The 545,736-nt window shown below is 40.8% G+C and overlaps 27 protein-coding genes and 2 long non-coding RNA genes across 56 annotated transcripts; 13 read left to right on the forward strand and 16 right to left on the reverse strand.

Moving 5' to 3' along the window:
- Window positions 1–271: 271 nt before the first annotated feature.
- pcp4b (Purkinje cell protein 4b) lies at window positions 272–41,493 on the reverse strand. The gene is made up of 3 exons (XM_085429702.1): window positions 41,211–41,493; window positions 15,020–15,071; window positions 272–1,004 (listed from the first exon to the last, which is right to left on the reverse strand). The coding sequence occupies exons 1-3, from the start codon at window positions 41,217–41,219 to the stop codon at window positions 871–873; spliced, it is 195 nt and encodes a 64-aa protein (XP_085285828.1). The 5' UTR covers window positions 41,220–41,493; the 3' UTR covers window positions 272–870.
- A 37,325-nt stretch (window positions 41,494–78,818) lies between these two features.
- On the reverse strand, window positions 78,819–102,203 carry LOC146693796 (immunoglobulin superfamily member 5-like). Of its 3 annotated transcripts, none has more exons than XM_085429704.1 (10): window positions 102,066–102,199; window positions 100,998–101,093; window positions 97,392–97,700; window positions 92,911–93,038; window positions 88,853–89,018; window positions 86,122–86,253; window positions 83,157–83,181; window positions 82,289–82,377; window positions 81,214–81,278; window positions 78,819–80,670 (listed from the first exon to the last, which is right to left on the reverse strand). In XM_085429704.1, exons 2-10 carry the CDS (start codon window positions 101,044–101,046, stop codon window positions 80,560–80,562), a joined length of 1,074 nt encoding a protein of 357 aa, XP_085285830.1. In that variant the 5' UTR covers window positions 101,047–101,093; window positions 102,066–102,199; the 3' UTR covers window positions 78,819–80,559. The 3 variants fall into 3 exon arrangements, with proteins under 3 accessions (XP_085285830.1, XP_085285831.1, XP_085285832.1); XM_085429705.1 differs by lacking the exon at window positions 102,066–102,199 and adding an exon at window positions 101,952–102,035; XM_085429706.1 differs by lacking the exon at window positions 81,214–81,278 and having other exon boundaries at window positions 80,603–80,670; window positions 102,066–102,203.
- An 836-nt stretch (window positions 102,204–103,039) lies between these two features.
- On the reverse strand, window positions 103,040–118,475 carry LOC146693797 (adapter SH3BGRL-like). Of its 10 annotated transcripts, none has more exons than XM_085429708.1 (12): window positions 118,300–118,475; window positions 116,096–116,281; window positions 115,835–115,915; window positions 113,648–113,722; window positions 111,838–112,041; window positions 111,323–111,352; window positions 107,977–108,000; window positions 107,526–107,552; window positions 106,289–106,315; window positions 105,190–105,231; window positions 104,628–104,689; window positions 103,040–103,783 (listed from the first exon to the last, which is right to left on the reverse strand). In XM_085429708.1, the coding sequence occupies exons 1-11, from the start codon at window positions 118,342–118,344 to the stop codon at window positions 104,672–104,674; spliced, it is 759 nt and encodes a 252-aa protein (XP_085285834.1). In that variant the 5' UTR covers window positions 118,345–118,475; the 3' UTR covers window positions 103,040–103,783; window positions 104,628–104,671. The 10 variants fall into 10 exon arrangements, with proteins under 10 accessions (XP_085285834.1, XP_085285842.1, XP_085285835.1 ...); XM_085429716.1 differs by lacking the exon at window positions 106,289–106,315 and adding an exon at window positions 106,960–106,990; XM_085429709.1 differs by lacking the exon at window positions 107,977–108,000.
- A 1,437-nt stretch (window positions 118,476–119,912) lies between these two features.
- Window positions 119,913–122,857, forward strand: LOC146693798 (uncharacterized). 2 transcript variants are annotated; one of them, XM_085429717.1, is made up of 9 exons: window positions 119,913–120,056; window positions 120,155–120,390; window positions 120,487–120,743; window positions 120,929–121,171; window positions 121,278–121,415; window positions 121,678–121,747; window positions 121,832–121,959; window positions 122,070–122,181; window positions 122,358–122,857. In XM_085429717.1, exons 2-9 carry the CDS (start codon window positions 120,192–120,194, stop codon window positions 122,828–122,830), a joined length of 1,620 nt encoding a protein of 539 aa, XP_085285843.1. In that variant the 5' UTR covers window positions 119,913–120,056; window positions 120,155–120,191; the 3' UTR covers window positions 122,831–122,857. The 2 variants fall into 2 exon arrangements, with proteins under 2 accessions (XP_085285843.1, XP_085285844.1); XM_085429718.1 differs by having other exon boundaries at window positions 120,155–120,231.
- A 204-nt stretch (window positions 122,858–123,061) lies between these two features.
- Window positions 123,062–126,900, reverse strand: get1 (guided entry of tail-anchored proteins factor 1). The gene is made up of 6 exons (XM_085429720.1): window positions 126,789–126,900; window positions 126,428–126,609; window positions 125,795–125,960; window positions 124,447–124,514; window positions 124,155–124,269; window positions 123,062–123,437 (listed from the first exon to the last, which is right to left on the reverse strand). Exons 2-6 carry the CDS (start codon window positions 126,515–126,517, stop codon window positions 123,364–123,366), a joined length of 513 nt encoding a protein of 170 aa, XP_085285846.1. The 5' UTR covers window positions 126,518–126,609; window positions 126,789–126,900; the 3' UTR covers window positions 123,062–123,363.
- A 135-nt stretch (window positions 126,901–127,035) lies between these two features.
- Window positions 127,036–130,508, forward strand: LOC146693800 (uncharacterized). The gene is made up of 6 exons (XR_014914812.1): window positions 127,036–127,256; window positions 128,283–128,312; window positions 129,355–129,384; window positions 129,481–129,519; window positions 129,613–129,729; window positions 129,823–130,508. It is a non-coding gene; the product is annotated as an uncharacterized LOC146693800 (long non-coding RNA).
- A 5,479-nt stretch (window positions 130,509–135,987) lies between these two features.
- On the forward strand, window positions 135,988–164,458 carry brwd1 (bromodomain and WD repeat domain containing 1). The gene is made up of 44 exons (XM_085429719.1): window positions 135,988–136,415; window positions 136,533–136,591; window positions 136,715–136,744; window positions 136,952–137,011; window positions 137,610–137,760; window positions 137,949–138,047; window positions 140,336–140,496; window positions 140,716–140,937; window positions 143,557–143,657; window positions 146,010–146,080; window positions 146,391–146,491; window positions 146,637–146,677; window positions 146,809–146,910; window positions 148,982–149,135; window positions 149,246–149,380; window positions 149,941–150,069; window positions 150,180–150,328; window positions 150,501–150,577; window positions 150,751–150,963; window positions 151,078–151,261; window positions 152,039–152,129; window positions 152,408–152,530; window positions 152,631–152,701; window positions 152,885–153,110; window positions 153,252–153,368; window positions 154,721–154,828; window positions 155,009–155,133; window positions 155,448–155,530; window positions 155,840–155,951; window positions 156,215–156,276; window positions 156,387–156,542; window positions 156,696–156,816; window positions 156,947–157,072; window positions 157,185–157,251; window positions 158,655–158,705; window positions 158,899–159,024; window positions 159,115–159,267; window positions 159,356–159,516; window positions 159,616–159,788; window positions 160,569–160,673; window positions 160,837–161,010; window positions 161,108–161,419; window positions 161,503–161,643; window positions 161,739–164,458. Exons 1-44 carry the CDS (start codon window positions 136,379–136,381, stop codon window positions 163,175–163,177), a joined length of 6,699 nt encoding a protein of 2,232 aa, XP_085285845.1. The 5' UTR covers window positions 135,988–136,378; the 3' UTR covers window positions 163,178–164,458.
- A 1,183-nt stretch (window positions 164,459–165,641) lies between these two features.
- On the forward strand, window positions 165,642–191,595 carry LOC146693802 (mitochondrial intermediate peptidase-like). Its single transcript, XM_085429722.1, has 20 exons — window positions 165,642–165,906; window positions 166,007–166,245; window positions 166,372–166,545; window positions 167,637–167,725; window positions 167,863–167,949; window positions 168,061–168,124; window positions 168,221–168,403; window positions 168,915–169,071; window positions 169,206–169,254; window positions 169,823–169,883; window positions 170,075–170,127; window positions 172,332–172,485; window positions 172,640–172,717; window positions 173,425–173,632; window positions 174,298–174,407; window positions 174,586–174,660; window positions 175,217–175,333; window positions 179,027–179,148; window positions 179,956–180,029; window positions 189,304–191,595. Exons 2-20 carry the CDS (start codon window positions 166,099–166,101, stop codon window positions 189,402–189,404), a joined length of 2,103 nt encoding a protein of 700 aa, XP_085285848.1. The 5' UTR covers window positions 165,642–165,906; window positions 166,007–166,098; the 3' UTR covers window positions 189,405–191,595.
- On the reverse strand, window positions 191,419–209,176 carry LOC146693803 (tumor necrosis factor receptor superfamily member 19-like). 2 transcript variants are annotated; one of them, XM_085429724.1, is made up of 10 exons: window positions 208,654–209,176; window positions 207,767–207,858; window positions 207,144–207,257; window positions 202,499–202,677; window positions 202,317–202,402; window positions 195,689–195,853; window positions 193,675–193,800; window positions 193,459–193,561; window positions 192,613–192,812; window positions 191,419–192,192 (listed from the first exon to the last, which is right to left on the reverse strand). In XM_085429724.1, exons 2-10 carry the CDS (start codon window positions 207,830–207,832, stop codon window positions 192,188–192,190), a joined length of 1,044 nt encoding a protein of 347 aa, XP_085285850.1. In that variant the 5' UTR covers window positions 207,833–207,858; window positions 208,654–209,176; the 3' UTR covers window positions 191,419–192,187. The 2 variants fall into 2 exon arrangements, with proteins under 2 accessions (XP_085285850.1, XP_085285849.1); XM_085429723.1 differs by having other exon boundaries at window positions 193,675–193,803; window positions 208,654–209,175.
- Window positions 209,177–213,302: 4,126 nt separating this feature from the next.
- sacs (sacsin molecular chaperone) lies at window positions 213,303–238,592 on the forward strand. Of its 2 annotated transcripts, XM_085429725.1 has the most exons (12): window positions 213,303–213,470; window positions 215,580–215,650; window positions 215,873–215,981; window positions 217,000–217,150; window positions 219,500–219,590; window positions 219,667–219,752; window positions 220,230–220,341; window positions 220,606–220,752; window positions 221,564–223,049; window positions 223,611–223,702; window positions 224,940–224,966; window positions 225,763–238,592. In XM_085429725.1, exons 3-12 carry the CDS (start codon window positions 215,959–215,961, stop codon window positions 237,312–237,314), a joined length of 13,767 nt encoding a protein of 4,588 aa, XP_085285851.1. In that variant the 5' UTR covers window positions 213,303–213,470; window positions 215,580–215,650; window positions 215,873–215,958; the 3' UTR covers window positions 237,315–238,592. The 2 variants fall into 2 exon arrangements, with proteins under 2 accessions (XP_085285851.1, XP_085285852.1); XM_085429726.1 differs by lacking the exons at window positions 213,303–213,470; window positions 224,940–224,966 and having other exon boundaries at window positions 215,492–215,650.
- Window positions 238,593–240,181: 1,589 nt separating this feature from the next.
- sgcg (sarcoglycan, gamma) lies at window positions 240,182–257,844 on the reverse strand. Its single transcript, XM_085429727.1, has 8 exons — window positions 257,586–257,844; window positions 250,329–250,530; window positions 249,769–249,873; window positions 246,072–246,159; window positions 245,149–245,268; window positions 242,796–242,868; window positions 242,501–242,624; window positions 240,182–241,610 (listed from the first exon to the last, which is right to left on the reverse strand). The coding sequence occupies exons 2-8, from the start codon at window positions 250,521–250,523 to the stop codon at window positions 241,443–241,445; spliced, it is 873 nt and encodes a 290-aa protein (XP_085285853.1). The 5' UTR covers window positions 250,524–250,530; window positions 257,586–257,844; the 3' UTR covers window positions 240,182–241,442.
- Window positions 257,845–265,374: 7,530 nt separating this feature from the next.
- rps25 (ribosomal protein S25) lies at window positions 265,375–267,863 on the reverse strand. Its single transcript, XM_085429732.1, has 5 exons — window positions 267,780–267,863; window positions 267,131–267,220; window positions 266,830–267,013; window positions 265,527–265,625; window positions 265,375–265,442 (listed from the first exon to the last, which is right to left on the reverse strand). Exons 1-4 carry the CDS (start codon window positions 267,780–267,782, stop codon window positions 265,531–265,533), a joined length of 372 nt encoding a protein of 123 aa, XP_085285858.1. The 5' UTR covers window positions 267,783–267,863; the 3' UTR covers window positions 265,375–265,442; window positions 265,527–265,530.
- A 54-nt stretch (window positions 267,864–267,917) lies between these two features.
- trappc4 (trafficking protein particle complex subunit 4) lies at window positions 267,918–269,979 on the forward strand. Its single transcript, XM_085429731.1, has 5 exons — window positions 267,918–268,252; window positions 268,503–268,677; window positions 269,206–269,309; window positions 269,535–269,661; window positions 269,752–269,979. Exons 1-5 carry the CDS (start codon window positions 268,078–268,080, stop codon window positions 269,828–269,830), a joined length of 660 nt encoding a protein of 219 aa, XP_085285857.1. The 5' UTR covers window positions 267,918–268,077; the 3' UTR covers window positions 269,831–269,979.
- Window positions 269,980–270,484: 505 nt separating this feature from the next.
- Window positions 270,485–274,389, reverse strand: slc37a4a (solute carrier family 37 member 4a). Its single transcript, XM_085429730.1, has 9 exons — window positions 274,037–274,389; window positions 273,244–273,869; window positions 272,900–273,132; window positions 272,178–272,421; window positions 271,664–271,822; window positions 271,498–271,583; window positions 271,084–271,197; window positions 270,831–270,969; window positions 270,485–270,734 (listed from the first exon to the last, which is right to left on the reverse strand). Exons 2-9 carry the CDS (start codon window positions 273,389–273,391, stop codon window positions 270,568–270,570), a joined length of 1,290 nt encoding a protein of 429 aa, XP_085285856.1. The 5' UTR covers window positions 273,392–273,869; window positions 274,037–274,389; the 3' UTR covers window positions 270,485–270,567.
- A 389-nt stretch (window positions 274,390–274,778) lies between these two features.
- cfap45 (cilia and flagella associated protein 45) lies at window positions 274,779–278,473 on the forward strand. Of its 2 annotated transcripts, XM_085429729.1 has the most exons (13): window positions 275,035–275,071; window positions 275,193–275,207; window positions 275,318–275,428; window positions 275,605–275,711; window positions 275,894–276,038; window positions 276,121–276,291; window positions 276,388–276,566; window positions 276,740–276,869; window positions 276,956–277,102; window positions 277,205–277,318; window positions 277,421–277,614; window positions 277,688–277,912; window positions 278,264–278,473. In XM_085429729.1, exons 2-13 carry the CDS (start codon window positions 275,205–275,207, stop codon window positions 278,328–278,330), a joined length of 1,593 nt encoding a protein of 530 aa, XP_085285855.1. In that variant the 5' UTR covers window positions 275,035–275,071; window positions 275,193–275,204; the 3' UTR covers window positions 278,331–278,473. The 2 variants fall into 2 exon arrangements, with proteins under 2 accessions (XP_085285854.1, XP_085285855.1); XM_085429728.1 differs by having other exon boundaries at window positions 274,779–275,207.
- A 286-nt stretch (window positions 278,474–278,759) lies between these two features.
- Window positions 278,760–304,993, reverse strand: LOC146693810 (clathrin heavy chain 1-like). Of its 3 annotated transcripts, none has more exons than XM_085429733.1 (33): window positions 304,622–304,992; window positions 302,151–302,358; window positions 296,619–296,887; window positions 296,251–296,412; window positions 295,978–296,091; window positions 295,682–295,855; window positions 293,093–293,290; window positions 292,672–292,872; window positions 292,238–292,390; window positions 291,977–292,099; window positions 291,648–291,785; window positions 291,090–291,254; window positions 290,820–291,000; window positions 290,573–290,736; window positions 290,369–290,494; window positions 290,101–290,243; window positions 289,718–289,952; window positions 289,489–289,611; window positions 289,192–289,337; window positions 288,828–289,011; window positions 288,493–288,685; window positions 288,190–288,347; window positions 287,865–288,029; window positions 287,626–287,733; window positions 287,152–287,319; window positions 286,707–286,856; window positions 286,453–286,584; window positions 286,247–286,357; window positions 285,926–286,096; window positions 285,563–285,784; window positions 283,292–283,312; window positions 280,516–280,591; window positions 278,760–280,400 (listed from the first exon to the last, which is right to left on the reverse strand). In XM_085429733.1, exons 1-33 carry the CDS (start codon window positions 304,661–304,663, stop codon window positions 280,270–280,272), a joined length of 5,055 nt encoding a protein of 1,684 aa, XP_085285859.1. In that variant the 5' UTR covers window positions 304,664–304,992; the 3' UTR covers window positions 278,760–280,269. The 3 variants fall into 3 exon arrangements, 2 of the variants coding, with proteins under 2 accessions (XP_085285859.1, XP_085285860.1); XR_014914813.1 differs by lacking the exon at window positions 278,760–280,400 and adding an exon at window positions 280,685–283,122 and having other exon boundaries at window positions 280,528–280,591; window positions 304,622–304,993; XM_085429734.1 differs by lacking the exon at window positions 283,292–283,312.
- Window positions 304,994–305,803: 810 nt separating this feature from the next.
- On the reverse strand, window positions 305,804–342,941 carry vaspb (vasodilator stimulated phosphoprotein b). 3 transcript variants are annotated; one of them, XM_085429738.1, is made up of 14 exons: window positions 342,421–342,941; window positions 318,973–319,144; window positions 315,948–316,128; window positions 314,646–314,712; window positions 313,263–313,375; window positions 312,122–312,390; window positions 311,771–311,910; window positions 311,551–311,602; window positions 309,385–309,412; window positions 309,239–309,278; window positions 308,976–309,032; window positions 308,300–308,369; window positions 307,340–307,397; window positions 305,804–307,251 (listed from the first exon to the last, which is right to left on the reverse strand). In XM_085429738.1, exons 1-14 carry the CDS (start codon window positions 342,423–342,425, stop codon window positions 307,217–307,219), a joined length of 1,287 nt encoding a protein of 428 aa, XP_085285864.1. In that variant the 5' UTR covers window positions 342,426–342,941; the 3' UTR covers window positions 305,804–307,216. The 3 variants fall into 3 exon arrangements, with proteins under 3 accessions (XP_085285864.1, XP_085285863.1, XP_085285865.1); XM_085429737.1 differs by having other exon boundaries at window positions 311,771–311,913; window positions 342,421–342,940; XM_085429739.1 differs by lacking the exon at window positions 308,976–309,032 and having other exon boundaries at window positions 311,771–311,913.
- Window positions 342,942–344,626: 1,685 nt separating this feature from the next.
- Window positions 344,627–346,194, forward strand: LOC146693812 (uncharacterized). The gene is made up of 3 exons (XR_014923864.1): window positions 344,627–344,690; window positions 345,072–345,505; window positions 345,662–346,194. It is a non-coding gene; the product is annotated as an uncharacterized LOC146693812 (long non-coding RNA).
- Window positions 346,195–353,223: 7,029 nt separating this feature from the next.
- snrpd2 (small nuclear ribonucleoprotein D2 polypeptide) lies at window positions 353,224–355,545 on the reverse strand. The gene is made up of 3 exons (XM_085429740.1): window positions 355,422–355,545; window positions 354,394–354,573; window positions 353,224–353,670 (listed from the first exon to the last, which is right to left on the reverse strand). Coding segments are annotated over exons 1-3 (357 nt in total). The 5' UTR covers window positions 355,424–355,545; the 3' UTR covers window positions 353,224–353,495.
- Window positions 355,546–359,935: 4,390 nt separating this feature from the next.
- On the reverse strand, window positions 359,936–361,457 carry foxg1c (forkhead box G1c). The gene has a single exon (XM_085478814.1). It carries the CDS (start codon window positions 361,381–361,383, stop codon window positions 360,187–360,189), a length of 1,197 nt encoding a protein of 398 aa, XP_085334940.1. The 5' UTR covers window positions 361,384–361,457; the 3' UTR covers window positions 359,936–360,186.
- Window positions 361,458–363,429: 1,972 nt separating this feature from the next.
- Window positions 363,430–367,958, reverse strand: pglyrp5 (peptidoglycan recognition protein 5). The gene is made up of 4 exons (XM_085429741.1): window positions 366,665–367,958; window positions 366,364–366,559; window positions 366,160–366,278; window positions 363,430–365,914 (listed from the first exon to the last, which is right to left on the reverse strand). The coding sequence occupies exons 1-4, from the start codon at window positions 366,675–366,677 to the stop codon at window positions 365,739–365,741; spliced, it is 504 nt and encodes a 167-aa protein (XP_085285867.1). The 5' UTR covers window positions 366,678–367,958; the 3' UTR covers window positions 363,430–365,738.
- A 188-nt stretch (window positions 367,959–368,146) lies between these two features.
- Window positions 368,147–375,531, reverse strand: polr2i (RNA polymerase II subunit I). The gene is made up of 6 exons (XM_085429742.1): window positions 375,356–375,531; window positions 375,147–375,201; window positions 371,656–371,729; window positions 369,918–369,992; window positions 368,705–368,756; window positions 368,147–368,474 (listed from the first exon to the last, which is right to left on the reverse strand). Exons 1-6 carry the CDS (start codon window positions 375,415–375,417, stop codon window positions 368,412–368,414), a joined length of 381 nt encoding a protein of 126 aa, XP_085285868.1. The 5' UTR covers window positions 375,418–375,531; the 3' UTR covers window positions 368,147–368,411.
- A 2,298-nt stretch (window positions 375,532–377,829) lies between these two features.
- On the forward strand, window positions 377,830–385,481 carry lbhl (LBH regulator of WNT signaling pathway, like). Its single transcript, XM_085429743.1, has 4 exons — window positions 377,830–378,213; window positions 381,540–381,615; window positions 383,136–383,430; window positions 385,411–385,481. The coding sequence occupies exons 2-4, from the start codon at window positions 381,544–381,546 to the stop codon at window positions 385,479–385,481; spliced, it is 438 nt and encodes a 145-aa protein (XP_085285869.1). The 5' UTR covers window positions 377,830–378,213; window positions 381,540–381,543.
- Window positions 385,482–387,420: 1,939 nt separating this feature from the next.
- On the forward strand, window positions 387,421–389,170 carry LOC146693818 (C5a anaphylatoxin chemotactic receptor 1-like). Its single transcript, XM_085478815.1, has 2 exons — window positions 387,421–387,477; window positions 387,671–389,170. Exon 2 carries the CDS (start codon window positions 387,683–387,685, stop codon window positions 388,715–388,717), a length of 1,035 nt encoding a protein of 344 aa, XP_085334941.1. The 5' UTR covers window positions 387,421–387,477; window positions 387,671–387,682; the 3' UTR covers window positions 388,718–389,170.
- A 9,142-nt stretch (window positions 389,171–398,312) lies between these two features.
- LOC146693819 (C5a anaphylatoxin chemotactic receptor 1-like) lies at window positions 398,313–399,354 on the forward strand. Its single transcript, XM_085478816.1, has one exon. It carries the CDS (start codon window positions 398,320–398,322, stop codon window positions 399,352–399,354), a length of 1,035 nt encoding a protein of 344 aa, XP_085334942.1. The 5' UTR covers window positions 398,313–398,319.
- Window positions 399,355–408,924: 9,570 nt separating this feature from the next.
- Window positions 408,925–411,784, forward strand: LOC146693820 (C5a anaphylatoxin chemotactic receptor 1-like). The gene is made up of 2 exons (XM_085429744.1): window positions 408,925–409,018; window positions 409,149–411,784. The coding sequence occupies exon 2, from the start codon at window positions 409,161–409,163 to the stop codon at window positions 410,193–410,195; it is 1,035 nt and encodes a 344-aa protein (XP_085285870.1). The 5' UTR covers window positions 408,925–409,018; window positions 409,149–409,160; the 3' UTR covers window positions 410,196–411,784.
- Window positions 411,785–411,813: 29 nt separating this feature from the next.
- On the reverse strand, window positions 411,814–422,097 carry dact3b (dishevelled-binding antagonist of beta-catenin 3b). Its single transcript, XM_085429745.1, has 4 exons — window positions 421,626–422,097; window positions 415,850–415,982; window positions 414,936–415,046; window positions 411,814–414,433 (listed from the first exon to the last, which is right to left on the reverse strand). The coding sequence occupies exons 1-4, from the start codon at window positions 421,854–421,856 to the stop codon at window positions 412,923–412,925; spliced, it is 1,986 nt and encodes a 661-aa protein (XP_085285871.1). The 5' UTR covers window positions 421,857–422,097; the 3' UTR covers window positions 411,814–412,922.
- A 4,044-nt stretch (window positions 422,098–426,141) lies between these two features.
- Window positions 426,142–538,704, reverse strand: gramd1bb (GRAM domain containing 1Bb). 9 transcript variants are annotated; one of them, XM_085429747.1, is made up of 23 exons: window positions 538,354–538,704; window positions 494,276–495,432; window positions 485,627–485,716; window positions 482,149–482,175; window positions 448,254–448,464; window positions 446,459–446,479; window positions 443,172–443,192; window positions 442,483–442,506; window positions 437,177–437,261; window positions 436,586–436,689; window positions 436,404–436,499; window positions 435,559–435,639; window positions 435,301–435,416; window positions 434,155–434,314; window positions 433,642–433,831; window positions 433,383–433,526; window positions 433,151–433,269; window positions 432,919–433,061; window positions 432,657–432,760; window positions 431,656–431,950; window positions 430,784–430,891; window positions 430,374–430,494; window positions 426,142–430,019 (listed from the first exon to the last, which is right to left on the reverse strand). In XM_085429747.1, the coding sequence occupies exons 2-23, from the start codon at window positions 494,680–494,682 to the stop codon at window positions 429,930–429,932; spliced, it is 2,757 nt and encodes a 918-aa protein (XP_085285873.1). In that variant the 5' UTR covers window positions 494,683–495,432; window positions 538,354–538,704; the 3' UTR covers window positions 426,142–429,929. The 9 variants fall into 9 exon arrangements, with proteins under 9 accessions (XP_085285873.1, XP_085285874.1, XP_085285875.1 ...); XM_085429748.1 differs by lacking the exon at window positions 446,459–446,479 and having other exon boundaries at window positions 538,354–538,703; XM_085429749.1 differs by lacking the exon at window positions 442,483–442,506 and having other exon boundaries at window positions 538,354–538,703.
- LOC146693823 (uncharacterized) lies at window positions 518,940–519,809 on the forward strand. The gene has a single exon (XM_085478677.1). The coding sequence runs from the start codon at window positions 518,982–518,984 to the stop codon at window positions 519,807–519,809; it is 828 nt and encodes a 275-aa protein (XP_085334803.1). The 5' UTR covers window positions 518,940–518,981.
- Window positions 538,705–545,736: the final 7,032 nt, after the last annotated feature.

Here is a 545,736-nt window from a genome sequence, read left to right on the forward strand (position 1 = left end):
ACTTCACAACAAAATATCACTGTTGGAGTTTGACCTAAAATATATGACATTTAATGAGGTGTATGCTGTTGGGTGGTTGTAGGTTAGCAAATGCCTAAAGCTGAGAGCAGCTCAGTGGGAATCAGTCACTCAGTTAGCCTGGCTTTACACAGAGAAGGTCATCAAGCTGAGAAGGGAATACATTAGGCCAAGCTTATTCAGAACAGTTTCTATTCGCAGACAGAGTAAAAGTCCCTACGCATACTGCAACAATTCAGCAGCCACATTTCAGCACAGTTTCCACACAGAGTTTTTATTTATTCAATTTACATTGATACACATTTTGATAGTACCATGCAGGTAAGAAATAAAAATGCCTCTGGATGAAATATTATGCTCGGAATGAAAAAGCTCCAGGCAGGGTTTCCTTAAAACAGCCTTCACTCTAACATTAGCTTTTAGTCCACCCACACTAAGAATACAGGTGCTTTTAGGGAAACACGGTCTAAAGCAGTACAGAAAGGGATGGTGAGGGGAAATATAAGTACAAAAACATATTCTAACACAAACACCAGCTAGACTTTATGATATACGGGACATATATGGCAGGACAGAAACCATATCGTTATTACTCTATTACTTAGTTATTGATACAGTAGTCGAATATTAAATAATAGCATTTATAATTATAGGGTAAGGAAACTTCACAGACATGTTATATGATTAACAGGCTATTGCATTCCACCCCCCACCCCACCCTCAGCCCCATCGCAACCCTTTGAGTTCCAACTGGTATGAATTTGTTTTACATGCAAATGTCACACCGTCGTCGCTGTGCCGTCACTTCCGCCCGCCGTCCCTGCACACAGTGACAGAGCAACATGGTGCTCACTAGGACTTTTCATCGCACTTCTTCTTCTTCTGGAACTTTCTGAACTGGGACTGGATGGTGACGGCTGCCTTTTCAGTCTCTGGGTCGTCCAAGTCGATGTCAAAGTCCTCTGGCACATCCGTTTTGGATGCATCTGGAAAGGAAAATGAAAAGGTGTTTGAACCTTTCATCAGTGTGGACAAAGTTGGAGTTTATCCCACGGTCAGGTAAGGCCTCTGCTCTGAAAAGCGATTTTAGATTAGCAACCTTAAGGACAGAGGTCAAGTTGTATTTTTCCACTTATTGACATCTCCGCGGGACCGTTTTTGGATCAACATTTAGAATTTAAAAAGTTGTTTTTTGAAGCCTCATCAGCATGTCCCGATAACAAGGCAGTGCTTACTGTAGAGAGATCACTGCTTCTGTTAGTTTGCATGACTTAATGGTCATATAAGGTCTTTCAAGACATCTGCTATATATGATCAGCACTGTGTGGACATGAGTAAAGTTTAGGCTTTTGTTAGCAGTTCGGCCTTCATTTGGGCTCATAGGTACAGATCAACAGAGCATTACCAAGGTGAAAAGGCATGCACACAGGTGCTGATTTCCAAAGCTGTGGTCTTTTCCGTAACCTGAAGTAGTAATGTGTAGACAACTAGTCTAGTGTGAACGTTGGCAGGACATAGCTGGCTTGATCTCATAATCTCTCAACATCAGCTTATGTAATACTGCTGTAACTAACTACTACATTATTACCTGAGTACTCAGTAGTTACAGATCAGACCACATCTTTTGGCACAGCCGAAAAGTTTGACTGAAAACATTTGACAGTGTAGCTGTTACAGATACTTAAAGATGCTTTTTTTGGTATTTCCTGCTACTGTTAAAAGACTTTTGCAATGATGACACTCACATGCACAGATGATATGTAGCATACACAGAAACACACAGAGTTCTGTCACAACATCATATGATATGGGTAAATAATAGTGGAGCAGGGCTTCTGTGAGGGAATCGGGCAGAGTGCAAGAAATAAATTGACGACCAGTTCTTAATCCTATCTGGAGCTCAACCAACACTGGCAAAAAGGCCACGACTGTAATCCCAGTGAAAGCAGATCATATATATGCACACTACCAGTCAAAAGTTTGGGCACACCTTCTCATTTAATGTTTTTTCTTTATTTTTGCTACATTGTAGGTACATACTGAAGACATCAAATATATGAAGCTAGATATATGGAATTATGTAGCAAAGAAAACAATAATTCTAAATATGTCTTATATTATATAAATCTCAGAAGAGATGAGCCAAGAAACACAAGGAATGGACATTAGACCAGTAGAAATCTGTGCGTTGGTCTGATTAGTCCAAATTTGAGATCTTTGGTTCCACCCACCGTTTGTTTGTGCGACGCAGAAAAGGTGAACAGATGATCTCTACATGCATGGAAGCTCAATGAGAGAAAGGCAAGAGTGTGCAAAACAGTAATCAAAGAAAAAGGGTGGCTGCTTCGAAGAATCTAAAATATAAACATGTTGTGAGTTATTCCACGCTTTTTTTGCTTACTACAGAATTCATGTGTTCATTCATCTACAATGTAAATAGTCATGAAAATAAAGAAAAACTATTAAAGAAAATGTGTGACAAACCTTTGACTGGTAGAGTATATATATACCAAAATCAAATCAGTGTTAGGTTATCATTTTAAATTTCTACACAGTGGAAAATACAAAGCATTTGAATGTCATTCCAAAAAACGTTTAGTTATATCTAACTGCATAATTTTAGGGTAATATGTAGTATGTATTTTAACTAGGTTTTAAAAACCTGGTTGTTATTGTTATTATTGTCCTTAATATGGTCAACAAGCATTTGTGCATTTTTATTACCTGACAAACGGTTAGAAACATGAATAAATAGCCGATCGAGGAGTAAATGAGCAGATGAAAATAGCTGTGGTGTTACAGAGAAGAGTTTTGGTGATTAAAATGATTTCCTCCCTGTAGGTTATATGAAGGGAGGCTATCAGAAGATTTTTCTCAAGCAGCATTCACTGTGGCTCCAACATATATCAACAACAACAACTTTTGCCACCAAGAATAACAGTCTAGAAGAAAGTAAAAGTCTCTCAGGCCTCCTGAAAATAATAATCATAGCATTGTTTTTGCCATGTAAAGAATAACTGTATACAATTTTTACCATTTTGCATCTGTGATGATTAACGATCCTCAAACACAACCACAAGTTAGGTGGTTTTAGCCATTTTATTTTTCTGAGCAACTAATGAGTCACCAGCAGAGCTCCACATGAAGTCTAATGCATTTTGCTGCCTTACAAAACTTCTGCAAAACATTGATTGTCTCCAGTTTGATCAGCAGAGAAACACACGACAGAAGAGCAGAGGAGCGACTCGTGTATTGACCGTGCAGCTAATCCTTGGGTTCCCTTGAGGTTGAACTTGAGTACCTCTCTCTTGCTGCTCAAGGAGAAAACACTAACCTCTATATCAAGTCGCACTTTGAATCCAGCATTAATTGATATTGAATTTTCCAACGCTCTGATGCCTGCTGTTTTCATCCCAGCGGCATTACCTATTGAGCTGTGCCCTCTGCCGTGTCAACATGTTCGTAATCTTTGCAGTACGACTGGATGAGATCTGTACTGTCTGTCTAAAGAGGAAGGTGAAAGGATGGATCTGATCTGATGCTGCCTTCAAGTGCTTGAAGGGATCATGTCAAGCTCAGCTAAGTCATAAAAAAATCAAGTCCAGCTTGTTTGAGTCAGAAATGCATCCATCAAAGAGCTGACCTTTTTATAATACATTAAAATCTCTTTGTCCTGGTTGAATGCGGTCAGTTTATGTTGCAAAAACTGCTAAAAGATTTGATTAAGAATCCAAGTGGCATCGAAGGTTCTACTCCTTTAAAGCTACAGACAAACATAGAATCGTATTCATACATATCACATTAAGACCGCTGTAAACTGAACCCAGAAAAACAATTTCACTAGTGACAGGTGATTTGCAAGGGGCTCACTGAGTGATCTGTAGGCCTGCATGACCGTGGCTTTAGCAATCATTTTTTTTCAGCGACTGGCATCAACCACATTTCAGGGAATATTCATTTTAACCTCACAGCAGTTGTCGTTGGATGGCCGTGTATTAGGCTACGTTCACACACAACACGTTCTGTTTACGGAAGTAAAAATGGCGGCTACAGAGCTAGTGGGTGTTGTTGCAATTTCTGCACAATCGTAACCGACAGAATTTTGACAAATTAATTAGAGAAAGAAGGACACTGAGAAAAAAGAGAGCCCGTGCTTTAACAATGGCCACCATGCTTTCTCGTTTGTCTTCTCCGGCGCTGATAATTGGCTTCTGTCTTGCGTCAGTGAAGTAAAAGAGGGATTTAAACAGCAGTCGCTTTCTACAACATCAGATATGTATCGGATTTAGTACCAGAAGTGACCAAGGTCGGATTGGAAAATATCTGATTTGTGCTGTTCAAACTGTCATACCATGATCGGATATGGGTCACATAGGGTCACAAAAGTCAGATTTGATGCGCTTTCGCCTGTGGTGTGAACGTAGGAAAACGTGTATTTTGGACAAAAATGGGCAAAATTAACGCTGTAACCAAAACTGGCTTTTCTCACTATACAGTGAATTATACTGTATATCGTACATGGACCAAGGAGGCTGCACCAGTGAGAGTAATTGGGACAGTTTCAATACTAGTGCATAAGCACAGTAGACATAAAGTCAAACCTGTTTAGAAATGGATAAGTTACTATTCTAGTTTTCAATATCATGTCTCAAAAGATGCTATTTTGGTCAATTTAATCAACATTTGTCCAAGTATGTAGAAACTATACCACTCCTATCATTGTGAGTTGAGAACTGCAGAGCAAGGAAACGTGAATGAAACAGTTGATGCCCATTGGCTAATGCAAGCACGATTTACAGTACTTTACTAACACTGTGCTACTTCGATCCTGCATGGATGTAGCTTCAATTTTAAAGGTCTGAAAAAAGAAGCGTGTTTGAAGGCCACCAGATGGTGACAGATGTGGTTGCATAAAAATGGCTTTCTGCCCCGACCTCTGTAAACACTGTTGAGTTTATGGTCTCAGTCATTCATTTTGGGCCATGTTGAATAAAAACTTCAGCCTATTTTTTAAAGTCTTGGTCATAACATGTTTCAAAATGGAGGATTTTCTGTGGTATGCTCATCGGCTAACGACTTATGCTTACTTTCATAGTGGGAAGTCAAAACAGGACTTCGGAAACTAATGGGTGACATAATGGTAGCGACATTTATCCTTTGTGCTCTGTGGGCCTGAGGGGAAACTGCTATAGTGAATTAAGAGCAGTAATGAAAAAGTATTTAAAATAAGATTTATGAACATTATTAACAAGGGAGGAAAAAAAACACGTCTTCCAAATTACTGAAAGCAAATGGGCTCACCTCTGTGTTCGCCACTAGTCATGTCAGTCAGAGCCACATGTCAGCTATGTTACCTAAGCACCTTCATTAGCAATGCCCTGACTCGCTGTTTGTGTTTTGTCGATCAGCCGTCACGCACGCTGCATGACTGACCCACTCATTCGCCCACTTTGTTTGGATGATTATAAAAAAAAATTCATTTAAAAAAAGAAAGAAAAGGTTAATTAATCTAAAAAGAAACTAATAAATACATACAGTAAATAAGAGAATTAATACAAGGATAAATCAATACAGTACAGATAAAAATATAAACATGTCTTGTAATATCTACATTTAATACTTTGTGTGCTTTTATTGGGAACATTTCCTTCCTTTGTCCTCATATTGAGCTTCAGCCTGTTAGAATTTGTGATTTTCTCAGACACATTCCCACGTTTCTAGTTTCCTCTGTCAACACGAGCAGCTGAATTCTTTGGTTTGTTCACCCTCAGACTTTCTTATCTTTTTCAAATCACTCGACTCTCATCCACCCATCCCACCCATTCATGAGCTCTGCCTGTCTGCCATGCATATGTCCCCCAGTTTGTCCACTGTCATTGTGTTTCATTTGCTTCTTGTACACCACTGCTTCAATCTCTGTTATTCTCACTTCTAAAACTAAATAGAGAATAAAACCCACTAAAAATGGCATTACCATGGCAACATTTAGTTTCTCTCTGCAATCAACAACTGCAAACTGGAGTTTTGCACAGACCCAACACGTCGTCGTCATCCCGATGAATGCTTGGAGTCTTTAGGATGGATTTTCTTCTGTTTTATGAGACAGGAAGCCACGGCTGAATGTGACAGTGACAGATCATTCTCCTCACTTTGTGGATTCATCTCCTGCTCACGACACAAATTACAGATCATCAAACCCATTACCCCTGTAATATCTGCTGTCGGGGTGCCGCACCCGCTCGTCTGGTTTTGTACTTTCAGCAAGTAAAAGAATAAATAAACAAGTCCATGGTGCTGTTGTGTGGTATCTGCTGAAATTTAGGCCTAATTGCTATGAGGTCTGAAGCTAAGGTGATTTAGTTTAAATGGAATAGATTCATAAGAGTCATGATAAGACCCTCCTTGGTTGGCTTTCTTTCAGAATGCCTTTTAAAAGCCGCTTTGAAGCCCACTGAAAGTTGGGACATCTTATTGATTTCACTGCTTAAAACCAGTTGAGCCATGAGAGGGATTTGTGTGAGCCGGGGACGAGAGACATGAAAGAAGGCTTACAGACCTTGAGACAAAAGAAAGTGATTGTTGAAAGTAAAGTAGAACTTATTAAGTTTTCGCACAGCATGTAGACGGCTATTTTAGCCCACGTTACTGCAGCAAGTTATTACATCTGTGAGTAAAATGGTCTGTGCTGCATATTTTTGCTGTTGTTGCTAGCAGCATGCCACAAAGACACATAATTTGCTCCTATTTCTTTAATTGAACCTACAACCTGCAGTGTGTTCTTACAAAGTCTGAGTAACTAGACAAAAAGGATAAAAGAGGAACTGGCTTAAAATAGACTACAGCGGAAGACCAGTATCTGCAAGTAATGTCCTTAAGAAATAGGAAAAATAATAATAATCCAATACAGGACCCGAGAGACGCATCTTTCCCTTCAGTTGATTTAACTCCTTCTCACTAAACCCCCATCTGAAATCTTCTCAGTGAACAGGTGGCTGCAAAGAAGCCATTCTTAAGGAGGTGAAACAAGGAGAAAAAAAGATGAGCTATGCTAAATTACACAAGAGCTGGACTGAAAGACACTGTCAGGTCTGATGGAGTGATGGTTCCAAAATCGAATGTTCTGGATAAAATCATCTTCAGTATGTATGGAGGAGGTCAGGAGACAGGTGAGTATCTACAGCCATCTGCACAACACTGTGGCTGTTCTGTCATGGGGATCAATTTCAACCAGTGGTGTTGGAGATCCCTTTAAATCTGATGGAAATATGAACACAGAAAAGTACCTCAACATTACTGGAGCAGTGTGGGATCGTCTTGACAGCGAACAGAATAAAAGGCAGCCAGCATCCAATAAAGAGCTTTGAATGTCCTTCAAGAAGCCAGAGAACCATTCCTGAAGACGACTTAGAGGAATGACAAGAAAGCTTGACTCGGGCTTGATTCAGGCTATGTTGCTGAAAGTGAAGGTTTTTGTGTCAAACATTGACTTTCAATCTCATTAGAATTGTAGAAATTTTATTTCCATGTGTTACAAAATCACTGCATCTATTTCTCAAATGCCACAAAATAGAAAAATGCAACACATTTTTCCACCAACTTAGTGAAGATAAACAATCTAGATCTTTTGCTTCTAAATTCTTCACTTTGGGTCTTATTCTCAGAAAGCAGTGTGCAACACACCAGGAATTATAACTGGCAGGAATATGCAGTGAATACCAGGGGTGACAATGAAACACCCGACAGCCCCTTCACAGGTGTTACACAGCTGTAAAAAAAAAGGGTTACAAAATAGTAAAATGCTGCTTCTGGTGCTGAAAGGATGAGATTTGTATTTACTTTTTGTTTGCGTTCTTGTTAACTATTGTGGGTCTGTAGCTTACAATATAAAGCATTGTTGGGATTCTGCTATGTTGGCATCATCAACAGTAGATGTCACAGTGAATGGAGGTTTATTTGTCAAGTATGTAACTTGAATCATTGACACTTACAGCATATAAGATCATAAATTGAGCTTAAGAGTCTAAAGTGTGGCCTGGACTGTATCATTATACAATGCTATCAGTAATATTGATCAGGTGACACAAGGGGAGGCATACTCTGGCGTCTGATTTGCATAGCAAGAGATAAGACGCAGTAAAGAGACACCTTATCCAAATGGACCCAGTAGTGCAATTGCCACATATACACCTGTGAAGCTTAAAGTAGACTGGGAATCCTTGAGATAGACAAGAAGCAAGAAATGTCCTCCAGCTATCAGAACAAGCCAGTCAGAATTTTTAAACGTTTTTGGCATTTTTTACCATGGCACCTCTAAATTTTACACAAAACGAATAACAGAGTTGCTGAAAGATCTGGACTTGAAAGAATTTTGTTTAACTATGACATATGGTGCACACAAACAGAACCTCCCAAGAGGTTTTAGCCTCCCAAAGAACAAAGCGCAATAGAAATAATATAACCATTTTTTTAAGTCAATTTTCATTTGTGTGAACATACAAAATATTTTTCACATTTTTTGTCTATTAAATTTCAAAAGATAACTAAAAAAAGACTCCTTAAGAAAGGAAAATGCATCTTAAGTAAGGTAACACACGCTGTTCCCAGATCAGTTGTGCTCAATTGCAGTCACCCTACAAAGACTCATTTGGAGCCATGAAAAATCCTCATATGTACTGTGTGCATATATATTTATGTGGGTAGAAATGTGTGTGTACAGTTTAAAGCCAGCGTGAAAGTCAAGGAAACATCGTCAACCCCTGAGGCCATGAGACACTAGAGAGGCGCAGAAAACCGCGAGAGAGACGATCGATATGCGCATAAACGTGGAGGACCATGTCAGCATCGATTGGTACGGTTTTCCTCTTTATGTCTACTTTTTATTTTAATGTTTTTTCTCTTTCTTTGGCAAGGAAGCATCTGTGTAATCTACTTGCACATGGCATCAGATTTGAAAGAGGAAGCCAGAAAACATGGTGCATTCAAAGGCCTGAAGAAGAAATACTGTTTGTGTTTTCAGCTCCTGAAACAGAAATACAGTGTGCATTCAATAACATTATCCAACAGAATAGGAAGAATTCGTTATGGTTATAATTTAGTACAGTAAAGCTAATTAAAAAGTATGTAGAAAATGGGTCATCTTCACTTTGAGGGCTTGTCACAAGCTAATTATACAAGGATGACTTTGATCTCTAAGGTGAGCCCGCTTGAAATTACGCCTGTGCCTGTTTGAAACGAGGGGGAGGGGCCGTTGGTGGAGCAGTTCCACATTGTTCTTTAACATTACTTTGCAAGCTTAACATTTACATGAGGTAACTGAGCTGTTTTCATGTGTCATGTCCCACATGAATAAGCAGATAACAGGGGGCACTTCCCATATGACAGCATCACTGTGCCCCATCCTTAACTGCTACTGTCAGTGTGGTTTGTTCATGAAGTATCATGTAAAGCTGTGGTACTAACAGCTGTTTCAGTGGCAGGGACAGTCTGTGTCGTACTTGGGCTCATAAGGTCACTGAAGAAATGAAACATATGGTACAAACACATGACATCTGGACTCCAACCACGTCTGCCAATGTCACAGAAGCCCACTAAAAGGTTCTCAATAGTACACTGACTTCAATATACACCGTCACCTGTTCAACTACTCATTAATACAGATATTGAATCAGCCAATCACATGGCAGCAGCTCAATAAATTTAGATATGTAGACATCGTCAAAACGACCATCTGTAGGGTTTATAGAGATCGGACCAAAAAAACTGTTAATTTCCTTGAAGAATAATTTTCAACAAGAATTTTTTTTCTGATTACAACAAGACTGTAACTAAATAAAAAGGACAAAAAATATGATAAAAATGTATTGATACATTTGTCAACCAGTAGAAGTGAGATGAAATTCAAGGGAGACGAGATCCAATCAGAACTAACTAAGTTGCGTAGATGCGAGTTGAGTTGGGAAGTGATTTTTTTCTCCCTGTTTGCCATGAAAACATAAAAAAATGTCAACGCTAGGATAGATTTCTGAAATCTGAAAGACTTAAATAACTATTTAAAATGCAAGTCACTACAGTCAACCTGTTGTGGACGAAGCATAAATGAGTTGGATGAAAGAATGAAAACAGAGGCCTTTCACCTAGGACAATGAGGTTTGTGCGTAGTGAAAAAAACAATAGTAATATTAATTTTTACTGTTAATAGTTTAATGTTTTCAGTTTAACTGCCTGGTTGTGTTCAGGTATTGTATAGCTGAATAAAGGCTGGGGTTAAAATACGCCCTTTCAAAAACATTAACCGTGTATTCAAGCCCTGAAAGCACAACTCTCCTACATGTGACATTATAAAAATGTGCCTGGCTGTGCTCTTCACCTAGCTGCTATTACAATTTGAGCATAATGCACACCAATCTCATGTTTCTTTTGTAAGGTTTTCATTGTCTGAATCATTCAATCGCACACATTCACAGTTGCTTTGACTCTACTCTCTTTCAAGCACTGTTAATGTCAATATAATACATGAATTTCTCAAATTAAATGGCTACAGGGAAGCTAACTGAAAAACTTTAAAGTGAAAAGTTTTGTATTTTACACGTTTAAGTTTAGTCATTTTAGCTAAACAGGCTGAATTATTCGGTAATTGAGGTGAACCTTGAAAAGAAATATAATTACAGATTAGTTTACACATCAAACTCTAAAAGCCTCAAATGAAGGTCCAGGTTCCTCTGCGGTTAGATAAACAAACCTTACGATGGTTTTGCACTAAAGTAGTAAAATTAGCAAAATTTCATCATGTTGCATCATGAAAATAAATAATATTCCAGCTATATATTTAACAAATAGCAGATAGGACACCCTGCAAATGACCTCTTCTGATCAACATCATTTGCAGTTACTTCTGTTTTATCTATGTCAGGTTTTGCACATTATTATCACTCTGCAGACTTTTTTTGTACGTTTAAAACAATAAGAGCCTGTTGTGTCACTTTCTGAATCACTTTCTTTTAATAAGAGTGAAATATATGAGCACCAGCAGCCAGCACTCTCTAACTCTTTATGCAGAAAAGCAGAAAAAAGATTCATTTGTATCCACTTGATAAACATTCAATCTGGCGTCCTTATCTTTGCAGTAAACACTTGCATCCTCCACCCGCTGGTATCAGGGAAACAGCCCCTTCTGCATCTCTGAGGTGCATCACAGCTGCATGTACTTAAATGTACCCAGTTCAAAATGAGTTCCAGTGCATATGAATACATCTGCTTGTGGCTGTCCTTGAGCCCGTGAGAGGTTGCCTCTAAAGACTGTGCTGTGGGCGAGTCAATAGCAGCGTTACTCCCCCTCCCCACCCCCTTCGCCCACTCTCTCTCTCTCCCCCCACATCTCTGTGTATTAAGAAACACACTTCAGACACGCTGGGAAAGCAGTTTTTACAGGCTTCAAATTAATTTTCTAGGTCAGACAACAAAGGCGCATTCTGTGTTTGTGTATGTGTACTGCGGGCCGTGTAGTTTCCTTCACTTTCTCTTTTCATTAAGTGAGTGAAATGCTAGAGCTGAATTTTAAAGGCAGTGAAAAATTAGTCTCCTGTATCACAGTGTTTACCCTGCTCGAGATAATCCCGTTAATTGCTGTTGGTGAATAATGTAGCTGAAACAGCAGCTCGGTTTAATTGGAGCGACTTTTTGTTTTATTTTAGACGGGGTCAGCTGCTGCGTGAACTTGGTTCCAAGCTTCTCTCAATCGCAAATGAGGATGCACTTTTCAAACGCACTTTCCAGGCAGATTACTCCCTTAAGTATTTCTAACTCTTTCAGGTGGATAATATAAGAAATTGAAACATTGGAACAAAAGATTTGCTTTGATCCTATTGAAGTTGTATTACCTTACAATATAAAGTGCCTTGAGGCGACTGCTGTTGTGATTTGATCCAATAGAAATAAAACTGAATTGAAGTTGCTTTATGTAACTTTATCTATACAATACATCATTATCTTTGCAAAAAAAAAAACCTCACCATCACACTCATCAACTAATTGCACATAAACTGTAATATTTTCTGACAATACTGCCTGTGTGTAATGCAACAAACGTCGGTGTGTGTTTGCATCTTAGGTTTTTGGGCCATTCCTTTGAGTTTTAGAGGTTTGGGAATTATTTTTGGTCTAATGAAATGTTTTCGGTTTTAGTCCTATGGTATTCTGTGTTTCGAGTTTAAGGTTATTTCCATTGTATTATATTCTTATTTCTGGAACTGTATCTGTCCCCTCTTTTGTCACCTGCCCCTTGTCTTGTCTCTTTGAGTAGTCAGCCTTTGTCACTGTATTTGGTTAACTTTGGTCCGTCTAGTTCATAGGTTCTTGTCTAGGTCATAGTGTGCATGTGTTTATCTTCTTATTCTATTCTGTGATCCCTGTTATGTCTCGCTCTCTGGTCTCTCTGTTAGTTGTCTCAGGTGAGTCATCTTTCAGTCACGTTTGTGTTCTGTTCCTGTTTCTAGTGTCTGTTTCTGAGTTTGTTATGTTTCCTGTTTTATTTTGATAGTCCTTTGTCTCATGTGCATTGAGTTCCTGTCTTCCGTGATTCCCTCCTGTGTATTTATTGTCCGAGTCTCCCTCTGGTCTTTGTCGTTGTCATACTTTCCCCCATGTGTGCGTGTTCAGTTTTGTAACTTGCAAGTGCTTGATTCCTGGTTAGTCTGAGTTTCTGCATAGAGTATTTCGCTCCCCAAGCTCTGGCAATAAATGCTGTTCAAAGTTCGGTCGTGTCTCCAGATCTTCAATTGGGTCTGCACTCTGCCAGCCACATATTGGCCACTTTTTTGGCACCTTTGGGTTTTGTGTTTCTGAATTTTGTTGTTTGAATTTCTGTGATTTTGGAGTTTGATTCCTGTATGATTGTGAGTCTTAGTTTGAGTCTACAATTCATTTTTATCCATTCAGTTCAGTTCAGTTTGTAATCCCAACAAACATTTCATGGTTGTATAATGGTCAACTGGCCGTCTGTTTGGTTTGTTTTTTTACATGTATGAACAATGGCTCCAAATTTAACCACTGCAGTGACGTCGGTTTCAGGTACTTCTTCAGGTTGCTTGGACATCCTTATTAGACTTTCTACCAACAGAAAGCTTAAGAATTGTTTCCTACTTACTATAGATTAGAATGAAAAAACAAAACATTTTCTAGTTTGCGTCAGTGGTGACGCAAACTCATTATCGCACGCTTCCAGCCCTGTTTTCTTTCCTATTGAGGTGTTTATACACACAAGGAGCTGCACCCCTGGGTTTATGATGCTGACATCAGGGACAGAGCGGTGATGCTTCTAACAGTCGAATGTGTTACCATCTTCATTCAACAAATGAGGCCCAATTTACATGTGCACAAATGTAAATGACTTAAAAGTAGAGAAGGTGTGTGGCCATCTATTAGCAACTAACCAGATTGGTTCTCTAGGAAAGACAAAGAAAGTGTAGAAATACATGGAACCATCAACAGTCATCTCTCTTTTGTTCGAGTTTTCAGACATACCACGACTGCTTTGTCTGCTTTGCTTTGTTTGGCATCAGGTTTTTAACTATGTTTCCTGTGATGTTTTGATTTTTATGAGTTGCAGTTTTAGCTCCACAAGTGTTTTCTCTCTGTCATCATCTTTCTCTCTCTCTCATAATCTTTCTGATGATGCCTGTTCTCCTCTCTCTGTCATGGCTACTGTTTAGCATTCGTCTATTTCCTGTTTTACTTTGAACTTTCTTTAATGCCTTGTGTTTGTTGTACTTCGTGCTTTGTGATTACATACAAAACTGCTCCACTGTGTACTAGTTACACATTCGCCTAACAAGCAAAAGATCCCCGGGTGGAGACACAAATCCCCTGGGGGTTGCACCAGGAAATGCATCTAGTGTTAAAAATCTGGGAGCAACCGACAGTATCCTTTTACAGAGCAGCTGTTGCTGCACAGAACACGTCACGTCTTCACGAATTTCTATGGTTTGAAAATATAGCTCCAAGTGATTTATTTTTTGTGAGTTCAGGACTTCTGAGTGTGGCATGCCTAATTAAAGCAGTCTCTACTTCATTTAAAAAAAAAAAAAGAAGTTTTTACATGACTAACATATCTGATTTGTGACATACAGGTGTCAGTGTAACAGCGGTGCTGTTGAGTTTTAATGCAGTTTCCCACAAATAAAGTGAATAAGATCCGAAATTCACTGTTTTATCTCATAAAAATAGCGCAGCCTACTTGGTCCCATCTCAATCCGTGATGCGCTGCTGAGTCAGGGCATCAAATCAGCGCCATGATTTAGAGAAGGTGAAAGCTGGGAGGATATTAGTTCTCTCGTTGAAGCCTTTATTTGCTCTGCTGTGATGGGTTTAATGACAGAAAGCTCAACAATAAACATGATTTGTAACGTGCTCGGTGCACAGAGCTGTGCTTTATTTCCCCCAGGACTGAACTCATACAGGCCGTCTGTCTCTGCTCAGGGAGGCAATCATCAGAGAAGTGTGTTTACAGACACTGGTGGTCATCTCACTTTTGTCTCCTGGTTTTTAGGGTGTTTTTTTCCAGCTGAATCAGGATATCAAAGTTGCAAACAAACCTCTTTGTCAAATAATGTAAAGCCATAAAGTATAAGCAATATAAACAAGGTGATCTTCTGTCAAGCAGGGGAAGAGATTATTATATTGTTCTGAATAATAAGGAATAATTTGATAAAAATCACATAATCTCTGACATTTATCAAATGTTCTCCATGTTATATATGATGACATCATTCCCTGAACTCTTGTAAGAACAGATCTGATGGAAAGCCTGAGGTGAATTTGTGTCTTTGTGCATGTCCTTCTCTCCTTGTTGCTGTCCATCTACTGTCATCTGTCTTCTAAAACCATCCTATACTGTAAACTCCAATCTCCTCTCCCCTAAACCAACAGTTTGTTTCCCCTAAAATAAATGTCCAAGTATATTCCAAAGGAAATAACAAACAAACATATCGTTTTGTGACTTTTTTACCTTGTCCTCCAGAAGTCTTATTGTTGCCAGCAGCAGCTCCAGATGTTTGTCTCTGCAATACAAAAAACAAAATGTAAGAGTCAGTGGAGCGCAGATTTCTTCTCATTTTAATCCACCAGACTTTACTCTGACAGCATCCTGTCTTTGTATCCAAAGGGCCTGAGTACGTGCCACTGGTCTGTGCTCTTATTGGTTATTAAGACCCAGTCTCATGATTGCTTCTGACATACTGGAGGCTGCGCTGGCACGCCTTCCCCATGACAGCCAGAGGGGGTCTTAAATGTGGCCACGTGGGCTGGGCAGTGCAGGCCCTGTGGACCAAGGAGCCCGTGACAGTAGAGACAGTTTACAGTAAGACAGGGACTGACACAGTACCCGAGGGGTTGCTCTTTACTATGACTTGTCACCGTGACACTACAGAGGTCACAATAGTAGCAACATGTTTTCTTTTCTCACTATTTATGAGATAATATAAGTATATCTTATACAGCCTCATGCAGCTGGATAAGTACTTAAACCTTAGTTTTAAATAAGGGCTTAAACGACAACTAAATGAGGATGTGTACATTGTAGGTATAGTTTTATTGTATAATAAAGTCCAATTACATTATGTACCTTCATTCTAATACCACATTTCACATCAGTTTATAGTATTAACAAGTCAATAGTATTTTGCACAGGTCCAAAACAACCTGTTTGCTAAATACACTTTAAATAAATAAAATCTAGATGTTACATAATACAGATAGCCACGCTTAGCTGATATAGCATTATCATTATGCCCTTAAACACTAAAGCAGCGACATTTATCTAAATGCCATGTCTCATTATCCAACAGCCATTTATTTGCCACATCATATTAACTCTGTATTCCAAACACACTCGCTTTCCCCCATCAAACTGCAAATAAGCACTAATCTCTAGAGAAATAACACACACACACTCGCACACGCTCAGTTAATGTATGTAATACCCATTTCTGCCAACACAACATGTGATTTTCTCAGCGTGTACATAAAGTGAGCCCAAACACCGGGGAGTTTGAAAAGTTTTGCCTCGTAATGAGATATCAGTCTGCTGGGAAAATAAATGTTCATCTTTTTTTTTAAATATCGGTCATAAAAACAAGTTTATGTAAGAAAAAAACAACTATATAGCTCTTGGTAGTAAAATGCCTTCATTTGTATGTTAAAGTGTTTGGGATCCAGACAGGTACTCTCAGCATTAGAGGCATGAAAAGGGTAAAACATTATAGAAGAGTATAAGAGTGACACTTCATCACAGTGAGCAGATTAGGCAAAGCTATTCTTAGAACCATATTATAGCTTTTAATATGCAGCACAGCAAGGAAGAGAAGGCACATCATCATCATCATAAAGGAACCAAATAAAAGAAGTAAAGACGGATTAAGGAAAGGAAGGGAGGAGGATGGGCTGCAGCGAGGAGCAACATCTCAAGCCTTTTGCTTTTTCCTCTTTTTTTTTGGTGAGTAGCTGAGTGTCAAAAGCCAGCACACATTTTGATCAGTCGTTGTCCAATGAAAAAAACTGTGACATCCTTGTAAAGCTGTGTGCGTTCATATTATTAAAAAAAAACACATCACAAATCTTTTTGTGTCTTTATTTTGAAAAAAAAAAAAAGCATTTAGTTGATACTTTAATGTTGGTGATTAGTCAAGCAAGCAAGATAATTCACTTCCACAGCCTATCAGCAGATGTCTATTTTTAAAAAATATATTTGTATAATTTCTTAAGCTTCAGCTGGTCCAGAATTCAGTTGCTTGTATTGTCACTACAGTCCACTCACCACATCACTCCTGTTCTGCAACAGCTTCAATGGCTCCCACTTAAATTCCACATTAATTTCAAAATGTTTCTTTGGCCATTCAAGCCATCCACAGCCTCGCCCCTCCATGTCTGTCTGACCTTCTCCAGGTTGCCACTTCCCCTCGCACTCTTAGATCTTCTTCCTCCCTCCACTCGTCTCACAAGAATAGGGTTCAGAGCTTTCAGCTGGTCTCCTCCCTGGCTTTTGAACTCATAATCTTTAAATATTAAATATTATAAGATATAAAATATCATTTTGTATTTTTTTTAAATAGCAGGTTAGCTTAACTTCGCTTAAACCCTGGGCACTAAGCCTGTCAGAGAAATAAAGTTTTTCTCTGGAAGCATGAATATGATGTCACTGCACTTTTATTTACTTGTTTAAAAATATATTTTTGTCATTCAATTATTGACACGAAGAGCATTCCCTACAGTGTTCAAAATTAATGGAGCTAAAAGCAGATAGCATCAAATGATCCTCTTGTTTGCTGCTCCACCATATCAGCCCATGCTAATTAATTCAGTATTAGCTATCCCTATCCCCAGGCCTGTGTTTGGGCCCGTCTTGGTGGCCCATTTATCTTCAGAGCCACAACCGAAGGGTTCTGTGGAGAGAGAGCGTGCAAACACTCCTAACTCACTGTCACTTTAATAAAAATCATTATGCACAGAAAGTAGACACCCTGGAGGAAATGCTCACTAGCAAACTTTTAGTTTAAATTTCTGCTGCTAATAACTTTTTTTTGCAGTGCGATTTCCATCTGAAGCCACACACATGGTGCAAGGCTCGAAAGTCCCCCGTGCAATCACTGTGAGTCGATTTGAGCTCAGACATGTGCAGTCGAGTAAGTTTCTTGCAGGAAATCACTGCAGAAATTACAATGTCACTTTAACATCAACAATATGCATTTTCATATTCATAACCAGGGTGTGAGCTGTGATCGTTTCTCCCTTATGTATTGAGGAGGAGGGGATAAAGAGAGGAGAGCAGGATCAATACCTCCCTTTGCAGTTAAGATGTAGTCTACAAACATTGGCACTGGGAAGATAAATGACCTCAATCCACTCTCTGACTGCCTCCTGTGGTCCGGGGGGGGGGACGGACGACGACTGAGACTTTCAGCCTGAAGTGGGAGTGACCAGAAACCAGATCATCCAACATGCATTATAACTGGTAATAGTTCAGAGGAAGATTCTGTCCTGTGATTGGTTAGCCGGTTGTTAGCTAAAGGAAGACTTTTTTTAAAAACCTCAAAAACCATCAACATGCAGACAGTTTGGGCTCTTTCACTCAGTGCAACTCTTATTACTAATACAAGTCAATAAATGCCTCAGAGATCAATGCAGTGATTATATCTTCAGAATGTGTTACAGATTAAATTTTACTTTTACATTACTTCATAGTTCCAGCTTTTTAAATATGCCAGTTTGCTACAATTCCTTTTACCAATTCTGATCATTTAAAAGCTTTGGCTGTATTCCCCAACTGGTTGGGTGAGGTTGCTGGCAGTCGCTGTGACATTGCTAGCAACCCCAATGCGAGCAGGTATGGTGATTGGTTGATGATCAACTGGTAACCTCTGGTTGCTAGGGAAAAGTGTGAATTCCATGACCGGTTGGCAAGTGGTTGCTGGAGGTTGCTGACAGTCCCTAGCTTTGAAAATGTTGTAAACAATGCTGCACAGTAAACCTCCTTGTGACTACTTTTATCACTAGCAGGTTTCCATGGTCACCAGTAGTTTCTGTGTTGTGTGCAACTGTGCAAACATGCAACGTAAAGTGAGGAACATATATTTTTACATTAAAACTTGGTTCTTTGGAAATGTGTTAGTTACAATAAGATACAAAATTTACCCTGAAGATAAAAAAATCTGTTTCCTACTTGCAACATGCTTTTTACAGTCTCACTTTGCAGCCAAGTCGGTATCTTCTATCTGCTAGCCAAAGCAGGTTTTGATGATCTCTTGTGTCACCCAAGAATGCCCCTCTAACAGTGTTTGCGCAAATTAATTGTATTTCTATTTAAATATTAAAGGTAGCCATTTAATATAAACCATCACCAACTACTGGCTGCAGCCACAGAAAACAAAATAAAACATTTATAAATTGACTCCAAACGTTCTGCTTGTACAATGAACCAAAGAGCAAGTCATGTTATATATCAGATAAATGTGTCAAATTAGTGAAGATGAGTAGAAAGCTACTGTCTGTAACAAAGTGGTCGTGCCACTAAAGTAATGTTTCTTTATCCCAATGCAGTTTAAACAGGCAAGTTATGAAAAGAAACTGCTTCACATATAGACATTCAATGAGAGGAAACTACTACAGCTACGAGGCGTTAGCTAGTTTTGGGCAGTTTTCATGGTGGATTTGGACCATTTTAACACATCTTTCTATGGTACTCACCTGCTTTGGAGCAAATTTAATGTACTCGTTCAAAGGACCTCAGCTTTTGCCTCTTTTAGTACTGTGATAACTTTTTATCACTGGAGCTAGCATCTTGGCTGTCTCCAGAGTTTAAGCTAAATACAGCTTGGTAGCAAGTTAGTCGCAAGACTAGCATAAAAGAGGACTGAAGATAAAGTAAAGTACAGAAAATGAAACGGGGCCTTCACTTGCATAGTGCTTATCATCAGGGCTTGACATTATTTACCCATGCTTAGCAGAGTTATTGATATGATATTGAATCGCACTGATTCAATATCATATCGCATCACATCCGCATCCACATTCAATCGCATCCACTCACACACTGAGCACCGGCTCCCCACAGGGCTGTGTGCTGAGCCCCCTCCTGTATTCTCTCTACACCCACGACTGCAGTTCGACCCACAACAACACTCTCATCATAAAGTTTGCTGATGACACCACGGTAGTCGGACTCATCTCAAAGGGAGACGAGGCAGACTACAGCGAAGACGTTCTGAAGCTGGCAGCCTGGTGTTCAGAAAACAACCTGGCACTGAACACTAAGAAAACCAAAGAGCTCATTGTTGACTTCAGGAGACACAGCGCTGACTTGGCCCCCCTTTACATCAACGGGGAGTGTGTGGAGAGGGTCCACACCTTCCGGTTCCTTGGTGTCCTCATCTCTGCTGACATCTCCTGGACAGACAACATCTCAGCGGTCGTCAAGAAGGCCCAACAGCGGCTGCACTTCCTGAGAGTCCTCAGGAAGTACAAGCTGAACTCCAACCTGCTGCTGACCTTCTACTGCTCGTCCATTGAGAGCCTGCTAACCTACTGCATCACGGTATGGTACGCAGCTGCACCAAGGCGGATAGAGTGAGGCTTCAGAGTGTAGTCAAGGCAGCACAAAAGATCATCGGCTGCCCTCTCCCCTCCCTGATGGACATTTATTCCTCCCGCTGCCTCAGCAGAGCAGCAAACATTATCAAGGACAGCTCCCACCCTGGTTTCAATATGTTCAGCCTGCTTCCCTCAGGGAAGCGCTACAGGTGCATCAGCACAAAAACCCACAGACTCAAAAACTGTTTCTTCCCCAAAGCCATAACCACCCTGAACTCACACATGCACCAATAACACAGCACCCCCCCCCCCCCCCCCCCCCCAATTTTTTTTCTTCCTACTTCCTCTATGGACCACCACTGTGCAATACCAATTCTATGTGCAATAACTCAACTGTATATACACAACACTATTTATTAAATATTACTTTTTTTTTTAAACGGCTTGTATATTTGTACATTTTACATATATATATATATATATATATATATATTTTTTTTTTTTTTTTTTCCCTATGTTAATACTGTCCATATGTATATAGCGCTGCAGAACTGTACCCCCCAGCATGTTTACACTGAGCAGGAGATGCTCTGTATCTCATTGTACAACTGTATAGTGACAATAAAAGCATTCTATTCTATTCTAATTTTACTCATCTCTTTTCTATACATATTTTATTATTTTTATTTTAACCTCCTGTAAATTCAGTGGGAAACAATGAGGTGAAGCCACGGTAGCAAAACAGAGAAAGAAAATGGTTTCATTTAGGGAGCATGTATCTGACTGCCTCCTGGGGGATTTAGCTCCTGCTATTTTCACTGCAAGCTTTTAAAAGCTATCCACCTGCTCGGTCAAAGGTTTCCCATTCGGTCATGTCAGATGGGTTTCCATGGTTTAATAGCTGAGGAGTCAAGAAAACATCACGTTACGTATCCTCTTTTCTCAGCTTCTCTCCCTGCATTATTAATCCAATGCTTTCAATGAATTTCAAACGGCGTGCGCTGTGCTTTGATGATGAGGAGAAGCATGAGCGGTGCGAGGGTATGAAATATCCACGCTAACTCAAAACACAACACAGCTGTGCCTTTTGGGAAGAAAAGTCTAATTTAGGGCTGGTCTTTGATGCAGTTCAAACCACAACAAAACACGGATTACTTCAAGTGTGTAAAAAAAAGTGCATACAACACTGCAGGTGATGCTTACCTGTCAACATGTGTTCCTGATTTGTTCTCACTTTTGCATTTGTCTGTCAGGAGAAAGCTGAAGGGAAGTGACTTTTAAAATTCACATTAGAATAAAACAGCTGAGCTCTCTTCCAGTCACCCCTGCAGCGCCAAACAAATATCAGGACCAGATAAGAGCACTGTTTTGTTCTTCCTCGTTACTAATCCCAGTTCAAAGAGAGTAACTGAGTCTCTGCTGCAGCCTTTAGTAATAGCCATGAAATTAGCTGCTTCCTGCATTGGAGCTATTGGAGCTGATATTTCACAATACACTCATGTGGCTCCCAGAAGCTATTGTGGCACCAGTTGACTAGGAGAAAAGAGGACAGTCAGACTGCGTTGCACTCCATCAGTACTCACTGCACACAAAACTAGCCTCAAGCTCATGGGCCTGAGTCTTTCGTGTTTGCTTTTGGAGCTATAATGTTGATGTAAAGTCACAGCTTTATTACAACACGACCATTCGCAGATTTTTTTTTTAATTTATTTGTATCACTAAAGCTGTCCAGCAGGCCTATTAGTAGATAGTAGCATATGAGTCCATTCCATTTATTATAAACTAAGCAAGTCAGTCATTTTTACCTCATTTAGGGTTGTTAAATGGTTACAAATTACATATAACCATTCATATCCTTTACAAAGGGTTTGTTGTTCATGGTCCTTTAAAGCCAGCCGATAGTGCCAACATTTCAAATGACAGCATTTACCATTCATGGCCGTGCTCCAGCAAGAATTTATATAGCAGTTAATCTGTGTTTTCCAACAATTATACAGACAGTTAAATTCAATACAATGTAAGGAAGCAGTGTTAATAAATGTACTAGTCCAGCAACCACCGTGGTGGTGTTTGCAATCTGTCTCTAAGCACACTGGAGATTAAAGCTGAGATGGTAAATTCAAGTTTCAGTGAGAGGTTGTTGCGTCATTTAGTCATCAGCATTAATATTTCACTTTTTCCACAGTTACTGCTGAAATATACGCTGTGTGTTAAAAAATTACTTGTTTATCTTCTAAATTGCTGCAGAGTATGTCTGAGGGTGGTTTTCATAAATCTGGTAGCCACAGTTACAGCACGAAATAACAACTGTGAGGTTTTAAAGGCATCAGTAGAAATCACTGACTCTCTTCTCTTAGATAACACCAGTGCATATGTAAGCGTTGCTTGACTTGAGGAGTTGGAAGCAAAAACTGTGAAGAAGACCTTCTGGCTAATAGTTGCTGATTTATTCTCCCTGTGGAATCATGGACCAACTATTTACCGTTTAGGAAGTGCAGAAATAGTCTGATCTGTGTTTTTTGGGGGTTCTTGGAAGTTTATACTTAAACTGTCCGGTCTATTAGGAGAGTCCCAACAGAGGGCTGTTGTTACATGCCATCCAGTCTTTGTTTAACCTAAACCTGAACTCTGTCAGTGCCCTATTTGCTAACACAAACCTGCCTAACCTATACAGACATGCTTGCGTGCACAGTGGTTGTATGTGACAGTGCACCCTGGTAACAGCAAACAGCTACTACATTGGGGCGCGCAATAAATCGAATTTTAATCTCGATCATCATTTTAACTTCTCACAATTAAATGAATGCGATCAAGCGATATTGAAAATGTGCGTCTGCCAACAGAACTTAATGTAAAGGCAAATTAAGTGCAACCACGTGTCAAGAAAAACTCAGTTGTCCGCAAGAGCAACGGTGAGCTATCCATCCAGTATTTCATTGGACCAAATGTTTTATCCAAATTTCTCCAGTACACATGCTGAGTGCAAAGACTTCACAAAAATGTTGCACATACGTGACAAAAGCCGTTTTCATCTGACACAATTATTTGTCTTTTCTAAAGTGGCCACTGTACGTAAAAGCACATAGGAGAAATAGAGAGTAATCTCACAACCGTGGAGTGTTTTTTTTATGAGTTTTATTTGCAAATGTCATGCAGATACAATGAATGAAGGGAAAGACTTTAATTTGCTTTTCAGAGATGCACTTCGGTCAAGTGACTGAATATCACATTTGTCTGCAATAATGCTTTAATTTTGATTTCTGATTTAATTTTTATTGATGCTGTCTAGCACCAATAGAAACATTTGAATCTCTCCTCTGACACAACCAAATAATTGCAATGAATGTAAACGTCGCCATAATAATGGTGTAATACTAAAGTTACAACAGGTTCTGCGGGGTTTAACAGGTTACAGTTTGGCTACAGTTCAAGAAGCGTCTTGAGGTCATTGTGTTTATAGCAAGAGTTCTTAGCTCAGCACTGAGGTGATGATGAGAAGCTATAACACTCGAGTGCAACGGAGAGAGGAGGAGCCATTAAGGCCGAGCTGCTCTGGAGCTGAGCCAAGTGTAAATTGCAATAACAGCAGCGCTCGATGAGTGAGATTACTGAGGGGGAAAAGGGGGCTATCCTCACGTTGCAGATTACCCTGCACTCGAAAAAAAATCAGTGCACCTGTAGAAAGGATGGAGGAGAACAACAAGAAACTGAATTTCCTGCACTGAGAAACAAACAAGTAGATGAGAAACCAATCAAGCAGAAGAAAACAGTAATTATATGATGATGAGGGAGCTAGAGAGTAAAGAGATACATATTGTGTGTCTCATTAATCATTTACAGACTCAAAGGGACACAAGGTCAGCAAACAATGCTTTGATGTGTGTGTGTATGTGTGCCTTTAGGTGAAGTTGACAAACAAACTATGATTGCAGCGCACCGCATGCAAAGCTGCTGTTTCTGCATTGCAATTTTGTGCCTCCGGGCTTTCAATTACAGTACTGCAAGGAGAAAACATATACGCGTACAGTGCAAACAAGAGTCCCTGCATGCACACGTGCCCCTAAACAGAATAGCAGAAAATCCAGTGCGCGCATACCATAAGCGCATTGCACATCAGAGAAATGTAAATATGTTTTATCTCTGATTGGGCATTCATCTGGGGATGGAGCGGGAAGAGAGCGAGGAGGTTTTTCAGAGAGAATCCTTTAAATCATCCCCCTCCTTTCATTCTGCCGAGAGCGAGCCTTTATTTTCCTCACTCCAAGTCAAAGTCGGTTATCTGCCCTGCAGAATAGGATGCTGGAGGCAAACCGACACTTTGAACCTGACTTTTGTGTGATTTATCATCAAGTCGTCAAACTCCAAGTTTTCAAAGCATTTCTTGTTCAGTGAATGTCAGGATTGCGTCTAAGCAAAAAATACCAAGTCAGTGCTTATGTAGTTAGGTCTACATAAAACAGGTCCACATGAATGGAGTCTTAAAGGAGTGCTTCTACTGCCATCCTGCAGTTAGACACGATCTGAGGAACTAGTGGTTATCTGATGATTAACCTCTATGGGCCAATGTTTCAGCACCTCCAGGGTTGCCAGCAGCGAAGACCTCTAATGTCAAAGTCAGCGGATGGTAGCCAGTGGTTTCGAGACTACATGTTGGCCAATGAGTTCCAATATTATATTAAATATGATGTTATTATTCTGTTATTTTATTGTATTTCTTTTGAAAATTAAACGTGATATAGATAGGAAAGTATAGAGGTGCTTCTCTAATGTCTGAATAAGAAACAGTCAACAAACAGAATAAAACATGGCAGGTCTGAGGGACTGTCCAAGATTAGCAACTTTATTTTACATGAGTGGGCGGTGATTTCATACCTGTTGATCCCTAAACTGGGCAACATCACAACCATCCTGGTTATTGTATTGAATTTTTTCCTCATTTATGGCGTTTTTTGCCCACAGATTCAGCATAAATCTCTGGATGACCAGTTTCAATTGCAAGGTGACTACATGGGTCACCTGCAGGAAGCAACGATCGCAGTTCAGCTCAGAGCGACTGCAGTCACATTCAGACAGATTGGAAGTTTGTTAATAATTGCCGTCTAATTTATAAGCACGGACATTTTTTCAGCTTGTTGCAGAATCCGTCTGCACTGATGAGCACAAGTTGTCTGCAACACGGGTCTTTGCAATAGCAGACTCGACTCACCTGGTTGCTACCTGGTTTTCTATATAAAAGCAAAGTTGCAGAGCACCAATGTCATTCTGCAGTTAGACTGTCATTCTTCGTCATTAATTGTGGAAGAGTTTCTGTCTCAGATCTTTGATGTTCCGTCTGTAATGTAAGTAGTGGAGGTGACTTCTGTTCAATGGGAATTTCTATGTATGTAGATGGCAACACATTTGTAATTATCAACAATTTATCACAGATAGCTGAGGTATTATGACAAACAGATTGCAGGTAATTGCAAATTTGATCACCTAACTGAAAGCCGACTGAAGAGGTTTACACACCAAATGCACTGCAGAAAAAATTCAGAAAAATTCCGCATTTATCAGATTCATACTTGTAACATGTAATGCATATCCGCAATGAAACCATTGTGTTTGCAAACAATTCAGTGAAAAAGATGAAGTTGAAATGAAGAGATGGTCCTGATCTTTCTAAACAAGAAAAAGAAGAAACTGAGGTTCTGGGTTCATCCGATTCTCAGGGAAAGGCAGCAACAGGAGGAATTTCATGGTTTCCTACAAATGTCAGTGTGGCAGTTTGGCGGAGGTGGGAGCACATCTGAGGAGGGGGAGAAGAAGCTGATTGACCCGGAGCAGATTCTAGCTGTGTCTGAGGTGAGACAGTGATAAATTACTACTCCCATATCATTGTACTGATCAGAGCTGTTCATTCACGTTTGAAAAACTGAGATCGACCCAGAAAAATAATTCCTAAATTAAGTGGTCAGTGTAAACAGCTAAAATATTTTTAAAACAAGAATTTGAAGGCAGTGAGCTAAACCCTCAACTCTCTTACTGCTGTTTTACTGCTGCAAAAGTCATGTTGAAGACAACAACTATGAATGGTCACAAACCTGGTCCCTTTTTTTGAAGCAACTGTTTTAAAGCCTACAGTCACAATCATTTTGATCCTGCCGCGATCTCCAACTACTGTTTTCCTACTGTAGCTTTAGAAATAAAAAGCAGATTTAAGCCCTGTCCCCACAAATGAGGGCCAGATACTTCATTGCCCCTCATTTCCTCCACAGTGTGCGAGCACAAGTCTTTATCACTTCCATCTGTTAGCCTGCACAACCGAGCCTTTAAGGAAACAAAAGCGGCAACAAGGATGTGAGGCATCAGCAGGAAGAACGGAAGTGTTAGCGCTGCACTAAAAATAACAAACTCACCATGTCGGTTACATATCTTTTCCACAGGCTTCCCACAGTAACATACAGAGATACGTGCGGGGCTGTAGACGCCTTGTTTCCATGACAGGGACATGTTAATAAAGGCGTAGCGATCTGCATCTGCAGCCTTTACGGCCATGTTCTGTGCTTTTCAGGATGCTGCTGTGCTGTTTCCCTCTCAGTGCTCTAACTTTACTCTCCACCTGCCTCTTCAGCTCTTCAGAAATCAGCGTGTTCATCCTCACTGTGCAGGCAGTGGGAGTGGGTGTCTGCTTGTGCTCTTTACTACAAGTGTTCTGTGTGTGTCTGCGTTTGCGTGCGCTGGATTGTGTGTTACAGACCACTCATCTGTATGAGCTCCATTGGCAGTTACATAAACCATACTGTCATAAGGGCCACAGGGCGTCCTGAAGCATCGCCAAATCAGTGCTGGGTCAATAACTCCTCACTGCAGATTTTTTGGATTTTCTTTCCTTTGTTGGGCGGCCAGTGCACGTCTGGTTGAGAGTGTGGAGGAAGTGGGTGGGTTCTTACTCCTGCAGTGCAGCACCATGAAACATGATTACTGAGTTTCCCTGGATGTTTTTTTCACTTTCTCTAGAAAGACGGGCAGTAGTTTGACCACAGTAATTAGAACATAAAGAGAGGCTTTTATGAGTCAAAGAGAGACATTAAGTGAGCATTAAGGTTGAAATGTGTCTGAGCTGCTACTCTGCATGTGAATGTGGCATTCATGCCAAAGGAAAATGGTATTAATCACTAGTGACAACACAATTACTAGTATAGTTTTCTCTTTTAACTCCGTAAGCTTTCACCGAAATAATGTTTTAAATGGAAGTTTGGCTCAAAACGGGTACATTTTCATTCTTTTGTGCCAGGAAAACAACTCTTATTTTATAAAATTATAAAAATTGCTTTTTTAAAACCTTTCACCGCTGCCAACACATCACTGTTGTGATACAGCTGCCACCAATAAACACTGGCAGATATTAACCAACGCTGTTGCTCAGCTCATATTTGGGTGCATTCGCAATACTGTTAAGCTAAAATGCTCTCAGGGAATACACCTACCTTCAGCCAAAAAAAGGGCTCCTGTTAAATTGCTGAGTGTCGGTGCGGGAACGGCACTGCGATGAAGGAAGGTGCTACTTTTACAAATAACGAGTGGAGTTGGCTTTCCTCCTCAGTGGAGAATTAGTGATACTGTAGGGGGAATCAGCAGGGGAGGAGTACGTGTCACAAACATCAGCTGTTTGAAGGTGACTTGAGATGCCTGGACGTTTGCACAGTCAGCCCGGGGAATCTCAACACGTAGAAACTCAGTCGCACACATATCGTTTCATTAGGCGAGGAGATGATGTCAAACTCCTCGTTCCCCTCTTTTCTCTTCCTCACTACTCCTGACACCGTCTAGCCACCTTTACTTGTGCCTGTCAGTGTGAGAGACACACTTTTAGTTGTTTTGCTTCCTTTGCATTCCTCCGAATTTCGGGCTGAGGAGGGCTTTCGGTAAAATTACGAGCCTAAGCAAAAAAGCAGGCCGGCTGTCACGCAACCAAGGAGCCCTCCCTGGAAAAGCTCAAATCAAACCTCTCACACTGACTCACAAAAGTCTTTTTCTTTTGTTTTGCTTTGCAGCAGTGAAAGTCTGAGCTCTCATAATGCGGTCAACACTAAACAAAGAAGTGCTAATGCCTTTGGGGCGCAGAAAAAAAAAAAAACTACAAATATCCCTGGAATAAAAATCATTTGTTTTCATGGTGTGCTAGTAAAGGGGGAAAAGCTGTTTCCACTGAGAGAAGCAATGAGGGAAGGAACAAGAGGAAAGGAGGGGGAAACGCATTAGAACCCCCTTCAAATTATTTTTTCAAGCTTCCGTCTGTTACACAAATTAATGAGCCTTGAAATTGGCGAGATTACATCTTTCTGTGTTTCTGTCATTAATGTGGGTGTCGCAAGTGTCTGGGGATTGGTTTTCCTCGCATTGGCATTGTACATTGTGCTGCCACAGACTGCACTGACCAAAAGAGCCACAGACTAACCAGCAAGCCAGGAAATAAACGTGAGCGGCTTGAGGGTTCATTCAGTGAGCCTGCTGATTTGACAAAGCTTTGCAGCAAGAGCGAAAACTTGTTTCTATTTTAATGTTTTTAACACAAAACCATCTTTTCACAGAAAGGTCAAGTTGTTCACAGAGCTTAATGAAGCCAGTGGCTGAATATTTCAGTTAATTTACAGGTGTTGCTTCACACTGACTTACACTTTCATGTCTAAATAGTGGCTGTTTTGCTGACCTCCTCTGGTTAGCTAAGCTTAAAGACAGGAAATCTTAACCTCCAATGATCACTCGGAAAACCCGCCCACAAAAACGTTCATTCGTACACCGACCGGTGTTGGCCAAGTTACCTGAAAAAAGTAATTAATAACTAATTATTGATTACTTCTCCAAAAAAAAGTAATTCCATTACTTTACTGATTACTTATTTTCAAAAGTAATTAGTTACTTAGTTACTTTTTAAAAACATGATACACAACCTAAATACGTAATAAAGCAATAGACCTTTCAGCCCAATTCTATTTTTTCTGCATGATCCATCATATAAGATAGAATTTTAAGTTAATTTGTGTTTACACTCATTCTTTCAAATTGATGCAAGTAAAACACAGCAATAAATAAATAAGATCAAAGACTCAGCGGTACTACGTCCTGTCGCACTTAGATCTATTTTCACCTGTTTAATAGGAGTGGGGCGGGTGGAGGTTTGCCCGGTGCTACAGCGGTCATGTCAGCGAGGAGATCCGGGAGTTTCTCTGTGAATTTCACATTCCCGTGGCGGCTTGCTAGGTACATGCTCAGATTTGAAGTTTAATTTTTCGCTGTAGAAAGAAGTTTTCTTCCCACGCAGAGTGTACAGCGGATGCTAATGTTTCTTTCACTTTTTGCGGGCTAAAACTCAAAGTAATGTAAATACGTCCACGCTTTAAACGCTGCATGGTCGTATCTCTCCCACACTCCAGATTATCTTTTGTTGTTCTACACACGTCTGTTGCTGCAAGGGGCGTCACACGCTCGTACGTCATTGTCACGAGACACTCTCACAACCAAAATCACAGTTTAGCAACACAAAAAGATGATAGCTCTGTTTATTTTTATTTATTTTTATTATTATTTCATGAAATCTGAAATCACACTGTAAGATCTTTGTAAACATACTTGCAAACAGACTTTCTTGCCTCATCTATTGTTTTATTAACCAAAATTATATTTACACCTGGAAAGCTTCTGTAGCTTCTTGCATTAACTCAGTTGTGTGGCTCACAGGAATGGTTATTTGTATTTTGAAGCAGATGAGATGAGAATGAGGGAAAAATGAATATTTTGCATCCCGGAAGCTTCTTAGTTAGTTGACCTGTATAGCTGATTCATTAGCATAGCTGGCATAATGTGATAATTGAGGTTTTGGCTTCAGCTTCTTTGTCTGGCTCAGGATCACTGACCATTTTGATCTGATGAGCTAACATCGAAGTAGACCGGCTTGTTTAGAAGCGGGCCAACCAGCTGGCAGGAGCTCTGTTTTTCAGATACAAGGCAAGCGGCCATCATTTGACGGGGGGAGTAACATAAAGAAAGCATGCTACCTAACCAGGCGACCCAGATAGCACCCCAGTCTGCCTTTGTGGGCCAGGCAGCAGGAGAGTATCTTTGCAAATGAAGTGAAAAGAGCAAGGTGTTCAAATTAAGGCTCTAATTATGTGGAATGACGATCTGTCCTCTGCTTGTGCCGTCCCGTCGGACATCGTCAGATAGAGACGGCCCACAGAACAACTTCCTGAAGAAGAACTGGTATTTGATGTGTTAATAATCAGGAATCAACTCATAACCTGGAAACGATTCCACAAACTTCCTTTCTCCTTGTTCAGTGGGTTCCCTAATGTGTATTTCTTAGCAGTAATAACCAAATCAGAACTGTGGATAAAAACAACAAGTGAGGAATTGGAAATAAATTAAATCACTCTTAAATTAATTTTATTTAAAATAATGAAATCATTTTTCTACAGTTATTTTAAGGCTTGTGTCCCACAGTTTTCTGCCACACATGATGCCCATTGAGAATTTGAAAAAAAGAAAAAGTAGGTCAAGGACAGTTGAGGGTGAAACAACGTAAACGGCAAAAGTTTCTTTTCATTCTTTTAGTTCTTGAAGTTTACGTCAGAGAAAGATTAGTCTACTGTCCTACCACGAGAGGCGAAAGTATAGAAACCACCAGCCTACCTACTACCAACCTAAGATCTTGATCAGATAGTAGAGAGTTCAGTCTAAGAAATCTAAAGGTGAGAGGGGTGGATGTGGATTTGATTTTTGAAAGTAGCGGTGTTAAGGGGAGTGTGTCTGTACTCAAAAGGAGCATGGACTGTGTATAAAAGACAGACGTAGCTGCTTTGACATTCGTCATTGGTTACTGAGGTCTTGTTTTAAAGCATGTGGTCATCATCAGCCTGATGCTTTGGAAGCAAATGATGAACAAAGGATGGATCTACTAAGATTGCCCACAGAAGTCTAATTCAGGCTTTAGTCTCTCCTCCTCCAGCTGATCCTTGTTCTGCTCTGCAGCCTTGGTGAGTTCAGTAAAGAAGCACATGAAGCAGAAAATGCAGAAGGTTCTTGTTCAGGTGATCCTACAACTTGCAGCGAAACTCCAGAGCAGAATTAAGATTACTGTCATGAGGTACAATCCAACACAGATGGAGGAGAAGCTCAAGCAGCTGATAAATCTCAAACACTGGCAGTAAGAAAACACAATATAGGAAGGGCCAGAGTTAGCTGGTTAGCAGCAACTGAACTTTCAAAGTAACGCCAAGGGGATTGTCTACTAGTTTATTGATTGTAAACAGCATTGTTGTCTCCGTTTTTATTATTCCCGGTGGGAAAGTGCAGAGGCCAGGAGTTGAACTGTGTCTGCTCAGATGAAAAGTGTTTCAGGCAGATTCGCTCTGAGCAAAGACGGTGACCTGAGGGCCATGAGGAAAAAACAACTTTACTTCTTGCATCCGAGTGATTGTGTGCTATTTGTTTTACCATTTCTGGCTAATGCGAAGAAGGAATGCAGAACCTGCTTTTATATTTTGGCATTGCTATCCAATCACATGAATTTATGCCACCTGATCTGTGTTTCCCCTCAGCTCTGATCACCGCAGACATCCAGTTACTTGTAACGCCAAAGACCCACAATGTAGAAATGAGAACACAAGTCAGGCTCCATATTTGTCCATAATTGAAAGAAAAGAGAATACTGCGATTAGACTTACAGCTTTGTTAAATTAACCACTCCAACTGGAAAGTGTCACCGCCACTGTGTTCATTATAAAACATAGCCCAATGCTTCTGCAGGAAAACATTCAGATCAATTCTGTGGTTTATTAAAGAAACAAATAAGATGTCACACTGATTATTGTTACAAATACATGTGCTCAAAAACATCCCTAGAAAATGAAACCAATAATAATCAGTGTGACATTTAAGCATGGCAAACACACTATTATTATACCAGTGAAGACAGGACACGATCTACAAAGAGGGATTAAAAGAAAAGCCAGCAGAGTATGAACACAGTTCTGTTGCAGCAACTTGTAATTTTATGCACTGCGGCTCGTAATAATTACCGAGAACACAGACACAGGACATTAAGTAGCAAATGCTGATATGAGGACAGTTCAGAGTTTGCTGGATTCATGCATCAAGACTTAGTGTAGCCTTTATTCTTCCTGACAGAGACATTTAATAACAAAACACAAATAACATGACCTCCGTTTAAGAACTAAATGACCCGAATGAAAGAGCTCAACTTGGAACTGCTGAACAAAACAGCAGTTGTTGTAGCAAACTGTAAGTTGTAAGTGCAAACTGAAGAACGTTGAGGGCTACAGTTGTTGCAAAAACATCTAACAGCGTGCACAATCTTATTAAAGAAGTCTTATATGGCTTTACCACCCTGTGGTCCCTGAGGTTTTCCTGCTCTCAAATCTGCAGAGTGTGACGCTTTAATGATTTTGTGGGAGGGAAATTTGCAGCTCTGCTAATTCAGCCCTTCCCAATCCTCACCACTCGTAAGGTGAATGACTAAAATATAGGTGCCCGCACCGTTGCTGATGTTGCTGAAATGTGTGATTTATACGACTGCGGTTAGCACAGAGAGCAGCCATGACTCTGGCCCCTTTTACCCAGCAACGGTGTCTATTAAACCTGCACTTACGTATTTTACGGTTGGCAACCTGTGCTTTCATCTTTCAGTCTGTAGTGTTACCGTATTGAGAGTTAGTTTATTGTTCAGTCATAACGTACAGTGCTTGAACGTTTTTCTGTTTTTCCTCATTTTTATGTGTCATATTTTTCCATCAGTGTCAAAAAGTGGCAATGATGAGTGTTTTTTGTGCGTTTTATGTTTGATCTGACGGCATCTCATGCATCAACCAGGACAGGACAAAACAACTTCTGTAAACCACAGATTTAATAAAGATGTCATTTTAGGTTATTGGTTCCCTTCACATTGTAGCTATTGGCTGTGCAAGATGCAGGGGCCCATCAGTGGTGCATGCACGCAGCTGGTGAATTTATGGCTGCATACTAATCAGACAACAGTCGCACATGCATTACAAAAACTGTTTTCATCCCAGTCGCTTAAGCACCCAGTGTGTAATAGTTTCGCTGCGCATTCGACACCAACCCAAGTGATTAATGACGCTGCAGCTGAGTAAATTGCCATTCATGTCTTCTGTGCTGTTGATAAAGATTGTGCTGGTGATGAAGTGTCTGTTAATAAGACACATGAAGGAAACTAAACCTGATATGAATCAACAAACAGATAATAAATGGGCTGATAGCATTATCTGGCTGATGTGACATGATTTCTAAGTCATTTTAAAAAGAAAGAAGCACTCTTTTATAGTGAACAGAACCCATACTTAGGATACCTTTTGATACCAAATTCTGGAAACGTGATGGTACTTCATGTTGTTTGTTTGTTTTCTTTTCTTTTCTTTTCTGTTCTTTTCTTTTCTTTTTATTATCGTAGGCAGTGCATTGCTGAGGCTGCAGTACTTCCTGAACTGACAAGCTCAGCATACACATACAAATGTTTTTGTCTTATCCTTACATGTTGAAGAAGAAGAAGAGGAAAATGCCCAAAAGCACAGAAAAAAACTACACATGGACAAATGCAACTAGTGCAACTGCCACAATAGTCGTCTCCCAAACATTTATAGAAAAGGTGTGGAAGCAATTTGTTTTGTTATCCTACACTTTAACTTTTTTTTCCCTTTGAGACAGTTGCTATAGCCGTTGTGAGATCAGCTATGTCACATAACTTTAGCCTATTATATAAATACACTTATATCAATCCATCCATTCTCTTCCACTTATTCTTATCAGGGGCTGGATGAGCTGGATGATGAGCTGGATGATGAGCTGGATGAGCATTAGGGCTGCAACCCTCAACAGGTTGCAGCCCTAATGCCGAGAAACAGACAACCATTCGCACTCACATTCATTACCAATGGGAAATTTGCTAATTAACCTAACCCCACAAACTGCATGTCTCTGGGCTGTGGGAGGAAGACGGAGTACCCATGCAGACACAGGGAGAACATGCAAACTTCACACCCCAGCCTTGTTGCTGTGAGGCAACAGTGCTAACCATCGTGCCACTGTGCTACCCAAAATATGCATATAAATATTTACATAAATGCTTAAGCTAATATAATAATTACCTACTTTATACCCCATATTAAAGTCAGCAAACTGTTATATTTAAGTGAAATGATGTGATAATTGCCTTACCATTATATTTTATTAGTAGCCATAGCTGCTAGCTACTAGCTTAGTTAGCTAGCTTAGATAAACTAGTATCTAAGGGGGTGTCCAAATTCATGGGCTGCATCCTCCTGAGGACCCGGCCCACGTAGACCGCGAAGGCTGGGTCCTCAGGAGGATGCAGCCTATGAATTTGGACACCCCTAAAAGCTACCTAGCTTAGCTTTACAGACTGTTAATACGGCTATTGGGTAAATGCTGATAGTTAAATTAATAACATCAACATGTGGTCTGGCCAGGTTAACATTTATGATAACTATTTACTATTTCACTGCTGTTGAAATGGGAGCTTTACTGAACTCTTAAAATTCAGAGCAACTGGTCATGTGATCAGCTGCAAGTGAGGGGAGGGGCTGTGTTTCTGTCTGCAGCACTGCTGGCATTGATACTGTTGCAAGTGAGTATCTAATCCAGTATTAATTTCTAGTATCAGAGCTTTGATTTTCTGGCAACCTTAATCCCTAATGACTGATACACTGGTGGCCTAAAATGGTTACATTACATTTTTTTGTTTAAATCGGGATTTATATTTGAATACTAACAAATAGAAATTTTGACCAGTGAATGAGGAACTGTTACAGGTTATATATTTAGCCAGGTCAATTCAGAAATTTCACTCAAAACCAGAAACAACAATCTAATGAAGATAAACAGATACTTGTTTCAATTGCATTAAAGTGGTGAATCAGCTGACCAGCACCCTAATTCTCTTTAAAGGTGCCATCAGAGTGCTTTGATTGTTGGTACAGATCATCTGTTAAAACTATGACAGGCTAACAGCAATAAATGGCAAATAGGAGACGATTTATTTAATGTCAACACATTTTAGTCCATTTACAACACCAAGCCAATTTATCTGTCTGTTTCACTGGGGTGAAAAACACTTTTTTACACGGGTCCATCTGTCCATTGGACAGTGTATAAAAATATTGCCAACAGCCTTGCAAATCAGACTGAAGCAGATCTATGCAATCCCCAAAAGTCCTCTAATCCAGCAGTACATGCTTCAAAGCTGCTTAATCTCTGATTGTAGGGGCAGACCAGTCCATGTTATAGGTTTACAATCTGGAGAGACTAGGACAGATGTATTTGAATTCTGCTAAGCATCAATGCAGATTTGTACCCGTAGATGCAGCCTGCATTTCAAACACAAAGTACATCATGCTACTTATGGACAAATCAAACAAATGGGCTGGAGAACAAATGCTTGAACTTTGAGTTGGCAAAGTGTTGAGAGCAACAAAAGCGAGACGGAAAAACCATCATCTGAAGCAATTCCTCACATCCACCCCAGATAATGACCAAAAATGAAAATGGATACCATTACTGTCACCGCATTAATAAAAATGACACATAAAGCCACAGCAGCAAATACATTTAAGCGTCTGGAGTCATTAACACGCTGAATTTATTACAACTCCTGTTACAGTTCCTACCCAAAGCTCATGGATAACACCAAACAATCCAATCGGAGGCGTGCGACGATGATGATGTGTGAAGATGTCAGTCCAGCATTACTGGAGACTAATGGAAGTCGGAGAGCTGCTGCCACAAAACACACAGCAGAAAATTATCTGGGTGTCAGACTCAATTACAGTCGCCTTCCCTCGTGAAAAATAGACTAAGTTAGGAGAAAATAATTTGATCAAGAGCAGCAAAGCTAAAGATGGGTGGTTAAGTAAGCACATCTGAAGTCTCGCAAAAACTGCAAAGCTATGGAGAGACGCCTGATTTATGCTGGCTATTAATATGATGGCATCATTGTTACACTGGCCTGGGTTATTTCAGTCTAAGCACTTAGAGGAATCCAATCTCTGCTTAAAGTGGATTAAACAGCTTTTTCTGTCATGTTTATGCTTCCTGCCTGCACCAAAAGTAAGGCGAGGCTAATTCGGAGCAGCCTGAAAACTCTGATTTCTTACTGAGATCACATGAAACTGTTCTTATCATTGAAAACTCAAGTAATTTAAAGTAAAAACATTGTTGGCAAGGTCATTTAGATATTCTAATATAACCTTTTTTATTTTGAAATCAGTGAAAGGTCTGAATGTCCAAGGAAGCTGGAAGTTGTATTTCTAATCAAGCTAATTAGCATTTCCATTCTCAGATGGGCCAACTTGTTCAAAAAATTGCTGCACATCGCAAAAAACTACGGGTTAGGATGAGAAAAACACACACACATGAATGCAACTTTTCTCAAATGACCCTGTGCACACACCCACCACATCTGTGCTGCTACTTTATAATCCAGCCAGTTTGTGAGAGCACTCCTTTGACGTTAATTAGTGCAGCAGAGTATGGATGGGAGGTGACAGTAACAACCAAGAAGACCCTTGACTCAAATTATGATGGAGCTTATTTGGCGGTGATGGAAACAAGCCATTCCTGAAGCTGCGGACACCGGAGACTGCTGTTTGGGCTTGACGAGAGCTTAGTTATGAGTCAGTGTCTGCAGGAATGTAACAGCATAACAGTGCCATTGTGTAGTTTGCAAATGCCTGCAAGTCAACGGGAGTTCAAGTACCCTTCAAACAACTATTTCGTGAACTGTGCATTAACCCTTCGTCGTCCCTTTCTTAGTTTAGAGTCACGCTGTTGCCACTTCACACACATTTGTGAAGTGTCCAGTGATGATGTGTGGATTTTCTGTGTGCTAGAATTTCTAATCCTGGTTACTGTATGTTTATTTTATTAGTTTAACTAAATAGAGTCCCAAGGTTCTTTTGTTCTTGCTTGTTTGAATTGTTTTTTTAGTGCAGGGAGTCTTCATAATAGCAGTTCTGCGGGGCACACACAGTCACCATGGAAACTGATGTGATCCTGTTAAAAGGGTGTCTGTAACCATGATAGGAAAAGGAAAAAAAATGTGTTTTTGCTTTTTGCAGCTCCCTCCAGTGGCCAGTAATTTTTTTCATCTTTTTTTTTTGGGGGGGGGGGGCGAAAGTAACAACCCAGGGCAGGGTGTTACATCAATACATGAAGTTTGAGCTTGTTAAATCAAACTGCTGCTGAGATAAAAGCTCACTTCCTCTTCAATGGATGTCACAGACTGTTTTGAGAAATAACTTTCATGAGGTTTTATCTAAAGGTCATTTGTTTTCTGCAAAAGATTTTTTTTTAAAGGAAAAACCAACTTCTCATTCTGTGGAAACATTTTTAACCCTTGAAAGCCAGAACCATGAACTAATTCCCCCCAAATTATATATATATGTTTTGTTAAGAAAGTAAAAGTGTTTATTGAACCATTTGACAAATATTTTACAAGTTATAATGAGCATTTATGAGTTTTAAACATATTTAGGAATGCATTTCTGCCGATTTCTGGTAACTACGCAAACACTTCAAGGTCACGGTAATGAGACACAGCTGCAGCAATCATGCGAAAAACTGCTTCTGCTTCATATTTCTTATTAGAATATCCGGATGTTGTCAAACAGGTGAAGACAAAACCACTTTGATAGAGACCACAGAAGTAATAAAGTCTCTAAATCAGCCACCTCCCTCCATGTTGACTGCCTCACAGTTTTCAGGCTCTCTAGTCAGCTTGTTCTCTCCTCCATGTCATGAACACACTGACAGATGTAAGCAGCTTTAGGGACTTTCAGTAGATTATACCACTAGATTTCTTTTAAGTTTCCTTTAAGTCATAGATTTGGTTTATTTGCCAAGTGGTAAAGAAGAAGAAGAAGAAGAAGAAGAAGAAGAAGAAGAAGAAGAAGAAGAAGAAGAAGAAGAAGAAGAAGAAGAAGAAGAAGAAGAAGAAGAAGAAGGGGAAAATTCAGAGTAGGTGTGTGCAGATGAGGGAGAGAAAGAGGAAGGTGGAGAGAGCAAGGGCAGAGTGTGAGGCGGGGGTGAGGGAGGATGCACTGCAGTGCTGACCGCTGCGAGACTCATCCATCCAGAACATGCTGAGCTGCTCTGCTTTGCTCACTGGCTTCAAGTCAACTTCAGAGTCTGAATACGTTCATGACTTTGATTGAGGACTTCTTCGCTCTGCGCAGCACTCGCCCAAACGCTCCAAAGTTATTTAGCATCCCCCACCACTGCCCATTCTCCTTCCTCTTCCTCACATTTGCAGCAGAGCCACATAGTCAATAAATTTATACCTCTTTTAACCAACAGGCTGGCTTCTCTTCACTTTTCACAGCATTACCAGACCAAAGGCTCAGGTTATTCAGGGGATTCAATTATTTAGAAGCTGTTAATGCTTTCATTGTGTGTGTGTGCCTGGAATGAATCAATTACTGAGGCAGCCAGCGAGTGGCTTGCTGTAAACAGCTTGAAGAGACGCAAAGGTGACGTCTGCCACCGATCCATTTAAACGAGTGACAAACTGCATACCCACTACCCTGCAGGACCGAGCTCTGACAGAATTGCTGCCATTGTTACCTGAAGGCTGTTGCTGCTGTGAACACGTGGAAGCGGCTCGCTCTGAAGCCAAACAGACTCAGAACTTATCCTTTGTGCAAACATTTGTGCCTACTCCATGTTTTTTAACCTTAACGTATGCACGATGAAACGCAAACAAAAAAAATTCTATATAAGCTTCTGAAAAGCAAACACACCTGCCTGTACAAACAAGAAAACTCCCACAACTCCAAGCACACTTGTCCCTGGTAAGCACTTCAGTTCAACTTATTTTCTCCGTCTCATAAGATGCAGCAGAAAACCGTAGCGCACTATGAATTCATTCATGCTCGCTGTCCGAATTTAAGCCATCACAACAACAGCAGTTTGGTAACAAGATTAAAAATGTCAATTTATTAATTTAAAAAAATGGTTGTTGTTTGTCAGGTTTGCCGGCTTCTGTTTTAGTTAGCAGGATTATGCAAACACCACCATGCTGAATATCATTAAACTTGGTGCAAAGGTGGAGCCTGGGAAAAGGAGAAACCAGTAAAGATACAGATCCCTCCATCTATAGCATTGTGGACACTGGGAGTAACTTTATTTCTAATTCACATTTATGCATGATTTTTTTTTCTTTTATTCTCTGTATATCGATGGGAGTTGATACTTCTATTTTGAAAGGAGAAGAGCGGGGAGGAGGAGAGAAGGAGAAAGACGACAAATGGGGAAAGTGGGAAGCATCAACTGGTATGTTTTTGAGAGGCTGTGTGGGTAATTCATCCAGTATAATCCATCCAGTATCCATGGCCTTAGACACAGGCGGGCTAGTGCAGTTTGTACTAGCCAGTAGTGTCTGCTTAATAAGCAAGAATTATTAACAGACTCTTCAGACTGAGGGCCTCACACTAACCAGATTGAGCACATCACCAATTATATTGCATCTCCATGGGAGCATGTTTGTTGCTTCTATGAGACAGTTCAGGGCGACTCCTCTTGAACGTGGCTGGTGCGCAGGAGCAGCCACAACCAAAAAACAGTCCAGTCCTTTAACAATGGGACTTGTTGATTCAGGGTTGGTTCTGAGGTCTGTGTGAGTGTGTTCATGGGGCCAATACAATATTCATTTGAATAAGAATGACCTTGCATCTCGCAAGAGACCATTTATTTTTCATAATTCCTGTTAGTAAAGAGTTCTGTTCAATTTGCCAACCTTCCTATACATTAATGCTTTGCATGTATATATATGCAAAGCATTGCATATAGATAGATAGATAGATAGATAGATAGATAGATAGATAGATAGATAGATAGATAGATAGATAGATAGATAGATAGATAGATAGATAGATAGATAGATAGATAGATAGATAGATAGATAGATAGATAGATAGATAGATAGATAGATTAAAAAAAATTCTGTGAAAGGTATTGTTTTTGCGAGCACAACTTTGACTGACTGAACTGATTGCAAGGCGTCTGCACCTCTGCTTGCAGCTGTGTGCTGATGTCCCATCAGCAGATGAGTCCAGACATCTCAAGTACTGACCAGGATGGAGGTGTCACTTGGATCCACCTCCGTCTTCTGACAGTGTCAATCAAACGAACAAAGAAAAAAGAGCTTTGAAGATATTATTGTCAGAACAGCAGCTCTTTTTAAATGATTTTGTAAACCAGGTGTGATAGTTGCTGAAAATATCAGCTATCCATACCTAAAGAAAAGAAAAACTGTGGTGACTCTGGGTGTAATACGAAAAAATTTATTCATTAAATTGAGCTATTTATAACCTCCTCCCTCCAATTTCATGGAGCTGAAACATCTGTGACTGTGTGGCGTTTTGGCGGAGTTAGGAAACAGCAGTTTTCCACTGAAAGCTGAACCCCTGTGATGTTACACGTTTTTAGCCAGAACTGCTGGGAGTTTGTGAAGCACAATAAACCTACAGTAGAGTTGGCACAATCGCCATGTACTACCAGTCACACAAGCTATATGATAAAAAGCAAAACACTTCAGCAGCCTCTTCGTATCCCTGCAATAAAAAGTGTTTTAAAATGACAGCGAAGAGCACAAAGGGAAAAAAAGAAAAAACAAACACACACTGCGCTCAAATTCACCACCTTTTGTTCCCTGTAACTGCTGTCAAACCACGCTGTGTAGTTCAAAAATATAAATCACAGCAACTGTACTGAAAAATACAGTTATTTATCGTAAATCCACTGTCACTTCACGGGGAGTAGCCCACGGTGCAATAATGCGCCCCGGTGTTTCCTACATCGCTCATTGTTCGGCACACTTTGATAGTGTCTGACGCTCAGTACTGAATCATATCCGAGCTGCAACAGAAGATGTGAAGAAATCCCATCAATTAACAGAAATCCGGCGTACACGGCAGCTCGCGTGGGGCGTTAAACGTCTCATTAATACAGTTTCCCTTTGCGCAAGGACCGTGCGTAAAAGGGTTCATCCCGACGCTTCTTTGGTTTAAATCATAAAATAGTCCTACCTCGCTCATGATGGACAGTAATGCCGACGTTTCCCTCCCTGCTTCCACTGCGTGTCTTGTTGGAAAGTGAAGTTTCGGGCACGGTGATCTTTAGAAGAGTGGCTCGCCGCGGACAGAGCAGCTTTATAAAGCGTTAAGCCCAACTCCTCCGTGTCATCACATCACTAATAAACCAATAGGAACGCCGTGGGCAAATGTGTGTCCCAAGTCACCACCCAACTTCTTCAAGCTTTCATACGCTGTGTAAGCCCTTTTCACGGTGATCAGCCAAACGGAGCCGCTGTCTCCTGTTGATGAACACCCACTCACAAAATGTGAGCACCGGGAGGCATTTCATGCGCCAGTCATCATGTCATCAATAAACAGCAACATGTACCACTGTCATTTTCACCTCAGCGTGTGCGCCAGTGCGAGCTTCGTGGCAAAAACTCAGTAGTAAAATTAGCAGCTTCTTTAATTTCCCTTAAAAAGGGCAATATTCACTGCTGGAAATCGGCTTTATAATGTTTGTGGGAGTTCTCTGTTGTACAATTCCTCTTATATTGCTTTGCATTACATTACACTCGGATACAGGATTAGTTATGCCTGAATAAATGTTTACGCTGGCTTTTTCTTTCATGGAATCTCAAACAATGCTGAATTTATTGCATCAGAGAGTTTAAGATTTGGGGTTTAAGTTTATTAAATTTCTTGAAAATGAAGGTGCTTGTCTCCATTAAGAATATAAAGTATTTCTAGTAATCCTTTTACTGCAATCTACAGTAACTGTATCCAGCCCTGTCCATTTCCCTTTTCATCCCATTCAGCATCTATTTCAAATTGTAGTAGGTAATCATCATTTGTCCTCAATCCCTTGATCCATTTTAAAAATTGCATGCAATGTTTCTCAAACTGAACATTTTAAATAGCAAGCAGCTTCAATCCGGTATCCAGAAGGTAACTTCCATCTGCATCATGTACATGTACATGGAAATTGCCTCAGATAAAGAGGAACAGGTCCAGTATTCACAAAGCTTTGATGTGGATGCTATTTGAAGGTTGTTCGGCTTTCTTGTGGACTATCACTGGAGTGCCTTGAAGTCCCAGTGGAGTTCAGATAGATGGAAGAAGAGGAAAGCACTTACAAATGAAGCCTAACGGCGCTGCTGCGCTGACCTGTGTGAGTCTCAGAGTTAATGTCAAACGCTGACGAGCTGAGGCGGATTTGTAGTGAAAATGGCTTTGGGTGTCTTTGTTCTGCAGAAACAGACCTCGTCAGCTTGAGGTAGTTGGAGGAAAAAGAAGTTGCTATGCCAAATGTAGCAGCTAGTAATGCAGCTGGTAGAGGGTTACAAAGTTAGTGCAAAGCAATGTACTGCTGCATTACAGCTACTTGTATTAAAAACAGTTTACTCCTTGTACAAAATGACTGTTTGTATCACTCAGTATGTCTTCCTTCCTTACCCTGAAAGGAGAACATACTCGATGTGTTACATCACTGTGTTATAGACAAACTCAGTGTCATTAATGAGTTACTGTGTCCTACAGTGCCCAGTTGCTCTGCAAACCTAAAAAAGAACAATAGGGTTACAAAAAATGAATGTTACAGAATATAAATTCTTAATCTAAGAGCGTTATTGAGCACTTTAAAATGCAACTTGAAAGTTATCTTGCTCTACAGTATTCAATTCAAGCATTTGCTCATGCAAGGTCTTTTTAAAACTCCACTCAGTCTTTAGCTCACAGAACTCCAGCTGCTAAATCTCTCTTTTATAGTTGTTCATACATATAGATTATTAGCATTTGTATCCACATTTCAGAGCTATAAAAAGTTTTCTATGGACATAGTTGCATGTTTTTTTCCAGCATGAAGTTGTGGCCTAGTGCAGCCAAGCTGGATGTTCCGTAAACCTGCATTATTTCTAATGGCCAGCAGAGGGAGACTGCTGTGGCCTCATATCTCACTGGATTTCCTGTTTATGGTGACAATGGCTAGTTTTAAGTAGAGCGGAACCGATATATTGGCTATTGGCTGTTAGCTAGTAGCCAATAAACTATGTTATGATGTTGATGTTGAATAGTTTGTCCACTAGAGGGCACTTTGCAATTTACCTGTTAGCAACACAAATGTTTGGAATACCACAAACCCGACAACCAGAATCAGGTGGAAACGAGTAATCCACAACTTGCTTTGTCAATAAAGCAATATTTTTTTAAACTGCTTTGTTACAATATCTTAGAAAGAACTCACAAATAACTGGTTATTTTTTATGTTTTTTAAATCACCAAATATCGGTATTGGTATTAATCTTAAAAGTTCCCATATCAGTTTGACTCTAGTTTTAAGTCACTGATACTTGTTCACATATGATGTTCATTTCCTCAGTGGAAAATCAACAGTTTAGCAGAGTGTGGTTATCAGATCCAGTCTTTGCATGTGCTTTGTGGCTCCAAAATCCTGGAATCCTATTCATTAAAATTTTATTTATAGTGCCAAACAGTTCCCCCAAGGCACTTTATATTGTAAGGTAAATACGCTACAAAAAATACAAAAAGAAATAGAGAAAACCCCAATAATCAGATGACCCCCAATGAGCAAGCACTTTGGTGACAGTGGGAAGGGAAAACTCTCTTTTAACAGGAAGATACATCTAGCAGAACCAGGCTCAGGGAGGGGCGGTCATCTACTGTGACCAGTTGAGGGTGAAGGGGGGAAGACAGGACAATGGCATGCTGTGGAAGAGAGCCAGAGATTATTAATTACTAATGATTAACTGCAGAGTGGCATGTCAACACACAGTGTTTAAAGAAAAGATCATGACAAACCAACAGCAGTCTAAAAAACAAAGACATTTACCCACAAAAGGGGGGCTGCCCGAGACTTTTGCTCTAATTATCGAGATAACAAAGGTGAAGGAAGTCATATATACATGTAAGTCTGATGACTTACATGGTGTTCAGTCTAGCAGGACACAACAACTCTTTGAACTGCTGTGAAACACAAGTACCCAAAAACTCTCCTCTGTATAGGATTGCATAAATGTTCAAACTGTGTGATTTCAGCAAGAGTTCTGGCATGCAGAGACTATAATACAATCATTACACGTTACTGAACCCTTCTTTTTTTAACCTTTGAAATGTGAAAATTTCTACAATTTTCCGAGAAGAAATAACCATAATGAAGACATACTGGGGTAAAAAGTGGAGTAAGAACCTTTTTACTGTGCACTTCCTCACCTTCATCTTCACATACAGTATATCAATCAATCAATCTTTATTTATAAAGCACTTTTCATACAGAGAAAATGTAGCACAAAGTGCTTTACATAGTTAAAAGCAGCCCACCCCACCCTCCAACTCACTCCCCACACTCTCAATACACATATATCCCCCCACCCACACACACATACACACACGCGCACACTTAAAGAGTAAAAATTGGGCTGGGCTCGCATGAGCCAAGTGAGGAAACACTATAACAGGGAGCCGTCTGCACCGGGAGCCGGTCACAGACCGCAGCCTCCAGGCTGGGCACACAGCAGGAGGGAGGCAAAGGAGCCCCCCAGCCAGGCTGAGAGGACCCCAGAGACCCAGCAGTCACGGTCAATAACAGCCCCGGTGCAGAGAGCGCCCTCCGAGGAAACACTGGAGATATGACGCAATACAATATATATAGGGTAAAATTATAAAATAAATAAGAACAGGATACAATATAAATATAAATAGAATAAGAAGATTAAAAAATGAATAAGAATAAAATCAAACAAATATTAGGTAAATCCTAAATTAATAATAGAATAACAGGATAGAATAAATAAGCATAAAATAAATAAACGCTAAGTAAAAGCTAAATTAAAAAGGTGGGTCTTGAGCCTGTTCTTAAAAACATGTACGTTCTCTGCGGCCCTGAGCTCCTCCGGCAGGCTGTTCCACAGACGAGGACCATACCACTGAAACGCTGCCTCTCCGTGAGTATGTGTCCTGACTTTAGGGACAATCAAAAGGCCAGTACCAGAGGACCTCAGGGTCCGCAAGGGTTCGTATGGTAAAAGCAGATCTGAGAGATAAGAAGGCCCAAGACCATTAAGACATTTAAAAACCAATAAAAGAACTTTAAAATCGATCCTGAAACACACAGGGAGCCAGTGCAGCGATTCTAAAACCGGTGTAATGTGGGCCCGCCCTCTGGTCTTCGTCAGCACACGAGCTGCCGAGTTTTGCAAGAGTTGTAAAGTTGAAATATTCTTCTTAGGAAGACCAGAGAGCAGGGCATTACAGTAATCAATGCGACTGGTAATAAAAGCATGCATCAGCATCTCCGTGTTGGCCCGAGAGAGAATAGGGCGGACTCTGGCTATATTTTTTAGATGATAAAATCCAATTTTAGTTACATGTTTAATATGTGGGATAAAACCAAGCTCAGAGTCAAAAATAACACCCAGGTTTTTCACTTGTAGCGAAGGACATAGTGAAAATGCCTCTAATTTAGACAAGAGTTTCTCTCTCTGAGCCTCAGGACCGACAATTAAAACTTCAGTTTTGTCCTGGTTAAGTTGTAAAAAGTTTTCTGCCATCCAAGATCTTATATCCAAGATACAGTTAAAGAGGGCATCCATTTGTCTGGTGTCATCAGGAGACACGGAGATGTACAGCTGCGTGTCATCAGCGTAACTGTGGAAGTTCACTCCATGCCTCCTGATGACACCGCCGAGAGGGAGCATATACAAATTAAAAAGTACAGGGCCTAGAACCGACCCTTGAGGCACGCCACATGTCATTTTATGGATCTTAGAGGAGCATGTATCCATACTCACCATAAAAGTTCTGTCAGAGAGATAGGAAGTGAACCAGCTGTGTACAGCACCAGAGAGGCCCACCATGTGTTTCAGTCTGTTTAAAAGAATAGCGTGGTCTACTGTATCAAAGGCTGCGCTTAGATCCAGTAGCACCAGGACTGAGAGCTTTTGGGAGTCCCAGTTACATCTAAGATCATTTAAAACCTTTAGGAGAGCCGTCTCTGTGCTGTGGTTCACCCTAAATCCAGACTGGAATATCTCCAGGATCTGTCTATCATTGAGAAAATCAGTAATCTGAGTAAAAACAAGTTTTTCTAAGACTTTACTTAAAAATGGTAAGTTGGATACAGGTCTGTAGTTATTAAAATTATTACAATCCAAATTGCTCTTCTTCAGAAGGGGCCTCACCACCGCCGTTTTAAAGGCAGCAGGGAAGACACCCAACTGAAGAGAGCAATTCATCATGCATAAAAGCTCAGCCTCAAAAAATCCATAAAGTGTTTTAAAGAGTGAAGAAGGAATTGGATCTAAAAGACATGTGGTGGGTCTCACTGTGGAGAAAACCTTCTGAAAGTTCTCAGCATTAACCAGGACAAAGCTGTCCAGTGTCTCCTCAGGTACAATCGAGCCCTCAGATGTGTTTACAATCATATCACGATTAGATAAAATATCAGATCTGATGGCGCTGATTTTTCCCCTGAAGTGGTCTGCAAACTGCTCACAGAGCGAGTCTGTGGGGGTTCTTTTGGAGCTGTTAAAATCAGGGTTAAATAAATGATCTATGGTGGAAAAGAGGACCTTGGGATTATTTTTGTTAATACTGATTATTTTGGCAAAGTATGAATTTCTTGACTTCCTTAATGTATTATTGTACACTTTAAGTTGCTCGCAAAATATTTGATGGTTGATAGTATTTTTATTTTTCCTCCATCTCCTTTCTGCTGCCCTGCAATTTCTTTTGAGTTTTTTGACTTCTTCGTTTCTCCAGGGTGATGCATGTTTTACGTTAATCTTTTTGGTGGTGAGTGGAGCAACGGAGTCAAGGCTTTTCTTCAGTTTGCTGTTAAAATAACTAAAAATCAAATCGCAGGGTGCAGGTAAAATCACAGGGGGGCATTCGTCTAAAACCCTGGTAAAATTTGCAGCCACTTCAGAGGTTAGATAGCGCCTCCTCACAGTTCGCACCGAGGTCTCCCGCTGAATAAAACCGGTGATGTTAAAAAACACACAGTAGTGGTCAGAGACAGCCAAGTCAACAACAGAGGATATCCTCAGGATAAAAGACAAAGCCTGTCTTGAAAACAGTGCACCTAACAGAATAACCTAATGTTTAAATGTTTAACTGCTGCAATTAAAAGGCAAAAGAAGAAAACAGCTGATTTTGTCCACAGGGAAGACAGCAGTGAAACATTTACAATCAGGAACAGATTGCCAGTCAGCTAGTGGCGCGGAGACGTCAGAGCAACATTTTGAGAAACATATGGCTGTCCTTGAGGAGAAACTGAGCATCACCTTAAAGTGAGGGAAGGTGTTTTCATCTAAGGATGCATAACATGCAAAATGAGCATGAAGTTACGAACTGACCGTCATGTTTTGTACTGTTTCACATTTGCTCTGCGTGTGTGTGTGTGTGTGCATGTGTTTGTGTGTGTGTTTGTGTGTGTGTGTGTGTTCATTAATTAAGGGGAAAAAGTTTTCCAGACCTCATTGGCCCTGTGTGAAAAACTCACTGCCCAGACATCCTGTAATAACAAAACTGAAAGTTTGTGTTAATTCACAGTTCCTTTAGTGTAATATAAATGGCCATGTGGGTCGGTCTGTGTTAAATGAAAAAGCTGTAAAAAGTCCAAAATTTACGCTCTCTGTCACAGTTACCACAGCTCTCCAGTCGGCCAATTCTGGGCCCCAGGACTTATGTTTGTCACCTCTGCATTAGACTAAAAATAGGATGCCACCAGTAAAAATCAGTGGTTACTCTTGCAGCACCAACGACGTCTGATCCTGAGGCAACAGCAGTGGTTGCCTGGTTGGAGGAAACCTACAAGGTTCTGAGTGAACTCCCTAGTTATTGTGAATTCCTGTGCATGCAGACAGCACCAGATTTGGGAACTTTACTTGCAAACTGATAGCAGACTGACATCTTATTGCTGTAATTGTCCGCGACTGGTCATAAACTTGTTGCCATCTCCCAAGCAGCCATTTCAAAGTTCATTGCATGCAGTCACAGTACGTTTGGTCTCCAATCACAGTTTTCTTTGTGTGACAGTAGAATAATGAAATGTCCATTAAACTACAACCAAGCTGGATTTGAATTACACTGTATTCCGATGTGGGATTGGTTATTGTTTGCTATTATTAAACACTGCACCTTAAAACTTCCCATTAACAGTGTTAATGCTGTTATATCTTCTGTAAGGTTTGGATTCATGAATTAAAAACCTCTGTTTTGTTTTCCTGCAGATACTCTTCCCTCAGAGAGTTTCACTGAACCTATTTTTATTCTCTACGTTGTGTGTCTGGATGATGCAGTGTGCACATTTATGTAAATATATGTTAACTAGGCCTTTTGTAGACATTTGAGTTCTCCAAAACTAAAATTATTTTTGCTGTTTTGTTAGGAAGCTCTATATACACACAGCAAGTCCACGCTGTCTTTGACCTGAAAATAAATAAAATGTGGTTAAAATATTTTTCATAATCTAAAACGTAATCACTGTCATTTATTTAAATTCAAAAAGCATCATTTGCAGTTTTCCAGAGTACGGCAAAGAAGTGACACAAACACATGAAATTCTGTGTTTGATCACGTTGTTCTTCCATGGCTCCTCCATAAAGCATGCACTAGCTCTCACACAATCAATCCCATCTTTATTAAAGAGACACAGAGAAGCATTTCGACCACGGGCAGTTTTTCCTTTCATCTGCTTCTATCTGAGGAAGCCAATCTCAGCCCAGCAGGTTGGTACACAGGAACAAAGAGAGTGGCCGCAGTGCCCTTTTTGCTACAGGGTGATGCTGTGGATAAAAATAAACACCTTCACATATCCATTTGAAACAATATGAGCATGAGTGTTGCGATATAAATCACTTTTGTCATGACCCATAACAACACGAGTTATTGATTACAGCAGTAAGACCTCAGTCAAGTGGAGTGCTAAGGGAAAGTGTCGTAATCCATCATTTGCTTATCAAACGTGACAAGTCGAAGGATTCACTACTGTCACAGTAACTGTAACATAATCACACTTCCTCACATGGACAGTTTCATTATATTTACAATGTAATAATATGAAAATTGTGTTTAACATCTGAAGAGAAATGCATAAATCGTGTAATTTGCAGCTGAAGTAGTCACCAAATAATAGTTTATGGAGGATTTTTCGTGACTTTGACATTTGTGACCTGCTTGTTTAAAGTTACAGCGCCAAGCATCACACATGCTGAATACTGTTTCTGTTGTTTAAATAGGGTTTGCTGAAAATATGCCCACACCTGTCCACCACCAGGCCCTACTGACTCTACCATCTGAACGTGGCAGCAGAAGTTGAGACCCTTCAGACCAGGCAACTCAACCCTTACATTCTTTTGGTGAATATATGTGAGCTCTAGTCACAATTTCCTGTTCTTAGTTTTCAGGAGTGGCACCCAGTGTGATCTTTTGCTGCTGTAGCTCATGTTATGGGATGCTTTTCTGCATGCTTAATTTGTAAAGTCATTGGTTAGTGTAGAAAACAAGTTTCAGCACTATTAGAGAGCAGACTGTTCATTACTGTATGGCTCTGCTTTTTATATATCAATTGCACAAAAGCAGAGAGTGCAGAGAGCTGCAGGTCTATGTTTTTAACAGTAAAATAATTTTCATGTGCATGATCACTACTAATGTGAGTCCTTTGCTAAACTACAGTGAGGTTCAGTTCCTCTCGACATAAGCACTTTAAAGCACAGTCGCTTAAGGCGTTACTACATGCTTAAACTCTGAGTTGGGAACTTGTGATTGAACTTACTGACAGAAACATCGACACTTTCCACTACAGAGACACACTGTGAAGATCTAGTGAGCAATAATTGCTTACTGTAGATCAGAACAGTCTCTTATGCTATTCTGCCTCATTACTTGCAAAATAATAAGGTGCAATTTAGAAATGATTTTTTTTTTAATTGATTCCCTCCTGTTCAGAGCCCATTTGTATAATAAACTGCTGCATTCAAAGTGCCCTGAATCACGAGTACAATAGATGCACACAGATTGGTCTTGGTGTCACTGTTGTGGACTCGGTGACAGCTCACAGAGTTTCACAGTACACATAGTCTGAACAACAGGAGCTAAGTGTAAAGAATAATTCACAGTCACTCTGCACTGCGGGCGACGTTACCAGATATATGATACACAGCTGAGTGCACAGTACAAATCTGTCCTCACAAGCAGCCACCCTGCAGGATTACAGTATACTATAGTCCTATGAATCCTCTATGCCACAGACTATATCTGCACAGGAAGTCCTTATCGTTATGTGATCAGACTCTACAGAAGGAAGCTGGACTTCATCTGTAGCTTGCTGCCTGCAGTTACCCAGACTATAGATGTGTATCGGTGGCACCACAATGAAGAACATGCCTGTGACTTTCAATTATAAGAGGAAAACGGATGTCAAATACAACACATCTTCTTTCCCCAGTATCATAAATGTTTCTGCTGGCTTTAGATATTAAGAGAGTTTGTGCTGCTACCTGCTATCTGCTATCTGCAAATCATTTGTAAGACAGGAGACTCTCAGCTCAGTCTTGAGAAAATAAGACTGATATTAATTGCGGATGAAACAGTAAGGAGTACGAAAGCAAAGAGTAACGGCATAATATGCAAACAAGATGACACTGAATGTATTAGAAGACAGAAAATCTTAAATAAAGGAAAGAAAATCAGCTCCCTTGAGGAGAGCTCAGAAGGAGGAGAACAACCAGATCAGAGATGCCTAGAAGGAGAAAAGTGAACAGATCAAAGGTTGCTTTTTTAAAAAGAGAAAAGAAACAAGAAACAAGCAAAAGTAGATTGGGACAGCTTGTGAAGGAAATAAGAATATGCTTAGCGGCAGATTAAACAAAAATGAACATGAGTATATGAAGAAATGGCAGCCTTAATATGAGAGGAATGACTGGCCTGATTTAGAGCGAGCAGTGGAAACAGAAAAGTGATGCTCTTGAGAAGAAGAGCTTCGGGAAAGAGCTGACTGATGATGGGCATAAATCGAAAAGAAACATGGAAACAGTGGAGAAAAACAAGTGCAAACTGCAGTTGTGTATCTTCTGAAGGAAGATGAAATGAGCACAGCTGAGCTAAATGAAGGAACTCAAACACCCAAGGTTTCAGGAGATCCAGCTTCAGATACGTTGTCTCAGCTCGTACTTCTCGCAAATGAAACATCAGATCAGTTCAGAACTAACACTTAAAGGTGAAATAAGACTGCATATGGATTCTCTCTGGCTTTTAAAATAGACCATACTTATCCGTGTGAATATTTGAATACTTATAATCCTATCCTTCCTACTGCTAACTGTGGTGGCGAGGTGTGGTTTGTGGATCAACTGCAGCAGTGGGGCCGTGCCAGTGTAGGCTGTCAGCCATCAGCTAATCAAGATTCTCCTATTTGTCACAGCAGGACACCAGACCCAGAAGTGTATGGCAGAGAGAAATCAAGCTGTGGCCGGCAGTGACAGAGCAGCAGCGAGACCTACTCAAGGAGAGCTGCAAACACAGTGCATTTGTGAAGAACAGAGTGTATAAAAAAGTCTATGTGAAAGGCTGATCAGAGTGTCTGGGGTCATGTGTGGGGTCTCCCCATAAAAGTCTGTGTTACACCAGGGTTTACTGGCAAGCCAGGAAATACTGGGGATTATAGCGACTGTGCATCGATCTGGAAGTTGTTTGGCTTTGCATCTGGTTTTATTCTGTTGCTTCCATAAGAATTAAGAAGTTAGCAGCCATGTGTTGCCAATCAAATGCACTCAATTAACCGATCATCAGCATGTGCAAGCACCTCTGTGAAAGCCGAAGATTAGGTAGTTCGTTAGACTGGAGTGTTCAGGTGTGTGTTAACATGATGCCACAGTCTTTTAAGCAGTGTTGCCAACTTAGCGACTTTGTCGCTATATTTAGCGAGTTTTCAGACCCCCTCAGCGACTTTTTTTTCTAAAAAGCGACTAGCGACAAATCTGGCGACTTTTTCTGGTGTTATTGGAGACTTATTTATGACGACTTTTTGACGTGAAAGCGGGTATCGCTTTTACTCTCAACAAGCAGCGGGTGCTGCCGTGGGTACCTCGCCCGTTCCAAAGCGCTCACGGGCGGAGAATAGTCCTCCCCCGGCTGCTATCAGGGAAGGAGACGTTCACACCTGTGCGTCCGAATTGCAAATGAATCGCGCATGAGCGAAGCCTCTGCTCCCGCACTGACTATAACGCAGTCAGTTCTTCTTTTACTGTTATGCTGTTTTGTGGATCACGAGGTTTAAAACTACTTATACACGCGCGCGCACACACACACACACACACACACAGTAACTCCACCAGAGCGCCTATTTCGGGTCACTTTTGCCGGTCCAAGCCCGGGTAAAGGAGCAGGGTTGGAATTGTGACATTAAAAAAAAACAATAATTGCTAAAATAAATTTAATTTGTAGTTATAAATAAATTCTAAATGCATTTAGGACGTTCTTTACTCACTTTATGTCTCTTCCATGATGTTATTTCTCTCTCCAACAACATAGGTTACAATTATATTAGCTTGACCAATTATGCAAATTAGGCGATGACGTCATTTAGCGACTTCTAGCGACTTTTAGGACAACCAATAGCGATTTTCCTTACTGAGGAGTTGGCAACACTGCTTTTAAGGAGTGGATGTCTGAAAGCGTGCAGTGCTCTGACAACTCAGACTCTACAGGCCTCAGTTAGCATGTTAAATGTTAGAGTTCATGACAGTACAATTACAAAAATACTGAATAAGCATGGCTTGTTTGGAAAGGTTCCCAGGACAAAGCCTCTTCTCTCTAAAAAGAACATGGCAGCATGGCTTAGGTTTACAAAGCTGCATCTGAATGAATCACAAGACTTGAAATGTTTGGCCTAATGCACAGCGCCATGTTTGGAGAAACCCAAGCACAGTATATCAGCGCAAACACCTCCTACCAACTGCCAAGACAGAGGGAAGATTTAGGCTTGTTTTGCAGACCTGGACACAAAATATTGAGGACATAAATATGAGGCCATCTCCCCACATAGCAGACAGGTCTGGCCCGTATCTGGTGTCAAGCCGGCACTGCTGGCTGACTTCTGGCATGGTAAGTGGTATGTCAACCAGATATGGGCCAGGCCTGGTGTAGATGGCACTGTCTCTGTGATGGCATGCCATATCTGGCCCGATTATGGTTTGGTTTATGTGGCCCAGGCCCATAGAAAACATGTCTTCCCCGGATCCGGCATCAAGTTGGCACTTCTGACTGACTGGTGTCATGCCAGGGTGTAAGTCAACCAGATGTGGGCCAGGTCTGGCAATGATGGCACCATTTATGTTCCTATTTTAGTTAGAAGACCCAAATGCCAAGTTGCAATACTGCTATGGTAGCCAACGTTTCAAATGCAGGTTTGACAGGTTTGTGAGTGTACACTTTATCCAAAACCTAGTGAGGATTTACTCATGTTCGATCCCTGTCTCATCCAGTCAAGAGTGTGAATGTGCATGAATGTAGTTAGAAAGCACTCAGTTTAGAGAAATTGTGTGATTTGGTGAATGTGGCATGTTGTATAGAGCACTTTGATTAATCTGGGAGAAAAGCTCTATATAAGAATCAGTCCATTCACTGTCTGAACAGAGTTTCGTTATGTTCCGGCACATGTTGTTATTACATGGCTTGATTAAGGTACACATTAGGCTGACATCTGGGGCCAGAGCTGAAACTGTTCTGGGCCAGCACAGGGCGCACAGTGCGTCTGCAACTGGCCTTGTGATGGCCCATGTGTGGGCCACCAAAGGGCCGTCATTCTTTGCGGTGTGTGGGCCATGTGTAAGCACATTGTGTGGGCCAAATCGGGGCCATACCAGTTTTGCTATGTGGGTCTGTGACAGCTAAAGCTTGGCTAAAATTGGTACATGCAACAAGACAATGATCCTGAAGCAGAGCAACACAATGGCTCAAAAAGAAAAGAGTCAAGATGCTGCAAAGGTCCCATCAAAGTCCAGACCCCAAACTGATTGAAACTATGTGTAGAACCTTAAGAGAGTTGTGGATAAAATGAGTGCTTACAAAACTCAATGAACTGAAGCTAGGATGTAAGGAGCGGTACAAAATTCCTCCACATCAATGTGAGAGACTGATGAAGTCATACAGAAAAGAACTGCTTTAACTTATTGCTGCTAAAAGTGGTACTTAGTGTTTCACAGGACTGCAGAGAGTGCTCCGAAAGTGTTCTTTTTCACGTAATTGTGCAGTAACATTAAAGTCAATGTCCGATTTCGGAACCGATGCACTCGGGGCTGGATTGATATGAAAAGAGTTTTTTAATGTTAGTTTGCCTTTGGGGAAATACATATTTATAGAGAGCATGTCTCTTTCTTCTTGTGTAAGGTTGTACTATTTGCACAGGCTTAGGCCATTATATCAGCAGTCATGTCTCTTGTCTCGATATGTTTGAATAAGATACAACCGCACGGTGCTCAGCGCTGACACGTTACAAGTGCAGCTCTTATAATTTTAGTCACGGTGCAGGGCGGTGTGGGGAGCAATAGGGCGGTGTGGAATAGCATAGACAGCTTTTTGGCACATGCATATAGTCATTGTCTATGTTAGCATGAATATATTTTATTTAAAGTACACTGCAGTCAAAGCAGAATGTCTTTGCTATCATTAAGGAACCTGTCGCGCGTTCCTCCCCCTGCTTTTATCATTTAAATTAAAGTTCAGCGACTATATGAAACAGTGGCATTTCAGTACAGTAATTGAGTGAGGAAGCCAGTGTTCTGTGGCACAGTGATTTTGTGACAGAAGCTGGTATTTTATAACAGTAAAACCAGCATAAAGAAAAGGCATATGACCTTTTGCCCTTTAGACATTACTGCGTCTCATCAAAATACAATCTTTCCCATATTCTGCAGCTCTTATATGTTGCCCACCATCCCAGTTTTGCGTGCGTGCGTATGTGCTCCCCATCCCACACACACACACTCTAAACAAACATTGTGTCAAAAGAGCCTGGAGACATTCTCTTTGTTTTTATGACTGTAGTTGGCAATTTAATCCAATCCTGTGAGAACAGCCCGTAGCTACCAGAGACAGCTGCATAATGAAATCTCACACAGAGGAAACCTGACAGCTCTGTCTGCCTGGAATCCTCCTCCTCCTCCTCATGATGTACAGCGATTGTCCCTCTCCTCTTTCACACTTTTCATTTGTCTTCTTCTTTATGTCCACTCCTTATTGTTGTCTCTCCTACGCCTTGTTGCGTGATGTCCCGTGTCTCTTTGACTGTCATCTGCTGTGGTCAGATCCTGGGTGGTGAAATGCTCTCCCTCATCTGTGGATGCTGAACCATTTTTTTAATAAGCGCTCCTGCTGGGCATTAAAAGCCGCACAGCCAATCAGCTTTCATTAGCACGCAGATCACTGAAGACAAAGTAGGGTGTAGCTAATGACATGTATACTTTGGGTTTGTGAGAGGGGAAAGTAGAATACAGCTCTGGTTTCTCAGTGCCCGAAGAAGAGAGTAACCAAAGGATGTCCAGACATAGGATATCACAGTTTCAGCATTTTTTTTTATTTTGTAAATTGAAAAAGTAAAATAAAATTCCAACCAGCTTATTGAGTCTTGTTGAGCTCATTGAACTCATTAAACTCTCCCAAGATTTACAAATACAGTGTAAAAATCTTAAATTACATCCCATTTCTTCATATTTTCTCAGGATAATTGCAAATATTGCCAAAAGTATTCACTCGTCTGCCTTCACACAAACTTAAGTGACATTCCATTTTTAATCCACAGGGTTTATTTATGGTGTCGGCCCACCATTTGTAGTTATAACAGCTTTAACTCTTCTGGGAAGGTTTTCCAAAAGATTTAGGAGTGTGTTTGTGGGAGTTTTTGACCACTCTTCCAGAAGCACATTTGTGAGGTCAGACTGATGTTTGGCAAGAAACCCTGGCTCAGAGTCTCCGCTCTACTTCCTCTCAAAGATGTTCTGTTGGGTTGAGGTCAGGACTCTGTGCAGGCCAGTCAAGTTCTTCTACACCAAACTCACTCATCCATCTCTTTAAGGACCTTGCTTTGTGTACTAGTGTGCAGTTAGGCTGGAACAGGAAAGAGCCATCCCCAAACTGTTCCCACAATGTTGGAAGAATAAAATTGTCCAAAATTTATAAAATTTCACTAACACTAAGGGCCGACTCCTGACACACAACCCCACACCCTTCCACCAAACTTTACATTTGCCATAATGCAGTCAGAGAAGTTCAGTTCTCCTGACAAGCGCCAAACCCAGTCCATCGGATTGCCACACGGAGAAGCGTGAATCATCACTTCAGAGAACATGTCTCCACTGCTCTAGAGTCCAGTGGCGGTATGCTTTACACTGTTGCATCCCACACTTTGCATTGCACTAAGTGATGTAAGCCTCAAATGCAGCTGCTCGGCCATGAAAACCCATTCCATGAAGCCCTCTACCCACTGTTCCTGAGTTAATCCGTAGGCCATATGGAGTCTATAGCAATTAACTCTGCAGAAAGTGCAGAAAGTGACCTCTGCACACTTTGTACCTCAGCATCTGCTGACTGCGCTCTGGGAACCACTTTGTTTCTGAGTTGCTGTCATTCCCAACAACACCTAATTGTGGAATATTTAGTAGAGTGGAAATGTCACAACTGGACTTGTTGCACAGGTGGCATCCTATCATTGTACCACACATGAACTCACTGAGCTCCTGAGAGGGAGTCATTCTTCCTCGTATGTTAGTAGATGCAGTCTGCATGTTTAGATGCTTCATTTTGCCAGTCGGTTGCTGATCACCTGTGGCCATGTAAGTGATTGGAACACCTGAATTCAATGATTTAAATAAAGTGAATACTTTTGTCAATGTAGGATATGAACACTCATACATAAATCATATGTAACAATATAAATCATAAATAAATCAATATACATGCTGTTTTTCTGCCCATCTCCTTTTCTCTCTTTCACAGACACACAGGGGAACTGTGTGTCTGTGAAAGACAGTGCATCTCTACAGCTGTCATGCCTAGTGAGGTTCTCCAGCAGAGCACGGACACTTCATTTCATGTCTCAGCTCTACACACTACAGTTATTAGTGGCTAATTACTGTGAATATTGCCAGTCAGAGGAAAGTTATGACAGACTTTCTACATGCTGAGAGTCAGCCTGACAAGAGAGAGATGTAGCAACAGATGAAGTGGAACCCACAGACGCTCTGGAGAAGTCTGAACTCAATTTGTCTTGCCTTGTCTCGATTGCTGATCAATACCAATTGTATTACAAGTGGAGCAGAGTCACGTCAATGAGCACAGTCAGCACCTGCACATAGATGGATTGGTGTGGGAATATTGGCAATGCTGCTGTTTTTTCATATCAGGGAGAAACACATAGTAACTGAATCCATCCCTCGCGTCATGTATTTAAATAGTAAATTAACGATGATCATATTGTCAGTTATTTGATCACAAAGTCAATTTGAGGTCTGAAGCATGAGCAGCTGCATGTCAAGAAAATAGAAGGAAGAAAGCACTGAAGCCAAAATATTGCAAAAGAGACTTTAGGAGTTTTTTGTTGTTTGTTTTGTTGTTGTCTTTCAAAAGGACAGTACAGCACATGGAATCACAGTATAGAAGCCAAATCAGAGTTTGAACGATTCTAACCAGCTTGAAAGTCAGTATTTGTAATGACCACATTTATCCTTCAACACAGCCTGCGCTCTCTTAGTCAAGCTTTTCTGTCATTTCTTTAAATAGAAGAAGGATTAGGCTAGTAGGCTTCTTGGAGGACACTCAGAGCTCTGCTTTGGATGGTAGCTGCCTTTTTGTTCAGCTCTCAGGTACATCACAAATTCACTTTAGAATGGGTTCTTTGGGAAGTTGCTATGAGTGCACAAAACACTGGTTTATCCCTTGAGTAAGGTGCCTTTAATAAATACTGATCAGTGTGGCTTCTTGGATGCATATATTTTCTATTTTCCTGCCAAGAGATTTGCACTTCATTCTTACTCTCACTGATCTGGCTCTTTACTTTCATTTTGTATTATGTCATAGTTTATTTGCCTCCTGGGTGAGGTGTTCTGGGCATGTCCCAACGGGAGGAGGCCCTGGGGCAGACCCAAGACACGGTGGAGAGATTATGTCTCTCTCGGCTGTCCTGGGAACGCCTTGGTGTTCCCCCTAACAAGAAACAGAAGGTGGCTGGGGAGGTATGGTCTCTGCTTAGGCTTGTCCCTGCATCCTGGTCCTGGATAAATTCAATGTCTTAACCAATGTCTTGAACAAAATGCTACTATAACAAGTGTTAGGTCTTAAAAGTGTACAGAAATAATAAAAAACACACACACACAAATTTTTCATAGAATATTACAAACAGTTTTAGCTTTAGTGGTTGTTGTTTTGGGAGGTTGTCTCAAACAAAGATGAGAGGAGAGCTCTGTGGCTTTTAGCAGAGACAGGAGAAATGAGGGACATTTTTACATAATTGTACCATCATCTTGTCCAATAACTGCATGAAAAAAAAATCTGATAGATTTGAACTGTTTTAAGTACAGAAATGTCAAATATTACTAAATTCAAAAGTTAATTCCATATATACAAAGAATATTAAGAGCTTTTACATTACTGGGACCACATTTACAGAAGTGTTAAAAGCAGCTCTTTCATTATGTGTGTTATTATTACATCGTAATGCTGAAAGGCAGAACAGTACCAGCATGAACAGAAGTAACAGAGAGCAGACAATCGTTCCGCTGAAACAGTTACATAAGTCTGAAAATGTCAGGTAAAAGCAGGCAGTGCAGTGAAACATCAGAGAGTTTGATTTGAAGGTAAACAAACATTGCATTTAAGTGCAGCTTTTATGCAGCTTGAGGACAGAAAGAAAAAAACCCAAGGAAGACTCTGGGCTCAGTTTCTTGGAAAAAGAGTGATTCTTTGTTGACTTTCAATTTCTCACAAGAAAGGGGCGAAAATCAAGTCCATGCACAAAGAAATCCACATCCGCAGGAGGTGTGCAATTATATTACTTCATACGGTCTTTGGCTCAGGTGGGAAAGAGAGGCGCTGTAGATCCTGTCATTAGCTGAATAAAAATGCATTTCAGCCTGCAAGAAAGTCCTGAAAGAGAGAACCAGTCAAGTCAGCAGCAAACGAGGGTGCAGCCGTGGTGAGTCAGTGCTTAATTATTACACAACCTTGGTCCTCAATGACATTATTGGAAACTGATTCTGATGATTACTTCATGGTGTATTTTATGAGACATGAAATTGCTGAACGAAGCACAAGTCGTCTTGAACCGGGGCACAAAAGGCTCTGGCAGAGCTTGTGGGTACATTGCTGATAGCCTATCGATACCCTTTAGCTTGGCAAGTTATTAATTGCTTCCATTTCACCCAAAAGCCCAGGACAAAAGCCTGTGACAGAGACTGGCTAATGGGTTAGTTCATTTGGGGTGCAGGAACATCAATTAGATATCAACTGGTGGTAAAACAAAGTATAAAAACAGACATTCGAGCGTCTGGAGAACCAACTTCCATAAAGTGCCAGTACTGGACACTGTATTATTAGTAGAATAACTCTTACTTTGACATAAATTCTTTTTCTGTGAGGTTCTGCAGCTCACTGCATTAAGTCAGTCAATCTATGAAACTGCAGCAGAAGGTTAAAGCCACCTCTATCTCAGTACCCATCACACTTCTATTATTTGTCCAATATTATTCCAGATTGCCATCTCTCCTTAGAAACATTTTATTTAATCAAAAGCTGCTCGCTCTGCAAGGCTGCCAGCAATCACAGTTTTAACAGACTCAGAATCAGGACTCATCTAAAAATTAATAATTAAAAATTAATAACTATTTAAACCCAAATTGCTGACTTTAAGTAATTTGACTACATGTAAAAAAAAAAAATTACAATTGCATAAGTAATATGTAATGTAAAATGTTAAACTTATGGAATCTGGTTAAATTAAATTTACTTGATTGGTTTACAGTTAATACTAAGTATATTTTCCATAATGACTATTAATTTCAAAGAAACCTTTGAATTTATATATTTCAGCTGCATTTTACTCAAAATTTTTGCATCATGTTTATGAAGGCAAATAAAAAGATTTTTAGTGTTGTTGATCTGAGAAGTCAGAGGAAAAAGACCAGACTGCTTTCAGCTCATAGGAAGGCAACAGTGACTCATTACAACACATTAACCCTCGAACCAAGTGGACTACAGAAGCAGAGGGCCACACTGAATGTCACATAAGAACAGGATAATAAGGATGCATCTCACAAAACTATACAGAAATCACTATAGAAATATTGCCTGGTCTGATATTTGGATGGTATGGTCAGAATTTGGCATAAACAACATAAAAGCGTCTATCCGTCCTGCCTTGTATGAATGATTCAGGCTGCTCGTGGTGTGGATATTTTTCTGGCATATTTTGGGCCACTTAGTACCCACAGGGCATCATTTAATTTTCCCCTTTCACAGCCTACCTGAGTATTGTTGCTGTCCATGTCCACCCCTTTATGACCACAGGGTATCCATCTTCTGGTGGCTGCTCCCAGGAGGATAAAGTGCCATGTCAAAAAGATCAGATCATTTCAAACTGGTTTCTTGAACAAGACAATTAGATCATCGTACTCAAATGGCCTCCAACATCACCAGATCTCAATCCAGGAAATCACCTTTGGGTTGTGGTGGAACAGGATATGGGATGCTGTCATGTTAGCACAAATGTTTCCGCACCTTTTTAAATCTATGCCACGGAGGCAGTTGTGAAAGCAAAAGTACTTTCATCCCAGCACTAGCAAGGTGTACCTAATCAAGTGCCCATTGAATGTATGTATGTCTGTACACACACAAGCTTTAAATTATCAGGTTAAATATTTTGAGGTTGATTTCAATTGTAGCTTTAATGCATTCTGATTTAAATGATTTTGGAGTTATTTGGCAGAGTTGATCACATCGATGTTAGCCCAACTCTGCAGAGATCTAATTAAACTCCATCCAGGCATTTAATTACTTTGAATGGAGATGAGGTGCCAAGTTGGCACCATTTTTATCCTCACATGGTACATGGTAAGTGCAATTAAATCAACCTTACTTGCAGAATGTTCAAGGTGCACTGATGCACCTACAGAGAATGTTTTACACAACGTTGTTTGTTGCCAGGACTGAATAAGAAGGTGACTGATTAACTAACTATATGTAGTAATTTAAAGTAAATAGCTAACTGAGCATCTTCAGTTCTACCAGTGACTGTCTATGACAGTTTGCATCCAAGTTCAACTCAAAAGCAAAGACAAAGGTTTGCTGATATAAAAATCTGATTTGAGGCTGAGTTTAAATTTGTGGCTTCTCTAAATTTTGAATGAAAACCATGTTCGTAGAACCCGGCATACCTCTTTTATTAGTTTAGGGCACTGGTGTTATGTCAGAAAGACAGAGCGGTCATAAAGGTCCTCGCCTGTTTGCATCCATCCTTCACATTACTGCCCTGTTGTGGCCACAGTCTGCTATTGTCGGTGAACTCTGCGCTTATTTTGTGTTCAGAGGAAACTGTAGCTGTCTCCATTTTATGGGAGTGTCTGTCGCCTTTTAGCAGTGACTGGAGCTAGGCAAGCTGAGAGTTGGTAGTGGTGGCGGATGCACATTGTGGATAAACCTCTAGTCTTTCACAGTAAACTGATGGGAGACCACCGTGCACGGCAAGCTGCCGCTGGCTCAGCTTTTGCTGCTCTGAGCTCTTTTGTGATTTGCACTTTGTGTGGAAACAAGCTTCTGAGATATGTTGTCCTCACAGGACAACCAATAAAAACATATGATTTATAGAATTTGATGCTAGACATAATATAAAGAATTTAAAATGAGCTCAGCCTTATGTAGGAGAAATCCATCCATTTGACGCTGATGGGGAACATTTTTCTGTACAGGGAGGTGATTTCATAGTGTTTTATTGCTTTTTTTTTCCCCCTAAAGGAAAGTTTAAAACATTCCTCTGCTGCTTGTCATTGTCAGCTAACAGTAGATTAATTTCAGTAATTTATTAGGTATTTATTTAGCTATAGAAGTAACATTTTACAATTCCTCAGCCAGGAAGGAGTGCAGAGAGGTGAAGACACGTGGTATGTTTTAACCTGATCCATTTGATTTTAAATAGTGGAGGAGGAAGATGGTTTTGTTTGTTTGCTTGTGTGTTGGGACAACATAGTTTTCTCTGACTGCCTTTCTGTAAAAGTCATCGCACACCACTGACTTAGGGCTGCACCTGGCGTTTTGTCTATTCATTTTTTTTTTAATGTTGGTTCAAATGGGGAATTTACATTGTGTGTTGCAAGTGTGAGAAACTGCAGTCAGCAGCTGATTGTATTTTTTTGTTTTAATGTACTATTATTTAAAATAGTTTATCTACTTGCTGGGTTAAAGCCAGTGCATTGTATAAAGTTGGACTTATTTCTTGCAGTGCAGTGGATAAAAACATTCCAGCATTTTTGTCTGATAGGTGATCGTTTTTCAGTTGACAATCAGATAAAATACAATTTTAATGAGCATCTTCTTGCAGTGAATTCCATGAAGCAAAGAATGCTGGACAATAAAGTCTGAGCTAAATAAACTCTTCATGTTTATTAAATGAGATTTCAGCTATCAGCTCTCCCTCAGTTATATTTGTTACTGCTGGAGGAAGATGTTAAAAATAGATGTTATTTTGCAATGTATTTTCTTTCTTGCCATTATTTCTCCTAACTTTAACATTTTCTATAATAAATTCCTTGACACTTTAGGGAGTAAAACTAAATATAAACTAAATATAAATTGCAACTCAAAGCCATGTTATTGTCACGGCGGGGCGAGCTACGCACAGTAGCTCGGCGTGCCGGTGTAGCGTGCTGACTAGACCCAAGCGCGGCTACGGCTAGCGGTGGGTTTGGAGCAGACACGCAGTTATTCTAGTAACGATCAGTGCACGAAGCGTGGCTTCGGAACTGTCGTTACAGACAGAGAGCGAGCGGAGCCGGGAAGAGAAAAAGGATTGAAGGGAAAGACACTCACGGTTGCTGAATCAGGCGGAGACTGACGTCGGCAGAGTTTCGGAGCTCCTGACACGAAGAGAATGATGTCTGAGCGGGGAACAGGTGGGTGGCGTCTCTCTTTTAACCCCGGCCCCGTGATCAGCTGGTCACAGCTGATCACCGGCTGACAGGACACCCCCCCCCCCCCCCCCCCCCCCCCGAGGACCGGCACCCGACGGGCCAGGACGGCGGCGACGGAAATCCGAGATGAGGGAAGGATCCAAGATGAAGCGGGACGGCACCCAGGAGCGCTCATCAGGGCCGTAGCCAGCCCAGTCCACCAAATACTGGACCCCCCGGCCCCGGGGACGGGAGTCCAAGATCCGTCGGACAGTGTAGACAGGACCCCCATCGATGATCCTGGGCGGGGGCGGGGCCCGGGAGGGGGGCGCCAGCGAGGAAGTGACGCGCCGCTTAAGCTGCGAGACGTGGGAAACCGGATGGACCTTCATGGCGGGCGGAAGCCGGAGACGGTAAGCCACGGGGTTGAGCCGGGCAGTGACTTCGTACGGGCCGACGAACCGGGGAGTGAGCTTCTTGGACTCACCGCGCAGCTGCAGGTGCTTTGTGGAGAGCCAGATGCGGTCCCCTGGCTGGAAGGGGTGACCCGGGCGGTGGCGGCGACGATGCTGCCGGGTGTACAGAGCGTTGGCCCGGGTAACGGCAGCCCGCGCCTTGATCCAGGCCTGACGACAGCGGCGGACCATCCGTTCAGCAGCAGGCACGTCGACCCCCGCTTCCTGATGGCTGAAGATAGGAGGATGAAAACCATGACAGACCTCAAAGGGCGAGAGACCGGTGGCGGAAGAGACGTGAAGGTTATGAGACAACTCAGTCCACACCAGGTAACGAGGCCAAAGCGACGGTTGGGCGGAGACGAAGCACCGTAAGAAGCGCCCCAACTGTTGATTGGTCCGTTCAACCTGCCCATTGGTCTGAGGGTGATAGTCGGACGAGAGGCTGGGAGACGCTCCAATCGGGCGGCAAAAGGCTTTCCAGATCCTGGCGGTGAACTGGGGCCCCCGATCGGAGACTATGTCCTTGGGGAATCCGTGAAGCCGGACGACATGGTCCAGGAGGAGCTCGGCCGTCCGTTTGGCGGAGGGGAGGCCGGCCAGGGCGACCAGGTGCACCGCCTTAGAAAACCGGTCCACAAAGGTGAGGATGGTGTCAAGACCGTCCACAGATGGGAGGCCGATAACAAAGTCAAGACCGACATGGGACCAGGGACGTCTCGGCACAGGGAGAGGGCGAAGGTCGCCAGCGGGCGGCTGGGTGGAGGACTTGGCCCGAGCACAGCTGTCACAGGCGGAAATGAAGTCATGGACGTCCCGAGTCATGGAGGGCCACCAGAAGGCACGACGGAGGAGCTGGAGGGTCCTGTCGGGCCCTGGGTGACCAGAGAGCGGGGAGGAGTGAGCCCAGAGCAAGGCCTCCTGACGGCACCGGGATGGTACATAGAGCCTCCCAGCCGGGGTGTCAGGCGGAGGCGTTTCAGCGGTCAGGGCATCCCGGATAGAGTCCTCCAAGGGCCACCGAAGGGGGGCAGCGAAACAATGAGACGGTAGGATAGGTCCAGGGTCTAACGTGAGGCCGTCCTGGGCGAACTGCCTGGAGAGAGCGTCTGCCTTGGTGTTCTTGGAGCCAGAGCGGTAGGCGAGGTGGAAGTTGTAAGGTTCGAAGAATAAGGCCCAACGGGCCTGCCTTGGGTTGAGCTGCTTGGCAGAACGAATATGGATCAGGTTCTGGTGATCAGTCCAGATCAGAAACGGTTCTTTCGCTCCCAGGAGCCAAAGCCGCCACTCTTCCAAGGCCCACTTGATGGCCAGGAGTTCCCGGTCACCGACACCGTACCGTCGCTGCGTGTCAGAGAATTTCCTCGAGAAATAGCAGCACGGGTGAAGTTTCCCATCCGGGCCGTGTTGAGAGAGGACGGCACCAGCGCCAACATCGGAGGCATCCACCTCCACCACAAAATCTCCGGCAGGATCAGGGTGGAGCAGGACGGGAGCCGTAGCAAACCGGCGGATAAGGTCTCGGAATGCCTGTTTCGCACCAGGGGGGAGGCAGAAGGGCTTGGGCGGGTTAGCTGGTTTGGTGAGGGATGTCAGTGGGGCGACAATGGTGCTGAAATTGCGGATAAAGCGCCGATAGAAATTGGCAAAGCCCAGGAAGCTCTGTAGCTGCTTAAGGCTGGCGGGCTGAGGCCACTGGGTCACGGCTTGGACCTTTTGCGGGTCCATGGTCAGGCCATTGGAGGAGATGGTGAAGCCCAGGAAGGTGGTGGACCGCTGATGGAAGGCACACTTCTCCAGTTTGCAGAACAGCTGGTACTCGAGCAGCCTGCTCAGCACGGCCCGCACATGGCGAATATGGTCCACTTCGGTGCGGGAGTAGATCAAGATGTCATCCAGATAGGCAAACACCCACCGGCCCAGCATGTCCCGCAAGACATCGTTGATCAGATGTTGAAAGACAGCAGGGCTGTTGCAGAGGCCGAAGGGCATCACCAGATACTCCCAGTGTCCGTTAGGGGTGATGAAGGCCGTCTTCCATTCGTCCCCTTCCCTAATCCGCACCAAATTGTAGGCGCTGCGTAGGTCTAGGAAGATGCAGGCCTGGGAGAGGGAATCGAGTGCGGTGGATAGCAGAGGAAGAGGATGGCGGTTCTTAACAGTGATTTTATTCAAGCCCCGGTAGTCTATACAGGGGCGAAGCCCGCCGTCTTTCTTCTTGACAAAGAAGAATCCCGCAGCTGCAGGGGAGGTAGAAGGGCGAATGAAGCCCTGTTGGAGAGCCTCAGCGACGTACTCCTCCATGGCTTTGTTCTCTGCGGGTGACAGCGAGAACAGGCGACCACGAGGAGGGACCGCTCCCGGGAGGAGCTCGATGGCCATGTCGTTGGAGCGATGAGGAGGGAGAGCAGAGGCTCGCCTCTTACTGAAGACCTCAGATAGGTCATGGTAAGCCGGAGGGATCTTATCCAGATCAATGGGCTCCGGGGGTGACGCCTCTTCTGACTTTGAGTCCTTTCCAGTCCGGAAGAGAAGGCAGCGGCGTGAACACTGGGGACCCCAGTCCAGGATCTGGCAGGAAGACCAGGAGACGTGGGGGTCATGTTGACGGAACCAGGGGTATCCGAGGATGAGAGGAGAGGAAGTGGCCGAGACTACTAAAAACTGGATCTCCTCCTGATGATCCCCGACAGACATGCGGACTGGCTGGGTCTGGAACTGGATCGGGTAGGGTTGGAGTGGTCGCCCGTCTACTGAGGTCACCGGGAGGAATCGGTCGACGGAAGTCAACGGAATGCGAAGCCGAGAGGCCAGTTTTTGATCGATGAAGTTCTCAGCGGCTCCGGTGTCCAGGAGGGCTTCAGATGAGAGCCGTTGGTGTTTCAGGTGAAAAGTTACCGGTAACAAAAAACGAGAGGAGTCAGAGGAGTGGGAAGGGCCAGGTTGGACACCACCGCAGTCTACCTGGCGTCGTCGTTTCCCAGCCGTAGCGGGCACTGGGGACGACGTGTCGAGCTGATCCACAGTAGGCGCAGAGGCCCTCACGCCAGCGTCTCTCTTTCTCCTCTTTGGGGAGTCCACCCAGCTGCATGGGCTCCTCGCTGGATGTGCTGCTTGGGCTAGCCGTGGCTCCATCAGAGGGGGGAGGAGGTCGCGAAGACGTGGTCCTCTGAGGCTGGAAGGGTTTGAAGGCCCGAGGGGTATGGCGAGGCCGCGACATCACACGTTGGTCAATCTTCAGCGCAAGGTCCACGGCCTCATCCAGGGTTTTAGGGGCCTCACGGCCGGTCATCTCGTCTCGGATGTAGTCAGCCAGTCCCTCCAGAAAAATAGAGCGCAGAGAAGCGTCTCCCCACTGTAGCTTAACGGCCAGGGTGCGGAATTGAGAGGCAAAGTGACAGACGGGTCGGCTGCCCTGGCGTAGATGAAGCAGCTGTGACTCCACTTCCACTTCGCTGCTCGGGGGAACAAACGTCTTCTTTAATTCCTCCACAAACAGGGCATAGTCATTGCAAGCTGCCGATTTATTGTAGTAGAGAGCCGCGGCCCATTCCTGAGCCTGGCCAGACAAGAGAGAGGTTAGCAGTGCAACCTTTGCACGGGCGGTGGTGTATTTAGTGGGCTGACACTCGAACAGCATGTCTAAAGTGGCAAGCAACCCATCAGGCCGGCCATCAACTCCGTTCCACTTGTCTGGTAGTCCGATCCGGGGTTCCGCGCTCACCGGCGCTGGCTGACGTTGCAGCGAGGTGACGGAAGTGGAAAGTTGGAGGACAGTTTCGGTGAGGGACTCCACTTTTGTGCACATCCGATCTACCACACCACGAAGATATAGAACTTCGGCTTTCAGCCGTTCGAATTCCGCTGGGTCTATAGCGGGCTCAGACATCCTGTCACGGCGGGGCGAGCTACGCACAGTAGCTCGGCGTGCTGGTGTAGCGTGCTGACTAGACCCAAGCGCGGCTACGGCTAGCGGTGGGTTTGGAGCAGACACGCAGTTATTCTAGTAGCAATCAGTGCACGAAGCGTGGCTTCAGAACTGTCGTTACAGACAGAGAGTGAGCGGAGCCGGGAAGAGAAAAAGGATTGAAGGGAAAAACACTCACGGTTGCTGAATCAGGCGGAGACTGACGTCGGCAGAGTTTCGGAGCTCCTGACACGAAGAGAATGATGTCTGAGCGGCGAACAGGTGGGTGGCGTCTCTCTTTTAACCCCGGCCCCGTGATCAGCTGGTCACAGCTGATCACCGGCTGACAGTTATTTGTTTCTTTAATCACTCAGGCTGTTCAACATTTAATCTCAAAGTGTTCATTAACTCTGAAAATTGGTGGGTTGTAAAATCCTGACTTTTTGCTGTGCACATTCATGACTTTATTCATTCATTCACGAACTGATCAGCCACAGTGTCTCTGGTTTTAGGGTAATAAACAGTTTAATAGCCTTAAAGCGACTTTGGGCTAACACATGTCCACATTATCTAATTGGAAAACATATCACATTCAAATAAAGGAAACAAAATTATGACATTTTACAAATGATTGATTAGATTAGATTAGATTAGATTAGATTAGATTAGATTAGATTAGATTAGATTAGATAGAACTTTATTAATCCCTCGGGTGGGTTCCTCTGGGAAATTCGATTTCCAAAAAAGCACAGCACCGACAGAAGTTACAGAGTTACAGAATATTATATATATATATATATACACACACACACACACATATATATAAATACAGAGACAATATAAATAAAATATACAAAGGGGATAAATAGAATAAATAGGAATAAAAAAATAAAAATAAAAATACAAGTGAATTGCACATTTCAAGTATGGAGGTCTATTGCACTGTTGACTATTTACAAAAGTATTGCACAAAAGTGTTGCACAGTGAGGTGAAGAGGCACTACAGCTTAGTTGTTCCCCCCTCCTTTGTCCTCCTGTTTCCCCTCCCTCTCCCCTCCAGAGAGGAGTTAAACAGTCTGATGGCGTGTGGGACAAAGGAGTTTTTAAGTCTGTTAGTTCTTGTCTTTGGGAGAAGCAACCTGTCACTGAACAGACTCTCCTGGTTGTTAATGGCCGTGTGCAGAGGATGCCTGGCATTGTCCATAATGTCCATCAGTTTCTTTAATGTCCTTTTCTCTGCCACTGTCACCAGAGTGTCCAGCTTCATGCCGACCACAGAGCCAGCCCTCCTGATCAGTTTCTCCAGCCTGGATGAGTCCTTCTTTGCTGTGCTGCTCCCCCAGCACACCACAGCATAGAAAAGTACTCCAGCAACCACCGACTGGTAAAACATCCTCAGGAGCTTCCTGCAGATGTTAAAAGACCTCAGCCTCCTGAAGTACAGTCGGCTTTGGGCTTTTTTATACAGGTGCTCTGTGTTGCATGACCAGTCCAGTTTATTGTCCATCCACAGCCCGAGGTACTTGTACTTGTTGACCACCTCCACCTCCTCCCCCTCTATCTGAACCGGCAGTGGACCTGCTCTAGACCTCCCGAAGTCCACAACCAGTTCCTTAGTCTTTGAGGTGTTGAGTTGCAGGTGGTTTGTGTGACTCCATGCGACAAAGTTCCTCACCAGACTTCTGTACTCCTCTTCCTGATCATCCCAGATACACCCCATGATGGCTGTGTCGTCTGTAGGAATTGTAGGATTGTAGGAATTATACAAATAAAAGGACACAAATAATGATCAAATCATGTCCGAAACATATTTATCGTCCATGTCTTTAATGTATTTTCAGTCGCCACTGAGAGTGAAAAATGTCGTGTTTTCATGAATGATGTTATGGATTCATTTATTCTCTGCCTGTCATTCCATAACAAAACCATTCCCACCTACCAGGCTCCCCCTCAGATCACATGATTGTCAAAATACATCTTCTCGCTGTTCCTACATATCTCATTAGTGTTGTACTAGGGCTGCAAAGCCTTTCTTTAAGCAAAAACTGTGGTGCACTGAACACCGTTATTTTACCCAAATATTATTATACCTCCAAGCCAGCTGCACCTAATTCATACATGTAAGCATCACTGGATCACTCCAGATGTGACTAGCAACACCAGATTGTCCTTGTGTGGTGACCTCAGTGTTCTTACATTATTTTTTGCCTTTTGTCTTTTCTATCTTATATTCTATATTTTTTTTTTCTTCTATAATGATAGTGCTGAATTAAGCTATACAGTGCAGTCTTCTAATAGGTTTGAGCTGTGATTAGAGCTGCAAAAACCTGAACTGATGTAAATTTCTTCTGCACAAGGTCATTTGTTTGGGCATGTCCAGATGGCTTCCAGCGGGGCTGCTTATTTTAGATCACTCTCATTCTGACAACTTTGACTGTGCGCTCTGCAATTTCACCACTGACCTAAAACTCACTCAGACAGCAGGCATCAACGTCTGTTTTAAACTGACTCGAATTTAATGTGGAGCATCATGATGAACGCCGAGTCTCCATCAAAAAACTGAGCTGTTTTCAGGTGAAGACACTTTCCAAGCCCGAAAGTGGAAGGAGAGATGAGAACCGAGACAAAGAGCATCATTTTTCCAACATTTATGAGGTTCAATTCAATTAATTTCCGCTCAGGTTTTTATTTTGTTTTTATAAACAACATAACAGTTACCTGAAGGTGCTTAATATTGTAAGGTAAAGAGCCTAGGCATCTGAAGGTGAATGTTCAATATGAGCAACCCGAGTAGTGGTATATGTTGCCATCTCATGCCAACTCTTAATACACTGGAAAAACAGAGGCTTTATGGCCACACTACCATCAGCAATACCACATGGACCGCTAACCAAATTTGACCACCCATGACGTCATTCACTTCTGCATCCCAGTTCAGTTCTTATCCCAGTTCAGTTCATAAGCAGAAAAGCCCAGACTTCCACCGCCATAGTCACCTCTTCCAGCTCATCTAGGGAGGCATCAAGTTGTTCCCAAGCCAGATAAGAGATATAATCTCTCAGTGAGTCCTGGGTCTCCTTCCTGTAAGCCATGCACTCCACCGTATCTGTACCTCCAAGTCTGAGGTCGATTCTTATTCCCACCACTTCACACTCAGCCACAATGCCATCTACAAATAGCACTCACACTGAAAACAGTGCACATAAAGGTTTTTTCATTGACCTAATCAATAAGCATTAATCTTTCTATCTTATATGGCTTCACCATATGCCAGAAAACGTCCAAGTAAACAAAAACTAATCATTGTCAGCAACGTAGAATTCATACACCTCTTTCTAAAAAATGACATCTTGAAAGTAGTTCATCTTACTTCTTGCCTGCATCACACCTTGGAGCCACTTTTCTTAAAGACTGAAATGAAAAGCCTCTTAAATCAAAGCTGCTTCCAGAGCGCCATCGGATAAATCTGTCTTCTCATATCGAGGCATCTGACATACCTTCCCCTCACCATTTACCCTTTTTGCTTAGCTTTCATTTTATCTTTACATAGGGGGCTCATTCTTTGATCATTGGTAAGGATCTTGGGGGAATGAAGAGTTCAAGCTCAGAGCGTAAAGACACCCACATATCATCTGCCTAACACCTCCGAATACTAGGAAAGAAATCAATAGCGTGCTTTTTACACTCGAGAATTTGAGGAAGTTACTTTTTCTGCCAGCATGGTTTGAAGGGCAACATTACGATAGATGTCACTGATCAGAGGTCACTGAATCTGTTCTGGCTAAGGACTAGTGAAAGGAATGCGCACCATTTGTGTCTGTGTGTGTGCAGTGATTTTTAGAACAAATGCTCATTTTTAAGCAACAAAAATCGCTGTTTGACTGTCAGTGAGCTGCTGGAGGAGGACATTTGTGGTAAGAATTGGTTGCATGTTGCACTCCTGAACTGCAGTGTCAGGTGAAAGAGTGCATGTCAAGAATCTAGCTGCTCCTGTAAGAGGCTTTAACGTCAACTCAACAGCCTGCACAGCTTAGTCCCCTGCAGCATATTATCACACTGTGCAGCAGCCAGAAACTGCAACACAGAAAACCAAACATTCTGAGATGCCAGAAATCAAACGAGTCATCCAAAAGTCAGGTCAACTATTCGTGCAACCATCAAGGTGTTTGTTCCAGTGTCATCGCTGGTTGGTAACGCCACAAAAAAAGGGTTTGGCAGTTTAAAAAAGTAGTTTATTATGTAGACTTAATAAATAACTTAAATGCAAAGCTAATGAGGTGTGCAAATCTGATCTGTGGAATAGGGTGTTCATGAGTGTGAAGATGTGAGTGGGTGTTGCAAATGTGAAATATAAGATGAAGTAAAGAAAGGCTATTTGATGCGTGGCATGGTGACAAGCAGGAAGGTGAGTGAGAGACAGAATGAAGTGCCAGCCAGTTTTATAGTCTGGGAACACATGGCCAAAGTATTCCTAGTTGGCACTAATGAGTCCTGCTTGGTCCACAATGGAACTGGAACGCGTGAGGAAAAAAAGGTTGAGAGCATAGGGCAGAGGTCGTCACACTAGAATTAAAAATGTAACCATCTGTCAAGGTCTGGACACAGGTTGGACTCAGTTTAAATAGAGCTGGAGAGTCGAGTGACAGTCCCAGGCTCCACTCTAGTTCTCTACAGTTTCCAGTTTCTGTGTCAATCTAAACAAACACTGCTCACCAATCTCCAGGCAAACCTGAGCACAAGGAAGATGGAGATAAGTATCTTTCCCACAGGTAAGTAGAAACAAACTCAAGGCTTTGAGTTGGGTTGCACTGTTGCGAGACAACGATCCTGTGAGTACTGAAGACTTGCCACTCCCTTAAGGAGTGGCACAAGTGGGCACAACAAGATCATCAGGAATATGTGTGATTAGACCAGGTGTGTGGAGGTTGGAGCAGGTTGGTCATTAATATACTGTTGTGTGGTTTGGATTAATCACTATGAGAAATTCCTGATTCTTAACTTTATGTACCCATTGAAATCTTTGTCAGCCTCAGAGTGATTATTTTCTGACCCATTCAAATATTTTGTTACATCGTAAGGTTTTAAAAACTGAGCTTTAAAACATGCTGCAGATGAATAGTACAGGGTGGGCCATTTATATGGATACACCGTAATAAAATGGGAATGGTTGGTGATATTAAAGTCCTGTTTGTGGCACATTAGTATATGTGAGGGGGCAAACTCCTCAAGATGGGTGGTGACCATGGTGGCCATTTAGAAGTCGGCCATCTTGGATACAACTTTTGTTTTTTCAATAGGAAGAGGGCCATGTGACACATCAAACTTATTGGTAATGTCACAAGAAAAACAATGGTGTGCTTGGTTTCAACGTAACTTTATTCTTTCATGAGTTATTTACAAGTTTCTCTTTGTTCACAACCATTGACATGTCGAAGAGGTTAACACGTGAGGAGCGGATCGAAATTGTGTTGATATCTGGTGAATGCAGTAACTGGGTTATTGCAGCAGATTTCAATGCAAGACACCCTACGAGACCACCCATCTCCCATGCTACAGTTAGCAAACTGCTTGCTAAGTTTCGTGAAACTGGTTCAGGGTTGCATTTGCCAAAATGTGGACGCAAGAAAACTGTCACTAATGAAGAAACATCAGTGGCTGTCCTAGCTTCATTCAGCAAGAGCCCACAGCGTAGCACTCGCCGCATGTCACTGGAGAGTGGCATTAGTCGAACATCCCTTCGGCGGATATTAGCTACTCACAAATGGCACCCTTACAAACTCCAGCTACTGCAGCATCTCAACAAGGATGAGACAGAAACAAGACCCTCAGTTCACGCAGAAGATTTTGTTCAGTGATGAGGCAAACTTTTATGTGAATGGTGAAGTTAACAAACAAAACCACCGCCATTGGTCTGACACTAACCCACATTGGATGGATCCCTCCAAGGCTGTTGGAACAACAAAAGTGATGGTTTGGTGTGGTATATAGGGTACAACGATAGTGGGTCCATTCTTCATCAATGGAAACCTCAAGGCCACTGTATATTTGAAATTGCTACATGATGATGTGTTTCCCTCTTTATGCACTGAAGCTGGTACGTTCCCTGAGTTTTCCCAGCAAGATGGTGCACCACCACATTATGGGTGCCAGGTCCGAGCATTCCTAGATGAACAGTTTCCTGGAAAGTGGATTGGTCGTCGTGGACCAGTTGAATGGGCCCCAAGGTCTCCCGATCTGACCCCCTTAGACTTTTATCTTTGGGGTCATCTGAAGGCAATTGTCTATGGTGTGAAGATACGAGATGTGCAGCACCTGAAACTACGGATACTGGATGCCTGTGCTGGAATTTCTCCTGCGGTGTTGCTATCAGTGTGTGAAGAGTGGGAGAAGAGGGTTGCATTGACAATCCAACACAATGGGTAGCACATTGAACACATTTTATAAGTAGTCAGAAACTTGTAAATAACTCATGAAAGAATAAAGTTACGTTGAAACCAAGCACACCATTGTTTTTCTTGTGACATTACCAATAAGTTTGATGTGTCACATGGCCCTCTTCCTATTGAAAAAACAAAAGTTGTATCCAAGATGGCCGACTTCTAAATGGCCACCATGGTCACCACCCATCTTGAGGAGTTTGCCCCCTCACATATACTAATGTGCCACAAACAGGACTTTAATATCACCAACCATTCCCAAGGTATTACGATGTATCCATATAAATGGCCCACCCTGTAGTAATTAAAACCCAGAGAGGCCGAGAGTTATCACTGACTATTTTTAGGTACTTGCTTAGATTTAATAGAACAAGACACAAAGCATTAAAACATGTTAAAAAGACAACAGCCTTAATGAACCCAGTGTAGTTTGGGCCCGGAAGAGAGGGTTCAGACGTCATCACTTAACAACTGGATAGGAACTGCTTTACCCAGCGACTGTGCAGGTTGTCAGATTGAGCAAAGAGTTAGCGCTGGATTTTACGACAAGTGCTTTCTACTGCAACAGAGTTGGTGTGTAAGTCTTTCTGGGTCCCCATTCAATGACAGTTGAATATCATTTATCAGGACAGCACCATCAAGAGACACGGTCTGCAGAAGCGCTGATGTGCTTAAATGCTACCACTTCACTGCCAGAGCTGTTGCCATCTGAGCCTGGGCGTGATAGATAGATGGCCTGGACACATAAAGAACTGGACCAAGAGTTTGGACAGCGTTTCAGCTATCCCTGCTCCTTTGGGAAACACACAAGGACTCTGTGTCTGGTAGGAGAGCAAGCTTGAGATCTGCTTACTTTCAGTAAAGTTTGGGCAAAAAGAAATAAATAATAATTTAATTAGTACAGCTCAGAGGAATGAATTTAATCACAGCCTTAAATTACTGTACAATGTAAATGAAACAGTGTTTCTGTAACTGCAACACCAGTAAGAGATCATTCTTCTAAGATGAAGGGTTTTCTTACTTTAGTTTTGAACTAAACTAACCAAATTCACATAAAGACAAATTCATTCAGTGTGTCAGAGCATCATAGAACTTAAACTTTCCCACAAAAAGTAACATGGTTGCTGCAGGCTGGGAATTCAACTGTAAATTAGCCAGGGCTCTTATCATCCTTGTATTTTTATAGGAATACAACCAGAATGCAACCAGTTGACAACCACATTAAACAAGTCATCTGCTGCAAAGAGACGTCTCAGAAAAGTTACCCTCATAATGCAGACTGACTCCGTTTGATTGCAGTGGGTTGCAATCTGCGTTTATGAATTAGACAGCAATCATTTGCTAACTTCAGAGTGATTATAGTCGGTCCAAGTCACACTGCAGTTATTGCCTCCTAACAGACAACCTTTTTGCAGTTGCTTTGTGAGTTTGAGGGTTTTGCATGCTTAAGCTCTGCTTGACCAGTTGGTCGCTGCAACTATTTGCACTCAGTCTCCAAACAGCAAAAATATTTAGTGTAGTAGTTGCAAAGAGGTTGCTGTCCTTTTTTTTAACTTTAGTGTGACTAAGCTATTAAAAATTGTACCCTGTATAAAAATAGTCTTTTTCCTCTCTGTTTTTAGTCATCTGTTTAGTCAGAAATTATGTGCTCTGAATTTGTTTGTTTGTTTTTATATTTGGGTGCATTTGTGACCTATGCAAACGTGAGTTAGCTTTATGCTAACATTTCCTTCTGCCAGGGCAGAGAACAGAGCAGAACAGAGCTGGGCTGCCAAATATAAACTACTATGGATAAAAATACACACTGCATCTGCCGTGTTTTACAGATGATGTGGTGTGCCTTCTACATGCTTATTTTTTGCAATCATTCTTGTAGAGGGTGATCTTGGTGTCAGCAAAGTATTGTCAAACTTAATCTTTCTATTCTTGAGGCTTATGAGTGACTTGTGCCTTGCAGTGAACCCTCTGTATTTACTTTCATTCAGTCTTCTCTTTATGGTAGACTTGGATATCAATAAGCCTACCTCCTGGAGAGTGTTTTTCACTTGGCTGGCTGTTGTGAAAGGGTTTTTCTTCACCATAGAAGACAAAAGTGTGATCATTCAACACTTTTGTCTTCTGTGGACATCCAGATCTTTTTGCCTTGCTGAGTTCACCAGTGCTTTATTTCTGTATCAGGATGTTCAAAACTGTAGATTTTGTCACTCCTAATACTACTACAAGGAGCTAAAACTCCTAAACCCTTCATCCAGTTTGAATGTGGACACCCTCAAATGAAACCTGAGAGTCTAAACATTATGTCCTTTTCCGTTATATAAGTATAATTGGAAAATGTTTCAGTAAACAGGTAAAAGAAAAATGTGTCAGTGTCCAAATATATATGGACATAACTGTAGATAATGTTTAGAAATCTTTAACTTTGTTTGGTGCAATAATAAATCATGGTAATTAAATATATTAATTGTTTATAGTTTTCATTATTGGCCAGCCAGGAAAATCAACCTGCAGGTCACAAACAAACCTTTTCATATCCTCTATTAATATGATATATAACAGTCAGTTAAGAGAAGAAATTAAAGTGTATAAGTGTCATATTTATTCATTTTTTCATGATTTTTCTCTTTTTTAAAAATACCATCTGCTCTGCATGATCACTGAGATCATCCCTCTGCACAATGATTTGCTGGATTGTATTGAACAGTTAATAAAGTCTATCCTCCCTGTGCTAACAAGGTTGCGGGAGGATTTTATCCTCACTTGCTTTTTGTCTCTGGACACATTATTCGGTGGCACTAAGTAACTTTTAAAAGCCTTTAATTTAGTAGAAGCCTCATGCCATGATGCTTTTAAAAGCATTGGATTTCAATAATGAGTGGACGTGTTAAGTTATTCATCAATGGCGCTCTATCCATGCTGGCCCTGAAGAACCCAAACAAAACATCAGTCGCTTAATTTGCCCTTACAGTGTGTCCATTTAATTCACGTCAGTGAGCACAGTAGCACTTAGGGTGGCAGTGTTTTTATGTGTCACTGCAGACTGCTGTGCATGAATAAATATTTATCAAGCTCACGATAAAGTGCTCTCTGGGTTCGTGTTTTATTATCACAGTCATATTGAAGGAACGCGTTAGCGTGGTTAGCTCATTAACGCGTTAGCGCCGTGCAGCCCCATCCACAGGGTGATCCGCGCTAACTCGCTAACAGAGATTTGACACGTTAATGCAGTTATGGCGTTAACGTCATTTTAACAAGATTAACGCTGACAGCACTAATAAATACTAAACACATAGAGCACAGCTGTTTATGAAATTGCCTTTTCATACATAACACAAAATGCATTGTTGGTCTGTTTTTGTGAGCCACACACAGGTGGGCAGTCCTTGGTCTTGTCGTTCTTAGAACTTATAATGGCAACAAACAGACTGTCTTTTCTTGAGTTTAGCCTTTAGAAAACTCTTAACAGTGCATTTGTATATAGTGGTTTCCATGCACTCCCTTCAGTGAATTCTCTTCCAGCAGCAGATCAGTGACTGGACTGCTAATGGACCCTGACGAACAGGAAGTGGAAAGTAGTATATAACAAGCCACTGGAGACAAGACGTTGTACTCTGGAGGGCCATTAACCAAAGTTTCCATTTATTTATCTACACACCAAAAATAGGAGGGTGTAGTGGCTTCTTGCTAATTGCCAAACAGAAAACCATTGAGGTAGCTGGGGAGCAGCACCATAGCAGCAGACTCCTCTCTGGTAGTTCCCGATGGTTGTGTTCCACTCAGTAATTTTCTCTGATGCACGCTGGCAGGACGGAGATACCTGCTGCACTGACTGACGTAACAACCTGGTTTCCAAAGTGGCACCAGGAACCGAGCATGTGCAGTGGAACTGTAGTGTCACGCAGAAGGAGAAGCAGGACAGATGTCAAATGAGTTGACAAGCACTGCAGAAAAAGGCTCCGGATATGAGTGCAGGTACCTTGTCAGAGCTTTTCTCCAGGAAAGGCAAGCAGCGGCTGGCTCTGTGAGCTTTCGATACCCACAAATGATACCCGCCAGACCATTTTACAAACCGTAACTGACACCCATGAAGTGCTCTAAGTAAGCCCCAGGGAAGGGTAAGGTTAAGCTTGAAAACAAAACACTAAAGCGGGTCATGTAATAGGCCTCTCATTTTGCCGCTGCCTTTGTCAAGCCTGCTGAAGGAAACCTAATTTATTTAATAGCCTGTCGTTTCAATTCCGGGCGATCGGTGCGAGAAAACAGAAGGCAGAAATGATGAAAGCATAGCAGGAGAGAGGGAGGACAAACACTTTCTTCACATTCACTAGCGAGATGTGATTTCGAAAGTGAGGATCTGTGTCAGCCATCTGGTGATAACGAATAGCAGAGAACTATGTCAGCATGCTTCTTTCAATAATGCAAGCATGCATGCTGTCACTACATAACTGACATTTCAAGGCGAGACTTCCGCGAAATGCCAACTTCTGTGCGTCTGTTACAGATATACTGTACATGCATAGCCCCCATTTTCTTCTGACAGAATGAATCTGTTGAAAAAATAAAACACATTCTCCTTTGTGCCACTGTACGTTCTTTATTATTACAGGAAGCGATTCAAGCGTGTTGCAAATGACTGTATTTGTTTTCAGCGGTATTTGCATTTGCAGGGATTTAGCCGGCATCCCATTCTCTCTCTCCGTTTCTTTGCACTAGCACTCATATTCAGCTAATCAAGGTTGCCAGCAGAGATAAATCAAATCTAAAGCTTAGAGGTCTTGACAGAACGTATTGGCCTTCGGTGTAATGAAAAAGCATTTCTCATTCGACAAAACATAAGCTGCTGATTTCATGCTTCCGTGTTCCTTTCAAGGCCTTTGCAATTGTGAGAGGTGACAAATGGTGCATAAATACTTTAGAAAAGCCTTACTTTTGATTGGGGCAGATTTTATGTCATATATAATAACATTATTTTATATGATCACGGCTTCATATGGTGAATGATTGAATCAAGACCATTTTATTTACTGTATATATGGTTTCTGAAATGTGGAAAACAACACATGAGTTTCAGCAGGACAATTAAACTGCCAGACACTCTGCAAAGTGTTTGGCAGATTCATACACCTCTGCATCCAGCATTCTCCTCCCCTCTGTCTTTTATTGTTATAGAATGCAAATGTTATATCACCCATGTAGTACTAAAGAATCTCACCATTGGTATTTTTCTCTTTACAGCCCCAGTCAGCACTTGCACTGCACTTTACTGCCGTTTCCTTTTCATGACTGTGTTCACAGCATCACTTTAAACCTTGTATAAAATCAAGCATCCACCAGCTTTTGCAGACTGATATCCTGGTTAAACTTTGACTCTAATGCCTTTTAAGTTGCTTAAAATCTGTCTGAGCATCCGAGCAGCTGTCTCAAAGGGTCCATTTGATTTCTCCATAGCAACGCTGCCAGATGAAGTTTCTTTTTAATGCTCATTACTCTGTATAAAAATGTTTACTGTGGGTTATCCGGCATGCTGGTTCAAATTACTATGACTGTAAATTCAAGGATTCAGTGATCGGCCAAAAATCTTTTCATATGCAATAATACAGTTTATTGAAAAAAAATTTTAAATATACAATGTGTTGTTGAGATATCATGGTTTCATTAAAATTAAATGAGAAAAGTCATCACAGCGTACATTCGCTGGCCACTTCATTAGGTTTACGTGTCTAACTGCTTATTAATGCAAATATATAATTAGCCAATCACATGGCAGCACTTTATTTAGGCATGTTGACATGGTTGACAGCCCCCTGAACTTCAAACCGAGCATCAGATTGGGTATGAAAGGTGATTTAAGTGACTCTGAACCGGACGGGTTGCTCTGAGTATTTCAGAAACGGCTGCTACTGGGATTTACTCACACAACCACCTTTAGGGCTTAGTTTGAATGGTCTGAAAAAGAAAATATTCAGTGAGCAACAATAAGTCAAATAACCACTGGTTACAAATAAGGTATGCAGAAGAGAATCTCAGAATACACAATATGTCAAACCTTGAAGCAGACGGGCTACAGCAGCAGAAACCCACACCAGGTGCCACTTGTGGGGAATATTTTCTTGGCTCATTCTGGGCCCCTTGGTAAACACCACAGCCTACGTGAGTATTGTTACGGACCATGTCAAACCCTTTATGACCACAGTGTACCCATCTTTTTCTTCCAGCAGGATGACACATCGTTCTCACTCTAGGAGTAACTAATGAAGTGTCCAGAGAGTGATTTTTCTTTTTTGCTAAATGATTGTGTTAGATACTTGTAGTTCAAAAACATATATCCTTAGCTTGTGGCTTTATAAAAAATGTGAATACTTATACAAAAGTCATGCAAACAAAACATAACATTAATATTCAAACAGTGGTGATTCTCCGGACATTCTTGCAGTCATCCTCTGGGGGACACATGTTGGCCTGGCTCTCACTTTGTGTAGAAAAGCTGCTGGAGGACACGACATCAGGGACCTGATGAAACCGTCAAAGTTTAGGTTTTACTGAACAAAACGACAACATTTTTGAGCAGAGTAGAAGAACAACAGGTACCTGTGATGTGAAAACACCAAGAAGAAAACTACTGCCTTAAACTAATAGGAACCAGTCATTCATTAATGACCAACAGGAGAGATATAAACAGCAAGACAACTTGCAAGTCTTCTGAGGTGCAATTACAGTATTGACAAGACCAAGCTGGAGGATACATTTGAAGGGTCTGGTCTATACATCTGTAGATCATCATTTATGATACATTATGACAATGAGGGTGATGACAGATGTCCTGTTAACTAAAAATAGTGTCATTATTACTGGTTAATGCAGTAATCTGTTGAGATTAATCTGCATGATGGGAGGCCAGCAGAGGTGCAAGAGTGCATTTCCCTTATGCTCTTTGTAACAGGGAAGGATGTGACATGACGTCCAGCTGCAGAATGACTGGCCGAATTATTCAGCTCCAGTTCATCTCTGTTTCTCTGACTCCTATCCCTTCCACCTTCTCTGTTTCTATCTTACCTTGCGAAAGCTGACAAAGTCCATCTGTCTACGAGTTTCCCAGAATAGCTCACTGTTAACTGCATCTGCAGAGTGAAAAACAGCTTTTTAGCTTCATCTAACCTAACAGCTCCTTCAAGCGGCAACAGCATACTTCGGACCTGAAGGAGACCTCAGTAGGAGAGAGCAGGATTTAGGAGGTTTAATGGCTCAGAGGTTTGGAATGGGTAGCACACAATCGTGGTGTTTTACACCCAGATATGACAAATTATGGTTGCCTGAAGATGCACTGGAGCCACCTACTGTAGTTATGAATTATTAAGGGGTTAAAACCTAATTGCAAATAATGGGGTCTACTTAGTATTTCATGCACTGCTATTGTTTTATTGTTAAATAAATAATGACATCATGTAAATGTCATGTTTTATAGGTCATCTGAGGTTGCTTTGACCTAATTTTAAGACCAGAGCCAGATCCTTTTTTTCCCCGGGGAGCAAAACCTTTGATTTTTTTGTTTGTTTGTTTTAACGGTCTATTGTAAAAAGCCAGTGTGATTGATTTATCTTGTTTTTCTTCCTCTTCCACCACAAATCATGTGTAACTTACATTACACATGATCATTTTGCAAACCATGCAGCTGTGCTTTTGAATTCTGCATGAATATCTTTTTCTACTGGCTTACTCCCCACATGGCTCACAAATTCTAATGTTACCTACATTTTGTAATTCTGTACAGCAAACATGAAAAGCTACATTGTTATTGTGGAAAAAGCCAAAGCAGCCAAATCACTCTGCAATAAAACTGCACTGCTAAGTGATCATAATCTGACTTTGACAGAAGAAATTAAAAACTTTATCATATTATAGATTTATTTTGAATTAGTCACGCACGTTTCAAAACGTCTATTATGTGAAAATGAAACCTGCTCAGGCGCCAGTGCTGTAATTTACCGGGAAAGGTCAATGCAGAAATTGATCACTGAACACAGCACATTACGCTGAAACATCTCCGGAAGGCAACACAAACACTGAAGTCGTTTAGATCAGTGCGACTGTAAACATATCCAAATGGTAACGACCTGCTGGTCACTCTCACCTGTGGGGCTCTCACTAGAGTATCCCAGGTTAACTTTCCCTTCCGGCGCATCAGCATCGACGCTTCTACTAAACACCGATTGGTCAAACCTGCAATAGAAATGATAACGATTAGCGGAGGTATGGCAGAGTCACATCATCAGAGGCTGTTGTGAAAAGACAATTTTCTTCTCCCAGCTAAGCTGCAGTATATTACAGGCCTCTGTGCTGTTTTCATTATAAAGTACTTGGACATCATTCTTCACTTTATTTTACTATCAGACTGAAGTACTCAACTCTGAATGTGTATTTCAGCTATATGGAAAACAAATGTTGAATAAGTTAGCTTCCTAAAAGAGCTAATGACAGTCCGAATCATGTTAAATTACTACCAAAATAATTACTTTTTAAAGGTGGAATTTCAAATTTGTGCCTTCAATTTTCTTTTATAATGATAATCAATGAAAACCTCTTCATTCCCAGAAATAAGCTGCATGAATTCTTAACAGCTAATGTAAAATAGCATTCGTATTCTATTTTTATCTTATTGTATATTTTTATTCTATTTTATTCTACTGTATATAGTATATTATTTTATTCTATTCTGTACAGCTGTGTACTGTATTTATTCTTATTGTATTCTAATTTTTGCGTCATAACTTTTGCCCTGTCCACTTCCTGCTGTGACAAAACAAATTTCCCACGTGTGGGACTAATAAAGGTTATCTTATCTTATCTTATCTTATCTTAAAATATAAATGGAGCTCAGTGCACCCAGGACTGTGCTGTAGGTCTCTGATTACAGAAGCTGCTTCCTCCACAAAAAAGTCCCACAGTAGATCTAAGGGTTAGAAATCTCTGTATATAACAAAAGAGCTCTTAAATCTCACCTTAGTACCTCCTGCGGGCTTGTTTCTGAAAAGCAAAAAAGAGAGAGAGAGAGAGAGAGGCATCGAGTTTACTGTAATGAGCTATCAGCTGCTAACTTTATTATTCTCACTGCATTGACCACAGAAACATTATGCTTGCTCATTGCATCTACATCAATATGAAAGCTGTAAATGTCCTGCTGTTTATTAGTTTGGGTTCTGCACTAATATCACAGCCTCCAGCCAGTCTACAATTTAGCACTGAAAGCTGGAGCTAATGAGTTTTGTAACATGGCTTCATGGTTTCCTTTGCCAAAGGTCCTCCTGGCCATGGCGAGAACAACACCAGCGTAACAATGGTACAGATGGCACTTGCCTCGGGAGAGATATAAATGCTTCACTTTCCCTTTATAGGCAGAGAACCAGTCTTTGTCATTATATTTTAAATCCCTGCTGTCACGCTGGCCAACGTCTTTGAGAGCTAGATCCCTTACATTTCTCCCCCATAATTCCAAAGCATACATTAGTCCCTACTGAGGTGGATTACTCAGAGAAGAGCTCAGCAACTCGAAAGCATGCCACATCCCGTAACATTAGAAGCACCCTTATGAATTAACTCAAGGATGTTTCAAAGAATGGAGCAAGGACAATGACGGAGGAGGTATCAGACGTTTCAGGTACTGAATCAACTGCCAAAAGAGAAAGGTCACACCTGCTTTATAATAATCCCCTGGCTCCAAACCATGGCCACGATTTGCAGTGGTCCAGAATCAGTCACAGGGATTACACTGACTTAAAATGTGTGACTCAGGGCCACTTTTTTCTTATCGCACACAAACAGACCTCTTCTGCCTCCTAGAGTGAGCTTCCCCTCGGAGATGGCCTTTGTTATCTGTAGTCTTTAATTACTGTATGCTTGGTGAGTTTTTTCCTTAAGAGTTGTGTGATTAGATTGATAAACCTTTCTTGTTTGTACAGTAAATATGAAACAAAGAGCACAGTCAGTCAGAATAGCTTAACACATAAAAAGGTGTCTCTATTCAAAAGTAGAAAATCCACCTAAAAAGCACATTTTATCCAGTTTGCCTACAATAACCTGAGAATCAAACATAGAAGATGTAACATTTAATGAATTCTTTGAATTGTTCTTTTTCCAAGATAGAGTGATTGTACAAAATAAATATTTAATGACATTAAATAACACGATTTTCTATAATCCACACAGAGCCAAAGTATACATACAGGCTCAAATATATAAATACATTCCCTTTTAATAAGTGGTGCTGAAGGTTTTGCAATGTCTTTAAGCTTGACAAGACCTCTTGTCAGTAATCAATTTGAGCACATCTGGTAGTTTCTTTTAATAGCATGCAGCAGACTGACCAATGCTCGATGCTTTTGGGAAGATCTCTGAGATCCATTGTTGAACACTGAAGACTCCAAGATCATCAGTTTAAACAACTCGAGGTAAAGATTTTTAAGCTGTGTCACCATGTTGGTGAAGTCTGGAAGTAGACCCAAGCTGTCACCCTCAGATGAGAGGAAATGTGTTAGGATGTTCAGGAACAACCACAAGGCTTAAGCCTGTCATGAACTGGAAACTGCTGGAAAACCAGTAACACTGTCCACAGCGAAGCAAGTTTAACATCACCATGGACTGAGAGGGTGCTGGCCAAGAAAGAAGCCCAAAATCAGCACCTTCAAACCTGCCTGAAATTTGCACCTTTCCACATGAATAAGACAAGTTTTATGATCAGACAAGGCAAAGACTGAGTTATTTGGCTACAATAACAAGAGGTAAGTTTGGAGCAGTAAAGGTGAGGCTTTCAAACCTAAGAATACTGTACCAAGTGTCAAGCATGGTGGTAGCATCATGTTCGAGGGCTGTTTTGCTGCCAGTGGTACTGGTACATTGCACAGTGAATGGAATAATGAAAGAGCAGGACTTACTTAGCTTCACTTTGAATTAACAGCTAAACAGGTGAAACTTTAACACAGTTTTGTGTTATGCAGGAAAATGATGCCAAACGCATCAGAACTGGTTTTGGAATAGATGAAGCAGACTAACATTAAGCTTCTGGAATTAGCTTCCCAAAGTCCTGACATCAACCCCCTTGAAAATTTGTGTACAGTGCTTAAAAGCTAGTTTGTTTGTTTTTTTGTTTTTTTTTTTTTGGGGGGGGGGGGGGGGGGGGTTTGCCAAATTTAAATAAACTCCACCAATCCACCAGTTTTGCCAAGAGAAGAGTCAAATATTCAGCCTGAATTATGCCAAAAGCATGTTGATAGCTAAGGGATGTTAAATAAATATTAGTGGGGGTTTATGTACACTTGTAAAAATCGTGTTTTTAAAAGTCTTTATAGATGTATGCAGCACAGTCATTGTACTCTGGAAAAACAACAGTTCAAAGAAGTCATTAAAGGCCCCAAAGTACCATGACATTCATGCCCATAATGAGTGTACTGTATGTTAATTTCTGACCACAGCTGCAGACTTAGCCTTTAGGTTGGCTGTTTTCTGTGTTTCCAGGAATTCTCTAAGCAAATAAATATCCCAATGACATTTCGTGGCTGTGTGTTACTGTGCGAGTCCCTTTGTTTATGTGTGCAGACATGTACCTGAATAGTTGGCGATTCTGCTGATATAAATGTAAGAACGCTTCACTGTGTAAGGGATGTTCTTATAAGAAATAATACCTACCTACTACCTACACTAATCCAACTAAAATCACACTTAGTCTTCCCACTCTGCAGCCATGCACACACACTTCTATAACCTTTCCTGCTGCTGTTTCCTTTCTGCTGAGAACAAATGTTCTGCTTTTGTCAGAAAGAATACTGTGTACCCTTGTTGAAGGCCACCATGGGGCAGTGCCGAGTCACAGCATGCATCCACCCGTCTTCTTCATTATACTTTACTCACAGTTTCTGTGCTGGAAAAGTGTGATGTATGTTCACGGACAGCAGTTTAAGGTAAAGTGCCTACTTGCTTGTCTCCTTTGTCTGTAGCAGAGGACAGTGCAGATGCAGAGCAGGAGGAGCACCAGAAAACCAGAGAGGGAGGCAGTTATCGCCAGCGGGACTGTGCAGTAGCCTCCTTCCTCCAACACCTCGGCGACTGAGGAGAGAAGGTCACATTGTTTAGTAAAGAAAACGAAAGCAGTGTTTCTGTTTTGTCTGCTTTTTCACATTGCAGCTCATCTGCAGATTTGCAGACTTGGTGGATAGAAAACGGTTTAATTTCCTGGTTTAATTTGTAGTACAGTCATGAGGGTGTGTGCAGAGGGAAGCTGCTCTGAGTGAAGAAATTGTTGCAACAGCGAGAACAAATTGAAAATGCTAAGATTCTAAATGCGTTTGTATTTTTAAGATTTGGGCCTCGGAGAGAGGTTTGTAACATCAGCACCCTGTGATGCAGACTCATCCAGCACTGACTTGGCAGCCCTTTTTCTGTACCGCTCTCCACATCTAAAATATCGCTCAGTGATGATTCACATGCTTCCCAATAGAGAGAAGGGGACAGATATAAAAAAAAACATGGAGAACAAAGTGAGGAACACAATGAGTGAAAGATTAAAAAAAGAAACAAAAAGACATGTAAAGAGAACGAAAGCAAGACAGAACAAAAAGAGGCTTGACAGACAACTCTCTGTGCATGTGTGCATGTGTGCATGTGTGCGTGTGTGTGTTTGTATCAGCGAATGAGTGACATGCAGAGAAAGAGCCGAACTGGCATCAAGTGAACAGGTAAAATTGTTTTGAATCTTTAAGTAATTTGTGAGTTTTTATTCAATTATTTAATGTGTTTTAGTGGCAAGATAAACTATACAGACTAAACACAGAGGCATTAATACATTCAAGCACACAAGCAATTAAACACTATGAATTGGCTCTAAAATGTTTGTGGTCACTTTATAATAGCTAAGTTGTAAAAGTGCAGTCACTGAACATTTTGACAATAAACTGTATTTGAATAAAACTGTTTCCTGTAGCCTAAATTATGGCTTTGTACCCGAATAGAACTAAAGATTTTTTGATAGGGTTAATAACATGTCTACTAACTATTTCATGTACAAATTATTGCTGAGAGTTACTCCAAGAACGTCCTTAGTGGCTCTTCATCAGAATGTTTATTTATTTGATTAAATGAAAAGCAGTCACTTTGTATTTTTAACACCTAAAATTCAATGTTATGCCATGATCCTGCCTAACAACATAAAAGTCTCCAAAAAGCTATGGAACATAATATAAATGCAAACTCTTATATTGCACTCTAAACACAGTAGATGTGAAATGGCAGGAAGAATCAGTGCTCTGTTGCAGTATGCAGAGTACAGATGGAAAATTATCATAGTACAAAAAAAACACACTGCCTTTGCAGACTGATGATCAAACACAGAGATAGAGGTCACTGAAAAATGACAAATACTGAACGTTGCTGCTCATAGACATTCAGTGTCACCTAAAGGTAGTAACTGAGAAGTAAGATACCACAGCACTTACATGATTACATCCTACTACAAGTAAATGAAACTTTTAACTTACAAATACATTAATGCAGTTGACACAAATTATGCAGGTTAAGGCGTAAAAAGGTAAGTGAGGTTACCAGGCTGAAAATCTGTATTTTCTGTTTGTGCACACAGTCCAGTAAAGACTCTCTTAGATGTGTTTTTTCAGGCTTGCTACTTCTTCTTTTGTCCTTCACCTCCAGAGATGCTCGTGTGGGAAATTCCCACCCAGTAGATCAGCAGTTTCTGAAATACTCAGATCAAACCATTTTGCACCCGCAGCCATGCCACGTTCAAAGTCACTTCAATCACCTTTTCTTTTCTGATGCTAAGTTTGACCCTTCTAGAATTATACATTCTTAAATCAGCATCAGACTATCCGGTCTTTAAGCAATGACGTGATGAATCCTGCTTTCGGGCCCAAACTACTCTGCGTTTTTCTTATGAAAAGTTTTTCCAGCAATAAAAGCTGCCGCTTTAAGTTTCGTTCCGCGTACGAGTCATGTGTGTTTGGGTCCTACAACCTGCCTGCCACAGCACACCATGACAGAAGTCAAATTTTAAAACCTCATTAATATTTTTGCATAAGTCTCCATCTATGATTAAAGATTTGTTTCTTTCAAATGTTTGTAAGGGCCCCTCACGGTTCTCCAAATACTTCCACAAGTCCAGTAAGTGTTCTTAACATAACATATTGATGTTATTATTTTTAAGAGAATTTGAACTTATTCTAACTGTTAACATATCAACAACAGTGACTGAAACCGGTATATAAAACTAGAGAATGCGTTTCCTGTAGAAAATGCAGTGTGAATGGTTTGAGTTGAATTTTTATAATTGCTGAAAACAAAAAAAAACTTGTTTAATGGGCTGAAATACGCCAAATCATTCACCTGACAGCCAAAGTGCAGAACTGAAATTCACACAGAAGAATCTGGAAACTAGCTGAAAGGCTTGAAAATGTACATAAGAGAAACATGTCTAATAGCAAAAGAAAATTTAGAGCTAGAACACATGAATGGATATTGAAAGCTCATATTCTTTACATCACTGGAAGAGTGGAATTAATATTTTAAATGTCTAAACTCAACAATCTCAGATGAAAAAAAAACAGAATATTTTCAGAATATGTGGTGGGTGGGTGGGTGGGTGGGTGGGTGTGTGTGTGTGTGTGTGTGTGTGTGTGTGTTATTTAATGTAACTCACCCACTTTTAGACTGATTGTGCTCTTCAGTGGTTGGGGGAGGGCAGAAACAGAGGCCAGACAGTCCACGTGAGAACTTTTTGCTGCCAGCACACTGAGCTTGCTGGTCAAGGTGAAGAGGCTCTCCTTCGACTCTCCACTGCTGATGTTGTATTCACTTGGACTCACCTCCGCACCGTTCCCCCAAGACAGAGAGGACCATTATTATTTATAGTTTAACATGCTTATTAATTTTAATGTTTACAGTCTTGTTTGTTCAGTAAGCACCCTGAATATAACCTGTTTTAAGGGACATTTCACCAGTGAATGTGTGCTGTACAGACAGATTTGTGCCCACTTCAGAAGAAATTGGAGAAACTGAGCAGTTGGAAGGTGACCAGTGTGTCTGAGATTTGTCATCAGAGGAGGCAACTGCACTGTCTCATTCCCTCCCTCAATGGAGGGAGTGTGTAATTAGTTTAGTTTGTCTGTCTTTTTGGATTTATGTTTTTTCAGATGTTGGGTTTCAGATTCAGATCGGGACATGGAAACCTATATTGGCTAAGCATTTGACCTTGGCCTTGCTGAGTGCTCATGTATAGAAAATAAAGATATAGATTTCGAGGCCACATTTTACTACACCAAGTGTGTAAAATGCTATTGCATGCTCACATTTTACATTTCCCACATTGTTATTCATTTATTATCCCACAACACTTCATTCCAGGCCATTTTTTATCTTATCAAGTTGTTAAAGATAAGACCGAAGTAGCAAACGAATTCAATTCTTTTTTTGTAAATGTTGGACCTACTTTAGCAAATCTAATCAGGAAAAATGATGATCCAGGAGATGAGGAAGCCTGGATAGGTGATAATAGAATGGTTAATTCCATATTCTTAGCCGATACTACCATAAAAGAAATAGTAGCAATCGTAAAAAATTGTAAAAATAAAAAATCTACTGATTGTGATGGTATAGACATGGTCATAATTAAAAAGACAATAGATTGTATAAGTACTCCTCTTTGTTATATTTTTAATCTTTCGCTACAGTCAGGAGTATTCCCTGACAGAATGAAAGTGGCAAAAGTAATACCATTATATAAACCAGGAGATAAGCATAGTTTTAACAATTATAGGCCAGTGTCTCTTTTATCACAGTTTTCAAAATTGCTAGAAAAACTCTTTGCACAAAGACTTGATAGTTTTATTGAAAAATATCAACTAATACATGAAAACCAATTTGGATTTCGTAAAAATAGGTCAACGGCATTAGCGTTGTTGACTTTTATTGAAGATATTTCATCTGCAACACATAATAATAAATACACAGTGGGAGTATTTGTTGATTTAAAAAAAGCTTTTGATACGATACAACATTCTATTTTGATTTCTAAATTGTACAACTATGGAGTGAGAGGAGTAGCATTGAATTGGTTAATGAGTTATTTAGAGAATAGGTTGCAATATGTTTATTATTTTGGCAATACTTCTGAAAGACTGAAGATTGTATGTGGTGTTCCTCAAGGTTCTATTTTGGGACCTAAACTCTTTAATTTATATATTAATGATATTTGTGACGTATCTAAAAGGTTAAATTCGATTTTATTTGCAGATGACACAAATTTTTATTGCTCTGGAGAGAATTTGAAAGACTTGGTTGAAATTATGACTTCTGAGATGTTAAGAATAAAAAAATGGTTTGATGTAAATAAATTATCTTTGAATCTGACAAAAACGAAATATATGATATTTAGCAATCGTGTAAAGGAGGATAAAGTCATTATGTTTATAGAGGAAGAATTGATTGAAAGAGTTACTGAATTTCGTTTTTTGGGTGTAATAGTGGATGAGAATTTGACATGGAAATCTCATATTGAACATATTAGAAAGAAAATGGTCAAAAGTATTTATATTTTGGGTAGTATAAGAGATTTATTAAATTATAAAACAATGCGTATTTTATATTTTTCTTTGTTTTTTTCATATATCAACTATTGTGTTGAAGTTTGGGGGAATACATATGAGAATACCATAAAACCTTTAAACCTATTACAGAAGAAAGTTATACGAATAATTCATAATGTTAAATATAGAGAACATACAAATAAATTATTTATAGAATCAAAATTATTAAAATTAGGAGATTTAGTGAAATTACGGACATTATTAATTATGTTTAAGGCTAAAAATAATATTTTGCCTTTTAAGTTACAAAGAGTATTTTTGATGTGTTCAAGGGGAGAAGAGAATAGAAGGAAATTTTATTTTAAACATCAGTTAGCCAGGACTACACAAAGATTAATGAGCACAACGGTTAGGGGTATAAGACTGTGGAATTCACTTCATTATAATTTAAAGAATTGTATAAATTTACAATGTTTTAAAAAGTGTTATATGTTTAAAACGATAACTCAGTATGAAGAATGCGAATGAATGTGATGTTGGTTTGGGATTCGACCGGAGAGAAATGTCAATATTAGTTTGTTCCTGATTTTTGGTGCCCACCGGTGATATAAGTTCGATGGTAGATAGGGGGCAGGGTTTAATAAGAATATTTTCTTCTTCCTGCTCCTTTTCACACATGGTTGTTGTGTTTTGTTGACAGAAGATGTGGTTGTTTTGTTTGATTTGTAGTACCAAGTGTGAAATAAATAAAAATGAAATGAAATGAAATGAAATTTTCTTTTCCAGATATACTGCTGTTATACTCATTGCCAAAGCCTCTGGCCTCTTACAGTGACATGTTGTGTAGAAAAGGACCTAAATGTGAACTTCAAAAGCAGAACTTGACAAAAAATAAAAACAACCTTTATTCAGCTGGAGTATAAGTCCATAAAACTCTAAAACAGAAAAGAAACCGCTAAATCCAAAGAAGCACAACAAGGCTAGGAGTAAAGGTGGTCAGAAAAAGGGAGACAGAGACTATAAATACACAGAGGGGTGAATGGGGCAGAGTGAGACACAGCTGAAACTAAATCAGACAACAAGACATGGGGACGTCAGACAAAAACACAGCACCAGAGACAAACAACTATCAAAATGACAGAATATAAACAACTTGACAACAGCATACAGGAAACACAGGGGTAAATAAATTGAAAATTCAAGAAGTCCTCCTCATTGTTCCCACATTTCTGTTCATTCAGAGCATGCGCGTCTTTCCACTGGAAAGTCAGAGGATCCGTAAGCTGGAATTCAGATCTCAGTCAGTAAGTTTGGTTTGCAAGAATCATCAGTTGAAGAACTAGAAAATGACAAATAACCTGGTAGGCCAAGGAGCGTGATTCCTTTTATAGACTAGAAAATGTAATCACATAGTGTCTGATCAGTCGAACACAGGGATGGCTGTGTTGTGGCTTGGCATTTATTGATTTATTCACTGCAGACAAAAGCAACAGGATGAGGGCAGATGTATCTCGCAGCATTTGTGTTGTCGGGTTCAGCCAAATGCATCAGAACTCACTGCACAACATTTCATCAGTCAGCACTTCCTAAAGACACGCTGTAGAGCTCTTTAAGGTGAAAGAGGGGAATATCCCTGATTGAGTCCATTATCTGGTCTCATGCACAAGGTATGCAGATATTTATGGGTCAAACATTTCAGGAAGTCACTGAGTGCAAAGGATTTTACAGAAGAAATCTAATCTGATGAGTTTCTTTGATTTAATTTGCCCCTTTTGAAATTCTACATTTGAGGCACTATGTGTTTGTGATGTTAACTACATAAACCTACCTGAATTTAAGTCTTTATATTTTAGAGACAGCCAAAACAGACTTTTTGGGGGAAAATGGCAATATTTTTTATTTCCTTTGTTCCTTCTGATTGCCTGGAGTTCTGGTTACGGTCATCACCAATGATAACGTAGACCTCAGAGGGTTAATGTAGTAGCTACGATTTTATTACTCAAGAAATAGAATAAAGTACTTAACAGTCCCTTTATAGTACCAGATATACTGGCTGCACTGCCTGAGGGCATAGCAGGATATACTACAGGCTGAATAGTAAGAAAAACAAGTTTTAGTTCCGGTGTTTGTTAAAGATAGTGATGATCTTGTCTGATTGATTTTATGTATTTACCTTGTTATCATTCACCTCCCATTTCAGAACAGGCTCAGGGTACCATCCTGCTGCTTCACATTCAAACAGGACTGAATCTCGCTGAAAAGCCAACCTGTTATTCCCAAGGATTTTCACACTGCCCTTTTCTGAAATAAGAAAACAGTCAGTCATAAACCTGAATGATGTACTCTTTGCCTTATTTCTGTTTCACATACGTTTAGTAGATGTCCTTATGTATAAATGTAAGTGAGTGGGTAGGAATCTTTCAGCGCCATCATCAGTCTCCTCTGAAATCCTTCTGTTTGGATGCACGCGTCTCTGCTATCACCTCTTCAGCTGGGCTGTTCACTTACAAAAGATGGATTTCATTCGTCCCAGGTGATTGATCACATGTCTCCAATTCTCAATTGCCTGACGAATGCTTCTCCTTTTCTTTCCCCTTCATCTCCTTCCCTGCCAGCCAAATAAGCCACTTAAAGCCCCGGGAGATACAGTATCTCATATGTGAAGTCTGTTGTCAGGCAGAATGAAAGGTGGTGGAGGCAACACACAATTGCTACAGACAGAAAGATAATTGCAGGAACTTGGGTGCTTTGTCTGAGCGAATGGCATGTCTGTGTTGATTCAGGTTCAAATCCTCACATATTTTATACACATTATTGGCTGTCCCCTTCCTCTAGGAGCATTTATTTGATGCCTGATTTGGTGGCATGAGCACCATACGCACTCCTGTTCTTTGAACCACCCGTTCTGATGGTGGAGTTCCGGTTTTACACAATCTCAGCACCGCCAACTAAAGGTTAGCAGGCAACCAGCAGCCTCATTTGTACTGATTGATGAGCAGCTTCTGGCGATCGTGGCTGATTGATACAACCGAACAGAAAAAGAAAGGCATCGGCACACAAAGCCCCGCCCTACGTGATCCCTGAAATAAGGTTTCATATGGTTTGTTAATCACTGTAGGGAGACTGGTAGTGTGAAGCAGGGGGCTCTCGGCTAAATGTAATTTTAGTGATTTTTCAGCAGGGATCCTCGGGAGACTAAATTGCTGTTCTAAAGGAAGCTTTTTATCATTTGTATGTGTCTACGCGCAGATTTGAAGTGTGCCTGTGCAATTTGTCTTAAATGAACAGTACACACTCTATGCGTGTTTATAAGCTTACTCCAATGAGAATATCTGCTACGCCTCTACAGACCAATTACCACAAGCATTTTCTATCTTCTCTGATTTATCATGTCTCCTTTTCTACAGCCTCGCCTTCACTTCAGTCCCCGTTCGTAGTCAACAGCGCATGCAACCACACTAAGTTGCTTGAGTGAAGGGTTTGCGTAGATGCGCTGCATTTGTGATTTACCAAGCATAAGAACTAAGCACAGAAAGAGCAGGGAGAGGGTGTAGTTATATTTGCATCATCTTCATTTGGGACAATTTGAGAGTGGAAGGAAGATAAGGGGGGAACAGAGTCAAGCAGCTTCGCTGTAAGTCTGCGTCTCTCTTCCAGCCGTACTTTTGAGACCACAGCACACAAATCACATGCAGAGTTGCTGACTGTTAACTGGGCGTGCCAGGGTGCACAATTAATTCAAAGGTTATGTCAGGCCCTAGTGATCCTCTGCATCCAGACTGGAGGGCCTGATTCACCACACACTGCTGTTAATGGCTGCATATGTCAGTGGGGATTTGTGGCACTGGCAGCAATGGGGGCTCTCTCCATGATATATTGGAGGCATTGGGTCATTGGTTTCGTTTCCTGTCGCATTGTGCAGAGATGTTGGGGGGGGGTTAGTTCTTTTTTTTAGCTGTGCTCTCAGTTCAAGTGCACGCACTTTAGACGCAAATAAACTGAAGCACGTATTGAAGAATTCCCTGAGTTGCCATTTTGTTTGATGCAAGCTACTTCCATGTGAGCTAAAATTGTGACATCAGCAGCTCAGAGGGACCACTGAAACCTCAAATCAAACATGACCATCACAACAGTCGCCAATTTGAACTCTGGTTGTAGACTTAGCAACATCCAAATTTCTGGTAACACATCAAGCTAACAAATACTTCAAAACGCTTGAATTTTGGATAAAAAGATCCATCCTATCACTGGGCAAAAGGCAGGGTACAAACTGGACATGTCAGACACACTCATTATCCTATCACACTCCAACAACCAGAAGACATCTGTCCAACTGTTAGCTGCCTGGGGAACTGGGTCGCCGTGCATATATGGCCATTCCATCAAAGTGAATGCAAAGATTTCAAATAAAATGTGAAGCTACAATTTGTTGCCTTTTAAATAATACATAACTTTATTCATAAAGTACCAAATGACATTATCAGTATCCTCGATGTGCTTTCTATTGTAGGGTAAAGACCCTACAATAATACAGAGGACCCACCAACAATCAGAAGACCCCCCCATGAGCCATGACTTGGTGACAGTGGGAATGAAAAACGGCTTTTAAACAGGAAAAAAAACCTCAAGCGAAACCAGAGATTAACAATAACTTTAAAATACCAGCATTATTACAGAAGAACCTTCTGTTTTAAACACCAGGATGCGACTCTAGCAACTGTTAAAGTTAATACTCACTGGGTAGTATTTGTAGCTCTCGTGTGCTCTGGTTCTCGAAAACTGACATTTGGGTTGTGTCACTGAAATAGTTTGCACTATTTGTGGCCTTACAATACATATTTGTTTAAATCTGGGGTGAGAACAAATATAGTATCCTCTGCAATCTTCCATTCATCTAAAAGGGGGGAAAAAAGCCCCTTCTGCAACCAGCCTTATAGCCCATTTGTGTAGATGTTAAAATGTTTGTGATTGGTCTGGCTAAAAATTACAGTAACTTGCTAGATGTATTTTTCCCAAGGTAAATGGTAAAAGGAAAATCCCACTTGAAAACATTTTGGATGATACTGCAGTACTTTTTTCGAATAAAATGACAACTCCATCAGGACTACCTTGATGCATGCTTAACCATCCAGGTAAGGAAATACCACGCAGTTGATTCTGTTCTGGACGTTGCGTTTTCAGCGGGAGAAATGTTTCATCACTCATCCAGTCTCAGTATCACTGAGTGATGAACTGTTTCTCCCAATGAAAACGCAACATCCAGAAGAACAGAATCGGCTTTCTGGGGTATCAGAACTACTGTTAAAATCACAAGCTTTACACCGTCTCTGTCATCACCACACCCAGGCCTCCTAAGCCTTTTGCCTCCTTACCATGGGAACAAAAAGAAGCCTACAAGTTAAAAAGTCTCAGCTTTTCTTAATTAACTGACTCCCATTCAGTGTAAAGAGACATTTAATCACTCGGATGTATATTTATTGTGCTTCACTAGATCCCTGCATTGCAACAGTTAAAGACAATGCAGGGAATGGAAATGAAAAGATAGTAAGTGCATTAGTGATGTAAGTTAATGTCACCCTAATTGATTTGATCCTTTCAGCAGCTTGATAGTACTGTGATTGATTTTGATCTTTAATTTATAGTTATTTCGCTAGAAAATAATCATCCATCCATCCATTAAATTTATCTAATCATCATTCCCAGAAATAAAACTGCTTTCTGTGCACACCACATAAGATGTTTTGTGATCCATTCGATCTATCTTTGCTGTAGTTTTTTGATCTACAAAAATGACCGATGCTTGTCTTGTCCTAAATCTAAAGTTCTCAGCAAACATGCCTCGCTCTGGCATGGTATACATCCATGCTGTGGATGTATGCTATGCCATACAGTATACAGTAAATGAGGGATGAAGAGGAAATGAGATTGGTTGTAGCTGCAGCCTGTAAATCCTGCGCTGCTGCTGCCTGTTCTGACTGGCATGGAGTGTCCAAGCGTTTCCATCTTGTATTTATGTCTGGGGGCCAATCAGTTCATATCCCCGACACCGCCCACGCTGCCATTAACACAGAGTAATGCAGAGACCATCGAACATGCCTGAGCAACTTCACTCCACCACGTTGGCCCTAATGATTCCCCACCCTTGCTATTGATCTCTTGGGCGCTTGTTCAGCTGCTTTTACGGTAAAGTGAAAACGTGCAATCTTCAGTCTCCCATTTCAAAGCAAACTAAACCAAAAAAAGAGTCTTAATTAAGGCGCGATAGTTGGAAGGCAAAATTCTTTTGCTGTTGTGTTTGAGGCAAAGGTTTTTAAAAGCCTTCACCATCTGCTTTGTGTGTGTGTGTGTGTGTGTGTGTGTGTGTGTGTGTGTGTGTGTGTGTGTGTGTGTGTGTGTGTGTGTGTGTGTGTGTGTGTGTGTGTGTGAGTACTTGCAGACTCTAGTTCACAAGAAACTGAGTATCCTTGAGGGAAAATGGCTTCACAAAAGCCTTTGAAATTCTCTGCAATGGAAAAAAAAACCTACCTTGCTACTATCTTGCTTCAGTGAATCTAGGTAACACATACACTAAGATGCATGCATGCACCCATAAATGCACCTACATAGACTCTCCCACAGACAAACGTACGCACGCACACACACGAATGTACAGACCTTGTACAAACAGCCTCGCTGTTTTCCTATCAACGCCCTGGAGATCACAGGTCACTTCTCCCTGGTCGTGTCTCTCTGTGTTATTCAGGACAAGCATCCATCCGTCGTTCTTTTTTTCAGCCATCAGACTCATATTCGTGTTGGGGGATTGCAGGACACCATGTTTATTAGAGATAGTGAGTGCTACCTCACCATTCAGCAGCCAAATCATAGCAGTCCACTGGCTGTTAGAAGGAGTGCAGGTAAATCTGGCCTTTTCCCCTCTCAGGACCGTCAGGTTTTCTGGGAATAGTTTTATTTGAGCTTCAACTGCAAAAAACCAGCATAAACAAAACATTGTCTGTAATTTATTTGTTTATTTTACATCAAGTTTGATCTAGAAATCTGTCTGAAATTATCTTTGAGATAAGTCAAACAAAACAATTCTCCAGAGCATCACTTCTTACCACTGCTGAAGTACTTTTAAAGAAATATTTGAACATTTTGGGAAACAAACTTACTGGCTGTCTTGCTGAGAGTTACATGAGAAAATCTATCGTACTCAAACAGCAAGCAGCCGTGTAGCATAGCTTAACATAAGGGCTAAATTCATGGGGGAGCAAGTAGCTTCACTCAGTCCAAGAGCAAGAAAAATTGTCTGCCAAAATATCTAAAGCATCACACACTGTGTATCATGTAATCCAAGAAATCGCTTTACTTTTTTTGCCTGATGCATATTGGCTGCTTCAAAACCAGAGTTCACATACAGCATGATCACCCACTGGTAGTTCATTATTTAAAATGGAGTCATGAATTAGTCAACTAAAAAATATATTTTTCTTTTTTCATTTCATATTCAGGGGATAAACACAAGTTCAAGATGAAGACATTAAAACATTAAAGAATAAACAAAATAACCAGAAATGTGTCCATTCAGGTTGTCTGAAGAACAAAATCAAGTGTGACTCAAAATTACACAATGATTTCAAAGAAATTGTTGTGGTTTTTTTTACACTCATGCTTTTCGATTTATTAACTGTAATGTCTTACCAGCAGCATCTCAAAGCATTTAGACATTCAGACATGGTCAAGATGACCTGTTGAAGTTCAAACTGAGCATCAAAATATGGAGGAAAGTTGCTTTAAGGGACCTTGAATGTGGGATTGTTGTTGGTGTTAGAAAAGCTGGTCTGGGTATTTCAGAAGCTAATTATCAGCTGGGACTTTCCCACACAAGTATCTCTAGGTTTACAAAGATTGGTCTGGAGAAGACAAAATGTTAGCTAAGAACAGAAAACTGAGGCTACAATTCATATCGGCATACAAAAACTGGACAATAAAAGATTGGCAAAAACTTTGCCTGCTCTGATTTATCCGCGATCTTGTTCTTTTGGTCGTTACCCAAAGCTCATGACCATACAGTAGGTAAGGGTAGGGACGTAGATCGACGGGTAAATCGAGAACTTGGCTTTTACGCTCAGCTCTCTCTTCAGCACAACGGACCGGTACTGTGTCTGCATCACTGCAGCCGCAGCACCAATCCGTCTGCCGATCGCCCGCTCCCTTCTCCCCTCACTCATGAACAAGATCCAGAGATACTAAAACTCTTCCACTTGGGGCAGGAACTCGTCTCGGACCTAGAGTTGAGGACGATGGCCCCAGACTTGGAGTTGCTGATTCTCATTCCCTCCCCTTCACACTCAGCTGTGAACTGCTGAAGTTCCACCACCTGATGAAGCCAACAGAACCACATCATCTGCAAAAAGCAGAGGAGATTCTGAGACTGCCCAAGTGGAAGCCTGCCGCTACTTGGCTACGCATAGAAATTCTGTCCATAAAAATCATGAACATTTCAGTGACACAGGGCAGCCAAGACGATTGGCCTACTTCTTCAGCCTGATGGCTCCCTTCACCCCACCATCTGATTGACAGGCAACAAACACCTTGCGATCACAGCTCAGCGCAGCATCTTCAGCAATTGAGGTGCTGAACATGGTGCATTTGGACTCAATGCTCTCACCTCCAGTGTCCCTCAGCTGGAGGTGAGAGCAAGCCAGGGGAATACTACAATACCCACCCCAGCCTCTCACCACGGGCAACTCCAGGAGACTAGTTGCAGAGCCCAAGCTGTGCATTAAGGTGAGCCCGACGATATCTACCTGGTACTTCTCAACCACACGCACTAACTCAGGCTCCTTCTCCACCAGAGAGCTGACGTTCGATGTCCCAATCATTAGTCTCAGTAGGCCTCAGTAGTCCTATCCCAGGCATGGTGAACTGTTCCCTAGATTTTTCACTCATAGGGGTCTTTTGAATCACTCTTTGTCTGGTCCCTCACCCATGAACCAATTTGCCATTGGAGACACTACCAGGGTGAAAAAGACCCCTGATAAAATAGCCCCTGGGATCCCTGGGACACACAAACCCCTCCACCATGATAAAGTACCGATTCAAGAAGATAAAATTGCTAAAAAATGCAACATGTAAAGAGAATGAGTGCGAGACAGTAAGAGACAACACAACTCCCTGATTTTGTTTGTCACTTTGGCAAATTCTTCTTATTAATAAGTTTAACAGTTCACATGTCGACATGTAAACAGTGGACAAAATAGAGATACACTGAGTTAGGAAGAAAGAGGGACACTGAAAAGATATGGTTAAAGGAAGAGGGGTTTTGGATGGTTTCTTTGTCAGTGTGATAGTTACAAAAGTCAGACATTACCCTCCAAAAATAATTGAGCTTTCACCTCAATTTAACACATCATTGGACCAGTGAGAAACGTTTGGGGCATTCACCAAAGAAGAGGGTCTCATGCTAATAGAGATGTAGCCAAAATCTTTCATTGTTTGTCAGGGAATGAGGTCCGGTCCATTGGGACTCACAATAAGAAAACACTGGAGTAACACATTTTAACAATAACTACATATAAAAACCAACAATGATGAGATAAGTGGGACAAAAATAGATGAACACATTCAAGATGAACAAATGTTAGGGCGCGTTTTTCATCTTTCTACAAAAAAAATCACCCAGACACAGAAACAAGGATGCAAATAAAAACACAGTTGAATTCCAGAATGTTTTGTGGCTTTCCGAAGCCGAGAGGTAAAAGAAAATAGGAATTAATATTAATGGCGAACCTCGAAACGTGACGTTTATGGCACAGTGCCCGGGGTGATGTATAACTTGTTTGTGGTGAGATAACTGCACCTTCTACAGCCCGTGTGCCGAGTTGTGAATTATGCATCCATTTAGGAAATTAGGTCTGAGAAATATCTAGGCCAGCCTATAGAGCAGTTTCTTTTCATTGTTATGAGAGAATGTCAAACTAATGAGCATAATTTCTGCTTCCTCCTGTTGGGACCATGAACTAGTGACTCTGAAGTCCCCTGACCACTGGGTACATCTAATTGTTAACTAGACAGGCAGCCATTCTTAAGAAAATTAATTACAAAGTGAAGATAGATCATTAGGCCCTCTAATTATTGTCTGTGGTTTTAATCTGACGGATGCTGCTAACAAGCACAGCACACCAATGAATGAAGTTGTTAATTCGAGCACATTACTGGTCTCTGTGTCACATCCCCAGACAAACAAACTGTGCTTGTTTTCAGCTGAACTCTCACCTTCAGTCCTCCATGACAGTAGGAGCACTAACAGTGGGAAGGTGTCCATGACTGATCAGTCAGTCCAGTCAGTCCATTATTCAAAGCAGAACGATCCTGAAACAACAGTGATTCTGTTATTCCCTTAATGGATGCAATGGTCAATCATAATTGCATGTTTTTAACCATGACGGCTGTCACGATAGTTCATTTTTGACCACAGAGGAATATCAAAACATTTATCATTTATTCATGGTTCCCAGCATATTAACCCTCATTATTATGATGATCATGCAACTTCTAAAGCTTTCTGTTGCCATCTGTTGTGAATATTTTAATGCCTCCTTGATAGATACGTACAAAATTTTGCAAATATATTCATTGTTTTAAGAGGTTGAACAACTTTGAGGCTCATTTGGCTTTTCCTCTCATGCCAGCAGCAGGACAAACACTTTCTTCACGCTTTAAAAATATCTCAGATTCTCTACTAGATAGCTTGGCAGAACAACTCCACGGTTCTTAGAGAAGGAAACCATGACAGCATTATTGGTAACATTAATACGAATTCTATTAACTCCTTTCAGCACCTTAGAAATGCCTGAACCTTCCACAGTTAAATATGGAGGTCAGAAATTAAATACATTCAATTTTCTGCCAGATTCCTCCTTATTGTTAAAGCTCTGATCTGCCTCCACTGTCTGTACTTTCTGTGTTAATTTTAGAACTCCAACACAAAAAATGATGAAAAGAAAATTGTGACAAAATGTCTGTTTGTTAGATTCAAACCCTGTGAATTTACACTTTTTTAAAAAAATGAACTCGGAATTTATTTAAATTGAAGGCATCAATGCAAACAGAGCCAACCCGAGTTACACAAACTGTAAATTAAGTCTGAATAAACCTGTGATAAAGCTCTGTGCTCTCTCTAACACAGGTGCAGCGATTGCTACACGCTCAGAATAAACACCATCTTACCCCTCAGGTACAGTGTGAGCTACTCGATCAACTGCACTTGCCTCCTAACCATTCCTTTCTCAAACGATCCAAAGCAGCATTCTCAAAAATCCAGCTGTGTAATATTTCACTCACCTTGATCTGGAGTTTCTGTGTATGAGAAGCAAACAATGTCATCGATGTTTTCTAATTCCACTTCATGCGTGGTGCTCAGCCATGTCACACCAAACTGTCCCGTTAAATATTACCAAATTCAGTGGGAACTTTGGCCCATGCTGCACACACACATGCGTAAATACACAGTGTGGGAGAGACTGCAAATATTGCCCATTGTAATTCCTCAGATCCCAGGGGCCTTACAGAGTCCCTCCCTTTTCAAATTATTGAATTTAAAGGATGATGTATTTTTATTGGAACACAGTAGATGTTTGATGGATCACAGAATACATCACTTTTTTTTACAAAAGCGGGAATCTTTTGTTTTTGGTCAGATCAAGAGAGCTAACACATCTGTAATTAATATTTTCTTCTTTTTTCTTCTACATAATTATCACATTTCATGACAGTTGTCAGGCAAATACTGTAATTTTTACTGTATTAAATTTTTTAACAGTTTTAGTTATTACACTGCCCCCCACTCTAACATGCAGATCAATTTATTTATTGAACTTTTATGTACTATGTGCTTCCTTTCTGAACTTTTGGTTGATATTCTGTCTCTCCATTAAAATTAAACATAATAATAAAACACTTTTCCTTTCTTTGTAAGTGAGCAATCTTACAAATGCAGCAGGAGATCATGTAACCATTTCCCCCACTGTAGTTATTCATTGAAAGAATTTATCTGTGGCATTCCTGCACACATTAGACGTTGGTGAATACTGGGCATAGTAATAATGCCTATCCTGTAAAGCCTGTACTGCACATGCCTGACCCTTTTTTGATCATCTATCTAAAAATAACACTGCATGTTCTCATCCACCTCTACAAGAAAATCTCATGGGACAAGGCATTTGTTTTCCTGTTGACCCCTACACTCCCCAACATGCACAATAGCCCATTCTTCTTTAAATATGCCAACAAAAGAGTTTAAATAAAGATCCACTGAGAATGTTTTTACGAGTCCACTTTATTTTCTTTTCCAACATCTCAGCCACATCTCACTCTTCGTTCAACAAAGTGCATTGATTAGTCAGCATTTCTGGCAGAAGTAGCTGTGGCGGTGGTGGAGGGGTTTGCAGTCTTGCAGCATGTGTCTATTTCCTTTCTCGCTGCCATTAGAAGTCGCAGTTTGAATTTACACACTCGCCGTTAGATAAGGCATGAAGTTAGGAGCACAAGAACAGAACTGTTATGAAAGAGAGTGACTTATGACACTTTGAATCTACAAGCCAGGAGTCACAAGCTAGGATATGCCAGGATTTCCTTCTTCTTCTTTTTTTTTTTTCCTTCATAGGTCGTCGGCCTTTTGTGTTAGAAAACTAGAACTTCTACAAGTACAACATGGGAAAAGGGTCTGAGTTTAACAAAACCACTGTGCATTTTACAAAAAGCTGCTCATGGCAAACAACCAAACCAACACCGCTAGGCTACTCTGCTCGTTTTTCATTACAGTATGTCTGTACACGCAAAATATAAAAATTAAGTCAACATTGCAGTCAACAGGGAAGGGTGTAAGGCAAATGTGGGTTAGGCGTTTTCAGCTGGGATGGAGCCTTCAAGCACATGACCAGTGGTTTCCAGTAGGGTCATGTGCTGCTTTGCGGAGACGTAGAGGGGCTTTCTGATGGGGCTGAGGGGGGCGGGCCAAGTGTCAAGGGTCAGGAAGAGATGGAACGGGAGGCTCCTTCGGGCTGCGACACAAGAAAAACAGATGACTAGAAATAGGTCACACATTACTGAGTTGTCCGTGGTGGCTGAGGAAGACACCACCATCGCCACGCCTGTGCCACCCAGCGTGCCGGCACCTCCTGAGGCACTTCTGAAGCTCACTTAACAGCTTTCACAAACGAGGCGTGACAGGGGCTCGCAGGGGCTGGTGCACAGCTTAGAGAGGAGGGAGGGGAGGAAGGAGAGTGGGCACTGCCACTCTTTCAGGGCCAGCTCTAAAGCTATTCCTTCAGTGGGACATAGAGGCCTTAAACACACAAAAGAGCTAAAAGAAGATTAGAATTTTTAATCACCACAAATATCTTCATTAGTCCCACTGACTCCGAGGGAAAAACAGGGGATAGTGAGATGCTTTGGTGGTGGATCTAGGTGATCCCCAGGCATGCTGTGTACCCACTGAAGCTGTTTGCAGATGAGTCAACAGTGGCAGTCCTCTGCAAACACGCTGCAGCAAGTGCAGGTTAAAAAGATAACTCCTTCCAAACACCAAGGTGAAGTAAGCAGGATCTTAGTGCTTTAATGAAAAACTTGCCTGTTTTAGATATTAATGCATGCCACTGCATCATGCATACAATACAGGTTGCGTAATTGTATTTTGCACAGAGCTTTGTTAACAGGGTCAAAGAAGCACAAAAAAAGAAGGAAAAAAAATCTGTACTGAATGCAAGTTTATCTTTTTAATTAATCTGGTTACATAAATGCCAAAGAGAAAAGCAACACACAGAAGTTTCTAGCCATTCTTCTACCGAGCCACATAACATCGCACTGCCCTCCAGTGGTAAAGCAGAAAAAAGCAGAGGGTTTTACCTGGGGAGCAGTAAATCGACATCATCAGCATCGCTTAGCTTCAACTACTCCGCCTCTTCCTCCTGTTAGAAGACAAAATCATGTATTGATAACCAACACACACACACAGAAAGCAGAGACACGTGGCAGTGGTAGAAGGTCGGATTAAAATCTGTTTAAAGTGCCTTTGTGTATTCTATTCTAATGTTTCTAACGGTGCAAGCTTTAATTTGTGGGGAGAAAAAAAAAAAAAAAAAAGGAAGCGATCCCAATGATAGCTGAGACTCTCTCGTTGTTAAACCTTTTACCTGGATGCGTCTCATCAACCGGAGAAGGATTTGTGGGATTCAAAGTGGAAAGACTGCAGTTGTTTCTTAGTTTGTTGCATAAATAAAACAAAACTATTTGAATTGCAATTTAAAAAAAAAAAAAAAAAAAACCCACAGTCTTTACTATGAGTGAGCTACCAAGATGTGTGATGTGTGTTTGTGTCGCACACAAAGATCTTCCCTCTTTACAACACTGGACCAGGCATGGCAAGCACAGGCAGAAGACCACATGTGACAAACTGCTGTAATACTACCTGTGTTTCTTCCAACTCTTCTTCTTCTTCCTCTTCCTCCTCCTTTGAAAAAATTAAAAAATAAAAAAAGAAGAGGGAGGGGCTATGTGAAGTCATGGCTTAAATAGGGAGAAGGTGAGACGACTTCCCATGTTAGTGGCTGTGTTAAGGATGGGTTAAAAATGGAGAAGATGTCAAGCGTGGGCAGTGGTGATGACAGCAGGGTCGGAAAAAAAACTGAGGAAACTAGTTATGGAGTTCTGTTTTTAATGAGATGACCTAAGTGAGACAAGAGTGGTGCTTAAGCAGGCGCACCGTGTAACATGAGGTTAAACTGCGTGTCACGTGTTTTAAGTGTTACCACTCAAGCCGCGAATGCTGTTCCTGGTTAGTCTTGAAGTAAACAACACGCTCACTGAGGTTATCTATTATTCGATCCTACAACCACTTTATTCCAACAGGTGACCCAAACTAAGAGAGCAGTAAGCCTGGAAACAACGCAGTGTGTCGTCTAACGTGAAATGTTTTTTCTTTTTCTGAGTATTGCATGAGAACAAGATGTGCTCCGTCTCCTCCATCTTCTTTGAAACTTGTCACATCCACTTCACGTCCACTTTCTTCAGATTGCTCTTGGCAAAAAAGGAACAAAAGCCATGGCTTCTTTAAAAAGAAAAAAAAATGTCATCCTGTCAAGTCAGTGCGCCCCATCTCCCAGTACAACAAAACCAAACATGTCCGAGTTATCCTCACGTGCGTGCAGGCCAAGTTTTAAAAGAAGACAACGGAACGTTCAAGCGTTTTTTTTTTAGGTATCAAAACTAAAAAAGGGAAAACGTCTTGGCAGACTTGCAGAATGTTTCTCTGTGAAAGTTTCATAAAAGTTTGCTCCAACTCTGAACAACCTCATCTTTGTCCTGGCTTGTTTGAGGCCATATGAGTTCTACTGCAAACAATATTCACTGAACCAATGACAAGTACGATCTTGAGGAGAGAGAGTTCGCCTGAACATGTGCACACAGTCTTTCTCTGCAATCGGATCATGCATGAAAAGAAAAATCTCAGTCTCTGTGTGATTCACACCGTGCAAAACTTATACAAAGATTCTATAATCCAGATATACCTCTTGCACTTCAGCCTCTTCTTCCTCCTGTGGAACACAAAATCAGGCAGTTTTGAAAAAGAAACCAACATTATGGTCCATATGTGACTCGCATATCTGTTACTACATGAAATCCACCTTTAAGGTTTAGGTCAAATATGATCAGGTTTATCATGCTGCAAACCAGCAGGCATGTCCATGGAAAGTGGACCTAAAAGTCCATGCAGCACACCAAAAGAAAGAAGGAGAAAGGGAGAGAAGGGCAAGTCTGTCAAGCTTTAAAAAAATTAATTAATTAATTTAAAAAAAAAAAAAAAAAAAAAAGTAGAACCACCAGAAACTACAGCACTGCCTTGTTCGTCTTGCTCCTGCAAGAGAGGTTGGACAAGGACAAAACAGATGGGAAGGAAGAGTGGAAAAACGGCAGGGCGAAGCACTGAAGCATAAGCAGCGTAAACTCAAGCAGAGGCTGGAATGTCTCTGAGAAGCAGAGCCCTTTTCACACAGCACTTAGAACCAGACTTTTTTTTTTTTTTTTTTAAAACAACTTTTTGAACCAACTGATTATTCATTGTGTTGGTGTGTTGCAGGGGGCAGAGTCTGATTTAGGGAATGGTTAAAGTGTGGACTCTTTAGAGGAGCTACCCTTGAGATGAGCAACGCTGGGTGAAAAACCGGCTGGGCTGACTCACCAGACTTCAAACCCTGTCCACAGGGTGCAGACTGAAAAACAGTGCAAGAGCAAGTGTGTGAGTTTGCTTTTTGAAAGTTGGGTCACATGAAGTTGAAAAGTTTTGGGGATGTGTCCTGACAGGCAAAATCCAGGGCAAAAAAAGGCCCACAAAACACTCTTTCAACATAATGACATAACTGAGGAAAATGGATTATTACATTGTTACCATGATTGTCTTTTTTAATGAGCCCTATATTGGTCATTTCTTTATGAGAATTACTTGAGGTGCTGTATTAATCATCACTCTGGATGATACGTCTTTGACTTGTGTTGTTTTTTTGGTCTTTTAGCATTTTACTCTGACCCTTTGTTATCACAGACACGAGGCGACCAATTCATTGTTTCTGGCAAAAGACAAAATATGCTAACAAATAGTGAAATACTAATCATTGAAGGAATGCTTGAGGTGTGAAAGAGATTAATAATCTGACAAAGTAATGAGTCACTAAACAAAAACAACAAAAAGAAAAAAACAAGACAAACTCAGGAAGGCTAGAAGCAGTTTAAAATAAAACATGAATCTACCTCAAGCTGTCGTAGCTCTTCTTCCTCCTAAAAAAAAAAAAAAAAAGAAAAAGAAAAAGTAACAGGCAGCAGGTCAGCCGGCTGTGTGGGGAGCAAAAGAGCACAACAGGCATGTGGTATGGAAATGTCTTATGATTTCAAATGAAACTATGGGAACAGTCGAAGTTGTCAGGAAGCAGCTAGAAAACTGGGAAGAAATGAGGAACGGGATGTTAGCAGAAAGACAGGAAAGGTCAAAAAAAAAAAAAAACTTGAGGAGATCGTAATAAAGAGAGAGTAGAGAGAGGGGTAGACAGGTGAAGTCTTCAAAGTTGGCAATTTAAAAGGCAGACCAAGACCCTCCCAAACCCATCTGGACGACCTTCCCTGATATCTGCACCATCAAACCCACACTGCTGATGACTGTATGGAGGAACCGCACAGAAAGAGACGAACAGAGAAGCACAGTTACCTCTGACTGCAAATCCTCTTCCTCCTGGAGGGAGCAAACCAAGAGGGCAAAGGAGTCAAATGTCATACAGCGTGTGTGTGTTTGTGTACACGAGGAACCAGCAGACACAGCTCTGATATTGATGCATCTAGACCAGGGGTGTCAAACACAAGGCCCGGGGACCAGAATCAGCCCCGCAAAGACCTCAATCAAGCTCATTGGGGGAAATGTGAATTAAGGCATAAATATTGGATTTTAAACTGTATTTTACTAAGTTTTGCTGCTTTTCCTACAGATAAAGACCTTTTAGCATTCTTGCATTTACTACAGCAGCATTTCTTTATTGTGCATAAAAACTGAGAAATACTGAAATTAATTTATATTAAAGGGGATTAAATGCGTCATTAAACTGTATGTGGGCTGTATGTTGGCCACAATGTAAATTGAGTTTGACCCCCCTGACCTAGCCTGTGTGAAATGAGTCAGGTGAGGGATGGGCTGGAACATGAACTCAAAAAAAACAAAAAAAAACAACAACATATCAACTCTGAAATGCTAAATGAGATCAGTCATTTGGTGTTTAACGCGTGAGTCAATTAGGCAGCTTTTTTTAATGTGTATGTGTTAGTCCCCATAGGGAAATAGTTCCTCTGCATTTAACCCATTCACCCAGTGAAGCAGTGGGCAGCCACCAATGCAGCGCCCGGGGAGCAGTGTGAAGGGACGGTACCTTGCTCAGGGGTAGGGATGGGTATCGTTTAGGTTTTATCCGATACCAGTACCAAACCGGTACTTTTGAAACTGTGCCAGTGCTTAAACCGGTGCTTAAAGAATAGAGAACACATAATTGGTCCAAAACACTCATGTTCAGCTGTTTTTTTTTTGTAAAAAGATAACAATGTGTGCCTTTTCTGCAGCTATAGGGGATTTATGGCATCACTCTTGGCTGGAAGCAGTGCTTAAACAATGGAAAAAATACAAACTTTGTCCAAAAACCTCTCATGTTTGGCTGTTTTCCACTTTTTCTTTTAGCCTCATTTTAGCCTTTTTGGCCAGGGTGAAGGGAGTATCTGCCATTAAACAAGAAGACAGCCTCATGTAACTACGACGGTGTTTGCTAGTTCACCTTACATGCCTTCATGTAATAATGTGGTTAGCCTACTCAACGTAAATTACACACGAACAACATTAAGCTACTCACGCAGAGAAGAACGGCTGCTGCTGCCATCATCATCCGTCATCATCCTGCTACACTGGCAGGGCTAGGGGCCAGGACTCTACTCTTCGGGTTTTTTGCAGATGTTGCTAACTCCGGGTCCGATAACAGGCATCACACCCGCAGTAGATGTGCTCAATGTGAGGTCTCACAGCAAGCTATCAAATACGGCGCATTTCTCGGCTTTTAAAAAACCCTATACGTCGCCAGGTGTTTCATCAGTTTTGAGATGTTACCTCCTTTGCACAGTATCACCTTAAAGCACTTGTTGCAGGCTGCTGAGTTTGCATATTTTGCTGTGAAGTACAGCCAGACTTTGACCGCTTCGCTTTGGGCATTTTTAATCTGTAGCTCTGCTCTAAAAGAACGTACGTACCTGGGCCCGCCTACTACGCTCACAAAGGTAAAATGATTGGCTGGAATCCAAAGTGTATGACATCTCAGGAAAAAAAGCACCGAAATAAAGCACCGAAATGTGCGCTTCCTTTCGGTCTGGTTACTACCGTTTATGTCAGAACCGGTGCCGTAATGGCACCAGATACCGGTACCCATCCCTACTCAGGGGTACCTCAGGGTAGCCGTTCAGTGGAGTCGAACCCCCGACCTTCCGATCATGGGGCCACCACTCTACCTACTGAGCTATACTTGCATTCAGCCTATCTCAGTTAGAACTGCTTTAAAACCCCGTATTATAAGTGTTTACACTGCACAAGATTAAAAGACATATTTTAAATAGCAGAGGTTTCTTAAGCACTCAGATTTTTGTAAACAGTGAAAGTGATGGGAGACAAAGAGAGAGAAAAATTCTCACTGGCCTTGACAAGCACAGAGTGAGGGAGGTGGTACAGCATGTTTTCACTGCTATTCAAAAGTGTGGGGTCACACAGAAAAATTCACATTTTTCAAAGACTCGCCTTAAACTTTAAATGAATAGAAAATACAGTGAAGAAATCAAGGTTAGCCACAATGAGAAGTTCATCCTTCCAACTCTGGTGTCATTAAACACACCTTTGCAGAGCAGTTTGTTAAAGTAATATGGAAACCTTCCCCCCACGCTTCCTACAGTAAACTAAGTCACTTCCCACAGCAACTCAGGGACTGGTCACTCTGTTATCACAGAATAGCAGCTTACTGCATCTTCTCCAAAGAGATATACCGAAATCTTCCCAGAACAGAGTAAACTCTCTGCTATGAAGTCTTAAGGATCTTAAATTTGGGGGGGGGGGGGGGGGGGTCCATTTCCTTGGATGGAATAGTCCTGGTTTTTTAGAACAAGAAGACTTAAGTTTTAGAAAAGGGCTCTTTTGGGGCCGTTATGAGACTGCAACTGACTCACGCAGACTAATGCTTCACACACTCGACTAGCCAAATTTAAATTGTTCCTTTGGAGGTATAATAATTCATTTTTGGAAGTTATTTGATGCTCAAAAAACCTAGAATGTTGTAACTATGCATTAATAAGTGTGTAATTCAATTTTCCAACAATTTTATGTATTCTCATAAACTTAGTGTCCAAGCCCAATAATGTTAGGTCAATTTCAAAGAAAGTTTCACTAACACTGGCTAACAGGGGCTAACAGCAGCTAACAGTAGCAGAAACAGCAGTGCTTACCGATAGAAAAGTTCAATCTATCCTCAACAACTCACCTGGCTATGGCTGCCATTGGACAGAAGTGAGATTCACTGCCTTCTAGCAGACTCCTTTCACAAAATTTTACATCCAAAATAATGTAAAAAAAAAAAAAATTAAAAAAATTAAAAAAAATTTAAGTGACCCAAAACTTTTTAGAAATCTTTTATAAGTTTAGCTCATGTCAGTGTCCGAAAGTCTGAATGACTGGCAAGTACACGTGTTTGGGTAAAGGTGAAGACTGGTCTAAACCAGCAATGACTGCTAAGAAAAGAAAGAATTAATAAGCACCCGCTTAAATTATTCTGCATGCGTTGCACAGTATGTTAATAAATTATTTTCCCTCTCAAATAAAAAAGATGAAGAACACATGTCATTTATTGAATGCACATAGTTATTAAAAATGCTGGGATAGTAACTGCTGCTGTTTCTGTGTATTGTGTCTATAAAACATCAATAAAGCACTGTTCCCTATTAAATAGTGAAATAAGTGTTACGTGAATTTTTTTAGATAATCTCACCTGCTCTTCTTCCTCTTCTGCTTGGCCCTCCTGACAGTGGAGATAAGATAGCATTAGAGACATCAGAGACCACACACACACACACACACACACACACACACGACAGAGTGAGGAGTTTCTGGGGACCCTATACTAACACACCTTGACCAGGATAGTTAACAGTAAGTGAATTGTGTCATCAACTCAAAAACCAAACATAAGACACCTAATGGAATTGACAGAAAGGCAATAATAAATAAATTAAACATCCACTGGCAATGATGAGACGTGTAAGAATGATGATTAGGGATCTCGGCGAGGTGAATTAGTAAATTACTGAGTCCAGGGAAGGAGACTTGAGGAGAAGATGCAGATACAAGGTTGACAGGAACTTGAAAATGAGGGAAACCTTAAATGTGGAGTAAAGGAGGAGATTAAAGGGAAAACAAGGATTCTGAGTGGAAGAAATTGGCATTCCAAGGATGGAGGCAGAGGAAAAACGAAGGGAGATTAGGGTCTAGTTAAGGCGCAATTACAGTGTCTTCTGTGACCTCGTCTGTTTCTTCCACTGCTGCTTCCTCCTCCTCCTTCACTGTGGGGGCTTCGTCTCCTACCGATTCTGCAGTCTCTTCCTTTGCTGCCCCCTCCTGTTCCTCCTCATCACCCTCACCTTCTTCATTCTCATCAGTGGCCTGCTTCACCTCTTTATTTGAATCCCCATTACGATCCTCCACTGGAACCTTGTTATTGTAAGGTGTAAACAATAGTGTGTGAAAGAAGAAATACACAAAGAAATAAAAAAAAATCTGATATACTACTTCAGGCACTGCTTTAGCAGCATTACGATGGTTGGCTCATCAGATGGAAAGGTTTATGAACTCAAAACAATGATGTTATCCTGGTAGGTTGTCATCCAGTTAAAAAAATAAATAAATAAATAAAAATAGGAAGGGAAAGCTAAAAAGTCAAGGTGTAGGTTGTTAGAAAACAAATCCAAAGTTGGATATGCTAAAAATTAATACTGACATTTTAAAATGAGAATATAGATATTTTTCTCTTTTCTGTAAAAAAAATATTAAGTTACAGCTAACGGCAAATTAGCTTAACTTAGCCTAACACGAAACCTGTAAAAGGAAGAAACAAACAAAGAAAAACAGGTAACAGTATTTGTCCAACATTCATTAGTTTAAAAAGTTTACTGCGCCAGATTAAACACACCAAATGTAACGTGTTAATTGTGAAGCACTCATTTGCTAGATTACCTGTTTTTACCATGTCTGCTAAGCTAATACTAGCATAATTTCACATTAAATTTTCAGTTATAAGAGAGGTACAATATGGGTTGTTTTTTTTTTAACATATTGTGTTATATCTCTTTCAAATAGCCAATAAGTATCTTTATCCAAATGTCAAACTATTCTTCTACAAGGCTAAATCTAAAAAAATCTTATTCACATTGTTAGTTCAATTAACCAGAAATACAGGTTTGGTCTAAAGTAGTTTGGCGCTGTCTTTCTGAAGCAGGCCGATGTGAAAAGTGTTCCTGGACTGTCACAGTTAAACGCAGTCATCATTTACAATACAGGTTTTTGGCTTTGTCTCTTATGTGAAGAGACTGATGAAAATTTATTGATCTCATATTGAGAATATATACTGTAACTGGAAATCCTAAATATATTATTAGCAAATTGTTGACTACTAAGTCACGTTTTCTCTGCCATATGACTCTTCTGAAGCATTGCCTACTTCAGAGACTAAAATTATAAAATTGTGATAAAAATGATAAAGAACATGAAATGTAACAGTAAAATGCAATATTGTTGCAAATAGGACAAGAGATCAGTGCTGCAGAAAATCGTTACTCTTGGGGCTAAAATTTGGGAAATTAGAAAGGGAAATCTGGGCTACGGTAGGTAAGCTCTAGTGAACTGAGAACTAGCAGGAATTTTCTCGTGGTAATAATCTTGTCAGAAATAAAGATGTTATTAAATATATCTATTAGAAAAAAATGCTTTTGATAAAAATAAAACATCAAATTTTACGATTTACACACAATAATACCACAGTTTGGTTGCTTCACAGCCCTTTGGCAGTCTGAACACAGCAATGCAGTGTCACAGTGTTATGATGACAAATCAGAATAGTGTGTTATTATGAGCTCACATTTCTCACTCATGCAACACCAGAATAAGTCGATGTGGTAGATGAGACGGGGCAGCCATGAAGAAATTAGGAATCTCTTTAAGTCACCAGTTATGGACAGAAGGAAAGTTGTTAAGTGACGCTGAAAATTTAAGATGAGACACGGAGAAAAGAAACTAAACACAGACTAAATGAAGGCATTACTATTGTGTCGTCAAGGTTTTCCTCAGCATGGGTGCCATTCTCCACAATGTTATCCTTGTCAGCTTGCTCTGCTTCCTGTACCAAGGAAATTACCAGGTTTAACACAATCGCGTTGACATTTAGTGTCCGGATAACTTGCCAAAATGTCCACGGCATGTTTTTGTTTCTTTTAGTCACTCAGATCTGGTTACCTACAAAACAAGTTCCACTGCATCTAATTTCAACACATTTAATTGTTAAAGAAAAAACAAATTTCAGTTTTAAATTTTAAATTAATTGAATTTTGAAAAATGTGTTCGAATCTCACATCAGTCAAAAGCAGATATATGAAGACTGGAACTTTGGATAAATACAGTTAGGGCCATAATTACCTCCACAGCGGATTTTAAACCAAACAATTAAGATAGGATTGAAGTGCTAAACTTCCGTTTCAGTGGTTTAACTAAAGCAATTTAGCAATTACAGCCATTTTTATACACACTTCCCCATTTTCAGAGTCTCAAAGGTAATTAACTGATTCATTTTCACAAATCACCTGCTTGCTTAACACCAAAATGCCAGGGACATCACAGACAGTTAAAATGGATGAATACAACTTTACAACATCGAGAACACTCGTCACAAGGTAGGCATCTCATTGTCAAGACCTACAGTCAAGACCCTTATTAAATGTAAATACAGAAAGTTTACAACAAGTTGCAAACCTCCGGTTACACTCAAGAGCAAGAAAGTCAGGTTAGAGACAGAAAACATCTAAAGGAGCCTGAACAGCTCTGAAAAAATTCTTTGGACAGAAACAGAAACTAAGATGCAAAAGAATAATTGGAAGAAAAAAGTAAGTAGAAGGAGAGAAATACTGTAGATGTTATAACATGGGCATGTATGGCTGCCAGTACATCTGGGTCACTAGTGTTTATGATTATGTGACTGACAAAAGCAGCAGGATGAACTGTGAAGTGTACAGATCTGCACCCTCTGCTCAGATTTAGCCAAATGCTGCAAAACTGATCAAACAGCTTCACAATGCAAATGTATATCAACCCAAAGCGTGCTGCAAAAGAAACCCATGAGTTCCTCAAGGCAAAGAAACATGATACTCACAATGGCCAAGTCAGGCATCTGAGCTCAACCCAACAGAGCAGCTTCGTAGTTATTAAATACAAAATCAAATGCAGAAGAAGCAACAAGTGAAGGTGGCTGCAGTAAAAAGCTGGCAGAGCATCTTAAACAAGGAAACACCACATTTGGTGATAACCATAGGTTCTACAATCAGGAGGTCATTAAAAAAAACAAAAAAAAAAACAATAAACAATCCTTATATTTAAAACTATACTAGTTGTCCGATTACTTTTGAAGATCAGAAAAGTGATTACTTTGTACAAAAAGGGCTGTTTTTCATAAACAGTTAACACTTAACTGATGTTAAACTTCCTGAATTAAAGCCAATAGTCTGCACTTCAATCACATTTTGGCTGATCTAAATCCCACTGCATTGGTGCAAAGAGTTAAAACTACAAAACGTGTAATAGTTCAAATACTTATGGACTAAAGTGCAGCCTAAACTAGGTACACACAACCTAAGTTCTGAAAGAATTTTCCTGTGATGAGCATAAACGTGGACTAAATTATTTAATATATGAATAAAGGAAGAGAGACTATTTGTTGCATCTTTGTTTTTACTTGTACGTTATGACAGCACAGATGTTCTTATTTAATTGGGAATTTTGTTGTACACATGAAGTTTTGAAAATTCATCATGGTATTTTCAGACTTTTTATTGTTTTATGAGCCATAAATGATAGGAACCCCCTCATTATAAGAAGGGAGTTAAACCTGTTTGTGTCCAAAATGATAGCTGGATACATTGATTTCATCTGATTACAAACCTTTCAATAACAATAAAGAAGAGCATTTATTCTTCTGACATTCTTTTGATTCAAATTAATCACCTTAAACTCTCAAGTCTTACCTGGAAAACTAAAACATAATGTATCATAATGTTGCAATTCATATACAATCGATAAAAGAATATTGTGTATTGAAGAAAGTCAAAGCAGAATTAGTCCAAGCTGAATTGTTGGACTAACTCTGTTGTATCAGTACTGAAGTAAAAGATTAGAGATATTAGAGAAGAAATGTGGCTTTTGCATACGTTTTCCACAACATACAGTAGAAAATAATACTGACCTTTGACCCAGGAGGAGGGGGCAACCCCAGGAAGGTGTACACTAAATTGTCCTCTTTGGCATCAAAGAATGTGTCGTAGTCCTGCACAAGATTTAGAGATCTAAATCAATACAATAATTTACTTTCCCTCCAATTTTAACTTTGTTGCTACAGTTGTTCCATTACAGACATTAAAGTGCATTTCCTATGCTTTTCTCTCAATATTCTGAAGGTAGACACAAGTTAAAAACATTGGCGTATCTGAATGCGATGTATACTCACCCCACAATAACTCTCTTCGTTGAAGATTTGTGGGGGGAGGGGGATGCCGTTGGCTGGCTTCTTGTCCTCAGGGACGTTCTGCCTCATCCACATGCGGTTGTCCTCATTGCACGCGATGTCCAGTGGAGTGTAGTCAACTTTAAGAGCCTCCAAGAAGCCAACCACATCTTGCTGCTTCTTCTTGATCTGCGAGGCAGAGAAATCCTCCCTGATTGCACTGTATATGAGGAGAAGCCTGGAATATTTAACCTCAGGATGGCAGCTGCAGCATTCTGGGGTTTGGAATATCAACTAACATTATTTAAATGACAGCATGGATTCACATCTGATGCTCTACATAGTGCTCCCTTCCCATCCTCTCCTACTAAGTAAACACAGAAACCATTGACAACAATTTAAAAGAAGTACGAGTTTTACTTTATTTTTGCATTATTTTTTTACTTGGTTTATTATTATTGTCTATGTAACAGGTGTCCTATCTTCTGTGTATTTTTTACTTATCTTGTTTTCATTTTGTATTTTTTTTATTAATATTTATTGAGCTTTTCTACTTCATCTATCATAGTATATAAGTTGTTACAGGTTGTGTTTTACGCTGTGGCTTAATTTCATTTCCCACGCAACTATCTCAGGCTTTGCAGTCAATGGTCTCAAAATGAGAAAGCAGGTGAGCAGCAGTTGTCTGGGCAGAAATCCATCGTTGATACCAGAGGTCTACCAGAGGCTTCAAGCTGATAGCAAGGCAATGCTAACTAAAAGAAAAAAGAAAAAAAAAACTCTTGTATGCAGAAGAGCATCTTTGAATGCACAGTACATCAAACCTTGAAGCAAATGGACTACAGCAGCAGAAGACCACACCAGGTGCCACTCCTGTCATTTAAAGACAAGAAATTGAGACTACGATTCACACAGGCTCATCAACTGGACAACAGAAGACTAAAAACATCGCCTCGTCCTGTGAGTCTTGAGTTTTTCTGCAATGTTCGAATAGGGTCAGAATTTAGTGTACACAAAATGCTTCCATCCTGCCTTTTATCAACAGTTCAGGTTGCTGGTGGTTGTGTAACGGATGTGGATCTCAGTACAATTAGCCCCCTTAGTACCAACTGAGCACCATTTAAACACCACAGCCTACTGGAGTATTGATTGCTGCTGACCCTGTCCATCCCTTTATGACCTAACAAGGTGTGCCTCATAAAGCGACTCTTGAGTGTATATTATCTGATCTTATTTTATTTTAAGCCCTTAAATAAGCAGAAACACAACATGATTGCTTTTTCAAGCTTCTCAGATGCCAACATATGCTATTATCCTTGTGTTATATGGTGTTGAATGACTAATAGTTTTCTGTTTTGGTCTGTTAATAATCCATAATCCATGTTTCTGGGCTCTGGTGAAGGTTGAATGTCTTCATGTTTGATCTTTTTACTTGTATCTACATCTGCTGACAGATCATATTTAAACTGATAAAAAAAAAACTGATTAAAAAGTGTAAAAATGAAAAAATAAATCAATAAAAAAAATACAAACAGCAGGGTCGAAAAAGGGACAAATAAGAGGATAAACAACGATACATTTTCTAAGAGTTAATGAGGACTGTTGTGGTCAGTCATTGAGTGTCATCTGCTAATACGGGTAGATGACCATACCCGCATGAAACAAGTCCACTCAAAGGATAAACCCCAAGTAGTGTGTGTTGTGATACAACACTGCTAAGTGGGCCCCAACCACTTTAGCATGGCCAAAAGTGGATGTAAGAAATAAATTCACCCTCCCCTCTGCTGTTATCATCCCACCTAACATATACACCGTTACCTCAATGCGAGTCTGACTTAAAGTTTCATGTTAAATCTCTTTTTGGGGGAGACACCGACGTCAAGCGTCTGCATGTGGAGGTCCTTAACATGCAAAAAAAAAAAAAAAAAAAAAAAACTTTGGGAGCCCCTGTTCTAGAAAGCTCTGCATATAAATCACATCGACCTGCGAGACAATTAAACAAAGAACCAGAGCCTCTCAGGCGTAAACTCAGGCACAAATCAAACCGTGCACTTGCCTGCAGTGTTTAGATATGCCTAATAAAAGTCAAGTCACATTCATTTCGAGGTTTAACGCTCTCGTGTCACTGTATGAGTGACAGTCCTGGCCGGTTACAACCACAAAAGTTCACTTTAAGAGAAATAAATCCTTTGGAGTAAAAAGCTTACCGCTGTGGATCCCGACGAAGACGCGAGGAAAACTTTAATGACCATTTTGCTACAATTTATTTTGTCGACTATGCAACAAGCGGTCTCTTAAAGGAGCAGGCAGCCTTCTCTATTATTAGAGCACACCCTGGACGGAGACATAGCACAGCGATCACTCACTCACACACACACACGGTTATTTTTGTCTCCAGGCTCCATTAGTGAGGGTCGGCCCGTAGGGGCGCAGCACTACTCACAAACACTGATTGGCAACTTCAGCTGTCTGTCGGTGAGGGAGGGGGCGCAGTGGAGCTGGTTCCCAGCGTCCTGCTGAGTGCATATATGGACAGAAATAGCACTGACCAGCACTATAGGCTGACAGGTTTTCAAACCCGGTGTTGTGCCAAAAAGTGATCGGCTGCCAAAAACTGTATTCCGATGTTTCTGTATGTTTTCTTTGCGTGACACCTTTGCTTATATTGGTAAAGATATTGTGGTGAAAAGGTTTTTACAAAGGGATCATACATAAAATAAAGAAATTGTGTTTTTGCAAGTAATCTTTATGACTCTGTGTTACTTTACCTACATGTTAATCCTAAAAATTATTAAAATATCTTATTGGAGCTGTGATGTTATATCTGTTGCGATTTTTGCTTCCCTCTATCAGATCTCTCTTGACAAAGACATTTTTAATGTCAGTGAGAATTTTGCCTGCATTAAAGGCTATATAACCAATATAACCAAAAACTGATTCGTAAGAGATGTTTGAGATGTTTGAAAGATTACAGGCGGTACTGCAAATTTTGGTATCGATCCAATACCAAGTAAATAAAGGGCTAGTATTGTCGATACCAAGATCAGTATATGCTGATTTATGAGAATAATCATCATCAGATTGCAAATTCTTAAACACATTTTAATGACACTGTGATCACTATCATTGTTATTTTACACAAATATTAGTAAACACAATAAACCAACAATTCCGTGTTTCATGGGGTTTTTGGAGATGTGTGGGGTTTTTGCAGATGGGCTATAGGCTATAAATAAAATAGACTTGACAGTCAGTCAGACATTTTTTTTATAATGTTTGAGGTATAGTTTTTCATAAAAAACTGCAGTAATTTAAGACAGTTCAGTGCAATACTGAACTCAGAGGATAGAAAGAAAGTATCGATCCTATCATGCTAGTGAACCACTACCAGCGTCGGTATTGATGTCATCGATATTTGGCTCGATCCGCCAACCTGTACCTTTCAGTGTGAAATCCTTTCTAAATTACATTCTGTTCAGTTTTTCCACATGAAGTTTTCATTTTCTAAACTTTAGTTTCATTGTAAGAATGGAGCCAGCTCGAGTAGGCAAATAACAAAGTCTCATACTCAATAACCCTGTTAGAGTCCTTGAACAGTTTTTTTTCTTCTTCGTGAGTGGTCTACATTCCCTTTCATAAGAAATTAAGGACATTGAACATTTATTTTAAAAGAATCTCCTCTACATGCAGGACTACAATGGTCTTTTTTGTTTATTTTGTTTTTTGCTCAGTTTTTTTTCTAGTTACCGTCACTTTATTGTTTTCTTTTTATTTTGTTTCTTTACCGGCTGGGTACCATGGCAACCGTGGACGTACATCTACAAAAAATAATAAATAAATAAAAAGCCCCAGCAACGAATAGTGAACGAGTTCGTATATAAACAAACTATAGTTTACCCTGCTAAACATTACAGCCTGAAACAGAGAGAGTTTGAGAAGATAGCCACGCATAGAAGCAACTTAGGTTGGTTTATTACCGTTATGGCTGGTGCATTATTTATTTTACCTCGTGTAAATTCTTATTCATGCCAGTCTGGCTTTGAACTGTGCTTTTTCTCTCAGGTAAAGAGGATTCGTGAGTGGGAGGTAGCAGGGCCTGATGATGCAGAAGGCTGTTGCCCACGAGAAGCAGGATGAAGGTATGACCAGCAGCTCTGACACCTCTATATGGTCCAGTCCCTCCGGATCATACAGTAGCTCTGATGATCCACAATACACCTCTGTGTGTGAAGACAAAGCAGATGCCATCCCATCATTTCAGTGGCAAGGATCAAAGCGGTCTAGAAGACTTGTATTTGGTAGTTTTCATATCTCAAACATCTCAATATCTAAATATTTTATATACAATTCCCTCTACCATGAGTAAAGTGTTTGGGGGTGTCCTTCCTCTTCAGGTAATAAAGCTCATGGGGGCAGCATGCAAAAGACAAACCCTACTACAAACTGCTATATGGTTAGCTTGCCTCCAATCAGGTCCCTGGAGACTCCAAAGCCAAGCCTGAAGCGCATCAGGGAGCTTGAGAACAAGGTGTGGAGTCTGCAGCAGCAGCTGTGTGAGTCCAGGGCGGAGAACAAACTCCTGAAGAACGTGCAACATCGCCACATGGTGGCACTGCAGCACTTCCAAGACTCAGAGAACAGTATTGCACAGGTGGGTTTGTGGTTTCTGCCACTAGTCTCTCTTGCTTTTCAGATTCATGTTATCAATTAACTGTATGTGTACAAAATACTGCTATTTTTCCTCATCTTTCTCTTTATAGTGCCTGTATACGTCCCTCTCACAAATAACATCAGTGTTTCTGTTATTGTCATAATATTGACCATATCTGTTCACAGATTGAAACCAAGCACAAAAACGAGGCCAGAGCTCTTCAGCATTTGCTCCGTGAGACCCGCACCTGCCGTGACAACCTAGCAAGGCAGCTGAGGAGCACAGAAGACAAAATGTTGCACACAAGGGAAGCTCTCCAGCACCTGCAGCTGCTCAGCCAGGATCACAACCTGCTGGAGCGGGAGGAGCTCACCCTGAGGCTGGCCAAAGCCTCTGCTGAGCTGGAGGAGAAGGACAAGAAGATACTGGTACGAAGGAGCAGAGAGTAGAATGATGGTGGACGATATAGCATCCTAAAAATATATGTTTTACATTAAACATTTGCTTCTTTATTGTCTCTTCACTCTATTCTAGGACATGGAGAAGAATTTTGAGTTGTGCCAAGCTTCATTCAAGCGGCAAATAGTCACAGAGCAAAGAAAGATGAAAGAGGCGAGAAAAATACCCATCCACCTGCAACAGCAAGTATATCAGCTCACCAGAGAACTAGCGGTAAGCTGAAAGAGATGTGTGTGGTCATTCTGAGGCACCTCCCCCTGTCGCCATATAAGTCTGGGAGAAGAAAAAGTGAAAAAGTCTTGATTAGAAAAATAGCCAATGATCAACTGTAGAAACACAAGGTCTTATGCTTGGGTGTTACTAGTTAAACTCACTTGTCATTTTTCAATAAATAAATATATATATAAAAAAATATGTAAACAATTTAAAGGCGCTGACTGATGATCGGTGTGCGGTATGTTTTTTACTCATACAGTACAGAGAGCGGGAAATGGGAAAACGTAACATTTACTCCCACCGATTCCAGAACGGGTCGAGCAATAGAGGTAAAAAAAACAAAAAAAAAAACAATCTGCCTTATCGCAGCTTGCTCATGCTTGATTGGCTGTCTGAGTGGTTTTGATTTTTAGGCAGGGAAAACAAGATGGTTCAAACAGATGGATTAGGCCTGCTCCCCATTGGCCCTGCAAGTCTTTTGGAGAATGAATATTCAGAGCATGTTCAGAGACTGGAGCAGCAGGAGAGCTCTGTGAACTGGGTATATGGTTCAGTTACTCAAAAACAGAACAACCTTCTCACATACCTGTCTTTTATCATTTTTTAATTATTTTATCAGCAAACCAATTTAAAATCTTTCTCTTGTTTCAGGGTCGTTACGGTCCAGCGCAGAAGTTTTCAGTTATAAAACGTCTAGAGAGAAAGGGTCCTGCTCATTTGTCTTTAAAAGAGAATCACCAAGACGATGCAAAGATATCTGCAAGTAAGTTACTCAATCCTAACAAAGTGACAATTCTCTAACAATATACAATCAAGAAACCAAACACTGTAAAAGGGGGGGGGAAAAGAACGGTTGAAATCGTAGTAACAGAGGCATAAGTTGTTTTGGCATTTTGTCAGGTTATTCAGTATTTTTCAAATTGAAATATTTGCTTTCAGATTGCAGTGACATCAGGAGTTCAGACAACAGTCCAGAGCCTCTAAATGAAGAAGATTGTATCAAAGAAAAGGAGGAACCAGAACCCACACGGGCGCTCAATGGACCTGAATCCATAGTAAAACATCAGTTTTCAGACATCTGTTCAGATGAGAGCCCAGAAAATGAAAATAACGGAGAAGCCCCTCAGGTGCAGGAAGAGACGCGACAAACACAGCACGAAAGCACAATGGCCTTTACTTTAGAGAGGTGTCTGAATCGAGCAGCACCGAAGAGAAAAGAAAGCAGAATCCCCAGAATCAGAAGCAGCTACACCTTCAAACAGACCACAGAGAACCTGCACTGTGGAAGACCAGCATACAGCACTGAGGACTTGAGCCCACAGGAAAGCTCTGAGGTGGAGATCCTCAGTAGAATTCCTGAGCTTCATCTACCAGATGAGAAAACTGATGGAGGTGGAGCACACAGCTCTTAGACTGAATAAAGTGCAATTGAAAGGAAAGTGCAGGCTAGCTCATCATATGATTATTATGCAGCTACCATAGAGAAACTCCTTTCTGCATCATAACACACACAGTATGACTTTCTGAAACGTATTAACAGCCTGTAAACTAATGTTTTTCTACTCCAGACTCTTTATTTCAGTCGTTATTTCATTACAGTAATGTTTTACTGCCCAATTTGCTTTGGTTGGCTCATTCCCAGGTAAAGGTAAAATAACAAAACACATCTTTCTTTTTTTTCTTCTTTTTAATAAAAATTAATTTCCACATTTCCATACCACTGTTTCAAAGCAATATACACACAATCAAATAACCACATAATTATAAAACAATGATAACAATGATAACACTTTTTATAGTAAACTTCTGCTGCAATTCGAGATCACCAAAATGCACTGCATTATTTTAACGTTCTTTGCTAGGAACAGCTGACTGAAAACGACAAAACAAAAACTGCAGCGTTCGTCATCAAAGGAAACTGTTGAACACAGGATTAGGAAACACTCTAGCTGACAGCATTCAGAGCCAGAGTAACTACTTTGTTGCAAACCACCAACCAGCATGTGATTCCTACTCCACCTGAAAAAGAAAAACAACAAAACAAACAGCTCATTGATGGAGCTTGACTCCAGGCGGAAAAGAACAGCACATATTGATACACTACATGCATCATATTGTATAAAATCTACATATTGCAGAATACCTGCACTGAAGTGAAATGAATTAGGTTTTATTATCAGTGGATAATAAAATCATCATGATTTCTATTAAACTATAAGCTATGTGTAATTTTGTTTGTTTGTTTTATTAATAATGAAGCTGTTATGGATTTACCATCCACTTGATTAGGTATACCTATTCAACTGCTCCTCAACACAATTATCTATTCAGCTAATCACATGGCAACAACTCCATGAATTTAGGCATGAAGCTACGTGAAACATGACATGCTAAAGTTCAAAATGGGAACCAGAATTGGAATGAAAGCTGATTTAAGTGTCTCTGAATGCGGCATGGTTAGTGTCAGATGTGTTGGTCTGAGTATTTCAGGGATCAAGCACACTATACCCATCTTTTAATGGCTGTTTCCAACAGAATAAAATGCCATGTCACAAATCATCTCAAACTTTTTTTAAACATGACAGTGAGTTCGCTGTACTCAAATGGCCTCCACGGTCACCAAATCTCAGCTCAATAGTGCAGCTTTGGAATGTGGTAGAACAGGAGAGTCACATCAAGGACGTGCAGCTTGTGTGCATTCAGTGTATACTACAGGCTATGCTATCTAACACAAACCTGCCACTCCTGTTGGGAAAGCCACGAGGCGCTCCACGGGAGCAATCCATCTACTTGGTACCACAGTCACTGGATCAGAGTAATACTTCCATATCAATGAAATCATCAGCGCAGCCTGACAAGAAAAAACAAAACAAAACAACAAAAACACAAAAACAGACATATACTGTCAATAACGGCAAATAAGCTGATTCAGCTACCAAAAAACGATTATCTGGAGGTTTTGGCCAGTGCTATAGACTCACAACTAAATTAAAATACATTCATGCTTCTACTCGAAACCTCCACCTACCTGCAGTATGTAAAAAACAATGCTCACAACCCACTTCATTTTGGCTTGTTGAGCGGTTCTTGATTTGACTACAATAGACAAGAAATATGCAACTGTTAGTCTCAACATATTAATTTTTCTTTATTTTGTAGTGATACTGCCAGTTCCTTTAAATCAGACGGAACTGTCATTTTGTTTCACTTTATTATTTGACCATCCCATGTCCAGGGAACTGAAACCAGGATAAATTCCTTTTTTTAACCAGTCACAGGGTAACAGGGAAAGTATTAGTCCATTCTTTATATGGTCTTTGTTAATACCAACATTACACAAAGTAAATCTTTGCTTAAATGTAAACAGACAGCACTATTACTTTTTATTCAAGAATCAGGTGAAGACTAGAGTCAACACTTTGAGAATCACAAGACAGTGCAGTCAGAATAAAATCAAAATAGAGAAGAGCCTGGGTGTAATGCTGATTGTACAATAATTTAAAATTGACAATGTGCAGGTTTTGGAATAGGTCAGCAAAGAAACAGTCTTTAGCAGCCTTTGTATTGCTAAGTAAGTTATCACACAGAATAGACAGTGTTTCTTTACCAGATTGTCTGGGGTCAACCAACCAAAACAAGAGAGAATGAACAAGAGAGGTGAAGAGAAGAGGGCAGGCAGGTTGGAGTGGATGGAGACAAGTGTCAGGGGTGATATGTGACAGAAGGATAGCAACAAGAGTGAAAGGGAAGGTTCATAAGATGGGAGTAAGATCTGCTATGATGTATTGTTTGGAGACGGTGGTGCTGACAAAAAGACGGGAGCTCAAGCTGGTGGTGGCAGAACTGAAGATGGGAGTGACCAAGATTGACAGGTCTGCAGTCTGGAGATATGGTTAGAGGCAAGCTAACATGGTTTAGACAAGGTTTTAGACATGTGCAGAGGAAGCTGAGTGGATATGCTGGATGAAATGATGTTTAATATGGAGTTGCCAGGCAGGATGAAAAGTGGAAGACCACAGAGAAGACTGATGGATTCAGTGAAGGAACACATGCAGAGGGTTGGTGTGACAGAAGTGGATGCTAATCCTGAGGCTATGGGGCCAAAAACAGTTACTTACCTCTAAAATCCCCCAAATATGTCTTCTGACTGATAATTTATAACATGTAAATCTACATTAATAGACATTCACATCTGTGGAAGACATAATATATGCCCTTTCAGAGTACCTACTACATATTTTCTGCTGTGTTCCATAAAGAAAAAGCAATTCGTTTTAACTTTTTAGAGCTCATCACTCTGTTGCAGTAAACTTCATTTTGAGGCTCCTGTCACACCATCTATCCTCTGAATGTCAGTAGGCACTTTTAAATCTCACCATGTGTTTTCAGCTTGTCTGTTGTCTTGTTGATTTTGCGCTCCAGTCTGGCATATCTAGCAAACTCATCCATCATGCTAATGGAGGACTGCTCCTTCTTCATCTCTTGGATTTCAGCCCTCATCTCACTCTCCTGCTCAGCATCTTTCTGCACCATCTTTGAGAGCTTGAAGAAGGGGGAAAAATACTATCACTGAGCAGCCTGGGCCTGATTGAAATTTTTTATAATTACAGTAGTAGTCCCTATTAGGCAGTCTAATCAGCACCTACGAATGTCAGTTTAACACTTTCCATGAGGATTTCCATGAGGCAACCTTTCGAGCTACAAACAATCTTTAGCCGTAAAGCTAAGCTGTAAACAGTTTCTTAACATTAAAGCAGGACATTTGGCGATAAAGGAGGAAAAGGAATCCCAGTTAAATGCAGCAACTACTGGATTCTCGGTGAAACCCCACCCTCTGGTTGTAGCTCTGCTATAACTGAGGAGGTACAGCAGCTATAAGTTAGCTTGACAGACGGCTAAGCTAGTCAACAACAATCCACCGTGTGTCCGACGAGGACACAGATAATAATATACCGGCATTCAAACAACTTTAACAACAACCATATATGCAAACAATAACTCCTACTCACGAAGGAAGATATGGTCGGCAGAAGGATTTTCATAAGATTGCAGAGAAAAACCGAGCCAAGCACCAGGAGCCATGCATAACCGGCCGCCATGTTTGTTTCCTTTCTCCTCCACTCAGCCTCCTCCTTGTTGCAGCTGTTGAGCGACTGGACTGCTCGGTGCACTGACTTTAATAATTATCCCACTAAAGACGGGACATGCTGTTAGTAATTACGACTCTCTTTAAACACTAAAATAATGTAACGTGCATATATATGGCGTCCTCTATAATAAATGACTGGATAGGAAAATGGGGGAAATGCAGGATCTATTTATTTATTTTTATATTCTTCTTTGTTTATGTAAACTATATCTCAAACTCACCATTTGCCATGCATTATTCAAACCCTACACGTACACACACAACTAATACACCCTGCGAGCAGGTTATAAGCGGTTATAAAGTTAGATAAGGCCTGGATTGACTGATTGGCACACTGTCCTGCCCACACAGGTGAAGATGTTGTGTTTCAAAAATATGCTGCCTCATCCTCAAAGCCAATCACAGGAAGCAGTGGGCGGGGGCTCTGTCTTCCTGGTAGGTTGGTAGGATAAGGGATAAAATATACCGAGAGGGGGATCCAATCCGGTTTGAGCTAGTTCTGGTACTGCTCGGACGTTTATGTTAAGTTACAGACTGCAGCTGGTGGGAGGTGTAGGCAGAGGTAGCTGGGCTGACAAAACAACAACAAGTCCTCCTTTTGTTTGTGTAACTGTTAAAAGAAAGGCAGTGTTCCCTTTTTTTTTTTAAATTCCTGCCGTGCAACCTAAGCAACAATGGGAAGGAAGAAAGTAAGTGGAAAGAAAATGTGTGCTTTACGTTTGGGTCGGCATGATGCAGAAATAGTGTTTTAAGAAACTGTAGCAGTTGTTTTGTGGTGTTAATACACGTATGCAGGAGCAATGCAACACGCTACGGCGTGTCCATGTGCGTGCCGTGGAGTCCACCTTTTCCTGCGCTCAGGTCTGTCTTGTCTCACTCGGCTGATACAGGGAAGTGGCGCCTTTTTACTTAGCACTGCTTTTTTCGCTCTCTTCCCCCAGTCCAGTTTAAAGCTTCTGTTTTGTAAAATGTGTGCCCGGCTGAGTTTTAATAATCACCAACTGTTCGCTGAAACAAAGGGGTGTAACCACCGTCGAGGCGCACAGGTTGGCATTTCGAGGAAATTTCTTTCGTAATTGCCTCCTTATTAATTAATTTATTTACTTGTGCTCTGGGTTGCACGCGTGCCGTTTCAGGTACCAGCTGCACCTTCGGTCACGTGTCGCGTTTTTTAGCCGCATTTGTGGCCAAATTTGGCGGAGATTTTGACCTCAGGCGAGTGTGCGCGCACTGGAAGGCTGGTGCGCGTCACTCCTGAGGTGTGCAGTCCCTTCTCCCCCTCTCTCTGGTTAGGCTCGTTAATGGCAGTTGATGGATCCTCGACAGCACAGCGACACATCTGGCCGTTTTGATGTCAAGCGGAGCTCTGTTAGTAATGGAGGATGGTCTTATTTTTTCAGTTTAGTCACGCTGGTGATATAAACAGTGACAGCAGGCGGAGCGAGTCCACTCCTTATTTGTTGTGTCCACGGAGCTGCTGTTGCTCTGTGGGAAATAAACTGGCACCCGCCAGATCCTTTGAGTCAGCTCAAAAACGTGATCCTCCCCACGTACAGATTGCATAATTTCTTTGTGACTTGAAGGGAAGGAGAAGTGCCCATCCCCCCCACCATCCCCACCTCTTTGCGTTACACACCCACTTTAGCTCACTCATGAATGGTTGTTGGTTTTGGCTCATTATGTTTCTTCCCCCCTCACTCTCTTGTCTTTTTCAGGCTACCACTGATGCAGATGCAAGTGCAGAGGTTAGTATTTCCACTAATAAATTCAAAACTAATGCTGATACCCAGAATAAGATTGATGCTTCATAGCCAGCTCAGTGCATCCCAGTCTTAATCGGAGTTTTGAGACCGATCGTAAATTGGATGGGTTTTAAAGTGCAAGTTACATTGAGTTTGTGCAGCCCAAATTGTTCTTGTTTACCTGGTTTGTCTTAAATGAGTGCACAGGTAAAGAGTTTAGTGTTTCTAATACCCTAAAACAGTAAACTATTCGTTCAATTTATTTCATTTAGGGAAAAAAGGAAGGACAAAAAAATACTATACAGAATAAAGCAAATTACACTCTGATAATGCTCCACCTATGCTGATTCAGTATACATATTGAATAGGAGCAGGAAGAAGTGCACACTTGTTTAATTCCACCCCTTCTCCTTAAGTTGGCAATTAATATTTATCCAGCTTCCTTACTGATTATAAACCTAAATAATAGCAATATAGATATTGCTAATGCTAAATTTGCAGCATGAATCAAAACAAACTCCCATAATGCAAAGTTTCATCTTTGCTCCCTTAAAGGACAAATAATGAAGAGCATACAGAGTGCAATTATATCCACAGTGTGTCTTTGTCCCCTGTCCTGTAACTTCGAACCAGTCACGGCAGATGGCCCCACCCCTCCTTTAGCCTTTCTGTCGAGGTTTCTTCCTGTTAAAAGGGAGTTTTTCATTCCCACTGTCATCAAGTGCTTGGAAATTGGGGATTGTCTGATTGTTGGGGTTTTCTCTATTATTGCAACATCTTTACATTACAGTATAAAGAATCCTTAGGTGTCCTGTTGTGATTTGGTGGTATGTAAATAAAATGGCATGTCTGAAACACATGCTGGAAGTTCCTACTTCCCTTTGTGGGCTCATTGTGTCATTGTAGCACCTCTCATTGAGTAACATGTTTTTTTTTTTTTTTTTTCCATCATAAATGCGTGGGGGGGGCTTCTCTTCCGGAGTGCTTAACTGAATTAATGTGGCCTTCTGTGTTTTGTTTTGTTTTTCTTTGTTTTTTTCTTCAGCCAAGGAGAAAGTCTCAGAGGTTATCAGAGGTAAGTCTACAAAGCTCAGCAACGGCCTTGACAGATTAATCTGTGGATTTTCTCATTGCTGTGTTTGTAATTTTGGAACATCATTGTGTGTTACAGAAAGAGACGCAACCAAAACCCCAGCCAGAAAAGACAAAGGTAAAAGCCAAATCTTACCATTGCACACGTCCGCTATAACCACATAAAATGCACAGCAGGTTCATGATGCTTGGTTTGTTAATGACACCACAGGCACCCCCCAAGACCAAAAAGGTGAAAGAGGCAACCAAGACAGAGGAGAAAAAAGAAGAACCTCAGGCAGAAAAGGAAGAGGTGCCAGCAGAAAATGGAGAGGCCAAAGCTGATGAGGTATTCTAAGTTTCCCTCTTTTGTGAGCGCCACGTGACATTTACACTGTCGCAAAACAGAACAAAATAAAAGTGTGTTTTCTCCGTTCTCCAGCAGGCCGCAGCCGCAGACGAAAAGGACGCCAAGGCTGAAGAGGAGGAGAAAGCAGCAGAGTAGTCGTGTTGCCACTGAACTAACTCGTCAATGCTCCCTGTACCTCCTTTGTTGTAAAATGCAGAGAATATTTTTATCTACTATTTTCTTAAGACAGCAGTGTTTTTAGGGATATGATTGCTTTTTTTAAGAATAGTATGGTTTCCATTCAGTATCACGGCTTCTGTGAAGGGAAAGTTTATTGTGTCCTTGTGATCTTTTTGTCTTGTGTTTAATTTCTTTGTCTTTTTTAAAGCCTGTTTACCCGAGACATTTCAGAGGTACCATTTTGGAACTTTGTAACCGGTTTTGGAAAATGCATCAAAATTCTGTGCTGGATGGGTAATCGTTTGAAAGTTGTGTTCTATGTTAAGTAATGCCTTGCTCATGTTCATTATCATCACAGGAAGTCGTTGGGTTAATTTTTATGTTATTGTGTATTTGAGACCAATACGATTGATCCATGTTTTCTGCTTTGCTTTAAACTAAATGCATTAGAGTTGTACTTCTGACTTTTTTCCTATTGTGAAATCTGTTTGGTTTGGGGATTTCTCTACTAATGTAGTTTCCTCCTTTAAACAAAACAAGTTTCCTTTTGTTATAAATGGTATAAAATACCAATTAAAGTGAGGACTGATTTAACCATGCATTTCTCAGCCATTGTGTACTGTATTTGGCCAGAGGGATTTATTTTAAATGACCTATTTCAGATGTTTCTATTGTAAACCACTTAAATTATAGATATTAGAAATTCCTCAAACTAAAATGCCTAAGTTACTAATTGTTGCTTTTTCATTTTTTTTTTAGATTTCTCAGTTAATTTGATAAGAGAATCACTGAAGATCACTTTATAAAGATGGTGACATTTACACTGATCAGGAATAACATTATGACCACAGGTGAAGTAAATAACAGTGATTAAATCTCCATCATAGCACCTGATGGTGGGTGGGTTATATTAGGGAGCAAATTAACATCTTGTCCTCAAACTCGATGTGTTGGGGGCAGGAAAAATGGACGAGCGTAAGGATTTGAGCGAGTCTGTCAAAGGGCCATATTGTGATGGCTAGATGACTGGGTCAGTCGATCTCCAAAACTTCAGCTCTTGTGGGGCATTACTGGTCTGCAGTGGTCCATGGTGAACCAGCAACAGGGTCATGGGTGGTCATGGTTAATTGATCTGCGTGGTAAATGAAGGCTGCCCTGTGTGGTCAGATCCAATAGATGAGTTGCTGTTGCTCACATTGCCAAAAAATGTTAATGCTAATTTTGATGGAAAGGTTTCAGAATACACAGTCGGTTGCTGTTTGTTGCATATGGTGTTTAATAACCTCAGACTTTAAAGGCTGCCCATGCTGACCCCCAAAAGTACCAACAATGGGCGCTTGACCATCAGAACTGGAGCACAGAGCAATGGAATGGAGGTGGCTTGGAAACAGTATTCCCAGATAGCTATGGGCTCTTTCAACAGGATAATGAGCCATGCCACACAGCAGAATGATTTGAGGAGCATGAGTTTGAGGTGTTGACTTGACCTCCAAATTCCCCAAATCTCAATTCAATCAAGCATCTGTTTGATGTGCTGGACAACTGTCTGGTCTATGAAGGCCCCACCTAGCATCTTGCAGAACAAAAATGACCTATTGCTAACATTTTGGTGCCAAATACCATAGCACACCTTCAGGGGTCTAGTTGAGTCCATGCCTCAATGGGTCAGAGTTATTTTGGCATCGAAAGGGGGACCAACACAACATTAGGCACATCGTGTTACGACTGATCAGTGTAAATATCTGACCATTGTGCTTGGGGTGTTTGGTACTGAGCTCCTGAGCCCCTACTGTACACACAGTTTGGCCCAAGATTTTCTATGTAATTATTGATTATGTACGTTCAAAGTTGCATTTGCTCATCAGCTAAAAATAATTAAGATCTTGAACCTTGACAGTGGCACAGAACCACTTTAAAAAAAACCTTTTGCAATTCTCCACATAGAATAGAATGCCCTTATTGTCACTATACAGTTGTACAATGAGATACAGAGCATCTCCTACACTATATACAGTGGGGCAAAAAAGTATTTAGTCAGCCACCGATTGTGCAAGTTCCCCCACCTAAAATGATGACAGAGGTCAGTAATTTGCACCAGAGGTACACTTCAACTGTGAGATACAGAATGTGAAAAAAAAATCCATGAATTCACATGGTAGGATTTGTAAAGAATTTATTCGTAAATTAGGGTGGAAAATAAGTATTTGGTCACCTCAAACAAGGAAAATCTCTGGCTCTCACAGACCTGTAACGTCTTCTGTAAGAAGCTTTTCTGTCCCCCACTCGTTACCTGTATGAATGGCACCTGTTTGAACTCATCATCTGTATAAAAGACACCTGTCCACAGCCTCAAACAGTCAGACTCCAAACTCCGCCATGGCCAAGACCAAAGAGCTTTCGAAGGACACCAGGAAAAGTATTGTAGACCTGCACCAGACTGGGAAGAGTGAATCTACAATAGGCAAGCAGCTTGGTGTGAAAAAATCAACTGTGGGAGCGATCATCAGAAAATGGAAGACCACTGATAATCTCCCTCGATCTGGGGCTCCACGCAAGATCTCATCCCGTGGGGTCAAAATGATCATGAGAACGGTGAGCAAAGATCCCAGAACCACACGGGGGGACCTGGTGAATGACCTGCAGAGAGCTGGGACCAAAGTAACAAAGGTCACCATCAGTAACACACTACAACGGCAGGGAATCAAATCCCGCAGTGCCAGACGTGTTCCGCTGCTGAAGCCAGTGCATGTCCAGGCCCGTCTGAAGTTTGCCAGAGAGCACATGGATGATACAGCAGAGGATTGGGAGAATGTCGTGTGGTCAGATGAAACCAAAGTAGAACTTTTTGGTATAAACTCAACTCGTCGTGTTTGGAGGAAGAAGAATACTGAGTTGCATCCCAAGAACACCATACCTACTGTGAAGCATGGGGGTGGAAACATCATGCTATGGGGCTGTTTTTCTGCCAAGGGGACAGGACGACTGATCCGTGTTAAGGACAGAATGAATGGGGCCATGTATCGTGAGATTTTGAGCCAAAACCTCCTTCCATCAGTGAGAACTTTGAGGATGAAACGAGGCTGGGTCTTCCAACATGACAATGATCCAAAACACACCGCCCGGGCAACAAAGGAGTGGCTCCGTAAGAAGCATTTGAAAGTCCTGGAGTGGCCTAGCCAGTCTCCAGACCTCAACCCCATAGAAAATCTGTGGCGGGAGTTGAAAGTCCGTGTTGCTCGGCGACAGCCCCAAAACATCACTGCTCTCGAGAAGATCTGCATGGAGGAATGGGCCAAAATACCAGCTACTGTGTGTGCAAACCTGGTAAAGACCTATAGTAAACGTTTGACCTCTGTTATTGCCAACAAAGGTTATGTTACAAAGTATTGAGTTGTATTTTTGTTATTGACCAAATACTTATTTTCCACCCTGATTTACGAATAAATTCTTTACAAATCCTACCATGTGGATTCATGGATTTTTTTTTTTTTTTTCACATTCTGTATCTCACAGTTGAAGTGTACCTCTGGTGCAAATTACTGACCTCTGTCATCATTTTAGGTGGGGGAACTTGCACAATCGGTGGCTGACTAAATACTTTTTTGCCCCACTGTACATATGGACAGTATTAACATAGGGAAAAAGATATATATATATATATATATATATATATAAAATGTACAAATAAACAAGCCGGTTTTTATAAAAAAAAGTAATATGTAATAAATAGTGTTGTGTATATACAGTTCAGTTATTGCACATAGAATTGGCATTGCACAGCGGTGGTCCATAGAGGAAGTGGAAAGAAAAAAAATTGGGGGGGGATGTGTAATCGGTGCATGTGTGAGTTCAGGGTGGTTATGGCTTTGGGGAAGAAACTGTTTTTGAGTCTGTGGGTTTTTGTGTTGATGCACCTGTAGCGCTTCCCTGAGGGAAGCAGGCTGAACATATTGAAACCAGGGTGGGAGCTGTCCTTGATAATGTTTGCTGCTCTGCTGAGGCAGCGGGAGGAATAAATGTCCATCAGGGAGGGGAGAGGGCAGCCGATGATCTTTTGTGCTGTCTTGACTACACTCTGAAGCCTCACTCTATCCGCCTTGGTGCAGCTGCGTACCATACCGTGATGCAGTAGGTTAGCAGGCTCTCAATGGACGAGCAGTAGAAGGTCAGCAGCAGGTTGGAGTTCAGCTTGTACTTCCTGAGGACTCTCAGGAAGTGCAGTCGCTGTTGGGCCTTCTTGACGACCGCTGAGATTATGTCTGTCCAGGAGATGTCAGCAGAGATGAGGACACCAAGGAACCGGAAGGTGTGGACCCTCTGCACACACTCCCCGTTGATGTAAAGGGGGGCCAAGTCGGTGCTGTGTCTCCTGAAGTCAACAATGAGCTCTTTGGTTTTCTTAGTGTTCAGTACATGATATACTTGGCATGCTGGGAAATAGACCAGTCCTTTTAAAGTGCTTTATTACTCTAACCTTTTGGATAGGTTAAAGAACCAGTTGTTATGTACCACTACTAGTAAAAGTTATAATTTTATTTTTAAGAAGAAAATCATGGTGAACAACATCTGTGGCCTGCATCTCTCGGTCAGCAATGATTTTCTTCCTGTGACCTCTCCCTCAGCCACATAAGTCAGTCCTCAAACTATATATATATGACGATCAAAGAAAAGAGACCACAGAGAAGATACGTTGGCTCATAACTTGTACTAAGTGTACATGTCAAAATATACAAACACACAGTCAAATAAACGGTCCTATTTTTATTCCTGCATACATACTTCCATACATACTTTAGAAAAACAAGAGCCAAAAATAATGGGCGCAAGTTTAGGAAAAGATTACCCACATGATCAGAGAGGGCAAATGCAGTAGTTCTGCTATATATGAAAAAGACTGGGCAGGTAGAGTTTTAAATGTAATAAACATTCTTTTTAAAGGAACCTCACCTGAAGCACTTAAGTGGATGCAGTGAAGGAGGGTTGGTGTAACAAAAGAAGATGCTAGTGATAGGGTGAGATGAAGATAAATGTGCTGCTATGGCGGCCCCTAAAGGAAGTGAATGAAGAAAAACTGACTGGTTTTTTGTTTGTTTGTTTGTTTTTTACATAAAACCCCAAAGAACACGTTCAACTTTAACACCAAAGGCAGATCTTTTATGTGAAACTATAACACATCTGACAATAATGTTGTCTATAATAGCCTTACCAAATCGTTCCAACAATATAGTGTATATGACAGATCTTTTGTTTACAGTCTAGGCTTTCAACCTTGTCATCACCCACTGCAGGTCATGCCCATCCAGAGTGGAACAGAAAGCACTGATGAGTAAGTGTAATTTTCAGCTCTCAGAATGACTCATGTAGAGAAATTTTAAAAGGTATAAGACACAATTAACCAGTACTGAAAATAAAATAAAAATGCGAAAAATGCCATGCATATTTTTTTTCTTTTCTTTTAACTTTTTTTTTAAAAAAATTTTTCTTTATGTATCTTTGGATATTTTTATTTGCTTTTTCAGCAATTGAAATGACCTTCCGGTATCTGTTGCTCAAGTCAAGAATGAGTTTTGATTCTCAGATTTGTAATACATCATTTTTCGTGTTTATTTAATCCTGACCGCATGCCCAATATATCCTGTCTATAGGCCCAAGAGGGGAAAAACAAAACAAAACATGTATTTTGCATAAGGAACAATCAATAGAATATTATTATTGCTTCAAAGATTACATAACAATGCAATTTAACAGTTAATTTTAGTGTCGTAAATGTGCAATCAAATGGCAAATTCTTTGGTAAAAGCTGTCAATTTTATACAATTCACAAAGAATATAAGTGCAAGTATATTTCATAATAACCCACCAATAAAAAATAGCCTGCACTTTAGATAAAAAGCATGAAATACAGATTTCTATATATATTTATACAGCGTACTAGAGCCGAGGATGGCAATATTATTAGGGCTCATCACTGATAATTTCGGAAAACCGGTAAAACGCATTTATCAGGAGGTCGATAAGGCAATTTTGCGACCATTATCTATGACGTCATGTGCAGAACTCACGACCTTGGTCGCTAAAAAAAGGGGGCGCGCGATGGATTGATCGTGTGTATTTTTTTCTTAAATGACTTGTTATCGACACGTGGTCGGGGAGTCGTATCAATACCTGACGTTGCACTCCGAACCTGCCGTGTACCTAACCAACACGCGAACGTATACTTTTGTCTTTTGTTGAGCGAGTGCTCCTCCCCACCCCCTTTTTCCTGTGTTACTCCGCTTTGGCGGAAGTAAGCCGTATCGCTGAGGCCTCATCCTTCCAATGGCGACTGCAAACAGGCTGAATAGAAAGCGGGAGCAACCGTGGAGGGGGCCAGAGCTGTGTAACTGAAATTAAATAAATATATCATATTCTCTGTAGCCATAAAGTTAGCGGAAAATTTGTTTCAACTCTCCAAATCACGGCCGTTTCAATGGCCAAAAATCGGAACATTTCGCTCCTTGAGTCGGGTAAGCCGTTGAAGTAAAGCCAGTTGAAAAGCTTAATATTACAACGGTGTCGCTCGTGTTATAATTGATATCCCATTTGCTTTTCCGGCTGTTAAATGTTCTCCCCGTTCATTTCAGAGCTCTATTACTTGATATCGCGTTTTCTCACAACGGGTCCATGTCGGAGAGCGGCTGAGGTGAGCTGGCGTGCTTTGACTCTCACACTGTTGTATTTCAAAATAGTTGGCTAGCCACTTGATAATGAGTTGAGTTGATGGAGACATTCTCATCTGAATCGTGTGTTTTTTAATCCTCTGCAGGTCCTTGCGAACGAGCTGGAGGAATATCAGGTATGTATCCCAGCTGTCTTTGCCTTTAACAGCTAACTAGCTGCTACCCGTTGGTGTTGACTGAGTCCGGGCATAAACTTGTTTCACTCAGTCGACTTTTAATACCCCGTTACTCCTTTGACATCACCCGGTTTTTTTACTAGCTTGATGTGGAGCTGCTGGCGTTTTCTGTTCTGACTTCGCTTTACCAAACTCTCTTTTCGACAGCTCTTACCCGGGAGATTGGACTGGCTTGGAAATGAGCACCCGAGAACATATGAAGATGTGGTAAGCTTTAACTTCGTGTATGTTGTTATGCACTATCGGCGGTTGTTATTGTCTTGTGACGGGGGACCGTGCGGCCACGCTCCGTTCTTGTTTACGGTCTTTGTTCTTTTTTCCTGCTGGGTTACTGTTGGAAATCGTCGACTTGTGGCTTTGCACAAGGTCAAAACTCGCTCTCAGTGGCTACATTTCTTACTGTGAAGTGTTGTGTGGTGCAGAAAAAACGGCATTTAAACACTGAGTTTGATATTATTTAGCCCGACTGTTGTACCGCAGATAGGGTGGGTAGTTTGGCTTCTCTCTTGGTCGAGACGGCTTCACTGGCCAATCAGAAACCGAGATGCGCTGTCTCTGCGTTAGTTCGCTTTCGAGATGCGCTGTGATTGGTCGATAAAAATAAGCCACGCCTGTGAGAATAGGAGTTCAGAAACCTATCTTTCTCCCTGTTTGTCCATCTGTTTAACATACATTTACTTTATTTACTGGTTATCAGAATTACTGGCTATTCATTTTTAAATGGTTTTATAAGTGGTCTGTTTTCACTGTCATGTCCATACAATGATTTATTTTATGTTATTTGTTTGTTTGCTTGCACTGATAGGTTGCAGCCAACAGACATATTGCACCAAACCACTTGCTACAGATATGTAAGCAGATTGGACCACTTCTTGATAAAGAGGTGCCATCATGTGTCCCAGGTGTTCATTCTCTCCTGGGATCTGGAAAGCAGTCCATGCTTAGGACTGCAAAAGGTGAGCAGTCTTCAAGAACTTTGTGTGTGGTGGACGTTACTCAGAAACATATTTAGATCCCATTATTATAAAGGTTTGGATGGTATACTGGTCTGTATGTACACCATAACTGACAGTGTCTGTGTCAAATAGTACTACTACTCGCAATCAGCAGAATCGTTCTGTGAACTTTTGGTGTTGATTTTCAGACTGTGACAGCGAGAGGTTTAAAGCTTCATCATATGCAGCCCTTCACCGGGGCAGACCACCAGAGAGGCCTTTGAACTGCAAGAAACCTCCACAGCTAGGTAGGCCTGACCTTCCTCTGTATACTTCTCATTGGTGTGAAGTGAAATGGATCAATGATATGCACACATTAATAACTGGCTCAGTGTAAGTTTAATACAGCTCGGGCTGCAACAATTCTTCGAGTAATTTGATAATAAAAAGTTCTTGACACAAATTGTTTGTTTCAATGCTTTGTTTAATACATTGGCTCTGTAGTGCACCATTGTCACCATGGAAATGCAAGAGTTCCACCGGCATTTGTGATGACAAATAGACATGAAATAGAAATATGTTTAGGAGCAGTGAATGAATACAGAGTCTGAAAACATTAAGCCCACACAGTCCCCAGTTTTAAACAAAAAACTGGTAAGAAAACAGCAGCAGTAATGATGATGCTGACATAGTTTAATGTGGAGTCGTTACCGAGACGCTGAGCTCAGGTAGAGTGAAAGAAAACGTGTTTCTAGCATCCAAAACAGCAGCGCTGTTCCTGTGATCAACATTAATTCCGTTACTTGGAAAAAGTGAGCAGGACACTTTCCTAAAAGCATCTAAACAACAAACCCCGACTCGAAGAAAAGCAAACTGTAGCTGCTCCATTCGCCACTGTTTTACACAGCGAAAAATCTGTAATAATCCTCCAGAAATTGTATTAAAACATGCAGATGAGCTGATAACTTAGTCTGATAGTGTGTTTAGATTTAAATTATACAGCTTGTTGAAGGCTGACGCTAGCTGCCCTATTTTATATTGAAGCGATACCTGCAGCAAACAGGGGTGAGTCTAAAGTGGGGCATGAGGTTTACTAGATCACATTAATTTCAAGGCTTTTGTAACATTTTTCAGATTGAAGGTGAAATAATATAAAATATTGTGTTCATAAATTGCTTTACAATTTAAAAATTAAAAAAATGCAAGCTTTTTCACAAGCCAATAAAAATGTACGTGGGCCACTAAAACTCTGGACACTGAATAATAATATTTTTTATTTTTATTATTATTATTATTATAATTATAATTATAGAGTAACACCATATGCATCTACACCATCATAACATCTGTTTTGAGCAGCTCAGAAACTTTCCATCAAAGCACAGTGCAAACTTCAGAATGCTGACATGCTCGCTTGTCTTCGTTGCAGCCACCACATTCTTCTTTAAAGGCTTACAGGCACAAACCCACTCTTCGCTTGACTTCACACGCAGAAACACACACATGCACAAAAACTCATAAACATGAAAACACAACAAATCTACCTCATCCAGGAGATAAAACTCTGAAAGAGAGTACTTGAGAGTATTTATATTTTTCAATTAAAGAATGTTTTCTTTAAAAAATTACATTTTAATATGGGACGTAAAAACAATCACAGGGTGTAGATTTTTGTTTTATGACGGATGTTGTGTGTAGTTAAACTTTAAATAATTGGTTTCATTTTTAGAAATTACAATGAGCAGTTTATTTTGAAAGACCTTATTATTGCCCATTAATAAGACTAAAGTATTTCTTATCTGATTACTCGATTAATTGATGATTACTTAATTACTAAAAATAATTGATTGCTGCAGCCCTAAATACAGCATTTAATTTTCTTTTGCTTGACAGGCTTACACCCCACCACATTGTTTGCCATGATGTAACGAGCTGTTAATCACAAGTCGCCATTTTTAAACGTTTAAGTGGAATTATCATTTTACTCATGCAATTCGGTGCATTTCTGATTATTCCTGTTTGATCCTGGAGCTGGGCCATCTATTTCTTTTATGCTGTCATAAACAACCTTGTAAATCCCATTCCTTCCTCAGGACAAACAACACACACATCAAAAATACTAGTGAAGTAACTCTTTACCAAGTTACATTTGTATAAATTGTCATCTAAAATCTGTCCTTAAATTTTTAAAGCTCTAAGACCTTAAAGCGAAAAAGAAGGAAAAAAAAAAAACCCTTATGGAGAACTTCTTGTTTCTCATAGTTTGTTTCCCCTAGCAACATATAAAAACCAGATGGAGCAGATTTAAGAAAGGAAGTGATTTTGTTCTTGTTTACGAATCAGTTTTGAATTGGGAAATGGAGTTTAATTTCAAGCTGTGTTTGTGTAAATAAAGCCTATGAAACTGAAATAAAAAATGTAAAAAAGGAAAGGTGAAAGCTGGTGAGACAAACTGAAACCTGACTTTTATTTGGTGATGTATCTAAAGGCTTATATTTTCCTTTGTGTTCATCACCCTCTGCTTCTGCCTTACTGTATTTGTAGTTTATTTACAACTCTGTTTACTACTATTTTTCTGATTGCATGCTGCCAACAGTGAAGGTGCATCGAGGGAGAGAGCTGACCGGAGCGCAACGCTTCAGCTCCATCTGTCCTGTCAGCAACTATGAGCACATGCGTCTACATAGGCGGATCCTGGGGCATCTGTCTGCAGTGTACTGTATTGCATTTGATCGCACTGGTCTCAGGATCTTTACAGTAAGTTGGAGCTTGTCACTCTTCTCAGAATTAAACACCTACTTTGTAAGAATAATAATCAGCGTTTTTCTGCATGAAAGAGCACTCAGATTGCACCCACTGTACATGCATTGTTAATATTAGAGTGTTAAGTTGCTTGTGCCCACCTTAACTGTGTACCCCAGATTCTTCTTCTCATACAGGTATACTAAAGCATATGCTCTTGTTTTTGTTTTTAAGGGCTCAGATGACTGCTTGGTGAAGATTTGGTCTTCGTTTGATGGAAGGCTTCATTCAACGCTGCGAGGACACTCTGCAGAGATCACAGACTTGGCAGTTAACTATGAGAATACGCTAATTGCTGCAGGAAGCTGTGACAAAACCATCCGTGTGTGGTGCCTTCGTACCTGTGCCCCCGTAGCTGTGCTGCAGGGACACAGTGGATCCATTACCTCCCTTCAGGTAAAGGAGCTTCAGTCTTTATATTATGCTGTTTGTTTTAAACGTGGGTTCATCCAGTGCTTTAATTGAAGACAAAATCCTCAGGGAATCACGGTGTGTAGGGCTGAACGATATATCGCATTTGCGATAATATCGCGACATGATCAAGTGCAATTTTCTAACCGCAAAGGCTGCGATTATACTGCGATTATAAGGCTGTCCAAATTACTACCATATCCCAGAATTCATAGCGCGGCCCAGCCAAACTCCAGTTTCCAGCAATGGCGGCCGCTACTAAGTTTTAAAATTACTCATACTAATCTTTCTGGGTCACAAAATAAACTTTTAACATATTTTCAGGCGAGAAAGTAGTTGTGTAAACATCAAATATCTGCTCGGTTTATCAAGATATCCCATATTTGCAAAAGTGCTTCGACGTTTTCAGAGGCGTCTGCTACCCACCAGCTCGACAGCTAGCCGGGAGCTCGAGGATTACTGATGCGGCCGAGAACGGCACAACTCCCGGCACATCATTTTCAGATCACCGCGGAGTTTCGCTGCTCGCGTTAAACGTAATATATAAGTCACTTAGACAACCTAAAAATGTTATTGTTGGGCTTTTTTCAGTGTTTTGTTTGTTCGTGAGTAAATCGGTTTGGCTGAGATTAAAGTTATTAGATTAGATAAAATAAAACTTTATTAATCCCCCGGGTGGGTTCCTCCTTGGTTTTCACACAGCTGACTAAACGTCAAACAGAAAACTTATTAAACAGAAGTATGAGACAGTCAAGAATTTACACCAGTGTCTGGTTATATTTTAGATAGCAAGAAGCAGACGGCCGAGTTTATTAAACTCCACCGAGACAGCGGTGACGCTAATCAGAACTAGACCGTCCAATTTCACGCCTTTAAACTTTAAAGGCGTGTTTGTGTGTGTGTTTATACAATTGCTATTATGTTTGCACTTTATGTGTAATGTTACTGACTGCAGAGATCAGTAAGATGTGTGTATTTTTTATTTATTAGTTTTATTTATTTAATATTATTTTTTAATTGAATGACTGTCTAGTAGTTCACAGATGTCGAAAAACTGAGTGTGGTAAAGCCACTGATTTTGTTTATGTATATTTCTGCAATCTGCACATTGTACTGACTTTCATTTTAATGTTTACACCAGGGTTCCTTGTCAGCACTTTATGCTCAGATGTTTGTAAGCTAAAAATAAACTATTGTGTATGTTCAAATATACTGTTGTGATTGAAGAAGTTAAATAAAAATGTCAGTCATCAATTCATGCATCACCTCATGTCATCATAACAGAGGTCTGTCTTCCAGGAAAGAACAGTTTAAAATTAATGTAATATAGTATTGGCCATACTATATGATGTATTGCTTGTCTTTGTTTAATAATACAGAAGACAAAGACCTTAAAAAATAATCGCATATCGCATCGCAATCGCAATATTGGGGCAAAAAATCGCAATTAGATTATTTTCCATAATCGTTCAGCCCTAACGGTGTGACTGTATCTTTTGGTTTGGTGTGAGATTCTCTTGTTACACTCTGTGACCTAAACGATTGTTGTCAGAAATAGACCGATTTATGGCTGTGTAGTCACGTCCTGGAACAGAAACTGCAGAGCGTAAGTTGCACCTGGATCACTCTGGCAGTGCACCAGATTTTGTGCATCAACATTCGTTGCTAGTAGGTTTAGCCCATTCTTTTATCCTTTGTTTTTCTCTCACAGTACTTAATAATTTAAACAGTCCTTTCTCCATGGCCAGAATTTAACATAAGCACAAAATCCATTTTAGTTTCGTCCATCAACAGTTCAGTAAAGTTTATTCAAACAAGATGGCTGTATCTTCAGTGTTGCAAAATGCACTGCTGGCTTTAAATGTTCATTGAAGTTAAATATGAGCATGTGCATGCTTTTCCAAAGTAAATGATAAACTGATTTCATTAATTTCTTTAGATTTTTCTCATGTGTGAATGTTGTGTAGTGGCACTCTAAAATCACACAGTTGTACATATTAGTGCTGGCCGATTCATGAAGAAAATGTTCTGAGTAAAACACCGGTCATGATCTTTACTTTGCTACAGTTCTCTTGCCACCTTCTTTCTCTATAAAAGCATTTTTTATTTCAGTGAGTTAAGTTTACCTGCCATGCAACTGTTTTTAATGGCACAGAAACTCCCTGATTGACTGAAATGAAACTGTACAAGTTCTGGTTTTATGTGAAAGATAATGGTTCATTTGGTCTTCTCTTTACTTCAGCTCCTCTTCACCCCATAGCTATGTGTAGAAACAGTACTGCGTGATACTGGGAACGTATTTACTGTTTAGAGTCATTTTCCGTGCTCTGTCGCCTGTTTTTCCTTTCACTTAAAGATGTCCTGAAGCCAGTAAGAGCATTTCTGGTCCAGTCAGTCTGAAAATCATTGTTGGTGCACACCAGAAAATAAAATTTAACCTCGTCCTTCTTAACCGTTGGCTCAAGATCAAGATTTTGTCTTGGCCAGTACAGGGGGAGAAAAGGTTAATATTCACCTTTCTCTGTGAAATGCAGGTTTCGGTCTACATAGACTGACTCACTGGCTGGAGTGGGGTCTGATGGGTGGTTTTTCTTGTGGTTTCAGTTTTCACCGTTTGCCAAGGGCTCCAAACGTTACATGCTGTCCACTGGAACTGATGCTACTGTCTGCTTCTGGCAGTGGGATGCCAACAGCATAAACTTTAGGTGAGTGCTGTATGTTAACTCGGTACCCCTTGAAAGCCTCCCAGGAGTAACCCTCATAGCTCCGCTCTGAACCGAGAGGTTTCTGTAATATTTCAGGCCTGTTTCTAGAACAAAATGACTGGGTGTGCGTCAGACAGTAGTGAGGGTGGTCTCTGCCTCTGCGGCTGCTCTTTGCAAAAACACGGAAACTATATTAATGGTTGTCAAACCACATGCTTATTGAACACTTGATAGAGCATATCACAACTGCCACAAGACGAGAGGCAGGGCACACCCTGGATGGTCGCCAGCCTGTCTCAGGACTAAGAGACGGGTGTTAATCTGAGTGCGAATGGGTAATTTAGAATCACCAATTAACCTCAAAATGTTGGTGGCAAATATTCTGTCAAAGCATTCATCCCAAATCAGATGCGTAATCCATTGATGAAATGCTGTTGAACACAGTTCAGCTGGAGCAGTAAACTAAGACTGCTAAAGAAGAAAAAAATAAAACTATTATAAATGTATTAAAGTACAAAACAGTTTAGTTTCTGTGTGTGTGTCGCTTCCACCGAGGCACAAACAATGCTAAGCTGTGCAACGCCTTGTACATAGGAGTGGGAATAGTCATCCATTAGAAATTATTATTCTAATGGAAATTAGCAGTAGGGCCTAAGGCGTAACTGGAAAACAAGTCACATTGGGCTTAAAAGGTTTTTAACTCCCAGTGTTGGCTGCTGGTGTATTGCCATTACATCATCCTTTATACTGGCGTCTGCCTTGTCTTAAAGAAGCTCAGATAGAAAGCATATAAATAAGAAAATTTGTTTCTTTGATTATTTCTTTTTAACAATGGTTCTTGGCAATAAATCTTATACCACTGGGAACGTTGATTATTTCCTTTTAAGTGGTGCCACATTTTTGGGTTGAACAGCAGAGTTGAGTAGGTGGGTTGCGCTCATGAATAACTTGTCAGATGTTTTCTGCCAATGCTAAACAGCTTATTCTTGTTTTGAACTTCTGGTAACACAGGTGCTGCCAATCAGACACCTGATTGGCAGCACCTGTGAGCAGGGACCCTGCTACAGCAGTCGGTTGGTGTCTGCTCCAGACATGCTACATTTCACTAATCTGGAAACTTCAAGCTGGTGTTCCACAAACCAAGATGCAGCATTATTTGGAGTACCTAGTACCATCTCCAAGTTGAAGGGCAATTTACATATAATGGGTGATGTCAGAGAACATGTGGAGGAATGGTGTGTTCAGCGATGAATTGAGATTCTGCCTGCGGCAGGTGGATCGTTTGTGGGGTCAAAGTGTGGAGAGGATGTGGAGAATGCAATTGCTGATTGCAGCAACGATAGGTTAACAGCTTTTGGTGAAGGCAGTGTGATGATGTGGGGCGGCATCTCCCTCACCGGGGCTTGTCATCATTGGAGGCAATCTCGGTGCAGATAAGATAAGTTTCTGCATGCAGCGGCAATCCCACATCTGCGCTTTTTAGGACCAAACTATCCTCCAAGGTGGTGCTCGCCCCACACATTGGGATTTATTGCAGACTAACAGAATTTTTGAGTAGAGAGGATGGAAATGCCTGCCCTTAGTCCTGACCTCAATCCCACTGAAGATTTTTGGTATCATTTTGGGTGTGCTGTTCATACCAGAGTGACCAACACAACCACACTGGTTGATGTGCAACAATTGCTGGTTGAAGAATGAGATCCCACAGCAGTGTGTGACCAAGTTGGTGATTAGTACGAGAAAGTGGTGCCAGGTTGTTGTACCTGTCACCTTCCACATGCTACAGGGGTCCCTGTTTGTTAAATAAATAAATAGTTAAATTTCCAATATATCTTGTTTCTTCAGACTTCAATCATGTAATACAGTAAACAACACCAAACAATAGTCAACAGCAGAATAAGCTGTTTGGCCTTGATGCTCAACCCACAAATGCAACATTAAAGGGGGAATAAGCAGGCTTTCCAGTGGTGTAAGATTTATGAGAGGAGGCATTGTTACAACAAAGATATTACCCACCACACACAGATCTCCTTCTGTTTTTGTGCTAAGTTTAGTTGTATTCTAAACCTTGAACGCCTGTTTAACTGATATGCAAGTATGTTGTTGTCTCTTATCTGACCAAAACAATGGCAGCGTGACATCCGACCCGGCTGTAATCTCGTCTGTCATCCAAAATGTTGAGATGCTGGTTGGTTTAGATGTAAGTTTGACTGTCAGTTTATGTTGAAGGACAGGGCAAAAGGTAGACATGAAATATAAAAACGAAAACATCATTTCTTTAGCGTCTGCTCCGAATTCAGTCACGTGTTCTATTTTGGATGAAATCAGTGATGTTTTCTTCTCTACTTCCAGCGATCGACCGCACAAATTTACAGAGCGGCCAAGGCCAGGTGTTCAGACCGTGTGCTCCTCATTCAGTCCAGGTAACCAGACATTTATATGTTGAGTCCCTTTTCCTGCCATTTCTCCACTGTCTCCTCCACCATCCTGTAAACAAAGTCTAGAGCCAAAGCAATCAATAAAGAGCTGCTAGTTTTTAATGACCTCTGTGCTACTTCATGTGTCTAACTAAAGAATTATTTAGTTATTTTATTGTTGTAATTTTAATGGTTGTCTGGAACAGGTCTCTTGTGAATGAGACATCGAGTCTCCATGGGACTACCTGTATAAATAAAGGTTAAATAAAATAAATTAAGTGCAACACGCCATTTCACGTTACCAACTTTTTTCCAGGTGGGATGTTTTTAGCAACAGGAAGTACTGATGATGTCATCCGAATATATTACTTGGGAAGTGGGAGCCCAGAAAAGATATCAGAGCTCCATGAGCACACGGTAAGCATCATCTGAAGAGCAAAACTTTATCCTTACAAAGGTTTTATTGGCAGAACTTTGAGCTGCAAATGCAAATTTGATGTAAGAATTTGTTGTTCTTCTCCTTTTGATCCTGATGATCCTTTTACATGTCTCTGGTTTCTAGGACAAAGTTGATAGCATCCAATTTTGCCACTCAGGTGAAAGGTATGATAAAAGCTCATTCTATTATTATTTAAAAATTATATCAAGTATTGCAGTATTCAGAGTACACGTTTAACTGAGTGGGATGGTGTGTAAAGTGATGGTGCCTGGTGTTTGTCGCTGTCCCGTGCCAGGTTTGTGAGTGGAAGTCGAGATGGAACAGCACGGATCTGGAAGCTCCACCAGCGGCAGCAGTGGAGGTGCATCCTGCTGAACATGTCTGCCACTATTCCAGGGTGAGTCTTTGCTCTTGTGAACCAGCGTGGACGAAAGTGGGTCTTATCTTGGTGAAGATGCCTTCTTGATTTTGGTTCTGTAATAGCACAGAATGAGCTAGATTCTCATTTGGAATAAAAAGTGCCCGATTTGCTGAACGAAAAGGAAGCGTTTGCTGCCTAAGCTGCTCGGAGGAGCTGTCGGAGCATGTCCAAGTAAACCAGGTGCTGACGGCAGCTGAGGAAACCGTTTGCTCAAATACTTATTTGTTCAGTTGTCGGCTTGTATTGGCTCGGTCATCTGTTTGGAAAGCAAGTCGCCAACAAAGGTTTTCTTTATGTATATAATTATACATACCACTGAAAGAACTTGTTTGCTGAGGGGTAATACTGATTGATGTATTTTTTTGTAATTACAGGGTTGTTTTATGAATAAGTTTGTCTGGTTCAGTTGTATTGTGTCCCCAGGATTAGGCTTTGTGTTGTCTTAGGTTGTGTATAGCTTCACTTCCTTACTATAGGCTAGTTATTCCTGGAGAGTAACCAGTGGAAATGGAGGACAGATCTTATGTTTGTTTTTATCTGCCAGTTAACGCATGTTCAGTATCAAACTGGGGAGGCTTTCAAACATTCAGGCTGTGTTTCGCTGTACATACCGGTATGTATATAATTTAAAGCACAGTTCTTGCACTGGCAAAAAATTAGCTGCGTAAAATCAAATTCTGCCTAAAAGAAGCCACTTTTCAACACTTTCAGGCGCCTATTTATGGATTTATTTTAAAGCGTTAAAATGAACTTTTAATTTCAGCAGTCACTAGAAGAAAGAAAGCCGCATGCATTGAATTACCAGTAAATGCAGAATGTGGGTTGGCATTGTTTTATTAAAATAAGCAAGGACTTACCTGAATGAGACTCATACCTCTAGGTATACATGGTGTTCTCGGTTTGCCAGCAGAGCATTCCTCTGGACAGATTGTTCCGTGCTAAACTAGGTCTGCTTCCAAAATTCAGTCTCTATTCTGTAGCTCATGCAGAATTTATATGTATATGAAAACATGAGCATATATTTAAAATGTACAGCTCCTGTTTACCAAGGTGTTCCGATGCCGTGTAAAATGTAAATAAAGACAGAATTCAGGCAAGTTTCCTGTGCCGTGTACTCTCCTTTAGTGTCATGAGCACTGGGGTCAGAGCTCTGCTTTGCGTGTTTGGTTCTTGCACTTGCAAATGCAGCAACAAACCTGTGTGCACTGATGACATTTCTCAGAAGTGTTCCCTCGTTCCTTCTGTACACAGGATCTCCGGATTCTCTGAATCTTCTAACGATAGCTGAATAAATCCTCTAGTGTTTCTCATCATAAAACTGCAGTGTGTTAATTTTAAATCAAACCGTTTGCCCACATAATGGTGAGGCATAATACTACTTAATTCTGCAAAATTAACTCATCACACTTTTTTTCCCAGGCTTTTGTTGCCTCTGTCAATAACGGTTGTTTTCAGTTTAAAAACTCAATGTGATGTTTGTGCTATTTTCAGTTATATTTGGGGGTTGGGGGGCGGTCAAATGATTTCCAGGTAATTGCATTCATCTCAAACACATTTGCTTAACAAGTGAACGCTCCCCAGCTTTAATTCCGGGAGGAGACACAAATCCCTTTGGTGTTGTGCCGGGAAGGGCATCCGGAGTAAAGTCTGCCAAATCAAACATGCGGAGCTACCCGCTGTGGCAACCCCGTGTGAATAAGGGAGCAGCTGAAAGTAGCATATTTATATTAATCTTTTTTTTTCTTTTTTTTAAAAAAAATATCTCTGCATGTGTTTTTCAAATATCTTTTAAAAAACATTCTGTTTATCATCCAGCCTTTTTGTCTTGGAAATGACTACAAACCTCTCATGTGCCAAAGCCTGCCTTTCACAAGAATTTAGTGATAATAATCTGGTACTTTGTGTTAGAATTAAAATCTGGATTTCTGTGATTACAGTGTCATCACGAGATGTGTCAAAGGGACTTTATAGATTCGTTTCCATATTACTTTTTTAGTATTATGAATAATTTGTTATTTGATGTTCGTTTGTTATTTTTCTCTCTCAGTGTTGAGCCAATGAGTGAAGAGGAAAGCTACTTCAAACCCAAAGTCACCATGGTAGCGTGGGATCGCCATGACAATACAGTCATCACGGCTGTTAACAACCATCTCCTCAAAGTGTGGAACTCCTACACAGGACAGCTGCTACATATCCTTAAAGTAATTGTGCTGCGTTCTGCTGCAGAGCTCATATTAATACTGACTATGATGTAACTGCCACAGATTCTCATTTTAAACCAGAGATCAACTCGAGTGTGCTTGTTTTTCAGGGCCACGAGGCAGAGGTGTTTGTCCTCGAACCTCACCCTTTTGACCCCAGGATCATCCTGTCTGCTGGCCACGATGGGAACGTGTTCATATGGGACCTGCTGCGAGGCACAAACACACAGCATTACTTCAACATGGTACGCTGACACAGCACTGCCTGAAGTTGGCTTTTATAGGATGGTGCACAGCGGAAAGTTGTTAACCCCGGCGGGATGGAGCGATAACATGATGCGCTCAGAGTGTGATTCATTCGCTATAACACTTAATTGTGAGGGACTGAAGGAACAGTGTAGTTGTTTTGGCCAAGGTGCATCTCTGCACACAGTAAGAGGCAAGTGAGCTAGATTCTTTCCTCCTTTACATCCTATAACAGCGGGAGAGCACTGACTCACACATGTGACAACGAATGATCTATGACTGCTGGGCAGATGTGGTTATAATGTTTTTATTCTGATGGACACTAAATTAGGGCAGTAGCATGATTATGATTAAAAGCAGTGTGCATAAAGTTAACCCTGAAAGCAGGATTTCTTCTATTTGGATACATTTTTTTTTTTGTGGTATTTTTTGTGCAAAGTGAGAGAAGGAAATACAACATCATTAGTCTTTCCCAGTTACTGTGAGGGAAGGATTTGTGCTGTTGTTAAAAATTCTCATTTTCTGACAAGTTTCTTCTATTTTGTGGTTTTTCATCCAGATTGAAGGCCAGGGTCACGGAGCTGTTTTTGACTGCAAATTCACTCCCGATGGTCAGCGTTTCGCCTGCACGGACTCCCATGGCCATCTGCTCATCTTTGGCTTCGGCAGTTCCAAGCCCTATGAAAAGGCAAGAAGAACTGTTGCATTTTGGAGATCGAGAAAATGGTTGAAATTTTACGTTTTGTGAGCAAAGTGAAGACATTTACTTATTTCCTGCTTCTCCTGGTCTCCACGCAGCTTCCAGATCAGGTGTTCTTCCACACAGACTACAGACCGCTGATCCGGGATGCCAACGGCTTTGTGCTGGACGAACAGACACAGCAGGCTCCCCATCTTATGCCACCACCGTTTTTAGTGGATGTGGATGGAAACCCTCACCCCCCACGGTAGACGTCACCTTGTTTTCATTATGCAGCATTACAGTCTTCGTTTATTGCCCAAAAGTTCAGATGTTTGAATGTTAAATCAGAGGTTCTGATTGCCTGAGAGCAGCATGACAAAGTTAAAATGGTTTTCCCTGGCCTGTCTTTGAATTCGACATTTTTCCTTGATTTTTAGGTACCAGCGACTTGTCCCAGGGCGGGAGAACATTGCTGCAGAGCACCTGGTACCTCAGCTGGGATATGTAGCCACCAGTAAGACCATAATTCTGCTGCAATTAGTCCATTACCTTAATGGAAGATTATATACTTTTAAATGTCACAGACCCATTTTCACTGTTTTATTGTCTCGATTTAAGACCATCTGAACTGTATTTACAGCTAAACATATCAAACTTGATGGTGTTTGACATGTATCACATCTTCAGGTGATGGTGAGGTGGTAGAGCAGGTCATCAGCCAGCAGACGGCAGAACCCGAGGAGGTTGCAGTCAGACGCAGCAGCCTTCTGGACGAGGCCATCCGACAGCTTCAAGAGCAACAAGACAGACAGAACCAGCCTGAGACGGGAGCAGTACCCGAAGGGCCAGCCGAGGCCCAAGGCTCTGTGTTGGCTCCAGCACCAAGCACACCGCGAAGAGGTATCAGTACACCATCACTGCTGCACTGGATTGGTTTTAGTAGACCTTAGAATTTCTCAGAATATCCAGAAAAGACTTAAAGTATTTGCTGACAGCGAGTATTTTTCACTTCAGTGTCCGTGAACGACCGAGCAGATGTGCAGTCACCCCCTAATGTGGGTCTTCGCCGCAGTGGACAAGTGGAGGGCGTACGACAGATGCACCAGAACGCTCCTCGCAGCCAGATGGCCACTGAGAGAGACCTGCAGGCCTGGAGACGCAGGGTGGTGGTACCCGAACTTCCACACAGCAGCTACAGGTACAATATGTGCCAAGATGTGTCATTGTTTATGGGAAAGATTTTTATAGTTTATAAATAAATGGAAACCAATTTTAAAAGATTGGAATCTATTGCAGATGTAGTGAATGTTGTTGATTGTCCAATAACAACGACGTGTGGGATGTTTTGATGTAGAGTGAAGAGTCACTTCTTGTAATAGGTATGTTGGCTGTAAGTCAGATGGGCAGGTTAAAGATTAGTATAGTTTGACAACAGGTAAACCAGGGAAAGGTAAGGGCAGATAACGAGCATCTCAGAAATGGCAATTCCTTTAGGTTTTTCAATCCCAGCAGTATTTTTTGCTAATCAACTGTATAAACGGGGACAGCATGATGGGGCTTGCAGCTTACTGGGCTTAAAAAGATTTGGTGCCACGGCCTCCTTACAAGACTCCACAGGGCACCTTCAGAGATCCTGAGTGGATCGTATCTGTTTTGCTTCATGCTGGATAAAGATGTTCATAATGTTCTGGCTATGCAGATTTATTCAGTAGATTCCAATGTGTAATTAATTTGGGTCAATAATGAAAAAAATACATTTTTGTGTTAATCAGGTCTGTCGATTCAGAAAACCTAACAGGTTTACTCAGTCCTTTGGTCTGAAATATATAGATTGTTTGTCTGCTAACGAAGGGCCAGTTCCTCGTGGGAAGCACTGGGAATGACATGAACAGAAAGTCATGTCTAAACTTGGTCATCAGTGAGGTTTTCTAGCATTTTTCTGGGTGCTTATTTTGACGTGAATTATATTTTTCAGGGGCCAGGAGGACGTTCGAGTAGCCAGAGGAGACGAGGAGGTGGTTCAGTACAATGTAAAGAAGAGGCGCATTATGTACAGCAGCTGTCGAGTAGGTTTCCTGTTTTTCCACCCAGTGAAGATGGTTTTAAATTTTCACAGCATTTAGTAAAATTTTACCAATTTGCAAGGGAATGCTGCAGTGTTAAAAAAAAAAAAAAAAAAAAAAAAAAAGTGCTAAAGGATCGAAGAACAAAAGGCACGCTATATATTGAGTGTCCTTTTGAAACGGTTAACTAAGTGATGAAAGTTGTTGTTTGGTTTTTTCATATCTATTTTAGTACAGCTTTATTTTCACCGATGCTGAATCATTCCCATCTGTCCCCCCAGGATGATTCAGACGATGAGCCTTCCACCGCGAAGCGAGCGCACAGCCGTGGAGATGCATTGGAATACATCGACGAATCGTGTGAAGAGGGAGAGGAGACGGCAAGTTCGGAGATGCACTCAGAGGTGATGCACTCTCCTCTTGATGAAAGCGCTCTTTACAAGTCGTCGTCCCCCCCCCCTCTTAATTGTGTGTAATTGTTTTTTGTTTTTTTCATCTCTCCAGGACAATGAGCTGGATGGTAGTGACCTGGATTCCTCCAATGATGAGGAAGAGTGGAAAACTGACAGCTCAAGGTGAATATACTTTATAGATCAGGGTCAACGGGCATTATTTTCCCCATCAGTCACTTTTCAGAGAAACAGGCTTTCCCTGGTAACCAAACATTTCCTGTATCAAAAAAATATCTACAGTAGCAATATTTGTGTAATTAAGTGTGTAGCTTTTTGTGGTAATCACACCTGCTTTTGATTGGACAGCCATACATCCAGCGAATACTCTGACTGGACGGCAGACGCTGGTATAAATCTGCAGCCCTCAACTCCACTGTCATCACGGAAACGAGTAAGGCGCAGACTCAGCAGCTCTGAAGAGGAGGAGGAAGAGAACGAGGAAGAGGAGGAAAAGCAGCAAAGTGATGAGGAGGAAAGACCTAAAAAGAAAGGCAAAGAGAAGGCAAAGAAGGCAAAGAACAAGTTTCCTCGGGTAAGGTTCCTTAATCCTCATTTATCTTTTTCTCTTTGTGAATCTGATTAATAACTGCTTAGACAGAATGACGAGTGTGAAATATTTGAAAATATCTCATATTAACTTGTTTAATGTTTTACATGTTGGTGCTTCAATCAGCGTCCAAAGCCCAGACCATCCATTAACAGGGAAGTGTCCAATGAGTTCAGACCATCGCCGTGGATCACTGATGTCATTCCCAGGAAGTCTCCTTTTGTTCCCCAAATGGGTGATGAGGTAAGAGGGTCATCAGCCTAATGCCTAATTGGAAAAGAAAAATCATACTCTCTCATTTATGAGATTGCAGTAGCCGACATTTCTGCTTAGTGCTGTTTATTTGAACAATTCTGCAATAAATTTGTTTAAGCTTTAACCCTGGATAAGGTCAAATGCCTTCATCACCACAAAACAACCAGTCAAGTTTATTTTTAAACTTTTTTTTATCAACAAACCAATACTTGTACTTAGTAAGTATACTTCATTTTATTGCAGCAATATTTAATAGTAAGCACACGGTGTGGAAGGAAATGAAGACTGTTTGGGGCATGAAATGTATAGTGGCTAAATTAAATGTAGTCTTGGGTTTTGGCTGAACACCATAAATAGGTCTTCTAGCCTAAAAGTACAAGATCGCGATTTGGTCTGGCAGAGCTAAATCCTTCAAGGTTTTTTGTCTTTTGGGGGTTTTTTTTTCCTTAAATTAAAAGGACAAGTACATTTACTTCTTGTGGTTTTAGTTGGCAGCCTTATACTTGTAGTCATAGTTGTAAAATCAAGAAATGATGCTCATGTCAACCCAGAGGGGTAGACTGAGGGAGGTTCAACCCAGCCAGGCTTTGTGTAAGCTGGCTCCACAAAACCTTAAACCCTACCCTGATACGGCCGTCATCATTCTCTTCTTTTTTTTCTTTTTTTTTGTGTACACTCTCATATAAAGGATGTTGCACATGTCACATGACTCTCTGCTCCGATCGGGAACGTCATCAGATGATGATAATACAATGGTGCTTAAAATCTAGAATCTAGTCTAAAATATAACAATAAAATGCAACACTGTTGCAAATAAGACAAGATTAATGCTACAGAAAATTGTTATTTTGGTCATTTATGGCCCGAGAACGGTTAAATAAGCATTTTGATTTAGTTAATTATTTCATTGCAGATTGTGCTCTCAGTACTGCTGCTTATTTCTAATGTAAAAAGCAGTGTAAAAGAGACTTTCCAGCTTTATTCCATACTTGGAATTAAGTATAAAGCAAGTATACATTTTCTGCATCACCAAACGCATACAGGCACTTTCCAGAGACAGTGTCATGCACTGCTTTAACTTTAACGTTGGTAAGGTTCACCTTAACAAGTGGCAAAGTTGCACCCCCTGAAAACATGATTGCATGAGACACATGTAACACTTGCACAAAATGCTGGATGTAGCAAAAATGCTACAAATGAAGTCATCTATCCAAATCGATTTAATTTAAGTTTTCTTTCTAATTTCTTTATTTAGCAGTTATTTCATATTCAGGCTGTACAGGGTTTATACACCTATGTACAAACATTCCCTCTAACCATCTGCACGATTTGTCTTTCAGGTGATCTACTTTCGGCAGGGACACGAGGCCTACGTTGAAGCTGTAAGTCGGAGTGAGCTGTACGACATCAATTTAGAAAAGCAGCCCTGGAAGAGAATGGAGCTCCGGGTAAGACGAGGAACAAACAAAATAAAGATCATAAAAATTTCCCAGTTGATGATGAGTTCGGAGGAATACATAAAATGCTAATTCCTGCTTAAGTTCTCCAGTCTGCATGTGTCAGTTACTATTTTCAGTGGTAATATGTAACTGCAGATTAAGTAGGAATCCTGCTGTGTGTTTTTGTAGGACCAAGAGTTTGTGAAGATCACTGGAATCAAATATGAAGTTTGCCCGCCAACACTTTGCTGCCTGAAGCTGACGCTCATTGACCACGGCACCGGCAAAATCACAGACAAGTCATTTTCTATCAAGTAAGCAGCTCTGTCCATTGGTGACATTCCTCTCTACGATAAAGCACATCAAGTGTCCGTGCTCTTCTTAATCACATTACCACCCGCTCGTTGGGTCAGTATTTGAATTTGACACATCATGAAGGAAAAGAAAATGTGTGAAATGTAAAAATACTGTCCACATAATTTTGATGATCCTGGTCTTTTTTGGAAAGGCTTTTCTTACTGTAGTATTTGTTAGTGTTTCCAGCATCAGCTTCACCACCAAGTCTTGAAGGGATTTTTGTACCTTCTTGTCAAAGTGACAGTTTTTCCTCTTTCTTGTGTCCCTGCAGATATCACGACATGCCAGATGTGATTGATTTCTTGGTGCTGAGGCAGTGTTATGATGAGGCGCTTCGAAGAAACTGGCAACCAAGTAAGCAAAGCCAAAACTACCTGTTAGAAATGTCCTCTGCTGATCTGTTTAATGCGTTCTGCAGGGATATATAGACAGACTAAGAAGTTTGAGAAGATTTATTCCAGTTTGATATTGCTGGTTGATGTTTTTCTTTCTTTCCCTGCATTGCTATTTTGGTGATGTGAGAGGGGGAAAGGTGTTGTTGTTCACATACATGCTGTTTCCAATGATTCATCCGTGCGGTCACCCTCACAGATGGGTGCCAGGCTTCTTTCTTTTTTTCTCTCGCTCAAACACCTGAGTTTGATCGTATTCTCCTTGTCACAGACGACAGGTTTCGCTCGGTGATAGATGATGCCTGGTGGTTTGGGACCATCATCTGCCAGGAGCCCTACCAGCCGCAGTACCCAGACAGTCTCTTCCAGTGCTTCAAAGTCAAGTAAGAAACACACACTTTGTGGGGACAAAGTAAAATTCTTCAGATATTTTAACTATCAAAAGCTGGATATTGTAGATGCTGCCAGACAGCAGTGAGTGATGTGAAATTTCTAAGGGACTATACTGGGGTTGATTGAGACAGCATTAGAGGTGATGAGGCATAAATAAATCTATATAAATCTTCCTATAGTATTCAGTGGTTCAGCCGGGCTTTGTCCAGCATTGTTTGGTTGGTTGCTAACAGCCTTCTTGTGTTTCTACCAGGTGGGATAATGGTGAAACTGAGAAACTCAGTCCTTGGGATGTGGAACCTATTCAGGATGATGGTACTAAAGGCTGTTTACTAGCTTACTGTGGTTTAGTAATGGAGTACATTTCGCAGAGTTTGGTTAATAGGTGTCAGGGTGTATTGAAAGGGTTTGTCTTTGTTGTGCAGCCCCACAGCCGGACACAGAGGGAGGTGGTATACCTGTGACCGCAGAGGAGATGAGGGAGCTGATGTACAAGCCTCTGCCAGGCGAGTGGGGTGAGAGGAGTAGGGATGAGGAGTGTGAACGACTCATCGCTAGCATCGATCAGCTCATCACTGTCGGTGTGTATGCATAAATGGATGTTCTTTGTCTTCCAGTTTGTTTGATTTCACCCACGTATTCTCTCCTTCATGTTTACTGACATGTTGTCGTCGTTGTCATTTGCTCACATCTGCCTGATCCTTACACTCGTTCTTTCCGTGTTTGTGCCACAGAGATTGCAGCTCCGTTCTCTGGTCCCGTGGACTTGGTCCAGTATCCCAGCTACTGCACCGTGATCGCCTATCCCACAGATCTGGGCACCATCAGACTGCGGCTCATTAACAGATTCTACAGGTGAGTTTCTACCAATCTTCTCCTCAACTTTTGGCCCAGATTTGTCCTTAAAACGTGTTCATGAAATGCAAAGAAGTGAGAAGTGGTGTGTAATGTTGCGTTTCATTTGCTCCGCTTTGGTAATCCACAGACGCCTCTCAGCATTAATTTGGGATGCCAGGTATATTGCACATAACGCCCGCACTTTCAATGAGCCAAGGAGCAAGATTGCCCACTCTGCAAAAATCATCACCAACGTCCTCCAGAAATTTGTCAAGTATGTGTTTCTGGACTTGTTTGTTTGTTCGTAGACCTTGTGATGATGCACGAACTGTAAGCGCAGAATTTCTAATTGTATTTCTTGCTGACACATTTTGTCACTTTCTCAGTAATCCAAGCTGCACAGATATCATGGAGATCTACAATGAAGTGGAAGAAATGGATGATGACGATGAGGTAAGTCTGAACCATTTAACAACTAGTCTTTGTAGTTGGTGGGTTTGTTTTTGTTTTTTTCATGTACTGCTGCAAAAAAGTTTGTTAAAAGTAAATAATTTTTAAAAGAAATTCAAAAGAATCTTTTAAAAATTCAACCAAAAGTTGGTATGACTGTCCTTTGCAATTAAAACGCCAGAACTCGCACCCTGAGTTTAATTTCAAGTAAAACTGTACTTAGTGTTTTTATAATATGAGCACTCGAAGCACTTCTTGCTACAAGTCTCATTTATCCAATAATGCTTTTTTTTCTGTACCTATGAACCTATTTTAACATTTGCACACTCCAAAAAACTAGGATTTGGTATTTTTGCTAAAGATATTTTGACATGCAGACCAGAGTATTTAGGGAACCCGCTCTACCTCCTGAGCCACAGCCAGCCCACTCTGTTTTAGTGCGGTTTATTCATACAGATACACTGTATGAATAAACACTGTTGTGCACACCAAAACATACCGAGACCCTCTGTAGGAGGTGATCTTGATGCAGTTCCAGACCTCCAGATCAGGTCATTTATTGTGAGGTTGTGATGGAGTCTCAGTTTGACCCTACTAGCTGGTGTATACTGGAAATAAATGGCTTCCCATAAGCTTTGCATCCTAAGATAAAGCAGAGTAGCAGATGTGCAGGGGACAGTTTTGCCTGACACATAGGAGTGCAGCACCTTCTCTCTGTATTTCCATTTATTACTCCCACCCTAGATGTATCTGGCCAATAAGCAGACTCAGTCATCTCTTGTGGTTTGTAGTGATGCAGTTTGATTCACTTGGAGTTTTAACTGTATGAAAAGAAATTAAATCACAGGAGGAAGTGTGATTCATGAACTCATCAGCTGATTCAGACCAGCGTAAACAAACTGTAGATGTGAAAAACGCCTTGAGGTACAAGGTGTCTGGCAGCTATCAGAGTATGTGATCCCTGTGTAACGTGTCTAATCCTAAACAGTGTTCCTCGTGACTCTGGCTGGAAGTTTGAGGTTGTCATTAAAGGGAATTTCGAAGGCTTCCCCAATGAAAAGGAATCTAAAACAACAAACATGCTGGAAGCAACTCGCTTGTAGCACATCTGCCAGCTGTTCGCTTGTGGAAATTTCAGGATCTGGTTGCCTAGGGGATCCTGTAATGCATTTACCTAACAGGTCATGTCAATCAGCAGTATCCTTCACTCTCATTGGTAGTCTCTTCAGTCGCGCAACTGAAAGTTTATCACTAGTGGTTATTTGAGCTGTAGTCGCTTCCATTCCTGTGATCGTGGTGAACGTCGCTGTGAATCTGTGATCCCGTTGTGTGAAAATGTAATTGTCATTGCAGTTGTCTGATTAAAGGTCACAGTCAAATAATTCAAATGTGATTGCTGACTACAGGAAGAAGACACCGAAGCGCCAGGAACATCTGCTGGACACAGACTGCGTCAGGTAGATGCATTGGATGGGTGATCGGCATACCTGTAAAAACTGTTTGACATTTCAAGATTACAAAAAACAAAAAAAAAACTGACAAGGGGATGATGAAACACTCTTTACATTCATTTTAATAAAAACTAACAAAAAGGGGGATTTGTTAGGTTGTGCCTCATGTCATTGAGTTGTTTCTCCCTGATATTTGCAGCGCTCTGTAGAAGTGCTGCCAGACAGAGATGCCTGGAAGGAACAGTGCAAGAGTCTGCTCAACTACATATTGGAGTGTGAGGACTCGGAGCCGTTCAGGCAACCTGTGGATCCTCAGAACTATCCAGTATGTTATCACGGCACACTACAGGCCACGCTATGAGCAGATGCTGTTTTCAGTTGTGCGTTGAAGTCCCTTTGTTTTGTGCTTGCCCAGGACTACCACGACATCATTGACACACCCATGGACTTTGGCACGGTGAAAAGGACCCTGGAGGAAGATCGCTATGAAAACCCCACAGAGCTGTGCAAAGACACACGCTTAATATTTGCCAATGCTAAAGCTTACACACCCAACAAACGCTCCAAGGTAGGGAGGGGATGTTCACATTCTCTGAGCTTATTAGCGATTTTACATTTTGGCTCGCCCGCTCAATCTTCTTTTGCTCTGTTTTCAGATTTACAGCATGACCTTACGGCTCTCTGCCTTCTTTGAGGAGCGAATCAGAACAATCATATCAGAGTACAAAACCGCTGTCAAAAGCAGCAATAGGCTCCGCCGCAGTCAGAGGTTTCGCAAGAAGATACTGCAGCAACAGCAGGACCACCCCGACACCAGGTCTGAGTGCTGCAGCTCGCCTGAGACGTTTCACTTTTCATTTGCACGTTATCGGTCTGAGTTGAAGAGTTTCTTTCCCCCCTTTTTTTTTCCCCCCAGTCAAAAGAAGGCTGCAGTCAAAACTCAGGAAAAAGTGGAGTCCGTGTCAGTGACCAAAACTACCTCAGCCAAAGTGTCTGTTCCTGAGAGAGCCAGGAGGAGTCGAAGCAGCAGCTCAGGTCACAGCTCCTCAGAGGACGACTCTGGCTCTAAAGGTGCTTCATCAACATCAGGTACAGACATCAGAGCACCCCAGAGGTCATTTGTTACCATCACAATGGATTTTGAGCCATGATGATGATATTTGGATTTAACATTTTTGGATTTTTTTCTATTTTTCCCCAAAGAGTTTCTTCTGGTTTTAAGACCTCAAAGAGGATCATTTTGATCCCTTGGCATTTTAAAAATAAAATAAAACCCCATCTCTTATTTTAGGGCTTTGATAAAATGTGTTTATTCATCATATTCTTGGTGTTTGCTTAATTAAAGGAGTAATTTTGATGATTGTGGGATAAAAGGGGGGGGCGGGGAATTTTATGACCACTAGATGTTACAGTCGCTGATACGGGACTGTAACATCTAGTCCTTTTTACTGAAACTGCCGGGGACGTTAATTAGACCCCATAGAAACATTTGATTTACGTTAATGAAAAACTATTGTTTTCCACACATTTTGATATGAGGGCTGTTGTAGCATAAGAGATGGCATCGTTGCCTTTGCTGCTGTTGCTGCAGGATGGGTCGGGCTTTGATAGTGTTTAGTTTTTGTGATCTGTACACCATCCACTGCAGGATAAAACTATACTTTGTGATGGTCCTCAACACGCCATGCTAGCATGACTCACTTCCACCCCTAAGTGTTGGTCATCGATGCACCTTGAGACCAGTATTGTGCAATGATGCAATATAAAACTGGGCCTAGTCTAGTGCCCGTTTCTTTAATTTTAAATGCACTGTTACTACTACTACTATAATAAACTAATTAAATTCTTATTTATTTGTTTAAATCTCAGAGTCTGACAGTGAGAGCGAGGTGAGTGACTCGGAGGAGGAGAATCATCAACGTAGACATAAAGCAAGAGTAACAAGAAGGAACCGTGCGAAGCAGAGGAAAAAAGGTTAGGACTGAAGTATTTATCCATAAATGTTTCACTCTTATATTTTATTTGTTTATTGAAAATTACATTACAATTGTGCCCCTTGGGGCGACTGTTGTTGTGATTAGATGCTACATAAACAAAATGTAATTGAATAAAATATCCTTGGATATATTGTTGCTAGTTGCTGAGAGCGACAGTGAAGAAGAGGAAGAAGATGATGAAGAGGAGGAGGAATTTGACAGTGAGGGTGAAGAGGGAGAGGATGGAGAGGCGTCGTCCACTTCAGATCGTCGCTATCCCAGCAGGAGTACACGGCGGACCAGAAACAGCGCTGCTGGGGACAGAAAACGTGCAGGTAACACAAGTTCACTGCCTTCAGTCTCCGACCCCGTGAGATACAAAAACCCAGCGCCAAGTGTGCTCACAGACCTTTGTGAACGGCTTGTTTTCAGAGTGCAGAGCGGAGATGAACGGTCACAGCAGCAGGTCGTCTCGCAGGGAGAGGCGTCCCCGCTGCGACTCTGACAGGGCCACGTCTCAAGGCTCCGACAGGGAGGAAGTGACAGTTCGCGGGTCGCTAAAAAGAAAGACTGCTCGGGCAGCTGTGAATAAGATGAAGCTCCTTGAAGCGTCTGATGAAGACTACCAGGAGGAGGAGGAGAAGCCGAGGAGGAGCAGTAGCCGCCTTCGCCACACTGTCCGGGTCAGCAAACGCACGGCGGTGCTCAAGAGCAGCTCAGAATCAGACGAAGAGTCAGCAGCAGGTATTAATTACTCTTTAAAAGTCTGTGAATATTATTCAGACAAAGATTTTTACTCAGTTATGTTCTCTTCCTTCATCTTTTAGCTTCCCAAAATACAAAGGAATCAGGAAGTGAGTTTAAGGATGAGGAGGATGGCAATGACAGCGATACCTCATCGTTCTCCCAGAGTAAGCAGAATGGAAACACAAAGAACTCCAAACAAGCTGCCAAGATTAAGAAAAATGGTGAGAAATGTCCTCATCAGTCGCATTTTTAGACTGTGCTAATGCTGCCGTGGAAGTTGCCCTAAACAGCTCGATGTTTTATTCCTTCCTGACAGGTACTTTGTCCCGTGTGAATGGACACAGTGCAAAACATCACACGCCCAAGAGCAACTCTGAGCAGGAGGAAACTTCCGGAGAGAGCTCTGGAGAAGCGGAGGAGGAGGAACAGCAGCCACCTCGGTCTCAGAAACCGTCAAGGAGCACGGCAGCTGCCCCAGTGAGAAAAAGTAAGAGTACAAGCGAGGAGGAAGAGGAGACGAAAGACATCCGCCCCCTCAGCACACGACACAAACCTCCCGTAAGCTCAGACGAAGAGGACAAACGGCCACACCAAAATGGAAGAAATGTGGAGGAAGCAGTTCACAAAGACCCGAAGAAAAAAAGCAAAGTTTCTCCGTCAAAAAGCCAAGACAAACAAAAATCTGCCTCAGCTCATAAACTGGATGGTGCGGAATCAGATGAACTCTGTGATTCTCCAAAGAGATCCAGCCCACGCAAGAAAAGGCTGAAAAAAGGTGACGAGCAGGATGCGGAAAGCAAACGCTCCAGCGATGAGTCCGACTTTGAAACGAGGACGAAAAGGCTGACGAGGAACAGGAGCATATGCAAACGGCCTCGCGGCGACTCCTCGGCTTCGCAGAGCTCGGAGCAAGAGTACAAACCCAAGAGGAAGTCAAGGAGGAAACGCTCTACTGGCTCCTCGGACCAGGAGTCGGATAATTCGGAAAATGCGCCGAAAAGGCGGCTGAGCCTCCGAGCCCTGCCGAAAAAGAAATACATCAGTGACAACTCATTCTCTGAGGAAGACTCTGCTTCTGCGAAGCCGGGCAGGCAGAGAACTGGCAACAGAACAGCGAGAGAATCTAGAGAAGACGGTTATAACACAAGAGTGTCTAACAGGACTTCCCCGAGTGAAACCAGGAATTGTGTGTCTTCCAAGAGAAAATGTATTTACACCTCAGACTCTGATGACTCGGATGAGGACAGAGAGAAAGAGCCAGTATCCAAGAGCAACAAAAACAGCAAGTCAGGCCCCTCAAAGTGCGCCCAAAAGGACGCCAAGCGTGGTAACGGCAATGAGCAGGACACCTCTTCCCACTCTGATTCTAGTGAGGAGGAAGAGGAGAAGGAAGAGGAGGACGAGGAACATCTTGGCCGTTCGACAAGGGGAAAGGAAAGCGCGAGGCAGCCCAAACGCAAACGAAAAGAAAGCTACAGCAGCAGCAAACACAGCTCGGACTCAGAAAGCGAGCAGTTGTCTTCAGCCTCTGAAAACTCTTTTGCCAGCTCAGGGTCCCACAGCAGTCCAAAGAGATGCCGCACACGGTCGGGGATCGGCGAAAGGACTGCCAGTCGCCAGCTTAGGCAGCGCCGCCAAAGGTCCGCCTCGGAAGAGAAGGACAGCGACGAGTCGTACAGCAAACCGCGGAGGAAGACGCGGGTGAACACCCGAAACCGTGGGAAACGGACGGTTAAGTACAACGACAGCGAATGAAGGACATAGCTGCTGGAGGTTACAGGCTTTAGAGGGAAGACGAAGCCGGACGTTAACTGGAGAGCTTAAGACACTTGATTGGCCACCTTACGGTAGTAGCACTGGAGTCCTCGAGAGAAAAATGCTGTGAATCTTTCATTCAGGGATATTTATATTTTCTATGAAAAAAGATTAAAGGAAAATTTAAAAAAACAACAAAAAACATGTTTATAGATGTAATACAAACTCAAGCATTTGAACTGCTGGTTTTCACAAGGATGAAGAGCAAAACATCACTTCCCATACTGCGTGTGGTGATTTTTGCCAGCAAAAGGTTTGGCAGAGGCTATTCTGGGGAATCTTGTCAGCTTGGGTGCTAATCTAATATACCTCTGTTTAATCAAGCATACTGCTGGCTTGCACTAAGATACACTGTAATGAGGTATTTCATACACTAGTTTTGCATTAGAAACTCAGGGGTCAACTAAGTTTACTGTAGTCTCAGACATGCAGTTTTTTGTTTTTGTTTTTTTGGTTTATTTTGTTTCTTTTGAGCTAAGGTAAGGACAAGAAGCAATTCCAGGTTGGCAGATGTCCAAGCACATTTACTGGGACAAAAACTAATCCAAGTTTAGACTTTTTGACTACAGCACTCCTTTGTAAATCCATATACTTAATGCTTGACTGTATTGTGAGTTGATATGAGCCAAATGAACTTCTTTTCCCCTTACATTTCTTCTTTTTTTGTTTCTATTAGGTTTGTGTTGTATTCTAGTGAATAGGTGTAAATATGTGATTAAGAAATTGCCTGAACTTCTTGGTGATCGTTCAGTGGCAAAGAGTTTATTTAAATTTGAGCTATTTCCTTTTTTTCTTTTTTCTTTTTATACACATTAACTGCATTGTCTTGCCATATGTCACAATTTGGTACTTTTTTCTTTTTTTCTTTTTTTTGCCAAGTACAAGTAACCAAAAGTACTTAATGCAAATTAATGTGATTTCTCATATTGGGAAGACTTTTTATTGTTGTTCTGTGTTACCTTCTTTCAGTATTAAAGTCTTTTTTTTTTTTCGGAGTTGACTTAAAACATTTTTTTTGCCAGTCATGATTTTGTTTTTGTTTATGGGGAGGTTTCTGAATACAGTCGCTTTATGACATTTTGCTTAATGTTTTTTCGTACTACACCTTTAATAAACAGATTTCACAGGAAGACTATTAATGCAATTTGTTCATGGAGTACAATGAATGACTTATTCTTCCTCTTAATAAAGGCATCATTTCAAGGTGTAATCTGTCTTGGACTGGGTCTTACCCGTTGATTTCATTAAGACGCTCCATCTCTTTGCACTTCCTGTGCAAACAGATGAACTTCTAGGAGTAGTTCAGGCTGTTTAAAGAACATTTAAAGCTGCTCTTTGGATGTTGGCTGCCTTTCGTTTTGATGATCCCACACTGCTTCAGTAAATTTGGTATCTGGACTCTGGGAGGCCAATGGTAGGTTTGCTTTCACATCGTTGGCTGCGTGTTCGGGAGCATGATCATGCATGTCAACGTTCATAAGCCCGAAGATTTCCAGCACCACTGGCTGAAATGCAACCCCAAACCTTGACAGACTTCCTCCCCAAATTTAAATTTTAGATTTATTACTCCACAAAATCCTGCTGCCACTAATTTTCAGTCCAGTTCTTGGTAATTTGGCTTCCCTCAGCCTTTTCTCTCTGCTTATCCTCTACTTCAGTCTTTACACAATACACACCATGCTGAGATACGCCAAGTTCTCAGCTAACTGCTCTTGGGGAATCACAATATTGGTGTAGAAATACTATTTTTATGGCTGTCAAACTGTGTTATCTTTGACATTTTTCATAAGACAATTATGTTTTTGTGTCATGCTGCTAGTGAAAAGTGCGTATATCAGGGATGTCAAACTCATTTTACACTGATGGCCACTGTGACCTCACATAGACCGGACCAATGAAACTTCACTTTCTGTCAGCGTGGAGAAGTTTAACCACACATTTAATCCCTGAGATATCGTAATAAAAGAAAGTCCAGTTTCAACAGTATAACAGTACATAAATGCTGCTTCAGTAAATGAAAGAAATCTCTCAGCACGACTCTTTGGACTTAAATAGTAAGAAATAAATGTGTAAAAATAACAGAAAAAATTCTAGCAGCCCAATGAATGGACTGTCCTGTAAATATATAAAAAAAGATTTTGTTAATTCACAGAAAAACTTTAAAAAAATGAGTAAGATTTAAACTCTAGACCTGTGAGCCAAGACATACCCTCCTAACCGCCACGCAACCGTGCTGCCTTATTTGTATTGTTTATAAGAATATGGGAGAGTGGGTGAAAAAAGATGGAATAATAAATAAAAAAAAACAAATCTTTTGTTTTTATTTTATTTTGAAGAGACTCAAAACCCCCTGTGACACCCCTCAATTCTCAATCGTACTGCGCAGTCGCGTGAGTATGACGACATCGCGAACTAATTTTCGGTAGCTCATCGCACTTTCGCCAAAAATGAAATGAAATTTCAGATAACGAAATTTTAGATAACGACATTTTGTTTAAATGCAGTTAATTTGAACTTATAAAAACAAAGAGTGTGTCGTTTTTATTTTTTTAATAATGGTACCGGAAGCCCGATGTTTTGGTTTTTTAGCGAAAATACAAGTAGCAACAGTTATGGAGATTCGCTTTCATTTTCCAGTGAGCTAACATGTGAGCACTTCAATGGAACAGGTAAGCTTTATACGTCAAAGAAAGTCCGTTTTAATTATCCTGAAAAAGAAAGGTCTAAAATAAACTGACCTAGCTTTGTTTACATTTCCGGCTTTTGCAGCTAGGCTGACGTACAAACTAAAATCGAGCATGTCCTCTGCCAATCACTGTCAGCACTCTTAGCCTCAGAATCAACAGACAGGTTTGTACAACATGTCAGCGTGCAGGAGGATGTTTTACTTGGTAAAGCACAGGAGCCTGTTGACGTATGTACGGAGAAATCTCACTACATGGTCTCCCGTTGGAGCTGCTTTCAATGCCAGACCTCACAGGAAACTGGACCTGTTACAGAAAAATGTGGTGTGTACTTTAAAAATGATCATAATAAAAAAAAAACTTACAAAACTGGCAGAATAACATTTACACTATGTAGGTAAGTCTTGCTTTAGTTGGTGGTGATAACTGTGCGTTTGTGTGTGGTTGCAGGGTTTGTTTGGAGTGCCAGAGCTGAGCTGTCCTGCAGGCTTTCAGGTGGCCACAGAGACAGCTCTGAAGAACACGGAGCGTCTGGTGGAGAAAGCCTGTTCTTCTTCTCCTGGAGTTCAGACAGTCCAGTGCTTTGACCAGCTCTCAGATGAACTGTGTAAAGTGGCCGATCTGGTGAGTTCAACACACAAAAGTGTGCTAAACCTTTGTAGCAAAAGTGTAAATAAGGTCATATTATTCCCCACATAGCCAAGACCAGCCCTACTGACTAACAATGGGCTGTGAGGTCGCTTTCATGTTTGTGATTACATGAGCATGATGAGTACCATTCATAGAGAGTTTGCGGAATGGCTGCAATCACAGCATTGTAGGATGGTGAAAAGATGTACCCGTGGTCTTTTTCTTTTCACGTAAATGTGTACATCCTCATCATTGAAAGAGTGGCCACTGGCCTGTATGTGTAAATAGACTGCGGAGTCCTAGCCTGACGCTTAGCCAGAGGTTGTTTGGTTTCCCCAAAGTCACGGCAAGCGTACACTGTGTTGCTCTGTTTGTGCCAGGGGACCTGATCCTTGGGGTGGACCAATCTTAGGCGTAGCTTTTTGTGTGTTTTGAAGCCAAAGAGTCGTGATATTTTGAGACGGCGCGTCTCAGCTGCTCCAGTACTCTTGACACAAGGGATCAGAAGTGGTTTTTGCTTAAGCAGCAGTTGTGTCCCTGGCTGCTGTGTCTGTGGGGATGGTGTTCGCTCTGTTTGTCCTCCAGTCAAACCTTAAATATTGATCCATATGTGTTGTTTTACGATCAACACATCAACTTTTAAATGTTCCTCATTACTGATGGAAATCTTTTTCATATCCTTCTTGTTGAATTTGATGTGTTGGTCCACCGCGTTAATGTGATCAGTGAATTGTGTTATGTCCTGAGATTTGATTTTCACCGAGGTGTCATCCACATACCTGTACCTGACTCTGTGGCATTCCAGGGTAGGATAAGAGAGCCCTGTTTTCCATTTCCTCTATATACAGATTAGCCACGGTGGGTGAAAGTGGGGAACCCAGTGTATCTATGCTTCTGGCTGTGGACCTTTTATGTGAAGACTAAAGAAGTCACTTGAATGAGTGACAAAACATTTCTCCCACTGAAAATGCAAAGTCCAACAAAAGACCATTGTTTTAATCTCAACCTCCTAAAATTCAGTATGAGCAGAGATTGCTTGTTTTCTTGACAATCTTGTCAACAATAATCATTCTCCCTGTGAACAGGCAGACTTTATAAAAGTAGCTCACCCCGATCCAGCTTTCCGCGAGGCTGCTGAGAAGACCTGTATCGAGATCGGCACAGTCGTGGAGAAGTAAGAAGCGACCTATGTCGTTCATAGCTGCACAACACCAAGAACATGTTTTTATACGCTGTCTCCAACGGTGCGATACGGGTCATTTATGCTTCAGTTTGTGCCTGTGACAGATGTTGATGGTTTTTATGTTTCAGACTGAACACTAATGTTGAGTTATGCAAGAGCCTGAAGAATTTGCTGGACAACCCGGACATCGAGGCTCAGCTGGATCCTGATACAAGGTAATCTTACCTGGTCTTGTATCTGACCTGATTTATCCTTCATCTCATTATGAGATTATCTGATTGTTTATTTTGGCCTGTTGTGGCTTTTGTACACGTTTGCCTCTGCAGGCGAGTGGCAGACCTGTTCATGTTCGACTTTGAAATCAGTGGAATTCATCTAGATGACACACTGGTGCGTTTTTATTAATGGAGTTAAACACACGATGTAGGAAACAATACCTGAAGGCAACATAACGGTGATTGTGCTTGGTGCTTTTTCACCCTGCAGAGGAAAGAGGCGGTTGCTCTTCATGTGAAGTTGCTGGATCTAAACAACGAGTTCCTGGTCGGCTCCCACATGCCGAACAGGATCGCCAGGTCTGCGCTTCCCGAGCACCTACATCTGAACTTTGCAACAGAAGGAAGCTTCATTCAAATCGGGGGACTGCATGCAGATTCCCCCAATGACTTGGTAGGCATTTACTGTGGCTCAGCAAACGTTTCTCTCTTCTGCCCAGAAGGTGGCGCCTCTGCCACGTCTCAGCGCACAACATAGGCTTTGGGTGCTGGTTATGAGAAACACTAAACCTGTGAGAGCTCAAAGCTTTAGTCAAGCAGCTGTTGTTGTTTTTTTGTTTGTTTGTTTTTATCATATTTAATCTAATTTTATAGTGGATAGCAGTATGAAATAGTTTTAAAAAATTAGATCTGCAAACTTTGAGTAATCTTAAAATGACTTTCTGACAGTTGTGTTGTACCATTGTAGAATTTAAGCATGCTAAACTATTTTCTTTAAGCTTGAGATGAAAGAGAAAAAGAAAAGAAAAAAAAAGAATAAATTTTAACATCTTCTGCTTGAAAGTTAGTGTTTTATCTAGCCATCTACCTCTGACCCTGCAAAGATCAGCAGCCTAGTTGTTATGCTATTTTAACAATTCTAGATTTTGTCATGAATTTTCCTTCTTCCTCTTCCACTTGTGTAGGTGCGAGAAATCGCCTACAGGATTTATCTCTATCCCAACGCAGAGCTGATGGGGTGTTTGGAAGAGCTGCTGAAATGCAGATACAAACTGGCCACACTGGTGGGCTACAAGTCCTTCGGACACAGAGCCCTAAAGGGGACAATGGCCAAAACCCCAGGTTACTACACCTCTCTGGGGTTTTTCTCACAGTTGGGACATTTTCATTATTCAGCACTGTCAATATTTTGTGCCTTTGAGAACTATTCTCGGGAGGTTTACACGCTGCATTTTTGTTCTTATCCCTCTTTGCAGAGACGGTGATGAGCTTTCTTCAGCTGTTAACAGACAAGCTGTCAGACAGGTACAGCTTTCCATGTTTTTCATAATAAAAATCCACTGATCAGCTATTTCAGTTTGGCAGGTTGAATCATCAGCACGAGCTGATTTATGTTTTTGTTGCCTTTGGTGTAAAGGCTTCATTAAATCGGTGCTTCCCCTCGAGGTTAACCATGAGTTATTAGGCTATTTAAGATGTTTCCCAAAGATCCACAATTACTGAAACGAGTGACCCTTTAATTAGTTTTGTCATACATGCGAATATGAGTTTGATCATTTGCACAATGATGCATTTTTAGAAAACCTTTGTGTTCCTCTTTTTGTGTGGGATGGATTCTCTGTGTGCTTAGATTTCTTCAAACAGTCCAAAAATATGCAATTCAGGTGGACTGGGAGACTCTAAATTACCCACAGGTATGAATGTGAGCCTGTTAGCCTGGCAGCCTGTCCAGGGTGTTTCCCTGCCTTCAGCCAAATGCATGCTGGGATTGGCTCTGGCCCCCGTTGACCCTGAGTAGAGATAGGTGGGTAAAAAGCAGGAATGAACGCCTCGAGTCATCACGCTAATAACTTGTTTGGTGCTTCTCTTTCAGAACAGCAAAAGACTTTAAGATGATGAGAGACATGAAGAAGAAACTCAGCCCTGGACATTCTGTGCGTGATTTTTATTTTTTTAATGTGCAAGAATATTTTTGCCAACTACACAACATTACACTCACTGTTACACATTTCTCTCTATGCTGTTATGCCTTAAAGCAATTAATACTGATTACACAATATTATATTTTAACTCCTGTAAGTTGATTCTGATTTAGAGTTACGATGAGTTCTGTGTTTTCTGACAGGAGCTCATGCCCTGGGATCATCCATACCTCAGCGGTGTCTTGCGTGCTGAAAGGTGAGATTTAGCTTTTATGAAACATATTTTTCAGCTTGCTGTCACTTGATAGTCATTCACATGTTTGTAATTCCATATTGCTTCACAGCGGCAGCTCTTATCACGTCCCACTTCTTCATCAAGTGTCGCTTTTTACAAAAGGTGTTAGGAGAGACGCATGGGAGTAAACTTCAGGTCTGATTTTCAGTCTAATCGACCTCCTTTTTTTTTTCTTTTTTTTGTAACCCAATGGCTTCTTATGACTTGATGATCTAATCAGCCAATCACATGGCAGCTACTCACTGCAATCAGGCATGTAGACACGGTCATGATGAGCATCAGAGTGGGAAAGAAGGAGGATTTAACAACATTGTTGGTGTCAGATGGTCTGCTCTCAAAAACGCTAAAGTTGAACATGGCGATAACTTTACTGTACTCAAGGGACCCCCACAGTCATCAGATCTCAATGCAGTACCCAGTATCAGCAAGGCAGATGTAACTAAATGAAAACAAATGAAGTTGGACTAAAAATAAAGACTTGGAATTGTATTAAAAATTGTATTAAAAAAACAGGCGTCGATGCGTGATAGAAAGCATGTGCTGGCAAACCGTCCTGGATGTCACCCATGACGTGGAACTTAAATAAACTGTGGTCGTCTTTGGCATTCAGCAAATTCAAGGAGCCATAAGTTTCACTATTATTAGTTTTTCTTTTCACTTTCCTTAACATTTAGTGTTTTAAACACTAAATAAATACATTTTTATACAATTTTAAAAAAAAAAAAGCCAGATATACAAATTAAAAGTCGTCTATGGAAACACATTTTTAAGATGGTTCAATGAAATCATAAATGTGAAATAAAAATAATTTCACATTTCAGGCTTTAAAGGGTTAATGAGCTGCACTTTACAGAGCAAAGGCTAATTATATGTTGAGTCTGGGGAGGCATTAGGTAACTCTTTATTGCAGACATTAGTGATCTGTCAGGTGTTCTTTGAACTTAAGCAGCTACTAAGTTTTCTTGAAACTTGGACTTGATGTGTCTTTACAGATTTTCTGAGGAGGAGTGGGGTCTGTGCTCTCCTTCCTCATGCTGCCAGTCCTCTGGGACTGGTCCATCAATCCTCTTCCGTTTATCCTTGTCAGGGTCATGGGGTGGGGTTAGAGGCTATCCCAGTTACCATAGGGCGAGAGGCAGGGCACACCATGGATAGGTTGCCCGCCTGACCCAAGGCTAACACAGAGAGACAGACAACCATTCGCACTCACGTTCACACCTATGGACAACTTAGAATGACAGGTTAACCTAACGGCACTAAGCGCATGTCTTTGGACTGAGGGAGGAAGCTGGAGTACCCGGAGAGAAACCACGCAATGACAGGGAGCCACCATGCTGCCTAAAAATTGATGTGGCATTTAAAAAAAGAAAAGCCCTTTTCGGTGTATGACGGCGAGGAAAGGAACAGCCAAGATCCCAAATTTAAGTTGGTCCTCACAAAGACGGTCATACAAGTACACTCTTACATGCTCACATTATGTTAATTCCTCCCACTGAGGCTCTTTCGTCACAATCACAGGCTTTTTTGTTTCTCTCAGTCACTCATTTTCTTTTTATCGGTGCTTTTCCAGCAGTACCAGCTCGAACCGGTGTGTGTTCAGACCCTGCTGAAACAGGGACTAGAGCTTGTGTGTGGTAAACACAGCTAGTAGCTGTGTTCAGCAGTGGCCTGTTATTCATCACTGATAATATATGGATGTGGTGTTCTAGCTAAACAACCGTTTTGGCTCGGTGGTCTTTATCTTTGATGCCTTATAAGCAGCATGAATGAAAGGAGCCATTTTAAGCATGGGTGGCCAAACCTGAGCCCTGGCACTGTGGTGGCTTTGCCCTGCCAGCTGAGCTCACATATGAGTGATAGTCAGGATCCGTTTTCTTTTTTTTCTTAGCTAGTCAAGTGAGCAACCTGCAGCTAAACGTATACAGAAATATGTCCTGGTTCAAAGCGGGCAAGCGTTACCATTCTTTTTTCATCTGGGCTTCAACTTCTGGTTCAGTAATAAAAAAAGGGCCTTTTGGGCTATTTGACCACTCTAGATCTGCTGATCTTCCTGTTTTAGAAGATGCACATGATTCCTATTTGTTGTTTTTATGTACTTTGTTGGATCACGGTGCTGAAGGTCACATCTCCTTCTTTCATTGATATGTTCTGATTTGTCACGGCAGGTACAACATAGAGCCCAGTCTGTACAGTCCCTACTTGTCTCTTGGTTCCTGTATGGAGGGTTTGAACAATCTCTTCTCTCAGCTGTACGGCGTCTCCCTCATGTCTGAACAACCCAGAGCTGGAGAGGTCTGGAGCGAGGATGTCCGCAAACTGGTAACTCATTATTAGTGAGGAAAAAAGGTTCGCTTGTGTGGAATAGTCTGTGCCAAGCGCTAATCCACGGACCATTTTTAAAGATCAAAGTTTCAGATGCTGTGTCTGTGTGCAGTTATTGGGTGATTACATCACTGTGCGTGCATTTCTCCAGGCTGTGGTCCATGAGACGGAGGGATTACTGGGATACATCTACTGTGACTTTTTCCACCGGCAAGATAAACCTCATCAGGTATGAGCACACACTCATCGACGTACTCGAGATTTTAAAGTATCTCTTCCTTCTTTGAAATGTGGTTAACCATTCCCAAACGAGTTTTGTAAAATGTGGATTAAAAACAGAAAAGCCACATTTTATTCACACTCGAACATCGAAACCATATTTTAACATAGATGTTTAAACTTAGACTAATTCATGAAAAAAAGCAACATTTCAAGTAAAGTTGGGACTGGGGCAGCGAAAGGATGGAAAACTAAATGCTACTAAAGGGAAACAGCTGGGGGAACATTTTGCAACCAGTTAGGTTAATTGACAACAGGTCAGAGTTTCACAGAAGTAAAGATGAGCAGAGGTTCACCAATCTGCAAAAAACTGTCTACAAATTATGGGAGAACTTCAGAATAATGTTCAACATCAATGTCTCTTAATCGACATAATATCAAAACATTCAGAGAATTCTTTGTGCAGAAGGCTGAAATTCAATACTGGATGCTCTTAAAATTAAACATTTTCTCTGTGTAAAAATTTTATTTCTATTGTGAGTAAAATTTGTTCATGAGATTTGCAAATCTCTACATTCTGTTTGTTTTTTCACATTTTTAAAAGTGTCCCAACATTTTCTGAGTTTGTATTTAATTATGTTTTGGTAACGTCATTAGTATATATCAGTATTATTTTCTATAGTAGCACTTTAGCCTCACTCCTCATTTTCCTCCCAGGACTGTCACTTCACCATCCGCGGTGGGCGCCAGTGCCAGGAAACTGGTCAGTACCAGTTGCCAGTCGTGGTGCTGATGCTGAGTCTGCCTCACCCTACCAAGGGCGCCCCCACCTTGCTCACTCCCGGCATGATGGAGAACCTTTTCCACGAGATGGGCCACGCTATGCACTCAATGCTGGGACGCACTCGCTACCAGCACGTGACAGGTGCGGAGTGACCCTTACAATGAGTAGGGCTCTTCAGTGGACCCTGGTTTGCTTGAGGATTTAGAGAAGTAATAATATTGGAACATTATGGCTTTGCATTTCCAAATGTCACAAGGTAGAATTACATAGATTGATACAGAGCTGTAGGAGGGGGTTATACATTACACTGTGGTGAATTGAACAAGGAAAGTAAGCCCCGAGGAGAGGGCAGATGATAGCTGGCTGCTAACGCTGTCATTTGATATGGTTTGGTTTGCAGATACCTTCAGTAGTAATTTAAGATCCCAAAGCCTTTATTTGAGCCTGACAACAGTATCTATTAACTGCACTGGAGGTTGTTTCTTCACTGGGCACAATGTTTAGACATGTTGGTTAAGTTTGTGTTGTGTAAATCTCATGACAGTTGCTCTTTTTCACCTCTGTTCTACACATCTATTCCTGCCCTATGTGCTTTTGCTTACTTATTGATATTGCTGAGTGTCACAAGATCACAAGGACTTGTATTGATTCTGACTTTTGGTTGGGGCTGTAAAGACTTTGGTTTCTCATTCTGGCTCACTTTTTCGTTTTTAACACTCTAAGCATAAAAGCCAAAGCACTTAAGCAGCCAAGAATAAAGTCACCTATATCCTGCTTTGTTTTAAAGTCTCTCATCCCTTCTCTAGGAACCAGATGTGCAACTGATTTTGCTGAAGTCCCCTCCATCCTCATGGAATACTTTGCCACCGACTACCGAGTCATCAGCCAGTTTGCACGGCACTATGAAACTGGAAAGGTAAACCTTAAACACTCAAAACGATTTAAACTGAGGACAGATTTGAATCGATAAAGTACAGAAATATGTTCTGATGAAATATTACGGTCATGGGATTGCCATTAAAATTTGCAGGATGAAGGCTTCAGATGAAAATTCTGTTCATTTGTAGCTTTAATCAGTTTTATCGTCTCTTTAGCCGCTACCCGAGAGTATGGTGGCTCGCTTGTGTGAGTCCAAAAAGGTGTGTGGAGCTGCAGACACCCAGTTGCAGGTAAGATTAATGTCTTTGCATGTACGTTGTCACAGAGCACGCAACAGCAGGAACCATCCATAACACGTGTCAGCTAATTTATGATGCTTGTGTGGCACTACTTTAGTGTTACGCCCACCCCTAAGGAAAAAAAACAACAACTGAAAATCTCATACTAACACCTGTGGTGCAAAAGTCATAAAAAAACATAAAAAAACCCCTGAGGAGCTGATGTGATAAAGAACAGTCCTTCTCTGCTCATAAACAGCATCTGGTGGCTATGAAAGGTTTGGTTTTGTTTTTATCTTTTTGATTGGTTCCCATTCTGTTTTAGCCTTTATCCCTTTTTTTTTTTTTTTTTATTAGGAAAGCTCTTGTTTTTGTGCTCCTTGCTTATCTGTTTTTCTTTACAAAGCTAAAACTGATTCAAACAAGACAACCACAAAACATGTTAAAAGTTTAATGGGCATTCATGTCCAATGGTGTGACATTAGTCACCATTTAACTCTATTTCTGCAGTTTAAGAGTTTTCACGTTGGTGATTGTTTTTGCTTTTTTTTTTTTTCTTGCTGTGTAGATTTTCTATGCAGTCTTGGATCAGATCTACCACAGCGAACCACAGAACCGCTCTACCACAGAAATCCTGAAGGACATGCAGCAGAAATTCTACGGCTTGCCTTATGCGCCCAACACGGTACAGCCTGACCACCTTTTTTTTCCCTTTCTCCCCCCGTGACTTATGGTCTCTGACGTCATGACTACAGGATAAAATACAAGCTTGGAAGTTGTTGATAATTTAGGGTTCTGTGCTCTTCTTTTGATACCCATTTAATGAGATCACAGAAACCTTTTAGTCTTTAACTTTCTACTCACTTCTCCTTTCTTATTCGCTGTCCTTCCTCTTTCTCTCACTGGTTTTTTATCTCTCACCCAGGCACAGCAGTGTTTAAAGGATTAAAGCTGTTTTTTGAAGGGCTGCTAAAATAACAAAGCAGGGGGATACTTTAAATGAACCCTCCCAGGGGGAAATATTTGAGCCTCTTCCTCCCTCCTCTTTAATGAAAAAAGTGCTTTATTCCCCCACTTTAGCAGCTGTGGGCTGAGGAGGATGAGGCCAGGAGACAGAAGGGAATCAAAAACAGTCATAATTTAGCCAGAAATGGCCTTCATACAGCATTTACTCAGGGCTGTAATTATGTGGGGTTGCCATCAGGAATAAAGATTACAGGACTGCTATATATTCTGCCCGGACGACCGTGTCCCAGCCAGCGTTTCTCCTCACAGGAGTCCTCCCACTCCTCTGTACGTGCCTCGCTTTGTAGCTCCCTCTCCGGAGATTGCGGTTTATGTTATATAGTTTCCCACTGTCGCAGTCATTTCTCTTCAAGCTTTCAAGCCATACGGGAAGCTCTAACAGGCACTTTGCCTCCGTGTGCACAGCCACAACCACAAGCGAGATCGCTTTCCTCATTTGAACTGAGGGTGATTGCAGTACTTAAACGTCGAGTATTAGATCACGATTGGATCGGAGCAAGTGAAAACAGATTTGTTTAGATCCTTAAAATGTTCTTTTTTGTGTGGTTTACCCTCTGAATCCATCCCTGTCTGACTGCCTTCATGGAAACGCAGCTCAGGAAAAAGTTTCCGCAGTAAAGAGAAGTTTGGAGTGGCTAATGGGTTACAGAGAGCCACAGATTATAAACATTAGGGTGATGCTGACATGTGTATAGTTTATAGAGGAGGGCTATCAGTTCCCGCTGTGTACAGAGTGAGAGGATCAGCTGCGAGTAACACAGACCACATGCTCACTCTTGAGCTGAAGATAATATTTGGGAATAAGAGGCAGAAAGCGAGGTGTCCTGCTCGCTTTTGTTGACATTTCTCTAACTGCTAATCCGTGCCTTTAACACTTGCAATGCTGTCCCTTTTATTTCCCCAGAGGATGAGTCGATGTGTATGCGACGGCTCACGTTCTTCTCACAAGTCGAGTTTGGAAAGACCTAAAAATGTCTTTTAACTGACACTGAAGAGGAGCAGAGTAAAAAGCAAGGGCTTACTCAGTTTCCTTTTGTATGTGAGGATGAAAAGGATATCTTGCTGACATGTGACCCGCTCGCACTCTCTCAGAAAAGCTGACGATAATCATTTGATGTGAGACGAAGGGATTGAAAACAAAGAGAAGCTTGGAAGCCTGATAATCAAGGCACTTTGTGATGAGTACTTAAAGCATCCTGTCAGAGACTGCGACATATTACCAAACAGTTTTTCAGTAGCAGAACATCAGCAGTCAGGAAGCACAGAGGAATCAAAGAGCCTCCGAATTAAAACAAATTAAAGCAGGCTTTTTGTAATTTTCTGGATGTGTTATCGCATTTGTTAGCGCGGCCTACATTTTCTATTTCATAGCACTTGAAAGAGCTGATCCGAGCTCCTGTATTTGTGTTCCTGCTTCTCTAACCCACACTTTCCTGAGCCGTGACTCCTCTCAGGAGTGCTATCGACTCTTATTAAAGTCACTACAGCCCTGAGGAGTCTTGTCAAGTCAACACGGGAGTGTTTTTCATGCTGTTGAGCGACCGCGCTTAGTTTAGCAGACACAGCTCCTCTCAAAAAGCAGTTGTTTTAGAGCTTACAACCTACAGTGCTCTTTGTCTTATTTTTTTACATTCATATCCCTTTATTATTCAAATTTCTGAAAAAAAGATGAACCTTTTTATGTTAAGGGTGATGTATAGAATCAGTAGGTTTTTAAATATCTTCTCACAAACGTGAGTTTAATAGATGTTTCCCAGCATAAAGAATTTAAGATTTTTTTTTATCCACACTAATGCGTTATTTGGCTTTTTGCTGGAGAACATGTACCTTGATTTCAGACGATCCTTTGGAAGCTTCTTGGGCACCAGTCTGCAAGCACATCCCTCAGTTTCATGATTATTTCACTTTAATTTGAGTTCAAATCTTTAACGTGTATGAAGTCTGCTTCCCCCCCATGTGGATGTGCAAGGAGGCGTCTGCAGTCTGTTATGTTTTGTTAACAACAGCAGCTGCTGCCTTTTCTAGCAGGCTGAATGTTTGAATGTTTGCCAGCTGAATTTCCCAGTGTCGCCGTTTTCAGAGATCATAAAGGAGCTCGTCTTTATAGATATGGAGAAGCTCCCCTTCAGGCAACAACATGGGAGAAAAGGAGCGAACGGGGCTTTCTAGCTGTTAGGAATTTCCATGTTTTGTCCGTTTTATAAAAGGACCTGACAGGATGTGATTTAATGTTTGTCAAAGATGTTTGTTCAAGGAAACTTGTATTCATTTCACCAGTTTAATATCATCAGTGAAGACGACGTAGGCAGCTCAAAAGATTGAGAATGTTTGGCGTATTTATGAGTCTGCTTTCTGTTAATATCTACTGACGTGTTGTTTTCACCTCGTCGGTCTGTAGTCAGGGTGTAGTCATTGCAAAATCTGGTCCTGAGTCACTGACTGAAGCAGGCGTTACCACAAACGCCTCTGAAGTACTTTGGCAGGTGTTTATGTGTCTGACTGTCTGGATGTTTCAGAGCAGGTTGTGTCAACATGAAGGGCTGGATATTAAAGGGTGAAGTAATGAGATTAGAAATATGAGCTGAACTGAGTGCAGACACGAAAAGATGTAAAGTTAGATTATAGCTAGGTTGTCCAAGATTGCTCGATTACACCTTGGTTATTTCAAATATGACTGTTTTAAAGACATCAAACTGTTTGGTGTTTGGCCTTTTATCACCTCAGTGTTTATACAGGAACCCTTTAAAATGTCTCCCTAAACGAGACAAACAGATGATTTTTCTGTCGGCGATAGACAGCAGTACTTTGTAGATGCTTTGTTCTACCATGACATACCGAATATCTGCGTAAAGCTCGTCTTCTCTTCTTACCAAAACAGTTGACATTTTGTCTCTTATTTTGGCACTAATGGCGACGGAGGAGTTATGGTCATTTAAAGAGCACTTGTGAGATGTGCACGCTGCCAGGCCGTAGGGTAACCTCACTCTATCCTTTTTATTTTACCCATTTTTATTTGTTTTGGTGTAAGGTGCCCAGTCTTCATGATTTAGTTTTTGATTACGAATGATTTTTTTCATTTTTAAAATTGATGGAGTGTGAATAGCTACAAAAAAATCTGCTGTTTTTACTCATTAGCAGATTTTAAAGTTGCATTTTTAAAGTAATCTGTCCGGCGCAACAGTCGCGTGTCACCTTGGATACGGTGACACGCGACAGATGCTGTTAGGAAAGTTGCAGCCGTGTGGGTTTAGCCTAGCGTTAGCTTTGTCAGGATTGGCAGGATTGGCTTCGCTGTCTTTAAAGTGATACAGTTGTTTATTTTTTTTTGTTCAATGTTCATTTTCTTCTTAAGGCATGGCAGCTGAGATTCAGCCACCTGATTGGGTACGGGGCCAAGTACTACTCCTACCTCATGTCACGTGCGGTGGCCTCGATGGTGTGGAAACAATGCTTCATAGAGGATCCTTTAAACAGGTGAGACCGAAGCTTAACATACTGTTAAATTTTACATACATACATACATACATACATACATACATACATACATACATACATACATACATACATACATACATACATATGTGTGTGTGTGTATATGTATATATGTCTTATAAAACCATCAGAGCTTTCGCTGAGTTAAAGATGTTTTTATTTGAGAGAACCGAATAGAGGAATTATTTTTGTAGGGAGGCAGATATTTAACTGGACACATGGTTCATTATTTATAAGGGCAATAAATACTAAATTGGCTGGAATGAGGAGTCCTCCTAACAATGACTACATTACCCTGAAACTGAAGTACAGGTGGTGAAGAGTTGCAGAAACATAGTTCATATCATCTGTATCAAAGCCCTGGCTTTAATGTCAATGTGGCATCTGCTGTGATTCACAGACACACAGCAGCATCCACATTACCAGATCCTCCTCTATCTAAAGCATTTGCCCCGGACAAGCAAAGCAATAAGGTTCTGTTGTGGAAAATCAACCGTTAATCGTATCAGCATCGCATTGAGCCCTGCAGCAGTTTCACTTCTTTTTGTTTCCCTTTCTGTCTGTCTGTCTGTCCCCCTGGCCTCCTTTACCTCGTCTCGGTAACACCTGCAGTTGTCAGAGCTCTGTTGTTTTTATCACCTGTCTGTTGTTTACAGACAACTTAGCAGACTTGGCCCTGGGCTCCCAGTGGCAGCAGCAGTGATGGAGGGGTTGACAGGTGAATACAGGTGTCTGTAACCGTATCTCTTTCTCTTCCCTGCCTGTCTTCCATCTTGGTTTCTTTCTTAGGGAAATGGGTGAGCGGTACCGACGGGAGATGTTGGCCCACGGAGGAGCTAAGGAGCCCATGCTGATGGTGGAGGGTAGGTTCAATCTTTTTGTCACAAATACTAATAGAATATCATGTTTGCCCACAAACATCTGTAAAGCGCCATTCTGCGCCAACAGTTTGAGGTTTCCTCCCAGATTATGGAGTTGTCAGTCCATTGGCGTCTTGCCCCATGAATTTTTTTTAATTTTTTTTTTAAAACGGGTGTGTCTAATTACTGCAGGTTGTGCCACAAAATTTGTTTTGACTTGCTGGACAGCCGAGAGTGTGACTCCTGCTTGGATTTGTTGTTTTTCTTTTCTCATATGAAGCAGAAAAGGCGTCCTCACTTAAAAGAAAGATGGAAGCTGCTGATCCAGCTGCTGTTGTTTCAGGTGGTCACAGCTACCACTGTTATGGTTTGTCCCACTCTGCGCTTTAGATTCCACCGTGGTACATGTTTACTAGTTTAACACACCTCCCAAGGTCTCTTATCTTTGTTTACAGGAGCTTTGTCAGCCCAAAGCCTGTCCTGCTCTCGGCGAGCTCACTCTGCGGCAGTTACACAGTGCCCCTTGCTAGTCCAGCCCTTATTTGATCTGCTTTTAAAGGTTAACTAAAGAAGATAATTAAAAAGATAACGATATGGCTCCTAGTGCTTTTTGTGTACACAGGCGATCATGAAGGAGGGAAAGACCGAAATGTTTGATTATAGGTTTGAGTGCTTAACGCTGCTGACTCTGCAGGGCTGAAAACACAGACCGGACCACTTTTGTGTTTCAGATCAAACAAACTCAAATATTCCAGTAACTATTCAATAGATTCGTCGTTCTCAGTAAATCTTCAGGATTTCTGTGACTCAATTTTCTTGTTGTAACACCATAACATTCACATTCCTTTTGTTTGATTATTGGCACCAAATGGATCAATTTATGACGAATGTGTCACAGTAAACGTAATCATTTTGATGATCTGGTTACTTTTATCCAATCCCCATATAAGGTCAAATGTCAGCGGCCTCTCACAGTGGTACATGGGACTCCTGTTACGTTGCGAGTGCACCAACTAAACTGGCAGTGTCTTTGCTTACGTTTTTTAGTGCTGATGTATCCGTATGGATGTGGTTGTGTGATGAAATTGCAGCAGCGTATTATGTGACCAACGCAGCATTAACAGGAATGGCTACTCAACCGTTGGGTCTCCCGCTATCTGTCTCTAGGTGCCACGAGGCACCTAGAGGAACTGCAGTTTTCGCCATTGTTGCATTGACTTCATTTTTAATCTCAGGAGGTTACTCCTTGGAACATAAGTGTCTTTAAGAGTATAGCCGGACACAAGGCAAGCTAAGTATATGCTTTATTAATTTATTAATTAACAATTAGTAAGGAATAAAAATGCATGAAAGGGTTTACAGTTTCACCATCCTACAATTTACTGTCTTTTTAGTGCTGATTAGCCGTTGTTAGCATGCTAATCCCAATTCGAGATGGCTAATGATTAGCATGTTAGCGCTCGTTTTTATTTTAAATATGCTGATATTTGAGATATTTGAGGTATAAAAATTAGTGACAAGCTGGGCTGCAAACTCATCAAACTGCATTTGTAGTAGAAACGATCCTTGCTTAGGAGTGGAACTGGGCCTATGTGATGATGTCCAGGAGCAGTTTCCTTTTATTACTTGAAGTAATCACACAGAAGTCACATTTTTGAGTGTATGAAATTTCCCCCATATCAGAAAAAAAATCTGTGTAATGTGCTTTCAAGGAGTTTGGGTAGTTGAGCTTCATCAATGCTGCATCAAGGAAGAAGCCTTTCACATTAAAGCACAAACAGGGTGTTGGAAGAGGGTGGACTTGAACTGCAAATCGAACGCATGCTTCTTTCTTTCCTTCTACACCCCTCCTCCAGCAGTTGCTGTGGCCTGTCTGGACAGGACAAAAGTGGAGAAGGTGAGAAGAGAGAGACACAGAAAGATAGTGATATCGGGTAACGTTTAGGAGCGTACTGTAAATCTCTCCCTCAGGGTCACCCCCTCCCTCCTCCACTGGATTGTTCCTGTGACAGCTCCAAACAGGGCTGCACCCACACTCTGAAATGAAAACCACCATTGGATCAGATCCTCGCTGTAAGATCTGTTGTCCAATTAACTGTTGCTTAACTTACGATATTTGCTTTTATGGTTTTCTTTGTAGCGAATGCTACTCTAGTTATAGTCCAAAGCCCTGCGTGAGGCAGAGTTTTAATGGTGGTTTTTATCGCTCTGGCTGCAAGTCACAGGGGAAGGAAGGCTCTAAAAAACGTCTGCTCTGGGAATAATGATTAACCCAGCGATTGCATTGTCTGACAGAAGATGCAGATCAAATGAAAGAGCCTTGGGAGGGCTAGATGGTAGATCCACTCTCACATTTTTTGGCAGCCTGTCCATTGTGTGCACCTGCATTTATAATAATTTTATAATAATACATTTTTTTCCTTGTCTGGAGAAATGCTTCAGCTAAAGCAGAAACTCTCTGCAGTTTAAAGAACCCTCATTGAGCCACCTCACCATTTTGATGAAAAACTACAAAACATCGGCACATGTGCTGAAATATTTAAGTTTCCACAGTCTTTGCTGAAGGGTTGATGGGTTCATAGCAGACATCCTGAAATCTTATTGAGGAATGGAAAATTGATTTGAAGTGAATTAGAATGGCTCTTTTTATGTCCTTAGCGGGGATTAGGCCAGCAGAAACCAGAACACTAGAGGAAGGAGACAGAATCCAGATCCAACCCATTACACATAATCCTTTCAAACAAAGAGCCTTGTAAATGGAGGTGTGTATCATTTCCCTGCTTATCCCCCTTAGGTGAGGTGGTAGAAGGGGCATAAGGGCACACGGGGAACCGGAGCAGACCTGGAAAGGCCAATCAGAGGCCAGTCTTTATCTGGATGCCTCCCTGCCTGCTCCTGGATGTTTCCCAGGAAAAGATGGTGTTGAAATGTAAACCCAGGTATTAAATTCATTGCGGCAGCATCACTGCAGTGAGAGAGAGAGAGTGAAAGCCGATCGACTGGCTAAACTGAACCTTGGGTCCTCCTACAGAGAGGGCTTTCATGGCCCAGGCTGTTCCCATAGTCTCAAACACTGAGCACAGAAAATGGATCTACTCGGGCTCTGTAGCAGGGACTCGGGACCTCGTTCGTTCTTTGTCTGGGGAAGCGTGACTGAATAGTTCTTATGACTGCTTGTACAATCAGTAATAAACCCCGAGGCGGGGTGCTTTGTACAATCCCACAGCACTTGTGAGACAGTGATGCATAGTTCTGTCTGAAGTCGAGGAGAGGATTGGATAAACCTCATAGTCCAGATGTTAAGCTGCAAAAGGCATAATTTACAGCCCGTACTTGAGTCAGACTCAATGTTTGATCAGGTAAATGTTTAACTCGTGGGGGCTTTCCAAAATTGTCCTGAATTCTTACTTTAAGTCTGTGTCAGATGGGATGTGATGGCTAACTGAAGTGCGAGTTCAAGAAAATTAAATTCTGTTTTTGAGCAGCAAGGGTGGACAATAGATTTTGTTTGGAGCACATTTCATGACAAACCATAAAGTGCAGGAAGAGCCTGTGCTTTTCATCACATCTGTCTGCTTTTTGGCTTTTTATTTTCTCTGCCCGACCCTCCTTGGGGGGCCCTGACCCGCAGATATACGAGTTACCGAAGTTATTACGATTCACCCTGAGCGGGGACATAAATATGTTCAATAAATTTTATAGTAATCCATCCAAAAGCTGCAAAGTAAATTGCATGGGAGCCATGAGCATCTGTATTATCCATCAAACATTTATTTAAATACTACACAGTAGAAGTGACCTGCAGCAGGTCACAGGATTCATGCTCAGAGGACCAGAAATGGCAGCGTGTCATGGCCATCCAAACAATGGCGGCTGAGGTATTTCAGTTTGGACTAAAGTGGTGAGCAGACCCGTCTGTCTGCATAAACACACTTAAAAATTTTTTAGAATGACTCGATGCATTAAGCCGAATAAATCTGTTTGATGCAATTTTTTACGTAAGTGTTGCTTTGGAAAAATTATGAAGAGGTTGTGTTGTGTTGATGGTCCTTTTTAATTCTCGTGTGTGTGTGTGTGTGTGTGTGTGTGTGTGTGTGTGTGTGTGTGTGCTTACTCAACAAAGAGCCTCCCAGTGCAGTGTTTGTCATCACCCTTGTCTTGCTTGCTTTCTGGGCCTGTCTTAAGTGCGGTTTGTAGAAAAAGCTTCCTGAACTTCAAAGCTGTAATTACAGAGGCGGTGAGCCCCCGGGCCTGCCTGCAGGTCTGACAGACGTAGCTACTTTTCACACCGTGACAAGTTTGGAATAGTTATGAGAATCGGCTAATGAAGCAGCAAGTACCTTAAGATTTGTGAAAACGGTGTCAAACACTTCCGGGGGAATACGAGGCGGCAGAGGAGACGGGGCTAGTTATCGCACGCTCCAGTTTGTGCACATTTCCTACGTAGCACAGTGCTGCCTCGGAGTTGCAACTGGGTGTAACTGGCCTTCAAAAGAAGCCTATTAAATTGTGAAGTACCAAAAATACAAGCTATAACAAGGAGTTAAGGTCAATATGTTTTTATGAAAAAGTTTCAGTTTTTTCAGTAATGTTAAAGTGTCTGTTGTGTGTTCTGTGAGGGAAACACGAATGCCATTCATGGCCTGTTTGAAGGGGACAAATTAAATGTGTTATTTTGCAAGAATAAATAAATAAGATGAGACACCCTTTTTTTTTAAATTTATTTATTTATTTTGCTTTCTCAAATCATGGAGGTCATCAGACAGACTTTATCCATGCCATCCAAACTTCTGTTATTCATTTATTTATTTGTTTTTAGTCAGCATCTCAGATCTTTGATAAATTCATCCAGCAGTAGCTGCAGGCTGGACTGCAATTTTAGAGCACTTGTACTAAATTCATGTCCCCTGAGCTGTCATTACCCAGACTCAGAGCTGCTAGCCAGCCACAGTGGCCTTCGTTGGACTGATACCCATCGCCCACCACCCTTTGAGTAAATAAACAAGCTTTTCTTTGCAGGCTATCTATTTACTGATGTGAAATGTAAAATCCCAGTGTAATTTAAAGATTTTACCATGAGGCTGGACCCACGTCAGGACGTCTTTATATCTGAGGATGTCGTTTCAGGGAGCTGAAAAGATTTTGCCCTTGAAAGGTTTTTTGGGTTTGTTTTTTTTGTTTTGTTTTTTTTGGCATTTTGTGCTGATAGCTGGTGACATAAGCGGAAAAACCAGGGGCTATTGTACGCCAGCAATTCGCAGTGTTTTCCATCTCCCTGAGAACCACTGTCCTGTTTAAAGAAAACAGGAGGCAGTGGAAGTTGCGCTAAAGAAGAGGGTCTTCGAATGTTTGTACATCAGTTGGATAAATTGGGTGGGGTGGAGGAGGGGGACTTTTGATGTACCCTTGAGCAGGTAGTCAGTGGCCAGTTGGTCGATTGAGGCTCCAGTTTGTCTTTTAACATCCCAAAACTCCATTGGCCAAGTTGGCTAACGATGCAAGCCCTGAGATGACTGTAATGATTAGAAGCCCCGCTCTTCAATAGCTGTGTCAGTGCCATTATGAATGGAAATGGAAACTCTTAAATACGAGATGACTCACACTGCAAAGGCTCTGTCCTCGGGCTGTACCAACAATGGGCACAAAGCACAGCCTATGTTTAGTTTGGCTCTGGTTTTTCCTCGGTGCTAAGCCAAGAGTAAGTGTACAGTTCTCCCCACCGTTTGTGACGCAGAGCCACTCGCTCTGTTCCTCTGCGCTGCTGTCGTCGTGAGCCATGGGTACCTGGATGCCCTGTTTGAATGGATCTGTAGATCTCAGCTGTCTAGATTTGTTAAAGTGGTTTCGAACAAATCACAAAAAATCAACTAGAGTTGCAGCGATTGAGTATTTTTTTTTTAATGTCAAAAATAATATTAAGAAACACGACATTAATAGTAATAATGTCAGTAATAGTTCAGGCAAACCTTGGTGGTTTCAGCTTTTCTTTTTTATATATCGCACTAAAATGAATATTACTGGCTTTTGAGCTGTCTGTTGAACAAAAGAGCATGCTGCCGCCATCACCAGAGGCTCTGAGAAACTGTAAATGTTCAGTCATACTCAGTTTTCTTATCCCTATTAATTCAAGTGCAATCCTCGTTCATCTGCAGTGAGTGCAGGCTGTCAGTCTGCTGTTTACCTCAGCTGTAAATATGACTGCAGTCTCAATATGCCGGGTGTCAATTTATGTTCGTTTACTTTTTACAAACCTATTGTTTTATATTTGTTGCAATTTCTGCTGCTCTCTCAACCAGATCACTCTGAAAAATGTGGTATGGTCAAGAGTCTCATCCTTTTTAGTGTTGATGAGACTTTTTAGCTGGATGAATAAAGGATATATAAAACTTGGCCAAAAAACAGCAGCTTCTGCCTTGTGGCAGGAATGGTTTCTGTGGTTCAAAATTACTTGATCTCATTCGCGAGAGATGGGTTTGATACGTTTTTTCACAGATTCTAAGCCAACAAGTTATTTACAGCAGTTTAAATACGGCCAATGTTTTTTTTGGGGGGGGGCAACACTAGCGTTAGTGAAACCGTCTCTTACATTAAAACATTGTTGGACTTGGACACTTGGTGAATAAACTCCCATACGATTTGAGAATGTAATCAAACTATTAATCAGATTGAAAGTGTGATTTTTTTTTTTTTTTTTTAGGACATTTGAGCCCATCATTATCTTCTATAGCGTTAGCTTTCAGCCAGCTGCTGCTGTCTTCCATCAACCAGCACCTGCTGTAATGTATTTTTAATGGATTAGTTTTATGTTTATGAGAACCCATCTGTTTGTTGGAAGACATAATTGCACACAGAGTACAATATTCAGTTTTTCTATTACATAACCTCCAAAATTACCGACTGTACCTTTTTAATTACCCAGTGCTTCCATTCAGTGAAAACCATGAGCTGAGTAAAAAAAACGTATTCAGTTGACATTTTGATACTTGTCTGTGAGCTTCATCTCTTTTACAGTGTGGTGATTCCTCCCTGGGGGGGGGGGGGTCTTGTGTGGCTCGGCCCCTCCTCCCTGTGTGTATGTATAAGGGCAGCTTCTGAGATCAGATACTCCTCCACAGTGTTGTTATGACTCTGAGGTTATCTGTGCATTCCTCTCCAACTCTCCCAGGGGTCGTGGCTGAGAAAATCTCAGTCCTCACTGTGTATTGTTTTGCTTGTTGTCATGTACCGTAAGAACTGTGTGCCAACACCACGAGCTGCTGCTGCTGAGCAGCTAGCATGGGAACTGTTGTTTACCTGACTAAGTTCCTTCACAGATTGCACTTCCTTTTCCACCTTTAGCCCCCCCAACAGACACACACACACACACACCACCAGCACCTGTGCATCTCTCATCAGTCTTGTAGAGTAAACTTTGCTTGTTTAACACCACAGAAACTTGTAGCTGGTCAGGCCCCTTTAAACACAGCAAGGAAATGAAATCTATGATAAAGTGACGGTGATGCTGCAGTATGTATGTATGTATGTATGCATGCATGTATGTATGTATGTATGTATGTATGTATGTATGTATGTATGTATGGAGAGTTCAGCTCAGTAGCCCTTAGCTCTGTTTGCACACATGCTGTAAAAAATCAACCAAAGTAAACAAGTGCCATGTCAGGACATGTGCGTACCTCTGTGTCTGTTTCTCTGTTGATTTTTGTGCTGCATATTTGAGAAGTAAAGGGGGGATTTGATTAGGTTAAGGCAGGAAAACTCTTCTGGGTCAAACTTGAGATTTTCAAAAGCATTTACGCAGCTATGAGAAGCCTGCGTGACGGACCACAGAGAGCTGCTAACAGGACTGTGGGCTTCGACTCATATTTCTCATCATTAATTGGAAAACTAAAGTCTCCATGAAAGAAAGTTGGGGCTTAAATTACAACGCTCACTTTGATCTGAGGTATAAATTCAGCATACTCTTTGTGAGCATCTAATAATGCATTTTGGTCTCTGCCTCAAACACGCCACAGACGTCAGCAGCGGTCAAAGGAGAAAACACCCTTCGGCTCTATAAACATGACTATCAGTTTATGGTTGGAGTCGTCTCTGTGATGTGGCTGCCGTGTTCACAGGGATCCCGGGGCCCTGCGGTTACAGTGTGTTAGGGACCCCTGTGTGATGGTATCTCGCGTTGTAGCCAAGGGGCAGGGTGCGACTGGTGGGTAAGGAGAGATGGCAATCCTGCTGAGTCAGAATCATGGTGGAAACAGCACAGACTCCCGTGTGTGTGTGTGTGTGTGTGTGTCCACATCTTGATATCTGTCTACATTCAGGATCGCTGTGTGAAACTCTTTGCGACGCCATTCATGCGTGTCTGCAGACGTTCCTGTGTGTGTGCATGTGTGTGTGTTCGTGCACTCAATGGAGGTGACCTATGCAGGAAAGACGGGGAGGGGGAGAGTGCTTATTTACATTGGCAGCTGCACAAGGGGAAATGAACTGACTTCAAAGCGGGCGTGCTGCTGAATTGTAAAGCGAGCTAGGGAGTCCTCAATGCATGAGCTGGCAGACAAGCTCTGAAAACACACAGACATTCCCAGAGCTCACTCTCAGCTCCACGACACTGGACACATTCTTGTGTAATCTATGTGAGTGAGACAGAGAATATAAAACATTGTAAATATACAGGAAATCTGCACATTTTGGTTACTTTAGTGCATATACTGTGATGGACGTTATTACCAGCTGAGGCCTGTTAAGGTGTGAGTGTTTGAGCCCATTTTCTCAGTGTAAGTACTGTGTGAGGAGTAAAAAGTGCTGCACTACATCTGCAGTAGTTTAGGATGTGTTGAGGCGCTTTTGTGGTAAAATGTGGTGATGTCCTTAAATCTTCACTTCAAAATGCAGATGATGGTGAGCAACATTGCACTGGGAAAAATCCATTGTAGTGTTGAGGAAGAGAAGCTGGAATTAAAAAAAGTGCTGCAGCTGAAATCCATTAACCTAAAATGATTTTAGCTTAATTTGGGAAGAAAAAATGTAGCACTTGCTTCAAAGGATCTCAAAAAACAAAAGGTTTTTCTTTTCCTTTTTTATGATCACTCCTCTGACATCAGATTAAAAATATTTCAGCACTAAGGAAAGCATGAATGAAGTGAGATGGAGTGATTGAAAACAGCAAACTAATTCTGGTGCCACTCCTTGCAGCCTGCAAACACCCCCTAATGCCTCTGTGTGTGTGTGTGTGTGTGTGTGTGTGTGTGTGTGTGTGTGTGTGTGTGTGTGTGTGTGACAGGAATGCTGCAGAGACGGCCCACCATCGGGGACTTTGTGGACGCGCTCGTGTCTGAGCTCAACCCAAACTTTGAGACCTTCATCATGGACTCTGAGGGTTGAAGGCCAGTTTTGGCTGCAAGGAAACGAACTTTATGAGGCAAAGATTGAGAGAACGCTGGAGAAATCAAAGACATGCCGTCATATTTCATAGTCACGGTTTCTAAAGATCTTCATGCTTTCTGCAAATGAACATAATGTATATTTAATATATTTGACATGTTCTCTTGCTGCACACAGTTAAAAAGTTAAAGAACCCTGAAACTGTTTGTAAAACTTTTTTTTTTTTTTTTTTTTTTAACCATTTAAAGTTTAAAAAGTTTTAACACTTTAAACTTTTGAAAGAATGAATAACAAAATGCAATCATTTTCACAGCTTATACCCCAAAAGATTGTTCTGAGCTTGTGTAACAGCAGAACATTGTTTTGGTTTGGTTTTTTCCTGATCAAATCAGCATGAGGAAGAATACTTAATCCGTTCTTCCTGTCATGAGGACATTGTTTAGGCTTTAAATTAATACCGCTCCATCTGTTTTGTCTGTCAGGAGTTTGGGGAGGGGTGAAAAAGAAGAGCTTCAGCTTGTGAGTTTTTTACAGCACAATAGGAAAGATTTGGTCAGTTCTTATCATATTCTTCATAAAAGCTGTTGCAACAGTATAAATCACAAAGCCACACAGTCTCTGGAAGTTTAAGAAGTTGTGCATATTTACAAAAATGCTCCACAGAGGCTGTTTGCATCTGTTCCAACAGTTTCACACTGTAGTCGTCAGCTGGGCTCTGACTGCAGCTGCCTTTGCTTGCCTTGTGCCAGCTCCGAGATGCAGATTCACGTCGCTGTTGAAAGTGTAAACACGCCATCAGACAGGCGGAGCCTGAGCGAGCTGGGTGGCTCGAACCTCACAGAGGCTGCAAAACTGTGATTTGACAGTTATGTGGGTGTGATGTCTCTCCAACATTGCTTTGCTTTCAGATCTATTTCCAATTAAACCTGAAGCAAATTATATCAGCAGAGATTAAATGTAACTGAAGTGCAGCCCCAGTATTGATGTTAGTGTAATTTTAGGCATCAAAACAAGTTGACTTGTCACACTGAGTGCTACGCCGCCTGCACAGATGGCTTTGGAAGAAACATAAGATGTTTAGATTAAATCATTCTTTAGTGATTTTTTTTTCTGTGGTGATCAGCCGTCATATTTATAAAATGTTTTTTTTAAATTAGAAGATAGATGGCAATATACACTTACCTGTTAATCTGCTGGTTAACACAAAAAATCTGATCAGCCAGTTTCATGGCAGCACTCCATTCAGACTGGATCCTGCTGAAGTTCAAACTGAGCATCAGGATGGGGAATAAAGGTGAGTTATGTGACTTTGAACTGGTTTACAGAGACTCGTCTGACAAGAAAGATATCCAGTGAGTGGCAGCTCTCTGGATGAAAATGCCTTGATGATGTCATAGGAGACCGAGTTGATAGGAAGGCAACAAGTAACTGCTCATCTGCATACTTTGGTTGTAACAACACGGGAACTTTGAAGCATATGGACTACAGGAGACCACACCAGGTGACACTCATCAGCTAAGAACAGGACACTGAGGCTACAGTTCGCATTGGGATCACCAAAATTATATAATAAACTGGAAAATGTTGCCTGGTCTTATTAGTACTGATTCTTTAGCAACATTCAGTTCAGTTCAATTTTATTCATACTGCCCCAAATTACAACAACAGTCACCTTGAGGCCCTACAATAATACAACAGAGAAAAACCCAACAATCATATGACTCCCTATGAGCAAACGCTGGTGCAAGTGGAAAGGAAAAACTCCCTTTTAACAGGAAGAAGCCTTTAGCAGAAGCAGGCTCAGGGAGGGGCGGCCACCTGGTGCAACTGGTTGGGGTGAGCGGAGGAAGACAGAACACAAGATGTGCTATGAAAGGGAACCAGAGATTAACAAGTAATGATTCAATGCAGAGAAGTCTATTATCACACGAGTGAGTGACTGATTCAAAGCAGCGCAGTACATACTATGAGTTCGTAGTTATTGATTTAAAAAAAAGAAGACCTCAGAACTTCATCCATATGACTGACTTTTTAATTTCATTAAAGAATTTTTACATTTAACAAAAAATAAAGATGATGACAGAATGTATGTAAACATGTTCAAGTGGTTTATTTACAAAAATGGCACATGGAAGTGACCAAACGCAACCATCGTCATAACTGGGTGCATGGGAGGGGGACATACATGATGCCTATGTTACAAAAATATTGACCTATTTACTATCTTACAGTATCTACAACACATTTATCACTTAGACATTCCTCATCTTAACTTGTTCCATATTATCAAGATTGTCTTCAATGTGCAACATAATCACTTTTGACACTTTTCGTCACACTTCAAACTTTACACACAAAAGCTTCATAACACCAGCTGCTAAATGAGCGGTACAGTTTGTTTGTTTGTTTGTTTGCTTGTTCTCTTACACATGAAGATGCAAGACATTCTCGATGCAGAGCAGAGGCTCATTTTGATTCACTGCGCTCCGCAGTAATAGGTCGACATTTGAACTTCATATGATTTTTACCTTCTGGGTCAACGAATTCACAGTCTCTATGCTTTTGTTTGCATGTAAGCACATGTTCTGGTAGATGGAGGGCTCTGAAGTGGGCAGAGTGGCCACACTGGTTGTCTGGGTGTATGTAGTGGTGGTTGCGGTGTTTTTTGTTTTTTTTGTGTTTGATGGGGGTGAACTAGTGAGAAATCCGAGACAGGATCCGGCCACGGCTGTTGTCGAGTCCAGGGTGGTTCAAGGGTGGAACACAAGCCAAAGAAATCTATGTCATCCTGGAAAGAGAGCAGGAAGAGGAATGCAGACACGCAGTGGTTAGTAACGTATCTACCCTCGCCCAGCCAAGAACCTGACTTAAAACAGGACAGTCTTGTCTACATCAAAGAACTTTATTTACCAGCTGCTCCTCATGGACACAGAGTCGCGTCCAAGGCTATAAAAAGGCAAGCCGTGAGTTTGAGAGCAGTTGATGAACAGCTTCTAACTCTCAGCAGGGATTATGGGATTTATTTCATACCGAGCCTGTGTTTTAAATCATGGGAGAGGCCATGTGATTTTTTTTCCTTGCACAAGCAAGTGAGTTAATACACCAATAAAACATGAAGAATTTAATTTTTTTTAACCAATTAAAAAAAAATCTATCAGTGTTTCTGGTTTTCTTCTCTGAAAGAGGAATTGAGCTAATATTGCCTCACCTTCCTGAGTCGATACATCTGTCACAGCTTCACTGCAGCTCCGTGAGCTCCTCTCAGGGGATTTGTCCCTCAACCCGCACCTTTCCCCCTCATCCTCCTCTTCTCCCACCGCCCCAGGTCCTTCTGCAGGTTCATCAAAATACTCAGCCCTACAGACGGCCTCGGGATGTCCTTCCAGCTCCTCGTCCATGTTTGCATTTCTGGGAAGCATAATTAAGAAAATTGTAGTTAATATCATCCCAAATCTGTCTGCAGCCACACCCTGTGGCTTCTGCGTGCTGTCAGCACTTCAAAGGTGTCATTTAAATTGTATCTGCAACACCTCGTTGAAACACCTGAAAATAGAACGTTGGGCCTGAGGCGGTAAAGCAGAAGGGTACCAATGTTGCAGCTGACTAGCCTACTCTGAAGCTCCACCCACCTGATTATCAGACATTCTGTTTGCAAGGGGCAACCAATCAGTAGAAAGGTTAAAGAGAGAGTAGCTAAAAATCTTGTTTTGAACTGTGAATCATGCACATTTAGTCTGGTAGAGAATAAAGAATAAAAATGCAGAGCTGGACATGAGCTTTAATGTTGAATTTAGCTACTAGCCACTCAGCAGAGCCAAGTAGTGCAAACACTGCTGGTTTCTTAGTCATTTCTGTCTGTGCTGACAAATGTTTGGATAAAGGTGTTAACCAAACCAAGCATGTTATCATAAGCTTTAATGTAATGCAAGTAATATGGAGTTACTCAGCAGCAGCATCTTAACCTCAGCTAGTTACTCTTTGTGCTGTAAAAAAAAAAAAAACAACAACCCCAAAAAACTCTCTTAAAATATCAGTTGTATTTTTTTATCCTCACCCTTCACTGAGACTCATCTGGGACTGGAAAGGACTGTTACCCTGGCTGCGGCCCAGACTGCAGCTCTCATCGCAGCACAGAGACGGGATTAGATGGACGGGACCTGAACAGCACACACAGGGACACAACTTTACACAAACAGAAATTCACCCAGCGTTTGTAGTCATTGTCTGTCGATTTCAGTGCAAAATCCCTTTGATGTGAACCGCAGCCTACCACAGGTGTGTCCGGGGCTCAGGTGACACTGGCAGCAAGGTCTCTGTGGAAAGTCATGGAGCCAGCGGGCGTCCAGGCAGGAGAGCTCTGCTCCGCGGTAGGGACAGTCCTGAGACCTCAGAGAAGCTGCTGAGGAAACACACAGAGATGACAGATTAAGTAATGACTGTGAAACTTTTATAACAGCATTATTACCTCGATTGAGAACTACCAAATAAAAGGTGGGACTTTTAAGACTAATTATAGAAACCAGTGTGGTACAACTTTGCTCGTATTATGACTTCTGTCAGGTGAAATCCTTCCAGCTCCAACCGTAGTGTTTATCTACTAAATTTACATGCTCTCTTATGCGTTGGGAAATGCCTTACAACCCTCGGGTCCATAAGACCAATTAAAATTCCTTTGTATAATTTAAAAAAACAACTGTTAGCATTTCGCTGGAGTGAAGGGCGGGGTTCGTGTTTCTACTGGCTGAAACTACTGATGAAATAATTAACTCACTTTACATCACACAAGTATGAAAAACCAAAAAAACAATACACAACTGGTACCTCCTTGGTAACTTCTACCGCACTCTTTGTTTGGAGCAAGCACAGCAAGGGAAACGTGATGTCATTAATTCTTTGCCTGGGGACGTTTCACATATTGAGGCATTTTTGGACTCAAGAATTCCGCAAATATGCAACATCAGGGTTTGATAAAGCTCAACACTGCACCCTGTTCTTAGAGCTAAAAGGAGCAATGGCATGTTCATACAGCTGCCTTATTTACAGCTATGGAGTCCCTTCATATGCAGAATATTTCTTTGTTCTTTTTCCAGGTTGGATTGCATACATCTTTAACGACTTTCAAGACCAGGAATTGGGTGCACAAGTTTGAATTTAAATCCATTCAAATGAGTTGCTGGTACGGACCTGGCTTTTACCATAGTTCACAGCTTAATGTTCGCCTGCTTTATCCCAAAACCAGTTCTGATGTGCGTTTGGAATCATTGTCCTGTTCAAACACCCAACTGTGCCCAAGTTTTAAATGTTTAGCTGTTTATTTGAGGTAAAGCTGAAGCTACCACTATTATGCTTGACAGTTTATACAGTGTTCTTAAGTTTGAAACCCTCACCTTTACTCTTCTAAACATATCTCTCGTCATTGTGGCCAAACAGCTCAATCTTTGTCTCATCTGACAATAAAACCTTTCCCTAGAAGACTTGTCCATGTGGGCAGCTGCAAACTTCAGAAGAGCACGAGGATCTACTCGTACAGTTATTTGAACTGATGATCTTAAAACCTGCAGTTGTTTAGAAATACCTCAAAGAGACCTTCCCTACTTGTCTAAATCTTAGATCTTCACCGAGTTCCTTGGACTTTCCCATTGTTCTGAATATTGGTCAATCCACTGAGTGCTATCAAGCAAATCCTTTTTATGCTGGCAAAAAGAAACTACCAAAAATCCAAAATAATTTCAAACTTGTGCATCCAAGTCTTGTTTTTTTAAATCACATGGCTGCATGCTGTGCAACTGGGAAAAGAACAGTGCAAAATAACCATAAATAGCCAAAAATAACCACGACATTCATGCCCAAAAGGGGTGTGTAAACCTCTGATTACGTTGTGTAAGGACTACAGACTCCAGCTTCCACATAGCTGCCCTCTCGGCACGTCTTAAAGCACACGTTTGAGATAACTTATCGCCATCTTATCTACACTGTTTGATGTTGTATAACTAAATACGTTTTGGAACACTGATGAGCTTTCCTTTGTTTTTGGAACGCCTGACTAGAGTACATATCGAACTAGAAATTTTACTGTGCCCTGAAAGTTCAGCACCTGATGCGGGCGTTCAAAGTCCAATGCTTGCTATGTTGTCAAGGTGCATGAAAACGTTCTTGCACTAAAACTTTAATCTTACTTTACACATCTGCCACAACCACGCTCATTAAGTTCCAGCTCTTATTCTGATGGTTATTTTGGACACAAGAAAATGTGACACATGCGGCTTCAGAGCATCGGGACTCACCGCTGGGCTTCTTCTCCAGCAGCTGCCTCTTGCAGTAGATGACACACAGAACGAGCAGGGCCAGCAGCACTGTAGCAAGAGCGCTGCAGATGACCGCAGCCAGAGCCATGTCCCGTGGACTGGTCACTACCGAGGGCAGCGGCACCAGATTCACACGCCCGCTGCCTGCCGAGGAAATAGAAAGGAGACAAATGTGAAGTACAGTTTACCAGCAAGGTATCAGACACAAAAAAGGGTTAAAACAACGACGACAAATATGAGGATAATACCTTTTTCTTAAAAGAATTCTCAGCCTATCAACTTTTATTTGCCTCAAGTCAGTAATCTCCATGCTAATGAAAAAAGTAGAGTTCAAAGAGAAAAGACTCCATGTTAAATTCTTTCATCTGCCTCTGCTTCATACTCTGCAGAAGATGATTTACAGTCGTTTCCCCCCCTCTACCCTCAGGCTGCCCTAACAGCTTTTAAATCAAGAGGTGGATATACTGGGCACATAGGAGTGTGTATGTGGCAGAGGGAAAGCTTAATGTTGTGTCACTGAGTGTGTGAGCGTGGCATTACAGTCCTCCTTCCTGAGGGGAAATGTGATGTCAGTGTGTGTACCCACCTTCGTGACCTTTAACACAAAGACAAAAACTCATACGGATAGGGCAGGCTTACAAAGAATGCAGCTCAAGTTCCCACACATGCAGAACATCAGCGTATAATGTGGATTAATGCTGTTTGAAAAAAAAAAAGGCTCCTGCTATGTATAATTATCCTTCTCAACACCCCACAGATATAGATAAAATATAGGCTCCAAATGTAAACTACGGTAAGAGCAGCTAGACTGAAAACTTCTATGTGTTTTCTAACGCTGTTTAAAGCTGCTTTATGTGGTATTTTTGGCCACTTTGTGCAAACATGGAAGCAAACAATAGACAGAGCTGTAGCATTAGCATACACTTAACAGTAACTGTCAGTTTTGAAGCTTTTTATTTTGCCCTTTTGCCGACTCCCAAGCAAAAATGTCTGTCTGCTTACCTGCTGAGTGTCCCTGTATTTTCTCAACTAGTTGCTACACACAGTCGACCACCAAAGCAGGAAAGTAAAGTCATTGCTAACTTTCTGGCTAATGCTAAGTGAATGACCAGACAATGTTGATCCTTGACCAACATTATTCTGATGATGTAGGAACAACACCAACACAGGGATATTAGATCTTACATGTGAAACAAGCCATTTGAGCTCCATTTTTTCTCTCTGTGAGCCACGTTCCTCCTGATTGGCTGCCGCAAATAAACAATAATTTGAACAGGGAGGTGGGTGGGGCTGCTGTGCCAGAAATGACCAAATTAGGCATATCAACACTCTGACATCATACAGAGCAAAGAGTAGAAAAAACTGTCAAAAACCAAGCGTGAAGAGGAGTCTGAAGCTTTTTTTTGCAACTTTCTGAAATTATTTGAATCTTTAGCCTTATTAGCAGATAAAAATATGTTGGCTTTAGGATTTATACTTTGATAGAGAAACAAACAAACAACCAAAAATTGCAAAACAAACTTAAAATTTGGTTTTAAATGTTGAACTCTTATGTGTGTTATTTATCCCAAATGTTAATCACACAAGGTTGCCGAGGATATTTGATTTGGCAGATTTTTAAAGGCAGTAGTTTTTAAACCTGATTTGCAACACATAATAAAAACAAGTTTGCTGCACCTTTTCTTTCTAAACGCTGTTTTGTTTTGTTTTTTTAAGGTTAGGCAACATTTTTTCTTAACCCATGTAAATTTAGTAGGGTTATAAAACTAAGCACGTCTGCAGCAGCACGTTCTCAATCCTCTCCAGATTTTAATCACAGCAATACACAGAAACAGTGTGGCACAGACATCCTGGGTGATGAGATATCAGGAGACTGGGTAACATGTGTAGCATGTAAGCTGCACGTCTCCACATTAGTCTGCAGCTTTAAGAAGAGGTGAACAAAAAAACAAAAGCAGTGTGATTGGAATAAACTTATCTCTGAGAACACGTGCAACTAGCTTAGCATTACTGTCCACAAAGCATACTGAAAAGTATGGCAAATATAATGAATGACATTTGTTTGAGAAAACTTTGCTGTTTGCTTTCAGTATATTAATCATACAGACAGCTGGTTTGAGCCTTTTCACTTCCAAGAGCTCTTTGTTATGCAATGTAAACATTTAACTTTGTGGAGGTTTTTTTTTTTCTTTAATGCAGACAGATAGGGGATAGGGGTATTTTAACATTCCTTTAAAAAAAGGGGGGGAGAAAAAGAGACCAACTAAAATAATAAGTATTGTAACGCCAAGCGGAGTTACAATACTCAGTTTGACCGAGGGGGCAGAGTAAAGGATACGTTTGAGATAAGCACAGAGAAGAGCATAATGTCAGAAAGATGACTTATTGCTTGTTATTAAAAAATCTAAAATGCACTTTATTTAGGGGATTTTGTGCCTAAAGACTTTGTGTGAAGTGAAGCATTCAATCCTGCTCCGGCATCAATAAACACTAAATGACAGCGGAGACAAATGGGATAACACATCCCAGTAAAAATTTACACACTTGACTATTTACATTATATTCTATGTTTAGTGATTTTTGTTTGTTTAAATATGCAACTGAGGCACTATTAATGTAATTTCTCATTTGCAGACTTTTACAAAATAGACATTTGAACAGTGGTTACAGCTGGATTCAAAGTTCATGTTACCTGATGGATTCAAAGGTTTTCATTGAAAGGGTATTTGGTAGGAAATAGTTTTTTACCTGGAAAAAAAGTGTAAATAGATGTACAGCTTCAAAGTGCCTATTAGTATTTTTTTTTTCATAATCTAATCATTATTGCCATTAAAGCACCCAGCTGATTACTTACAGTAAGACCATTTGTTTATATCTGGCCAGTTTTCTAAAATAGTGGTTTTAATATGCAAATAAGGAGCCAGACTTTGATGTGATGTCAAACAATAGTCCTTCAGGCTTTCTGAAGTTTTTCTTTGGACATTGGCTGCTTTTTCAGTTACGTTTACTCATGTTCAGTCCACTCCTTCTACCTGACCATTTTCAGAGGATTGTTTTGTTTCTGTTTGTTAAGCCACCTAATGCTGACCTGTCAATCATTCAAGCACCTAATTCAAGGCATGAACCAGCCTTGTGCCCATACATAACAAACAACTTGGCAAAGAACATTACTTGTTACTGCTGACCTGTGGCAAAAACACAATTTGTTCCAGTATCTTTAGCTGAATCTGTGAAAAATGCGAATGACAGCACAGATTGAGGGACAAACGGAAATCTACAGCAGATCAAAAAGCCGTAACCTTAAGAAATACAAAAAAAAAAAAAAAAGGCCTCACGCAGGACCTGAGTGATACATCTGTCACTTCAGTTGATCATCTACTGTTCACTGAAGCTTTATCAGAAATGGCCGCATTGGCCGTCAAGAAATGGTTTGGGACTACATTTCAGCCCTCAGATTTTAATCTACCATGCAGTACCAATTAGAAAAAAACTGATTGACAACAGCTTCACTTTTTCAATATGGCAATGATCCTAAACACACTGCAAACACCTTCTTCCCCAAATTTCCTATGAAAATATAAAGAAATAAGGGGTAGCTCAAGACTTTTGCACAGTACTGTATGCCATTGGTAAAATATATATTCCTCACCCCACACTGACACTGACAAGCTGAAATATCAGCATGTTTGTGTTTTGTGAGAGTTATGCCAATAATCTCTCTGTACTGTATCTGACGTCTGACCGTTATGTTTAAACTCTGCCTTCATTGTCATGGTCAAATTCAGCTCATCCGAAGCGAGCATCACAAGCCAGCCTGTTATCGGAGACGCAGCAGCTGCAGCAAACACAGACCAACACTGGTCCATTGAAGAGAGCTCACCTGCTGATATTATCTGCATACAAACCAGACCAATAAACCACAGCCTTTCATAGCCTGCTGACTTTATGGAATGCCACAAAGTCCAAATAAAAGAAGCACTTCTTTACACCTCTGAAGGCTCTTTGACCGTCTATGAACACTATTTTAAGAGCTTCTTTAGTAGAGCTGAACAAAAGTTTTGGAGTATTTAATTGGGAGCTGTCAAAACGCCTGAATGCTTTTACAATGGAGCTCTATCAGAGTCTAAACATGTTATGTGGTATAAAATTTAAGGTAGAGAAATATGCTAATGACATATATCTATAAGCTCTGTTTTTTTTCTCTAGCATTATGAATTTCTAAATAGGACTGCCATCACAATGGATGTCACTCCTGTCAGCTTAGAACAGAAAACTGAGGCTACATGCAATGAGACTCATCAGACAGGGTGGCATTTTCCCAATTTCTGCTGCAACATTCAGATGGTAGGGTCAGAATCTGGAGTAAACAACATGAAAGCATCCATCCACTCTCCCTTGAATCGACAGATCAGGCTGCTGGTGGTGTAATTGTTCAGGGATATTTCCTTGACATACTTAAGCACTAGCTGAGCATTGCTTAAACACCACAGCCTACTAAAGTATTCTTGCTGACCATGTTCACGTCACTGTACTCAGATGTCCTCCACAGTCACCAGATCTCAATCTAATACAGCACCTTTGTGATGTTTCCAGTGGGAGATTGGACCAAAATCTGTTTCCTGCACCTTGTTGAATCTGTGCCACAAAGGCTTACGGCTGTTCTGAAGGCAAAAGAGGGACCAGCCTGTTATTAGCAAGCTGTACCTATTGAAGTGGCAAGTGAGTGTGTGTAGTAGCACTATCAGGAAGTAGTAATATTAGCACAGTTTTTCCAACCTGCCTCAAATATACCTAATAATATAACTGTGGTTTATAGCTGACGGCACTGTTTCTCTGTTCTCTGAACAAAAATAAGGATCAAATTCCCGTCTGACTCGCTCTAAATCCTTTCTGACACTGTAATAAATGTGATACCGGGACAAGGCACAAAGAGCAGGTAGCATTCCTTCAACAAGTGTGTGTATGTGTGCGCGCGTGCACACGTATCTGTCTGCACGCCCGTGTGTTAGTCTCTGAGATCTACCGTGACAGTGAAGAACTTCAGCAGATGAAACGCATTAAAGAGGCTGAAGGGAATCCATAAAACACAACCTCATTTTTAACTCAGCTCCAAGAAGCCACTGGGGGAGGTGGGGGTGGGGGGGCATAAAAGAAAAAGGGAGGAGAAGAAAGGAGCGGTTTGAGATTTACAGTCCACCACAGACGGCAGCATACCTCCCCTGCACAGCTGCACCTTTACCCCCACCACCACCACCACCACCAGCCCCCGGGCCCAGTGTGGCCTATTAGAATGATCTGCCCTTTAAGTTTTCACCACCCTGCTCAAGATAACACTGGAGGCAGAGGTGGAGGGAGGGAAGGGGGGCGAGATTTTCAAACATTTGGAAATGTTCCACTGAGAGTCTCTGTAGGAGCTAACTACCAGCTATGTTCTCAGACACAATGGCCATTTTGTTTCACGGGGGCTGCACTATTATCAAAACGGGGAGCTGCGCAGATGGACGAACGTGCAGACGGGGAGGGGGGCTGCCCCAAGGCCAGCGCTCATTACACGCGCTACACCGACAGAGATACAAAGATGAAAAACCCAACCGGGAGCAGACGATCCGATGAAGCGACTCTTCTTTACACCTGGGGCTCGTGCGCAAAGTTTAAAAAAGTTTTTCTGTTTTTTTTTCCCTTTTTAAGAGTTTTCCCAGAGCTGTCCTCGTTTATTTGACACAGGGGTGTTAACTCTGGCTTGAACAGCCCCGATGTTCTTGTTGCCAAAAAAAAAAAGCCTTGTTGGAAACAGCTGCCGTATCCTCCGCCATCAGGAAGTCACACTCAATTACCAAAAGGTATAAGTTCACTCGCCTGTTGGGTTTATGTGGAAACGTGAAATCATAAGGTTGCACTTAACTACTTACAAAGGCCAGAAGAAAGAAGTTAATTGGATCTGCAGCCTACATGAATGCAAGCCCACAATGCTTTGTGAATGCATCGGAGCACACCTCCTTGTTTTTTGGGTTTTTTTTGCATAATGGAAATAAATGATGCTGCTCGAAGCGGCACACTCCTGCAGACATGTTTACTTTGGTGCTGGGACAAAGACAAAGAAAATTAGGGTCGTTATTAGGAACGCCGTTGGGTTTTTGTTTAAGGAAGTTTGCGGATTTAATCCAAACAGATTTTTTTTAAATGAGTGACATGTTCTGAACTAATATAATCCACTGTTGGCAAATCCACTATTATGCTACTCAGCTTTTCAACTGCTCAGCTTGTAAATCCAAGCATTTATTTGCACATATAGCGTAGCTGGCTGGCTCAGCGAGGGCTGGTGAATGAAATATGGCTGCGGTGCTGGTTACTCCACTACCGTGTGCTGGCATGTGCGTGCCCGGCACCTTTTTTTTTGGTTCCAGCAGCAGTTTGGCAAGGAGTTCAAAAGTTTGTCATGGAGGATGATGTTTGCTTTTGGACTATTGTATCCCTGTTGTTTCATGTTAAAACATCGTCTATTGTGAGTTAGGAATGAATGGGGTGTGTTCATGAGAACAGTGGACAAAATCTCCCACTCGTGTTAGTCCAACTGTTAGAGGAGGTCAGAGAAAGCAAAGGTGCTTACAGTTGGGCTCATAAGGAGGTGGAGGGTCTCCACAAGGTATGCACTCCATGTCCTGGAAACCGCTTAGTTTTGTCTTCCTGTAATATCTGTGCAAGACACAAAATCAAATGTTTGTTAACCGAAACAGATGCCATTAACGTGTAGGTTTTCGTAAAACTGACCAGCAAGATGCGTCCTCTCACCCTGGCAGGCAGTCGCCACACACGGCGTTGCTCGTGGTGGAGCAGTTGCCCTTCTGGAAGCGGTTGATGAGTCCACAGTCCAGGCAGGGTTTGCACTTCTGCAGGCTCCGGTCCTCTTTGAAGCGACTGCTCCGACAGGGCACACACCGGGCATCCTCTCCATAACCAAAGCCACATTCCTGGAAGGATTAATGGGAGAAATACACCGGCTAAGAGGTGGGGTTGTTGGTTTGGGGTGATGTGCAGCTGGTGAAAAGAGGGCTTGAATGCGGACTACCGGGGGTCTGGAATTAAAGAACGATCTTGGCTCGCGGGATCAGACGAGAACAGTGGCCTGCCTCTTTTGAGAGTCCATCTTACACTGGCAATAAGCTCCCTGACTCTGTCAGTATGAATGAGTAGCCTTCTGCTGCAAGACCCAGAAAGGCCATGCATTTGAATAATAAAGGCTGGAGGGGACACCCACTGTTGTATTATTGCAGGTTTATTGCTGCGTTTGTGTGGGACTCCCACTCCAAGCAGACTCAGTGAGTGTCCCGTTGATTGAGAGGCCAGCAAAGCAAAGGAAACGCTTCAGGAAGGGGGCAAGGATTATGGAGAGGTATATGGAGAAAACAAGATGAATACTCTTTTTGTGTTCAGCAATTCAAAGTGCACATAAAAAGCACAGCTTCCTTCAACTGTGTGAATGATCTAATGCCTAAAAAAGCCCTTGATTATCACCTGAACGAAGCAAAAATAAGGATAATGTAAATTAAAAGATATGATTTTATTATTTTATTGGTTGTGTGGAATTGAATGTGTATATATTTTTTTGCTTGTGTGAGTTTTTTAAGACTTTCCCAGTCTTTATATCAGCTGGCAAAGTAGAAACACAAAAGTCTTCAACATTTTAAAGCAACATTATAAAGTTTTCCTAAGGAGAAGCCAAAACTGTTTCAGTTCTTTCCTCTGTCCGTCTTTCTCCCTCTCTTTGTGTCACATCTCTAAAAATGACTCTGCGAGACCTCAGTGACAAACTGACATTTCCATGACAGCTGACGTTACCCCAAGGGAATGACATCATACATCGATCATTCATTATCAGCTCCACAGCAGCTGCCCTCCTGTTATCCAGCATTACCACACTGAAATCTAAATCCAGGAAGACACACAGGGAGCGGTGGGGTGGGGTGCTCGTATATCATTAAAGTGAAGGTCAGCTTCAAACAGGGCTTCTCCCTTCTCTTCTCTCTTCACCCGTGTCCCGTTTCACCGGCCGGGCGTGCGTTCCTGTTGGAATGTGGGATGAAGGTTTAGATATGATTGGCGGGAGGGAGGATTGGCGAAGCGTGCTGGCAAGAAATAAAAATGGAGGCTGGAGTCTAAGATGTGATCTTGTGACGGCACCACAGAGTCAGGACAGAAGATGATGAGGAATTTAGTGCTTCCAGCCAAACACATGTGAGCCTGACACTGAACCCCTGGGCAAGGCCTGGCCCGAGGTGGACCCATAAGGCTGGACTTCTGCAGCTGTTGCTGTGAACTCGCCATATAAGGCCTTACCCCTCTAGTCGTGCAGACCAGAAGAACCCAGGGAGGGGAGTGGATGTGGGTGACCGATGAGTGATAAAGAGGGGGGAAAGTCAGGATAAAGATTTGGCTGCCCACAATTGCACACCACGAGAGAGAGAGACTCTTGAATCTGATCTTTAAGAATGCACGGCCAAGCCCGCTCGCGCAGTGGTTCTGTGACCCACTTCTTCATGAAGGAGGGGGCCCCGGGATGATTCGTCCTCGCTCAGCCCGGCACTGGCACGAGCTCTGTCCATGGGGCACCACATGGCAGGAAAGGCTGATGCTACGAAAGACACAAGCAGGTCAGAGCACTGAAACAAAAGGAAAATGGAGCCAGTTCCTGCCCCTCTGATCAAGGAGCCGTCCCTTTCTTCTTTTATCCTCGCTAACAAAGCTCAACAAAGACCCAACTGAGACGTGTTCAGCAGCTAAAGGAAAGCCTGCACTCTGCTGCGGAAATCTGTGATGACGGGAGTCATTATATACCCAAAAAGGGCAATGTAACAAACAGTCTGTTAAAACATTTTTGAGGGCATCAAGGCGATCATCTGTGGAGAAAACTATTTGAACTGTAGTGTGCAAAAAGACGGGAAAAAACCCCAACTAAAGCAAATAAACCTCAAAGCGTGGCTGCTCCCATAGTTTTGCATGAAGTTCTCTCGTGCGCTTTTCACCTGAAAACACGTAGAAAAACTGATGCTTAACATCCAGCTTCCCTGCCCTATCTCCTGATCTACTTTGGGCGAGACTGCCAAGCACAACACAGCACTGTAGTGTGGGGAGAGAAGGCGGTGGTGCTGGGGGTGTGCTGGCTGGGACCTGAAGCAAGTTCAGACGCACAGATATTTCTGAGATTAAGAGGGAATCACAAGGGGGGCGGGGAGGCTCTGCCAGTCATCTGATCCGGGAACACAACGAAAAACAACGGCGTGCTACTTGAAAGAGGTGTTTTGTGTGGGACATAACGCACTCTCTTTATTTCTGTTTAAACTCTACTACAGCCTGGCTTGTTTAAACACAACGATCACTGTGACTGTTGCTCCCTCTCTTTAGCCAGTGCCACCCAGAAGTCCTTTGTCCCAGAAGTGTGGCCAGAGGAAATGCTACACTCTCCCTTACATTCTACAAGATGCTGACATGCCAAAGTTGTGTTCCTGCCTCGCTTTTTTAATGCCCCCGGCAATCTTCCAGCATGCATTGGAAGGCGATTTACGCCTTCACCTTCATGCTTGATGCAACACAGCTTAACTAAGTAACCTCCTATAATGAAACCTGAAGTGAAGTACGTCAGGGAGAACTGGTTTTAATTGATGCTCCCTCTGTATGGGTGGTTCTTTTAGCAACAGTTAGCGTGGAGGAGCTAATTGATGTTTGTCAGCCAGCCTCAGAGCGGCTTCCAGAGGCAAACTTCCAGAGCAAACTGGGCCACATTCCTCTGAGATCTCTATGGCAGCTGCACAGAGGGACTCCAAAAGTTTTTTGCTTCCCTCTCGACAGTCAGGCTAGCCTTTGAGAATACAGACAGATTGTCTGAGCTCAGATCACAAAGTTGTTTTTCTGGGAAACTTTCTCCTAGAGCAAGGCCCAGGTTTCCATTTTGAGCCAGCATCCCGCTACCTTCAGAGAAAGAATGAGGCAGCCAATTATTAACCAGGACCCCAGGGTGGCTAGCGGCATTCATGCCCGTCGACGCTGCAGGGGAACACGAGGACTACTGAAGCGTATCAGCAACCACAGAGTGCATGTCTGTGTGCACTGAGATTAAAGGCGATCCAGACTTAAATGCATGTGTGCAACAGATGTGTGTGGGGGGGGGGGTGATACAGAGTTTTTTGTCCGTGCTAAAAGATGTTTTGAAGTGTAAAGTCAGTTTAGCAGATGTTTTATGTGCAGTATATTCTTCACTTTAAGAGCTTTTAATGTTTTTTTTACTGCAGCAAATCCTGCAGTCTGGAAGTTTTAATTTTTGCTTTTGACAGTTCGCTGTCAAATATACATGCTTTTATAATAATTGTGCTGCTTTTTAATCAATCAATCAATCAGTCAATTAATCAATCAATCAATCAAACAATCAATCAAACAGCACAAAGACAAAAGTGTTAGAGAAATTACCCTTCAAACAGGACCAATTTTTTTGGAGTCTACTAGAGTAGCTTTGAATGATTCATAATTCAAAATAACTCAAAACAATCAGTCATGTGGCCCTTCAGTATTCCCGTTGTATGAAATAAGCCGTTTTAGCTTGCCTTTCCCTCACCTTCCTTCTGATTGGCCGCTGCATGCAAACAGTGGGTTTTAACAGCAGGTAGGTGGGGACTTGGTGTTCAAAGAAATGAGAAACTTTGGTTTAATTATCTCAGTTTTTTTACTGTGTCGTACCAGCGTGCAGGGAAGGGGATATGCAAGGTTTAATGTGTTCCACTATCATTATTAAATCAAACTCATTAATTCAGTTACTCACTTTTACATCACTGCCTACACTTGCAGAAGTAGGTAGGCACATAGCTGCTGCCAGAGAGGAAAGCCTCTGCTTACCAGCCTTAACTGACACTAAATAGGCCTGTTTGTACAAAGCGAGCGCACACACACAAACACACACACAAAAAAAACCTGTGGCTAAGGTGGTGGAAAAAACTGTATTCCCAGTCGAAAGAGCAGCAAGCTTAGGCATGGCTGCCTTCAAACAGTAAAGACAATAAGTTTGGACGAGACGCAATGGGGGGAAAAACAATGGAAGCCATTCAGCTGCAGAAGGTCAAAAGTATGGGTGTGACTGATTAATGAAGGGTCGGTGTTCTACAAAAGCTAATAACAGCTTGGCTGTTTTTGTGCATGAAAGACAGGAAGTAATAAATAATGTCTGTTCCCTGGGAAAGATACACTTTTCTAAACAGTGATGTCCATTCTTTTCATAAACCAACAGTTTTCCCCCACAAATCCCGCCAACTTTGTTCAGCTCTGGGAAACTGACTCGGCTGACCTGTTATGGATTACAACACTCTCCATTTCTTAAATAAACCGAGGCACACACTGCTTTTTGGGAAAACGCTCTTGTGGACAAATCAAAAAAGTTTAGAAGAAATCCAACCTTTGAAAGCTCCTGCCCTGCATCACACTGCTTGCAGGGTTTGCAGTTTCCAAAGCGGTCCTTGTACTCCTGCTCTCGGCACTCTCTGGTCTGCTCTTCGGCTCTCGCCTGAATCTGAATGAGAGACAATCATTTGGAGAAAGTTAGAAGATTCCTGCATTTCATCCAGAACAGATAAAGCAGTCTGATTCCATAATCATTTATGGAGGCCGCCCTCCCTTCCCTTCAAACCCTGGGACTCCTGTTTGAAAATAAGTCTCGATCCTACAGGGAAGAGATAAGATCGAACCTGAATGAGCCCTGTGGGAAAACTGTAAAGCTTCAGCAGCAGAATCTAAGTCAAAAGCAACAATGCAGTGAATGCTAAGCCCAGAGACAGCGGTTGACAATCTCTTCAGCAAAGATTTTACTGATCCCACAGGTTGAGCAGTCGCCTATTTAACGCATATGCAGTGTATCTGCCGTTTTTCACTTTTGCAGAATATATACAAACTGTTTAAATAGCTGAAAGCATTTGGCTCACGTGTCATCCAGCTTCCCTTGCACACATTGCAACAGACAAGACATGCAAAGCAAAATTATCCATTTTAAGTTTGTGCAAACATTTTTAAAAAAAAACTTACCAGAGATGAATACAGGACATGCAACGTTAGCACAAGTGAGAAGGTGTTCTGAAGCATCCTAACCATTTTGATGGGCCACTCAGAGCTTGAAGCTGAAAGAACAAAAACAGCAATCAGACAAGTGAGTGTGCACAAGTATGTTATTATAGAGTTATAGACCCTAACAAAAAGAAAAGAAAAAAGTGCAGAGTCTATCAGGAAGAAAGGCTGGTTGGGTAAAATCATCTGAGACTAAACAACACAATGATGTGATTTGATTCTTCTCCACCCAATACAAGCAAGCTCAGGGTTAAACTTTTAAACAGCACTGATTTGCTGAAGGTTTGTTAAATGCAAATTTGCTGGGCGGACAAACCTTACCCACCAAAAACACAAAACACTTTTATTGGGTATTTAAGTGAAAATTAGTTCACAAAGAAACCAGATATGCCAGCACGAAGGGAGGGAGGGAGGAAACCCGTTTAATATCACATAAAAAGATGGAAGTTGTGCGTTTGAATATTCAGACTATAAACACCAATATAGCTCAAGCTCATTGTAAATAAGTAGCCTATAAAACTATACAGACAGTGTGTGAGTAAAGATTAAAATTCCTTTATGTGGAAAACTGTTAAGACAGCATCCACAGCTTTGCAAAAGGGACGTGTCATTCTTCTTCTTCCTTTTCAAAGTGTGTAAATAAATAAATAAATAAATAATGAAAACTACATTTTGCAACCATAGACTGGATACTGGAGAATAAGTTCTCCAAATACGCGTGCACAGACTGAGAGTTTCAGTCGTCTCGTGCCTTTAAAGCGAGGTTTGTCCCGTCCTGTGGATACAATCAACGCTCGGTCTGTCGTTTATCTACGAGCGTCTAAAAGCGACATCAAAGCTCTTCTTACCTGCTACAAACGGGGCCTGCTGATTACAGAGTGTCGCTTAGAAGTCCAAAGCTGACCGGTGAGAGGTGTGGTGGGCTGTTTCCCGCACCGGTCCGCTCACCATGCCAGTGCTGCTGCTGCTGCTCCTCCAGCCCGGCACGGCTCGACTCCGAGCCGCTGCGGATCGAGGGCAGACCGAGATCAAAGGCAGAGAGAGGAAGGGAGGGAGGGAGAGGGGTTGGCTTTCTGGATACGAAGCGCGTGTATCTGATCTGTGATCAGCCTGTCTACATCAAAGACCCGGTCTCTCTCTCTCACGCACACACACGCACACACCTACACTGCTCCACAGGCTGATCAGTAGTACCGTTTCCATTCAGCTGGTTTCTATCGAGATGTTTTACAAACCCTCTGTCTGTGCGTGCTTTATTTGATGCCTTTGCTTTGCCCTTATGTGCTGGCCCGTGTGGTCCCACGGCCCCCTCTGACCTCACACGTTAAACTAGTTTAAAGGAAAAGTTAACACAGCAGAGTTGTTTAGCCTGCCTGCTTTTCTCCTTCTAACTTGGCCACATTTATTTATTTGCTAAGCCCTCATCTCTGCTGCAGATTTTATGATGTCAGCGTGCTGCTTCACCATTGGCTGAGCCTGTGCTTAATCCATCTAATAGGAAGAGCAGAGTTCAGGGGATATACAGCGACTACTGCAGTAATTCAGTGTAAATATCGACTCTTGAATCCTCTCTCTGATGTAAGATGAAAGTGTTAACGGTGAGTTCAGAGCTTTTGACGTAGCCTGTTATTTTCTTCATTGTCCTTGTTTTTTTCTCTCTCTCTTTTTAATACTGTTGGTTAACTTGTAAAAAGAGTGGCAACCAGAAGAAAACTGATTTTCCAAAGCCCACTCTGAAACAAAAAGTTCGTATATCCACCTGAGGTAGAAAAAAGTGAGCGGTGTGCACACTGGTGTGTGTGTCTGAACCAAGGCAAAGACACAGAGGACAAAAGTTCAGCACTGCAGTAAAAGTGGCCAATTACTGTACATGTCTGGACACGCTGTGTATCGATTCCAGGAAACTCACTGTGTGCTTTGCAAATGTTACTTTGAATGTTAGATGTAATCCAATTACTTCACGCAGTCTATGTGGCAAGTAAATACTTTCTCTTGCAGTACTTTCCAAAAGTAAAAGTCTTTGACCTTGCAAAGGCTGAACTACGAAATAATTGCCAGAAAATTCTTCTTCTTTTTTAATCTGGAGTGTTTATTGAACAGTCTAACAGTTTTTCTTTTCAAATATCAGTTTGCATAGGTGGGTTTTAATTTGTATCAGGGAGGTTTTGTTTCGTTTTGTTTTTAAAAAAAAGCATTTTTGTGCAATGTATTGCTTAAAAATGTATTGTGTAATTTTTTAAGGGTTGTCAAGAAATCAAACTGATGATGCAGAGGTCTGAAAAACTCACAAAAACTCATGTATTAAATATGATGGACTTGGTGTTATTGGGTTAAGTATTTCTCATGATGTCACACGTAGCAGTTTAAGTAGTAGTTTAATGTTAGCAGTCCCATGAAAATATTCTCATTTCTGTGATTCATGTTTTTATGGCCTGTATTCATTCGTTTCCATCAAATCTATAAATCACTGCGTGTCTGTAGCCTGAGTCCTCTAGCTGTGGGAAGACGTCACTGCAAGCCAAACCTTTCTTCCTGGAGCTTTGCTGCTGTCGCCATCTACTGGTGCAGGTGATTTAAAAATGCATGGACTTTGTGCACACTGTGTACAGTGAATATAATCAGTATTCAACAATAACACTTATAGTATTATCCCAGAAAACAATTAGCCAACTCTGTTATCCTCTAATACCGTTCCCTGTGTCTGAAGGCCTCCACCATAACTTCCATCCCCAAAAGACTCATATAGAGAGCCTCAATGACTACAGATAGCCCTCACATCAGTACTTATGAAGTGTTTTGAGTGAATAGCAAATTGATCTACAGAGGATGCCATCACCATCAGCCTTCACAGAGAGCTGAGCCATCTGGAGAACAGGGAGATCTACTTGAGGATGTTCTTTGCGGACTACATCTCAGCATTCAACACCATAATACCAGACGTCCTCACCACTAAACTGGCCCACCTTCAGATCCCCCTGCCACCTGCTCCTGGATCAAAGAAAGACTTCCTAACCAACTGGCCTTAATCTACCACTCCTAGATTGGGGAGCGTGCTCTCCTACTGCCTCGCTGTTTGGTATGCAGAAGCCACAACTGAGAAGAGGAAGCCTACGCAGAGGGTAAAAATCATTAGCATCTCTCTGACACCCCTGGAGGCCATCACCACATCCTCCTGTCTCAGGAAAACCAGGGCCATCATAGGTGACCCCTTGCAACCTGCCCACCACCTATTTGACTCCCTGGCCTCTGGTTGGCACCTCAGGTCAATGAGATCCCACACATCCAGACTCACAAGCAGCTTCTTCCCCTGGGCCATTCAGACTGTTAACAAACACAAACATTCTGCTTGTTATTTATTCCTGCTGTCTTACCATTTATATTTTACACCCATAACTTTGTGGTGCATGTACAATGACAATAAAGGGCTATTCTATTCTAGAGACAGCTGAAGAAACTAGATGAGAACTATTGTCAGTCACATTTATGACAGGAGAGCATATGGGTGTAATGACTGTTAACCTCACATCATTTGATGGAGGTGCTGGAGAGACTAGTTTTGCCCCTCTGCAGTCTGCACACAGACAAAATCTGGGAGTGGAAGATGTTATCATGCTGCAGAGGAACACCTTTAAAAGTGCATTTAGCACTATCCAGCTGCTGCTATCGAGGGAGACTCTAAAGGAAATGTCTTTAAACATGTACCTGATTTTGTGGATTACTGTTCACATAACAGACAGGTTGCAGCATATGAGACTGGGCAGTGCTCTGTCTGATATGACAATCTGCAGCACGGTAACTCCACCGGGGCTGTGTTGCCTCATTCCTGTTTACCTTGTACACCTCAGACTTTTAACACAGTCTACAGAAGGACTCTGATGGTTCTGCAGAGGCTGGATGTATAAGTAATAAATAAGACCGCAGAAATGGTGATTAACTTCAAGGTGAAAAGGAGAGCTACACATCTCTCTATCCTGGGACAGGATGTTGATGTTGTTGGAGGACCACAAGTATCCAGGCTCTCATCCTCTTCTTGTTTAAGCTGGGATCCTTCAACGTGTGCACCAAATATTAGCAATTTTTTCCACCAGTCAGCTCTGGTGACCACTGTGTACGCTGCTGTGTTCTTATACTATAGCATTATTGCATTACACATTTATACCAAAGTCCTTCAGAAGACCCATGTAAAAACTCATAATTTTCCTTTTTATCCTGTTATTTTCTACAGAATATTCAATTTGATGCAGTATTGATTTAGTTCAATTCAATATTTATTTATAGAGTGCCAACTCACAACAAAATTTGCCACAGGGTGCTTTATATTGTAAGGTAAAGACCTTATAATAAAAGAAATAAAACCCCAACAATCAGACGTCTCCTATGAACAATAAGATACTTGGCGACAGTGGGAAGAAAGAACTCATTTTCAACAGGAAGAAACCTCCAGCAGAACCAGGTTCAGGGAGGGGCAGCCATCTGCAGCAACCAGTTGGTTGGTGGGGAACAGGACAAAGACACACTATGAAGAGCCAGACTTTAATAATTACCAGTGATTAAATGCAGTAATGATGTATTAACATATAAAAAAGTGGAAAAAAAGGTGAGTGAAGAAGAAACATTCAGTGTATTATGGGAAGCCTCCAGCAGCCTAAGCCCAGTGCAGTGTAACTAAGGGAGGATTCAGGGTCATCGAATTCATTCCTAACTATAAGCTTTATCGAAACAGGAACGTTTTAAGCCTCAATAGTAGAGAGGGTGGCTGTCTTCCGAAACCAAACTGGGAGCTGGTTTCACAGAAGTGGGGACCGAAAGCTGAAGGCTCTGGGTCTACTTTTAAATACCCAAGAAACCACAAGTAAGCCTGCAGTCTCAGAGCAAAGTGCTCTATTAGAATAACAAGGCACAAGAGGACTTTAAGCTATGACAGGGACTCATATATTTAACATTATTTAAGATTTTGTATGTCAGGAGCATGATTTTAGATCCAATTCTGGATTTAACAGGGAGCCAATGAAGAGAAGCCAATATGGGAGAAATATGCTCTCTCTTTCTAGTCCCTGTAAGTACTGTTTCTGCAGCATTTTGGATTTCGGTTTTTAGAGTGACCTGATGATAATATATCACAGCCTAGAAGTAATAAATGCATGAACTAGCAAATGCAAGAAAGCAGTCCTACATTGTTATTTTATATTCTCACTGAAGCATCAAAAATGTAATGTGAGTAAGTGATGGCCCATCTAAAGTGGACACATTCTCTTCTTCTCAATTACATTTACCACACTCGTGTCCTTTTTCTCACTCTTCTGCCACTGAGCCCCTACATTATTACTTTTAAAAATATTATTAACTGGATTATTTGTTCTAGTCTACAACAGTTTGCACTCTGTATAATGCACAGTGTCTATTCGCCCATCCCATAATATGCTAGTGTGGTCCCATCGGACGTTTCCACAGATGCTGTCTCTTTAAGAGACCTGCGCGTTAAAACCTGCAGTATGAAACAAGTACAGAGGTGTTCACGCCTGTTAGAGATCACATCTGAGGGCTGATTCCGTTTAAACTAACATCCCTGGAGTGTTGGTGCGGTCATTTAAAGGAACCTGCGTCCTCCTCTGCGGAGCAGCAGGCAGTGCAGAGATGCTGCGCTGATGCTGCTGCGTTTCCTCATGTGAGTATCCTCCTCTCTCCAATGCGGCAATAATAAGATGTGGTCTGCTCGGGCGATAGAGCACTATAGGACGTGTATTTCGGCTCAGAGAATATTTTCAAATGATGTAGAAATTGCACGTCTATTGTTACAACATAGAAGTGGGCCTGCGTGGAATTGTTATCTTTATTATAGCATTGAATACCCGAAATCGCAGCACCAGGCTAAGTTTGAAGTGTTTTTTCTTGTTTGTTTTTTTTAAACGTATTTAGTAGACAGACTGCGTGTCCTCAGACAACCCAGCACGATCTAGCTTAGAGTAGGTTTATGTCTGAAGGTGCTGGGAGTCCTTGACTTTCAAGTGATGATGTCACTTTTCTACGTAAATCTGCCCTATGGTATTGCACCACACTCTCAAATATAGAGTGGATAGGCTTTATGATTCCTGCCAAAGACACCAGTATGACAACAGCCTCTATATATTGAGAGCATACCCAGAGAGCAGGAGAGATAAAGGTGGTATATTTCACTGAGAAATATACTGAGAAATTAATTCTGTAGGATTTTAATGTGATGGCGACAGGCCTCATGTCTCTGCCAGTGTTTCTCCTCTACAAAGTTGATTTGCGCATCTTTGACTGCAGTGTGCTGGCGTCTGAGCTCTTTGGTTGAGACTCCAACTCCCAGAAGTCAGCAGGTTAAGTCGCTTAGACTGGTGAAAAGTAACGCAAAGTATATTGGAAGGAGTTCACATTTGGAAGCACACATGCCAATTCTAGCACACTTCACTTTCCCCCACCATATTAGAAAACAGTATGTTGGGTTAGCAGCATTTTTGTTGTTTTTGCTGCTGATGTCATTATATATAGAGATGGTGCCACTTGGTTTAATTATAGAGAAAATCAATAAATGTCTCCTAACCAATAAAACAATGACATTGTAAAATAAATAAGTCCATCAAAAATAATTAGAAGCAGGAAGTTACATTTCTAGTGACCTAAAGGAGGATTAAGTGTTCCCTTTCTTTAAAATAATTGCACAACTAACTTTAAAGAGGCTTTTAAATATTAATTTTCATACATGTAGTTTTCATATGTAGGTGATCGGTTTGTTATCCCTCATGTCACATTTCATTTTGCATTAAATTACATTTTCCATTTTGTGCCCAACTGCTTTGACTTCAAATGTATGAAATGGTACCCCCTAAATAATTAATTAGCCAACTGACAAGGCAACAACACAGGTTCTGATTGGCCAGCCGGAAATATTTATAGATGCAGATTATTTAAAGACCAACAACAGTCAATAATATACTTACATTCACTTGTAAGAGCATGGAAAGCTCTATATTTTTTTCATTTATTGTAAGAAGGCGGCTGTTTGATGCTAAATTTTGGCACAGTTTATATTCCACGGGAATCCTTTCCATGTATAGATGTATCTTTCTATTAAATATTAAGTGAACGTGATTTTTTTTTAGTATTAAATGATGGATTTTATACACACTAAAACCTTGGTAGTGCTGCAGCGGCAAGTCGCTCAACAGGTTACTTCCGGATCACGGAAAAGAATACAGAGCGAGCTTTTGATTTTTTATAGTCTTTGCTGACCGCGTGACCTTAATTGATTTAAAGATTAACTGGAACCTAGTGCATATTGTTGTGCAGATTAATAATGTTGAAAGATAGTTATTAGTACAGTCAGTTAAAGAATAGAAAAATTATTACTGAGAAAAATCCTAAAGGGAGATTTTTTCGTTAATGTGCTTCTACGCATGCGCCTACAAAATTGGTCATCACACCACTGCATCACCTTACAGGAGAAACTTATAATAATGAATTCACGCTTGCAGAAGAAAATATTCGAATATATTTGAAATATCTCAGTGAATTCACACCCAGAAGAAAGACAACAGTTAATTAAAGGTTAGTTGAGACTGCTTAGTCTTCCTGACGGGCTTTAAGACGAAGCGGAAGTAACCGCCCGGGAATCCTCTCGCTTCGTATTCCCCCGTTTTGCTCTCACGCTCAGTGTAATTCATTATTATTAGAACATCGCCTTTGAAGGAGTCGGTGTGTAGTTGGGGGATCTAACAGTGTCATTTGCTATTGTTGTTGCGATTGTTTCCAGGAATACCGAGTGCCGTGAAATGTCTCTGCTTTTCGAGAGGACCATTATCGGCGCGCGCTGGACACACACAAGTGAGTGGGGTTTGTTGGGATAACGCTCCTAAAGAGGCTCAGTGGAAAAATAACAACCGGCACCGGCGGTGTACGGCCACAACGAAAACTCTCAGACAAATCACATCAACACATAAATGCTATATATATGTGTGTAATACATCACCGAGAGGACTGGTATAAATTTACCGGACTGTCAAGGGGCAGGTGATGGAAAATAACGGTTTTCTTGTTTCACGACAGCCTTTTCTCGGATGGTGTATTCCTGCGCGCAGTGGGGAAGATAGTCCAATGAACGTGTATGTGCTGGGACACAAAGCAGCAGCGACATGGCAAACTGTCCAGACCCCTGGTAAGTTTCCTGTTTGCTGTCATATACTCCTGGCAACATGTAACATACTGAATATTTGCAGCTGATAGCCCTCCTATAATTCCTCGGTAGTTGAGGTGTTCAGACTTCAAAGTGAATATCTCAACTAACAGTCAAGGCAGGAATAACAACATTTTTTACAGCTTCATTTTATGGACCAGGCATAAACGTTTCGGCAAAATGGTTCTATTGCCCGTGTAAAAGTAAATAATCACTGTAATGCTTTTTAACCATCCTCTGCTGGATCTGGTTGCCACACCCACCCAGCTACAGTGGTCCAGAGGGACTTAACCACAAAGCTCCAATGGCCTCCTGCTGAATGAGCAGAAATATATTGTTTTATTTCTGTTAACAGGTTAGCCTAAGGTTGTCTTATTCAACCGCAACAACCATTGAGAGATCAATGATCTTGGGTGGGACTGCAGTAAGGTTTCAGTTTTAAGGATGTGATAGGATGGTCAGTTAGTTCAATTAAATTATATTTATATAGTCCCATTTCACAACAACAGTTGCCTCAATACGCTTTAAATTGTAAGGTAAAGACCCTAGAGTCTTAAAGAAAAGCCCAACAATCACACAACCCCCTATGAGCAAGCACTTGGTGGTAGTAGGTAGGAAAAAGTCCCTATTTTACAGGAAGAAGCCTCTATCAGAAGCAGGCTCAGCCATCTGCCTTAACCGTTTGGGGGTGAAGAGAAAGAGAAGAGAGCAATGTTCTCAATATGATATTGTAGAACTTTACACAGACATAAAATGGCATTAATGGACGGTTGGTATATGGATCTGGTGAAGAGTCCACGTTCTCATGTTTCTTCCAAACTTACACCTTGATCAATAGTGACCGTAAGCAAGACTCTTATTTCTTGTGATGAAATTTAACACCTTTCCTTCTTTGCTGCTGAATTGTAGTGTTGTCTCTGTTGGAAGATTATTATACATAAGAAAAAATTGTTGCCATTGTTTGTTGTTAAAACTTGAAATGTGTGTTTGTATTTTCAAGGTTGCCATGGGTGACAGTTCGTCATGAGTGCATTGGCCTGAGGTCCTACCGGGTCTCTCCATTTACATCTGTTCAAGATGTCAAGCAGTTGCTGTACGAGGAGACAAACCTCCCAGTCAAAGAGCAACGACTGACTCACAATGGGAGAATGGTGAGCATTTATTTTTCTGTAATAGAAGAGTACAAATAAAACTGATAAGGACAACAATAAAATTGTCATTTTAAACTTCCTTGAACGTGCCACAGTATGATCACAGCAAAACAAAATGCACATGATGTGCAACGGCAAATCTTTTCTGGTCACTTGTATGTTACATTAGAGCAAGACTCACAAGTCTGTTACTTTGTTTATTAGTGAGCCACTTCTTGTATTTTGGGTTTATGTAAGTACTTGAGTACAAAGTAAATTAATGGTTTTTGTTTTTTGACATTCTAGTAATGTCATTGCAGAAAGACACGAGGAAGAAATTTGGCTTCTCTCTCTTAAATTAGATAATTACAAACAGCAGAAAGCTGCTCTATTTTAATGACCCTGTTCCATAACTGCAGAACAAATGGTGTGACACTCATTTAAACTGTTAACAGGGCCCTCATTGTTAGAAGTGCTGTGAGTTTCCCTCGTGGTGTAATTAGTTATTTGTGTTAGTAATTATTTGAGGCCTTGGAGTGTTATCGATCTCATGACTATCTATCTATCTATCTATCTATCTATCTATCTATCTATCTATCTATCTATCTATCTATCTATCTATCTATCTATCTATCTATCTATCTATCTATCTATCTATCTATCTATCTATCTATCTATCTATCTATCTATCTATCTATCTATCTATCTATCTATCTATCTATGATTCTTACAGTGAAAGTTATGCAGTAATTGTAAACACAGGATCTGCTCCACTGGCTGCTGCCCAGTGATCTCACTCATACTGCAGACAGCATGACTCGGCACCTCTTCATCACAGTGTATTGAATAATACTAAAGTTACTGCATTCAGAGGATTGAAATAAAAACGCTGCGTTAAACGAAAGCTTGATTAATTTTTCCAGATTTAGAAATATCACATTGTGTATCCCAAAATATTGCAGTTTTAAGATCATGGTTATTAAGTTGTGTGCATATATAATTGTACAGTTATATGAATTACAAACTGTGATTGTATGGTAATTATTTATTTGAAACAAACCGATGTGTTACTGTTAAAAATTTGATCCGTTAATCTAATTCGTAACACATACATAAATCTAAACTCATTAATAACACTGCAGATTTGTGACAGGTAAATCTATAGCGTGACTGTGGTGTGCTAGTTTGTAATCGTTCACTCGGTGACTTACACGACTAGCAGGACTGCAGTTGGCCCCGTGTCTTGTGGCTCAGCTGATGGAAAGCACCAGATGGTGCGCAGTGCTTGGCAGCCCCCCTCCACCCCATCCCATCTCATATGCAGAAATTAGCTACAAGCCAGTCCTACAAGCTAACACCACATACACTGCAGGGCCAGTTTTAAGTAAAAGTAATACAGTCATGAATTCTGCTGCGCCTGAAGCTGTGTTACATGATGTGTTTCCTAGGAAACAATAACAGAAAGTAATTTCCTTTGTGTCCTTCGGATGTAAGTCTATATTTAATGTTACACTGATGCAATTAAATCTGCAGCAGTGTGATGGAAGAGGTGCTGTGCACTTTAAGGCAAGCTTAGCTTGTTCTCATTGAGTCTCTAAACATTCTTCATTGTAAATGCCTGGCAGTGGGTGCTCTCAGATAAAATTAAACCTTCAATCCTAGCAGCCAAATATTTGATAGAGGACCCTAAAGCTATTATAAAAAACTCTTTTAAGGCATTAGTAATGAAGACTGCCTGCGTGCAACTACATAAAAGGTGTTATTTACATTTATTGAAGGTTTTATACAGATTTATATACTCACTTTTTCCCTAATAATATTACTACATATAACCACGAGGCCTCACCTTCCTCTGTGTGTCGAGCTCTGTCACTGTATATTTGTTCTAAGAAACATATTGCTTACAATATACATCACAAAATGTCTTTATACTGTGAAATAATAATTGTACAGTGGCGTGACAATGATGAAGATGATGAGTGGGATGGCTCAGTTTGCCAGAGAGCATGTTGATGTGCAAAGACTGCTGAGTGCAGGAGGGCACAGTGTCACCTTGAAGAGCCCCACGCAGCTGAGTCAGGCGTTGCTGCATTGATTCAGAAATGCTCACCAGGAAAAGGCAGACTGTCAACTAATGTGCAATAACCCCAACTCCGAATGATTTAACAGTAGCTGTGGTGAAAGATTGAAGACTATAAGTCTGTTGTTAAGTCTCATTCTATTCATGCAGTTACATGTTAATTTTGTAAGGACTTTTTAAAAATACATATTTTCTTCATGTCACCTGATCACACACAGTTTTATTTCAGTGTGGTGCATTCTTGCTGTACATTAAAACCAGCTCTCTCTCCTCACATCAATCCTGCATAGCTGGATAACAGTGTGCAAATTGGTACTTTGGTGCCCGTGGGAAGCCCAGAAGTATCTGTCATTCTGGAGGGACGAGGCCTAAAAGGAGGAGGTAACATGAAAACCTGCACATGTATGCAATCAATGAGTCAGTATTAAAGAGAATCTTACACAGTGTGTCTTTACAGGAAGGTTTGGACAGACAACACCTCCGTTAGTTGAATTTTTGAAAGATATCCTGAGGAGATATCCTGAAGGTGGACAGATTCTAAAGGTAAGGATGCTTTTTAAAAAAAAATGTGTCTGTATAGACTACATATTAAACATAATTAGCATACAGAGGTTGTACAGAATTTATACATTTCTGATCTGTTTAAAGTTGGCTATTTAGTTATTATTTTTAGTACACGTGCGTCGGATTGGCGGTATTTTATGAGTTTATATCATCAGTCTGCTATGGTAGGGATTCATCCAAGAGAAGGCTGTTTGTAGGCAAAAAAAAAGATTTTAAATGAGAAAATATGCCAAGTTTGCACAGAATCAAACGTCATAGTTTTATTTTGGCTTTAACTTGCCGATCTCAGGTCCTTTACCATATATGGTTGTACTTTTTCCAAAGCTGAAGGTCTTAATTTTTCTGGCAAGGCCTTTTAGATAAAATTATCCACCTATAAAGCTGATATTTCAGTGTGGCTTTGTTACAAGGCCCTGTCTTCATATTTGATGATCTTTCCTCTGTTTTATTTTGAAGGAGCTGATCCAAAATGCTGAGGATGCTGGAGCCACAGAGGTCAAGTTCATGTACGATGAGACAGAGTATGGAGCGGAGTCACTGTGGTCACCTGACATGGCTCAGCATCAAGGTTAGCAGTCAGTAACAAGTTAAGTCCAGCATAGCCCAGTGATCAGCTCTTAAATCAGAGGGCAAACCTTCAAGCTCTCATGCTGGCAAGAATCTGTCCTGGTTAAATATCTGTTAGCAGCTATTCTGTTACTCTGACTTCTTTGGGAAGAGAGGCAACAATTTAGTCAAAGAAAATACATTATCTTTACTCACTCATTTTAGAATAATCACATTTGTTTTTCGGAGTTTTTCCCAGCATGGTCACGTTGATTCTGATTTCCAGGAACAGCACTGTACGTGTACAATGATGCGGTGTTCACTGTGGAAGACTGGAATGGGATTCAGGAGATCGCAAGGAGCAGGAAGAGAGAAGATCCTTTAAAAGTTGGACGATTTGGCATCGGCTTCAATTCCGTGTACCATATTACAGGTACAGTGTTATTTATCTAGCGAAATGTTGAATGATGTTTTGTTTTCTCATGTGGAGTCAGTGTGTTGAACCAAGGAATATTTACCTGTATTTTCCAGAGTCTGACCGCAACCAAATTTAGACGGAGAGGCAGTAAGTTTGGAACATAAATCACAGTGGTAACAAATCGCAGATAATTACCTCCAGAGATCCTTCCACTGATTTTAAAGGCTACAAAAACAATTTCACTAATGCATTTACTGAAATGTCCAAGCAAAGCAGAAGCCCAAATAAATATCTACGTCTTCCAGTCAACACTGGGCATGAAACGTGGTGCACCCTGCCTGGTCGTAGAGCAGAGTTGTTATTGTTTTGTATTTTCTGATTATTTTGTATTTTTATTTCATTTTGTCTTTTTTTTAATCATTTAAGTTTCATTTAGTTTCCAGAGTGTGTTTCCTTGTTTTACTTTAGTTTTAGTCCTCCCACATGTGGAGGGTATGTCCTGGTCTAGTCTGGTTTTTATTTTTATTTCAGTTAACTACAATGGTTTTTCACATCTAGTTTTAGTTTTTAATTTAGTTTTAGTTAACTGTAATAAGCTTACTACCATTCATGGTGACATCAACAACTACAACATGTCTTTGGACTGTGGGAGAAACCCAGAACACCTGCAAAAATCCTTCACATAGAAACATCCCACCCGACCATCAGGTTCAAACTCAGAAACATTTGCCGTGAGGCGACTGTGCCACTTGCCTAATATGCTGATCTGAATGTAACCACTTATCATTGTTAGCTATTATTGTTGTTCTTTGTATGTATGTTTCAGATGTTCCCAGTATATTTAGTGGAGACCAAATCGCCATGCTGGACCCCCATCAGACCCTGTTTGGCGTGAATGAGTCGGGCCAATGCTGGAACTTGAAGTCGGACATTAAGGAGATCACGGAACTAGCTGACCAGTTTGCTCCATACTTTGGGATGTTTGGGAGTTCCAATCAAACCATTCAGGACGGCCACTTTCCTGGAACTCTGTTTCGCTTCCCGCTTCGCATGAAACCATCTCAGCTCAGCGGCAACATTTACAACAAGGAAAAGGTTTTGGAGCTCTTTGAATCTTTCAAAGCTGACGCAGACACGGTGCTCCTCTTCCTTAAAAGTGTGCAAAAAATATCCTTGCATGTGCGCGAGTCTGATGGCACAGAGCGCATGTTGTTTCAGGTTACAGCAATGGAGAATACTGATGATAAGCTAGAAAGACCGAATGCACTGAAGATACTGGGACAGGCTATAGACAGCTATAGCAACGGGGTTCCCAGCTCTGCCATCACGTGCGTCACTTACCAGCTCAACATCGAGACTCAGGATGAAACGGCTAAAGAGACCCAGAGGATGACATGGCTGGTGTGTAATGGAGTTGGGGGAAGAGGGATGTGTGCTGAGTTGGACTCTTTGGCAGATGATTTGAAGTTTATGCCTAGCATAGGCATTGCTCTGCCTCTTACTCTGTTTAACAGAGAGGACCAAGGTGCAACATCCGGTTTCTCAGGACGAGCTTTTTGTTTCCTTCCTCTTCCTCCTGGAGAAGAGAGCGAAACGGGCCTTCCTGTTCATGTCAGCGGCTTCTTTGGCCTCACGGACAACCGCAGGAGTATCAAGTGGCGGGAAGTGGACCAGTGGAGGGATCCAGCTGCCTTGTGGAATGAGCTTCTTATAATTAGTGTCATCCCGAGGGCTTACTTCACTCTCATAATTGAGGCTATCAAAAGGGTACAGATAAAAAAGGACCAAGACTTTCCATTGTCTCCTACAGGAAGCTATAGGGCCTGGCCAGACCCTAAGCGGGTCAAGTCCCGCTGGAAACCCATTCTCCAGCCACTATTTGATGAATTGTTGCAGCACCAAGTAATCTATTCCCTCAGCGAGAGCTGGGTCAGGGTGGACCAGACTGTGTTCTCAGAGCTGGACACAGACGATGGCATTTCAGAGACTGTGATCAACTACCTCCAAAGCTCAGGAATGCAGGTGGCAAAGGTGCCTTCTGCTGTGGACTTTGTCTTGGCTGCCTACATGACTCAGTCCGGTGAAGTGAGGAAGGTGACGCCATCGTTGGTGCGGCAAGTGATCAGGAAGAGCAGACACACAGGTCCCTCACAGGAGAAGCTGCTGCTGCTGGAGTTTGCACTTGGAGATGCTAATTACAGTGACCTTATAGGACTTGAGCTCCTGCCACTCCAAGATGAGACCTTTATAACGTTTTCATCCTCTGTGACCGAAAAAGATGCCATTTACATTGCTTCTGAGGAGTACCCCAGGTACAGAGTGAGATGGTTTATTTTTGCATATAAGCTTCTGCCAGTTTCGTCATGTTTTTGTAATTCTCTTCTTAATTTGATTTATTTTATTATTCCTGAATGCATTTTAACAGGAGAAGACAATATTTATTTTATATATTTTACCATAAACTATTCACACGTTGTTTTTTCATGGATAAGGAATCCATTTCTCATTTTCCTTTTTTCAAGTATTAGTTCCAAATACATTTATATAAACAGTATGGTTCATTCTTCATGGCTTTAAGTAAGATTACTGCTCTTTGCAAGGTTTAGTGGCAAGGTAAGAAATTTCCATATTAGGAAGGCTGATGCTGATTTATTCAGAAATATTGACAGACTAATTGCATGATTATCTAGTGAGTATTGCTGATGCCTTTGAAAAATGAGACAATAATACAACTTAAAAAAAGTGAATTACATACACAGTGCGAAATCTGCTGTTCCTCTGTGAACATGACCTTTGATAGCTTCTTGTTTGAAAACTGTGCCTACCGTTATACAAACTGTATACAAACCTTTTTTTTTTAACTTCATCCTAAGGTCTTTGTATCCAGGACTGGAGCATCGATTCATATTAGAGAGTATCAAGCCTTCAGTGATGGACAGTTTGAAGAAAGCTGCCAAATGCAGAGGTAATGTCACCTATTTTTTTAATAAATGTATATATAATCAGCTTTATTCCAGCAGTGACCAGCAGAGAGTTTGACAATGATAAACATTTTTAACAGATTTTTATTTGTAATCTTGACAATAGGAATTGAATCTAATCTGTTAGATTAAGTGTCTTTTATATTTGATTTTGATTTAAAGTATTGTGTTAACTTTTTAGTTGGCCTGTATCTCCAAAAGAAAATCTTTGCAGTCCTGTGATGAACAAGTAGGTTATGTGGGTTCAGCCATGTTGTAACACTGGACTGTTGTACTCTCAGCATGCCAGCGGGCAGTAAATCTGGTACCCAGCTGATAGGCTGATAGAGAATTTAAGGGAGAGAGAGAAAATGGAAGAGAGAGTGAGCACGCTGATTCATCGATGAGTTGTTTTTGTGCCACACATTCCACTCGGTCTGCAAGAGCAGATCCTGAGTGCACGCTCTGCCATACTCATGCCATAGTCATGACTGTGGGTCACGACCCAGGCAGAGGAAAAGTGCTGAAAAAACAATTTTCTCCCCAAAGCCCAAAGTAGAAGACACAGAGAATACTCCATTTATACATAGCTGCAACAATTTGGAACTAACCGCTTATTATTTTTCTGCTAGCTAACATTTTGCTATTATTCATTTTTATTACATAAAGAATTGTCTGTGAAGGTTCTCAGTCATCCAGGTCATCGTAGTCAAAGGAGCTTGCAAAGAAAAGCATCTGGACTTCTTTAAGTTGCTTGAAGACGTTTCACCTCTCATCCGAGAAGCTTCTTCAGTTCTAAGGTCAAATGGTGGGGAGTCCCAGATTTAAACCTAGTGGGAGTATCCCCCCACAGAGGGACAAAAGGACCCCCTGATGATCCTCTAATCGCCTGAGCCAAGGTGTGAAACTGGGTGTGGGTCCCAATCAGCCAGGGTTTCGGGTGAGCTCAATGTGAAACCTGGCCCCACCTTATCATGCGAATTCCTGAGGTCAGATGGCCCAGGATGTGAGTGGGCGTTAAGGTGTCTGGGGAGGGAACTACATAAAGAATTCAATTTTAAACAGACATCTTAACTGTACTTCCAAACCTTGGCCTTAGGGTGGGTAAGGCCTTAATGTTACTCAGATATACAGAAGTCCTGAACTGAAAAAGTATCATTTGTTTACTTTTTAAGTTCTTTATTTTACCACATTTTTTTTAAGAAACAGTAAAAATCATCCCACATCTCTTAAATTTTACAGTGCAACAGTTTCTATGGGGGTGTTCAGGTAAGGCATTTCAAAGTGTGTGACCTTTTTATTATTAACCTAAACTTATATGTTGGATTGATAAGACTGGATTCAGATTGGCATGACTTTAGTATCTTACTGATCGTATCATATGTATGTATGTGTGTTCCCCAACTCCTTGGCACTTTTGAAGCCTTATCATCATTATCTATAAATGAGTCTTCATCAAACAGTGACATCAAACACAATGTTTATATAGCTTGCAAAGAAGAATTAGAAGAAATATATTTATTTAATATTTTTTGGCTTAGTGTTTATAAACAACTGTTTTTGCTATCTGACTATATAAAGTGATACAAGGTAAAAATGAATAACATGATAAATTACCATGCATGCCTGTGTTTTAATACATGAGCGAAGTGAACAAGTGCCACAGGCCTGGAAAAAGCATTTTTCCTTGTTAAATTAACAAGGAACAGTGTGTGTGCGTGTGTGTGTGTGTGTGTGGATACACAGTAAAGTTTGTGCAAGCGTGTTTGCATGACTTACATGTCTTAAATATATTTAGATTCTGAGTATTTGAGGTGATGTGTCTGAGGACAGAAATGTACTCATCATTTAATGAGTAAAATTTGACAAGAGACTAAGAAGAAAACAAAACACTTCAAAAATTAAATGACATTGTGTGGCTGAGCTATGAATGAAAAGGTGCATTTAAAGGTGTAGCAGCTGTATCAATAACAAGAACAAACCTAACCCATTGATCAGATTTTATTTTGCATCTGTGTCTGTAATAATAACTTGTGCTAATTTCTAAATTTCACTGTTATAACAGGTAGACCCTGCACTCAGCTACAAGTGCTGAACCCTGAACGTTCAGCTCGACTCATCAAGGAGATCCTGTCAACAGCCTGGCCAACCAGAGACTTTAAAGTTCATTGGGATCCTGGAAACAGGGAGTTGAAGCATCCTACATTTTCCTGGCTAAAGTTGATTTGGAAGCATCTCTATATATATTTTGCTGATGACCTAAATACATTTGAAGACATGCCTTTGATCCCACTTGTGCCACTCGAGGAAAGCACACACACAGTTGAGCTTCTTCGTTTCAAAACTCCATCACCCATAGTACTTGTGGATGAGGAAGAGGCGCCACTTTCTGAAAACGTGCTTGACATCATAGAAAAGCTTGGAGGAGTAGTGATAAAAAAGCTGGATCCCTGTTTGCAGCATCCTCTGCTAAAAAATTACATTCACCCATGCTCTCCTGGTATGCTTCTGCAAATTCTGAGTAGAACATCAGCCCAACGATTATCAAGCCAAGTCTCTTCTTTCTCAGTGGAAGAGAAAATTGCACTCAGAAATTTTCTTGCAGGGCTGTCTGACATTACAGAGAAGGAGAAGTATATCCTACTTGACCTTTCCATCTTTAAAAAACTGGGTACATGCTCTAAAGGTACCTCAGCATTCACATCACTGAGAGGGGCCAGAGCTTTACACCACAGAGCCAAGCACCCGCCAGATGTGAAATTATCTGAAAATCTTGTTTCTTGCTCTGATGAGGAATCAATTCGCCTCATCAAAATGCTAAATGTTGAACAAGTGAAAACAACAGAATGTTTCAAAATGATTATTCAGGATATTGAGAGAGGTTACTACACAACAGATGAGACAACTGAAATCATGCTCTGGGCTCTTAAACATTTGGCTTTTCTAAAGAATGAAAACTCAGCCGTGATTGGATGGCTTTCTGCTCTTAAATTCATTCAGCTGCCTTGTGGAAAGTCAGTCAAAGCGACAGATCTTTTTGATCCTGAGCTAGAGATCCTGCAACATCTATTCTTCATGGAGGAAAAAAACAGGTTTCCCACAAGTACATTCACATCATCTCCAGATATTCTTCATTCACTCAGACAACTGGGACTAAGAAATGAAGTACAGCTCAGTGAAAAAGATGTACTTCGAGTGGCAAAGAAGATAGAGGAGTTGCAAAGCAGTGAGGAACCTAAATGGGACTTGATAATTAAAAAAGCAAAAACACTGCTGCAAATACTTAACAAACAGACCAAGCTTGTAAAATCAGCTGATGCTCAGACAGCTTTGCTTAAACTAAAATGGGCACCGGTCTGTAAAGACAGACCCTTAACTTACCCTAAATCTCTTGCTTGGGTTGGAGATACTATCCATATCTGCTCTTTGTCTGAAATGTGTGAAATATCCCATGCAGTGCTTGTGGGATCTTCAGTACCACTGGTTGAACACACATCTGCAGGTATGAAGAAGGCACTGAAACTGACTATGGAGCCACAAGTGGATCAAGTATTACAACACTTGAAAGCAGTGAATGACTGGCATAAATCTCAGGCATTCACCACAGAGGATTGGTATCAGTTCCAGCAGATCTTGTTTGAGATTTATGGCTTCATGCAGGCTCATCTTGAGGATGCAAGAGAAGCAATGAAATCACTGCCTTTTGATTGGGTGTGGACAGGGAAGACGTTCTCATCACCTGGCCAGACAGTTTTAAAAGCCCTCCCTGATCTAGACTTGCAGCCTTACCTCTACTCTCTGCCCAAGACAATTAGGAAGTTTCACAAGCTTTTTAAGTTCTGTGGTTCAGTTGAAGAGGTTGTCCCAGACCATGTGTTCAAAGTCATTGCTCTCATTCGACAGAGATGTGAAGGAGAGATGACCAAGGAAGAAAGCAAACATGATATTCTACTTTTAATCAACATCCTGAGATGGCTGTACAACAATCAGATACCTGTAGACACTAACATGCATGTGCCCATTCTTTGTTACAAGGACCCAAGCAGGTTAGCGATGAAGCCCATCCATGAATGTACCTACTGTGATATCAAAGTTGATGATTTGAACGACTTACTCGAAGACGCTTCAGAACCGATTATATTGGTCCATGATGACATTCCTATGAAAACAGCAGAGTGGCTGAAGGTCCCATGTTTGAGCACACGCTTGATAAACCCAGAGAATCTTGGCTTTGAACAGTCTGGCCAACAAGAACCTCTAACAGTGAGAATAAAAAATATCTTGGAGGAATATCCATCTGTAGCAGACATTTTCAAAGAGCTTCTTCAAAATGCTGATGATGCAAGTGCAACAGAGTGCAGTTTTCTCATTGACATGAGAAAAAACACTGACATTCGGGAGAATCTCCTTGACCCTGGCATGATTGTTTGCCACGGGCCTGCCTTGTGGTCTTTCAATAATGCCGTATTTTCAGACACAGACTTTCTGAACATCACAAGATTAGGTGGATCAGTGAAAAGGTGTGAAGCAGACAAAGTTGGCAAGTTTGGCTTGGGTTTTAACTCTGTTTATCACGTTACAGATATCCCCATCATAATGAGCAGAGAGTTCATGATTATGTTTGATCCAAACATTAATCACATCAGCAAGCACATCAGAGACAGGTCTAATCCAGGGATCAAAATCAACTGGAACAAACAACAGAGGAGGCTGAGAAAGTTTCCCAATCAGTTCAAACCTTTCATTAATGTCTTCAACTGCCAGCTTCCTTTAGCTCAGGACTCGCCATACAAATACAATGGTACACTGTTCAGACTTCCATTCAGAACAGAGCAGGAAGCGTCAGTAAGTGAAATCAGCAGTCTGTACTACAATACCACAGATATCTACTCTCTCGTTGATGAGTTCAGCATATGTGGCCACAGATTCATTCTGTTCACTCAACATGTTGGAAGCATGGTCTTGAAATACCTGAAATATGAGGAACCAAATCCAGCAGGAGCGCAAGATGTCGTGGTAATAAACAAAAGTGTGTGGTCATCCAAAGCCTCATATGGACCTCTAAGTATCCTAAAATCTGCAGCAAAGGTTATGAAGAAAGTAGCAAGCACCAGCAAGGTACCTTCTGATGTTCCCAAGTCTGGATGCATCATACGTGTTATGGTGGAGGAGTTTCACAACGTGTTCAAGCGCATTGTTGATCTCCACTCCCCACTGTTCCGAGGTTCAGAGGAAGATCCTAACCAGTACTTTGAGATGGCTGCTAAAGGTGTTCAGACAAGAAGACTCACAGATGAAATGCCCCAGAAGGCAGTTGAGGTCACGAACTGGCTCATTTGCTCATGCATGGATGCAAATGAGGCACTCAAATTTTCCCTTAGTGATAGTGGAAAAAGATTAGGACTAGTGCCTTGTGGAGGGGTGGCCGTTCTTCTCTCAGAGGAAGAGAATAGAAAATGGACAGTGAAGACAAATGCAACACCAATCGGAGAGGTGTTTTGTTACTTACCTTTAAAAATCAAAACAGGCCTACCAGTCCAAATTAATGGCTGCTTTGCTGTGACATCAAACCGTAAAGAGATTTGGAAGACAGACACCAAAGGACAGTGGAATTCTATATTCATGAGACATGTCATTGTCCAGGCCTATTTAGCAGCTCTCACCATGCTACGGTTAATGGCCGAAAGTGGAGAACTACTGAAGTATAACTACTATGCAGCTTGGCCAGATCCAGGTCAGGTACATGATGACTTCAGACTGATCAGCCAGGGTGTCTACCAAGAAATAGCCAAAGGAGGTGACAGTGAGCATGCAAGAGTTTTCTCAGATGGCAAAACATGGGTGTCAATCAAATGTGTCAGATTCCTTGATGATGCCTTACTCTGCAGGTCAGACATAGGACCCGCTGCTTTCAAAATCTTCTTGAAATACCTCAAAAAGAGTGGCTCACAAAACCTCTGTGCTGTTGAGCTGCCTGACTGGGTGAAGGAAGGATTTGATGATGCTGGGTGCAAAGGAAAGCTGATGGAAAACACCCTGACAGAGAAGCAGTTCTTTTCAGATGTCTTTTTCCCACACATCCAGGAAATTGACAAAGAGCTTAGGGACCCTCTAATGCATTATGTTTTGAATGAGAAACTAGAGGATTTTGCATCAATCCTCAGGGTTACACCTTGTATCCCATGCTCTGGCCCCAACACGGAACTGGTTTTACCTTCTAAACTTATTCACCCAGAGGGAAGAGTTGCTAAACTCTACAACGCTGATGATGGAAGATTTCCTGAAGGAACTTCTAAAGACTATGTAAACCCTGTATGTTTAGTAAAGCTAGTGCAGTTAGGTATGGTAAAAGACGATCTGTCATGGGAGGACCTGATTGAGCGTGCTCATTCTGTCATGGGTCTTAATGAAAGTGATCATACAGCTGCATGCTTCCGTAGTAGTATACTACTCAATCTCATTGACGAAAAGCTGAAGATGAGAGATGAAGGAACAGCTGAGCATTTGGAGAAACTGCAGGACATCAGGTTTCTTCCATTCCTCACAAGGCCTGCAGGATTCTCTCTCCCATGGCATGGGAACAACTTTTCCCCAACAACAATGTTCTCTGCCAGAGAGCTCTTCACAACTGAACATCAGGACACAGTGTGTCTGATGAAGCCAATCCTGAACGAGAATTCCCCATCCTTTAAAGGTTGTGGTGCAATCTCGCTAGCTGTGAAAGACTGTCTTGGTCTAATAAGGAAACCCTCAGTTGGACTGGTCATCAGTCAGCTAAAGAAGCTCTCTCAGGCTTTTGATGGTGTAACTCTGTATCAGGAAAACATAACAAATGCCTGTTACAAATATCTTCATGAGGAGATGCTACAGGACGAAAGTGCAAAAGATCAGATAACTGAGGAACTGAAATCCTTCAGCTCCATCCTGGTAGAGAACACATATGTCAGTCCTTCCAAAGTTGCTTTCCACCTAAATTTTGATGCAGCTCCACATCTTTACCAGCTCCCCAACAAGTACAGAAACAGCTGCCGTGAGCTTTTTGAAAGTGTTGGGGTACAACCTAGCTTCACAGTGGAAGATTTCTCAGCTGTTCTGGAAACTATGAAGCAAGAATGTGGACGAAAAGTACTCAGTGAGGAAAACTTCCAGTTATGTCGCAGAATTATTAGTGAAGGAATATGGAGCCTAATACGAGACAAGAACCAAGAATACTGTCAAGTGAATTATGGTGAGATTCTGTTACCCGACTCCAATCTAATGCTGCAGCCATCAAAATCCCTGTGCTACAATGACTGCCCCTGGATCAAAGTCAGAGACTCAACGGTGAAATACTGTCACGGGGATATTCCAAGAGAGGTTGCTGTAAAATTAGGAGCAGTCCCAAAACGTCATAAAGCATTGGAGAGATATGCCTCAAATGTCTGCTTTACCACACTTGGGAGCGAGTTTGGACAAAAAGAAAAGCTCACAAGCAGAATTAAAAGCATTCTCAATGCTTACCCATCGGAAAAAGAAATGTTGAAAGAGCTGCTTCAAAATGCAGATGATGCCAAAGCAACAGAGATTTACTTTGTTTTTGATCCAAGAACGCACCCCACAGATAGAATATTTGACGATAAATGGATCCCGATGCAAGGCCCAGCGCTCTGTGTATTTAACAATCAACCATTCACAGAAGATGATATCAGAGGTATACAGAATCTTGGGAGAGGAACAAAAGAGGCCAATCCAGGAAAAACTGGTCAATATGGCATAGGATTCAATTCAGTCTACCACATAACTGACTGTCCATCCTTCATCTCTAACAATGACATTCTTTGTATCTTTGATCCACATGCACGGTATGCACCTGGGGCCACATCTGTGAGTCCTGGAAGAATGTTTCGAGACTTGGACTCTGACTTCAGGTCTCAGTTTTCAGATGTTCTTAATCTTTACTTAGGAGCTCATTTTAAGTTGGAACGCAGCACAATGTTCAGATTTCCCATCCGCTCTACAGACATGGCAAAGACATCAGAGATCAGTTCTGTCGCTGCGTCTGACAGGATGGTACAGAACCTTCTGGATAAGCTTAAAACTGATGGTGCAGAACTTTTGATGTTTCTTAACCACATGGAGAAAATATCAATCTGTACTATTGATCATTCATCTGGTGAACTAAAAGTGCTCTACTCTGTGACAGCCAAAATAACAGATGGTGACCGATTGAAACGCAAACAATTTCATGCCTCTGTCATCGACAGTGTGACCAAAAAGAAGCCGCTTACTGCTATCCCAGTCCAGCAGATAACCTACACAATGGACATAGAGGATACTGAGGGAAATCTGACTACATGGATGATCTGCAACAGATCTGGCTTCCCTAACATTGAAAATGTCTCTAAAAGTGTGATCTCAGCTCACAAAAATGAAGACATCACCCTGTTTCCACGTGGAGGGGTAGCTGCATGTGTAAGTCACAACTACAAAAAACCCCACAGAGCTTTCTGCTTTCTTCCTCTTTCACTCGAGACAGGGTTACCCTTTCATGTCAATGGACATTTTGCCCTAGATTCTGCCAGAAGAAACCTGTGGAGAGATGACAATGGAGTTGGGGTGAGGAGTGACTGGAATAACAATCTGATGACATCACTGATAGCACCCGCCTGTGTTGAACTGCTGATTCAGCTCAAGCGTCGATACTTCCCAGGTCCAGATCCCACCATGACTATAGTCCAAGGAACACCACTTCATGTTGTTAAAGATACACTGCGGAAATATCTGTTCTTCTTCCCAGCCAACAGACTTGATATACAGCCAGACTGGTACTGCCTGGTTAAAGCAGTATACAGCTGTATCCATGCTGACCTGAAACGTCTCCTTCCTGTTGTCAGAGCAGCACAGATGGACAACTCTGAGATACACTCTGTCATTTATATTTCATGGGTGAATACATCTACAACAAACAAGGGAAGAGCCTTTTTTGATAACCTACTACAAGATGAACTTCAGCATTTGAAAAACACAGAGTACAACCTAACTTCAAGGAAGTCTGTGGCTGAAAATGTCTACAGGCTGAAAACCTTGCTTCTTGATATTGGTTTCAACCTGATTCACAGCTGCGATGAGACTGCAAATCTCTACTTCTGTTTGGAAGATGCAGGGATTCCAGTACGTTATGTTACACCAAGTGATGTCCGTAACTTTCTTTACACTTTCTCATCACCGGATACATCATGCCATGTTGGAAAACTCCCCTGTCGTCTCCAGCAGTCAAACTATAAGCTAGTTCATAACTTGAAGCTTCTAGTGGACTACTGTTTTAAAGATATAGAGGAAAATGAAGTCAAAGTCGAGGGCTTGCCTCTGTTGGTAACAATGGACAACATGCTTCAGGTGTTTGATTCAAAGAGACCAAAGTTCCTGACAGCACACCATGAACTGATATCATCTAGGAAAGACATGTTCATGAACACATTGTACATTAGGTACAGCAACATCCTGTTGAATGCAGGAGTTGCAAAAAGCTTTGACATCAGCAGCTTTGGGGACCTACTTGGGTCTGTTCTTCCAAGAGAGTATCGATCAAAGATTCCTGTGAAATGGAGAGATACCTTTGCAAGTGAATCCTGGCTAAAGAATGTGTGGAACTTCATCAGTGAGAATATCGCTGTTAAGGATAATCAGGTGGAAGTGAAACCTAGCTTCGACACAGTGCTTGAAATTCTGAAAGATTGGGCTTTGCTGCCTGGAATCAAATTCATGGCCAGAGAAAAGCTTGTTGTTCCAGAGTATGATGTGCTTCTACCTCTGAGCTTGATGAGCATTGCCATATTTCCACAGGGCCAAAATGACAAAGTCTTTCATACCCTAATGAAAGCAGGGTGTATTCAACTTGCAGTTAACAAAATCTGTGTCAAAGAGAGTCAGCTCGTGCCTTTTCTGACACAGTACACTGCAAACATTGAAAATCCATCAAGTGTTCTGAAAGCTGTAGAGTACATGATTCAGACATCTGCATTCAAATCGGGAAACCTGAATGACAAGGACTTTGAGGCTTTTTTGTTATATTTCAACTGCAACTTGGCTAGCCTCACACAAGAAGATGCACAGAGCCTAAAACTCCTCCCATGCTTTAAATCAGTTAGCGGAAAATATATCAGCATTGCTAACTACGGGGCAAACTATGTTCTTGCCAAAAGTCTCCCTTCTGCGGACATAGACAAATGGGCGAACACGAACTCCTTTGCATTTCTTGCAGATTGTCCGCAGCTCAAAGAGTTGTATACGTTCCTTGGCTGCATGCCAATAGATGACTTAGAAATCTACCTCCATCATCTTCTGCCAAAGTTTGAGAGTCTTTCCTATGATGCCAAAGTTGAACACATTGTCTATCTGAAGGAGAGGCTTTTGGCAATGGAAGAACCATGTGAGATGAAAGATCAGCTCTATGAGAAACTGAAGGAACTGTCGTTCATCTATGACTACTCAAACAGAATCAGGCCAACTAAGTTCTTCTATGATAAAACAGTTAAAGTGTTTGAAGTTATGCTACCTACAAAGTCATTCATACCTACTGAGTTTTTTAAAAAAGTAGAGCAAGTGTCAAAACCCAAGAATGGGACATTGTTGCTCACCTCATGGATAAATTTTCTGAGAAATATTGGTCTCAAGCATGAAGTATCACAACAGCAAATTCTTCAGTTTGCAAAAGAGATCAGCATCAAAGCGCAAACGGAGTGCTGGACCAAGGAAAAAGTGCAAACCATTGTCGATGTTCTTTTGAACCATATTTTCAGTGAGAGGATGGACCTTTTTCAGGGCACTTTTCTCAAAGAGCTCTCAATGATACCTTTTCTGTGCCCTGAGAGAGCACCCAAAGAACTCATCAAACTTCATTCTCAGTACCAAGAGATGAGTGGCACACTTCCTCTCATACGTTTCAGTGGGTCCCAAGTGAATCCAAAGTTCAAGCAAACAGATATTATTCATTTGCTTTGGACATCATGTCCAATACTACCAGAGAAAGCTACACCTTTAAGCATAAGGGACCAAGAGGGTAGCACTTTCACTGGGCAGGAACAACTTGACCAAGTGTTAAACATGCTAGGTGTCAACTTGGACCCACCTCTGGAGAAAGTCATAAGCAACTGTAAGAATATCTGCAGTATATCCAATCCTGATGATGAAATGGTGAAAACCAGGAACAAAGTTCTAAGATCCACATATGAGTTCCTCAATGCAGATAAAAGAGATTTCCGTTACCAGCTCCGTGGAGTAGCCTTTGTCATGGTAGAAGATGGCTGGAAATTGCTAAAACCTGAAGAGGTGGTCATTAATTTGGACAATGAATCTGACTTCAAACCCTACTTGTACAAACTACCTCTAGAACTCGGTACCTTTCATCAACTGTTCAAAGAACTTGGTACAGAGGATGTTGTGTCAACCAGACAATATGTTGAAGTGCTGTGGCGAATTTACAGAAATTCAGAGGGAAAGCAGCTTGACCCAAATGAAATGAGAACTGTGAAAAGGGTTGTTTCGGGATTGTTCAAGTCTCTTCATAATGAGCCAAAGGACATTCGCAAAGACCTTGAAGATCTAAGAGATTTGATATTTTACCTGCCAAGCCATGATGGTAGATTAGCCAAATCGAATGTGTTGGTGTTTGATGATGCACCACACTACAAGAGCAGAATTCAGGGTAATGTTGGAGTTCAGATGCTTGTGGATCTGAGCCAGTGTTATCTAGGCAAAGATCATGCCTACCACACAAAACTAATCATGCTACTTCCACAGAAGCTAAGGCCTAGACTGCTGAGTAGCATTCTTGAAGAGCAACTTGATGAGGACTCTCCAAAAATGTGCCAGTTCGGTGCCCTTTGCTCGCTACAAGGTCGCCTTCAGCTGTTGCTCTCATCAGAACAGTTCATCACAGGACTGATCAGAATAATGAAACATGAGAACGATAATGCATACCTTGTGAATGAAGACAAAGCCATACGTCTCTGCAAAGCGCTTTGTGAAGGGCTCAAAGTGTCCTGTTTTGAGAAACTCCAGACAACTTTAAGAGTGAAAGGATGTAGCCCTATCCCGCACAGTCGCAGCGAAACGCTAGCATTCCTCAAGAGATATGGGACAGCTGTGATTCACCTCTACATCCAACATTCAGACAGCAAAGACATTAACTTTCTTTTGGCTCTTGCTATGACACTGAAGTCTGCTACAGACAATTTGATTTCAGACACGTCGTACCTGATTGCTATGTTGGGCTGTAATGACATCTATAGAATCACAGAGAAGCTGGACAACCTTGGTGTTAAATATGATTCAACAGAGCCTTCACAGCTTGAGCTACCCCTCCCTGGAACCCCAATTCCAGCAGAGATACATCACACACTGCTCATGGATCCAATGAATGTATTCTATCCAGGGGAATATGTGGGTTATCTTGTAGACTCTGAGGGGGGAGACATATATGGCTCATATCAGCCCACCTATACATACGCCATCATTGTACAAGAAGTCGAAAGAGAAGAGGAAGAAAACACAAGTTTCCTTGGGAAATGCTTCCAGATCGACATTGGTTATAGTGAGTACAAAATAGTTAGTTCCCTCGACTTATACAAGTTCTCCAGACAAGATGAAAGCACTCAAGTTCGAGACACATCAACACCATTAACACCTACGAGCCCAGACAGTCGTTCCTCTGGTCTACGAATGGTCCCCCCTCCATTTCCTGGCAAAGAAAACTTGCGACCCCCTCCACATAAACAGTCTCCAAAAAAGATCAAACTTAAGGCATTGCCTGAGATTCTTAAAGAAGTGACCTTAGTAGTTGAACAAGCCTGGAAGCTTCCTGAGATGGAGAGAAAAAAGATTATCCGAAGACTGTATCTCAAATGGCATCCAGACAAAAATGCAGAAAATCTGGACATTGCCACAGAAGTCTTCAAGCACCTACAGAATGAGATAAACAGGATGGAGAAGCAGTCTTTGGCTGATCAGCAAAATACAGACAGGGCTTCCAGGAGAGCCTACTCTGCATCATCAACCCGCTTCCAGTCAGAGAAATTCTCATTTCAAAGGTTTTATTCATCGTGGAACCAGGAAGCAACGAGTCACAAATCAGAAAGGCAACAGTTCAGGGAACATTATACAAGTTATGCAAGTTCATCACACTCGCATCGTTTCTTTGTTCCCCCAACCTTTAAGACAGTTGGAAACCCTGTGGAGGCCCGCAGGTGGCTGAGACAAGCCAGAGCAAACTACTCTGCTGCTCGCAATGACCTTCATAAGAATGCTAACGAGTGGGTTTGTTTCAAGTGCTACTTGGCCACAAAGCTTGCATTGATAGCTGCTGATTATGCTGTCAGAGGAAAGTCAGACAAAGATGTAAAGCCGACTGCGCTGGCTCAAAAAGTAGAGGAGTACAACTCCCAGCTCAAAGGCCTCGCCAGTGACGTTCAGATCCTGGAAGGATACGGTGTGGACAGCCTCAGAACTCGCTACCCTGATCTCCTGCCATTCCCGCAGATTCCCAATGACAGATACACATCTGAGGTTGCAATGAGAGTGATGGAATGTACTGCACGGATAATCATAAAGCTTGAAACCTTTGTGCAGCAAAAAATATGATACTGCTGTTGATGAAGACGAGTATGCATAGATCCTCTGTGGAATCGAGGAAATGTGTGATTGTGTGCAATACAGACCATGTATCAAGAATCCCCCCTGGCAGCTTATGGTACATATGCAGTTCACACCTGTGATGGCGGTGCTGTGGCTCATGCACAGTAAATACATGTATGGCTTCCATAACCTGTTAGGCTGCATTCATAGAAATTTGATGTAATATGTAAAAAAAACATAAACCATAATGTAATATGTAAAAAAGCCATTTGTGCATATGCTGTACATACAGATGCCTCAGCAATACATTTTGTTTACCAAAGTCCCCACATTGACTATCTTTGCTCTAAGTTAGAAAAAATGCTGCTTTTTTTTTACTTTATCTTTTGTAAAAAATAAATGAATATATTTTCTTGCTACGGAAAACCCGTTGGGTGTACTTAAAGGCTGTGCATATTATGAAAAAGGTCAAATCTGTCAAGTAATGCAGTTACTGTCATGCAACATCTCCTATTTGCAAAAGCTCAGCAAGTCAAGGAAGTACAATCATGTTTGTACATTTTGTTTGTACTTTTATGCTTGATTTCGTATCATTTTGTTATAAGTTGTACATTCTCTGTAACATAGCCAGGCACTTGTTTATGGACAGAGCACTTTTTGAAACTCATGTACTTGCACTTGTGTAGCATTAGTCAACCCAGAAACTTGGGACAATCCAGCTGTGAACAGAAACATGTTCTGTTAATTTTAACTCACTTGTATGTTTTGTGTCAGTCAATATGAAGTACCTGTACTCAAAGCTGGAGTGCAAGTGTCTTGCTTTTATCTGTGAAGTTTTAGAAAAGGCGATTAGTCAAGTATCCTTGTAGGGTTTTTTTGGTTTTGTTTTTTACCTGTTTGTTAATACTCAGCAGGATTTGTGATAAAGAGCCATATTCTGTAATCTGGGCACAACCCAACATGTTAACCTTTGCCAGCATTAACCCATGTTCATACTTTTTATTTTTGTCAGTTGAATCTTTTGGTTTAAGGAACATAGATAAGCACCAGACTGTGGTGCTCTTGTGTTTTTTTGCTGATTTAGCAGCTTGGTTTTACCTCTGATTTGAAGGACGATACACACACTGATCACACATTGTAAACAGAAACAATAACTTATACCTCAAGCTTGAGGTCACTCAGTCAAGACTGTCCCCTGAATAAACTTTGGAGTTCTTTCTGTAGATCATGATGATGTACACTAGCCATAGAAAGCCCTAATAAATTCACCCCCCAAATACTCTGTGCCAGTTATTGCTTGGACATTATTTTAAAATAAGGTGTATTTTGAATAGAGGAGTGTGACTTTAATTTTGCATTGACAGAAACTGATATTTTAAAATGAAATATTGATATTGTATCAGTAATGTATACTGTTTTACAGTGAGGTGTGAGTTTTAATTACTTTCTTAAAAAGAAAAGATGCAAAGTTATAGATGAATTGGACTGGCTGAATCACTGCAATCCTGTGAAAAAGAACTCTGTGCTATCCTGAGATAAACTATGCAAACCCCACTGCATATATCATATACACCGTGGGGTTATCAGTCTCTCACATCGTTGGGCAAATGTTGGTTTTGGAAAGATGTAGTGCAGTGTATTATAACTAGAGCTAAATAGCTTCTCTTTGGTCATTTTTCCAGATGTCTTGCGATTTGTTCAGATGCAATTTAACAAACCAAAGCATGGTACGTCTTGGAGATACGATTCTTTCTTCCGGCAACCCTTCTAAAAAAAGCCATACTTGTCCAGCTTGAGGTCTGTAGTCTGAGATGTAGCACTTGGTTTTTTGCAGTTTCTCTGAGCATTGCATGGGCTGACCTCTGGGTGGACTTCTTGAGACATCACCTGTTAACTGTCTTGAATGTTTTCCACTTTTAAAGAATCTCTCACTGTAGAATGACGGACTTCATAATGTTTGGAAATGACCGTATACCCATTGGCACACTGATGGGCAGCAAAATTTGCTTTTCTAAAATCTTTCCTCACAATCATGTTAACACACACCCGAATGCTCCAGACTAGCAAACAGCCAAAATGTCTGCTATTACAAAGATGCTTACACTTGTTCGTGATCAATTAATGAAGTGCATTCATAGCAACACTTGGCCACTACTTAACTTTTCCATTCCTATGGAAGCTAAAAGGGATAATTACTTTTTCACAGGATTGTATATTTATATATGTATTTAAAGTTGAGATACCAAAATTATGATATGTCTATAAGATAATCATGATGTGTAAAATGTGATATAGTGACAGTCATGTTTTAAGCACAAATGCTCCTAGTGTCCTACAGTATTGCATCTGCATTTGCATTAAAACCTCAAAGTTATAAGATTTATTACAATGTAGTATGTTTATTAGCTAGCCATAGCTGGTACTAGTAGAACTATTTTTTTTTAATGAAGCTGATTTCTGGAGTTATTTGAAGGGTTAAATTTACACTTGCCAAAACAAATAGATTTTCTACGCTGACATCACATTACTGCAGTTTGAACCATCCTAAAAATAAAGAGCATACAGCTTCATGACCCCGCTGCAGCACACACTGTGATCCACTGAATAAGCACAAAGTTGCTTCTCTTGGGCTGCTGGTGTCAGTCACTGTGGTGTTACTGCAGAGTTTTACCACTAGAGTGCATCACAGAGCCATTAATTAGGCCAGTTACATTAAACTGAGTCCACCAGCATGCAGCTTACGTGCACATCAGTCTGTCAATGCTTTCATTTTCTGTTTTTTTCCTTTCTTTCTTAGATAGACTGAATTATAAAACATGAGAACATTTTTTAGAAAAGCAAGCATGTGAAGATTACAGCTGCTGACAGGCAGGTAGAAGAATAGCACAAAGTTTATTCAAAAATAAAACATACACATTGCACACTATTAAAATATCTCAGGACTAATAATGAACTACTTAAAAAAGACTGATGACAAAAACACAATGGTGTGAAATGTTCTAAAACAGTGATGTACAGACGAACTGGTGCCAAACTCGGTGCGACTATCACTACAACATACGGATATTTTCGACCCATTTAACCAAAGGCAAATTTAATCATAAAGGCAATGGTTATACTGAAAGTATGAGATCCAAGTTCTTATTTTCCACATATTTTGTTTTTGCGTTCTTTTTTCTGAGGTCAGCAGTGATGATATATTAGTCCTTTGGCCGTAAGTGAGATTACTGAACAAACAGACCAGCTCAGCTTACCAGCAGGAAATTGCTGCGTAATTACATGCTTACAACATGCCAAACATGTGGCATGTGATCGCTGCTCTCTGTGTGTCTGACATCAGGACTACACATAAAACAGATTTCATCAATTTTGGTGGAGAGCTGGAGCACTGGCAAAGGAAGAGCCCATGACCTTTTTGTGCGGATCCAAGCCACTTACTTTAAAATTGCAAAATAGTGCACTGGCGTTGGTCTTATCAGAGAGTATGCTCTCCAAGTGCCCTTTGTAGATACACATGTGAAACCTCATTAATATCAAAACCTCATTATCTGAATTTGAGTTTAAAAAAAGAAAAAAGACAAAAAATAAAACAAAATATACAGCATTTGTGTTTGTCTCCATTTAAATAAATACATGCACCAACACCAAAACACAGCATACCAAGGGCTTGGATCAAGAGGAGATTGTATAAAGCAAAACAAATATTTTCAATAACACTCTGGCGTTGTTTCAGGGATTTATTTTTCAAATTTTCAAGCCCTTGATATGCTTCACTTTCATTTATTGCACCACAAGATAATATTGCATAGGATGTAAGCTGTTACCAGCTCCTCGTTGCCCAGCCATGACACTGTGTGTGTAAAAAAAATGATCCATAAAGCTCTGATGCAGGCAAATTTAGTTGTGAGAGCCAATTTGTTTCGGTTGAATGGTCAGAAGTTCATAAATGCAACTTAAAGAACTCATTTCATTTATGCCAGCAGGCATTTGTATTTTCACAGGCCTCGATGTGCCACTGGGATCCTGGTAGACCCACTGTGGTATAAAGATAAAAAAAAAAACTGTTGTGCTTGTTGCCTCCCAGAAGGTGCCTCTTCTGAGAGATGAAAAATCGATGACCTTGTCAGACTCTATCTAGCAGTCCTGATTATCGCTGCAAGTGGAAGTTCTTCCAGCCTTGGACAGGAAGAGCTTTCCGCTGGGACAGACGCAGACCTCGTAGAGAATCTGAGCATTTCCAGAAACCCCATCCTCGCTCTTGGGCAGGCGCGGCATGCGCACCGTCTCAGCATCCAGCACCAGCTGTACAGCAGACAGCACGGAGAGCAAGGACGATTAAAGGAGAACAACAAAGATCCAGCGAAAGAGCAAGGAAATATCACTCTGTTTCAGTCCTTTTACGTCATGCACGCACAATAAGACACAGTGTGCAGCGAGCTAAAGAATGATCTATTTAATACCTAACCAGTGCATGACGACATGATGATAATTTTTTAAAAAAAAGAAAAAAGGTCTGGCAGTAAATCAGCTTAAAATGAGAGAACGTGAGCGTTAAAGTTAAGTGCAGATTAACATGCAGTTATCATCCTCACAGCAAGAAAAGAAAGATGAAGAAGTGATGCAGCACACAACTACTCTGTCATATAAATGTGCTGATCTACTGAGAATTAATTCAAAAAAGGTCAAATAAGTGCTCGTGATACAAATGGCTCTAACGTGCTTCAGTCAGCTCGCTGAACCACAGCTATTAGTCAGATCCGATTCAGCCACCAATTACCAAAACTCACTCTAAACAGCAAACCACTACCCACAACAAACCTACAGAGCACAAACAGATGTTTTCAAAGTTCAAAAGAAAGGGTTAGGGTTAGACGAGATTCTCACTGCTTTAGAAAAAGATTTTCTTTAATATGTTACACTATATCCTTTTGATAAGAAAGATAAAGAGGCTTTTTAAGTGCCGGCTGTCTGTAAGGTGTTTCTACACAAAAATGTTCAGTAAATGGGAACAGCAGAGCGCCTTTTAAACTGAACTCGAGCTCCCAGGTGTGACCCGAGAGAGCGTAAAAGCGTAGCGCAGCATGTTTGCTGGAAAAACATGCTCTCTATATTCCCTCTGTGAGCTAAAGGAAAAAGCATGCCTGAAGACGGCTTTGTAGCAATCAGCAGGAAGTGAAAAGTGGATTTCGTACCAGCCCTTCTTTTGACTGTAGAATGACATCCATGTTGGAAGCAGCTTCAATGTTGCCAGCCAGAGCTTTCATAAAAACTCCTTTCGGTGCATCCATACTGAGCGAGCGAGTCGGGGACTCCAACCTAAAGAAACATCTCGACTTTAAAAACACCACCATTTTATCCGTTTGCTTGTTTATTTCACCTGAGCAACACCTGTGAGACTGAACCTAAACTTTGATTTCTTATAGTTTTGTATTTCTTTAGCAGATTGTTTTGAAAAATCCAATAATACACAAAGTCTGAAACGCTCACCTCAGCTCTTTCAACATTTCTGATCTCAGCTGAGGCACCTCCACTGAATGCTGGAACAGCGCTCCTTCAGGACCTGCAAACAAAGATACACAAACATCAAGATCTGTTACAGCATTTAACAGAGTCCAGGAGCCTGATATGGTCACAACACACACCAAACATTTTTAATAAAACAACATGAGTAGCTTTGCTGACAGTGGCATTCATGGTATGTTGGCCAGTTCACCCCTTTGTCCCAGACTGAAGTATTTTAACACTGCACTCACCCTGTTCAACTGCTTGTTAATGCAAACATCTAATCAGCCAATCACATGGCAGCAACTCAGCATATTTAGACATGTAGGAATGCTCGAGATGACCTGCTGAAGTTCAAACTGAGCACCAGAATGGGGAAGAAAGGTGATTTGAATTATTTTGAATGTAGACTGACTGTAGCTGTCAGACGGGTTGCTCTGGGAATTTCACAAACTGCTGATCTACTGGGATTTTCCCACACAAGCATCACTAGTGTTTACAGACAAAGGTCTGATAAATATCCGGTGAGCAGCAGATTTCTAGCTGAAAATGCCTTTTTGATGCCAGAGGTCAGAGGAGAATGGTCTGACTGCTCCGAGGTGATAGGAAGGCAACAGTAACTCATTACTCATTACAACCAAGGTATGTAGGAAACTACCTTTCCTGACTCCTGTCAGCTAAGAACAGGAAAATGGGGTCTAAATTCACACCAAAATGGGACAACAAAAGGTCTGATGAGTCTCAAATTCTGCTCCAATATTCAGATTATGGGGTGAGAATTTCAATTAAATTGAATTTACTTCAATTCAATTTTATTTTTATAGTCCCGAATCACCAGAACAGTTGCCTCAAGGTGCGTTCTATTTTTAGGTAAAGACCTTACAATAATACAGAGAAAACAGACAAAAAAACCCAAAATCATATGACCCCTCATGAGTGAGTGCTTTGGTAACAGTGGGAAGAAAAAACTCCCTTTTAACAGGAAGGAACCTCCAGCAGAGCCAGGCTCAGGGAGGGGCAGCCATCTCTTGCGACTAGTTGGAGGTGAGAGAAGGAAGATGGGACAAAAGACATGCTGTGAAAGCATAGTTCCAGCCTGCCTTGGTTCAGCCTGCTGGTGGTGAGCAATATTTTCTTGGCACACTTTGGACTCCTTAGAGCAACTGAGCATTATTTAAACACCACAGCCTACCTGAATATTGCAGCTGATCACGTCCATCCCTTTATAACCGCAGTGTACCCATCCTTGGCTGCTTCCAGTAGGAAAGCGCACCATGTCACAAAACTCAAACTGGTTTCTTGAAAATGACAGTGAGTTCAAAGAACTCACATGACCTCCACGGTCATCAGATCTCAGTCCAATAGAGGACCTTTGGGTCTGCGGTTGAACGGGAGATTCCGATGACGGATGTGCAGCTGACAAATCTGCAGCAACAGTGTGATGCCGTCATGTCACTGTCGACCAAAATCTCTGAGGTGTCCTTTGAAGAATTAAGCTAGCTCTGAAGGTGTACCTAATAAAGTGCCAGGTGAGTGTAACTAAAGTTTTGTAGACGCCACCTGTGCTCAGAGGATGAGGGGCTGCTGACTGTAATCCTCTAATATTTATCTCAAAGCACTGCAGTGCAGTATATATTGTGGATTGCGTCGTTGTGTAAACATTGTTTGTTTTTTTTAAATAGAGGCGGGCTGTCTGCCTACTTCGACTTCAGAAAAATTCAGGCAATGCTGGAGCAGAGAAGTAAAACTGGATCCAAATGCTGCAACACTTGGAGCCAACTGTGAAGGATGTAAACACTCCACAAACACAGAGAGTACAGAAGCTTTGTTTAGAGGATTCCTGGAAAAACAGCTCCCGCTGCCTGCTGCTCTCTGCGGATCAAACTGACCCCGGGCGATACGAAGTTATCGGCTGACACTCTGTTCAACATTAATCAGTCAGCACAGCGTGTGGCCAGCGGCACACGTAACCATTAACGCAACCCACCGGAGACTAAGATTCAGAATAAAAGCGCAGAAATATCCCATCAACCCTTTGTTCAGTAATATGATAAACTGTACAGTATTGTGCTCTGGCATCTCATTTTTCTGTTCTCTCTGTGCACTTCAAAGATAACCACGCACTCTATGACACGAATGACTGTGAAAATGACTGGGCTGTCTCTGCCCTTGGGTGCTGGATTGTTGAGCTGATATTTGCCATCAAACCAAATTGGTCCTGTTGAGTCTACATCTGTTGTCAGTGTTATTATTTTTTCATTTTTTTCCCCAAAACCCTTCCACCAACAGGTGTGTGCTACGTCCAAGGAAACACAGCACGTCGCGGCCATTGGTGTACCTGTGACTCGTAGTTTGTCTGGCCCAATCTCAGCCTTGTCGCCATCTGCAGTGAACAGCATGTTGTCATTGTGCGAGTTAATGAGCAGATTTCGAGTGTGTCCCTGAGCCTCTTTTGGACCTGGAACAACAACAACAACAACACCTGAAGGGGTTTGGCAATAAGACATGAGTAACGTGCAACCATGAAAATCTATCATCATTCTCTTCCTGTGATTCAGTTCGATGTGCTCAGAGACACATTCCCAATTTAGATCAGCGTAGAGGTGGAAAGGGGAAAGTCAGCGGCCACCTGCTGATGAGAAACGCAGTGATTAAAAATGCGTAACCATATTACTGCTTTGGTCTGACACGAAACTCATCTGAGGTTACTTCCTTTTGCCCTTCACTCCATCAGCCCTGAGAGAAGCTGCTCTAAAACATGCAGATCACTCAGTGAGATATTTAACCTCTGTCAGGGCTCACAACTATGAACAGACACGCAGTATTCCCTAACAAGCATTTTAGTTTTATTCACAGAGGCCCAAGAGTATGCAGGCTATGCATTTTATGGCTTAATGATCAAGGACACATAACGGCACTGTGGAACACAACAATTTGCTGGCCTTTTAATTATGACAAAATCCCCCAACGTGGCAGTCGGTGAGCCATAAAGAGACGCACAAATATGATCCTCCACCGGCCTCAGGCCCTCGCGTGTAATACAGAATGATCCAGAAGCAATGGATGGAGAAAAGGAATGCTGAATTTAATGGATTTTAAATGGAAATCTAAGAGATTATGAATTGAAATATGGCCTCTTGTCTCTGCTAATGCTGGATGAGAAATCCCTGCAGTGCACCAGTGTCTTTACTGTCACTCTCAGTGTCACTCATTAGCAGGATGTGATGTGTATGTGCCGCATGTTTCTGTGTGTCCTCTCACCCACAGATATCCTCTCTATAACGTCACCATTTTCATTGCGGGCGTTGAGGGAAACATTTTCCGATGAGTGTAATAGAAGTGAAGAGTCCTGTGGAGATGAAGAAATATTGTCTTATTAACAGCCTGTGGAAATAACATCAATCTGCAACAGTAAAATGATAAAAATTAGAATATTTGCATGTATGAACTTGGACAAAGAGGTTTTATGTGAGGTTTTTAGGCACGCTGGCTCTACAGGTAGCACTCGTTCACTGGTCAGACCCTTTAGTCCACACTAACTAATGGATTGTAAAAGCATTCATGATTCCCTGAGGATAACTCCTACTGACTTTCATTGCCTGACTCTAACGCTACCATGAAGTTGATAATGTGAGGTTTATTAGGCTATCAAGACAGCTCTGCAAAACTGGCATCCATAAAAAAAACAGGACGTTTATTTGAATAGTGCCCATTAAAATCAGCATTACAAAACTGCTTTACAAAAACATAATACACACAAAAAAATACAAAAAAGTCAAAGTTATCAGATGATTTAAAACCAAAGTATTACACTCTAGAGATAAGCTAGTGCATTGTCGAGAGTGAAATACAATACAAATTAAAAAAAGTAAACATTATAAGAACATTTTATTTTAAAAAATAAATAAAATGAGTAAAGCTTAACACTTGCGAAATAAAAGTCAGACTTGCTCAGGCAGGTTTTTCCACAGCAGAGGAGCCCAAACAGCAAATGCTCAGTCGCCTTCAGTTTTTAAGCATGAGGTGGGAACAGTTGGCAGGTTCCTGCCTCAGGATATCAGGCTGCTCACTGATCTATTTCAGCATCTCTTCTGGAGCCAGGTCATGAAGGGCACTCACTCCTGACACCCTCTGTCCTAACGTGGGGACATTACGTTTTGGCTTTTCTGCACTTTGTATTTCACTTCAGTCGATAAAGCATTTTTACTTTGTGGTGGTGACTTTATTTCACTATGCTGTAAAATAAACAGTATGAGGATCATGAGGGCATGCTATGAGGTTTATCTGTCAGAGGTCCAAAGTAACGTGATATTTAGAATCCTCATATATCATTCCTTATATGCCTATATGTTCTCAATACAAAGGATGACAAACTCAGTTTTAAATAGCCCTAAACAGCATTATTATTGCTTTGACCTTCAGATCAATCTATTAACAATCAAGGAGAGGTCGGAGGTCAAATCTGACATTTGAAATCTGTATATTGCAATCATATTATATTAGATTATTTTCTATGTGTTGGCAATACACACAACACTTGTGAGAATCAGTTTCTAAGATATGGCTAGGCTTTTTGTCAATTTTCTACCAATAAATCATAAAGTTCACCTTCATGACCTCAGGGGATGTAAGCAAAATTTGAATGGATTGTTGGCATGACCCCACGCTACACCCCTACACAGTTTTTATCAGAATTCATTCAAAACTTTGAGCTATAGTGTTTACAGACAGAAAGAATGACATGCAGGCACAGAAACACTGTCAAAAACATAACCTCCGTGGCAAAGTTAATAACAGTAAGAATAATAGAGAGTATGTGGCTAAAACTCAATATCAGTTGTATTCTAGCACTCCTCAAATGCAGACAGGAGGGCTGGATTAGCTTGCTGATATATTTCTCAAAAATTAGGTTTGCATCAATAGCAAACACAGATTTCTGACAGCCTATTTAATTTTGGAAGGACAAAGAACTGGATAACAGGATTTTTTAAATGTTTAAATGTATTAGACTTTTATATGATTTAAATTGTTCATTTTAGAAGATTTTCAGATATTCATTTTGGTTAGATGGTCTTAACTGCCTTAGAGAAAGGGTGAGAAGTGCGGCCATCCGGGAGGGGCTCAGAGTAGAGCCGCTGCTCCTCCACATTGAAAGGAGCCAGCTGAGGTGGTTCGGGCATCTGACAAGGATGCCTCCTGGGCGCCTCCTGGGGTTGGTGTTCCGGGCATGTCCCAACGGGAGGAGACCCCGGGGCAGACCCAGGACACGCTGGAGAGATTATATCTCTCGGCTGGCCTGGGAACGCCTTGGTGTTCCCCCGGATAAGCTGGAGGAGGTGGCTGGGGAGAGGGAGGTCTGGGCCTCTCTGCTTAGGCTGCTGCCCCCGCGACCCGGCCCCGGATAAAGCGGATGAAGATGGATGGATGGATGGTCTTAACTGGGAGATAACACTGAATGTTGCTGAAAGAGCAGTATGATAACATGTTTCTGTACAATGTGGCCAAAAGGCAGGACATACTGAAAAAGGATAGGTCCTAGTATAGAACCCTGTGGGACTCCACATGTGGTCAGAGGAGGTGGTCACCAACAGAAACTGTGTTACATGGCTGCCCCACCAGCGTTGGAGCTTTTCATAACACATTCCCATAAGCTTCTGCACATGATTCTATTCCTGTGAGCAAGCTAGCATGCTAACAACAGCATTTAGCCCAAAGCACCATAAAGTAGCTAGCATGGCGGTAAACTCAAGAAACTTGGTGTCATTTTCTGATTAACAGCTTTTTATTGTATCTTAGCTACGTATTGAGATCATAACAAATATTAATACTGCCATTTATTTTGTTTTTTAGTTGATCGAGATGTTTCCTTGCAATCATTTATCTGCTAACACATTAGCATTTACGGCTGTCGACTTGGATTATTCTACAAACTACAAACACTTTACTGATATATTATTGACAATTATTATTATGATCAGGCAGCCATTAGGAGGCACTGAGCATCCTGATGGGGGAGGATATTCACCAGCCAGGCTGAAGCATTACTGACCAGAAAAAAGTGCCATGGACTACTGTTTATTAAGGCTGACAAAGAATGCATTATTATCAGGCTATTTATTATTTTACCTAAATATTTGTACAGGATGTGACAGCAAGTAATTAGGTCTGTATAAGAGAACTGGCAAACACACACACATACTGTCATAAAATGTTTAAATGAAGAAGCTTAGCAATAAATCTCTTCTGCTCCTTTGTAGCTGAGGGGAAGACATGCTTCTAAAAATGGTCTAGGAAAGCAAGTTTTCATGTAGAGGGCAGCAGGATGTCTCTCTAAGCACTGAATCATTTTAGAAACCCATAGAACACATTAGAAAATGTGTCCATCCATAAATGAGGAATTCATTGCCTTTTTAATGAGGCCCATGAAGCAAGAAAAAAAAATATTGCTGCTATGAGCAAGAAAAGCCATAACATGTAAACAACTGCAGCAAAGTGTTCCCATCTGCTGCTAGCAGGCGGGCCATAAACTACTTTCCACCACAAATATCCCCGAGGTTAATGGAGAGCTCAGCACACCACCACGTGCACTGTGTGCTACTGCCAAATCCAGTTTGTTCTGACACATCTCCTAAAAAAAGTACTGTCAGAAATATGCAGCTCTCTCACTACAGCTGGATAAAAACTGCCTGAGTGTCTGCGAGGAATTAGATTTAGATGATAAGATGACGTGCAGTCTCCAAAGATCGAACACACACTCAAATTTAAGTTTAGTAAACAGTGAGAAATAATGGCCAGGCTGTCAGGCTACTTAACTGAGCAAACAGAGGTTTGAAAATGAATGGGGTAGAAGACGAGAAAGGGAGAGAAGGAGAGGGTAGAGGGGGAGAGAGGAGGCTTATCTCAGAAGAATGTGGCAAAGAAGAGCAGGAAAAAAAGTTTGCATTTCTGATTGGCTTACTTCTCTGCTGTGGATCTCCTGAGCATAGAGAGGAAAGAGGAACTCAGACTCGCCATCCTCCAGCTTAACCCCATCTCCATGTACTTGTAGTAGTCCCATCCCTTCCTGTGATCAAAATAAAATCAAGAGGTTACATATTTAGACAAAGGCATGCCAAGAAGGTGAGGAATGTGCTTTGGCTTTCCAGCTAACAGCGTTCCCTCTATCACTTAGGTATTTGTCTAAGGTATCCACCATAGTGTGTACATGTGCATGCAAGAGTGTGTGTTGGCTTGCAGCTTTGTTCATAAATCCACAGTTGCCATCTGGAGTTGAGACAGAAAGCTGACAAGTCTCCATGAAATAACAAACACATTTACTCTCCTGTTTAGACAGCCAAGTAGGACTTAATGATGGATAACGCTATTGCTGCCTGACATTGCAATAATAAGCAGGTAATAGTCAAATGATGGGCTGATCAACAAAAGCTACATACTAAATATTTAAACATACCATTTGAAAGGAGAAAGGAAAAACAATCCCAACTGAAAACATGGTGTCCAAATGTGAGCTGTGCATACCGTGTTGAACCACATCACCCTGAGGATCCAGATGGTGAGGGCAAAGTTGACCACCAGGATGACAATGAGCAGCAGCACAAAGAGGTAGAGACAGCGCTTCCTCCAGCCATAGATGCCAATCTTGTAGAGTTCGTCGGGCACCGACCTGGGCGTGCTGCTGCCCTCGGTGGTGGTGACATACTGTTCCCGCACCATCTGTCGCCTGGCCGCCACAGATGAAGACAGGGACACAGGCAATGGAGTAAAATCAAAGATATTAGTAAAGATATCGAAGATCAATTTGAAATAAATTTGGCAGAGCAGAGAGAATTATTAAAACAACCTGTGAACATAATGTTGATAATATCTAGTGAACCTCTTAAGAAAGCAAACAGTGTCCTGTAAAGTTCTGTATTTGGTCTTCACCAGCACCCAAAGCACTTATCACAGTCATTACCTGCTAAATATGTTGTTATCACTCTGTGTCTATCTTGCCTTTGGAGCTGGGTAGTTGGTAAAGAGTAAGTTTGAGGGCTTTCTTGGAATAAAAATCCTCCTTTGTGGATCACAAACGATGCTATAGGTATGATATAGGTAATATTTGCTTAAAGTAGTAAAGTTTGCTCAAATCCCAAAACTTGCTTTAAATCTTTGACTAAGGGGAAGTGTGAAAATTCATTAAAATTCTCTGTGTCTCTGTTTTGCTCTTAATTAAAATAAAGTTAATATAAAAATATTGATTGCAGAAGTGAGCAAACATTGCTCAAAGCATTCTGACAACAGGAGCACCAAGAAAAGCAGCACAAAACAGCTCCCCTCCCCCCAAAAAGAAGAAGAAAAAATAAAAACACTATATTAAGTTTCGTACACTCAGAGCCTTTTGCTTTCTTCATCACTTCATGCATTTACAAGTGAAATGGTGCTGTCAGGAGCCTTCATCAGAATCACTTTACAAAAGTCTCTAAGCAAATCAAGTGACTAAGAAGCGTCTCGGTGTGCAACTACCAGTAATTGGTTTTTGCTGTTAATTTAAAGCAGTTTCAAGTCTGCAGCTATAGTAATTAATAACATCCATCCATCCATTTTGTCAACCAGTAATCCAACTGGAGGTCCAGGGGGACAGGTCGGGAGCCGAAGCCTATCCCAGCTCACACAGAGTGAGAGGCGGGGTTCAGACTCTACTCGTCGTTAGGCTGATGTATAACACATCTATATGTATTTGCTGCACACACTTTCTATTATTTCAAGGAAATGACCAAACATTTATTTTCTTTTGCACTCTTAAAATATAAGATGTTTGTCTTTAATATGTATTTTTCCTTTTTTGCTTTCCTATTAGAGAAGGACCTTTTTCTCACCATCTAGATCAGGGGTCCCCAACTCCAGGCCTCGAGGGCCGGTGTCCTGCAGGTTTTAGATCTCACCCTGGGACTACACACCTGAATCAAATGATTAGTTCATTACCAGGCCTCTGGAGAACTTCAAGACATGTTGAGGCGGTAATTTAGCCATTTAAATCAGCTGTGTTGGATGAAGGACACATCTAAAAACTGCAGGACGCCGGCCCTCGAGGCCTGGAGTTGGGGACCCCTGATCTACACTAATACGAAAAAGAAAGTTAGAGTTCTTGTGTGTTAGGTTCTTAAGAGTAATATTAGTTTTGAATTCTAGTTTTTGTTTATTTGTTATGATTTATGGTTGAAGTCCTCTTTTTTTATCATAGTGGTTTTAATTCTTTCACCTGTGCCTTGTTTTCCCCAGCTGTGTTACATCTTCCTAATTACCTCGTGTGTGTATTAAAGCCCATGTTGTGTCCTCACCTTATGTTTTTTGTTAAGCTTGCTGGTGCTAGCTAATAAAGCTGCACTCCACCTACCACAAAGTACACCTTGACAACATTTTCTGGTACTGCAGTGTGCAGAGGACTTGGAGTTGTATTGGTAACTAACTAAGTAATTACAAATGCAATTTTTCTATCAGCTCAACAAAAATCAGCAAACACACAAATTGCTTGCGTGCATTTTGTAGCAGAGTGTGTTGCTAGCTAAAGGTCCAACTGCAGTATTTCACAGGTAGAGAAAAGAAGGAGCTAACTCCACTCAGAGATGGAGAAAGATAAGAAAGACAGAACAGGAAAGGAAGAAGAGAGGTTAGATTTAAAGGTAAGGACTGCTCACTGGTATGTGATAAACTGTAAATGTAAAGCTTACATGCAAGTCTTCATGTTTTTAAATCAGGTTTTCAGTCCGGTTTTCTGTTGCTGTTGTTTTCCATATTGTGAAATGAACTGCAAAACAAACTGAGGTTGACTAACTGTGTTATTTAAAGGCTGCATGAAAATACTCTGCAGGTTACTGCAGGATAAACTGGTTAGTTTGCTGTACTGGGAAGGATTTAAAGTGTGTGTGGCTGGTGCACAGTGGCTGTGGTGCTCATGGTCAGAGTTCAGTTATATATAATTAAAAGCTAAGGTGATGGTGCTTAGATTCATTCACAGAATTAAACCTTCATATCAACTTTATCCTGTTTGGAAAAAAGACAGCATAAACAGTAGACTATCAGTGTAGAGGATTGACACAAAGGACAACTCATGACCACCTGCTGACATCTTGTTGAATTCATTTGTGAACATACACAAAGAGCAGCAGGTCAGCTGATCACAGCCTATACATTAAGAAAAATCAACAGGAGCACTCAATAGAAATTACACCCTCTACAATGTGGGCAACAGAAAATAGAGCTTTATTTGGTTTTCTCTTTGAATTGGGATCTCTTATTCTTAGTTTAAAAGAGGAACTGCTGCTGCACATCAATCTGGAAAGGGTTATAAAGGCCATGTCTGAACAATATATAGTCCATCATTCTACAGTGAGAGAAAATCTTCATAACTGGAAAACATTCAAGGCAGCTGCCAATCTTCCCAGGAATGGATGTTCCAGCAAATTCAACTCAAGATCAAAAACTGCAATTTCTCAGAGAAACTTCAAGAAATCTAAAAACTATAGTTCAGACTCTACACACCTCAGCATGATAAATGTTCAAGTTCATAAAGATACAATTAAAAAGATACTGATCAAGTATGGGTTGTTTTGGGAGGGCTGCCAAGGAAATCCTCTTTTCTCCAAAAGGAATATAACAGGATGGCTTAAGATTACAAAGTTTCATCTGACAAAACCACAAGACTTCTGCAATAATCCTTTGGACAGAGGAGATCGAAGTGAAGATTTTTGGCCATAATGCACAGCACCAGACTTGGAGAAAACCGAACACAGCAATCTGCACAAAAACCTCATCACAGCTTTCAATCATGGTGCTGGAAGGCTGGTGATGTGGGCTTGTTTTGCATCCACGGGACCTGAGCACCTTGCAGTCATTGAGGCACCCATTTACCAGAGCATGCATACATCCCTCCATCCATCTTCTTCCACTTTTCCAATATGCGGAGGGGCTGGAGCCTATCATAGCTGTCATTAAGGTGAGCGGCAGGGTACACCCTGGGAAGGTCTCTAGTCCATCTCAACTGCCCAAACCAAAGTATTTTCAAATGTGAGTCTGTCTGACAGACTCACATCTAAAGCTTTGCCCAAATTGGGTCATGCAACAGGACAATGATCCCAAGCACAGCAAAAAATTCACAGAATGACAGAAAAAAGAATCAAGGTGCTGCAATGATCCAATCAAAGGCCAAATTTCAACCTGACTGAAATGCTGTGGTGGGGCTTTAAGAGAGCTGTGCATAAAGAAACCTCAATGAACTGAAGCAATGTTGCAAAGGACTGTCAATCTGCAGGGCCCACAACTCCTATACAGGAAACCTGAAGTCCTAATCCCTGATCTTACCCAGTAGGTATGAAGAGTTCAGCTTGTGGATGAGGTGACTCGTCCAGGTGTCTTTGCTGCTAACTCTGATAAGAAGAAATCTGGACACAATGATGTGAGGGACTAATAAAGTCATACAGAAAACAATTACTTCAAGTTATTGGTGCTAAAGGTGATTCTACAAGCTAATGAATCAATAGGAGTGCTCAGTTTTTCACAGGGCTTCATAGACTCCTGTGAAAACTCTTTTTAACAAGGCTGCATATTATTCCCATGAATGCTACCACACAAAAGAGTTAGAAAATGAAGTCAGACACCCAAGAGAAACCCTCAAATCATTATGCTATTGTTATATACCAAAGCATTTTAAAAACATGTTTTATATGGCAATTGGTCTCTTTCTGAATACTGAATTGAAACTTTAGCTTTGCTTCTGTGTGACAAATTCTGCAGCATCCAAGTTCTCAAGGTCTATTTCAATACTTTTCCAGTTTTTATGCTTCACTACATGCATACAATGTACATACAGCACTATGTAACGCCTTGTCTAACAGTCTACAGTATGATTCATGAGCCCAAAGCTCACACACACACAGAGCTACAGGATGGCTGGCTCTTTGCACCGGTGGAAAACTTGACAGAATTTCCAGCAGTTTTTTAAAAAGGCAAAGGAAAAATGGTATTTATTACAGAGCTGAGGCTGTGTTTTCTGGCTACACAGCAGCAGACTAACAGTGACAAAAACCAAGTCGATGAAAGTCAGCATATTTCAAACCACAGCCGGTACTATAAGTTATGACACAACGGTCGTTTTCTGTATTCAGTTCACGTGATAGCCTTCCGAACTGCAGGACTGCAGAACCTGCGAGCGAGCCCCCCAGTCAGCACATTTGGACCATCTGACACAGTGACAAGAGAGAACCTCAGGGGGAGATTTCACAGCGGTTCGAGTACAGCGGAGCCAAAGAGCGCATAGCCTGAGAAGGCTGCAGAGAGAGGAGTGGTGTTACTTTCTATTGATTAATCTGCATTAATAACCAGGGGCAGGCTGTGGAGAACGCTGCTTTCATTGAGGAGTGAGCCTGAAGAAAATGCTGTCAGTTAAGGATTATTATGAGTCAATGAAACATGCGAAAGAAGCAGTAACACAAAGAATGAAGATTTCTCTGTGCTACAAACTGCTCTTAGTCTTCATCAGATCTTCAGAGCCACCACATTTCAGCTTAATGGGAAAAAAAGTTATCTGAACACAGATGTATCTGGGTTGTCTCAGCTGTGCTTTCTGAACTCGACAGGGCCCAGATGAAAGAAGCCCGGCTGATTTACATACAAGACAGATGTTACATCTTACTGTCACAGCAAAAACATTTTCCATCAAGTTAAAAGAGCCACTTTTCAAGCCCGAAAGCAATTCTTCCTGACGTTACCAGATGTTCAGCCGAGCACATTATCCTCCTGTAACTCCCCCAGGCCCGAAGATGATGATGATGATGATGCAGGCAGGGGAAGATGAGCTGAGCATACAGTGACAAACTGTACAAGCAGAGGAGTTGTGCTGCTGTAAATAATGAAGGTAAACATTGTTCCACCCTCACACCAAGGAGTGATGAATGGAAGCAAACACGCTCTCTGCAAGCGGTCTGAGCTCTCTGAGGTCCAGGAGGACGTGGATCACAGACACTGATAATAAAGCAAAATGGGTTGTTCCTTGCTGTGTGCAGTAAACACAGGGAGAAAGCACACAAGGCTGATGGTATTTCTATGACCACAGGTCCTGTCACATGGCCTGCAAGCCTAGCTGTGATGAATAGCCTTTATTTCACAATGAAACAAAAAAAACACTGCCAGCAAAAAGAAGGAAAATAAGACTTTATAAGGAAAACTTCTGTCAAAAACTCGTTTTTTTTCTCCTATATCACTTCATTTTTATGTATTAATCACAACTGTGAGAATAAATCATCATAATAAATTGAATGTCAGCAATGCAGCAGAGGCACAGCAACTTTTAGCGGTAGTTGGGAGTCCCTCTCTTTGAAGGGAGATCTCCAGCAAGGCTTGAAAAAATAAAAAAGGGAGCCAGAACAGCCAGACACTGTTTAATTGACTGATTCCAATATCCCCACACTGTATCTATTAACAGCCTCAGATCCTCGGATCTATTGTGTGTTAACATGTAGATCGGCTCAACTCTTTTATACTTTTTGGGCAAATGAGCAGTGAGAGTGAAAGAGCTCTGGCTCTGTTCATTATCACATTAATGAATTTGATCTAGTTCGGTCTAATTACTTTAAATGAAAGCATTAAGAGACTGTCAGCAGCACGAGGAGAAAGCAGCTTTGAGGCCAGATCTTTAAAGGGCGTCTTCCAGCTTCCAGTTTCTGTGCTTACCACCACCACAGACTTCCATAGCAACCCAAATAAACAGTCCCCGAAGAGCTTCGCTGGAAGGGCCAGGAATGCTCAATTTATGGTCGGAAATTCAATCTGACTTGAGAGAAAATGCTTTTGTCAGGTCTTTATTTCCTAAGTGTCCTTTTAAGTGCTTCTAAATATAAATGGTCACAAATACTCTACAGTGGAAACGACTACAAAAAATTATAAAGTAGCACAGAGCTCTAATACAATCTTCTGCTCCAGGGAGGTCCATTTATCCTAGGGCATCCTCTCAATTAACCTTAAGCATATGATGCTCACTCCCTGGCTCTGTCTCTGACCTCTGAATCAGAGTTAGAGGGCCGGGTCGGACAGGCTAACTTCTACCTTTCAGTCTGCGGGGTCCGGCTGTAATTGAAAATCCAGGCTCTTCTCTGAGCCGAGGCTTGACCTGACAAAACGTCACAAGTTGCACTAACTTAGAAAAGCTCAAAAAGCTTTAAGGTGGAGGAAGGACTGCGGAGTAACACCGTTTGTGTGGAGCGAAGGGCGATTAGAAACTGACAACAGTGCTGAGGGTTTCTGCCTGGCTGGCGTCATGTCTCCACTTCGCTGTGATGCCTTAACTTCTATAAATAGGACACAGCATTGTGAACTAAATATAAAAAAAGCACCAGAGGAAATGCACAGAGACACAAACCACCCAGGTACATCTAATGAATATTACAAAGAGACCGGAGGATTTCTCAGAACACAGAAAATATTACTGAGTCGCTCTTTTGCACAGTTAGTTTAGCATTTCAGCATTGTTAGCCATGTATGGTTAAAACACAGGGGAACTGGCTGACTGAAAGCTGACTAAAAACACTGTTTTCAAATCCAAAACTGCCTCTGTGAGGACTGAAAAGTAAACTGAGCAAAATGTGAGAAGTACAGAAGGACAAAAACTGAAAAACATGTCCAGTAGGTGAAAGGTTACCTTCATAAAACACTTTAACTTTATACAAAGAGAAGGCTGTAAAAGACACAAAAAATTGATAATAATAACCAAATGGGTAAATGTTGAATCGGGGGCAGAGTACTCACCGATCTGTGTGGAGGCACAGCAGTCCTCTTTCCTATGCAACAGTAAGCAGAGCTCGGGCTGGTACAAGCAGCTTGAGAAGCAGCAGCGCTTGAGCTCCTCACGCGTCTGTCAGCCACTCAACAGCTGCGTGCCATAAATCCAGCTCTGGAAGTGCCCTGAATAATCACCACGAGACGGCGCTTCCACTCGCCTGCATTCCCACTCCGACTCTGAGCTCTGACTCCCTCTGCCTTTTTAGCCGTACAGATATTTGAATATCATCAGAGTATGCGTGAGAGAGAGAGAGTGTGAGAGAGGAGTATTAACGATGAGTGGAAAGGCTCTCTCTCTCTCTCTCTCTTTCTCTTTCTCTCACACACACACAGAACCATCACATAATGAACAGAGCATTTGTTTGTCATTCAATCCACTGAGTCACTTTCACTGCCCAACCCAGGGCTTGAAGCAGCGGTGTCTAATTTGAGACTTCAGTCATGCCTCTCAGTATAAACTGAAGCTGGTCTTTCAGATACTGTAGCTCTGCTGGGTGACAGCAGGAAGGGTGGACCTTGAAGAGGGCAGTCAGTAAGTGAGAGAGGCGGACGTTCAGCAAACGCAGCAAAGCTGTGGTTCCTGATGTGGAAATTGTTTTATGGTCCTTGAATATATCAGTGAGGTTTTTTGTTGTTTTTTTTAACTTTAGCTATGTATGTAAATACAATTCAATAACTCAAGGTCATCCATTAATATGACAGCGATATAGCGAGTATCAAAAGTGCAAAATGTTTTTAAATTGAGGATAACACATTTCATTATGAAATATTTACATATAGTCTGTTTGTGTAAGTGCCAACATTTGATGATAGGAAGTGGCACGCTGAGTGAGAACACTGTTAAGACAACCTCAATTAAACAGGGACTGCCACTTGATGTTGCTGTTAAACTGAAACTTATCTACAGTGATAGGTTTAAAGAACCAGCCTTGGAGCTAAATGCTGATATTGTAGTCTAAAGAGGGCGGGAGAGATGTCTGTGCCCGAACAAAAACAAGAAAAATAGATTTAAAGGCTTCTAACAGATGTAGAAACATATGAAACTAACAGCATTAGTGTGGCTCTATAGAATAGCAATTTATACATTCAGGTTCAGGTTCATTTATTTTTACCTGTAGGTAGGTTTGTTCTGCAGGCAAGTCATCCAAGCTCACATGCACACTTCAATACAGACACAACACACACATAGTACAAACTACTGAAAAAAAACAACTAATACTTGATTTGGGGAATCATTTAGCTCACCTACGTAAAAAAGCTACAATTTGTTACTGAGTGATGGGTGCCAGAACAAAGGGGTTTTTAAACCTTGCTGTTCTGCACTTTGGAATCATACATTTTCATCCTGACGAAAGAAACTGAAACTCACTAAAGGCTGCAAGTCATCAAGAAAAACTGAACCAGCCAACCTCTGTAACTGTCTGTCGTACAGGGATGTCTATTTTATTTATAACCTATAACACATTTAAACAATACAAGCTGACGTCTCTGACAGGTACATTTACATCCCTCCAGAAAATACACTTTCCAAATACATGAAATGCTGAAATAATTTAAAAACCGATGATGATTCATCGTATAAATAATGAAACACTGCCCTCCCCAATATAAGCTGCTGTTAAAGGTTAAAAGTATCTGCAATAGTGCAATAGTGGCCCTGTATATACTCTGTATCATATCGATATGAGAATTTGCAGTATCACACAGCAATACTGTTCACCAATAAGCATGTTAGACCACTCAACAGAGTTTCTCTTCTTTACAGATAAGTGTCCATGCCACAAAACCAAGGAAAAGGAAGGTGCTTTTTAAAAGGTTACACCTGTGTTCTTCTCATATGACGTCTCAAACTTTGTTCCATAAACTGACCTACCTGCCAGTAAGCTTCCTACTTACCATGGATGAAGGTGTGAGTTGTTCCACATTAGCACGTGCTAAAAAAGCTTCCAGATGCATTGATGTGATCTGTGAACATCTTTCCTGAAGCTTCAGTCAGACCAGAATTCACCTGACAAAATGTTTCCACAGGCTGAGGCTGCAAACAGGTGTACAGGATGTAGGATGGGTAAGGTAAATATAATATGTTTGAAATTCAGGCATATTTAAGGAAGCCCCTGCATGAGTTTATCATGCCTACCAAAGCTTAAAAGCACATTATTTCTGGCTAGGTCAGGGATTAGCAACTTTTACTATCAAACGAGCCACTTTTAAACAATTTCTGACCAGTTATTTAAACCTAGGTAATGCAGGAGGCACAACCTGTTTAGTATAGCATGAAGAAGCTTGTTTCCGCCGCCATTTAAATAAAAATTTTCCCAAAAATCTCACTTGTGTCAAGCCAGCCTCCAATTCGAGACTTGCAGTCAAGCCAGCCTCCAGTTTGTTTTACGTTCCCTGTGTATTCAAAGTATTACGGGAATGGATGTGGAAACCGGATTTCAAAATAAAAGCCAACTTCGAGTGAATTAACAGATATGTTAAGAACATAATAACATATAATTTAGGCTTTTTTTTTTTTTTTACAAACTCTAATGTTAGATCTATATGACACAGCCTTGTACCCTAATTGTGCCCTGTCACTATCAAGGCCATCTTATTTTGGATTTCAAAGTAAAAGCCCTGTGAATCTTCATTTTTGAACTACTCTTTCAATGACTTAATAATGCTCTTAAAAGCAAAAGTCGTATTTCCAAATACTATTTGAACTTTATATCAACACTTTCCAACCACAGTCTTTTTACAGTGATACCATATCAATATCAAGTCAGTCTGATTTTGCCTTTCATAGTAATGGCCCTTTGAAATTGTCCATAATTGACTTAATCTTCTAACGATTCAAAATGCTCTAAAATGAAAAATTCTTGTTTCCACAGGGTAATTCCACCTTAGATCAACAGTATACAGCCCCACAGTGATACCATATCAATATCAAGTCATTCTGATTATGCCTTCCAAAATAAAAGACTTTTTAAATTGTCCATAATTGACCTAACTTTCAGTGATTTCAAAATGTTTTAAAATGGAAATTTCCTGTTTCCACAGGGTAATTCCACTCCAGATCAACAGTATACAACCTCACGATGTTACCATATCAATATCAAGACATTCTGATATTGCTTTAAAAAATAAAAGCATTTTCAAACTGCCCATATCTGAGTTGCTCCTGGAACAATTTCAAAATGCTCTAAAATGGCACATTCCTGTTTCCACAGGGTAATTCCACTCCAGATCAACAGTATACAGCCCCACAGTGATACCATATCAATATCAAGTCATTCTGATTTTGCTCTCAAAAATAAAAGCCTTTTCAAATTGTCCATAATTGACCTAACTTTCAGTGATTTCAAAATGCTCTAAAAAGGAAAATTCCTGTTTCCACAGGGTAATTCCACCTTAGATCAACAGTATACAGCCCCACAGTGATACCATATCAATATCAAGTCATTCTGATTATGCCTTCCAAAGTAAAAGCCTTTTCAAATTGTCCACAATTGACCTAACTTTCAGTGATTTCAAAATGCTCTAAAATGGAAATTTCCTGTTTCCACAGGGTAATTCCACTTTAGATCAACAGTATACAGCCCCACAGTGATACCATATTAATATCAAGTCATTCTGATTATGCCTTCCAAAATAAATGCCCTTTCAAATTGAGCATATACGGCCTACTTTTTTGACGATTTCAAAATGTTCTTAAAAAGAATTTTGCTGTTTCCACAGGATAATTTCACTTTAGTTCAACAGTATACAACCTCACGATGTTACCATATCAATATCAAGTCATTCTGATTTTGCTTTCAAAAATAAAAGCATTTTCAAACTGCCCATATCTGACTTGATCCTGGAACAATTTCAAAATGCTCTAAAATGGAAAATTCCTGTTTCCACAGGGTAATTCCACCTTAGATCAACAGTATACAGCCCCACAGTGATACCATATCAATATCAAGTCATTCTGATTATGCCTTCCAAAATAAATGCCCTTTCAAATTGAGCATATATACGACCTACTTTTTTAACGATTTCAAAATGTTCTTAAAAAGAATTTTGCTGTTTCCACAGGATAATTTCACTTTAGGTCAACAGTATACAACCTCACGATGTTACCATATCAATATCAAGTCATTCTGATTATGCCTTCCAAAATAAAAGACTTTTCAAATTGCCAAGATACGACCTACTCTTTTAAAGATTTCAAAATGCTCTAAAAGTGAAAATTGCTGTTTCCACAGGATAATTTCACTTTAGGTCAACAGTATACAACCTCACGATGTTACCACATCAATATCAAGTCATTCTGATTTTGCTTTCAAAAATAAAAGCATTTTCAAAATGCCCATATCTGACTTGATCCTGGAACAATTTCAAAATGCTCTAAAATGGAAAATTCCTGTTTCCACAGGGTAATTCCACCTTAGATCAACAGTATACAGCCCCACAGTGATACCATATCAATATCAAGTCATTCTGATTATGCCTTCCAAAATAAAAGACTTTTTAAATTGTCCATAATTGACCTAACTTTCAGTGATTTCAAAATGCTCTAAAATGGAAATTTCCTGTTTCCACAGGGTAATTCCACTTTAGATCAACAGTATACAGCCCCACAGTGATACCATATTAATATCAAGTCATTCTGATTTTGCCTTCCAAAGTAAAAGCCTTTTCAAATTGTCCACAATTGACCTAACTTTCAGTGATTTCAAAATGCTCTAAAATGGAAATTTCCTGTTTCCACAGGATAATTCCACTTCAGATCAACAGTATACAGCCCCACAGTGATACCATATTAATATCAAGTCATTCTGATTATGCCTTCCAAAATAAAAGACTTTTCAAATTGCCAAGATACGACCTACTCTTTTAAAGATTTCAAAATGCTCTAAAAGTGAAAATTGCTGTTTCCACAGGATAATTTCACTTTAGGTCAACAGTATACAACCTCACGATGTTACCATATCAATTTCAAGTCATTCTGATTATGCCTTCCAAAATAATGGCCTGTTGAAAATGCCCATAATTTACCTAACTTTCAGTGATTTCAGAATGCTCTAAAAAGGAAGATTTCAGTTTCCACAGGGTAATTCCACTTTAGATCAACAGTATACAACCTCACGATGTTACCATGTCAATTTCAAGTCAGTCTGATTTTGCTTTTCAAAATAAAAGCTTTTTCAATTTGCCCATATATGACTTACTCTTGGAGCGAATTCAAAATGCTCTAAGATGGAAAATTGCTGTTTCCACAGCATAATTCCACTTTAGATCAATAGTATCCAACCCCACAGTGATACCATATCAATATCAAATCAGTCTGATGTTGCCTTCCAAAATAAAAGACTTTTCAAATTGCCGATATACGACCTACTCTTTTAAAGAATTCAGAACGCTCTAAAAATGAAACTTGCTCTTTCCACAGGATGAATCCATGTTAGATCAAAAGTGTACATCCACACCATGGTACTACTTCAATTTCAAGTCATTCTGATTTTGCCTTCCAAAATAATGGCCTGTTGAAAATGCCAATAACTTACCTAACTTTCAGTGATTTCAAAATGCTCTAAAAAGGAAATTTTCTGTTTCCACAGAATAATTTCACTTTAAATCAACAGTATACAACCCCACAGAGATACGATGTTAAGATCAAGTCACTCTGATTTTGCCTTCCAAAATAAAAGTATTTTCAAATTGCCCGTAGACGACCTACTCGTTTAACGATTTCAAAATGCTCTTAAATTGAAAGATGCTGTTTCCACAGGATAATTCCACTTTAGATCAACAGTATCCAACCCGACAGTAAAACCATGTAAATTTCATGTTGGTCTGATTTCGCCTTTCAAATTAATGGCCCGTCGAATTTGTCCATATGTGATATACTCTTTCAATTATTTCAGAATGTTTTAAAAATGAAAATTGCTGTTTCAACACATATTGGGTTTTCATTTTGAAAAGCAAAATCAGACTCAATTGATTATGACAGAATTGAATCATAAAGATGATGTAAAAGGAAGCTGAAATTGCCACTAGGTTGTAATTGATAGTACGTTTATATTTTAAGTCTGTGGAAAGATGTCATTCTAAATAAAGAAATTACAAAACAGCTTGCAAACCAACCATGACATCTTTCCACAGACTTAAAATGAAACAATTAATAATTATTCCTTGACTTAACACCTTCCTTAAAAAAATGTAACATCACATATATTTTAAACTTCGGGGCACTTGAATTTAATTTAATGTGACTTTGAATGTGAAAGAATGGGGGCCCTTATGTAAACGCCATTTACAGCCCCTTTAACCTGTCCAGAACATTCAATCAAGCCCAGTGCAGGCATATTTTTAAGCAAACAAAAATAGGAATTCACTGAGCTTGCACAGTAATTGTACGCAGCACAGTGGGGGGGACGATTAAATCACTGATTACTGTCACTTTGATAAATTTAGAAAAAGTCAACACTGATTGCATGTCCTGAAATTATACTGGAATCAAAGGCTGTTTCACTACATAACCGAGAACACTATCAAAGTGTTGAGCAGCACACTTGATTATGAAAATGTTTCAGCCTTGCAAAACAAGTAAATGCTTTATTCTAGTTAATCAAGCTGCAAACCTCATAAATAGAAATGATGAGATTTCAGTTCGTTGGTGGAAAACTCCAGCTCCAACTCCAGGTGTTAAACAGACACTGTTTCATCATGTGTACTGAGAGGTGGCTGTTTGTGTTCTGAGCTCATGTTGGAGGACTGCATCTGTCAGTGGCGTTAAACCTGCAGCATGTTTTTGTGGCTGGTGCTGGAGGTGGTGCTGCGCAGTGACAAAGGAGCACCTGACAGCATCCATCACAGGACTCCTGCGCTATCTTATGCCCCGAGCAAACGGTGACAGTGAAGATAGCTTCTTCATTTCACTCCTATCAATATCTCATAACCTTTCGCTGCCGGTGGCTGGTAACAGACAAGCTGAAGACAAAGTGCAAATCTACCCGGCCAAATTAGAAATGATCCATCTAACACTGAAAACATGGGACAACTGAGTCAGAATGCCTCTTTAAATTTACTGGGTGACAAACTGAACGCACCACAGTAAATGGGGTGTGAAAGCACCTCAGCAGCAGCAGCAGCTCTTGAATCTGTAAAATTCTCCCCTTGTGTGCAGTTTTGAACAGATATCTGGAAAGCTCTTAATCTCTCTACACTCCTAGATTAGAACAGCTTCATGCCGCTGCGTTATGTGAAACCAATTAGAAAAAATAACCTTATCAGAGTTTAAGAAGAAGACTGAGAATAATGTTGCCATAATAACCTGCTGCAGTGTTTATTCATTTATGATGCACCTCATGTTTGTTAACAGAACAGAATGAAACTAATTTATTGCCCCTAACTGATTTTAATCCACTTAACTCAACTTCAGGGAGGAGGTGGCAGATGTAAAAAAACAAAACCACACTTTGATGCAGAGGGACGAGTATTTGCACCTTATTATCAGGCACCAGGAAACAACTGCACAGACACAAAAGGTCTTAACGTTATTATAAGTATCACATAGATGAATAGTTACCAGTCACTATCCTCATCTTTTTACTCTTTGATTTAACCAATCTTAACATTTTTGCTTAAATTACATTTTTAAATCCAACATAATGCTTATCTGATATCCAGTGACCACTCGACCATAACATGAACACACTAGGAATTTTTATCCACTTCTTAGCTGGTTAAAGACAGACGAACAGTTAAAGCAAAACAAGTGCAAAGGTTTTGTCTTTACATATTTATTCCACCTTTCATTACAAACAGCCCATCACAGGAAACAAACAGGGGAACCTGCAAGAAACAAAGACTGCAGGTTAGTAAAATTGAAAACAAACAGTAATAAAATAGAGACGTGTAGAGATGCTGCTGTAGTACCTGATTATGCCTTCTCTGCTGCTGCCTCCTCATCTCCACCCTTGGTGTTACGTGTGTAAATCAGCTGTGCTCTGTGTTTGGACACCAGTTTGATCATGCCTGCAAGACAAAAACGGACCCAAGTTCTCTGTCAGCATTTTTTTTGTGTTTTTAATTTGCACCGTTATGTCAATTGTTGTGATACATTTGCCCTAGTCGGCCTGCACAGGGACGAACGTGATATACAGCAGGTAAAGCAGATATGTGCAACAGATCACTTCTCCCAGGTGTCCAAACACTGACAAGTAAATGTATTACAAGGCAGGGAAGGCAATCTAGCTACGATGCCAATGTAGCCATTATATCTCAAATCAGTTTGACAGCTAATTTTCAAATTAAATTAGGCATAAGGAACTAATACAGAATTTCTTCATGTGTCCCTCCTGCTGCATATGAAGCTTCACTGTATGGGACAAGAACAAATCTGCGTTCTTTAATCAGAAGCACAGTGCACAGCCTGCTGAAGGAAGGCTTTAATTCATAAAAAGAATGCTATACTGAGTCTAGATGACAATATCTCTGAAACACAATGAGTAACACCACACACACTTCAGTTAAACTACTGTAGGGAGGAAAAATAAATAAATCAAATGAATAAAGCATAATGCACCCGTTTGAAATATGTTCAGCATTTCACATCACATGAAACAGCAGACAGGCTGCAATATATCATTTGTTTCCATGTAGCATTTCGAACAGAAGTTGAAGGATGTCAAAAGAGGAGATAAGTAGTCACGCTGCATGCACATCACTGTCATTTAAAAACAAATGATGAACTCGCTGACAAACCACTCTGGCCTGGGTTCATACTGTGTAAGCATTTATAAACATTAGACACAGCCAGCGAGCAGTGCTGATGACTACGGGCATATTCATCGGCTGAGTTTAATGCTGCATCACAAAATAGCAGATGACAAGAGATGTTACAGTTTCCATTTTTTAAAGCTGGCGCAAGAACCATCTCCTGATCAGCCCTTAATGCAAAAGATGTACCATCGTGTAACTGAGTTTTCTCTGAAGTTGGAAATCACCCTGCCAAACTCTCAATCGACTTATTCAGGGCAGTAAATAAAATCCTTTGCTGGTAACATAAGCAAACACTGCTTTTTTGGCAGGGACTAAAATCTAATGCTTGGGAATGGTGCTGACCAACTGAGCAAAGCTCGCTACCATGACAGACGTGTGATTAACTTTGATGCCCTTCCTAGCGTCAAAGATCCAACACGGACCTTCAAGAGCTCTGAGCAGAGAAAGTGAAGTTCACCTTTGGCGAGCAGCTCCTGGAGGGCGTTCCTTGCCAGAGAGCCACGGATCTTCAGCCTCTCAGACACAACAGCGGGGGTGATGAGCTTGTAGTTGGGAACTTCTTTGTACAGCTTGTCGTAGGTCGCCTTGTCGAAGAGGACCAGGTTGTTGAGCTTATCCCTCACTTTTCCCTTGGACCACTTCTGCTCAGAAACAGACATGTTGTTTTAAAGACCGGGAAACCTCTAGCCTTAACATTTATTCAGCAGCCACATAATATAAAATACATCCAATATGGGCAAATATGAACAAAAACATACCTTCTTCTTGGCTTTGCCTCCAGACTTGTTGACTGGGTCCTTGTCCTTCTTGGACTTCCCAGCATCCTTCTTCTTATCCTGTTTAGGAGGCTGGAAAAAGACGACACCCGTTAAACTTTCACTCTGAAGCTACATGTTTAACATGTGCTGTAATGTACACAAGAGCAAGTTCGCATCGGTACTCCATTAATTTTTTAAAGGGAAAAAAAAAAGGGAAATGAGCTAGGGGCTAATGCCGGAATCGGATGGTCGGCATGACGAGGCCCTGTCCTCAAAACGTTTCTAATCTCGCAGTCTTCATTAATTTTTAACATTTGCACCCCTACAATACTTTAGTATTTGGTGTTTGTGTCATCTGTACACATGCTAGTATATTTAGCGGTCACATGAGGGACAACTTTATTAAAGTCCTTTCTGTGAGCACAGTGTAGTTGGAAGCATGGTGCGTTTAGCAAACTGCTACTATGCTAGCCATAAGCTAAATGCGTGAAATCTTAAGTATGGCTGCTTCATCCACACACTCTCGTCCCGGTGCGGGGAGGCGCAGTGCTATCAAAAAATGTCCCGAGGTACTACGACTCCTGAATGACTAACGATAAGCCGAAAAAAGTCTAATTTCTTTCAACAAACGTGTAATAACTGTCCTCACCATGTTTCCTCGTCAAGATGTCGGAGCGAAAGGAAGTTCGCCCGTGCAAGAGCCCCTTAGACAACCTGTTTTTGCGGAAGTGAGATTGGGGCATTATGGGAACTTGAGTTTTCTCATGTTTCGTCGCTTTTATTGACTTTATTTGACTTATGAGATTGGCAAACATTCTGACAGTCATTACAGCGGCAGGTTTGAGACCAAAAACTCATACAAGTAAAATCTAATTTATTCATTTGATTTTTAGCCACCCGTCGAGGTCATGTGACAGTCGCTGTCAGCTGGGCAGGACGTTGCAAAGATGGTGATATACAGTGTGTATGTGGTGAACAAGGCTGGAGGGTTAATTTATCAATATGATAACTATGTCCCGCGAGCAGAGGTGGAGAAAACATTCAGCTACCCTTTGGACTTGGTGCTGAAGCACCACGACGAGAAGGTGGTCGTATCGTTTGGACAGCGGGACGGAATCAGAGGTAATCTCACGGGCACATCGTTAGCTTATTTATTAGCTAGCTATATGGGCAATCTCTAACGAAACCTGTCTTATGCCCAAGCTAAAATACTGGCATGCAGTCTTTGTCGGTTTATTATCTATAGTATGCGCATTTGTATCGTTTTTTACAGTCCAAGTTAACTGAAATGTTCACTGTTCTTCATTTAAAAATACTGCGGTGTCACTAGCTTGACTGTATGACTGGACTGAAACCTCTTGTCATTCGTCAGTGGGCCATGCAGTGCTGTCCATCAATGGAGTTGATGTGATCGGGAAGAACACATCAGATGGGAAGGACATCCTTGAATACCTGAAAGATCCTTCAAACTATCCCGTGTCTATTCGCTTTGGACGAGCGCGCCTGAGCTCCAATGAGAAGCTGATGCTGGCGTCCATGTTCCACTCGTAAGTAATTTCGTGTGTGTGGATTAAACCCGAGCTGCACAGTGGACAGCGGGGCCAGGTGTTTACTAGTGTTATTTATGTGTTGTTGTTTTTTTGTTTTGTTTTTTCTGAATGGGAGCCAAAGGAAGTGAAAACTTACCTGAGTGATCAATACATTTTGTAGTATGTACTGTTGTTTGATTTTTTTCTACTCTACACAGGATCGAAAGTATACATACACTTATTAATATTTTATTTTATTATTAATATTTTCATAAGGACGCCTGGGCAAAGTGCAACTTGCAAACATTCATTTAACTAAATATTTGTTTAGGCCTTTGAGCCTTTTTTAACCCTGCGTGGATCAGACAAAATCCTAAATAAAATCAAACTTGTACACTTAATTCTTCAGTTCAACGAACTCATTAAAATCCAGAAATTACCACAACATTCACGCCCAGTAGCTAAACTTCAGACCAAAACTGTATGTACCCTCACTTTATGAATGAAGCTAAATAAACACACCTATTTTTGTGATCCCTCCCTCAGGTTGTTTGCAATAGGTTCACAGCTATCACCTGAAGCTGGCAGTTCAGGGATCGAAATGTTAGAAACTGACGTCTTCAAACTTCACTGCTTCCAGACTCTCACAGGTCAGTGGTGCAATTAAGTGTCATTTTAGGTTTAAAAATACCAAAGATGTCTTAGTTGGCTGTAGATTTAAAAACCAAAGCACTTCCATATGTAACGATTTCATTTAATTTTAGCTGTGAACAGCATGCAACTCCAGTAATAAATCTTCCTGGTGTATACATTCCTTCCCAGCTTGTTGATAGTCACTATTATAAAATGAAATCTTTCTCATTTTGTTCTCTCAGGGATAAAGTTTATCGTGTTGGCGGACCCGCGACAGTCTGGAATCGATGCGTTGTTGAGGAAGATTTATGAGGTGTATTCAGATTTCGCCCTCAAGAACCCGTTCTATTCTCTGGAAATGCCAATCAGGTATTAAAGAGAATTAGGATTGCATTATCTTGAAATAATTTATTACTGTACCCACTGTTTAACACCCACACATTTACTCTTGCTTTTCAGGTGTGAGCTCTTTGATCAGAATCTGAAGAGTGCATTGGAGGTAGCAGAGAAAGCCGGCAACTTTGGAGCTGGATCTTAAATCAGAGCATTCACAGACTGAAAAGAAATAAGTGGACTCCTTTTTCTTGTCTTGGACCGTTTGTTTGTTTTTCCTCCCCACATTTGCTCATTAACACTTTGTAAATACATTGTTTTGTAAATAATTCAGAGATTAAAATCCATACTGTATTTAAATGTTCTGAATCCATTTTACTGAATCGGTGAGTGAAGACTTTGGAGCATGAAGTGTAAAATTGGAAAAATAACCCTAGAACACTAATGTGCAGTTTCTGTAACAGTATCGCTAACGGTGGGTATATTTTACTCAATATACTTCCCATCAAAGTACACTAAAGTGCAGTACATGGAAAATTGAAGGACTCTTATTATCCTGTACAATGTCTGATAAAATAAGGTATAATGGGGTACTCTGATCATGTTGCTTTTTAAAAAAAATAAAAAACAAATTCACAGGACTGGAATTTGCAAAAGTCACCTGATATTAGTGTTATAGGGTTAACTAAGAAAAAGTATCATTGACCTAAGATTGCTCATTTCAGTGTGTTGTAGCCTCCTATTTTGCACTCTTACTATTGCAGTCCTGCAGAGGCATTATCAGAAAAAACATTCTCTAGCAATTTGCAGTAATTTCTTCAAGTTCACGCACTATTTATACAACATGTTGAGAAGCGCCTTTGCACATTTCTATGAACTTTATTTCACATATGACTAATTAAAAACAAAGACGTAAAAATGACTGGCTCGCACAGAATGAGCTCAGTCCGCCTTCTTGGGCACGTGTCCCATCTTTGTTCGAATGTTGCGCAGGAGGAAGAATCCGATAGTAGTGACAAGGCAGGTGACCTCTGCTACCCAGAAGGCCTTTTCCCAGCCATGGTGCTTGGCAATGGTGCTGAATGGGAGTCCAGAAAGGAAGCCACCAACTACAATGGGAATTCACACGGATTATTTCAATGGAAGGAGCGCAACACACACAAAACCCAACTTTAGAATTAAACTTTCAATTAATGAAAACCTACTGTTTGCCATCAGGGCAACGATAGCATGGGATGTCCCGCAGTAGTTGGATGGAGCGCTCTCATTGGCTATAACTCCAAACAAAGCTATTGGTCCATATGAGGAGAAACCGAAGGCGGCGCCCAAGCCGAGTATCCACACCTTGATGTACAGAGAAGAGATAAAAAAAATAAAAAATAAAAAAAATGGGCTACTGAAGTCTGGCATTTGCTGTGCAGTGTGAACAGGTCACAGGAATTAATGTGTCTGTGTTACCTTTGAGCTGTCAGGAGTAACGGTGAGTCTGAACAGGTACATGGACACAAACATTCCTGCCATCATGCAAATCAGGATGAAGTGGCGGGGATTACCATAGAGCCTCATCCCTTGCTGCACACAAAGAAAATACTATGAGATGTTCCATTTCCTGGCTATAAGCTGAATAAAAAAACACTGATTGCCCACTTAGGGGTGTGTTTCTATTGCTATTTATCCCTTTAACTTATGAAATGATGAAGAAAGTGCAGACAGGGAGAAAGCAATCTTAAACAGAAGACGATTTCCATAAAATAACATTGAAATATTCAAAGGTTAAAACCCTTTCTAGTCCAGTTCTCTCTATATTAAACAGGCTGTTATTGACCACAATCTTGGATCAAATAATGACTCATATTTAAAAAACAAACTCACTCTGGCCACAGCTTTGTCAGAGAGGTAACCTGCAGCCAGACTGCCCACCAGCCCGCCAGCCTCCAGGGCGCTCATGTATGAGCTACCTAAGAAAAGGAACACAGTGAGTTTAACTCTTTATTTCAAAGTAGACTCCCGAGGCGACTGCTCTTCCCCTCATCCGTACCCATGAGTGTAGACTGGCCCTTGTCCTGAATGAGAAACAGCTGGCCCCAGTCTGTGCAGGCGGTCTTCACCCCAAACACCACCAGGTAGGAGATGGACAGCAGCCACAGGTAGGGGGACAGGAGAAACTCAGACAGGGTGCTTTCATGGCTTGAGGATCCTGAAGAGGAAGCAGACAGAAGACCCTTTTTTGGATACCACGAGCACAGATGTGAGTGATGTGAGCACTCCTCGGTTTTAAAAAGAAACATGCATCACATCCTGTGTTCACACTTTGCATGAGCTGCTTTCACGTGAGGGACACACTGAGTGCAGAGTCCACCGAGTTACTGATCTTTAGTCACAGCGCTCAAGGCCCATGCCGTTAGACAACAGACACACGTGCATGTGTGTGTGTTCAAATTTGTGTTATCAGAGCATTGTCTAAGTGTTAACAACATTCTGAGAAAAGCAGCGGTTCAAACCAGTTGAACCGCACCAGTTTCTGATTGTGCCTGACTAAGAGTCAGACTCACCACCTTTGCTCTTTTTGGTCGACACCTCTATGTTGGGCAGCCCCACATCCTTGGGCTCGTTCTTGATTACCAGCAGGCAAACAAATGAGGCAACGATGCAAATCATTCCAGAGGCGGACAGTATCGCCCTCCAGCTGTAACTCTGCGACAGCACAGTGGCAACGATGGGGCCCAAGCTGCCGGCCAGATTCATGCTGCAGGACAGAACCGCCCACCACGTCCCAAACTGAGAGGGCTCGAACCACTGATGGAGGAAAAGAGGGAAAAACATTAAGTCCAGACAGCCCTGGCAGGAAGTTCCTTGATATCCACATAGGATTTTTAAGACCGATCCCCACACTTGGTAGTTTAAAAGTCAGATATTCTTTTTTCTTTCAGACACACAAACAGTTACAGATTTCTGAGTCCTGTTTAAGACACTATGAAAATGCAGTTTAAAAATAAAATTATTTTATTGTCTTGGATTAGCTGTTTACGCTCCAACTCTGCCTGAGCCTGCTGATAAAATATTTGGGATCTAACATCAGTTTCCAGTTCATTCAAGATCTTATAGAGAATACAAACAGTTTTAGGTCCATTTCATTATTTCATCCTGTTTACTTGCTTTACTTTATTAGCTCATTCTGTATTTTCCTACTGCAGTGTCGGTTTGTTCTTTGTAACACTCAGAAGAAACTTAAATTTTAAACTCAATTTGAATTAGAGGGTACCGGGTCATATACCTTGCGCAGCACCCTGCCACAGGGAGGCCAGCCCAGGCCTTGGCCCAGACCGTTGAGAAACCAGAGGGCAGAGAAGACAGCAACAGTGGAGGACCAAGAGAAGATCACGTTGATGCCTCCCACCATGAACAGGCCAATGGAGAAGAGCCAGCGGGCGCTGATTTGGTCTGACAGGACACCGCTGATGAACTTACTAATAGCGTAGGCCAAAGATTGACTGCTGGTGATCATACCTGAGAAAAGAGGAGCGCTCATGCACTTGCTGCAAAATTGTTGTATAGGCACATCGGTGTTATCACATTTATAGAAGGTACACAGGGTTCAAGTTTACAGTACTGACATACCCAGATCGTCCTTATCCAGCTTGATCTCTTGCATTACAGAAGGCATCACGAAGGAGAATGTCTTTCTGTTGAAGTAGTACAATGTGTAGCCCACAAACATGGCCAGAAATATTGTACTTCTGTAGTATCCATAACCGGAGGCAGCCATGGTTGCAGCTCAGTCCTAAAACACTTGCAAAGCAGCTTCCAGAGGAGCTCCTGCCTTTTGCAACCTGTAGCAGTGAACTTTGCTTCAGGATCCACTGTACACAGGCAGCTGCTTACAAGCAAAGAAGTGTTTGCAATCAGCACCGGAGGTTAATGGTCAACTTCTACACCCTGAAGCTGATTGAATCATGGCGCCTACCCTGCGCTGCAGGCTGGCTTCACGAGGGCCGGAGGAGGTGACCATCAGTTTGTGACACTATCCCCTGAGAGTGATCTTCTGTCCTTCAGGCAGAAGTCCTTCTGTTTTATCAAGTGTTATTTTCTTGTTGCTGTTTATCTATCTGATAATGCCATGACAGGAGTCCTCGGACTGACGCGTTTAATGATTTACTGAGGAGTCCAATAGCTGCTGTACACCAGGGGGAGGCTCCTATCCAAATGGAGGGGTGTGTGAGTGTGATCCTCATCAGCAAAAAGACCTGAGACACATTCATAAATTCAGGAGGGAGACCACGGTATTTGTGGCAGTGCATAAATCTTTTGTTGCACACGAGAGTTGTGGGTAATACAGTTCCATTGTGCACAACACGTCAGACCAGATGTGTAAGTGTAATCTACAAAACCAAAGTCTTTAGTGTAAATATACCTGCAGAAACCTCGGTGTGTCCACTTCCGCTTTTCCGTGTATGCGTAAAATCTCGCAGATTAACTTTCCCTGAGTTTGGAGTGAGTTCTCTCTGAAGTTCTGCTCGTTCCGGGGCTGAAGGATTTTTTGTGCAAAATTTCCGCATCATGTGGGCCAACTAGCACCGCCCAGCCACGAAAGCCGCCGGTAGTGGTACGGAACAACACTGTGTCCGGACAATGCTCCATATAACTGTGGCAATGACTGTATGAAATTAAATAACACATAACGACATAAATTGTAATTTAAATCTAAGTAACTACGAGTATTTCCGCGGAATGAGCTAGCTTGTTAGCGCTGTTTTTAGTGTTAGCATTCCCCCCCTGTATTCAAGTAAACACAAATATTTCTACAGTGTAGCATTTTACCAGCTGGCTGTGTGACTAAACTACTGTTTAATAAGCCAATAACATTGTTTGAGTAAGTTTTGTTACTTTGCAGCCATGTTGGTAACGCCGTTGGGCACTTATCTCGGGCAGATATTTTGAAACATTTGCAAAATTTACAGCACATTACAGCATACATATTTAGAAGCGCCAGTTAAATCTTAAAAACCTATTTGCTGCTTGGCGGCTTTGCCTGAAAATAAGGTTTTAAAAAGCGTCTTTTCCCGGGAAGTGTTTTTTTTTTAAATATCCTAGCTCCCTCTTTGTACTAGAGCTGGGCAAATCGATTTTTGTTGTGTGAAAGTGTTGTGGAAAGTAGAAATCGAAGTGATTTAGCGTTCATTAAAATGTTGTCAGAAGTTTCAGATTGATGACGATTCATCTCAGATATCATGGCGATCTGCTCTCCCCTGATACGCTGCCTTTATAGGTTAGTCAGTATCGGTATCAGCAGTACTGGCCCCGTATTTACATGGTATCGGATCGAAACCAAATTTTGCACAGCACTACTTTGCGGTCACGTGAGGTCTGCCCTTCCTCCTGTTCCCATGGCAACGGGTAACCAAACATTTCAAAGTCGGTGTCCCGTGAGCTGGAGCCAATATAAGTAGTACGCTCATTTCTTTTTAAAACCACATTAATTATTTGAGCTAGCTGGAAGTTATCCATGAGCAAAGTATAATATTTAGACTTTTTTTTTAACAAATATAGTCTGTTTCACTGACCCACAGTAACCGAGAACTATGGTAAGTGTTAGGTTAAAAATAAAAAAGCTATTCTATGCTAAATCCCAGTGTTCAAATGCATGACCGTTATCTGCTGATAACTCCTGAGCGTTGTAATTACTGCCCCGCAGAGACTTGCCTCGAGCTCCACGTCATCCAGGGGCAAAATGTACCTCGGCCGGTACCGCACACTGGCTTCCGGCTCTCGGGTGGATGAAGATCTGTTTGAGAACCAGAAATCGGTGAGTGTGGGTCCTTGCACACTCAGCGGGAAATGGAGGGAAACACTCAACTCTTATTATTCACAATGATATCCCCAGATATCATCAGAAACTGCATGTAGCTGCAGTGAGAACAGAGGTCGTGGATGAGTTTGGGAGCTGATTACAGCTAAATCTCTGTGTGGATGTCATTGCAGTTTGACAAACGGGTAAAATCAGCAGGTGTAGCAAAGGATTGTTCATGGAAGAACCAGGAAGGAGAGACTCTTCAAATCATCACCAAAGACCTCATCCGAAATCTGCGGTAGGCCAGCATGAAACGAGCTCATTTGAATAAAACATGAAGAGAGTCTGTAAAGTGTGTGTGCTGCTCTGTGATAAACCTCTGCCTTATTTCATGTGATTCAGGCTAATCAGATTGCTATTGCTGATGTTAATACAGTATACCAAGTTTTTGAAACATTATACCACATGTCATCATGCCAGGATCCCCCAGAGAGATCCTTCAAGAGAGTCCGTCTTACTTCCACCAGCTGAGTTTAAGAGGCTCAACTCAACATCCTGGCTGCTCCTCAAGGAGGACAGAGAGGCCCTGAGGCAGGCTTACCAGAGGAAGAAAGAAGAGGAACTTGTAGGAAAGCTGACTGCAATTTTATAACAACAACAAAGAAGTCCACTGATTTAATTAGTATTTTTATGTACTTTTTATTCAGAAAGCTGCAGAGGAAAGGAAGCATAGGATCCATGAGGCAGACCTGTCCCGTAAGCAGAACCAGCCACTGACTGAGCTGGAGATTGAAGCCCGGGAACGTGCACAGCGCCTGGTGGAGCGGAGTAATGCTTTAAGGATGGAACAGGAAGATGAGATCAAACAGCTCAACCAGGTAGGAAGAAAGTGCAGATGTGTGGATGACCAACCTTTAAAAAATATAAACATACCAGTACACAATAATAAACCTGTGTTTGTGTGGTCGTCTCAGCTGATTTTAGGTGCTCAGTGCCAAGCAAACCGTGACTACCAGATCCAGGAGAAGAAGCAGATCCGGATGGAGTTGACAGAGGAGGAAAGGCGTCTGGACAACATGATGGAGGTGGAGCGCCGCAAGGCTCTGGAGACTCTGGACAAGATTGAAGAGCTACGCAGGCAGCAGAGAGTCAAGTAAATGGAGCCCTATCAGAAACACAATCACCCTCTATTCGCGGATTGATTTTTTTGCAATTAACGTCATTCTTCGTCTTCTTCTGTTTGGGAGATCGCAGAAATCCTAATAATGAGCAGCGGAGGTCAACTAGGAGCACTGTCAACACGTGTGTGTGCGCTTTATATTTCAGGGGAAGGCAGGAAATTTACGATCAGATCCAGAAACGCCTGGAGAACCGAGAATTGGAGGAAGGCAAGAAAGAGAAAGAGAGTCAGCAGACACGAGAGGACCAGGAGAGAATGAACCTGGAGGATCTCGAGGTGCACGCGGAGGCGGAGGACACATCCACACATGCAGTTAACGTACACCGCGCTCAGTTTCTGCTCTGACCCATGTCTTCCTCCAGGTGCTGGAGAAGAAGAGGATGGAGCAACAGCTTCTGCAGGAGGAGATCAAGTGCATCAACGCAGAGACCATGCGGGCAAAGGAGCGGAGGATAGAGGAGGAGAAGCTGGCTGACATGAGAGTGAAGGAGTATCTCCTAAAAAAGCAGGTCACAGCCCACTGTTCCTTGTGGACGAGCAAGCTACATCATGTGACACACACATTTGATTCTGACGTTGTTTTTAACGTTAGCAATTCATTAAACCTGCAGGAGCAGCAGGCAGAATGCGAAGCAGAGCAAAGACGAATCAAGAAGGAGAAAGAATTGGAGATTGCTCGTTTGAGGGCTCAGCAAGAAAAAGAAAAAGACTACAAGGCTGAGCAGGTCAGGATCTAACAGATGTGCAATATATGAAGATTTGAAACCTGGCAGAAGATTTACAGATGTTCTTAGCTACTTGTGCTTGTGTATGTGTTTGTCTGGAAGGATGAGCTCCGTGCTCGCAGGAACCAGGACGCTGCAGAGAGAGAGTGGAGGAGAAAAGAGAGGGAGCGGGCTGCAAAGAAAGCGCAGCTGGAGGCGACGCTGAGATCGGCTCACATGGAGCAGGTTCACTACAAAGAGCGCAATCTGTCAGTGGAGGCGAGTCGGGAGAAGGCAGAGTTTGAGAGGCTGCTAAAGTAAGAAAGTCCGTTCGAAACCGATTTTCAAATAATCTTAATACACTCCGTTAAAAGTGCTCTCTCCACGCAGAGTGCAGCAGGAAGAGATGGTCAAAGAGCAGGTGCAAAACGACAGGCAGCGTCACAAAGTGCAGCAGCACGCGCAGGACATCCGCCAGCAGATGAAGGAACGCGAGATCTTAGCCACAGCTAAGCACAAAGAGACCTTCAAGGAGGCCGAACGGTTGATGGAGGAAACTCGGCAGAGACGTCTGCGCCTCGATGAGCTCAAACAGAAGAAGCTCCAGGAGCTTAAGTAAGTGTGTGTGTGTGGGGGGGTTCACATAATGCAAAGTGTTTCCTCTTCATTCACCTCGCTGTGTGTTTGTAAACCACTCTGCATTTCTCCTATAGTGGCTCTTTCTCAAATAGTGTGTCTTCTCTTTCCCCTCACCCCCAGCGGGTTGCAGCACAGTTGCCCCTCCCTGAGTCTGGTTCTGCTGGAGGTTTCTTCCTGTTAAAATAAGAGTTTTTCCTCCCAAGTGCTTGATCATAGGGAGCTGTGTGATTGTAGGGTCTTTACCTAATAATGTAGAGCACCTTGAGGCTGTTGTTATGAATTACTGCCATACAAATACATTGAATTGTGCTTGTTAATCCACTACAGGGCTACAGGACTCTGTGAAAAGTACTGCAATCAGGTGGAAAGAAAGGTTCAGACCTTGACGGGCTGATCACCTGACCACTGGATTCAAACGACAACACGTGAGAAGTTCTCATCTGGTCCCGCCATTGTATTTACAGTCTAATTTAACGTGTTTCAATGTGGGTTAAAATGTAAAGGAATGTAACAATAAAGACTAATAGTTTACTAGTATGGAAAACACTGGCATTCATGTATTTGAGCTGTTAACTCTATAAATAGATTCAGCAACCATTAGAATAGCTTCTGGGTTTTTCCAAGTCTTCAAATCTCCTAACTTCTGAGGCACACCCAGTTATTCGTCACTATAAGCAGGCCCCAAATATGACAGAACCCTCTCACTTCAGAAAAGAGCCTCAAGGGTTTTCTCTGTAGTTACTGCCTATTTAAACTGATGTAGTCTGTTTTATGTATATTGAAAAAATAATCAACTTTTTTGCCATCACACACAGAGACGGGGTACAATTTTTAGTTTTTATTTAGGCTAGTAGTTCCCTTTCAATTAAGTCATATTCTTCCACTTATCGATGACAGATCCCCTTTATTAATATGCATGACAACAGAAAGGAATTCAACTTATGTCAGGGTTAGGATGACACTTTACACACACAGCTTAAAGCATGTAAGGAAGTTAAGTACATCAAGGTAAGTAACAGGCTCTTATTTCAAACCATTCTTGACAGAGAACTGGATGTATGGAGACTTAGTAAATTTCTTCATCGTAACCATCTAAACACACAACCTACAGGAGTGTTTATGGAGCTAATCGAGCTGTCGTTAAAACACTAAACGTTCCACCAGCCTGTCTTCCTCTGCCTCTTTCTTTGTTCTTGCCACTAAGCATTAACAAAGGAGGTAACAAGACAGGGGAGGGGATGGACGACAGAGAGGTGGGGGTCTCCATCTAAAAGTTTTCAATTCTTCACATCTGTACACGCGAGGAGGAAAAAGAAAAAGAGGGGGGAAAAAAAAAAGTAACGGTGACCGAGGGGAACACCACAACACCTGGCATACACGGACCTCAGCACGAAAAGGGTTCAGAGTAAATACATACACGCGGTACGGTTAAGGGCCCTGGGGTTTAGTGGCCGTGGTCCCGTCCTTGCACATACACAGATACAGTCTCACACAAGCACTGTACACAGCACAAGAGGTCACCTTAATACATGGAGCTAATGAGGGAGCGCTAATATCTAGATGGGTGGAGTGAAGAAGCTCAGTACAGGCTGAGAGAGAGGGGGGTTAAAATTCTTATTCAGACCTTTAGGTCACACACACACACACACACTCCCAGTCACACAGTGACATACGTCTGTATGCATTTAAAACTCCATAAAGCTACACGCCTGTGCAGAATATACTATCATTACTTAGTGTTGCTAGCTATAGCCACTGAAATGGCAATATATGTTCAATATTATATGTAACCTTTTTTCCTCAGAATATACAATGATGAAATGCATTATACAGACAAACGAGACAATGTAAGCTGTCCACATGTTCAGTACATCAAAAGTAAGAGCTCTTCTACATTAATTTCTTCATGAGTGCAAAATCCAATGCTCCTCCACCTACTTCAAAGGCTCATTGCTGAGCTTGAGCAAGTCCACTTCTCCATAAACCAATAAAAAATTTTGACATTAACAAAAAAAACCCCCAAAAAAACCACACAAAAATATCTTAATAAGTAGTCATAAATATGGAATGTGGAAAAAAACAAACGTGTGGTCCAATTTCTTTCAAACAATACAAATAAAAGTCCTTCGATGCAGTTAAGTGTTTTCTCTTGGAACAGGACGACAGAATAAAAAAATAGTGCCAGAAACGAGAGTGGGCTGTTGCTTGCTTGTGGCCCCTGTTGTGAGTAGAAGACCATGGGAAGCTGGTGAGGAACACAAAGGAGGGAGAACAGATGGAAGGAAGGTGTTGGGTTGAGTTGTGGGTGGGGGAGGATGTGGGTAGTTGGGTGTTCACATGCCGTAACCGAAGGTGGTCTGTGGCGGCTGGCCGTAGTTGGGTGCTGCTGTGTAGCCGTAGCCGTAGGGCTGCTGAGGAGGCACGGGCACGTTGGGCCCTGCTGTGAGCATAAGCTGGGGTGTGCCTGCAAGACAACGCCAAGATGAGTACTTAAAAACACCACAGCTGCGATCAAACTATTAAATCTATTCTCAAAAGGCACTACGGTGATCCAGTTTTGAACATGAGGCCTTTTTTACCGTAAACAATGGGTTGAGACTCTGTAGCCTGCTCTTCCTGTTTCCTCAGAGACTCGGAGGCTTCGAGTTTGTCCACCTGTGGGGGCACACGACGACAGCGGATGTGTCACACTTCAGTTAAAGTGAAGACGACGGGGCTCTTGAAGAGCAAGGGTTTGTAAAAACTGACCTCTGGGTTATTTCACTGGCTGACGGATGGGACCATTCCTGACAGGCGAAGACGATTACAGTCCAGATTTAAATAAAAACAGGCTGCGGGAAGCAGGCCTCGCTAAGGAGCCTAAGAGGAATAACTACAACTACAGAGCTACTGGCTACTCTACCTTATGGACATCCACTTACTGTGAAACGAATTAGGGAGTAAGGAGGGGAGACAAAGACAAACAGCTACTGGGTAATAATGGTCCCACCATCCAGCCACCCAAAAACATCTACTCTAACATGTTGAACAAGTGTGAGTATGTAGAGAACCCACCCTGCACCAGTGCAAACACCCTCACATCAGGCTTTTCTTCCAGAACACTACAACTACGCAATTTCAACCATCTTACTGTCACATTTTACCTTTAACTTAACCTCATTCTTTTTAAAAAAAAAATCACTGTCGTATACTAACCAACCTGCTTGGATCTGTCGTCATCTTTGTTTCCTAGCTTAGCATCCAGTGTGTTCTGAAAACACAAATGCCAATCCACACCAGTAAGAACTTGGTGTTTCCAAGATTTAATACTTTTACAGGCGAAAGTGGCCATTATATACAGGCAAAATTAAATAAATGTAAAATAAGGTCAAATAAAATGAAAAGGTAAATATATATAGATTGATAACCCCTTGCTTCCTCCTTCCAATCATGCAATGAAGTGTTTTAATTCCTTTTTTGTTTTTTTACTACTCACCTGACCTTTACCAGAAAAGAGGTGTGATTGGATGAAGCCCCCCAGACTTTTCAGGCTTTAAACTACATTTTCTAAAGCCTGAAAATCAGACGTTCACTTTTGTCACTTTAATATTGTAGCTAACATGCTACATATCGTATCTCTAACTCCCTGCATGGGTGTAAACAGCTCTGTAAAACATGTAAAAGCCTTGAGATAAACTTTCTCAAACTTCCCATTATTTCTTCTTTGGTGTTTTAGCCTCAGCTCAGAAGCAGACAATGACAGTCGAAAGGACAAAAGATACAGTTGAAACAATTCAGAGAATTAAGCAGCCAGCGGGAAGCTTCAGATATTACCCTCAGTGCTCTCGGCTACGCCAGCGTGCATTGCAGTTGAGATAAGATAACTTAAACAAAAAGGGGGGTTGGATTCTCTCACGGTGGTTTTGGGTTCAGTTCTCTACATACTGTCTGGTTTACTAGTGAAAAAGAAAAACATCAGTCGATCTAGTTAAGAGGCCGTTTTAAGAAAAGTGTGCCGATTTATTAGAGACATGCTGAAGCAGCAGTTTAGTCATTTATTTCTTGAGGAGTGCATGAGAGAAAGACAGAGAAGCAGAGAGCCAAAGTGGAGGGAGCGTGAACGACAGGGTGGAGGGGATGGTACTGTACAGCCAGTTCAACGTTTCCAAGAAGCAGGCACAGCCAACAACATGTCTCTTAGCCTGGCCTGAGTGCAGCTGATGCTACCAAGGGAGGAGGAGGGAAATGCATGCTGGTCGTTTTCTACAAGTTCTGATTTTTTTCTCCCCAGTGGATACACCCGGACTACAGATTTTATTCCCTGACCCACAAAAGCAGTTTGTCGCTTGAAGAGAGCTCACTTTGCAAGAATACTCAAAGAAACAGAGAAAAATACACCCTCTAAAAATGCATGTAACAGGCTAACATTTATGGTTTCTAATGCCAGTATTGTAACTATAGCACTGAAATAAGTACAGGCAGACAGAAAACAACAGAAAAGAAATACTTTGTTAAAATGGAGCCTCTGTGGCTCCTCTAATGCTAATATTACACTCAGCTGCAGTCTATGCTAATGCACCACTGTTTAAACAGAACAATATCCTCCCAAGATTTGATTAAAACCAAAAAAAGGCAAACCTAGAACATCGACAGTATAAACACATCTGCTTCCTGAAATAAACTTGTTAGCAGTAGAGCGCAGCTGAGCAGAGGTACGAGACAGTAAAACATGAATTAATCTACAAATCTCAGAAAAAGGACCTGACCCACAGCAGGTGAGGGGAGGCTAAGCAGAGTGGCACTGTTCACCCACGGCCGAGGAGAGCTGATAAGCATGCTGGCTTCAGTCGAGGGCTCGGTTGCACGTCTGACACAAATATGTGAAAGGGCTTTCTCTAAGAGGCAGACTTACAAAGACCAACTGAGAGACTCTGAAGCTGCTTTCAGCTGCGGCAGGTGGCCGTTACCGTTGCACTGCTATAACAGATCTTCAAAAAAATGACTGTGGAAGTGTCATAAAGTCTCAGGAGCTGAATCAGCAATTAATCTGAGTTTAGCTGTCAGCTACGTGTCCAATTCACCAATCAGTTCTGTGATTCCTGGCCTGAGGCAAAACTCAAGCCGTCACGGACACACCAGCAAGCCGATCAGGGCTCTTGATGGGCGTGAAGAGCCCCGCTCTGGAGTCTCGTGGGTTGGTAGGTGGTCTAGTGGAGATGTGGAATTTACAGTCAGAAGCAGCAGAGAGTGACATGGGAGAGGGGACGGGAGGGGAGGGAACATGCAGTTTGTACTAGTTTTACTGCTCCAAACTACAGGCTACAGGACAGGGGACAGGGTCAAAAAGAATGATTAGAAAATGGATTGGACTTTCACCTTTTCCTTTATCGCATCAACCTGGAAAGGAAATTCAGAGAGGCAACTTAGGGAGGAAAAAACAAATGGGAGTCTCCCAAAATAGAAAGTGACAGAGAGAAAGAGAGAGAGAGAGCAAACAGAGGACTTGTCACTTAAAGAAGAAATATAAAAATCCTACGAGTGATGCGGGTAATTAATGCCACTTTTGATACAAATGCACACTTGAGATCAAACCTGCTACCGTGAACTTGCGCCTCACTTTTTAGACTAGTATAAACAACATGGCTCCTCTATGTCGCTAAAAAAGACCCAGATATACACAATCCCTTCATTTAACGTGACACAATCACTTTGTTTCTTGAACAGCTTAAATAACAGACTGAAGTATTTTGAATTTATCATCAAAAACTGGAACATAAATGTGTAAATGCTTCACTCGGGTTTGCGCGCTGTTATGAAAGAATCAGGTGTTTCTCTTTCGTGTGGGCTTTGCTTGCCATGTAACAGAGATAAATGGCGTAATGAGTCACACAGCAGTTATGAATCTCCTCCGTAACACATTTGTATGGAAAAGCAGCTTGAATAGATGGAAACCCAAATGAAAAAAGGAAAACACCAGTGATGACACATGGTGACTGACAGATGCAAAGGACGATGAACATGAATGAAGGAAAGAACTGGCAGTACTGGGAGGTGGGGGCTTTAACTGTGCAATACTGTTGAGAGTCCAACAGTATTTGCAAACACATTTTAGCTGCTGCTACTGTTTCTTGTAACAGATGGATGGAAATCCTGGGCACTGATCAGAAAAAAGATTTCTTAAGATTTTTCTTAGTCTTCCAAAGATGGCTGAAGGGACGATGGGACTAATTTAAGTCTTTAACAGCAGAAGAAACATCTCTGCATGTCCTTATACAGTTGTGGTCAGAGGTTTGGACACACACAAACACTCACCATGGCCATGAATGTCATGGTTACTTTGGGCTTATAATGTTCTTTTTCTAGGGTGGAATGATTGTACAGCATACATCTTTAATGATTTTAAAAGACAAGGGTCTGGTGCACAAGTTTGAATTTATTTATGATCTTCTGCTATTTAGACAGAATCAAAAATGCACATAAATCTGATCCACAGTATCTTTTAACTTGACAAGACTTATTAACTTCTCATTAGTGATCAGAATTGACTACAACTGGTTGTTTCTCTTTACCAGCATGAAAAGGATTTGTTTGACAGCACTCACTGGAAGACCCAAGCTGTCACCCTCAGATGAGAGGAAATGGGTTAGGATGTTCAGGAACAACCCAGGAACCACCATGAGGCTTAAGCCTGTCATGAGCTGGAAACTGCTGGAACACCAGTAACACTTGTTACTGTGAAGCAAGTTTAACATCACCATGGACAGAGAGTGCTGACCAAAAAAAGAAGTCCCTGCTCCAAAATAAACACCTTCAAGTGGAGTAATTTACAGCCTACCACATGAACAAGACAAATGCTTTCGTTGGAGAAGTAAAGGTGAGGGTTTTAAACATAAGTACCAGCTGTCAACCATGGTGGTGATGCCAGTAGTACTGGTACATTGCACAACGTGTATGGAATAATGTAGGAGGATTATCTCCAAGTTCTTCAACTTCATCTTAAATCAGCTACACATTTGAAACTTGGACAGAATTACACGTTCTAACAGGAAAATGATCCTAAAAATACATCAGAACTGTTTTTGGAATGAATAAAGCAGACTTAAAATACGTTTCTAGAATAGCCTTTCCAAAGCCCCGACCTCAATCCTATTTATAATTTGTGGAATACACATAAAAGCCAACTAATTTAAATGAATTCTTCCAATTCTGTTAAGAAGAGTGGTCAAATATCCAGCCAGAATTATAATGAAAGCTTATTGATGGCTACCAAAAGCATCTGGTCGATGCTTGCTAAGGGACATTTAACTAAATATAAGTGGGGATCTATGTATATATGGTACCCTGTATTTACCTTTGTGTCTGTGTGGATTAGAGAAAATATAAAATAAATTCAAACGTATGCAGCCAATTCTTGTTTTAAAAAATATTAAAGATGTATGCTGTACAATCATTTAACCCTGGAAAGCGAACGCCTCAAAGAAATCACTTAGCTGCAATGACATTCATACCCATGATGAGAGTGTATCTAAACTTTTGACCTTACAATTATAAATTGGGTTTGTAACATGAGATGCTTTTCTCTCTTTAGAGGCCATATCATAAAGTCATTTACTTTGTCCTAATCCTCATTACCTCTGGCCAACCCACCTTAGTGAGATATTCCCTCATGACCTGGATGAAGTACGGCATGGAGAAGTCCATGATGTTGTGTCGCCAGGCAGTCTCCAGTACTACGTCGGGCCGCAGCAGGTCGTAGCAGGTGAATAGGCAGGCAGCAAAACACTCTTTCTTGTCTTCCTTCAAGAACCAAGCCAGGAGCTCTTCTGCCAGCTCAGTGTCTTTGGACTCTGATGCGTACTGCATGGCATCCTGCAGGAAAAAAAAGCCAGGTCAACAAACTGACACACCTAATCGTTTGTTTCCACGCTCAAATGTAAATTTTATATTTACATTGCTTTTAGGAATGTACTTTTCTTCTGCAACTCATTTGTTAATTTTGTACCCACGCACCTTGTAGAGCTTGTCCTTCTTGCAGAGCTCGACACTCTGTTTCCAGCGGTTGTTGCCTTTAAAAAGATAGGCTGCGATCCTCCTGAATTCAATCAGCTCGTGCTTCTCCAGGCTCTGGGCGAGCGAGATGTTGTCGAAGTTGTCGTAAGCGTCGATGGAAGTGCGCAGCGCCTGAGTAACACGAGAAACAATTGTGAGATTAGGCTGAGAAAGCAAGATGCGGAACAACTGCAACGTTTTAAATGTGTGCTTGCTGGAATTAACAATAACAAAGAGTTTCTCTTGTAATCAAACATCAGAGCACAGCACATGAAACCATACCGCATAGTCTTCTTCATTGATGAAGAGGTTGTTAAGTGCTTCATTCACCGACTTGTTGTTGTGATTCTGGACAGACCTTAGGTAAGGCTTAACCAGAGGCAGCTGTTTCACCTGAACAGACAGAAATGTTTATCAGTTTTCAGTCTGGCAAAAGTCTTGATCTTTTGATTTGAACCAAAGAAACAGTCAAAGAAAATCATACTGACCTTGCTGAAGAAGTTGACAGCACGTGTGTGATCCAGTCTTGGAGAGAGGACAATAAGGAGGTCATTCAGCAGCAGTGGTTTAAACTCGAGATAAAACTGGACGGCCTTGTAGTACAGCTCAACATTAGCCACCTATGACAAACATAATGAAGTTAAACAAGTTTTTTGGAAAAAAAAGGGCAGCTCTGTGCTATATTCCTGTCAAGAGAAGTAATTGTTAGCACTACCATATGCTTTTAAATTATGTTTTGCACCTTAGTGACAATGTCTTTGAACTGGCTTTCCTTCCAGGCATCAGCTGGGTGATTCATCATAGTGATGATGGCATTGTCATATTCCTCATACTTGTCATAGAGGAACACAAGTTCTCCCCAGAGGTGGGCCTGCTCAGCTGCCCTGAGAACCTGACACACAAACAGACATCAAGTCAAATTTAACAATTTAACAATTGAAAACGAATGCGGGTTTATAGACGTTACTGAAGATGTCAAAGTTGTAGTTGCTGTTCCTCTGAGGAGTTTATTTACTTTACTTCTTTTTAAATCCTAATTCTTTAGATATAGTTTTGTTAAAATGTTTAAAACAATCACATTATACTGAACTGCAGTCGCAGTCGGTGTATTGTGAGGCATTTCGTCAGATTCCTGCCAAAATCTGCTTGGCTGTAAAGCTCATACTAAATCCGTTTCTCACACCCACCTTTGGAATGTTAACACGGGACCAGAAGAGCTCCAGGTGTTCCCTCATCTTCTGGGGTTTGAATTTGGAGTAGAGGATAGCCAGCTCAGTGAACATGCCCATGTGAGCACGCTCCAACCCAAGGGCAGCCTCTAGCATGGTGATCAGCTCCTCGAAGTAACCACGGTCCTGGAGGATACAGACAGACTTAGTGACACAACTATAACCCTTAATCTCGCTCCCCTACACAATCTGGGAAGTTATTTTGAGGCCCTTGAACCATCATAAACAAAACTCAAGTCTGTAGATACAGTGCGCTGAGGCGCAGGAAAACAATATACCATCTGTAAGCTGGAGAAAACTGGAAACCCTGCTATCCTCAGGCTTATATGACTGTTGACTGTTATTTATGCCAGATTAGTGATAGTATACATGCTCACCTACTTATCATTCATTGAAAGACCATGGTGTTTGGCCAACAGGTACCCCACATACCTGGTAGTAGTTGATGAGCTCCTCCAGTTCATCAGCGTGGACAACAATATGCAGGCCACACATCTGGGCAAGACGGAACTCCTTCCCATCTACACAAGCAAAACACACCTGACAGAGCAGAGGAAAAAACAAAAAACAGCTGTTAAAATTAGTCAGTCGAGTGAGTTTGTGTTTTGAACATAAGGCTTGAACTTGATCTCACTCTTTATACTTTCAAAAATGAAACTGATCTCCTTCACCTCCTTCCAGGTACGGGTGCTGTTAGCCTTGCGGGCTCCGTCCACAGCTGCCTGGTATTCTCCCAGGTGAACCAGAGTTGAGGCCAGACGGCCAAAGTTTGACACATTATTGTAAAGCAGTTTGGCTGCCTCGTACATCTTGTCGTCATAGCATCGATCACCCACCTAATGGAAGATGAACAAATTAAGTTAGACCAGCGAAGCAGCTGTAATTGTAAACACGGGGTAAAGAATTAACTGGGAACTGCTGTATGTACAACTGCGTGTGTGTGTGTGTGTGTGTGTGTGTGTGTGTGTGTGTGTGTGTGTGTGTGTCAGGACCTACTTGCTGAATGTGAGCATTATTGGGTCCGTTGATGAACTCTTCCAGCTCGGCCAAGCGGTTGGTCTTGGCCAGGGCGAAGATCAACTCTGTCTCAACATATGACTCGCGGGCTTTCTTTCGAGCCATCTGCAGGAACTTCACCAGGTCCTCCCAGTTTCCTGCACACAAAAATTAACTACCATAAGCACCTATCTACTGCATATTTAACATTACGCCATTTAAGTATCTTGATTAAATAAAACAATAAGGTAAGTGATAAAGATCTTAGATCTTAGTTTTAAAAACTGAAAGAGATCATCTTACCGCTTTGGGCTGCAGCTTGTCCCACCTCCATGTAGGCCGAGGGATCATCAGCCTTAATGTAAGAGTCGATGGCTTCTTTCACCAAGCCCTTCTGAAGCTGCGCCTTTGCCAGCTGACTCCAAACTGGGGGCTCATTGCAGCGCTCAGCGAATTCATAAGCTCTGTCCAGGTTGCCAATGTGTTCGATCAGGACCTGGACAGCAGCAAACATTCAGATCGCTGAATATCAAAATGACCGGCAAAACTCTGAGGGCTGTTAGCACGCTCTGAATTAAGACAAAAACAAGGTGTTTAAAAACTTTAAACAAGTTGTAGTTAATAACGAAAGCGCGCACCTGCACAGCAGAAGTGTTGACATCAAATTTTCTAAATATAGCAAAGGCCTCCTCAAACAGCTCATTGCTGATGGCAATGTTTGCAATGTCTGGGGCGTCGTAGTTGTCCAGACGGTTAATGTACTCCATGACGCGTGTCCGATCAGCTTTAATGGCAGTCAGAATGAGGAGATTCTGAAGGTTTCTGAAATCAACAAGATACAAGCTTTTCACTAAATGCATTATTGAATATATCGAATGCTTTGCAAGCTCAATGTTCGTCAACTGGAACAACAACTATGAGCAGGGGACTCAGTGATGTCTAAATCTTGGATATGAAGGGTTAAATAAAAGAAGAACAACATTAAATACAGGTAAGACTTACCTGTGTTCACTAAAGACAGAATTATCCAGCACAATCTTTTCCAGAAGCTCGATGAGCTCGTTAGGAAGGTCGGCGGTCATGAAGGCCTTGACTGTGACAGACACCTCCTCTGGATCCTGGGTCTCTGATAAGGCTGTCTGGACGACCTGCAGCAGAGACCGACGACAAACATGACGCATAACAGCTGATGATTGGTTTACAGTATGCAAGCTAACGAAGCGTTACAGCCTGGGAACTTTTAACAATACACTAGTTTAAGTGGCATGATTTAGTATCAGAGATAGTAAAAAGTCACACCTGGTCAATGAGTGGTCTTCTGTAATGGTTGGTCTCCAACAGCACACTTGCCCACAGCTCTGGGTTCTTGCGGCGTACAAGGTAGCGGGACAGACTCTTGAACAGTGAGTTCTCATTGCACACCTGAAGCAGAACGAAAATATTTGAAATAAAAGGCCAATAAAAACCTCGTATTACTAATGACCCGGAATTTCGCCTTCCAGTTAAAATGATTTGTTTTTAAACTCACGTGAATGAGTTCTTGGTCACACTGTCCTCTTTCATAAGCCACGCAAGCCAGGTGGGGGTCTCTCTTTTCACAGTACTTGCCCACCACGCGGCTATCATAGTAGGGGTTCTCCCTCAAGAAACGCTCGGGGTTGTTGTTGCTGTCGATGTAGATCTTGGCCAAGGCGTTGTGGGTTGCAGGCTCCTCACAGCCTTCATGAATACGAGCCTCCAACCAAGGCAGCAACAACTTCAAGCTGGAGAAGGAGGCACAGTAAATGTGTCACAAGCTTTGACAGAATATCATGAAGGGAAAGGACCAGTTTAACACACAGGTCGAGTTAGACCGCCGAGCGAGCGATTCCTCTTTTGCGGTGCACTTTTAACAGTTCTTTTGGTTCTCACCGATTTCTTTTCTCCACTTCAGCGACCAGTTCATCTGTGGAGAACTGTCCTCTCACCACCATGATCAGGTTCTTAATTACATCTTCGGCACAGTCCACATCCAATAATCCACCAATGACTACTGGCAGACGGCTCGGGTTCACCTGGAATAAATGACAACAGAATTATGACACGTTTCCATCAAGGTAAAAACAAATGCACAACCACAGAGGTAGACCAATACCGAGAGAGAATAAATGAGTAAAAGGATGGAGTTTTATTAATGTACCTTCTGTACATAGATCTCTATGTATTTCTGTAGGCTGTTGCGGTACAGGTACAGGACCAGATCGTGGACGAAATCAAAGCGGTCACACACGATGATCAATGGCAGCTGGTCGGTAAGCTTGGCTTCCTGGAAAAAACACAATAAAATGTTGACAGACAGAAAAATCACAGGTTTATTTTGCAGATAACCGTTTTCTGCACGGACCTTGAGGAAGTTCTTCACACGTTCGGGGTCGTAGCAATTGCTTTCTCTGCAGATTCTCTCCACCTCTTTGATTTGGCCTGTTTTGCACGCAGCCTGAATGTATTTGAAGTGAACTTCAGGATCCTGGCTGAAGTTCACAATTGAGCCCAAGAAATAGAACAAACCTTCAAAGCAAAAAAACTCAGAATTAGCAATAGTAAAACAAAAGATACGTTGGGTTTTGTTTTTTTGCACCTTCCCCACTAACCCTCAAAGCTCTTGAATGACTCAAACAGTTCAGTGAGGGATTGAGTAGTGAGCTGCTCGTGGTACTTGGAGGCGACCTGCACGCAGATCTGCAGGTTCTGCCGGATGTTGGCAGATAACATGGCCCTCAGACACTCCAAGGAATCCTCCACAGACAGGGAGCCAAAGAAATTCACCAACCACTGAAGAGATAAATAGAAAATCATCAGCGACACAAAGACAATCACTGCAAACCACAACAGCAATTTTATATTCTCGATCTGTGTCGTACCTCTGGGTTGAGAAGGTGTGTATGCACCACTGCTCGTTTAATATCATACAAGTCAGTGTAATGCTCCAGCGCTCTCTGCAGGAGGCCTGCTTTCTCACACAGTTGGGCCACGTGAGCGCGATCATAGTGGGTGAACATCTGGTTACCCAGAATGGCATCTGCAACCTGCAACAAATGGCACACAGACAGGCCCTGTCACACACAGACACTCAAATCCAAACATGTCTGTAAACAGCAAAAGATTTGATCTGTTGTGAAAGAAGTTGGGGAAAGAAAGCTAGAGCGCCGTTTTAGTTTAGGTGAGACCTACTGGTCACTGGTAAATGAAATAATCTGGCCTGGCCAAATACTTATTTTCCACCCTGATTTACGAATAAATTCTTTACAAATCCTACCATGTGGATTCATGGATTTTTTTTTCACATTCTGTCTCTCACAGTTGAAGTGTACCTCTGGTGCAAATTACTGACCTCTGTCATCATTTTAGGTGGGGGAACTTGCACAATCGGTGGCTGACTAAATACTTTTTTGCCCCACTGTATCTACATGTTCATGTACCTGTGGTGCATGGACCAAATTCATTTCCAGCAGGCGCGTCTGCAGTGGTCCCTCCATGGGTCTGTTGTTCTTCAGGGCATCTAGTAGGAAGGACGTGCACTGCTGGATCAGGTTGTACTCCATGAATACGTCAACAATCTGGAAAATTAAATAACAGGGAAACCGCAAAAGTTAAACTCTCAAAATCTTGGTTGTGTTGCTACACATCGCAGAGGTGTGGGATATTTTTGCAATCATGTGCTCAGCTACAACTGTGAGAATAACTACGATTCAGATCATAGTCATAGTATCTTTTAGCCACGTTACCCCCCAAAAATCTTTATTTTTACCTGTGTAATGTCAGCCAGTGGCTCTTCATCCTGAACCAGCATCTGAGAGAACTGAAGACCTTGCTCTGGACTGATCCGCATTACGTTCCTTAGCAAAAAGATCCAGTCTGGAGTGTAGCCAACCTACAAGGATGACAGACATGTAAGGATGTATGAGATGCTCCCCATCTGTGATGTAGGTGTATTAAAAAAACAAAACAAAACACTGTGAACCATATTACAGCCCAAGATATTTTATTTACCAAGTCAGTCATCACAAACCTTCTTGGCATAGAGAACAATCTTCTGGAATTGGCCAGTCTCTGCAAAGCACTGAATGACCTTATTGGGAACATTGGCTCTGAGGTAGACGCTGAGGGCGAGAGTTGGATCTACAGACTTCACCAAGTCTCCGAGCTCCTCAGAACATTCCAGCTGTAAACACAAACAGAAGGGTTAGAAACTATAACAGTGATCTGCCATGGTACAGTGGAAAAAACAAAAACAAAAAAAGGGAATCTGGGTTTCACTGGCCTACGTGATCTTCTGCTTTATACTAAATGATTTATGTGATTCAGTGAGTCAGAGTAGCACTCTGATTTTACATGGTCTCAGTTTTTTTTTTTACTCTATGATATGATAGATGAACTTGAGATATAAATATTTAAACTTAAGATAAAGACTGTCCACTTTAAAACCAACCACTAAACACATACCTTATCCTCTTTTAGCCATTTCTCCAGTAGCTGCTTTCGGCCCTGCTGAAGGACAGGCCTGCAGAGCTCCAGAGACTCAAACTTATTAAGTTGGCCTTGATCCAGCAAGATGCCAAAGTACTGAAGCAAGGGAGACGTCTGGCCTGGTTGGGCGGGAACACTTTGGAACCTACGGATGGTGTCTGGTGTTCGCAGAATACCCTGGAGAGGTAGGATGGAAACTTCTTAGCCCATTGAAAATACAAAAAGGTAGAATACGGGAAAAAGGAATAAAAGCAGCGCGCGGGCTGTACTCCCTTTAAACAATTTTGGAAGCATTATCTAAACTTGTTTTTACAAATTTTCTTTGGTTTTCATAGTTATATAAGCTACTGAAATCTTAGACTCACAGTCTCAGTGCACAGAAGCACAATGGCAGTACCTTGGGTGCATTCGCTGCCACCTTTGCAGCCTCTGAGTAATTTCCTGCTGCAAAAAGGGTGTTGAACTTGCGAGCAAACAGCTCCTCAGCACCAGCGAGGTTGTTGCGGACAGCCATTCGAAGTGCAAGGTCTGGATTCTGGAGCACATTGGTGATGTATGGAATGATGTTTTCCTCCTCCACGCATACAGACAACACCTGGAAAATCAAATGTGCACATAAACGCATGTGTAATTGGTAACACCTAACTGCCTTTACAGTTAGTTAGAAGCTGTTCATACTTTTTAAACAGCTGTTGTCTTTGCTAGCTATTTAACACTGATATTTGTGCTGTGGCGTATGCTAGCTGTACTGGTGGTAATTGCCCGCCTGACAGAATTAGAACTGAACCGCGACAAAACACATTCACTGTGACTTTTAAAGGCGTTTAAATGTCACTGACTGTCACCAATGACAGGGGACCTGTATCCACTGCACTGTTCTTGCTGTTCTAATCACATGATGCAAAAATGTATACAAAGACAACAATTATTCATTCACAATCAGTTCTCTCTCATTTAGGGAAAACACCACAGCACTCAATAGTTTGTAAAGTCTTAACTATCTCTAAAACTAATAATGACACACTTACAAAATTAAGCTGGCACATAACATGATGGGAAATCCTACAGCTGGAGGCTGAGAAAAGTAAAGACACATGGAGGTGACGCGAACAGCGATGCTCCAAAAAAACCCTTCAGACCAAGAAAGGAGCTGTGTTTGGTGTTTGGATGCTTTTCGGTTTTACAAAATGAGACTCCTTCTGCTTAATATCCCTTCACACTCCTTTATCACAAGGGGGTCATCTGATTTTAAGGGTCCCCTCTAGTTATTATTGTAAGCATCATTACCTTACAATAGTGTTCCCCAACCCCCTGGCCATGGACCGGTACCGGTCCATGAGTTGTTAGGTTGAGGCTCGGGTGTGAAATTTATGGTTATCATTGACTTGGTTTCCCTGGGGCTTTTCCCGTGTTGTAGTTGTGTCTTATTTTGAAAGAAATATTTACTCGTTACCATAGCGACCAGAGAGCATTAAAAGGCAGAGAGGAGGATGTTACTCTCAATGTTGTTGGTGCATTTCAGGAGTACGCTGCTAACAAAGTTACACAATTACACAGTTGTTGTCTTGGTCGTATCATTTTATTTTGTTGTTTATCCGCGACACCTTAAAGGCCGGTCCGTGAAAATATTGTCTGACATTAAACCGGTCCGTGGCGCAAAAAAGATTGGGGACCGCTGAATTATAACAACAATCATCTTTAGGTGATTGTTGTTGTGATTTGCGTTATATAAATAAAACTAAGTTGAAATTCATCTTCTTCAACTTTCAGTGCAGCAGGGCTCAGGGAGCTAGGTGAGGCTGAGATGACGTATTACTCTGGCCTAACAGGTGTTATTCCTGGTGACAGATTAACTGTAACATGCCACATGTTGACTTTGTTTTTAAAACACCGGGAACCAAAAGTGCCATTATATTTAAGCTAAAAGCATAACAGGCAGTGTTATTTATGTTTCGTTTTCCTTTCATTAGGATCACATTAAACTGTCTTTATATTCTGTACACTCCTGAAAGACTAATGAACCTATATAAAAGATTCACATCATACATTCAAAAGAATCTAAATAATAAATACTATGATGCTGCAAAACTGGCAGAATATTTTTTTTAAAAAGTTCTTGGTTCATGTCAAACTGTATCCAGCTACAACACCTTCCAACAAAAGTCCACCAAAATGTAAATGCAGTTTGGTGTACAGTGATATAAAGACACAAAAAGAGACAGGCACATATTCGACACAAAATTGAGAATAACTGCTGGCAAACCTGGGTTTGAAATTAAGTTCACTGTAAAAATCTGAGTTAAAAGAACTGCATTATGAGACCTGCACTTGTCACGTTTCTGAATTACATGCAGGGATTACCACAAGCTGTCGTGTACAGTGTTACACACACAGTTGCACATGAAATGTGTGTGCGTGCGTGTAGCACACTGGCCTGTGTACAGCAGACCCGCAGGTGAGAGCCAAGAGCAATAACAGGATTAGACTGCGTAGTCTGCCTGGCCAAACTGAGGCCACCTGCTGTTAGTGTCACATGCTGCCTGACACTGAAGATGCTGCCACTGCCTGATATTTTCAGAGATTTCCTCAGTCAAGGTCACACACCACACACCACACCACAGAGAAAGTAGTCCACTACACATGTGTGCAGACTGGTTTAAAAATATACATCAGGTTTGGAAAATATCTTTAAGCAATTTTCAAAAACAATATGTAGTCACAAATATTAAAATAAAATTGGAATCTGATAAGAAATATATTAATTTTATCTGTCACATATTTAAAACATCTACCAAAAACATTATTCAACTCATTTTGCATCCAAAATTAAACACAGTTTAACCTGTTCACTTGCACAAAGGCCCAGATGAAATATCTATACTAAGCTTGGCTCTGTGCTCCACTGGAAATTAATAAGCGGCTCATTCATCATTGCATTCTAGACTTGCTACTGCAAAATATACTCCACAAGTGTACATTTGAGTACCTGTCCTTTCCTGTTGACTCCAATGATTCCAGCAGTAGGTTCATGGGGGGCAGTGACAAAAATGGTCTCTCCGCTGATCCTGTTCATGTAGATACAGGTTCCAGTTTCCAAGTCATATAGGTGGATGTAGCCATATTTGGTGATGAGAAAGACTACATCTTGCTTGGAACTGATCTAGATGTACAGAAAGGGGAAGGGAGATATAACATGTATAGATAGGAGGACTCTTTAGCAGGATACCAAACTAAATACTAAATAAACAAAGCCTCAGATTAAAGAAGAGGGAGGTTTTGTACCTGCATGGCCACAGGGAAGTCATTCTGGGCTTCTGGAGGAAAGAAAACATCCACAGCTTTCTTTGGAAACGGCTGGTTCCCAGTTGGTGGAGTCCCCACTTCAATAATATGGAGCTAGGGGAGAAAAAAGTAATGAAAACAAAAAGAAGACAAAGCAAGACCCCAAATGCCTTTTTCTAATCAGTATTAATTTCCACTAAAATTACTTCATCCCGATCTTTTTATTTTGCAGCTACGAGGCTTTGAGCTTCTCTTAATAAGTATAAATCTTACTTTTCCTCCCGCCTGTCCCCGCACGGCAAAGCAGAACAGAGTCGATTCCTCGGTGTTGCCTTCCATCTTGAACTGTGCAAATCCAGCAGCATGTCCTTCAATAGGCTGAGAAACCTTTCTGTCCACCGAGTACAACTGCATGGCTCCAACGACACGGTTTTGCTGAGGAGGAGAGAACGCCCACAAATCAGACTAAAGTCTGTGATGGGGTTTTTTCTGCTATAAATTCTGCTATATCATAAACTTACCCTGCAATGACTAATACAAATGTGATGCATTTCACACACACTGACATCATTTTAATATTTTGTCTGAAATATTATTTTGATTGTAATATTACGAAGCTAAAGCAAACTGTGTTAATTCACCTGTGCAGAAATGCCAATGAGCAGCAACCACTTCTGTTTGGCATCAGTGCGGTAGTTGATGATCTGGCAGCCTGCCAGGCTGGAGTGACGGTCAAATACTTTGATTGGCTGAGAGTCACCCTCCATGCTCCAATGGTAGACCGCGTTGTCTGTGACCAGGGCGACAGTGTTGAGGGAGATCCACTTCCAGAAGGTCACGTCATCCGTCATCGTGTGAGCCTTCATCTTGCTCTTCATCTCAATGTTAAAGATCTGCAGGGTCTTTGCAGCTGAAAATATTTAGAGCTGAGGTTAACACGTTAGCCGTGCTGGGACGCTGCTAGCCCACCCCCTCCAAAATTTTTAGATTGTAACATTTAAAACGAGGAAGAAAGAAAGAAAACTTGAATCGGTCTACTGACTAAAGCTACGGCACACAACCCACAGCAGAGTTTGGGAGGAAATCAATTGGGCATACCTCTTCCAATTGCGGGGGAAATGCAGGTAATCGGGGAGGGTTTTGTTTTTTTTTGGTTTTTGTGTGTGTAACACCGACAGACCATACAAAAAGCCAGTACCAGTGTCAACAAAAAAGGGGCAAGACCAACAAAAGGGCAACCACTTAAAATGTTGGATCTGCATTCAGTAACATCTGATGCAATAAACTGTTACGTGTTCAGCTGCGTCTAACTATGCAACCCTCTTGTGATAATATAAAATCATTCACCAATTAATTACTCTTCTTTTTATTAGAGAAACTCAGACTGTGCTTAGCACTGCATCAAAGAAATACAGCTCCCACATTCATTTCAGTGAGGTCAGCACAGCAAGAGGTAGCCAAGATTGCAAAGAAACTAAATGAGGTGTGCCACACTGTTGGCTAAATATCCATAGAAACAAACAGATTCATTTGCAGTGGCAATGGAGGATTGGAATAACCCAATCCCTTATCATAAAAAGCTTTAAACTCACAGATCTATCAGTCAGATTGGTCTTCTTCCAATTAGACTAGAACCAGTGTATAGGCCTGTATGTTGCTTAATATCTGTTGGCAAGAAAACTGATACCCAAATTTTTCATTCTATTCCCTTGAAACTGGTACTGACCCCCAAATTTCATTATCAGTTACTCTTATTAGCATTCTGATGCAGTTGCAGGTGGTTGCATTTTTCAATGCAGTACTGGAGCTTGATTGGAAATAGCACCAATTAGTGCTGGGCGATATGACGATATATATCGTGTGGACGATAGAAAAGTGTCTATCATGCCATTTTGTCTTCTATCCTTTCTAACCTAATTTTATAAATTATTACATAAAATATATCATTAACCCTTTAAAACCGGAGCAGGCACACTCCTTTTGCCTAACTATTTTTAAATCCCTGTAGAACTGGAAACACGTAAGCTAGCGCAATAATTGTTCTTGCATATGAAACCGGAGTTGTACTTACATCTTATGCCATTAGCTTGTCCTAGGTCACGGTTTCCTTCCACATATAGCTTTGCAAAAATTGCATAAAAAGCATTTGCAGCAACAAAAACATAATATTCCAGAAACAGGCTTTGCCGATCCGATCAGTTGTTCATAACACTTCCTACATTGGAATACGTCAGCGCGAACTATCGCGTGTCAGCACCTGCCCGAAACCGGACGTGACATCATTTCGCGGAAATGTAGTTCTTTACCTTCAGGGCCTTATAAGCCTTTGCTGGTGTTTTTAAAAGTCATGTTTGACTTTATGCTTTTCTGTATTGTTTCTGGGATGCTTAGATCTCAAATTACACCGTTGTAAATAGTTTATTTTGATGCACATGCTGTTTTTTTTTTTGCAAATTTGCATTATAATATTTTTCATTTTTCCTGAAGTATATAAAAATTTGTGTATCTCAAAAATAAAACTATGAAGACACTAAAAATAAATTTCTCCTGGTTGGAAACTATTTTGTGCAACTTTTTTGTATTTACAGTTTTAAAGGAATAAGCCTCTTAAATTTCTCTAACTAGAAATATATGTAAAAAAAACCACAAACGATTTTAAATTTTTTTTGTAGTTTATTGCGCTTTTTTGCAATTTATGTAGTTACTATGGACTTAATGCATACATATTATTACAATTTGGGTTATAACGGTTGTATTGATGTATAGCAACTTGAAATTCTCCCACAAATGGCACTACAGCATTTAAAAATATAAAAATAAGCTCTGGCGGACTTGGTTCTATGGTAGGTCTTAAAGGGTTAAATAGCCTGTGGCAAATAAATTTGTGTCGTCTTCTCACTATACATGCTCTTAACTTTATGCAAGAAAAAATAAAGTATAAAAATTGATATTTTTCACAAAGAAACTCTTGTGGTTTTGCGACATGGTGCTGCTTTGCGTGCACCCGGATTTGCAACATGCTTTACGGTAACTCAAAACGATGGACGTGCGACAGGTTGCAGTTTCATGCCTGGACATGCAACAGGCAGAGACAGCTACACAGGCAGCCCAAGAAGAAGCACTTTTACCGAAAAGAGCGGGTACGTCTGTGATTTGGTTACATTTTGGGTTCAACAGCACCAACATGGAGCAGAAGATGCCCATTTGCAAGCTATGCTATAAAACTATTCCTGCACTCAGTGGCAACACAACAAATCTCTTCTATCACCTACAGAAGGTCCACGAAAAATAATACTCAAGAATGCAGAAAATACGAGCTAAACCAAGTTGTGGAACGACGGGAGCAATTTGGGAAAATTGCTGTATCTTCAGCTATACTACCTGAAGATACAGCAGTCTTTCGCACAAGGCACGCCGTATGAAAAAACTTCCCAGCGCCATAAACAAATCACAGGAGCCATCTCACGTTACATTTATAAAGGCATCGCCTCTGTTTATGTAGTTGAGAAGGACAGCTTTCGTGACCTCGTCAAAGTTCTTGATCTGAGTTACGTTATGCCCGGTCGTAAGCACTTCAGTAAAGTCGAGTTGCCTTGCTTATATGATGCATGCCGGGCCAAAGTAGAGAAGGATGTTTGCAGTGTCGTGCATTATGCCTTGACAACTGACATATGGACGAGCAAAGATACGCACCCCAACATGAGTGTAACCATCCATTTCATTAACAAAGACTGGACCCTTTGCGCTCGCTGTTTACAGACTGCGTACTCTATAGATGACCACAGGTCAGGTGGTATATCGTGATATTTATCGTTATCGTGATATAAAATAATTCATATCGTGATAAATATTTTTTCCATATCGCCCAGCACTAGCACAAATACTATGGTGTCTTTGCTTCTCAGATGGCTCAACAGTGACCTTTCATGCAGTTTTGGTTCAGTATTTCAATTCTTCATCAATATTTCAATCCAAACCAGATCAGTTAGGAACTACTGCCTACCTACTAGTATGACATGGTCCACAGTGCATGCTCGAAATGACCTGTGTTGAGCTTTCCACCCACACAACCTACTAAAGAAATCAAACTCCTGTCATGTTGTCATAGGTCTTAGGGGATTCAAGCTGAAATTTAATCCCAAAATAAGGGATGTGGTTTGGGTCTGAATGCAGATTAGTAAGACCACAAAGCACAAAAACAGATGAGATGATGAGAAGGATGCTGGACAGATGCACTCACAGCCATTCTGTTCATTTCCTCCAGTTCAGTCGCACTGGAGGAAAGACACTTCAATTCTTATAGGTATAAGCTCTAGTCTCAATCTGGCCCAAACCAAATAAACCACATGTTTCACTGGTAACAAAGTGCATGACTGACAGTATAGTAGCATTTCTGAACAGTTTTTGGTAATACTGTGGGTATAGTGCACAATAAAATAAACTGCCTGCATAACTACAATGCAAGATATAAAGTGCAAAATTATTAGTCTAGAATATATAAAATATAAATGTGTGCCCAAACCCTAAATAATTAACACATGTATATGACTAATCCTCTGGTATAATAAAAATTACACTTAGTCGCTATTTAAAACAGAGTAACACCACACACTGAAAGTGTGAAAATGTGAACAGTTATTGAAAACCTGTCATGAATGTCAGTATCTGCAAGGTGACAATGAGGTAATGAGCATTTGATGTTAATATCTGCGTTATCCCAGAGGCAAGCCAGTCAAAATTGCACCTGCACACTGAGCAGCACATTTTTGTGATATGAGGCTGGCATCACAGCCCAGTTGTTTTAAGCATTCTCTGTTTTTCCTACACTCACCAAAAAAACAAAAGAAAACCCTTAAGCCTGAAGCCTGACCTTAAAATGGGAAAATCTCATTAACCATTCTGTTATCCTTTTGTGATTGCCACGGTATCCTTTTTGACAGTTTCACATTTTTAATACGACCATATCATTTTGTTTTCTGCATGTTTTTTCCCCTTTTACTACACACACGTTCCACTTTATTACGAACTATTTTCCAAGGCATCTCAATTTTTCCAGATAATCACCTGACTTTCCGTATATTACGGTGACTGTCAGTCACAGAAAATCTTCATTTAGTTTAGACAACTTTCTGACTCAGATGTTCAGCAGCTATGTGGATGCCTTCAGGTTGTGAATGACAGTTTAAAAATAACTCAGGAACTGTATTACTGAAGGCTTTTATTGTTGCTGTGTAATGAAGACGTAGACAGATTTACATGTGTTTTCACCACAATGTCAGTGCATTAATTCGACTATATGACCAACACAGGCACACACTCTGGTTATCAAATAATAACAAAATATGGGGAGGATAACGTCTAATTTATTACTTTTCCAATGCAAATGTATAACCCATAGGTTTTTATATTTTTTAAATTTGTCATCAACTCCAGTACAGTACGAAAATAAGGTACAGTGTTTAGAAATGGTCAACTGTGATATAAAATATATTTCCGGTGTAGCTAATGGAAAAAACACGTGAACACAGAAAACAAAAGGAAAAAAAAAAAAAAAGAAGATATGGTCCTTTAAGCTACTGTCTTAATTTTGTTGTGCTCGCCTACTGTTATTACTGTAAATCCAGACATTCGTTTAAATTACTTTCATTACTGTGCAAACATTTCAAGACAGTGCATACAGGATCACTCTGACAACTCATGATACATAAAATTCAACTCACCGTCTGCAAACATAAGAAAGCAGTAAGAAATGAAAAAGAGCAAAAACAAGCAAAATAGACAAAGGATTCATGACAGCATGACAATTTGCTAGTGCTACTGCTTCGTGAACTAAAACAGCAAATTCTAAATGTAGCACAATTACATTTCTACGTACACACACACTATTTAGCTACTAGTCGTTTTCAACAAACAGAAATGGGGTGATCTACATATGAACATCAAAATGAAAAGCAGACTGTGATGGCTACATAACTGACAACACAGTATTTTTTTTTTTTTTTTTTTTTTTACACAAATGGACCAGTGTACTTTTTACAAAAACAAAACAAATATCAAGATAGCAAGGTACAAACCAATTTTAGCTGCTTAATTTTTAAGTCCATGTGCTTTGAAATCCTAGCACACTTACTACGTGATAAAAGCGCAACAGTGGATTTAAGATGGGGGCTTACCTTTAAGGGCAATAACTTTGCTAGCAGGGTTCATGATGGCGCTGTCGGCAGAGATGGGGCGACGGATGGGGTTGTTGGGATCAGCCAAATCAATGATGACAACCTGAGCCTGTTCACCAACCTTCTCTCGTACACAGATGAACTTGTCAGACTCCATTGTAAGCGTGCTAAATCCAATGTTGGCTGGGTTGATCCCCAAGTTCTGGAGCTGGCGATGAAGAGAAGACCTGTTTTAATGGCAGCCATTGGCACACAGTACAATATCGAAGACAAAATTTCCTTTGGCAGGATTTTTCCTTAACCAAAAAGGTTCTGAACTTTCATCAAAGCAATATCACCAATATGTGCTACTCAATCATAAAATGTATTTTTCCAATGTCCAGAAATAACAAAATTGTACAGACCTCTGTTAAAGAAGCTAACACATATTACTATGATTATATAGTAGCTAACAGGGCTTCCTAACACAAAGGCCCACTCTAAGGCCCAGTTTGTTTACTTATATCAGCAAATATGATCATATCTACTAACAGCGGTCATCTATGTTTATGCTGGATACATTTCAAAGACACTTTGATAAAATACTCAACATTTATGACAAAGCGGTTGGTAATATTCTAGAGTTTGATATTATGTATGCAGATGATCAGATGATCTTGTGGTCATAGTGCTAGTAGTGCTGATCTCCAGCAGCTCATACACATATGTTCTGCCAATGCTGTAGAAAATAACATTACATGCAATCCCCGTAAGTGACCTGTAATGATTTGCAGAACTGAGGAGGACAAAGATTTCCAGAGTTGAAACTTGATAACAATCTTACTGTCGGTAGTAAGGTCGAATATCTTGCTCATCTTATTACAGATCAAATGACAGGTAATGATAATATCTGTAGGAAATGTTGACTGATGTATTCACAAGTTAATTTCCTCTTATGCAAATGTATGTACAAAGGAAAGGAAAGTGAGTTCACGAAAACCTAATGTAGCTTTAAAAAGATGCTATGATGTTATTATTGAAGAGACAGACAACTCAAGCAAGGTGTTTATAATTACTCGTTTCAGTAGATTGAAAGCTTTATTAAAAATATTGTGAATTAATTTATCTGCAGGCTCAATGCTTCTGAGAATGTGGGCTTAACACACTGATAACATGGAACCGTACGTTATCTGTCTTTATTGTTCAGACACTGGTATAGTTATGGGAAGTTGAATTTAGTTTTTAATCTCTTTGTGTTTTTTGATATGCTTTGTTTATATGAAATACGTATCTGAGATAAACAAAGACTGAAGAAAAAAAAAAAATTTTAATTTAAAAAAAGACAAAAAAAACCAAAAACAAATTATGCAACCCAGTATCACAGCAAAACGTGTAACAGACATGTTGGTCTACCATGTTCATTTCACGCATTGCCCGTCCAAAACGTGAAATGGACACGCATGCAGAAATTGCATTACCAGCAGGGGGAGATAATAATATTGTAGTAATGCAACATACTACACAGGGCAAATTGTTTGTTTATATATATTTTTTGGCCCAGAAATGCATAGCTGGTGCATCTCCAGTACATTCTTCACTGTAAAAAGCCAATGATGTCAAGTATGCTTATTTCAATTGTGCCTTTAGTTAACAAAAAATACCTGAAGCTTGGCAAAAGGTCATCCAAGGGTCACAGTATAAACAAAATCTCCACAGGGGTTCAAGCTTTGATTTATGGTTGGGAACCTTGGGTATATCCAATACAGCCAGAAGCTGGGATGTACCAGATGACTGACTGATATGAATGTGGACAGCAGAACCAAATCGTATTCTTTTGGCAGACTGAATGGACCACCTGGTTCACTTCAGATAACGCGATGAATGGGTTACATTTCAGTCAGAAAAACCCTAAAGAATAACCCGACTCTCCCTTCAGCAGTAAAAAATGGCCTGTCGTGACATAACGTTTCTCTATGACGTGAAGCATCTCTGAGTCTAGTCAGACTGCAACTGACCACGGTTTCACGGCTCATAACTTAAATGGGCACATGACAATAACATAAAGCATGCTTTAAACAGTATACTATGCGTTCATGTTATGCAGGTCAGCGATTGGAATGTTTCGCCTCACAAGGTCCAAACGTTAATTCGATATTGAAATAACGCTGAACAGACCAAAACGTGGCCGTGCATCAGTCATACGCTACAACCCAATAAATAGTCACTCAAGGTCAGAAAAGGTGATTGTCGTTAACTAGTTTCGCCTCCTGGCCGCGAGTGACAGCATCAGTACAATGAATGAGGAGCTAGCATGAGAGGCTAGTTATTAGCTGCTGGCTAAACGGGGGATGGGAGGTCATTCATTTGCTGCGGTTATTGACGTTTAACGCTAGCTGAACTAGAAAGCTGTCAAAACGACCGTTAAGCCGGAAAATGAAGGGATCAAAGAGAATGTAAGGAAACGATATAGCTACTAGATTCGACCACTTTACCTGCAGGTGCTCCTGGAAGCGGATAGGCAGGATTTGAGCCATGGTTGTTTCCTTGAGCTTCTCCGGAGTCCTGAAATTCTGGTCGTACAGCTAGCTAGGCAGCAGCAGCACCGCGCTAGCTACGACCTCCTCACTGAATGTGTAGGTCGGAGCCAGTCGGTGAAAACGATAGCACTGTTTTAAAATAGGCAAGATGCTGTGGGTAATCGTGTTTCCGAAGTGAGATATCAGTGGAAAAATGTTAAATATGCCCCCCCCTTCTGTGTATGCTTTCTGCACTGCATCGATGGATAGCAGTGGCTATGGCTGATCTTCTGTCCAAAATCCGCAATGGCGGCGGAAACGGCTCACAGCCTTCCCAGTCCGGAAGCATCTAGGGATCTCTGGAAGGGCACTGGCTCTGGCCCTGAACGTATGGACAAGAAGTTCACCCCAATTTAACTAAGAAATAATATGAAAAATGTTTCTACTCGATAAAGTTGCATACATTGTAATTTTGTATAAAAATAAACTAGTTTTTTGGACATGTACGTCAGTTCCGTAAATAATAATGCTATTTTATCAAATCTGACAGCATATACGTAAAAATTTAACCCTTCAGACGTTATTAGAATAAAAAATAAATAAAATACACAATTTTAAAAAGTACACAACCCTTATGTGGAAAATATTTCAGATGCTGATTTTTGTTTTACTACTGTCCAAGATCTATGTTCAGATTTTGATTGGGAGTAAGCAGAATTACAAATCAGTATATCAGAGACACAGCTCAGGTTGAGCGCTTTGGAGACAGAAATCAGAGATGCAAGGCTGACATGGTTTGGACATGTGGAGAAGTGGGATAGTGGATATACTGGAGAAAGGATATTGAATATCGAGCTTCCAGGCAGGAGGAAAAGAGGAAGACCACAGAGAAGGTTTGTGGATGTAGTGATGGAGGACATACAGACTGATGGGGTAACATAAGAGGATGCTAGATATAGGGCGAGATGGAGGATGATGATCTGTCATGAGGAACCCTAAAAGGGAGCAGCCAAAAGAAGACTGACAATTTCCCAAGTTCTAAGTAAACATTTTTATGCATAAATAGTTTAGGATTTTAAATATAGCAAAATGTGTGCAGCAGAGCCCACACTCCATAAAATTCAAATACAATAGAAAAGATGAGTCCAGACAAAGTGATGCGTTTCAAGAAGCAACTGTATTCGACTATAAAGGCATTTCTAATCCAGTGTCTCTAAGCTGTTTTCTTTATATTTCAGTGTAAAAAGCCTAGACTCTAGAAAAAAGAAAGTAAACAAAAAACAACAAAACATTTCATTAGAAAACAAATCATTGAAAAAAAAAAAAAGATAATGAAATTCCCATTCACCAGTCATTTCAATTAAAATAGAAACACCTTTTTTGCTAACATTTCCCTCAAAACAAATATATATTTTCCATATATATATATATTTATATATTTATTCTCAAGGCAGTTGGTCATGGCCAAATTAATTGACCTCATCATGGCCATTTTTCATGTTTCAAAATTAGAAAACGGATCTAGAAGGGAAAAAACACAACAAAACAAAGAAAAAAAATATAACAACAAGCGGAAGCACAGTGGACAGCAGGAGCGCCACACTGGCCAATGAATAAGGTCTCATTTTAAGTGAGAGGGAATAGTCTATCAAGGCGGTGTGGCACACGCACACACACACACATCCTCTGGAACAAGTGCAATGCAAAGAGAATAAGTTTCTCACATCATAAAACTACAACATACTCCTCTTTCACAGCACTCTGGTTGAACACTTCCCTTTGCTTGTCTCCTCTTCCTCTAGTATCTCTGTGCAGCAGGAGTGTGAAGGCTTTCGTTGTGCCGCTTTAGTTCTTAGTCTTTGGCGGGAGCTTAAAGTCCACTTGACTGAGATATGCTGCAGTATTAAAGAAGATGGCTTCACTGTTTCGTTTGATTTTTTTCCCCTCTCCACATCCAGCTGCCACACAGACTAGCAGAAGTCTCAATATTTTCATGGCAACTGAGAAAAGGAGAAAATGATCCCAGCATGCCAGCCTCTTTCTATTACAGTAAAAAATATGACTAATACAGTGTGCCTGAATACTGAAGACTTCTCTACCAGGAAAAATGGTGCATCTGATAGCAGAAGGAGAGGACACAAGCAGCAGGGGTTCTGCAACAAAGAGGGGTTAGAGATGGCAAACTTGCAAGAGCAACTCTGGCGGTAGTTAAGTGCTCTGAAATGATTCAGATGAACGGGACACAAAAAGGGCACGACGGGACGGCTGAGCGGGAAGAGATGGTACAGATGGGGACATCACCGCTGCAATAAAAGCAAGTGATGGTTAAAAAGTGCCAAATGGCGACTTGAGGAGGTTCCCTGGGTTACCATTAAGATGAAGTGAATATGGATGTTGTACAGTAAGCACATATGCTCATGTGTTTGTGTAAGAGAGAGAGAAGAGAAAATGTGTAGACGATAAAGAGAAATCCCTGGGCTACATGAGAGGGTGACGTGGAGGAAAGGCCTCAGCGGACCTCGATCAGCTCCACCCATCGCATCCCTCTGTTACACCTGACGCTCAGCAGAACTATGTGCTTCTCTTCTGAAGCTCCTGAATAAAGGCTGTGAAAGCAAAGAGAAACACACAGTAAGTACACAAAGTAGCTGATACTGGAGCAAAATTAAAGTTTTTTTTAAAGTGTAATCTAACCTCCAATAATTTCCTCTTTGACTTTTTGTAGTTCTTTCCGCACTTCCTCCAAGATCTCCTGCAGAAAAATAGGACAAACCGTTAGCCATGGCAATACATTTGTGATTTAGGAAAAAAAAAATGTTTATTTGCAGTAACCAGGTGACATGTGAAATCTCCATATACATACAACATATATTTTTCTGACTTGTGGCAGAACACAATGCATTGGTGTTGACCAGAAAAATTTAGGTTTCTCTAAACCTCTGTCAGGATTAAGACCTTTTCATGCATGAAACCTATAACATTGTTGGCTTTATCAACTGGACTGAATTCTGTCATTTAGGCATGGGTTATTTTTATGGAAATCTGCAAACACAATGACGATCCACATTACCTGCAGTTTGCTTGCAAGATTTAACAGTACAACAGTGACATAATGCATGAGGTCAGACTGTCTTTTTGCATGGCAGCTTTATTTTGATAGATGCTTTGATAACTAAAGAGGCCACTTCCTATGTGTAGCTATGGGAACAAACATCCCACACATCAGATTAGAAATAACAGGAGCTTGTGAAGTATGATTATATACACCACATCTGTGATAAGATCCGGACTGCTCCTGTCCCAAGCTGGGAATGTAATTATTGTCAGTAGTTAATATTATTGCTGTTGTGCCAGCTGCATAAACGCACACCAACCTGTTTGTGACACACTCAACAACACACTCCTGGAAACAGCTGGAAGCTACAAACTACCTTCATTTCAACAGTCTGAGACTGCCATTGTCAAACTGTTGTCAAAAAGTGACCTCAAGCCAGCATATTCAGATGGAGCCAGATTCATGCAAAACAAAACGAGTATCAGAAGCTTTAGAGAAATCAGCTTTCTCATTTACATAACAAAAATTCAGATCCAAACATTCAAGTGTGGCTGTTTTGGCCAAGAACTGACGATCGCTGGGTCGATGAGCATATTTACCTGTTTCATTTTCTCTAAATCTGAGTCATCGGCTCCACTTGCTTCATTATTATTGCTTGCAGCCTTTGCCCTGTAACAAAACATGAAACAGACATGCAAATATTTTATGTTTATCTTTCCACAAAACAGGTGCAACATATTCATCAAATGCATTGCCACAGTATAGAGCAAATGAAGAACCAGTGAATGGAAGAATGCAGAAATGAAATGAAGGTTAACCTATGTAAACTCATTAACCTACCTTTCTGAAGCTGAAGGATGCTGACGAGCTATAAATTAATGCCTGATATTAACTGATCTAGCTAGCACAGGTTTAAGAGTAGTGTATGGCTCTGTTAGGACCTTTTACCACAAAAACTACGTGTATGTTCTTGAACTACAACATAGAGACAAACAAAGCCATCAAAGATGTCAGAGAGGACAGAGCCAACCCCAGCTGAGAGAAGTGACTTGAAAATAAGCATGAATCATAGACCCAGGCTCCCATCTTATTAGTCAGTTTTCAGAGACAGCACACTCAGCTGCTACATCTACGGGTAGCTTGGGTGCACGCCATTCTCCCATCCATTAGATGGTGCTATCAACTGTAAAATATGCTACCCCAGCATGAAGATTTGAGAGGGAAGAATAAAGGAAGGGGTGCTAAAGGTCATGAATTAATGGGGCACATGTATACCTGGGAACTTGGGACAATGAGGAAGTGGAGTCCATGCTCTTGGGGATGGAGTTATTCCTGTTAGTGAGACACACACACACACACTCTCGCTCTTAAAATGAAAATGGACGACATTCGCGCACACGCACAAAAAACTCACGTTTGTGCAAAGACGCAGGGGTGGACACAAAAACGTGCGCACACTGGTGAACAGGGTGAACCGACACATGGGACACCTGGAGGTGACAGATTTACTGCAGGGAAATAACTGCGTCTTGGCTCACCTGATCATAGAAGGTTTCTCCCAAGGTCTTCTGACGGCGTCTGAAAAAGAAAATGTATGAAAACACGAGTTGTTAATCTTCACTCATATCAGTATATCAGAATGAACGTAGGTGGCATGCTACAGACAAAACTGTTCAGTTCTCACCACTTTGACTTGGAGACTCTGACTCATCCTGTGGAGAGGAGGGAAGAAAAAACATGGAGACTTCTCTTAACAGTGAGTCATCCTCAGCCTTGAGTGGTTGGTTACATGTAAAAACACTCTACATTTGTCTGGTGTTACATAAAGGGAACCGATTATGCTTCTCATTACTTTCTGGCATGTCTATATTGTTATGTTACAATGATACTGGTGTCAAATGATGACATCTTATCTGTAAGTGTGAGTTGAAAACTCAGGCTTCAACCGTTTATTCTACTCTTGGCAATGTTTAATAACCTGCCAACGTGAGCACAGAAACCTATGGAAGCCCGTTTCCACCACTAAAAAAAAAAAAAAAAAAAAAAAAAAAAGGATCCATAACTCAAAATTTCGAGTTATTTTCTCGAAATTTCGAGTTATTATCTCGAAATTTCGACATATTAACTCAAAATTTTGAGAAAAGCAACTCGAAATTTCGAGTTAGCGCTGCCAATCAGTAATCTACGTGAATGACGTCATTTCCATGTTACCCGGAAGCTGAAGCCCTCAGCTACAAATGCTACAGCTAAGCTACCGGTATTACATCCAGTCATGAATGCACAGATTGCTGAGTGTTTTCAGCCTGGCTTCACAAATGATGAAATCCCTGTGTTATTAGCTGAATCACATGGTGTTACTATCAGCAAACATACTTTAATTTGTTGGGATCAGTTTTTGAGTGCGCGGTCCTGCGCCATATGCTTCCGGGTAACAAGAAAGCGACCTCATTCACGTATATTTTGAGAAAAGTAACTCGAAATTTCGAGTTATATTTCTCGAAATTTCGAGATAATAACTCGAAATTTCGAGAAAATAACTCGAAATTTCGAGTTATGGATACTAGCTTTTTTTTTTTTTTAGTGGCGGAAACGGGCTTCCATAGAAACCCCACCCACCTGCTGTTTAAATGTTTTATTTACGAGGGGCAACCAATCAGGACAAAGCTGGCTTACAGGGGAGAGTATATCAGTAGCTAGTAGTAACGGCTTGTTTTATATATTGAATGAACTATGGGGCTGGGTCGAGGCTCACTGTAAGATAAATAAGGGTTCTCCAAAAAGTTGATTCTGTTCATCTGGATGTAGCTTTTTGTGGGAGAAACGTTTCGTCACTCATCCAAATGATTTCTTCAGTCTCAGCTGACTGCAGGTTTCTCCAATCTTATAAACAGTACATTTGCATAATGACTGAAACCAGCCCACTGAAGGAACAATGGGCTGGGAGGTCAGTTCCTTAATTTTAATTTTGCAAATTCTCATGACCATTGATCAACAACCACTGACCAAAACCCACTGATCAATAGCCATGAGTACCATTCACAGAGAGTTGGGGAATGGCTGCAAACACAGCATTGTAAGATGGCGTAAGATGTACCCCTAGGCCCCCTCCTCGATTCAGAGATGGTCTTTCCCTTTTCACGTAAATGGCCTCCTTGACTTCGCGCTCAAACCAGCGTTCTTCCCTGTCCAGGATGTGTACATCCTCATTGAAAGAGTGTCCACTGGCCTGTAGGTGTAAACAGACTGCAGAGTCCTGGCCTGACGAGTTAGCGCTTCTGTGTTGTGCCATCCGCTTCGCCAGAGGTTGTTTGGTTTCCCCGATGTATAAATCCTGGCAATCCTCCTGGCACTTAACAGCGTACACTATGTTACTCTGTGTCGGGGGACCCGATCCTTGGGGTGGACCAGTTTTTGGCGCAGCGTGTTTTGGGGTTTAAAAGCCACAGAGACCCGGTGTTTAGAAAAAATGCGTCTCAACTGCTCCGATACTCCTGACACGTATGAGAATTTGCACAATTAAAATTAATGAACTGACCTCCCAGCCCATTGTTCCTTCAGTGGGCTGGTTTCAGTCATTATGCAAATGCACTGTTTATAATATTTGGGGAAACCTGCAGTCAGCTGAGACTGAAGAAGTCACTTGGATGAGTGACGAAACGTTTCTCCCACAAAACGCTAAGTCCAGATGAACAGAATCAACTTTTTGGAGATTTACTCTATTGGATGATTGAGAATGCATCAAGACATAAATAAGGGCTATTTGAACTATAAAGGATGCAAAGCTACTTTAATAAAGTCCAAGAATAAAATTATCATTACAAAAACAATTTGACAAAAAGCCGACCCTCACATTATCTTGTGGTTTCACAGGTGGCTTCTCTCCAGTGTCTGCAGCTTTTCTCCTGATAAAGGAAAATAAAAATACTAAGTTTAATAATCAAGCAGAAAAACTTGCAAGAGCTGACTGAATATAACGCATGTAATAAATGATTATTGATCAAAAGACAAGTGAAGATTGTAACTAGTTAATATAAAACCTTATGTGGCTTCAAACCTGTGGCGTCACCCACCTGCGTGCCAAGATGGCACTCATTTCACCCATCAAACCCCCTCCTCCTCCTCCTCCTCCTCCAATGGATGCGTTGCTGCTGCGGGTGGACTCAGTTCTGGAAACTGGAGTTGGAGTTGGAGGAGCAGACGGGCCATCATCCTGCTGAGGGCAGCAAATAGCAAAAGGATGGATGGTGGTGTCACAGATCTACATCTCTAAATAACTCTTAGTATTGTGTCATTACAACAGCGGAATATCCAATTAGAATAATGAGAGAAGCACATGACAGATTGAGTGATTTGTCAATTGTATGCTAACGAGGCCTTTAACAGCAGCGGCAAAGTAACAGTCAAATCTGGCACATACACACCTTGGATACTTTGCGGAGTTTAGCTCCTGCAAGGGCAGCCGCCAAGCCCCCTCCTGCCCCTCCTCCCCCACCGCCAATGCCATTTCCGCCATCCGAAGTGGGCAGCGGTGGGGCCGGGGGAGGTCCTGTGGGAGGTGGTCCCGGAGGCGGGGGGATGCCAGCTGCTGGAGGAGGGGCAGGAGCTGGAGGAGGGCCAGGGGGTGGAGGAGGAGCCGGTGGAGGAGCGGGGCCTCCAGTGGCCAGTGGAGGAGCTGGAGGGGCTGGAGGAACTGGACAGAGAAGGACCATCAGTTTGCAAAGTATTCAGAGAAGATTCACACCAATGACAGCATGACACAGGTAAACAAAATTCAAAACAATGCTTAGATGGCTTCTGTATGATACAGAGGGCATGACTGATCCTCACTATCTAAAACTGTCAAAAGCATAAACAGAGCATAGAGGCAGCACCTAAAGCACTAAAACAGCTCCTGCATCTAAAAATTCCAATTTAACTTAAACAGCTTGATTGATGCTCCATGTCTAGTGGTTTTATATTTTTCTGCGTTGGACAAACCACTTTTAATGTCTGATTTAATTGTGATTTGAATGCTGAATTTTCACTCTGCTGGACACTGGAATTACCAGCAGCATCTTATCTGCTTCCCAATCCTATAAGCACTTGGTTTATCTGGAGAGCATCCAGCAGCATGGTTTTGTACCCGGTGCAGCTGCACCCCCTCTGTGACTGCTTGTGGATACAGACACTCCAAGACCTTGATCGACAATTCTAATATATGATGTCTGATGTCAAGAAAGACGCGGCACAGATGTTGAGAGCACAGTTCTCGACGGTGTTGTGCATGAATCATTTACTATTACGGTTCAGAATTAGGGACAGCCTTCAGATTTTCCATCAACGTTTAAAAACAAAAAAACAAAAATTCAGCCAGTGAAAGAAAAAGTCACAACCTCTGTCTGACACGACCCTGTATCAGTCTTAAAATCCCCTGTTGTTTTTGGTACGCAGAATGAATTCCAGCTTTCCCTTCAGGGCGATCATGTGCTGCACATTTATCTGAGTATAACGCTGAAACAGAACAAAACTGAAGTGTATTAATGTCAAGTGGTGTTATGTTGACCAGCGCAGGTGTTTCCTGACCTGCAGCAGCTTGTCTTTCTCTTTCCAGCCTCTCTCTTTCCTGCCGCTCCCGCTCCTGTCTTTCTCTCTCCTGACGCTCCCGGTCCTGCTGTTCCAACCTCTGCTGCTCCAACCTGTGCACAAACAAACAAATCTGTCACATCTGTATGTGAACACATTTAAAATAAACCAAGAGCAATTACCATAAACTGGCCCACAATTAAATTAAAGTCTGAGACTCAGAAAGCCTTGAATCATGTGCAAGTGTCCTGTAGATATCTGAATTATTTATGCACCAGCCGCTGTTTCAGGGCAACTTCTAACATTTCAAACAAACAGTTTTATAAAATCTAGAGAATTTGGTAAAAGGACATGAGGTGAATTTCACTTTTAATTAGTCTATCACTAAAAAGTCCACAGCTGGTCAAAATGATCCAATGCGAGTTACCTCGGTTGGCTACATCTCTCTCCTCTCCCCAACACATCTGCCACTCATAACAGCTGATTACAGAGCACCACACATACACTGTACACAGTGTACACACACTAAAGTGCAGAGCCACACACATGCCCGTAATCACACATGATGTCAAGCAGCGAGCCAAGGAAAGGGTGAGGGGCGATCGCATTCATGTCTGTTATTCTGCCTCTTTTCACAACTGCTGAACATCATCGATGTTTACAGCTGCAAATATTACCCACAAACACCTGCATCTCTGTTGGACTTTTAAGGTTTTAGAAGCTCCCTGAGCCTCAGCGCGCCACTGGATAATGAGACAGCCAGGCAAGCAGCAATGCCGATTATAAAATCCACCTAGACTCTGATCTTTATCACCTTTTAGTGTAAATAAGATTAAAAGGTTAATGCTTAGTCCATGCGAGTCCAAGTGTCTCGCTGATGGGACAGGCTGATGGAGACATGGCGGGAAAATGTAAGCAGCATCCACTTTACTGTCTTTTTAACCTTTAAACTACACGGGCTGACTAAGGCTTTAACAGCGTCAGCGTCAAGCTAATGCCATCAAATCCTCTGCATATGCGTGTGTGCCCTAACCCTGCCAAGTGGACTACTGCAGAGCCAAAACAGCTCGACTTGCTATTGATTGTTATGCAACTGAACCCAGGAGATTGTTTGCATCAGTTAGAAAACATACACTTCACATGGCCGCACAGTACCGTAAGCTCACATAAGAGGTAAACAAAAAAGAATCAGAAAAAATATCTGATTATTAAACAAACAGTCATTTACGACCAAGCTGAAACCTGGAAATGTAATCAGAGTTATCAGCTGAACCAAGCCCAGAAGATATGCAAGCGGAGAAGCAGTAAAATGCGACCAGCGGTGGATTACAACTAGCAAAGTGAAGAAGGCGGACTGCATTTAGCAGAAAGTCTTCAAGGTACCTCCGCTGTTGTTCAAGCTCTTCAGGAGAAGGCCCATTTGACATGGGGCGGGGGAGGGTAGCATAACCTGCCAAAACAGAAAATAGAAAACATTTGTGATGATTACTATGAAGTATGAAGCAATAACTCCTGACACGCTCAAGTTTATCCAATCTGTGCTTTTACAGACGTACACACTTTTTTATATCTGTGCTGTTGATACTGTACAAAGTCTGCAGACAGTGTGGACAGCCACGATATGACACACAGGGACCTCAAATGGGTGGTGCCCACTAATCAAGCATTTACAATGCTACATTTTATCAAGTATTTTTCATGGCTCAGCGACACAGGATATACAGAGTATTCATTTAAATAGCCAGCTGTTGTAAATAAGCAGAGGTAAGAACAACACTGACTATGAATAAGTGCTGAAACTGTTAAAAATGAACACATTTTAAAAAAACAAAACAAAACAACAACAGAAGTTCTAATTATGTGTTCGATGAATACCAGGATTCCTTCTGAGGAAATATTCAAACTATTTTCTATTTAACAGGATTGGATGGACACGTGTGGACTGATGTCTAAGAAATAGTGTGTTTAACTCTAACAGCCACAGTGTAGGACGCAGCTCTATCGCAGGTCCTTCATCCCAACAGCGGTCAGACTGTACATTACACACAATAGATACCTACAAAAATAAAGGTTTACTCCCACTGCACTTTATGCACATATGAAAAATATGACAATGACAAATACTTATTGTATATAGCAACCATTTGTAAATAGTAGAAATGACACTTGTATCATTTTTTTTCCTTATTTAAAAATAAATAAATAAATCCAGTGTTGCTGTAACATGTGAATTCCCCCAGTGTGGAATTAATAAAGTCTACGTCTAAATGACAAAATGTGATCTGAGTGAGTAATTTTCATGCATTTACACCAACTCTGTGCACAACTGTAGCCAGCACAGCAGCACGAGGCCAAACAAATAACATTATTTGACTTTTTTTATATCTACCCAGCTACCCTGTTTGTTGTACATCACTGTGAATCATACTCATCACTTGAAGGAAGCTTGTTAGCAAGGTGTTTCATGCGGTCCAGGGCGGTGTTAATATCAGCTCAATCACATGCCTTTTTTCTCTAACTGATTGACAAGAAACACATATATAACCTCTGTGTGGTGTTAGTATAATGTTTACCATGTTCTGGCTGATAAGTTACCACAAAACAGGAAGTTGTAAGTTTGGGACGTTTTCATTCGTGCTGGAGTCATAAGCAAAGTCCATGGAGTAGATACAGATGCTAATTTACCTGCGTCTGCCATGGAGTTGAGGACCTCCAGAGCGTGGCTCATGCCATTGGCAAATAAAGCAGCATCCTCCTTGCTGCCAAAGTTGAGTCCCCAAACTTGTCGGGCATCCCGCCACTGGTGAAAATTAGGTGTGGCCTGATTATACTTGAGGCCTCTAATGATTGGACAGTTTATAACAACCTGAGGAGGAGAAAGAGAGCAGAGGAGTTACAAAGTCGTTTAAAAACAAATTATATATCCAAAACAACTTCTAAAATCTCCACAACCTAATATCCCTGCTTATGCATAACACGACTGTATCTGCTTAAATGTTTGTGGTATGCTGGTACAGATTCCAACCACCAGGTGGTGTGAAGCTTATGGAGCTGGGGAAAAACGTTCTGGGTTTGAGTGTTTGCCTGAATGTGCTGACATGCCATTTCACTATTTGTTTAACAGCCTCTGGATTCCACAGAGGAGAGGGGAGGATAGGAGACCCTGTCACAGGGGGGCAGCATGCACTGAATGTAAGGGTAGCAAGTTCATCTGCCACTGTAGACATCATCATCATCATTAAAAATAAACAAATACAACTTCAGTCTTCCTGTTTAAAAATAGCAAGGTAGTGTGTAGATGCAAAGAGAATTGCATCACGAATCAGGATAAAAGGAATCAAGTAAAACCTGTGGCATGATGAAAAGCCTTAATGCCGCAGGTTCCACTTGTGCTTTTTAACTCGTCTTAAATCACACCAGGATGCATAAAACAAGCGTGACACCACAAAGACACTTCTAAAGACACCACAGGCACAAGAAAAAAGAAAAAAAGAAAGAGGAGAACATGAAAAGGAGAGACAGAAAATTCTCATTTTCTTCCTGCTGCTCTCATTAACCACAAGCCTAAACTCACTTGGATGTTTCCGTCAGACACAAATATAGAGTCCTTACTGGGTATCAAACTACGTCCTAAATTGTCACAGGAAATGGCTGAACAGGCTAACTATCTCACAGGAAACATCTTCCACTTTAAGACACATCTCTGGGGAACACTTCAGAGTGCTGAATGTTTAAAGAAGGGGGGAGAGAGAGACACTAAGACGGGCGTATCAAGAACAGACGCACCCAAACTCAGGCTGCCCTGCTTTGTAACATGGAATCGGTTCACCTTTATCAGCTGGGGAGTCATAATCTGGTGATAACCACAAAGACACGCCTTCATTATCCTCTGCTTTGAGCACTCAAAACTGAAGGAAGACTTTCCTACATGTTATGCCAAAGGCATGCTGACAATGCACAAAAAACAGCTTTGCATGTTTGCGTGCACCTCTCGCAAACTGACAGTAATCAAAAGCATGAATGTGGTGGAAGTGCTCTTGCTTAAGACAACAGTTGATTCAAAGCTCAGCTCAGCAAAATCTGTAAGATTAAAAGCACTGAAAGGAATTAAAACACATGCTTAAAGATAAATAAGGTAACCCAGGGCCTGTTTATAAGTGTAGTTAAGAGCAGCAAGTGTTTGGATAAACGGCTGCAAACGGCGTGAAGCAGTGATCGTGCTCCACACGCAAACTTAACGGATTCCCTGCTCCACCTTTCATCAGGTTTCATTAATTCATTCTGTGCCTAAAAGTAAATACTTCTGTCTGCTAGGTTCATGCGATCATATTTGCATCAGTGTTTATAAAATAATGAAAATTCATAGTGTTTCTAATACAGTGGCTCCCCACAGAAGCCTTGCTTGCTCCACCCCTCCCCCTTTCTGTCTCTCTCTCTCAGACACACAGACATCAGAGAGAAACTATGAGGAAACTAGTTAGACCATACACTGACCGGCCACTAAGTACACGTGATCAACTGCTCATTAATGCTAATATCTAGTCAGCCAATCTCATGGCAGCAACTCATGTACACATGGTCAAGATGACCTGCTGAAGTTCAACCCAAGCATGACAATGAGGAAGAAAGGTGATTTAACTGATTATAAATGTGGCATGATAGTGCCGCACAGACTGGCCTGAGTATTTCAGAAAGCTGATCTATGGGGATTTTCCCCACACAACCATTTATGGGGTTTACAAAGCATGGTCTGAAAGAGAAAATGTCCAGCGAGGGGCAGTTCTCTACAAGAAGATGTCAGAGGTCAGAGGAGCAGAGCCAGAGTGCTTTGAACTGATAGGAAGCCTGTCTAAAGAGCCATTTATTACAACCAAGGTATGCAGAGAAGCATCTCTGAACCATTGAAGCAGATGGGTTAGAGCAGATGACTGCACCAGGTGCCACCTCTGTCAGCTAAGAACAGGAAACTGAGGCTAAATTTCACACAGGCTCACTAAAATTGGACAACAGAAAAATTGGAAAAATGTCATCTGATCCGATCTTAGGTCTCAGTGGCATAAACAACATGAGACTGGTTCCATCCCGTCTTGTAGAGCACCTTTGGGATGTGGTGGAACAGATGAATCCCATTATGGATGTGCATCCAACAAATCTGAAGCAACTGTGTGATGACAAGTTAGCATGGACCAAAAAAATCTGAAGAATGTTTCCAGCACTTTGTTGAATCTGTGTCATGAATAATTATGGTAGTTCTGAAGGCAAGAGTTTGTATACTAGCCAGGTGTACCCAATAAAGTGGCCAGTGAGTGTAAATAACTGCAACATAAGGTAGAGTCTAAAACTGCTCTGCAACCAAACAAGGGGACAGAAAATAGGTTTGGTTGTGATTTATTATCCTTCCTGTGGCTTCTTGGATGGGCAGAGGGTTTAGGGGGGAGGGACATAAACAGCACAGTGGTAGACGATGTAAAAATGTTCTCAAGTGCTTCTAATAAAACTATACTTACAGTAAATACTCTCCATATAACAAACAGATACAGTTTAGGGTATCATTTACAATGATGTCAATGAATGGGCACCCAGTATTCTCACTCTTGCTTACTCAGACACCTTTAAACAACACAGACGCCCACAGGCCACATGACAGACACTACACACATCTCACAAAGCCAGACACTATGCTAAGCCTGCCCAAAGCTGGCAGATGTACCTGCTGATCTGTCTGCATCTTGCGTCCCACTACCCTAAAGGCATTGTTGCTTGGGTTGTGATAGATCTGCACCCTGCTGAAGGTTTGGGGTCCGGTGCCCGCAGGAAGCCACTTCTTATTGCCATCGTCATAGATCATCACAGTGGCCCGAGCCTGGCAAATACTTGATTCACTGAAAAACAGAGCACAAAGAAGAAATCATCAACATTCGTTTACAGCATTGCTTAGTTGACTCTTTAAAGTCTAAATAATCTACTTTTTGTCTGACTAGTACTCAGGCTTGTACTACCACAAGTTCAGCATTTCAAAGGGATCTTTCTGTTAACTTCATTTACCCTTATAGCCAAATAAAACTGGTTATTGACTCAGTAACCCAGGGTTCTAGTTACAAATGGGTTCACAGGAAGGAGTGGCGCTAGCAGCATCTGGCTAATCACGAACACAGTGTATTGGCAGCATAGGAATAGCAAAGTGTAATGTTAGAAAAATTTAAAACGCACAACACAGAATCAAAGCAACACAGGTGCTGCAGGGTGAGTGTGTGTGCCAGAGGAAAAGCAGTGTTCAGTATTCAAAGTGCTGTATGAATGCATGCAAGTTTTAGCCAGTAAGACTAGAAAGAGCTCAGATATGAATAAAGTTTAGCCTCCTTGAGGGTAAGAAGGAAAGCCAGCAAAATTTCCAAATGTAATTAGTTCTAATTAATGCTGATGGAACAATGAAACTGTTGTAAATTAATCTGAGGCCAACAGAGGAAAAAAGTAATAAAGCTGGATCTGAGAATTAACCTACTGACAGTCAGAGAAACGCAAAGACTTCTGACCTTCCTATTTCGTATACAGAGGTCTCTGGGGTCTTGCAGGAATGGTGATGTTATGTACACACTGTCATGTACACAGTGATTTCATACCTGTTGAACATAATCTGCTCCGGAGCAGGTTAGGGTCAGAGTGCGTTACCATGGTGATGCCCCCCAGTAAGAAGTGATCCACCTTCACACTACAGAAAACTTCAGGGTTAACTCCGGGTTACCTAGATAAGTTGAAATCCTGCTTTGTAATATAGACATCTGGCAACTAAGAGTCGATTTCTGCTCTTCCAAGCCGGAACAAAAACACCCACTACATGCTGCCACAAAAACGAGGAAGAATTAAAACGATCCAAAGCCAAATTAAAGTACAGCCACAAAAATTAAACCACAGGTCTTTATAGTAGCGACGGCAACTTCAGCCGACAAAAGCATGAAAAGGTCTTTGTGAGCTCTGCTGCAAACATGTTTGTACTATAGAGTGTCATCGGAGAAATACACTAGACTGTCGTTTTTAGGGATGTGACAAAAACAGATACTTCAGTACCAAATCGATACCAACATCCTGAAAATGTGGAGGTACTTGTTCTTCTAAAGGTACAGCTGGGTACCTAACATACTCTAGATGCCTTAAGAGGAAACTCAGTCCACAGCAACAGTGTTTCATTTGTTTTGTTTACGTTAGCAACATGTTCTATTAATAACCTGAAATGTTTGCAAAAATGAAAAAAATTAAATAAAAATTTGGAAACATTCATTTGTGTTACTGCTGAGAATCAAGGACAATTAAGCAAACTACTAAAATTTCAGTTACACTGCATTTTTTGTATAAGGACAAAGAAGAACCAATATTAATTTATATCATATAAAGGCTGTGTGTTTTATGTGGGATTCAGCGTGAACTGCGGGAGGAACAGGAGAGGCCAACGAGGAAAGCTGAGGAAGAACTGCAGACAAATGAACGAAGAACAAAGTTTTTAGTCACGAGGGCCAGTCTTTCAAGACAAACCTAGTCTCATACTCACTAACCCACAAGGCCAGATTAAGAACATTTCAGTGTGTCCTAGGTTTCAAAAAACCCACAACACTAATATAACCAGCTTTGTTTGAGCTTCAAACGTGTCAGAAAACACACTAAACTGGAACGACAATGTCCTTTATTCACTGAAGTCTTAACCTTTATTTGCAAAGAAGCTGAAGTGTACATTCCTGTCTAAAAACTCTATATATTTTGTTAGAAAATGGGAAATAAGTACAAACATAAATGGAAATACAGAAAAAAAAAAAGTTTGTACAAGTCTAATAATCTTGAAGTCAGTATTTGTCAATTTTGGTATGTCAACCCTTATTTTTCAGCACAGCCTGAAATCTCTTAGGCAGCTTTTGTTCATTTAACTAGTCTTCAGGAATAGTCCTCCAGGCTTCTTGAAGGACATTCAAAGGTCTTGTTTGGATGTTGGCTGACTTTTGTTCTGTTCTCTGTCAAGATGATCCCACACTGCTTCGGTAATGTTGCGGTCGGCGTTCTGGGGAGGTCAATTTATGGCTGAGAGTGATACATTGTGTGTTTTTCTATCCACATCCATATCTTTTACCACACTGGCAGTGTGTTTGGGATCACTGTCATGCTGAAAAATGAAGCTGTGCTAATTAGAGGTTTTCTAGATGGTACTACATGGTGGATAAAAAAAAAAATGAAATGAAGTGAAAATACTTTTCTACATTTATAACCATCCAACCATGGCAGAGCCTGCCTCTAGTGCAGGGGTGGCCAACTCCAGGCCTCGAGAGCCGGTATCCTGCAGGTTTTAGATGTGTCCTTGATCCATCACAGCTGATTTAAATGGCTAAATTACCTCCTCAACATGTCTTGAAGTTCTCCAGAAGCCTGGTAATGAACTAATCATTTGATTCAGGTGTATTGACCCAGGGTGATGTCTAAAACCTGCAGGACACTGGCCCTTGAGGCCTGGAGTTGGCCACCCCTGCTCTAGCACCTCTCTCGTGACCTCCATACCTACCTATAGCAATTTGAACTTTTTGGGTCATTTGGTATACCCCACCCATTCCTCCCCGTTTTTCTTCTTTAGTTGATTCTTTAAAAATCAACTGAAGGCTAGATTTCCTACTATTTCTTAAAGGACCTGACTTTCAGATACTGTTTAGATAGAAGTGGCAAGCCTTCAAAAACCTTTTCTTCCACCTGTTCAGTTTCCTCTGATTTCTTTAATGACATACTGCACACTATGCTGAGCAACGTTTTAGTGAATAACTCTTTGGGCCTTTCTGGAGCAAAATTACTATTTTGTGTTATTGTGGCATTTATTTCAAACATTAAACTAAAGAATTATAAACACATTATGTGTTTTCGCAACAGGATGCTAGCAACAAAGAGCCTAAAGATATATTTTACAACTGGTTCTTTGTTCTCGGTTATCTGTAGACACAAAACTGGTTCATGTTTTGAGTGTGGTGTTTCTATGCTGAAATGATTCATAGATCAGTCTTAAGCGACTGAACAAAGAACAAAAATAAGAACAAGGAATGAACTGAAAATGAGTGAAAAAGCCGCCAATGTCAGAAGAAAAACCCGGAGAATATTCCACATTAACGATATCCACAAAGTCTAACGTCTTCAAAGCGACATAAAGAAATCAGTAGCCTACACGTGGGAAGGAAGAAAAAACAAAACAAAAAACCTAAAAATGCAGTATGGTGTTGATAACTGCTTGGATAAACAGATTAGTTTGATCCCAAACAAAACGCAACAATGGAAGCCGACAAAGACGGGAAGTTGTGCCGTGCTCTGCCAAACAGACGAGTCACTGGAATCTTCCACCTGCTTTCCATCAGCCTCCACCTCATCACACTTTGGAAGAAAACAGCCACATGTGCGCTGACATCAGTGGTATTAATAGGTTTATGCAGACAGACAAACAAAAAAACAAAACCATGTTTACTCAGGTATCTCGGGTAGGGCAGACGTGTTTAAAACAGAGATCTTAGAATAAACAAATATTCCTTCTCTACACACATATTTGCTTTTTCCTTGTGTATGCTGATAACATTGGACCAGAGTAATGGCGTAATATTTAAATAAATACCACTAAACACTGTAAAGTCTGTATTCATTCATTTAACTGTAAATCTTAATATATGCATGTTAATGTGCATGCGTGTCTCAGCTTAAAGCACAGCAAAACAGAAGAAACCAAAGTGTCGATAAATGGTGAGTAGAGGAGTTGTGCAGATGCAGAACAACAAAGGTTTTACGATCCCTCCCCCTCCTCTCCTTATTTTCCCTGCATGGTCTCCCTATAGTCCCCTAATCCATCTCTTCCACCTCTCCCTCCATCTGTCCCGCCCGTGATACAATCTGCTACTTCCTGTGACACAGCACCAAAGCCCAGCCCACTTCCTGTTGCCAGCAATGCCTAATAAGGACTCATCCAGCCTGAACAATGGATGCATGCATGCACACACGGAAGAAGAAGAAAAAAAAACAAAACAAAACAAGGCCATATATATTATATACCTAATTATATATTATACGTTATGCAACTTCATAAAAATTCAGTCCATATTTACTAAAGAACAGCAAAAACAAAACAAAAAAACAAACAAGGATAGTAAGGAGCCAAGCATTAGGATTTCATGAGTGATTAAGTGTCTGGGATTGTGGACTCCAACCAGGAACAACTTGAATTTTTAGGCCTGCAAATATCCCGAAACAGGAGGATGTCTGGTGCAAACAGTGTGTAAATTAAACATGCGTGTGTGTAAGTGACTTCACGACAGCCACGCAGCTTCAGGTTTGCTGTCAAACTTCAAAATGCCTTCCTGTTATTGTGTTATTTGGCACATGTCTTACAATAACTGCGCTGATATTAAATGTTGGCTCACTCTTTCCAGAGTGACTTTTTGTTGTCTGTGCTACCTGTAGTCCTGTAGACATTTGTGTGGGTGTTATCTGTCTGGGGAAAAAAAAAAATAACAACAGAAACCCCTTCTTAAAATACTGGGTTCAAGTCAGTCACTGCAACTGTGCATATTTTTCTTCCTCTAAGGTTTGCAAACATCAGTTAACAACTAACAGATATTTTCAAACAGGTTAAAAGTTCTAAAAAGACATTTTTGCAGTGTCTTGTGTTTCAGAGACTAAAGATGCAGTTCTATCATATCTGCATGTACATCAGTCATTAAGTAACAAGCATGTGCATTAGAGGGGCATAGATAGGTCATGAAGTGCCTGGGGATGGGAATCACTGGGAATTATTTTGAACATGATAGTACAACTCAAAAGAGAAAAAGAACAAAACAAAAAAATACTCCATTATTTAGTAACTACTTATCATCACTTTTACTTCCCGTTTCTGCCTTATCCCTTCATAAATCCTTCCTTATAATTGTCTACATATATTTAGTTTGGTAACACGAGTAACACACCAAGAGATACTTTTTTTTTTTTTTAAATAATATGTTTACATACACATGCATACACATATAGCTATACACACACAGTGTGTGAAGAGTGGATAGCGGACAAGAGCACCCAATCAAAGTCCTTCCTCCTCCTTCTACCCTGCAAAAACCATCATTTTGTTCTACATTTTAAACCCGAGTTGTGCTGGGACAGTGAGTAATGAACTTCAGCAATCTGTTCCACAGCGTCACTCCACATACAGACATGCAAAAACTTTTTAACATTGCACAAACACAGATGTTTTAAATCGAATTCCCCGCTTAACCGGATCCTCCATCTCTTAAAAAAAAAAGAAAAAAAAGAAATGTAGTGTATTGTCAGGAAGCAGGCCGCTTATTGCTTTATACGTAATTTGTGCAGCATGACAAAGAACATCAGTGAGTTTTAATAGTTGTGACTTCAGGAACAGTGGATTTCAGTATTGTGGATTATCGTTATGGCACTTTAAAGTGAACATTTGGAAGTATTGCCCCAAACCTTTGCACAGTAATTCAAATACAGTGACATCTGTTGGTGTCAGTATAGACAAATTCCCATTTAATTATTACTTTTGTCCTCAGCAGCCTTCCTGTTGTATAGGAGTAAGTTGGCAGCCACTTGGCTGACCGCTGGGAGCCAAGTGGAGTCGAGTCCCCTCATTCAGACTGATGGCGACACGCTGGCAAACCTCTGACAATCACTCTGAGCTCGTCAGTATCATGTTTTAATTTCAGCTTAAAGCTCAAATTAATAACAGAAATAACATTTTAATAACAGCTGACAAAGAATGGATTTTACAAACATTTTAGTTTTACTAAGTCAACTCATCAGCAATGAGCATGCTGTTGGGATTGCAGGGCAGTTTATGGGAACTGGGAGGGGACAGAGACTTAGGACTGGGAAATTGATGCATATTTAATGGCAGAGAAAGCAAGGGCTCAAGAGTGAGACAGAGTGAGCAGCTGCATTATTGATAGAACTACGGACACTGAGACTAAAAGCATGTGTGGCAGACACGCGCATAAAGACAGACTTTCACACACCCTCCCCACCTGTCAAGCTGCCAACACATCCACCTGTGCTGACCCGCCCGCTGGGTATAACAGGCTGCAGTGCTGGGTCTGATCGGACTGCTTTTTAGTGCTAGAATAAAACCACAACAGGCGTGGTCATAAACAACCTATTCCTGTCCTTCCTTGAACAAAGACCACCAATCTAGTGAAGCTGAATGTAGGCAAACTAACCAAGTACAGATGATTTAAGAGGTTTTCTCTTAAGCACAAATAGGTCACCGACTGCTGCTCTGGGAAGGATTTAAGCCAACAGCCTCAATGCAAGAATGGACTTCACCACAGGAAGTGATCACCTGACTGATATGCAAATTGCTCATTTATTGCAACACGGCTGAGTCCGTCATCGCTTCTCGTTGGAGCCAGAGTGAGTGCCTCATCCCCTCTGTGGTTTGGCCTTCTTGGTGAGTTAGGGGTTAACAGGAAATCACAGTGCACGGCTGGGGCACACGCCGTCTTGGAAATATCTGTATAAGGCTATGCTCTCAGAGCTTTTCTCCGAACGACAAGTACAGTCAGGCCCAGTAGCTCCTTCTCTTCCCTCCTTCTCCTCCTCTTTACCTGACCCTCCTACCATGCTCCTCAGTCATTCCTTCAACTGTTTCAGTAGGTATAAAATATGCCTGCTAATGCCACTTGGTGGTATCCTTGCAGAAATATCTCTTGCTATATATGTACATGATTTGGGGATATATTAAATAGTCTTGTCTAGACACTAAGTAGGGAACCACATTTCTGTCTCTGCATCCATCCCTTCTAATTCATCAGGCATCTCCTCCAGGAGTTCATAATTCCACAATATGAAAAGCTCATTTCCCTCCCCAAACAACTACAGCCAACAATCTCTTTTTAATGATGTTCATCTTTGAGTTATTCTTGCCTTCAGGAATAAATGCCTTTCTCCGTGGCGTACACTGCAAACAAGACAAGATCGCATCTCACGGAACACTTGACCAGATATGAACCAACAATTTTCATTCAACTTTGTGCTGCATTTTTTAAACCGTTTTTTGTACAGCTTTGGGGAGGTGATTCACACACACAACCCACACACAAAAATATATATGAGAAACAGGTGTCGCATACAAATTAGTAACCCTCAGGTGGCTTTGCTGTACCTTAGATGAGTAAACTGTGAATCATCACTTCTTTTTTATTTTTTTTGCCCACTATATAACGTCACATTGAAACCAGACAGAGAATGACAATAAGTCACTAAATAAAGTCTGCATTTAACCAACCCACTTCCTCCTTCTCCCTTGTGGCCTTTTTGAGAAGAAGACAAAATGCGTTTCACAAATGATATTGTAAAAGCAAGCAGCTATTTAAATGCTTGCAACAGAAGAGCACCACTTACAGCCAGCATGTGCGCTAAATCTCATTAGATGATTAGAGATAGATAGATAGATAGATAGATAGATAGATAGATAGATAGATAGATAGATAGATAGATAGATAGATAGATAGATAGATAGATAGATAGATAGATAGATAGATAGATAGATAGATAGATAGATAGATAGATAGATAGATAGATAGATAGATAGATAGATAGATAGATAGATAGATAGATAGATAGATAGATAGATAGATAGATAGATAGATAGATAGATAGATAGATAGATAGATAGATAGATAGATAGATAGATAGATAGATAGATAGATAGATAGATAGATAGATAGATAGATAGATAGATAGATAGATAGATAGATAGATAGATAGATAGATAGATAGATAGATAGATAGATAGATAGATAGATAGATAGATAGATAGATAGATAGATAGATAGATAGATAGATAGATAGATAGATAGATAGATAGATAGATAGATAGATAGATAGATAGATAGATAGATAGATAGATAGATAGATAGATAGATAGATAGATAGATAGATAGATAGATAGATAGATAGATAGATAGATAGATAGATAGATAGATAGATAGATAGATAGATAGATAGATAGATAGATAGATAGATAGATAGATAGATAGATAGATAGATAGATAGATAGATAGATAGATAGATAGATAGATAGATAGATAGATAGATAGATAGATAGATAGATAGATAGATAGATAGATAGATAGATAGATAGATAGATAGATAGATAGATAGATAGATAGATAGATAGATAGATAGATAGATAGATAGATAGATAGATAGATAGATAGATAGATAGATAGATAGATAGATAGATAGATAGATAGATAGATAGATAGATAGATAGATAGATAGATAGATAGATAGATAGATAGATAGATAGATAGATAGATAGATAGATAGATAGATAGATAGATAGATAGATAGATAGATAGATAGATAGATAGATAGATAGATAGATAGATAGATAGATAGATAGATAGATAGATAGATAGATAGATAGATATCTCCATCCTACCACATTCTAATCATCTAATGAGATGATAGCGTAGTGGTTAAACTACACGCCTTTGGAACAGAGGATCGCAAGTTCGATTCCTGCCTGGGGCGTCTGTATCCAGTAAGGGTCCTAAGGCTAGACCCCCTATGCTAAGCAAGCCTACCGCAGACATGAGCGAGACAGATAAATATGAAGGCATGCCGGCTCAGACGTCGCCCGGATCAACAAGGTCCGCGTCAGGTGTTGAGGAACCAGGGCACCCTGACGAAAAGTGGGCTACTGGAACAAGAAGGCATCGGTGGGCAAGGGACGAAAACAGGGCGTTGTTGGAATGCTACTACGCAAGTAACCCCGGCGGAAGGGGCTACATGAATAGGATGAGGGACCTATGGATTCTTCGATACCCAACATCCACAATGAAAAATAGGATCATGGCCAAGCTTGAAACCTGGATCCCCCGTAGCCGGTTACCAAGATTACGTGAAGTACCCTCAGAAGGTCTGCTAGATGATGTTAATGCAGCACTACGGGCAATACCTACAACCACGATTACCGACACTAACAAGCTGATCTACAATACGGCAGCAGTGATCAGTGAGATGCTTGGCTACAAGTTGAACAGCCACAAGGGGCAGTACCCTCCATGGAGAAGGAGGCTAGAGGGCAAGATCAAAGTAGCACGGAGGGAGGTTAGCCAACTAACAGAGTTGCAGAAAGGTGCGACAAATAAGGTGCCTAAGAAATACAGCAAGCTGTCCATACCTGAGGCCTTGGAAACTGCCAAGCAAAGACTCACAGCCTTGGCCAGCCGCTTGAGGAGGTACACCAGAGAGATAGAAGGCAGGAGAATAAACCAGCTGTTCTCCACAGAACCAGCAAAGGTGTACTCTCAGTGGCAAGGGAACAATAAGAGAACAGCACCACCAAGGCTGGAGACGGAGCAATACTGGAAGAGCATATGGGAGAAGGATGCAACCCATAACGGCAATGCTCAGTGGCTAGTGGATCTGAGGGCAGACCACAGCGACCTCCCTGAACAGGGTCCAGTAACCATCACAGTGGCAGATATCCAAGAAAGGGTCTCCAGTATGAAGAGTTGGACAGCACCAGGGCCCGACATGGTTCACGCCTACTGGCTGAAGAAGCTGACTGCACTCCACGAGCGTCTGGCAGCACAAATGAACCAGCTGCTAGTTAACGAGAGACACCCGGAATGGCTAACTGAAGGCCGGACAGTCCTGATCCCCAAGGACCCCAAGAAGGGACCGGTCCCCTCCAACTACCGACCAATAACCTGCCTCAGTACTACATGGAAGCTCCTGTCAGGCATCATATCGGCTAAGATGAACAGGCACATGGGTCAATACATGAGCGGGACACAGAAAGGAATTGGCAAGAATACCAGAGGTGCAAAACACCAGCTACTGGTAGACAGAACAATCAGCCGAGACTGCAAGACCAGACTGACCAACCTGTGCACTGCCTGGATTGATTACAAGAAGGCCTATGACTCAATGCCCCACAGCTGGATACTGGAATGCCTAGAATTGTACAAGATCAATGGGACCCTAAGAGCCTTCATCAGGAACTCAATGGGGATGTGGCGTACAACACTAGAGGCCAACTCCAAGCCCATAGCACAAGTTACCATCAAGTGCGGGATCTACCAAGGAGATGCTCTGTCCCCACTGCTGTTCTGCATAGGCCTGAACCCCCTCAGTGAGATCATTAACAAGACTGGCTACGGATACCGACTACGGAACGGAGCAGTTGTCAGCCACCTCCTGTACATGGATGACATCAAGCTGTATGCCAAGAGTGAACGAGACATCGATTCACTGATCCACACTACCAGGCTATACAGCAATGACATTGGAATGTCGTTCGGACTGGAGAAGTGTAGTCGGATGGTAACAAAGAGAGGGAAGGTAGTCAGAACTGAGGGGATTGAACTACCAGAAGGCAACATTGCAGACATAGAGGACAGTTACAAGTACCTGGGGATCCCGCAGGCAAATGGGAACCATGAAGAGGCCGCTAGAAAGGCTGCAACCACCAAGTACCTGCAGAGGGTCAGGCAAGTCCTGAGGAGTCAGCTGAATGGTAAGAACAAGATCCGGGCCATCAACACATACGCCCTGCCCGTGATCAGGTACCCTGCTGGGGTAATAGGCTGGCCAAAGGAGGAGATAGAAGCCACTGACATAAAGACAAGAAAGCTCCTGACCATGCATGGAGGGTTTCACCCCAAGTCCAGCACCCTGAGGCTGTACGCTAAGCGGAAGGAAGGGGGCCGGGGACTGGTGAGTGTCAGCACCACAGTCCAGGATGAGACAAGGAACATCCAAGAATACATTGGGAAGATGGCCCCAACTGACCGAGTGCTCAGTGAATACCTCAGGCAGCAGAAACCCAAGAAAGAGGAGGGAGACGAGGAACCATCATGGAAGGACAGGCCCCTGCACGGTATGTACCACCGGCAGATAGAGGAGGTGGCTGATATCCAGAAATCCTACCAGTGGCTGGACAAAGCTGGACTGAAAGACAGCACAGAGGCACTAATCATGGCAGCACAAGAACAAGCGCTGAGTACAAGATCCATAGAGGCTGGGGTCTATCACACCAGGCAAGACCCCAGGTGCAGGCTGTGTAAAGATGCCCCAGAGACAATCCAGCACATAACAGCAGGGTGCAAGATGCTAGCAGGCAAGGCATACATGGAACGCCATAACCAAGTGGCCGGCATAGTGTACAGGAACATCTGTGCCGAGTATAACCTAGAAGTCCCGAGGTCAAAATGGGAGATGCCCCCAAGGGTGGTGGAGAATGACCGAGCTAAGATCCTGTGGGACTTCCAGATACAGACGGACAAAATGGTGGTGGCTAACCAACCGGACATAGTGGTGGTAGACAAACAGAAGAAGACGGCCGTAGTGATCGATGTAGCGGTTCCGAATGACAGCAATATCAGGAAGAAGGAACACGAGAAGCTGGAGAAATACCAAGGGCTCAGAGAAGAGCTCGAGAGGATGTGGAGGGTGAAGGTAACGGTGGTCCCCGTGGTAATCGGAGCACTAGGTGCGGTGACTCCCAAGCTAGGCGAGTGGCTCCAGCAGATCCCGGGAACAACATCGGAGATCTCTGTCCAGAAGAGCGCAGTCCTGGGAACAGCTAAGATACTGCGCAGGACCCTCAAGCTCCCAGGCCTCTGGTAGAGGACCCGAGCTTGAAGGATAAACCGCCCGCAGGGGCGTGCTGGGTGTTTTATATATATATATATATATATATATATATATATTAGGGGTGCAACGATATTCGTGTCGATATTGAACCGTTCGATACAGTGCTTTCGGTTCGGTACGCATATGTATCGAACAATACAACATTTGTAATTTATTTTATCAACTTTCCTTCTGACGATGCTGTTTGTGTTGAGCGCTCAGTGGATCGGCACTCGACAGTGCAGCCTAGGCGGAGTAGTCGAGTGCAGATTCACTGAGCGCAGGGCAAGCTGCACTCGACAGTGCAGCCTAGGCGGAGTAGTCGAGTGCAGATTCACTGAGTGCAGGGCAAGCTAGCGAGATAGAAGTTAAGCTCTCCTTGCAACATGGCAAATTGAACCTCCCCCATCCTCATTCAGATCTGGCGTTTGGAACTATTTTGGTTTTCATGTGACGTATGACCCTGAAGGTCAGCGAGTCATGGACTAAAGTAAAACAGTATGTTGGATGTGCCACGCAATGCTCAATTACATGGGTGGGAGCTAGTGGGTTAGTGCAGTTAGCTCGTTAACGTGTTGGCCGTCCAGCCCCACGCTCAGGACGATTCGCGGTAGCTTGTTAACGGAGATTTGCCGTGTTGTGGCGTTAACGTCATTTCAACGAGATTTACGCTGACAGCACTAGTGGGAACACAACGAATATGACTGCACATTTACTCCGACATCATCCTAGTGCAAAGACAAGTGGAAGCCGACAAAAAACAACAAGCACGCTACTAACTTTACCAGAGTCATTTAGACAGCCGTTAGCACGTGATTCTCCTTATGGGGACCTGATATGTTTAATATGCTGCTGAGAATATAGCCCAGAAGAAGCGGATAGTATAGCTTTTATTTTGGAAAGAGACATTTCTCTGTAATAAACTCTCTTTGCCAAAGATAAGTGATTCCTCAATCAGATACAGGGCTCGCAAAATTTTTTCCAGTCGGGCTACCAAAATCTATCTCTGCCCTGCCCATCGGGCTATCGCAGGAAGGAAAAATATATGTCAATGCTTTTGCATTCTTTCGGAAATGTAGCTGGGTAATTATGTCATTGGCGTCGGTGAGCCACTGTCAATATGTGACATATTTAAATCGCGTTTGAATTTGCGCTTGTTTTTTGCTTTCACCTTGCAATCGCGTGAACTGTGTATAGAGAGTGACAGCACTGATCTGTGAGTGATGATAATTTGTGCACCAATTCCTCTGACATCGTCTTATCAATGTTAGCTTACTATGCAAACATGACAAGTGAACTCTCCCACAGCTTAAACATGTGAGAGGTTGATCGCGCAGAGAATCGCTGAGCATTATGTGAGTGCGTGTGTAAAAGCAGCAGGATATATATTTTAGTTCTGCTGAGCCAAATAAGACAGGTCAGGGTGAAGAAGTGACAGCCAAAGAAAAGCTTACCACAAAACGGAAAAGTTATGACAAATCAGACTATAAGGCAAAAAGAAAGTGCAGCTTTATGGTTTCATGGACAAAAGAATTTCTGTGGCTGCAATATGACGAGCTAAATAACCAGGGCTGCACATAAGTGGTCCGCAGGTGCGCATTCGCCGTCAAAATAAAAAATGCGCACAAGATAAGAAGTTGCAACGCGTGTTTGCGTACATAAGATTTTCAGGAGGACAGACATTTGTTTAGAACTCTTAAAGATGTCGAAGAAGCTCCTTTAAGCAATTACTGTGATGTTCCTCCACCTCCAAAGAAATGTCAGAAGGAGTCCGAACCACAAAAGAAGCACGTATTCTCGGAAAAGTAGCTGCAGGAGGTGAGCTGGCTTCAAACAAATGATGAACACACAGAGATGTGGTGCGGAATTGCCGTGAAAATGTAATAAATGACAAATTAAAAAGGCATGAACATTTTTTTTTTGTATTGAAAAAATATCGAACCGAACCGTGAATTTTGTGTATCGTTGCACCCCTTATTTATATTATCTATCTATCTATCTATCTATCTATCTATCTATCTATCTATCTATATATATATATAAGTCATTACTAAATGAAGAGTGAAAGTTTCCCTTTCACACCAGAGCACCTGAATGCTTTACAAAGGGTAACGGTGGGAAAGTCATGGCCCAGATGGGCACACAGCTGCAGACAGAAGTGAGAAGAGGAACTGTTAATGGTGAAGGAGCACCGTGGGGAAACCCATCATGTGCCGGCACGTGAATGCTCCTTCTGCATCAAAGATTCTGAAACTGGGCAACTTGTATTGTTTCTTTAAAGTCACTCAATTACAAAACTGGGATTTAAAAAGACTATTACTCTCATATTAACTTCCTCTTGTTTTGGACTCTAGACTAACTTTGCATGATTCTCTTGTGTTTTGAGCCAGCTTACTTCTGATTGGCCACATCTTGCAAACAAAATGTAAGCCTGTACAGATGTGCCTGAGATGTCCAAATTAAGGACATTTGCTTGCGTTATCATATATTGAGGAAGCACTAGAAGACACACACACACACAAAAACACTTTCAAGCAATCTGAAGTCTGAGCTTTTGGCTTACACACAACGACTTGACCCCCGATGCCAACTCGGACACTGCGAGCCCACACAAAAGCCCATTGATGCTCAGCCTTATCCATTTGAGCGTACACTGACCTCACGTCACTCGTGGCCCATATATACGGCTGCCAGCGACGTTCAGCTGGACGCACATGACTCTGAAGCAAACCTCTGAGTTAATGTGATACATCCTGTGAGAAGTGCTTAGGGACTCTCCCAAACCTACAAGATAAGCTTTCAAACTTTCTGCCGTGAGATAGACACAGCTGCGCCATAAATGTTAATATGTAGCTCGATGTTCACAGTCCGAGTACTTCCCTCCGGTGTGGCTTCTTCAGCTTATCGGGTGGACGAGGAACACAAACGAAAACGAGAGGCCATTTCTGAGGATTAGAGTGATGATCTTTGCGTTTGTAAGACACAGGAAGGAATTTTGGGGGATGAACAACGATTATTTGACATGTTTGTAAAAACGCAGAGTAAAGCAGAACAAACTTAATATAGCACTACGCTTTTAAAGGAAGGAATCGGCTACATTTCGAAGTCCTGCTATTACCATCAGTCTCCTTTAAAACGATTAAAAGACTCATTTTCCCATTTGTTTATGATAATGCGTTTATAGGGAACAATTAAAGCAATCTACTGCTCTTCTTGCTTCACTGTTTTTTTACCCTTTTACGTCTGGTTCTTCACACACAAGTCCTAGCATGCTGCTGAAGGTACAGACAGACACACATACATGCTGCAGGCTACTGCTTTCCGCCTCCATGAATCAGCAACACAGAAACATCTAGAATCAAACTATTCTTAAACTATTCTTCGTCTGAATGGAGTCAAACGCCTGAGCATTCTTTGCCTGCTGACTCATCTTTTGCTGAGCATCCACTCTCGGGCGCTGTGGAAAAACTTCTTTGGCCAAAAACGTTCACTTTGTTGTCCAATGACGTCAAGAGTGGATACGAATCCCCGCTGATTCAGAGGTGGCGCGGCCTGCACGTGTGGTGCGTTTGTGTGCGCTGTGGGGGACAGGACTGGCACACTTTTAATGCCCATATTTGGAACCATCTCACCTCTGTCCTCCTCTCTGAGCTCAATTCCTTTTACAGGTTGGAGCATATCCTCCTCGACTCAGGCCAAGAAGGAGGCACGGCTCGCTCTCTGAAGGAGAACAATCCCCTGCTGATCCAAACTCTTTACTCAGCCGCCCTGACTTGTAATGCTCCTTTCCTCTGAAATTAAGAGGAGATGTCTCTTTTTGTCAACTTTGGGCAAAAAGGAAGGAGGCAACACCTAAGTCACACTTCCTGCTTCTCAATGGCATTCCGTCCATAGCTTTTGACCTTATGTTACTTGCCAGAAATGCTTACTTGGATTATCCTCACTTTGGACAAGCCAAGCTTTTTTCTTTTCGGTTGTTTTCAATTGCTTTGCCTCTGCAAAGTGTTCAGGGCAACAAACAGAATGTTTATTGCCCTGAACACCAGGCAATAAACATTTTTAACACGTGACCCTTTAACTAAAGGAAAGTCTTTTTAGACACGCAAAGCTCAAACTTTTACAATTCAGGACTCAACACACTGAAGAGATACAGAAAGGGAAATACTCAGTTTCACAGTGCAACCAGAACAGCAAGCACAACAAAAAAAATACAAACTGTCTCATTAGACTAGATTATGCACATCACGGTCATGTGCAAAAAGATGTTCGATGCAGAAAGCAGCTCAGTCCTCAACAGAAAAAGTGAAACATGAGTTGACTTTAAGTAAACCTTCTGTTACAAAGCTTCAGACAAACCCAGGTCAAACTCTCCAGTGTTAATGTATAAATGATGCCTACTAATTATATAACCCAGTGCTTAACAGATGCATGTAACTGGCTCTCCTCTGAGGCTGTTCTTTCCAATACAACTGTCAATCGGCAATCGCCATCATTCCTGATAAGTGAACTTATGATCTGAGGACCTCAGATGGGAACGTTAAAAATGGCTGACAACATAAAGCTGTTTTATACCAAGTGTTGTCCATTATGCTCCATTAAGCTGTGGACCCTCTGATGAACCCACTGCATCTTTATGCCCATTAGCACTGCTGACCATACAATATACCGCTGCAGCCTTTCTGCCCAAAGTGATCTATGGTTTTACTCCAGTGTTAGCGGCAGGCTCTCCATCAGCTCGTATGATGTCACTAGACCGGGCCGCTGCAGAGGAGACCGGAGGCTGTGTCGAGTCTTTAGCTTCATTCAGTCACTGTGCAACAGCTACTGTGCACATACTGTGTTATAGCACGTGTTTTAGTTTAGAGTTTCTTCTCTGGAAATATTTAATTTGCGACAAATAAAAAGCAGGGCAGTGAAATCAGCTGGACTGCAGTTGTTGTTCTGCTCTGTAGTTTAGAGAAGTGGAACAAGTCCTCCAACCGGCCGTGGTCAGAGTGATCCTCCATTCCAAGGTCTAATTTCCACTTTTTTGAGTTCCTAAAACAAGGAACTTTTCAATTTTCTTTTTCCTGAAAATTAACCAAAGGGAATAATCCTAACAATTGTTTCCTGTCATGGAGAGTTACGTGAACAGATTTAGGAAACAGAATGAAAGTATCAAAGCAGTAGAGGTATATACTGATAAAAGCTAAAATCTGCAGTTAGAAATGGCACAGATCCAAATGCACAGGAAGTTTGTTATCACAATTCTGACCTCATTCTTGACACAGTTAAGCTAAGGATATTATTTACATACATGTGAAATCTAATCCTGCTGCCCTGGAAGAGAAACTTCTCCCCAGGATCATAACAGCTCAAAATGCTTTGAGAAGTCTTATCTTAAACAAGGTCGTAGATGGAGACCCAACACCTTAGTGTTTACAGTCTCCGGCCTATGGAGAGGAAAAACGCTGCGGGTGGGCAAACAGCGTTTTCTGATCACTGGCTAACTGACAGCTGCAGGTCTATATTAGTTATAGCGAAACACCGTAAAACTTACAAAACACCAATACCGGCTGACACAACGCCTAATGTTTACTTGGTCTAAAAAAAAAAAAAATTCCTACTTCCTGTTTACCTTAAACAAAGCAATAGCTTTATCAGTAAGACCTGAGTGGCTTGGCCAACAACCATGCCACTGTTATTAATGAGAGTACGTCTCTCCATACTGGATTGAACGGTCAGGTGAATGTCAAAGCCACAAGAAAAAATTCTGAGCATTTTTATTCAAAAAGACTGATAAAAATAAAAGATTTATCCACTTCAAACAAATTTACAAGAATGCTATGTTTATGTTTATTTACCTCCAGACTACCCATCACTGAGGCAGTAATACAGATTTCTTCAAAGACGAACGTCCACTTAGTAGTGGCAATTATTAACTCGCATTTCCCTCGTCATCGTTATGTAAACAGGCACAATAATGTCGCAAAACACACATGCAATCACCCATTTCCTTCTTCTAGTTGAGCATACACTTCTCAACAGTTGGCATCTACAGCCAATACACACAGCTCAAATTATCATCACAAAGCACACAACATTAGGACAAATTTGAGATTTTCCTCATTGTTAACATTTTACCGTGTTGACCGCTGACTTTGTGTCTCACACACATTTCTGCGTTCCTCAAAGTGAAATTACCGTTTATCTCAAAACGAGTCCTGTGGCTTTGAATACCAGCGCTTTCACTCTCAGTCTTTTTTTATTTTAAACAAGTCAGTGAACCTCATCAACTAAAGTTAAAGCATAACCTCAAGGTATTACTCATTGTAGTACCAGCGCTGTGTAGAAGCAGGAGACACAGGCAAAAGGAAAGAAAGATGCTAAACAGAAGAAAGAGGATGTGCAAAACAAGCCATGTTTATGCTTAATAAACCAACTTATTGGTGAAATTTTATCACAGGGATCACAGAGTTATTAAATAATTCAACTTCCCTCCACGTCAATGGTTGCCTAATATTAGCAATCAGTAACACAGTCCCTAATCATGTGACCAACCGCTAAACTCTGAGTAAACCAACAAATCCACATAAAACCTTAACAAACACACAGATAACGTCCAGATACACGACTCCTACAAACGACACAGACTAATGAGATATGCTTGTATAACTGGTTATCAACCTATCCCACATTCTTAGACTTATACGTATATTTTTGTATATATCAAAAGTTGATACACAGCTCAGCCTCATTAGGGTTTCTGTTTGCTGTCTTTAGTCTCAGGTTTTATGACACAAAGTTCACTGAAAAACTATTTCATAACGGTGAAAAATCACCAGCAATGGTTAACTTACAGATAAGTGATCATAGAGTTTAAAAATTAAAAAAAAACAAACAATAACCTAGAGGCACAATTATAGACAAGCAATATGAACTACTACCTAGGAAACTGGATCTGTCACCAAGTATACAATAGAGGATATTGTATGTTGGGCAACTCTTGCAGCAAAGTGCCTAATCCAAGAGGCTGGCCGGCATAATGGCCTATTTATGAGTACGAGAGGTGGCAGGAGGGGTAAATTGGTTCAGGGTGGGGGTGAGCTGTGATTGGATGTTTCGGGAAACAAAATGCGACTAGACGGGGCCGTTTTAATAATGGAGGGAGCTCAGCGACGAAGCACGCAAGCTTTGTGATCATTTCGACACACCGTCACCCCGACCGTACGGCAACACACCGACGAATCTTTCAACGCGCAGATCAACGCGCGAGCCTTTATGACGTGTGAATTGAAGACATTATTCTTAATCTATTACAGATAACCATTCCCACAAGCACATCCCAATTACTTCTGGGCAGAGGGTTGAGTGAGGATACATGGAGGTCTACGGGTGGAAAAAACTAATTTCGTTAATGTTCACATTAAGAAAGTGTAATCAGGTTTTTTTTTTTGGAAGGAGGAAGTATTTGGGCACAGTTTGCAAAAGAAAGCGAATCGCAATTTTCCTGTCAGCTAACAAAAATAAATAAATAAATAAAAATGCAGACTGATCCTTTACCTCACACTTATAATTGTGTGCAGCAAAGACTCCACATGGCTTAAAAGTAAACTGCCACTGTTATAAGCCTTGAAAAGAAAAATCCAACTGCGCAAAGGAATTAGGAGAACAAGTGAAGACATGAAAAGAGAAAAAAAAAAGAAAACTATTTAGCATCCCTACATGAACATTACACAACACCATGGCAATAACGTCGCAACCCCAGAGTTTCATCATGATATCCTTACATGGCCGTATGCAATCGTGTTGCTAAATGCCTAAATAACAGCCACTCTTAGTACACGAGGGTCAAGAGGTTGAACATTTAATTGTGGCAGATGATACAACAGCAAAACTACATAAATCACGGTTAGAGCTGCATTCCTTCCAAGTAAGTGCCAGAACAAGGAAAAGAAAATTTCTCGAGACACAGAAGAAGGGCTGGCGGAGGGAGGCCAGTTCACTGCTTTTAAGGCTGATCAATAATAAGCTTGTGCAAGAGCACAGAGACACATTGAGCTTGGCATCACTTTCACACATGCACCGTTTCTAAAAAGGGCACAGGAAACCCATTAGACTGTAAACATTATGTTAAGCAGACACATTACACCTGTCTGCGTTTATGATCGCTCCTTGTGTGTTACTTCTTGAGCCTGAGGCAGCTACACTGCCAGTCTCACATGGGACAAAGTTTTTTTAGCTAAAGATTCAGTCAGTGAGTCACAGCGAGAGACGGGAGTCACCTCTCCGATAATAACGTGAATCATCATGCAGATAGATGCACTTTCTGAGTAACCTAAGACAGTTTCAAGTGCGGGCAATCAGTACAGCGATTGTTCACTGTGTGCAGATACAAAAAAAAAACAAAAAAAAAAAACATAAGGAAACACTGAATATAGCGACATAAACTTGAAGAAATTTGCATTCACACCAACAGATCAACCCTTAAAGTCAGTTCAGTGGAGCTCAGAGGAGGAAAAGGCCCATTTCCACTGATGTAAAAATTAAAAACCAGTGCAACCAGTCACACCTTTTCCACTGGAAACACATAACTATGTTTTTGTAACATCTACATCAAGGACTTGTCTTCTTGGAAAGGTTCTTGCCAATCAAAACAGGCAACTTGTATCATGTTGAGTGACATCAGCAACCCTACATTTAATCTAAAAAGCACAACATAGTAGCCACTGTGCCAAAATGTGTCACACTGCAAAACGCCTGGCGCCGTCTTCACGAAAACCTCTGTAACTTTGCTCAGTTTCATTTCAGCAGCATCAGTCTTTGCACTGATAATATCCATATGTTGATTCATGGATCTCTGGAGTTAATTATCTACCTCAGCATGTTTTCAAAGGGGTTATATGCTATAAAATACAACAACAACAAAATAAAGCAAGGAAAAAAATCGAATTTATTTATGTTCCATCCTCATTTACTTTGCCAAAGTAGCATCATCTATAATAGTTACACCTCAGATAAAAGCCTCACAAGTGTTAGCTTTACTTTACTTCTCACTTTGAGAAAGGAACCTCAGTAAAACCCTCAGGGTTTTAGAGGTCAGGACATTTTAAGGCCATTTTATTTAAAGACCAACTGCTGCTTCACATTGACATGCTAAAAAAGCAACGGCAAAGCTACCAGTAAACATCTAGAGCCATACAACACCGTATTCTTTTGTTTGTGCTGTAGAAGTGGCGTCATGAAAGCGTGCTTTGACTGCAACGGGTTTATAACTGAATCTCAACTGGAGTGCAGACATTAGGCAAACTTAAAGCTCAGGGGCCAGAATCGGCCCCACTAAAGACTCAAATCTGGCCCACTGGAAATGTGAAGGAGCGCGTATGTTTTGAACTTAACTGTGTTTTCATAGGTTTTACAGCTTTTCCTATCTATTAAAGACTGTCCACACCCACTACCATGCATACTACCGCAAAATAATTACCTAAGCGATAAGCAAACAAATACCAGGAAAGTTCCTATTATTGAGATTCCACAGTAAAAGCAAATTATATTTGATCCTTACAGCAGAGTCTGTGCATTATAACCGGTCTTAAATTTCACACATTTATCATGTAGTTTCACTGGTCAAGCCCATATAAGATCAAACTGGGCTGTATGTGGCCCACAATGACTTTACCATCCCTGGTCTAACGGGAAACGGTGCTAATGTTTCATGAGAAGAACAGCAGGGCGTTTCTACGGGTTGCACATTTAAAGGCAGCCCCAAGTTGGGATGCTTTACTTAACCAACTGGGTCAGTTCCTGAACTTTTGACCAACGGGGTGCACTTCTGTGTCAACATTTACATTCCACAGGGATAAGTGACAATGAACATGAGTGGGGCTGCATACCAGCCTTTATCTATTATACAAGGTGACGCGAACTGTTTGGGCCACAATGGAGGGCTAGCCAAAGCATGATCGTTTAGAGTTAGACAACTGCATTCATTAAGCCACATGCAACCTTCCAACTTCTCTGAGGGGCAAGACACAACCTGCACATGGGCAAAAAAATGCTCTTTGCTTACACACTGTGTGTGTGTTTTTAACTGTGTCTTTGCTGACCTAGTTTTTGGATAGTGAAGTACTTTTTTTTAAAGTCTGGCTGGAGTTATTGATAATAAAGCAGCGTAATTATCTTATGAGGGGTAATATTGTATTACACATAGAAAGTAGCAAGGTAGGTATATGCTGGTTGATTTGCAAGTTCTAGTTTGTAATGCTTTGTTGGCCGAATGTCATTACATCGAGTAAGTAAACACAGTAATCTTTGCTTATTGTTGCTGTTACCTTAAATAATGGCCTTATTAGAAGGGTATGTTTTATGCATAACCTGTGGCAGGATCTCGGGCAGCTCGGTCACCTCCCGTTCCTGCTGTAATCAAAGTCAGCATGCAGAAATATGTGCACAACAAATACAAAACCCGGACCAACCCATGCGCCTGAGCTGAAAGATATTGTTACAGAAAGGGCAGCGCAATAGGTTTGAGATAAAAAAAGAAAAGAAAAGAAAAACTAGTCACTCAGGTTATCAGCCTGCACCACCACACATATTTAACTCTAAACTCCTTGGCTTTCTAAGTACCAAAGGTGTTCGTTGACATAAGGGCTCCATAACCGTTTAAAATGTGAAAGAGTTGGAGAGGAAGAAGGGGGTATACAAAAAAAATAAATAAATAAGTGAGCCCAGAGAAGCTCCAGCCAGGCAGGAGTGGTGGCTTCAAAGCGTGTAATTGCCAACTGCACAGGCTGTAACAGGACGGTGGAATTTGTGGACATGAGCTTTCCATTTTGTTCCTGCTGCAAATATCTCTTCAACTGCCAGAGGGGGGGAAAAACTGTCCACCAAGAATTAGTGTAATGCATGTCTGTGGACTGCATGACATGAAATAAACAACAAGGTGACCAGGGTGGTTATTGTGCAGCTGGAAGAGCACAAACACACCTTGCTGTTGCTGTCTGCGAGCAATCCCTTTTCATGCTCTAAATATTAAGCTGATCTCTGATCTTCGGTTACACTGCGGAGGTTTTATTGTTCTGGGGATTTTAATTACTCAAACGACACTGCCAGAGGAAATCTTACGGTAGCTAAACAAATGGTCACTAATGAGTGTCTCAAAAAGCTGATACAAAAAGTATCTTCTTGTCATCCGACCTGCTAAGTTAACTCTCAGCCAGTATTTCTTGAAAGCACTTGAACAGGTGGGACCGGACACTCAGCATTACGGCAATTCTGCTACACAGTATCATGTGTGGTTGAAAGGACACCAAAACAACTAAACGCAAGAGTTGCTTCTGAATGAGAAATAGAAGTGAACGCGTTGGGAACACCTGCTGTAGCGATTAAGCGAGCGGACAAGCACCGTGGAGCAGGCTCTACCACGTCAGAATAAAGGTCGTCTACTTGGAAAAGTATTAGCCGAAACACAAAATGTAGCCTGGAAACACAATGAAGATGAAGGGATTTGAGCCGCTTTACCCACCTCATTGTTCGGCCAGAGTGGAGATCCTCTCCTCGCAGGCAACTTTGGCTGACTTCAGGGGTGAAGCCCGGCTTGAAGAGTCAAACCAGCCGAATAAAAATAATATATATATATATATATTTTAAAAACTTAGGAAAAAAAGAGGGGAAGAAAACCGCATCGACACCCGCGAATGGGGTAGCCACAAGCGGGATAAAAGAAGCACACCTCGACGATTTCCTGGTTGTGTGTGTTGAGCGGGAGGGGAGGAGGAGGAGAAGGAGACGAAGGAGGGGGGATACAGTAGTGAAGCGGGCTTGTCAACTCCAATCACTATCCCACAGTGGTTTCTACCATTTAAAGAGGTGAAACGAGAACCGGCGCGACTATGCTAAAAACTGAACGTCTCCTCTCACACTTTCAGCTGCTTTAGCGCTCTGCTTCTGGACACCGAAGCCGTACGCAGGCGCCAGGCTTTTCTCGTTCCCTCGGTCTCTCGGTAGGACTGTGTAAATTCATTGGAGTGTGGCCCAACCCGCCGGCTTCAAAGTAGGCTGCAATCCCATGGTGCGTTCAAGTCCTCTCCGTATAATTCACATTTAGGAGGATGGGTTTTTCCCTGGCTTTTAATGGCTTTTATTCTTGTTTCTGCGACCTAAAAAAACAACTCTCTCTCTCTCTCTCTCTCTCTCTCTCTCTCTCCCCCTATATATATAAGATTTTGAGCTATTGTATCAAAACTTGGGGTTATTATTATCTTCACAAGTTTTGACTTATTTGTGAACAACTTGAAATTTTGAAATTCAAAATTGTGACTCGAAAGTTCAAGTTATTATCTCAAAATTTGGGGGTTTTAGCTCAACATATCACAATACATGTGTCAAGTTACTCATGTTCTCAGACTTGACTTGTTGAGAAGCCTAACTTGAATTTTCTACTTATTCATTCAAATTTTCGATGTAAATAAGTAAAAATTGTTAGTTTCATCTCAAAATTTGCAGTTAACATCACATCATTTCAAATTACATATGTGGAATTTTCAAATTACTGACTATATATCTCAAAATTTGAGTTATTTACTCACTCAAAAGATAGAGATTGAAATGTAAAAAAATATTATAAGAAAAGTAACAAATACATAAAGTCAGAAATTGTTCAGAAATACATGTTCAAGGTGGAACTGTTTGACAAGCATTGTTTTACACAAGCTTTACCTCCATGAGCAGTATCAGCATGCTAGTCTTTACTGCTACTACTTTTTGCTACTTGTGTTTTTCTGACAATATTTAAGTAAAATTATTTGCAGTGTTTACCTGTTTAGCATTCTTTCATAATGACACCAAACATTTCCTTTAACATGATGGGCTTCACTGTGTCTTTTAGCATACCTGCAACTTACACCACAGAAAGGGTAAGGGTGAGTATGTTTACATAAGAACTTGAGGAACGACTGCATGCATTTTACTCCACAAGTAGTTCTTCCTCTTCTTGTTGTCTTGTATTCCCAGAAAGCCATAAAGACATAAAAATTGCTCAGGAATGAAAAATCTAAAGAAAAACAAGAGCTACTTGAGCCCACTCCCTTTAGCTCGTGATGTCCATAATCAGAGATTTGATCTTATCTGGTCTTAACTAATTATAAATACTTTTTCATAAATGGCAATTGTTTTATGGTTCATGCAGGAACCATAACAGCACCATAGTTGAACTAAATAGACAGGTATACATTACACAGTGCATTTTTTTCTCTATTTGAATACTCACATGTTTCTTACTACAAAAACATATTTATTTTTTATGTTTAAGCACCTTTAACCTGACATTCACACTTCGAGAGATGCATTAGCATTAGATTACTGGACTACACGCTCTATCTCTTGAGCCCCAGCTGGGTCTTGCAGAAATTATTCGATGTAATTTTATTTTCCAATACCACATAAAGGCAGCATCATGTCCAAGCTCTCCACCTCAGCCTATTGGCTGTCTGGCTTCAGAGTTCAAATAGCTACTGTGGCTTTGGGGTCTCTCTGTGGTATCTCATATGTAATTCTTTTGGAATTTAAAAAAGTAATCAAAGCAAAAATAAATATTCCAAGCTGAATCACTTAACCTTTTAAAAGCTCTTACGTTATGTTGTCAGAAAATACAATGAATGGAAAAAATGTCTGTCTGACGGCTCACGTGGCCCAGTTTTCAGCACTGAGATATTACACAGCGTTAAAGCACTTCTACTTCCTGATGGAAACAGAAGTGGAAGAGAGGATGTGAAAGGAATGCATTACGCCAGCATGGTATGTATAAACATCCAGAAAGTCAATATGCCTTTAGTCTCACTATGCACGCACACTCGCGCACACACTCAGGCATACCAGCTGACTGCTCTGAGCAACTTTTTGGTATGATTTCTTTCTTGGCCACATGCCCTCTGTTAACCGTGCTCTCTGAAGCTCAAACAGCGCCCTGCGTCTTGTGGAATTTTACAAATATTAACAGTTCCCGTGCAAGTTCCTGCTTCAACATGTGTGAAAGTGTTTGTGTGATTTGCAGTTTCTCAGACTCAAAAAGCTGCTTGTGTTCCCAGAACGTAGCCCATAAAGAATCAGAAGCAGTCACTCTGTAATTCTAGGGTTTCTCCTTTGCTCCTCCTCTTTACCACAGCTTTATTTCCACAGCTTGACGTCAGTCGGTCAACATAACCCACAGATGGCAGTCTGACAGAAAACCTGCTGGACAGCAGCAAAGACGCCTCCCCAAGGCTTGGAGCAAAGGGGCAACAATAGGTGTTCAGAGCTGGAGAAAGCATAAGAAGAAAAGGGTCACGGGCTACTGAAAAAACACAGAGCAGAAGACAAAAGAGGGTGTGCATGGTGAACCTGGCTGTATTTCACTTATCTCACTGTCTCTGGGTTTGGAGTGAGGTTATTATGTAAACAGACTGCACTTCTACTACATCTTACATCAGAGATCCAGCACTTGGTAAAGCATACAGTCCCGAGGCAGCGTCTGAAAGCCTCAGCCTCCCCACTTGGTTGAATAGAAGACAAACAAAGAGAATTACACAACTGAACTTCGAGCAAGGAAACAAAGTGGTAGCCTGGATCTTGAGGTAGGCAACAGTTATCCTAACAGGGATTAAGATTAACAGTACGGACCATAGGGGATGACCCACTGTTTGAATGGATTATAAAGAAAATTCAGTGGTACAGAGAGCAAGTGTTGCTGTTGAAGTGTCTTAAAATCTCCTTCCATTGCTCTCTGACAGGGAATGTGACTGGAGGAGGGTGAAATCTGCAAATGGGAGTGAGACACAAGTGTTCACTAAGAGGTCTGGGCTGGAGGCCAGCTAAGCAAAGGGCAGCAGAAGGATTTTAAAGAGAGTCCAAATGGCATGTCCTGAAATGTAGGCCCTGTACTCCTCACAGGGCAAAGTGGGAGGCATTATACAATGGTAATGAATGCCAGACTACAATCTTTAAAGCGAAGGACACAAAATGAAACCGTTCTTAATTTGGAACTTGTTTTGCAATCTTAAAAACAGAGCATTGTGAAACTTGCAATTGAAGTTCAAGAGGACCGTGACAACAAATACTGAAGATCAAAATGAAAGAGTCAAAACAAAAAGGATTCCTGGCTTGTATCCATGTGTTATTTGTACCACACATGAATGTGTCAGTCTTGAGGGTACAGTGTAAGTGAAAGGGAACTTAAGACAATCCAAACAAGGCCTCTGTGTGTTATCTCTGCAACCCACTAGATGGCAATACAAGCCTAACAAATTACATCCAGGTAAAGCTGTTTGGCCTATCTGTATTAATCTCACAGTCAGTGTGCTGGAAAAACTAGACTGTCAACGTGGGGCCCCTGTATTTTTTTCACATTGTGCAATCAGTGTGAAGCTAGTCTTCCCTCTCCAGAGTTTAACTTGGACAATTCTTCCTTTAAAGGAATCTCAAAAAGTCTAAGAACTCAAAGACAGCAGGGATGAATGACATCTGCATCTACAGATGGTGTCACATCCATTAAATGCCCTGAGACAAGTGTGTTGAAGAATTACAAGACTATAAAGAGTTAGGTATTCTTTAATGTAGTCAAATAAACAGTTAAATAAACAACAATAACATCCAGCTAACATCTATTACAGGGCTGGCATGGAGAGGCAGACCACTCACATTCATACTTCTAGGCAATATAAAGTCACCAGCTAAATAACATGTCTTTGGCCTGTGGAAGGAAGCTGAAGCAGCTGGCCAGTTTGGTGAATTCAAACCCATCTGTGAGGGGACATGGATAATCACCACTGTGAACCCTGGAAGAAATAACATATCCACATTGTCTATCCTTCAAATTGTAAGTTATTTGAAATAATCATGCATCTGTATCGGCCTGCTGTGCCTGCCTAGCTGAAATAATACATGGCAACAGGTAAGAGCAGTGAGTATTAACCCGAATGGTGACGCTGAAAGTCCAGGAAGGATTTCTGTAAAGTCCTCCAAACTGTAATTTTTTAGCAAAAGTGAATGTTCCTGCAATGTCAAGAAAACTTTCCTACATGACCATCAGGTAACGTCACCTAAAGGAGTGCAGAGAACATCCTGAACATTCGCTTGTTTATTGGGTTATACTGTCACATCGTCACATTTCTGAAGCAGAAAAATACACAAACCTAATTTAATTCAAAACATTTTGACCAAAACAAACAAACCGATTCGTTTCCATGTTGTAGGAACTCCAGAAAAACGAACAACGTACAATTCAAGCTAGCTATTACACCATGAGTTGTGTTTCTACAGCTAAAGATATTTGGCATTGACAGGAGATCAGAGTTTGAATTCACAAGCAAAACTTGTAGAGGAAATGTTAGATTGTTGGGGTTGTGAAGTTTCACACTATAAGTAAAACTTAATTAAACAGTTAATGTGATATAAAATAAAATTAGTGCATTTAAATATATATGCATGTATTTAATAACAATTATTTAAAAAAAATACTTAGAGCTATAAATAGCTACGCCGCAGGGAAAATAAGGATGAATGTGCTTTTATTGTCAGAATGAATGTCTCATTAAAATGAAAATAGTACTTTCATTATAAAACATGATCAGAATGTAAACAGGTTGCTGTAGAATTTACAGTAAATTACTGTAAAAAGTGTTTACAGTAATTTGACTGTAAACATTTTTTTGTAACTGCATTTACAGTAAAGTTGCTGTAAGTGGATTTGATAGTAATTTGCTGTAATTTTACTTACAGAAAAGCTACTGTAAATGAAGTTAACTGCAAAGTTACTGTAAATTTAATGCTCAATGCTTATAATTTCATGCTTTTCTGTAGTTAAACTTACAGTAGCCTAAATGTTTTATAAATAAAATTGCAGCACCTACTGTGAATTAATTTTACAGTAACTTTGCTGGCAACTGCACGTTACTGCAGTTTATTTTACTGTATTTATATTTGCAGTATTTTTTAGTGTAGTTTCATTTATAGTATTGTGTTTAACAATACTATAATCCTATATATATATTTCATTTGTAGCAGTCTTACTGTGTTCAGATGTCCACTGTTGCAGGGTTAACATATCTATACCACTTTACTCAGGTACAGTAGAGCATGTTTGTAAACAGCAGAGAGATACACCTGATCCCCGCTGTTTTGGCTGCACTTACTGTCATTCCTCACTTAAGAGATGAGTGAAGGCAGTGTTTATGTATTTACGGAGCTGATACTCTCCTTCTCATTCCCTCCCTATTCCTCTCCACCTGGCCTGGCGGCTATGACACCCGGATCGCGGCTCTGCTTGAAAACAAACTGCGGCGGCGGCTCCGGTTACCGGAGCCCGATCGATGCGCTGCAGGGTGTCGCGTTCCTCGGATGGTTGCCTATCGATGCTTGGCCATCGATGCTTGGCCGATCGCTATCATAATCACACTTCCCCCCTCTTATCGCTTACCTACTGAATAAAACATCTGCCTTCCTGCTCACGGATCGCTCATCCTCCCCAAAATCTGGAGGGAAAGAGACTTCTTGAAGTGTCTTTGACACGAGTGTAAGTAATCTGAGACAAATGCACGATGATACCCGACAAATCAGGTCCCTAAAGTTGTCTTTATCCGAGGCATCTCCAAATAGACCCATCGGCTATGTGACAGGGCTTTGTCCCACGATGCTGCAGCTGAGTTTCATTGTTGAGAGATGCTATTTGATCCTAAACAAGCTGTAGATTTACACTTTGTGATAGGTCGCTCGTGTTTGTCACAGTAAATAAAAGGGAGACTGAACTTGGTTTTCTATAATCTATAGACTACCTTCAGGTTCCGGGGGTGACACTAAGGCGCCCAGGCAGGTGCTTACTTAGCTACAGCCAAAATAAGCGCAAACCGGCACCGAAATAGTACTTTTAACCTTATTAACCGATAGCATAAAATGAAGTGAAATGAAATTAGAGTCTGTGTCTGAACGCTCAACTGGTCATTACAGGTTTTAATAAAAAAGATTATGTGTGCCTTAGACTTTGACCTTTTCAACCTCACTAACACGTGATGGTGTTTTGTTTGGGTCAGGAGCGCCTCCAGATTTTTTTCAGAGGGGTGGCCATGTAGGGGCCACTAAAAATATTGCTGGGGCACACCCAAAAAATAATTACCAATTTTATTATGCTGTTGTCAGATATAGGTTACTTGAAAAATATGGCAAAAATTATTGCAAGAAAAGAATTATATGTCTAGGTAATTTCTTGCTAATTGTTGTTGTTATCACAGAAAATGGGCACATATGAAAACCAAATAAGATTTTGAAATCTGAAATAATCAGTTTTAAATAACAATAATGTTTCAACTCATTGTAGGGTGTCTCCCTCTCTCCTGTGCTCGCGTTTATTAAAGTTATTACACCGTCTTTCTAGTTGGCTATCTCCCAGAATTGGGGGGTGGCCAGTGCCCCTCATAGGATAGGATAAGATAAGATAAGATAAGATAACCTTTATTAGTCCCACATGTGGGAAATTTGTTTTGTCACAGCAGAAAGTGGACAGTGCAAAGGTACAGTAGCAAAAATGGTGGCGCCCCTGGCATGCTTTTGCTGAACTTTTATATTTGCTGGGGTTTTTTTTGCCTTTCTTTATTTAAATGGAAGAGCACTTGAATGCTCAGGGCCACCGTAAAGCTCACTAATTCACCTTTAGAGAATTTTTATACCAGCTTTAAAGACAGCATTAGTCCTGGCCATCAACAAAACATTATTTAAGACTGGTGTTCATATACAATAGCAGGCAAATATGTTGTCACCATGTATTTTATATGTTCACCTAAGAACACAAGTCATAGTAAGAAACTTCCTCTTTTTCTACTTTATGTTTAAATTAAAAAAATTTTTTACTTCATGAGTGTCACTAACCCAGGTGGGGCTCAGGTACATGTCTCACAATGCGCAATACCATTGGATGAGATCATGGATAGGACTTACTCATGTGCTTTACTGAAGTACAAGTTTAATGTAACTGTAGTAACTTATTTTTAGTAATTCCATGTAATACTACTTTTCTATTTTACTCCATTATGTTTTGGATGAAAATATAATACCATGTACCTTTTATTTTAAAGCTTTATTCACTAATTATTTTGGAGATAAATTAAATGACTTATCTGAGATCAAGCTGACCAGCAATATGTAAGTTATTAAAATCAACAGCTGGAACATGATAGAATCAAATGCAGGTTTAAACTACTTAAGGTTTTTAACTTTTAGGTAAGGAAATAGTCTAAATACTTTTTTCCCACTTTGCAAAACATTTTACCTTTAAAGTTCAAGATGAAAACCTGGAAACACCCTTGGTAAGGGAGGTAAATGTATACATAAAGTGTCAGTTTTTACAGTTGAGGGGTTTTTCTTTTTTATAGCAAAAGGGACAATCTCTCACTGTGCCTAAAAAAAAACGATCACAGACTGAGTCTAAGGAGACCGAGTGGTGATCTGCTCCTATCCAGGGCCCGCTGCCTCAGTGGGAGCGCCCCTGCAACGAAGCTTCCTTCTGTTTGATGCTGAATCTGACCCCTCACCTTTGCATGAAAGTCATAAAGGAAATAATATCTGAAGGAAATGAGTGGAACAGAATGAACAGAGTTCAAAATAGTTACCAAAAAAGAATGATGTATTTCGCGATTGTGGCTTTTCAACTGTTTATAATATTGATTTCACTGATTATTGTTGTTAGCTTCTGTTGGTATTACAAAAAGTAGATACAATACAATTAACATCTCAGTGCAGAGGTGCAGATTGTAAGTGTGCATGGAGTCCTTAGTTCAAGGCTCTTGTAAGTTGTCTCTAGTTCTAGCATCATGTCTGAAATTAACATTTACATCTGAAGAACTGACCTAAGAAATGTTACTTATATTTAGAAAGGAGCGGCCGTTAAGTGTTATGATTGGCATTCTTGGTCAATGGGGATACTTAAAAAGTGCCCAATGCTCAGTATATTGTCTAATTGATTATAATCTTGCAATGCTAAGTGGTCAGGGAAGGCAATCATACCACCTTAATTTGAAGGTGAAACTGGACTCCTGTACTGGAATGCCCGGGTAACACCGGAAAGCTCATATTTCATAACTGTCTGTTATCTTCTTGCTCAGGAGTCCTGGTCAAATTCAGTCAAATTCCATTTTAATGTAAAGAGGTCGCACTACAAAGGTGATCTGATTACTTTGTGCAAAAGGGCAAAACTGATTGTTCTTGCTGTGACCCTATTTGTCGTCACATTACTAGCACCAGGCTAAAAATAGAGCTGAAATATTTGTTTTCAAGTGTGTTGTCAAGCATATACATTTCAACGCCTTGTATATTTGACAAAGAGCATAATTAAACTGGTGGAAGTGAAGCATATAGCACAGAGCCATGGATTTAGTCTGTATGAATGAGGTCTTTCACTCAGATTCTCAGCTTAAACAGAAGGGTCACTGTTCTGGGTTGCCGCTGTAACCGTCGTAGTAATTCTTTATTTATTACGTTAATAAAAATTGATATAATGTTTCCAGTTTCACCATGTTAACCATTAGATTTGGCCCACAAAAAATAAATGAGGGTGAATGAAAATGAGCTGATTTATTTATTTTCATGCTTAAAATCTTTTTTTTTTTGTGGATTTAAATATGGGTAAGGTAACAACAAGGGAAAAATAAAAAATCCCTTATCTGTCATGTTTGATGTGTGGATTACCGACTCTCACATCAAACTGATTTCTAAGTGAAAGTGTCCCTATCTTGTTTTGGATGGTTTACTACTTGATCTACAACATGGGTAAATCTGAACTACAGAAAAAGGATCAGATCTTTTGGGGGCTTCCTGGTTGCCGCAGGGCCCTGAACAGCTGCTGTGTGCCCTTGGGCTGACTATGAAACAACTCGTCTATTTTCCGGCCTCCGCAACATGATCTCAAACTTGGATTTGCCAGAAGCATTAGTGCAATAGCTATTAGAGCAGTCACAGAAGTTCACTACATTTCACATAAAGCGCTAAGCCCGACTCTACCGTTGACTCACCCAGCAGGCTTCACCTGAGAGCTGTAAATCAGTGACGACTTGTTGCCCTCACACAGATACTCCACAGGTGCTGGGCTGATAGGCGCAGGGTTAACAGTGAGAGTGTAATGTGACATAAATTATAAAACAGAGGTCAAGATGTTAAGATGACAGCAGAAAATTCAGGATACTTCTGTAAACATATTTAGCAATTTTTTCATGAGGTTCCATCAGATAAAACAAGAGGAACGATTCAGAAATCAGAGGCATGCAATTCTCAACGACCCGCCCGCCCACCCTTCACAGAAAACTATAAAATACACAAACAAGCATTTCATCTACGTAACCACTGAATATGAGAGCACCACAGAGCAGAGGTTAGATGCCAACTGGTAGGGAGAAGTAAGGCGACACTAGCTGTCGAGCTATTAAGACAATTAACAAAGTGGTCAGGAGGGGCCGAGCGGCAGAGAGGGAATGGCTCGAAATGGAGAGAGATGAGGGTGTGAAGTGACAGTCAGCACATCTGGTCTCATCAATAATGCAGTGGGCCTTTAAACGGCAGTTTGTTGCTTATTGAGCGCTGCTGACTGAAATCAAGCCCGACACCTTAGATGCTGTCAGGGGAGAGTGAAAGGGTGACAGTGGAAGGAGGAGAATGAGGAGGAGAAGGGGAGGGGGAGGCTGGCAAGGAGAAACAACTTTTCAATGACTGCACTGAGCGAGCGCTACAAAATACCACCAAGTACAACCTCATGAGCGTATGCGCTCGTCGATTAGTGAAGTTGAACTTTATAGTAACATCCGTCCAAACTGATACGTAAAATGGACTTTTAGGGACTTCCAAGTGGGCGGCAAAGATTAAAGTCACCTTTTTGTGTCAGAACAAGTCCTGTCTGTTTCTGAGTTCTGGCCCTGAATAATAAGCAAAGTTCTTTTTCTTTGTTGGTGAGACGTTATGTCACTGTAAATGTTATGGTTATTCAAGTTTATCACATCATCATTTTAATTACTGGTAAAGTTAAAGACCCAGTCAGATGTTTGTGTGAAAGCGTGCAGTGATTATTAAATTAATTCTTTAGTTGGAGCCAAAATGGTTTTTGAAGTCAGGGATGTTGATTTTTAGCCCAAGTGAACATAAATAGATGTACCAAATGTGATGAAGCTGAAATATTGAATTCTTGAGAATGGGATAAACAGACAATCTGAAAACATAAAACCATTGTTTTGTCAGAAAAATTAATAATATAAAGACTAGTCTACATTTGTGTAATGTAAACTACATACACTCTAAAAGCTATAAAAATATCTGCACAATGTTTTCATCTCTTCATCACTTTTATTATGAAAATGAAAAAGACAGAAAAGCTCCACAGACAAAGAAAAAAATTGGTCACTTTCGTGCCTAACATTTTAAATGACCGTCAAATGGGAGAAACATATTTTTGATGACATGTTTTCTGTCTTAATAGTGAATTCAGTGATCCAACATCAAAATCAAAACAAATAAGGTTACGGCAACTACAATCAATTGCCTTGAGAAAGTGTAAGAAAAAAAGAAAAAAAAGAATAGGTGAGCGGTTCAGAGAGTTCATTTTCCTGTGATCAGAGGATTTCTCAGCACCACGATGACAGAATCCCCCCTGAGGAACATTTTAGAAATGTAGCGGTCCTTATTTACGGGCTTCGACTTCTTCTTTCCCTTCCCGCTCTTCGGAACTTCTGTCCACATCTCCTTCACGTTCTCCAAGACCATGTTGCAATGCCTGAAATGCCGATGGTGATGTAATGTTAGTAATTTATAGAAAATAAATGCATACATAAATAAAAGCCCTGTGATCTTACTCAGGTACTCATACATATGCATTTACATGTTCTGTGATTTTTTTTTTAATCTTTTGCAGTATCAGAAGAAATAATAAATAAATATCACACCTATAATGGAAAAAACAAAACAAAAAGTACTTTTTAGCTGCTACCTCATTCACAGTGGGTTATCCCGGTGGGTAGTTCTGCATGTTTTCAATTTCTATAACAGATTTTTCTGACGCAACACCAATAGGAGTTGGCATTTCCTCTGGGATTCAGCCGGCAGATCTTTCACTCATTAGGTGTGTAAACCAGCTAATTAAAATGATCAAATGTGCCTGAGGATTATGATGTTCCAGCTACATTATACAAGAATAACAAACTAAATGTGTTTGGTTATTTTTACCTTTGAGAGAGGGCAATATTTAATAACAAAGTAAAGGTGCTAAATGTGACTCCAATGGAGAAAAATAGGAAACGAGTGAATACTAAAAAGGGACCAAAGTGACGCGATAGCATGTTATCACCATTGGCTAGCAATAATAATGAAATAAAGGCTTAAATGTAAGAAAACAGACAAAAGAAACATGATAAAAAAAAAAACACACTAATATATACAAGTAAGTCTCACATTATACCCTCAAGAGTGTTAAATACTAAATAAGTGTCTGATTCAATACCTGTCAAAAGCCTTAACTCTTCCGAGCAGCTTCTTATTGTTGCGACAGTTTATGAGGACCTGCGTGTTGTTCTTCACTGACTGGGTGAGGACTGAGAGGGGGCCGGTGTTGAACTCCTCCTCCTCTCGCTTCTGAAGCTCTTCAGGGGTCATCTCTGACTTGGGCTTTGTTAAGAGGCTCCTGCAAATGAAACAATGAAACAACATCATAACAGTATCCTAATAAATGAGTGTGACAATGACAATGGCATATTTGAAGTAGTAAAGTAGCACTATTGGAGGTTTTCTGTTACTAAGATAAAACAAGGCTTTATTGATCCTACAACAGGGAATTTTGTGCGTTGACACAGCTCAGGTACAGATAGCCCGATTATACATTTTGATGTTTTTTTAAATTATTATGACATTTCGCAAAAATTCATTCATTATTTGTTGTGTGACTACTTACTGAGAAAAGTTAAGTGGAAAACTTAAGCTGTACACAGTACACAAAGTAAAGTACCTCACTACACCTGTAAAAAAATAGGTATTGGGCACAGAGATGCATTTATCAGACAACACGCTGAAGCTTAAACCTCGCCATTTAAAAGCTTCAGTGAGTCATATTTTGGGACATGTTTGGGGACCTTTATGCTAAACTATTTTAAAATAATAATTTTTACGTCACTAGACTGCCACAGGTCGCAATTATTTACCAGCATGAAAACGCACGCTCACACATTGTCTCTTGTTAGCATTTAGAAAACTAGCATTTACGCTATAGTCTGATTTCGGAATCAGTATTTTGAAACTTTACAACAAAGAAGACCAGATGTACGAACTACTTTGATATAACTACAACAAATCTGTAACACAGCTAGTTATGAAAAGGCAGAGCTCCGAAATCGTCTAAAAAGCATCAAGCTAACCGGCCCGGGTAGCAGAAAGGCTAACAATGTTAGCCTTTTAAATGCTCGCTATTAGCGGATTTCAGTGTCTGAAAGAATAACCAGTCTCTCATAACAGCAGCTGATCATCACAAACACTTACATGGTTTCTTTAGGTCGTTTTCAGCTCACTCTGTAACAATTCGGTCGTTTTCAGCTCGCTCTGCAACGATTCCGTTGGGCTCGCGTGGATCAAACTACTTCCGGGTCGTTTGAAGGCGCTTCAAAAACGCCGCTACAACTACCGGGTTACTACAGGCTCACTAAACGCTACAAAGAAGTCCATCTGAAACACACGTTTCCATCATTAATTGCATTATATTTTACATTTTATTCAATAGACTGCTTCTAAAAGCTGACTAGATATGATTTTATTATTCTACTCCGGTGATCTATCCTGTTCACAAAGTAATGACACATTAATTGCTGAATTTTAAGAGGTAAGACAGAAATATTTGTTTTTAGTCCAGAAAATCAGAGACAGAATATTTTTTTTGGATAATCAGTTTTTGTAATCACATACTTTGATAAGAGTCCTCACACATACATGAAGATTTAAACATATTACTCCAGTGCCGAAGTCACTTCATTGGCTCCCAGTTGAGTACAGGATAAACTATAAATCTTTCTATTAGTTGATAAAGCTTTCAATGGTTTTAACTTTTATGGTAAACCCATGAGATTACGCGTAGTAAAATATGGTATATACATATAAAATTGACATTGCTGTTAACATATTAAATACAGGATAAATTCTTATGTAAGCATGCTCAAATTGTCTTTCAGTTTGAAAGCATAATTTTACTTATTATTTTACTTATTATAGGGAATAGAGCAATTTTACACTGTGGTAATTTTATGTTTTTTTTCTGCAAAGAATACTGAAACAACATGCTCTAATAATAATTAAAAATAAAATAAAATAAAATAAAAATAATATTAACACCATGGGACTCAATATAACTCAGAGTTCTTAAGAAGATGTTATAGGATAAAGGAAATAAATCAGAGAGCAGTCAAACTGATATGCAGACTCAAACAGTTAAGTCATTGTTTTGCTCTTCGGTACAACAAGAACGAGTAAAAAGAGCACGTCTATGTCTGAGAGAGGGAGATTGGCTTTCTGACAAGAGACAGACAGACGCCTATAGGTGTCCATCCCACCCACCTTGTTTCAGTGGTTGCAGATCTACCTGTCGAAAGCACTTGCTGCAGATAATGGCAGCCTGTGTGCTGCTGAGGAGGGGAGTGTGATTGACTGGGATCGATTACGAGCGCTGCTGGGGTACATCTTTATGGAGCACACCTAGCTCAGCCAAAAGTCTTGCATCCTAAACTGTGGTGTAAAATGAGCTCATATACATGAAACGGAACTGTGGGAGCCTGAAAGGACTTTGGTCAGTTAAGAGAGCAGGCAAATACAAGTTTGCATCATCTCCCTCAAGCAGCACAAGGTGGCAACTTTTGTTATTTTGACTTCATTTACAGGAAGGTTATTATTCTTACCCAAAATCCCAAATATGGTGAAATAGTCAGACTGAATTACTAGTCTGAAAGAAATATCTGACAGCACTTTGAAGATTGAGTTCAAACACGTGAACACGTTGGGACACCTCCAGAAAGCGTGTTACAAAGAGGTGTGGGTATGACAGATTGACTCTACATTTGGAAAGGATTTAGAGTGTCTAATGTGAGTGAAACTGAACCTATACAACACCTTACACTGAACAAGGACATGCCAGGAACAGAGTGATAGCCACCCTTTCCCATAAGTGTTTTTTAAGCTCTTTTTCAGTGCACAACAAAAATCTGTTTAATCTGTTTGATTTATAATAATAATAATAATAATAAGAATTTGTGGTATTGTGGTAACAAGGTTTCTTTTTGACAGAAAATGTTGGAGCATAAACAGAGCCTGAAACTTTTGCAGCGTGGGAGAAACAAGCTGGTCAAACAGGTGCACTTTGAGACATACTGATGCAGAATGTTCAGTGGCTTTAAAGAGCTGATCTGTTTCTCCAAACAGAAATGATGTGGAGGGAGACGTCGAAGGTCTGGCATGGACTGCTTCATGCTCAGCAACTGAATTCCAACCTAATTTTAACGGAAGAACAAATGCAGATATGTGAGGGTGTTCAAAGGCCTATTCCTTCTCACCCAAATAAAAATGAACAAACAAACGTGTTATTCCCACTTTACATTATCAGAATCAGAATCAGAATACTTTATTGATCCCTGGGGGAAATTATTTTTTGTTACAGTGCTCCATTTTAAACCAACATTAAGACAAGACAGACAATACGCTAACTAAGAATAGTACAATATATACATATATATACATACATACATACATAAGTCACTTATAAATAAATATTTGGAAAAGAAACATGTGTAGTTGTAGCAGCAAACAGTGTGTTAAGTGGATGCGTTGTACAGGGAGATGGCCACAGGCAGGAATGATTTCCTGTGTCGTTCAGTGGTGCTTTTCGGTAATCTCAGTCTCTCACTGAACGAGCTCCTGTGACTGACCAACATGTCATGGAGTGGGTGGGAGGTGTTATCCAACATTGTCTTTATCTTGGACAGCATCCGCCTCTCCGACACCACCTTGAGGGAGTCCAGCTCCATCCCCACAACATTGCTGGCCTTACGGATCAGTTTATTAAGTCTGTTGGCATCTGCGACCCTCAGCCTGCTCCCCCAGCATGCAACAGCATAGAGGATCGCACTGGCCACCACAGACTCATAGAAAATCCTCAGCATTTTCTGGCAGATGTTGAAGGACCTCAGTCGCCTCAAAAAATAGAGACGACTCTGGCCCTTCCTGTAAAGTGCTGTGGTGTTTTTAGCCCAGTCCAGTTTATTGTCAATGTGTACTCCAAGGTATTTATAGTCCTCCACAATGTCAACACTGACCCCCTGGATTGAAACAGGGGTCAAGTGTTTCCTGGTCTTCCTGAAGTCCACGATCAGTTCCTTGGTCTTTGTTGTACATTTTAAAAAATGTATCTAAAAAACTGAAAGAGATGATAACTAAAGAGGTTTTTTTAAACTTCTGGTTGATTTTTGAAAAGGCCATCCTGATTTCTGCAGCCTCCTGCACACCAAAAACCAGCGAAACCTTATTGTAGCAGGGTGAATTATAGCTCTATGGTTATTAGTAGAGCTGTCAAACTAAACATGTTATTTATTACACTAACAGCAAACAGTATCTTCTTACTCTTGCCTCAGGATACAAAAGTCTACTTTGCACCAAAAGCTTGTTGCTTCACAGCTAAGCTCCCCCCCCTTGCTGCTCTGCACACCACAGTCCTTCATGCCAAAGTGTAAATATTATCTTTTGTATCTATCTAGATGGTGAGTTTGGCAACAGTGAAGTTACCTGATCCAGCCCGGTCTGCTTTAACCACACGTGACTGAGGATGTGACTGGCTTTGGAAAGGTGGCGGGCTGAGGTTTTTTCTTTCTTTCTATTTATGTTTTTGATAAAGAACCCTTTGTTTAAAAGAGACATCTGCTCTAATCTGCATCCACATACATCTATTAATTTATATCTCCAGGGGGCAGCGGCGAGGAGAGGTGAGGGAAAGTTTAACAGGCAGTGATGTCAGCGCAGGTTGAAACAGAAGACAGATCAATAAGATCTGCGCGACTGGAAATGCCATGTCTACCTGTTGAGGTTACATCACAACCCTTTCCACACGATATCTCCTCGAGAAACCTTTTTAGTGGAACTGTTCATAAACAAAAAAAAAAACAAAACAAAAAAAACAAGCAAACAAAAAGAATGGCTCAGAGCACAGAGGCCTCTGTGCCTCACAACCTTTCCTTAAAACACTCAATCCAGTCTATATATAGTTCTTATTGTGCGGGCTCAAATCTCCAGGGTGAAACATTTAATAACACAGCCAAATAAGAACAATCAACAACTGTAGCTTTTAATGAGGTTAAAAGAAAACACAATTAAAAATGCATTATTTATCGTTTAATTACATGTAAGGTCATTAAAATGGGAATGTAATATATATATGGTTGCAACATTAACGAAATCGAAGACAGTAAGTGCAGCAAATGAGCAGTTTAAGTATCATTTTCACATCACATTTTCACCCAAACTGAAAACTCATAATTTAAAAAGTCCCCGGACTAAAAAAAACAACAAAACAAAACAAAACAAAACAAAAAAAAACCCCGGTTCCACCCGTTCGTTTAAAATTAAGCTGGAACCTTTCCAAAGTAATATTTTAATGTGTTGGATACCATGCTGGGGAAAGCGATTCCCTTCATCAAGAGTTTTATACTTTTCGATTTTATTTCATGTTTAAAATCGTGTTTTCTTCTCATCTCCCTTCAACCCAAAACTGGTGACATGCGCCGAAAAACCCTTCACTTTTTGATACCAATAAACACACATGTGGGAAATCATTGATGAGGAAAGTTAACAAAGGATAATATTTTTTCTAGTACAATTTCAGAAGCAGATGCAAACTCGGTGAACGTTAATTGCATTAAAAAATGATCTGCGCATATCCGCGCATAACCTAGGATTCACAATATACGCAAATACACTTTTGTTTTTTGCTCATTTTCGGAAATGTGTTTGTCAGAGGAAGTATTTTAAGACTTATAGTTCACGCGTCATTTATTTTTTGGTCATTTAAACTTTGCAACTCTGAGAAATAATCCAAGTCTATTAACGTTTTTTTTTTTTTACTTAGATACATCCACTGTGACGCAGACATTTGGGTAAATATTGCAGGATTTTTATCATTCATCGGGATTCTTTGGCTTTGCCTTTTGTTTCCAACAATTAGCAAACTATCTACAGCAATGTTTCAAATCTCACACACTGGCTGTCGGGACTGTATCTATTTCTCTATATTCCAAGACGACGGGCTCGGGCTGACTTGAGGGCAATAATTTGAAAAGTCACCGCAGCATCCTCCGAGGTCTGCATGACCGCTCTTGGGTAAAAACGTCGCCGCTGGTGTCTTGGAGGTGGCGCACTCCTCTTGACTAAACGTGGCGGCGCACGGTATGTGGTGAGAGTAAAAGTAGCTGGCTTGTCCGGAGATCATGTTAAAAGAGCACGGGTCTGTCAGCGGCAGCGTGCACGCGGGGATGGAGGCGGAGAAGGCGGTGCACGCGGCGCCGATCTGGTGGCGACGGGACTGCGCGCAACTGAGTCCGATGTAAGACATCTCCTGGTGCGTCTGCAAGAACCGGTCAGCGTCCGCAGCGTTTGCGCTCAGTCGGGCCCGCTGTGAGACCACTGACGTGGCGTGGTTGGAGAAGCGAGGGTGCGCGCTCAGATATGTCCCCGCGCCAAGGTGGGTGCGCACCGGCGCTTGGAGAGGTAGAAACGGCGGAACCGGCCAGTAAAACGAACTGGCTGCGGCCAGAGTGACGCTGGTTGCAGTGCCCGAGGGCATCACACGACCGCCTCCTCTCTTCAGCCCGAGCTTGGTCCTGGAGCCAGCTGCGGCTCTGCGGCGCAGTTTTCCCGATGTGCCACCTATGAAGACGTCCTCGCTGCAGGGGTCCAGCATCCAGTAGTTGCCTTTGCCGGGATCGTCGTAGTGGCGCGGCACTTTCACGAAACACTTGTTTAGGCTCAGGTTGTGCCTGATTGAATTTTGCCACCCTTGTCTGTTTTGCCGGTAGTACGGAAAGTTTTCCATGATGAACTCATAGATGCCGTTGAGCGTAAGCCGTCGTTCGGGACTTTGGCGGATCGCCATCATGATGAGCGCGTTGTAACTAAAAGGCGGTTTTTCGGGTTTGACGCTTTCTTCTGCCCCACCGGTTTTCCTCGATTCTTCCTTATTTCCTTCTCGTCTCCCAGTTACAGTCCCCGCTTTGGTTTCCACTTTGGCGCATTCTTTTGACTTTTCAAAGTTTTGATCATGGCTGGCTTTTGCAAGCTGGCTAGAGCGCACTTTCTGGGACTGAGAAGGAGACTCCTGGTCACCCATCACTCCTTCTCGTCTCCACAACAGGCTGCTGATGCTGAATGAAGACTTGTGGAATAATCGGCTTGAAGTTTTCACATCCTCAATCTCCATCCCAAAGGTTAAAAAACACTCTCGAAATTCTCAAAGCTGTCCGGAGATCACAGGAGAGCGCACCGCTGAACACACAGAGCAAAGATGCGTCGACTCAAAGTGGTAAAGAGCCAAAGACGCACGGGCCAGACAGCGTGACAACAAATGCGCATGATCACAGCAGCTCAGGACTCGTTACCTCCAAAACGACTCGCGTTGGTGTTTACTTTGTAACTGCGCATAAAAGAGAATCATCCTGGGACGTGTTGTGCGCATGTGTCCGTACTTTGAGTCAAGTGGTTCTATTTTAGTAAAAAGATAATTCATTTATTCCAGTGAAGAGTTAAACGCCTTTTATCCATAAAATCAAAGCAACGCACTAAAATATGACTCGTGTGATGTTTTTTCCCCATAAGCACCTATCAACCCCCCCAAAGAAAAATCTATAATAATTTGAGAATGAAAGGATGTGCCATGATACCAAACACACTGTGCCAAGGCGGGCTTGAACCCGGGATGACATGGATGTGCTGTCAATCTATGTGACTGATCAGTGAACTCTGGGGTGCAATTATAACACTTCCGTGACTCATGAAATTCAACACTCTCACACGCGCCTCACCCCCTGGGCTGGCCTCATCTTTCTCTCTCGTTTTTCTTCTTCTCTGCTTTCTCTCTTTGCGCACCTTAATCGACATCATAGGAACCAATTTGGCAAAATGCCGATCAAGAGAATGAAGACGCTGTAGAGACCGAATGATCCTGTATATAACGGGCCAAAGACGAGCAGGCTAAAACGCAGAATGAAGGGCAAGATTATTACGCGTACCAGTTATTTCGTAATTTATACCAGCTCTGAGTTGCAAGCTTTTATGATGCAAAATTTTTTATTATTTCTGGGCAAAAATGTGGTAAAATTAAATAAACAGTAGCCAGAGATTCTCTGTAACTGAAAACTGCCTCCTTACTTCAAATTAAACAGTGTATTTGACTTAATCCATGCTTGTCTTAAATCTAATACAGTGAGTTTTCTCGGTTACTTGCTACATAATGCTAACCTTGACTTTTCTTAGTTTGAACAGTTGTCCACCGATGAAGAAAGCAGATAAATGTGTCGACACGTTAAGGTTTCGCTTGAATTGATTATTTTAGTGATAATGCATCAGTCATTTCAGACATGACGTATCCAGGTTTTGATTTTTTGTGGACATGCTTTGGAGTGTTCATGTCGCTGAGAACAGTGTTAAAGTTCAGCAGGCAACAGGCCACCATGACTGAGACTCCGGTGGCAACGAATGAGTTCCAGCCCCGTTAATGACCTAGGCTGTTGTTGAAATAGCACCTAATTAAAGCAGTGTCCTGTAGCAATGAAGCCTGTGGGGTCATAAATGACGAAACATGTAATGTTAATAGTGTGTACAAGCACTCCTAATGATATAAATTCATTAGGCTGCTCATAAACTCATTATCAGAGTTCACTTGTTTTTAAGGCACCTACACCATCCTGGTTTAAATGCATTTAAGTTAGAATTAAGCTGAGCACGCTTTGGCAGGATACATCAAGTTCACGTGCCCTACTTGCATGTTACTGCAGTGCCAGATGTATGTATTCCTACTTAAGGAGGAATAGATCATTTAAAGAAAACCACATCATTATATTTTACATTGTGCTCTCCTCTCCAAGCAGAAGTCAGATTGCTTTTCTTCACTCTAAATATGTGACTGTCAATAAATCCTGCCAATAACTTTCTGCTATGATGCCTTTCCATCAGAAAGGGGATGAAATAGATCTGGTGTAAATGAATGTAAGACAGGGATATGAGTTTTTCCTGCTTGTTTTATTGTCTGAAAGGCCTTCACCTCTCCATGTCACACCGGTACAAACGATAAGTTCACGTGAGGTTCCTGAGTGATGTGGGCACTCCTTCAACCACAAGAAAGTGAAGCAGGGCCTAAGGGGCGATGAGTTATAGCCTTGTGTTATTTTCTATTCTACAAACAGCAGCAGGAGTGAACAAAAGGTCATCACACACACACACACACACACACACACACACACTGCAAATTCATATCAGGTTTTATAATTTAATATCTAATATCTGTTTTTTCACCACTTGGAAGGGGTGACACACAAACTCAATGCCTTTGCGTTACTTTGACTTAGTTTATTAAGTTTGTTGCTCAACAAACATTTAAAAAGATTCATGTATAGCCAGTGCAGTGATATCTAATATCTGTTCCGACAATGACAAGGTAATAATAATAAAAGAATAATATACATGCTTCTTGGTTGGATTATTGTTTCAAATTCTTCTCACAGAAGAAAGAAATCCATTTAATTTGATGAATCTATTAGAACTTACACAGCACTTCCCTTCCCTGTCTGAACACATTGAACTTTCACTGTAGCTGTGCCCTAGCATCTTGTTCAGTTACACTGATCATTGACAACAATAAAGTCTACTATATATTAGTCATGAAGACAAGGATTAGTCATACAGTCTAATACCTTTGCCATTTAGCCTGTTTGATAGGGCCCTCCTCCATAATCTGTGTGCTGCACAAGTGAGCACTTGTTGGGAATGTTTCTGGCACTGCAGAAAGCATGCATTGTTGTTTCAGCACTTACAATGCCCTTGATTCCATATCTTGTGTTGTTTACAGTGTTTTTTGCAGAGATATTTGAAGGACATTTGCATGAGAAAACAGGACTTGTAAAGATTGTTTGTTGTTCAATAATATACTTAATAATTATTCTGCGGTTTAACAAGTGTTGCTGCGATATGCCAGCATAGCTAACTGTGATAAAAAACTCTATTATTATTTTAATAATACACATATTCTATTTTTGTGAGCCCGTGGTCTCGCACACAAACGTTCTTTTTTCTGCCTCTTGCAAGTGATTATTTCACCTGAGTGGCAGATGTTTGGTCTTGTTCACCTTTAGTTTACATTACCTTGAGGTGTAGTTGTTCTTTTTGCACAGTTATGGCTACAGTCTCACGGGCTTCTGCAACTGTTATTTTAACTTTAATCTGTTTGCCAAAAACGAAACAAAACACTCAATAAACAAACTAAAAGATAGCTTAGACAAGTAGCTTCTTGGAATTTCTTACAGATATTGTGATAATATCATTATCATTAACTCTTCTAACTACATACAAAAAAAACCCTTCACTCTGTGTGGTGTTTGTGATAGAGAAAAAGAGAAAATTCCTCGCATACGTAAAAAAAAAATCAAACAAACAATGAATCGAGTAATAAAAAGAAGCACTCTGAGACTGCAAACCTCTGCCAAGACAGCTCAGTTTGTGTGTTTTTAACTTTTAAAGGAACAATATTGTGTTTTTATTGTATTCTTTTTATTTTCTTTGTTCTTTTTAAACGTCCTTTAAGAAAAAATTAGTTAAGAGAAATTTGACAGATGTTTACTTTATACATTTACATTACATTTTAGAGAAGTAGATAATGAATAATAGGTACTGATTTGTAAATAATGGGACATGAATAACTTATTATATAATAGGATACTACAATATATTTCTAACTAACTAGGAAGCTCATTGTCTTTGTCTCAATTCTCTCTTTAAATATAAAACACATTTCTGAGGTCAGCATAAAAGAAAGGCGGATGTGAAATTTAAAAGCCAAACTATAATGTGATATTTTGAATCCCCATACACCTGAGTTATTTCCTGATTGTTGCCAATACAAACAAAGGCAGCAGAATTTTAAGTACAACTTTAAAGATACAAGACATTTTATAAAAATTTGACCTTGTAGAAGAGGTCAGAGGTCCACAATAACTTAGAATCCCCATATATTATTCCCTATATGCCTATATGTTGTCAGCACTAAGTTTTAAATAGCTCTATATAGAATTTTCTTTTACTTTGATCTTCAGCTTAGTCTGCTGATCTCGAAGATGCAACAAATGTGACACAATTTGAAATCTTTACGGTGCTTTCTATATGTTGACATCACACAGCAATTATAAGAATCATAGCTTTTAAATTATAAGACTTTTTGTCAATTCTTAACCAATTAATCATTGAGTTTCCAGTTGCACTTCTAAACAGATAAAGCCTGCGTTATTCTCATCCCATGCAACGGCTCCCTCTGCTGTAAAAGAAAGCTCTGACAGGCTGTGAAAACAGACTCTTCCTGCTAACAGATAATAAAAAATATAATAATGTGCAAATAATATGCATATAATGTGACGAGGAAAAAAGAAACCTGAGCATTAGTGTCGGATCTAGAAAGCTTCTTCCTCCTAACACCTTGCTTACTTCACAGAAGCTGGTCATGGGGTCTGTGTGCAATTTAAGGAAGGGGTGCAATTTCTCCTCAAAACACTGACAAATCGTCTGCGAGGTTCACGACGTGCTCCTCAGTCGTGGCAGTGCGGCGTAAAGCTTTTCTCCTGGACACTCTGTGTTTCCCAGATCTCTGTGTCCATACAGGTCAAACCCAGGCTGTAGAAATCCTGCGGAAACTCCAGACTGCAGCAGCTGTTTCACCGCAACGACTGCTTTTTCACTCGGCGTCTCATCTGCAATGAAAACAAGAAGTAGCTTTATCATTATATGGAGAATAATGTGCAATATCCAATGTGTGTGTGTGCTTGTTGTATTAAAATTACCCTGCTTTTATGATCTTTTCCTATGATACAAGGTGCGGTTACTAAATAAAGATTAACGTTTGTATTGCACACACAGGCCCAGCCTTATCATTTTATGTCTACACCCTGAACAACATGCTCTTGTATATGATACACACAAAATAAGGAGTGCTTACTGTTGAAATTCCCCATGAAGGCAATTCCCAGTGAGTCACTGTTGTGGTCCTTGGCATGTGCGCCCATCACACCCCAGCCACGACCCTCGAACACAGTCCCATCTCCAGCAACAAGAAAACTAAACATTGAAGAAGTACAGGTAAGCTTTGATAACAAAACCAAACATTTGCACACAGTTCTTGTGCACTAACAGAGGAACTCACTTGTATCCAATATCATCAAACTTTCTGTCTTTCATGTGGTATCTCTGAATACTGACAAGGCTGGCTTTGCACTCAGCCAGGCCTTTGCAGCTTGGGTAGGCAGTGTGGTGGATAACAACTCTTCGGGCAGGTCCTTTCAGAGCCTTGGTTTGTTTGGCAGCGGCTGCTCCCCACTCTTGCCTTGAAACAATGCTCACTGAAACAGATTGAAATCAATCAAATTGATACTCAGCATTCATAAAAGAAAATCTAATTAGTAAACCAGAAACCATCCTTAGTGCAAAGCTGTCTGTTTCCATACCTTGTCGGTCCATGGCGTCCCACAAAGCAGACTAACTCGTGGCAAGTAGTGCAGCTCCTTTATCAAAGAGCCTGTTTCAAGGGGTGTGGTTTTGGGAAGTACACCTATTATGTACTTAATGAGCACGAGTTATTTTCCCACTAGTTTTACCAGCCGAGCAATAATTTACAGTTGCCCAACAAGATGTCTGGAATATACGTGCTTAAAAAAGAAGGAAGTACAACACAGTATTTCCTGAATGTTGCACAGCTAGAGAAAACCTCTGATTTTTCACACGCATAACTACTAACTAACATTACAAAATCAGTAGCACGGAGGAAAAAAGACAAGCCGTGTCATGATCTTCAAATTTAGGAGTAGTCTGAAAACTGAGAAAGTCCATGAAGTGTCACTGGTGCTTTAAGAAACTGACTTGACTCATCAAAAATTACTCCCGTTTACTTGTTAATGTAATGTATTAGATGCATTTCCCAGTTGGACTGAGAGCAGACCTGTAGCTACAGCTCGGGTCTGAAGTTTGTATCCACTCATTGCAAATTACCCTCTAAATCCAAAACTTGCCATGAATTTCAGGGGAATTTTGGGGATTTGAATGACTTCTTTGGACTGTTCTTTTTCCAGGGTGGAATGATTGTACAGCATTTATCTTTAATTACTTTAAAACAACAACAGAAACCTAGGATTTCTGTCAACAACAAGACTGTGGACAGAAATCATAGGTTTTCATCGCTACCAAAGATGAACACACTTGACACACACACACACACACACATATAACATAATGGGTAAAACCACATGGAGTTTGTAACCAAATAACAAGACGTGTAGATTACATTATCAAATTCTTATTAAAGTTGCCAACTGTACATTTATTTGGCTCATCTCTGCTGCGAATATGTTCAGCATTAAGCGAATGAGTCAGCTACAGTCTCAAGACATTTTGTGAATATTGGGGATGTGCACTGGTTACATGTGATTTGTGGTCTAAATTTTCAGCTGTTGTGACTCAAAGGAAAACACACAACCAGTCTTGTGTTTCATGGTTTTAACCCCCACTAATCATTAACAGTCTAGGCTGGAAACAGGAAGTGAATATCTATACCGACTTCTCTACTTGGAAGTCAGTTGGTTTGATTTGAAGGTGAACTTGTGTGCGAGTTGGCGAGGTTTCCCGGCCTATAGTTAAAAATATTTAGGAGCATTATCTGATCACTGATTCTTGCTATTCTCAAAAAACCCAGAAATACTGATTGAGTGACTCAGACCAAATCAGGAGTAATTCATTAAAAACAAACAAACTCTAATAACTCTTTTATATTAACTGTTGTATCCTGGTTTTACATTTATGTGTTACTTAGTCTTGATATAACCTTAATTATGTAACGAAATAACTATTATTATACAAAAGATTCTCAAAATGTAGCCAGGGTGTCACTCAGAGATGGAGTGCATGAAGAGTTTCACAATTATTAAGACTCAAGAGATATTTGAAAACATGTTTTAATCTAACAATACACATTTGAAAATGACAAGCGCTAAAAAGCACAACAGCAAAACTGATGACATTATATTCACAACATGGTGACAGATATGAGTGTCCATACAACAATAACAGAGGGGTCAGCAATGCTGCTATTTTATAAAGCCAAATGCATTCACTGTAGACACAGACCCAGATTGATACTGTACGAGTGCTGACAGCAACAGCATAGAAGCAAGTGCTAGACCTCTTTATTATCAGAAGGCTTCACTCTGTCCACCGGTGTCCACAGTGAGGCGCCGTGCACACGTAGTACAGTCGCATAGCATCCTGTGTGGGGAAACACACAAAAATGTGTCAGTCAAAACAAACGATTTTAATAAATACCTCTCTCAAATATATATTCTGAATTAATAATGTGGTGCCTTCTGAAAAGCAGGGGCTAAGAAGAATGTATTAGCTTTGTATTTTTGACATGGGGAAAGATTTTTTTATATTTTATTTTTATATATATATATCAGCTTGTGCAGATATAGAGAAAGCACATAGGTTGCAATTACCTCAGCCTTCATACTGTGAGACTGGAAGAACACCGCCTCCTTGTGACCACATCTGAGAAGAGAAACGGTGAAAGAAAAACGTTATAAAAGTGTTACCACCATCAGAGCCACAACATCTCATTCTACAGTCCATTAAAGTTGAAATGGCTTGTGGAAACCTACAATGACCACCAACAGTTTATTTCAGGGCAGGCTGAACCTTTATCCAGATTTCCTCTGTCTACGGTGACCGTCTAAATAATTACTTGATATGTTGTTAGTGTGCCTCAAGGAGACATAAAGTAATTATAAAATGTAGACACACGAGAGCAGGGATGTGGTTAAATATAATGCTTTTACGCTGAGACCCCAGTGATGTAATCTACGCTCCATCCGTTTTGCATGACCATACGCTCAGTTAGTCTCACTGATTGATGACTATGTGCACCAATCAGTTTCAAGACATGCAGATTAAACAACGCTCTGCTGCTTAAATAAGGAAGTATGCTGTGTCAGTAATTATTGACTCTGCACTTATTTTTAGAATTACACATTTCACTTGCTACTTAAAAAGTGTATGGGTAACAATGCCGTTTTACAAATCATGATGCCTTTTAATAAATATTTTGCAGTAGAAGCACTTAGGAATTACAGACCTTTAAAAAAAACACAAACAACAACAAAACATAATTACTCCAAAATTGGATAAGCATTTTTGCAGCCAGGTGGTCAATTATACAGTCAGAACTAAAGTGGAAGATCATGACATTATTATCATGAATGTAAATACAGAGGTTCCACAAAATGGTCTAAACGTCTGATTACACTCAAAAAGCAAAAAGCCAGATTCGATTTTGCCACACGCTCTAAAAGAGCCCACTCACATCAGGGAAAAAAATATCTGGACACATGAAACCAAAATGAATTTGTACCAGAATGACGGGAAGAGAAAAGTAGTAGCTCATGACCTGAAGTATATCACATTATTTGTCAAACATGGTGGAGGCAGTGTTATGGCATGGGCATGTAAAGCTGCTAGTGGAACTGGATCACTGCAATTTATTGATTAAGCAAACAAGGCTATAGTCTCTGCTCGGATTCAGCTGAATCCTGAAAAACTGATTGGACAGCACTTCACAACGGAAGAGGATAATGACCCAAAATACCCTTAAAAACATCAACAGGAGGTGAAGCATGGGCGCTAAGGGAGGTCACTAGGTATGGTAAAACTTACTTAGGGCAGGGGTGGTCTTCTGTTCTTGGCAGTGTTGGGTCCTGAGATACATCAGCGATGATTTGTGTGAGTTCACTGGGAAAAAAATGAAAGCATGAGGTTTAGAGCTCATCGACTGACATGACCTATGAATGCAATTTAAAATTCTAGTACTGTGCGCACTACAAAAGGAAGCCCACATGCAAAAAATGCTAATGTTTTTTCCTAAAGATTAGCCATTCAGTAGTGGCGCAACGGATCAAAAATCTCACGGTTCGGATCGGATCACGGTTTTAAAGTCACGGATCGGATCAATTTTCGGATCAGCAAAAATAGAAAAAAAAGACAAAAATTCTACTCGCCGTTTACTTATTTAAGTATATTTTCCCTATTAAAAAACATTCAACTGAAGACTCATTCCACGCACTTATATAAAAACAAATTAAGGTGCAATATGGACATTATGGACCATGCTGGGCAGCCTCTGCATCCTCTGCACACAGCCATAAACAACCAGAGGAGTCTGTTCAGTAACAGGTTGCTTCTCCCAAAGTCAAGGACCAGCAGACTTAAAAAGTCCTTTGTCCCACACGCCAACAAACTGTTTAACTCCTCGCTGGAGGGGAAATGGGGACAGAGGAGGGGGGAACAAGTAGCTGTAGTGCCTTTTCACCGTGCAATAGTTTTTGTTAATATCCAACAGTGTAATAGACTCACAATACTTAAAATGTGCCGTTCCCTTGTATTCTAATTCCTATTTATCCCTTTTGTATTCTCTGTATTTATAAATGTGTATATATGGTATATTTCTGCTCACATTCTGCAACTTCTGTTGGTGCTGTGCTACTGGAAACTGAATTTCCCGGAGGAACCCATCCGAGGGATAAATAAAGTTTCATCTAATCTAATGTAATCTATAGGGCAGTACAGGGCTTTGTATCTACCACTCCGCTGTGATAACGAGCGGTCACGGTCACGTGACTTTCCGTTGCCCTGGAGCTCCACCCATTTGTAGTTTGAGCAACAGAAGATGCCTGGGACAGTTCAGCCATAACTTTAAACTTCTCCTGCTCATACATGCTTGGAACGATCTTGTCACTGAAGTGGACGCGCAACGAGATATCATAGCGTGGCTCAAGCACGTTCATCACAGTTTAAACCCCTTGTTTTGCACAACAGACGACGGCCTCCCGTCTGCAGCTAAAAAGCCCATTAGCGTTAGTAATAGCTTTAGCCCGGTCGGACTGGGCAGCAAAGGGCTGCTTAAATGCCACAAACTCCTCTGCTCCGCTACTTGGACCGCTAGCGCTGGCCATAACTACCGCTTGACAGACTGACCATGCGCACCATACACATACTTTTTTTTTTCTTTTTCAGAATCTTCGGATCACGTGCGTACCGAACCGTGGAGTGGGATTGGTTCGGATTTCGGATCAACCATGATCCGTTGCACCACTACCATTCAGTATGTGTGAGTACACATAAAAACACTGCTTTGTACTGTCTGAAATTGTACACAGAAAATCTTTTGTGCATATTTGGAGAAATCAATCAAATCTGTGTGGCTGAATGGGTCTACACAGCGCATTTAACCCTAGATGTCATAACAGTTTTGGTTGCATTCAGAAGTGCTGCAGTGATTGAATAGGAAGTTATCGCCCACTTTAATGTGTGACTCAGTCTGTAATGGAAAATGACGAATTATTCAAATTGAGGAAATAAAACATTTGCTAATTTATGTTGTATTGTGGTTACTTACTCAACCTCATGGGTGATTTTATTGACGTAGATACAGCTGTTGTCTGCCTCTTGTTGGTAGTCACAGTTCCTGCACTGTTTGAGATCAAGATATTTTTTTGTTAAAGAGCAGGACATTCAGTACAATAATTACAGACTTATTGTGGTACTCTTCTTGTATCACAACAATCTTCCTTTAAACTCTTCCATTACATATGGTTTTACAACGTTTTATACAATACATTACAATAAAATGTATGTCTTAAATCAGAGGTCGTTTGGAGTCGTTTATTATCGGGCCGCGAGAGTTGAGGCTCGGGTGTGAAATTTAGAGTTTTCAGGATTTTTATCGTTAACTTGGTTTCCCCAGATCTTTTCCCGTGTTGTAGTTGTGTGTCTTATTTTGAAAGCAATATTTACACGTTACCATAGCGAACAGAGAGCATTAAGGGGCAGAGAGGAGGATGTCACTCTCAATGTTGTTGGCCCATTTCAGGAGGACGCTGCTAATGAAGTTACACAATTACACAGTAAATCCTCATTTAATTATTATATTTACAAAATAACCCAGCTTTTGTGTCATTTTATTTGTTGTATTTATCCGCAACACCTTAAAGGCCGATCTGTGAAAATATTGTCTGATATTAAACCGGTCCGTGGTGCAGAAAAGGTTGGTGACCGCTGTCTTAAATAACTATTTGTCAGTCCGGAGTTTCTCTGTCCACTTAGGTTAGTATTTATCATCTATGTAACCACTTGGGGTACCTTAAGGTTCTGTATTAGGTCCCATTTCATTATATATTTCTCTTTTTGGAACCCATTTTTAAAAAGTACAGCATCGACTTTCATTGCTTTGCAGATAATTAGCTTGTATTCGGGCTCTGGTAGTACTGTCTAAGTGATGTTCAATCATAGATGGAGATAAACTTGTCAAAAAACAAAAACGAACCAGAATTAATTTTTTTTTTTCTGGGCATCCCAATCATTAAGATGGAAAGGAGAGCTCCATCAGTCTTTGAGCTTTTTACGATCACCTGGTTGCAAGGAATCTTGGTGTGATATTTGACTGTGCTTTTAGATCTGCTGTTAAGACAAGCCTTTTTCAATGAGGGCTCCTTGGTAAGGTGAAGGCGTACCTCCCTCCACATGACGTTGTTTTTTTGTTTTGTTTTGTTTCAACCCAATTATATTTACTGTTTCCCAGTGCTGAACAATACCTGGCACCCACTCCATGACATGGCCAGTAACAGGAGAATGTTTAGTTAGAGACTGAGATTACCCAAATGCACCACTGAACAACAGAGGAAATTAGGGGTGGGTTTTGATAATCGATTTATCGATTAAAATCGATTCTAGCTTGGATAACGTGATATCGATTCATTAAAATCCTGAACCGATTTTTTTAATATTAATTTATTTTGCCCGAAACACCAGAATCTCAGGTTAAACCTCACTGAATTTCAACAACCACCAAACAGCTAAAACAGTAACTGAGAGCAGGAACACGGATTCTGCACAAAGATGTAAACACAAAGCGCGGACCCGCCGACGGATCAGAATCAGTGAGATGTCGCCTTTCTCACCCGACAGCACGGACACGAGCTGAAAGCCGACAGCTCGCTGATTCTGATGTTTCGGCAGGTCCGCGCTTTGTGTTTACGCCCTTTTTGCGCTGATTCTAAAGCTGTTAGTTTTATCTCTCTCCAAACAATATTGACTGAACCAGCAGCAAAAGAAGATCCAAACTACGCTTCACAAAAACATCGTCATGAATTCCCTCTGACTTTTGCCGTTTTTGCTTCCACCACACTTCATGCACAGCTCTCTCTCTCTCGCTTTCTCTCCGTACTTCAAGAACAGTTTCCCGTCTAAAAATCTGTTTTCTGCATTATTCGCTTGCTTGTTATGCACAAGTCTACCGTTGTTTACAGCGCTGTTGGCTGGTGTTTTTTTCCCTTTTACTTACTTCCGAAAAGAAAGCCTCATTTCTGCTGTTCAATAGGCTTCTGAACAAATGCAAACTTTTTAAAATTATGCAAAATACAAAACGTTTAGCTGTGTCTGTAATAAAACCGCTGTAACTTCAGAGGTAATGTTCATAAGTTGATTAATGGTTTTCTTTCGTTTTTGATGTACTGCAGAATATTTTTATAAAATCCCAGGCCAGGAAAATCACCCTCATGTTTTTCTGTGTTTTATCCTCAGTTACTTTGACACAAAGGCCTCTGCTGTGACGCTCACACCTTTGATAAAGTCTTGCGAGTGTCAGTTTCCTTTTTATAGATACAAAAATATGTAAATGTACTGATCTGAATTATAATATTTCTGACTGTCTGAGGCAAAATTTCCCAGATTTAAATTGAATCGAATCAAATTGAATCAAATTGGGACCTTGTGAATCGGAATCGAATCGATTCTAGAAATCAGTGATGATACCCAGTCCTAGAGGAAATCACTCCTGCCTGTACAACTCCTCCAACTAATGTACAGTACACCGTGCAATAGTTACATCCTCTACAGTGAAAATAATAAAGTTTTACAGCTGTTTTGCAGCATTTAAAAATTCGGTAATTCTGTATTCTGTAATATTCTGGATTTTTATAATTAAGCTATTTGTATATATTAGAGCTATTTCTTATATTTTGTAATATATCAAATTATTTAATTTAGTTTAGTCTCACATAAAACACCAGCAACTGCAACAATAATATGCAATAATCAGCCCAGCATTATCACAACCTTTAGAAAAAAAATCCCAACACCAAGATCGTAGACATCAGTTTTCAAGTAGATCAAACAGGGTTCCAAAGTTTTACAAAGCATTGGACTTTTGAACGTGATATGAACATAAGATATTCTGTTTTCAGCCTCGATGTATTTTTCACTTCTAATCATACACTAGACCAGTACGTCTGCAGCTTATGACAACACCAAACACAATGAGTTAGGGTACTAATTTCTGCCTTGCATTTCAAGCAAAAGACTGGGGTTGAAACTATGTCCATGGTTGAGATTATTCTGTGTATAATCTGTAATTGCATTGGTTTGGGATGATTACAAACAAACTGATAAAGCATATTTTCATACATCTTTCCACTCACTACTATTGACCATGACAGAAAGGTTCCTTTCCCTTTCATCTCTAAGTGAGTGATGCTTGTTAACCTTGTCCCAAAATCAAAGGATTCAGCTATTCAGTTCTTATATATATATATATATATATATATATATATATATACATACACACACACATATATTCATTGTATAGCGTCTACAGCACTTTGGTCAACTAGTTTTTAATGTGCTATAAACTCTGATTGTATTCACCGATTGTAACATAAGGGGTGTAAAATAAGCAAACTAAGAAAAATTAAAACTAAAGCTGTAATTTTAACCATTCGTTTTATAATCCGGACTGTTAGAAGAGTGTTGCTGTATCGTGGATTAGCTAACTTAAAAGAAAGTAGCACTAATACTTATTGGTTAACACACACGTGAGGAGCACAAACTTACGGCATACAGCAGGATGCGGTTCTCCTTGTCTTCTTTAGGATACAACATGTTGTTACTGGAAGACAAAGCCAAGTGGTTAATGGGTTTTCATTTCAATTATGCGTACGTATTCCTTCAGTTCATACAATATTATGTTAATGTGCGTCTAGCTTATCTTAGCTAGCCGGCTACGTCAACGTATACGTCCTCTAAAACAGACAAACGCTCACCATTCTTGACAAAACCGTATGCCAACAAATCCCGGCTCGTACGTCCCACCGTCTAAATCCATCAGAGAAACGATTTATTGTGGACAAAAGTAATGAACTCAATTAATTTCAAATGTTGTTAATGTCTACCGCCTCACTCCTCAAGTTTAAAAACAGACCATATGCGCATGCGTAAACGATTTTGGCTCTGCCTTTTTTTCCAAATAGCGCCTACAAATGGCTGGAGGACAGAATAGGCACTGATACACATTTGCAGACCTGTTGTATTAGTCAAAAGATGCACAGAAGTGAAGCAATGCATGTACAAGCGAAGGGTTTAAATTGCTTACTTAATTTTGCATGTGTCTAGGTTAGATGAGTGAACCCAGTAGACTTATTTTAAAAACATCACACATTTCCACTTCTTCTGGTTATTGTTGCATTACCGTAGTGTATTTACCTTACAATATAAAGCACCTCGGGGTGAATGTTGTTGTGATTTGGTGCTGCAGTATATAAAGAAAGTTGAACTGAACTAAAAAAAGAAAAAAAAGAATTGCTCTAAGGTTTTTGTTTTGTATTGTGCAAGTGTGTGTTGTCACCAAGCAATTCCACCCTCTCCTCCAAATTTGGTAACTAGTGTCTAAGAAACAAAGCAAAGCAATGACAAAAAGTTGACGACAATGATGCTAGACTCGAAGTTTTTAAATAGCAACCCACAAATTGAGTGCGTAAACTCATAGTCACTACATCTATCTCTTTAAACAGCCTGTGGTAAGAACAGCTTTCACACAGACCAGTCATCATAAAAACACAGAAAACCCAAACTCCATATTGTTCATAACCAATCCTATTCAAACCTTCAAGATTCATGTTGCATTGGCTTAAATGACTGGTCTTCATGTTATTTTGGTCCTCATCTGTGTGGTACTAGCTCCGTGTAATATAAAGACAAACCCAGTCAAAATCTAATTGACATTTTGACACTAATGTCACTAATCCGAATTAACCTTGGTTAAGTCAGTCATTATCGTCAGGCACACAGATGGCCCTGATATTGTGCGCAGCCAATTAGCACTGCCATGTCTTGTTGGACACTTGAAGAAAACAGAGCTATTATTACAATGTTATTAACCCATTATTGCCTCGTGTAACATATTTGATACATACAGTTTTTTAAAAAGTTTTTAAATGTGTTTTTTAGACTTTTACATAATCAGTGTAACCTTTTCCCCCTGTAAGCACAGATAAATTGCATAATACATTTTAAGCTATAAATTGCTTAAAAAATGCCGGACGTAGCAAATAGGACTTTTAAATTGTCAGAAGATTCAATAAATGTTCCATTTAAAAAAATATAGTTGTGCAAATATAAAACACATAAAACGTTTAGACATTTTATTTTGCACAACCTAATCAAATTATTTTAATATCTGTGTGCATTTTGTTGCAAGCATAGCAATGAGACCCTAATTCAAATTGACAGCAGACTTGGAAATTATAAAGTACTGTATCTTTTTTTTAAGGCTCGGAAAGAGAACTGATTTACATTTAAGCAAAGCAAGCAAGCAAGCAAACGCTCCTATGCTATGAGTTTGAGACCATTATATTAAAGATGTCCCTTCACTTTGACATACAGAGCCAAAGAAAAAGAAAGAAAAGTGAGTGTTTAGAGCAGTCTTAAGCTTAAGTTTTGGCTCGTGTATGTTTGCCAAGTGCTGACTTCATTAGCTGTAACCAGCTTGGCCATGTTCAATATGAGCACCCACCACTGTAACAGACATATGATATAAAATAAAGAAAAGCATGGTGTGTCCATTTTTAAAACAAATGAATCGGAGATGGTATAACTGACACTCGAGTTAATAGGATAAGCACTGTCCTGCTTACGGAGGAGTCTCAGCTGTTACATCACGGGTGGAGTTCCCTGATTTCTTAAACTAAAAATTCATCCAGGTTCTAGAGAAGAGGGATGCCTTTCATGTTGCGCAGGCTCCTTTCCTTCCTCGTCCCATATCTATCCTATTGACTTAGGCTGCAAAGGGGATTAAACACTAATGTTACTAGTGTGCTGCCTGTTTTGCAATACTTGCTGCCTGTTATATATATATATACACTGTATCCCCTTTCCACCCCCGAGCCCTTGATCCCTGGGCTAATTCCATGAATCGTCCAAATCTAAATCCACTGATGGAGCAACGACACACACAGAGTCATGATGGGGAAACAGACAGAATGGGAGGGATAGAAAGGATTTCGTAATAAAACATGCAAATGCATGTCCGTCTCATGTGCAGTTGTGGCCATGGCAAGTTGATTTAAACATCCGCCAACAGCACGACCACAGGCCATCTGTGTGCCCTTTGTATGTTTCTGTCCAGATGCACCAGCGACCCAGTGTGCCAACTCATCAGAGGGGACTGTCAAGCCTGCCTGACGTCACCCATGCAGCCTCCGTAATCAAAAGAGACGTTAATCCTGCTCCTCTCCAAAGCCTGGCAGCGGAGTGGGACAGGGAGGGATAATGACAGAGACACGAGGAAGGAAGTCGGATACGGGAGACGGCGGAGAGCGTGTACGCTTTGGACAAGCGAACTCAGCACTGAAGTGAGACACGGGTGCTCTCCTGCCTGAATAGTCGAGCCACCTCCTTCACCATCTGCTAAACACCTGAGATCCCTGAGAGTTTGGAGCCCTCCCCATCCAGGTTTCGCCCTGGAGGCTGAAAACCTCATTGAGGGTCCTGCAGGGGGGGACTGCTGTGGGAGTTGTTCACCTCCCCCTGCAACCCCTCTCGTATCACCAGCGGATGAGCCGAGCTTCACCACTGTGACACTGTGCCAAGATGGAGAGGACATATGCCTGACAGCAACTGATGGGTAAGAGGTGATGAACCTTGTGGTCGTGTGACTGTGTGCACTTTAATTCTTGGATAACAATTAAATTGAAAACTGCTGCAAGTCCCCCTCAGGTTCCACTTTAAGATCTTATCGTCACTGTGCATCTTCTGAAAGTAACTCAGCAGAAGTGTCAGGAAGATACAGTCATGTACAGTCAAGCAGCAGATTGTGCCATTATCAGAAATAAGACCCACGCTGTGGAAACATATAACTCTTAATGACAAACTCATTCCACCCTTAGGTCACCTCAGCAACTTTTTCTGAAGCTTTTTGGTCCTTGTGGGCAGCTGTGATAGCAGATGGATCCATGAACCCTGTGAACTTTAAAAACTTCCTCCAAGTCACAAATATGGAAACAGTCGTAACACATGGTCCACTGACCATTAATAACTAGCTTTACACAATAGTGTTTCTGGAGGTTAAACAATAAACCCAGATTAACATAGACAAAAATTGTGACAAAGTATTCGACATCTTTAAAAATATGAATTAGACTGAAACAAAACTGAAACTATTTTGTGAACTCGGGAAAACTAACAAAAATAAAATAAAAATGTTTCAAGTTCTGTTTTTATTGTTTTTCCTAAATGTTGCCTCTGAGATATTCCCACCATACAATAATAATTAGAAAAGCTAAAACCGACAATGAAACTAACAAATAATACACTTAAAATAAACAAGTTCAAAGAATATAAACTAAACTGAAAGAAGAAAATCCCCTCTGGAAACAAAATACAACAAAACTGATCCACAAAAACAAAAAGTCAAAATTAGATAAAAATAAAAAATTAATTAGAAATGACAAAACTAGATATTGGCCTGACCTATAAAAGGTTTAACTGGCATATATTGTACATGTTGGAGATTTCACAGGATCCAGTCTTATTTATTGTATGTTTGTAAAAAGTGAAAACGCTTTTCTCCTTTTTTTTTTTCTTACTTTTTTCGTGTTTTGAATGTTTTTGTGGTCTTGAAAGGTCAAGAGCAAACAGAGGCCATGAGCCATTTCATACCTCCCATCTCACATTTTCAACTACAGAAACATCTAAGTGTAGTGATGCTGGGGAAGTATAAAAAATAGCAACAATAAAATAGGAACGTTTTAAAGTTTGCTGCAATCTTTCCTCATGTTTTCATCAGTACGTTTTCATTTATTGCACAACCGCAGCACCTTATAGTGTAACTGCTGTGGCCAGATTGTGAACCAGTTATGTGGCCTCTGACCTGAAAAAAAAAGTAAATGTGTGAAGTTAGAAAAATGAAACATCTACAGGAAAATGTGAGAGAAACAGGAAATGAGATAAAACTTTATCGTTTTAATGATCAAACGTTTTGCGATGGTGCGGCTCTTTAGCGCCTGTAGCTTCCTCTTTCTGGTGACACAAATCTTCACCTTTAGGTGTAAACTTCAGGCTTGGTTTAACACTAACACTTGAGTAATATTAGATGCATATTTTAAAACTAATCATCTGGCCTGTGCGCATAAAAGAAGCCTAAATGTCTGCTAGTGATAAAGCATACTTTTGCATTAACAGCCAAATGCAGCGCACAAGGCACACAAAGCCCGATTGTTGACCGTGCTAAAACGTGCAGGTGTTTAGAGCGAGTGTACATGAGAGGGATTACATGGGGGTTAAGCTCATTCATCATAATAGTTTCCAACCCCAGGTGGCACACAAACAGCTTAGTGCAGCACAATTGTCAACAGCACAATATCAGAAATTGAATTGTAGGGCCGCGCACATTCACAAGTGGGTCAAAAAAAAAAAGATAGAGCTGATCCTATTTGGGGAAGAACACGATGTCCTCATTTTGCAAGTTGTGCAAACTGGCTTAGCGTTTCTTCAGTTGCATGTAGTCACGCAATAGGTAACTTTGAGCATGTCAATAGGAAAATCACAAATCGACTGAAGTCAGCTATTAAAAAATGATTCAATGAGAGAGAGAGAGAGAGAGAGAGAGAGAGAGAGGGAGGAAGAGGGAAACAAACTGATGGAAGTCTCAGGCTACACACGAAAATAAAAGAAAACAAATTATTTTTGGATTTCAAATATTTTTTACATATTCTCAGACCATCCTTAATGCTCTTGATCCAAAGCACTGATCCTCATGCATTTTAATTTTGGCTGGAAATGCCTTTGAAAGCTTCCGAGCAGACATTTGCATTGGCTTGTTTATGCTCTCTTTTGTGCTTTGACTTGATGCAAGAGTGAAGAACTGGGGTCTGAGTGCTGCATATCTCAGGAAGAGGTTAAAAGGTCCCGTTCATCTTCTCGGCTTCTATGTAAAAATAATTAGATTTGCCTCTTTAGTTTGATGAGACATGTGACTGCAAATTCCAAAAAGTAGATTAGATCTGTCTTTCAGTGGAAATTTCATTAAACACAAAGCGAGACTGAGCAGACTGTGTCATTACACCAGGCAACAAACCGTGACTGGTACTTATGGAGAGAGGACACACGCTGAGACATACTGAGAAATAGAGACAAGGAAGCAAGGAAGAGGGATAAAAAGAGGATTCAGATGGATCCTCAGCCCTTCTTAATCCCTTTCGTCTGCTTTTCTAGACAACTTAAACAGACTAAAGTTGGCTATGGACACAGACTTATCCATGTAACTGAAACAAATGGCTTCATCAAAGCTGCTGGCGGCTAGACGTCTGATGACGGTCATGTAAACATATTTTTTTATGTAACAAAAACTTTACTGATAACTGAGGCAGATTGGGGGGTGTGAGGGACGCAAGCCAAAACAGGATGCTTGGCTTCCTGTCAGAAAATAAAATATGATCGCCAAACTACATAATCCATTTTTGTATCAAACCCCATTTGAGGTCTGCACTAATCTAGAGAGTGCTTGCATGTATTAGGAGATGCACATATTTGTGCATGGTCGGACCAGCTTTAGCCAGCATGATGTAGGGCAGGAAATCTCTGACGAATGAAAAGCCGGGCATGTTGGATAATGTGATCCTAGTGTAATTCAGCAATGACACAAGCGGCAATGATGCTGTTTCATGGAAAACCAAACGACACAATTTGTAGTTCGATTGGCACGCAGCAGTGGGGGCTGCACAGCTGTGTCAGCAGCATCATGAATTTCCTTTGAGCACTTTACATTAAGCTGACATTTAGATTGCACTTCAATCGGGGTTCTGGACTCTTCTAAAGTAAACATGCACACACTCATGTGCTTTTGCAGTATTAGAAAGAATTTTTTAGTCCGTGCTAAATGTGGTGCATGCTTTTTTTTTTTTTTTTTTAAATTCCTCTTGTAGGATTGATATAAATTTGTTTCACCTGCAGAGGTATGGAGGAGATGAGTGGTCAGAATCCAGAATGTGAAGACATGCAGAGTAAAGACCAAAGACTGCCAATCCAGGTAACATAATACCCTAGAATCATACTGCGACAGATCTCTGTCAAATATTTTTAGCATAGCAGCTAAGTCTGATTGAGTTATAGTTGTGTGGATGCCTGAAAAGGCATCCACACAACTATAACATTAGCAGAAAATTAGCAGAAAATTAGCAGAAAATTAGCAGAAAATTCTGCTCTTTCTGCTAATGTCGGCTTTTGGTGCTCATAACTTCTATACTTTTTGAGATATTGAATGTTTTTTGCAATATTTTTTGCCCATTTCTGCCATATTATCAGTGGCCTCACTGGTTTTCCTTGCCGGGTTGACCTGTGTTTTAGCTCAGTGAGATGAGCATCCGTTCTCAGACTGGGAGGCCCCGGTTCAAATCCCGCTTATGGCAACATTTCTTTCAGTTAACAGTTAAACTTTTTTTTAACTCTTTTCAACACCAATTTCAGCTTTTTCAGCCATTTTCAGTAGAATTTTCAGTTTTTTCACCACTTTTCAGCACAAATAGCAGCTTTTTCAGCTTTTTTCAGCAAAAACCTCTTTTCAGCAGAATTCTGCTCATTCACCTCTTTTCAGCAGAAATTCTGCTGACTGAACTCTTTTCAGCAGAATTTTCAGAATTTTCACCTCTTTTCTGCCCAAATTCTGCTTATTCACCTGTTCTGCAAAAATTTCAGCCTTTTCACCTCTTATTATTATTTATGGGGCAGGGATAGCTCAGTAGGTAAAGTGGTCGCCCCATGATCGGAAGGTCGGCGGTTCGAATCCACTTAACGGCTACCCTGAGGTACCCCTGAGCAAGGTACCGTCCCTACACACTGCTCCCCGGGCGCCTGCTTAGTGGGCTGCCCACTGCTTCACTGAGTGAATGGGTCAAATGCAGAGAAAAACAAGTAATTTCCCCATGGGGATCAATAAAGTATCCATTATTATTATTAGCACAAATCTCAGCTGTTTTCAGAAAAAAACTCTTTTCAGCAGAAATTCTGCTGATTCACCTCTTTTCTGCAAAATGTTTAGCCTTTTCACCTCTTATCAGCACAATTCTCAGCAGCTTCTGCTCATTTCAGCACAATTCACAGTCTCTCCACCTCTTCTTTGTGAGAATGAGTATGGCTCAGTGAGATGGGTAGCCGCCTTGAGACCAGAAGGGCCAGGTTTGAATCCTGCTCAGGGCAACGCTTTTCTTCAGCGTTAAGGCATCCACACAGTATTTTCGCAGGAAATGCAAATTTTTCTAGTTGTGATTGGAGTTCTGTGTTACAGTTGATACTTTAAAATGTCTTGAAATGCTTAGCTGAAGAGACTCAAATGCAGACACAAACAAGGATTAAAAACCCGAATAATAGTAAGTACACAAAATCCAAGGCCCCAATATTGCGTAGGTGTGTGTGTGCATGTGTGTGTGATTCTGGGATAGATAAGGAAAAACATAAAACAATTTGTAGAATTCCTAATTAAGTTTATTTACAGGCTTCTACAGAGTTTTAATTCAATATACTGCTCATGACACAATCAACTTCTTCCCCCAGATCTTTCCTGACCCTGTTGAGGTTGTCCTGGACCCCGAGACCTCTCTGAACTGTCTGGGCCACGAGCACGAGAAGGAACGTCTACCCTCTATTGTTGTGGAACCAACTGAGGTGAGCGAGGTGGAGAGTGGAGAGCTGCGTTGGCCTCCAGAGAACATGGACATGGAGGAAGATGAGGAGGACCTGTTCTTGGAGCAGTGCATCCCCCCGGCCAACATTGCAGATTGGGGAGAAGAGGAGGAGGAAGAGGAGACATCGGTTATACTGAATCAGCAGCAAGGCTTGACACTCATTGGTGAGTTGCACATAAGGTAGTCGCATATATTCAAATGCTGTTTTATTACAAATTGGGAAAAAAAGAAAACATATGCATGTGAAACCATAAACATGAAATTTTGTTTGCTGCCCCTATACTCACTGTGGTACCGCTTATTTTTAATCACTTTAGTTTTTATTAATTCCTATATAGAAATTAAGCTTACGGGATCAGTTTATTAGGCAGTCAGGTGACAGAAAGTTTTGATAAGTTTTAGATACATTGGTAAACAAAAGGTTTCTCATTTCTCAAGTCAATGTCTGTATTTTGTATGACAGTATAATTTCCTTTTTATAGCAGTTTTTGAGATAAACATCACAAAGTGCTTCACAACGAAATACCAGACACACAGTCATTATTCAAACAAGACCATCCTGTGTAAAGTGTAAAAGTGGATGTACTAGCTGGAGCTACAACCAAAGGTACTAGTACCATTTCTAACTTTCAGTTGGATTGGCAACCCACAAAGTCATCCATCTCATCCTTTTCCAGTTGCATTTTTGAGAGCTCAGCATTAGAGCTCTCCAAATCAGGAAGTAAAGCCTGATGATTCAGACGGAAAAACCACCACCCCTCTGCCACTAACATACTCAAAGATGTAACCTAACATGTAGGTACAAAATGGTATTAGTATTAAACTATTTCTGTCAGGGAGTGCATACACAAAAATCCAAACAAGGTGGATTTGCCTGGCAAACAAAATCGTCAACATTATTGTGGTGACTTGCTGCTGTGGTTTACTTCACAGCCTGTGGGACATTACTATTAGGAAACATGGAGAAGAGTAGAGGTTTCTGCTACATCTAATTGATGCAGAGTTACAGACGGAGGTAAAGTTATGGAGAATTGTCCCATAAAACATAAAACAATCAACTGTTTAAACGGTTTAAACTTTGGACACAAGATTAAGGACTGGGGAAAGCTTCTGAATGACTGAAAAAGACAAAGGAGAGAAGGTTTTTAAATACAGAATACAGACTACAAGGTGTGTGAGTCTTTGCCAGTGTCGAAGCTGTTAATGAAATGCAGTAGTATGTATTATATAGTTAATGTAAAGGATTAATAAGTCAATGCTTGTTTATTTGGAATATAATTTGAAATGTTTTAATATGTTTTGCTTTACTTTTCGGCTACTCAGGAGACATCTAAGCTAATGATAAGGTATGCGCAGTACCCACTGCAGTGCAGTACCTGAAGGTATTACAGATACTGCACTGCAGTGGTTTGAATCATATAACACACACCAATTAGTTAAACTGCAGGAATGCCTTAAATATATAAGAACCTGGATGACCTCTAACTTTCTGCTTCTAAATTCAGATAAAACTGAGGTTATTGTACTTGTACAAAGTCCTAGGAATATGGTATTTAACCAGATACTTACTCTGGATGGCATTACCTTGACTTCCTGTGACACTGTGAGGAATCTTTCAGTCTTTTTTGACCAGGATATGTCCTTTCTCACTCACTATGTGTTAATATGTGCATTGAATCACTACTTGTTATTAATCTCCCACTCGCTTCCACAGCATGTGTTTTGTCCTGTCTTCCTCCCCTCATCCCAACTGGTCACGGCCGATGGCCGCCCCTCCCCGAGCCTGGTTCTGCTGGAGGTTTCTTCCTGTTAAAAGAGTTTTTCCTTCCCACTGTCGCCAAAGTGCTTGCTCTTAAGGGGTCATATGATTGTTGGGTTTCTATCTGTATGTGCTGTTGTAGGGTCTACCTTGAGGCGACTGTTGTTGCGCTGTATAAATAAAATTGAATTGAACTGAATTAAGAAGCGCTTGTTGCTGGTTTTTATTTTGGAAAATACGCATTCATTAAATTTATAAAAAGAAAGAGTAGGAAAAAACGTTTCATCATGTTTAAGGCACCAGAGCGGTATGAAAAAATAACTTGTTCGATGAAAGTATTCTACACTGAAATTTAATTTTCAAACTCACCCTATTTTTTCTGCAGACCTTCAGTCGGATGCATTCAGAGATGACACTCCTACACTTCCACCCAGCAGTGCTCCAGCCTTCAACTGAGCTTACCTCTGAGGACTCACCGTCTGTGAGAAACCAGCGAGGAAGCATCGCAATATGTACTTATGACAGCAACTATGACAAAATTAAACAAATACTGTACTGATAATGTGTTTTACACGGTAACAACTCCATGCCAGCTGGGACTTTAATGTTCGTCTTTATACCAATGCGCACAATAAGAGGTGAACTATGACAAGACTGCATGTGCAACGGGAAGCAAACCCACGTTCTTCCAAAGTCAGCAATTTTTAGAATTTCTAGAGAACATTTTGCTGACTCTGTGTTTGATCTTCTTTGTTATTTCCTGATTTTGTTAAAAACAGGAAATCCTGCCACTCAATTTTCCTCACATGTATTTATGTTTATGCAAATGTGTTTCTCTGTCTCTTTAATTCATTTTTCTGTCCCACAGTCAGTCTTCTTGAGGATATTTACCTAGTCATATCTTTAGTATGTAGTATGTGTTACAGTACTGTAAACTGAGTTGGCTGTTCTCTGGACACACATGCAGTTCTGCTCTGATATGTCTTGAATGTTTGGAGAATCACATTTTTAAAAACCTACTTTGCGTTAAAATTCAGGCATGATATTGTTCGATTTAAACTCGTCTATGAGGCAGCTACATCATGGGCGTGACAGATGCTCACTGCTGTTGTGTAATATCAGCATTTTCAACAAGGTTGCAGAAATGTGATGCATGGTGATCAACACAAAGGGAGCTCTACTTGTTTTCTATTACCACAGCTGAAACTCTAGTTCTTTTACTGTACTATAGGTTGTGAGTAGGCTAATTTGTGAATAATATGTATATATGATAAAGATGATGTGTTACTGTAAAATTATTGTTTCAAGTTTGACAATAAAGTCTTTTGTCCCGTTGAAACAGGAAATCATTTTTGAGTGTTTTTGCAAAATGATTAATTACTGCAGAAAATAAAAAGGCCTTCACACAGTTGAACAGTTCAGTGTTATTGGCACTACAATACACCAATGCAAAACTAAATACACTGACTGAGGAAGCCATTCTGGACCAGGCTGTGACTCATTACAGCTGGAGGTCCTGGGAGTACAGCCACTGTGGCCTCCTTAGCACCATGGCCTGATACACAATGATACACAACCTCCTGCCACATAATCCAAAAAAAATAACAATTAAATACTAAATTATTTTATAACATTGCTTAATCCATTATCAAAAGACAGGTGTTAGGTAAAAGTAGGAAACATATCTAGCTATCTGAAACCACATACAATGAAATCATGCTGCAAACATCTCAAAAACTTTATTTGCTCCTTTATAGCACATTGACTAAATCCCCCTAATGACTATAACACTAGGCTTAAAGGTCTAAAAAAAACCCCGACCATTTGCAATTGGGAGTACAACTGAGATTTATATTTTAAAACTCTAACACTTTTAATTTCCTAGAATTTCATGTGTGGCAAGGCTACAGTACCAGCATGCTGTGTTGTGTGATTAGACGTCACAGGGCTACTCCATGACATTTAGTATTCATACTTTAAACACGATTATTAAGACTTTTATTTTGACAAGATAGACATTTGAAGTAATTATTTTTAAAATTACCGATCCTGACATATCAATAGACTTTTATTTTATAGTGAGCACTGAAATAAGGGAAAAATAATTTGTAGCACTACCAGTAAACTGGTGAATAAAGCAAGCACGACAAAGTAGTCGAGGTCAGCTTCCATTTGTTTTTGTTTTTTTCTCAGTGTATGAACTATGATTTAATTATTTCCTGTGAAGTTACAGCTAAATTTTGACATAAAAACGGCATTTTTACATTAACCAATTTTTTTGATTGCAGTCATCAAATGTACACTCACATGCAGAGGACTTGTACTTTTAGCAGGAATCTTGTGCAACTGTGTTTGCATGGGGTGGGGTGAGAGTATAAAGCACAGAAGCAGACCAGCTCTACAACTTCCTCTCAGTGGTGACAGAGCAACACAAACAGAGGCTGAACAGTTGGTGAGTTAATACTAAAGTATTAGTTTGAATTTAAAAAACAAACATTAGCTTTTCTGGATTGAACTGTATTATTTTAGTGAATCATGAAAATCTTTTCGATGAAACATTTGTCACAGATATTGTTGAATGAATCATTCTCTCATTCTAATGTTAATTTTATGCACGACACTAATCTATACCCTATACTTCACAGTTGTAAGGAATCATGGATTACGGTGACTATAATTACACATTTCCTGATGATAATTACACATTTCCTGACATTATTGAGTCTGTGACTCCTGAGATTCAGCCGATCCAGATAGTGGCTCTGGTCATGTACAGCCTTGTGGTCCTGCTGGGTGTGCCTGGAAATGCTGTGGTGGTGTGGGTGACGGGGTTCTGCATGTCCCGCTCTGTCACCTCCCTCTGGTTCCTCAACCTCGCTCTGGCTGATCTTCTGTGCTGCCTCTCCATCCCCTTGCTTATGGTCCCTCTGGTCCATGACGATCACTGGCACTTCGGTCCGCTGGCCTGCATGCTCATCAGAGGCCTGTTTTACCTGGTGATGTACTGCAGCATCCTGCAGCTGGTTGTGATCAGCGTGGATCGTTTGTTGCTGGTCATTAGACCCATCTGGTGTCAGAACCACAGGCGACCCAAACAGGGTGCTTATGGATGTGTTGCTGTGTGGGTCCTGGCCCTGATAGGCAGTATCCCACAGTTTATGTACGCCAAGCAGATTGTGGCAGGTGACGAGAAGAGAGAGTGTAGGATGGAGTACACTGTAGACAGTGCCTGGCCTGTCTCTGCTTTTCGCTTCCTGATTGGATTCATTATTCCTTTCCTGGTTATTCTAGTTTGTCACTTGGTGGTTTTCAACAAGACACAGAGGAGAATGACACGAGGTCGGACCCGGTCCAAGAAAACCCTGAGGGTCATCATCGCTGTGGTGCTGAGCTTCTTCTTGTGCTGGATACCTCTGCACATTGTGGATTTCCTCATACTGACCACCCCTCGGGCTTCCCCTGTGAGCCCCAAACTTCACTTGGCACACGTTATAGTGCTCTGCCTGGCTTACTTCAACAGCTGCCTCAACCCTCTGCTCTATGTGTGTCTGGGTCAAAGCTTCAAAGACAGCATGAACCGCTCACTGCGTAACATCCTCCAGTTCATCAGCGAGGACCCGACTACCAAGATCAGCATCACCCATATGGACACCAAGAGCACCAGTAATGGCAAGGAGATGACAACAATATGATTGTGTACTGACTCTAATACACAGACAGGACTGGTGTAATATAACAATTTCCATCACAGTTGAAGTTTCACAAAAGAATAAGTAAATTCTGCTGGCCTTGGCTTGGATATGAGCCATTAGATTTGACTTGATTTATATGAGCAAAAAAAGGTCTGTGGATACAAATACCCTGCCTTCACTTTTCATGAGCTACTAAGATTTTTTTCTGGTTAAGTTCGGTGGTAAGTAAATATGTTTTAAAGAATCGTTAGAGGTTTCAAATGTGGAACCGTTACTCATTCTGCAACATTTCTGTGAAACATGTCTTATGCAACAAAATTCTTGGCACTTCTAGTTTTTTCTCTCACAAAAGGAATACTTTAGATTCTATTAAGGTATTTGTTTTTTATCATGTATCGTTTGCCTTTTTGTCATGTTTTTGTTCAAATTGTTTGACAGAAATAAAATATATACACAGAAGTTTGATTTCTTCACACCTGTAATTACAGAAAGGTGCAGTAAGTGTTATTTTCATACACCACAAGAGGAAGACACACTTTACATGTCTGAAGCTTCATTTCTCAGGGTTAAAAAACAGGTGGACCTTATGATTAATAACCTGAATCATATAAGTGTATTGGACACTACATGTGGCCTACTGTGGCTGCTGTAGGACAAACATGTTTCAAACATGTTTCAAGCATGTTTTCTGAGTGCATAATACTATTTTTTTACCCACTGACAAACATTTCAAGTCCTGCTAAATTGTAATAAGCAGAAAATCGAGCAGCAAAATGTAAAACTGCCTGTTTCCATTTAATAACACATTAATAACCTATTAAGAAGTGTGACTATTACCTGGAAATATCTCTGGTAGTTTCTGTGTAATAAGCAGGAAACAGCTGCAAAATGCAGAACTGCCTGTCTCTATTTAATAACAACTAGCTGATTAAAACAAACATTAGCAAGTCTTTAATGAACTGGAAAGACTTATACAAAATGCAAATTATTAAGTTGAAAGGAATAATACATATGAATATATTAGATTTGAAGTGTAGAGGACCCTCTTAGGAAAGAAAGTGGAACTTATTATTAAAATGTCCAGTACATAAAAATAAGATGCCATCCATGTTTTTCCACTTGTCTAATTCAGGGTTGATTGACCTCTAACCATCCAAACATCCAGCCTCTCTAACAGCAAGTAGCACCAAGCTGCCAGCTTCCATAATGCTTCCATAATTTCATAGAAGTAATGATAAAATGCACGATTATAATTTGTGCACATAGTAAAACAATTAATTCTGTCATGGGCCTGGGTCTGTGACCTGGGGATCATGTGTTATTTTTTGAGTTTAATGAATATTATGAGTTTTATTTGTCTTTCTTAATCATTTATGGTTGTGGTGTGATCTGCTCCTCGTTCCTCGTTCCCCTGTGTGTTGTTGTGTCAGTTTTGCTGCCCCACCAGGTCTGGAGAGTCCCTGCCTTGGAGCCAGCCACACCTGTGATAATAACTCACCTGTTGCTGATCTGCTAATCAAGGGGCTCTACTTAAGAGAGCAGTGGAGCAGCAGTCGGCACGGGATCATTAAACTAGAAATACAGTTAGTGCGGAGCTCGGGTTTTCAATACTTTCTTGTTGGAATGGTTAACGTGTTTAGTCGGCCAGTGGATGGGGCAGTACTCATTGTGGCATCTCTTGTTTCCAGGGTGATTACGGAAACGTGTGGAGGGAGCAGTACACAGTTGAACACAGGCATCGAGGAGGACAAAGCACAACCACGCATCACGGAGAGGAATCACGGCACGGGGAATTGGGAAAGCACACACTGTGGACTGTTGGCACTGTTTTCTGTGTAAATAAACTCGTTTTCTCCATTCTAAAAGTCCAGCATTTGGGTTCTCCTTCAGCCAACCCTGATAAATTCTTATTTTCCCTTTTCTGCACCCCCAAAAATGTTAGAATTACTTGGGGGGGGAATAGCTATATTTTGAGCACACCACACCTCCAACCCCTTGCCTAGATTTGGCATTAACAGATGCCACTGATGTTCAAAAACTGCCACAAACGATTAGAATAAATACAGGGGTAGAGAATATACAGTTCATATGTTACAAAAGTTCACAAGGACTGAAAAAAGCCCCGCCCCCTAACGGCTAAACCTTCCGGAAAAGTTTAGCCTTGGCTCTTATCTAGTAGCTAGCAAGTTCATAAACCTAGTGCTAAACTGAGAGAAGGCGCAAAAACAGTTTGAATAAGAGTAAACGTTTTCTCAACAAATTAGTGCACCAGGTATAAGAATCACAGCAATGCCAACAATAGTCTCTCCAGTTGCACCTAGGTTTATTTATGGCATTTTCAAACCATATCATTTTATTCTTCCGCTGAAGGGAGACTGTCTTTTGTCTATTTCTCTGTAAAAATTTATTGATAATTAAATAGTATGAAATAATAGCTGTGACTGTGAAGGTTCTCAGTCATCCAGGTCATCGTAGTCAAAGGAGCTTGCAAAGCTTGCAAATAGCTGTGACAACACGATCTGGCTATGGACTATGGACCCTGCAGATCCAACCCGGACGGCTGTCACGATGCAGGGTGCGATACTTGGTAGCCAAAAGCAATCAATCCAGTACCTTTTAGCTCAGTGAAAATCCCTCAGTGACAGCCAGGCTAAGATTCTTACGGCCATCCAAGAATCCCAGCCCAGTGGAGCTCCCACATTGGAAGCTGCTGCAGCTGCACCTATACCGCCACCTCTTCTAGAGAGAGCCACTCCTATTCCCCAAGGCTCAGCCATGTTTTCGGTTACGCCCTGTTTCCGGGACGCTGCTTCCCCTGAGCCAGAGCCGTTTTCTGGGGAACCAGGTAGTTGAGTCGCTTTTGCATAACTCAAAAACTATTTTCCAAGGCTCCAGTCCTGATTCACCCAGATGTCCATTAACCATTTATCATAGAAGTTGATGCTTCTGATGTTGGGGTTGGAGTAGTGCTTTTACAAAACACCCTCCAAGCTCAAACCATGTGCCTTTTTCTCTCGCTGCCCTTGTCCCACAAAAACAAAATTATGATGTGGGGGACAGGGAGCTCCTGGCTCCTGGCTGAGAAAGAGGTTGGCTCAGTGAGCTAAATAGCTACCTTTAGACCAGGAGGGCCAGGTTCAAATCCTGCTTGGAGCTCCTGTCTGTGAAACTTGCATTGGAGGAGTGGTGGCACTTGCTGGAGGGTGCTGAGCATCCCGTTGTAATTTGGATAGATCATAAGAATCTCATGTATCTTCACTCAGCCAAGAGGGTAAATGCTCATCAGGCACATCTTTATTCTTTAACTCTTTCAATGTTTCCATTTCATATCGACCAGTTTCCCGTAACATCAAACCGGATGCGCTCTCTCTGCAGTTTGCCTACAGCACGGAACCGGAAGAGGCTCCTTCCATCCTTCCTGCCAACTGCAAGGTGGGGGCGGTCATGTGGGAGGTGGAGGAGGAAATCAATTGGATTTTGGAGATGGAGCCTGACCCAGGCACAGGACCTGACAATTCATTCCAGCTGCAGCTCGCTCTAAGGTCCTGGATTCATAAGGCGAAGTTTGCATGCCACCCAGGAAGAGGTAGGACTAGTTCCCTAATTAAAAGACATTTCTATTGGGACACCCTGGAAAAGGATGTCTGAGAGTATGTGGCTGTCTGTCCAGTATGTGCACGCAACAAGTCTAACACTTAACACCCAGCTAGGCTTTTACAACTGCTCCCTGTGCCATGGTCACGTATCATGCTCGTCACCTGTCAGCTGACAAAAACTACTACATACTCACCATCATTGACAGGTCCTCCAAAGCCGCCCACTTTGGCGCCTTAGATAAGCTTCCCACTACCACTGAAACTACTCAAATTCTGGTTTTTCAGAGGACATTTTCATTTTCAGAGGACTACCTGTAGAAATAGTCTCCGACCGCGTCCTGCAGTTCACCTCATGAGCCTGGAAGGCTTTCTGCACCGCTCTCAGAGCCAAACCTTGTCTTAGTTCTGGTTATCATCCCCAAACAAACGGTCAGACTGAACGGTTAAATCAAGAATTAGAAACCATACTCCGCTGCATGACCTTGCATGGTCCACCTGTCTGCACTGGGCAGAATACGCTCGTAATTCACTCACATCCTCTGCAACTTGAGTAGCTTTCCATTCAACACCATCTACAGCGTTGTCGACGAGCTTGGGATCAGACTAGGCAAGCACTACTCAGGTCAGTCAACTGCCAACACCAGTATGCCTATCAACGCCGTTCAATTGCTCCAGTTTACACGGGGGGACAAAACGTATGGCTGGCGGGCAAGGACATTCCACTCAGGACTGAGTCACGCAAACTTTCACCACGGTATACTAGCCCATGGTGACGGGGGGGGGGGGTACTGTCATGGTTCGGGTGACTGGCAGAATTTTTCTGTAGAGCTGCAGACATCACTTTGAAGAGGCACCATGATGGGTTTATGGAGGACCTGAAATGGTAATTTCTCAGAACTTGCGTTCTGCCAGCAGGCAGGGCTTGACAATGCACCTGTGCAGGTGTAAACTTTACAGGGTCAGCAGGCAAACTGGTCATTTTAGTTAATATCAGTGGTAAAGAACAACATGCTATTTACATTTCTGTGGTAGATTTGAATGTAGTGTGATCCAACATGTTTTCTACCCTTTAAAGAAAATCAAAACATGGCACAACATAGTATGGTTTTCCAGTTATCCTTTCCTCCCTGCTCTTCCCTTGCCTTCCTCACAACAGTTTTTTTTCCTTTGGCCTGTGTTGTTCGGCACTGTAGCAATCAGAAGCCCTGTCTGAAGGCCAATAAAAATGTGCAACAGATTTATTTTCCCAAGTGGAACATTACAGCTTTGCCATACTGGTCCAATTGATTGATCTTTATAATTTATTTATTTATTTCCACTTTTAAGTAGGGCTGTCAGCATTAATGCTTTAACAGGGCATTAACGCTTTAACGCTGACAGCCCTACTTTTAAGTTATTACTATCGGAACAGATAGCATTTCTATCAGCTCAGCAAACACACAAACTGTTTGCGTGCTGTTTGTCTCACAGTGTGTTGCTAGCTAAAGCTCCAGCTGCTGTATTTCACAGGAAGAAAATAGAAAGAGCTAAATTCACTCAGAGATGGAGCAAGATAAGAAAGAGGTCAGGAGAGGAAGAAGAGCGGTTATATTTAAAGGTAATGACTTCTCGGTGGTATTTGATAAACTGGAAATTTAAAGCTTGCATGTAAGTCCTTATGTTTTTAAATCAGATACTGGATGTGGCATTATGTTTTTCGTATCACGAAACATGCTGCAAATCAAACTGAGGCAGACTAACTGCTATTTAAAGGTTGCTTGAAAAACTTTGCAGGTTAGTGCAGAGAAAAGAACAGTTTGTGGCTGCTACAGGGTGGCTGTGGTGCTCATGGTCAGACTAAAGATGACTTTTAGCTGATAATACTGAGATTCATTGACTGAATTCCACCAACATACAAACTTTATACCATCTAGAAAAAAAGACAGTATGAACAGTGCATTGTTAGAGCAGAGGATGGAAATCAGCCAGGACAACTCATGAAACATCTGCTGACATCATGCTGAGTTCAGTTGTGTCCATCCACAAAGAGCAGCAGATCAGCTGATCACAGCCTCTACACTAAGAAAATCTGCAGGAGCTCTCAGTAGAATTTATTTTCAGTCGTGTTTCCCCACACTGAGCCATTACAACCAAATTTAGGGTTCCCCCACCTGCTGAATGCAACTTTAACCCCTGACTGTGCTCATTTTCCTGTTTAGATGCAAAGTCATCCTCAACAATGTAGGCAACATAAACTAGACCCATTTACTTTCTTTAAGTGCATTTCAGATGCTGTACTTTTTAAGAGGCTCTGAAATGTACTCAAAGAGTAAAGAAGTTTAATCTGTTTAATACTTCAACTTTTACTGGAGTATTTCTTAACACTAATAACTGAACGACTTGTACCGAATAGCTGTACTTTTGCCACCTCTGATCACACCAGATATACAAGTGGATGAGATCATTAGACTTGTAGTCAAGACCGCCTAAACCAAGACCAAGACAATACCAAGACCAGATGGTATCGAGACCAAGACAAAGTTGAGACGAGACCGAGACAAAAAAGTCTTTAAACTGCAGCCAGATGCTGCTTCGTTTACGGGTGTCAGGCATATTTATGTGTTTTTGTGATGCACTCGCACAGCCCTCCTCACCGCTGTCTGTCTCACTCACTTACTGAGAGGACAGACGCACACTCCACTTGACTGCCGCGTCTCTCACCCTCTCTGTTTTTCAGATAATGATATTATCCTATATCCTCGCATGTGATTGGCCACAAAATGGAGGGATTGGAGCATAGCTGAGCCACTGTGTGGGAGCTGAGCAGCGAAAGGAAATAAAGTGAGGAGCCGGCTCTCGCTCAATGGGAGTCGACTCTTCTGATTTACTACAAAGCATTCTCTAAGCACGGCTCTTAGACCTGATGCTTTTGCGCGTGACACATTATCAAACGTTGAACGCAAAAATATATAAATATTCTGAAGTAGAGTCAATGTCAGCAAAAATCTGATAAATACGCAGTCTAAATGAAGGTATTATAAATTCATCTTTACTCTGTCTTCTTGAAAGGCTTTCTGAGTTTTTGTACATGCAGCCAGCAAAAACCCTGTAGAAATCACCAGTTAATCTTTGCGTATTTGCTACTCCTCCATCGAAAGTCTCATCAATAAAATATGAATGATGAAAAAGACAGATAACATAATCTGATATTAAGAACAAAACATATTGTCCCTTAACAAGCCTATTTAATCTGGCAAGCATTAGCATTTGAGAAGGAAGTTACTGATGAATGTAAACGTTGAGTAAAGGGACCTCTAGTGGCTGTCAGTGCCCGTACAGGTAAACACTGCATTTGTTTTAATGAAGAGCTTAAATTTTCTGTTTAAAACCAGGGAAACCAATATAAATAGGTCTATGACTTAAAAAAAACAAACTTTAAAATAACCTTATCAGAAAGACTTTAAAAAAACAAAAACAAAAAGATCAAAAGACTGGCTTCTAATCACCAATGTTACTTAAATGCAATCTTTGGCCTGAATCTAGTTCTACATGACACTAAAATCAAGAGGTTTTATCCTGTGCACAGTGCCACAGCCACTCAGCACATTCACATTTGTTACAAGAATAATCTGTTAAAAGCCACATATTATTCTTACAATTATGGGCTATAATTGTAACCCATTAAGCTTTAGCACTTACCCTGGTATAGAAAAATTAAAAACACACACACACACACACCATTATTTATTTATTGATTGTTTTTTTTTTTGTTTTTTTTCAATGTTTTGTCAGTTGAAGCCAATTGAAGTCTATCTAATAGTGCCAAGTTACAACAGGCACTTCAAAGCTCTTTATACTGTAAGGTTAAAACCGCACAGTATTAAAGAGAAACCCCCAGCAATCAAATGATCTCCTATGAGTAAGCACTAAGGCGACAGTGGGGAGGATAAACTCACTTTTAACAGAGAGAAACCTCCAGCAGAACCAGACTCATAGGAGCAGCCATCTGCTGCGACTGGCTGGGGGATAGTTGTGATGTCATTATATGTTAAGGATATTGAATTTCATGTGAAAATGTTGCTATAGCAATTGGTGTTTGTTTGCTAAAATTAGTGATTGAACTAATTAGATCTTTTCATGCCGAAGAATATTATAAGTGCAATTGTCAATACATGGAAGAAAAAAATTATAACAATTGCACAACAATGTGCACGTAAGAATCTTCTCAGTGTAGGAATTAGGGATGAAATTCGTCTGTGGGTCTGGGGAAACATACGCCGAGTAATTGCCGAACACATATTGAACAATAAGGTAAACGGTACTCCACAAATAGTAAGGATGAACCTGATGACGAAAAGTACTCCTTGTCCCAGAGACTCAACTGGAGCTCTAATAAATGAATACAAAGCTGAAAGGTTTCTGTAAACTCTGGAAAAAATACTTGCATTGCTCGTTTGTTCATTCTCCTCAGATCTGTTAATAGCTGAAGGTTCTGGAGGGTAAACATTGAATAAATCAGTGCTGTAACTGTCACTAGTTGACGTGTCTTCATCAGAGTTGTTCATTTAAACAGTGGTTGTAGGAACCTCAGCTGTTTCAGAAGGTGACTGTTCATTTTCAGTTATATCTACAGAAACACTGTCTGTAGGAACCTGTGTTTCACTGGTGGGAGACTGTTCATCTTCAGAGTTGTTCATATGAACACTGGTTATGGGAACCTCAGCTGTTTCAGAGAGGGGACTGTTCGTTTCTTTCCTCACTTTCAGGTATCAAATTTAATCTTTGTTCCCTTGTTGTGTTTTCAGGTTCAAACAAGAATGCCCAGTCGGGTGTATCATACCGGTCCCTCGAATCTACAAATTGTTTTGATGTGGGTGATTGTTCTTTTTCATCTGTGTTTAGAGAAACACTGGGTGTGGGAACCTCAGCTGTTTCAGAAGTGGGTGGCAGTTCAGTTTCACTAGTGGGGGAGGTAAATGGTGCTCGACCAATATTAAGGATTTGGCCGGTGACATAAGTTACTCCTCAGCTCACAGACTCAACTGGAACCATAATAAAGGAAGAAAGAGCTGAAAGGCTTGTTTGAGCTCGGGAAAAAATTGTTTCTCCTTCCTCTTTTTGAAGACTTCCTCTAACAACATTATCATTGTCCTCAGATCCATCAAATTCACTGCTTGTGGGAACCTCTGTTGTTTCAGAGGTGTCTAGCTGTTCATCACCGCCATCAATAATTGGGAAAACAGGCCCATCATCTTCAAAATAATATTCTGTTCAATCAAAGACATCAGTATCTGAAGGAATTGTATGACTGTACTGGTCTCCTGGGTCGGGATTATCACAGACATCACTACTTGTAGGAACCTCAGTTGTTTCAGAGGTGGGTAACTGTTCATCTCTGGAATCAATAATCGGGAAAACGGGCCCATCATCTTCAAAATAATATTCTGTACAATCAAAGACATCAGTATCTGAAGGAATTGTATGACTGTACTGGTCATTTGGTTGGGGATTTTCGGGAACCTTAGGTGTTTCAGAGGTGGGTAACTGTTCATCTCTGGAATCGAAAATCGGTAAAAGGAACCCATCAGGCTCAACATAACAGCTGTCAAGCTCCTCAAAGCCATCAGTGTCTGAAGAAGTTGTGCGGCTGAATACTGAGCGCCGCATTTCTACAGAGAGTTTGGGTTGGAGATTCGTAGAAGCCTATTGAATCAATAAATTTTGTTAAAATTTGTTTTCAACGCTAGGTGCAGTTGTTGCCTTGCCTAATGATAAAGAACCTATAGTGAAACCTTTAGGCGACTTTTAGAAGGTGCAGTTGGTGCAGTGGTTGTTACCTGAGGAGTATTTAAGCCCTCACATGCCTTTAATCTTACACTTCAAAGGAAAACGTGCTGTGACGTCACAGTAGGCGGTAGGTTAGAACTTTCACGTTCAGATATTGTTGAATGAATCATTCTCTCATTCTAATGTTAATTTTATGCATGACACTAATCTATACCCTATACTTCACAGTTGTAAGGAATCATGGATTACGGTGACTATAATTACACATTTCCTGATGATAATTACACATTTCCTGACATTATTGAGTCTGTGACTCCTGAGATTCAGCCGATCCAGATAGTGGCTCTGGTCATGTACAGCCTTGTGGTCCTGCTGGGTGTGCCTGGAAATGCTGTGGTGGTGTGGGTGACGGGGTTCTGCATGTCCCGCTCTGTCACCTCCCTCTGGTTCCTCAACCTCGCTCTGGCTGATCTTCTGTGCTGCCTCTCCATCCCCTTGCTTATGGTCCCTTTGGTCCACGACGATCACTGGCACTTCGGTCCGCTGGCCTGCATGCTCATCAGAGGCCTGTTTTACCTGGTGATGTACTGCAGCATCCTGCAGCTGGTTGTGATCAGCGTGGATCGTTTGTTGCTGGTCATTAGACCCATCTGGTGTCAGAACCACAGGCGCCCCAAACAGGGTGCTTATGGATGTGTTGCTGTGTGGATCCTGGCCCTGATAGGCAGTATCCCACAGTTTGTGTACGCCAAGCAGATTGTGGCAGGTGACGAGAAGAGAGAGTGTAGGATGGAGTACACTGTAGACAGTGCCTGGCCTATCTCTGCTTTTCGCTTCCTGATTGGATTCATTATTCCTTTCCTGGTTATTCTAGTTTGTCACTTGGTGGTTTTCAGCAAGACACAGAGGAGAATGACACGAGGTCGGACTGGATCCAAGAAAACCCTGAGGGTCATCATCGCTGTGGTGCTGAGCTTCTTCTTGTGCTGGATACCTCTGCACATTGTGGTTTTCCTCATGCTGACCACCTCTCGGGTTTCCTCTGCGAGCCCCAAACTTCACCTGGCACATGTTGTAGCGCTCTTCCTGGGTTACTTCAACAGCTGCCTCAACCCTCTGCTCTATGTGTGTCTGGGTCAAAGCTTCAAAGACAGCATGAACCGCTCCCTGCGTAACATCCTCCACTTTATCAGCGAGGATCCGACTACCAAGAAGAGTGTCACTAATGTGGACACCAAGAGCACCAGTAATGGCAAGGAGATGACAACAATATGACTGTGCACTGACTGTAATACTTTTGCAATAGAATAATCGTTTCGCAAAAGAATAAGTAATTTCTGCTGACCTTGGCTTGGATATGAGCCCTTATATTTGACAGTAAAATAAATCGCTTGTGTATAAGTAAAAAAGGTCTGTGGATGCAAATACTCTGCCTTTACTTTTTGAGTCAATAAGATTTTTTTCTGGTTAAGTTGGGTGGTAAGTAAATATGTTTTCAAGAATGTTTTAAGGTTTAAACTTATTTCAAATAATTACAAAACAATGCAGTAACGTCCAGTTGTGCAAGTGTTCTTTTCATTAATCACAAGAGGGCGAAACACTCTTCTGATGCTCAGTTGCTTAACTCTTTCCCCTTTCAAAGCCTACTTGGTTCCCTCTTGAGGATCTTTTATATTTCAGGCCTGTTACCCTTGGGAAGATATTCTGATGGTGGTGTGTTGTGACAATGAGACTGGAGGAGAGGCAAGACTGAAATGGTCTGGACATGTGCAGAGGAGGGACAGTGGATACACTGGACAAAGGATGTGGAATATGGAGTGCCTAGCAGGAAGAGAAGAGGAAGGCCTAGCAAATTCATGGATAAAGGAGGACAAGAGGGCTTGTGTGACAGAAGCGGATGCTTGGAATATGGTGAGATGGTGGTAGACCTCTGCTCCGGTGACCTCTAAAGCAAGCAGCTGAAAGAAGTTGTGTAAAAGACCTAAGCAGTGTTGTCAAATGATCAGACAAAGAGTTCGCAGACTGTGCTAGAAAGACTCTTCTGGGGACCTGTCAGGCATTTAGCAATATGTGAAGTTAATATATACACAGTTTTTTTTTCTTCCTGGTATAACGTAATACACTTCCAGGTTAAATTTACTTTGTGGAACCACCTACTTTGACTTTTACAAGTAAAGCCACAAATGTAATTCACTCAAGTACATCCACAGGGTCTTGACAATTTAGGTGTCACAGTTTAGGTTTTCTTTTGTCGTTTTACAGCAGGGGTGTCAAACTCCAGGCCTCGAGGTTCGGTGTCCTGCAGTTTTTAGACAACACCCTGGGTCTACACACCTGAATCAAATGATTAGTTCATTACTAGGCCTCTGAAGAACTTCAAGACATGTGGAGGAGGCAATTTAGCCATTTAAATCAGCTGTGCTGTATCAAGGACATCAAAAACCTGCAGGACACCGGCCTTTGAGGCCTTGAGTTCGACACCTGTGTTGCATACATTGTACAGGGTCAATCTATGGGGGGTTTATCCATGATTAGATTTAACTAATATATAAAACCTGGTGTGTGGTGGATAAATGCCATTGCTTAAGAGATGTTTTTATCAGTTTTTGTCAAACTGATAAAAACACGAATGAAGACTGTGCGACCAATATCCTGAAATAATGTTTAAAATGGAAACACCATTCAGAGAATAGTTTAAAAAAATGCATGAACAACAACATTTTCTATTGAATTACTGTATATACTTCAGATTGTCTGCACACCTGCTGTTCTATTAGCAATACAAAACTGTATTTTTTTTTTAATTTATAGCTTGGATTAAATTTAAGTGAGGTTGCAAATAAAAGACTTAGATCATTAGAGTAATTTACAAATAATGTATTAACTAAAAAGTCTTAAGGACAAGAAAACAAACTTTTGGTTGGGCAAGAAATGCAATTAAAAGAGACTCACCAGGCCATGAAAGGGTTGTTCTGAGAATATATAGACTGAAAAGATTAAATATGAAGCATATTGCCATGTCAACATCAATAAAAGTAACTGTTATTGGACTTGTGGATGTGATATTGGATTTGTACTATTGTGCACTATTGTATTGCACATTGACAAAGCCTATTCTATTCTATTCTATTCTATTCTATTCTATTCTAGATATATCAGAAACACAAAATTAGAAGAAAAAGATCTGTCTTGGGAGGATTTTCAGCTATAACAGCTTCAACAATTATTGAAACACATTTAAAAACTCGAATATAGACTGGAAGACTGTGTGACATCATATTCTCCTCTAACATTGAGAACAAATACAACACATGTATTGACTAGTTATAGCATAGTAACATTTGTTAACTTGAACATTAACACTCAAAAGGGTGTTCAAAGGAGAAACATTTCCCTTATCTGGATCATTGTTACGTTTGATAGTTTTATGTTGTCATGAATATGAGATCTGCTGTAGCACTGTGTCTTACAGTTGGGAACATGTTAAGGTTTAGTCTGGCAGGAGGAAATTGACCTGTCATCAACAACTGAAAGATAACTGAGCTCAATTACACTGTCACATGGCACAGTAGACTAAATAGATGTAATTAAATGTGGAGAATATAGTTCATTTACTTTGGTAACTAAACACACGAGAGTTAACATGTGTGGACGGTGGGATAAATGAATTCTGACAGGATGCTTTTAGAATCTGCTCTACCAATCTAATAAAACTAATGCGGTGTAATACAACAGGCTTGCAATAAATTCTTGCTTTGTGGGAATTGTTATGTTCAGTCACTGAATTTCTTGATGTGTGTGTTGGTCTGGCCACTTTGGTTGATTTGCTTTATTGATTTGATTTGTGAAAATTTGTGATGCTCAGCTATACTGGTTTATACTATTAAGAATTTTTTTACCATTATGTTGATGCTCTAGATTTATGAAAATGTGATATTTAGTAGAGATGGCACGATACCACTTTTTATGTCCGATACTGATATCATAAATTTGGATATCGGCCGATACCGATATGAATCCGATATAGTGTGTTTTTTTAATCAATAAAACAGTTTTTTTAATATCTTGCTGCTTTTTGTATAAGTTCATACTCAAGTTAACCCCCCCCCCCCCCAAAAAAAAAGCCCCACTAAAGCTATTCTGTTATACCTGTATGCAAAAAATGCACTGCACCCAAAATATTTCATAGTTCAGCAATACTGATCAATCTAATAAACTTAAACCTACTCCATCCTCCCTATTCTGGTATTTTAAAGAGTAAGCACCCTAACTAATAGGGCTCTAAAATTCCCAGCAAAAAAAAACAAAAAAACGAAAAAATAAGGAACCACCCCCCACCTTCCACCTCATGTTGCTTAATCGACGTAATCAACTTTAATTTGATGCAGTGTGAAAAAAAATGCACAGAAATAAATTATTTTTCAAGAATAATTAAATAGATTCAACATCTTTCTTCAACAGAACTGCAGACTGCACAGATGGTACCTTCCCAAAGGAAAAAGTACTATAGCTTGCTAGGGTATATTAGACATAATAGTTACTATATACAGTAATGGACTTCTATTCATTTTACATCAGATTAAAACTTTGGGTGTAAGATTCAGATAATTATTTAATAAAAGCTAGACATTTTAAATGAGAATAAGAAAGAAAAGTATGTCTTTGTGCCCCCTTTTCCCTGTTAATGCCCTATCGGCCCCCTGGCTAAACTTTGCTAGATCCGCCCCTGCACAGTTACCAGCGTCAGCTACGGCTGGTAACTGTGCAGGGGATCCTGGTCTAGAAAGTAATATTAAATAAATTCTAACAACAGATTATCAAGCTTAAACGTGCTGCTGTTATTCAGCCGCTGGTTTCCTCTTTCTGGTGCAAAGTGGGAGATAAACAAACAAGAGAGACGGACTCGCGACAGAAAAGCCGATCAGCTGATCACTGATCAGTTTCATGATTGAAGTAGCAGCAGGAGATGGAGGGGGAGGGAAGAGGCAGTCGCTCCATATATCGTTTGTTAAGCTTAACGCGGGAATGCTTTACAAACATTCAGAGATGAACTTACACACTTGCTTTACTTCTCTCTGGGATCACTTCCTCGGAGATGAAATGCCGGATTGGTAGCAAGGCTACAAATACACACAGCCACTCCATCACGTGAGCATATTTAATGGATCGGATTACATTTTTTATTTTTCTCCGATATCCGATCCAGTAATTTACGTCAGTATCGGACAGATACCGATATGTAATATCGGATCGGTCCATCTCTAATATTTAGTATGATGACCCCCTATGAGCAACCACTTGACCACAGTGGGAAGGAAAATCTCCCTTTTAACAGGAAGAAACCTGGCAGAACCAGGCTCAGTGAGGGGCAGCCATCTGCCGTGACCAGTTGGGCGTGAGGTGAGAGATCCCCCTAACGCTTATTTACATTGCAAAAGAATTAGGCTTTTCGGGGCTTCCCATTATGCATTGAGGATTTCTTGTTCACTCACGTTTTCCACTCGTTCCTAAATAGAGTATGCCAATAATCTGACTTCTTCAGCCACTGGTCTGTGTCCATTGGTACCTGAGCAAGGAATACGATCTGCATTCCTGCCAGTGATAGAAGGTGAGCACTATGTTGCCTCTATCAAGCCTCACCTTCGCAATTGCCGCCATGTATGAGGTCCACCCGTGCCACTCTGCTCCAAATCGAGGGACAGAATAAACACCTTGGCGACTGTCACAGGATCTCAGCTACACCTTATCAAACAGGTCAGATTTATCAGCAGAAAATATCCCACTGCGAACTGAATCTAAGAAACGTGCATCTAATTATACTGGCTCTTTCACGATTCAATCAATGATTAACCCTTTGTTTGGTCATCTACTCTTGCTCTGTAATATGAAGATCCATAACACTTTTCATTTCTCCCAGCTCAAGCATCTGTGGACAAGCCTGTTGTAGCAAGACTGTAGTTATTGCACATTTTCATTGTAAATAAATTCCCTGTATTGGAGGAACCCTGTGCTTAAGTCCTGTTTTGCCTCCAAGTAAAACTGACAAAAACAGAAATTTCTCATACATTAAGTAATGCTATGGCTGTAACGACTCATTGACAGGATCTGAGAAAACGGCCATGAGACTATTGTATGGGGTACAGTTAAGCTTGAAATTTTCTTTAACTTGATGAATACTTTGATTCATTTATGACATTTGCAAAACATTCCCATCACCGTCATCCATTAACCTGCATGCTAACACTAAATTAAGAAGATCAACTGGGAAACCTTCAGCTATAGCAGACTGGATCATTGTTATAATGTTAAAATGCTGGCTTTGTTTATCTATTAGAATAGTAATGTGTGAAAAGAGAATGTGAATAACAGGAAGCAGCTCAGTGATGCTGGGAGATCTCGGTCAGTGGCTCTAATAGGGTTTCAACTTTTTTGCCCTGAAGACTTAGTGTAGTCATAATGCAAGCACCCACAACCTCCTCAACCAAAATACTTCTACTTTTCTCTCTACTAGGGTCTTATTGTCTTACTATATTTTGTATTGCAAAAAGTATTTGGGCGTTTTTCAACATATTGTTTTTCTGCTGACCTTTATTCAGTTGAGTTCAGAGATGACCTCCTTCACTTCCACCCAGCAGTGCTCCACCCTTCAAATGGCATTACTTCTGAGCACTCAGTGCTGTGAAAATGTTGAGCAAAAACACATTTTCACAAAGCCAGCTTCCTGATATTGCTATATTATGCAATGTGAGTCTTATTTTAACTTTTTTGGAACTTTTTGATGACTTTGTGTTTCATTTCCTGATTTTTATTTTTTTTTCTAATCTTGGTGATGTCACCAGGCTAAACTGGGAAATCATGCCAAAGCTATTTTTCTCCTCCTTGTTTATGGACAACTGTTGTTCTCTTTTCTTCCACCATTGAGAAACTGATCTCTCAGTTGTGGAAGTGAAAGATGCTGATTAACTACGGGGTCTTAATGGCAGCAGTTACCACAAGGTTGTAGTTCACTTTTGAGAGGCACTGTGAAGCATGGCACAAAGGGAGGCAGCAATAGTGGCTTTTTATTACAAGAGCTAGATATCACTAAAAACACTTTAACTGTGCTGTAGCTTCCGAGTAGGTTAATTTGTGAATAACATTCTAATATGAGAGACATGTTATGTTACTGTCAAATTATTGTTATGAGTTTAAGAATAAACTCTTTTTTCCTATAAATGCAGGACTGCATTCATTTTCAGGTGTTGAGGTATTTTGTTAAAATATTAACAAAGGCAGAAATAAGCCATTTTAGCTGCCCTGACACATACTCATACACAAACTCCTGACATACACCCCAATAAAATAACAATTAAATAACAATTATTACTAAAATATCTTAAACCATTTAACTGAAATCAAAGGAAGTTTTATTTCTGGACTTAAGGGACACTGAATACAAAGAACTTGGCATTTTAACTACAAAACTCTAAATTGACAGGACACACCGATCACAACAAAGAACAGATGAAAACTAGGGGCTTAAATACACACAGGAGGTAAACGGAGCACATACCTGGGAACACAGGCAAACTAATTCTGACGAATGAGCCCATGCACATGGCACAAAAGCACATGGCACAAGAGACTATCAAAATAAGATCAGAAACAAACAGAGACAGAGACTCAACTTTTACAAACTCGAAGAGTAAACAAACACAGACACGTGATCAGGGCCACAGATGAAGATAACTACATACACTCAACAAAAATATAAACGCAACACCTTTGTTACTGCTCCCATTCCCCATGGGATGGACGTAGAGACCTAAAATTCATTCCAGATACACAATATAACCATCCCTCCCAAACAGTGGTCACAAATCAGTCCAAATGTGTGGTAGTGGGCACATCTGCCATATTGAGATAATCCATCCCACCTCACAGGTGTGCCACATCAGGATGCTGATCTGACATCATGAGTAGTGCACAGGTGTACCTCAGACTGCCCACAACAAAAGGCCACCCTGGAATGTGCAGTTTTGTCTCACAGCAAAATGCCACAGATGCCACAAGCAATGAGGGAGCGTGCAATTGGCATGCTGACAGCAGGAATGTCAACCAGATCTGTCGCCCATGCATTGAATGTTCATTTCTCAACCATAAGCCGTCTCCACAGGCGTTTCAGAGAATATGGCAGCACATCCAACCAGCCTCACAACCGCAGACCTCGTGTAACCACACCAGCCCAGGACCTCCACATCCAGCAGGTTCACCTCCAAGATCGTCTGAGACCAGCCACCCAGACAGCTGCTGGAACAATTGGTTTGCACAACCAAACAATTTCTGCACAAACTGTCAGAAACCGTCTCAGGGACGCTCAACTGCATGCCCGTCGTCCTCATCGGGGTCTTGACCTGACTCCAGCTCGTCGCCGTAACAGACTTGTGTGGGCAAATGCTCACATTCGATGGCGTCTGGCACGTTGGAGAGGTGTGCACTTCACAGATGAATCATCGTTCACATTGTTCAGGGCAGATGGCAGCTGAGAATGTCCCAGTTCTTGCATGGCCAGCATACTCACCGGACATGTCACCCATTGAGCATGTTCGGGATGTGCTTGACCGGCGTATACGACAGCGTGTACCAGTTCCCACGAATATCCAACAACCTCGCACAGCCATTGAAGTGGAGTGGACCAACATTCCACAGGCCACAATTGACAATCTGATAGACTCCATGCGACGATGTGTTGCACTGCATGAGGCAAATGGTGGTCACACCAGATACTGACCGGTTCTGGGTCCCCAGACCCCCAATAGCGCAAAAAACTGCACATTCCAGGGTGGCCTTTTGTTGTGGGCAGTCTGAGGTACACCTGTGCACTACTCATGATGTCAGATCAGCATCCTGATGTGGCACACCTGTGAGGTGGGATGGATTATCTCAATATAGCAGATGAGCCCACTACCACACATTTGGACTGATTTGTGACCACTGTTTGGGAGGGATGGTTATATTGTGTATCTGGAATGAATTTTAGGTCTCTACGTCCATCCCATGGGGAATGGGAGCAGTAACAAAGGTGTTGCGTTTATATTTTTGTTGAGTGTATTACAAACTAAGAAGAAAAATGAAAATATAAACAGATTACGAACTTGGAATGAAACCATAAACTAGACACAGACTAGGTAAACTAACACAAAGATCAAGACTGATTGACTACAGGAGACACTATAGGAAGGAGACAGAGACATGAGACCAAGACAGACTGGAAACGAAAGTGGAATTAACTAGACCAAGGAACTAAGAACTAGAAACATAAATAAATAAGCTTGGAAGCACATGGGAAAATACTGAACACCAAAGGACTAGGCAATGAAGAGCTAAAGCATAATCACATTATAAATCTAGAAACAAATCAAAAACCCACAAAACTGAAGAACTGGGTTCAAAGCCAGGGATCCTAATAGGTATATTTACAAAACTGGGAAAGGTTGTTTGCTTTATTAAGAATGAGACACTTTTGTGCATGTGGAAGTGAAAGAGAGAAGCAAGTAAAATGATGACTGGTGCCTAAAACATCAGGTTTAATGTAAAGTAACTTTATTGAACCTTATAATAAGTTCTCCCTTTGTTTAAAGCTAGGGATCTGATGATTTCATTGTTTCAGTGGATAACAAGCAACACTATGTAGCCTTTTTTTTTTTTTTTTATCAATCAAGCCAAGACATTTGATCATAAATGCCTAAGCCAAAGACTTGTCAATGCAGGGTTGTCTGAAAAGAAAAAAAACAAACAAACAGTTGGATCGATTTAAAATTATTTATGAGGCTGGTCTCAGTGTGTACAGGTAGAAGGAAACACTTCTAGCTTCCTTAATGAAACAAAGGAGTGCCCCTGGATTCTGTTCTAGGGCCACTGTTATTTATTTTATATATGAATAATCATAATATCACTACAGCAAAGTTTAATTTTTATGCTGATGACATGTTCATATACTCCTCTGCACCCACACTTAATCAGGCTCTCTGTCATCTCCAGCCAGCATTCAGTGCAGTACAGCATTAACTGTGATTTAAAACGTTTTAAATGTTGACAAAACTAAACAGATCAAGATGTTCTCAAATTCAAAATCTAAACCACTGAACCTTTCAGGTATTACAACAGTTCAGGGCTTGTAACTCAGTCAGCACAAGTACTTAGGAATTAAAATTGATGACTCGCTCTCTTTTATAACCCACATAAGCAACCAGTGAAAAGAAATGAAATTGAAACTGTTCTTTTTTGTAACTTAGAACAAAGTTAAATCTGTTTGGTGAAAAACATCTACTATCAAACTCAATCAAATTGAATTCAATATTAATAACACGAGAACACAAAAGTTTATTATTGCAAACTAGTCTTTGCATTCAAATAAGTGGGAGGTTATCATGTTTGTGGGATTTGCACATTTCCCACATTTACTGAAATGGCAGCTAGAGTGCTGCCATGATCTTTTGACCACATCCTTCAAACACATCTGTTGATCTGTATTTTAACCTCAGGCAGATTCATTTCAGGTCTCAGCTCAAAATAACGGAATTCTAATTTGTATATTTTTATATTATTTTCTTACATCGTGCGTACTTGCAGGTGCAAAACACACGAATAAAGTAAATATTACAAATTGTCTCATCACTTCTGTGACCTAATGACCTAGGTCACAGAAGTGACCTAGGTCATTAGGCCTGTGACCTAATTATTTCTTGTGAAATGAATTTTTTGCAATTAAAACTTTTTTTTTTTTTAGATTCACCAATTTTGTGACTGCAGTTTCACGCCTACAATGAGGACTCTCAACAGAGATCATGTGCAACTGTGTCTGTGTGGGGTGGGGTGAGAGTATAAAGCTGAGAAGCAAACCAGCTCAACAACTTCCTCTCAGTGGTGACAGAGCAACATAACGAGAGGCTGAACATCGGTGAGTTAATACTAAAGTCTAAAATTGATCATTGTTACTACTAAAATTAATTTAAAAGTCAATAAATATTTTTTCTTGATTGAATTATATTATTTCAGTGAGTTATGAAAATGTTTTTTATACTTCACAGTTGTAAGGAATCATGGATTACGGTGACTATAATTACACATTTCCTGATGATAATTACACATTTCCTGACATTATTGAGTCTGTGACTCCTGAGATTCAGCCGATCCAGATAGTGGCTCTGGTCATGTACAGCCTTGTGGTCCTGCTGGGTGTGCCTGGAAATGCTGTGGTGGTGTGGGTGACGGGGTTCTGCATGTCCCGCTCTGTCACCTCCCTCTGGTTCCTCAACCTCGCTCTGGCTGATCTTCTGTGCTGCCTCTCCATCCCCTTGCTTATGGTCCCTCTGGTCCATGACGATCACTGGCACTTCGGTCCGCTGGCCTGCATGCTCATCAGAGGCCTGTTTTACCTGGTGATGTACTGCAGCATCCTGCAGCTGGTTGTGATCAGCGTGGATCGTTTGTTGCTGGTCATTAGACCCATCTGGTGTCAGAACCACAGGCGCCCCAAACAGGGTGCTTATGGATGTGTTGCTGTGTGGGTCCTGGCCCTGATAGGCAGTATCCCACAGTTTGTGTACGCCAAGCAGATTGTGGCAGGTGACGAGAAGAGAGAGTGTAGGATGGAGTACACTGTAGACAGTGCCTGGCCTGTCTCTGCTTTTCGCTTCCTGATTGGATTCATTATTCCTTTCCTGGTTATTCTAGTTTGTCACTTGGTGGTTTTCAGTAACACACAGAGGAGAATGACACGTAGTCGGACTGGATCCAAGAAAACCCTGAGGGTCGTCATCTCTGTGGTGCTGAGCTTCTTCTTGTGCTGGATACCTCTGCACATCGTGGATTTCCTCATACTGACCACCCCTCGGGGTACTTATGTGAGTCCCAAACTTCACCTGGCACACGTTATAGCGCTCTGCCTGGCTTACTTCAACAGCTGCCTCAACCCTCTGCTCTATGTGTGTCTGGGTCAAAGCTTCAAAGACAGCATGAACCGCTCCCTGCGTAACATCTTCCGCTTCATGGGCGAGGAACCGACCACCAAGAAGAGTGTCACTAATGTGGACACCAAGAGCACCAGTAATGGCAAAGAAATGACAACAATATAACTCTCTTGCATATGGAGGACTGCTGTAACATAAACAGTTCTGTCATGAAGTTTAGCAAAAGACTTTGGCTTGGATTTAAGTCTGTGAACACAAATACACAAAAGTGCATTCATTTTTACAAGTTATGAAGATTTTTTTCCAGTGAATTTGGGTGGTAAGTCAAGTCAAATTTCAAGATTTCAAAAGCAGAACTGATAGTTACACTGTAAGGTTTCTATAAAAATCCATGTCTTATGCAACAAAACACATGAAAGTTCTATTATTGGCTTTTACAGAAGAATTACTTCAGAGCATTATGTATATGATGCATTTTCTGACTTTTTGTCATGTTTTAGTATAGTTTGGTAGCAGAAATAAAATACATAGAGATTTGATTACTTTTTCGCAGTGATTATAGAAAAATGCTGATTACATCTTCTTGTATACATGCTGTTTTCATAGACCACAAGAGGGAGACACACTCTAAATGGCTGACACTCAATTTGCTGTAGAACTCTTTGAAAATAAATCAAAACTATTAATACCAGTTATAACTGCTATTAACAGTTATGATTTTCAGTTATATATCTCTTTTAAGCCCCAGTAAGTTTCAGAGCCATAGGTGCTTAGATTCTATTAATAGCTGGTGGTTGGTCCTTTGCTACATTTTGCTAAATCTAAAATCAGGAATCTTGGAGTAGTTTTTGACTTTTGTTTACACTTTGAATGTTCATCTCAAATGTCTGCTTAAGAAACAAGTGAAGTCCCATTGTGTGACGCTCTGAACTAAATGTGTTTTTCATGCATTTATTTCATTATGTGTGGATTATTAAAATCCATTGTTCACTTCTGAACACTCCAGGTTGTTCTGAACACTGCTGCAAGGCTTCTGACTAAATCTTCCAGGTACTCTCATGTCCCACTGTTGCTGACCCAGCTGCACTGGATAATCATTAAATTCAGTCTCCACTTTAAGATTCAAATTTTGACCACGGACAAGCACCAGCATACATTAGTGAACTTTTACATACATCCTGTAACTCTCTACCTCTTGGTCATCACAATGACTTGGTGGTCTCTTTCAAACAACAGCTGATAAAAAATTATCTTGTGATGTTTATCTTGAAAGTTGATGTAAAAAAATGTACATATATGTACTTATATTTCTATCTATATGATGTTGGTATTTTGAGGCGAAGAGACTGGAAAGAGACAAGAGCTACGATAAATAGTCAAATCTGGGGTTTGACCATCATTACATAACTATTAATATAGTTTGCTATTACATATCAAGGCTCAATACACACTATTGGCTGTATAGATACTTTGATACTATACTCAACAGAGAGAGTTGGTCATGAGCTGCAAATCCATCCATCCACTCATCCTACAGTGGATTACCAGTTAAGGTTAAAGCAGAGAGCTTAGAATCACATGGGGGGAAAATGTATTCTTGAAAGTTTTCAATCAGGATTTCTGCATTTCTAACTTTTAACATATAAAACAGAACCTTAATTTTTGCATTATATGAAATATTAAGAATATATTAACCTTCATTTTGCTTGTTAACACATTGTCTTTTTTGATTTAAGAATAAACAAAAAAGTGCTAAAATATCAAAACTGAGTGAAATGCTTTCTTTATTTACAGTTGTTCCAAACAAGTCCACATATTTATTTACAGTGTGTAGGTCCCAGTGTTTCAGGGAATCTGTGAGTTTAAACATGCATGCATGAATGTACACAGGCCCCTTAGTGTGGCCTCTAATAAATCCATCCCTGACACATGGATGTCTGGTTCTTTATGCTCACTGGCTGCAGAGGGGAGGTAGTAAGAAGTTCACTGCAGTGAATCCAGGACATACTAAGAGGAGCTCAGTAACAGCTGGATATGCAGAGGTGTGCCCTGCTGAGAGACTCACAGTTGGTGCAGGATTTTTGAGTCTGCAGGAAACCAAATTTAAACATGGTTATTCAGTTAAGTTTTAGCACTCATACCACATTCAGAAAAGTATCCTAACCCTTTTCTAAATCGTTCCCTTGACTTTCTTACAGAGGATTGTGAATTTGTAGGAATAGGGAGATATTAATTCGCACAATTCTAGTGGATTAACTCCAACATTTCAAGTGCATTGCAAAGTTTAGTTGTAGATTTTTTGCTAATATGTCGATTTTTGCTTGCGTTTGAATGCAGTTTAGCACAAAGAATTAAAAGAAATTCCTGTTTACTTTATGACTTTCAGCAAAAAGCATAATCTTTAAAAAAGACCATCAGAGGTTATTATGAAATCTGAACACAGCAAATTTACCTAGTATGTTTTAAGGCCCGTATCACAAAGATTTGATATAGTTTTTAGACTAATAATGTGACTTGGTGAAAATATCAGTAATACATTAATTAACCACAATTATCTGATGAGAGCAAATGAAACAGAGGAAAAACTGCCAGCATATTCAGTCACTCCGCTTCTAGGTGGTACATGTCATTTGGTATCAGTTGTCATCCATTAGAGCAGTATACTGCCCATTAGTCTTGTGTCTGATGGTTGTCAACTGGAAGATAAATGTAACCAGATAGTACAAATGAAAGATCTTTGAATAGATCATTATTCATGCCAATACATGTAAAGGCATCTCACTATGACATACTGTAGATTGAATATAAAGATGGGATGTGATATTTGACATAGGATTTGGTGGCAAGTAAGTTACTGACGAGTATGTGTTTAAAACTAGTTTGACGAGTTTCTCATACAGTAGTCATGACTTTAAGCGACCCTGAGCGGAATCTGAGAATCTTCTTCTTCAGAGCGTGGGAAGCTTTTATCTTGACAAAGGCTTTTGGTTGAGATGGGGTATTGGCAGTGGCTTGTGGTGAAGGAGAGGATGAAGAAGAGGTAGAAGCAAGGCGGGGTGGCAGCTGCTGGGGCCACACCAGCCCCCCGCTCTCATCTGAGTCGCTGGATAGCGAGCTGGAGGCTGGAGAATATACCTCGCTCATGCTAGACTCGGACTCTGCGGGGGCAGCACCACCATAGCTCTCCTCCCCCTGACAGAGAGGTGCGCTTTCCTGAAAGTCCTGCTGCCAGTGCTTGGCGTGCTGCTGTTGGTGGTAGTTCTGGGGTTGGGAATGGGAACAAGAAGGGCCGTGGCGAACTTTTCGAGGTGGTCGTCTGTGTACCTGCCCTGCTTGGACTTCCCCCTCATCTTGGCTGAGCTCCAGGTTAGATCGCCAGCGTCGGCTCTCGTTGTGGCCGTTGTAGACCACCTGGTGTCCTACAACCTGGTTTTGATTCTGAGGCAGTGTATGAGGATCACCTCTGCCTTGGGGCCTCTCTGTGGTGCTGTACCTCCTCTCTGGAAGCACCCGCTGACCCAGGAGGCTGTTTTCAGACTGGGATCTATTGGTTTTACTGCTTGACTTCTTGGATCTCTGTCTCTCGCTGTGATTTTTCTTAGATGCTCTGTACTTGAGGTGATCAGGAGATGTGAAAACTTGGTTGGACTTTGGCTGCTCTTGGTTGTAATGTCTTGGGGAGCACAGAGGGGCATGACAGGCTTGTCCAGGAATATACTGAGCACTTACTAAACTGTGCATGTGAAGAATAGGGGGCTGTGGATGTAGATAATGATGGGGGGATGGGGGTTCACAACAAAGGTCAAGAGCCCCAACTCCACAGTTATGGTCCAGTGAGGGCGGAGGGGATGGTAGCCTTCCAGCCAGGGAAATTAGATTGGGCTGGGGGTAGGGCAGCGCTAAATAACAGTCCTCCTCCAAAGATGGGGCCTCCCCACCACAGGCCTCTCGCTCCAGGTCACAACCCCATCCCTGGCCATTAGGATTTGTAGAAAGGTCACCATGGGGCTGAAGATGATGATCAGAAGGGCGGTGCTCTGTGGTTAAAGAAGGAGTTATCCTGTGTAGGGAGCTGTGTCCAGAGCCACTGCAGTATGGGGGGTCAGGGCTAAGAGTGGTGCGAGGCTGACAAGGTCTTGGTGTGAGGGTATGGCGTTGGATGAGACTCAGGATGTAACCCTCTACCTTCAAAGCCAGCTGATAGTCCTCTTCGGTGACCTGATCCTCTTCAGGTTGCTGCTCCCAGCCACCATTGTCTCCGCTGGGGTCCCACTGCCAGGAGTCAATGGCAGTGCCCTCCTCAGCAATACCCTCAAGAGGTGGGTAGGGGGCAGAGAAAGAGCGGGGTAGCGTGGTGCGTAGAAGTGGTGCATCAAATTCTCCATCCAGCATAAGGGGGTCTCCTGATTGCAGAGAGAAATATTGAGAAATAAGTGAAGTAGTAAGTAAAATCATCCTGAATGCATAACTATGAGGTGATCAATAAAAGTTCTAATAGTTAAACAGTAATAAATAATCTCAAAACTAAGAGTCTGCAGCCATGCCACTCTCAGTCTGTTCCCATACATTTGCAATATTAGCATTTAACAAAAAGACAAATAATAGAATTGCACTTGTTATTAGGCTGGGTCTGACGCATCCTCATCTTTGACCTAATAAGATGGTAATCAGAACAGAGCCAAAATCCAGTCTACAGAAAACCCTAAAATAAAAAGAATAAGTCTTCTAATGTTTATTAAGCCTCTTTCACATAAAGACAGTTGACTAAGAGTCTGCTGTTTTCTCATGCTAATATGCAAAGAGTATGTGAGTATGTGCTAATATGTTAATCATTTTACTTCAACAAGAGCACATATGCAGGTTTCACAATATCTCAAATCTTCCACGTCTGATAGTCTTGCTTACCCACAGACTTTGGCCTGTCACTGGTGTAAGCCCAGGAGGAGACACTCTCTGTGGGCTCAGTGGTACAAGATTTTCCTTTTGGTGACTGACCTTCACTTGATTCATAGAAACCTAGGACACAGTGTAATTAGTGTAATTAATTCATCGCAATTTTAATGATTTCTTTGAACTGTTTTTTTTCCATGGTGGAATGATTGCACAGCATGCATCTTTAATGACTTGGTTTGGGATTTTCTTGAATGTACACAGGGTCAAAAGGATACATACAGGCTCATATATGCACATATATGCACAGTCACTTAAATCTTTTAATGAGTGATGCTGAAGGTTCTGCAATGTCTTTTAATTGAACAACAACAACACAGCCTATTAACTTCTAATTAGTGAGAGGTTAACAGGCCTTATATTGTACAATCATTTTACTCTGGAAAAAGAAGGGTTCAAAGAAATCTTTAAAATCCTCAAATTACCATGACATTCACACAGATTATGAGTCTATGTAAACTTCTGATCATAACTGAACAGAATTAACCACATCCCACGCATATCGTTGGACGGTGGGAGGAGAATCCACACACAAAGGCCTCAAACTGGACTCAAACCTAGGACCTTCTTGCTGTGAGGCAAAGGCACCAATAGAAAAAGAAAGGCTTATCTCATCTCTTATAACTCATTCCACTCCTCAAAAAATAGAAAAGTTTCTCACTGCATTTCACAAATAGGCCACAGATTAAAATCACAAACAACTGGAGCATATAGGAACAATAAGAGCAGAGACTCAAACATGAAATACAAAGAACACAAGTTTCGTTCAGCTGAGCAACACTCTGGAAAAAAACAACTTCATTTACTGAAAAAAGGGAATTATATAGTGTGTTTGCACTTTGATTTCACTGCCTTGCAGAAATAAGTACCAGAACTCGGTCGACTGTTGCCAGTTTCTCCTTGGGCTCTGTCACAACAGTCATCAGCAGCGTCGATCCTCAGCTCTCCCACCTGCTGTTCCAGCGTTTGCATTAGACCCCACGGGGAGCTCTGAAGAGCACTCTGAAAAACAGGCAAACATGCATTCAGACTATTTTCTTGCAGTCTGTAACTGGTTGAACTGATGGGAAAATAAATGTTAAGTAGACAGTACGAAGCAAAAATGATTGATTTTAGGAACAAAGCAAAAAAACAAAAAAAAAATTCCAGCAGTGTTTGTAGTTTAATGAGTGCTTTCTGGATATGCTAATGGCAGAAGCACAGCTGTGAATCGTTCGCAGCTTGTTTCTCCAGCTGCAACATTGCTCCTAATTTATAATGCCTGAAAATATTAAAACCAATAAATAAAAATAACAAAGCCAAAACTCTGATGCAGAAGTGTGTAAAATCGAAACGTGGCCATCACATGACCATCATTTATAAAAGCAGGCTTACTGAAGAGGTTGAAACATGAATAATTCATAGCACTGTGAAGGAGGGGGAAGAGGGAGGGTGGGGTGTTATTTCATGTGGGTGGACACACACACACACACACACACACACACACACACACACACACACACGTGCTTGCAGACACTCGCGAGCCAGATATACAAATAATTGCTCATTTAGCTCAAACCAGCAACAAATGAGACTGGGTATATGTTAAACATATGTTAAAGTCCCCCCAAAACAAATAAATAAATAACGCTGTCGTTCTTACACTTGTGTGTTTACCATTTGGAAGCCCACCCCGCTACCTCACACAGCCTTCCTCAAACCACTACAATCCCCCACCCTCCCATTTACCCATCTGTTTGTGGTAAAACCGAGTAATTAAACATGCTGGTTCATCCAGCCTGATCATTTTTTGCTGGTGTCATATTGACAGCATGTGACACACACACTTAACATGGGCACGCATTTCCATGCCCGTCTACCTGAATGGGTTAACACAAGTGCACAGACAGCTCTGTTTGCAAGACTTTAGAGGACGTTAAATGGACTTTGATTCACTGCCTGCAGGCTATCTTTCATTATGACAGCTAGCTGTCACAACCTAACCCTTCCTTGTTGCACTTGTGAGGAAGACAAGTACCCAGAATCTGAGTCTATAAACAAACTGTGTCAGCAACGTGAGTAATACCTTCTCTGATACACGCAGACCTAATACAGGCATTTTAGATGGCTGGATTTAATATGGCTGACACGCAACGCTCGTTAAGAGACTTCATTACCAGGCGATTGAGCGTGCCCTCATAACAAGGTGACACTTTTCACATTACACACTTCTCACGACAGACAACTCCTCCCTGAGCTCTGTCATCGTCGACACATGTAGCTGGATGACATGCAGAGAAGCTCGTTAGAAATCCTCTAAGAATGCACTGTATTATTAACAGACAACAGATAAAGATAATGCAGAATACTGAATAAATAAATACATAAATAAATAATATCAGAGAATCAACACAGCATCAAAGCAGGGATTTGTTTATTTGGGTGGTGCTGGAACAAAGTGGCTTTTAAGCTGTGCTGTGCACCACTTTGGGACTTGAAGCCTTCATCCATAAAGAAGAAGCGCACACTCACTATGCAAAGGTGTAAATCATCAAGTACAACTGAACCAGCCAACCACTGTAAATGCCTGGCTATATAGGGATGGTAGGTTCAGCTGTTGCTCATCAATCAGCCACAGATTGCTCTAAAAGACTTCTGATTAAAATGTAATGAATTGTAGCTGACGAAAAGTCACCCAACGTAATCGAACATAAGAACTTTAAAAGTGTTTACGTATTGTGGCATTTTCTACTCCTCTATGTGGTCTATAAACAAACTGCATTAGGGTCAAATACATGCTCATTTAATCTTAAAATCTCAGGCTGCTTTTACAAATGTTTTCACCACAACTGATCTAACGGTGGTCATTCATTTGCAAAACATTCCCTGTAACATTTTGTGCAAGCGACATAGTGGCATGCTAACATCAAATTAAAAAGATCACCAAACAGACATGATCATTCTTTTTGTGTTACAGTGCTGTTATTATCTATTCAGAACAGTAATGTGTGAAAAGACAATGTTTATAACAGGAAGTGGCTCAATGTGTCTGAGAGATCTCTGTCAGTGCCTTTAGGCTCTAACTCCCCTGTCCTGCAGACTTAATGCAATCATAATGGAAGCACAGACAACCTCTTCACCCCAAATACTGTCACCTCTTTTGTCTCTGCTAGCGGCCTTATTGTCTTACTATAAACAAAGCGCTAGCATCACTATATCAATACTGTTTTGTATGGCAGAAACGTTGGGTGCTGGTTTGTGGTAAAGAAATGCTGAGAGGAGGGGAGGCTATTGGAAATCAATAAATCAATGATGCTATTTCAGAGTGGCAACTGACTGCCATCTAATTGTGGACATATGCACAAACACAGGGCTGGATATTAATTTATAACAAAAAAACAAACAAATCTCTGTGGATGAACAAACCATTTGGTTTATACTGTGACATTTTGCTTTGACTGCACTCTGTTATTACAGGTCTCACACTGGTTCCCAGACATGCTGCACACTGTATTATTGCTTCTTTTTTTTTTTACTGCATCCTGCAGGCTGCTGGGGGATGGGGGAGATGAAGAACACTGTGCAGCCAGTCTCACTTATAGCCATTAAGCTGCTGTGGCTGTACAACACATCAGGACCACCTGTTCTCTCAGTGAAAAACACTGAGCAGCAGGTGAGGCCAGGTGAAACCAGGGACATGAACAGTGACTGGGCAAATTTTCCTGTCATTAGCTACTGCGCTTTAGTGTGTGTGCAGAACGTGATGCTGCAGAGTTTAATAAGAGTGGATTGTCTCTGTTGATATAGAAAGATACATTCAAATTCAGTCACACATTGGGTTTTTCTGCAAGACAACACAGAAGCAGGCAAAAGTGTCTCTGTATTTTTTTTTTTAGAAAGGACCAATGACCAGTGAAGGCCGGTGGGTCTTTGAAACAATATTGCCAGGATAAAGAAATCTATTGAACAGAGAGCACAAAGCATGCAGCCTCACTGCTGGACTCTCTATAATTAAAGCTATGTTGTGACTGGATCCACAGTGGGAGGCCGGAAACACACACACACACATGCACAGCACATGCACAAACACAGGGCACCCTGCCCCCCGTGTTTGCTCAGCTACTGATCTCTTATTTCTTCAGAGCACGTGGACACATTTTAAATTATTTGTTTTAGTTTGGTAAAATATATTCAGTGATTTTGGGAGGAAGTTCTTCACACGCACACAAAGAGTTTATCCATTGCATTGTGAATAGTATTAATTAGTTTCCTCTGAATCTGTTCAGTGTGCGCAGTGGCTCGTAGGCACAGCAGCAGGGTGCATGGCCAGCAAAGGGAATCCTTAAAGAAAGACTTGAAACAGGCTGTGCTCATGTGACTGAAAATTGCATAACTAAATGAGAGTCGATCTCAAAGTGAGCTTGTATCATAATTTTTGCACGTGTGTATCGTCTGTGTGCATATAATTCGTATATTTTCTGAAGCTTATTTGCTTGAACGGCTGTGTACACAAAGAAACCAAAGAGCACAAACAAAATCCAGTTGAGGTTTTTGTTTGTGTGCCAGAACAAAGCGCAGTAAACCATCATGCGAGTGATCAGTCACTGCTGAGCAGACTATACGTTCACTAATGATGCGCTGCTGTCTTAACACAAGGACACACACAGCCTGATTGATGATGCGCCAGCAGTTCAGCAAAGACACAAAACAATAGCAAAATCCACTGTAGATACAAACACACAATCCTGTAGAATGCAAAGATTTTTTTCTATGTGCCCAAACATGCAATAATTAAAAATTTGGTTTACATCCCCTAGGCCAATTAATATTCTTCAGAGGAGATTAAATAACATTTCAGAGCACATTTTCTCCCCTAAAATCACTTCTCCGCTGATGGATGCATGTGTGCCACATTCATACAAAATTCATATAATCCCTTCCACTCTCTCCAAAAACACACAGCAGGGAAGCTGAGAGGGAGGTCAGAGATTCGTGCTTTCCCAGCTGCTGTCTGTCGTCCCACAGCTGTCAACACCTTCAACACCACATACTGTATGAAGAAGGGGGGAAAAGAAGAAAAAAAATTGCATCTCTCAGCCTGTTTGGGGCCACATTCATGTTCAAGGCACACACGATGTCAGTCTCATGGGTCAGTTGTTTCTATGTCACACCGTGAACTATACATTTTGCAGACTTTAACCTACACGCGAAATGAGATTGGGGATTTAGCTCGGACGCAGATGGTGACCTGATATCACGAAGACTCAATTTGAGGCTTCAATTAGAGTCCTGTCGGGTCCAAATATTCTCCCAGGACTTTCCCGTGTAATTACTCACACGCTTGGATGAGCGCAACAGTTAATAAACATCGATCCAAAGGCGAATTGCGCAGAAATGAAAACGGGGAAATTATGCGCCCTTGTGAGGAAACTCGTGTCACTCCTTCACTCGCCTTCACTCGTCACTCTCCAGCTGATGTGGATGAAATGCGCTGGCAGCTCCTAAGGCACCGGTGGACATGTGAGCATAACTGCGCGTGGCACTCTCGAAAAACTCACTTTATTTTGATCGTTAATTTATTTATTTATTTTTTAACAGAAAATCATATCATGTCATATTTCTAAAGCCAGTGCGGAGAGCCACCTATGTGCGCCTTTTCCTCTCACTGGGGCCTCGATCGCCATCATTAGTATTCTGCTCCATATGCGCCTATTGTTAGGGCCCCGGCGGAGGAGGAGGAGAAGAAGGGGGGGGGGGCTGGAGATGTGAAGAGGAGGAGGCTGATTTAATTTCTCCCTTTTTTCCACCCTCTTTAATAATGCCATGCTTTTGTAGTAATGTTGAGACAACACCAGAAGTTAAAACGGAATTAAACCTCACCGAGACATAAAAACTTGGGCAAAAAAAGAGAGAAAGTGAAGAAGAACCGTTTTCAGCGCAGATAAGTGCTCACTGGTGCGTGAAACTCCCCGTGTGAACCGCTGATGTAATGCTGTTAGTGAAACTTCTATTTGCCGTTATAGAACCAGTTTTAACCCCCTCCCCGCCCGTTTTACTCTGGCAACATATCGGTCTTATTTTGCTTGAGCGTCACGTAAATAAAAACAAAACAAAACAACATTCCATGAATTACACGGATGCTAATGTTCACATAAAAACGTTAGCTCCACCAGCAACAGAAAAGCAAGAGGAATAATTCATCCATTTATGATGTGCGGAGAGCACAAATGAGAGCTTGTTAAGTGGAATATAAAAGTCTAGGCGGAGGGAACAATGGGCCATTAAATAGTCGGTCTGTGGCACAAACGGCGGCTGCTCCACCCCCTGATTTCGTTCCCCAGGGGCATAAATCTCAGCCAAAAAGCAGAGTAACGCATTACACCCTTTCAAACAGAGAGCCTATTAATCAAGTTGAGTAACTTTTTTTTCTTTGCAGCTAGACTTCACAGCAGCACAAAAGGCGCTGCCCAAACTAGAAGACCATCCAGCGGTCAAGCGGGTTTCAATGAGTCTACGCTGAAGGCTATTAGATATTCAAAAGTATGTAGAGTTGTGATACATGACAGGGGTATAAGGTGGAGTTCTTTTATCACAGGGTGGGGTAATGCGGGAGGGCTGGAATGCAAACATACAGTTGCAGTAAAAGGCTCAACACAAACTTCTTACCAGCTGACGTCTCAGTGTCAAGTTTTCCTGGCCCCAGCTGCTGAAACATCTCAGCTCTCCTCTGGAGCTTTCCTGGGCAGGCGGGTCTCCCAGAGCCAGCGCCCCCAGAACCAGACACTCCTGCCGCTGTCTGCGGAGCTCCAGTTCGCATAGCCCGGCCAAACACGCCTCCAAGCGCTCTTTGGTTCGACTGCGTTCCACAGTTACGGGATACGAGAAGGCACGATGCATGCCTCTCAGATCCAGGAATTATGTGCAATGAAAGCTACTTAGTTCCCTTGTATTGTAGTTTGCGCTCTCCAGTTGACCCAGATTTACGAGGGCAAGCGCAGGCTATAAAGGGCCATGCTGTATCCCTTTCCTTGTGATAGTATGGTTGCCTTGGAGCTGCATGGTTCTCCAGACTGTCTATCCGCTATACATTTTCTATTTCGCAGCTGTCAAACTGCAGGAACAGAGCTCCGCCCTCTGCGACCAGCCACGGCGAAAAAGTGGGGCTCGAGCCTTCCGCCCCTTTGTAAATCCACTCTCAGCCTTCATTGGACACGAGGGGCTGGCGGGGTGATGCGCGTAAACGATGTCCCATCCCCCTTGATTCATGACAGCGAGGCGTCGACCTCACCCATCTTCCCATCATGGACCTACACTAATGTAATTCTTCAGGAGGCAGTAAAACGCATGAAGCAATTTAACGTCGCCAACGGAGAAATGAATTAAACAACGACAAGACAGAAAAAAAGGGCATCAAGTGAAGAGGATCCAATAATGTGATCGTCACATATCTTTTCACCAACATCTAGTTTGTATTGATCTGCCTCATCTCCATGTGTCTTCTATAGAAAACGATTAACTCATGATTTATTGAGGGAAACAAGTTTTCCTCCTTCTTCATTTCACCCCCCGCTGCTCGCGGTGCTGCATGTCTTCTGGATGCTGAGGAATGCAGAACACGTCTTCCAATCAACGCTGTAAAAATGTTTATGAATGTTTTATAAAGTGCACGATTTTGTTTAGTCTGTGCAAGAAAGGTCAACCATATTGTGTCTGTAGCAACCGCAGTCAAAAGAAAGTATATGCTCTTTAAATCCTAAGGTTTTAGATATCAGAATATAATAAAAATCATTCGGTCCTTAGCAAGTTATACAACAACAAGAAGGCATGACATATTAAAACGCGTCATTATTTATTCAACAGACATTAAAGCACGATGCAGAAGCAGTGTGCAAAATATTAAGTACACGATTATTTCTTAACAGTATTAAGAGTGTGGGCTGGGTGCTGCCAATGAAATGCACTGAATTAGCTGAATTAGCTGAATTAGTGTGAACATCTCCATTAAAGCAGAAGTTTTGGCACTTTGTTTGTCTGGAGAATTCAGGTGTGTGTTAACATGATGCCACAGAGGAAAGACATCAGCAACAATCTTAGAATCTTAGAAACCAAAACAAGAAAACCCCAAGACTCTAAAGGTCTCAGTTAACATGCTAAATGTTAAAGTTCATCATAGTACAAATAAAAAACACTGATCAAATATGCCTTTTTTGTAACTGTTGCTGGAACAAAGCCCATTCTCTCTGTAAGGAACAGGGCAGCTCCATTCAGGTTTCCAAAGTTGCTTCTGAACAAATTCTTCTGGAACAATGTGCTTTGCACAGACAAAACTAAAGTGGAGATGCTTGGCAATAATGCACAGCACCATGTCTGGAGAACAAGACAGAAAATCAGCACAAGCACCTCATACCAACCAGCCACAGGGCCTGGGTAGCTGGCGAGTCGACTATGAGCTCCTGTGGATACCAAAGTATTCTAGAGTCAAATATGAGGCCATCTGTTTGACAACTAAAGCTTCCTAAACTGGGTTATGCAGCAGTGACTTCAAGCACAGAAGCAAATCTACAAAAGAATGGCCAAAAAAAAGGGATCAATCAAAGTGTTTCAGTGGCAACAAAGTTCAGATCTCAACCTGATTGAAATGCTGTGGTGGAAGATCTGTGCTTAAATTTAGAAGAATGAAATCTCACTGAACTGAATCAACAAAAACTATAGAGAAGAATCAGAAACTACTGAATCATGAGGTGTACTTTGCTTTTTTTATGTGCTGCTTCTGCACTTCTTAAAAGCGACATGGTGCTAGGTTCTTAGACTGTCAGAGTCACTGATTGATTTTTTTCCATTTATTTTTGAGTTTGTGAAGTAAATTCTAATTCTATGCTATTTACTCTTTCGAGTTTTGTGTTTTTTTTTTCCAGAGTTTTCTTATTTATGTCGTCAGTTCTTCTTTAAATAGTATCAGTTCCCTTTTCTGTCCCCTCGCTCCTTGTTTCATCTCAGCGAGTTGTCAGCTTTCGCCTCCATGTTTGTTTAGCTTTAATGTGTGTCTACAGGGAGTGCAGAATTATTAGGCAAGTTGTATTTTTGAGGAATAATGTTATTATTGAACAACAACCATGTTCTCAGGGAACCCAAAAAACTCATTAATATCAAAGCTGAATGTTTTTGGAAGTAGTTTTTAGTTTGTTTTTAGTTTTAGCTATTTTAGGGGGATATCTGTGTGTGCAGGTGACTATTACTGTGCATAATTATTAGACAACTTAACAAAAAACAAATATATACCCATTTCAATCATTTATTTTTACCAGTGAAACCAATATAACATCTCCACATTCACAAATATACATTTCTGACATTCAAAAACAAAACAAAAACAAATCAGCGACCAATATAGCCACCTTTCTTTGCAAGGACACTCAAAAGCCTGCCATCCATGGATTCTGTCAGTGTTTTGATCTGTTCACCATCAACATTGCGTGCAGCAGCAACCACAGCCTCCCAGACACTGTTCAGAGAGGTGTACTGTTTTCCCTCCTTGTAAATCTCACATTTGATGATGGACCACAGGTTCTCAATGGGGTTCAGATCAGGTGAACAAGGTGGCCATGTCATTAGTTTTTCTTCTTTTATACCCTTTCTTGCCAGCCATGCTGTGGAGTACTTGGACGCGTGTCATGGAGCATTGTCCTGCATGAAAATCATGTTTTTCTTGAAGGATGCAGACTTCTTCCTGTACCACTGCTTGAAGAAGGTGTCTTCCAGAAACTGGCAGTAGGACTGGGAGTTGAGCTCGACTCCATCCTCAACCCGAAAAGGCCCCACAAGCTCATCTTTGATGATACCAGCCCAAACCAGTACTCCACCTCCACCTTGCTGGCGTCTGAGTCGGACTGGAGCTCTCTGCCCTTTACCAATCCAGCCACGGGCCCATCCATCTGGCCCATCAAGACTCACTCTCATTTCATCAGTCCATAAAACCTTAGAAAAATCAGTCTTGAGATATTTCTTGGCCCAGTCTTGACGTTTCAGCTTGTGTGTCTTGTTCAGTGGTGGTCGTCTTTCAGCCTTTCTTACCTTGCCCATGTCTCTGAGTATTGCACATCTTGTGCTTTTGGGCACTCCAGTGATGTTGCAGCTCTGAAATATGGCCAAACTGGTGGCAAGTGGCATCTTGGCAACTGCACGCTTGACTTTTCTCAGTTCATGGGCAGTTATTTGGCGCCTTGGTTTTTCCACACGCTTCTTGCGACCCTGTTGACTATTTTGAATGAAACGCTTGATTGTTCGATGATCACGCTTCAGAAGCTTTGCAATTTTGAGACTGCTGCATCCCTCTGCAAGATATCTCACTATTTTTGACTTTTCTGAGCCTGTCAAGTCCTTCTTTTGACCCATTTTGCCAAAGGAAAGGACGTTGCCTAATAATTATGCACACCTGATATAGGGTGTTGATGTCATTAGACCACACCCCTTCTCATTACAGAGATGCACATCACCTAATATGCTTAATTGGTAGTAGGCTTTCGAGCCTATACAGCTTGGAGTAAGACAACATGCATGAAGAGGATGATGTGGACAAAATACTCATTTGCCTAATAATTCTGCACTCCCTGTAGTTTATATGTTCATGTCAGGTTCACATTCCATAGTCCCTGACTCTCTATTTATGTTCTCTGTTTTAGTTTGCTAATCCTTAGTCTCGTGGGCATTGTGTTCAGTTTTCCTCCCTCTCATCAGTTACTTCCTGTCCACCTGTGTCTTGGTACTGTGTCCCAGGTGTTTCTTCTCTGCTCTAATCTCCCCGCTGTGTATTTATACACTTTCTTTCTGTTGTCAGAGTGTAGTTCAGTTCTCTAGCGTCATTCTGATCCCTGGTCCCTTGTGAATTGAAATAGTTTGCACTTGTTTTGCATCGTTTTGTGTTTGGCCTTATATAGATTTCCATCAATCCAATAATGCCTTTTGTTAACCTCTCCATCTTGGGTCCTAACACAACATATCCTGACAGTAAGAGCTCACGTGTTGCTGTTTGTCTTAGAATGAGGTTGTATTTACCTCATTCTCAAATCTGCTAAGGATCCGTTTTTATGATTCAGTTCCAGATTTTCATGAATGTTAATTTTCTTCTCACTCATTACTGCATTTGTGAAACTCAAAAGTAACCACACCAAAAATAGCAGCAGCATCTGTTTTAGTATTTTTTCTTTATTCAAACTTCCAACCTCTACTTCACATGAACCAGAAAGCCACTTTTATCTCCCATCTCTATGAGGCAAAAGTCATCAGCAAGTCAAAACCTACGCGCAGCGCAGGTCGGATTCTTTTGACAGTGTGCGTGTGTGCACACTGCAGATATACACAACATATACATACAGCATATTCATCTCATGTAGAAATTTCACTAAAAGTCTAGAGATCAAAACCTTTAAAAAAAACATACAGCAGAATTCTCTTTGAACAGAACTACACAGTACATGTTTTATCAAGACACACTCGAAGAAGAGTTTTAATCAGTGGTCGTTTTCAGGAGGTTGCGTGTGATTCCTACTGTGTGTTAACCAAGGCTGTTAGTCAGCACTGTGTTGCAAGGGTAGCTCTGTTGCCTCTAGGCGAATGCCCAATGGATACAGTTAACAAAGCACGTACAGAAACTCCATCTGCTGTCAGTGACAAAATCTCCCAGGTCACCTTGGTTCCACAGTTGTGCAGCGATAGCAACCATACAATCATTCGATTAACACAGATTAACTGCGTGAGTGCATGCTAGGAGAGAAAGAGTGAAAGCAAATGGACAGAAAAAAAAAGAAGTGTTGATTGCTATAGAATGAAACTTAATTTGTTTAATTTGCTGGTAAAAATGAGAAACAGTTCTGAAGAAAAAGAAAAACAAGAAGTAAATTTGCATAACTGTTCAGATTTGTGAAATAAAACTTAAGTTTGCTGTCGCAACAGCTTCCTCAAAAGCCCGATCGAGCGTCTGACTTGGACTGAGGTGACATTAACTGCTTCACTCAGCCGCGACGGTGAAAACGTGTCAGTAAAACCATCTCAATCAAGCATTTACTACAGAAGCATCTGAAAACGAAGAAGAAAAAATCTACTCACTACACTTGAAAACAAACTCTAAAAGCATTTCAGTTACATTTCCATGTATTCGCACCGTCATACACACAAAGCATAACTTCACTATAATCTTTCAGTGCCTTCGAGATTGTGAAGGTGATTTCTATAAAACAGAAAACATCTCAAAATCGCTCACATTCACGTCTTAAGGTTTCTGTGCGTTATCGTCACTGTGCCTTCTTCAAATGGAACGCGCTCAATATGTCGGTCGAGAACACGCCACAGTAAAGTTATCTGCTTGCCCTCATACTGATCGCTCGTCCAATCTTTGCTCCGGAAAACGGACAAGAAGGTGTGCCAGGCTAAGTTCGGGGCGAGGCCTCAGCAAACGTAACACTACTTTTTATATAGCTACTTTCAGCTGCTCCCTTATTCACAAGGGGGTTGCCATAGCGGGCAGATCCGTGTGTTTGATTCAGCAGATAAAATTATTATTATTATTTTTTTTTTTACACCGGGTGCCGTTCCTGATGCAACCCCAAATAGGGATTTGTGCATCATTCTGGGATCAAACCTGGGGATGTTGTTAGGTGAGTGAGTAAACCACCATACTAACACCTGTGTATGTATGTATGTATGTATGTATGTATGTATGTATGTATATACTTATACTTAATTTAAAACAATACGTCCTCTGTGAAAGTACATTTCTACTTTCTTTTGGTTCAATTTAGTTGCATAAAGTTAATTCTCATGCTTTCACTGCATCCAAGACAGACACTTGAAACGGGGAAAGGTAGAGTACATTTTGAGTTAACGCAGGTATTTTTAAAGGAAGAGGTTTCGATTTTGAGGAATGTGCTTATGCTCTCACTTTTTATTTATTTTTTTACTGAGAGTAAGATGAAAAGATCCTACCAAGATGCCAAATATGAAGGTAGATCTAAACTTACAAAGAATGAACAAAAACTGTCAGGCTTAATTTCTTTTTGTTTCTTATTTACTTACTTAGTTTACACACGTGACAGTAGCATCTAATCATATCATCCAACCTTACAGCAAATGTGCAGATTTCCTAAAATGCCAAAACCTCTTCCTGTTTAGCAAACAGCGGCAGCTAATGTGGTGAAATGAACAGAAGAGTTGCTCACAGGGGGCACGAAGGGTTCATTTCCAAAATAGCATGTATCCATTTCATTTTTGCAAACTGCAAAAAATATATATTTTTACTTTTTTTTCCTGCCCTTATTTAGAAAGGGTTGTCACAGCAGGTAGCTCCGGTTATTTTTGATTTTAAGCGAGATGCTCTTACTGACACAACCTCAAAGGGGTTTGTGTTTCCTCCTGCGGTCGAGCCAGGCATCGTTTAGCTTCTTAGCCAAATGTGCATGTGACACTACCTAACCAATCGATCGTGGCTGTTTCCAGCTGTCTGATACATCATTTTGGAACAAAACTCTTCAAATGTGCAGCTGCACCCTGGTGGGACAAATGCAAGGCAGCATCCAAACACATCAGCATTAAAAAAAGAAAAGAAGGCAGTCCAGCTGGAAGAGCCAGAAAAGAAACATAGACATGTGGAATGGTAAAAATTCCTGCACACACACACACACACACACACACACGCTCACGTGCGCGAACATAATCGCGCGAATGAAGAATCATACTTGCACACTGGACATGTCACAGACATATCTGGCATGCATCTTTAGAAGAAAACACTTTTTGTTAGAAATTCTTTAACTGGTCTAGAGCTCTGATCATTTCTGTATGTACATAAATTAACAATAAATATAGGTAATGTTTTTTATATATTTTTAAATATATATATGTATATATATTATATAATAATGAAATATTCTTATATATTTCAAATATATTCATGACCTCTTTCCAATCTGAAACATTTTTAAAGAGATATAATCACAGTTTAGTAATAAAACATGTAAGAACACAGGACTCCCTACTGGTCGGTCTAGCTGCAGCGTCCCCGTTTCAAAGTTTATCAAGTTGTGATCAAAGTCCAGCCTTTTTTTTTTCTTTTTTCCCCCAGACTAATACATTCGACTTCATCAGAAGGATGAGAAATAATGCGACATAAGGTAGGTAACACTGTGACGGGAGAAACCGAGCCTGCGAATCGCATCTTATCAATCTTACGCTCTACTCATCGGTATGTCAGGGAACCAGCCCGGACAGAAACCACACAGTCCAGGCTCAAACAAGGCAATAAGGGCTGATCAGTGAAGCTGATCTCCCAGCTACAATACGTCTTTTCTCGTGGAGTGAACCTGTCCTCTGATCACCTGGAGGTTTACTGAAGGGACGCTGCAGCGAGGACCTCTAGGGTACGATTGATTTGGAACAGTCGGAGAGTGTAGAAAGCCGTTAAGACTCAAAAGGATCCCCCTCCCCTTTTCTTTGACTCAATCTCTCCTCTTCTTCTGTTCTTTTTCAGACACACATAGACTGGAACTGGACCACATTAACACTGACTGAGGGGAGATAGGTTGTCTAAATGCATGCAGTAGTTTTCCTTCGCTCTCTCCGCCACGCTCCTGGCTCACATGGCTTACAGTAGGATGCACTTGGAAATAAAGAGAGTAGAAGGAAACGGTTATCCCCAAGGTGTTTAGAGGAAGCAAGTCTTGCACCTCCTCTTGTTGGGGATAGCTCGATTCCTGTGTGTGATCGGGACCCTTTCTGTCCGTGGTTTCGTCCTCTGGGGGTGGTTTTAACTTCCATACGCTAGAGATGACTGTTCCTCTCTTTATGTCCATGGATCCGCTCACTATTGGTCCCACCACCCCTCTCTGTTCTCTCTCTGTCTTGCCGCTGACGGCATACTGGTTCAAAAAGAAAACAGGTCCCGTATTGCACAGCATGCCCTCATGGCCTGATGGTAGTGTGTCAGTGATAGCGACTGCGTTTCTCCTCAGTCTCAGAGGGGTAGTCCCTTAAACCAATGCCTCTCTGGAGGTTCAATAAAGAGTCTTTCATCTGAAGAAGCAAAACAACAGGAACACATGTTAAATAGTATTTTCTCCATTTTAATAACAGGCGAAAAAGTTATTCAAACTTTTGGTCGCAATAGCATAAATGAAAATCAAGCTAGTTAGCAAATGTAAGCTTTGGTCAGAGTTGAATGTATTTATGAGAACACGTACAATCTCTTCTGGCAGAAATAATATTAAAATTACACTAATATTAAAAATGAAACTATTAAAAATATTGAAACACATAAATAAAAGTAAAACTACATTTTCAGAATTATTATTTATCTTATTTAATTTAAATAATGTTAATTATATTATTATTTACTATCTGCTGTAAAAAAAGAAACTTTTTCTATACCTGGTCCAGCAGCACTACGGATGACTTGATAATCTCCCTCCACTTTTGCAGCTCAGCATCGTGGTACCGCTGCTGTGCCTCCAGGAGTTGGGCCCACTCCATCTGCGTCTGAGGCAGTTTACTTGGAAAAACACACACACAGATAAACACACACAGCAACCTAAGGGTGCAGGCACTGAAGCATTATTTCCATTTTAAGGGACTGCTAACAATCAGTAAGCAAGCGTGGAGATTTCCTGTTCAAGGCAATATGGATGCAGTTTACTTTACGGATGTGTGTGCCTGTCTGGAATTGTATTACAGTGTTTGGGTATCTTTAATGTGTTTAACAGAAAGTTCTGTGTAAAGAGTAATGAAAAAAACAGTGCAATAAACCGTGTGTACACATGGATCTGTTGGGGTGTGTTTACCTTTCATGAAACCGCAGACCTTGCCAGGTTGTTAAGGACTGCGCAGAGTACTCCAGCATCCACAGTTTGTAGAAAAGCATCATGTTGAGGAACACAAGCAGGACCAGGCTGGAGGAGGGCAAAGAGACAGAAATGAAGAAAGAGAGTCAACAAACGAGGGCTCAGCTTCACTTTGAAATCATTCATAATGCCTCTAATGAGCTGGTATGAGCACTCTGATGTATACTGAAAGTACACTTTGACTGTGGGATGGTTTTCAATAAATACTGAATACAGACGGATGACAAATGTAATGATTAAATGAATCTCTGTTATGCTTTGGGGGCATTTTGCTCACATAGTTTGGATCTACTTGCAAACTTTATCCTCTCTGCCAGGATAAAGGACACGAGGGCGTCGCTAAATAGTTTGATACACACACGTGGGAACAAAGCTGTTTTTAGAGTAATGAGAGTTCAACATCACTGAACGCCTACAGGAAACTTTGGACTGTGCATCAGTCAGTCAGTCACTCTCCACCGACATTGAGACATTAAATAAAAGAGCAAACTTGCTAAGGAACGCTAAAGCCAATCGGCCGACATATAGTGGCCCAGTACCTTACTAAGACAGTTTGTTAGTTTTTCTATAATTTGTAATCTGTCTATATATCAGAGAACATATATGTGTACCTGAGACAGATCCTATGGATGGCAATGAAAGAAGAGGAGAAAGGAGTTACACTCAAAAGAACAATAATGACATATTTCTAAGGAAATTAAAATAAGTCATGTCAGCATGTGTCAAATGTACATTTACATCCTGATGGACAACTGTGCAGCCATCCTCACAGGAATGACGTGTGCACGTGCGTGCTCTGATGAGCTGCTTACACAAAGCTGATGATGAGCAGCAGTTTGGAGACGCTGTACAGAGCGAAGCCTCCGGGCAGGTGTTCTGGACTCTGGTGTCTCGTTTGCGTGGAGCCGGCCACGTGTTTGATCCTCTGGATCACTTCCTCATCTGTCGGCGTGGTAACGGGGCTGAGGGCCTCATCCAGATGCTGGCTGCGCATGTGGGGAAGCGGCCTCTTCTTGCGCCTCACCGTGGAGTTCTTCACCACTTTTGCCTTTGGAGACAGCTGGTGAGTCTCCATGAGTATCTCCTCCAGCTTGGACAGCTCCAACTCTGAGAGAGGAAAAACACACCTGTTACATATAAATATATATAACACCCATGCACTTTCAGCTTGTTGAAAACATCCACATGCTCTTGTTCTCTCTTTAAGCATTAAGCAATGATTAGATTAAGTCTATCGTTGCCATTATTTCTCCCCTTGAATGGGGGGAGTATGTAATCGGTTCCATTTCTTTGTCTGTCTGTTTGTCTGTTTGCTGCAGTCCAGTGTCCAAAGATATCATTGTGAAAGTTTTGTGTGATGGTAGATACCAATAACAGCTTCAGCTGATTTAATTAAGGTATAACTAGGGTCAAGATCACATCAAATGTTAAAATCAGTAAAAAAAAACTATATTACCCACAATTTTTATGGAGTTCACAACAATATACCAGGCCTTGGAGGACGGGTACCATGTTGGCTGAGCATTTGAGTTTGACCTTCATTGTTAGCGCCCAAGATCATATCGAGCATAACACCCCCTTTTTTGAAAAAATACGATGCTCTACGAGCTCACAGTGACGCCATAACAGGCTGATGTCATCATATTCTAATAAAAACAAGCTGACGTCAGCATGTTGTAATAAAAGCATCATAAATAAAGGTTTTAGTTTAGCCCTTGCTCTTCGAGTTGCGCTCTCTGAGTCTTCTTGTTAAGAAAACCACATGACTGATGTGACCAATCGAAACAGCCAACCAAACAACCATGGAGTTTACCAAGATGGCGGAAGTTTTCTTCAAGCCCACTCCAGAAGTTCTTCTCTATGAAGCCTTTTACCAGCCCCCATGGCTGTTTCCTGTAACGCAGCTCTGTTGATATCCTAGGAGAAGAGGATGACTGTATTCATACACAGGTTCTGTCTTTGCAATAAAATGGTAAATAAATTGAGATAAACCATGAAAAGAAACACTTAAAAATAATTTAAACACGGGGAAAGATGGTCCAAAAATAATTATGTCACGAAGTCTTATGACTCACCGTAACCGACACTTGTTCTTGGCCACCCTCGTGAGCATGTAGCGGTTGAGAGTGTAGAAGTAGTCATGATAGGGGACGTCGTGTGTGATGACCTCAGCATCAATGATGTAACACTCACTCTCCTGACTGGCTTTGTATAGAGTCTGATACAATCAACAAAATGTAGTTTAAGTGTCTCATAAAGCACAGCAGAGCTTAAATAATTAAACATGTTTCTACTTGACATGACTACCTGTGTCTCAGTGACTGTGGCTGTTTTGGGAGCCAGGGGGTTGGACAGAGAGATGGTGTACATGATTTCTCTGGTCTGGTTCCCATCTTCCTCCTTCTTCCATGGATGGTACACTATATCTGAAAAGCAAATGTTCGAATTGAATAAAGCCTGTCTTTTTAGCTTGCACTCTTTCCAAGGAGCTCAGACGTGACTCGACTGAATCACGTGCAGGAACATCAGGCGTACCGACCTGAGAATCGCCTCTGCTCCATGAAATCACTCATGAACTGAGACTCCGTGAAAAGGATGTCATACAGCTTGTCCACACTGAACTTGTAGATCTCATTGATATGCTGCCTGCCATTGAGATCCTCATGGAAGGCTTGTACCTCTCCTACATGGCAAAGAAACACACATAACAAATAAAGAAAATACATTTCTTATGTTCTGGTTTTAAATTATATGAATAGTCGTCCTGTTAGCAAAGACCGTCCGCTCTCTGCAATTACCCTCGTCGTGTGTTTCTGAAGAATCACTGAGCTCAGTGGGGATGTCTTCATTGTCATTGAAGTCCAGTGACGGTGATGGGACAGGACCAGCAGGCCCACTGGTCTCATTCTTTTCCTCCACCACCAGAGGGACAGCCAGCAGATCACCATCTGGCAGGCAGTCTGCATATTCCTCAGCTGGGAGGTCAAACTGCGGAAAAACAATATGGTGAAGTTATTCAGAGATTCTGAGGTTTGCATGTGATTTGATTAAAATTTTTGTGATTTGTTTTTTTTAAATACTGAAAAACCTGAAAAAACTGCACAAAAATACTGAATGGAGCAATAATGATACAAATTAAAACTCTTATATGCAAAGTAAAATGTTATTTCCTTTTTAAAAACGTGAAAAATGTCAAAAGGTAGAATAAACACTGAAATAAAAAAATAGAAAGGAATTGTCTGCCAATGATTTCATGTTTTAGGCTTTACGTGGTTAAAAACAGAGTATAGAGCATAACTGCAACAACTTACTGTGATGGTATCGTGGTTGCCAGGGGTGGGGATGGTGCTGTTTGGGATGAGCTTCTTTTGTACAGGAGGAGGGCTCCCTTCAGGCTTGGCTTCTACGTTGTTCTTGGACAAGTTATCATTGTTGATCTCATTCTCCTCATTGGGAATCTCCTCACTGAACCTGAAGGCAATGGAGAAACGTGACAGCCCCAGACTTTACTGCAGCTGTAGAGACGTCTGCGATAATAGAATAGCTAAGTTACAAATATATGAGTTTCTGCCTGTAGTCTGGATGTAAGCAGTAAATGTGAATTTCTCTGATTGTAGACAGCAATGGATTTACAACAGATGGCAAGAGATTTCTAATTTCTGCTTATCTGTCACAGGTAATTCCCGTGTTATCAGAGGCTGCTGACTTGACCCCGTTCAATCACAAACTGATAGCAGAGTGAGTCCTTTTTATTGACATTTTATTGTCAACTTGACACACCCAGATGGCTACTGATTGCGAGCATGACCTTGTCACTGTCTATGAATCAACCACTGCAAAGGCAGCATGGTTTGTGGTTTTATGTAGGAATGTTTTTCACGCTGGCCAATCAAAGGAACTAGCTAACATGAGGGGAGTGCTATTGTTTCTGTATGTTTATATTATGTCACATGTTTGTGTCATGTCACACCGTCACGGGTTCATGTGCTTCTATGTTGCAGAGGTAGGTGATGAGTTCTCGAATGAACGACTTGTTCAAATACATTTTTTGGCTCTTCTGAGCACAGTGAGCCAAGTGCCATTTATTTACATTATGTCATAAGGAACACAGACACCTCCACCCAAAACTGATGAGCTCAACACAAAAAGATCGAGATCGATAACTAGCACTAGGGGAGAAACATGTAAACTTGATTTTGAGGCAAACTGTCTCTTATGTGTATGTAGACATGTTCGCAACAAAGCCTTTAGCCTTCACTGTGAGTGCATTGTAGAATAAAAGCATTCAAACCGTGACTGTATTAATAGTACATCGGCACAGAAAATACTCAGTATTTACTGGCTCTGGCTCATGTTGGCCGGAATAATTATTTTCTAATTTGGGAAATTAGGCAACCAAATGACAATATTTATAGTGGTAGCCATAGTAACTGATGCAGCACCATAGCCAGACATACCCCATGGTGTTAAAGTCATCATCGGGAGGAACGTAGTCCTCGTCGTCACTGGTCAGGCCGAGCTCGTTGCCATAGCACTGATGAACAAAGTGCCAGAGCTCTTTGGGGCACAGAGGCTGCAGAAGATCAACAAACCAGTTATAAGGAACGAAGAGAGTGAGGAGGGAACCATGCAGCAATTTGTTGTTGTCATCCCATGTGTGGCAAAATAAAAAAAATATAGACCAAAGCATAAAGTCACAAATTGGATTTGCTGACCTTGTCGAGCAGCGCATTCTGCCACAGTCTAAACATCATCATGTACGTCCTGTCCCTGGCTCCGAACGAGGTGAAGAAGTGCTGCAGAGAATAAAACGCGATCTCGTATTAGCCGACATGGAACTAAAATAACACCATAAATAAAGGAATTTGCATCATGTACAAAGACATGCAAATAGAAAAAAAGGGAAGAGAGTCAGTTCTGGGAGATTAAATAAGTGGGAACTAAAAAGTAACAAAATACAAAATGAAAGGGAGAAATAATTTTGTAAATTAGTTGAAATAAATGAAAATAAAAACTAAAGCACATATTTCTGACACATTTACGGGTGCCCTCCATAATGTTTGAGGAAAAAGACGCAATTTTGTAGTTTTGCTTCTGCACACCACCACCCCACAGTGGGCTGTAAATCAAACATTTAATGTGTGATTCTAATGCAGACTTTCAGCTTCAATTCAGATTTTTTTTCCCAAGAAAGTATAGGGACTAGAAAGTTACTGAAACCTCTTTAATTTGCAGCTTGTTTGCTTGTGTCATTTGCTTGCAGTTTTGCATTTAATAACTAAAAAAACGCCTCTGTTTGACTGAGATCAGATGACTGACTGGGCCATAGAAGAATATCCTGTTGTTTTTCCTTAAGAAACTCTTGGTTTGCACTCCCGGGGTGCTTTATCTCATCATCCATTTGTAGCTGTCTGATCAGTTTGGCAGTATTTGGCTGAATCTGAGCAGAGAGCACAGCTCTGTAAACTTCACACTTCATCTTTGTGCTTCTATCAGCAGCCACATCATCAATAAACACTGACATGTACACACTGAAAACAAAGTCTTGCGTATCCCTTACCTTCTCAGTGTCCGTGCAGACCTGGATGGCATTGGGAATGAGCCGGGCGGTCTTCTCCTTTGTCATTGAGCAGATGTCCTTTAGCCGCACCGTCAGCTTTAAACAAACACACAAATGTACACCATTACTTACACACACACACCCAATACTGCCAGAAAGAATGCACAGAAGTGCAGCAATACCAGCGTTTCCCAGCGGAAGATGTTGCTATAGAAACAGATCCAGTTCTCAGAGAGGTAGAGTCGTCCCTGCAGGAGGATGTCCCGCTGAAGAGCACAGGAGTAGTCTGCAACATGGATGAGTCATGAAATCAGACATGATGGAAAATGAGAAAAAAGACGGCACAGGAACTGCACCATGTAGCACAGAAACAACAACAACAAATAGGACACAAAACTGACCATTTCAGCAAGTTCGAGTCAAGTTCACATGCAGTTTGATTTAGTCGGAAGCATTTACAACAATGACTGTACTCATAGGAACACTGAGAAACTCTCAACAACAAATGAGCGAAACTTGTGTTCACATTACGTGTTCACATGAGTGCCCGAAAAGGAAAAGGTCTCCTCAAACGATGACACTAAGGCCTCTGAAGACCGTGGGATTTATTTTACTCAGTGACAAAAATCGACACATATTTACAGTCATGCCATGATGTCAGCCGGTGGGAATATCCCGTACTTGTCTGCTCCGGAAGGATTAATCATTTTCTAATTACTACCAAGCTGGCTGCACCCTGCCAGTACTCAGATGGCCTCAGTGTGTACACTCACCCACAATGAGTCTCTCTGTGTCAGGGAGCTGCTTGAAGAGTTTCCTAAAGTCCTCATTGCGCTGCTTGTATGTCGGGCTCAGCACCTGCAGTGACAGGCAGAGTCAGAAACCACACACACACAAACAAACACACACTCGCATCCTCATGCTCTGTTCACAAGTGTTGCCTCTGTCACACAGCCTGGGTTACTTGTTTCCACGAGCATGTGAGATAACCTTGTTAAAACCACCCACAGGTTTGATCGGTATGTCCGCTTTACTTTAATCATGCCGTGACTTTCATCCTGTGGGGGATTTTCACAGTTACTGCAAATGGAAATACAGAGTACGGCAAGCAGAGGTACGTAGCCCGAGATATCTGAAAGGACGCATCATAACCGATTTAAAGCGCAATACAAGGAAAGAATCAGCCCAGTGCAAATCATTCAAAACACATGCTGCCATGACTGGTATTTATGGGTCAGGATATCCTATTTGCATTACAGGGCGACATATTTCTGACAGTGAGGCTTTTGTTGGATCATCGATGAAATCTCAAGTGTAAACAAGCAGACAGTGTTGGCTTATTAGGATCAAACGGGAAGCATATTCTGTTTCATATGACCAGTATTTTTCTTTATGCTTGGCTTCAGCTGACTAGATTAGCCTGTGATATATCTCCAAATGTGTACCAGAGGGAAGGCTCTCACTGTCCGTGCCAGATGCTTTCCTTCAACAGGAAAACTTCAGGAAAACATAACAGCAACAAGAGTTAAGCAGAAAGAAAAGAAAATACATATTCCTTTTGATCGAGGCTCAAGGGAGAAGTCTAAAGCCAAAAAACTGAAAGTGTTCTTAAAAAAAATCATGCCGTTCTCTGCAGACATCATCATGTTTCCATTTTTTAAAACAACCCTAGAAACAACCTCCGCTGTTGACAAATGAAATCACTCACATAGTAACTGGACAATCATGCCAAACAACAGGCCTATGTGAGCTCAAGAAGATTTCAAATAGCAAAGACTCACAGCCAAACCACTTGTTTGAATTATTGGTGGGGATTTACCACAGAACTACGCTCACAGCAGCATGCACAGCACACAAAGTTCCCTAAAAAAGCCCTCTGGGCGATCCTCTGTTTTGCCACTTCAAGGTTACATTTTCATTTTTCAACGCTTCTCCCCGTGATGTTTTCAGCTTACGAGCTGGGGTCGACTTACAGCAGGAATCTCCTCACTGTCCCACTCGGGGTCTTGAAGGTCTGAGGCAGCCCAGCCCCACTCCCAACCCCATTCCCCTCTAGCTGGACCCTGCAGAACCCACAATGCCAACGCCTCATCCAGCTCCAGCATGGCCTCCCAGTCAGACAGCGTACAGTCCTCATCCAGTTCCATATTCAGGGCGCCAGATCCTTTTTGCTGCCTGGATGGAAACAAGTTTTCCAAAAATGCGCCCCAGTGGGCTCGTCTCACAGCCGACTTGACTTGTCACTTCGAGAAAAGTTGGGAAAATAAGAGAAGCCAGACAATGTGTGCAGCAGTTTGAAGCTGTAGTATCCGCGCTCCCCTCCTCCTCTTGGGTGCTGCTCCCTTTCAACACTGAGCAGTGGACACAACGCACTCCAGCCACATGATTCCTGTCTCACTCTGTCTTTCTGTGCCTCTCTCTCGCTTCCTTTCACGCAGACAGGGAGAGGAGTTACGGCCGTTGCCCTCTAGTAACCCCAGCCAACAAGTCCTTTATTATCACGCCAGTAGCCTTTTCCTTTTTTCTGCTTACTCCTCCTCGTAAGTGTGCAAGCAGAGCATGAGTGTGTGTGTGTGTGTGTGTGTGTATTGCTGTCCAGGTCTGAGTGCCTGATAATTACTCTGTTTATGACCAGCAAAGAATGAGGTGAGTTTACTCTGCAGACTGGAGGATTAATATAAACAAAGATGTAGCTGTAGGGGAAAAAAGTAGGACTGAATAAAGGGAAAAAAAGCCAAAGTATGTGTTGAGTCCGTCTTACAGTCTGAGCGAGTGATTGAGTTATAGAGAACAGATGTGAGCATAACCTCCAGTTACCTCTGGCTGCAAAACAACACCATCAATCTTGAAAGGAACTGCACCGGGTCGCAAGCCAGGGTTTAAATAGCAGAGCGAGGAGAATGAATAAATACGCGCTCGATAATTCTTTGCTCTTGGGCTTTTAACGTTTATTTTATGAATGAAAGGCCGCTGGAATCCAAAGTACGAGTACTGAACGTGCTGAACGCCGGCGATTTCAAGAAACTGCAAGTATGGAGTGGTTCCTTCCTGCCTTGGTATTGAGGTCATTCATGCACTCCTGACACCTGATCCCCCTCTGCTACTTTCAGTGGGCGAGAAGGATGGAGAGCTTCTACTTCAGCAGCACTTAAAATCGATAGATTTTCTTAACAAAAAAAATGCTTCGGCGCTCAAAAACGTGGGCGCAGTTATGGAGGTCTGACTGGTGAGCAAAACAAAAAACAAACAGAGAGAAAAAAAAACAAAACACAAAACAAGTGTAACTGTGGCTTGGATTTTCATTGCTCTAAGCAAATTTATAAGTCATATTTGGGCACTGGAATCCAGCCACGAGTCCCATCTTTGCGTAAGTTGAGGAAGCAGAAAGAAAAATATCACAGGCTTCTTGGAAAACATGCCTTTACATCATGAGCATGAAACTTAATGAAGGTTCATTGTGGTATTTCCGTGTATTCGTGTCGATTTTGTAGCTTTATAGCTTAAGGAAAGAAAGAGTTCATTGACTTGACTGTGACTTTGCATGCAGAGTTCAGGCGGCACAGTGACGCCTAGGACGAACGGGGTATAAAGTGGAACTACCAACACACAGCGTGTATCGATCTGGTTAACTATTAACATGCTGGACAAACAGTAGGGGATGGAGGAGACTGGTACTGCAAACCTGGGTGGGGTTTTATGCTGTGTACCGGAGGAGTGTGTTTATCCTATTAACAATAAACTCTCTATTTTATTACCGCTGTTGTTCATTTTATGGAAAGTTGGTCTCCATGCACTAAACTCATGCACTGTCTACTGTCCAGATATCTCTTATCTTGCTGTTTATTGCTTGTTTTCTCTTTTCCTGCCAACTTCCTGGAGGCCACACATTTGTGTAGATGCAAAGCGAATAAGAAAACGCAGTTATGCTGCTCCTAAGAAAGTGAGGTGACCGTGCCTACCTCGTACGGGCTCGCGTTAGGAAAGGTGGATGTTTAGTCACTGTAGTTTCGAAGTCGTGGCCGATCGCTACTGCCACGTAGACGTGCACACACACACATGCACACAGTGTCTGACAAGCAGGCGCATAAATGCTACAACACCTACGTGTCAGAACCAAGTGAACTGAAAAAGGATCTGTTAGACACACGTTTCTCCGGCTGATTGAGCTTTAGTAAAAACACATGTGTGTAAAGATTAGTGTACAAGATGTCAGGAAGGTAGCCCCGATGCTGAGCAGTTAATTCAATTCACCATTATGAATCAGCTGTGATGGTGAATTTCACCCCGATTCAAATTGTCAGCGGGGTTTGAAGAGAACATTGTAATGCCAATTCTGAATCTTCATATTAAGGGATTACTCCATAAACATTTCTTATTTTCAGGCTTTTCCTCCCTGTTTGAGGCTCGGAGACCTGAGGCCAGCTATCCTGTTGAAGTTGTCTCACATACACACTCTATGTAGTTTTAGTCTTGAGCCAACGCAACTTCGAAATAACAACAACGTGAACTTCTTACTCTTAAGAAGTTGACGAAGCTACAAAGACTGACTGGCTTGTTTGGGTGCAACTCTTAGCTTGATGTGCTTAATGTGAGTTAATGCTGGAAAGCTTCATCCCTGCATCACATGTGCTGATTTAAATTTGATGGCTCAAGTCTTCTCTGTATGTCAAAACAAAATACTATTTTTAACTTGTAAGCCACAGTAGATTTGTCTTTTGTGTCCATAGCATTTACTCATCACCAAACATTTCAGTCTTATTTAAAGACTAAATAATTTCCTTTCAACATCTGGGTGCTGTAAGCTAATGCATATATTTATATGCAGTATATGTGTGGACTGTTTTCAGCTGCAGAACTGATACAGACAGCAGGCTTGTAGTACAAAGGGACTCGAAGGAGCATGCATGTAAACAGTTGTGACCGTGTTCAGGGTAAAAACACGGCACGCAGTGCTTCCGCTGACAAAAATGCAGATCTGCAAGACAAAGGAACAAGAAAACGTGGCAATTAATGAGCAGGGTGGCTTCACTGTTAAGTTTGGCCTTTTACAGAGATTTGTTGACAGCAACATAATCTGGAGGTAAGGGCAGATTATCCTGCCATCTTGTACACGACAAGTTCACTGTGCTGGTAGCCGGCAGTATATCATCTGTAAGTATGACAGTGACATCTGTGAGAGATTATCAGTGCAGTCCAGTGGTTTGCAAACTATAATGTCTATTTTCTGGTAATTTTATTGAAATAAAACTAATAATAATAGCATCAGGAAACGCTCATGCGTCTGCCTCCTCTGCTTAAACTGTAATAATTTAAGTTAATGTGGCTCCTTCCCCTGTGGTGCCTCTATTCTCCACCAGGGGGCCCACCCCACAGTTTGAGAACCACAGGACGGCACTTACAGCAGTGATTATCACTTGTTACGGGTCTGTTCCAGATAGTAGGTCAGTAGAGGAAATGAAATGGGTTTATTACAGCTGAGTGCATTAGCGAAGTATTGAAAAGCTTTCAGAATCCTTTTTCATGTTTCAGCTATGTTTAGTTAGGGCCTTGTGTTTCTACTTGTTTTAATGCCAGACCAAGTGCCCGTGCTTATCAGGACGCAGGAAAGAGAGCTGGGCAGGAGGAAAACGTGCCACAACCTAAAGCACCATGCTTCATTCCCATGGCGCATTCAGAAGCCCTTGTGATGGTTTACTGAGCTGCTTAGTACAGTGAGGAACTCAGTGTGCTACCACCTGTTGCACGCCAGAAATAGAAATTCACTTGTGCTCACAGGTCCACGTGTAAAATGCAAACCCTTTGAACACTGTTACTGCTACGAAAGAATAATTGTGCTGTACGATTCTTCTACACTGTGTTGAAAACACAATATGGAAGATCTTGTTTTGAGCTTTATCATGACAGCACAGTGCTTTCTATTTCAGCGTGTCACTTGCTGGCGGTAGCAACGCTGAGTGCTGAGGGAAGGCAATGGAATGAGAAACAGGCAGGAGGGATATCAAAAAATCCCACCAGTCTGAGAGCAAGAGAGACAAGTCAAAGATAATCAGGGCTGGACAAAAATACAAGTCATGCTTACTCTCAGGATGTGTTGTCTTTCATGCTGGGGAGAGAGGGGCAGAGTGTACACACAGGGAATAAAAGAAAGGAAATAAACCAACAGAAGAAATAAAAGGAGCACAAAATGGGGGGGGAAAATCCAATAAAGACCCTTCTGTAGAAACTATGTTCTCACTTATTAGTGGTTAAATCCACTTAAACCCACACAGCTGGCAACCTTTTTGTTTAAAAAAAAAAAGGGTTTAAAATATTTGTTAAGTGGATGTTCAGTGGCGATCTACAAAGAGAACCATGGTTAGGAAAATAGTGTTAGCACACCACCTTGTGGTGAAAACACAGAACTGCAACAATCTGCGTCGATTCTATACTGTGTGATACCAGTCAAATATGTGGGCATATTAGTCAAATCTTGCACTGCAGTGCTGAAGGATTGTTGTCTTGCTTGCTGCATCAAAGGCCCACTTGCTGCTATTTTAAGCCTCCTGCTAATCCCTTCCTGCAGGACCAGTAACGCACACTAGTGGTTCAGTGCTCCAGTAAACAAGGTCAAGGACAACAGACCTTTCAGCTCCTAAGCAGTGTTAGCAACTAAACCAACACTTTCAGGTGTCACAAACATGACATGAAGACACCCCAGCACACAAACACAAACACACGCGCACACACACACACACACAGACAGAAGGAGATAAAGAAGGCGTGACTTACGTTGTACCAGCTTTGGCTCTTCTGTGGAAAGAGAAAAAGAGGAAAAGCATTTAACTCCGTGGAACTAGTGAACAGTGCAGCAGGCTTGAAGGCTTATGCAGATACACACGATCAATCACCTTTTTAATACCCAGATCCATCAGAAGTAAAACAACAATTTCTTAACAGCAGAATTCCCCACACTATTTAAATAATGTACTCTATCCTGAACATGGAAACGATGGAGGGTTAAATTATCTTCCAGTCCACTTACGTAAGCACCCAGACAGACATGTCTACTTATCAATCAAATATAGGACTTTTCCCCAAATCTTCCAAGGAAGACCTGCTTCCTGTGTTGGTGGAACTGAAAGTAATTTAATTCTAAAGCATGTTGCGTGCTGCATTCGCTGACTGGATATACTATGTTTGTATTTCAAAATACCTTTACAACAAGACGTACATCGATATGTCTTCAAAAATCATCACATTGCCTGCGTGGAGTTTATTTTTTAAAGAAAATGTGAAAATTAATTCACCTTTGTAGTTTAGTGATGATATTTAAATGAGCTGTAATGGGTGTGAAACGTGTCACTGGTGATTTTCTATAATTTGTTCTTTTGAGGTCTCTTCTTAGACAAACAATCACGTCTGTTGCGGTTTTACAGCAGCAGAGGGCAGCAGAGGTGCGGCCTAATAAGATTCACAATTCCATTCACATAAACACGCTTTCAACTCTAACAGTCTAAATGCAAAAAGTCCCACAGAGGGAACATGCAGGTGATCATTCAAAGGGGAGAACAAAGAAGAGGGAAGAAGACGGGGACTAAAGAGGAGAAAGTGCATCATACAGCATGTGTCTGGCAGCAGAGGGATGATTGACAAAGAAATATTATATTAATAAAAGAACAAAAAAAACCCCAAACTGACACAGTAAGTTAAATCTGATGTGAATAACAGACTTTGCGGATAATCCAGATTGAGTTTTGGCAAGAACACAGAAAAAAAAGTCGATGATATTGATTGTGACGGTGTAGCTGAAGAGTGAGTCATATGTTTCGTATTACACTTTGACTTGGCAGCTTTAGAAATTGCCACAAAACACAAATCATGGACTGAATGAAGCCCTAAATATTGCAAAACTGTAATTTTAAAACACAGAAATATTTAGTTTGTTTGTTTTCTGTTCAACAGGGTTTGCTGCTTTTCTGGTGTGCGCAGCGTCAGCTAGCATTTAGCTGCAGAAGCGGGCTCAAGGCTGTGATGATAGCTGGGCCAATGTGCGCTACTCTGATCTGAAGGTGACAGAGAGAAATGACTCAGAGTCCACTGTCTGGACAAGGTGTGCATGTATGCATGTGCCACTGTGTTTGACTTCCTGTGACTACATAAGAGGAGGGGAAGATTTCTTGGTTTAAATTTTAGGACGTATTGTTTTAAAGAAATAGTTTTGTGTCGGGGCAAAAGAATTGGCTCGAATAATAATATTTTGTCATTTACAGTGCTGACAATCACTATAGTGGAATCAGTCTTCTGATTAAGCCGGGCTGATTATTTAACATTTCAGAATGAAATCAGGATCCTTTCGCATTGAGTCAGAGGGTGGGGGCGCACTGGAAAGGACAAGAGGGACAGGAACTAGAAATCCATCTCTATATGATGGGTAAGTGGAGGCCTAAGGGACTCAATGGGAGGCAGAAGGGATTGTGAATGGGTCAAATGAAAACAAGAAGAAATGCTTACTTTAATCAGGTTTAGCCTGTCATACTGAAAGAAAATTAAAGAGAAACAAAAATGTCAACTAAAGCAATGAGCAACGTAAACACTGACAGGAATGGATACACTGATATCGTAAGCGCCTGTGGCTCAAGTACAACTCTGAAATAACACTGCCAATACCGATGTAACAGCGTCAGAGGGCTGACTGAGTGGTTAGGTTAGCCTCTCCATCTAGCTGGATATGTTACATTAGATGCCTGATTGATTATTATTATTACATCAGGACTGCCGTTTATGCCGTTTTGCATAGAGGCACGGCGCATACGTTTCTTCTACCAAATGCATCTTTGATTTGTGCATCATTAGGGTTGGGGCGATCGAGCTCACGTTGCTTGGACCTAATGCCATTGCTGAGGTCATGTGACCACTGCAGGCCACAGAGGCTCGTGTATATATGTATACATACACATATATTATATATATATCTATATATATGGGAGATATTGCAAAAGAGTTAGGGTGGGGGTGGAGAGGGTTCGAACTGTGGCACATAAAAGGAGAGTCATATGATCAATTAGGATCTATGTGTGTGCACTAAACTGATTGTGTGACTGCGCAGCAGCAAACAGAGCATCAGGAGGGCTCTCTTCACACCGACCTCCAATTTACTGACTCACTCTCCCATTTTTGCGTCTTTCTATTCATTTATGGTAAAAAAAAAATTAGCTTTTTAATCGCATCCTATAGCCTGAGTCACTGTATAGCCAAGCCATAAATTGAATGACTGACATGAAAAACACTGCGACAAGTAGCAAACTAGATGATGGGGCTACAGTATAGCTGATGCGCCAAAACGTGACCGCAGTCTGGAGAATTTTGGGGCCTGTGGTGCAAAAAAAAATTTATTAATTAAATATAAAAAAAAAATAAGATAAATTTGTTTCATGTGATGACAGAAAGGCTGCTTAAATAAAGATCCGGTCCTGCTGCTCTGGACTAGGATGCTGGCAGTATTTTAAAGAGTTCATCCTTCTACAGCAAGGGAATTACAGTACACAGCATAACAGATATAAAGCACTCATTACCGCAGTGTAATAGCGAGATAAGTTTGTAAAGAGAGTTCCAGGACAAAGGCCCAAGCAGGGAACAGGAAGAGGAGGTGAGGAAGGAATTTGGACAATTATTTGCAATATTTATTTATCTATTTAGTGAATTTCTCTACATCTGAATAGGAAAAAAACAACAACAAATAATCCTGATGTGACATTTCTGTAGAAATTCATGTCATATAAAACCACCAGAAAGGGAAAGGAAGGAAAGAGGAAAAGGAAAGGAAGTGAGTAAGGTTGCGTAGGGTTATTGGTATTGCAAAAAACGTCCATCTGCTGTGATGAAGGGTGCAGATGGGGATCGCAACGGCTGCAGTGTGCACAAGGGGGCAAGCCGGGTTTCAGGGGGAAGCATTCGAAAAACAGGAATGTTGTTTTTTGGGGGGATTTTTCACAGTGTAGCTCACAAGACAGGAGGTGTTGCAGAGGGGAAGTGGGCACGGAAATATTAGAAGAACAGAAAAAAAGAGTAATGCTTACTTTGGAAAGACGCTTGTGAGACTAGCATGCAATCAGGAGAAGAACAAAGAACAAAAAAATCAGATAGAAAAATGAAACCCCAAAAACGAAACAAACTGCAAGAAGAAACAGCTGACAGTACCAACAGAAGAGCTGAACAGTCTTTATCAGATGGTATGTATTATCATTATGGCATGTAGCAGCAGCAGCAGCAGCGAAGAGAGAGACGGCGTGCACAGTGTGATGTGGAGAAATGAAAACGATCTCAAAAACCCAACGGAGATCAGCGGAGACGGATGAGGCAAAGGCAAAAAAGGAGATGGAGTGTGATGGCTTGCATCTTCTGTGAGAATACCTGACTTTCAAAGATTTAAATTCGCTTGTGACGAGAAATGCTGATGAGAACTCAGATAGATCCAAAAAAGAAAACGCTGCAACACTTGAAAGCTACACAGAGAACATGCTCAGCGCAAGAAATCCTAATCTCTGATTTGAAACCATTGTTTACATTTTACATTTGTCAATGTAAGTCATTTCCTGGATTAATTTTGTTGTTTAGCAAGCTAAAACAGGTACAATATAAAACTTTACTGATTCTTTAATCTTTTATTGTAAAATTAGTGAAAAAATGTGTGTTCAGGAGGAATAGAGAGAATAGTGTTATCTGTTCAGATTGGTTTTGGAGGGGTGGAGTGATAGTTACAGATCATCAGGCACCTACCAAGTCAATAACCGATCCTAACACGTGCGTCACTACACTAGAGAATAACTAAAGCCGGGCCAACACTGACGTGTTAGTGCAGCCACAGTTACACAGCTGGATCACAAGAGTTAAAATATCAACACGACTGTCAGAGAGTCAGGAGGACTAATTTAGAAGATGAAAAAATGTAATGCAACACATCAAGACTAAAATCACAGAGGAAATCCAAAGCATGGCAGGTAGTTGCTAACCTCATTTTGGTGCCCTCCTATTGATTTATGTCTGTTTCCTACACGATTATATTCTTGCTGAGTAAGCGTTCACGTTATAAAACCAAATCTTCTCCAGAGTCCTGAAATTCGTCTCCACCATCTTACTGTATTTGAGCCAAAGTGGAAACAACAACGTAAAAATGCACTCAACTGTAATTATGTGTATGCTTAGGTTTGAGGTTAAAGACAACATATTGTCAAAGCAGGTAACACTTTATGCTAAAGATCATTGTTAAATGGTGAATAGATAGCTAATAAACAGCTTACTTATTTTGAACAAACACATTATATTACATTATAATTAATAATGTTTAATAATTGGTTAAAATAAGCAGCGTCCCTGATAATGATTGACGCCCAGTCAAATCAGTTAGTGTACAAACTAATAATAACTATAATTATCAAACATAATCAATGATAATTCCTTCACACTGAAATAATTTTTTACTACAGTTTAATTAATTCTCAATGAATAATTTATTACTGAGGATTATTACTAAGTGTTCCACTTAGGCCTTATCCTGCCCGTCGCACCTTTATCTTTGTCTGTGATATTGACACCTGGTGTCCCACTGAAGCAGCTCTGTGTGACGCAAAGTGTTGTCGAGGTGTACGGGGGCCTCTCTTCCTGCAGTTCTGAGTGTTTTGGGTGGAAAGGACACACAGCTCAAAAAGGGCTGAGCGATGCTGAGAGCTGGATCCTCTGTTTTATCCGTTTTTTTGAATTTTTTTAATATGCCAGTGAAAGTGCACCGTGTTTCAGTCCGTATTGTATTTCCATCTGATCAGATTCCAGATGATGCATCGAGAAGATAAAAAGGCGAATCTCCCGTGTACTCACCTTTGAGTTCTTTCCCCCGCTTCGCGCCGACTGCACGGAGTACGTTCTCTGGACAACCTGCTCAGGCGTGGAGGGGGACTTGTCAGAGGAGTGGTCTGAACCCTTCTCCACCATGTTCTCACCCTCCTGGCTCTGTGGTGTGGGAGAGCGCGAGCGTTTACGCAGGACTGGTGAGCAGGCGGGCGTGCTCTTGTTTGAGTTACTGGCAGTGCTAAAAAAAAAACAAAGAAACAAACAAAAAAAAGAGAGAAAAAGAAGAGAATTCATTCCAATGTGATTTACCCTCACAACAAATATTAAGACAAACTGCTCTGCATGACAGCGCTGACCTACAGGTCAGTGTGGACAGCAGCACAGCACGTACACTGTTTGCTCAGCCTTACATCACTTGAGGCTTAATAGGCTTGAAGCACCATGTGCTAACATGGCTAATAATGGCCAAGCTAATACGGGAACTCAAAAACAACAACAACAACAAAAGCAGCAATGACGAAACGAAATGGCGTAAGCTACATCCACATAGTTATTAAGAAATCTTTAGAAAAAATATCAAATTTGAATGATCCTCACTGTGATATTTCACTATTTCTGTTGCATGCAGTCCCAGACCTTAACTGTGCACAAGGTTCCTATCTGCTAGGCTCTGTGATCCAGAACTAGACTATCTCAAACATCTCTGGTTGAGTAAGGAGCCTTCTTCTCCTAATGACAGAAGCTAACAAAAGGCCCTGTAAGTGATCTGTGTGACAGTGTGCCTGCCAGGCCTGGTTACTTGACATGGCATTATGCAAGCCATTACGTCAGTCGATGGCTGCTGTTAGTGGTCATGAATTACTGATCTACCGTTACATTTGGGACTTGGAGCCTTGAATCATAGAGAGCGGTGATGACAGCTTCTGTCTGACTGTCAGATGCTGCTGTACCAATGGCTGCTTGATTTTAAAAGACAAGGACATCACAGAGCCTTCACATCTGTTGACTCACTAAGATAAATAATGCACGCCTCTGACATCAATACATATGATTACCTAAAGTTCAGTTCTTTCAGTCGATGATCATTTTAAGTATAGTGCACATTGTGTATTCCTTAGTGACGCCATTAAGAATACATTTAAGGGAAAGCTGTCCTTAAAAGACATTAATTGTTAAATATTTAGAATTTTAAGTATACATTAATTTCTGCCAACAGTAAAGGACCACCACATGAGATTTTAGTGCAGAGCTACAGTTTAGCTTTCTAATGAGTATTTTTATTGCCTCTCACGCTCCCTCTTGTGCTTTTTGGCGTTTCATATTAACTTCTGGCGTTGTACATGCCAAGATGCATGCTATTAAAGTTTGCAGCTTGCTGATCTGATATGCACCGTGCAGTACGATCTCTGTCTCAGCCAGAAGATTTGTAGTTAAGTGCATATACGACACACCTGGAAGTTGGGGGACAATCAAGCAAATACTTTGATTTTAGCACAGGCAACACCCAACCCATAACCTGCTGAATTTCCGAATAAAGGATGACATACTAGATTAAAATCAGAACAGACAATGAAATTATGACATTGGTTATTCAGAACGACACCTGTGCTGCTTTTCTTTAAAGGTGAATGGGTGGTTTTGTAAGGTTATACATTTTTTATGATGTAAGCAGATTCTTGTCTGGGCTACAAAACACTGTGGGAAACCCTGTGGGCAACTGCACATGATGATAGGAGGATGGAGAATGGCACAAACTGTGGCACATGGCCGTAAGTGGTGGGGGCGGCTGTTGTGTTCCGTGCTGCTGGTGGACGTGTAAACCAACATGAAGCACAAAGGTGTTCAATGAACGTCTTTTATGTTTGGTCAGATAGAACATTTGTGTTTTGGGGACTTCTGGGAAGACATGATGGGCAGATTTCTATTTTTTATTACTGGGTTGGACGCAAACCCTCTTACTTAAATTTGGCCCTTAAAACTGTACTATGTGCTGGGTCTTCTTCAGTGTGTTTGAATTCCAGAACAAAAATATAGATAAAATTAAATACAAGACCCTTTTATATACTAGTTCCTCACTAATGTATCGTATTTGATCCATGACAAATTTAAGACAGATTACCATCATACGTTTTATTGTAATAGGCTGTGACACATGGTGAATTCCCAACTAGTTCACCCTATTCTAGTATTTTCTCAACAATTCATGTGAAAGCATAAATAAATCATGACTGAAACCACGTGTGTAAGACCAAGTGATGCACAAAAATACAATTTAAGATGAGCATCCTGTGCACCATGTGCCCCTTGACTGGGACAGGTGACTTATAATCAGAACAGCTGTCACCAATTACACAAATATCAACCAGAAAAGGTGCAAGTAGCGCACTGTACCAAACCTTAGAAGAGCACAGGTACATCAAATAGATGTATTAACAATATATATCAAAATACAATAGCTACAGAACTGGAATCTCATGGCAAACCAAACCTGCACCAAGACAGTCCACACTCTGTCATGTGTCTGTGTTCTCAATGATCTCATAACTGCAGACAAACACATTTTTGTGCAAATAATACAGATAAAACATACTGTTTTCGTGTCTTTGCATCCAAACAGAGCATTTTACTGTAAGACATAAAATCTCAGTCTGCACATTTGTTTGTTTCTTTGTCCGCCAACTCCAACACCTACATCGCCAGGAGCTGAGCGATAAAACCTGGCGCACGGGTGCATCTTAGGCTCCTTTAAGTTCTTTTCCATATCAGATATTATGATATCACCATGTTGCCTAGGAACCACCTAGCAATGGGCAACTTATATGAGCTGCTTTCAGTACTGAAGCACCTGCATCCTTTTATTTCATTATAAAGACATTTTATTTATGTCCACAAAACTTAATTTATACACCATCAGACACCTGATGGCTTCATTAAAAAATCTGCCAAATCCAACATAGGGAGCTACCCACTATGACAACCCCTTGTGAATAATTTGTATTACCCCATCAGGTTGCCTGGCAACCACCTAGCAATATGTAAAAATGACCCGTTTTTAGCATTTATGTGCCTGCGACATCTTATGCAAGCATCCTGTTGAATTAATTAAAAAATAAATAGCACAAATAGGCCAAAAATACTATAGCATGGGCATGTACTGGGTTCATGTCGTGTTATTTTGCATGTCACATCCTAGGCTGGTCACTCTCACTCTCACACTAGCAGGTCTGGACTAGTGCTGCAAGACTGGATGGAGTTCCCATCTGGTCCTATGAAGGTTAATTATACTAAAAGTCCAAATGCTTGGATACTACAATGTAGCTACAATGTAGCATCACCAAACAAAAATAGACAATACATAAAGATAATGGCTTCTATAAGGATTGCCTAAAGAGCATAATTCACGTGAATCCATGTTAAGTTTGAGAGATGTGGTGGGGTAACCAAAACTAGCAAATAGAAGAGATAACAAAAAAAGACGTGGCTCATCTCTTATAATGTCCCCGCATGCAAAACATGTACAGGGACCCCCACTTGTTGTTTTCAGTAATAGGAATGCACGAATCACCTCTCCCTTCCAGATACACGGCAGTAAACAATGGAAACACTGAAACCGTCATCAGCATATGAATGACTGAACCCAATCGGTCATTCACACAAGAGTTTGCTCTTTGAACCAGTGGGCTAAGTGTGGACAGAGTGAACATGCAGCCTTTGCTAGCCTGGAGAAGAGTGGACAAAAGCATCAGTCGCAACTGCTTTGTTCTTCACTCCCTCATGAAACACAACACTGAGACACAAAGCGAGGACCTGTCACAGCATTATCATTGGATGCTAGTATGTAGTGTGATTAATGTCAAACACAGAGTTCGGCAGTAGATTAATAGACAAGGCTCTTACAGTTATCACGTCATATGAAAATGCCGTATGTAACAGACATGACAAACACTGCAAACTTATATGCACTATTGGTTGTATTGGAGCTAAAATAGGGCAAGAGTCCCTACTGGGTCATAGGGTGGCAATGATAAAGTGGCCTGAAGGCTGCTGTGTACACTTATATTCAGTGACATATATACAGTATACACACAGAGAGAACTTCAAGAAATTTATCAGTTTAAAAAAAAAAACCCAAAAACATATCACTTGAAGCATTGCCTACTACAAAGCTCAAACACAGCTCTACTTTGAATGAAGATCGCTATAGCAACAGTGGACAGGATGGCTTAAATATTCAATGTGTGTGGCTAAATATACTCAAGTTCTGCAGTCAGAGAAGCCGTCTGAGCCGAAAATACAACAGGATGGTGATGTGACAGACAATACCTCACAACCCATCTGGGCACCGTCATTGTACATTTCATGATTAAGCAAGTGTTTGTGTCTTCAAACAAACAGCTGTCATTTAAACATTGATTATTCACATTGCATCTGAGAAAACTTGAAGGTACAAACACAACTTGGCCCCGGAAATGTTTGGATTTCGCCTCTGTATCCCAGCAAATGGAGTTGAAATGAACTGAGATCCAAGGGAAGCGCAGAGGCTCGGCTTTAATTCAAGAGACCTGATAAACTGTTACATTAATTGTTGAATAATTGCAGACTTTTTTAATGCTCAGACTCTTTTAAATGCAAGTGAAAACTCAAAACGTATTTTGTGGACACCTGCGGGCTATTTCTTTATTTCATTAAGCAGATAAGAGATCTGAAGAGGTCTTTTCTGCAGTTGCAGTTGTCAATGCAATGTTTCAATGCAATGTACATGAAGTAAATGGAGACTAGGATGCCTTATTCCTGTGCTTTTGTTGGTTCTGAGCAGTAGCTTGGACTGAGTCGAGCTAAGACTTGATGATACAACGAGATGAGTAACAAGATTTTTGTTGTCCAGTTTTAAAGTTTTGCCTAGTTACATAAAAAAAACCCCAGAGAACTGACTTCAAGGTGTTAATCACACAGGATCTTGACGTGCCAGCCATTCACAATAGGTCAAGTTCTTGTGCTCATAGTGAAAGAAAAAAGAAAAGAAAAGAAAGAGAAACAAGCTCGCTGTTTGCACCACTTTGTTACAGTCTTTTCTTTAAATAAGCTCTAAAGCCCTAAATCCAACCGGCTCAAGCTGTCCAAACGCTCAACTTCACAATAGAGCAGAGTTCCGGGCCTTTCCATGGGCCCCACTTGTTTTCACAGTTTTGCTGACCCTGGAAAATACCCATCTGGCATTGGTCCTTCAGCTCTGCTTGCTCCCAAAGGACCATGAGGAGCACCACGCTCGCTAGCAACCACTGCACATGCGCTCCCAGGAATGCGCGCATTGAGCACACAGGAGCAGAAGTAAACATGGGCATGCGCGTGGACGCACAGTATGTATGCCCACTAATCACACCAGGCACGTCACAGCTCGCTTTGTCTTGCCGAAACTGATACAAATAGTGACATCGCACACACAATCTACAAAACAATACAAAATAAACCACTTTGGTATTTAAATGCACCTGTGAAATGCACAGATTACATAACCAAAACCATTCTACCCCACCCATCCCTTTTTCCCCCTGCATATGCACAGTGACACTAACGCATGCATCACAGAATCCACCATACCCCTGATGAAAGACACGGCCCCTCAGCACCTCCTCACAGCAGCCCTCAAGGCAGCGACAGCCCTCGCTGGCCACCGTCACACACTCAAACACCACCATGTCCTCGCAGGCAGCTCCCAGTGATGAGCTGTTCACCCAGTGGATCATCCCACAAACTGCACACTGCACTTCTTTTCTCTCTCCGTGCAAAAGAAAAGGTAGCTGGAGAAAAACAAGGTGAGAGTGAGAGAGACAGAGAAAAAAAATGGAAGGAGGAGGCTGGGTGATTTCCTTCAGCAGGCTTAGAGCCACTGATCTTCCCCAGCCAGCTCTGATCTCCTAATAACCAGCTTACGTTGCCCTTAACACCACCTGCCAAAGAAGACGCATTGGTGGTCTGAGATGCAGCTCTCATCCTCCTAGGATTTTCCTTCTAAATAGAACGTGTTGATCCAAGCAGGGAAACTCATCATTATGCCGGCTCCGTGTCAGTCTGTCTGAATGCAGGCAGGTATGCAGGCAGTTGTTCCCAGAACTAACCTGCTTGTAGCCATGTAGGGAGCCACTCCGCAGCGCTCAGCCCCTTTCAATCAGCTTCATTCACGCAGCGGGAGCCTTAGATGAGGAACAGGAAGAAGGAGAGAGGAGGTGGATGAAGGGTGGGGAGGAGAGGAAAGAGGGATGAGGGATAAAGGGGAGGAGGGTGGACGAGTTCCGGAGCATGCCAGGAGGATGAGAGGTAAAGAAGGAGGAAGCAGACGCAGCAGAGCGAGCTAAAGGAAACATATTTTGTTCCCAACAGATGGAGAGAAGCCACCGAAGCCAGGATATCAGACCTAGTTCTTCTCTTTCTATCATGCGCTCGCCTCTCCTTTGTCAGATACGGGCTGATAAGCTCCCGTTCTCTCTTAGCAAGCTGCACTTTTCCGTTCCCCCTTTTTCTTCCTCTGCTCTCTCAGCCATTGGATCATCTGTCTGCTTATTGCCTCTCCTAGTATCCAAGCGAGGCTCTTCCTCTTGCGATCGCTGCTGCTGGGTCACAGAATTTCAGGGCTGCAGGCTGACAATAGATAGAAGAGAATGTGCGAGGCAGGCTAGAGCGAGAGCGGGTGAGAGACAGAGACGGAGCTAATGAGGAAAGAGATGGCTTTCACTTTGCATTCCATCTCTGCCCAGCGCCGGTGCACTGAGCCTGCTTCTTCCTCAATTATTCATGTGTTTCATGAATTGGAGGGGCTGACATCACCGGCATTCAGGTCACTTTACACTGGAAGCTCCTTCGAAATCGCATAATGAGCCACCCATTTCTCAGTGGTAAACACATTTCATGTTTCACACCCACACACATGCACAAAGCCACGGTGTTTTTTTTCTAATACTAGAAGTAACCCAAATTCATATATTTCAAAAAAATCATAGCTGCTGACGCTCCCTGTATGTGTCCAACAAATATTTAGGATTAACCTGCGATTCATCTGTGGAACTTTCACTCCATAGCTCCTAAAGCATTCTGTGTTTCCACTTTGTCTCATGGTCAAATGAATAAATAAAGATTAAAATAAGAAGCTGTATCATTGCTATCCATTTTAATGCAGATATACAAGCAGTTCACTTTGCATTGTAACACACGTGTGCGACGCCTGTCATTAGTCATTCCTGCTGTAGTGGAGAGTGCTTCCTGAACTTGATCTCACCTCTGATTGTTTTGCATTTTAAAGCAAAGAGTGCAGCAATAATCAAACATGCCCCTGAATATAAAAGGCATCGCTGATTTAAACGGTAAAAACACAAGATTACAAAAACAGATTGGCCTCTTATGGAGTTCACATGGCACAGCAGGAGAAGTGGATGTGTAAATAACAAAATAAACCATCCCTAAATCCCATTAAACTGATCACAGTGATGACTCATAGTCACACTAGTTCCATTTTCATACGGCCATTTTGCTACAGGGTGCTGCAGCATTCCTGTTTATCTCATGTGTTCATGTGTAGAAGGGCTCAGTCCCCTCCCTTCACCCAAGTCTGATGCTTCCAGGATCTAAGCTCACAAACTAGTCACAGGCTTCATAGACGTCACGACCTGCTCGAAATTTTAAAGCCTGTTTCTGTTATTTTTGTTGCATTTAGTTTTTATAGCAATGTTAAACTAATGTTGGTGCTTCCTACCTCTGCTTAGCATTAAATACTATCAGTACTGGACTTTCTTTTCCAGTTTCTAGTTTTTTAAACGTGCATACAGTATAACTGTATTTACGCTGGTGGGTTTGGGATTAGCGAACCATGTACCAATTAACCTAACCCCACTAACTGTGGGAGGAAGCCGGCCACGCAGCCAGGTGTCGGAATCGAATTCAGGACCTTCTTGGTGTGAGGCAACAGTGCGGACAATAATTACCTGATTACATTATTTTAAATAAACTGAAAATGGAAAAATATCTGAACACAAAATCACACAATCATTCACATGCCAGCTTTGTGAGCCATTAAAATTCTGTTGTTATCTATAACTTATCGAATTAGACATATTTACACCTTCATGTAAGTCAAACAGATGCAAGGTTTTGGCTATAGGACTGGAATGAAACCCTAATGAGGTACAACTGGTTTCTAATTATTATGGGTGAACCTGTTCTATGTGAAACCTAAAATGTTTGTTTATATTTACTACTTTATTAATTATTACTATGATTTACTTCTAACTGCACATTGTTGTGAGACTATAATAAGCTTGCAACAGCAGAAACCTGTCACATGCCACACATGCCAGGAAAAGTCATTTTAAGGTAATGAATTCACATTCACAGCCATTTACACATGCAGGCTATCGCAGTCAGTAATCACCTCTGTGTCTGTAAAAAGAAGCAAACTGAACCTTTAGCTGTGCTGCTGGAAAGACTTGACCCTGGGGCTGCAGCATTGCTGGCTGCCTCTGTGGGAGCGCTCAGCGGAGCTGTGCTGTGGAACAAAGGGAGCTGGTCCACTGAGCTGGACTACTGTGTGCCGTGATAAGCCCGCCCAGACTCACACCAACAAGTGACCTACTTAGAGAACCTCTGTTCTCATTGTTGTTGAACCCGGGGGATACACAGATGGTCAAATTGACCACACACTCACAGACATGGTAGTGTGTGGTGTTTACGTAGCTGCTCCTTTGCAGCTACGTAATGATGATTGACAGGTTTAAAAAACAATTCATTTGATTTCATACAGTTCATTTTGCTGATGATGTACGCAAAACACACCACAAACGTTAGAGGCTCCTATGATTTTTGAGAGGAAGGCGTGCTGTTTACAGAGTTGTCATGACGACACCAATGTGACGATGCCTCGCTGGGACGGAAATGTCTGTCAGCCTGACTGTGTCGGCCGTGCAGCTACCATGGCAGCCTGTCAAGCCATTCATGTGCACCGCTACTTGAAACGTTCCCAAGTCGAGGGAGAAGTAGAGAGCTGGAGGGTGGTGTGTTCGTGAGTCAGAAAGGGGGGGTGGGGGGTGCTGATGCAGTATTTAAACACGCTATTAGCAATCAAAAACATCCCAAGAGTTCAAGCTGATGATCGGTGTTTCCATTTGTTTTTTTTTTTACCAAATAAAGGAGACTGAAAGACTGACATAACACTTTCTGCATCAATGTACAGTGTGTCCACACAGTAAAAAAAAAAAACAACATGCGGGGCATTATATAGGTTACCTTTCCTAAAACTATTTCAATCTATTCCCACAAGCATAACTTTAGTCCCAGGCTTAATTAAAATGCTTAATTATCCTCTCTGTGAGACAACCTAACATAGGAAGGCCTGTAACAATTTTTGGGTTCTTATTGAAGCTGTCACCTCTGGGTACAGGGAGCTGTTTTAAACGCTGATATAATTAAACATGCCGAATTAAATTCCAAACCACAGCTTGATGAGGTAATTTGAGAACTCAAGGTGTCAGAGAGGGACAGGAAGGGACGGGAAAGTGGCAACCGGATTAGGCCCCTGTAGGACACTTTGTCCCAGTGGGACGTGGCACAGCCGCTGCCATCTGCAAGGGATACACAGGCGGAAGCAGGCTGGGTGACAAAGCTCTGGGCAGGAGGTAGGGCGAGGGAAACAAAGTGAAGTATTTTTGAAGTTTGAAAGTCAAATAAGTAAGTAGTGTTACTACTAATGTTTGAAATATGTAATTAAATATTTTGATGAGAAACACAGGAACACCCTGGTGTTCTCATGCTGTTATGCTGCACTTCTATCCTAAAGTTAAGCCGATACGAGCAATTGATTCGTTTTACAGAAACAAAGATGATAATCAATGAATACCAGTTCTTCAAGCAACAGTTTCCAACACCCAGTAATCATATGATCTCGAATGTGATCTTTACATTGAAAAAAATAAAAGGTTAATTCATACTGTTAGAACTTGATTTGTTAGACAAACGTCTTCTGTGTGTACATTTTCATCCTTTTCTGGGTTTTAAGTGAAACACAAGTTCTTATTTACTGACAGTTAGTATTAAACAAAAGCTTTTTTACACTAGTTCCCTAAAACCTGTTTGAATTTAACCTGGTGCATATGGACGCATACATTAATAACTACTCCACCTGACTGAGGTAATGCTGTAAAATACAGCATCTCCATTGTATCAATGTTAACTTTACTTCACTGGTCAATCTGGATATTTCATCTCTCTAATATATGCCAAATTTTTCAAGTCCTTCATGGTTACAAGGTTCTGCTCATGTCAGAGACACAAATATGCATCATCTCCACATTACTGCGGATTATGCATCTATAGCTACCACTGTGTGTGCCCTGAAGACTTTCATGACCCAGTCTAATAAAATATATAGTCTCTTTGTTTAGAGGGGCTTTGTGAGAGATGCATATGTAAAGGTACTGTTTTTAGGCTGATGGCGAAAGAGGAAAGTATATGCTATATATGTGTATATGAACCAGTTTTCTGGTTCCTGAAATATTCATAGTCTACTGACTGTGGGGCCGTTAAGATTGCAGAAATATATATAAAAATATATAGAAATAAATATATAAAAAAGTCTTTTAAAATGTTATTCCTTATTTATTCACATATAACCAAACTTCCTAGCCTTCCTACTTAGGTAACCTGAACCCTGAACTGCTAATGTATGCATTATTCCTATATCCCTAAGTGCTGTTATGTAACCATCTCTGTGTTTTTCATTGACTTTGTGAATCAATAATTCTGGCTTCGTCAATCATATCCGCTCACACTGCAGACACAAAAAAAGCTTGCTGCATCGGATGCAGCCTGTGGAACAGTACAGAGTATAATCGGTGATGACAAATGGCTTGTGGCAAGGATGCACTAATAAAATAAGTAAACAGGGGGATGGGGGGACAAAAGAGAGAAAGGGAGATAATCAGCTGAGGCTGGACGGGAAAGCCTTCTGCAGTTTCTCTACACTGCGGAGCCCCCTGTAGTAAACCTGGGAGTCCACTGTGGCCTTGCCTGCTGGTGCAGTGGTCTATTTCTGACTCTGCAGCTGGGTCCAAGATGCTGCACCTATTCCTTACAAAATCTTGTCTCTTGACATTTCATGCTTTTGTTTTCAATGCAGGGGGTTGATCACATCTGACACCTCTAATGGCTCTGGAGGACCAGCTGGACAATCAGCAGTTCACACAGAGGCACAGTCTTTTCCTTCTCTCTAACACCATGCATATACTGTGCTAAATTAAACGTTCTCTGTACAGAGGCCTGGGAGCTACAATTTTCAAGTCAGCCTAAAATAGCCCAGAGAGCTCAGCATTGGATATTAACTGCCCGAAGCTTTGGATTCTATGTATGCACATGAGGATCTAAAGCATCTATGCAAATGCTTTGCTAGGTGTGAGTATCTAAATATCCCTGCTGTTTTGACTCTGTGTATGACAGCAGTGTATACGGACACAGCACATACATGCAGATAGCTGAGGTAGTGACAGAGCTCTGTTCCACAGCCGCAGAGGGGAATACAAATCCAAGTCGTGGATGGAACGACTCCTCAATGCCACTTGCTGCCTTAGCATGACGCGAAGCAGGGGAAGGACATGCATTCGCCATCTACGATCAGTAATGTCGTTATAGACAGAGGAGCTAAACAACTAACTAGACATGTTTGGGGCGAAGCAAAACACACACGTTTCTGTATGTGAGTCTGCACACTCACAGTCTGTCCACCTATCCTGCAGCAACAACTGGCTCGTGCCACGTGCAGTGAGTAAGCTCCAGCTCTAGCTTGCTGTCAGTGCCTTGTTGCTACAGCTGCTGTTGGCTGTATGTGCACATCTGCGTGCGAGTAAATGTGTGTGTGTGTGTTTGTGAGCAGATTTAAGTCAGGCCAAATGTCATACCAAGAGCAAACATCCATACACTGCGGACACCGTCAAATCCTGAGCAATCTCCCTCCTTCCCCCTTCCCTTTCTCACACACACACAAACATGTGCGCACATATCCTGTCTCTCTTCTTCTTCCCTATTCCATGTCTTCTGATTAGTAAGTAATCAACAAACCCCACACTGGATTTCTTTAATACATTGATGAGTGCAGATATGTCCTCATCCCACTGATATTAATAAGAACTGCATGTCCAGTGTCAGCTCCTGATTTATAACCTTAATAACAAAATGAAGTGATAGTGGTATGGAATGACCTGCAGGTCGCACTGTTTTGCCTACAAAGCAGATTGCTCCTTGAAGGATGGAGAATAGTGTCATAAATACTGACAGTAGTGAGTTTAGTGCTCAATCATCTCAGTGATAAATGTGAAACAGGCAACAGATCATAAAGACATCAATAGCATGTGCAGAAAAGAGCAGAAAAGAGATGAAAAAGAGAAGAGACGCAAGAAAACAGAGATAATGAAAGAGAGACATTAGGAAAAAAGAAGAAGACGTCCTGCAGGAAAGAGAAGAAGTCCTCATGAAAGTGAGAAGGAAGGAAGGAAGGAAGGAAGGAAGGAAGTGGGACGCACGTTGCCGAAACTGCTCCCCCTCCAGTTTTTTTTCTTCCTGCAGTGTGCCGTAATTCGTCTCTAAAAATATCAAGCAAGAGGAGGAGGAGGAGCATAAACAAACACAGGCGGAGGAGAGGATAAAAAGATGGACGATAGAAGAGTGCACGGGGAGCGCACAGTGCAGCAAGACAGGCTAGAAAAGAAAGTGAGAGTAGAATCACTTGCTGGTGCTGAATCTGTGTGTCTATGTGTGATAAGGAAGGAGCAGGAAAACAGGCAGGGGGGAAGGCGAGAGCGAAAGCCGCGGAGAGACCGAGGGAGCATGTGCATGCTCTTTTCCAGGCAGCCACGTGAGTGTCTCTCCTCAGCTGCTCCTTTCACACTGAGCCAGCCAGAGGGGAGAAGAGCAGGGTCGCTATAGTCACAGCGGGAAAAACACGCTACACCACACTGGCCCCACCGGATGCACACGCTCTGGTCACAGCTTACTGGTCCTGATCTAGCCCTCATTACATGCCAGTTTCTAGCGATTTACATAAGGGTGTAGAAATACACAGGTGTTAGACAGACGGATATGTGCTCGATTTAATAAGCACAGCTAAATAAACATCCATCAAGCCTCATTAAAGAGAATGTCATCTTAGGATGACATATGTTATTAAAGCCACAGAGGACAAAATACCAGAAAATAGCCCAGACATCTAGATGCTGGACTGGGTTGTGCTTTGCATTCATGACAGCCTCACGGCTATTTGGGGGAGGAAATAACGGTAACATTTCAAACACACACATTCGGAGTGCCACATCTCCTTGTCTTTTCTTACCAGGCGAGCTTGAAGCCTTTCATTAGTACAGCGAGGAGTGTCTGATATCCATAGCGTGTTGTGGGCACTGGGCTGCCCGTTCACACCGCCGCATGCTGACTGACAGCCTGCCAGTGCCTCACCTCCCATACACAGACCAGGAGAGATGCACAGGGAGAAGAAGGGAAGAGAGACACGCACAGGCTGACGGATGGTCGGGAACCGAAGTCTGGATGGATGATCCTCTCGGCTTTCTCCAACCTCTCTGCTACATTCCTTCGCTCGGATCAAGATGCCGCAGTGCTGAGCACTTGTGCCAGAAATTCACACCTCCCTGGGGTTCCTCATTTTTCCCAAAAGAGAAGGAGGTGACCTGCACTGCAACATTCGCAAAGCAAGCTGCAGCATGCAGCAGAAGCACGAGGGCTAGTGATTGCAAATAAAAGCCAACATGGCTAGTTGCTGCTCCTTTCTTTAAAGCCTGGTCGGCTTTCAATCAGGCTCGCACACTGTCGCTTCAAGCTTCTGTTCGCTCACTCTAACTCTCCCTGCCTCAGCCTCCGCTGCGGATGAAAGCTGCACTTGCTGTGCTCACTATGAGCAGGCGCAGGATCTCTACCCTCCCTCCCCCTCCCTCCTGTTCTCTCTGTCCTTTTCCCTAGATGGCTCTCTTTCTCTATTTCTCTCCAAGATAAGCATAACTAGCCCAGCAGAGAGGGCTAGAGCAGGGTGGTAGGCTCCTGCTATAACATCCTCTTTGCATTTACCCCTGTGCTCAACTCCGACTATACAAGAACAGCATTATTTGAGGGAACCTGCTGCAATTCTTTCCTCTCGTACTCGTCTCCACCCCTGATTTGTGTCAGCGGCTAACCCTGTTAATCTCTTAATGCATTGAGTGTAGTGGGGTACTTGTGTTTATAGCTATGTGGCCTGCACACATGATGAATCCAATGGCCTTCATGGTAACTCAGTTTGCTTAGTTGGCTAGTAAGTGTTTTATAACTGCAGTAACTTGACTTTAAATCAAACTGCCCTATTTGGTGGGGGGATAGTTCTGGGTGCTGGGTTCATAAGCCTGTCAGCAATAACTGCCCAGTCAACAAATAATGGGAGCTATCCAACCTAGCCAGTGAGTGTATTATGCTGTTATTCTAGTTTTCCAAAAGATTTGTAGTTTTATTTTTGAGAGAAGTGCAGTGTTTGACATTTATTATACCTACACGTGGCTTTTTTAGCAGCAGCTTCTGCTAAGCTAAAGCAACAAACCACTCAAAAAACTAGAGTATATTTTAGTTATGGGATTATGATTATGATTCCATTTGCTCATTATTTTTCAGGCACTGGTGCATGGTAGTAGTAAAATCAAAAGCTTTTAATTAAATTACCAACAAACGGTGGGGACATTTTGAGGATATTTGAGAAAAAGGGCGATTGGTCCCCTTCAGAATCATATGTTATTATTTCCGCCCCGTTAGGCTTAGCGCATGAACATCATAACACTGAGCTCAGTGAGGTCAGTCATTTTAATCTTAAACTATATCAGTGAGCAGCAGGTTGACGATCTATAAATGATAACTCAACTTTCTGAAGAAAATATCCAGAAATGTGGAGTGACAAATCTGTCTCGCTCATCTTTGAACTACAGTCTGTGCCTCGCAACCATTGAATGGCTGTAAAATATAGCAAAGGCCACTAATACAAAAAAAGGACACATAAACGAATGGCTGAGTATTTCGTGCTTTCAAGTTTGCGGTCCACTGAACACAGAAGTAGCCGCTTATCTCTTCCCTGGATCACTTGAGGCCACAGGGTTCAGAGAGCAGCTGATCATTCACTTTAACAGAAGCTGTCATCAAAAACTATGACTGACTTTAGCACCGACGCTGGGTGAAGGTGCAGCCCATTCTTCCTGTTTAATCTTCTTAAAGCACTGCACACGAATTACACCTCATTAGGGGTGACTAATACCATAACAGATGCAACACACACATGCTCTAAAGATCTAGAATAACAATTCTAATAATTTCCTCAATTATTAATAAAGTATTCTGATTCTGATTCGAATGTAGACCTCTTATTTTACTGAAACGTGTTTGTTTTGGAGAGATGTCTTTTTCTGTTGTTTGAATACATTTGTTTTATTATCACAACCTATGGTTAAACTGTGTAAGCAGTTTTATTAAAGCACAGTTTCGTTATAATAAGTTATTATTGAACTCAGCCTGAGCCACTGACCTTCAATCACTCACTTTGATTTCTAAAATGTAGATGTTGCCACGTGAGTGAGCACATGCCTGACCAATAAATAAAATGATAGCACGCAGATAATACAGATAAAATTGAGTACTTCAGTCTGTGAATAACATTAATATGCTCCAGTCACAGCCAGTAGGCCAAAGTTAAAGACAGTTCTAAGCCAACACCTCGCTACACACATAGAAAACTCCTGTGTTGCTATAATGCTGCATTAACGCCACCGAGATTTCTGATTAAAGTATGAGCCGTGGCAGCGGAGTATAACAACTCATCTATTTATGGCAATGCAATCATGCTCTGAACTGTAACAAATCAGAAGTTATATGTAGGAGAGAGGGAACAACATCATAATCTACTCAGATGTGAGTCTAGAACTTGTATCTCTATATCGAGTATTTGGGAACGCATATTGTGTTAAATCAGTTAACCTTCACCGCTTCTAATATTTAACACGTTACTTAGCAGGTATCTGTGTCTACATCATGCACCCATACACCGTCTCTGGATGGAGATTGCTAACTGGTGGATTACTGTGAGTGTATGTGGTTGCTAATGCACACATTAAGAAGTGCTGAATAATGTAAGCATGCAAGATTTTTGAAAATCTATATTTTTTTGCGGTTTTGTGAATGATACTGAGCTGCTATACATTATTTTACAGAAGTCTGGCAAATAATTTCTAATGTCTATAATATGTCAGCAGCATAAATTCATCTTTGCACATTTGAGCATGTCTTATCTCAGAGGATTGCAAATTGTGCTCCATGACTATAAGAGGGAATAGACAGCAGCTGCTCACTCTCAAAAGGCCCCCAGACCCCACTGTGATTACTTTTATCATGAAAAACTCTCACGGTGACAACGCTCAGTGAGTGCAACTTTCATCGCTTCACCAGGAGTGGGCAAGAGCAGACAGATGGACAGCCTCTTTCTCTACTGTTAGCCAGCATTTGCAGCTAATGTGAATGCAATAGGACTGTGGAGAAAGGGGCAAAAAGTGAGGAAAGGAAAAGAGGGAAGGAAGTGAGGTGAGAGCACTCTAATCGCTCTCCCAGGATAAAGCTGTGAGAGCTTGAACTTCATTCAAATAAAAAGACTCATCTCACACAGTGGCCATATGGTGCACACCTTTTTTTAGACTGCTAAAAAAAACCCAGGGAACTAAATAAATAAAAGAATAAAAATAATGAAAAAAATTATGATGTGAATATGTTCCATGTAAGATTAGTGGCGGTCATGATTTCTGGAAAATTCCAGGGAGTCTTTCACAGATTAGGGAGTGAGATGTCACCTGCCAAGGCTTTCAGTCTTTAATGAAAGCAGAACCCAGCTATTGTAAAGCAACTGCAACACGGAGCATGCATTGTTCATTTCTGTCACTATCACCAGATGGGTCTCTGTGACATTTTACTAGTTCTGCTGCCTTTGTAAACTTCATTGATTTTTCTACATCACAGGTTTCTTCGTGTGTATCTGTAGTTTGAATCTTGACAGGGCTTGAGCTCAGACACAGGAGACACGGGGTGCTGAAAGGACAGCTCCTCTGGTGAAGACTCAAACAGTCACTGACTGTTTGAGTCTCACCGACGCCACCTGCTGGTCACTGAGTAGCTGAGTCTTCTGCAGAAAAATATTTGTTATGTTCAGATAAAGTGTTATTATAAAAGTATTCAATATGGGATCAGGAAAAATGACTTATTGTCAGGATAAACTCTAAAATAAACTTTAAATGTTAAATAAATAATGTGTTCAACATTTCCTTTTTTCACCCAAAGACATAAAATTTTATGTTTATTTACACTAATACAGTATTTTATTGAATAGGCGTTACGGATAGTAGGTCCTTGTAAGTCTGCAAAACACTGGTCATGTGATTTCTCAGCTTCGTTTTTAGCATTCCTTGAACCATAATCTGATCCAGAGATTTTTCATTTATATCTAAGAATAGCATTGGCAGATAATCTGCATTAATCCCTCTACACTGCCTTGTGGGATTGGATGGTGTGCTGAGTGTGACTCACTCATTCTGCCCGCAGGGCATTTCTTACTCTGAAGCTGAGAATGGATTACTCTCGCACTGGTTTCTGTCAATATGGATGACCCTCCCACGTTCATCTTTACTCTGTGACCACAGAGGGGGAATTGGTGGTCACGTGACCAGCTGACAGTTTTGTTTATCGATTAACTGACCATGTTGGATAATCTGAGTTCCCAAGGTCACAGCGTGGGGAGAGAGAGCACACTTTTACAGCCCGCAAACACAGGCGTACATCGTATATGCACGTGGGTACACATCAACAATAGCATTTCTTTGTAGTTTGCTGTTTGAAGGAAGAAGAAAAAAGACAAACAGATACAAACATTACATTTGGAATAAGATGAAAACCAAATCAGTGAAAAATAGAGATTAAAAAACGTCAGTATGTGAACTCAAACGTTACTAAACGTTCATGATTATAATGTGAAGAGGAATGAATAAAACCCTTAAGTCATATGAGCGATGTTGAGATGAGATGATGACACAGCGATGCAAGCTGACGTGCACGACTAACAGAAGCAACAGATAAGCCGGGGACACAGCCAACGTCTCACAGTAAGAATAAGTCTGAACAGATGCAAACATCGGACAACAGCACACAACAAACATCAGCTCAGGGTGGCTTAGTGAAATTTAATATTCTGTTGAAAACACACAAGCAGCAGGCATCGCACCGAGGAGGACAAAAGAGACAATATGCAGACGGCCAACACTGACATAAAAATAAAAGTAGTGTAAGGAAAACCAGACTGATCCAATGGTAAAATATGTTTATGTTTAATGGCAAGAATCAAGCAACACTGCAAAGGGACAGTCACGTTCAATATCAGGTTGACCCACAAAGTGATAAAGTAAAGTACAGATGGCCTTCTGCCTGCTTGGCACGTGTGCCATGAATAAAAGAACAAAGTACTGCACGTGCTGACATTAAAGCACTCTTTAAACCCCCCCCCCAAAAAACAGCCTTCCACTTCCTGTTTCTGCTGAAACAAGCAAGATGGAAATGGGTCGATGTTTCTTTTAAAACAAACCTGCAACGCACACATCCATAATTACTAAACAAAGAAGAGAAAAGGAGGAGAACGGGATTTTGGGATTAAAAACCTAAACAACAACGTGGGTGTAGGCTTGAGGATTAGTAAGTAGACAACACATTATAAACAGTAACATGGTAGCTGGAGTCTGGTAGAGTTGTAGTTCTTTTTCTTTTATGATCTAAATCTGGATTTTATCCATAATTTCATTTCAAATCATTTCACTGTTCTTCAGCAAAACATAGTGAAAAATAACACCAGTTTGAATATTTGATAAATAGCCCCAAACACATGGAAATAGCCTAGTTTGTAAGGTAACAGCTTTTAAACAATATGGGTAGACTAGTCCAATTTTTTAGCTTCAGTAAAGCTTAATCGTGGTTTTGAGATATTGGCCTTCATTTACAAACATGTGCATGGAAACATTCCTACCCTGCACAAAAAAGTGTGCACGCAAAATTACCGTCAGGTTTCTTACACGTGCACACCAGCCTATTTTGTCCTTATCACTGTGCACTTGTTAGTACATCAGATTCATTCTGAACCAACAGTGTTGTGCCAGCTACATATATGTGAAGCAGACTAGCAGAACTAAAACTATTGTGTCCAAAGAGGAAGTCAGAGAAGACAAAGGTTACAAAAGTGGTTCCATGGGAGTAATGAGAGTAAAAACAAAACAAAACAAATAAAACAAACAAATGAAAAAGCATGGCTCAGACTAAAATAACAGAGGATCTAAGTATGTTTTAAAATTAAACAGATACTGTGGTAGTAAAAAAAAAGAGAAAAAGAAAGGTAAGAAGAGACTAACAGACTACAAGTAAAAAAAGAAAACAGGTGGAGGACAAAAGAGTGCGTGATCTGTCAGTTGGAGATGAGAAACTCCCTGCAATAGGGGAAAAGGAAAATCCAGTTTCTCCAGCTTCCCTGGGATAGTGCCAAAAAATTAGACTATTAGACAATAGACAATTTAACATAGGGTGAGATCAGATAAGGAATACTGGAATAGATTTAAATGAAAAGATAAAAGTCTACACGTTTCCTTTTAGTGTTTGGTTTTCTGATATTCAGTGTCTTTTTTTTTTTTTTTGCTTTATTTAGTTGCAATTCTAAGCACTTTGTGGTTTATGGTCTTTTAGGCAGCATTGAAAAAATGACCAAAAGGCAACAACAATAACAATAACAAGAAAATACTAGTAGCAGAATTCCTGTTGAACACTTAATACTTTGCATGTCTTAAGCCTGCCAGGCCTTCACTGGTCAGAGGGACATTTTTTGGGGAAAATATGAACAAATTTTGGTCTGAAAAAAATATTGATAAATCATTGATTTGTGTGCGAAAAACCTTTAAGCGTGATTTGTGCACCGATCTGGGCCCATTGTACTTCTTGATTAACTTTTCATAAAATTGATCGATGGCAGCTCCACTCCCACTAACAGTGTGAATGGAGGACATCTGATGGTGTCACTCAGTCATTCCCATCAGTAGAAATTATATATTTCCTCAGGTCATTACTGAGTGTGTTTCAAACATCTTCAAATTGCAAACTGACACCTTGTAATATATTTATGTAATATATTTACTACTAACTAAACTACTGTGCTTGGTCTTCAATCTCCTTCCCGCTGTAAGCTGCTAATGATGCTTAAAATGATTTTAGCAGCCACTGTGTGAGCTCTGCTCGTCTCCCATCCTGAGTACTTTAAGAAGATGCTTATGATAAACCTCAATGCTGCTTCATTTATTGGCAGCCTCACTCATAAAATTGTGGAACGTGATACTGATATTCAATCTTTTTGAAAACCCCCTGACTTACACTTTCTTTTTTCTTGTGTAGTTTATAAAAAAAAAAAAAAAAATCTTATATCTCTTATGGATCTCTATATGTGTTTAGAACGGAGAAGTGCCTCCAACCTAAATTTTTCTTTTTAGGGATTATCCATCCATCCATCCATCCATCCATCCATCCATGGTACAGCTGACTAATGGATGGAGCAGAAAAGGCATTTTAGCTTGGAAACTTATGCTAACACATGATGTTAAAATACACCTCTTTTGGCTGAAATGCAGCTACCTGGCAACTTTTAAGAGGCTTTTAATGAAGTGCATTGACCTTTGAAGGAATAAATTGCGTGAGAGGTCTGAAACGCTTGACTTCACGAATCGTGACTCCTTGAGGTTCAAACAATTGAATTCACTAATCATGATGTCATTTAGTTACCAGCAGAAAAAAAACAGAAAAGTGTAACGTCTACTCTCTAATGCACCACATCAGTGACTCATCACTTCCATGACCCTGAGCTCCTCAAATACACAGATGCGCCATTCAGAAAAATGATGTCATGACACAGATCGGGTTTCGCTGATCTCTCCAGATCTAGTCCACATCCAGTAGTGTACGGTATAGGTTTTAGCTGCTGCTGTAACACTGCATTGCTGACACTTTTGTCTAAGGACAGAAATGTCAAAGAGTCGTCTGGGGAAGCCGTGCTTTCCATTTACTGGAAAGTAATATTTCATTATATATACCCAAGATTAAAGTAGCTCTGTTCCTTTTTTTATTATCAGTACTTGATTTGTTTTGGTATGAATATCAAAAACCTTCTCACTGTCACCAACATCTTTCTTTGTGTCTGTGTATGAAAAAGGTCCAGATGACCTTGTCTTTAAGAAGTGAGAAATGCCGTGGTGTGGACGCCAGCACAATCAGACGAGGTTTTGTCAGAGAGCTCATTCAACATTCAACACTCATAGCCCCCAATGAGTGAAAGAATAACCCATCTGTGTCTTTATGCTCTTACTCATGTCCTTGCTTGGGTTTAACTTAACTTGAAGTCTAGTGTCCACCCTATGATGGCGTTCGGTCTACATTAGCGCGTTTATCAGTGGTATTTAGGTGCCAATGACGTGCAAACACTCGTCCGCTCTGAAGCAAAAGCTTGAAGGCTGAGTGAGGGATGCTATTTTTATATGAAAGGACTCTGGCTATAGAGCAGTGGCGAGATAAGGTATTGGGTGAAGAGATATTGACTGACCCCTCCCCGACAACCCTCACTTCTAGTCAGTCAGGGCTGTTGCCAGAGACGACCCTGCTACCATCAGAAGCAGCCCAAACTGCTGCTTCAGGGCCACATGTGGACCTTGGGTGCTTTCTTCACATAAACACGCAGATGTAGTCCGTGAAACAAAATGCTAAGGCCCACCTGAGCACACACACACACACATACACTGCGTACTACTCGTTGCTATGCCGCTGTCGTCAATAAGGCATTCAACAACTACGTTTGAGCTATTTTGAGCCACACAACTGATCTGTGTCACTCATGGTGACAAAGCAACAACAAGGTCTCAATTTTGCATTGATGCACTCCTCTCAATTCTTTTTTCATCTTTCTTTTATTTACACAACAAGCCTATTTTGTGGGTGAAAACTGGAAACAGTGGATTACATCAATACAGTCAAATTCAAGGGAGAGGGACAGAGTCCTCTAATGACTTAGTGTTATGAGGAATTTCTTCGCAAATGCTCCAACTAACTTTCATAAAAATCAGCTTGGTCGTTAGAAACGTACGGTATTATTCACAACATAATCTCCTGCTGGTAATAATCATGTGCAGGAAATTGATTCTGATGTACGGTACATGCTTTAAGCACTCGTGAAATTTTATTATAAACTGGATAAGAATGGGATACGGCGGTGCCAGGAAAGGACTCTCGAGAGAAAGTTAATCAAGAAGCAGAACTGGAACAAAGATATTCTGACATTTAGTCCTGAGTGAGTGAATCCCAAAACACTAGGAAATAAGATAGAAGATACTGCGCAATTATAGACAGGCTGAGTAAAACCTCGCTTCACTAATAAACTGATATTGCATAATCAGTGGCGTGTAACTTCTTTTTTAATCTTTCCAGTTTGCCTACAGCCATGTCCTTTCAGCGAGGCTTTTGGGTAGTTAGATTCTGGATGCAAGAACAAGCACAGTTTCACATAACTGGGTTGCGCTCCTGAAATGATGATCAGGATCAGGATGATCGTTAAATGATGCAACAGCAGTTTTGCTCCTGGATCTTCCTCACTGTGAAATCTGAGGACCATAAGAGGCTGATGGAAGGCAGAAATGCATCTTGGGATTTAAGACATGTCAAAACAGTGCCCTCTCTTGGTGGACCTGAGCATGGCATTTTCAGAGGTAATAACTTGCAGGTCTTTATGTTAAGAAAGTATTTTTTTTTATTATTAAAAACATGATATTATAGGCAAGTACATTTAGAGAATGAAGGACTGCATGATGTGCTAGAAAGTACTGTTTGTCCTTAAAGACATGACTCACACCCAAACTGCCACACAATATCACTGCTGTGTGTGTCTTTTGAGATACATCCTACCTTTGAGGTTTCCATATCAGTTTCTTCCACTTCTTTTGCTTGGCCTATCAGTAAAGGTAGAGAAGAGTAAATGAGAAGAATATTTATAATATGATCCTCTGGATGGTTGAACTAAATGCAACCTTTTATGTGTTGTGGTTTCTGTAGATGGGCAAGATGACCTTTTCACGAGTAACAAAGCAGATCTTGGTCTCAAGATGGCCAAGAAACTCACTCTCAGCTATTTCACTGTGGTTACTTGTGAGCACTTGGACTCAAATTTCAAGGCCTAAGGGACTTAATATGTCCTGATATCAGCTGCTAAACATCCAATTTAGGGAATTTAAAATAACTTCAGGGAAAGTGGGGGATATAATTATTTGATCTCCTGCTGAATTTCTAATTTTTCAAATTTTTATGGTTTTTCATTTTAATGGAGACAGAACATCAACCAACCAGTCAGAAGAAAAACACCATTACATAAAAGTTAGGCATTAATTTTCATGTCATTGAGTGAAATAAGTATTTGATGTCCTACAAGAAAGCTGGAAATCTGGCTTCCATTACAATCAATCAGTCAATTACTCAACAACAGATGCTTCTGATCTCATCTACTGCAGTGGTCCCCAACCTTTTTTGTGCCACGGAACATTTTAATGACCAAGACAAAAACTGTGGTATCTTGTAAATATAATAATAAACGTGAATTCACTGTGTAATTGTGTAACTTTATTAGCAGCGTGCTCCTGAAAATGCGCCAACAAAATTGAGAGTAACATCCTCCTCTCTGCCCTTTAATGCTCTCTGGTTGCTATGGTAACGCGTAAATATTTCTTTCAAAATAAGACAACTACAACACGGGAAAAGACCCAGGGAAACCAAGTTAACGATAAAAACCCTGAAAACCATAAATTTCACATCCAAGGCTCAACGACTCACGGACTGGCACAGGGGTTGGGGACCGCTGATCTACTGTATTTAAGCACACCTGCTCACAAAATCAGCTTCTTCCATTCTCAGATTTTTCTGTCAAAGGACGTCAGGGACAAGACTTTAGACCTGCAAAAGAAGGTAGAATGGGCTACAAGACCATCAGCAAGAAGTGCGGTTTGGGAGATTATTCGGAAATGAAAAGAAATTGAATCTGGAGCTTCATGGAAGATTGTGCAAATTAATTCATAACTTTCATGTGATGTATTTTTTTCTGGATTTTTGGTTAATATTCTGTCTATTTCCAATAAAATGACCGTATAATAAAAATTAGTGAATGCTCATTTATTTACATATACATTTTTATCTGCATTTAATAAATAAACCAATATATTACTGGGTAGTTTGCTAACTCAACTGCTGCCAGTGACTCAAGACAGTGTATGCATGAATTATGGTGATCAGAGGATCTCAATCACTCCTCCATCTATGTAGCAAATACATAATACAAATGTATTACGCTGCAATACATTTGCCTCCTGAGTCAGGGCTATGGCTTCCCACTCTTTTTGCCCGTGACTGAGCTTCCCAGCAGCTTCCTGAAGCTGTGCAACACTTTGTACAGACCCAATGCCCGTCAGTGAGGTAATCAAACTTGATACTTTTTCACCAAGAGAAATTGATTAACTGGAGTAATACCGGCAGATACAGAATAGAGGTTATTTAGCTAATGCTTCGGTATAATGCTGCTTACCTCGAGTCAAATAAATGCACAGTGTCAAATTCCTTCAGCAGGTTTTTTGGTACTTTTTCAGAGGTGTGGGGCACAGGAAAAAGGAACCCCTTAGCAAGAATAATCAAGACTAACTTTGGAACAGCTAGAGGAAAAATCAATCACGCCTCTGATGGAGGAAGGCAATTTATTGAAGACAGATTACACCACTTGATTTATAAAACCTGAAAAGCAGGCTTCCAGTAAAAGCAGCTATGTAAGAAAAGCAAACTTCTGCAGAGAATTTAATCTAAGATCTTTGGAGTTTACATCTCTAAACAGCTAAACCCCTGGAGCTTGAGTTTGAAATACTCAACAGAGCTGCTAAAACTATCTGTTTTGTCAGTTGAATGATCATTTTAGTGTTTTTGAATGAAAACTGTAAACATTTAAATAGACAAAGCTTCAAAATGTCACCCACCCTGGGCTCAATGAAGCCATTTTTTTGAAAGTGTCAACAAATAACTGATAGATTATAGAATGTTATCAATAGACTACTCACGAATTATGTAATTGTTACTTTTATAATGATTTGAAACAACTGTGCTGCTGGCTCTCCATCTACAACATATACAGCATATCTGCAGAAAAAAATGAATGCAATGTTGGTGTGCAGGGGCAGTGATATATTCATCAGTGGGACTGATTTGCTGATGAGTATAAGTGAATCACACAGTGAGTCAAAAGAGGCCCTGTGATTAGTCAGCATCAAGGTCCCACTGAATGCAAACACATGGCCCACTCAAACAGATACACTATGTTCTGTAAGTTGATGTGAAAACCTCAAACCTGGATGTACAGGGGTGACTGCAGTCTGTGCTGCCTGTCTGCTTATCCTTACCCACATACAATACTTTGAGTGCCCCAGTTTACTATATTGAGATGTAATAAACCATAGATCCAATTCTCCTGCAAACCAATGCCTCAGTAATAAGACTGTATAGGTGGACTTAAAGAAATCATAACTGGATTGCGGTCAATAAAAAACCTGTCTTGAAAGTGATTCATGAAAGACAAAGACAGGTCTATACTTAGTTTTCATGCCATTAGGCGGCATATGTGCATGGCATATCTCCTTGTGTAACTCTACAGTGAGGCAGATGTCCACCCAGCATGAAAACAAGACCTTTCACGAAAGCAGTAAGCGGGTTTGCCAGTGACAGTTAGATTGTCTTTAGACAGGAGGACTTAATGAATCACCTTCAGTGTGACAACTGGCTCAAAATACAGGTTGGAGGGGGAAAAAACCCTCTTACTTATAAAGGTTTAGAGATGTTTTTAAAGAAGCTTTAAAAGAGCTCTAGAATTTCTTTTTAGGTCCGTTTTGCATGTCACTATCTTCAGCAGCTAAAAATGATATTTGAGCCTTACAGTCATTGCTAAAAGATTTGAATTTTCCTATACAGTGCATCAAACTGTATCTCTAACCAAGGCCGAGATATCCAAACATATTAACTCATAGAACTCACATTTTAGGAGGAAAATATGAAAAGCCACACATTTTTAACTCTATTTCCAATGTATGAGTGGTTAGGAACAACAGTACCTCATTAAGCTTTAGCGTTTTAATTTACAACTACATGTAATTGAAATTAATTATAATTTTGGTAGAACTTTGATCTTCGACAAGTTAATGTGATTCAATGTTTATTTATATATCATATATATAAGTAAAAAAACGTTCATGCCAAAGTATATGACAGGGAAGAAAAACGAAATGCATGTGCAACTGGTATGCAATTTAGTTTTCATAAAAATTCCTGAAATGTGATTAAAAAAAAAAAAGATATTTGTGAATGTATATTAGTGGAGACACTTAAATACTTACAGTGTGCATATTGCAAGCTTTCAACTATCCCAGCATATTAACAAATTGCAGCTTAGTTCATATCATAATATTTAACTCTTAACAAATTGCTTTTTAAAATTTGAATATTCTTAAAATACCATTTTGATACATATCCTGTGACATGAAATGTGACTGAAAATATTTAACTGCAACAATGAATGAATCCAAAATAATGCTTCAAAAAGACCTCTTTTTTCCACTTCACTTGATCTTTAATGTTTATCTATTGGTGATTCATTTAGTAGCTAAGGGACAGTTATGTAAAGGTAGTGCAGTAATACCTGCCAGGAGTATTTATCACAGGGTGGTAACCTAAAACAGCCCTAGGACTGTCCTGCATCCCTGTCGACAGGCGAAGTATAGCTAACCAAATTGCCCTTAATGGATCTGGGCAGCAAAGATCACAGCCGAGATTTAGAAGCCGGCTGGAAAATCCTCTCTGCTGTGCGTGTGCGTGAGAGGCCGACTGTACAGGCACATTGTGATTTATTCTGCAAAACCCCTGTAGCCATTCATCAGTGTTAGGGAAAATGAAATGTGTTTATTAATCACTCTGACACTTTCTCCCAATTAAATATAAAGGATAAACCTGACCAAAAGTTGTTGTTTAATGGTGATTTTAACCCAAGCCCCACCCTACAAAAAACATGGAAAACAGTGTAGTCCCTGCAGCAGCACATTATGAAATCATATGAACTAAACTTATATTTATGAATCTACATGTATAACAATGTTTCGTAATGTACGATGTCTAAAAATGCATAACCTTATATTAGTGTACAGCTGCAAGACATTCATAAAAATATTTAAATAATAAAGCAACTTAGAAGAACAAAAAAAGCTAAAGCAATTGACATTTAAAAACCTGCTTTGGACAGTTTTTCAGCAAAGGTCAAACAGAAAAGGGTACAGCATATATATATATATATATTAGAGATGGCACGATACCACTTTTTTATGTCCGATACCGATACCGATATCATAAATTTGGATATCTGCCGATACCGATATGAATCCGATATAGTGTTTTTTAATCAACAAAACTGTTTTTTAAATATCTTGCTGCATTTTGTATAAGTTCATACTCAAGTTTAAAACAACAACTACACTAAAGCTATTCTGTTATACCTGTATGCAAAAAAAATATTTCATAGTACAGCAATACTGATCAATCTAATAAACTTAAACCTACACCATCCTCCCTATTCTGGTATTTTAAAGAGTACTTAGCATAAATATTAAGCAACCTAACTAATAGGGTTCCAACTCCCAGCAACAACAAAAATAAAAAAATAAAAAAATAGGGAACCACCCCTCACACTCCACCTCATGATGCTTAATCGACGTAATCAACCTTAATTTGATGCAGTGTGAAAAAAAAATGCACAGAAATCAATTATTTTTCAAGAAATATTAAATAGATTCAACATCTTTCTTCAACAAAATTGCAGACTGCACAGATGGTACCTTCCCAAAGGAAAAAGTACTATAGCTTACTAGGGTATATATATTAGACTTAATAGTTACTATATACAGTAATGGACTTCTATACATTTTGCATCAAATTAAAACTTTGGCTGTCAGATAATTATTTATTAAAAGCTAGACATTTTAAATGAGAATAAGAAAGAAAAGTATGTCTTTGTGCCCCCTTTTCCCTGTTAATGCCCTATCGGCCCCCCTGGCTAAACTTTGCTAGATCCGCCCCTGCACAGTTACCAGCGTCAGCTATGTAGAAAAAGATCCTGGTGTAGAAAGTAATATTAAATAAATTCTAACAACAGCTGATCAAGCTTAAACGTGCTGCTGTTGTTCAGCCGCTGGTTTCCTCTTTCTGGTGCAACGTGGGCCAAAAGCAAACTAGAGACACGGACTTGCGACAGAAAAGCCGATCAGCTGATCGTTAAGCAGTTTCATGATTGAAGTAGCAGCAAGAAGAGGCAGTCGCTTGTTAAGCTTAACGCAGGAATGCTTTACAAACATTCAGAGATGGACTTACACACTTGCTTTACTTCTCTCGGGATAACTTTGTCGGAGATGAAATGCCGGGTTGCTAGCGAAGCTCCACATGCTATCCAGACCACAGGTCCCGCATGCCACAGCCGCTCTATCACGTGATGCATACTGCTCCGACGTGCTAACGTTCTGAGGTGAGTTACGGTGTGTTGCAAGTTTTGTGAGGTGCTTTCGTGATATTTAATGGATCGGATTACATTTTTTATTTTTCTCCGATATCCGATCCAGTAATTTAGGTCAGTATCGGACCGATACCGATACGTAATATCGGATCGGTCCATCTCTAATATATTATATATATATATATATATATATAATATATATACACACACACACACACATGCATCTAGATACAGTTAGTCAGCCCGTTTGACACTTCATAACACCTTTTTATGCTAACACATTTTATACTTTATACTAATGCTATAAACTATTTTACGGTTTAGGATTAAGAATAGAGGTTGTTGCACTTTAACTCCAGGGCTGAAAACATTCTGCAACTGCACACCGGTAACAGACATGAGAGCTGACCTTATGTTTGTGCATGGTGAACAGGCAGACACCATCCTGGCCTCTCTCCTGGCTCTCATGGCCTCTCTTCCCTTGTTCCGTTGTCAAAGTGTCACTTATCCAACATGTTTTGTCATCATCATCACCAAATGTCGAAATCCCCGTCGTCCTTATCTTTCAAGCAGCACATCCAGTGTCAGTCAAATGAGACATAATGTCTCCGATGCAAGCAAACCAAAGTGATACAGACACTTGTAAAGCTAAAATGCTTGTTCGGAAGCCGCAGGATGTCCAGGCTGACTAAATGCTTATATCTTGACAGAAACTGAACCAGCTGCTCATTATTCCAGCTATTGTCAAATCACTGCCTTCCTTCCTATACATAACAATAATAATAATAATAATAAAAAGAAAACACACACTGAGCTTGTGTTTTCAGTCTAAGTGGCTCTCACAGTCGCTTTCTACTGTATCACCTCACATCTGCTTGCAGAGCCATGGATGAGCAGTTGTACGCGGGAGGATGGATCAAGGATGTGAGCGCACTGATTGGCTGCCTGGTCATGGTGTGTGTGTGTGGGTAGGTCCCTTTGGTAGGCTCCCTGCGAACGGTTATGCTCGACGAGGGTGGTCCTTCACCTCTTTTCCTCTTGTCGTTGCGTTATCAGCCCCCCATCCTGTTCTGCTTCCCTCTGTCTCCGTGTTTGCACTAAAAGCTGCAGTTACGCTTTCCTGTTCCTCAGCCACCGCATCACAGTATGCTTGTGAGGACGCCACATCAGTGCTTCAGTGAATGCATGCACACAGATACTGAATGAATATGGAGAAGAAACAGCAGCTGCGTCATGCATTCATTTCCTCTTTCCAGACGTAATGGCTCTAGCAAGTGCTCACTGAAAATTTATTATATAAATAAATAAATAATTAAAAAACAATAAAAAAAGTCTCCTCTGAGGTCACAGCCTGAGCTAGACGTGGAGTAAGGCAGGAATCAGCTGTAGGTGGTTCAACACTGTATGTTATAAACAAATATATATTTTTTGGTCAATAAAAAATTTTATGGTCATGAAATACCTGGTAAAAATTGCATCCATAGTTTTAGCTCATTTTTATTTATGTATTTATTGTTTTTAAATTAAAAATCTCATCATATGTTACGTGAATTCTTGCCTGTATAGTGAAAGTCACCCACAGCCAGACTAGTGTGTTTTCAAATATGTTGAATCTTTGCTTTTCTGGGCCTGTCTCACAAAGTAAAGGGCAAGATCAGATTATGCTGACCTCCATCACTGGAAGCTAATGTCTCTAACCACAGACATTGATCGATAATCCAGCATTTGAGAAAGCAGAAAAGCAATGCAGGCATTAGAGCAAAGGCAGAGAGGATAAGGCAGGACTGTTTGGAAGAATCTCAGAAGCATAAATATCACAGCTAATGTAAGGGGTGTCCATTATTAGCCAACCAAATCTTAGTTGATGAGGAGCCTCTTTATGGACCACGTTTTGATTGGTAGTTGGCTGCAGCATAAAAACAACAACAACAACACAACAAAGAAACACAACTAAAGTCAGTCAGTCATTCAGAGGCAAATGTTTTCATTTATATGGCTGGTGCCTGTGATTATTAGATTAGTTATTATCCAATGAGCTGGGCAGAACTCAAACAATGCTAATAATGTTAATGTATGTAGCATAAACCTAGCCAGCATGTATGGCAACGTGCTTTAACACAGGATAACGCAGACATTATCACATTTATAATAATTATAGGTTGTGCTCATTATTAGGCTTTTGTATTTCTTTCTCACTTGAAAAACAATGCAACATTCCGAACCATTTTTCCGAATTTCCTGGAAAATGTATATGTAGATAATTGCTGAGTAACCCCATTAAATTTTCCATGCAAAGAATGCATCAGAGCTTCTTTCTCCTCATCAAAACTGAAAGGTTTCTAATTACACTTGCATTACATTTTACCTAACCAAAGGGCTTTTTGCATGCATTATTTACCGGTGCTCCTATAAATAAGTATTGATCTTAAGCAGTCTGTCTCACTACTTAGGAAATACTGGAAGCCCTGTTACAAGGTCTACGGAGATAGATTTAGGTCCTGTTGGCTGTGGGATGGGCCTCACGGATTGGTCTTTTCACACTGTACCCCACATAGGGATGGGTATCGTTTAGGTTTTATCCGATACCAGTACCAAACCGGTACTTTTGAAACGGTGCCGGTGCTTAAACGGTGCTTAAACCGGTGCTTAAAGAATGGAGAACACAAACTTTGTCCAAAAACCTCTCATGTTCAGCTGTTTTTTTGTAAAAAGATAACAATGTGTGCCTTTTCTGCAGCTATAGGGGATTTATGGCATCACTCTTGGCTGGAAGCAGTGCTTAATCAATGAAAAACAAACTTTGTCCAAAAACCTCTCATGTTTGGCTGTTTTCCACTTTTTCTTTGGTCATTTTAGCCTTTTTGGCCAGGGTGAAGGGAGTATCTGCCATCAAACAAGAAGACATGTAACTATGACGGTGTTTGCTAGTTCACCTTACATGCATTAATTTAATAATGTGGTTAGCCTACTCAACGTAAATTACACACGAACAACATTAAGCTACTCACACAGAGAAGAACGGCTGCTGCTGCCATCTTCATCCGTCATCATTTCTGCTACACTGGCAGGGCTAGGGGCCAGGACTCTCCTCTTCGGGTTTTTGGGGGATGTTGCGACCGATAACAGGCAACCCACCCACAGTAGATGTGCACACACGGTGTGAGGTCTCGCAGCAAGCTATCGAATACGCCGCATTTCTTGGCTTTTAACAAAATGCTATACGTTGCCAGGTGTTTCATCAGATTCGAGGAGTTACCTCCTTTGCACAGTATCACCTTAAAGCACTTGTTGCAGGCTGCTGAGTTTGCATCTTTTGCTATCAAGTACAGCCAGACTTTTGACCGCTTCGCCTTGGGCATTTTTAATCTGTAGCTCTGCTCTAAAAGAACGTACGTACCTGAGCCCGCCTACCACGCTCGCAAAGGTAAAATGATTGGCTGGAATCCAAAGTGCATGACATCTCAGGGGAAAAAAAGCACCGAAATAAAACACCGAAATGTGCGCTGCTTTTCGGTCTGGTTACTACCGTTTATGTCAGAACCGGTACCCATCCCTAACCCCACACATGCTTGATTGGATTTAGGGAGTTTGGCGACTGGGTCAACACCTTGAGCTCTTTGCTCAGAGTAGTTTCTGCTGTGTGGGGAAACACATTTTGCGGAGGGACGTCAGCTTCAGCAACATTAATAAAAATGCAAGGACTTAAGACTTCTCATCAAAACATTGCACTGTTATAGTACGATCAGCATTTTTTAAATTCCCCCTCCTCCCTTATTTTTTTTAAATGTATGACTGGTGTTAGTACATCTTGTTTTTTAACAACTAATCTCACTAATCATTAAAAATTTTACTGCTATTGTTTAATTATATTCTATCATATGCACTCATAACCATTCAGTTCTGTGTTTTCCTCTCAATAGGCAGTTATCCACCTCTGTTGTTCTGCCATCCTACCCGAAGCAGAATGCATGAATCATTCTAAAAATGCAGAGGTGTTTAAGTGAAGATGGCAATCAAACAAAATGCAACAAAAGCAGCATCTCTTGGACTAATAGTTAACACTCACTATTACAAAATACACCCACTGTCATTCAGAAGGTTTGCCCACCATATACAACATGCAGCTGAGCCACCTGTGTATCCAAAACAAATTTCAGACATTCTCAGAGTCCCTTGTCCTCACAAATTCAACAAGCATTAACTAGGAAGAAAAGGAAAATCAACATCTAATTACCATCAATTTTCCCACAAAAGGCACGGCTCCTGGCTTGAAAGGCATTGCACTAAATGCCGGAGTACAGAGACTCCTAGTGGTTTAAACCTGGACTGGCCTACTTGTCACCAAACTCGCATGACTGACCACTCAAAGCATACCAAAGCAGACACACGCATACCAGATTGCACACACACAAACACAGAATAATAACAGTGTTCATTCAGCTCAGAAAATGTGCTGCACAAACATCATTTCTCCTGAATGATCGCTGCGAGCATCAAACACAGGCACACATCAAAAAGCAAAGCGCTTACATGGTTATGGCCTCATAACAAACTGCCAGTATCACTTTCTACATAAAATAAAACATGCTCAACACCATGTCTGAAAGTTAGTACAGTATATCTATTACTGGGTTGACTACACTCTGACTCAACATTGGAGAGCAGTCCTAAAGTCAGAAACGTAGAAACAGCAACTTATATAATTTCCCGTCATGCTGCCGGTCAAAGACTTGCTTGTAGCCAATCACACTCACCTTTCCAGTGTACGCCTTGGACCTTTTTGCTTCAGGTCCAGCACAGTCTCTCTTGCACAGCCTTCACACCCCAAAGAGCAAAGTGTCTGTGCCCACAGTGTGAGTGCACAGTGCTGACCTGCCACCGGCTGGGTAGCTAAAGGACTACAATCTCCACAACAGTGCCCAACCTACAAAGCCCTGTTTGTGTCTAATGTTGTTTGTCCAATAAAAGATAACAATGGCATTCCATGGCTTGCAACTGTATTCACTGCTGGCCTCTCCAAATGTAAAGCGTATTCAGACACCTTGGTTGGTGGACAAAGGCGTGAATCTGTGTCACATGAGGGGTGGGTGGGGCCAGGGCAGATGGGGTGACAGTAAGGCTGGTCACGGTGGATAAGCTCACCAGCATACGATGCATGCCACCACCTCTACGGGGACGATGAGGAAGTAGACTCACCTGATTTTGTCCGCTGCACTGTCAGACCTGCACGGGGGAAAAAGCACATTCAGTCATAGCGTACTGCAGACACGGCTTTTATCTAACAGCTGAAACACTCTGCATCATATTATGTGGTTGTGACATCAAAAAAACACTTTCTTTTTCTTCTAAATAACTATAACTCCTCACTTTAGAACAACTCATGTAAAGAATCTATTGCATTCATTATATATTCATATAGTTTTACAAACTCACTAACTATAATTTACCTGAGACGCATGAGGTGAGGCGCATGTCCACAACTGCTTGTTAACAGAATGGTCTAATCAGCCAATCACTTGGAAGCAATTATATTTAGGGATGTAGGCACTGGTCAGATGACGTGCCAACGTTCAAACTGAGCATCAGGATGGGAAGAAACTTTGAGTGTGGCACGGTGATTGATGCCAAACAGAGTGGTCTCAGTATTTCAGAAACTGCGTCCCTACTGGGATTTCCCCGGAAAAACGATTGGTCGGACTACTTTGAACTATCAGGAAAGCAACAGTAGCTCAAATAACCACCCAAACAAGAAAGGAATTAGAAGCAGGAATCACCAGACACTGAGGAGCCTTCCTGTTCTACAGTAATAAAACCAGAATACAACCTGCTTGAAACCAAGTTGTCCCGTTAAGTTGACAAAGACTCATTCAGACTGATGGCAGCATGTTGGCAATCTGTCTGCATTTACAAATTAAGTACAATTATTTACAAACCTTCAACAATCAGAGGGTGACTGCAGTCAGTCCAAATCAGACTGCAACTGTTTGCAGAAAGGTTGATATCATTATGTAAGAATGAAAACACACAGTGTATATTAATTCAATATTTGAGCATTTATAATCTAGTTATAGATATCTGGAGGGGGTGAGCTTCCCCAGTGTATGATTAAATAAAGTCCATCTCTGTCTGCTTGCTGCATTGTAGTGCTTCATATGGTGGTGGAAATATAGCTGCGGATATATTACTTAAACCTTCTGAGAAGGGAGGGGCTTTAAAGCTAAGTGTCACATGACAGCCTGGCAATTTCACTGTAGTTACATAAACGTATTCTCTATTCTGCAAATTGATCCGGCATGTCTCACAATGCACAAATTTTCATTCACAACTCACAATCATGTGCTGCATCATCTTCACCGATGAGTCATATTACACTCACTTAGCAAAGTCACATTGTGATATTACATAACACTATCTGCAGTTAAAGTGGAGGAGTTGAGCAGAAGCGTCAGAGGCAACGAAACCAAAAACATGACAATGACAGGGAATGAGCAAACTTGTCTTCACGTCCTTCCCAAAAACCTCCACAGATGCCCTGATAATCTGGCTGAGGCAGCTAAACGTTCACATACTGTGTTAGCCTGCTGCCACTTCACCAGAAAATGCAGCTGCGCACATCATACACCGAGCAAAAACTGCAGCACACCAGGCAGACAGACAAACGCAGAGAGAGCAAAAAACACAAGCGTGACTGGCATGGAGATGACGACACGGGCGAAGTTTGCGAGAAGGCAGCCGCCGGGCAGAAATCCAGCTGTTTTTACCTGCAGAGGAGACATGACATTCCGTGCCCTCTAAAGCCGGCTACAGAACGCTGCTCTCCCTGCAGCTGCTGCAGACAAACCTCACTAGCTATCACCAGTGCAGCAAAGAAAAGAGCGGCAAAAAATCCCATAGGTTTCACAGGTGCTGTTCCTGATTTGAGTAAGAGGAGACACTGAGCGAGGAGAGTGCGCGGGAGGGAGAGCAGGACAGAGAGAAACAGTGGAGGTGTAGTGCACAGCTCTGGTAGACTGAGCTAAAAGCAAAGACAACTAAGTGGGTGGTTATTCAGAGGCTAGACGGAGGGGATTCTTGCAAATTTTCTCTTCAGGATGTCCTACTTTTGCATCATGCTTGACTGAATCTTAGCTCTGCACGTGAACAATATGAGCAGCAGTTTATTTGCTCTAAAGCAACAAACTATTTATTTTAACCAGATTCTACTCTGTTTTTGGCACACCACATAACATTATGAGCATGAAATTAGCCAGTTTAGAAGAATAATTATTGACACAGTCTTGTGTTTTTTTACCTGCAGGTTGTCATTATCTGGTGTGATTTTAAGCACCACCCTTGGATTGAAAGACTTATAAATTTGGTGTGCAGGTTTTCTTATGCAAAAATCTGTTTAATTTTTGCAGCGATCTAACAAAGTTCCTTATCCTCATCTTTTTAAAAATTATTATTTTAATATTTATAGCAGATGAACAGCTAAAGTTCCCATATGGAAAAGAAATAGTAAAAACTTACATGATTTACTCATGAAAGTAGCCACTTTCTCATTACTTTCATATATTGTTTTAGTAAGTATCCAAAACATACAAGTTTCATTATATAATTTTTCAAAGGATATTATATGTGTTTTCACTCTTGTATGCTTTTCATACAAGTTTCACACAAGACAGATACAAACTTTATAAGATTTATATCTATCTTTTCCATATGGGTTTGCTGTGCAGGGACAGAGACCACACTAGAGACTCTGCTTTTGTTTCCTTTACTCAGCCTGAAAACTACCACATGTATTATCAAGGCTTCTCTACAGCTTTACTATCTGATTGTAAAAATTGCCATAAAAACTGGATATCACATCACAGGCCGACACACGTATGACAAATAAAGACATGCACACGCCTAAGCACCAGATTCAGTTACTGATTTTACTTCTCAGTAGTGATGCTGTGACAACTGCACCAAAGAGTGACAAAGAGCTAATCTCTCAACTCAAGCTGAGCTCTGGGACGCAGAGCCTCTAATTGCTGTGGGAGAAGTTACATATCACCGCTTTCAGATGACTGCGGCGTAGGCACCAGTAAAAGAACCTTCTCTGTCAGTTTGTAGTTCTCATGAATGTCACATCAGAAGGAAAATCAGAGCGTGGCATTTATGGATGGTTCAAAAGCTTCATTTGAATCTATTTTCACAGAACAAGGCCCCTCGAAGAAAAAACTAATGTTTTTTTGAATGAGGCTTCAATTAGCATTTTTATGAAACTGATGAAATATCTAAATGTAAAGCCACAACCAATCTTTTTGCCTCACCGTCACTACTGGCAAAAAAAATAGACCTTGGACTGCCCTCTACTGGAGAATATATGCAATAACCAGAGACTGCATATGAAATGACCAAAAACACTGACTTCATTGTTCTTTCACTTTGAATGACTGTATCAGATAGACACACAAAACACAGTGTATGTGCCCTCACTGATGCTCACAGCATCATAATTCCTCTAATAATAAATTAAATTTTTACAGAGTGACCCTTGCAGTGTAGCACATAACTTCCTGGGTTTGACCTTCAAATCCCAGCTTCGACTTGGTTTGCTAACACATGTTAAAAGTCCTCTTGCTCTACCACATAAAAAGTGTCTCATGCAAAGGCAAATGTGTGCAGCAGTTACACACTTGCTCACCTCTCCTCTCGGATCAATGGAGTCAAGAAGCGATTGCTTTCGTCTTCATGGCTACTCTGCAGGCTGCTTTGCTGGCTGCTTTGCTGGCTGCTGCAAGAAAATGAGGGTGACAGTCAGTGTCACACAGTTCCAGCAAAAATGAAAAGATACAGACGTTGCATCTAAAATGTATTTATTTTTGGCCTATTTCTCCCTAAAAGAAAAAAGAAAAAAAAAAAGAAAAACACAACAAAAGCAAACATACATACAAATAAACTTTATGCGTGAACTTGTATAAAAATAAATTTCATCTATTAGTTTCAACTCTCACACTGTCAGCATGTAAAGTATGTGTCAGCTACAGTTTTTGCATGCACATATCCCATGGTAACACTAGAGGGCGATATATGACATGGGCTATGCAAAGAAAAAAAAAAGAGTTCTGCAGTTTTTTTTGGGGGGGGGGGGGGGGGGGTTACAGATGTTTAAATATATATATAGAGAGAGAAAATATTCATTCACAAAAATGGGGCTTGAACAGCTTAGGAGCCAGAGATCTTTTGAAGAGATTTAGGATTGTTTCTGCTACACCACAAATAATGCACAAGCTGCAGTTTATTTATCAGTTACGTCTTATATAGTATATGACTAATACACTAGTAATAGAGAGCGTTTTTTCCCGAGCATTTTAAAATTCTGCAGTTATTCTCATCCACGCTTTGACATTTAAGAATAAAGCCAGTCTGTTGGGAAAAAAGGTCTTCATTAATTCACACTCTTAAGTCTGCAGGATGCCTTGACCTATTTCCTAAAGCAGCTATGAGCTGTCCAAGCCTGGAGGAGATGCTGGAATGTATGAAAAATGCAGATTTTGGAAGCCTGAGATTATTTTGGGAAATTGTTGACGCACTTTGAAAATACTTGTCCGAGTTAATCAGTTATTTTAGTAATCTGTAATGTTCTTTTCGAACGTTTAAGTTTTTACTATTAATAATACACATGTATGCACGGCTACTAATATAAATGAAAAGTAGTTAATAATTGTTATCATGTAACAAAATGTAACAAAGAAAACCCCAGCGAAAACAATAAACAAGCTAAAATTAGCTTTATCGGATCATCTGCTGCTTTTCTGGTACAAAAACTTGACTCCTGACTACAGATGTCACTCAAAAGATACATTTTTGCAATTTCATATCATTTTGCCGGGTTCCTATCTTCCCTCCTGCTTCCTCCACTGCAAGCTGTTCACTCAAGGCTAAGACATACTGTATGCACTCTAATCAGATGTGTTTATTCTGGTGTATATATCTCTGTCCTTCAGAGCATGCTCATTCTAAATGACAAGAACAGAATGTAGACATGGAGTCAATCCAGACTGAATTATTCATTGCTCGTACACAATTAGTACAATACCCCGACACTATTCATTATACTTTCTTACTTTTTCCTTTTTAAACCAACATATTAAAAGGTACAACGAAATCAAGGACAACAAAGCTACATAATCCAAACTTCGATCACGTATGATCCATGTTTATAATTTATATTGTATCTCCTCATCTTTAAATATTAAGCAGTGACTGGTTTACAGTTCGCAGGATACATATTTTCTTTCTTTATTTAGTAAATAACAGTTTTAAAAAAAACGAAAGGGAAAATGAACTTTGCAAATATGCGGCTTGATGGTTAGTAGTTAATAACAGCCCATCAGTTTATAAACACTTTTTATAGCCACTACATTCTTTCAGTTCTTGTCTGGGGGGATTTTAACCTACACCTCCAGAATAAAGCTTCTAGTTCTGTGACTTCCTTCAGCTTTTATTTTTCCGATGCTAAGCTTGGGAACTCTGACAAAACCTTGGCTTGCACCTCTTACGTTGTCCAATTTTGAAACCCTCCTCTTTTTCAGCTTCTAGCACTGTTGCTCATTCAGGCCAAAAAGTTCACTTTAATTTCATCAGTGCCCAGGACTTAACTCCAAAGACTCCAGGCTTTTCTTTCCTTTTTTTTAAAAATTAATTTGCAAATATTTCACTTGGCAGTAAGCAGACAGGTCATATTTGTGTAGGTGTCACTGCACAGACCAGAATGTGCATTACTATTCCAGTCTAATGCAGTCAAACACTTAGAGAGGATTTGCCTTTCTATCAATCCTGCTTGACATGTACAAAGAGTGCTCTCTCAAAGTATATCTTTACCTTCCAGAAGTCAACTTGTCCTCCGGTGTTCTTGTTAACTATGATTTTAAGTCACTGTGAATTGTGGAACTGTCTACCTGACAAAACTTTGCCATCTTCTTCCCGCTGCTTAATGAGAAGCAATTATTTAAATTTCCAGACCTTGTTAAGTCACCGGCTCCCCTGTGCTCCAGATGGACACACAGTGCCTTCACACTGGAAGCAGCAGGGGAAATAAAGATGGACGATTCTCAACAATGAAACTTCTCTGTTCACAATCCAAGCATGTGACTATAGATGCTATGCAGTTATTTAGATGTTCCCCAAGTCAGAGGGTTTGTATAGCTTTGAAATGTGCATCACCCAGACTTCCCTATGAAGTCATAACCCTAATAAAGACTTTGCAAACATTATATTAGAGCTCAGACCACTTAGGCTGCTCAAAGTTTTACAAACTACGTGATGATTTTTTTCTTTTTCTACTCTAAAACCATGAAAAAAAATCTTCTCTTGCTTAAAACGTTAAATTTTATGTCTTTTGAAGACGATTTTAACCTCTATGCGTAAAACTACAGACATTACGACAAATGTTGACCATGGTTGACCAAACTAACCACTCTACACTTTAAAGTAGAAGAATTCACCTGCTTTTGACATGTAATCAGCACTGCTCTTTAACTCAGAAACTTCTATTGTTCACATAATGACACAAAAATACCAACATTGTTTCTACGACTGCAATGAAACTACCTGAAGAACAGCAGAGTTCTGGAAATCTCTTCAAACCTCAGTTTTTTTCTGTTGAGTAGCTGAAATATTTATGTTAGACCAAGTAGGGGTCAAACCAGGTAAAAATGTTCTACCACTTTCTGGAAATTGTTCTGCTCTTATCAAGCAGCAGCTTCCACTGTGTCTGTAAGCTCCCTCTGTTCTTTGAAACACTATCTTAGACACGCAGAGATACACATAGGTCCACATGCACACACAGTGTGCACACCGAATATGTCAGACCACAAGACGAGAAAAACATCAGAATGACAAGATTAAGATGAAACAGGATAACATGTCAATACTGCGACAAGGGATAAGTAAAAACACTCAGGCTGGACAAAGAATGAGGCTTTACTTAGAGAGGATTAAAATCAATAACACTTAAATGATTTCATGATTTCACATTCATCACTAAAGATTTAAACATTTAAAGCAGTTTGATGAGAGGAAAACTGATTGGCCTTCCATGTCAGTGATGAAAGAGCTAAAGTTGTATAACAAAGAATTAATTATTTAAAGAATTTTAAAACTGCAGTCAGAGTCAAATAAATCAATTGTATTCTACACCCGTTAATTCTTTAGAAATGTAAAAGGCATCATGGCAGAGCTGATTTACTACAGGAAGCGTAAAACGTCTTAATTTCATCCTAGTGAAATACTTCTGAGTGTTTCCATGAGGAGAAAACAGAGTTCTTTCACACTGCAACACATCTGACTATCTGTAAAGGATCTGCCAGAGTTGTATATTAACTGAGGAGTAGAAGCAGGTTTCACATCACAAAGCTTATGTACACATTTTGGGGGCACAACGTTTCTACTGCTGATTTTATGTGACATTTACACACTAAAAACAAGTACTGACAGGTAACATTTTCGACACCCTATATGTAAATGAAACATAAGAGTGCTTATGTAAAATTTCTCCTTACATCTCAAAAAATGTTTCTAAATACCTGCTATTATATATAATATAATGTGATATAATATTTCTAAAGCCTTTCAGAAGAGAAGACCAAGGTAACCAAGGTAACAGCACCAGATCCCTTTATAAATCTACAAAGATGTGGTTAAATATAAAAGCTCTGCTACGTTTGTATATTAACTGGGAAATTAAAGCAGGCTTCAAGTCACAAAACCAATGTAGGCATTTTAAAAAGCACAAGATTAATAGGTTTTACTTCGGCTGCTGCCTTTGTGCCGTGCCTATGTCACTCAAAAAACAACTACTAAGCTAAAAGCCTTTTAAAAAGAAAGAATGATGCGGTGTGTTATACCCTTCATATTTCATATCTAAATTAACTTCTGGTGGTAATTTATCTTAATTTTAGAACCTCCAGAATGCAATAGCATGAGGATAAACTATATCCAATTTAAATGAACTGAACAGCAAACAACTAACTACAGTATTCATGAATGACAGCTTATTTATTATTTTTTTAGGTTCCACAATCTAGAGTTACCATTTGTTTGTTTGTATGAAAAGACTCCAAAATAAGAGGAAAACCAATTGCATTGGAAATTGGAGGTCGCAGTGGTGGTTCAAGCTGCATGCCAACAAAAGCTGCCTAAAATAACACAATAACAATTTATTTCATTCATACGTTTTTCGTAGTGAGCCATCAGATATTGTAGTAGATATTTATATGAATGTTAACAGTATGGAGTCAAAGTCAGGGAATGTTACAGATTGATGATGAATTAAGGGAAAAAACAGAATGACCGACTCCGACAGTGAAGGTTCCAGGAACTTACAGTTTTAGGGACATTTTACTGGCATGATTTGGAGCCACTTTACAGGAAAGGGTCACTGCAAATTAATACAAAGCACTCATGAGTCATGAGTGAAAAAATTTGTATGCTCATGGGAATGTTTTCTCCGGGAAGAAAGATCCCCCACTTGTAAGGCATGAGGGTTTACTGATGAGAAAGAAAAATTATGTAAAAGATATTCTGTGGCATTTGTAATTTCTCTCAGATGCCTCTATCATGTGATGAATAAGGTAGGTAGAGTCGAAAAGCTACTGATATAAGAACCAGTTCATTTACCAACTAGTAGTAGTGAGTGAGTATTTGCAGACAAACATGAAAAACTACAGGCAACCACGGGAATCTGCTAGCAACCAAAGCAACTAAACTCACTGGGAGGTTTTTGGTGCATCCACTTCTTTGCAACCCTTTTCACCCAGCAACGGCCAGAAACTACTGGGAACTGCTGTCAACCATCCGTGATATACACATTTGTATCTAACAACCATGTGGTTGATTCACATCCAACATGGCGGACAGCTGTAGAGCAATGCGCATGTGACGTCATGCGAGACCACTCAGTAGAAGAATGTGGGAAAACAGCTTTCAGTCATAACAAAGGTTTCGATACAGCGAATGTTATATTAAATATCAACTCTGCGAGAGAACACTGTGAAACAGAACAAACTGTCTCGGACGTTTACGCACTTCTTGCTCTGCTTCAGCAATAATTAAGTAACGACAAACATTAACATCTGAATTATTTATGTCACTCTCACACAGTTTTAAACCATGGTATTTTTTTTTTCTTTTACATAATAGATTCAGTTGTACCAGGCAGCACACTGAGAAGCCATGTCAGCTTTATGCCACAGTACATTATTAAGCTGAGGAACACTTCTTACGAAAGTTCACATTACACCTTCAGGAAGAAGTAGAGATTTTCTCAAGAACTGCTCGATAATGACCGTATTTCACACTCAAGGATGCTGCGGCAGTTATGCACCTCTGGAGAGTGCCTTCAATTCAGAGAAAGATAGCACATTTATGGAGGGAAGAATGAATCTATTCCTGTCTGCTGTTAGCAGTGATAAGTGGCCCCCGAAAAAAACAAGAAAGACAGAAAAAAAACAACGAGAAGAGAAATTATCAGAGCTTTTCCTTCTAGCTTGTCATGGTTTGGGAGGAGAAAATATTATTTTTCAACTAGACTAACCAAAATGCATTTGTATTCCTAGGCCAACCAGACAGGTTACAGTTTAGATTCAGGTCAGACTTATATGAGCAGTGAAGACAATAAAGATGTCTAACTGATAACTAAAGGTAAATGCCACCAGTTCTGTGTCTCATTAAAACACAGTCACAATCTCGCCTTCTTTTTTTCTGAGTTATAGCTGTGAATACCAGTGAAAAAAAGTAAAACATTAACATGCCAAAGTAAATATGTCTGTGAAGCTTCTCAGTCATCCAGGTCATCGTACTCTAAGGAGCTTGGAAAGAAAAGCATCTAGACTTCTTTAAGTTTCCTTGAAGATGTTTCACCTCTCATCCGAAAGCTTCAGAGCGACAGGTGGAGCCCTATCACTAACCCCCTATTGATAATGATACTCTACCTAATTACACGAGCCAAGGTGTGAAAACGGGTGTAGGTCACAATCAGCCGCGGTTTCGGGTGAACCCATTGTGAGAGGTTAATCTTTGACCTTTTGGTTATTAAATGTCACCACATTACCAAATTATTCTATTGCATATAGTTCTGTGGAATTTGAGAAGGAGATGAGACGTAACAAAGTACAAATACTGTTACTGTACTTTGCTAGAATTTTCAGGTATCTGTACTTTACTTGAGTATTTATTTTTCTTACTTTAACTCTTAACTTTCGCTCTCTACATTTTAATACAAATATCTGTATTTTCTACTCTTTAAATTTTCAAAACAGCGGTGTTACTTTAGGTTTAACACATTTTGGGGATATTTTTATTTAACAATAACACCTGAATGACTACAAGAGATCTTATTTGTGTATCCACTGCTCAACAAATATCAGCAAAAGCAAATTGCTTGTGTGCAGTTTGTCACACAGTGTGTCTGCAAGCTGTGTTTCTCAGGAAGAGCAATGATGGCACTCACAGATGGAAGGGGAAACTACAGAGGTATATATCTAAAAAGTAAGAACTGCTCAGTGGGATTTGATAAATTGGAAATTTAAAGCTGCATTAAAGGTGCATTTTTTGCTTTTATTTGATAGTGGAAGAATGAAGGCAGACAGGAAAGTGAAGAGAGGGAGAAGGGGAAGTTATGATCCAAAGGGCCGTGGGTCAGACTCAAACCCAGCCTGCTGCACTCCAGCCATGTGGCATATGGTCACCTGCTCACCCACAGAGCAAATCTGGCACAATGTCCTAATTTTTTAAAATCAGGTATTGGATCTGTATATGATGTGAAGCTATGTTTTTTCATATTGTGAAATGTCCTGGAAAACAGACTCCGTTATTATTAAAATACTGCTGTTTCGTGCAGGATAAACAGGTTAGTTTGTGATGGATTTTAAAGTAAAGAACAATGTTGGGTGGTGTTCAGCAGCTGAAGTTGATCTATAACACTGAACAACACTTTATAAGGAATTCCATGAAGTCATTACTGTTCCCACTTCAGGAACACTAAGGCATTTAACGCTTACCATAAATCATAAATGTTAAGGTTTCCTGTTTAACTATTAGCAATTATCTTATAGCCACATTAGCCATCTGTTATTATTAAGCTAGTGCCTATGGAGAACAATAAAGCAGTAACATTAATGTGGAAGCAAATATTATCAGCCCTGCTTGTCTGTAACATTAACAGATAACGTTAAATTAATTGGATAAAACAATTGTTTGTGTCTAAAAAATGGATATTAAAAAGGAAAAGTCTACCAGCCACACACTACACAGGAACAGTGACAGAGAGTGGCAGCAACAAAAATATGGCACAATGTTACCTGAAGCATAGCACCATCTCAGACAAGATTAAAATTAATTGGCTTTATTTTTTCGTCAATACCTAAGAGAAACACATACTTAGTTACATTGTTTATAATATTACTATAGTACTAGTAGTAGTAGTATAATAGTAGTATTATCATTTGTTTTTAAAGAGTATCAGAATTTTGTCATTATTTCCTCTGTGACACCAAAGTGTATTTTCTAGATATCAGTAACGAGTTAACTAGTCTCTTTTGCTAAGTCATTTGTTTATCTTTGCAAAATTAGATTATCTGCTACAAATAACATTCAGAGGCCTGACTGAACAATTGAGTGCATTTGCAACATTATTTGTATTTGCAACTTAGAATACTATGACTTTTCCTCATGCTGCACGCTTGATTATTTTATCTGAGATACCAGACTTTGCACGCACATACTTTCAAAGGAGGAAACCTTTTGATTATCTAAACCTTTTGATCTGTCTTCAATAGTGTAATCAGATCAACCTTTTAAGCTATGAGTAAATGACTGAAAACATTTACTGTGTATGCCTCTTGCATGCAAGAAGATGTAACTTGTTAATGTGGGTAACCTGTGGACAGGGGTCAACACTCTGGTGACTCCATTAATGTGGTGCAACAATCTGTGCAATTTATTTTGTATTTTTTAATGGCTATTATGGCCCTTGATGTTCTTTTTTAGTTTAGTCTTTCTGCATACAGCCCTATTGTGACTGTTTGCCTGTGAAAAACACTTAACAAATAAACTATCTGACTTATTTATTAACTTATTAACTAACAAAATATGGACGAAAGACAAGCACAATCAGTACATAAGACTCAGCTAAACAGAGACCTAAAGGTTCAGTCATTGAAAAATACCATGCCAACAACTGAACTCTCAAGTAGGAGATACATCATTAGTGCAGATAGCAGGAATTATGAAGCATCATGGAGGTATTAGGGAAGAAGAGGGGTTTAGGTGAATAGAAAGGGCCCATACAAACCTGCTCTCACTGCCTTGCTCCTTCTTTTCTCTGACCTTCAGCCACTTCCTCAACAGGAAACGCTTACGGCGAGGAGATGCACTTGGTGTGGAGCACCTCGACCAGGAAGGAGCATCTTCGTCGCTTGATGGTGTGATTTCGATGGAAGGCAACTGAAGGTACTCCTTGGAGCTGGAACGGGATCTGGCTGTAAGGTGGCAGTTGGTCGGCCGCCCTCTTTCGATCTCCCTTTCACTGGGCACATTCTTCATGCGGCGCATTTTGAAGCGTTTGCGACGGAGGGTTGGTGTTGACGAGCTGGATCGCACAGAGCCATCTGACACAGCATTGTTTCCTCCATCGGAGTATGCTGGAGCATCTTTTGGCACACTCACCTGGAGTGAAGGAGGTCTAAGAGTGTCAGTCATGATTTTTGCCTAGCTCTCTAAATACTCCCCTAAAGCACTTCTTTTAAGATAGACAACTTAAGATTATTACAGGTCTTGCAATTCTGTGCCTTGAAGAATTGCAGAAAAGCTCAGGGCTGAACAAGTGAGGCACAGTTGAGATCCTTGAAAATCTTTGGTAGACCTCCCATAGCCCCTTCAGGTCTTGTTTATGTTAAAGCCCTTTCTGCATGCTAGCCTACGGATTATAAGACTGGCATATAGATCCTGGTAGTAGATATCTAAGGCTTAACCAAGTCCTTTTGCTGCTCCTCAGCTGTTGGTGTTTGTGTAGCTCAGTGGCCAGCTGACTGATTTAGAAGAGCAGTCTTGTGGCGGTGAACTCAGGCTGGAGAGAAGAGGGCTAGATTAGATAACAAAGGGGGCTTCTGTTCTGAGGCTAGCAGATGAAACATGTATAAGGTCTGTCAGGGAGTGTAACACAACTCCTTTGCTGGTTCTCCCTAGGGACTGGGAGGCCAAGTTACACACACACACACCCAACTACACATTTACTATGCCACTGTCCGAGAGCTGTTATTTTAGCTACCGCTAATGCTAAAGGGAAGGCAACCACTGTCAGCTCTTGATTGCCGATTCCGATGTATGAGGTTGGGAGGCTGTTTGCCGTCACTTTGTGCTCATTTTGGCGATGCTGCAGGAAGACACTGTTGCTTCAGGCTGAAGTCCGTCTTGTGCCCCAGTGTGCCGTGCTCTCCACACAGTTAATGCCTACAGGTTAAAGGGAAGTGATAGGACTGCAAGGTAAAGGCAAGGCTGAGGATGATAATGGCCAAGTTAAGCAGTCACACACGCACACACAACCACACAGGCAGATAATCAAAAGAGGCAGGGCTTAATGGACAAGAACCCACACAGACAAAGGAAGACACCATGGACACCAATCACAGGAGACAGGCAGCACACTGTTCTACTCAACATACGCTACCTACCCACCACCATGCACCAGCTTAAGTCTGTCAAACCACAAGGCCTTTGTTAAATGTATACAAGACTATAAACCTTCTGCCAATGTCCACAAAAAAAAGGAAAGGAAAAAAAAAGTCGCATGTAATGGATGGCCTCTGTGGATCACTATCATTGTAAACAGAGGATATTTGAGTGGTTGCAAACTGTTTTATGTGGTATGTACTCAACAGAGAAGCTTTCTTTACAATTCTGAAGATGGCAATTCTTTCAGCAGGTGATTTTGAAACTGCAACGTTACTGACAGGTCCTTGATGTCTTGTTTTTTTTGAATGAGAGCAAAACCACACGTGTCACTATTGTATGTCTAACTGTGAAGCAAAAAAAAAAAAAAAAAAAACACGACAAAAAGTGAAATGGGGGCATGTTAGAAATCAACACAGAGCAAGTTGCCAGTACTGTGTGAGAAAATGAGATACAAGTATCAACACATGCTCATGCCCAAATCACCAAAATATTAAGAAATGCTCAGAATCTTTTGCTGTCACATTTAAGTATATTTGTTTAAATGGGAAGGACAATGCTAGCTTACTAGCAGTGTTGGGTAAGTTACTTTAAAAAAGTAATTAATTACTAATTAGTTAGTCAATATTGTATTTAAAATTACTGTGTCAGAAAAGTAACTTAATTACTAAATAAGTAATTTAACTAAATACTTCTTAAAATCCCTATAAACCTTGAGTGGGCAAACAATAGAAATTAAACTCTTTAAATAATAAATACATTTTTTAAAGACGGAGACTCTACAGTAAGCAGCGGTAGCATCTCTTCCACAATGTAGCCTGCAATCATTTTTTAAGCTCACCTTCAGACGCTTTCTGTGCTGCTGAAGTAAAATCAGGTTTTGTCTGCTTAGCAGGAGTTGCCGCGGTGTTATCCATGGATGATGAACAAGGATCACTCAGAAGTGTTTGTCTATGCTCTCGTGTCAGGCGCTTCAGTAAATTACTCGTGCTATTAACAGCAGCCGATAGTTTTTTCTCCCCAGGATATAGCTTACATATTACTGTAATGTTCTTGTCTGCTTGTTTCAGAAAAGTGAAGAGATGGGAATATGTCCATTTCATAAAACAGCCACTCGCTTCAGCCGAGTCCGACATCTTCCGCTTTAGAATACAACTATGCAGCAAACTGGCGCGAAATGACGTGCACCTGCACTACAACGATGATATTCAGCGAGTTTAATTATTTTACAATGTAACACAAGTACATTGTAAATAACTGTAATTAAAATACCTAAAAATGAACAGTAATTAGTTACTCTACTTTTTCAGTGGAAAAGTAATTTAATTACAGTAACGTGTTACTTAGTAACGCATTACACCCAACACTGCTTACTAGCTTACTTTATAGAATTTTACTTATTTTACTAATTTTATTCAGAGTGGAAGATAAAAAAACAAAAACAAACAAACATATGAAATACATGAACTGAAAAACCATACTAGTTTAAGAAAATATTAGCTCAGACTAAATTTGATGGCAGCAACACATCTCGAAAAAGTTGGGACAAGGCTATTTTTACCAGTCGATAAGCATCCCCTCCTCTTTTAACAGTTTGTAACTGAGGAGACCAGTTTCTGGACTTTTGGTGGAGGAATGCTGTCCTTTCCTTTTGTTCTATTTCGAATAAAATAATGGTTTATGAAATTTGCAACTCACTGCGCTTTCTTTACTTTTTGCGCATGGTCCCAACTTTTGCCGAATTTTATTCGTAGACTTTCTAACATTAGAAGGCAAACTTTTCTTGGGTATCACAGTGATAAGCCTGCTGGAGATTGGAAAGGTTTCCCATTCTGTGATGTGACAATGCGACAGAAGGTGTGACAATGGCATAAACAAAAAATGCTCAGTTACAATCTCAAGGCTCAAGGTTTAATTAGGCTTAAGCAGAAACAAGTGCTTTAAAATGTGATGCCATGGCATCCTTACCATGTGCTGTATTTGATGAGTTGTGAGCGAGACTGCTACTGACAAGATAGCAGAGTGAATAGTGAATAGTGAAAATAACCATCTGTGCTTTCTCATAGCCCACACCATTAAAAATACTAGCATGGTTGTTGTGCACATATGGCTTTCTCAGTTGGGATCTATGAGGTGAGAAACAAACAGAGACTGGTAGTTTATATGCCTGCTATGGTAAAGACAGTGCACATCATGTTTGCAGAAAGAGACTGAATAACATTACTACTGCTGTTTCTAATATTCCTACGAGAACTAATCATGTAATAATTAAACAGTTAAAGCCAGTCAATAATAAAGCACTTTAAAAATGTATAAACTTCATAAGGTGTCAAGATTAAATATCGAAGACAGGATCATCCAGAGTCAACGATCTCATTGACTAGAAGCCCTGTTTTCTGTAGAAGCTCTTACAGATTTAGAAGTATAAGAGAGGAATATAACCATGCAATAAGTTTGCCCAGAGAAAGTGAGAACATGAAAATCCCACTCTTAAGTCAGAAAAGGCCTGATCTTAAAGATGATCCAGGAGTCATAATAGAAGTGGGATTTGCCGGCTGCACTCCAGCATTACAAAACATACTGTAAAGTCAAGAGAAAAAAAATCCTCCAAGGTTTCTTGCAGCGTGTTAAAGCGGCAGCCAAACGGATAAAATTAATTCATACCTTGTATCCTAAAATTGAACCTTTAACAGCAGATCTCCAGGGTATCGTAAGTAGGACAAAGTTGGCTTTTATCCATGCGTGTTTTTAAGAAATCAACTGCGCTATGATAGTATGACTACACATAACACTTCAACTGTGTGGTTAGAACCTCATTGGCAATGCAGAAAATAGGCCAGGTCTAATAATGGGTTGGTTTTTTTAACAGGATGCAAATATAAGCTTGTTCACAACTACATTCAGCGGTATTTAAAAAAAAAAAAAAAAAAAAAAAAAAACAGGATGTAAACCACTCACACCTTTTTTTTTAGCTGCCTACACTTCCAACCCTCTGCATCAACTGGCTCATCTGCATGACTAAATCAAAAGAAAATAAAGGAACCACTGATGCCAACAAGCACCACCACTGAAGATTCACCATCATTGGTAACCATCAAAACATTGCTGAAGACATGGTACACTACAGAACCAACGATATGGAGCTGAAAGAAGCATGGGAGGATTTAGGGCTGTGCGATATGACCAAAATCTCATCTATCGTCCCGATAACGATATAAATCACAAAAATGTAACATTTTCTGTAAATTCTGTGAATCTTGGGCAGCTCGACTTGCGGGAAGTGTTTCCAGGTGGGAGTCGTGGACCTGGAGTCGAGTGTTTTAACCGATGCATGAATCTATACATTTTTAGACATAAGTTGTAACGGCCGCCGTTTCTTTGTGAGTATTTATTACACGGCGTGCTGCGGGGAAAAGCCTATTCTAACGTTTGAGTCTAAGGTTTATTTTTTAGCACCTTTTTTGCTTCTCATCCGTAAATACCCTGCATCTTTCACGTGATTGTTTATTTTGAAAAGTCTCAACAGGATCTTGAGCTTTAATTGTGAAAGGTTTATGTGAAAGATAAACAAGCGGACATGCGATGGTTTTACCGTCGTTGTTGCTAACCACAACGCATAAAAACAGGCGCTTGTCCGTCTGTAGTGTGCACACTATAATATAAGAGAAAGAGAGAACTTTAAGAAATTAATATAGCCACTACAGTGACCATCAAAATGATGAAAAAATATTGCCGTAAACAGTTTATTTTGCGACACCACGAAACAAACGATAGCGTAAAATGAAACGATTGACGTTTTTATATTGTCATCCGATATATATCGTTATATCGAACAGCCCTAGGAGCATGAGATCTACTTAGTTTACTTTACCGAACTGATTTTATGTGGTACACGCCGCTCAAAAATCTGTCAAAAAATGTTTTAGTACGACTTTGCTAAGCTACGAAGCCGCACCGCTTGATGGATTGTGGGAGCATTACGGCTACCGTAGTCAGGAGCCTCACGGAGTGGTACGTACTGTACTTCAACATAATATTACGGTATTGTGTGTGTATAATCTCTTTTTAAGTTTTGTGGATATTATATGGTTATGCTCAGGATATGTCGGCCAATTTCCACTGGAAATGCCTTTTGGTTAAACTGTCAGCAAAGAATTTGGATTTGCACTGTTAAATTTTTATATAACTTTAATGCACATAAAAAAAACAAACAGCTGCTTCTTTAAGTGAAAATACATTGAATGAGTTTTTTGCACTAATAAAGTTGTGGAATTGTAAAGTATTTTGTCCTACGTCAATTATATCGTTATCACAAATTTTTAAATATATATTGTGATAAATATTTTTGGCCATATTGCCCTGCCCTAGTAGTAAGACCTGCTATGATGACAGTTTAGAGATGGTGGCAAAAACACAGGAGGCACAGCTGGAGGTGACAGAGTTAACATTTTCATTGGTAGTGATCAAGATGGACAGGGTTAGAAATGAGAACATCAGAGGGACAGCTCAGACTGAGAGGTCTGGAAACAATGTGAGGAAAGTGAGGCTGAGATGGTTTGGAGCACAGTAGAAAGGATAGTGGATATATTGGATAATATGTTGCCAGGCAGGAGGAAAAGAGGAAGACCACAGAGACGATTCATGTAGGGAAGGAAGACACGCAGAGAGTTGGGGTGAGAGAGGAGGATGCTGGGGACAGGATGAGATGCATGAGGCACTGTGGCAACCCCTAAAGGCAGTAGCTCAAAGAAGAAGACGAAGAATATTCAGATAAAAGCTGCAAATTCAACATGCTACCAGTAACCCACTGCAGGCTTCCTTGCAATTTGTCATGTAAGATTATATCAAATATTCAGCTTAAAGCCACTTTATTGTTCAAAGATCAGTGCAGAATGGCAGCACTGTTTTGTAGTCGAGTGAAATAAAGGCTTTTAGGAAATTCTTACAGTATGAAAGCTACCCTATTGTTTACTCTTGTTGCACATGTGCACAGTCATGAAGATGAGCTTTTGCAGGAACCCTGTGTAAAAAATTTGCTCACTATTTAAAGTTAAAGGTGCTGCTACTCTTTACTATACATTCACACACATACACACAATGACCTAGAGGCTGAGCATGGAAGTGGGGAAACATCATGAATTAATCATGGCAAGACAACGTGTCTCATTACAATTTCACACATTCTAGCAAACTCGGGTTGTACTCTGACACTGCTCGACTCACACGTGAGCAGGTGATGTCATTTTTAGCATGACTGAGCGCTTAGCTTTGGTTGTTCTGTAGTTAAATGAACAGATTAATAGTTTTCATTATAGTTATGCATGTGAGAAACACTGCTCTCTAGCTGGAGAGCATGTTGACACACCTGTCTAATATAATATTAAAATCCAGAGTGCACAGCAGGAAGGACCCGAATGGTCTAACCATCTTGTGTCTCAGTGCCTTGTGCACTTTGCCATGTGGACATTAGCGGAGTCAACAGATGGGCCTACCACAGAGCGGCTTTGCTGTTACAGCTGAGAAGGCGATCGCAGTTTTCCATCACTGTAATGACTACAGAAGACAGGACAACCATGTGATTGCTTGCCTTTCACGCGTCATTACTGACCATCAAAGTTCAACTCTATTGTTCTCTGCATCTCTATTCTTAGCACTCTGTCCCTGTTAGCACAATGTCAAAGACTGTGGGCAGATTACAGAGGCATGCTAATGCCAATTAACAAACACTCATGAAAATACATGCAACATAAAGTGTTCTGATTAGTCAAATTAATTCTTTACAAGAGCATAAAATATGCAGCATACAGGACTGGGAGATCCATGGTGTTTTGGTAAGTAATACTACGTGTAATAACCATGGTATGGATGGTGGATTACACTTTTAAAGTGGATATTTCAGTGTGGGTGGTAGGAGCATATGGCAATAACAGATTTTCTTTTCTATTTTTTTCAATAACAAGCGTGGGAATCAGGCTCTAAAAGTTTCTCCATATGTGCATCTACAAACTCAAGTTTCAAAATTAAACTACCTACCAGAAAAGTTTTGGAATACTGTTGTGCTCCTCCAACCAAATTACTAGTCATCATGTTAAGTACATATTATGGTGCATTTTAAGGTATTTATGGTCTTTCGACACATTAGAAAAATTAATTTAAAAAGAAAACACGCTGAAAAAAAAAGAAGAAGAAGAAACTGAGTTAAATTTGACTGGTGGAATCATAGCAACAACAACAAAATGTCAAAGACACTGAACAAAAATGGGGAAAAAATATTTTCACATAAAATATTTATCCACTGGCTCTGCCAATGTCTTTCTGCAGGCATGATGTCTTTTCCCTACTAAACAACCTATTGCTCATACCAAACTGTATCTTTGAGCAGCTATATGCCTTTGGGAAACTCAGTAGTGTTGCAGAACTTTATAACACTGGATCTAGTTGGGTGACAGGCAAGTGTTACAGTACATCTTGAGTGGAGCTAATAGGATTAGAAAACAGTTTATGTAATAGAAAATTAACCTCATCTTACCTTTTCCTTTTGCTGCACTAAACTACCGTACAAATCTCAGAAGTGCTCCAGTACAGCACGCTGACTTTAAAGAAGGAACACATTGTACTGCAAACGACATGTTCAGTGGTCTCTCTCGCTCCGTCTCTCTTTATCGGTTCACCAGATTTATTTTAGAAACACGTTAAAAATGAATGCATTTTTTTTTTCAGGAATAAAAAAAAAAAAAGGTACATGTACAAGTGCTAAGCTAAAGGTCTTGTTAAAAGACCACCCTGAGACATGTACAAGCTTTACCATGCAGCTTCCCAAAGTGCATCCTTCTTAATCTGAGCTAGCAAGCAATCCCATGTCCCATATTTTACTTCATGAAAAGGGCTGACTCCTTCTCTTGGAAGACTTGCTGTACTGATCAAAACACCAGCTTTCATCACTTATTTAGATACTGTGCCATCTAAAAATAACCTCGTTAGACTATGGAAACAAGCACAGCTGTTCTGTGGAACTGATTGTGAGTCAAACCTACACTTAAAGGAAATTAAGAGAGATTCAGGTGAACAACCAGACATATTTTATTCTAACCTAGATATGCTGTGACTCACATTTGTAACTAAAATAAAATATACACTCAATGGACCTGCTCTTTTTCCTGTTCGCCTTGCTGGTATTAGGTTTGACTCCCTTTTCCCTTCAGAACTGCCTTAATTCTTCAAGGCATCGATTCAACCAGGACCCGGAAGCTCTCATTAGAGATTTTGGTACATATTGCCATGACAGCATCACACAGATGGCACAGATTTGATGGACTCACATCCATGATGCAAATTTCCCTTGCAAATTGCGATCTGGTGATTGTGGAGGTCGTCTGAGTACAGTGAAGTCATTGTCATGTACAAGAAACCAGTTTGAAATCTGCTGACTTGTTACATGGCATCCTGCTGGAAGAAGCCATCAGAAGATGTGGTTATAAAGCGATAGGTATGGTCAGGTGGCATCTAAACAATAATCAGTTTGTAGTACGGGGCCCATAACAGAAGGAATGGTTCAAAAACATGGATACTTTCATGTGGTCATGCCAAACTTTACTTTTAACTGTACAATTTGAATGTTGCAGCAGAAAGAATTGAGAACCATTAGCTTTAGCGACATTTTTCAAATCTCCTATTGCCCAGGTCACCAACAGACAGGCCACAGTCCAGCTCAAGATCCAGAGGCTATTCTGGAGCAGCGGTGGACTTTTAAGAAAAATATTCTAGCTAACCAATACGCTGTATCTGTTGCAGATGATAGATTATGACTCATTTTCAAAGACCAGTGAAAAGTTTAGGTTTTTATCTTTAATTTTTTTAGAGAGAGATGGGCAGCACGGTGTTTAGCACTGTTGCCACACAGCAAGAAGGTCCTGAGTTCAATTCCACCATCAGGGCGGGGTCTTTCTGTGTGGAGTTTGCATTTTCTCCCCGTGTTTGCGTGGTTTTACTCCGGCTTCCTCCCACCGTCCAAAGACATCTAGTTTGTGGGGATAGGTTAACTGATTAATCCAAATTGCCCATAGGTGTGAATGTGAGAGCAAATGGTTGTCTGTCCCTGTGTGTAAGCCCTGCGACAGACTGGCGACCTGTCCAGGGTGTACCCCGCCTCTCGCCCTATGACAGCTGGGATAGGCAACAGCGCCCCCCGCGACCCTGAAAAGGATAAGCGGAAGCGAATGGATGGATGGATAGTTTTAGATATTCATGTTAAAACATTGCTTCAGATTTCAATTTCAGATTAAAAAAAAACCATGGTGCCAAAGTGGGATGATGGTTCTTTTTTTCAAAAGAATATATCGAAAAGTATTTGATATATGAAGCTAAAAATTTCACAGCGCTCATTATGTTAAAACCTTGTACCATATAATTTTCTGGTGAACCCTGCATCTTATAGTAAAAAATATATAATATGCATTGTTGGAAAACTATTGAACAGAACGTTCTTTCTTTAACTACATGCAGCCACTGATACAACTATTAGGCTTTATGATATGTCACCTAATGATATTTCAGGCTTTTACGTGAGGACATGTTCTCTAAATGGATTGTAATTGAATAGCCATGTTCTATAGTCCAATTTTGGTGAGCCCATGCAACCCATGTAGCCTCTCTTTTCTGTTCTTAGGAGTGGTACCTAGCGTGACCCTCTGCTGGTATAGTCGTCCGTTTCAAAAATTGACATGTTGTAATAATAATAATAATAATAATAATAATGGATTGGATTTATATAGCGCTTTTCAAGGCACCCAAAGCGCTTTACAATGCCACTATTCATTCACACACTGATGGAGGCAAGCTACAGTTGTAGCCACAGCTGCCCTGGGGCAGACTGACAGAGGCGAGGCTGCCATATCGCGCCATCGGCCCCTCTGGCCAACACCAGTAGGCAAGTAGGGTAAAGTGTCTTGCCCACGGACACAACGACCAGGACAGAGAGCCCAGGGATCGAACCAGCGACCTTCCGGTTACAGATGCGATTCCCAACCCCCTGAGCCACGGTCGCCTGTTGTGCATTCAGAGAGGCTCTTGCATACCTTGGTTTTACGTTATTTGGTTGCCTCCCTATCAGCTTAATCCAGTTTGGCCATTCTCCATGTCTTTAAGCATCAACCAGGAATGTGATGATAGCAAATATTTAGTAGTCGGTACCAATAGAATAACATGATTCTCTATACCCCAGAGATTCTATACCTTGGTGGAGTCAGACTGTTTAAAATGTTATTATATTTGGTTGATGGTTTCTGAGTAAGAAATTTCCTAGTTATCTCAAACACAGGTAAATGCTATCATTTACTTCTTCTGGTCAGATACATCACCTTATAATCACGAGCTTTCAAACAAAGTAAGAACACTACAATTTTTTGGGGGGCATTTTGTTGTTCACAAGAAGAAAAACGTTATGTCAGTACCACAGAAGGTCATGCCAAAACCACATGCAGTGTGCAACAGGAAAAGGCAAGTGCAAGAAACTTAGATATTTTCCACAACGGAAACCCCCCATAACCTCTAGCTCAGTCAGTTCAACACCTAACACAATGCACACTTAAAACGCCCTAACCATTAAAACAACATGAAATAAAAAAATGCAGGCCAAACTTTCTTTATGCACATCCATAGGACTATATATAATATACTCCGTGGAAGCTACTTAAATGGCAGGAATGCAGAAAAAAACTCAATGAGGTAAAGAAAACTGTGACTGAGAGTCATTTCCTGTGGAGTAAGAGGCATTTTCCCACGCCTGACAACCACAGACAGTGAAGAGAACTAGGGCTGTCGGAAACCAGTAGACATGAGACGTTGAGATGCATTCAAATTGGCCTCACTAAGAACAAGCTGGGTATAGAACTGTTCAGGGCTGTTAAGCCAGGTTTAAAAAACAAGAATGTGCCTGAAATATATTTGCAAAACAAAGAAAAGAATGATTAGAATCTGATCATGCTTATATGTATCATGTGTTTGTGACAAAGGCTGATCGGATACCTACAGAAAACTCCAACAGAAGACATGAAAGAGGAGTCTGGAGGTTGTCCCTTTGTTCAGCATCACACTAAATGACACTTAGTTTGCATAATCTAGTGACATGTTAATAATCAAACCTTTATTTCTGTACACATTCGCTCTTTTTGTGCATCTGTTGTTTAGGAAAGTAACCTGATTATATGTGAATGTGTCACCTAATGACGCTAATTCATTTGAAGGAATTTTTAAGGCCCTGGATATTCCTGGATATTCCTGGATATTCCACTTCCTGCTGTGACAAAACAAATTTCCCACGTGTGGGACTAATAAAGGTTATCTTATCTTATCTTATATTAATAGCTCAGGTGTTCTCCAACACACACATATTTTGGCATATTTTTTAGGATTAATTTTCATCCCAAGCAAGTCACTGAAACCATTTGATCAGTTAGGAAACAAATAACAATTCTAAACTTGACCAACATTAAAAGGTTTTAAGTGTAAATCAAATCATTAATAAAATTTTAGAATGCAAAGGAAAAAATAAGAACACCACGATGATCTGCTTTAGGTGTAATACTCATTTAGTATACAATGAAGTAGCAAGACTAGGATCCAGTCCTGAGTTGAAAATGACCAATTAAAACAAAGCGAGCACAGAGCAACACCGTGCATCAGAGAGCTGGTAGCTGAAAAGTAGAGCTGGGCGATATAAGATTTTTTCATATCACGATATGTTTTTTTCATTTCAGGCGATAACGATATATATCACGATATAAGCCAAATAACTATATTTGTAAGATTTAAATGTGCCGTTGCTCACAAGTAAAATGTGAAATAATCAGCAGCTTGTTTTTATTTAAATATTTATTTCCCATAATAAGTTCAACAGGGTAGATGTACTTGAGGAACATGAGACTTTTTCAGATAAATAAAGGCAAATATTGCAAACTACACAAAAGGCAGCCGCTAAAGCGTTTAAGTTTCAAAATAGAACAAATGAAACAGACTAAATCGTCAATTCCACTTAGAAACAAAATATTAATTCTAAAAATAAATCTTAGTTTGTTTTACAGAAGAACAGACAAAATTGACTAACTTTTGTCAATATCAAATAAACTGAGAACTAAAAGGAAATTCTCAATCTCTCCTTGTTGTATAGCTTCGCTTTTCAAACAGTTTTAACAGTTACTTTAGTCTGACAAAAGCCGAATGACGAATTAGTGCTTCCAGTCAGAGACTGAGGCTACGTCCACACGTACACGGGTATTTTTGAAAACGGAGATTTTCCGTTTTCGTTTTAAAAAAAAATCCCGTCCACACATAAAGGCAGAAATGAAGGAAAACGCTGCTGTGAACATGCCAAAGCAGCAGGTGGAGCTAGATTCCTAACCGTGCAGAAATGTTGGCCAATCAGAAGTCTAGAAGCCTCGGTGGGAAAAAGTAAACAAAGCTGGGGCATAGAAGCAGAACCGAGTCGTATGTGTGGAGGGACAGTAACTGTGTGTATATGTAAGCATTTAAACACTGCAGAGAGTAGAATTAACAGTAACAGTATTGTAGAAATTCATTTCACCGAAACAATAACGTGGCGCACAGTGTGACGTCAAAGAATGCACACACCTTTGATGCTGTGTTTTCTCCGTTTTTCTAGTCCACACGTAAATGCAAAAACAGAGTTTTCAAAAATCTTCGTTTTCAGTGACCAAAAACGCCGTTTACGTGTGGACGAAAGGTGCAAACGCATAGAAAAATCTGCGTTTTCAAAAATACCCGGGTACGTGTGGACGTAGCGCATGCACCAGTTTATTGTATTTCCAGACTTGCTTTTGGCACAATTTACAGTGCACGCGACTCTGTTTTTTGTCAGACTTGAAATAGCCGAAATACCTTCACACTACAGAACTTCTATGGCTCTTCCGTTCGACAATCTCTCCGGCATTGGAACCATCATCTGTTTTCTCTTCGGTCACGCTCGGTTGATTTTTCTAGTCGGCACACTCATTTCCTCCATTACCCGGGCGGTACGGTGGCTGGCTGCTTCCCAAACAAACACACGTGCGGCTTGGCACTTGTGCTGTACGTAACAAGTCACGTGACGTGACGCTGCGGCTGTGATTGGTTCGGCTCTGCGCTACTTAATTTGGATTGGCTGTTCTTTTTTTTCTTTTTTTTTTTTTTTTTTAAGCGGACAAGAGCGGCGAGGTCTATCGCAATAGTTTAATTTTTCTATCGAGAAAAAGTTATATCGCGATACATATCGTTATATCACCCAGCTCTATTGAAAAGTCGACGATGTACTGCAACCTGTATGAACACAGACTAAAAATGCACAAACTGAGCAAGATTTCAAACTTGTACCAGCAGGAGCGCTACAAGCTGATCACACTGCTGGAAGCAGAAAGGGTTCGGGTATCCACCAAAGGATCAGCTGAAGCAGAGGGGCAGTGAAATTGTAAAGCTCGACGAGGAGAAAGAAAGTCTTTCTGCAAGGCTCAGCAAAATCTTGTGACAGACAAGCCCTGGCTGCCAAAACAGTCCTCTGAGGGAGAGCCAGAGAACAGATGCAGAAGACTGAAATACATTTTAGAAGAAGGCTGTAGAGGAACAAAACTTTTAAAAAGTGCTGTTGGAAAAAAGAAGATGCCAAAGGAAGTAAAGCAAAAAGGGAAGGAGACATGAAAATGGACGCTCATGCTGAACCACCTCTCTACACCCGTTCTCCATCTCCTTCAAATTACCTCTCCAGCCTCCCTTCCTTATACCTGTGTCTTTCCTCTTTCCTTTATCTTCCCTTTGCTCCAATTACCTCCACCCTGACCCCACTCTCCAAAACCACTTTACCTCTACTTTACTCCCTTGATTCCGCAAACCTCCATACATTTTATATATATTACCCTTTTCCTCATATTTCTATATCCAACCTCAGAATGGTGGCTCAGTGATTAGTATGCACCTCTTCCACCTTCCATTGCAACCTATGCAGCCAGGTTCTTCTGAAAATCATTAGAGTTACTATAATTATCAACATAAATTATATAGTATAATTATTAAAGCAAACCAATCATACTTCTGCATCTATCTACAAATTTAAGTAAACAGAATAGAGTCCAACTGCACTAGATTGTGGCTGTTTATTAAGATTTAAGATGGTCAAAGGAGCTTGCAAAGAAAAGCGTCTGGACTTCTTTAAGTTGCTTGAAGACGTTTCACCTCTCATCCGAGAAACTTCTTCAGTTCTATGGTCAAATGGTGGAGAGTCCCAGATATAAACCTAGTGGGAGTGACCCCCCACCGAGGGACAAAAGGACCCCCTGATGATCCTCTAATAGCCTGAGCCAAGGTGTGAAACTGGGTGTGGGTCCCAATCAGCCAGAGTTTCGGGTGAGTTCATTGTGAAACCTGGCTCCACATTATCATGCGAATTCCTGAGGTCAGATGGCCCAGGATGTGAGTGGGCGTTAAGGCGTCTGGGAAGGGATCTCAAAACTGGATTATAGATGGCAGAGAGTTGGTGTCGTAAACCACCGCCTCTGTTCAAAGATGTTCGCTCACAGTGGACATAGATGGCTTCTTTCACTCCTCTTTCAAACCATCTGTCCTCTCTGTCCAAAATATGAACGTTGGCATCCTCGAAAGAGTGTCCTTTATCCTTAAGATGCAGATGGACTGCTGAGTCTTGTCCTGTGGAGGTGGCTCTTCTGTGTTGTGCCATGCGCTTGTGAAGTGGCTGTTTGGTCTCTCCAATGTAGAGGTCTGAGCATTCCTCGCTGCACTGTACAGCATACACCACATTGTTAAGTTTGTGTTTTGGCGTTTTGTCTTTCGGGTGAACCAGTTTCTGTCTGAGCGTGTTGCTGGGTCTGAAATACACTGGGATGTCATGCTTGGAGAAAACTCTCCTGAGTTTCTCTGATACACCGGCTACATAGGGGATGACTCTGTGGGGGGTCACTCCCACTAGGTTTATATCTGGGACTCTCCACCATTTGACCTTAGAACTGAAGAAGTTTCTCGGATGAGAGGTGAAACGTCTTCAAGCAACTTAAAGAAGTCCAGACGCTTTTCTTTGCAAGCTCCTTTGACTACGATGACCTGGATGACTGAGAACCTTCACAGACAAGATTTAAGATGATTCAAAGGTCTGAAGCACATTTGTAAAGGTTTATAAAGAAAAATTAAGTGCTTAACGTCACTGACAGAACTGAAAAGTGCTGTGGAGTTTAATTTACGAACTCTGACAAACCACAGTGAAAAACAAAGTTCATTGCCTCCATCAGGTAGAAATTATTTCTGCAGAAAAATGCTCCCCATCAGTGTTATATGAATTAACATTACTGCTGTGAATGTTTAAGGTGAGGTTCAGTTTAAATGCCTTATATTCTGTTGACCATACAGTAATGCATCATACTCTATAAAATGACATGTTTGTAGTGTGGCTGTTGTGGCTGACCACATCTCTCAAAACAGCTTTTAATGCACCGAGAAAAACAGGACTACACATTTTAAAAAAAAGGCTATTGAAAGTGTCTCCATAGGTGCAGCGGTTTATGTTTGCCTACCAAACCAAACATGTAGAGATACCTGCAATGGTGACCTCTTGTGATTTAGAGAGCAGCCAAAACTAGCTCATCTACAGGTGGTTCAAAAAATGAAATGATGTGTCTGGTTGAGTTTAGTACATTCAATCAATTGTGCCTGCTTCATTAAACCAGAAATCAACCTTGCCTGTCCATAAGCCAGGCTTTCCTTTACAATGTGTTAAGGCCCGAAAAGTTGATTATGTTCATCTGGATGTAGAATTTTCAGGCCATGTCCACTTTAATACGTTTTCATTTGAAAACGCATCTTTTTCTCTCCGTTTTGGCCTTCCGTCCACACTGAGACAGCGTTTTCGGGCAAGGAAAACGTAGCGTTTTGAAAACGCTCTCCAAAGTGGTTACATTTGAAAACACCGTTTTTGCATCGAAGTGTGGACAGCGAACCTGGAGCCTTTTCGAAAACGATGACACATTTTAGTCATGTGATGCAGTCACGTGCCCTCCGCTATCTTAGCAGTAAGATAGCGGAGGGCATTATACAGCAACAGCCCTATTAAAGATTTGATATCAGTCTGTACATGCTCCAGATAGCTTTTCTTCAAATTCTTTAACTCACTCGCTTTTGCAACTTTGTGCTTTTGTGTTACTCGCAGCAACAACTCCACCTCATTGTTAATCCCTTTAAAAACACTCTGTTTTTCCGCAACATTTTGCCGCAATGTTGCAAAGAGCCAGAAAGTAAATAAGCAGCAGACAGAAATGAGGCAGGTCAAATCGTCTTGCGTTTCACGCATGCGCAGTACTGGAACATAAGCATTTTCAGACGTTTCAATGTGGGCGCACAACTCTGTGTAAATGACTGAAAACGATAGTGTGGACGTGGAGCGTTTGCAGACGAAAACTCCGTTTTCAAATTTATCCGGGCTAGTGTGGACGTAGCCTTAGTGGGAGAAACTTTTCATCACTCATTCAAGTGACTTCTTCAGTCTCAGTAATGTGTTAAGGGTTCTCAAGATTACACTCAGTTGATAACCTCAATCAGCCACCTCAATGCAACCATTGAGCTGACACCTTACTCATGCAACCTTAATGGTTCACATGCTGGCACAATGGGACGATGTGTCACAAAGGATTCACATCTTCGTTCGGGAATAACCCACATCTTGTTTCACACCTTGGCTCATGGGACAACAGATGCTGAACAGTGGGTTAATGACCCACAGATCACCACCAAGAGGACAACCCCACTAGGGTTAAATACCTCTGACTCTCCATTAGGCAGTTTTGGAATTACAAAAAAGCCCCTTGGAGTACACACACACACACACAAGGTGCAGTGAAAGCAGAGGTAGAGACAGTCCCATCAAAGACCTGAGGTTTATCCAGACGATCAAAAACAACAAGATGTTCAAAGAAGGTGAAAACACATTCATCTACGAAAACGAAAGAAACCATAGATTCCAATGGATTCATATCAAGCTAGTTTCCAGCGATAGCCAAGCGAGGCCACAAGATGGAAGTAATATACAAGATGGAACCAAACAATGAATTAGACGAAGGCTGTTTGAGATCTAAGAAGAGAGATCACTTTCACTTTGGTATGTTTTAACTGATGTCTATTTGCTTGACTTGCTTGCCCTCAGAGAACACCAGTGATTCAAGGTAGAGACAGCTACTAAGCATATCACTTACAGGCATTTAGCAGTATTACAGCAACAATTTACAGCCAAATGATAACTAACTTAGTTCAGTAAGTTCCCTAAAACAAAGTCTGTCATGTCGCTCTTCCTGCAGTCTTTATTTCTGCTGCTTCCTTGCCTAAACCACACAGTAGTATCATAAACCCATCTTACGCAGATTATTTCCTGCTGTGCGCTAAACATAAGAAAGGACAGCTGTGGATAGCAACATGACTCTCCCAAAGCTGACCAAAATTCACGTTTTGAATGACAAAGGAACAAAATCCATTACAGTCTGTCTGAGGTAATTTTGAGAAAATTGTAACAGTTTCTAAAAAAACTAAATGTTTTAGCGGTTTTACTTCACAAGTGCTATATATGCAGTGTACTACAAATAAGTAGGTTTTTGGAAGGATACCAATTTTTGTGCTACACTTTGATACCTGACTCCCACAGCTAGGAGCTGAAGGTTTAAAGTGACCAGAAACAATCGTTTTTGTTAGAGTTTGTTTAAGAAATCAGTCTGAACTGTTCCTTTGGGAGACTTAGTTTTACAGATTTTATCCAACACACACACACACACACACACACACACACACACACACACACACACACACTCTGAGTGAAAAATATTCTGCTGTGCACACTGAGCTTTAGGCCCCCTGAAGACTTTTTTTAAACACATGCTGTGGTGATGCGCACATGCGGCACAGCAGACATGTCCTCTCAAACAGCTGGACAATCATGGTCACATTATAAAACATACCAAATAAGGATCTATATCCTTTAAGTCACCACCACATGATATTCAATGCTCACATAAGAATTGTTTTCCTCTCAAAGACCTCAGTGTAGCACCAACCACTCACTGTTGTAATATTAATGTTATATGCAACTTCTACGTGAACACTGGACTTCACACGATCCCTCTCAAAGGGTAGCCGCAGATCACCAAAAGAATGAAGAAACAGTATTAATTACTTCACTCGGACCAACTTACTTTATATAAAATAAATGACTAACACCATAGCACTCCGTGGCAAATGATTGTAACCAAAATAAGCACACAAACTACATTTCCAGCTACTGGCTAAAATGCTTTAGTTTAAAAAAAAAGAAAGAAAAAAAAGATCGCAAGGACACAAAAAGGTGAACTAGGAAGACACCCGGTCTTTACTGAACCTTACAAAATCCAACTTTGGACAGCTCTAGAAAAGATTATGTGGTCAGTGAAAAAGGTGAAAGAACAAATAGGGTAGTCTGTCCTTACTGATGAGCAAATCAGTGAGAACTGAAAAATGGAAATGAAGGGAGAGTGTACAAAGCTTTGTTATAGCTTCTTGTTTCCTATACACATATAAATAAGGTCAGTTAAGTGATTTGTGGGTTTAATGCACGCGTAAAGACATTGCTGTAAGCACACAGTAAGACCAAGGTGAGAGTTGAGGTTTATAATTGAAGTGTGAGGCGAACTTAATAACAAGGCAATCTCTTTATGAAACACGATAAAAATGGCTAAAAACGTAAGAATGGTCATATTTTACTTCTATACATCTGGCAACAAAAAGTTAACAATTTGGATGGCAAGATGGAGTCTGAGATGATGCGAGCCGGGGATCGAACCCGCATCCCTGCTCTGTGGCTATAACTAATATTATTACAGTTAAAAAGTACTGGGTGGCCTATTTCTCTTCACTGGATTCGTTGGATGCGACAACATCCAGTTTTATAACTTTCTCACAAACAGCCTCTGTCTCCGAGAGCGAGTGGCAAACTGGACAGGAACAGCAAGTGTATTATTGTGATGATCATGATTAGACTCGTTGTCTTCTCACAGCCATGTGGGAAATATAGTCTGCATTCATTCCGAATTACGGCGCGTCGTCCCTGCGGGGTAATCAGCGATCTGTTTACTCGGTTTATTCAATAAAAACTCGACAGAAGTTGTAAATTATTGACGCGCGTTGTTTCTTATTCCGCTTGTTAGACCTCTCAATGATCCTCGAAGCAGGTAACGATACAGCCAACCTCGACAATCCACCGACAACAGAAAGTGTGACATGTTTCATCAAGGTCTGACTTTACCTTTTGTGATTCTCCGTCGCCGACTTCCACAAACTTATCCGTGCACTCGGCTGTCAGACACACACGCAGCCAGGCTGAGAGGATAACTTCACAGACGATCCTCCATGCTTACAGGTAAAACAAATCCGGTGACGTCTCCTGCTTTGCTGGCACAGCCGAACAACAAACTCAAATCAATGCATCTCGGAGGCGGAGATCCGTTACTTCACGGATGAGAGCCGCAGAGAGCACACCACTGAGCGGTGACCTATCAGTGTCTGGCCAAACACCATCAATGACCTCCCTCCTTTTAACCTCTTAGTGGCAATCTACGTTTCTCCGTCTACATCTGCATGCTTCTATGTAACGTTATTTTGGGCTGTAACGTTCATGCATATGGAGAATATTCAGGAGATCCTCTAAATAACCGAAGCAGGTTATTATTTCTGTTATTCAGTCAGGACAAATTGTTTCATCTGCAATGTGCACATGTAAAACTACTGAAAACAGCTGTAGCCCAGCAAAGTTTTAGTCTTTTATTAATTTAGAGGTTTTAATTGGCTTATGAGACACAACAATGCTGAAAAAATAATGCAAATGTGGCTCCATCGTCTTTAATATGACACACACAGATCATCACTGGCACAAACGACCAGTTTTTGGTTGTCACATAACTTTAAAACAATTAACATGTTTTATTAAGTAGTATTTATATCCTACCTAAAAGTTCTAACCTTTGTTGTGTCATCACAGGCCATTCATCCTATAAAGTAATCCAACAGGTATCCTGTTGCTCAAAAGGCATTCAGAGGCAGAACATCGAGCAACATCCAAAGTCCATGTTCGCTTTACCTGTTCATTTTCACGTGAAACAGAAGCACAATAGAAGAAGATTACAGTCAACTCGTTATGTCTCGTATCATGAGGTCTGACCTTCTCTGCCTCCTTGGGAACAAAAGATTAAAGGTTACGGACAAACAATGTGGGCAGTCCGTCTGCCAGCGTCTGCTCAAACGGTGTGTGTTTACTGTATGCATTTGTGCGTTTCCACACATTCCACAGAAAGAGTGTGACGTTTTTTCTGTGGCCTCGTGCATGCAAAAGACTATTTGTTTCTGTCTGGCAGAAACAATTTGCTTCTTGGATTCTGTGGACAGCCGAAACAATGTTTCTATTGATTAGAGAGTGACAGAGGAAGAAAGAGAGAGAGAAAAAGACAGGCAGTTCAACAGATGAGACAGAGACAAATCTACTGTAACTATCTGATTACAGTCGACACCATTCACTGTCAAAAGGGCAAAAAGCTTCTGGGAAAGCTGACTGGAAACACTCAGATCTGTCAGTTTGCTAAGTGGGCTGCAAATGGCCTTTCTATCACGGTGATACTGTGTACAGATTTATAATATATTTGCACTAATATTTTTGTATTTCCCAAAGACTTATTCAAATTTCTGTAGATTCTACCTTTTTGTTTTTTAATTTAATCATTTGTCTGCAATTTCTTTCCATGGAAAAACACAGATCTTTTAATCCCATCTTGCCTAGAAAAATAAGGGGAGTAAAATCAGCCATGTGTGATGTTATGTATGCAACATCTACTTGCATGAAGCTCAGTCTAATGCCTCGAGCCAGAGAAGTATGGCAGGAAATTAGTCTCACAGGTGAAAATCACCTAATGAAATTAAGACAGCAAAGTAAATCAAATACTTGACTTAAGGGGGATTTATTAGGGCAGGGATAGCTCAGTAGGTAGAGTGGTGGCCCCTGATCGCAAGGTCGGGGGTTCGGTTCCCCTGAACAGCCACCCTGAGGTACCCCTAAGCAAGGTACCGTCTCTACACACTGCTCCCCGGGCGCCCAATGGCTGCCCACTGCTTCAATGAGTGAATGGGTTAAATGCAGAGAGGAATTTCCCCACAGGGATCAATAAAGTACACTTACTTTCTTTCTTAACTGCAGCAAATTTACACTAAACTGGAAAAAAATTGAATGTTTATTGAAGCGTCCGACAATAAAAACAAACAAACTAGATATTAATTTGCATATATGAATTTTAATTTGTATCATATCTGCTACATCTGGCATTTTCACTGGAAAAAAATCAATCACACTGATGATGTTGAAGTTTAATAAACTCACAAAAACAGTTTGTATCAAATATGATACAATAGGCATTAACGGGTTAAAAGAGGGCATTACATTTAGTCCACTGTGCATTGCAGTCACTTACTTAGACACACTGTTTGTGTCTAAGTGACTGAATCCATGATAGAAAGGTGCACTACTGTGTTTGTTAGGTTGAGGCCTAAAATAGCTACAGTTTGATAAGACTCCAATTACACTGTGAAAGTGTGCTGCTACATTCAGGCAGAGCTCGGTAGGAAATCACTGTCGGTGCTGTTGTACTGTGCAATCACTGAGATTAATTCATGTCGCACACTCTGACCGCCATTCATTCATACATAAAATTCTGCCTTAGTTATCCATTAATACACCTGTACTGAGTGGCTGCGGTGCCTTTTGCATACAAATACTGGACAAATAAGTCCATTTTAGTGTAAAAATAATTCCTGAATTAATTTACAAATTTACAATTTTATCTGATTAGCCGTCTGTGTTTTGTAATAGATGCATTACACGACACTTTCAAAATCTCCCCAAATTATACACATTATCCATACTATCCATAGTATTATCCATATGATGTAGAGTGCACTACTCCCTTCTCACAATTATGAATTATGAATGCAAAGTGTCACAGACTGTTGCTACATATAGTGATACCGATCATGATTTTATTCCCATTTTAGAGGAAAAGGATGGTCGAGGGAGCTGTAGCACCTGCCTCACTGATGTATCGCAAGGTATGGCTTCAAAACTTTAACACTGTTATTTTGTCTTCTGTCCATGTATGTGCTAATGAGTCTATTCAAGATGGCCTGATGACTTTGACATACCCTTTAATGTCACAACTCACTGCTTTGCTGGGTAGAAATTTGTCACTTCCTTTCAACTTTATCTCTTCATCTCTTCTCCTCTTGCTATACCCGCTTATCTGATTAATGTTTTATCATTTTTGTTGCCTTGGATGTCAGCTAGTTTAACTAAATTTCTAGTGTGGTGAGCAGTGTGATTTTATATATACATTAGATGTAGTAAATTAATGTGTATAATGATACTGGACCACCATGCGGCACTGGATAATTCTGTTTGTTTATGTGTGAAAAGAAAGAATGCAAAAGAAAAACCCTGAGCAGGAGAAAGTAAGAAAAACTCTGGCACAGTGGTATTAAGTCTGCAGACCTTACAATCATGGTATAGTAAGTACACTGTAAAACAACTAGCAATTGTTGATCTCAGTAAACATTTTCAGATTTATTCAGAAATAAAAACATCATCTTATAGTTGAACTAATAGGTTTTTTCAAAGCTGTATAGCAACGATTTCTGAGTTACACAGAAGACTACTACAAAAGCAGACTGCCAAAGCCACAGATAACACTTCAATTGTTGGGGCACAGTTCAAACAAAAAAACAAAAGGTTTTAATGACAGGCCTGATCATTGGTTCATGGTTGCATCATGAATTGCATGATACGATGATCGCATCATCTTATGAATAATCTGTAAAGATCATAACATTCATTTTACTCAATAACAGCTCCAGGTATGCATCTAGTTAAGAGAAGATGAACTGTGACGTGATGTTGCAATCATTTCAGCAAGCTAACAGCCGCTGTGAACTGACAAGTTCAATCTTTAAAACTTTAGGCTTTTAAGTGACACTTTAAGTGACAATTACATATATTTTAATCAAATTTCAAAATAGGAAATTTAGTAGGAGTTGAAATATACTCAAAATTTCATTCAACAGTATAATATAACACACCTATGTTTAAATAGCATTCCTTAAACGCAACTATAGCAACATGAATAACCTAGTTTTGCCCAGGTAAAGTGATAGAGCTTTCATTATACAGTGGTTAATTATAAGTGCTTTTCTACTCTACTTGAGCTCTCAGAGTGCTTTGTACAACTTGTCTCATTCACCTGTCACACACATTGATACAAGCACATTATTTCCATACATGCTCTCCATCAAGCATTCACAAACACATTCAAACTCTGATGGATGCACTGGGGAGCAACTTGATGTTCAGTATCTTGCTTGAAGATACTTTGACATGAAGACTGGAACAGCAGCCAGGAACTGAACCATCATCATCAGCTATTTTTGAGTTTTCTGGGCTCCCCTTTTTTCATGCAGTATACAGTATGCTCTAGAATGATATCTTTCACTCACTATTTGGCAGATTCAGAAGAATGTTATTTTTTCCTCCCGCCCCCTCAAAAAAAAAAAGAAAACAAAAAACAGCTGATTCATGAAAAGACTCCCCTGCATTTGTTTGTACAAGATATGAGGTAATGAACATACAGAACAAGTGTGGGGTAGAGACAATTTGGCTTAGTTTCCATGGCAACAATGGGAAGATGAATGACTGATCACTGCTATAATTAATAACGTTAACATCAGATTATTAAAGTTTGCTCACTAATTTGATTTCCTTGACAAATAGTTTTAAATTATCTGTATTTCAATAAATAACTTTAGCAGGATGTTTTTGCTGACGACATCCTTAATGCACTGTTTACTTCTTCATGTCAGAGGAGGTTTTGCTTTCCCTCTTGAGTACAAGTACATACGCACGCAAAACTACAAAACTACACATACGCACAAATGAATGATAATCAAATTCCAGAAAGTAATTATGACTGGTATGATTTTGCAGTCAGGAAATCATATGCTTGCTGCCACTTCAGAGTGTGTGTGAATTACACCCAGAGCTTCTAAAGATGAACGTGAAAATCTGCCAAACCTTGCATACCTCTTTAATGTCAGTCTGTGGTTTAAGGTTTATCAATAATCCATGTCATTCATATCTATGGACATTCATTTGCAAATAAAGACAGATAACTGAAAATTTGTGGACCTGTGCTGGGGTCCACCAAGGGTCAGCTCTGTCACCCCTCCTCTTCATTCTATGTATGGATACCATCACGGCCAACCTCCAGTTACCTCATCCATGGTCTCTCCTCTTTGCCGATGATATTTTCCTTGCCAGCAAAGACAGAGAAGAGACCCAAACGACGACGCAACTCTGGAAGACCCGGCTCGATGAATATGGCATGCGGCTTAATACGAAAAAGACCGAATACCTGGAAGGAGGCCCCCAAACTGATGGCACCATCATAATTGACCACGAAGAGTTGAAGAAGACAGAAGAGTTCCGCTACTTGGGCTCAGTCATCAGCTACGATAGAAATATAACCTCCGATGTCCGAGCACGAATAAATGCAGCCTGGTTAAAATGGCGACAGGTCACTGGTGTCCTTTGCGACAGAAGAATGCCAGATCGACTCAAGGGAAAAATCTACAAAGCGGTGGTCCGCCCAGTAGCCCTGTATGGTTCTGCATGTTGGCCTGCATTGACCACACATGAACAGGCCCTAAACACCATGGAGATGCGCATGCTCCGATGGAGCCTGGAAATTACAAGACGGGACCGTGTTACAAACAAAGACATACGGAAACGACTAGGTGTAGCCCCAATTAAGGAAAAGATGCTCCAGTCCCGCCTGAGATGGTATGGACACGTGATTCGAAGCGATGAGAACTCTGTAGCAAAAATGGCAATGATGATTGACCCAGAAGGATGCTGGCCTCGAGGCAGACCGAAGAAACGGTGGATGGACAAAATAAAGAAGGACATTAAGACTATCAACGCATCACCTGAGGACGCCTTGGACAGAACCAAATGGAGAAACCTTTGCCGAAGAGCGGACCCTGCACCAGCGGGAACAACGCCAGGATAAAGAAGAAAACAAGTGCAAAAGAATCATCTTTCAATTTTTAGGTTTTACACATCAGGATGCACACACACAAAAACAGTCTGCTCCAACAACACATGATATATTACACCACAATATTTTTATTTAACAACAATTCATCTAAAATGCAACCCAAACAGCTTGCCATGAACTTTCTGACAAAAAGTCTAAATGCAGTGTTTCCATAATTTGCATCTCGTCACTAAGTCTTTATGGAGCACGAGTGAATATGTGAGTTTCTAACGCACACAAATTGCTTCAACTAATCAAACTCATCCGACCGGGCAAACTCTAATTTCAAACATCCTGTTGTGGTGTCACAACATTGCCAAAGAAAAGAGATAAGTATTGCCTAAAAAAAACCAGATCCTCATCTCTTTCTGTTTTTTCATTTCCTTACACAGCACATTGCAGACCATAAATCCACAAGATTACAGCAAAACGTCATTTGGATGTTATGGCATGCCACGGTTATATATGAACAAGCTGTGACTCTCTGGGTAACAGAATAAATTAGATTACTAAGTTTTTTTTTTGGTTTGGTTTTCCTGACAGAGCCAGTGTGTCTTCATGCTGGTTTCACTGTGCCTCTATAACAGTAGACTTTAGCATACTGGACTTTAAATCAGTAGAAATCAGTAAAGTACGACAACACAATGAAGCACCTCAGAGAGCGACGCTGCTTATTGTTCTGTGGTGCTGACACTCGATTGGCTTTTTCAAATTTCAGCTCTTCAGTCGCTTTGGAAGAGCTTTTGGCAGATTGGCTCCAGTTCTTTTCATCGACTGAATATGCTAAAACCTTTTTGATTTTTTTTTTTTTTGGATTTTTAGTGACAGAATGTTCGGCTGAGCTGTTGCTTCTACAACACTCTAAAAATATTCATCGATAGGAGCGCAGATCTCACATGTGAATGCTCAATATGTCCCTTTGGCTGTGTAGTTGTGCATTTTGTGGTTTTAGAGCAAAATGCAGAATTTATATGTAGACTCTATTTAAAAATTAGTTGTAAATGTAGCAGTGTTTACCTTTGCCTTTAACAATAATGCTGAAGACACTCATTCTGAGAAATCTTTGAACCTAATGCATTTTAGATGGGAAAGAATCAAAGAACAACTCACTGAATAAAACCGTTCATAGTGAGAGCTGCAGAGAGGATCATTGGTGTCTCTCTCCCCTCCCTCTAGGACATTTACAGCACCCGTCTCACTAAAAAAGCCCTTTGCATAGCGGCTGATCCCACGCACCCAATGCAAAGCTTCTTCAAGCTGCTGCCGTCGGGGAGGAGACTGCGGAGTCTCCAGGCCAGGACCAGCAGGCTGAAGGACAGCTTCATCCATCAGGCTGTCAGGAAGCTTAACTCCCTCCCGATTCTGCCCCCTCTCCCCTCTCTCCTCCACGGTCTCACTGAACTCTGTCACACACACACAAACACACACACTCTCTGACTCACTCACTGGCCTGCACCAGTTACCAGTCACTTTGTGGAGCATTGGACTGCCATTACCTCATAAGACTTTGTTGTTACACTTTCTCTTACCGTACATTACTAAATCTCCATCTGCACTATTTGCCTATTTGCACTACTCTGCCTGGTTTACACTAAATGTCACTTACCCATTATATTGTATATTGTATAGCTTTCTTGTTATATGTAAAATTGTATTTATTTAAATTTTTACTTTTTAATTATTTTACTTGCATTTTTAATCACTTTTATATTTAAATATATTTAAATGTTCATTTGCTATTTATCTAGGGATTGAGAGTAACGCAATTTCTATTCTCTGTATGTCCTGTACATGTGGCAGAATCGACAAATAAAGTTGACTTTGACTTTGACTATAAAGTCAGCTGGTAGGCAGAAGTTAGAGCTATTTCTGTTATCAGACAGATTGACTGTCTGATATATATGTATGTATATATATATATATATATATATATATATATACATACATATATATACACATACATATATATACATATATATACATATATATACACACATATATATATATATATATATATATATGTATATATATATATATGTGTGTGTATATGTGTGTGTATATATATATATATATATATATATATATATATATATATATATATACACACACATATACACACACACATATATATATATACATATATATATATATATATATATATATATATATATGTGTGTGTATATGTGTGTGTATATATATATATATATATATATATATATATATATATATTTATTTATTAGGGGTGCAACGATATTCGTATCGATATTGAACCGTTCGATACAGTGCTTTCGGTTCGGTACGCATATGTATCGAACAATACAAAATTTGTAATTTATCTTATCAACTTTCCTTCTGACGATGCTGTCTGTGTTGAGCGCTCAGTGAATCTGCATTTGACTACTCCGCCTAGGGTCGACAGTGCAGCCTAGGCGGAGTAGTCGAACGCAGATCCACTGAGCGCTCAACACAGACAGCATCGTCAGAAGGAAGAGCGCAGGGCAAGCTAGCGAGACAGAAGTTAAGCTCTCCTTACAACATGGACCTCCCCCACCCTCATTCAGATCTGGCGTTTGGAATTATTTTGGTTTTCATGTGACGTATGACCCTGAAGGTAAGTGAGTCATGGACTAAAGTAAAACAGTATGTTGGATGTGCCATGCAATGTTCAATTACATGGGTGGGAACTAGTGTGTTAGCGCAGTTAGCTCGTTAACGTGTTGGCCGTCTAGCCCCATGCACGGGGCGATCGGCGGTAGCTCGTTAACGGAGATTTGCCGTGTTGTGGCGTTAAGGTCATTTCAACGAGATTAACCTGAAAGCACTAGTGGGAACACAACGAATATGACTGCACATTTACGCCGACATCATCCTAGTGCAAAGACAAGTGGAAGCAGAAAAAAAACAAGCAAGCATGCTACTAACTTTAGCCGAGTCATTTAGACAGCTGTTTAATATGTTGCTGAGAATATAGCCCAGAAGAAGCGGATAGTATAGCTTTTATTTTGGAAAGAGACATTTCTCTGTAATAAACTCTCTTTTCCAAAGATGAGTGATTCCTCAATCAGATACAGGGCTTGCAATATCGCTAGCCCGACGTCCGGAGCTAGCGATTTTTTCAGTCGGGGTACCAAAATCTATCTCTTCCCTGCCCGTCGGGCTATTGTAGGAAGGAAAAATATATGTCAATGCTTTTGCATTCTTTCGGAAATGTAGCTGGGTAATTATGTCATTGGCATCGGTGAGCCACTGTCAATATGTGACATATTGAAGTCGCGTTTGAATTTGCGCTTGTTTTTTTGCTTTCACTTTGCAATCGCGGAACTGTGTATAGAGAGCGACAGCACTGATCTGTGAGTGATGATAATTTGCGCACCAATTCCTCTGACATCGTCTTATTAATCGTTAGCTTACTATGCAAACATGACAAGTGAAATCTCCCGCAGCTTAAACATGTGAGAGGTTGATCGCGCAGAGAATCGCTGAGCTTATGTGAGTGCGTGTGTAAAAGCAGCAGGATTTATATTTGACTACGATGACCTGGATGACTGAGAACCTTCACAGACAGATATATATTTTAGTTCTGCTGAGCCAAATAAGACAGGTCAGGGTGAAGAAGTGACAGCCAAAGAAAAGCTTACCACAAAACGGAGAAGTTATGACAAATCAGACTATAAGGCAAAAAGAAAGTGCAGCTTTATGGTTTCATGGACAAAAGAATTTCTGTGGCTGCAATATGATGAGCTAAATAACCAGGGCTGCACATAAGTGGTCCGCAGGTGCGCATTCGCTGTCAAAATAAAAAACACGCACAAGGGTTAGGGTTAAATTTAAAAACTGTACTTTTGAGTTAAAATATATATTTATAATTTTAATAAATGACAAATTAAAAAGGCATGAACATTTTTTTGTATCGAAAAAATATCGAACCGTGACACCAAAGTATCGAACCGAACCGAACCGTGAATTTTGTGTATCGTTGCACCCCTAATATATATATATATATATATTTGGATTTAATAATCCAAAGATCAGTCGGTCTGACACATTGAATAACGGACAAATAGATGGTGTTATTGCACTACCAATCTCTATGTTGCTTTAGACTTGCCCATCAATGTTGCGGATATATTTAAGAACATGACAGATATGAAAATGTCATCACTGCAGCATTAACATTTTGTAGTAGGTTTGAGAGGAGGAAACTGGACTCCTCAGTCCAGTAGATATGCAAAAAAAGCTCCTCAGATGAGAAGCGAAACATCTTCAAGGAACTAAAGAAGTCTAGTTTCCTTCACTCAAACTACTAGGATCACCATGAATTGGATGACTGAAACCCTTCACCAGCTATTAAGGAAACATTAAGTAACTTTTTGTATCATGTTGTGTATCGCTGCTGGACGTCCCCCACTTATTCCAAAAGAACTTATCCAGCGAAAAAACTAAAGCTATGAAGTATATCAGAGAACAGCATTTACTTCAAATTGCTTAAAATTTAGGATCTCAGTCTTCAAATTCGTAGCTTCAGATTTTATGTGAAAACAGCCTTTTTGTGTCCATGTCTTAAAATATGTGGAATAAAAGTAAGCTTACTCTAGTTCCTTATGTCTATAGGAGGATGCTGATGATGTCTGTGTTGAGGCTTTGGCTGAGGAGGTGATGAAGATTTACGTGCTGGAGAACCAAGATGGGTCACTCAAACCTTGTGATGTAGGGATCGTTATTGAGGGCATAACTGTTCTCGGTAATCTCGGGATCTCAGCAGAGCCTGTTGCTATCTGTTGGGACTAGTCTATGCTGTGGATCTGAAATAAACCAACAATCTCAAATATTGCTTCGAGGTACTTCAAGAAGTGTTCCTGGAGCTGGATCCCGCAAACCTTTCAGCCAAGGTTCAGAGACTGAAGAATCACCTTGTGCATTGTAGATGACTACATTTCAGAAAATGGGACTTTTTGAATGGATATCCATCAAAAGGTTAATGCATTGCCTTGATGTGATGTGATTTCCATTATAGAGAAAGCATTTTTGGAATAACAAAATCTCAAATATGTCAAAAAAGCAAAGGGAATTGTTCTAAAAAATAACCATAACCTGAAAGATGTTTTTCATACAGGCCAGTAGCCTGAGGGAGGGTCTAAGCTTGTTCTTGTGTTATCACAGTTTTGTGTAATTTACTAGGAGATGGAACATAAACCATGAGCCTTTTTCATTATTTTGAGTGCTGCCAGCATTGCTGCAGAGGTTGGAGGCGTGGAGGGTCAGCCTGTCAGTGCTCAGACCACAGGCCACACACTACATCAAATGGCTATCGTCCCAGAAGAACTTCTCTGAAGATAATGCACAAGAAAGCCCACAAACAGTTTGCTGTAGACAAGCAGACTAAGGCCCTGGATTACCTGTGGTCTGATGAGACCAAGACAAACCTATTTGGGGTTTGTGGCGGCATCCAAGTGAGGAGTACAAGTGTGTCTTGCCTACAGTCAAGCATGGTGGTGGGATGTCATTGTTTTGGGCTGCATGACTGCTGCTGGTACCTGAGAGCTACAGTTAAAGGAGGTAACCATGAATGCCAACATGTACTGTGACATACTCAAGCAGAGCATGGTCCCAACCCTTCAGAAACAGGGTCATAGGACAGTATTCCAACATGATAACAACCCCAAACACACCCCCAAAAAGACCAGTGCCTTGCTAAATAAACTGAGTGTAAAAGTACTTGACTGCCCAAGCATGTCTCCAGACTTCAACCATATTGAGTTACTGAACTCAATTGAGTTATTTTGAGGTGACGGCAAATTTACTCTGTTATACAAGCTGTACACTGACTACATTACATTGTATCAAAGTGTCATATCTTCAGTGTTGTCCCATGAAAAGATATAACAAAATATTTATGTAGTCCCTTTTGTGAGATACTGTAAATGCAGGACTCGAAGGTAAATGAAAACTAACCTTTAACTAGTTTAAAAGCTCATGTACAAAAGTTGCAACATCCATACTCTTAACCAGAAGCATGAAGCACATGAGCGAATGAACACAGTAATGACAAACAGACACTCTGCCAAGGTCTGAACAGAGATCGAGGCTAAATATACAGGGAGTGCAGAATTATTAGGCAAGTTGTATTTTTGAGGAATAATTTTATTATTGAACAACAACCATGTTCTCAATGAACCCAAAAAACCCATTAATATCAAAGCTGAATGTTTTTGGAAGTAGTTTTTAGTTTTAGCTATTTTAGGGGGATGTCTGTGTGTGCAGGTGACTATTACTGTGCATAATTATTAGGCAACTTAACAAAAAACAAATATATACCCATTTCAATTATTTATTTTTACCAGTGAAACCAATATAACATCTCCACATTCACAAATATACATTTCTGACATTCAAAAACAAAACAAAAACATATCAGCGACCAATATAGCCACCTTTCTTTGCAAGGACACTCAAAAGCCTGCCATCCATGGATTCTGTCAGTGTTTTGATCTGTTCACCATCAACATTGCGTGCAGCAGCAACCACAGCCTCCCAGACACTGTTCAGAGAGGTGTACTGTTTTCCCTCCTTGTAAATCTCCCATTTGATGATGGACCACAGGTTCTCAATGGGGTTCAGATCAGGTGAACAAGGTGGCCATGTCATTAGTTTTTCTTCTTTTATACCCTTTCTTGCCAGCCACGCTGTGGAGTACTTGGACGCGTGTGATGGAGCATTGTCCTGCATGAAAATCATGTTTTTCTTGAAGGATGCAGACTTCTTCCTGTACCACTGCTTGAAGAAGGTGTCTTCCAGAAACTGGCAGTGGGACTGGGAGTTGAGCTCGACTCCATCCTCAACCCGAAAAGGCCCCACAAGCTCATTTTTGATGATACCAGCCCAAACCAGTACTCCACCTCCACCTTGCTGGCGTCTGAGTCGGACTGGAGCTCTCTGCCCTTTACCAATCCAGCCACGGGCCCATCCATCTGGCCCATCAAGACTCACTCTCATTTCATCAGTCCATAAAACCTTAGAAAAACCAGTCTTGAGATATTTCTTGGCCCAGTCTTGACGTTTCAGCTTGTGTGTCTTGTTCAGTGGTGGTCGTCTTTCAGCCTTTCTTACCTTGGCCATGTCTCTGAGTATTGCACACCTTGTGCTTTTGGGCACTCCAGTGATGTTGCAGCTCTGAAATATGGCCAAACTGGTGGCAAGTGGCATCTTGGCAGCTGCACGCTTGACTTTTCTCAGTTCATGGGCAGTTATTTTGCACCTTGGTTTTTCCACACGCTTCTTGCGACCCTGTTGACTATTTTGAATGAAACGCTTGATTGTTCGATGATCACGCTTCAGAAGCTTTGCAATTTTGAGACTGCTGCATCCCTCTGCAAGATATCTCACTATTTTTGACTTTTCTGAGCCTGTCAAGTCCTTCTTTTGACCCATTTTGCCTAATAATTATGCACACCTGATATACGGTGTTGATGTCATTAGACCACACCCCTTCTCATTACAGAGATGCACATCACCTAATATGCTTAATTGGTAGTAGGCTTTGGAGCCTATACAGCTTGGAGTAAGACAACATGCATGAAGAGGATGATGTGGACAAAATACTCATTTGCCTAATAATTCTGCACTGCCTGTATACATGAGGTAATTAGAGGGAGTGGAAACACCTGGGGAACTAGACACAGCAGAAACCAGTCAAGATGATGAGACAGGGGAAGAAAAACTTGAGGTAAGTGAAATGAGACTGGGGGAAGTAACTACATGGGGAAACACATGACAAAGATTGCAAGGCGCTGAGGAGGCAAGGAAAATCTGAAAACACAACACAAACATTTAATACTAATGAACCTCCAAGTCTACAAAACATAACACGCCCTACAAAAGAAAAGAAAACTCTAAACAGAAGCTAAACCAGTAAATATTAACTAAAACACTAAAACTCAAAATGATAAAATCAAAGGCGGTGACATCGTCTTTTTGCTTCTATCAGCTTACAGGCCCATGCAATGACGTTGCCTCCACCATGTCTGACAGATAATGCGACATGCTTCAGATCGCGAGCTGTTTTCTTTTCCTGTTATTTTATACAAGTTAATCATGGTTTCATCTGTCCACAGACCTTTTTCATAACTCTGCAGGCTTTTTTAAATCGCTGCAGTTCCTGAACAAAAATGCTTGTAAACCCCCTTAAATTAACACTATGTGTCTGCATTTAAATCACCTGAAGTGCAGATTCTCTACTGTTTGATTTAAAATCCATTGTGGTGTTGGCTTATTAAAAAAATGCCAAAGAAACAACACAATATTTAAAATAAAGAAAAATCTTCAGAAATATAAAGGCCAAGAAAACAAAGCCTGAAATTACACCTATTTTTTTTTGTACTTGATATAAAATTGAATTATAAAGTCTTATTTCTCGGAGCTAGACGGATTAAGAACTCACCTTTCAGTCTTCAACACTCTGACTTATGCTCCACTTAGAGGGCTAATATTATGTGCTGCTGAACTGAAATGTGGGTTGTTTTCTTTGCTTCATTTCCGTCGAGTTAAAAAAACATTTAACTATTCAAGCTGTTGTTACTCACCCTGTTTATTCAAATGTTCTTGAGCATGCACTAGCCAATCAAATCATATTAGGCATATATATTAACTATCAAATGTGATGTTGCAACTAAGTTTTTTTAGATACAAGGTGCACAGTGTGAAATGCAATAAACTTATAAGACTTTGAAAATATCACAGTCTGTCGGTGTCTTAAGGCTTGGAGAGTTGTTGGTAATTTAGCTTTGGATATGTAGATGCAAACTGAGGATATAAGGTTGCTGTGCATATACTGTTAATAATATACAGAAAGGGAGTGATGCATAGGTTTTACAAGGCAATAAACTCAGCAACATGAAAGTACCAAGAATGTTTGATTACTTTGTGAGAACTTCATCAAAAAGGTCTCAAAGTGATGTTGCCCAGCTTGACATTTTCTAATATAAACGCTCATCATTTTCTACATCTGACATTTTTTCCATAATGTCCTTCGTAAACGTAAATCTCTCGCTATGCAGGTCCAGATGAAACTTGCTTCAAATGAGACCTTTGATAATAATAATATAAAAGAGGAATGTGTTTTCTGGATTTTTGGTTGATATTTTGTCTCTTGATGAAGAGGAAATTAGCATAAAATTAAGAAAAGATTCTTATTTTCCTTTTAAGTGAGCAAGCTTACAAATTATGTTAGAAACTACAAGAGAAGAAGCTGGTATAAATTACAAAACTTATATAAAAAGCTAATTTTTAAATACATTTTGACATTAGACGGTGAAACTTTTTGTCTTTGTTGGCACACACTTCCTAAACTAAACTCGAGAAAACAGAAGTTGAATTGCTATATTTAATCACACTGGGGTCTGACATCTATCCAGAGGCTATTATTTATGAGCAAGCGCGTGCCGTCTACCTTGATTTTTAAGTGCAGAGAAAAAGCTGTGACATGTGATTAAGGAGCAACTGCCAGGCGAGAATAGCCATCTGGAAACAGCTACAAGTAGGTAATTAGTCCTGAAAAAAACACACACCCTTCCAGCTGCAGAAGAAGAAAATACATTGAATATATTTAGCTCCTCTGAGGACCACAGAGATGCTGCTCATTAGCAGTTAATGGAAAAATGTTTTACTTTTCGACAGCAGTCAGGTTTCTTTGAATCAATATGCCCAATGCAACCCTTCTGTGGCCACTAAAATTACCTACACATGATATTGAATTGTAAGACAACACACAGTGAATCAGTTCATTGTATTCTCTTTCTGTTTCTATGACTATATAGATAGAAAACAATGGGATGAAGTTTAAAAGCATCTTTTACCATAAGACAACAGATGGCATGGTTTCTTATTCCAGAAACTTGGGAATCCATGCAATTTGTTATGCAGATTTCACTACTCAGAAATGATTACCTTCCAAATATCCATTGAGACCAGCTGCAATCTTTTCACAATAGGATTCCAATAGCTTGGAAAATCAGTACTGTGCTGGCAGTCTATGATCTATAGTGCACATTAAAAAGAGAAGAGTGATCTTAAGAGAAAAGAGAAGTTTAATAAAAACCGCAGCAACAGCTGCCAATTCATGCTAACTATCCCCTAAAAACGGTTAAAATCAAGCGACATCATTAAACACAGACCCACAGTTTAAATGCGGAGCTCTATTTTTTGGTCTTTGAAAGTGGCACAAAAATCTGTGTTTTTAATACAAATCACTCATCCCACATAGGCGGAAAAGGCAACTGTGAAGCTTATTGTTTGCTGCTCAATGGAGAGCCAAGGCTCTAGCCTGTGTAGAATAATAGGGGTTTTAATAGATTCAAAAAGTGCAAAGCTTATCAGTGACAAGTATTAAAATGCCCACAGAAACCAGTCTTGCAGCTTAATCCACAACACAGCACACATTCAAAGTTTCCTTTGTATTGCATCAAAAAGCCCTCTCTCTCACTGATATACAAAAATTTCAAGCTTACTCCACGTTAAGTTTGTCTTTCATCTTTCTGACCTGTCATACTTAAAATAATACATGAAAAAATATTGTTAAATGGATAGCTATGTTGGATCACTTTCAGTCTCTGTGACTAATATGATGGAGTATCAGTTTTTAAAGAAGTCACAGTCAAAAATTATAAAGAGGCATTCTTTAAATCTAAAGAAAAAGAAAACCTCCCTAGTGAGGTTTCTACACAAAGCCTTCTACTACATGGGCACGCCAAATAAAAGCCTGCTGAACTGACTTAATTTGTTCACACACATCTGTCAGCAAAATAAGTGCCCCATGAGACAGAATGAAAATGAAGTGATTGCGTCCCTTTGATCTCATATGGTTACGCATATGAGCACACAGTACGTATCTAAACCTATCCAAAGGCCATATGGAAGTAGCCTACCATCTCCAGACAAATGCACAAGTATGAATTAGGGTGGAGTTCAGTTTTGATTTTCAAGTGGCATTACCAACGCGTGCACAACACCGTGCCTCTGTAATCAGTGTGTGACACAGCACTGAGCGATGGGAAAGAACACGGACTACAACGTGCAGTAATGTCAGTCATCTCGGTGGACTCCAGAGATAAGTGGAGAAACAGTTGTGACTGACCTGTCACTTGCAAGGGCGGCTAGAAGTCTGCCTCAATGAGAGGAGGGACGAGGCTCATTATGCTAGAACAAATGAAGCATGAGCTGTCAGAATCTGTCTGACTGCCAGGCTAATACGGACCATAGCAAACCAAAATTCCTGCCTACAGTGAAAGACATTTCATAATTTTACTGTGATTATCTTTTTCTTTTGAAATAATATTTATATGTAATATGGAATAGTGTCTCCCTTTGCTTTGGATGCATTTGACAGCTGCCATTCTGCATCAGTTTTACAGAAATCTGTCTCTGCAAGAACCCCAGTGTCACAGCTTTAAGCTACTATAGTAGTATAACAGTGCTAAAGCATGAAAAACATGACATATAAAAGCATGTAGTGATATGAAGTGCAATACATGGTAAAAGGTTATAGAATTTGTTACTGTTTTGATACAACATATAAAATCTCTGATAAACTACGTGAAATACTGGTTCTGTTGTTTTCAGTGCTGTTTCTGGAAATCCTTACCCTCTGTTGTATTTCCCAGCTATCAACTATATGTTCTGGTGACTGTTACTGACAGAAACAAATTCTCCCATTTCATAGCTCATACGAAATGAATTAATAAATCACAAAGCCTCCTATGGCTCAAAATATCTAAATCTGAGGTCTAATCTTTGACTCCAAGCTTTATTTTGACACATGAGTTGCCATGGCGTGCTTTTTTTTCAGCTTAAGAAAAAGTATCATTTATGATTATTTTTTCTCTCTACTCAGGTATCCTCCAAAACTCCAACACCTACATTTAGTCTCAGATGAGAGACGACCACATCACTTCCTTTCTTGCTACATTACACCAAATATCTGTTTGCTATAGAACTGATTCTAAACTTTTTATAAACACTTTGAATGGCTTTCCACTTACCTACATCACAGATTTACTTTACTTGTGAACTGGGCTGCTGCCTACATTCCTCAATTACCTTTCTAATTGCACCCTTAGTCCCCCCCATTCCCTGCAGCTGTGGGACTCTTTAGTGCTAACTTAGTTTAGCAAACTCAAATCACTCCTCGTAACTTTCTTTCACAGGAAGACTCTTTCTTTCTTTCTTTCTTTCTTTCTTTCTTTCTTTCTTTCTTTCTTTCTTTCTTTCTTTCTTTCTTTCTTTCTTTCTTTCTTTCTTTCTTTCTTTCTTTCTTTGTACAGTAAAGTGATTGCTCATCTTCTTTTATATTCCTCCTTACATCTGTTTTTAATTTTACTGGTTATTATTTTATTCACACAGTTCTTTTCTTTAGGTTTCAAGCACTAGTTTTATTATTTTATTGTTTGTTTGTTTTTGCTCTAACAGTGTTGAACTCTATTTTATGCTCTATTTTTATGGTTTTACTGTGTGTTATACAAATATTGTTGCAAATACAAAAACAGTCACTGAAAGGCCACCTTCATTTGATATCCAAATGCTCACATTTCACTGAACTTGCATTGAAATACATGAAATAGTCAAAAACTGAGAAATGTAAGTACACAGATATGCAATCCCTGGTAAGTTCCAGACTCTCGTTACATGTCCTTTTCATTTAAGGGTTTATTAATGGAGTCATATGAAAGTAAAAATGCAATAAAGATCAATAAGACAGAGACTTTGTGACAGATATTACATTCTTAAAAATAGCGTAAAATGAATAAGAGCTTAGGTTTTATTGTATTGCTCATGGATATGTGAAGCATGCTGTAGGAGTTTTAGACACACTCATTACATTTGCTCAGCAGCCAAGTGGACCACAGTTGGATAGTTTGAGCTGTGTCACAGTGTTGGAGCCAACACTGTCATTACTGAGGACCATCTCGTTAAAATGGACAGCTGTGTGTATGAGGCCTGCTTGTAATCTTGTAGATACCTGGTGGGCTCTACATATAAGCTCCTATAAGTCCCGTCTGACATGTTTGAGCTGCATACTGAATATTCTCTGTGTGTTTTCTTTTCTGCTGTCAAAGATCCTACACACAGATCCTCTCACTTGCATCTTTAAATACTTACTAAAGCCTGGCTGTGGAATAATGCAACACTGATGTAAAGTCTATTATGTTAATTGAGGAGAATTTCTTGATAACAGTTGCCCTCTCCTTGCTTTGTTTTATTGGTCACGAAAAACACGTTTCTCTGTAATCAAATGAAAAATGGTTTAGAAGACGGAAAGCAATAAAAAACAGGTATAGTGAAAAGTAATAAACAGTTATTCTTACAAAGCTTCCTCGGAGGACACAGTTCAGCGAAATAGCCAAATGAGCAGGATACAACCACAGACACAAGGACTAAGGGTCATTAAATATCACCCAAGACAAGGAACACAGCGACAGACTGACATCAAACAAAAAGAAGCAGAAAACAGGAGACAATTTTTAAGACAAGCTGTAACAGGAAAGGTTGCTGTCAGTGGCAATCTTGAGGGACTGGATACAGATGAAGCACAGAAAAGAGGAAAACTGCAGTGCAGGGCCTACACAAGGCACTGAGTGCACAATGCTCACAATATTTATGATGATTAGTGAGCAACTTTTTTTAATGGCTTAATATATTCCAAATCTGATTGACCAAAGCCACTAGCAATTTTAATCATCCCCCAACGCAAACTAAATATTAAACACTGTTAAAGCTTCTAAAAGAGGGTGTCATCCAACAGTGTTGGAGGCTGGTCTAACTGGAAAACAGAGGATAGCAGGGGTTAGGCGCTCAAGGGGAGAACACACTTAAAAGCTAATGTTTTATGATGTTTCCAACCAGTTTCCCCTTTGTCAGTTTTTTTACATTTATCTTTAAAAATGCTGAGGTCGCTAATTGATTCATTTTGTTGCCAGTTTCAGTAACTGCAATTATATTTTTTTCAGCTCTTTCAAGGGCAAACCCTTAAATGCTTCTACAAAATTTACACTCATCCCTTCAGTAGTTATTTTATGCAGACGCATGAATATTGCCCTCATGGTGGTACTGGAGGTCAAATCAGGGAACGAATAAAATCATTAGGATTAATTATCTCTTTCTCCTGAGTCTCTAGACCTAATCTCCTTCCTCCTCTTTTCACATCACCATTCTCATTATCGAGTGTTGAAATTTGGCACATCCCACAGATTTTGTGTAACAACAGGCCTGCCATTAATTATGCTAATTCTGCTTTTGGGGCTGTAAAGCTAAATCTGCCTGGGCAGCTTTTAGCACGATAAATATCCACTCCATTATAGCTGACATGCTATGGTTTAGACCGCTCTATTGTGTGTGCAATAAATGTCTACAGATTATCTAATAAGCAGGAAAGGATGTCATTTAGTATTACAGCAAATAGTTCAATGCACAGAAAACACAGACAGTCATTTGTGAAAGGTGATTGTGACGCTGATGTGCAATCTAAATGTTTAAAGAAACCTGCACATTTCTGTAGTTAAATGGTCTCCAGGACAGGACAGGAAATAACTGCTGCTTGCAGCATACAAAAATAAAAATGTTTTCCTCATGTAAGCGTCATGATGACAGTTGCTAATTATTGCATGTGCTGTGCCCACCCCCTGGTTTTTGTTTTTGTCTCATCTTCCCTCTGGTGTGACATACAAGCAGTTAGTTTTGCTTGCAAGTTGGCTGCTAATTTCCCTGAGGTAAAGCAAGTTGCTTCCTTGCATTAGCTAAACACTTATTCAGTTTTATCATTTCAGCTTTGTTGGATAAAAAACAATGAGATTAGACAGTGAGAACTGAACTAATATGGAGCGTAATAATATCCGGGACGCTCATAACCAAAAGTGAACTGTAATTGTGGGAAAATGAAAACAGGAACAAGACAATCATTTAGCATTCATTTCACATATTAATGCTTAAATATGATGCATAAGTACAGCTTAATATTGCAGTAAAGATTCTTCAGTATCAACTGATCTGATCTGTCCTCTCTCACTAGGAAAAAGGAAAGTTCTGTCGTTGCTCTGATCTAGCTCAAAGGAACAAAATCTATAGTTTGATTTCCACTGAACTCATTTCACTCTATTATGTTGCCACAAGAAAAAAAACTAATGTCACCTGCACAGAAAAAAGCAGGTGACATTCTGTCAACAAACAGGAACCACATATACATATAACTGATGCTACACTTGTAATGAATCAAAAATGTGAACTGAACGATTTCTGCAAATCAGAATTGATTCACTATGTGAAAGTAACTAGGAAAAAACATGTCTCGATGAATTGTGAAACAGAAGTAGCATGTGTGAAATAAATCTTCATTAAAGGAAGTCAATAAGTAATTCAATATGTTGAAGGAGTAGGTACTAATTAAACACCGGACGATATATACTCAGCGTGTCTCCCAAGATGTTAAGTCCGTCAGGCTTACAATAACACCTGCTAATACCAGTAAAACATGCCAACTATGCAAGCGCTCTGTCAGAGCAGGTGATTAGTTGAAGAATGCAAACCAAGAGTTCAGACGTTACAGTTTGAAATGAGACCAACAAAGAATGCTGGATTTGATCATTTTGACACCTGGCATTATGTGCCAGGTGCCTTTAAAGACTTTAAAGTTAAACACCAGTACGTATGTAATATGTAACCACAAAGTGTCAAACCACAGAATTCAATTTAGACTTATAAACAATCATGCTGGAAAGCATCATGCAAAATTAAGAACGTGGATGCTGTCCAGATGGCACTGGGAGTCAAAACAATGAAATGCTGCTGCTCACAGAACGGTGGCAGGGAGTAAGGACTAAAAGAGATAACAAGCAGAAACCAGGATAAAGATGTGGTTATTTCTTCCACGGAACACATAAAAACCACTCAGACTCAGAACAAGACCTGACTACAGCTCATAGTGCTGCTGTACTATGACAAAATAAAGTGCAATACAGTAGTTACAGTAATAACTGCAGTTGCTTATAGTTAGCACTGCTGTCTCAAAGCAAGAGGGGTCTTGGGTTCAAACCCAGGTTTGGTCCGTTTGAGTAGCGTCTGCAGGTTTTTCTTCTGCCGGTGGAAAAAGAAGCCCAGGTAATAATACCTTGTCAGCCCTGGACACACATTTCCAGTGTTTTAGAAAACAAATACACCTTCTAGTGTTTATTGTTAATGACTAAATATAATTAAAATATAACACCTGCATTGGCACATGTATTATTATAGCATTATGGGCTCAGCAGGACATAGTCTGCAAGACAAAAAACACTCAATCCAGAGCAAAAGGTCAAATTCAAAGCGTAACCATGAACCTCTGCTTTTCATCTGACCACATACCGTGCTTTCATAAAGTAACTGGTTTTCATTGCAGTGACTACAGTTCCCCTGCTTTGTGATGTTTGTCGGACAGACGGGAAGCCGATGTGTTTTTAATCTAGAGCTAATAGTGTGAGTTTCAATATGGGCACTAGAGAGCACGAGAGTGACTCTGGGAATCCAATGGGAAGCAATCCAACATCAATCTTCATTCTGAGACAGTCAGTGAATGCTAAAAATAAACACATTAAGCTGACATTGACAAAATGCCACAGTTTGAACTATGAACCTGGAGGTGCCTCCTATACAAAGAGGAAAGCACATAATGTTGAGACCAAGCACAGAAATCTGATGGTCAACTGTTTGGGTGACAGAGCGATAATATACTGTGGCAACTAATAGAGATGAGAGGGGAGGATAAGCAAAATCACAGAAGTTCCAAGTTACAGCTTTGTACAGTCCTACAGGTGAGGTAATTAACTGGAATCTAACATCTGATTTGCCATGTCTGCTAAATATTTAATTAGCTGAAAGTATAGTATTTCAAGTGGGTAAGCATGCAGAGGGTCTTGGTGCTGTTTGAGTTTGCTGGGGCTATTCTTATCTGTGTATATCAGTGAACACAACTATGATAAAGGCTAGCACCGGGTGCAGTACTTGTGAACGGTCTATATTGGTGGTAAAATTCTGCTCACTAAAAATGGATGAAAATTGATTAAGTTGATACTTTAATTTTTTTTATTTTTTTTTACGGTCAAGATTTGGTCCTCAGTTTAATTTTTGTCGAATCAGCTGTGATTACAAATACATAAAATGTGAGTTTCTTTCTCATTTCTACCTCTTCATATATTTTTGTTGACTGTCTTCACATTCCAGCAAATACTTATGCGGTGTGCAAGTTTATCCTGCTATTAATTACTATCAGCAATTTATCAGCATCTGCTCTGAACACTAACACTGTGATGACATCAGGTACAAGACAGGAGACAGTGTTTGCGTGCATGTACAGTCTGTCTGGTTGTGTTTGTGCATTTGTGACAGCAAGGACAGGTGAAAGTGAACGTGAGTGAGTTATTACACAGACCAAGCTCGCGTATTCAGCCATTGTTTCTGATGCAAACTTCCCCACATTGAAAAATCGCAGATTTTCAATAGATATTACAAGACTGTCATCTATTTTTCTAAGGAAATTAAACAATACATTCCCAACGGTGTTAGCTGCTTGAGAGAAGCTAGCACATTGTGTAGAGAGTATTGGTTTATAAGAAAGGCTGGCAACTGGCCAGCAACTAAGTAAGTGAGTTTGGTGTTAATCCTGAGTCGCAGGGATTTCTAATTACAGGAGAAAAATGTGAATAAGATCAAAACGTACAATCTTCAAATGTACTATAGAAACTGCTCTTTGGTGAGTGGCACAGAATGCATATGAACATTTATTGCATGGCTGAATATCTTTTTTTGCAGTGAATAAATTAATACACTGTGTTTGTATAGCTTTTGTTGTACTCTACGACACATTTATCAGGTGTGTTTTGTTGTCCCTACAAGCAAAAGCACACAGATAACGGAACTCTCTCAGGTTCGTATCACAGTTAGTGCTAAACCTTGCAAATAATAGTGTCTATAATCTGAAACACAACACCTGCTTCTGTTGCAGTGTGTGCCATCATGATTTATAAGTCTGCACAGAAGAACAGCAGCATCAGTTTAATCTATAAAGGGTAGCTGGTTGAATGGTTGAAAAAGTCCAGGTGGTTGCAGAGTCAGGAGAAAAGGTGCTGGCACCAGGTCACAGCCCGTCTGCCGTCAACAAACTCGCTCTGGACCTCAGCTTAATCTTAATCTAATATATACAAGTCAGCTAGAGAGAAAGGAAAAAAAACTAATTAAAAGCTCCACTATTTGAACCTTGTGAAATAACTTCACTCTGATAAGGTGCTGATGTGGTGGTGATTGAGCCACAGTACTTCCTGTCCTCACATTCCCTTTGGCACTGCCCATGAACTAACATTTCAGGCACACTTGCATGCACATTTTCATTTTGCACATTCATTCAAACACATTCAAAGCAAACAGTGCAGCTGAACACAAGTACGAGCATGCAGCTTTAGCAAAAAAAAAAGAAAAGAAAGAAAGAAAAAAAGAGCTGACATACGTTGCCTCAGTGAGTGATGTGAGGACTCATTCCTGGGTGAGAGTCAGAGATCAGTCTGCCAGAGCCATCTGTCAAGCAGGCTGGGTACAAAGGAAGTAGGAGCAAGTGTCCCTCTCCCTCCTTCCTGTGCGTCTCTCTTGCTTCACAACAAAGTCCCGTGTTGCGTTGGAGAAGAGAGCAGCACTCCACGAGCCGGGGAATCCTCTGTCAGACTAAAGCCAATTTAAAGCAGTTTAAATCCCAGATGAGAAGATGGAGCGATGCACCTCCCTCTTCTTCAGGAACGACGACTTGCTACCGCACAGCTCAAAACCCCCTCTCTCGGTTTCTTCGGTCTCCTTCTCCGCTCTCTTTCTCTCCCCTTCCTGATCCTGCTCCACTTGTACGTTCGCTTGCTCTCTCTCACTCTGGCATGCATTTTTATCCACTGTGGCTCAAGCCCCCACAGGCACGCATACACACACACTGCACTCTCCACACAAACATATGCAAATAACAGAGATAAACAAACACACCAAGAAAAAAGAAAAACTCCTGTCAGCTTCTTTAGAGTATTTGTCTTCAATGTAACTGGTTACTTCCTGCTGTTATGCAATCGAACGCGTGCTCCTGTGTTTTATTCGTGCTATCGACATGTTCTGAAACATAGCACAATATGAAGATAAACAGGGGCTCCTTGGACTATGAAAAATACAAGGTTGGCGTGTTTGCTGAATTAAATGGGATTATACTCAAGCTTTGATTTGTGGGTGAGAAAAGCTCACATGTTCAACTACGGGCAACGTGTGTGAAGGGATCTAGACTGAACCGAGCATGTTTTTTCCTAATTTAAAAAACTAATATGAAGTGAATGTGGACGAATGAACTTGGAAAAGCTGTTTTCCCACCATCACATAAAAAAGAGCTAAACTGTATGCGTGTCCCTGTTCACATAAACCTATCGTAAGCCTGATTCGATGCTCTCTAGAGATGTTCTATTTTGAGCGTTCAGTCGTAACGCACAACAGAAGAAAGAGGACAGCAAAGCGCTATTATGAGAATCTCCCCTAAAACTACCCTTCCCCCAACACCACCACCACTTCTGCCACCACCTCCCCATCTCCCTCCCTCTATGCTGAACATCTCCATGGTTTAAGGGGATAGCAGCAGGAGGGAAGGAGGAACATAGTTTTCGGAGAGATATAAATAGTGCTGGAGTGACCTGATCCATTAGCGCTTTGGTGGAGAAAGGTCCAGGCGGCCAAACACAGTGCCTGCTTGTAATAACAAGTGGGCTTGGAAACTGATCAGATCAATTTAGAAGGATATTTTAACACATGCTGTAAAAATGTCTTTGAATAAACTGATTTATTGTGAGTGAGTACACAGACGAGACATAAGAGTGAGCGAAGGCTTGATGAGCACATATTCTGATGGGGTGTCAGTCAAGTCCAAGAGCAGTTACAGATTATTCTAGTAAGTATTGATTTCGAACCTTCCCTAGCACACAAACAGAACGATTTGAATCGAGTTATTAGATGTTTCTCTGTTTCACCTGTTCTTACTGAGGCTTGAACCCAGTGTTTGTGTTGGCAGATAAGAAAAGAGCAACTGTGTCAACCAGTATGTTAAAGGTGGCCGACAGATATTCGGTTACCTGTTTGTTTTTATGAATGTAACGAAGCAAATGTTCCCTCTGTGAAGGGCATGCGTTTTATCTACAAAGGAACAAGCAACATTTGCATTCGTGTCCACGTTTGATCGCATACACTGTCTGCAAACGAATACACAAATATCTGCCCTTGACCAGGTGACTCGAGAATATACAGAGGCTATCTTGAAAATAAAATGTAGATTGAGAGAATTCAGCTATTTTAACAAAAAAAGAGAAAACAAACAGACCCCAAAACCCAATAAACCTACTTTATATGCAGATGAAACTCAAAATAAGTATAACAAATTTGAAATATATTAAAAACAGCCTAATAAAGTTAATCAAAAAAGCCCCGTGTGTTTGTTCCAATAGATGAAAAAGCAAAAGGAATTCAACATCATTAAAAAGTAAGCATGACAGCTCTAATCTGTAGATTAACTCAAGGTTTAAAAAGTATGCACAGTGATGGAAATCGCCAGCCTGCGGTCTTTCTGCCAAAAGTGAGTTGGAGCCATGTAAGGATCAAAAGCCAAACTTAACGTTCTTAAGTTTGGAGGATATTTTAACTGCGTTTAACACTATCCCTGCAAAACGTACATTTTTTTCCAGTAATTTGTGTTTTCATTTCAAGCAATAGTGTTAAAAATCTAACTTTAATAGATATATGTAAATATATTCACAGAACAAAAATGTTGTGGGAGGTCTTGAATGATTGGGGATTGATGAGTCACTGCTAAGTTAGAAAAACACTGTTATCTGATCAGAAACCACACAGAAAAGCAGGTTTCAGATCGTACTGCAGTACGGTGCATTATTTACTGGGGATTATATGAATTCTTTGACTCTGTAAGCTAATTTTGCTGGTAAATGTTTGCTATAGTATCCTAATAATCAGTGGATTAATTTTTTAAATGTGTGCTACACTGATCATTACTTAAATACTTGATGCTCTTTGTTTTGGTGTGCAATGTAATTTAAACCACGGATAAAAATGACAATAATAATCTTAGATGTTTCAGTTAAATTCAGTTCAAATCACTATACTCATAAATGTGAAACAAATACAGTGATATGTCCATAGTAAAGAAACATAAAACCAAATTTTCCCAATTTTTCATTCTACTTTTTGGCATACCAGTGAAATGAAAAGCAGTAAAATGTCCTTGCTTTGATGAGTGCAATCACTGAGCGTGCTCAAAAACCTAGAATCAGTATCAGATGTCAGTATAAGATCAGTAACTTTTCTTACACTGACAACTCTAACATTAACACTAAATTGCTACAAATTGCTTCCCCTGCAATGTTAGAATAAATCAATGCAAACTTGTGTTGCATGAAGGTCACACTGACAGGCACAATATCTGTTAATCTTTTCCTTACACAGGAACAACAATCTGCTGCTTTACGCTGATTATGTACCAATAATCAGGGGTTGCCTAAAACCCTTCTCTAGAGATCTCACATTGGTTTAGAAGTAACTACATCTGACAGCACTGTGCCATTGTGACTATGAAACAAATGTCATTTTGACCTAGAACATTTATGTGATGTGATGATAGACATGCTCTGTGATAGCAAAGGACACCTACATCTTGACTGAAAGTTTTCATTTCTGTCAGTTCATTAAAAAATAAAAATACATTTTTCTCCACTGTGTGATTGGAATAATAGAGCACATTAAAACTTGTTTTCTAATATTTTAAAGACTGGTTTCTACATGACATTTTATTTTTGTTTGTATTATCAACATCCTCAGTTACTGTTGTAATGTAGCTGCTTTAAGATGTCTGTTAATTTCTTGGAGCCCGGTGTTGTTCATTTGCAAATACAAACTTTTTTTAAAGTTTGTCCACTGCATAACACTGTAAAAGCTGTTTGTTTCCATGCATTTTAATGTATAATCTCAGCAATTACCATATTCAATTTTTTTACTTTTAGAAAATGCATAAAAAATATTTTCATTTTGCAACATAAATTAGATCCAATCCAATGATACTGTGTGTTTATCTTTTTGTATATTTCTCAGTACAGGATATAGTGCCATTAAAAGGTCCCCATAAACTGAACCCATGTGAACCCATAAACTGTTATTGTGACTTTCCATTAAACTTTCTACAGTTTAATCTCTGTAAAGGAAATTTACAGAAAACAAACAAACAAAAAAGCATTCTACATTCTAAAAATGTGGAAGACTGTAAACATGTAGTGAACTGCTGGACTGTGGCTCAAGATGATCACCACCACCAACATCAGCAAACTCAGAGCTCATTCTAAATTGGGTAGTAAGGTAAACTTTTCACTGGGAATGTTTTTAAGATAAGATAAGCTTTATTAGTCCCACGTGTGGGAAATTTGCTACTGTGTTATTTGTTGTTTGTCACTGTGTTATTACCATGAACATGGGCTTCATCCTCTGTTCCACCAACATCTGGTTAAAAGTACATGCACACCAACGGTCATGTTGCCTTATGTGCTTGAACTATGCAGATACCCAGAATTTGGGGCTGTAACCATCTCTGAATTCATAGAAAGTAACTTTGTCCACAGTACTTCTAAAAAACTGTAGTTATATCAAAATGGTCTATTCTAGCAGATGTTTTTATGTTGCATTTGGATGAATTTTCAGTGCTTCTAGCTAGTGTTAATTATGATTGTGCTTTTTTTTGCTTATATTTGTAACTTTCCATACTTAATGATTGTTGTTGTTGTCAACAAAGCAAGGCTTGTTTTCAACACCCTGCGACCCATCTGGAACTCCAAAGCTTTATCTCAGCACAGCAAGATCTGCATCTTCAACAGCAATGTGAAAGCAGTCCTTCTGTATGGGTCCGAGACGTGGTGGGTGACCAAGACCACTACCAGCAAGATACAGATTTTCATCAACAAGTGCTTGCGACACATCCTCAACATCAGATGGCCTGAGAAGATCTCAAACACAGGCCTGTGGAAGAGAACCAGCCAGAACCCGGTCGGTCAAGACATCAAGAAGAGAAAATGGGGCTGGATAGGCCACACACTTCGAAAACCACTCGACAACGTCGCAAGGCAAGCACTGGACTGGAAGCCACAAGGGAAAAGGAAAGTGGGGAGACCCAAACACACGTGGAGAAGATCTGTCGAGAGCGAAGTGAAGGCCGCCGGAATGACGTGGACCCAGCTGAAGAGAGCAGCCCAGAACAGAGTCCGTTGGCGTGGTGTTGTTGCGGACCTATGCTCCCCCAGGAGTCAACAGGAAAACTGATTGATACTTAATGATTTTTGTAATCATTAGAAAGTAAGATGACTAGTTCATAAAACTCATGAACTTATTATATGACTAAATAGTTTTATTTATTAATTAATTTATTTTTTTTACAATCAACGACCTCGTTAAGTTTTTTTTCTGTGCCAGGTGCAGTGCATTATTTTTCTGTCAGCCAAATTTTTTTTAAACTTAAAAGAAAATTCTTGTCATAACCAAAACAAAAAAGAAAAAAAAAGAATCATGGTGGAGTGTCATCCTTAAAAGCACCTATACTAATAATAAGAAAATGCTGTAAAAAGCATTTTTGATCAGTTTCCGTGAATAAACCAAATTGCAGAGTAGCTCACTCCATGCTCTAATTATGAATAATAGGTATAAAATTGTAATCAGCATGATTGTACAAATCAGAAGCAATCTATTATTCCAAGCCTCATGATGATCCAAAATGAGATGCAACAACGGATACCCTACTGAAGGCTGATTTGTGCATTGGTCTTCAGTGATTGTTGCCTGCTGTTTATAATTGAGGACTGTGCACTAAAAGTAAATTTGGTTAATATTTTATACAGTATTTTGAAATCAAATTACAGCTTGTAGTGTGAAGCTAGTTACAAGTACTTGATTGGTTGAAATTGTTACCCAAGTCTTATTAAAGGCTTAGGTAACAATTTTCTCAGCTTCTTTTAGGTCATCGATTTTTTTCTTTAAATGCTTGGCACGAAATTAAAAGTCTTGATAACATGCAGACTTTCTGTTCATGTAAATGTTCCAGTGTTTCTTTGGGCTAATTCAGATCTGACTGACCTCTCTCTCTAGTTTCATTCTCCTCAGTTCAACAACACGGTAATTGAAAGGTTCGAGCACTGGAGAGTGCTCAACATAACCTTTCTCTCTCTCCAGAGCAATGAAAGAGGCAAGCAATAGTCAGAGTATAATTACAGGAAGATTAAACTCATAGCGCAGGGGAATAGTTATTATATGGTTTGCAACTGTCTTTGCTGTTCTCCATCAGTTAAAAAACAGCACTGTACCGTACATTTGGGGAGGATTAGTAAAATTGGTTTTACTGCACACTGTACATGCACTGAGGATAAAATGATATGTTTAGTTTTGACAAGGCACCTGCACGAAGGTGCTGCACAGTGTTATGTGACACAAATTGGTATTTGGTGTCAATACAGGTATAATCGGCAGAAAAAATGGTGCCGGTTCTTCTTGGGCAGATGAATAGTGCTTGATTACAAAGGAGATAATATCAGGCTTAAGTATGTGAGCGAAATGCTAGATATTGTTGAAGAAAAAGGAAAGGGGAAGCAGGATGCCTTTAAAGAGAAGATACGCCTGTATGTGGGAGTCAGTTTATATATATATAGTAAATTAAATAGGTGGTTTATGAAATGCAAACTGTATAGAAGCTAATAACCTTTACATGCCAATGTAAGGTTGTTATTATTCCGTGGTACCATAACATTGGTTCTTCAGTTATTTGTCAATCTCTCCATCATTTAAGAAAACACCATGTTCATCTTAAATGCCTTGAAATTGCAGAGCATTAGCTCGAGGGCCGGGTTTTTTGATTAGACTGAGAAATACAAAGACCTGAAAAGGAAATCAATAGTACAACACTATTATTCGTCCTTTAAACATTAGGCCAAAGCCATCAGCTAGTCTGAGCCAGGAAGTGAACGTTGTTTAGTCATCAAATCCTGTAAAATACAGCTGCTGCCTGATTAAAAGACTTGGCTTTAATATCACCCAGTATGGAGTTTTTTTCTCAACAGTAGTGCACGTGCACACATATTCTGAACCACACGATTAGATTATATCCATAGCAGTATTTTCATTTTTAGTTTTGTGGTATAACAGCCACACTGCTGCAAGGAGAGCGAGACATACGTCAATAATTTATAAGCTTCTGGGCTGCGTTGTTATCTTGATTCAGAGGATTGCAATGCGAATAGGACTTCAAACTGCATGAGCGTTCTATTCTCATAAGCCGTTGCTGAAAGCATGGGCTCATTAAATGCGCGCTTTATTTAGCACTGTCTGCTTCACACATAGCATTGATAAATGGTCTGAAGCTTGCAAATACCACTCTGGACATACAGTTAAATATGATGCACTCTCTTCAAATATGAGGATTTTTTGAAATCATGATTTTTCATGCTCATTAATAATCCATAAAAAAGATGGCCTGTCCACGTCTGTCCCCTGTGAGTGCTGGTGAAAAGTAACTTCCATGCTTAATTCACACACTCTATTTAACCTTTGCTGCTCTGTGAAGTAGTCTGTGTGTGTATGTGTATCGCTATGGTTGTGCTCCAGATGCACCAGCAGACATGTCAGAGATTTGTTTGGATCCACACAGGGAGTGCAACATTACTCTTTGGCCTGTGGCTGCAGCATCATTTGACTTCTCTGGCAGTTCTGACATAATATATTTTGAGGAAAAATCTCAAGGCTGGTTGGTAAATAAGTCAAGCCTTTTCCATTTATGATGAAAATT

This window comes from Copadichromis virginalis, linkage group LG14 (genome assembly GCF_057382275.1).
Source record: "Copadichromis virginalis isolate Kocher_CV1m ecotype Utaka linkage group LG14, C_Virginalis_male_GT1.1, whole genome shotgun sequence".
Taxonomy (NCBI): domain Eukaryota; kingdom Metazoa; phylum Chordata; class Actinopteri; order Cichliformes; family Cichlidae; genus Copadichromis; species Copadichromis virginalis.

What these genes read in the sequence shown, in the direction of transcription:
- pcp4b (XM_085429702.1), bottom strand. An exon ending in TAAGACTTCTGGAGGACAAG is followed by an intron (nt 1,005 to 15,019) that starts GTAAAAAAGTCA and finishes TTTCCTTTCCAG; the next exon opens with ATGCATCCAAAACGGATGTG.
- LOC146693796 (XM_085429704.1), bottom strand. Translation starts at nt 101,046, where the DNA reads ATGGACACCTTCCCACTGTTAGTGCTCCTACTGTCATGGAGGACTGAA. An exon ending in GGGAGGTGAATGATAACAAG is followed by an intron (nt 89,019 to 92,910) that starts GTAAATACATAA and finishes AACGGTGCGGAG; the next exon opens with GTGAGTCCAAGTGAATACAA. An exon ending in ACTTTGTCAGCTTTCGCAAG is followed by an intron (nt 80,671 to 81,213) that starts GTAAGATAGAAA and finishes CGGTTTCATCAG; the next exon opens with GTCCCTGATGTCGTGTCCTC.
- LOC146693797 (XM_085429707.1), bottom strand. Translation starts at nt 118,344, where the DNA reads ATGGTCATTAAAGTTTTCCTCGCGTCTTCGTCGGGATCCACAGCG. An exon ending in ACGAGGTCACAGAAGACACT is followed by an intron (nt 111,353 to 111,837) that starts GTAATTGCGCCT and finishes CTCCACTGTCAG; the next exon opens with GAGGGCCAAGCAGAAGAGGA. An exon ending in AAGAGCTACGACAGCTTGAG is followed by an intron (nt 106,991 to 107,525) that starts GTAGATTCATGT and finishes ACTGTTTTTCAG; the next exon opens with TCTGCACCCTGTGGACAGGG.
- LOC146693798 (XM_085429717.1), top strand. Translation starts at nt 120,192, where the DNA reads ATGATGCAGAAGGCTGTTGCCCACGAGAAGCAGGATGAAGGTATGACC. An exon ending in AGCTCACCAGAGAACTAGCG is followed by an intron (nt 121,416 to 121,677) that starts GTAAGCTGAAAG and finishes TTACTCATACAG; the next exon opens with TACAGAGAGCGGGAAATGGG. An exon ending in AGGAGAGCTCTGTGAACTGG is followed by an intron (nt 121,960 to 122,069) that starts GTATATGGTTCA and finishes CTCTTGTTTCAG; the next exon opens with GGTCGTTACGGTCCAGCGCA.
- get1 (XM_085429720.1), bottom strand. Translation starts at nt 126,517, where the DNA reads ATGGCGGCCGGTTATGCATGGCTCCTGGTGCTTGGCTCGGTTTTTCTC. An exon ending in AGACAAGCTGAAAACACATG is followed by an intron (nt 124,515 to 125,794) that starts GTGAGATTTAAA and finishes TGTCTATTGTAG; the next exon opens with TCAAATCAAGAACCGCTCAA. An exon ending in TTGTTTTTTACATACTGCAG is followed by an intron (nt 124,270 to 124,446) that starts GTAGGTGGAGGT and finishes TTTTCTTGTCAG; the next exon opens with GCTGCGCTGATGATTTCATT.
- brwd1 (XM_085429719.1), top strand. Translation starts at nt 136,379, where the DNA reads ATGGCCAAAAATCGGAACATTTCGCTCCTTGAGTCGG. An exon ending in TTCCCCAAATGGGTGATGAG is followed by an intron (nt 153,369 to 154,720) that starts GTAAGAGGGTCA and finishes TTTGTCTTTCAG; the next exon opens with GTGATCTACTTTCGGCAGGG. An exon ending in TGCCAAGATTAAGAAAAATG is followed by an intron (nt 161,644 to 161,738) that starts GTGAGAAATGTC and finishes CCTTCCTGACAG; the next exon opens with GTACTTTGTCCCGTGTGAAT.
- LOC146693802 (XM_085429722.1), top strand. Translation starts at nt 166,099, where the DNA reads ATGTCAGCGTGCAGGAGGATGTTTTACTTGGTAAAGCACAGGAGCCTG. An exon ending in TTCATCTAGATGACACACTG is followed by an intron (nt 168,125 to 168,220) that starts GTGCGTTTTTAT and finishes TTCACCCTGCAG; the next exon opens with AGGAAAGAGGCGGTTGCTCT. An exon ending in GGCACTATGAAACTGGAAAG is followed by an intron (nt 174,408 to 174,585) that starts GTAAACCTTAAA and finishes TCGTCTCTTTAG; the next exon opens with CCGCTACCCGAGAGTATGGT.
- LOC146693803 (XM_085429723.1), bottom strand. Translation starts at nt 207,832, where the DNA reads ATGGTTAGGATGCTTCAGAACACCTTCTCACTTGTGCTAACGTTGCAT. An exon ending in ACCTCCTTATGAGCCCAACT is followed by an intron (nt 195,854 to 202,316) that starts GTAAGCACCTTT and finishes TTTCCTCGGCAG; the next exon opens with GCAGCGGGCGTGTGAATCTG. An exon ending in CAGATGAGTCTCAGTGAAGG is followed by an intron (nt 192,813 to 193,458) that starts GTGAGGATAAAA and finishes TATGCTTCCCAG; the next exon opens with AAATGCAAACATGGACGAGG.
- sacs (XM_085429725.1), top strand. Translation starts at nt 215,959, where the DNA reads ATGGCAAACTGTCCAGACCCCTG. An exon ending in GCAAACTGTCCAGACCCCTG is followed by an intron (nt 215,982 to 216,999) that starts GTAAGTTTCCTG and finishes TGTATTTTCAAG; the next exon opens with GTTGCCATGGGTGACAGTTC. An exon ending in ACGAGGCCTAAAAGGAGGAG is followed by an intron (nt 219,591 to 219,666) that starts GTAACATGAAAA and finishes GTGTCTTTACAG; the next exon opens with GAAGGTTTGGACAGACAACA.
- sgcg (XM_085429727.1), bottom strand. Translation starts at nt 250,523, where the DNA reads ATGGTGCGGGAACAGTATGTCACCACCACCGAGGGCAGCAGCACGCCC. An exon ending in AGACAAACTACGAGTCACAG is followed by an intron (nt 242,869 to 245,148) that starts GTACACCAATGG and finishes CTTTGTTTGCAG; the next exon opens with GTCCTGAAGGAGCGCTGTTC. An exon ending in GAAATGTTGAAAGAGCTGAG is followed by an intron (nt 242,625 to 242,795) that starts GTGAGCGTTTCA and finishes ATGTTTCTTTAG; the next exon opens with GTTGGAGTCCCCGACTCGCT.
- rps25 (XM_085429732.1), bottom strand. An exon ending in GAGGCAAAGCCAAGAAGAAG is followed by an intron (nt 267,014 to 267,130) that starts GTATGTTTTTGT and finishes GTTTCTGAGCAG; the next exon opens with AAGTGGTCCAAGGGAAAAGT. An exon ending in CCAGGAGCTGCTCGCCAAAG is followed by an intron (nt 265,626 to 266,829) that starts GTGAACTTCACT and finishes TTTGTCTTGCAG; the next exon opens with GCATGATCAAACTGGTGTCC.
- trappc4 (XM_085429731.1), top strand. Translation starts at nt 268,078, where the DNA reads ATGGTGATATACAGTGTGTATGTGGTGAACAAGGCTGGAGGGTTAATT. An exon ending in ACAGCGGGACGGAATCAGAG is followed by an intron (nt 268,253 to 268,502) that starts GTAATCTCACGG and finishes GTCATTCGTCAG; the next exon opens with TGGGCCATGCAGTGCTGTCC. An exon ending in CTGGCGTCCATGTTCCACTC is followed by an intron (nt 268,678 to 269,205) that starts GTAAGTAATTTC and finishes TCCCTCCCTCAG; the next exon opens with GTTGTTTGCAATAGGTTCAC.
- slc37a4a (XM_085429730.1), bottom strand. Translation starts at nt 273,391, where the DNA reads ATGGCTGCCTCCGGTTATGGATACTACAGAAGTACAATATTTCTGGCC. An exon ending in TTACTCCTGACAGCTCAAAG is followed by an intron (nt 270,970 to 271,083) that starts GTAACACAGACA and finishes CTGTACATCAAG; the next exon opens with GTGTGGATACTCGGCTTGGG. An exon ending in CGTTGCCCTGATGGCAAACA is followed by an intron (nt 270,735 to 270,830) that starts GTAGGTTTTCAT and finishes TTCCCATTGTAG; the next exon opens with TTGGTGGCTTCCTTTCTGGA.
- cfap45 (XM_085429728.1), top strand. An exon ending in AAGACTACAAGGCTGAGCAG is followed by an intron (nt 277,319 to 277,420) that starts GTCAGGATCTAA and finishes TTTGTCTGGAAG; the next exon opens with GATGAGCTCCGTGCTCGCAG. An exon ending in GAGTTTGAGAGGCTGCTAAA is followed by an intron (nt 277,615 to 277,687) that starts GTAAGAAAGTCC and finishes CTCTCCACGCAG; the next exon opens with AGTGCAGCAGGAAGAGATGG.
- LOC146693810 (XM_085429733.1), bottom strand. Translation starts at nt 304,663, where the DNA reads ATGGCTCAAATCCTGCCTATCCGCTTCCAGGAGCACCTGCAG. An exon ending in ACAAGCTGCAGCCCAAAGCG is followed by an intron (nt 288,348 to 288,492) that starts GTAAGATGATCT and finishes TTTTGTGTGCAG; the next exon opens with GAAACTGGGAGGACCTGGTG. An exon ending in TCAAAGACATTGTCACTAAG is followed by an intron (nt 286,585 to 286,706) that starts GTGCAAAACATA and finishes TGTTTGTCATAG; the next exon opens with GTGGCTAATGTTGAGCTGTA.
- vaspb (XM_085429737.1), bottom strand. An exon ending in GAGCTTGAACAACAGCGGAG is followed by an intron (nt 313,376 to 314,645) that starts GTACCTTGAAGA and finishes GTTTGTGCACAG; the next exon opens with GTTGGAGCAGCAGAGGTTGG. An exon ending in ATTTAGAGAAAATGAAACAG is followed by an intron (nt 307,398 to 308,299) that starts GTAAATATGCTC and finishes ATTTTTCTGCAG; the next exon opens with GAGATCTTGGAGGAAGTGCG.
- snrpd2 (XM_085429740.1), bottom strand. An exon ending in AGAGTTAAGGCTTTTGACAG is followed by an intron (nt 353,671 to 354,393) that starts GTATTGAATCAG and finishes TCGGCATTTCAG; the next exon opens with GCATTGCAACATGGTCTTGG.
- foxg1c (XM_085478814.1), bottom strand. Translation starts at nt 361,383, where the DNA reads ATGGAGATTGAGGATGTGAAAACTTCAAGCCGATTATTCCACAAGTCT.
- pglyrp5 (XM_085429741.1), bottom strand. An exon ending in TTTGATGATATTGGATACAA is followed by an intron (nt 366,279 to 366,363) that starts GTGAGTTCCTCT and finishes TTCAATGTTTAG; the next exon opens with TTTTCTTGTTGCTGGAGATG. An exon ending in CTTCATGGGGAATTTCAACA is followed by an intron (nt 365,915 to 366,159) that starts GTAAGCACTCCT and finishes TTTTCATTGCAG; the next exon opens with ATGAGACGCCGAGTGAAAAA.
- polr2i (XM_085429742.1), bottom strand. Translation starts at nt 375,417, where the DNA reads ATGGATTTAGACGGTGGGACGTACGAGCCGGGATTTGTTGGCATACGG. An exon ending in ACCGCATCCTGCTGTATGCC is followed by an intron (nt 371,730 to 375,146) that starts GTAAGTTTGTGC and finishes GATCTCAAACAG; the next exon opens with TGCAGGAACTGTGACTACCA. An exon ending in GAAGACCACCCCTGCCCTAA is followed by an intron (nt 368,757 to 369,917) that starts GTAAGTTTTACC and finishes TTCTCTTCTCAG; the next exon opens with ATGTGGTCACAAGGAGGCGG.
- lbhl (XM_085429743.1), top strand. Translation starts at nt 381,544, where the DNA reads ATGGAGGAGATGAGTGGTCAGAATCCAGAATGTGAAGACATGCAGAGT. An exon ending in ACCAAAGACTGCCAATCCAG is followed by an intron (nt 381,616 to 383,135) that starts GTAACATAATAC and finishes TTCTTCCCCCAG; the next exon opens with ATCTTTCCTGACCCTGTTGA. An exon ending in GCAAGGCTTGACACTCATTG is followed by an intron (nt 383,431 to 385,410) that starts GTGAGTTGCACA and finishes TTTTTTCTGCAG; the next exon opens with ACCTTCAGTCGGATGCATTC.
- LOC146693818 (XM_085478815.1), top strand. Translation starts at nt 387,683, where the DNA reads ATGGATTACGGTGACTATAATTACACATTTCCTGATGATAATTACACA.
- LOC146693819 (XM_085478816.1), top strand. Translation starts at nt 398,320, where the DNA reads ATGGATTACGGTGACTATAATTACACATTTCCTGATGATAATTACACA.
- LOC146693820 (XM_085429744.1), top strand. Translation starts at nt 409,161, where the DNA reads ATGGATTACGGTGACTATAATTACACATTTCCTGATGATAATTACACA.
- dact3b (XM_085429745.1), bottom strand. Translation starts at nt 421,856, where the DNA reads ATGCATCGTGCCTTCTCGTATCCCGTAACTGTGGAACGCAGTCGAACC. An exon ending in TGACACTGAGACGTCAGCTG is followed by an intron (nt 415,983 to 421,625) that starts GTAAGAAGTTTG and finishes CCTGTTTTTCAG; the next exon opens with AGTGCTCTTCAGAGCTCCCC. An exon ending in TGACAGGCCAAAGTCTGTGG is followed by an intron (nt 414,434 to 414,935) that starts GTAAGCAAGACT and finishes CTCTGCAATCAG; the next exon opens with GAGACCCCCTTATGCTGGAT.
- gramd1bb (XM_085429747.1), bottom strand. Translation starts at nt 494,682, where the DNA reads ATGACTGACACTCTTAGACCTCCTTCACTCCAGGTGAGTGTGCCAAAA. An exon ending in AGAGCCAAAGCTGGTACAAC is followed by an intron (nt 442,507 to 443,171) that starts GTAAGTCACGCC and finishes CTCTCTCCCCAG; the next exon opens with CATGAAAGACAACACATCCT. An exon ending in GCAACCACGATACCATCACA is followed by an intron (nt 433,832 to 434,154) that starts GTAAGTTGTTGC and finishes GTTTTTCCGCAG; the next exon opens with TTTGACCTCCCAGCTGAGGA.
- LOC146693823 (XM_085478677.1), top strand. Translation starts at nt 518,982, where the DNA reads ATGGATACCATCACGGCCAACCTCCAGTTACCTCATCCATGGTCTCTC.